The 457,331-nt window shown below is 44.5% G+C and overlaps 3 protein-coding genes across 18 annotated transcripts; 1 reads left to right on the top strand and 2 right to left on the bottom strand.

Annotated features, from left to right (window-relative positions):
* Positions 1 to 15,435: 15,435 nt before the first annotated feature.
* TRIP12 (thyroid hormone receptor interactor 12) lies at positions 15,436 to 208,870 on the bottom strand. 12 transcript variants are annotated; one of them, XM_040427796.1, is made up of 43 exons: positions 201,072 to 201,628; positions 139,629 to 139,775; positions 138,986 to 139,117; positions 135,066 to 135,862; positions 112,633 to 112,738; positions 107,224 to 107,357; positions 103,674 to 103,799; positions 101,918 to 102,013; positions 99,340 to 99,488; positions 98,714 to 98,749; positions 98,073 to 98,168; positions 97,888 to 97,980; positions 97,223 to 97,384; positions 93,566 to 93,634; positions 92,375 to 92,540; positions 92,146 to 92,263; positions 91,763 to 91,919; positions 88,680 to 88,691; positions 88,538 to 88,610; positions 87,907 to 88,135; positions 87,250 to 87,368; positions 86,859 to 87,063; positions 86,645 to 86,745; positions 86,357 to 86,531; positions 86,067 to 86,208; positions 80,723 to 80,914; positions 79,774 to 79,925; positions 78,948 to 79,105; positions 77,919 to 77,992; positions 77,476 to 77,675; positions 77,233 to 77,360; positions 71,125 to 71,276; positions 70,751 to 70,893; positions 70,127 to 70,283; positions 63,820 to 63,918; positions 62,704 to 62,818; positions 61,498 to 61,652; positions 37,690 to 37,854; positions 23,388 to 23,552; positions 20,892 to 21,005; positions 20,494 to 20,588; positions 20,293 to 20,396; positions 16,617 to 16,813 (listed from the first exon to the last, which is right to left on the bottom strand). In XM_040427796.1, exons 2-43 carry the CDS (start codon positions 139,724 to 139,726, stop codon positions 16,617 to 16,619), a joined length of 6,156 nt encoding a protein of 2,051 aa, XP_040283730.1. In that variant the 5' UTR covers positions 139,727 to 139,775; positions 201,072 to 201,628. The 12 variants fall into 12 exon arrangements, 11 of the variants coding, with proteins under 11 accessions (XP_040283725.1, XP_040283730.1, XP_040283727.1 ...); XM_040427791.1 differs by having other exon boundaries at positions 15,436 to 16,813; positions 88,538 to 88,691; XM_040427793.1 differs by lacking the exon at positions 201,072 to 201,628 and adding an exon at positions 208,728 to 208,870 and having other exon boundaries at positions 88,538 to 88,691.
* On the top strand, positions 201,679 to 247,779 carry FBXO36 (F-box protein 36). The gene is made up of 4 exons (XM_040427802.1): positions 201,679 to 201,866; positions 208,569 to 208,677; positions 220,034 to 220,206; positions 246,543 to 247,779. The coding sequence occupies exons 1-4, from the start codon at positions 201,771 to 201,773 to the stop codon at positions 246,729 to 246,731; spliced, it is 567 nt and encodes a 188-aa protein (XP_040283736.1). The 5' UTR covers positions 201,679 to 201,770; the 3' UTR covers positions 246,732 to 247,779.
* Positions 247,780 to 313,822: 66,043 nt separating this feature from the next.
* Positions 313,823 to 359,786, bottom strand: SLC16A14 (solute carrier family 16 member 14). Of its 5 annotated transcripts, none has more exons than XM_040431002.1 (6): positions 359,612 to 359,786; positions 338,534 to 338,631; positions 334,349 to 334,616; positions 328,424 to 328,567; positions 327,339 to 328,292; positions 313,824 to 314,879 (listed from the first exon to the last, which is right to left on the bottom strand). In XM_040431002.1, exons 3-6 carry the CDS (start codon positions 334,608 to 334,610, stop codon positions 314,728 to 314,730), a joined length of 1,512 nt encoding a protein of 503 aa, XP_040286936.1. In that variant the 5' UTR covers positions 334,611 to 334,616; positions 338,534 to 338,631; positions 359,612 to 359,786; the 3' UTR covers positions 313,824 to 314,727. The 5 variants fall into 5 exon arrangements, with proteins under 5 accessions (XP_040286939.1, XP_040286936.1, XP_040286938.1 ...); XM_040431004.1 differs by having other exon boundaries at positions 313,825 to 314,879; positions 338,544 to 338,631; positions 359,573 to 359,786; XM_040431001.1 differs by having other exon boundaries at positions 313,825 to 314,879; positions 338,544 to 338,631.
* Between the last annotated feature and the right edge of the window lie 97,545 nt (positions 359,787 to 457,331).

Genomic DNA, 457,331 nt, shown 5'->3' with positions numbered 1-457,331 from the left:
CTTTCCTCCAAGTTTTGAATAGAGGTTGAGAGGGGGAGCAGTAGCTGAGTCATATCAGTGTACAGAAAGCTCTGTAAGGCCACTAGCATCTGCTTAATGGTGGCTTCTGAGGCCATCTTATCTGAGGTAGGAAAGTTCATTATGGATTCTGATGACTGTGCTGCACCTAAGCAGCTATTGATATGTACACCCACCTGGGTCATGTATTGCGAGTCCAGCCGCCAATTTTGAGCCTGCAAGCCTTCCGGTGGTGTGGTGGCGCTTCTTCCGGCCTGTCCGCCATCTTGCTCTTTCCCTTGCAGCGCCTTAATGTCATCTGGTGTCGGAGGGAGAGAAGGCTCCGATACGCTCGGGGAGAGCTGTGCACTCCGATCTGCTGCTGGGGACCTGGAGCAGGGTGAGTGTGCTCCGGATAAACATTGCTGTTGGTCCAGGTCCTCCATGCAGTCGCGCACGTCGCACCTCAGCGCCATGTTTTCCCCGATCCTTGTCAAAGTACTGCTTCAGGTTGTTGGCGACTTTGGGGAGCAGCCTCCGTGATTTCCCCATCTTCTGCTGACTAAATCCCGCCTGGTTTCGGAGTGAGATGAGGCTGAGAATAGCTACTAACAATGGCTACTTGCCGGGAGCTCTCCTTCTACGCAGCCATTTCCCCCGGCAGCCTAGCCACGCCCCCCCCCCAATCCACTTTTTAAAGGACCAATTCAGTTATGAAGTCACTTTGAGGAGCTTTAGAAACTTTGTTGTTGTTCTACAAGAATTAAAGGAAAATGTAGGTGAAATTTCACTTATTTTTTTGCTGATTTTCCATTTTAATCCATTTTCCTGTAACACAGCAAGGATTAAGAAAAAAACAAACCTCAATGTTTATTACTGTGATTCTGCAGTTTACAGAAACACCCCATATGTGGTTGTAAACTTCTCTATGGGTACACAGCAGGGTTCAGAAAAGAAGGAGCGCCATATGGAGTTTGGAGGGCATATTTTGCTGGAATGGTCATAAGTGCCATGAAACATAGAAAGAGACCCTGAGGTACTCCTATAGGTAACCCCCCCAAAATAGCCCCCTTTTGGAAACTACACCTCACAAAGAATATTTCAAGGGGTGTAGTGAGCACATTGTTCCAACAGACATTTCATAGATTTAGAAACACTTGGCTGTGAAAAAGAAAAAATAGATATTTTACAAGAAAATGTCGCTTTAGGAATACATTTTTAATTTTCACAAGTGGTGACAGGAGAAAAGGGACTCCCACAATTTGTTACCAATTTTTTTCGGAATACAGCAACACCCCATATGTGATCGTGATCTGCTGTTTGGCTATGCTGCAGGGTTCAGTAAAGACAATTTTTTGGCTTTTGCAGCTCAGCTTTTGATGGATTAGTTTACGGGCACCACGTTATTTTCCTTTAGCCTCTATACGACCATACGATTTTTATTTTTCTCTTGATGGAGCTGTGTGAAGGCTTATTTTTTTGCAGGATGTGTTGCCGTTATCATTGGTTTTATTATGGAGTACCTATGACTTTTTGATCACTTTTTATTTTGCTTGTTGGGAAGTAGGATAAGAAAAGGCCGCAACTCTTCCATGTATACCATGTCAGAAAAAATGAAGTTAACTTTATTCTGCTGGTCAGTACAATTACAGATATACAAATTTTATATATTTTTTTGAACAATTTTACAAAAGCATTTTTAAAAAAAAACAACATTTTTGTGTCCCCCTTTTCTGAAAATCATTTTTTTTTCTTTTGTCTTGGGTGTGGGCTCATTTTTGCGGGACAAGTTGACATTTTCATTGGTACATGACGAGGTGACCAAAGAATGGCACCATTTTTATTTATTTATTTTGAAATTACCAGGGTAGATCATGTGATATTTTTATAGAGCCGGTCGTTATGGATGCAGAGATACCTAATATGCAATTTTTTTTTAAAGAGTCACATTATGTGCGGTTGGGTAGCCCAGTCCTAATATGGTGGTTTTTAAGCCGGCTGACAAGAGTGGGAATGTGGTTGTATGGCCAATTGATATGTATGAAGCCGAGGTCTCTTGTCAACTCCGTGATTAGAAATGTTATCAACGATTGCCCGATAATCACACTATCAACTTCAAAATCAAATTGGATCTTATCTTGAAGGAAGCAGTGACAACTGGCATTATCACCAAGAGTGTTTATGAGAGACTTTTAGTCAAGCATCAGGTAACCCACTTTATATATGTTGCCTAAAGTGCACAAATCCCTATCAGGACCACCGGGTAGACCTATTGTCTCAGGCTGTGGGGGGCTTTGTGAACCTGTGTGTCGCTTCTTGGATTACTACTTGAAACCTTGTGTTCAATGCTTACCTTCTTATGTACGGGACTCCACGGACGTACTTAAACAACTTGAGGGTATAAAGATGGAGAGTAATATGGTCCTGGTATCCTGTGATGTGGAATCCCTGTATTCGTTATGATTTGGGCTTGAGAGCATCCCGATTCTTTTTACACCTTCTGTTGGAAATGATGCATTTTGTCCTTACTCATAACTATTTCCTTTTTAAGGATTACAATTACTTACAGTTACGAGGAGTTGCAATGGGTGTGACATGCGCACCCTCATATGCAAATCTGTTTCTTGGGTATTGGGAACGTGAGCTTGTCCAGGTTACTATGGATGAGGCCCAGGGACAGGTGTTGTCATGGATGCGATTCATTGACAAAATTTTGTTTGTGTGGCAGGGCTCACAGAATGCTCTAGACCTGTTCTTTAGAGCTATAAATACTAATGAGTGGAACATAGTCCTGACTCAAACTGTGTCCTCGAAAAAAATGGATTTCCTGGATATCAGGATTAATGTGTCTGAAGATGGTCAGTTACAGACTTCTGTGCATCGTAAGGAAACTGCCGTTAATGCCCTACTTTATGCCTCTTCTCTTCACCCTAGGCATCAGAAGGCATTCATACCTACTGGACAGTTCTTGCAGGACAAACGGATTTGCACATCCAATGTTGATTTTGAGAAAGAATCTGATATTTTAAAACAACGCTTCCAACAGAGGGGATATTCAAATCAAGACATTCAGCAGGGATATCAACGTGTGAGGTACACAAAACGTGAAACATTACTTACTCCCAGACATACGGATGCCTCTTCATCCTCCCAAGTGGTCCGGATGATCACCAATTATAATACACAGTGGCACAATATAAGACAGATCTTTACTAAATTTTGGCCTATTCTGAGATCTGATTCGGAATGTGTGCTTCTACCGACTCCGGCCTTTGTGGCCAAACGCAGTAAAAACCTGAATGATTTATTAGTACAGAGTCATTATGTGCCACCCAGATCACGTTTTCTATTTGACTCTCGTGGCCCAAAATGGGTCTCGATTCAGTGCGGTCACTGCAGTACGTGCAAGGTTGTGGTGAAAATGGACAACTTCTGTGATTCAACGGGGAAACAAGTTTACAACATAGTACATTTCATCAACTGCAGTACATCTGGAGTCATTTATTATGCCACATGCCCTTGTGGGCTTATATATGTGGGAATGACCACACGTGAACTACGTATTCGCATTCAGGAACATCAGAAAGATATACGTGCAGCTTCAAAGATTGAGAACGATGAGAGGGATAAGATTGCTAAGCTCAAACCGATAGCAAGACACTTTCGACAAAGACATGATAATCGCTGGCAAGAGTTGAAGTTCCGAGGTATCGACAGGGTCTTGCTTGGATCCCGAGGAGGTGACCTGTTTAGACGCTTGGAACAAGTGGAAAGTAAGTGGATTGTCAAACTGAAAACGCAGACGCCACATGGTCTTAATGACAAGATTCCTTTTGCGTCCTTCTTGTAATTCTTGTTTTTATTATGTGTTAATGTTATTGTTTTATACTCTTTTGATGATGCTGGATGTGTGTGGGAGTGGTGATACTTGGTGACTAATATGTTTTTCTATTTGCAGGTCCTTGTGTTGTTGGTTTTAAGGAGGATTTGAGGCAGACCATTCATTTATTTGGATGTGGCAGTAGTCCGTTTCTCAACGAAGGAAGTGCAGACAATATTTCTGCATGGCATGGGCACGAGGAATATATATTAGTCTATATATGCCTTATGTTTATATAAACAATTTTTCTTTTTTCCTTTTCTTCCTTATTTATATATTTTTTATACACACTTTTTTATAGGGTAAAATTGTGATGCTTTGATTGTACTATTTGCATGGAGGGGGTGAATTTTTTCGCCTCCTCTGTGTCTCTTATAGTCTTAGGGTGGTGTGACACTTTTTGGAAACCAGGGTATATCAAGAACACATAGAATGTGTCAGCAGATAAGAACCATTTGGCCCATCTAGTCTGCCCAATATACTGAATACTATGAATAGTCCCTTGGCCCTATCTTATATGAAGGATAGCCTTATGCCTATCCCATGCATGCTTAAACTCCTTCACTGTATTTGCAGCTACCACTTCTGCAGGAAGGCTATTCCATGCATCCACTACTCTCTCAGTAAAGTAATACTTCCTGATATTACTTTTAAACCTTTGCCCCTCTAATTTAAAACTATAGAAACATAGAATGTGTCGGCAGATAAGAACCATTTGGCCCATCTTTCACATCTTCACAGCTATTTATATCTCATGTCATTTATACAAACATATATACACACACATTTTTTCTTCTCATGATTTGTTCATTCACAATTTATTTTTTATTCATTCGTTTTTTCACATATTTTTCTCCACCTTATTTGCCTATTTTTCATTTCACACATTTACTTTTTCTAATTTAATTTTACCTTTTTTATCTATTTCATGCTCACATGTAGTCACTTGGCTCTTTATTTATTTTTATCATTATAAATATATATACAGTATGTATATATATATATATACACATGGGTTTGAAAATATTTGGGTATAATATACTATTCCTGTTGTATGTGTCATATATGCTGATGTGGTGACAGCGTTACTAACCTCATTGTCCCCCTTTTTTTTGGCACTGCATATATTATCATACTGAGATGATTTCCAGCTTTGTTGCCCTCATCCAATATGGCGCTCGTGGTGCGCATGGATTCCCAGCGCATGTGTCATGGTTGCGGCGCCGCTCCGGGCTCCGTGAGAATGGGTATCACGCGAAATCTCGCGTGACTCCCCTCCTCTGGACTTCGGTGTTGGCGTGCGCTCCCGGATCGCGTGGCAGGAGGTCCATGTGCCATATAGTGAACGGCGCAAGCTGAGTTTTTTTACTTTCAGGTGAGGCCTGGTTTGTAAATTATCCTCCAACCTACCGGCGCTCTTTGGGCACAGGTGTCAGGTTTGTGATTGGCCAGATATGCTATTATGATGGCCTCCTCTGCCCTATTTATATCCAGCGTCACCATTAGCTCCATTACTCCTTGAGGAAGCAGTACACGAAACGCGCATCAGGGTGTGGCCTGGTGGTGCCTGTCTGTGGAGGAATACTCCCTCTTGGTCAGTATGATGCCTATGATTAGGACTTATTATATGTTGGTCAGTACTCTCATCTAGTGTTGTGATCCATCCATACATTATCTATGTACTCAGCCTGGTGAACCCTTGCTCATCACTTGATAGTCCTTTTGAGGTCTTACTATATGGCATTGATGCATTTAACTCTATTTTGTACAATGGTGTGACTCATAATCATCATTACATTCATTATTGTGTATTCAGCCAGGTCAAATCTTTGCTTATCACTTGATAGTCTTTGAGATTTTATTATACGGCATTGAGGCATTTACTCTTGCTATATATTAATTATATGATGGTATGATTCACATTGATTACTATATTTTTCTTATCATGGATGTATGTAGTGTGGGTATCTATTAAGCACCCTATCTAGCTGCAGTCATTATATCTTACAGAACTTTTTGAGTTAGATGTATATCTTGCACTGAGTAGTGTATTTACTATGATACATTTGCACTAGCACTTTATATATTTTTCTGCTTACAGTCATGGACCATCAGTCATTTGTGTTTTAATATTTTAATTGTTGTGAATTGTCAATCATGTGAAGTGATAATATAAAATTATGTACTAATAAATATATGTTTTGATATGAACATGCTGTTGATTTAGTTCTTTATATGGAGACTTATACACTGCTCAAAAAAATAAAGGGAACACTTAAACAACACAATGTAAAAGTCAATCACACTTCTGTGAAATCAAACTGTCCACTTAGGAATCAACACTGAGTGACAATCAATTTCACATGCTGTTGTGCAAATGGGATAGACAACAGGTGGAAATTATAGGCAATTAGCAAGACACCCCCAATAAAGAAGTGGTTCTGCAGGTGGTGACCACAGATCACTTCTCAGTTCCTATGCTTCCTGGCTGATGTCACTTTTGAATGCTGGCGGTGCTTTCACTCTAGTGGTAGCATGAGACGGAGTCTACAACCCACACAAGTGGCTCAGGTAGTGCAGCTTATCCAGGATGGCACATCAATGCGAGCTGTGGCAAGAAGGTTTGCTGTGTCTGTCAGCGTAGTGTCCAGAGCATGGAGGCGCTACCAGGAGACAGGCCAGTACATCAGGAGACGTGGAGGAGGCCGTAGGAGGGCAACAACCCAGCAGCAGGACCGCTACCTCCGCCTTTGTGCAAGGAGGAACAGGAGGAGCACTGCCAGAGCCCTGCAAAATGACCTCCAGCAGGCCACAAATGTGCATGTGTCTGCTCAAACGGTCAGAAACAGACTCCATGAGGGTGATATGAGGGCCCGACGTCCACAGGTGGGGGTTGTGCTTACAGCCCAACACCGTGCAGGACGTTTGGCATTTGTCAGAGAACACAAAGATTGGCAAATTCGCCACTGGCGCCCTTCACAGATGAAAGCAGGTTCACACTGAGCACATGTGACAGACGTGACAGAGTCTGGAGACGCCGTGGAGAATGTTCTGCTGCCTGCAACATCCTCCAGCATGACCGGTTTGGCATTGGGTCAGTAATGGTGTGGGGTGGCATTTCTTTGGAGGGCTGCACAACCCTCCATGTGCTCGCCAGAGGTAGCCTGACTGCCATTAGGTACCGAGATGAGATCCTCAGACCCCTTGTGAGACCATATGCTGGTGCGGTTGGCCCTGGGTTCCTCCTAATGCAAGACAATGCTAGACCTCATGTGGCTGGAGTGTGTCAGCAGTTCCTGCAAGACGAAGGCATTGATGCTATGGACTGGCCCGCCCGTTCCCCAGACCTGAATCCAATTGAGCACATCTGGGACATCATGTCTCGCTCTATCCACCAGCGTCACATTGCACCACAGACTGTCCAGGAGTTGGCAGATGCTTTAGTCCAGGTCTGGGAGGAGATCCCTCAGGAGACCGTCCGCCACCTCATCATGAGCATGCACAGGCGTTGTAGGGAGGTTATACAGGCACGTGGAGGCCACACACACTACTGAGCCTCATTTTGACTTGCTTTAAGGACATTACATCAAAGTTGGATCAGCCTGTAGTGTGTTTAACCACTTAAATTTTCAGTGTGACTCCAAATCCAGACCTCCATGGGTTGAAAAAATTTGATTTCCATTTTTTTATTTGCGTGATTTTGTTGTCAGCACATTCAACTATGTAAAGAACAAAGTATTTCAGAAGAATATTCTATAATTAACTCAGATCTAGGATGTGTTATTTTTGTGTTCCTTTTATTTTTTTGAGCAGTGTATTTTCTGTAGGTTTTGCAGTCCTAATATAAGTCAGCTTTTAAAAGGGTAACTCCCATCTCACAATGCAGGCCGACACCCGCACCGTTTAGCTGCTCCATTGAGCACTGCGGTCTCCTCACAGCTTAGGCTACATGCAAACAAACATCTGTTAAAAACTGAAATTTTTAATGGACGTTTATTTCGCTGATGCCTTTCTGAGAGACGGAGGTTAAAGGGGTATTCCCATCACATACAATGGGGGCATAGCGCTACAACGAGAAAGGAACTGAGAGAGCTGTGGCTGGAGGACCCCAGATTTCCCGAGGTCCATCCACCACCAAGCGCTGCTCCCATAGAAGTGAATGGGAGCCCACGCACAGCCCCTGCACCCATTCATTTCTATGGGGCAGGCAAAAATAGCCGAGTCAGTGCTCGGCTATTTTCGGCAGACTCAGACATGAATGGAGGGCGACTGCGCATGCGCAGTGCACCCTCCGTTCACTTCCCCGCTTCGTTCTCATTGTAGGTGCGGATCCCAGAGGTGGGAACTGCACCTATCAGACAATGCGGGCATATACTAGTGATATGACCCCATTGTCTGAGATAGCAAAACCCCTTTAAAAATGGACCCATTCAATTGGATGGGGGCAGTCTGTCAGCAAAAAACGGACAAGATAGAACATGTTCTATTTTTTAACATCCGTTTTTCACTGACAGTCTAAAAAAAACTGCTGTGTGAATAACCCCATAGACTACCATTGGTCTTAAAACAGAAGTGTGATGTCCGTTTATCACTGTCGTGTGCATGTAGCCTTACCAAGCTATACATTGGATAGTGGTTGTGCTTGGTACAGCGCTTGAATGGGACTGGACTACGCCCAGGCATGTGGTTAATGAAAGTGATGTAACCGTCCTAGGAAGAAGCAAAAACACTTAACGTAGCACCATCTGCAGGGGTGCCGGGAGTCCTTAGGATAGGCCATCAATGTTAACCTACTGGAAAAGGCCTTTAAACCTCTTGGAATCCTATCTTTCATTGTGGAGAATCGGGAAGTAGACTAAGAGACCTGAGGCAACGCTCCCTGATCAATATATGTAATTGTTACTTCTCCAAAACTTCATCTACATCATTTACTCGTACTTAGCAATGTTACAAGCCAAAGACCTGTTTCATTTGGGCATCATCGAAACAAAACAGGAATCTATGTTGTAGATCTCAGATTTTGAGTGATGCTCTCGAAAAAAAAAAAAAGTACAAATGGCTTTCCTACAAAGGAAATGCCGCCAATGAGGTGTCATTTATATAGCTACCATGATAGTTAATGTATGACTACTTAGTGTTATAGGGTTGAAAGGTAAGGTGTTTGTTCTTTCCTATCCTAGATCAATCCCCGATCCCTTACAGTGATTGTGTCTCCATTTCACCTCTGTCATGAATTAAGACATTTCTATAATTGGATTTATTGATTTTTAAGCAGACAGATCAGTTTGGCAGGCACTTGTGTTTTGGCACTGGATGCTGCTCAGAAAATCAAGGTATAAGCAGAAATAACCCGCTCTTCATTTCATGAAACTGGTCAGGTAGAAAGCTCTTCCTTCAGCTTATTGTGCATAGTCCAGTTTGGCAAAATGCAGAAGCCCGATTTTTCAGATCTGACGTTATCACTTCATCTGGTAATAACTTTGGAATGCTTTTACTTATCCGAACAATTCAAAAAGTTTGTGACACATTCACACGTCTGCAATTTCGTTACGCATTTTGCGGAACGGAATTGCAGACCCATTCATTTCTATGGGGCAGCAATTCCGTTCCCGAATTCCCGAAGCAATTGCGGACAAGAATAGGCATGTTCTATTAGTGCCAGAATATTGCGGAACGCACATTGCTGCTGTCCGTGTTGAATGGACCCTTAGTGGTGATTTTGAGTTGATTTGTTTTACCTTTATGTATAAAAACAAGTTTACAGAAAATTTGGAAAAATTTGCAATTTTCTAAATTTGAATTTCTCCTATTCACTTGAACTGACGGGAGCCGTCCTATAGAAGGGAATAGTTGTAATTACACTGCTTGCTGCTGCAAGCAGGTAAACAGAGAAGAGAAGGCAGTGCTAGTGCAAGCACCTCCTCTTTAAAAAGCTGATCAACATGGGTGTCGGACCCCCACCAATCTGATATTGATGACCTAGGCTGAGGATAGGTCATCAATAGTAAAAAGCAGACAACCCCTTTAACATTCACGATGTCTACCTTATGTTGGCATTATTTTTTTTAGGAATTGTTAAGAACATTTTCAAAACTGTTTTTTAAAAGGACCAATTCAGTTCTGAAGTGACTTTAATGGGCTTACATAAAAAAAACACACGCAAAAATGACCCCATTTTAGAAACTAAACCTCTCAAAATATTCAAAAATGGTTTTACAAACTTTGTTAACCGTTTAGGTGTTCCACATAAATTAAAGCAAAATGGCAGGGCTCAGAAAGAAAGGAGCACAATATTGTCTTTGGAGGGCAGATTTTGCTGGAATGGATTTTGGGTGCCATGTCACATTTGAAGAGACCTTGAGGTACCCCTAGAAAGGAAAACTCCAAAGTGACCCCATTTGAGAAACTACACCCCTCAAGGAATTGATTGAGGGGTACAGTGAGTGCTTTGACCCAACAAGTGTTTCATAGAATTTAGAAACATTTGGCTGTGAAAATAAAAAATTACATTTTATTTCCAAAAGAATGTCGCTTTAGCCCTAAAGTTTTCATTTTCACAAGGAGTAACAGGAGAAAAAGCACCCCACAATGTTATGCCTTTTTTTTTCCTTAATACGGCAACACCCCATATGTGGTCATAAACTGCTGTTTGGGGGGGCACATCAACATTCAGAAGAGAAGGAGCGACATCAGGATTTTCTAACATGGAAATTTCTTAAATTGTTTTTAGGGGCCATAACATTTTTATTTTTGTTGTTGACCGAGCTATGCTATGTGAGGAGGTTGTTGCAGGACAAGCTGTATATATATATATATATATATATTTTTTTTGTACCATTTTGTGGTACAAATGACTTTTTGATCACTTTTTATACCATTTTTAGGAGGTGAAGTGGCCAAAAATTTCAATTCTGTCAGTGTTTTTTTTTTTATGGCAGCAGCGGACTGGCCATAGACCCTACAGGGAAATTTAGATACACAGCTCAGCAGGCTGTATCATAGAAGATGGGATTAGATACACAGCTCAGCAGGCTGTATTGTACAAAATGGAATTAGATACACAGCTCAGCAGGCTGTATAATAGAAGATGGGATTAGATACACACTTCAGCAGGAAGTATCGCACACATCAGGGCTCGACAAATCCCAGGCGCCAGGTCGCCATGGCGATCAGGAATTTTGTCCTGGCGCCTGGGTATTTGCCCCTGCTTGAAAATAGGCCCAGCACACCAGCAGCCGGGCGCAGCCACTGGAGGGTTAAGACCGCGAGGCTAACAATGTGACAGGCGGTGCACATGACGGGTTAAGCCGAGTGACATCACTCCCTCTCCCCGCTGGCTGTCAGTGTCTGCTGGCCGCGGAGTGACACACGACATGTACGTGGCAGCGCTCACCTGCCCGCTAGGCGCTCTCCACCGCACGCCTCATGTCCCAGGAGCGGCGCAGGTGACTACGGCGGGGTTTCCATTTTCCTGTACTAAGACTCTTCCAGCGTTTCTCGGAGAGGAGCCCCTCCGGAGTGACATGTCTCTTTTTAGTGGGTGACTGCCGGCATATAAGAGTTAGCTGCACGCTGCCCGGGCTCAGAGTGTGAGAGAGCGGAGCTCCCAGCGGTGTCAGCAGCTCAGCCCGGGACCGGCCAGCGGCAGCCTGATTCAAAGTAAGAGCGGGGACTCGGCTGTGAACGGGGGGAGAACTTACACAACTTCCCGGGGAGGGGCAGAGCGAGAGCCTGGAGTTGTGAGAAGTTCTGACGGGAGTCACCGGGGAAGAAGCGGGGTGCGGGAGGGAGGTGAAGGGTGCACAACAACTCCCACGGTGTCATGAAGAAGTCTGAAAGTTTAGACTCATGGTGAGGGGGAGGTAAAAAGTGCAGTTGGAGAATATTATAGGGGTGCAGTAGAGAAGTCTAGTTATTGGGGTGCATTATTAGGGTCTAATAGAGAGGGAAAGTTATTGGGGTGCATTGAAGGGTTAAAGAAGTCCAGTTACTGGGGTGCACTATAGGGGTGTAATAGAGAGGGGAAGTTATTGGGGAGCATTATCAGGGTGTCAGAGAAGTCCGGTTATTGGGGTGTGCTCCGAGATCCCTCCGACAAACAGGACCGCAGTCCCACCCGTTCCCCATCACAGCACGGGATGTAGATTCGGCAAGAGCTGGAACCAAATCCCGGCCTGGACTCAGTGCGCGTCCACAGCGGAGGGAGCACAAGGACAGCCACGGAGACGCCGATAACATCGACTCCATTACCCCCCGGACAGGACAAATAATCTGGGACAGCAGAAGGGCAGTGATCCCGCAGTGATGGCGAATACAGGCGGCAACGAGGGACATTTCTCTTCAAACCCAGCGCTGCTTCAGTTTTATCTAGTCACAAAATAAGTTTACATGAGAAGAACTATGAGATGAACCTGGACCAAACATCCTGGGGAAGGATCTCAGTTCTGTCAGCTGCAGCACAGGGATTATACACAGTGACATCACAGTACACTGAAGAGATGCGGCACACAGTGATGTCACAGTACACTGATAAACAATGCCCATGTTGTTTGGTTCTAGACTTCTTTATATGTTAATTTAAGAGGTGTTATTTTTGTCGCTGAAAATAAGGCTTTATAAGGTAAAAAAAAAACGGCTCCTAACTTTTTTAGCTGGCTCCTAGATTCCAAGGAAATTTGTCAAGCCCTGGCACACATACATGTTAGGATTAGATACAGATGTGTTTGGATGTGCTTGCCGATTGCAGCTGTTTATTACACTCTGGAGATGGTGAGGGCAGAGCCTGGGGACGGTCAGTGATGAGATTTAGACACTGGGTGAGAAGTAGATTCATGTCTGGGTGTAGAAAGATAGACACAGGAGTTATAGATGGAGTAGCTGCTGCAGACAGAGCAGGGGGCGTGTCCAGCCTGTAACTCATCTCTGTGCAGTGCAGCCAGGTGTGTATTAATAAAGTTATGTATTCAACAAAACAAGGGGAGAAAGTAAACAGATCTGCCAGGATAATGTGATGTCTTCCAGGGGAGAAGGAAAGCTCGGACATGAAAAACAGGTATTGGGGGCATATGTATGCATGGTGATGGGTGTTAGGAGCACATATAAAGAATTTTGATTTTGGGACCGGGCAACCTCTAATGAAAGTCAATAGGAAACATGGTTTTTAAATAGCAGTAGAAAGAACCAAAGTCCCAAAAAACCTATTACAGAAAGGATGGATAAGACTAAAGCAGAGTAAATGAAGTGAAATGAAGCACAAACAAAAGATATGAATGAAGTACTTAACTATATGACTGGTGCAAAGACCAAATACATCAAACTCTTATGTAATCCAAAAATACCTGACCCACAAGGGTTTTCCGACAGATTCAAATGTATTGCTTTAAAGGCTATGTACACCTTCAGAAGCAAGTTTTTTTTACAATAGCATTTTAATCAATTTGGGCAAAAAATATTTTTTTCAATTGGTCTTTATTCAAAATAGCCGTTCTGTCACAAAGGGTTAACAGTTTCTCTGTGTGAATCGTACTTTTTACTTTCACTCTGTGCTCTAACCCTCATCTCCAATTTACTGAGGTGTCAAACACTTAAGCCACATTCTAATTAGTAAGATAAGAACTGAAAAGACAGAAAATTCAGATCCTTCTATTAGAGCATCTCAGCCCTGTACAGAAAAAAGTATTCCATATTTGTAATAAAGACCAATTAAAAAAAATGATTTTTTTTTAGCTCAAAATGAGTACAATGCACTAATAAAAAAAAAAATTGCCCCCAAAAGGTGTACATAGCCTTTAATGCATCTATGGCCAGGATCAGAGAGAATATTTAGCATCTGATTTGTGCAGTCTCATACATAAGGTCTACAACTCTACGTCACAAAGGAATGTTTGTGAGTGACGTAACACTGCACAATGTGAGGAGAACTACACCGCAGCCACCAAAAATATTAACCTGTTGGATTTGTAGTTGCAGATTGCAAGCAACTTTTACAGCATAGAGGTCAACGTAACTTGGATGCATCTGTGACTTATTTGTAACAAGTGGCAAATTTTTTTTAGTCTACTGGTTGTCGCAAATACGCACTTTTTGTGCAACTTTAACGCAACAGCAAGTCACTGCCAGATCACATGCATTTTTTGTTGCACAAAACCACAGTCAGTGTGATATTTTAATATGGTTTTCCCCAAAAGGTTTTTTTCTCCTCTTTAAAGGCCATCTGACAGCAGATTTGCACCTATGAAACTGGCTGACCGGTAACATGTGCACTTGGCAGCTGAAGGCATCTGTGTTGGTCCCATGTTCATATGTGCCCGCATTGCTGAGAAAAATTATGTTTCAATATATGCAAATGAGCCTCTAGAAGCAACGGGGCGTAGATTTTACATTTACAGGCTCTGCTTTTTCTGCAACTGCCGTGCCAGGCACGATGATATTTACAGTGCCTGGCCCTGTCAAAGTGCAGAGAGAGCTGAGCCTCCTGGTGTAATGACAACACCCCCATTGCTCCTAGAGGCTCATTTCCATATATTCAAAGTACATTTTTCTCAGCAATCCGGGCACATATTAACATGGGACCAACACAGATGCCTTCAGCTGCCAAGTGCACATGTAACAAGTCAGCTGGTGTCATAGGCACAAATCTGCTGACAGATGCCCTTTAAATACATGCAGTAATTCCAGTGTATTTCAATAGAACCACGAGGCTGGGAGTTGCATGATTGTTCGAATTTGAATGCACCTTCAATTGTAGTATAGTGCTAAATATACGGCAATGTAAGACTATTTTTTCCCATGAATTTAAAGGGAATGTGTCATCAGAAAATGACTGTTTAAATCACCTTTTTTATGTTAAACATGTTTTTTAAGAAATAAAATACTGCAGTTTTCACACTGGCCCTCTCGACACTGTTATGTGACAGTGCAGTCAACTACTGGCAGGAACAGTGACTGAATGCATGTCCGTAGCAAGAAGAAACAAAGTGGAGTCTGGTTGGGATAGATTCATTATCTATCTAATCTCTGAACACACATCATACCAGTGGAGAATTTTTGGCCAGTTTAAAGGGGTTACATAAAAACTCAGGCAACCCATGTAAATGCCTCAAACAAATGAATGGATACTCGCCCGTTTTCTACCCTGTATCTTCGAGTGCTGCACTCTGGTCCTGCAGCAGTGATGATCCATGCGTACATGTCACCTCTGCAGCCAGTCACTGATCTCAGTTGTACATGGGACATCTCAGCTGATGCCAGGATTTGGCTGCAGCAGTGACCCGTGTACACAGAACGTGACTGCTGCAACCAGGGAAACAAAGAGTAGTGGTGAGGACTAAAGCTCAGAGCAAGGAAAAAAAAAAAAAAAAGCAGAGAACATGGGCGAGTATCCATAAAGTTTTTTCATTTTAGGCTATTTACAAGGGGTTGCCTGAATTTTATATAACTTGTACAACCCCTTTAATAGCTGAACTGTCACCGGAAAAAGAATATACACACACACACACACACACAAGGAGGTGTTGCGAACTAATGAGAATGGAACAAAAGCAAATAAAACAAAAACGTGAAGCAAACTTTTTCTCAGTTTTATTTATATTCAGGTAAAAACATGAACCTGATGAAGTAGATTATTGCAGATCTGAGAAATCAGCACATAGAACAGGACATTGAGAACATTTGCTTTCATTGTCAAAACATTTCCAACCCTCCCTCCCAAACTAGACCCAGAAAAAAAAAACTTAAAAAAAATATAATAATAATAATAATCTGAAGAAAATTAAACAGGGCATTAAACTGTATTTTTTTTTATATTTTTTAAAATATACATTAAATTGAAATGCTATGGCTGTATTTGGATAAATACAAGCCAGCCAAGTTTTTTTTGTTTTATTTTTTATTTTTTTTTAATTTTACATTTTTAACAAATCAAAAAGAAACAAAAAAACACCACTCAGTTCTTTATATACTGTGTAAACAGTTTTAAAGTATCCTGGAAAAAAGGCCAGAACAAACCATCGGATCTCTGCTTCATCACCCCCACACGTTTCTGGGACTTGGAGGAATATCACTGACAGATGTTACCATGTTCAGAGGCAGGGCTGCTTCTTCCCAAAAAAACTAACAATGAGGCTGCCTGCCATCAAGTCTGCACTTGCAAGGAACTCAATTGCCCATAACAGGTAATTGGGGAGGCTGCGTCAAGTGAGAAAAATACACTCAACTACATAACTAGATTTGTCAAAGAAAGGGCTTTGCGATTCCATGTATCTGTATGCAGAATCTGCTTTCAGATGGGAACAAGCGGTGGAGGGAGCTGACTCATTAATAGCTTGATGGATACACACAGACTGGGATTTTTAAACTGCACAGCAATATTTATTTTTTTCCAGCTTCAAAAACATCCTTTTTCTTCCTTAAAGACGGCTTTTCTTTAATATCCCTCCTCTTTTGTAGTCACACGGCAAAGCAATTTAAAAACTTCACTCTTCAAAGGATAATTTAAGCAAAAGAAAAAATAACTTTCTAAACAAACTTGCGTATCTTTCAAGCCTGATCAGTTTGAGACGTCCAGGGGACTGTTTAATGGGACTAACAGGTTACTTTTTATTGTGTGTGTTTGTAGTAATCTGCATTGTTTTTTTTCCTCTACAATAAGGCGGAGATTGTCGCCTTGACTCTGGTGACACGTTTAGAAAATAATCATGATTTGTTATCTTAAGCAAGGTCCGTGGTAAGCCCCATCGGATCAGGAAAGGTGGAATGACTGTTGTCCTTCGCGTGCAGCAATTAACAGTTTCTCACGCATAATCTCAATGCTAGAATAGTCTGGCAGTTTAAGGTAGTTGACGCAGGTCATAACGGATGGCAAGAAATCATCTGGGTTTTCGGTGGATTCAAAAGTCTTGCGGACTATGGTGAGTGGAGGGTTCAAGCTCCGGAAGCCTATAGTAAAGAGACAAATACTGAAACAATACACACATACAAGTGTAATCTTTACTTCTGGAATAATGCACACTGGAGAATAAGGACCAGACCAGAAAGAAAGAAATGCAGCCACTTGTATGTGCAACCACTAGTGTCACTCTAGTGAAATAACACATGCATTAAGCTTAAGCCCTTAAAGAAAGCCAGTCACCAACTTTTCACTATTAAAACGACCAGCCATGGCTATCAGTAAATGGTATAAGCATTCTCAACATACTTGTATCTCATTATGGTGTTCAGTAAATTAACAGAAAAGAGAACTTTCATATGCAGATCAGCTGCCAAATGCTCAGCTGGACGGGCTTTGCATTCCAAAGTGCCCAAGCCTGTCTCTTTTCCCCAATGTCTGCTCCTCCCTAGACTTCCTCCCCTTGCCCCTGATGTCACAGTGATGCCTCTCCAAATCTCACGCAGGCGCCCTCTGCTGCACTTCTACTCACAGCCAAATTCTAGGAGTAAGCTCCTTTGCTTCTATCGATCTTCAAGAGCACAGGTCACAGCGCCCACACAGAACATATCCCTGGGGCAATAGCCCACAAACGGGAATGTAGTGCGTCAGAGGCATCAGATCTGGAGAGCTGTGATGTCAGGGGAGGAAGGCTTGGGAGGAGCAGACATATGGGAAGAGAGGCTGGCTTGGGCACTTTGAAATGCAAAAGCCTGCCGAGCTGGTCACTTACAGTCCAGTTCTTTTCCTGAGAATTCACTGAGCACCCAAATGACATTCCGGTATATTTAGAATGCGTATCTCATGTACTGAGGGCCATTACTGGTAATTTTATCATTGAAAAGTCGGTGACAGACTTCCTGTAATGAAAGCCATATAGTGTTCTGGTGAGCTGTCTTTTATAAGGCTTTAAGAAGAATGCACTATATATCATGGTGAATTCGGATACACAGTCTGCTGGGCTAGTTTCACACTAGCATTAAAACCATCCAGTAGGCTGTCGTATTCCAGGTATGATGAACAGGAAGGTTGTTTTTCTACCAGAAAGGCCTGCCGAATGGTTTTAAAGGGGTTATCTGGTAATTTATATTAACGACCTAACCTCTGGATAGGTCCTCAATATCAGATCGAAGGGGGTCCGACACCTGGGGCCACCACTGATCAGCTGTTAGAAGACACCAGAGTGCCGTAACCGTCGGGGCCTCTTTCTACACCATGTCACATCACCGTATATCGGTCACATGGCCTAGTTGCAGCTCAGCATCAATGAAGAGATTACCAAGCACAGCCGCTATACGATGTACGTGGAAAGCTGCCGGGAGCCGGCTGTCCTCACCAGTGCTCTGGTGAGCTCGGCAGCTCCCTCAACTGCTGATTCGGAGAGGTGCTGGGACTCTGAAACCCCCCCCCCCAGATGTGATAATGATGACCTATTCTGAGGACCAATTAAATTAGATTAAAGAGGACCTTTCACCTGGAAAAACATTGTGAACAAAGTATGCTGACATGGAGAGCGGCGCCCGGGGATCTCACTGCACTTACTATTATCCCCGGGCGCCGCTCCGTTCTCCCGTTATAGGCTCCGGTATCTTCGCTCAGTAAGTTATAGTAGGCGGAGACTGCCCTTGTCCTGTGGGCGTCTCCTTCTCCTAGGCTGCAGCGCTGGCCAATCGCAGCGCACAGCTCACAGCCTGGGAGAAAAAAAAACTCCCAGGCTGTGAGCTGTGCGCTGCGATTGGCCAGCGCTGCAGCCTAGGAGAAGGAGACGCCCACAGGACAAGGGCAGACACCGCCTACTATAACTTACTGAGCGAAGATACCGGAGGGCATAACGGGAGAACGGAGCGACGCCCAGGGATAATAGTAAGTGCAGTGAGATCCCCGGGCGCCGCTCTCCATGGCAGCATACTTTGTTCACAATGTTTTTCCAGGTGAAAGGTCCTCTTTAAGATGTTTTACAGAAGGATGTGGCTCCCTTTGTCAGATCCTCGGTCAACAGCAACCAGGGACCTAACAACTGTCAATGGTTTACTGTAAGCAACCAACTGTAATTGGCCTTAGGCTGTCTGACAGAAATTCTACAATATTATCCATGAATTTCCGTACACAAAAACTGCATGTGTTACTTGCGGGTTTTGGTGTGGATATGATGTGGTTTTGCCGCAGATCTCACTGAAAAGCGTGAAATCCACACAAAAGTACTTAAAGAACTGAGATGCTGCAGTTTTCAAAATCCACACAGAACGCAAAAGCAAAGGGTACACGAGATTTATCTAATCTTGTACACTTTGCTGCTACTGTGTTATGCTGCTGTTTTTCCGCAAGAGAAACAAAACAAACATAAATCAGCAACGTGTGCAGTTGGCCTAATAGTCTGCCTGTCATAGTTACACTGACATGCAAACTATGTCCTAGTAGCAAGCAGCGTTTTGGTGTGGGCCTCTAGAGCAAATTGGAGGCGGAACGGAGCCAAACTGATGCATTCTGAACGGATCCTTATCCATTCAGAATGCATTGGGGCTAAACTGATCCGTTTTGGGCCGCTTGTGAGAGCCTTGAAACGGATCTCACAAGCGGACCCAGAAACGACAGTGTGAAAGTAGCCTAACCCGGCAATAAGATGCCACTGATGGACATGTCACAGCTGAAGCCTGTTATTTGCTGCAGTGGCGCGCACGTGACCCCATATGTACGGAACTTTACAGGGCCAAAAGGAGCCACAGAGCAGGAGAGAATGAGTTTTTCAACAGATACAACATACAGCAGGCATCCCCACAGTTCGAGACCTCTTTAACACATGGAATATAGAAAATAAAAAGGCAAAATTCTGGGTCTTAAAATGAAAATTAAACTATATTTGGCCCAAAATAGTACCAATAAAAAAAAATTCAACAAAAATCTAATCATTATACAACTACCTTGATGAAATGGTAAAGAGGTTAAAGGGGCTGTACAGTCTAAAGAAACTGATGATCAGGCATTATAAAAGGTGGTGGTGCTTGTACAATCGCTGCTTCCACTTCAAAATTGGGTGTCATCTGGCCTGTAGAGGCGCAACAGTGTAATTACAACTGCTCGTCCTAGTCAAGTGAGCACAGGTCATTTTGAAGCGGAAGCAGCGCTTGTACAAGTTCCACTACCTCAGATCAGCAGGGATGCCGGGAGTCAGACACCCACCGATCTGATTTTGGTGACCTATCCTGAGGAAAGGTCATTAATATCTTTACAATGAACAACCCCTTTAAGCATTTTAAAATGTGGCTACACAAAAATTACTTTTTGCTCTACATAACACATGTTTTCTATTGTGCAAAAGTACTAAAACAAAAAGCATGTGCAATTTCAGGTCCTAAAGGGATTAATATTTAACATATGACCAACAAGCCATCAGCCATTACTTTCCTGCATGGACCGCTAAAACTACATTTTCCTTTATTATTATTTGTTAGTTTAATGGGTGTAATGTCTTGCATAGAGGTGTAGGTCTTACCTCCAACCGGCAGTCTTGGGCTCCCTGTGACAAACTGGAGGAAAAGTCTTTGCTGCTCATGGTCCAAACTACTGAGGATTTCAAAGAGAAATTTCACAGCGCGACTGCAAGAGAATAGGAGGACATATTACAGTACGCTTATGATGGTTAAGTACAACACACATGATCATAGACAGAGAAAAATACAAGTTTTCTACTGACCTATCATGTGTATATCCATGGTCAGGCCTACAGCACTCCATCAACGTCTTCACATCCCAAGGATCAGCCTTACTTCCACAAAGAAGTTGATCCAACTATTAAGAGACAGCAACAATCAATGATATTTGTTATGAAAAAAAAAAAGCAATGATCACTGAAAACGCCTAGAAGCAGATGAGACTACTCAACCAAGGTGTAATATAATGTGTTGCAATAAAATAAGAGCATGTGACATAGCAATCGTCATGGACTGCAGATTGAAAGCCAGAGATTTGAAATCAGTCATTGTAATATCTCTGGGAACTAACAAAATAAAACATCAAAATTACTGAAAAGGTCATCAAATGAACCTATTACCATATGCAGTAGTATATACAGAATAAAGCAAAATTACAAACCTCCTCTGGGTAAAAATACTGCAGGTGGTTAAGAGGGAAGACAGATTCAAAGCCATCTCTAAAAGAGTCAAACTGCCTGGAGACGCCTTCATTCAATGCCCAATAAATAACAAGCTGCAAAGAAACAGAAAGCTGCATGTAATCTTCAAGTTACCATATGCCTTGTATGTCAGCTCCGGCCGTAATTGCCTGCCAGTGTACTAGACAAAGCAGTGTCCCCCACTGCTAAATGAGACAAACCCGCTTCACACTGTGCTACGTTTCAATTACATCTAGCCCCAAAGCACTGCTACCTGGGAAGCATTCCACACAAAATAGTTTCACAGTTTTATTGCTCCCTTTAACTTTGCAAGGGTAAAAACTGGTAGATGTAGGGAGTTTGTCAGCCATCACTACAGCTCTGTCTAATTTACATGGAAGGAGGGAGTCCCTCTCTCGCCACTGTGACACAGCCGCCACTGCCACCAATTAAAACATTAAGGGGAGGGTGCTCTGAAGCTGCCACTGTACCACCAATGAAAATAACTAACCCCTAAATGCAAATGTATGGAGTGGGATGCTGTAGTGAGCCCGCTCCATACAGCCAGCACCTGCTATCCTACCAAACACCATAATTTAACCTCTCAGGTGCCGCGATCAACGTCAGCAGCCCACTCCATACATTTGCATTTAGGGGTTAACTATTTTCATTCGTGACAGTGGCAAGCGGCTAAAGGCCGCTTTCGATCAGAGCCCCAGCAGTCAAATTGCAGGGCTCCGGTCAGTTTCCATGGCAGCCAGGACACTACTGAAGCCCTGGCTGCCATGGTAAGCTCCCTGCTGCTGTGTGTACTATGCACAGGGCAGCAGGGACAGTGTAAGATCCTATTCACCCTAATAGATCTCTATCAGGGTGAATAGGACAAGGGATCAAAAGATCTCAGGGCTAATAGTTATATTAAATAAAAAGTAAAAAAAAAAAAAAAAAGTTTGAAAAAAAATAAAACCAAATTTACACACACACACACACACACACACACACACACACACACACACACACACACACACACACACACACACATACATACACACAGTACAGACCAAAAGTTTAGACACACCTTCTCATTCAAAGAGTTTTCTTTATTTTCATGACTATGAAGGCATCAAAACTATGAATTAACACATGTGGAATTATATACATAACAAACAAGTGTGAAACAACTGAAAATATGTCATATTCTAGGTTCTTCAAAGTAGCCACCTTTTGCTTTGATTACTGCTTTGCACACTCTTGGCATTCTCTTGATGAGCTTCAAGAGGTAGTCCCCTGAAATGGTCTTCCAACAGTCTTGGAGTTCCCAGAGATGCTTAGCACTTGTTGGCCCTTTTGCCTTCACTCTGCGGTCCAGCTCACCCCAAACCATCTCGATTGGGTTCAGGTCCGGTGACTGTGGAGGCCAGGTCATCTGGCGCAGCACCCCATCACTCTCCTTCATGGTCAAATAGCCCTTACTTTCAAAGTTTTACTGTCAAAGTTTTCCTGACCGACCTTCATTTCTTAAAGTAATGATGGCCACTCGTTTTTCTTTACTTAGAATTTGTATTATGGCAAGAAAAAAGCAGCTAACAGTCTATTCAGTAGGACTATCCGCTGTGTATCCACCTGACTTCTCCTCAACGCAACTGATGGTCCCAACCCCATTTATAAGGCAAGAAATCCCACTTATTAAACCTGACAGGGCACACCTGTGAAGTGAAAACCATTTCAGGGGACTACCTCTTGAAGCTCATCAAGAGAATGCCAAGAGTGTGCAAAGCAGTAATCAAAGCAAAAGGTGGCTACTTTGAAGAACCTAGAATATGACATATTTTCAGTTGTTTCACACTTGTTTGCTATGTATATAATTCCACATGTGTTAATTCATAGTTTTGATGCCTTCAGTGTGAATCTACAATTTTCATAGTCCTGAAAATAAAGAAAACTCTTTGAATGAGAAGGTGTGTCCAAACTTTTGGTCTGTACTGTATAATATATATATATAACATTAGGTATCACCGTGTCCAAAAAAGTTCTGACTATTAATATATTAAAAAATCTCTCTCTTATGCAGGGGGAAAAAAAATGAAAAGCACACGATTCATCATTTTTTAGTCACCTTGTCAACCCCCAAAAAATAGGCTAGGACTGTTCTATTATGTACCGGACGTTCCGATAAATGTGGATTGCACACAGCTTTTTTTTAAATTATTTTTCTTTCACATGGTATCGAGTATCGCAATCAAATAAAAATGTTGGTATAGTGTCAACTCTAACCACAAGACTGCCTGGCATCTCATGAAACTGACTCATGAGGGAGTGGAAAAGTGAGTGTCAAAGATAGCGAGGTTCACAGGGACTAATCAGAGTAAGTACAATATGCAGACGGCTCTGAAGAACACAATATAGGCCAATCATTCCCCATCTACATACTACACTTCAGCTTTGAAGGCCATATTTACCTCAGTCTGTTCACTTACCCGTACATATTCGTCCAGATTATGAATAGTGACAGGCACATCCTTCCCTCCCTTCTTCAACTCAATATTGGGAAATCCTGGTAATGTAAAGTCCAGTCCCAGATCTTCTATGGAGCAGCCATTCATATTCAAACTTTCAAGTGCAAATTGCAGACTCTCTTTGGTCTAGAAGGAAGATGACATGATCAAAACATGTACTGTAAACCACGGGGTTGTTCACTGTTAGAAAAACAAGTCTGCTTTTGTCTAAAAATCTGCTTTTGTTAGGTAGAATGTTATATGTTGCTAGAAAGTTAATCGCCCTACATTGGATACAGACAGCGCCGCCAACCCTAGGCGAATTCTTAAGTGCGGTTGACACGATGTTGAGTTATGAGCGAATGGTGAACCAGAAGCGTGGATGCCCAGCGAAATTTGAAAAATTGTGGGATCCATGGCTGTCGTTTCAACGTCTGAATAGAAATGTTTAACAATGTGCCTTTGTATTTTGCAGGTTAGGGTGGGGTGGGGGGGTTGGATTGAAACTTGATTACCGTATATGCCGGCGTATAAGACGACCCCCAACTTTTCCATTTAAAATATAGGGTTTGGGCTATACTCGCCGTATAAGACTAGCCCTGAATGCCCAGCCCTCCCTGTCTTCAAGACTATCTTCTCCAGTCCAGGGAACTGACTGGGATCTGTGGATGGCACTGCTATGGGGAGGGGGATCAGTGGATGACACTGCTATGGGGAGGGGGATCAGTGGATGACACTGCTATCGGGAGGGTGATCAGTGGATGACACTGCTATGGGGAGGGGGGATCAGTGGATGACACTGCTATGGGGAGGGGGATCAGTGAATGACACTATATAGCATCTTATGCTATGTGTGTCATCCACAGATCCACCCCGTGACAGTGTCATCCACAGATCCCTCTCCCCATAACAGTGCCATCCACAGATCCCCCTCCAAATAGTTCCATCCACAGATCCCCCCCTAAACAGTGCCATCCACAGATCCCCCTCCCCGACGCTCAGAGGAGTATACATTTATTAACTGTAATCTGTAACTTTAACTGAGCGCTCATGTCTTTACTAGGGTACCTTACTCTCAGCTCTGGTAATAGGAAGTGCGGGCGGCGCTCACTGACGTCACGCGCCTGCGCCACCTAGTGGGAGGAGCAGGCACGTGACGTCAGTGAGTGAGCGCCGCCCACACTGCCTGTTAGCGGAGCTGAGAGTAAGGTACCCTAGTAAAGACATGAGCGCTCATTTAAAGTTAAAGTTACAGATTACAGTTAATAAATGTATACTCCTGTGAGCGGCGGGGCCCTGTATATTCTAACCCCCAGGCAAGTGTCCCCGTCACCATGGGAACGCCTGGGGGTTAGAATATACCATCGGATCTGAGTATACCCGGCGTATAAGACGACCCCCGACTTTTGAAAATAATTTTTAGTGTTAGAAAGTAGTCTTATACGCCAGCATATACAGTATTACACATAGTTTGGTATTTTTTGTTATTAGCCTTATGGACAGTATGTCTCTGTCATCCGTGTACGTAATGTGTTAAAACGTGTATTTACACTGTAAAATGTTCAATAAAAATGATCTGATTTTAAAAAGAAAATCAGCTTTTGTGTGTAGCATTGCAGGAGTCCCAGTCACTCATTGAGCTGAGCTGCAGTATTAGACACCACCTATGGACAGGTGTGCTGTTTGGAAGAAAGAAATGGTTTTTCTAATTCTGCCTTACACCAAAACAACCAAGCCCCATACATGTATGGTGCTTGGGTTTATTCGATGGTGCAGGATTAAAGCTCCTGCAGTCTAGCAGGAGCAGGTTGGGTCCCCGAGGAGAAGACTGTTTATTATCGCTTCTGCCTTGCCCTTTCTTCTGTACATGTGCTCAATGAGTGCTAGCCTAAATTTTTATTTTAAGCCTCTAATGGGTGTCTCTGACACCGGAGGGCTGCAGGCTCAGAAGACCCGGCTCTAATGCTATATGCAGACTACATCCTTCTTAACCTTACCAAGCTTCATATTTCCCTACCAAACCTCTACTCCATCCTGCAGGAGTTTAGTCGACTCTCGGGGTATAAGGTCAACACCCATAAAACTGAGGCCCTCCCTCTTAATCTTTCTCAGATGGCCCTGGGCTCTCTTAGGGTTAACTTCCCTTTCCATTGGAAGACAGACTCCCTGCGATATTTGGGTGTTGACCTCACTCCCCGATATGGGGACCTTTATAAAGCTAACTTCCCACGCATATATGCGGAGATCAGGGGTCTCCTGGACAAGTGGCACGCTCTCCCATGGGACGTATTGCCGAGACAAAAATGACGATCTTGCCCAAGCTTCTGTATCTTTTTGAGACCTTACCGATTATAGTTCCCCTCAAAGATCTGAGATCCATTCAATCTCACCTCCTTAGATTCATATGGGCAGGAAGGCGTCATAGAATCCCACGGTCAGTCCGATCTAGTAGGCATCAAGGGGGACTAGGGGTACCGGATCTGTCCAAATATTACTGGGCGGCCCAGCTACGTTCTGTCACGGCCTGGGCTTCCTTGCACCCATACTCTGTCTGGATGCAAGTAGGATGTATTGGAGCTAGCCAGAGTCTTTCTAACTCCATGCTATGGTCCGGATCTCACAAGACTCTGCCAGCTAAGGATCTCTTGGGGCCCATGGCTTGTACTAGACTCATATGGCAGCAGTGCAGTGGTAAATTCCCTCTGGTTTCTAACCACTCCCCCATGACCTCCTTTTTGTATCACCCTATACTCCCTGCTAGTCTTACCACGTCCACAACGAGACCATAGTTTCAGCGGGGGGTGTTTCGGTTTGCTGATATTGTGGACCCCTTCACTAGGGACCTTTTGCCTTTTTCTACCCTCCAGACCAAATATGATCCCCCCCCCCTCCTCCAATTACTTTTATATCCAGATTAGTCTCTTTGCCCAGTCCATTTTTTCAGGGATCACAGTTTCCCTCCCTACTCCCTTTGAATGCCTTTGCAGGGAAGGGGTACATGCGAAAGGTCTAATTTCTGAGATTTACTCCATATTGCCGACTCCCTTCCCCGATCGGGTTAAAAGGCATTCCTACATAGTGCGGTGGGAGGAGTATCTGGGGAGGGCCTTACCGGACGCACTCTGGCACCTTATATGGAGGAGGACAGCAAAATCATCTATGTCGGTACCACACTCCTGACCTCCTCCATAGAATGAACCCAGTAGTCCCGGGAGACTGCTGGAGATGCGGCTTACATAGGGGTACATTGCCTCATATTTTCTGGGTCTGCCCTAAGATACGCCCCTATTGGACTGGAGTAGGCACCCTCCCGAGTGATATTTTTGCAGTAGAAATCTGACCTGATCCTATGTCCTTCCTGCTTAATGTGGTCCCCCATTCAAGTTAAAAAACAAACACACACTCAAGGTCATTACTATTGATACTAACAGCAGCTCGTTGCCTAATCTCTTGAGCTTGGAAAAGCCCTGAACCGCCACGGGTTTCTGATTTGTATGCTAGGGTGACTGAGGTCCGAACAATGGAATATTCCACGGCCATGTTTCAGGACAAAATAGTACTCTTCAACACCATATGGGACCTGTGTGATAATTACTGGGCCACAAAGCAACCTTAACGACCTCATGAGAAAAAGGTGTCTCCCCCCCCCCCTTGTGTCTTTGTCTATGTTATTTGTCTTGTCTTTTGGTTATTTGTTAGGTAAAGCATTACTAGCTGAGAGGCCCTGGGCTTTTGGGTCTTTAAGACTCTTCCACTACTACCTGATGTATTCTTATTCTAGGATATACCGCTAAGTAGTTCTACTTCGGACTGATTACAGATAGACACAGTCTCCATTTGTACACTTTATTGCTATCATTGATTATTATCGAGTGTTACAAGTGCTCAATCAATATGAATGTGATGTACTTCATGTTTCATCCTTTACCTTGTACTATTGTGCATTAATCTATTGTAAATGTGCATTTTCATTTCTATATTATTTGATAATTATAAATTTATAAAAAAAGAAGACCCGGATCAGCACTGTGTATAATGGCCCCCACAGAGGGCTATCCCCCCCCCCCGTTTCTGGGTATTCTTTGGATGCACCAGTTACAGTGAAGAAAGTGCAAATTACAAAAAAAAAAAAAAAAGTAGTGTCAGTGTCCCTCAGAGGTTTTTAATAACTACTAGGAGGATAAATGTGCCAGGAAAAAAAAAAAAAAAGGAAAAATAATAATAAAAATAAATAAATAAAACATGCCCATGCCAACTAAAACCATAGCCGCCATTCACATGAAACTACACATATATAGCAAAACTACCGACACAAAATTGGGAACTTATTTTAATAATTTTGAAAAACCCCTAGCTACACTCCATTTCATGTGCACATATGCCACCTGGTGGCTTTTCAGTATACAAGTTTTCCACAGTCCTTATCTTTCACACACAGAACAGTAAAATAAAACATTTAAATAATCAAAAAAGGAGATTTTGTACAAGCAGCAGGAGAGGCAAGTTAACCAACGAAAAAACGTGGAACACCAACAATGTCAAGGAACCCCAAGCGGGGTTCTAAGCCGCAACCGCCACAACTGTGGCCGAACAACAATACTGGGTGGGTGCTGTGTCCCCCAATGAAGAGCGAGAGAGATTTTACTGGCAAGTTTTACAAAAATCTCCTTTTCTTGCCCATATTCATTGGGGGAAACAGGAACCGTGGGACGTCCAAAAGCAGTCCATGGGGAGGGAAAAACCACAGACCCATGGAAACAAGCGTCCCGGCAGGCATCAAGAAACTGACGCCTGCAAGACCATGCGGCCCAAGGCAGCGTCCCCGATGCATAAGTATGCACCCGGCAGAACATGTGAATGTGCATAAGGAGGACCAAGCAGCTGCCGTAAACACTGTGCAGCCGAAGCACGATTCCTCCAAGCCCAAGATGTGCCCACCGCTCTGGTGGAGTGAGCCGTGACACCTAAGGGCAGGACCCTGCCCAGGGAGCGGTGTGCCTCCGCAAATGCAGCCCGAATCCAACGTGCGATTGCCACCTTGGAGGCTGCCAATCCCTTGCGAGCACCTTCCAGAATGACCAAAAAAGTCTGTACGGCAGAAAGGAGCGGAGGCTGCTAAATAAATCTATAGAGCCCTGACAACATCCCAATGGCGTAACTCCCTTACTTTAGGGTGTGAAGGCGAGGGACAGTGAGGGAAGGACAATATCTCGTTGATATGGAAGTCAGAGACCACCTACGGGAGAAGGAAGGAATGGGCCGGAGAATCGCATTATCCTTGTGAAGAACCAGGAAGGGTCCTCTGCCAGAGAGCACCTCCAACTGGGACAACCGTTAGATGGATGTGATAGCCAAGAAAAAACTAACTGCCAGGACAGGAGTTGGAGTGAGATCTCCTGCAAGGGAGAAGTCTGGAGTGCCGAGAAGACTATATTTAGATCCCAAGGCGGTAGAGAAGGACGGTACGGAAGAACCGTATGGGCTACAACCTGAAGGAAGGTTATACGGCCAGGGGAGGCAGGGGATGCTGGAAAAGCTGTGTCCCCCAGGACAGAAGCGCTGACACCTGTCCCTTCAAGGAACTAAGGGTAACCCAAGGTCCAACCCTGATTGTAGAAAGAACAGGACCGTGGGGAGAGAAAAACAGAATGGGTGAATGTCCCGGCTTCACAGAAGCCCAGGAAGGATCTCCTTGCCCTATAATGGCTTCCTGGCCTGAATCACAGTGCGGATGACGCCCGCCGAAAACACTTTGCGTCAGAATGGCGGTTTTAATAGCCACGCTGTCATCTAGATCTCCCGTAGGAGTGGTAAGAGGGGAACACATAAGTCGGGAGAAGTCCTGACAAGGGGATATCAGGGCGTCCATGCCGCATGCTTCCGGATCTCTTGCTCGGGAGAGAAGGAGGGAAGCTTTCGTGTAGACGGAAGGATCCCTGTAGAAAGAGGGATGTGGTGGGTGACAGAGTCCACCAGTCGGAGCCGGAGCATGTCTGGAATGGACGGCCATCGAACGAATGCAGATGAGTGAAGGTAGTAGCGCAGAAGCTACCCAGGCTTGCGGGGGTGGCTAGGAATCGTGAGCCAAAAGGAGGAAAAAGACAGAAGGAGAAGAATAGGCTAGGTCTAAGCCCATTCCCCATCTGAGACTAGCACTATACAGAAGTAGCCAAGGATACAGTGCAAAAAACTCAGCCTGAGGAGGAAGCCAGGCAAGGGGAGTCGCACTGTATTGCTAGCCCTATACTCCAGAAGAGGAGGGCCATCCGTAGAGGCCACCGAATGCAGTACTAGAAGAGTCCACCACCTGACGAAGGAGCTGTGCAGTAAGAACCCTAGTATGTAGTGGGAACGCAAAAAAAAACTCCCCCAGCAGCAGCCAGCGCTTGCCCGTCAGCGCAAAATTGATGGGGAGGCTGAGACTGTCCTGTAGAAGCCATGTATCATACTGCTCCAGTGAAGTAGAGCTACCGTAAAACTCTACCTGGAAGGGCTCTGAACAGGAGCAACTGCCAAGCTGGCGCCAGGGCAGGACCCCTACCAGAGGGGGGACGCCCACTGCAGCGACTACAAACTCGAGTATTAGCGTAAAGGCTGCACATGTGGAGGAGAACACGCTGTAGTAGCTAAACCAGAGTGCCAACATAACCACCTTCCCAGAGAAGGAGGAGTGGTGGATAGAAAATAGAGAGTCAGTGAAAACACTCGACTCGCTGGAACGTACTCAACATATATGTGTAATGGTGTATTCACTAAGTATTGATGCGGACAAGATCATGACTGACTGAAACAGAGGAAGCTTATGGAGATGGGCGGTCCCAAAGGACACATAAGTGATGTTAGGTAACCCCCTGAGAAGGCAGAGGATGATATAATCATGCCCAAAGCCAGCACCAAGTAAAGAAGGATTCAATGTGGAATAACCACCATATCCACTTGCAGCACCCATATACCACTAGATGAAGAGTACTGTTGCTACATCCCACTTGGAAGAAGCTAAGGCATCTTAAGATGTAATCATTCCCCCGCTAGTGAATCACTTGTGGAAGAGGGTAATGCAACAAGCAGCACAGTGATATGCAACACTCTGCCTATGTAAAAGGATAGCGCGACAGTCGGGACCGTATCCAATGGTAGTGCAATTACTCTACCCACAGAAGGCGGCATGCATACGGCAAGTACTTAAGCCAGTGGTAGGGAAAATACTCCACCTATAAAGGGGGATTAATGCCCACGGCGGTAACTAGTTCATATGGCGAGTCCTGTACCCCGTGGGAGTGCAATCATTGCACCTAAGGTAATGCATACGGCAGGTGCTAAACCCAGCGGAGATGCCATTTCGCCACCTATGGAAGGGGGAAATATACGTCCGGCACTGAAACCATTGTTATTGTACTTATTCCACAAATGGCAGGGGACAATGTATAAAGGCAAGTACTGTATCCAGTAGTAGTGCAATTACTCCGCCTTTGGAAGGGGGTAATGCATACGACAAGTACTGCTGGTTACCGTAGACGCAATCTTGGAGATTGCTTCGGATTCATGTCAGTGATTCCACCCCCCCCCCCCCCTCCGCCAACGGACCCTCTCCTGGGAGGGTGTGTCTGAGTGTGACCCAGGGAGGAAGGGTGGGGATGCAGAGATATTCCAGATGATGTCCTGCTGTGGCCCGCTTGCGCGTAGGTCTACCCCTCAGAATCTCGCCCCTGGCCGTTGTGGACTGTGCAGGCGGGGACTTATCAACCAAACTACCCGGAGGGTGGAATCGGAACTTCTAGAGGTCCATCCATCAGATTGCGCAGGCGGTGCATTATCAACCAAACGACCCCGGAAGGTGGATTGGGAGTTGCAGAGGTGCTCCATTAGTGTGTGCAGATGGAGAATTATCAATGAAGCGACCCCGAAGGGAGAGTGGTACATCCAGAGGTCATCCTTTGGAATGCTCAGATGGAGAATTATGAACCAAACGACCCAGGAGGGTGGATTGGGAACTGTCAGAGGTCCTCCACTGGATTGCGCAGGTGAAGGATTATCAACCCAACAGCTGCTCCTCCGGTGTCCGGAAGGAGCACGGACCCAGTCTGGTACCGCATGGTTAATGTTACATATTTTGAGGCTGAAAGGGGTTTTTGAACAGACACCCTGGACATGGTGTAAGGCATTACCAGAGCTACCAGCGTGATAAGGTTGGATAAGAAGGAAGGGGTTAATGCTGCATTTCTAAACCCCACAAAATCCTGTACTGGCCTATACAGAAGTGGCCGGTCAGGAAGGGGTAAAGAGACCAGGGCGGTGACTTAGAGTGCTTCTGAGGGCGGGGGACAGCTTAGGCGCGAAGCCGGGTCCAAGTAAATGTGCGGCTGACCGGGAAGCCCTGCCGGTCAGCCGGAGGACCGGCAGAGGTGCACAGATGTACACACCGGCCGGGGGAGCCCACCACCGTGGGCCGGGAGAAAAAACACATGTCTGGAGGTAACCATCCCCCCTTCGGGAACCTGGAGGTCCTCCTATGTGAGCCGAACGAATAAGGTGAAAAAACAAGGCCTAATGCGGCGCCTGGCTGAACTACACCCCACCGCCCAATGACAATAAGCTTTGCGGTGCCAGCCGCCGCAATAACGGCCGGTGCAGGCATTAACTCTTTTCGGAGCGGCGCATGGCGCCCGCTTCCGAAAAGGGTGAATCATGGCGTCTGATATCAAGGAGCGGGATATTTATCCACTCCCCTCCTTGCCTGTTCGGCCGCCTGTGAGGTGGGGGACATGGAAATTAACCCCTTATGTGCCTAAGCCATTGGCACCGAGGGGAATGAGGGAGCCAATTTGGGCCTATGCTGTCCTGAGGAGGTCCTCCTTTGGTAAACGCGATTCCTCCATGCCCCCTGGCTAGTAGCCCGGGGAGGATTAACTCTCTATGTGCCTAGACCCATGGGCACCGAGGGGGAGTGAAGGTACTTAGGGGTCCTGGGGTACTAAGTGGGGCCCAGTGCCTATTAACCCTACAGACCTGAAAAACAATGCCGCCAAGGGGGAGAGGGTTAACCATACTTAATATACTTAAAAATAAAAAAAAGAATCGGCTAAGTAAGCCGCCCTGCATAAGGCAGGGAGGTCTTGCCTCCTATGACACTAAACTAAAACTGAAGCTCTCTCTCCAGGCTGGAGGGGGCATAGCTGCCAGGGGAGGGGCTAACAGCTTCTGCCTAGTGTCAACGCCTCCTAGAGGACATAGCTATACCCACGGTTCCTGTGTCCCCCAATGAATATGGGCGAGAAAAGGTGTATTTTTCGCTAGCAGCAATAACAGGTCATTCTTGTCCCTCCTCCTCTAACTCACAGAGGTTTACAAAGTTTAAAGCAGGAGGCTGAAGCATATTATGTAAAGGAAGGATCTATTCAACAGACAGGAGAAGCCATGGGTATGTAGGGAGGGAGAAATAACCACTTGTTCGGCAAATACTTGGGTAATGGGTATGGCCGCTTGTAGCCAACTGTTAAGGGTTTCTCAAATCTTCACAAAAGAAAAGAAAAAAGTTCATTTTGACTTTTCTACCGTACCAACATCAACTTAAAAGCCATGTACACCTTTGGGGCAATTTTATTTTTATTATTGCTTTGTACTTATTTTGAGCTAAAATATTTTTTTTCAATTGCTCTTTATTAAAAAATATGGCCTCCTTTTATCTTTACAGAGCTGAGATGCTCTAGTAGCAGATTTTCTGTCAGACCAGGAGCAGATGGGCTCCTTATCTCCGCTCTCTGACATTATATACACTAATTATAGCTCCATTCTTATCTTACTGATAAGAATGGAGCTTAAAGGGAACCTGTCACCAGTTTTATGATGTCCTAACTAAGGGAAACAAAGTGACTGATTCTCTTAGCAAAATCTGTCAATCTGCCAACATCTTGTATTGAAAAGCTCCAGCTGATAAGGATGAGTCATGAATAGGGCTGCAACGATTAATCGACTTTAAATCGATAATATTCGATAACGGGATTAGTTGTCGACGAATCCAGTTATCGAATAATCGCCGATTTGTTGCTATGCGGGCGGTTTACTTTAAATCAGCGCATCTTTATTTTACCTTACAATGAAGCTCCAGTAACAGGCAGAGCAGACGGCGGCGTAACGTCACTTACTCACGTGACGCGCCTGCTTCATTCATAAAGTGGGCGGAGCAGGTGCGTCACGTGAGTGAGTGACGTTACGCCGCCGCCCGCTCTGCCTGTTACCTGAGCATTGTAAGGTAATAAAGATGCGCTGAGTAAAAGTTACTGCCAGAATAGTCTGCTATGGGGAGGGGGAACTGTGTATGGCACTGCTATGGGGAGGGGGAACTGTGTATGGCACTGCTATGGGGAGGGGGATCTGTGTATGGCACTGCTATGGGGAGGGGGAACTGTGTATGGCACTGCTATGGGGAGGGGGAACTGTGTATGGCACTGCTATGGGGAGGGGGATCTGTGTATGGCACTGCTATGGGGAGGGGGATCTGTGTATGGCACTGCTATGGGGAGGGGGATCTGTGTATGGCACTGCTATGGGGAGGGGGATCTGTGTATGGCACTGCTATGGGGAGGGGGATCTGTGTTTGGCACTGCTATGGGGAGGAGGATCTGTGTATGGCACTGTTATGGGGAGGGGGATCTGTGTATGGCACTGTTATGGGGAGGGGGATCTGTGCACTGTTATTGGGAAGGGGATCTGTGGATGACACATATAGCATAAGATGCTATATAGTGTCATCCACAGATCCCCCCTTCCCCATAACAGTGCACAGATCCCCCTCCCCATAACAGCGCCGTGCACAGATCCCCCTCCCCATAACAGCGCCATGCACAGATCCCCCTCCCCATAACAGAGACATCCACAGATCCCCTCCATAACAGCGCCATCCACAATATGTTTTAATATGGCCTCTGAACATAATTTTTCAAGTAAAATCATATAAACCTCTGTTTTGTAATTTTGGTGTTTTTTGCGATTAATCGATTAAATTATCGACAACTAATCAATTATTCAAATAATCGTTAGCTGCAGCCCTAGTCATGAATATTTATGAGCTCCTGACTCTCCCCGCCTACCTGCTGCTGATTGACAGGTTTTTTTCCATATGAATCAGCAGGTGGGCAGGGGAGTGGCTATAGCTCTGAATTAAAAAAACTCTGGACTCACTGACATCACGCTGGACTCAAATCAGCTCATTAGCATGCGGCATCTTTGTGTGTATATTATGAGGTAACCATCTGTCACACCAGTAAGTGAATACATCTAAGGCACTTTTTAGTAGTTAATGATTGTATATAATTAGTTAGATTATAATCAAATATCCACATGACCGGTTCCCTTTAAATAAGCGTTTATGATCTCTTAGTAACCCTTAGAGATAAGGGTTATTAGATGACCAGCAAAAAGTGAAAGTACCAGTCACACAGCTAGAAAAACAGTTAACCCTTTGTGAAAGAATGGCTCAATATTTTCAATAAAGGCAAATTGAAAAAATTGCCTCCGAAGGTGTACGTATCCTTTAAAGGAAGTCAATCTTAAAGGGGTTGGCCGCTATCCATTGTTGCACATAGTGCTGGAAACGGTGCATGCATGCAGCTAGTAAGAGGCATTAATAAACTATTGAAGTCTAATGATTTATTATAAATAATTCATACTTACATGCAGGTCTGATCACCTGTTTGCCGGCGCTGCGCACTGAAAATGTCTGCTGATTGAGGGTTCCAGCCATCAGCAGTTTTTATTCAGTTACTCTAGCGCATGCGCAGTTCGTCCACAGTATAAATCAATGGTAACTGCTTATGGACAGAACCCTCCACTAACAGTCATTTTCCAAGCATAGAGCTGGCAAGCAGGTGAGGGGACCTGCATGTACACAAGAATTATTTATATTACACTATCAGACATCAGCGCCAATCGTTTGATAATGCTTAAAGAGGTTGTCTCACTTCAGCAAATGGTATTTACAATGTAAAGAAAGTTAATACAAGGCACTTACTAATGTATTGTGATTGTCCATGTTGCTTCCTTTGCTGGATTGATTCATTTTTCCATCACATTATGCACTGCTCATTTCCAAGCTCATCACCCTGCAATCCAGCAGCTGCGGTCGTGCTTGCACACTACAGGAAAAAAGTGCTGAACTATGTGCACTCCCGCAGTCCCAGCCACCAGAAAGGCCGGTGCCTTTTCCTGTATTCTGCAAGCATGACCAGTATATAATTGTATAATGTGTATAATGTGATGGAAAAATGAATCAAGCCAGCAGAGGAGGCAAAATGGACAACAAGAATACATTAGTAAGTGCCTTGTATTAACTTCCTCTACATAAGAAATACCATTTGCTGAAGGGAGACAAGCTCTTTAACCCCTTAAGGACCTGGCTCATTTTCACCTTCAGCAGCAGGCCATTTTTTGCAAATCTGACCAGTGTCACTTTAAGTGGTGATAACTTTAAAACGCTTTGACTTATCCAGGCCATTCTGAGATAGTTTTTTCGTCACATATTGTACTTTAGGACACTGGTAAAATGGAGTCAAAAAATAATTTTTATTTTTTTTAAAAATACCAAAATTTGCCAAAAATGTGAAGAAATTTGCAAATTTCCAAGTTTCAATTTCTCTACTTCTATAATACATATTAATACCTCCAAAAATAGTTATTATTTTCCATATGTCTACTCATGTTAGGATCATTTTGGGAATGACATTTTATTTTTGGGGGACGTTACAAGGCTTAGAAGTAAATCTTGAAATTTCTCAGAAATTTTCAAAAGCCAACTTTTTAAAGGACCAGTTTAGGTCTGAAGTCACTTTGTGAAGCTTACATAATAGAAACCACCCAAAAATGACCCAATTCTAGAAACTACACCCCTCGAGGTATTCAAAACTGATTTTACAAACGTCGTTAACCCTTTAGGTGTTCCACAAGAATTAATGGAAAATAGAGATACAATTTCAAAATTTCACTTTAACAGATTTTCCATTTTAATACATTTTTTTTCCAGGGTTGCCTTTTGGAAGGCAGATTTTGCTGGACTGTTTTTTTTTACTGTATTCACCTGAGGGGTTAGATCATGTGATATTTTTATAGAGCCGGTCGATACGGACGCGGAGATACCTAATATGTATGCTTTTTTTTATAATTTTTTTTAAGTTTTACACAATAACAGCTTTTTTAAAACAAAAAAAATGATGTTTTAGTGTCTCCATATTCTGAGCCATATTTTTTTTTTTTTTTTGGGCGATTGTCTCAAGTAGGGGCTCATTTTTTGCGAGATGAGGTGACGGTTAGATTGGTACTATTTTGGTCGGCGTACGCCTTTTTGATCGCTTGCTGTTGTACTTTTTGTGATGTAAAGTGACAAAAAAATTGTTCATTTAGCAGTTTTTATTTTTTTACGGTGTTCATTTGAGGGGTTAGGTCATGTGATATGTTTATAGAGCTGGTTGATACGGACACGATGATACCTAATATGTCTATATGTCTTTCCCCTATTTTTTTTTTTACTTTCTTTTTGGAAAAGGACGCATTTTTTTATTTTTTTACTTGAAACGTAATTTTTTTTGTAAAACTTTAATTTTATGAACTTTTTTTTTTTCACTTTATTATTTGTGCCAATTTGGGACTTCACCATTACAGGGTATGATCCCTGTTTCAATGCAGCACGATACATCTGTATTGTGCTATATTGAACTGTTGGTGTTTTACACTGTAAGATGCTAATAGTTGCCTAGGAGACCCAGCCTGGGGGATGGGCCTCTTAAGCCTCCGTACATGCCAGGCCCCAAGCCTCAGAATGGCTTGGGGCTGCCATGGCAACCATCGAGTCCCTGCCACAGCAGCGCGGGGACCGATGGATGAGGTGAGGGAGTGCAAACCTCCCATATGCCGATCAGCACTGACCACGGCATATGAGGGGTTAATCCACCGACATCGGCATCATCACCGATGCTGGTGGATGCGGCAGGGATCCAACTATCAATAACAGCCGGATCTCTGCACCGCACGCAGGGGGGGAGAGGAAGGACCGCAGGACGAGAATGCTCGTCCTCTAGCGCCAAGTGCCGGTGATTTAGGACGAGCATTCTCGTCCTGGGTCGTTAAGCTGTTAATGCTAGCTGCATACCTGTTCTGTTACCAGCACTTGTGCAACCAGTAATAGATTGGGGTCAACCCCTTTAATCTTCAGTACCTCTTCTAATCCACACACATGTACTTGATGTGACTACACGTATATTACATCATAACTTAAATGGCTCTCATAAAAAGTTACCAGTGCCTTATCCTGTTCCAGTCTCCTTTTCTGCCTCACAATTTCTTCTAGATGATAAACAGATTTTGCCACCACAGGGTCAACATTGGACAAATCATGTGAGGCCAAGGAGAATTCCTGTCTTAACATCCACTTGTAGAATGGGAGTCCAAGAGGAATATCCACCTAAGGAAATAAAAAAAATCAGTTAGATATTTTGTCATACTATTCCAAGTCTTCTAGCTTAATTTTTTAACATAAGTGGACAGAAAAAAAACAAAACAGCTCAAAATAAAACCATTCTATGTAATACTGTACATTTATATTTAACTCATGACACTCGCTTGGCCAGCTCCATAACAGTCGGGTTTCTGCTGTTTTAAACAGCAGACACCCTGAGCTAATGTCTGATCTGCGATAACGCTGAGATTGGGTAAGCCGTTCATTTTCTGTAATAGCATGGGTCTGTCTGAAGGAACCCAGGCTGTTACAGCTCCTATATAGGCCTATTTATCCCGTATGGTGAATGCCATAAGGCTAGGTCTACATGACGACATTTTGTTGCACCAATGTCGCGCGACAATTTTTATAATGGCAATCTATGGTGTCGCACTGCAAAATGCTGCAACTGCGAAAGTCGCAGAAAATCCATTTGAGATGGATTTTTCTGCGACTGTCGTGTCGCAGTGCGACACCATAGATTGCCATTATAAAAATTGTCACGTGACATTGGTGCAACAAAATGTTGCGCGACAAATGTCGTCGTGTAGACCTAGCCTAAAGGTGGGGAGAGAATTTTTTTTTAAAAGGCTTCTTTCCCATTTTTTTTTTTTAAACTCGTTTTATTGAAAAAGAGTAACAAGGCACATTCATGGTACAGACAAATGTATACAAGATAATCTCATACAGCATACAATATCATGCATTTAGAAGCGTGTGAGGTTTGTTATTATATCACATTCAAGGGTTTATAGAAACCACAGAACCGGGCGAGATAGTCAAATTAGAATCACACCATAATCCCCATACTTTCTGAAATTTATCTGGACACTTTCTGTTCACATATAGTACATTTTCAAAAGGAATGATCTGGTTCACTAGTCTTTTCCAAATTCCTATTGTAGGAAGTTCCTCCGCCATCCATTTGAGAGCAATCACTTTGCGGGCTAGAAACAGGGATTCGCTAAGGAGTATTTTATTGTAGTGTGTCCACCCATCATTGTCTAAAATACCCAACAGACATATCTTGGGACATAGTGGTATTGGGCCCATACCCAATGATGATAGTACTCTAAGTATATCTCGCCAATATGATCTGATATGGTTACATTCCCACATCATGTGCCAGAAGTCAGCATTATTATGAGAGCATCTAAGACAATTAGGTTGGGACATTCTCCCCATCTTATGCAGTCTGGTAGGAGTTAAATAACTACAGTGCAACATAAACAATTGGATGAGTCTGTTATTGACAGAGGGGGACATGAGTGACTGCCTCCATCGCAATCGCCCAATCCTCTGCAGTAAGATGGGGAATGTTCCCTTTCCACTTGGCCTCGGCTAATATGGGCTGTGAGGACATCTGCAAGCCTAACAGGTAAGTGTAGAGAGCTGATATTATACCCCTAGGTCCTTGTGACTTTATAACCCCTATTAAGGGGTAGGAGGAGATGGCCTTATTCCGGTCCCTAAACTGTTCCTGTAAGGCGTGTCTGATCTGCAAATATTAAAAAAAATTGGGTACGCTCTAGACCAAATTTCTCTTGGATTTGGGAGAAGGACCATAAAATACCGTCTGATATAAGTCTCGAAGCAGTAATCCCTGAAGATAACCAGATGTGAGTCCCGTCTATGGCTTGTAAGTGGGGAAATAATGGATTATCCCACAAGGGTATATCATCTGCCCAGTCCTGGTATTGACGCAATTTGGCGTCTCTCCAAACCTGTTGTGCCAACCTGTGAATCTGTAGCAATTTCCCAGACAGAGACTCAGCCTTTTCCAACACTGGCCATAGATTGGATAACTCCAGATATTGCTGTAGATAATATTCCATGTTCATAAGGGATTCCCCATTTACCCAACTAGCTAGGAACCTTAACTGACCTGCAAGAAAGTACAAATGGAAGTCTGGTAATGCTGCGCCACCTTGTATCCTGGATCGCTGCAGAGTATTTAAGGCGAGTTTATGTCTGGCTTTACCCCAGATAAATTGGACCATCAGTGAGTGAAGGCAGTCAAAAAAACTCAGAGGTATTGGAGTGCAAGCATGTTCTAACAAATATAACCCTTTGGGTAAAAGGATCATGATCCTTCCCATAATGGATATAGGCAGGGTTTTCCAAACTTTGAATTTGCTAGAAAAAATAAATTCTAAAGAGGCAATATTATTGGTATAGGCCTCTCTTGGCTCTTTAGTAATAAAAATCCCCAGGTATTTAAAATGGTCTACTATCCTAAGATTATAATGAACATTGGGCCAGTCAGAGCTCCATAATGGCATTAGGGCGACTTGGTCCAGTTGATATGCAGCCCGGAGAATTTTCCAAATAATTCTATAATAGTGATCGCCCGCGGCAGAGAGACTGCTGATGAACAATATGAGGTCATCTGCATACAGGCCTACTCTGTCCTCTCTCCCCCCCAGCTTAACTCCTGTATATATTTGATCTTGGCGGATACGGAGGGCCAGATGCTCAATGTCAATTACAAACAAGAGAGGGGAGAAAGGACATCCTTGCCTCGTACCTCTCTGCAGATTAAAGTAAGCTGAGGTCGTACCGTTTACTAGGATATTGGCCCTGGGACTTTTATAAATTATCCGGATCCATTGCATGAATCTAGGTCCAAAGCCAAACTTTCCCATTGCTTTCATCAGATACGGCGGCCACTCCAGTGAGTCAAAGGCTTTGGCCGTGTCTAACGAGGCCAGAGCCCATTGCCTGTCATGTTGGGTTCCAATTTGTGCTATGACTTGTGTCCTGCGAATATTATTAGAGGTCGATCGTCCAGGTATAAACCCAGTTTGGTCACTATGTATAATGCTAGCAATTATCCTGTTCAACCTATTGGCGAAGATCTTTGTCAGAATCTTATAATCTAAGTCTAACAAAGATATCGGCCGATAGGAGGCACAGTCCAATGGATCCTTATCCGGTTTCAGGAGTACAACTATGATTGCTTCATAAAGGGAGTCTGGTAGTCTGCCTATCCGCCATGCCTCCTGGAACATCACTTTAAGTTGAGGTCCAAGGATGTCTACATACTTGGAATATATCTCCAAAGGTAGGCCATCAGGGCCAGGGGCCTTCCCATTTGCCAGGTCACCTATAGCCTCCTGTATCTCTTCTATGGTTATATTCTCCTCTAACATAGTGCTGTCCTCCATTGATAAAGTTGGATGCTCTATCTCATCTAGGTAGTGCTCCAGTTCTAATTCTGAGTATTCCACTCGTGATTGATATAAATCTCGATAAAAGTCGGCGAAGTTTGATAGAATATCTGCTACAGAATCACTAATCTCACCATTTTGGGCCTGTATTCGCAGAACCGGCGGAGCTGATGAGTTCTTATGTACAATATGAGCTAGTACTTGCCCTGCCTCATCTCCCACCTCAAAGGCCTGTTTGTAAAAGAATAGCTTACGATTACTTTTTTCATGTAGATGAACTAAATACATCCTGCCTTTCTGCATCCAATCTTGTCGGTTTGCCTCAGAGGGGTCTAATACAAATCTTGCCTCAGCCTCCTTAACACATGTATTTAGAGCAGTGTTTCCCAACCAGTGTGCCTCCAGCTGTTGCAAAACTATACCTCCCAGCATGCCCGCACAGCCAAATGCAGTCCGGGCCTGCTGGGAGTTCTAGTTTTGCAACAGCTGGAGGCACGCTGGTTGGGAAACACTGATTTAGAGAACCCTCTTTCTTCCTGGCATCCCTCTTAACAAAGGAGATAGATGACTTAAGGCATCCCCTAAGATAAGCCTTCAGCGTATCCCATAATAGCAGGGGATTCGTATCTATGTGCTGTACCTCCAAAAACATTCGCAACTGGTCAGGGATTCTATCTTGATCTTTCAGGAGGGTGAGCCAAAATGGGTGTATTCTAATCCTCACGTTAAACCTTCTCTCCTGCGAATCATTGAACCTTACTATTAATGGCGCATAATCGGAGACACTCTGGGGGCCATATGAGATATCTGACAGTTCCAGGTATACATCGGGGGAGCCAAATACATAGTCAATCCTAGACATTGCACCAGAAGAGGGAGTAAAGCAAGAATACTCTATAGATTCTGGATGTTTCTCCCTCCATAGGTCCAGCCATCCCATCTCCCCGAGCCAGGCCGCCATTAAACTAGGCGGGCCATGAGACGGGGATATCGGACTAGCATGGAAGCGGTCCATCCGCGGATTCATGACTATATTCAAATCTCCTACACATAACCTAGCATGCGGATATTGAGCTGCAAAAGTGGCTGCGGTCTGAAGAATTGACATATTGGCAGGAGGGGGACAGTAAATGTTTAAAATCACAAACTGGATATTATTCACATGTGCATGTACAAAAATATATCTGCCGTCCGTGTCAGTCTTAACTGTGTGTGGTTCCCATCTAATGGAGCGGTTAACTACCAGAGACACTCCTTTAGAATGAGAGGTGCCAAACGAATGACTGGACCATTGTACCCACGGCTTCTGTAATCTAGCTGCCGTTTCGGCTGTGAGATGGGTCTCGTGTAAGCTAAGTATGTGTGGGTTGTATCTACGAACATGTGCAAAAACAGATATTCTTACCCGGATCCCCCAAACCCCTCACATTCCATGACATTAACAATATGGCAGCCATTTTATCTGTATCAGAAAGCTATGAATGGGGCTGTCCTCTTTCTGGGTTCTCTGGCGTCTGTACCTCCACATCACTCCCAATACATATATACTGCTGCCTATAAACATTGTTATACCATATAGGAGCTTTTCTCGATCCTAGGGCACTAATAGGGTAATCCAGGAGGCGGGGCTCAAATCTAGGCGCCAAAACCAGGTATTTGAATCACCTATCCAGCAATACCTATGCACCTTACTATACCAGGAGGTCTGCTATGCAACTATCAGAGTTTTTGCCCACTACTATCAGTTGGGCATCTATCTATTGAAACCTGCAAGAACCTATCAACTATCCTGAGTCCCCTGATGAACCAGCCTTTATTACGTCTGGGGAAACGCGTTGGGACAATTTGCCAAGAAGGGACGAACATAATTGATCCTTATAGGCAGGGTATCAATAGGCGACAGTGAGGGTTTAGCCACAGAGAGGTGGGGTCGCCCTTTTCGGGGCGGGTGCTCCGCCTGTAGGCAGGGGTACATTGAGGGTTGTATTAGGGATATTGTTCCCTTCCCCTTATCCACCACCTCTCTATCTACCGTTTGGCCAGGTCCACAGTCATCTAACTGTAAGTTGCCGTAAATTTTTCTATACATCGGACTTCATTATCCTGATACGTCCAAGTAAGGCCTTGTCTATTCATTTGACGTAGCCCAACATATATAATAAGAAGGGGTATTATTTTAACCAACAGCAGTAAAAGTTATGTTTTATATGAAAAGTCATTTTTCTCTGTGATGTCTATACCATATAGTGCCCAAACATAATACAAAAACATAAATCTGAACCATCTATGCTGTAAATTAGCATTGAAATACAGAGTATGATGCCAGATATCAGGTAATAATTTCCCTGTGACTGAGAAATCAGGGACCAGCATATTACTAGATGTAAAAAGAATATGCCGGTATCCGACCAGCTTCCTCTGCAAGATATAAGTCGTGCCTGCAGCTAACTTTCTGTATGCATTGTAAGCAGCAAAACTCACGCTGGAAGCACAGTGTTATAACGGTGACCGGTGCGGATTATGGAGCAACACCGATGTGATCAACAATGCGTCCTGACCATTTAGGTCTCTTGGAAAAAAATGGACTGCTGACGCAATAATATACTTCAAGGAGGTGGCAATCTTCGCGACTTTCTTACAACCCATACATCCGCCTCTTTGGGATCCGTGAAAAAGTGTGATCTCTCTCCTTCCACCACTCGCAGCCTGGCGGGGTATGCCATGGAATATGGTAAGTTCATGTCCCGGAGTCTCTCTTTTACAGCAACAAAAGTCGCCCGCCTCTTCTGAAGCTCAGCGGAGAAATCGGGAAACAAAGATACCTTGGCATTTTCATGCATAATGGTTTGCAACTTCCTTGCTTGAGTGAGGATTAAGTCGCGGTCCTTCCAATTTAGCATGCAAGCTAGGAGCGGCCTAGGTGGGGCTCCCGGAGGCGATGGTCGAGCCGGGACCCTGTGGGCCCGCTCCACTGCATATGCCATAGAGAAAGACGCCTCTGGAAAAGTTGACTTAAACCAGGCCTGGAGAAATGCTGCAGGATCCTGTCCCTCTGTTCTCTCAGGTAGGCCCAGTATGCGCACGTTATTTCTTCTGGCCCTGTTCTCCAGGTCGTCGCATTTCTGCTGCCATAAGGAGACAGAACCTTCCAGGGCTTGTATCTTAGCAGGTATGGGGCGTCTGAGGTCTGAGCTCAGAGATCCTCTCCTCTGTTCCCCGCACTCTTTCTCCGAGTTGTTGCACATCATGCCTGAGGAGGCCCACATCCAAACATACCTCTTCAATCTTTGTGGTGAGGGAAGTTTTGAAAAAAACAATATCGCTGACATCAGCTGCTCGTGTGCCTCTTTCGGGGTAAGTTCAGCCGCCTCAGGTTCGTCTATAGCTGCTTGCTGTGCCGCTTGACCACGGGTATGCTGTGTACGAGGTGTGCCAGCTGCCGCAGCATCATGTTGGTTTTCTTAGCGCCCAAATTCCTTCAGCCGTTCTGCAGCAGCTTGCCCTTTGCTGGGTCCCATCTCTGGTTACCGTGAAGGTTCGAGCTGCTGTACACCTTGTGTTTGGTCCAATTAGCTGCAATAGCACTCAGGATTATAATCGGGAGCCGGAGCTCAGATCAGATGCGACCGTTCATGCTGGCCGCTAGCCATCTAGATCTAGGCTAGATCTCCTCTATAAAAGTGTCACATGACTTAACCCCTCAAGTGAACGCTGTAAAAATAAATACGGTGCTAAAACAACCAATTTTTTGGTCACCTTGCCGCATAAAGTGTAATAATGAATGATCAAAAAAAAATTTGATTTTTTGTACTCACTGTAAAATCCTTTTCTCGTAGTAGGCATTGGTGGACACAGCACCATGGGTATACGTCCAACTACCACTAGGAGGCACTAGACACAAAAAGTGTTGGCTCCTCCCAGGTGGGCTATACCCTCTCCACAGGCACGAGGCTATTCAGTTTGTACCAAAAGCAGTAGGAGAGAGAAGAAAAGCAAGGAACCAACAACTCCCGAACCGGGAAAGATCAAGAGACCAGCCCGGAGAAGCGGAAGTAAAAACATCTGTGTCCCCCAATGCCTACTATGAGAAAAGGATTTTACGGTGAGTACAAAAAATCCAATTTTCTCGTGCATGGCATTGGGGGACACAGCACCATGGGACGTCCCAAAGCAGTCCCCGAGGGTGGGAAAAGAACAGCCATGCCACCGGTTGGGCATACAGGTGCAGGAGAACCATGTGACCCAACAGGAAAAAACACGGAATGGGCAACAGGTTCCATAACAAGGAAGAAACCTCAAGGAAGAAGCAGTGAAGACGCACCCTAGAACAAATGCCTGGAAGAAAATCCCAAATGCAAGAAGGCGGCAAAGGAGAACACCGAGCTCAGCCAAGGGCTGGAGAAAAAAATTAGGACAGCACCGCGTGTTGGAACTACCTAACGCTCTAAATTGTCTCAGACCCAAAGAGCGAAAAAACAGGCCAGGGGAGCAAGGAAACAGGGAAGCACTGGAAGCCAAACGAGTGAGGGAAGCCATAGCAAGGCTCACATGTGAAGGGAGCAGGTCTCCCCTCACCGCAAGGCAGGTGATGAAGTTAAGCGCCCTATTTAAAGGTAAAAACCCAAGGCTGCTAGAGGAAACCGCCAACCCTTGGAGAAGGAGGGGGTTGTAGGCAAAGGCCAGGAAAAGAGAATGATAAGACCTGCGTCCCAAAAACAGGAGACGAGGCTCGAGCCTTTGAAAACAAGATATCACTGTGAAGCGTAAGACCAGAGGAAACACTGGGCATATGAAGTATCAGGGAAAAAAGGAACCAGATACAGGCCCAGGAAATCTCAGCAGGGACACACTGGACTGAGAGACATGGGAGTAGAAGGAGAGTACTCCAAACACCCGAAGGAGACCATACGGCGGAATTGCAAACCGTAGCACTAAACCACTCAATACCAGGTACTTGACGTGGGAGGATGGGAAAAGAGACACGAATCCCAAGAGGACCACAAGGCTATTGGAACCCATAAAGGGAACAATCAACCCAGCCCCCCCCCCCCCCCCCAACCAACAAAAAAACAAAAACGATTGTCATGCAGAACCTGAGTGGTCAAATGAACGGGGACAGGGACTCCAGAAAGGAGTACCCGGAATGGGCTCATAAGGAACCAGGAGCTGAACCACCAGAAGACAACACAAGCCAGAATATCCAGGAAAGGTGAAATGAAACTACCATAGGGGAAGGGACATTGGCCATGGACAACTAGCCATTCCAAGAATAGTGACTAGCAAACTGTGTACATTGTCCCAGAGAGGGCAAGTAAAGCAGCTCGAAATGTACCACTAAATTGACAGACATCTATATGCATAAGGAATGCAGAAGTCGCCAAGAAAAAGCCGGGTGAGACTACACACAAATGTAGAAACCAGCTGCGACCAGCATACTGAAAACTCCCAGGGGGGAGAAAGTACCTGACAGGTGCAGACGAAGGCAAGGTCCAAGGGGAATGCCCCTCTGTCATGTAGTACAACTAAGCAGAGCATATAAGGGAAATCCTGGACCCAGAAGGAACTATGGGACCCTGTCTGATGCCAGAGCAATCAGCTGAAAATTCACCTACCAGGCAGGTGTGTGGCGCCCAGTGGTCCTGTCCCTGACCCGTCAGGGAGGACGTCCAGCGAGGATAAATGCCGTTGACCCCAGAAGGGTTCCGTGTGGCGGAGGACATCCAGCGATGACCGAAAACTGCTGCAGCGGCCGGTGCTCACCAAGCTACGTGCCCCAACAAGGTAGAAGATCCTGTGGAGATCACTGTACTCCACCAGGAATGGGCTGCTCTGTAATAGGAAACAACGCGAGTACTGCTCTATAACATGGGGTAACACAGAGCGCAGCATACCGTAGTACCTTATAGAGATGGCAAGAGCAACCCTAGCACAAAGGCCAACAACCACCTGGCCATTGTGTAGGGAGCGTGGTTGTATGTGGACCACCCGCCGGATCAGAACAGATCAGCCATATACTGGAGCTACCGAAAGTAGAACTAGACCGACAAGGTGGGGGTTGGGCTGGCCCACCCCTGCCAGATATGGTAATTATGCACATGCTGAACCAGGATGGCCTGTTGTAGACAGTGCTTTGAGAAGTACAAGGAGACCATTGAGCACGACAGTAACGGAGTGGCAGATGTATGGAAGAACCAAAAGGATGGAACCAACATCCGCAGCACAGATTAGAACCCGGGGGCAGAAAGCACCCAGTAATACAGAAACTGTATGCGCCACAGATTTCACCATAGGGCCCAGCACTTGGGGTACTACAAACACACGCCTAAAATATAGGTAAAGTGGCTGCATGTTGCACTCTAAGGAGAGTGGAAACATAGCCACAGCATCGGGGAATGCGACAGCATTTGGAGGGTACAGGTACTCAACCTGTAAAATATAAATACGGCTGTGTAGTGCAGAGATACGACCAGACAGGTGTAATGGGTACAGCATCTGGAGATGGTAGAGGTACTACATTTAAGATCGGAGCAATGTGGCCGCATGGTGCACCCTAGAACCAGAGAGGTGCAACAGCTACCGAGTTAGCAATGGTACCTATAATCCGCCCGGGAAGGGGAAAATAGGGCCGCACGGAGCCACAAAGAACAAGACAGGTGCACACTACAATCAGGTAGGTGCAATGGCCTGAAGGAGGCCAACTATTTCGCCTGAAAAAAGAGAAACAGGGCCGCATACTACACCATAGAGCCAGACAGGTGTAACGGCTGCAGCATCAGAGACGGTGCAGGAACTCTACCTATGAAGGGAGTAAGATAGCTGTTTGGTGCACACTATGATGAGGTAGGTGCAATGGCCACGGCAATTGGAGGAGGCCTCAATATCTTGTCCGGTAAGGGAGAGAAAATGCAACATGGTACACCATAAACCCAGACAGGAGTAACGGCTACAGCATCCGGAGATGGTGCAGGTACTCTACCTATGAAGGGATCAAGATGGCAGCTTGGTGCCCACTAGAACCAGACAGGGGCAATTCTACGGCAATTGAAAGTGGCCTCTATATCTCGCCCGTAGGGAGAAATGTTGCCGCATGGAACACAATAGAGCCAGCCAGGGGTATTGGCTACAGCATCTGGAGATGGTGTAGGTACTCTACCTATGAAGGGAGCAAAGTGGCTGGGAACAGACAGGTGCAATTGCTACGGCAATTGAAGGCGGCCTGTATATCTCGCCCGGAAGGGAGAAATAGTGCCGCATGGAACACCATAGAGCCAGCCAGGAGTAATGGCTTCAGCATCTGGAGTAGGTGTAGGTATGAAAGAATGCTTGGGTGTATAGCAAGAGGAATTACTAGTAGAAAGAGGGAGGTGCTCATGCCGCTCTACAGAGCACTAGTGAGACCTCATTTGGAGTATTGTGCTCAGTACTGGAGACCATATCTCCAGAAGGATATTGATACTTTGGAGAGAGTTCAGAGAAGAGCTACTAAACTGGTACATGGATTGCAGGATAAAACTTACCAGGAAAGATTAAAGGACCTTAACATGTATAGCTTGGAAGAAAGACGAGACAGAGGGGATATGATAGAAACTTTTAAATACATAAAGGGAATCAACAAGGTAAAAGAGGAAAGAATATTTAAAAGAAGAAAAACTGCTACAAGAGGACATAGTTTTAAATTAGAGGGGCAAAGGTTTAAAAGTAATATCAGGAAGTATTACTTTACTGAGAGAGTAGTGGATGCATGGAATAGCCTTCCTGCAGAAGTGGCAGCTGCAAATACAGTGAAGGAGTTTAAGCATGCATGGGATAGGCATAAGGCCATCCTTCATATAAGATAAAGCCAGGGGCTATCCATAGTATTTAGTATATTGGGCAGACTAGATGGGCCAAATGGTTCTTATCTGCCGACACATTCTATGTTTCTATGAAAGGAGCAAGGCGGCTGGAAACAGACAGATATAATTGCTTTTTCTTACCAACCTACAGGAGGCATTTGCCTGAGCTATCAGCTTGCCTACAACAGGGACCCCCTGTAATGAGGTAGAGTGGCGAACACCAGCACCAGGATGGGGACCCGGTGGAAACACTCAAATGTGTAGAGCATAGCCCCTGGTATAGAAGAACCAGGAAGGTTTGTCAGGTACAGCCTATGGCAGTGGTGCAGGTACCCCCCTGTTAAGGAGAAGGCATACGTACCAGAGACACCACGTAGGTGACTCAGTATCCTAAACACGGGGACGGTTGCCTTACCTGTGCGGTTGAATACCTGTGCAGTCAGGGGAGTGCCATCCGAAAATCCACTAGAGGGGATACCAACCCTGGATAGGAGAGGTTCCTCGGTGCACTTTAGTCTTGACCTCCCAGAGGGGGCTTCTGTATGGAGGAAGACCGCCTGATGCTCTGTTCCGAGGGAATCGGTGAAGAGGTGTCCCCAGAGGCAACAGGAAAGGATTCGGCACCAGCCTCAGGCCTGTTCTGGGGAGGACCCGAGGAGGGGTGGGACCCTGTTGAGACCACCCGAGGTTGTACTGTGAGCTACCCCTTGCCGGACCCGGTATCTGAGTGTGCCTCATCTGCAGGGAGGACCCTGAGAGGGCAGAGGTGGCCGCAATTTGGGTAGGTAGCGGTCCAGTGACTCCGCCAGGGATTGGGAGAGTCGGACCAGGTTCCCATGGCTTTGACAGGGAGGGAGCCCATTCAACGGGGACCTACACAAAAGGATTGGTCAGGGGACACATGGGTGTCTGGCAAGAGGTACTGCACACAAGCAGGGACAGGCAGACCACATGACAGCCTTCGTAGACAGCGGACGCACGTGAAACACGTGGCGATCCGAGGAGAGGCTGGGAGAGGAGACCCTCAGAGCAGCCAGCAGAGGCCGTCTTATCTGGACCCGGATGCCATGTTCCCCTAAGAGGTGCTGCAGCACTATAGAGGTGGTCAGGAGGGCTGCAGGAGAAATGAAGCAATTGAGGAGGGGGTGGCCACCCCCTCAAACAGAAAACCCACGTTAGACCAGGAAAGGGGGGAGGAGATAGCCCCTCCCGAGGGCCAGGCGGGGTCAGAAAAGCCCGGGAAGCAAGGAGGAGGGGCCAGGAAGATTGCAGCCTAGCAGGCCCAAAAGCCGGGGCCTCGATTTATGAGGCGGCCGGGACCGGGAATGGAGCGAGGGGGGCAGGGCGAATCGCAGCCGACCAAGGGCCCTCCGGACCCACAAAACTAGGTGAGGAGGGTAGGGGGGAGAAGCAACGCCTGGGGATGGGCGGGTCAGGGCAAACGGAGCACCTGGGAGCCGGGAACGGGCCATGGAAGATGAGGCCTAGTCCCGGAAGAAGCCGGGGACTAAAGTAGCGGTAAAGGCCGGGGAGAAGACTGTGTGGCAAAGGGGGGGGGGGGGGATTGTCTTGGAGGAAGATGGAGGCTTCCCAGGACCCCCGGCTAAGGTGGATCCCTGGCCACAGGAGGGAACCTAACCTTGGGACACAGGGACAGGGGAATATACTCTGTCCGATGTCTACGAGGGACAGAGGAATATACTCATCATCCGATGTCTTCAGGCGCCGCAGGGTCACCCCTTCGGCAGACTCAACACGGGAACTGTGGGAATGCCAGCAAGCCACTGCGGATGCAGTTTGTGGGGACTGGGTGACTGGCGATGGTACCGAAGTACGCGCCCGCAGGGGGGGGGGGGGGGGGCAACTAAAGTGGAACACGATGGAGCCCCAGCCTGCAGCAGGTATAACGGTGGAGATCACCGAGACCTGCAGAAGAGAAAAAAAAAAGAATAAAAATAAAAAAAGCAGCAGGACCTGCAAAAAGAGCAGGACAGGTCTGCCTCCTTACGGACACTAGACTAAAACTGAATGGCCTCGTGCCTGTGGAGAGGGTATAGCCCACCTGGGAGGAGCCAACACTTTTTGTGTCTAGTGCCTCCTAGTGGTAGTTGGACGTATACTCATGGTGCTGTGTCCCCCAATGCCATGCACGAGAAAATCATATGTACCCCAAAATGGTACCAATAAAAACATCAACTCTTCCCGCAAAAAACGAGCGCCTGCATAAGACGATCGGCAGGAACAAAAAATAAAATAAAATGGCGTTCAGAAAATAGAGACACAAAAACATTTTTCTTTTCAAAAATGCTTTATGTAAAACTGCAACAAAGAAAGTAGACATATTTGATATCATTGTGTCCGTAATAACCTGCTCTATTAAAATACCACATGATCTACCCTGTGAGATGAAAAAATAAAAAACAGTGCCAAAACAGCCATTTTTTTGGTTACCTTGCCTCACAAAAAAACGTAATATTAATTAAAGATCATATGTACCTCAAAATAGTACTAATAAAACTGGCACCTTATCCCCTATTTTCCAAAATGGGTCACTTTTTGGGAGTTTCTATTGTAAGGGTGCATCAGGGGGGCTTCAAATGGGACATGGTGTCTAAAAACCAGTTCAGCTAAATCTGCCTTCCAAAAACCATATGGTGCTCCTTTTCTTCTGTGCCCTGCCGTGTGCCCTTACATCAGTTGACAACCACATGTGGGGTGTTTCTGTAAACCACAGAATCAGGGTAATACTGAGTTTTGTTTGGCTGTTAACCCTTGATGTGTTAAAGAAAAAAAATTGATCAAAATGGAAAATCTTGCAAAAAAGTGTTGAAGTTTGTAAAATCAGTTTTGAGTAACTTGAGGGGTGTAGTTTCTACAATGGGGTCATTTAGGGGGGGTTTACACTATGTAAGCCCCACAACATGACTTCAGACCTTAACTGGTCATTAAAAAGTGGGTTTTGGAAATTCTTAAATTTTAAGAATTGCTTCTAAAATTCTAAGCCTTCTAACGTCCTTAAAAAAATAAAATGACATTTACAAAATGATGCCAACATAAAGTAAAGTAGACATATGGGGAATATTGAGCAATAAATATTTTATGAGGTATCACTTTCTGTTTTAACCACTTTCCGTCCGCCCATAGGATATAAACGTCCTATGGGTGGATCTCTATTTCTGAATGGACGTTCCAGAACGTCCGTTCAGAAACTGCAGCTGCACGCTAATCGTGCAGCTGCTGATCGGGTTGCCCGCTGTCAGTGACAGCAGGGCAAACCAGAGAGAAGGCAGGGACAGTGCCCAGGTGTCCCTGCCTTCTGGATCGCTGCATACACAGCGCTCACCGAGCGCTGTGTATGCAGAGCAGGAAGCGCGGTCAGCCCTGCTCTGAGGCTGTACAGCGCAGAATTATGCTGTACAGCCTCTCTGGGGGGTGTATTTCTCCTGTAACTGGGGCTACTATGTCAGCCCCAGTTACAGGGAGATCAACAGTGAAAAAAAAAAAAGAAAAAGTGAAGTAAATGTCCCCCAGAGGTCTTGTATGACCTTATGGGGGACGAAAAGTGTAAAATAAAAAAATAAAAAATAAAGGGTTGAAAAAATAAAATAAAAATAAGTTTCACATGTAAAAAAAAAAAAAAAGTCCCCAAGTAAGGAATAAATATTTTTTTTTAAAAATAGAAAAAAAATAAAAGTAAAATAAGACATATTTGGTATTGCCGCGTCCGTAAAAGCCAGCTCTATAAAAATATCACATGACCTAACCCCTCGGGTGAACACCGTAAAAAAAAAAAAAAAAAAAAGTCAAAACAAGCAATTTGTCACCTTACATCACAAAAGGTGCAACACCAAGTGATCAAAAACGCGTATGTCCCACAAAATGGTACCAATAAAACCGAACCTCATGCCGCAAAAAAAGAGCCCCTACATAAGAAAATCTCTCAAAAAATAAAAAAAACTATAGCTCTCAGAACATGGACACATTAAAACATAATTTTTTTGTTTCAAAAATGCTATTATTGTGTAAAACTTTAATAAATGAGAAAAAGTATACATATTGGGTATCGCCACGTCCGTAACAATCTGCTCTATAAAAATGTCACTTGACTGAACCCCTCAGGTGAACGCTGTAAAAATAAATAAATAGAAACTGTGCTAAAACAACCAATTTTTTGGTCACCTTGCCCCATAAAGTGTTATAATGAATGACCTTAAAGGGGTGTAGTTTCTACAATGGGGTCACTTATGGGGGTATCCACTATGTAGGCCCCACAAGTGACTTCAGACCTGAACTGGTCCTTAAAAAGTGGGTTTTCGCAATTTTCTTAAAAATTTGAAGAATTGCTTCTAAACCTTCTAACGTCGTAAAAAAATAAAATGACATTTTCAAAATGATGCCAACATAAAGTAGACATATGGGGAATGTTAAGTTATAAATATTTTATGAGGTATCACTTTCTGTTTTAAAAGCAGAGAAATTAAAATTTAGAAAATTGCAAATTTTTCAATTTTTTGGGTAAATTTGGGATTTTTTCATAAATAAAGGTGAAATATTTTGACTCAAATTTATGACTATCATGAAGTACAATGTGTCACGAGAAAACGATCTCTGAATGACTTGGATAAATAAAGGCGTTCCAAAGTTATTACCACATAAAGTGAGATATGTCAGTTTTGCAAAATTAGGCCTGGTCAGGAAGGGGGCAAATGGCCCAGATGGCAAGTGGTTAAAAGCAGAGAAATTTAAATTTTGAAAATTGAGAATTTTTCAAAATTTGGGGTAAATTTTGGATTACTTTATAAATAAAGGCCAAATATATTGACTCAAATTCACCACTGTCATGAAGTACAATGTCATAATAAAACAATCTCAGGATGGCTTGGATAAGTAAAAGTGTTTCAAAGTTATTACCACATAAAACAAGATTTTTGTGAAACTCACCTGTAAAATCTCTTTCTCGCTAAGGCCTCTTTCACACTTGCGTTGTTGGGATCCGGCATGCACTTCCGTTGCCGGAGGTGCCTGCCGGATCCGGAAAAACGCAAGTGTACTGAAAGCATTTGAAGACGGAACCGTCTTCCAAATGCTTTCAGTGTTACTATGGCACCCAGGACGCTATTAAAGTCCTGGTTGCCATAGTAAGAGCGGGGAGCGGGGGAGCAGTATACTTACAGTCCGTGCGGCTCCCGGGGTGCTCCAGAATGACGTCAGAGCGCCCCATGCGCATGGATGACGTGATCCATGCGATCACGTGATCCATGCGCTTGGGGCGCCCTGACGTCACTCTGGAGCGCCCGGGGAGCCGCACGGACGGTAAGTATACTGCTCCCCCGCTCCCCTTACCATGGCTGTCAGGACTTTAGCGTCCCGGCAGCCATGGTAACCACTCTGAAAAAGCTAAATGTCGGCTCCGGCAATGCGCCGAAACGACGTTTAGCTTAAGGCCGGATCCGGATCAATGCCTTCCAATGGGCATTAATTCCGGATCCGGCCTTGCGGCAAGTGTTCCGGATTTTTGGCCGGAGCAAAAAGCGCAGCATGCTGCGGTATTTTCTCCGGCCAACAAACGTTCCGTACCGGAACTGAAGACATCCTGATGCATCCTGAACGGATTACTCTCCATTCAGAATGCATTAGGATAATCCTGATCAGGATTCTTCCGGCATAGAGCCCCGACGACGGAACTCTATGCCGGAAGACAATAACGCAGGTGTGAAAGAGCCCTTAGTTCATTGAGGGACACAGGACCGTGGGTATAGCTGCTTGCTGCCACTAGTAGGAGACACTAGGCTGAAAAGTGATAACTCCTCCCCTGCCGGCTATACCCACTCCAGCCTGGAGAGAGCATATCAGTTTGTGCCCAAGCAAAAGGAGTAGGAGAAAAAAAAAAAAAAAAACATACGGTAAACAACCAATAACTGACCAATGCCAGTCGGATTGCACCAGAACTGAGGGCCATACCGGCTCCTCAACCGCCAGCATTTACGGCAAACAGAAATTACTGGGTGGGAGCTGTGTCCCCCAATAAACTAAGCGAGAAAGAGATTTTACAGGTGAGTTTCACAAAAATCTCGTTTTTTCTTTTCGCTTGTATTATTGGGGGACACAGGACCGTGGGACGTCCTAAAGCAGTCCACTGAGATGGAAACAAACCACACGCCCATGGAGAAAAAAAAACGATCTCGAGGACGCGTAACCCACTGCCGCCTGCAAGACCTTGCTGCCTGGAGCAGCAGCCGCCCGTAGGAAGACACCTGGTAAGACTTGGTGAACGTGTGCCCGGAAGACCAAGACACTGCCTTCTACAACTGGAAAGCTACTGCATGACGGAGATGAACCCAAGAAGCGCAGGCCGCTGGTCGGGTGGCCAAGGCTTGGCGAGCGATGCCTTACCCCGGGAGCAGAATGCCCGAGCAACTGTTAAACAGATATACCTGGAAAACAGCCCTTGGAGGCCGTCAGCTTTGACAAGGACCTCCAGGAAAAATTTGGTAAAAGTCCGTACAGCGGTAAGCGCTAGTCATGGACAAGCAAACCTCGGAGGCCAAATCACATGGCTGATAGAGAGCTCAGTCTGTATAATGCGAGGGAGAAAGAAGAGAAATCCATGTCTGTGAGGACGTGGAAGGGCGACTACCTTCTGCAAAGAAAGAGGATACTGGGCGGAGCACTGCCTTATGTTCCTGATAAAAGAAAAAAAGTACAAACAAGAAGGCGTATTAACTCTGAAAAATGTCACCAAAACGCTGGCTCCTGGACTCAACTGTGGGAGTAGAACTAAACTCCAGGTCCGTAGGATCCTCCTCTGGCCAAGAGAACACTCCCTAGGAAGCGGAATATTGGGAGACCAATGCCCTTACAGCTGTAGTGGCTTGTGGTGAGATTTCTAGCGAGAGAAGCTGCTTGAGAAACCACCGAGAAAAAAACGCCTGAGCCAGGCATGACCCACTGCAGGCCAAAGAACCAATACCTCGGAGAAAGGTAAAGGCAAAGCCAATGAGAGCATCATCGGTGATGGGAAGCCCCGTCAGTGACCCTATATTCACAATGTGGCAACCCTGCCTGGAAGGGCGGATGAGTGGAACAAAGATGAGAGAAATACTCTTGACGGGTGGGTGCGAATACGACGTCCAACACCTCCACCGTACCAGAGGAACCCTGGTTGCGTGGAAAAAAGAGAGATGGGCTTCCAGAGTCGTACGACCCATGGCTACTGGTCAGCTAGACAGAACGAGAAGGCCAACAGTTATCCAGCTCGAGGAGGGACAGGGAAGGAAAAGTGTGTTCCGTCCCAGGGACGAAACCCTTACCAGCAGTGACAAGGCGTGACGGACACACGCTCTAGCCGTCGTGGGAGACTCAGTCCACCACTGGAATGAGCAGTGAAAGAAAGACCACCGTTGGCTTGAGGTGACGTAGACATTACTCATATCTGAAGAGAGGTAGCCCCAATGGTGTCACGGCATTAACCATTAAAAACCCAAGTCCCGCTTATAACGGCAACCTAGTGGTTGACAAGTGCCGCAGGGACTAAGCTACCCAGTAGAACGCACTCGAAGGTAAGTGCTGATTAGCAATGGCAATTACGCCATCGCCACGCCTGAGTTGACAACAGAAGGACAACAGTTGCCAGAGCAACAGGCACTCATAGGTAGTGTAAACCAGAAAGAGGCCAGAGCTAAGGTCCATTGCCTCTGAGACTGACGCTCTACAGAATCTATTGGTAATGTAAAACTCTGCCTGAAGATGAGGCCATAAAGAGGGAAGCCACAAGAGTAATGCTAACGCCATACTCCATCTGAGGAGGCCACACCGTAGAGGTCACCGATTCCAGTGTTAGAAGAATCCGTCACCTGACAAAAAAGATGTGCAGCAGGAACCCTAGCATGTAATGGTGACGCAAACACCCCTTGTGCAGTAGGAGCTACCGCATGCTCCGCCAGCATAAAATGAAAAGGGCGCTGAACAGGAGCAACCGCTGAAGCAGTGGTAGGGTAGAACCCCTACCTGAGGGGGGCTGCCCTACTACAGCGATTACGATCATCTAGCTCTAGCGTGAAGACTTTCCATGCAAAGGAAAAGCCCCCTGTAGTGGTCACTGCAGAGTGCCAGCATAACACCCTCACCTAGATAAGGAAGAGTGGTGGACAAGAATCCAGTCAGTGGAATACTCTGCTTGCTGGATCGTAATCACAGTATTCTGGGTAATGTGACTGACCTGAACGGTGGATGCCCATGGGGATGGGGGGTCTCTAGGACACATAAGTGTTGCTGGGAGACCCCCCTGAGAGCACAAAGGTCGACATTTTCAAGCCCCCAACCAGTGCCGGAAGAACAGAAGGATACAATCTGGAAGTAGCCATAGAATCCCGTGGCCGTATCCATATGCCACTAGATGGAGAGTAACAGGTACCAGCGGTACCGACTGTTGTCATGGACCACTTTGAACGAAGCCAGGCATCTAGTGTCGTGGCGTAGTTAAATTATAGCATGCAAAAAATGCTAGCGATTCCCCCGTAAAGGAACATTTTTGGAGGGTAATGCCACAGGAAGCATGTGATGGCAAATTACTGAAGGAATAGTATCCAGTGGTAGTGCGATCCTCTGGTTAAGGAAGGGGGTAGTGCGATAGTCAGAAACGCAAACCACAGAAGTGTAATTACCCCACCTATGGAGGGGGGGGAATGCCTACGGTAAGCACTGCACTCAGTGGCAGAGCAATCACTCCACCTATGACAGGGCGTAACATATTCAGCAAGTACTGTAACCCGAGGTAGTGCAAGTACCTCACCTACCGAAGGGGGTAACGCATACAGCAGGAACTTGCATGCGACGAGTTCAGTACCCGGCGGGAAGTGTCCATTACTTCACCCAAGTAAGGGGGCAATGTATACGTAAACACTGCAACGGCAGTGAGAATGCCATAATGCCACCTATACAAGAGACTAATACATACAGACAGTACTGTGCCCAGTGGAACTGCAATTCCGCCACCTACGGAGCTGGGGACGCCTATGGCTGGCATTGAGACCAGTGCTAGTGTGGTCAGTCCACCTAAGGAAGGAGGTAATACATAAAGGTAAGTACTGTAAGTAGTAGTGCAAATACCGCCTAGGGAAGGGGGTAATGCATACACCAGTACCGTAATCTTGGAAGATTGAACAGGATTCATGTCAGAGTCCGAATAACTGAACCCCCCGGAACTAAACCCTCCAGGGGAGGAAGGGTGGGAGTGCGAAGGTGAGCCAGGAGGAAATATGACCTGCTCTGGCCCGCTCGTGTGCAGTTCCACCTCTCAGCTTTTAGCCCATGGCTGTTGCAGGCCGCGCCGGTGTTGATATAACAACCAAACTACCCCGGGGGTGGAATGGAACTCCTAAAGGTCCACTTACTGGATTGCGCAGGTGGAGCACTATCAACCAAACGGCCCGGAGGGCGGATTGGGAAACCTTCCGATGTACTCCACTGGATTTGCGCAGTTGGAGCATTATCAACCAAACGGCCTCAGAGGGTCGATTGGGAAACCTTCAGATATACTCCACTGAATTTTTGCAGGTGGAGCATTATCAACCAAACGGCCCGGAGCGCGGATTGGGAATCCTTCAGATGTACTCCACTGGCTTTGCGCAGGTGGAGCACTATCAACCAAACTGCCTGTAGGGTGGATTGGAAATCCTTCAGATGTACTCCACTGGATTTTGCGCAGTTGGAGCATCATCAACCAAACGGCCCCGGAGGGCGGATTGGGAACTCTGAGAAATCCTCCACTGTCCTGGATCGGGCACAGGCCCTGGGCTGAGGAGGGCAGGACCTGTATGCGCGCACTTTTTTATTTATTTCTTAAATTTTTTTTGGGGGGGTGAGGACCTAACCTCAAATGGACAAGGGGCAGGAAAGGCTGCATACTGCAATATTAAGGCACATTGTGCCTGCAGATAGAAACCCAGGGTAAGGGTAATCTGGTCACCGGCCTCAAAGATGTGGCTGGGTAGGAAGGGTTAAACTGTCCAAGGACCGGGGTGGAGCCAGCTGGCTTCCGGGGAGAATTCGCGCCAGAAGATGGACCCGGCCCCCCATACCTGAGGGTGAAAGTTGCGGCCTAGAAGGCCGCAAAGCCCCGGGAACTAAAGTTTTTACGCAGGCCGACCGGGACTCACCGCCAGCCAAACACAGTGGTATCTGGATCGGTGCAATGATGAGGCCGCCTGTGCCACCTGGCCGCGGGAGCCCGCCCCATGGGCCGGGAGAAAAACAGCGCGGCCGGGAAGAAATCGGTGGGCCCGAATGAAGCCGGGGCCTAGATTTTGTGGCGCTCCGCCGGTGGGAAACGGAGGTACCCAGAACGGCACTAGCAGGCGCCCAAAATGTATACCTGCCTAAAAGGTGCGGTGCTTGGCCGACCCGGGAGCCCGCCCGGTCGGTCTAAGAAAAGGGGGGCACAGAATGGAGCGCAGCAGGCGCCAGTTTCTGAATGTCCCCTGCCCGATATGAGCCACGTATAGATCGGAGGGGGGGGTGGGGAGAAAGAATCTAAAATGCCGCCTCTTCATTGCCCGATTTGTGAGGTGAGATGTGGCGACAGGTGGAGGACTCGCAGCCTCCTTAAGAAGGGACCATGGTGTGAGGGGGACAGAGAGGTACAGTAATACCTGTCTTCATCTGTGGTCTTCACCCTTCGTCTTGTACCAGCAGGGCCACCCCACGATCGCTGGCACCAGGCGTCAGGGGTCCGGGCAGAGAAGGGCTGGAGAGGAGGTGGCCCTCTTGCTGGCGGGAAGCAGGGGAGCGAGGTTGCCCTGGTCCGCTTTGTCTTCTTGGGGAGGCAGGGCGGTGGAACACCGGCCAGCCTCCCAGGGAGACAGGGTTCCTGTGCCCCATCCATGAAATCTGTGAAAAATAACTAAATTAAGAAAATCAAAAAAAAGCCACCCTGCTAAGCAGGGAGGTCTGCCTCCTACGACACTGAGCTAAAAACTGATATGCTCTCTCCAGGCTAGAGGGGGTATAGCCGGCAGGGGAGGAGTTATCACTTTTCAGCCTAGTGTCGCCTCCTAGTGGCAGCAAGCAGCTATACAAACGGTCCTGTGTCCCCCAATGATACAAGCGAGAAAGTAACATGTCAGATTTGCAAAAATAGACTGTCAGGAATGGGGTAAATGGCCCGGATGTGAAGTGGTTAACTGATGACCTATCAGTATCGGATTGGCATGGGTCCAATACCTGATCAGCTGTTTGAGAAGGCACTGGCGCTCACAGTAGCACAGTGGCCCTCTTGCAGCTTTGCCTAGACCAGGCATGCCCAACTTGCGGCCCTCCAGCTGTTGAACTACAACTCCCATAATTCCCGGACAGCCTACAGAAGGGCATGGAGGGAGTTGTAGTTTTACAACAGATGGAGGGCCGCAGGTTGAGCATCCCTGGCCTAGACCATGTGACGTCACATTCATCAGTTGTATGGCCTAGGTGCAGCTCAGCCCCATTGAAATGAAAGAGGCTGAGCTGTGATACCAAGCACAACCGCTATACAATGTACAGTGCTGTGCTTGGTGAGCTGAGAGAAGGCTGTGGCACAACTGCAAACGCCAGTGCCTTCTCAAAAAGCTCATATCCAGACGTTAGGTCATTAATTATAAATTAATTAAATCTTTAAAAACAACAGATCAACCCTCAAAAAAATGAATCCTTACCTCAGCTCCATAGCTGTAAATGGGAGAATGAAGTGAGGGTACTTTCACACTAGCGTTTTTGTTTTCCGGTATTGAGTTCCGTCACAGGGGCTCAATACCGGAAAAAAACTGATCAGTTTTATCCTAATGCATTCTGAATGGAGAGCAATCCGTTCAGGATGCATCAGTTCAGTCCCTCTTACCTTTTTTGGCTGGAGAAAATACAGTAGCATGCTGCAGTTTTCTCTCCGGTTAAAAAATCCTGAATACTTGCCAAAATGCCGGATTTGGCAGTAATTTCCATTGAAATGCATTAATGCCGGATCCGGCCCCAAGTGTTCCGGCAAAACGGATCCAGTTTTGCGGTCTGCGCATGCACAGACCTTTAAAAATGAGAGAGAAAAAAAATACTGGATCCGTTTTTCCGGATGACAACCGGAAAGACGGATGCGGTATTGCAATGCATTTGTGAGACTGTTCTGCATCCGGATTAGTCTCACAAATGCATCCGTTTGTGTCCAGATTGCCGCAAGTGTGAAAGTACCCTTAACAGGGCAGATTTACCGCATTGTGAATTCTGTAAAAAATGACACCTATAAAACTATTGGAGAATTACATTTTTTCCCAATTCCACCCCATTTGGATTTTTTTTCCAGCTTCTTCTATTACATGGTGCCATTAGAAAGTTCAACTTGTCCTGCAAAATACAAGTCCTCATACGGCTATGTGAATGGAAAAATAAAAAAAAGTTATGGCTCCTGGAAGACCAGAAGTACAAAACAATCGAAAAAAATTGAAAATTGCCTGGTCCTGAAAGGGTTAATGATTAAACAGTGCAAAAGTTTCCTTCTGAAAAGCAGGAAAACAATTAAACTGCAGGAGACTGATTACATGAGGATGTTTCACTTGGTCGTAAGGCTAAGGACTACTAACACTCACCAGTCTGAAGTCCATGATGGCTTTTGCCATTAATTTCCCAAGAAAACGAAATTTCATTTTCACTTTAGCGATATGTGCTGGTTTAGCGGTCCGACCAAAAGGAAGAGCAAACAGGCCCTGCATGTTGTGAACGTACTTGGTCCCTTCTTGAGTTCCTAGAAAGTAAATGATTTTCAATGGCTTCATTCAGAAATTCTGCTACAGATAACGAACGATATGAACTATACTGATAAACAGATGGCAACACAAAGAATGAGTCGGACTATCAAGTTTTAACCCCTTTTTACAGTGGTCACTAAGTGGCCTTAGGCTGGGCTGTCGCCTTTTTTACGGAGTCAGGTTCTTACTGTGAATGACTGGAGTGGCAGAAGTGCTGACCTTGGTTGTTTAACCCCTTGAAAACGGTCCTGTGAGAGGACTGAAATGTTGCATCTGTTCACATGGGTGAATAAAGTGTTTATACAGTTACAGATACAGCAGACTGTCGCCCATCGGCAGCCCACGAATGAGATCATGGGGCGCCAATGCCTTAGTATTGCAGTCAAGGCCTAATGAAGGCCCAGGCCTGCTTTCAGAGTATTTGTAGCAGGCTGCGCCAATCTGGCAGTTAACAGCACAGCACTGACAAAAGTTATTGCATAAACCATTCCAATGTATTATATTATAGAAGGGATCAAAAGATCACCTATTAATGGGGTTGACCAGTTTACTTTATTGATTATGTATCCTCAGGATCAGATCAGCAGGGGTCCAACTCCTGGCATCCAGCTAATCAGCTCCTCGAAGAGAATGCAGCGCTCGTATTGGGGTTGTGTTCTACTCACTGTTTACCTGCCTGACATTGCAGTGGCAAGAAGGTGTAATTGCAGCTCCTCTGTCCCATTCACTTTAATGGGAAGGAGCAGACTGAGTAATATTATTTTTTTTTTTACACCCCCCACATCCAGAAAGAGTTAGGGTACTTTCACACTAGCGTTATTCTTTTCCGGCATTGAGTTCCGTCCTAGGGGCCATTAAAAATTACAACTTGCACCACAAAAAATAAGCCCACTTACCACCACATTGATGGAAAAAAAGTTACAGCTCTTGGAATTTGACCATAAAAATGAAAATCATGTTGCCACTGAGGCCCAAAACAGGCTGGTCACTAAGGGTTTCTGTTCTGAGTTGGAAAACAAAAAATCCTTTGACAAAAGTCATACTTACCTTTAGGGTTAGTGAGCGTGAATTCTTCACCTCTCCATAGGCCAAGGTCGGCTCTCTGTAATTCCTGAGATACAAGTGCATAAAACTCCAAAGTGGGTCCCAATCCAGTTCCAACCTAAAATGTACACACAATGAATATTAGAATTAAGGTTCAGGGCATATCCCTGTTTTCACCCAAGCAGCCCCCCCCCCGGATATAAGCATCAGAGCTTTTCGTGCTCTGATGCTCTCCCTTGCACTGTGCTGTATCGTGAAGGGCAAGGGATGTTTGTTTATATTTTTAACAATGATAGGCGGAAGCTTCCGCCTAGCAGTGTCCATGATGTCACCGGCACTGATGGGCAAACCTAGCTTTACCCATAGAGAGCCAGGTATGTCACCGGATCTCCAAAAAAAGCCTTTGCCCTGTTTTATTCAGCGCAGGGCAAAGGAGAGCATTGGGGCATGGAATGGACATAGGGACTGCCTAGGTGAAAACAGGGATATGTGTGGGTTCAGCTCTGAACTGTGACAACCCATTTAACAAGTCTGTACAATACATATGACATGATGTACAAATGAACTGCATGGAGTAGACCTGAAACCCAGTCCTTCCATTTCCTGGCACAAATGAAAATCATGCCTAATACACTGCCTGCCATCTACAGAAATTTTAAGTTTCAAAGCATTGCAGTATTCCTACTGTTAAATGAAAAGCACTGCATTACAGAACCAGAATCTCCAAGACCAATTAAAAAATATAAAAAATGTTACGGGGGTTAGAATACAGAGATTTTTATTTTCTACGTTTTTTTTTTCAGTGTTAAAACCCAAGAAAAACTATATAAATGTGGTATTGGGAATGCCAAAAAATAAAACCTGTAAAACTATGGCAGAATTGCATTTTTCCCCCCTTTGATTTAGAATTTTTTTCCAGCTTATGATAAAGAAAAATAAAAAAAAAAGGAAAAAAACCCTGGTTGGCGATGAAGGGCTTAAGGTATGAATGAAAGGATAAATATGTTTTTCAGGTGATTGTATAGAGCTACTTTTCATTTTGATCTGATACTTAGTGGTACCTTACTTCAACTGCACTATATGCAATGATACAGCATGAAATGCATGGCGGTAACTCACTTCATTCTCATACTGGATCTCCAGCATAGCTCGTGAGCTTCCCAGATCCTGCATCACAGATTCAGCTTGTTTCAGAAGCTCATCTCTATTCACAGTGCGCTGAAAGAGAAAGGACATATGAGTGCTGTGCTCAACCAGCAGGAATAACTAGATTTTTGTAAAACTTACCAGTAAAATCTCTTTCTCACTCTTCATTAGGGGACACAGAAACTGTGGGTATAGCTATGTCCTCTAGAAGGCGTTGACACTAGCAAAAGCTGTTAGCTCCTCCCCTGGCAGCTATACCCCCTCCAGCCTGGAGTGAGAGCTTCAGTTTGTGAGAAGCAGACGTGTAATTGCCACCCTGGATGCCGCCAATGCCTTGCGAGGACCCTCCGGGATGACAAAAAAGGAGGAGTCCATACGCCGGATGGAACTGGAGGCTGGCAAATAAATAGTCAGAGCCCTGACAACATCCAAATGGTGTAACTCCCTTACCCTAGGGTGTGAAGGGGAGGGACACAGTGATGGAAGGACAATTTCTTCATTGAAATGGAATCAGAGACCACCGTCGGGAGAAGAAATGAACGGGCCGTAGAACCGCTTTATCCCTGTGAAGAACCAGGAAGGGTCTCTGCAAGAGAGCGCCCCAACCCGGACACCCGTCTGATGGATGTGATAGCCACAAGAAAAAACTACATTCCAGGACCGGAGTCGGAGAGACATCTCCCGCAAGGAGACTAAGTTCAGATCCCAAGGCGGTAAAGGAGGACGGTACGGAGGAACCGTAGGCGCCATTCCCTGAAGGAAGGTTATTATGGGCTCCAGGTGGGTCAGAGGACGCTGGAAAAGGATAGAAGCGCGGAACCTGACCCATCAAGAAACCAAGGGCCACACCAAAAACCCAGGACCTCAGCATCCACCCCTGCTAAAAGGAAGCGCTCCACGGAAACGGTAATTGGTCCACCGAAGTCCCCTGAGCCGAAGAGGCTTGTGGGGAGACTGAGAAGCTGGCTGATAAACTACCAAGAAAAAAGCGCCTGAATGAGGCATGTCCAACCGCAAGCCAATCAATATATTGGTTAGGTAGAAGTAGAGGCGATATGAGAATCACCGGCGGTGAAGAGTTCTGTCAGGGACCGGGTATGGACGGTGTAGCAACGATGATCGACGAAAATTCCGACCAGACCAAGATGGGAGACGAACTCCTGCCTTGAGGAGGAAGAATAGAAGGGGTGTTCCGTTCCAGGAACGAAACTCCATCAACGGTGGTGAGTCGTGACAGCACCCACGCCCGGGCTGGCGTGGTGAGTCTCGTAGTCTAGCCACAGAATGTGCAGTGAAAAGGCATGACAACCATCGGACTGACGTGGCAGTCATTAGTCAAGTCTAGAGAGGTAGTTGTAGAAACGGGTAGTACACCCAGGACCAACGGGTAGGATTCACCTGTAGAAGGAGAATATGGAAAACATCACAGCCCAACAGTCGGTCCAGAACAAGACTGGAAGAAAAAAACACAAACAATACCCTGCATCAACGCAGATGAGGGGAAGTAGTAACGTAGGAGCTACCAAGGTTTGCGGAGTGACCGTGAACTCTGAGCCAGAGAAGAAAAAAACTGAAGGAAAAGGGGGCAGGGCAAACCCATTCCCCATCTGAGACTGGCACTAAACGAAGTAGAAGTAGCCACCGGATGATAGTGGCGGCGCCATACTCCGCCTAAGGAGGAGGCCATGCAGCGTACACCACCGAATTCGGCGTTCGAAGAATCCGTCACCTGACGAAGGAGCCTTGCAGGAGGAGCCAAAGTATGTAATGGCTACTCCAGGACCCCCGTACCGTAGGAGCCGCAGCGTGCCCCGCCAGCAGAAAACTGAGTGGCAGACTAGGGGAATCCGGTAGAAGCCATGGCATCATACTGCCTCAGGGAAGGAAAGCTAACCTTAAACACTCCACCTGGGAAGGGCGTCGAACAGGAACAACCGCCAAGCCAGCGTCAGGGTGGAACCCCTACCTGAGGGAATGCCCCACTGCAGCGACTGCGAACGCTAGTACCAGCGTAAAAACCGCACCAGCTGAGGGGAACACACTGCAAAGCTAAACCAGAGTGCCAGCACAACCACTTCCCACATCAGGAAAGGTGGATAGAAATATAGAGTCAGTGTAACACTCGACTTGCTGGAACGTAAACACAATATTACGTGCCATGGTGTACGCACTACATATTGTTGAAGACACATATTGATTCAATGGAGGACCATGGAGATAGGGAACGCTAGGACACATGAGTGGCGCTGGGCAACCCCCTGAGGAGAGAGGTTGTCATATTCATGCCCCAAACCGGCACTGAAGGAAAGGGACACAACGTGGAAACAGCCACAGTATCCACTAGTGGCACCGAAATACCATTAGAAGAAGAGTACAGGGCACCAGAGTATCGATACTCTCTACGATCCACTTGTATAAGAAGCTAAGGCATCTATAGCCGTGGCGCAGATGAAGTGCAACATCCAAGATGTGTACTCATTCCTCACGGTAGTGGATCACTTGTGGACGGGGCAATGTTGCAATTGTCCCTCCAATGAAATGGGGTAATGCTTGCGGCAAGCACTGCACTCAGCAAGTACTCCACCATGAAGGGTGGCAGTGCAGTAATGCATCTAGCAGGAACCGAATCCAAGTAGAGAGAGTACGCCTCTTACGGAAAGGGCAAGGCATATGGAGAGTCCCGTATCAATACCCCACCTACGTAAGGGGGTAAGACCTACAGTAAACACCGAACCAGGGATAATGCCATAGCGCCACCTATGGAAAAGGCTAATGCGTACAGTAATTACTGTCCCCAGTGGGAATGCAGTTCCGCCACCTACTAAGAAAGGGGGAACGCCTACTGCCGGCACTGAAAAGTTTTAGTGTGGTTAGACCCCAATGGAGGGAGGTAACATCCAAGGGAGTACTGCATCCAGTAGTAGTGCAAATACTCCGCCTAAGGAAGGGGGTAATGCTGTCTACCTCGGACGCCATCTTGGAAGATCGCACCGGAATCACAGCCGAGACCGAACCACTGATCTCCAGTGAGAGGAGGGTGCGACTGAGGGTGACTCTAGGGAGGAAGGGTGGGGGTGTGGAGGTGACCGAGGAGGAAATTATCGTGCTCTGGCCCGTTGTGTGCAATCTTAACTCTCAGAATCTTGTCCATGGCAGTCGCAGGCTCGCCGGTGGGAGTTATCAACTGTAACGGATCTCCTAGCACCCCGACCGGGTACCTCCGTCGATGGATGCTCCTACCGCTTCCCGAGGACTCCAAGCACTCCACTCTACACCATAACCGCCACAGACCCCACAAACCGCTGAAGCTTGGTTGAGGTCTCGCCGTCTCCTACCCACCCTGGACCTACGACAAGGCTCCAGTGGGTGAACAGCTCTTACAAGAGCTAGTAGTTATAGGCAGGGGAGTATAGCAAATCTTCAGCATATAGCAATCCCCCAGTGTTGATCAGTTACCCAAACACCAGCCTCAACATGATGAAGGGTAAAAACAGGAACTCTTTATTGAACACACAAGCATTGACATACACATTTTCCAACAAGGTTACCACCCACAGGGTTTTGTAAAGACAACCAATAAACACTTACAATACAGTAAAACACTCCCACACAAAAATCCTCCCCTCTGCCTGTGATACAATTACCTTACACGGGTTAATGTAATCATCACAGGCAGGAGAATACACAATGTCTTCTGTCCTGGAGACAACCGAGGAGTAATTCAATTATCTCTCAGGACAAAGGGAAATCGCCAATACACACGTGGAGACAATAGGACAGACATCACTACTCAAATATAAAATGTCCCACCCTTTACAGTACACATAGACATTTAACATATCCCAAAATGGCACGAATTAGACCAGAGGTTCAAAAGTTTAGCATGGGCTGATGAGAGGGCCCATAATCCTGGGGCAAGAGGCTGGCAAACAGGCCCCTCCAAAACCCATTGGCGAGGTTGGTTTCGCCACATCAACCAAACTACCCGGAAGTGGAATGGGAGCTTCTAGAGGTTCACTCACCGGATTGCGCAGGCAGTGCTTTATCAACCAAACGACCCCGGAGGGAGATTGGGAAGTCCGGAGATCCACCATTGGATCGCGCAGGTGGAGGATTATCAACCAGACGAAACCGGAGGATGGAATGGGAACTTCCAGAGGGTCTGCGCTGGATGGCGCAGGTGGATTTTATCAACCAGACGACCTCGGAGGGTGGAATGGGAATTTTAGAGGTTCTGCACCGGATCGCGCTGGTGGCGAATTATCAACCAAACTATCCCGGAGGACGGATTGGGAATCCAGAGGTCCTGTACTGGAGAGCGCTGAAGAATTATCAACCAAACGGCCCTGGAGGACGGATTGGGAATCCAGAGGTCCTGCACTGGAGAACTATCAACCACACGGCCCAGAGGGTGGATTGGGAATACTTCAGCTGTGCTCTCTGGATCTGCGCAGGTGAAGGAATATCAACCAATGACCCAGGAGGGGGATTGGGAACTATGAGGTGTCCTTTTTTGTCCGCTATAGGACAGGGGCCCAGCCTGGTACAACACAGACAGGGTGGTCTTGCGGTGATGAGGCTCAGGGGGGCCCGTATGAACGCGTATATTTTTATTTTATTTATTTTTTGTTTTATAAAACTTGGCTGACCAACATCAAGTGGGCAGAGAGGCAGGAAAGGGTTAACTGTTATAACTTGGAGGCACCTATACTGAGATAGAATCCTCAGGCTCTGGTGCTGGCCGTCAGTGGCTGGCCAGAGGGGTTAAGGTGTCCTGGAGAGGGCGGGGCCCAGCGGCTTCTGGGGGAGGGGGGTGGGAAGTATTCGCGTCAGAGCACACCCCCCACTCCTATCAGGGAAGTTATTAACCCCCTAAGAGCCCTAACACCAGCAGATCAGATAGGGGAGAGCCTCCTTCGCTCCCTTCCGTGTGTGTCCACCGATGCATGTTCCCGGACTGTAGCGGGGGCGGTCGGGTATATGCATGAGTGCACGCCGGACCGAAGCTGTCGGTCGGCCGGGCGCAGAGGAACCTGAATGAGAGCGCATGAGCTCTCCTGCCGCTGAAAATATAATCCCCGTCATCGATTCCCTCCCTCCCCGGAATGCTGCGGCGGCCGACATTGACCCTGGTGTTAACCCCCTTAGGAGCGGCGCTACAGGTGCCCGCTCCCGAAAGAGAGGAATCTGGTGGCTGCGAAGTTGGACCGGTCTGGGGCTGAGAGGACAGCACTCACACCTTAACCCAGGTCCCGGACCGCAAGGGAATCACTGGTTCCTGCGCATGGCCTCCCGCAGTGTAGCAGCGCCTGCCTGGACGTTATTAACACCCTAGTGCCCGCCATAGCCAGCACCTGCTCGGCCTAGGGAGTGCACAGGCGGGGAGTGAGAGGGAATCCTGGTTCCTGCGCAGGGCCTCGCGCAGTATAGCAGTGCCTGCCTGGACTTAACCCCTTAGTGCCCACAATAGCAGCGCCTGCTCGGCCTAGGGGGAAGTGAGAGGGAATCCTGGTGCATCATAATAAGGCTGGTGCCTGTTTCCTGGTGCTCAAATCCTAGGACAATTGTCACCAAGAGGGAGGGAGGGATACTTACCTAGTCCCGTGTACTCACCTCTCTCATCCTCTTCTCTTCACCCTCCCTAAGTGGAACCTCAAGGTCACCTTCTCCAGCAGGGTCACCTCCTCAGCAGCTGGCAGGAGTCTGGTATGGCGGGAGGATCTTCTCTTTGGCGGACCTAGGTGACCCCTTGGCTGGCGGGAGGCAGGGGAGCGAGGCTGCCCTGGTCCACCTGGTCTTCTGTGAGGGAGGCAGCCGTGCGGGTGACCGGCACTGGCGCAACTTGACCCCGGGAGAACAGGGAGGCGAGGCGTCCACTGTTGTCCCATCTGAAAAAGAAGGAAAAAATAAACTAAAAAAAAAAAATCTTCAGGAGGTCTTGCCTCCTATTGACACTAGAAAAAACTGAAGCGCTCTCTCTAGGGGAAGAGCTAACAGCTTTTGTTAGTGTCAACGCCTCCTAGAGGACATAGCTATACCCACGGTTTCTGTGTCCCCCAATGAATATGGGCGAGAAATAAAATTTACCTTGCTCCTGTTCTTACTAAAGTAATTGTTCTGGAACTTCAGTATGACAGTAACAGGAGAAGAACAGTAACAAGTGTAAGTACACGATTTCTTTCAGATTTATATTAATGACAATGGGACTGGTGTGATTTGTTTCTTTAACGGGACTAAATGCAGTAGCACCCCCACTTCCCCAAACTCACTCAAATCTTACCTTTTTTCTGTCTAGTCTAGGAGCCACTCTGCTGTCCTGAGAATCTGACTGGTTGATTTCGGGGTTAGTGTCAAGAAGCCTCTGCATTGCCCGATCTCTGTCAAATGCAGTCACGTAGAACAACATTTGTCGCGTGTCAAACGGAAAAAAGAATGGACTGAAATGAAAATAAACATTCAATATGAGTTTTTTTTTTTTTTTTTTACAGTTTAAAACAAATTTTTATTGTTTTCAGAAGAAAAAGAACAGGTAAGTGTTACATACAGAGTACAAAATGTATGTTTTGTCTGCATGGTGTCATCATTTTCAACATAGTAATTAACAGAGCAGGTTATATAATCATTACTACTTAGCAACCAAGTAGTCTAACACATTAAAAGGCATTTCCCATCACTAACACATATACTATCAATAGGATATGCCATAAATCACTGTTGGTCCAAAGGCTAGGACTTACATGGTGGACAAGTCAAAGGGCTTCTCCCTAAGAACCAATGAGTCATGGCACTACACTGACATTTTAGCAACTGGTAGGGTTCACAAGGTCAGATCCGCATCAATTCATGTATGGCATAACGCATAAAAATGCGAGCAACATTAGTGGTAGGAAAAATCACAACTTACCAGCTTTTCCCGAGCTCTGTTAACCAAGTGGGAATATTCCCTGTCATGATAACCAGAGGATCTTGCAGCTGCCTGTTTGCCTTTGCAGTCAGTTTGCTATTGATAAATTCCGATGTAGAAATAATTTCTTTGCAGACAGCATTCTAAGAGAAATCACATAAAAAAAGTATATTTCCAAGGGGGAATGTACATTTCGCAGGGTGAATACTTGGAATCATCTGTTAACTTGGCAGTGTTTAAATAATTTATAGACTGCAGAAAAAAACACCACTGCATACATTTCACCACTATTCACTATAGCCCCCCTAATTATCATAGTTTAACCCAAAACTGATTCTGATAAAGCATAGTACAAATATAATGGTGCAACTTACATCAAACAGGTAATACCAGTATCTACTGATAGCATGAAGAACCCTCAGAAGTATCACTACATCAAGGGATGGGTCATCAAAAGTGATATTTTCAGGTGGGGTGGAGATGAGGTAATTGTCTAAAGGATTAGCAGTTCTTGGGCACACTCCATCTGTGTACAGAAGAAAAATAAATGTTAAAACCGTCTTTGTTAAAATCAGTTTCAAATGACATAGGAGAACAAAAATCCCTCAGAATTGTGCATTGCTGTGGTTATGGAAGGTGCACTGTATGTATGAGCAGCCAAAACTGAAATCCATCTTCCCCCAAAGCCACCAGCTAGGAAATACATACATATTAGTAAATCAGAAGTTTAACAGTTTGTTTTCATTTGCAAAAGGGTCATGAAGAAGTATCACCTTTAATTTAGAGTCTAAGCAACTGCCGGTAAAAACAAGATTTTTGTGAAACTCACCTGTAAAATCTCTTCTCGCTTAGGTCATTGGGGGACACAGGACTGTGGGTAATGCTGCTTGCTGCCACTAGGCTGAAAAGTGATAACTCCTCCCCTGCCAGCTATACCCCCTCCAGCCTGGAGAGAGCATATCAGTTTGTGCCCAAGCAATAGGAGTAGGAGAGAAAAACCATACGGTAAATAACCAATAACTGACCAATGACAGTCTGATCGAACCAGAACTGAGGGCCATACTGGCTCCTCAACCGCTATCATTTACGGCAAACAGAAATCACTGGGTGGGAGCTGTGTTCCCCCAATGAACTAAGCGAGAAAGAGATTTTACAGGTTAGTTTCACAAAAATCTAGTTTTCTCGCTCGTATCATTGGGGGACACAGGACCGTGGGGCGTCCTAAAGCAATCCACGGGGAAGGAAACAAATCACACGCCCATGGAGAAAACGCCCTCGAGAATGTGTAACCCACTGTCGTGAGCAGCATCCGCCGATGCCTAGGAAGGCACCCGGTAAAACTTGGTGAACGTGTGCCCAGAAGACCAAGACACTGTCTTCTACAACTGGAAAGCTACTGCATGACGGAGATGAACCCGAGAAGCGCCGACCGCTGGTCGGGTGGGCCAAAACTCAGCTGGGCGGTGCCTTACCCCGGGAGCGGAATGCCTAAGCAACTGTTAAACAGATCTACCTGGAAAACATCCCTTGGAGGCCGCCAGCTTTGACAAGGACCTCCAGGAAAAAAACAGGTAAAGTCCGTACGGAGGTAAGCGCTAGTCATGGACAAGCAAACCTCAGAGGCCAAATCACATGGCTAATGGAAAGCTCGCTCTGTATAATGCGAGGGAGAAAGAAGAGAAATCTATGTCTGATGACGTGGAAGGGTGACCACCTTCTGCGAAGAAAGAGAATACTGGGCGGAGCACTGGCTTATGTTCATGATAAAAGATAAAAGTATGTACAAGAAGGCGTATCAACTCCGAAAAACGTCGGGTGGATGATCCCGCCAGCCGGAATGCCGCCTTCCCTGAAATAAAAAGGAGAAGACTACGTCCCAGAGGGAGGGCCTGTTCCTCACTGAAACGCCACCAAACAGCCGGCTCCTGGCCACAACTGTGAAAGTAGAACTAAAAATCCAGGTCCGCAGGATCCTCCTCTGGTCAAGAGAACGCCCCCTAGGAAGCGGTAAATTGGTAGACCAATGCCCTTATAGCCATAGAGGCTTGTGGTGAAACTTCTAGCGAGAGAAGCTGTTTGAGAAACCACCGAGAAAAAAAGCGAGCCAGGCATGCCCCACTGCAGGTCAAAGAACCAATACCTCGGAGAAAGGTAAAAGTAAAGCCGATGTGAGCATCACCGGTGATGGGAAGCCCCGTCAGTGACCATATATTGACAATGTGGCAACCCTGCCTGGAAGGGCAGATGAGTGGAACAAAGATGAGAGAAACACTCTTGCCAGGTGGAGTGCGATTAAGACGTCCAACGCCTCCACCATACCCGAGGAACACTGGTCACGTGGAAAAAATAGAGATGGGCTTCCAGAGTCGTACAACCCATGGCTACTGGTCAGCTAGACAGAAGGGGAAGGTGGTCAGTCATCCAGTTCGAGGAGGGACAGGAAAGGAAAAGAGTGTGCCGTTCCAGGGACGAAACCCCTACCAGCGGTGGCAAGGCGTGACAGACAACCGCTCTACCCGTCGTGGGGAGACTTAGTCCACACCCGGAATGAGCAGAGAAAAGAATGACCACCATTGGCTTGAGGTGACGTAGACATTACTCCTATCTGAAGAGAGGTAGCACCGATGGCGTCACAGCATCAACTATTAGCACCCAAATCCCGCTTATAATGGCAATCTAGTGGTTGACGAGTGCCGCAGGGACTAAGCTACCCAGTAGCTACCCGAAGGTAGGTGCGGAACAGCAATGGCAATTACGCCATCGCAACGCCCGAGTTGACGACAGAAGGACAACAGTTGTCAGAGCAACGGTCAATTATCGGTAGTGTAAACCAGTAAGAGGCCAGAGCTAGAGCCCATTCCCATCGGAGACCGGCGCTCTACAGAATCTACTCCAGCTGAGGAGGAGGCCACAACGTAGAGGCCACTGATTCCAATGTTAGAAGAATCCATCACCTGATGAAAGAGCTGTGCAGCAGGAACCCAAGCATGTAATGGTGACGCAAACACCCCTTGTGCAGTAGGAGCTACCACATGCTCCGCCAGCGTAAAACTGAGGGGGAGATCTGAGGACATCCAGTAGAAGTCATGGTACCATGCTGTCCAAGTTAAGTAGAGCTAACCTTAAACACTCCACCTGAAAAGGGCGCTGAACAGGAGCAACCGCCGAAGCAGTGCCAGGGGAGAACCCCTACCTGAGGGGGGCTGCCCCACTGCAGCGACTACGATCATCTAGCCCTAGCGTGAAGTCTTCCCCTGCGAAGGAGAACCCGTTGTAGTAGTCACTGCAGAGTGCCAGCATAACACCCTCACCTAGATAAGGAAGAGTGGTGGACAAAGAATCTAGAGTCAGTGGAATATTCTGCTTGCTGGGTGGTGATCATAGTATTCTGTGTAATGTGACTGACCTGAACAGTTGAGGCCCATGGGGATGGGGGGTCTCTAGGACACACAAGTGTTGCTTGGTGACCCCCCTGAGAGCACAAAGGTTGACATTTTTGTGCCCCAACCAGTGCCGGAAGAAGAGAAGGATACAATATGGAAGTAGCCATAGTATCCAGTGGCAGTATCCATATGCCACTAGATGGAGAGTACCAGGCACCAGCGGGTACCGACTTGCCACGGAGCACCTGTAAAGGAAGCCAAAGCATCTAGTGTCATGGTGTAGCTGAAATATAGCATGCAAAGATGCTTAGTGATTCCCCCGTTAGATCATTTGTAGAGGGTAATGCCACAGGAAGCATGTGATGGCAAATGACTGATGGAATAGCATCCAGTGGTAGGGCAATCCTCCGATTAAGGAAGGGGGTAGCGCGATAGTCAGAACCGCATCCAACAGAAGTGTAATTACCCCACCTATGGAGAGGGGGGGGGGGGGGAAGAGTCCTGTACCCAGTGGGAAGTGCAATTACTCCACCTAAGTAAGGGGGTAATGCATACGGTAAACACTGCAACGGTAGTGATAATGCCATGATGCCACCTATAAAGAGGCTAATGCATACTGACTGTACTGTGCCCAGTGGAACTGCAATTCCACCACCTACAGAACAAGAGATGCCTATGGCTGGCATTGAGACCAGTGCTAGTGCGGTTAGTCCACCTATGGAAGGAGGTAATAAATAAAAGGTAAGTACTGTACCCAGTAGTAGTGCAAATACCGCCTAAGGAAGGGGGTAATGCATACACCAGTACCGCCGGCTAGCATGGACGCAATCTTGGAAGATTGAACCGGATTCATGTCAAAGTCCGAATAACTGATCCCCCACAACTATCCCCTCCAGTGAGAGAGGGTTCTGAGCGTGATCCTAGGGAGGGAGGGTGGGGGGTGAGCAAGGAGGAATTATGTCCTGCTCTAGCCCGCTCGTGCGCAGTTCTACCTCTCAGCCTCTAGCCCATGGTAGTTGCATGCTGCGCCGGTGTTGATATAAAAACCAAACTACCCCGGGGCTTGAATGGAACTTCTAAAAGGTCCACTTACCGGTTTGCGCAGGCGGTGCTTTATCAACCAAACGACCCAGGAGGGTGGATTGGGAAGTTCCAGAGGTCCTCCATTGTATTGCGCAGGAGGAGAAATATCAATCAAACGACCCAGGAGGGTGGATTGGGAAGTTCCAGAGGTCCTCCATTGTATTGCGCAGGAGGAGAAATATCAAACGACCCAGGAGGGTGGATTGGGAACTTTCAGTTGTCGTCCACTAGCTTTGCGAAGATGGAGCATTACCAACCAAACAGCCCGGAGGGCGGATTGGGAATCCTTCAGATGTACTTCATTGGATTTGCGCAGGTGGAGCATTATCAACCAAATGGCCTCAGAGGGCGATTAAGAAACTGTGAAATCCTCCACTGTTCGGGATAGGGCACAGGCCCAGTTGGTACACACAGCCAGGGTGGTCCTGTGGTGATGTGGGCTGAGGAGGGCAGGACCTGTATGGGCGCACATTTTTTAAAAAAATTTTTGGTGAGGACCAAATGGACGAGAGGCAGGAAGGGCTGAATACTGCAATATTAAGGCACATTGTGCCTGCAGATAGAAACCCAGGGTAATCTGGCGCCGGCCTCAAAGAGGTGGCTGGGTAGGAAGGGTTAAACTGCCTTGAGGACCGGGGGCAGAGACAGCAGGCTCTCGGGGAGAAAGATGGACCACATAGCCAGTCTTATATTCCCCAATTTGTTTAAATAGGCCAATAAACAAGTAAATTTTAGTAATATGTTTACAAATCCTAACTGAGGGTACTACACATTTTCTTACCTTTGCACACTTACATTTGCAAAAATTTTAACCTGCTTTGTTCTTTCCTTTCTATTTAACCAGTATCAGGTGAAGAACCTAAACTAAAGGGGTTTTCCAGAAGAATATGGATGAATTATCCTCAGGATAGGTCAATATCTGATCACTGGGATTCCAACATCCAGCACAGATCAGCTGTTTCAAGAAGTGGCAGCGTTCCAGTCTCCTAAACACCAACAAAGCACAGCACCATTCATTGTATAGCTGCTGCGCTTAGTATTGCACCCAGGCCCATTCACTTGAACAGGATTGAGCTGTGCATAGGCTATGTGACTGATGACTGAGACTCAACTAGCCTAGAAAGAGTGCCGCGGCCTTTTCAAAGAGCTGTTCATAGGGGTGCTAGGATTCAACCTCCCACTAGGACTGAAATGATTACGATTGAATAGAGTAATTCTAGACAAAAAAAAATAATAATTCTGTCATGTGACCACAGAGCAGGAGTGAAGCGCTTGCTATTACTCACCGCTCCGTGGAAACCCGCTGGCCCGCACCGCACTGTATCCTGACATATCGTCAGGTCATAGTGAATGTAAGCGCTGATGAGTTTTTATAAAGAAAAACGTTATAAATTGGATAATTAAAAACTGGATAATTATTTTTTTGTTATTAGAGTACTCGATTAATCGTTTGATAGAATACTTGATTACAAAAATAGTCGATAGCTACAGCCCTACCTCCCACCGATAAGATTAATGATATATCCTGAGGATAGGTGCCTTTCATTTTGAGTAATCCATTGAGGTCTCTTACAGCATCAAGTCACTGGCACTCCGACTTGTTGAATGAATAGAGAAAGTGACTTCTGGCCACGCTAAATTGTTGTAAATTTCAGCGAGTCAGACTGCTGGTCATGTGGTGCAGCAAGAGACTGGAACGGAGCAGATAAATAAAGGCACGAGTAATACAAGTAACTTCACTTGTTTCAATCTCCTATATCGCTAACATTCCAGACAATAATACAGTCTATGGGAGGTTGTTCAAATCTGGCATTTCATTTTTCCCCCCATCTACTAGAAGCTTGTTTATCAACTCTTCTACAATCATTCAATAATACAGAAAATATTTTAAATCTGGCAACATTCAAGTACATGGTTGCCAGATTAAAGGAATTTTACTTTGTATTGTATATTTCCAGAGTTCAGAGCAAATACTGACACACGAAAATGTGATCATTGTGATACTGTCAGCCTTACCGTGCCACAGTTCATCGTGTTTCTTCGAATTCCTAGGAGATGTTTTGGTTGGTGCAGTCTGGGCACGACCTCGCTTACCACCTACTGTATCCTTTGTGCTCTCTTCCTCTTCTCTGACTGGCTTGTACCTGCAATCAATACAGGATGCTTGAATAGTTGGCAAACATGAAAGAAGCACAGGGGTTTGCAAAGATCCAGATTTGGGTATTTCAACAATGTTGCATACATAACAGAAGCACATACCAGATAGTGTGGGTCTTGGTCCAGATACCCGCTCTTCCTAAAGGATTACTTTCATCATCTGTAGACTCTCTTTCCTCCTCTGTCTGTATACTATACTGTCTCACTGCTTGATATACTGTCATATTGTATGGAAGCAAGTGATCACCTATGTAAAACTGTAGCCGATGTCGTACGTTTCCTGAATTCAAAAACTGAGCAGCCTAGAGATGACAAGATACCAACAAATGTCCATTAATTCTTTACAAACAGTCAGCTTGACACAAGACTGCTATATATGTAGTTGAGCCCATAAACTGCCATGTAATAAACACCACTTGTTCAAATTGAACTTGTTCACTATTGAATATGGTAACTACCAATGATGTAGCATGTGGTGGCCTGGAGAAAATACCGTACACCTCCTCATAGTCATGGGCAATGCCTAACCAATAGCCCTCGCTTACCAAAGATTCATCAATTTCTTCATCAGAACCATCATCATCACTGTCCTCATCATCTTCTCTCACTCTGCCATAACCTAAAATAAAAAATTATCCATGAAAAAAAAAAGTATAAAAAGGGGTAGACCAGAGATACATTTTATTTTAAGGCCAGGAATGGTTAACAAAACAAAAAAAAACAAAACATCATTTATCCTCACCAATGCCGTTCTGATGCTGCTCTGGTCCCAGGTGCTCTTCACATCCTGGGTTGGCACAACACACAGGAAACTGGAAATGCCCACCAGCCAAGACAGGTCACCACTGTGGCCATTGATTGGCTGTGTGGGCATTTCTAGCAGTTTCCTGTTTGCAGAATCGGGACCAGAGCAGTGTCAGAATGGCACCAGCAGGGATTGGTGAAGATGAGAAATAATTATGTTTTTTTTATTTTTATTATATATATATTTTTTTTAACCCATCCATTTAAGAAACAAATTCCCCTGGACAACCCCTTTAAGCCATAATGTATCACCAGACAATTTAAATTAGAGAAACAAAAACCTGTCGCCACAACATGCAATGTAAACTGCAGACAGCATGATATAGAACAGGGAAGCTGAGCAGATTGATATAGAGTTTTGAGGCAAAACATTCAGTAAAACTTGTAATTTATACATTTATATCTCTGCTGTTTCTAACTTAAGACCACCCCTGTGTACAGCTTTAAGTGCATGGGTGAGTTGCTATCAGTGATTGATAGAATTCTCTGTATAAGGGTGTATACATAGATAGCGGTCAGTCACTGGTAGCTGTTCCCGGGGGTGGTCTTCAATTGAGCAGTGATATAAATGTATAAAATTACAAGTTTTAATGAATCTTTTCACATAAAATTATATCATTCTGCACAAACTCTCCTGCTCTACAACATGCTGCCTGCAGACTGCACTGCATTTTGCGGTGACCGTTCACTTTAAAAGGCATCTGAAAATAGTACTACATTAGAGCTTACACTAAAATCATAGAAAAAAAAACCAAAAAAAAAAAACCTACCTCTAACCACAAGATATCTCTCAATTGCTTGAACCAGAGCCAGTGGATCAATTTTAACAGGTCCACCTTTCCACTGCTTTACGTTAGTGCATTCTGGATGTCTCTGTAGTTGACATTTCAGCTGATGAGTATTAAAAAACTTTAGAGCTTGAGACCCTCTGGTAATAAAAAAAACAAAAACAAAAAAAACATTCTGTCAGAAAAAAATGCTTAAAGAAAGCCTTAAGCTTCACATTGGCATCATGGGTTTATGTTTGTACAGGAGTCATTTCCATTACAACTGATCCCTTTGACATAACGAATCCATCAGGCTTTATGCATGTTTTTTTTTTTTATAACTGGATATAATAGTCATTCAGGATGTCAAATAGCAAATGTGAATTTATGACTAGCAAACTGCAGCTTATCAGCAGATCAATCAAAATAACTGAAGAAAAAACCCTCAAGTGACTTTTAGACCTGATTCATACGACTGCTTGATCCAGGAAACATGGCCGTGGGTTGACTGCGGCTCCCCTGACCCAAACTGCAACAGTGATCAGTTCCCATCTGATTTTGAGTCTGTTGTACTGTACTCACATGATGATACTGTACAATATCTGATCGTGGGTCTATTGTACTGTATACAAAGGAGGATACCAGTATAGTACAAAAGACTTGTGATCAAATAGGACCTGAATATCACTATGATGGAGTCAGTTTGGGTCAGGGAGGTGCGGTCAGTCCGGGAGATGCGGCCGACACACAAGCAATGACAGAGCACAGTCATGTGAATCAGACACAGATCAGTGGAAAACGTAATTTACAAATCTTTAAAATGACATACCTGCTCCCTGTACCATTACCGCTGGGAAAGTCATGCACTTTGACCGGAAATTGTTCCATCTGACTGAGGCAGTTATTCATTTTGTGCACCAGTGCAAGCAAATGTCTATTTTCTGTTAGCTCTATTCTCCCAAGTGGTTCCTCTCCTGGAAGCTAAAATGTATAATGAAACACATCAATTATCCCTGTGCAACACCAAGAGACATTTAGCTTCACTGTCGAGCAATAAAGACACAGGCAAACATTTAGCAGAACTGTAAGTAACTGTGCAAGAAAGTTTCTGTATGATCTTTCTGTTCATAGCTGCTAAATGATAGGGAATAAGTATTTGATTGCAGGGACCCCCAGCTATCATAAGAACGGGGGTCCCAGAGTGCCTCATGAGAATGGAGTGGTGGTGTGGGTGTGTGATCTGCATCATGTTTCTGAATTTTGTTTATGCTGGCAGATAATTGAGCAGGGTAGTAAGGCTAAAGAATTCTTTAAATTCTGCTCATCATGAAATGTGGAATGGCATGACTTGATTGTTCTCAGATTGCTTATACAGGTCAAAAGGGGTATAAAAGAAATAAAAGCATCTTTACTCACCTCCACCATTGCCATTCTGACACTACTTCAATTCCTGGTCGCGGCTCAATATGCTGGAAAATGTCAGGATAAACCTTGCTCCGCAAAGTACAGGCTGAGGCGGGTCACAGATATAACGAGTGAATTGGCTTTTCCTGGGACATCGAGCTAGGACCAGGAAGTGAAGGGCAGTGGGGACCATAGCACTGAGTGATCCATACTTAAGTAAAAACATTGGGAAAACAGTGAGGTTGCTAAGGTCTGCCAGCTACCACATTTTAAATGGTGTTGTCATAGTAAATCCACGGCAACTGGTCTCTCCATTCGCCTGCTGCCATAACAAAAAGGTGTGTAAAATTTGGGTACTTATTCTTGTTACTTACTGGGGACACAAAGAAGACATGCAGAAACCTTTTCAGTCGAATATCTCTACTAACAGCATCTTTTTCACTCTTCGAAGTCAAGTACAGAAGTAGCTGCTTCACAAACCCACTGTGCTGGATTTCAAAAGAAGAAACATCAGACTCAGAGACAATGCTGCGGATTTCAACAAGGCACTCAACGCCACCATCCACCTGGATAAAGGAGATATTTAAACCGTCAGAGAAAAGGATATATCCACAATAACAGAGTAAAAGATTATTATTTTCTTGCCATATGCATTTGCTTAGGAGAAATAACATACACTACTCCTACATGTTTCAAAAAGACGACAATAAAGGGAGTTATTCAGCAATGGAAGCAGTGCCGTAGTTACGGCCTGTACACAAGCTGCCAGAGCAACACCTGAACAGCTGATTGGCGGGGGTGCGGGCTGTCGGTCCCCAACAACCCCTTTAAAGATATCTACTGAAAGGGTGATCTGTCATTTAGAAGATCTTTTTACATACACCCTGTTGGGTTAACTCGTAGCTCCTCACACATGACTGATTAGCTGAGGATTTTCCGCAGCAAAAAAAACTGCAGCATTTCTGCTTCTAAGGGCTCATGCTCACGAACGTATTTTATTTTCGTGTCCATTGCTTTTTTTCTTTTTCTTCGCTGACTGTATGCAGAAACATTTATTTTAATGGGTCCACAAAGAAATGGAACATGTCCTATTATTGTCCTCATTACGGACAAGGATAGTCCTGTTCTATTAGGGGCCAGCTGTTCCATTCAGCAAAATACGGAATGAACGAGAATGTCATCCGTATTTTTTGCGGATCGCAAAAACACATGCAGTCGTGTACATGAGACCTAGTCTACAGCAGAAGCTGCAGATTATATGCAGTTTTATGTTTTGCATTGAAAAGGATAAAACCTGCAATGAAATCCGCAATACTGTAGCTTTTCTGCAGCTACTGTACAACACTGAGGATTTGCTGCACAAAAAAGGAGATTTTTGTATAACTTACCAGTAAAATCTCTTTCTCGCTCTTCATTGGGGGACACAGGAACTGTGGTATAGCTATGTCCTCTAGGAGGCGTTGACACTAGTAAAAAGCTGTTAGCTCCTCCCCTGGCAGCTATACCCCCTCCAGCCTGGAGAGAGAGCTTCAGTTTGTGAGAAGCAGTAGGAGAAGTAAACCAAAGAAACAATGTGGAACACCAACCATGCCGAAAAAACAAACTGGGTTCTAACCGGCAACAGCCACAGCTGTGGTTGAACAACAATACTGGGTGGGTGCTGTGTCCCCCAATGAAGAGCGAGAAAGAGATTTTACTTGTAAGTTACACAAAAATCTCCTTTTCTTGCCCATATTCATTGGGGGACACAGGAACCGTGGGACGTCCAAAAGCAGTCCACAGGGAGGGGAAAAACCACAGACCCTTGGAAGCAAACGTCCCTGCAGACATCTAAGAAACTGCCGCCTGCAAGACCATGCGGCCTAAGGCAGCGTCCGCCGATGCATAAGTATGCACCTGGTAAAATTTTGTGAATGTGTGTAAGGAGGACAAGTAGCCACCTTACACAACTGTGCAGCTGAAGCGCGATTCCTCCGAGCCCAAGATGCGCCCACCGCTCTGGTGGAGTGAGCCGTGACACCTAAGGGCGGAACCCTGTCCCTGGCGCGGTATGCCTCCACCATTGCAGCCCACCTTAGAGGCCGCTAATCCCTTGCGAGGACCCTCCGGAGTGACAAAAAGGGAGTCCGTACGGCGGAAGGGAGCGGAGGCTGCAAAATAGATCTTCAGAGCTCTGACAACATCCAAATGGTGCAACTCCTTTTCCTTAGGGTGTGAAAGGAGAGGAACACCGTGAGGGAAGGACAATTTCCTCGATGATATGGAAGTCGGTGACCACCTTCGGAAGAAAGGAAAGAAGGGGCTGGAGAACCGCTTTATCCTTATGAAGAACCAGGAAGGGTTCTCTACAAGAAAGCGTTGCCAACTCAGACACCCGTCTGATGGAAGTGATAGCTACAAGGAAAACCACCTTCCAGGACAGGAGTTGGAGAGAAATCTCCTGCAGGGACTCACAGGGGTAAGCCTGGACCGCTAAGACGACTAAATTCAGATCCCAAGGCGGTAAAGGAGGACGGTACGGAGGAACCGTATGTGCCACTCCCTGAAGAAAAGTCCTTACAGGCCCGAGGGGCTGGAAAAAAAATGGAAAGCACCGAGACCTGACCCTTCAAAGAGCTAAGGGCCAGACCAAGGTCCAACCCTGGGAGAAGGCGGCCGCCCGCCCGGGGTCCCGTGGAAGACGGGATTGAAAAAAACCTGTCTGGAGGAAGAGACCGAAACTCGATCATGTATCCCGAGGATACAATCTCGAGTGCCCAAGCCTCGGAGACATGGGCCCACGGGACGTCCTGAAGAGGAGGAGGCGGCCCCCCCCCACCCTGTTGGGTGGGGGCGCAACTTCAGGCTGAGGACTGCTTAGCCGCAGGACGTCGAGCGACGTGAGGTCTGGGACGCCAAGAGAGCCGTGCCCGAAAGGATGGTTTCTTACGTCGATCTAGCTAAGTAAACCCGCCTCCCCCAGCGGAAGAGCTTGTCGCGGGGCGGGAACCAGTGAATCGAAGAAAGGGCCTGCCACGTGAGGAACCCCTAACATGAGAGGCCCTCTTAACTCTAGACTGTGAAAGATGGATGCTCTTGCCACCAGTGGCTTAAGAAATAATTTCATCCAGCAGAGAACCAAAAAGACGGGCGCCGACAAAGGGAAGTCCGACTAAAAAACGCTTAGAAGTCGCGTCCGCTGACCTCACCTTCAGCCAAAGCTCGCGGCGTAAGGTGACTGCAAGCGCCGAGAAGCGCAATGAGGGCGCCAGCATCCAGTGACGCCTCGCAGATGAACTTCCTCGCCTGGATGATCAGCTGCGCCAAGGATCGGAGACCCTGAGTAGGGACCTCGGATACCAAGTCCTGGTCCAGCTGGTTACCCCACTCAGAGATCGCCTTCGCCACCCACGCGGAGGCGAACACGGGCCTAAGGGCTGACCCCGTAGCAGCAAAGTGGGACTTCGTCAAGGATTCTATCCGACGATCTTCAGCTGGCTAAAGGGAGGATCCATCGGCTATAGGAGTAGCCGTATTTTTGGTGAGCTGCGCCATTGGTGGGTCCACCTTAGGAGGGGATGCCCACGTGGAAACAGAATCCGCTAGAAAAGGATATAGGATGTCCAGCTTCTTGGGGGCGGAAAAACGCATGTCTGGGTGATCTCAAGCCTTGGAAACCACCGCCGAAAAATCCCTATGGCGCGGAAACACCTTTGAGGCCTGTCTTGGACGGAAGAAGGATACCTCCTGTTAGTCAGTGGGGGAATTGTCCTGCACCCGGAAAGTGCCGCGGATGGCAGCAATGAGGCTATCCACAGTAGAGGCCAACTTAGAAGGCTGCTCCGTACCCATATCCAAATCTGAATTCTCAACCTCACCTTCGGAAGGCACGTCCCCAGAAGAAAAACCTGAGCGAGACCGTACACTGGGTGGAGAGGGAGATGCGTCAGAGGAAGAAACATGGTCTACTCTGAGACGCTTTTGTGAATTCCGTGCGCTGACGAAATCACAGGAGGGAAGTGACCTAGGGGGGGTTGCTCGAGCAAGAAGCTCTGCATTTAAGGGAGGTGCACACTGCGCTGGTGGCGGATTCTCAACCAAGCAACCCACTATAGATGGGGGGTAATTGGGAGATTTGAGCAAGGTTTTCCACCGCCTCAGAGAGGGTTCTGGCCCAATCGGGTAACTCAGATGCAAGAGGGGGAGCAGCGGTATGGACAGAAGGGGGAGGGGCCCTGCCTGGGCATCTGACAAGCAGTGGAGACAGAATCCTGTTGCCCGCAAGGGAATTTTGCCTGACATATAGCGCAGGCATAATGGACAGCTATTGGCAGCGGAAGAACCCCAGAAGGATCAGACATTGTGTATCCAGGAGATACCTGAGGCTGGAGGGATACAGTGACCTGAGGAGAGGAGCAACAGCTCTTACCAGGACCAGGAGACGCCGTCTGAGAATGTCCGGAAAGAACTGGCTGACGGCTGAGGCGGGAAGAGAAGGCCCCGCCCCCTCAGGTCCTGCATCCCTCCTCTGAGCCGCTGCTATGCGCGCGTCCATTAACCCCCGCATTGCCGGAATAACACTTACTGTGTGCCCCTGTACAAGGGCAGCGCCAGAAAAAACAGGCTGCCGCCCGTTCGTTCATGGGAGTAGAATCGCCGCCAGCCTTTGTACTTGTAGTTGCGCTGTAAAGCGCTCGCCATCTGAGCCGATAAGCAAGCGTCCCCGCTGATAATAAAGACACCCAGTCAGTCATTCATGCAGAGCCCAGGGCATGAGACCGGAGATATGCCACGGTGTCCCTTCCAGGGAGGTAGAGAATAGTACAGCTAGCCGGTGGGTTGGCGGCCGTGGTGCGACGGAGCAGGCATCTACTTATCTGTCCAGCCATCATCTTCACCCTTCCTCTTCTCCAGCAGGGTCACCCCTTAAGCTACTGGCACCGTAGTGGCAGGAAGCTGGAAGAGAGACTTGGATGGGTGACCCTTCAGCTGGCGGGATGCAGGGGAGCGAGGCTGCCCTGGTCCCCTTGTCTTCTTGTGGGGGAGGACGCAGCGTGGCGGACCAACGCTGGCATGCTCCCCCGGGAGAACAGGGAGGCGAGGCGACCGCTGTTTCCAATCTGAAAAAGGAAAAAAAATAAACTAAAAAAAAAAAAAATCTTCAGGAGCTACCCTGCAAAGGTCTTGCCTCCTATTGAAACTAGAAAAAACTGAAGCTCTCTCCCCAGGCTGGAGGGGGTATAGCTGCCAGGGGAGGAGCTAACAGCTTTTACGAGTGTCAACGCCGCCTCCTAGAGGACATAGCTATACCCATGGTTCCTGTGTCCCCAATGAATATGGGCGAGAAATCAGCAACAGCAAATCCGCAGCTAAATCAGTCATGTGTGAACCCAGCCTAAAGCTTGATTAACATGTCCTTGTTCCGGCTATACTGTACACTTGTATTACTTAATATCAATCATGTTTTTACTGATCCCTATAATGCTGTGAGTACAGGTCATATAAAACAGTGGTCGGGCCATTATGCATCCAAGTAATATCAACATATAAAACATCTGGAACACAGACGCATAAATCCAACCCTAGCCAGAGTAAAAAGCAGGGAAATAATAGCAACTCTAGCTCCCTTTTGGACTTAGTCCTTCCGTGTATTGCAGATAATACATCTCTCTTGAAAAGTATGGCTGGCCAGAGCTTCCCACAGTTATAAGAACCAACTGAAAAGTTCAGTTTTAGTACCTGAAGGTTGAGCTGCTCTGTGGCATTGCAGAGTCTCTGAAGTACATTTAGTGCAGGATTGCTGCCATCCATATTCTCAGAGCTGAAATATCGTTCCACAAATTTATGTGCTTGCTCTTTGATCCATCCACGAATCCGCTCCCTATAAATATTGTGGTAGATGGAACCAGGAATTAGACACATTTATCAAATTAAATTCATGCAACCAAAAAGACATGGAGTATTAAACCAGCTCGCTTAAACAATGCACACAAATAAAAATATGACAATACAGTAATAAATTATTGTACCTGTTGTTTGAGATGGTATCTTTCGAAGCGGTTCTGGCCAATCCACTAACTCCCGCTGTCCGTGCTGGTTCTATGTTGTTGCTATTTGACTGTGTGCTCAACCTGCCCCAGGTTTTCGGGTTTAAACTAGCTAGAAATGAGGATTTTGGAGACTGAGTGGCTGTTGGGCTTTTTGCTAAAATAACCATGAGAAAGGGAATGTATCATGAATTTACCTTTAGTTTCACCAATTTAAGACAAGAAAAATAACGGTCCACATTCACCAAGACACAAAAATACTATCTTTACCTTGATTGTCTGCTTTGTCTTCATCTCTAGGCGGAGAGTATTTTGGCCTCCGTGGCCCACGTTTCGGGAGCCTTTTCCTTTTCAAAACATCACTGAGTCGACTACAGAATAGAAGAGAATTAAGGATTATACAAGGTACTGTATTTCCATGTTCCCTTTCCCATATACTATACTTATCTACATCGAACAAAATGAAGTAATAGCTTTTCCTCACCCTTGTGGGCTAAGATCTAAAGAGTCATCTCTGTGCTGCAGGCTTGGAGACCCAAGGTCAGCTGCTGCATTTCCAGCTGCAGTGCCAGTTCCAGTGTTTATGGTTGCTGCACTCGCTAGAGAACTAGACCCATTGGTGCAGACCTTTGGTGGACTTGTTAAAAGTGTTTCTGACTCAGCCAAGTTCTTCACTTGATGCATGACACCTTGGAGTAAACATAAAGAGAGGTTAATAAACCAGAAAAACATGGGTGCCGAATAATATATGCACAAAATGCTAACAAGCATGTTCGCATGGTTGTCAGATTTAGTCAACAACTGAAATCCATATACAAGCATAAGTATACACAATCAAACATACAAGCAGCAATGAAGCAAGTGTGTAAAATTACCTTCCCTCCTGAAGTACACGCTGAATATATCTGGCAATTTCTGCATCAATATCTCAGCCATCTGAAGAGCTCCAACCACTATTTTGAGGTCTTGACTTGACAACATGGAGGCAATGTGACTACACAGAATAGAGGAGAGATTACAAATAGTTCATTTAGTAATATGCAGATTTGTAAGTATGAAAACATGCATTCAAATAAACTAGACACACTGAACATTTAGCTTCTGAAAAACTATTAGTGTATTTCTCCCACAACAGTTACATGCGCTTCAGATTTTCCTTTGGGCTAGGGCTACACTGCAACTTTTTGTAGCGCGGCTAATTGATTTTAACTATTAAAACTACAATTGCATTCCAAATAAATGCAATCTTGTGGACTGCAGCTGTTATTCAATAGTTAAAGTCAGTCACACTACAAAAAGTCGCAGTGTAGCACAGGCCTCAACTCCCACAGCAATGAATGGGAGCTACGCAAAGAGCATATCAGTGACGGTTACAGGAAACCACGTAGCTTACTGTGCTACACTGTTATGGGTGTTACGGAAAAATTAAATGTTGTTGAATTAAATTCATTAATAAGACTAGTAATTCACATATAGAATTAGCAACAGAAATAACATTTTATAGAGGTTAAAAAGAATGATGCATGCCTTACCTGGACACAGCATGGTTTTTTAAAACATCTTTTAGAAGCTCAGCATCTGCAAAATAAATTATCCTAAGGATTGCTCTAAGGCACTTGTGTCTGACGGCGGGCCCCGCCGATGAGCTATACACTTCATAAAGCACTCCAAACAAGGTCTTAATAAAAGACTTCGCCAGCTCAGGGTCCTCTTTCATCAATTGCGCCCTAGCATCATCTCTTTTTAGCTCAGAATGACCGCCTATGAAGACAAAAGGTACAAAGTCAGAAACTGGCTGCAGAAAAAAGGTAAAGTGATCTTCAGAACACAGAATGCCTGAGTAACTGGAAACGAACGCACCATCAGACATAACTAATTTTGCATACATTTTATAAACAATTTTGGTATGCTGATAAAACAACTAGAAAAAAACAAGTACTGCTAGAAACCTCTCAAAAAGGCTAAACTAGACTGGGGATGAAAGGATCGCCATTATCTGAATACACAAATTAAGAAAATTACTATACTACTTACTGCTTCACCAACTGTTTGAAAGTACAACAAAACATGTAATAAAAATTGAAAAAGAGGAGGCACATGTGACTACACCATGGTAAGTAAGCAATAAATAATTCCAAATAAGCCAAAACCTAAACTACTTACTAGTGTTAGCATTGGCTAAAGGGTTAGGTTTTCTCTGAATGGCGCGTGCAGTTCCGGTATCCTCGTTGATTTGCTGCATAGAATTAAAATCAATAGTATAAACACGCCCCAGTGTAGACAAACTTATTTCATCCTCACCAACCTGATGGGCTGCCTGAGAACACAGATATAAAACAGAGAGATAATCCTTGAATAGAAAACACATAACTTCATCACGCACAACGTTAGACCGTGTTTTGTCTTCTCTGGGTGAGCAAGATGACTGAATATGCAAATAAGAGACCTATGCCATCATGACTCCTATATTAGAGGGATGATCCAGATTTTTTTTAAATGGACTGCCTTTTTGTTGCGGCTGGGTATTGCAGCTTTGTCCCATTCACTTAAATGAGGATGAACTACACAGAGCTGCAGTGCCAGGCTCAGCTGCTACAAAAAGTACAGTGTGTTCAGTACAAACCACTGTCTAAATTGACTAAAACAGGACATCACAGGTCCATTGGCGCACACTGGCTCAATTAGAGTTTCGTCTGTCGGCTTCTTGAAGGACATAAGCATCATTTTAGAGATGCAGAGTTCTGCAGTGCTTCCACCTTTTAAGTTTCAAGGTTTGCAAGTCCAGCAGATGCTCGCTTTCCATTGGTAACCTGCACTTGCTCTGCTGTATACAAAAGATCAATCTATGTCTCTTTATCCCATGCATTTTGATCAGCTAGTTTGACTTATTAATTTTGAAAACCTGGACTCGACCTGTGACTCCCACATGATGCATAAAATATACTGACATGGTGGCATCATACTCTTCAATTGTTTGAACAATACTGTGCCATTTTTTGAACACTTAAGGGGGAGAATTATCAAGACTGGCATGTAGTACGTCGGTCTTGATATCCCCTGCACTGTCGGAGGATGCACTTTGTTTAAAGGGGTAATCCTCTTTCAGACAATGGGGACATATTGCTGGGATATGCCCCCATTATCTGATAAGTGCGGGTCCTAGAGGTGGGACACGCACCTATCTTGTAAACTGGGCCTTCAAAGTCACAGAGGGCGCACCGTGCATGCGCGGCCTCCCTCCATGATTTGGAAGGCTTTGTTTATGAGATAGGTGTGGGTCCCACACCTACCAGACAATGGGGGCATATCCTAGCAATATGCCCCCATTGCCTGAGATGACAACCCCTTTAAGGTGTGGCTAAGGTCTACTCATAAATTAGACACATCGCCCCGGCAGTCTGTGCGCCTAAACTGAAATCTATGGCGGCTTGGAGAAGCTGTAGATTTCAGGACAACTGGATCTGTCCTCACAACACCCCCGTTTCAGAAAGTGGCGTACAACTGCACCTATATTTTCTCACAATAGTCTTTAAATAAAAAAAATTAAAAAAGAGCTTTGTGCTTTTTTTTTTTTGCCAGTATTATGCCATAGGCAGATGATTACTATCCACCATATTGTTTTAATGTCATAAATTCTGTTTTGCTTAAGACAAAAACGTTATAGTCTTAGATTAGCTCTGGGTACTATGAAATTAAATATTATGTACATATTTTATATTACTTTATGTAACAGCTTTTAACTAACTGCCGAATTAAAGAACAGTACCTCTGGATATCCACCTAGAGAGGACAAAACATGGCCTAATATTATTTCTGCTGCTGAACATATACAAACATGCAAAAACATGGCTGCAACACGGACAAACAGGCAACCACTGCACATTGCATTATGGAAGAGTATTAGCAGCAACTAGTGAATAAAGAAACCAATCCTAACCTCAGCAAGGAGTATGTGCAAACTGTTTGTTATTTAATGTCATGCTATGCCATGTATTGTAATGTTATGTTATATTGCAACCAGTATAGCCATGTATGGATGGCACAGTCAGGGTTAATATTCCTGGCTCAGCCCTTGTAGGAGGCTAGGTGGTGGCTGGCTCCACCCCTAGCTTGAGGTTGTTTGAGTGAGTTTGCAGAAGAAGTGACCTATGCTTCTCTTTAGGCCTCAAGTTCCAAAACTCTGCGTGAATTACTGCAAAAATTAAGAGAAAGATGAGATCTTGGAATCTATAGGGCACAGCATAGGAGTCAGCAAGGTAACCTACTACTGTAATTCAGATTTTGCTGAAATGAGAGACAGTTAAGACCTCCTTTATACATGACACGTTCTGGCCAGACGTGCCTTCAGAACCTGCAGTGGACACTACAGCCAAGTTACTATTTATTCTAATGAGAGAGACTTTTAGGCCATGTACAAAGAGGACCATAACTCCAATCTTTGGCTAAATCCATACATTGCTATCTAGGAGAGAATTGCACTGTGTACAGTTTGAACTGTGTCTGCTATAATTGGATATACTACAACTCTCATTTTGCACTTAAAGACACTCCTCTACCCCTGGCCCACTTTTTGGACACCTACACCATATGCAGGCCATTGCCCTCCATGTGCCCTGCCTTGCACCCATACATACAAGAGTCTAACAAAGGGCACCTCAACTACCATCAGGCAGGAGCCTCAATATCAGGGAGTGCCCTGAGGGAAGAAAGGGTGCACCCTCCTTTCACTGCACAGACCTAGGGAGCAAATGGTGTGAGCAAAGCCACTGTGCAAGACTTTCTGCAGCCAGAGCTACTCCCATCCTCTGCACATTTGCAAATAAGACACAGGTAGAGCGAGAATGGCAGAAAGACAAAGCGAGCTCTCTAAAGGCCAGCCAAAGCAGTTACTTGAAATGCAATTCCATAATACAATGTTAAACGTGGCTCCAAAATGTTCAGCCTCATGCTCTAATTTGTTACTATAGCTCATAACATTTGATTCTCATCTTTGCACATGGCAGCCAAGCGCACCACATTCCCTAAACAAAAATGATCATGCCACAGTCCATGGAGAGGAACAGACAACAATATAAAGACACAGAGCGAAGGAGGATGTTTAAAGCGACAATGAATCAGGCAAAACCCTGCTAGCCAAATGTCTTATTTTACTTAAACACAGTGTGTGTGTGTGTGTGTGATATATATATATATATATATATATATATATATATTTTACACACACACACACACACACACACACACGTATACATGATATAATATATATATATAAAAATATAAATAATCACATAAAAATGTATATTTAGGAAAGATGTTTGGGGAAGGAGGGGAGACAAAAGAACTAATGTACGACCAGAGCCATTACAGGCTCCATGACAAGACAGTTACCTCGATGATTCGACTATCAATGCGGCTGTATGGGTGCCAAAGCCCACGGTCATCCCGCCATTGCCAAATGGCCCCGTCAGTGTTTTGGGCATTTCCTTTCTTTAGCATTGTATCAACAGCAAATATTCCTTCTTTTGGTAAACATGGCATCAGCTCACTGCAAAAAATGCGTTATTTGTAAGTTAATTTTCGGTCCATAAAACTGAAGTGGTCACCAATAGAGAAGAAACCATAATAACAGATTAATCCAGCTTTGAACAGGAACATATTATATGCACTTACATAGCACTACTATATTCCGCAGCGCTTTACAGACATTAGCATCAAGCTGTCCCCAATGGGGCTCATATGGACACTAAACATCAGAATACACAAACACATACCATATAAGAGACGTCAATTCATACAACTCTTGAGGACTCCTAGGGACCAGGTCAATTTGCTCCAGGCAACTACCATTTGAGGCCCCACACAAAAGGAAGTGAAGAGTTTCTGCTATATCTAAAATAAACCAAATTTATAGCGCTGTAAAGATGAGTTCAAACAATACACTGCATACATGATTGTATGCTTTATAGAGCACATTCTAAAACAAGCAAACACAGAACATACTTTGTTTCATGAGCTGCACGGCCAGCGTGGGGCAATTAGAACACATCAAGGAGAACATCCTGACTACCATGATGAACATGCCCGAGCTCAAGATCGGTGGTGTCACTACCAAAAGTTGCTGGATGTTGGTGAGCAAGTCTTTGGAAGCCACTTGCTGGAGAAGATTCTGCATCAGACATAGAATATAAATGCTTAAGCCAAATTGTGAAAGGACAACACATCCATAACACTTGTTAAAGGGGTTTTCCAGTCTGTAGATACTAATCACTTAATTTCAAGATAGTTCAACAATGTCAGATCAGTGGGGGTTCAACATGTAGCAACCCCACCAATCAGCTGTTACATTAACACAGGAAATACAACATTTGACAGAGCCAGAAGCAGAAGGGTTCGTGAAGCGTGCAGTGGTCAAGCCGTAGTACTGCATCTCAGCATCCATTCAAGCGGATGTGAGCTGAGATGGAGTATGTCAGTACAGCCACTACATAGTGGACAGCGCCTTCTGCATTCGTCTCCGTCCAATGTCTTATTTCTGGCACCTGCTGAATACAGCTGTTCTGTGGGGGTGCGGGCCACCACTGATGTGATACTGATGAGTCAGTGATGACCAATCCTGAGGATAAGTGATCAATATGAGAAAATTAGACATCTTTTAGCACACTTTAAATAAACATAAAAATAGCTGATTACTATATATACACACATCAATTACTAAATCTAAATAGCCTTTGTTCACATCTCCAACAATCATTTCTGTTCTGCCTAGTCATAGGAGCAGAACAATTTTTTTTAAAAAAGGCAGTGTCGGACCAGTCTCATGACAAACAAATAATACCCAATGGACTGTGGACTATAAAGGGGTCCCATCAGGTTTCCATCATGGTACCCATCATTTTCCTTGGCAAAAGCACTGTGTGCAATCAGATTTTGTCCCGCTTTAACAGAGGCTCCTAAAAGATCCTTCAATGTAAATATGAACACAGCCTTACTGTAAAAATGCTGCATGCCGAGAAACAAATATGAAGAAATCAAAGAAAAGCTGCATCTTGCAACACTTGTAGACTTAAATGTACTAAAGCAAAAAAAGTAATTTTTACTGATACAGGAAACATGTAGGGCAATAAGCTAAACCAGATAGACCTGTTTTCCCCACAGTCTGCAACTACAGAACTAGTTCCAGTCAAACCTTACCTCTTCATGCTGGAAATTATCTACCAGACGTGCAAAACACAGGCAAGTGCTTTCAACGGATTTCTTATCCTATAGAAAAATGAACAAAAAAAATAAAAAATGTATTCATTGTTGTCTCATACATAACACAACCGGTATGTACCCAACAGATGTCCATGATAGCAGCAGTTTATAAAAAATGTATGAAAAGTCTGTTTCTAAAATGGCTTGTTGCTGCAGGGATCATATTAACATATGAGGGATTACCTTAGTAATAAGACGTGATTGGTGCATACGGCTTATATAGCCTACGACCACAAACTTACCAAAAGTGTTAAAGGGAATGTATCCTAAAATAACCTATTCTTAAAAAAAAAAAAAAATTTTTATGGTAAACATTTTTTTACAAATTTTTGATGTTTGTTTTAACATACATCTATCACCAGGTCCGTACCTATGACACCGGCTGACCTGTTACATGTGCGCTTGGCAGCTGAAGGCTTCTGTGTTGGTCTCATGTCCATATGTGCTCGCATTTCTGAAAAAGTGAAGTTTTAATATATGAAAATGAGCCTCTAGGAGCAACGGGGGAGTTGCCGTTACACCTAGAGGCTCTGCTCTCTATAACTGCTGCACCCTCTGTACTTTGGCAGGGCCAGGCAGTGCAAACGTGATCACGCCTGCCTGGCCTATGTCAAAGTGTAGAGGACACAGCAGTTGCAGAGAGAGCAGAGCCTCTAGGTGTAACGGCAACTCCCCCGTTGCTACTAGAGACTCATCTGCATATATTAAAACTTCATTTTCTCAGTAATGCGGGCACATATGAACATGGGACCAACACAGATGTCTTCAGCTGCCAAGTGCACATTTAACAGGTCATATATAAAGAACTGTGGAAAGATGCCCTTTAGGATTAGTGGCAAGTGCAAAAACTGGATGATTTTAGGTATTTTCTTAAAAACATTAAAGGGACTCGGTCACCACTTTCTAACCCCCCCTTTTAAAACTATTGTTCTCTCCATGGCGCCCTTGTGATTACAAAGGTGTTGTTATAACATAAATTCGCCGTATCGTTTTGATAAAAATACCTTTTATCTAACCTGTCAATCTTGTGGATAAGGTGCCCAGGGCGTTTCTGAAGGTCTGCAGCTGCCGCCCGCCGCCGTTGGTGCCCAGCTCCTCCCCTGATCCTTTCAGCGCCGCCTGAATGTAAAGAAATCCGCCTCCGGCTCTCGCTGTGCGCACGCGCGGGATCTTTGAAAAGGAGGAGGGGGCCCTGAGCGAGAGCTGGAGGCGGATTTCTTTACATTCAGGCGGCGCTGAAAGGGTCAGGGGAGGAGCTGGGCACCAACGGCGGCGGGCGGCAGCTTCAGACCTTCAGAAACGCCCTTGGCACCTTATCCACAAGATTGACAGGTTAGATAAAAGGTATTTTTATCAAAACGAGACGGCGAATTTATGTTATAACAACACCTTTGTAATCACAAGGGCGCCATGGAGAGAACAATAGTTTTAAAAGGGGGGGTTAGAAAGTGGTGACAGAGTCCCTTTAAATGCCATGGAAAATTAAAACAAAAAAATCGCCAAGAATTCAAAAAATTTGTCTACCATAAAAACAAACTAACTACTTTCACATCTGAGTTTTTGCTGGATCTGTCATGGATCAGCATAAAGCTTCTAATAGGATAATACAACTGTCTGCATCCGTTATGAACGAATCTGGTTGTATTATTTCAAAAGTAGCCATGACGGGTCGCAGGATCACTTTTCTTGTGTCCTACAAACGGATCCGCCACCATTGACTTACTTTGTGTTTTATGCCGGATCTGTCTTGCTCCGCATCCCATGACGTGCTCGAAAATGCTGTCCACCATGAGAATGCAACCAAAACGGAATGCATTTTGATGCACTTGTTCCGTTTAGTCCCCATTGACAATGAATGGGGACAAAACTGAAGCGTTTTCCTCCGGTATTGAAATTCTATGACTGATCTTAATACCGTTAAGGAAAAGCACAGATGTGAAAGTAGCCTTAAATAGGCCATATTCTGATGACACATTCCCTTCAAGATTATCTTTAATCTATTGAACATGCCTAAAAAAGGTGTTCCTCCAGATGATTGCTGTGTCTCTAACCCTAGCGCATCAGCGACGCCGCTCCTGACAGACCGGGGACCACAGGTATGAAAAATTCAGCATAACAGCACCACCATGGGGAAGATCACCATAGAACAGTTCAGGGTTCCCCAGAGACAGGAAACCACACTGAATTGGGAGGAGAGTGTCCGCCCTTTTATTCTGCAGGTTTCCTGTCTGTGGGGGGCGGATCCTCTCTCTCGTGGTGATGTCATGGGTGAAGGGAAGACTATTCTTCTGTATTGTCCCACGTTTATGTTTCTCAAATGACAAATTCTATGGCTGTAGCATTTACACCTTTTAAAACATGGACATTAAGAAGGAAATTTATCAAAAGTAAATGGTGGAATCTGATTGGTTGCTATTGGCAGCTAAACCAGCTTTCCTTTACACCACTTGTGATAAATCTCCCCCTAAGGCCTCTTTCACACGGGCGTTGCGGAAAAATATGCGGATGCGTTGCGGGAACACCCGCGATTTTTCCGCGCGAGTGCAAAACATTGTAATGCTTCTTCACAGAAGTTCGGGCTTGGGATCGGTGTTCTGTAAATAGTATTATTTTCCCTTATAACATCGTTATAAAAGAAAATAATAGCATTCTGAATACAGAATGCTAAGTAAAACAGGGCTGGAGGGGTTAAAAAAAATAAAAAATCATTTAACTCACCTTAATCCACTTGCTCGCGATGCCCGTCATCTCCGTCTGACTCTTTTACTGTAAAGGACCTGTGGAGAGCATTAACTATACTTTAAGGACCTGGGATGACGTCACTTTGGTCATCACATGGTACGTCACATGATCTTTTACCATGGTGAATCACCATGGTAAAAGATCATGTGACGTACCATGTGATGACCGGAGTGACGTCATCCCAGGTCCTTAATGCTCTCCACAGGTCCTATACAGTAAAAGAGTCAGACGGAGATGACGGGCATCGCGAGCAAGTGGATTAAGGTGAGTTAAATGATTTTTTATTTTTTTTAACCCCTCCAGCCCTGTTTTACTATGCATTCTGTATTCAGAATGCTATTATTTTCCCTTATAACCATGTTATAAGGGAAAATAATAACGTTCGGGTCTCCATCCCGATAATCTCCTAGCAACCGTGCGTGAAAATCGCACCGCATCCCCACTTGCTTGCGGATGCTTGCGATTTTCACGCAACCCCATTCATTTCTATGGGGCCTGCGTTACGTGAAAAACGCACAAAGAGGAGCATGCTGCGATTTTCACGCAACGCAAAAGTGATGCGTGAAAATCACCGCTCGTGTGCACAGCCCCATAGAAATTAATGGGTCAGTATTCAGTGCGGGTGCAATGCGTTCACCTCCCGCATCGCATCCGCGCGGAATACTCGCTCGTGTGAAAGGGGCCTTAGTGTTCCAGCCAATAGGCAGATCTCCACTGGTCAGAACTAAAACCCATACGGATTTTTAAAAAACATTTTAAAAAACAATTTACAAGCTGATGAAAAAAATAAAAAATAAACTATAAAAGGGTATTATATGATGCTATACGAACTGCAACCATAAGAAATCTCACCTGATGTGTTAATCTCTGTGTCAGCAGTGGCAGAGAATCAGCAACAAAGTGAAACTCATCTGGACTGATGCTCTGGCAGCAGTTGGCTGCTATGGCTAAAGCATTCCTCTGAGCATTGATGCTGAAGAACTCTAGATACAAGAGGCAGTCGGCAAGTCCTCCCTGTGAATTAAGGAGTTCATCAGTGGATTTGTCCCCATGCATAAACTTTAAAAGAAAACCTGTCACCACATAATGCACTGCTATACAGCAGGAGGAGCTGAGCAGATTGATATATAGTTTTGTGGGAAAATATTCAGTAAAACTTGGAATTTATACTTTTATATCTCTGGTGTTTGACGTTCATTGCACACAAGGGAGGTGTTATCAGTGATTGATCGTATTCTCTGCGTAAGTGTGTATACATAGATAGCTTTGGTCACTGATGTTTGTACATGGGGGAGGTGTTATCAGTGATTCAGATTTAGTGATACAGATTTATGAATAGAATTCTGTCAAAGATAGATTTGTCAAATCTATTTCCACAACACTATATATAGATCTGCTCAGCTCCTCCTGCTTTATAACATGATGCCTGCAGACTGCATTGCATTTTGTGGTAACAGGTCCTTTATAGAAAGAACTGTAGGTTAATCAGGGGAGGTAGCTTCTGTAGTTGTACTTACAGCCTGTAGAATGGCTTTACTGTGCCTGCGTGATAACATTTCAAGAGCAGTGAGAGCCTGTTCTGCTACATCAATGCATTGAATGACTTGTAGCTGAAAAAGAATTAGAGGTTATTCCATTACATTGTCCCCATTACTTAGTATGTTAAACATGTACCCCAACACAAGTGAAAGACAATTCTTACCTTTTCTAAAAACACAGGGATAGCATCGACAACCACAGCTGAGGAACGCGGGAGTGCTTCCATCATATAGGTTAAGGCTCGACAAGCATGATTCATCTACAAAAATACAGTGAAAACAATTTGTAGATTTAACATAGAATAAGCTGTACTTACCTGCTCCCTGCCACTCCGTTTAGGCTCCGTGGCTCATGGGCTGTCCTCCCAAGACTTCCAGTCTTCATGCCTAGATAGAGTCATGTGCACCACGGCAGCTAATGACTGGCCTCAATGTTACGAGGCAGCACGCCACTGCTGGGTCAAATTACCGCTAAACCAGTCATTGGCTGCACTGTCTGTGTAGGAAGTTTACATGTGCTGGCCAGAATCTGGTGAGGACAGCCAAGGAGCCCCTACATAGTGGTAGGGAGCAGGTAAGAAAACCTCTTCACAGGTCCCGGTGGAGAAAAAGGGTGGTGGTAGAGGAAGACAAACAAAAATCCTGGACAACCCCTTCAAGGGGTGAAACAGTGACTGCATTTTCATGAGGATTAAGCCATATCTGACTTTTACTAAATCAAAAAATTCACAGCACTCACGAGAAATTAACCTCTACAAGACACCTTCTAGCTGTATATTGTAAGTTTGAAAATCACAGCACTTACAATGTCAAAGTTGTGTTCCATCTGCAACAAAGTTATCTGAAAAGACAATAAAGAAAACAAAGTTAGGAGTAAACATGCAGTTCAATAGTGGAAATAAAAAAAGGTTTTAGAGTCTATTTGAAGGCATTTTTGAAAAAAAACTAAAAATATATATTTTTTTATTGTTCAACCATTTGCCTTCTGCATCGTGCATGTATTCCTATACATTGTAGGCTGTGCAGTCCCTACTCTGTGTGAAATCCATCAGATGAGTTATCCGATGGATCAGTTTGCAGTCCCTCTCTCTGCTGTGCTGAACACTCATACGGCTGTTTTGCTTTTTGATTTAAGATGTCAGATTAGACTTCAGTGTTCAGGAGAGCAGAGAGAGGGCCTTACTGACCAAGCCATCAAAGTTTGTCTGATGAATTTTTACACTGAATGGGATTAAGCAACCTGTAATGTTTGAGAACACAAAGGCTGCACAAGATAAGTATTTATCATTTTCAGTTGGTTAACAAAAAACAAAACAAAACAAAAAAAAAAATAATAACTTTGTAGTATAAAATGGCCCCAAAAGGTTTTCATGGTAAGTTTTGCAGTTATTCCAATCGCAAAACCCAACTGTATGATATGATCCATCCTACCAGTGCAGGCACTACATTCTTCACAGGAAATCCTCCAAGCGTTTCTTCATTTCCCATCACCAGCAGTTGGCACATCTCTATGACAGCTTGGAGTTGCTGACTTTCATCTGTTGCCTGAAGACCCTGTAGCAACTGCTGAGCCTTGGAGCCTGAAAAGAGTAAAATCTTAAAATCCCTTCCTGTGTAATGGGGCTTCTTTTCACATTAACTAAGTATAACATTTCTTGAAGTAAGAACTTGGATGTGCTAAAGGGAACCGGTCAGTTCTCTAAGGAAGGGCAGAATAGTGTAGTGTAGGGAAATGCACACTGATTTCAGTTAGTACTGTTCGAGCACTAACATATACATATATGGACCATGTGGCCAGCAGAGTCCAGTGATATATAGTTTGCCCTCACCCTCCAGATGCTGATTGACAGGTTTCTCCCTATTACTGTGCCAAGGGAGAAGCCTGTCAGTGTCGAGAAGGTGGGGGGGGTAGGCCCGCATCTCATTGAATGCCTTGCTGCAGCAGACTCCTTGCTGCCATGCACTGTACAATTTAACATGCAAGTACTTGTGAATTAACAGACATCACTTATGTATTAATGTGCATAATTTTTCAAGTGAAATTAGTGCCTGTCACTATACGATCCTGCCCCCACATACAGGTTTCCATTTAAACGGTTAACAAGCCCTGAAAATAAGTACACTTATGAAAGAATACTTAAATAAAATGAAGACATCTAAACACAACACACGGGCTGGGTGATTTATTGAATTCATTTGATTAATTTGCCCATTATGTTTCTGGTGATAGCAGTTTTTTGCTGAATCCCCATATCGATTTTTTCCAAAACTCTGCACTCTGCCTTTTGATCGGAGCCCACACAGCGATATCACAGGGCTCCACCTGGTTACCATGGCAACCTGGACGCTTTTGAAGCCATCACTTTAAGCTGCCTGCTAAGCTGTACAGGAAGCACAGCATAGCAGGGAGCATGTCAAAATCCCATACACTAATAGATCTCTATAAGGGTAAAAGGAACAAGGGATCAAAAGATTGCTGTGATGTAAAAACTCCAAAAATCTTGGTGCAATTGTTTTTTTCCCCCAATTTAAACCAAAGAATTTTTAATATATGTTGAAAAATGAAACAATTTATTGAAGAAAACCATTTATTGAACTGTGTCTGTATTTTCTTTTTTTCAGTTTAATTAATAAGAAAATTGAGATTTAAATCGAAATTCATCCACAGGGTTAAAAAAAAAAAAACACACACTCTTTACTGGCCTATGTCAGCATGGTGCCCAGTGTTAAACAGCTGAACGTGGGTGGGACTGCTGCAAGTGACAGATCAGCTGTAGAGACAACTGCACACAGCACTGGATGTCATTTTTCACAGTATACATAATATACTACCTGTTTCTTCAATATACACAAACACATTTAAGGGTGGGTTCACACTGCGTTTTAGAACCCTTATGCCTGTTGGATTTTACGTTGGGGGTATATATCTGTTTAAATACCTGAAAATGTATACTGTGACAGGTACACACACTTCAATGAGACAACAGAGTCCAAAGATGAATCCTTTGGACTTGGTCTGTCTGACTGAAGTGAATGTACCCATTGCGGTATTTGTACACCACTGATGGAAGGCCCAGCAGGGGGAACAGGGGCCAAACGTGAACCCAGTCTTAGGATGATCATGGATAAGTTCTCTTGCTTCTGCAGCAGTCTATCATGCTCTTGGGTAATGTCAAAATGATACAAACACAGATTATGATACTGTAGCAAGTGGACCTGCACTTTGCTACACAGTTGGACGGTGGACCAAAAAAATAAAATTCTTATGGTGGGCCCCACATTCACACAGTAACATTTGTCTGAATAAGATTATTTACACTGCTGTGTGCATTGCTCACAGTGATGGACGGCACAGTAACAGAAGAAACGCCTGTCTCCACTGCCCATGGACAAGTATGAACATTTCTCATCGATACAGAGAAACAACCATAGCCTGAAGCAACAAATCAAATAAGTCTTCTTTATTAGGTTCCTGAAATTAAACTTCAATACACTGGACTACAAACAGAGGTGCAGCAGTGTATGCCCACTACTACAATGAAGTTGGAAGTTGACGGGAAACATATGCCAATAGTAATTTTACTTTCAACCTCTTGATAGTATACACAACTACACAATAGGTTTCATGTAGAAACAAATTTGGTCTGGTTGAGAGTTTTTTTTCAGTGGCTTTTTTTTTTTTTTTTCAGAACACATGTGTGGATGGTGGATTTGGTAATAAAAAAAACAAAACAAAAAACACTGCTTGAATATACTTCCTTAAAAAAAAACAAGAGGTAAGAACAGCAACCAAACTGGGGGGGGGGGGGGAGCAATGAATGCCTGTGTGTCCTGCATTTCACATTTCCCAAAGACAGCTGACATCTGGAGAGGGTGTTTTTCCCAGCAAAAACTGTACCAAACACTGCATAGGCAAAGAAACTACACAAAACTACACAAAGTAGCTGAAAAAGCCACTAAAAACCTATGAGTGAATCCACCCCAAAGGTGTAATAATCGGTTTACTTACTTGCTCCACTTCCAATTGTCCGATGGAAGAGTTGGGACATACGAGGCCCAAGCGGTCCAAACAGATGAGGAGGAAGGCCTCGGGCCTCAAGAAGAGCTGTATATTTCACACAAGAGGCGGGTAAAAAAAAAAAAAAAAAAAAAAGAAAGAAAGAAAAAAAACAACAACTTAGACTGACATCCTTTGCGAACTTAAACACAGTTTTAAACACACTTATCTTTATGTTGCTTATTCTTCATTACCTGTGCATTTTAATAGATACTTTCTCTTTTTCATATTACATGTTGCGGGGTTCTGGTCCTTTTATATAATGAAAACCCATTCTCAGAAGAGGCCATCAATATCTCATTGGCAGGTACCCGATACCCCACCAATTAGCTGTTCTGCAGTAGCTTTGGCGCTGCACCTAAAGCTCTGTCCATTGTTCCAGCAGCATTGCTCCCATTGAAGTGAATACCTACTTCTATTTATCAGATATTGATGGCATATGTTGACAGTAGGCCATCAATATAAAAGGCCCCCCAAAAAACCTTTAATTGTACAATGTACAATAAATTGCAGGGGCCACAATATATGGCCAGATTTAAAGCAAGCAATAGATTTCAAAAAGGATTAAAAGGGTCACTAACTTTTCAAAATTCGTTTGATATGTCATAGAGAGTTTACATTAGTGGTCGGAGACCCTCACAGATCTCTAGAATGAAGGGAGAGGAACGTGAGCACAGGACAAGACTAGAATTAGACTAGACAGGGGTAGGTCCTTTTCTTCTTTAATATTTATTTTTGAACTAAGTTTTAATTTAAGTGTGAACAAACAGAATATATACTGTTGTATGAGCCTCTTTCCCCTCATTTTAGAGATCGGTGGGGTCTCAATGCTCAGACCTCCTGATCTAAACTTTTGGTATTTCTATAAAATATCAAAAGTTTTTTTTTGAAAAGTCAGTGACCATTTAAACACTAGTGCACTGCCTCCTTCCAATGCTGCTTTTATAATTGACATATTTCTGAAACTAAGGGCTCATGCACACGACCGTATGGTTTTTTCAGTGTTTTGTGGGCCGTTTTTAACGGATCAGTTTTTTGTTTCAGCAGTGTTTCTGGTTCCGTTCCATTTTTCCGTATGGCATATACAGTAGTTACATAGAAAAAATTGGGCTGGGCATAACATTTCCAATAGATCGTTTCGTTTTTGCGGAACAGATACGGAAGACATACGGAGTACATTCCGTATGTGTTCTTTTTTTTGCGGACCCATTGACTTGAATAGTGCCATGGAATGGGATTTGCAGGCAATAATAGGACATGTTCTATCTTTGAACGGAACGAAAAAACTGAAACAAAATGCACACGGAGACACATTTTTTTGGGCTGACCCATTGAAATGAATGGTTCAGTATAAGTAACGCATACTGAACTAAAAAAACAGCCAGTATACTGAACGCAAAAAAAAACCACGTTCGTGTGCATGAGCCCTAAGGCTCAGTTGAAATCACAAACCCTGTTGGGTCTTTGCCAGGTGGGTACACATTGGTGCTTTTTCTTTTAAAGAGAGCCCTACATCAGAGGTTTGCGTCAGTAAATTCTCCTGACGTATGCTCACAACATGTGGTGAACCCAACCTAAGCCTGGAGGACACACTAATGAATAATACAAAAAGCTGTCAGGCAAATCTCCTGGGGAAGTGCAATGAAATCAACAAACAACATAAAGCAGCACAAGTCATTTCACAAGTGTAGGGTATGTCTTTTGTTACCTTGTAGCCTCCCCATTTCAGAGTCATCACTCTCACTTTCTCCAGATGTCGTCATCCCCACAGCACCAGCTACAGAGCTAGAGGCTGGAGGGGAGAGAAGAGATGAAGATCTTTCGCCAGTTGTTCCTGTTAAAGTTGTAAGTCATGCTATTACAATATAATTAAAAGCTGATTTAGCACGTCCTTCATGAAAAAATGAATGGAAAAGAAGCAGGAAAGAATGAGCAAAATAAGAGACAGAATATCAGAATACTCATGTGTAATGTGTGCAAGCCTCACAGTAAGGATCCATTCACACGTCCGTAGAATGGGTCGGCATCCGTTCCGCAGACCCATTCATTCTCTATGGGGCAGGAATGTATGCGGACAGCACAGTGTGCTGTCCGCATCCGCATTTCCGGACCGCGCCCCCGATTTTCCAGTCCGCGGCTCCGGAAAAAAAAAAATAGAACATGTCCTATTCTTGTCCGGACAAGAATAGGCAGTTCTATGGGGGTGCCGGCCGGGTGTATTGCGGATCCGCAATACACTATGGACGTGTGAATGGACCCTAACACGAGTGCGCCTTTTGGGTAACATCACACCCGGCACTTGTAACACTGCTGTGTCAGGTACATTCAATACACTTCAGGTCAACACACAAAGTTCACGGGCTCATGTAGCTACTGTGCAGGCAATGACAAGGCCATGCATTTCCACCATGCCTGCATCTACAGAAACGACTAACCTCTATACACTGGGAAGGTGGAATGAATGGTCCATAAACAGGACAGGCCTTTATCACCAGGATTTGTATTCTAAGGCTACTTTCACACTTGCGGCATTGTGATCCGGCGGGCAGTTCAGTCGTCGGAACTGCCCACCGGATCCGCCGATCTGCCGCTGACTGAAAGCATTTGTGATGCGGATCCTGTCTCACAAATGGATTGCAAGGACGGATCAGTCTCTCCGCTTGTCATGCGGACAGACGGATCCGTCTTGCATCTTTTTTCACATTTTTACTGGTCTGTGCATGCGCAAACCGGAAGGACGGATCCGGCATTTTGAATGCCAGATCTGGCACTAATACATTCTTATGGGGAAAAATGCCGGAACCGGTATTCAGACATGTCTTCAGTTTTTTTCACCGGAGATAAAACCTTAAGGCACCTTTCACACTTGCGTTGTCCGGATCCGGCGTGTACTCCACTTGCCGGAATTACACTCCGGATCCAGAAAAACGCAAGTGTACTGAAAGCATTTGAAGACGGAACCGTCTTCCAAATGCTTTCAGTGTTACTATGGCACCCAGGACGCTATTAAAGTCCTGGTTGCCATAGTAGGAGCGGGGAGCGGGGGAGCAGTATACTTACAGTCCGTGCGGCTCCCCGGGCGCTCCAGAATGACGTCAGAGCGCCCCATGCGCATGGATGACGTGATCCATGTGATCACGTGATCCATGCGCTTGGGGCGCCCTGACGTCACTCTGGAGCGCCAGGGGAGCCGCACGGACGGTAAGTATACTGCTCCCCCGCTCCCCGCTACACTTACCATGGCTGTCAGGACTTTAGCGTCCCGGCAGCCATGGTAACCACTCTGAAAAAGCTAAATGTCGGCTCCGGCAATGCGCCGAAACGACGTTTAGCTTAAGGCCGGATCCGGATCAATGCCTTTCAATGGGCATTAATTCCGGATCCGGCCTTGCGGCAAGTGTTCCGGATTTTTGGCCGGCGCAAAAAGCGCAGCATGCTGCGGTATTTTCTCCGGCCAAAAAACGTTCTGTTCCGGAACTGAAGACATCCTGATGCATCCTGAACGGATTTCTCTCCATTCAGAATGCATTAGGATAAAACTGATCAGGATTCTTCCGGCATAGAGCCCCGACGACGGAACTCTATGCCGGAAGACAAGAACGCAGGTGTGAAAGAGCCCGCAGTTGGGTGTGAGAATGCCCACTGCAGTTTTCTTTTTTCTCCACACATTCCAAGTGCCATAACTTTAAAAATTTTCTGGGGCTTATTTTTTTGGCAGGATAAGCTGTATTTTTTAACAATACCATTTAATTTACCACAGTTTATATTGAAAAACAAGAACACTTTCCGTGTGGGTGAAGTTGAGGGAAAACCCGCAATTCCCCCATGTTTAGATTTTTTGTTTAGTGTTTACTGTGCACCAAGAATGACATGACACCCGTAAACATTATTCTGCAGGTCAGTACGATTACGGCGATACCAAATTTATATAGTTTGTTATGTTTTACTAAGTAAAAAAAAATTCTTTGCATCTCCATATTATGACAGACATAAGGTTTTTTTTGTCGACTAGAGTTTTTTTTTTTGCAGGGTGAGCTGTAGTTTTCTTGGTACAATATGACTTAGATCACTTTTAATTCCATTTTTTTTTTTTTTGGGTGGGGGTGGGCGTGACCAAAAAACAGCAAATTAGCAGCTAATTTTTTTTTTTTGTTTTTTTTGTTATGGTATTCACTTTGCACAATAAATATTTTTATATTTCAATAGTTTGGACATTTTCAGATGCGGCTTTACCCATTTATTTTTTTGTGTGTAAAATTGGGAAAGGGGTGATTTTGTAAAACTTTCATAATTTTTTAAAACTTCCCCCCCCCCCCCACTTATTTAATTTACTTTTTAGCATACTAATGCAGTCTAAGACATTTTGAGGCTGTGCCTCTGGCCAGGTTTTACAGGCAACTCAGTGTGACAGGTCTGGGAGCCTTCATAAGGCCCAAGGCAGTTGTAGCAACCAATCAGATCCCTGCAATTTTGCAGCAGGGCTCCAAATCGGAGGAAAGAGGGAGCCTCATCTGAGGGGTTAAATGACCCAGATCGGAGACATCTCCATTCTCGGTCTATGCCGGAAGGTGTCCGCTGTATTATACAGCAGGCACCCGTAACCTATAGAGCGAGCTCAGCTCATAAGTCTGCTCCATACAACCCCTCAACGGAAATTAAAGCAAAAACATAAATAAATAAAACATTCTAAACTGCATAGAGGATATTTGAAAACAGAAACAGATTCCAAATTAATTTGTTCTGACCGGACAACAATACCCCATACCTGTCTTCTGACACTGAACTTTAACCCATATGCTCCAAAGATGGTTATAAGACAGGTCATCCTTCGTCATCACATTCACTCGGGTGAGATACAGTGACCCCACTGACGAGGGTCTCATCAGTATCTCTAGTGAGTGGAGACGAGCAAGGACAACCTGAGCAAAGTGAGGCACAGCTCGAGTGATGATGGCAGGAGATCAGTGTCAGAAGATGGTCGGCCCAGCAAAAGTCGAGTCAAATACTACTGTCAATTGGACAGAGGAAACCAGAGCCTACTCTCGCTGTCTAACCTGTTGTATCTGAGGGATTAAATGACCAGGATGGGCGTCACCTCCGATGCTGGTCATTGTGGCCGGCTGTATCACACAGCTGGCACTTAACGCGTATGGAGCAAGCTCAGCTTGCGAGTCAGCTCCATACAGTTACATCATGGTGCGTGTAACAGTTAAAATTAGAGTATAAAAAATTCATGTAAACATAATATAAGATATTACCTGCTGCTCCCTGGGCAGTATCATCTGTGCGTGCAGCCGAAGAATTGGCCCCTTCCTGATTATCAGGATCTGCCATCTTCTCCTGTCGGCGAGCTTCAGCTGCTGCTCGCTTGCCCAGGCCAGAGCCTCGCCGACTGACAGAAAGAAAGGAAGTCTATATTAAAAGGGGCTGTGGCAAGTTTATACGTTATCCCCCCATCTACAGCAAAAGGGATAACTAGCTGATCTCTGGCGGTCCGACCACTGAAACCCCCACCCATTTTAATGTAATTGAAAAAAAAATTATTTTTATCGCGCCCACCGCACCATCGAAAAATAGCACCATTAACTACTGTAAAATACATTTATTCGTGCACACAAACATGCACATAAGGTATCCACTAGACCGCAATAACTATCAGATTATTTGGTGTGAACAGTAAAAAAAATAAACCGAAAATTACACCAAAAATAGCTTTCTTCTACATTTTTTCAATTATATAACACCATAACTATATCTTCGAACAATGCCTAAAAATAACAAATGTTTTTGGTCATTAAAAGCCATGTTAATCCTCATGTACACAAAATCGACAATTAATACAAATTTTGTTAAAAAGGTATGTTGTAAAGCTTATCTGCTCATTGTTTTTACAATGACCTTTACACAGGTCACAGAGCTGCCTAGAAAACGCTCTCATTGAGGTCAATGAGGTTTCCTCCTGACCATTGTGTCTATGGGCCATGGGGCTGCTGTAAAGCATCTCTCTAAATGCTGTTAACAGCTCAGGCTAGATGGCCGTCCCAATAATCATGTTCAAGAGACAGACAAAAAAATTTTTTTCATAATATATATATATATATATATATATATATATATATATATATATGCGACACATTCCCTTTAAGAAATAAATCAGATTTTTGTACTTACCGTAAAATCCCTTTCTCGTTCAAAGCATTGGGGGACACAGAACCATGGGTATATGCCCAGCTGACACTAGGGCTCCGCCCAGGTGGGTTATACCCTCTCCACAGCCACTAGGCTAATCAGTTTGTTCCAAAAGCAGTAGGGGGGGAGAAACAAAAGCAAAGAACCAACATGTCCTGGACCGGGAAAGGGTCGAGAACGGCAGCCCAATCACAAACAGGGTGGGATCTGTGTCCCCCAATGCATTGAACGAGAAAGGGATTTTACAGCAAGTACAAAAATCCGATTTTCTTGTTAATGGCATTGGGGGACACAGAACCATGGGACGTCCCAAAGCAGTCCCACAGGGTGGGAAGATAACAGTCATGCCAACAGTTGGGTGCCCAGGTGCAAGAGAACCAAGTGACCCAACAGAACCAGTAAAGGCTATAGCATGAAATGGTAGAAAGGAAAACCCAGGAAATGGGCAGAGAGGACCAGGAAAAGTCCCAAGAAATAAAAACGTGAGAGACCTCCAAGATCCAAAGGACAAGTACCTGGGAGAAAATGCTAGAAGCCAGCAAAGAGCAAGGGGGAATACCCAGCTCCACTCAAGGCTGGGAAAAAGGAAAAATCTAGAGGATAGGGAACAGGGCAAGATGTCTTGCGCAAGGACAGAGGGGTGCACACTGGAGAGCCAGAGGAAGGGACTGGAAGAACCCGGGCTCCCCATTAATGAAACAGGAGCGCAGCACCACCGGAAGGAGTCTCCTGGAAGGGACCTAGCCAAACTGCATAGAGAAGGATGCCCCAGGAGGAGGTTCTATAAGAGGACAAGCAAAATAAGATGGTTGCAGGTAGCTAGCGAGAGAACCTGGACAGGGGAAAAAATGCCTGGGAAAAGGACAGGAGTCCTGAGCCAAGGAAGGAGCCTCCTGGATAGAAGGCTAAAGGAAGACCCTGAGGAACGCCCAGTGGCAAAAGGAAGGCAACTCTGTAAAACCCAGAAGCAAGGTGACCCAACCAAGAAGAGGACCTGGAAAGGAAGACCACTCTGAATGGTCTCAGGGCAAAGACATGCCCAGCCATGGCTGTTTAAATACCATGTGAGGTCCCAGGAGCAGATGTCAGGGTTGAGAGGAAACAGGGAGGCACTGGAGGGAGAGGGAATAGCAACAGTCGCCATGGGAATAGAGAAGTCTTCTTCCACTACAAGACAGGTGCAAGAAGAGAAACTATGAAAAGGAGGAGGTGGGACCCCATCCCGCCCAGGAATGCATCCACCTCCTTGTGGAGAAGGGAGTACTTGTCAATGGCTAAGTACTGCAGTAGCAGCTTGTGCTCACACCGCGGCGTATCCCTGTTGTATAAAGCAGCCAGTGATGATCCACCAGAACCGGAGCCTGTAACTCTGTGAAAACAAAGCAGAAAGATAGCAACAACAGTGCGATTACCAAGTGTGGTTTGCCTGGTGCATATCAGGGTCCTAGGAACCTTGTTAGATGTTGCATTAAGTAAAAACCATGCCTACTATAGGCGAAATGGAAAGGCTTAGTGCACTCAAATAGTTGTGACAGTATACAGTACAGTATATACACCACTAAATGAGGGGGGGGGGGGGGGGGGGGGTCTAGCACATAACCGAATACACCACTAAAAGAAGGGACTAATGAGAGGGCCTGGGGCAGGAATACCGAACAGGCTGTCAAACATGGAATTCCCATAATGCGAAGAAACAAGGCAGAACAGATACATTACTCCACAATGGATTAATCACAATGCAGGATGCCTGTGGTCTAGTAGGGCTGAAATTGAATAGGCCTGCCATACCAGATCTAACAATGGCACAACTACTCCGCCCAAGAAAGTGGGGACTAATGCTTACCAGGTACACACCGCAACCGGAATGGTTTGTCAGATACAGCACCCGGAGATGTACGAGTACACTACTGGAGGGGGCGGCAATGGGTTTCCAGATGCATACTGGAACCAGGAATGAGTGATGAAAACCGCAACTAGTGATGGTACAATCACGCGCATGAAGAGGGGCAACCTGTTGCCCAGCACACAGTAAAACCAGGAAAAGCATTGCAAGAGCCGTATAGGCCACAGTTTGCACGAACAGGACACAGGATTTGGAGATGGTACGAAAACTCCACCTGATGAGGGAGAAATCCGGTTACGTATTGCACACTAGGACCAGGATGGTATCTTGGCTACAGCAACTGGAGATGGTAAAGGTACTCCACCTGATAAGGGAGTAATATGGATGCCTGAAACACTCTAGGACCAGGAATGTGCGTTGAATGTAGCCCCATGTGCGTTGAAGGTCTGCCGGATACATCATTTGGAAGTGGTATGAAAACCTCCCCATGAGAAGGAGAAGGCGTACGTACCTGGGGCACCACCTAGGTGTGCCGGCATGCTAATGGCCTGGCGAGGGCACCACCACACACTGGAGAGTCAGCAAACTGGCTTACCTTTGTGGATGGGAAGTACCTTTGCGACCAGAGGAGTCCCATCTGAGAATGCACTAAAGGGGGTTCCAACGAAGGACAGGAGAGGTCCATCAGTGGACATTTGTCTTTGATCACCCAGAGAGCTTCTGTATGGTGAAAGACAGCCTGGTGCTCTGCTTAGAGTCAGAAATCGGTGCAGAGGAGTCCCCCTGATGAGGCAAAAGTAACCGGAGGCGATTCCCTCAGTTCTAGTAACCGGAGGCGATTCCCTCAGTTCTAGTCCTGTCCTGTATAAACTGCCCTGGAAACCAGGATGTAGAGGATGAGCGGGACTTATGAGGGGGGACCCTAGGCCGTACCCTCAAAAGGTAGTGCATGGCCACAGACAGGACCGTGCTCTGCTCAGATCTGGAATCTGAGTCAGGGGTGTCCCTCGAGGTGGCAGAAGCGCAATAGGAGAGGAGTCATCGTCAGCCTCAGACTTGTCTTGGGGGCGACCCGAGGACAGAGGGGGAGAGGGACCTAGGTGAAACAACCTGAGGTCGCTTGCGGGACCTGTTGCTGAAACCCTCCCCGGAAGGTGAGCGTGCCCCTTCAGTGGAGGAGTCCCTGGGAGGGGCAGAGGCAGCTATAATTTGGGCAGGCAAATGGCACAAAAACTCCACCATGGAGTGGGCAGTCGAGCAAGGTTCCCTATGGCCTGGGTGAGGGAAGAGGTCCATTCAGGGTGGACCAACGCAGGAAGGGGCAGGACTACCTGAGAGGGTCTGGGTGCAAGGGACTGCACACAAATAGGCTCAGGATGACTGCATGGCTGTTAACGCAGAGGGAACACCTAAGTGCATGGCGACCCTTGGGGGGGGAAGGGCTGCAGCAACCACACAAGGAGCAAGAGACCTGTGGGAGAGATGCCCACGAATTTCAGAAGTGCAGGAAAGATGGAGGCCCCAGAAGCTGAGGAGAATCCAAACTCCGCCCATGGAGCAGAGTCTGCATTGAAGGAGATGGGAGGGCGGCAAGGAGACCCCTCCCAAGAGCCCTAGTAGTGGGGAGGAGCAGAGAAAAAAAAACACAAACAAAAAAAACAGCCGGAGAGAGCGGGAAAAAGATGCGGCCTAGTGGGGAGAAAAGGGGCCTCGAGTTTTGGGGTGGCCAGAAAAGAGGCTCTGCTGGCAGGTAATGGCCGTGGGAAAACCAGGGGGCCTCCGGAGGAAAGAAAACCAGATGGGTAGCCTCCTGGGGGGAAGTGACTTACGAGGAGGGGAGAAACGGGGCAAAAGGAGCACCAGGGGCCTGGGGACAGGCTAGGGAAAATTACGGCCTAGTCCCAGCAAAAGCTGGGGACTAAATTAGGTGGAGTGGCCAGAAAGGGGTGTCGGTGGCTAGGCAAGGGATAGGGAGCCCAGATGGGGAAAGAAACGACCCCCCACTGAGAATAAATGCAGACACCCGGATGGGGTGGGAGGAAGGTACAGAGGAACCTGGTTACAAGAACCCCCAGGATAGATAGGAAAGGAGGGGGAAAAAAAAAAGGTGCCTAACCTATTGGGAAGGGCAGGGACACCAGGGGGATAATACTCACCGTCCGGGGTCTTCGGGCGCCGCAGGGTTCCCCCCCCCCCCCTTCGGCAAACTCGCACTTACGTGGGATTGCTGGCATGCCACTGCAGTAATGGGTGACCGGTTAGGTACCGAAGTACGCGCCCGCAGGGGGTGCTATTAAAAGGTTAATACCCAAGATGAAGACCCTCCTGCAGCAGGAAGAGGCCCACAGAAGAAAATAAAAACGGAAACAAAATAAAAAGCAACAAGACCTGCAAAAGAAAGAGCAAGTCAGGCTTGCCTCAAACTAAACTTGATTAGCCTAGTGGCTGTGGAGAGGGTACAACCCACCTGGGCGGAGACAACACTTTTCTTTTTGTAGTGTCAGCCTCCTAGTGGCAGCTGGGCATATACCCATGGTGCTGCGTCCCCCAATGCCATCAAGAACAAGAAATTTGGGTTTTACAACTTTCCATTTTAAATCACTGACACCTATAGCCTCATCTCAGTCGTACATACCTGGTGCTAGCACAGGAGCCCGTGGTCTTTTGTCTTGTGCTCCGCCGCAGGCTGGGGAGCTCAGCAGGCGGCGACTCACTGCGCTTCTTAGTGGATTTTCTCAAGTCTGAAATGGGGAAAAAAATTATATATATTATTAGAGTACCAAAAACTGTTCCAGTCGTCACCTCGATAAACACATAACCAACAAAGAAAGAGAAAATAGTTGCCCACATTTATTAAAATTATATCCTAGAATGGGGCATACAGAACATACAGACCACTATAAAGCCGACCCTCACATTTACTTTATACCTTGTTATTGCAAAAAGTAAAAACTAAAGTTAGCCCCAAAAGATGAAAATTTTTATAGAAGGTTTTTAGGGTCATTTTGTGAGATAAAAAACAAAACAAAAAAAACGCAGCTCTGGATTTTAGCTGAAGGTCTGTGGGGCAATAGGGAAACACAAGCGTTTTGGTTAATTAGGTGGATTTTTTTTAAATGCGGCATGCTGTAGCTCTTGAAGTTTTTTCAGGCTTTGACATCCCCTTCTCTATAGGGGAAAACCGCCATGATGAAAACACTAGTGGTAAGACACACTGGGGCATTTACGAAGCTATGTACTCCACTACTTTGAAGTTAAAAAGTCTCAAATTATGGCACACTGCATATTTGCACCATAATTTTCAACTTTTTGCCAAATTCCTGAACTGCCAGAAAAGGGGCATGGCCTAGTGGGAGGGCAGGGCCTACTACAGTTCAACAATTTTATTGTAACTTGCGCCAGAAACTGGCATGAATTATTGCTCAAGTCTATGCCAGCCCCAGGCTGTTGTAGATTCAAGTTTCTGGTGCATGGAGTGCCAACTAATTTATTACACGGCATCTGCCTCCAGCGCACAGGCATCAAGAAGTCTAGACGTATGGGAACTCTAGTCTTTACAATTCTCCTCCAATGTGCAAAAGAAAAAAACACCTGAAAAGCTGCCACAGAAAGTGCAGCAAAGATGATATGGTCTTACCGTGGGGTTTTTACATCCTATAAAAAACACAAGTGCAAAGTCATTGTATTGCTTTTACTTAGAGAAAATGGACACATTTGTATTTAGCTGTTGCAACAAGTTATTCAAAAGCCATTTTTGCTATATTTACTGTTACTTTAAAATCAAAAAATGTTGGTAAAGCATGAATACTGCAGATGGTTAATTGGATCCAAAAAATTCTCTTATGACAACACTTCCTGCCTTTGCCCTAAAGTTTAGACATGACATGAGTGTACTGACGTAAGTGACTAAATACACTCACTTTAAAGGAATTCTGTCACCTTGTTTTCGGTTATAGAGATGCGAACATGCATGGCTAGATCGCCGCTAGCATGTCCGCAATATACCGGTCCTATAGGGCTGTGTGCTTTTATTTTGTTTACAAAATTATTTTTGATATGTAAATGACCCTGCTAAGGGGCTGTACTAACCTTCTTGGTGCCCAGCCACGCCCCCCTGTGAATGAGCCCAGCACCGCCTGTGTCTCTCGAATCTCCTCCTTTCGTCACAGTTAGATTGCCGAAATCTCGCGATGCGAGAGCTCCCGCATGCGCAGTTCCCTCCCTGAGGCTGATGCCAGCACAGGGAAGGAACACTATACCGGCACTGCGAATGCGCGAGCTCGCGCATGGCCAGGTTACGGCAATCTGTGACAAAAGGAGGAGATTCGGAGGACGCAGGCGGTGCTGGGCTCCTTCACAGGGGGGCGTGGCTGGGCACCAAGAAGGTTAGTACAGCCCCTTGGGCTCCTTACAAAGCACTTTTACATATCTTTAAAATCATTTTTTAAACAAAATAAAAGCACACAGCCCTATAGGACCGGTATATTGCGGACATGCTAGTGGCGATCTAGCCATGCATGTCCGCAGCTCTATAGAAACATAGAATGTGTCGGCAGATAAGAACCATTTGGCCCATCTAGTCTGCCCAATATACTAAATACGATGGATAGCCCCTGGCCCTATCTTATATGAAGGATGGCCTTATGCCTATCCCATGCATGCTTAAACTCCTTCACTGTATTTGCAGCTACCACTTCTGCAGGAAGGCTATTCCATGCATCCACTACTCTCTCAGTAAAGTAATACTTCCTGATATTACTTTTAAACCTTTGCCCCTCTAAATTTAAAACTATGTCCTCTTGTGGTAGTTTTTCTTCTTTTAAATATTCTTTCCTCTTTTACCTTGTTGATTCCCTTTATGTATTTAAAAGTTTCTATAACCGAAAACGAGGTGACAGAATCCCTTTAAAGTACCAGTCTACTTTCACATTGCGTTTTGGCTTTCAGTTTGTGAGATCCGTCATGGGCTCTAACAAGCGGTCCAAAATGGATCAGTTTGGCCCTAATACATTCTGAATGGAAAAGGATCCGCTCAGAATGCATCAGTTCAGTCTCCATTCCGCTTTGGAGACGGGCACCAAACGGATCCGTCCTGGCACACAATGTAAGGCCTCATGCACACGACCGTATTTTTTTGCGGTCCGCAAAACGGGGTTCCGTTTTTCCGTGATCCGTGACCGTTTTTTCGTCCGTGGGTCTTCCTTGATTTTTGGAGGATCCAGGGACATGAAAAAAAAAGTCGTTTGGTGTCCGCCTGGCCGTGCGGAGCCAAACTGATCCGTCCTGAATTACAATGCAAGTCAATGGGGACGGATCCGTTTGACGTTGACACAACATGGTGCAATTTCAAACGGATCCGTCCCCCATTGACTTTCAATGTAAAGTCAGGAGTTAATATACCATCGGATCGGAGTTTTCTCCAATCCGATGGTATATTTTAACTTGAAGCGTCCCCATCACCATGGGAACGCCTCTATATTAGAATATACCGTCGGATTTGAGTTACATCGTGAAACTCAAATCCGACAGTATATTCTAACACAGAGGCGTTCCCATGGTGATGGGGACGCTTCAGTTTAGAATATACTAAAAGAACTGTGTACATGACTGCCCCCTGCTGCCTGGCAGGTGCTGCCAGGCAGCAGGGGGCAGCCCCCCCCCCCCCCCTGTAGTTAACACATTGGTGGCCAGTGGGGCCCCCCCCCCCCCCCTGTAGTTAACACATTGGTGGCCAGTGCGGCCGGCCCCCCCCTCCCCTGTAGTTAACTCATTGGTGGCCAGTGGGCCCCCCCCTCCCCTGTAGTTAACACATTGGTGGCCAGTGCGGCCCCCCCCCCCCCCTCCCCTGTAGTTAACACATTGGTGGCCATTGCGGCCACCCCTCCCCTGTAGTTAACTCATTGGTGGCCAGTGGGCCCCCCCCTCCCCTGTAGTTAACACATTGGTGGCCAGTGCGGCCCCCCCCCCCCTCCCCTGTAGTTAACACATTGGTGGCCATTGCGGCCACCCCTCCCCTGTAGTTAACTCATTGGTGGCCAGTGGGCCCCCCCACCCCTGTAGTTAACACATTGGTGGCCAGTGGGCCCCCCCCCTCCCCTGTAGTTAACACATTGGTGGCCAGTGCGGCCGCCCCCCCCCCCCTCCCCTGTAGTTAACACATTGGTGGCCATTGCGGCCGCCCCTCCCCTGTAGTTAACTCATTGGTGGCCAGTGGGCCCCCCCACCCCCCCCCCCCACCCCTGTAGTTAACACATTGGTGGCCAGTGTGGCCGGCCCCTCCCCTCCCTCCCCTGTAGTTAACTCATTGGTGGCCAGTGGGCCCCCCCCTCCCCTGTAGTTAACTCATTGGTGGCCAGTGGGCCCCCCCCCCTGTAGTTAACACATTGGTGGCCAGTGGCCCCCCCCCTGTAGTTAACACATTGGTGGCCAGTGCGGCCGGCCCCCCCCTCCCCTGTAGTTAACTCATTGGTGGCCAGTGGGCCCCCCCCCCTCTCCTGTAGTTAACTCATTGGTGGACAGGTCATGTCACTTACCAGTAGGAGGAGCTCCCGGCCGGACCTGTCACTTACCAGTAGGAGGAGCTCCCGGCCGGACCTGTCACTTACCAGTAGGAGGAGCTCCCGACCGGACGCAGACCATCGCAGCTCGCAGGTAAGTATAATGGTTCTACAAATTGCTAAGTAACCATGGCAACCGGGACTGCAGTAGCGTCCTGGTTACCGATCGGAGCCCCAGCGATTAAACTGGGACTCCGATCGGTACACTCCGCTGCCACCAATGATAGGGGGGAGATTTTAATTAGTAGGGGGAGGGAGGGGAGAAGGCCCACTGGCCACCAATGAGTTAACTACAGGGGAGGGGGGGGAAGGGCCGCACTGGCCACCAATGAGTTAACTACAGGGGAGGGAGGGGGGGCCGGCCGCACTGGCCACCAATGTGTTAACTACAGGGGAGGGGGGGAAGGGCCGCACTGGCCACCAATGAGTTAACTACAGGGGAGGGAGGGGGGGCCGGCCGCACTGGCCACCAATGTGTTAACTACAGGGGGGGGGGGCTGCCCCCTGCTGCCTGGCAGCACCTTCCAGGCAGCAGGGGGTAGTCATGTACACAGTTCTGTTAGTATATTCTAACCTGAAGCGTCCCCATCACCATGGGAACGCCTCTGTGTTAGAATATACTGTCGGTTCTGAGTTTTCACGAAGTGAAAACTCAGCTTTGAAAAAGCTTTTCCAGACGGATCTTCGGATCCGTCTGTATAAAAACTAACCTACGGCCACGGATCACGGACACGGATGCCAATCTTGTGTGCATCCGTGTTCTTTCACGGACCCATTGACTTGAATGGGTCCGTGAACCGTTGGCCGTGAAAAAAATAGGACAGGTCATATTTTTTTCACGGCCAGGAAACACGGATGCAAAACGGTGCATTTACTGATTTTTCCACGGACCCATTGAAAGTCAATGGGTCCGCGAAAAAAAACGGAACACGGCACACCGGCCACGGGTGCACACAACGGTCGTGTGCATGTGGCCTAAGTCAATGGGAACGGATCAGTTTTCACTGACACAATAGAAAACGGATCCGTCTTGGCTATGTTACAGATAATACAAACGGCTCCACACAAAATGCAAGTGTGAAAGTAGCCTTATAAAAGAACATATTTTTCGTAAAAGAAAAGAAAAATTCTAGGTGTTGAATTACTGATGTAGCAGAGTAAGAGTACTTTCACACTTGCGTTTAAGTTTTCCGTTATTGAGTTCCATCCTAGGGGCTCAATACCGGAAAAATGTTTCATTTTTATCGTAATGCATTCTGAATGGAGAGCAATCCGTTCAGTATGCATCAGGATGTCTTCAGTCACTGTACGTTGCATGCTGCGGTATTTTCTCCAGCCAAAAATCAGGAACACTTGCCGGAATGCCGGATTCGGCATTAATTTCCATTGAAATATATTAATGCCAGATACGGTACCAAGTGTTCTGGAAAACTGATCCGTTTTTCCAGGTGACACCGAAGAGATGGATCCAGTATTTTAATGCATTTGTCAGACAGATCTGCGTACGGATCTGGAAACAAATGCTATCCGTTTGCATACGGATTTCCGGATCCAGCAGGCAGTGACTGCAACGGAACTGCCTGCCGGATCCTCTAACGCAAGTGTGAAAGTAGCCTTAACAGTCATACTTGAGTTGTCACATCTAGTTAACGCGTTAGGACTGTGACTTAACTCTGCTACATCCATATATGAATGTCATTTTGGATTCACAAGAAGTCTCCATGAAAACAATGAACCTGACAAGTCTCAGGAGGAGACACGGCATCAGAAATGTCTCAATAACATGAACCTGGATCTTCAAATCAAATTTCAGCACAGAACAACAATTCTAACAAACACCAAAGGACCTTTCATAGCTTTTGCTCAGCAGGTATCAAATATAGAGCCACAAATAAAAATCCTCCAAATCTCCTTGCTCAGTTATCTGGGTGTAACCAATGTGTAGTTCTCAACTTCTATATATGTTTCATTATATGTTCAGTGCCAGACTGGCCCACCAGAGGATCCTATCAGGTTCTGATACTATAGTAGAAACAAAAGGTCCAGGAGGAGAAAAAAAAACAAAAAAAAAAAACCATTTGCTTTCAGAGTCAATAACTTTCCACTAGGGTCCATTTTTAGAATCAAAATCGGTTTTTGATATGGGGTTTGGGCCCCGAGAACAACTTCTAGTGGGCCCAATGAACTCCAGTTAGACCCACTACATATTAGATTTGAACATGTAGTCATATTTTTAGAAACCAGGGGGAACAATTAGTGCACCCTATAATTCAGGAACCTGATGATGGGAACAATAACTTGAAGTCACGCTTTGTGTAGGAGTTTATCAGTCTCTCGCATAGTTGTATAGAAATCTTGGCCACCACTCCTTAAATGCCTCAGTTGACTGATGTTTGAGGGCACTGCTCTCTTCTGATTCCACCACAGTATCTCAATGAGGTTGAGATCTGGACTCTGACTTAGTTATTCCAAAAAATTCATTTTTTAAATTTAGCCATTTAGATCGATTGGCTGCTGTGCTCGAAACTATTGTCCTCTGTCATCAGTTTCTGCGTGTACATTTAGCATGCTTAAAATTAATAAAAGGGTTACTCCCATCTCTTAATGGGGTTTTACTAGGATCTGCCACCTCTTTCCATTCTGAGTTCATTCTCAGGATTTTTAAACCCTTTTCTTTGACTCCTGGACAAATAGCCCTATATGTGTGACTCAAGAATATTTAATCAATGAGTCTAAGGCCTCTTGCACAAAACCGTATGTATTTTGCGGTCCGCAAAAAAAAAAAAAAAAAAGGATGACATCAGTGTGCATTCCGTATTTTGCGGAACGGAACAGCTGGCCCCTAATAGAACAGTCCTATCCTTGTCCGCAATGCTATTTTTTTTGTGGAACAGAAATACGGACATACGGAAACGAAATGCACACGGAGTACCTTCCATTTTTTTTATGTTCTGCATATGGTCCGCAAAAAAACCGGAACGGACACGAAAAGTAAATACATTCGTGTGCATGAGGCCTTAGAACCAGCTGCCAAAAATGCATGTCTCATCGCAATTACCAGATTTTTATGATGAATTTTTAGGCAGCATGGTTCGGTTAGGTGAAGCAGCTAGTTTCAACAAGCTTCCTCTGCCCGAGCAGCGTGACAGAAACCGCATCGCAAATTCCTGAGAGTTTCCTGGTGCATCGTTCTCAGCCATGCAGCACAAACTGGTATGTCCACAGGCTTAAGGCTGATTCACATGGCCGCGTTTCCAACCTGCCAATATAAGATATGCTATGGAGCTATAAATCCCAACTTTAAAAAACATCCTACAAGCTGCAGACTATACAGGGGGGACGAGAATTCTCAAGATCATCGCCAACGCGTGTTCATAGGAACATTCGTTAGAGATTACCTGGCGGTGAAAAAGTGCCGCTGATTACCTGATAAATGAGCTAAAAGCTTGTTCATCGTAAATCGCATCATTCATGCGGACACAAAAATTGCTGTTTGCCAGCAGCAGATCATGTGGTGTAAATAGCATCTGCTGCTGGCAAACAAGTCAGTATGGGGACAAGCAATGGCATTACCGATCGCTCCTCCTCATACTGTGGAGGAGATCTCGGCTTCTTGACTGTATACACCTGCTGTATTGTCCCATGTAAAGGAAACTTGAGGCTTTATTCACACATCAGTGTTTGGTCAGTGATTTCCATCAGTGATTGGGAGCCAAAACCAGGTGCGGGTCAAAAACTCAGAACAGGAGCAGATCTTTCCATTAGCACTCCAGTTTTTGGCTCCCAATCACTGATGGAAATCAGTGACCAAACACCGACTGTGTGAATAAAGCCTAAAGGAGGGTTTAGATCAGGCATCCTCAAACTGCGGCCCTCCAGCTGTTGTAAAACTACAACTCCCACAATACCCTGCTGTAGGCTGTTCGAGCATGCTGGGAGTTGTAGTTTTGCAACAGCTGGAGGGCCGCAGTTTGAGGATGCCTGGTTTAGATGCTCGGATGTCACAGCTGATTGCTCGTTCAGTGAAGGAGGCCTCTGTATTTACATGCAGCGATCACCTCCACAGTATAGTGACGAGGGATCGCTATTGCTCGTCCTCATACAGCTGCATTGTTTCTGGGCTGCAGATTGATGTTTAGATGGCACAACCTGCTACCCAGAAACGAGAAATGATTTGCCTGCACGAACGACAGGATCACCTGATGAACGAGCATTTTGCTTGTTCGTCGGGTGATTAACGGCACATTTAGTTGGGCAGATTGTAGGGAACGAGTGTTCGCAGCAATGTTCGTTCCCGATAATCTACCCAACAATCGGGCCATGTAAATCCACCTCAAGTGCTGAACTAATGAGCTAATCATAAGCGCATAACATCATAACCCATGTGCACGTGGCATTAATCACCAAGGAATGTGTGGACCACTCCCCAGTCAAAATACTGGCTAGACTAGACTAACACCTATAAAAAGAATTTATTAGAAGTAAATATACCAATTATATTTCAAATGAAACCAACTCTTACTGAATATCAGCTAATCCACAAAGTGAAGTGACATTCAACCTAATGTATAAAAATAGGACCTTCTTACTCACAGCAACCAAACACTGAGCTTAAATGGGCATACCCATCCGGGACATTGATGGGATATTGCTTGTATATGCCAGAAGTGGATCCCAAAGGTGGGACCCGCACCTATCTTCAGAACGGAACCTCCAAAGTGAACAGAGAGAAGCTGCACATGCACGAACAACCTCCGTTCACTACTATGGGAGATACGAAAAAAACAGAGCTGGCTTAGCCATTTCCAGCTTTCCCATAGCAGTGAATAAAGAGGTGGCCGTGCGTACACAACACTCACACGCACTCTCCATTCACTGCTATGGGACTTCCAAAAAATAGCCGTGCATGCTCGCTCGGCCATTTTCGTAATGTCCATAGCAAAGAGTGGAGAGCACGCTGCGCATGTGCGATGTACTCTCCTTCACTTCAGCAGCTCTGTTCTTTAGATAGGAGCAGATCCCTGAGAGGAGACCTGCACCTATCGGACATGGATGGCATATCCTAGCAATATGCCATCAATGTCCTAATCCTTTTAAAAGTAAAAGGATAGTCCAGAAAAAGAAAGCGGAGTGGTTAGCCTGGTCTACAAGGAGACTTTCTGAGAGTCTGTATACATACAGTTTGCGGCCCCTGTGCAGAAACACAGCTAATCGCGTCCAGAACTGGATTGAAGGTCTTCCTCTAGCATGAGAAGGTTGGGTCACCGGCCGTCAGTGACGGTTGAGGAGCAGAAAAGACAGAAGCATTTATTACTGCTTTTGCCTTCTCCTCAAATAGGTGCATGGCGCTCACTGAGCAGCCATGCCGCTTCTTCTATTCAATCTGGCGATCACGTGAACACTGGGCGTCTTGGAGCAGATCAGAGGAGCAGGGTCTTAGTAGACCGCGATCAGCTCTGCCTTGTACAAAGTCCCCACAGCGGGTTGTTTATTCTGTAACTATGGCTCTTTTGGATGCCCCAGTTACAGTAGAAATAGTGCAAAATAAAAAAAAAAAATTAATATTTCACTTTCACATAAGGGTCCAAATATTTAACAAAAAGAATTAAAAATAAATAAAATACAAATGAAAAACAAAAAGTACAAAGAGTGTCAGTGTATAAATATAAAACATTAAAAAAAATACATTTTGATGTCAGTTTGCATATTTAAAGAATAAGGAGCTGTAATTTGAAAAAAAAAATATGAAAAAAATGACACTTTAAAAAAATGTTTTGCAGTTTTCCCCAATTAAAACTAAAAGTAAATAAAAAAATGTTACAAAATCTATCAACCCCTTCCCGCATATGCACATAACTGTACGTCCATATTGCATGTTAGTTACGGCAATCAGGTGCACAGTTATGTCTGAATTGTTACCAGGCATGGTCAGTGTCTAAGTGCCGGAGTCTCTGATGTCCCGGACAGAGGAGACTCAGGAGAAGCTGGAAGGTACCAATCAGTGGTCCCTTGTCAGCAATCTCTCCGATTGGTTAGTCAGTACACACTAACCAATCAAAACATACTTAGGCTGAAAAAGGTCATTTGCAAGCTCTGGTCTCCACAGTTCGGGACCATGGAGATCAGAAGGTTCAAGAAGGTACCCTCTAAGCCTCCATTGCGTCATCTGTGACCCTTGCAGTGCTACCTGTGCGCCATGCTTCCATTAGAGACTCTTGATGGCAGTGGCTCAAGAACTTTAAAAAGTAAAAAAAAAAAAAAAAAAAAAAAAAAAAAACATAGAATGTGTCGGCAGATAAGAACCATTTGGCCCATCTAGTCTTCCCAATATACTGAATACTATGGATAGCCCCTGGCCCTATCTTATATGAAGGATGGCCTTGTGCCTATCCCATGCATGCTTGAACTCCTCCACTGTATTTGCAGCTACCACTTCTGCAGGAAGGCTATTCCATGCATCCACTACTCTCTCAGTAAAGTAATACTTCCTGATATTACTTTTAAACCTTTGCCCCTCTAATTTAAAACTATGTCCTCTTGTAGTAGTTTTTCTTTTAAATATTCTCTCCTTTTACCTTGTTGATTCCCTTTATGTATTCAAAAGTTTCTATCATATCCCGTCTGTCTCGTCCTTCTTCCAAGCTATACATATTAAGGTCCTTTAATCTTTCCTTTAAATTGGTATCACCACATACATAACGATCGGATCTATAAAAGGATCATATTACTTATCCCACGTGGTAATTGCCATAAAAAAAATAAATACGTTTAACATTGGACACAATTGCTGTTTTTGTAGATGTTCCACAAGATTAACCCCTTCTAACCCAAGGCTGATTTCAGCCTTCCTGCCCAGTGTGTCACTTTATGTGGTAATAACTTTGGAAAAATTTTACTTATCCAAGCCTTTCCGAGATTGTTTTCTCATTACACATTGTACTTCATGACAGTGACAATTTGAGTTAATATATTTCACCTTTAATTATAAAAAAAATAAAAATTAAACATTTTTGAAAAATTAACATTTTTCGAAATTTGAATTTGTCAACTTTTAAGACAGATAGTAATACCTCATAAAATGGTTATCAACATTTTCCATGTTTGCTTTAGGTTGGCATTACTTTGTAAATGTCATTTATTTTTTTTAGGATGTTAGAAGACTTAGAATTTTAGAAGCATCAATTTTAAGCACGAATTCAATTATAAAGTAATTTTGAGGGGCTTATATAATAGAAACCATCTATAAAATGACCCCATTTTAGAAAAGAAACCCCCCAAATTATTGAAAAGTGATGTTGCAAACTTTGTTAACCCTTGAGGTATTCCAAAAGAATTAAAGTAAAATGGAGGTGAAATTTAAAAATTTTTTTTTTTTGCAGATTTTTTATGTTAATCAATTTAAACAGCAAGGGTTAACTGTAAAATAAACCTCAACATGCATTACTCAGATTCTGCCGTTTACAGAAATACCTCACATGTGGTGGTAAACTGCTGTAGGGGCACATGGCAGGAAGGAGCGCCATATGGCTTTTGCAGTGCAGATTTTGATAGATTGGTTTATGGATGCCATTGGTTTTTATTTTTTGGGTGATTGTCTTATGTGGGGGGGCTCATTATTTTGGGATGAAGTGATGTTTTCATTGGTACCATTTTGCGGTACATATGAGTTTTTGAAAACTCGATATTGATGCATTTTGTAAAGTGAGGTTCCAAAAAAAATGACTGCCTGAGGGTAGATCATGTAATATTTTTATAGAGCAAGTTGTTACGGACGCAGCAATACCGAATATGTCTATTTATTTATTTTTTTGGGGGGTAAGTTTTGCAGCAAAAGCATTTAAAAAAAAAAAAAAGTTTTTGGGTGAAAATCACCTGTAAAATCTTTTTCTCGTCTTTTCCATTGGGGGACACAGACCATGGGTATAGCTTAGGCCACTACTAGGAGGAGACACTGCAAATAAGAAAAAAAGAGCTCCTCCTCCGCAGGCTATACCCCCATGCTCCAACAGGAGGACCTCAGTGCGTGCAAAAGCAGTAGGAGGAGACCAAAAACAGAAGGACAGGATCGCCTGCTGCAGAGGCAGAGTGTGAAACTGGGCAAAGGGGACTGCCTCGAAGGAGGCCACCATAAGCCCCAGCACCTGCATGCACTCCCGGATGGAGAGACACGGGGAATGCAGAAGGCGAGACACAGACTCCCGAATCTCGAGAGAACTTGTAATCCGGAAGGAATACCCGGGCTGCAGTGGTGTTCAAAATCGTCCCCAGGAAGGTCACCCTCTGGGAAGGTTGGAGAGAGGACTTTGGGAAGTTGATCAGCCAGCCAAACTGTTGCAGAGTCTGAACAGTGATCCTGACGCTGTCTTCGGCCTGGGGACGAGAGGGAGCCTTTATCAGTATGTTGTCCAGGTAGGGCAACAGAGATATGCCCCTGCTACGGAGAATTGCCATGAGTGGCGCCAAGATCTTTGTGAATACCCGCGGGGCTGTCGCCAGCCCAAAGGTAAGGGCGACAAACTGATAATGACGGCCGTCAATGGCGAAGCGCAGAAATCTGTGGTGAGATTCTGCGAGAGACATGCAGATAGACGTCCCGGATGTCCACCGACGCTAGGAACTCCCCTGGAAGAAGAGAAGCAATAACGGAGCGGAGGGATTCCATCCAGAACCTCCGCACCCGCAGGGACTTGTTTAATAGCTTCAGGTCTAGGACCGGACGCACTGATCCCTCCTTCTTAGGTACTACAAAGAGATTTGAGTAGAACCCTGCGCCCTGTTCCTCCAGAGGAACTGGGGCAACTACTCCCCGGTCCAGAAGGGAAGAGACCGCTTGTAAAAGGGCCGAGGCTCAGGCCGGATCCCGAGAAGGAAAGAAGCGTTCCGGAGGCCTGGAAACGAATTCTATCTTGTAACCGGAAGTCACAATTTCCAGGGCCCGGACGTCTTGAACGTGAGCTCTCCAGACATGCTGAAAGGAGAGCAGGCGGGCCCCCCCACCGCAAGCGGGTGGGGCGCCCCTTCAGGCGGAGGACTGCTTGGGCACCGCGGGGCGGGCAGAACTCCCCTGGAATTGTGCCCGCAGGCGCCAGGAAGGTTGGGGCTTAAAGGAAGGCTTCTTGCGGGAGTCCTGGGAGCTGCCGGAAGAGGGGGCTGTCGCAGACCTGGAGGAGGAGGAGGAGGAGGAGGAGGAGGAGGAGGAGGAGGAGAAGCGCCGAAAGGACTGCTTTCTAGGGCCAGAGTGCCGAGCTCTGAAGGTGCGCTTGGATCTGGATTGGGGCAGGTGGGTGCTCTTGCCCCCCGTAGCGTCAGAGATAATCTCGTCCAGTTTAGCACCGAAGAGTCTGGAGCCCGCAAAGGGGAGGCTAGTGAGGGAACACTTGGAGGAAGCGTCGGCGTCCCAGACTTCCCAGCGCTGCGTGACCGAGAGGGCCGAAACACGCGCAAAAAGAGTGCTAACGTCCAATGAGACCTCACAGAGGAATGTTGTCGCCTGAGACATCTGGAGGACGAAGTTCAAGGTGTCCGCAGAGGCATCCTGCTCCGCGAGATCCTGATGGTGGCGCTGTAACCACACCGAAAGCGCCCTGGCTACCCAGGCCGAGGCGAACGCAGGCCGCAGGCCTGTGCCCGCCAGAGTGAATATGGCTTTGGAAAGAGTCCAAACGCCTGTCCACAGAGTCCTGTAGGGAGGACCTGTCCAGGACCGGTATTGCCGTGTTCTTAGCCAATCTGGCCACCGGGGGGTAGACTTTAGGAGGGGAAGACCACTGCTGCACGTTATCTGCCGGGAAAGGATAAAGAGTATCCATGCGCCTTGTGGCAGAAAAACGGTGATTAGGGCGCTCCCAGGCCTTAGAAAGGACCTTGGCGAACTCGCCATGAATGGGGAATGTCACTGCCTCTGGTTTCCTGGAATGGAAAAGGGGGAATTCCTGGCTACTAGTGGAAGGTGGTTCCCCCTGGATGTCAAAGATGTCACAGACCGCCGTGACCAAGTCTGCCACCATGGTGGAGAGCTTAGGCGAGGGTTCCAGCTCCGTGTCCTCGTCCGAGCCGGATCTTTCCCCTTCAGACCTGTAGTCCCTGCGAGGGGGAGAGACTGAACACGCCTCCAGGCGAGGGGGAGAAGCAGAGTCATCCGAGGAGGGATGCTGCTGCGTACGCTGCCTCTTAACAGTCGAGATTCCTCTGTGGGGGGCACCAGGAGGTGGAGCGGTGCTAACCACAGGATCCGTGGCCACCATGCGTTCCATAAAGGCCATGGCGGCGCGCGAGACTTGGGCCAAGTCCGCAGCCGCCCTAGATATGGCAGAGGCCCAGGAAGGCTCCGCAGGCTCCGAAGGGGCGGAAGAGGGACTGGGCTGGCTTGGGGGAGGAGGAGGAAGATCCAGTCCCGAGGCAAGGCAAGAGTCACAGGAGCCTGTGACTGATAGCGGCAAGCAGCAGACCTTACAGGATCCCAGTGGGGCCTGAGTTGCCGCCTTAGATTTTTGGGGGGCCCCAGGTCTTGGCATGATGGCGATAATCCCGGAGTCAGGGTCTCCTACCGTTTGCAGAACGCTAAACCTGTCCTACCGTGACCTGTGAGGAGCTGGAGGAGCAGCCAAGTGGAGAAGCGCTGAGGCAAAGCAGAAGCGCCGGAGCAGACGCGATAGGCTCCGCCCCAGTCGCGTCACAGATTGCGCGAAACCCGCGTGCGGGAAATATGAAAAAGGCAGACCCCAGCTCCGAAAATGGCGTCCGCCGCCAGAGATGCAGGGTTTAACAAGCCCTCCGAATAGAACGGGGGAAGTGAAACGGCGCCTACCATGGCACTGCGAACAGCTACTGCCCCAAGAAGGAATCCCTCCTCCCTCTCAACCCAGCAGGCCCTGGACTACAGGCGGGGGAAGGGGGGACGGGGGGGACGGGGGGGGTGTGCGGGTTGCAGGAGAGCCGTAAGTACTTATCTGCGTCCTGCAGTCTTCACCCTCTGTTCCGGACCAGCAGGGTACACCTCTTCAGTCATCTGGCACAAGGAGTGGCAGTGATCTGGATAGAGGGCGGGAGTAGGTGACCCTGGATCTGGTAGGCCACCGGAGCTGCAGGTCGAGCCCGATTCCACTTATCTTCTGGGGAAAAAAGTGAGGTAGCCGGGGACGTCCATTCGACCCCGGCGCTCGCTCCACTGAGAGACCAGGGACGCACCCATGCGACCCTGCGTCCTCTGGTGAGAAAAAACAAACGAACAGGAGAAGAACAAAACTACAGGGACAACCCTGCAAGAGCAGGAGTGTCACCTCCTTATCCGACACTAAGCTAAAACTGAGGTCCTCCTGTTGGAGCATGGGGGTATAGTCTGTGGAGGAGGAGCTGTTTTTTCTTATTTGCATAGTGTCTCCTCCTAGTAGTGGCCTAAGCTATACCCCCAATGGAATGGGTGAGAAATTATGTTTTTGTGTCTCCATTTTCTGAAAGCCATATTTTTTAAAAAATTTTCTGCCAATCGTCTTGTGTAGGGGCTCGTTTTTTGCGGGAAGAATTTACGTTTTTATTGGTACCATTTTTTGGGTACATAGGATTTTTTTGATCGTTCAATATTACACTTTTTTGGGGCAAGGTGAACAAAAAATTAATTTTTTTTTTTAAACAGCGTTCACCTGAGGGGTTCACAGGAAAGCTCATTTATGATAAATGGCCTGTGTAGTTGTGCATCTGATCAGTTGGAGAATGAGCGATCAATCGGATGACTTGCATATTTTATCAGAATTAAAGCTATACAATTATCGTCAGCACATCTCCCTGTGTAAGCAGTGATGTGCTGCTGATAATACATAGAACTGAATGAGCGAGGAACTACTGTGGTAGCGATCATTCCTCTCCATTCATTTTGCTCCTATATTATACATACAAACATATACATACATACACACACACACACACACACACACACACACACACACAACTAGGCAACTCCAATGACTATGTATGTACACATTTATGTCTCCATCTATATACACTAGCTAGGAGAAATTCCAGAAGTCAAATACAGTATATAAAGATAACTGGACAGGTGTAAAACATCTTTACAGATCAGTCTGCCCACCAATGAATACCAATGGCTGTCATCTACAGATTCACTTCCAGCCTGCAAGTCCTCCACTGCCTATAAGTAATTAAAAGGGTTGGTTATCTGGCCAGTAAAACACTGTTTCATCAGAATGGCATTAAAAAAGTGGTAAGTACCTCTCCATTTCCAGTGCTTCCCGGCTCCCAGTTGGTCTCCACTTTCTGGTCTCTCTTGACACACAGGAAATCACTGCTCGACCAATCACTGGCTGAAGTGGGTCACTGCTGAGCCAATCACTGGCTATGTATTCAGTGGGACCAGGAAGTAGACACAGAAGATCGGTGAGAAGCATCGCACTTTTGTTTCTTTTTTATGCCATTCTGAGGACTTTAAAAAAAAGTTGCCAGCTGGAAAGCAGATACCCAACGTCTTCATCCACCTTACTCACTGACAATGTAATACATATGGACTGTAAATGAGACAGAAGAAGCCACAAATACAGCAGAAGGAAGCAATTTACCATCTGATCCATGTTGAGCTTTGTTGCTGCAGTCTTTTCCCAGGAATAAGCAGGAGGGAGACGGAGAACATCTAATATCCAAAGTCTGGAGCCAGTGACAAGAACGGGTGATGATCCAGTTGTACAGGTTATAGTATATAATGTAAATCCCACACAAAGATGACAGAATGAGTCACAAACAGGTCAGATCCCCAACATAGTGTTTAGGCTGCACATAGTGCACACACTCATCCTGGGACTATTTAGATTTCACCCCATGGTGCACTATAACAAGCTCACATTCTTCCGCCCTCTGGTTTTACTGGCTCGGCACATGTTCATAACTATTTCATGCCCTTCAGCTGCTGTCATAGCTGTGGCTTCATGGCTCCACCATACACGCCAGCCTTTACAATAACAGAACTTTCTATGGTAAACATAGTTCTAAGTATGCTAATCTAGACCTTCTAAAATAAAAAAAATACTATAAAGAATACATATGGAGCACAAGAACGTTCTGACAAGAAAATTGGAGACCCTTGGATTAATGATTACTTCTAACATTATGTTAGTGTCCCGAACCCAATCCACTTCTCACCGCTGCAGCCATGAAATCCCATATACCACACTTGACCGATGCAGCCAATCACTGGTCTCAGATGTATACAGCACAGGACCTCCTGACAAAGCTGAGCGCGAAACGCGCGTCGAGGCGTTTATCTGGCCATTTTTAATCTGATCTCTTCTACAGGTGAGCCCAGTGGGTGAAAATATTGTAGAGGATTGATTACTTTATAGCCTGTATCCACTATGGGACGTCCCTTTTGTGAATGATTATGTAATGGGATATTGGCTTGGCCATATAGATTATGTGTGTTATCTGGCCTCACCGGTGATCCTTTTTCTGGGACATGATACATTCTCTTCAGGGGAAGTTAGACTAATGGCTAGTGATTCAATACAGCATTAGGCATCATGCACATGACCGTATGCATTTTGCGGTCCACAAAAAATACGGACGTCCGTGTGCATTCCGTATTTTGTGGAATGAAAGAGCTGGCCCCAAATAGAACAGTCCTACCCTTGTCCGTAATGCGGACAATAGGACATGTTCTATTTTTTTGCAGAACGGATATACGGAAACGGAATGCCCACGTAGTAACTTCCGTATTTTTTGTGGACCCATTGAAATGAATGGTTCCGCAAAAAAAAAAAGAAGAAAACATGCAACGGACATGGAAAGAAAATACGTTTGTGTGCATGAGCCCTTAAGGTCATTGTTACCCATTTCTGACGTCGATATCCCCCGATCTATCTTTTAGGCCTCATGCACACCGCCGTTGTTTTGGTCCGCATACGAGCCGCAGTTTTGGCAGCTTGGATGCGGACCCATTCACTTCAATGGAGCCGCAAAAGATGCGGACAGCACTCCGTGTGCTGTCCGCATCCGTTGCTCTGTTCTGTGGTCCGCAAAAAAAAAATATAATAATATGTCCTATTCTTTTCCGTGCTTTGCGGACAAGAATAGACAGTTATATTAAAGGCTGTCCGTGCCATAACTCAAATTGCGGAACGGACATGGACACCATCCGTGTTTTGCGGGTCCGCGATTTTCGGACCGCAAAACAAACCACGCTCGTGTGCACGTAGCCTTACTGTGTATTTTTTTTGATTTTGTGTAATAAATTAATAATTTTATGATATACTTTTGGGCATTTGTTTTTGTTCTTTTTGGGAACATTTGTGTAGGTTGTATAATGTGCATGCACATGCCCTGTACAATATTAGCTTGAGGATTGTTTTTGTTCTTTGTATACAGCATAAGACCTTTGGCTGCAGTGATCACATGCTGTATACGGGCACTTCACTGGTGCAGTCAAGTAAACAAAGCCTGGGACGGTTGGAACGGTGGTACTGGAGTTGAGAGGGTTCAGAGGGAGTACGATTATTTTAACACCTTTCCGTGGATTTTTTTATTTATTTTTTTATGTCCAATCTGTTTCTGATTGCAGAGTTTCTATTCTGTTTCCTAAACATGATTATGGGGGCAGCCATCTTGCCTGGGCTTTTGTTAACAGCATAAGCTTTACAGCAGCCCCCAAGGCCGTAGACACAATGTATTGGAGGGGACTGACTTCTATGGGGGAGTTTTCTAGGCATGCTCTGTGAGCTGTGCAGAGGTCAGGAGGGAGAAGATAAGCGGTGTAATCTTACTTGCCATATGGAGAGGACTGCTGAAAAGTGATCTGTACAGACCAAGTGGTGGCAGTTATTATTCTTAGTTGCCAGTAGGAAAACTGCAGGATTTTATTATTTTAAATAGATAATGATGTGAAAATTTAAATATAATATCATCAAAAATTCTTCAAAAATGTTTAACATAAAAACATAAGAGGTCATTTTCTGCTGACACATTCCCTTTAAAGTCTGACAACTCCTTTATTAAATCTTTCTGGTTAGGCTATTAATTCTCATATTGCAATCGAAAAAGAAAAATACATTATAAATAGCTGTATTTTCTACACACTCCCATCCTCCTCATTGCAATCCTGTGTCTGCCTCCCTCAACTGTTCTGCCTACAATACGAAACAATTTTAAGCCCCACCCCTTCTGACAAGCCCCACCCCCAGTCAGTGGAGAGCTGAAAATGCAGATCAGACGGAAATTATATCCTGCGTTCTCTGCAAAGTCTGTACAATTCTGTACAAGGCTGTTTCCCTGTGGGCAAAGTGTATTTCCAGATGTATTGGATTTTTTTTACAGTTTTGCAGCCAGAACCTTGATATAACAAGGCCAAGCCAGAAAGTGATCGATTGGGGGAACGTACCATTGCTGTACACCAGCTTTATAGCAAAATCTCAAATATTGGCAAAAGGCCTGTTTTTACTGTTCTACACCATTCTCAACAGCTCTGAAAAGTGGTTGGGAAAATGGGCGCTTTTTTAATTAGTTTGACTCTGTCATTTAAAAAATAAATAAATAAAAAAAAATCAGTTAGTCCAATGGGGGAGGAGCGTATAGAAACTGGAGTATCATTTCTAGAGCAAAGTGTTAGGTGTGAACACTTAGTTATTAATAAATGTAGCGCAAACATGCCAAAGCAGGCATAATAAATGACCATCCCTTATGGGAGAGTGTAGTGCGCCATGTACAGGAAATTAGAGGAAGTGCAATGTGTATGTTCTCCCAGGGTTTGCGTGGGTTTCCTTCCACAAGGTTTGTGCGTCTGTGATAGTGAAATTGGAGAATAGACCGGCGCTCGCTTTATTTGTAGTAATGCTCATAGGTTTATTGTCCCATTCTGTACATATAGGCGACGCGTACAAATACAGCAAGTGGCGGTCTATTCTCTTCAATACCACATAGGATGGCTTCCCTAGACACGAACACCGCACAGCAGACACGGAGCAGCGACTGAATATTACTCAGGGAAATGAGAATGGGACAATTTGAATTTGTTTGTGGTATATAGTCAAAATCCACTGAAAAAAATAAAATAAAAACACACTCCCAGTGTGGACTTTTCAGCAGCATCTGGATCGGATTTGGTATAATCTCATACACTTCACCTGTACTGTAATATACTGCAAACTTTCGGCCCACCATTCTGCAAAGGAAAATCCACAGCATATCTATCCCACAAAGATACCCTAAATGTAATCCAGCCTTCTGCTGATGAGATGACTGCTAATCGTACCCCTTTCTACACAGCACTGACAGGAGGATCAGCCAAGAGAGGCTTCAGTGGCCTGTGTGCAATATGGGCGTACTTTTTGTTTTGTTTTTGAGGATAATGATTAGCATAGTAGCCTTTATTACCTGGGAGGAAAAAACCCTTGAAGCGTGCCCCAACTGTTGGACTCACCTGGATATTTGGCCCTGGACACTATATCTAACTTTTTTGAGTTTTTATATTTGGAATGGACATTACACTCTTAATGCAAATTTACAATTCCTGGTTTCCATGCAGTGATGCTGCATAAGTTATTAGGACATGTCATTATTGGTGGAACGCATTGAAATGTATTTTTAATACACATGGCACTTTTCAATATTAGAAACTTCACAATGACTATTACAATACCTTGTATGAAGTCTGTGTCCCAAACATTCTCCAACAACGCAGATAGCCCCTTATAAGTTTTAATAGTGAAACCCAAGATTCCTGAATTTAAGGGGTCTTCTAGATAGGTTATCCGTATCTGATCAGTGGAGGCCCGACACCTAGGACCCCTGCCCATCACGCAGCTTACCAAGCACAGTGCCATACATTGTATAGTGGCTGTGCTTGGTGTCGCAGCTCATCCCCATTCTATTTAATGGGGCCGAGCAGCAGCTAGGACATGTGACCGATGAATGTGATATCACATAGCCTATGCAAAGGTGCCTTTTTAAACAGTTTATCGGTGGGGGTCCTGGCTCTCAGACCCCCACCAATCAAATACTGAGGACTTATCCAGAGGATAGGTCATCAGTACAAATGTTTTAGAAAACCCCTTTAAAGGGAACATGTCACCATGAAAAAGCAATGTAAGCTATAGGCAAGCAGGTTATATAGAAAAGATTCAGTAAAACTTGTCATTTATTCATTTAAATTCCTGCTCATTCTGGGCTTTGAAGTCCAGGAGGCGGTCCTATCAGTGATTGACAGCTGTATACACGGTCATAGTGAGAAGGCTGTGAATCACTGATGGGACACACTTTTTTTTTATTACAATGGGAGCCTAAGGCCTGTATTACACCTGCAGATCATTGCTAACAAGCGTTGGTAAAAACGTTCGTAAGCGATGATCTGCCTGTGTAAAAGTGCCGAGCAAATACTTGTTCATCGGGCAATCACATTTTTTATGCAGGCTAAAAAAAAACCACATTGTTTGCCAGCAAATAATGATTTTGTTTGAGGATGAGTAATGGCGTTAGCAATTGCTCCTCCAGATACTGTGGAGATAGCTGCATGTAATAGCAGTGGTCTCCACTCCTCCACTGATGATCATATGCCCTTCCAGACAATGGTAATGCTCATGAGGAGGTGTAATACAGTCCTAATGGTGATGTATCCCACTGGAAGCCTATATTGAGGGATATGTTGCAATATTCAATCAGAGGTGTACATAGAGATAACCTTCATACTAACAATGTAGGCTCTTCACATGATGTGAACAAAGCCTTACGTAGTTATAGAGCATTTGGTATGGAAACATGGTCATTAAGAGGTCCCATTCTGATTTCTGCCCCTCTGACAGGATTGCACAGCATTTTAATGTTTTATAAAGCTGTGTGACCCCGAGTCCTGGAATCTACTGAATTACACTGAAAACGTTGTGCAGTACTGTCAGAGGAGCAGAGGTCAGAACGATACCTCGCACTGACACGTTCTGCAAGTTGCTCGCACTGAACTCGATCACATGTGTATGTCCTAAAACTGCTGTGACATTCGTAGACACTACCAATACTGTTATATCTTGCTGCACATCATTAAAGAATATAAAGTCCCAACAAGAACCCTTCAGGCACAAAGATCAGAGCCAAGCAAACTCTGCCAGAAGTACTCCATCAATAAGATCTCTCTTAATACATTCATAAGTTACCTACCTAAACTGATATTTGGTTTATGCAGCAGAAAGTATGCCTGCAGAACAGCTCAGTGAAAATTCTGCCTGGACCTGAATAGATATGTATTTTGAGATGGACAGGGCAGTAGTGACGTGCTGCCGGACAACTCCATTGGAAAAACTTTGGCTGCTCGACAGTGTACCCTAACAACCAGACTGTCAGGCATGTCTAGGCTAATAAGATGAAAACTGTACTAGTATGATGAAGACAGCAGGGAAAAGGGACACTGCTCAGCATCATTGAAGCCATGTCACTCATCACCACTGGCCGTGGTGCTAATCAGATGGTGGAGAACCTCTTCAACCACTTGACAGTTTGACCTTGCAACAGAAAACAATGCACAACTTACTTGCTAGTTTTGCCTGTAATCCTGAGGGTCCAGGTTTTGATGTCTCAGCCTTAGAGGATCCCGGAAGGGAAAGTTTTGTTTTAGGAAGGCTGACTTTTGGGCTGAATCGAGCTGCCCAATCAAACTTTGAAGAGCTGCCGGCTTTGGCCTGTTCTTTTTCTCGGCTGCTCCTTCGAGGGCTTGGACTTGAGGCAGAACGTGATCGTCTAGCCTTGTTCTGATCTTTCCCTTGCTTCACTCGAGCTCCTGGGGGTGCAGCAGAAGAGACAGAGGCAACAGCAGACGAAGAAGAAGAGGAAGTAGAGGCAGAAGATGAGGAATCAGTAATGGTGCTACACCCAGCTTTGGCTGAGGTGGCCGATTTTGAAGCCAGCTTGGTGGGTTTTGGAGGTCTGTCTTCTGCACCAGTCGCTACTACGGCTGCACTGCTGCTCTTCACACAAGAGGAATTATCTGTCCTTTTTCTTTTGTGCAGCGGGGAGGTGCCGGGGGCTCCACCCTTCCTGCCGTATGCTTTGCTTGTTGACGGCAATGATGCAGGTGGAGCTGAATGCTCCTGGTCAATCTGTCTCTTCTTAGGTTTATTATTTGGTCGCCGCGTCCCAGCAGAGGGCTCGACGTGCTGAAGTGCTTTGGGTTTCTTAGCAGAGCTAGGGGAGTTGGTCCGGCTATAATCAGGGCTGGCACTGCGCTTTAACCCACGGGAGGTTTCTTTCTTAGGCCTTTGAATTTCTGAGGTGGTACTTCGCTCTGGATCTTCTGGTTGTGATATTAAAACAGCAGACGAGGTACAGCCCCTGAGGGGGAAGAGAGAACAATTTAACAAGTGCCAAGACAAATGTATTTGTATTTCTTAAGTTTGAAATGTCAGTGGATCAGAAAACATTTCCTGTAATTATGGTGGTGTCACTTTTTTTTTTTTGTGGGATTTCTCAACATTTCATTTGTGGAGATATAGATATATATATATATATATATATATATTTATATTTCTGTTTAATAAATTTACATCATGCTCTGGGTGTGCCATTTTCCCCTCTGTTCTCCGGTTATAGCCTCCAGTATCTTCATAGTTAGGCTCCACCCAGGGGAACCTGCTGCGGTCTCCTTCTCCTATGCTGTAGCGCTGGCCAATCGCAGCGCTCAGCTCATAGCCAGGCTATGAGCTGAGCGCTGCGATTGGCCAGCGCTACAGCATAGGAGAAAGACGCCGGCAGGTTCCCCTGGGTGGAGCCTAACTATGAACATACTGGAGGCTATAACCGGAGAACGGAGCGGCGCCCGGGGATAACAGTAAGTGCAGGGGGATCCCTGGGCGCCGCTCTACACGTCTGTATAGTCAGTTTAGATACTTTAGTCTGCTTAAAGAGAACCTTTCACCAATGCCTAAAAATGCTTAAAACACACCACCAGTAAAAAGAAATAAAAAATACCCCAAAACTGTGGGGGAGATTTATCAAAACTGTTGCAAAGGAAAAGTGACTTAGTTGGCCATGGCAACCAATCAGACTGATCCTTTCATTTTCCAAAACCGCTCTAAACTGTGAAAGGTCGAATGTGATTGGTTGCTCTTTCTTCTGCACCAGTTTTGATAAATCTCCCAATGTGTAAAAGCACCCTTAGGAAAAAAAATAAAAAATAAAAACACAAATGATTACTTATTTAAGAGTCCAAAAAAGTGTGTATATGGCCATAAAAAAACAACAACTGATATTCACTTTGCTTATTACCCCCGCCATTGCTATACCATAGATGCCTGTGCCCCTGCTGTGCTCCACCTCCTTCTCCCGTATCAACACAGCAGGAAATGACTGGGAATGCCACTCAGCCAATCACTGGTTGCAGCAATGACCCGCCTCAGCAAGTGATTGACTGAGTGGCATTCCCAGTCATTTCAGGACAGGAGATGGAAGTGGCTTGGAGAGGCAGAAGCTAGGGATTGTCGAGGAGAGTATAAGCTTGTGATTTTTAATTTTTTAACCATTTTATGGTCAGTGGAAATTTTTCAGTGCCAGAATAACCCTTTAAAGACAGAATTTTGTGGTTGGTTACTCACATCAATATGAAAACTAAAAAAATGAATGTCATTTAATTTGTGTGGCACCTAACAAGGGAGTATGCGCATGTGGTGTTTTGTCATTCAGCAAAAGCACACAATATTACCACAAGGTTTTACCCCAAAATTTTCAGGCATGTTATGGCATCAGTTTTACAAATGTTAACAAAAAATAAAAACGCTTCTGCTTCCGTCAGTTTCGGAAAGTAAACATGTGAAATCAGCCTGGCCCATGTATCCCAATGAATTTCTTAAACTATGACTTTGTAACCTTCACAACCATTGTTATAATCTGCTGTGAGTCACATCTCTTCCCTCTCCACCTGGTGTCCCATGCACGGCACATGCATTATACAGTTTGTGTACTCCGCACATTCATCATGTAGCGCTTAGATAAACCCTATGTTTAGACTGATCGCCTTAGGAAATGAGAAAAGGATAGCGCCTCGTGTAATACGTTAATAGGTGGCCCTGACCCACACGTGACTACAGCAGGGTTGCTCGCCTTTTGGAAAAAGAAAATGTGCGTGTAATTCCCTTTAGGTTAGGTCTGGACTGCGAGCTCGCTATCTAAGTTTCAGTTCCACAACCACTAGTGGAAGGTTCTGCTCCAGAAGTATGACGAAAGAGCACAAGATGACATCTCCATCAGTGCCATCACTTTCCATGATCCTGGAGAGGGACACCTCCAGTAGTGATGACATTTGCAGTCTTTCTCCATACCTTACTGTGGCATGCTAAAGGGGCTCTCCGGGTTTAAAAAAATAAAAAAAATACCCAGCTGCCTTCTGCCCTGTTGTGAGATATATACTGTATATGCAGCTGCACAGGAAGCCTCGGTTGGCACCTGAGCGAAAGAGCCCGCAAACAGTGCGAGTGCAGAAACGATAGTGACTCGTCAGAGGGCCAAGTACTGGGCAAACTCTTCTTACAACAACAAGGTAGAAGACTGACAGATTTTTTTTTTTTAAGCCTGGAGTTCTGGAGAACTCCTTTAATTTGATATTGGGGGGGGGGGGGGGGGGGGAGAGGGGGGGGATGGAGAGAAAGAAATAAAAAAAAAAAATAATAATAAGATTAAGAACCATGCTTCTGATTACTGATGAAGTCCAATATGGCACAATTATGCAGCTGGAGTGTTTCTGCTCTGTACATCTACGGATTGACATTGTCAAGTGCATCAAGGTTACTAGACATACAAAAGCCACCTCTCCAGTGAGAGTACAGCCTTAAAGGGGTTCTCCAGGCTTTTAATATTGATGACCTAGGTTATCAGCATTAAAAGCAACGTTTTATGTCAATTTTACACTACATTTAAGTGCTCCATACACAAGACAGCTGTGAGCAGTCAGGCAACAGCCATTACTCCCAACTCCACCATAAGTCACACTCAGCCAAGTGCGCACATTTATTTTTATGGCGAGAGGGGGCATGCCAGCTGGCGACTGCTTATCTTCCACTGGAGCAAAGGATGAGACATGCTGAAATCCAATATGCTCGATCCTCCTTTTTCCTGACATGTGCGGTCAGGGGAGAGTTAGGAGGTCCCATCCTGCTGAATATCAATGGGTTCAGCCAGCTGTAGTACAAACAGTTAAAGGTCTGTGACGTTGAAAACATGGATGGAGATGATCAGTGAAGCACACGACAGAAAATGCTTAGTGTATTATACAGCAAGAATGGAAAAGCAAGAAAGAGAAGCAAGAAACTGTCATTTCTAAAATTACCAGTAGTCACTCGAGTCCCAAAAAGAAAAGACCATTCTGAATCCTTTACTATCTGAGTGTATTCCTCTACCAGTATCATTAGCAAGACATTTGACTACAAATGCTAAACAAGTTCATAAAGTAGTTAGTAAAGTTACCTTTTAGAGCTGTATCCCCTGGAATGGCCAGTAGCTGTATTAGACTGCACTTTGGGGGTCTTAGAAAGTGACTTTCTGTTCTCAGGAAGGCTAAGGGTCTTATGTTCTGCCTGCTCTAACTGGGACCTGTTGCTGGAAAACCAAGAGAGAACTGCATCAGAGGATACAGGAAACACAGATCCCTCCTGTTAGGTTTAGTATACAAAATATAGGAACATGACTTGGAGGCAGTCATGGTACAAGAAACTAGGTAGCATCACTGTACTGTAAATATATATATAGGTGTTTTGTTTTTAATCAGAAACACGACCATTCCCCTTAACCAACTTGTCCATAATTGAGGTTTCTCCTTTTTCTAAAGGGTTAGAAGCTTTAGAATAATTAGAAAGATCAAGACAGATGTTAAAAGTGCCCGTAATTCATTGAAAGAAATCATGTAAACACGTGAGAAAAGAAAGCGTCAACAGACAAACTAGAGTTAATCTTTGCCAAAAATATATCTGCTTGTACTTTAGCAAGGCAAGCAAAAAACCTGAATGTGTCTAAAAAGGCTTCTTCTTGTTACATAGGCTTCAGGTACCACTTTAGAAGAGTCCTGTGGTGACCCTGATGCTACAGTTTCACAGCAGTGATGTTTCCTCACCTTCCTCCTGCAGCGTCCTCTTGCGGCTGGGCCCCGGCAGTGTTCCTCTGTGAACGTCGCAGTGACCCCCCTGGATTGTTATTAGGCCGGCTGGACATTGGCACCTCTCTCCTGAAGGGACATACCCTTTCTAGATACTACCATTCACTGCAAAAAAAAACAAAAAAAAAAAACACATGTTACAATACTGTCACTGGCAAAGTGTCCCTAGCATGCAATACAGTAAGCCAACTACAATGACACAGCAGCACTGTCCACGCTAACCTCGCTCTGTACTTAGCACCCGCAGATTTTGGGTCTTTTTTTTTTTTTTACATCATTGGAGATGCACTGTGCCTTTTACTCATTCAATATAAATCACAAGACTTTTTTGATAAATTAGTTTATGTTGGTCTCAAGTATTTTTTCAAGCATGTTTAAAAGGGATTCTCAGGGAATTAAGAAAATGAAAATACAAAAAAATATATTTTTTTTATAATAAAATATTTTCCCAAATGCCTTTCATTAGTTATAATGGCTCATTTTGTCTAGGGAACAATCATTAGGAAAAATAAAATGGCCGCCGTCCTATTAGTACACACAAAACCTGTCCTAATCACACAGCAGGACAAGTTAACTTTACAGCACTGAGCTAAAGAGATGCCTCGTCATCCCCTCAGGATTATGATCCCGAATACAGCTGATAAGATCTTCAGTTGAATTTCCGTAGGATTGGAATCCATGAGGAGATATGTAGTACAGAGAGGAGGTGGGGATGTGGGTATTGAGCAGCAGCACTTGTTTGCAGTCTCCATTCCTACAGAGATTCAGCTGAAGATCTTATCAGTTGTCAGGGATTATGATCCTGAATACAAGTAGAAGAGACTGAGGCAGCTATTTAGCTCAGTGTTCTGATGCAACTTGTCCTTCTGTGTGATCAGGATAGGTTTTGTGTGTACTAATAGGACAGTGGCCATTTTATTTCTCCTAATAATGGTTCCCCAGACAAAATGGGCCATTATAACTAGTGAAATGTATTTGGGAATATATTTATAATAAAGTAATATTTAAGTCGTTTCAGGAATTTTATTTTCTTAAGGCTACTTTCACGTGTTTTGGCTTTCCGTTTCTGAGATCCGTTCAGGGCTCTCACAAGTGGTCCAAAACGGATAAGTTTTGCCCTAATGCATTCTGAATGGAAAAGGATCCGCTCAGAATGGATCAGTTCAGTCTCCATTCCGCTTTGGAGACGGACACCAAAACGCTGCTTGCCAAACAGATCCGTCCTGGTGCACAATGTAAGTCAATGGGGACGGATCCGTTTTCACTGGCACAATAGAAAACGGATCCATCCTCCATTGACCTTCCATGGTGGTCAAGACGGATTCGTCTTGGCTATGTTAAAGATAATACAAACGGATCGTTCTGAACGGATGCAGACAGTTGTATTATCTAAACTGATCCATTATGGACACGCACAAAATACGAGTGTGAAAGTAGCCTTATTCCCAGAGAACCCCTTTTAAAGGAACATCTGCAGACAGACAGTGCTTAATCAACTGCCAAAAATACCGATAAACTATTACATGCAATAAATACATAAATTTTTAGGCTGTGATCAGCCTTTCCTCTGTCACCCCTCCCTCACAGAAATGCAGAGAAAAGATGTAAAGCTTTTCCTCTTTATCACCAAGTGTGGCTCCCCAAATATTGCACCTAGATTCTGGACTTTAATATGATCTCAAGTTCCAAGCTCTGTTACCAATAGCATCCATGTAAAGTCATGACGTATTACATATGTCCTTTACCGTGAAAAGGTTTTTTATATATATATATATATATATATATATATATATACACACATATACATATATACATACACACATACATACATATACACACACACACCTAAAGAATTATTAGGAACACCTGTTCTATTTCTCATTAATGCAATTATCTAGTCAACCAATCACATGGCAGTTGCTTCATTGCATTTAGGGGGGTGGTCCTGGTCAAGACAATCTCCTGAACTCCAAACTGAATGTCAGAATGGGAAAGAAAGGTGATTTAAGCAATTTTGAGCGTGGCATGGTTGTCGGTGCCGGGCGGGCCGGTATGAGTATTTCACAATCTGCTCAGTTACTGGGATTTTCACGCACAACCATTTCTAGGGTTTACAAAGAATGGTGTGAAAAGGGAAAAACATCCAGTATGCGGCAGTCCTGTGGGCGAAAATGCCTTGTGGATGCTCGAGGTCAGAGGAGAATGGGCCGACTGATTCAAGCTGATAGAAGAGCAACGTTGACTGAAATAACCACTCGTTACAACCGAGTTATGCAGCAAAGCATCTGTGAAGCCACAACACGCACAACCTTGAGGCGGATGGGCTACAACAGCAGAAGACCCCACCGGGTACCACTCATCTCCACTACAAATAGGAAAAAGAGGCTACAATTTGCACGAGCTCACCAAAATTGGACTGTTGAAGACTGGAAAAATGTTGCCTGGTCTGATGAGTCTCGATTTCTGTTGAGACATTCAAATGGTAGAGCCCAAATTTGGCGTAAACAGAATGAGAACATGTATTTTTGAGGGGGAAAAAATTTTCCTACACAAATCTGCTGAAAATTTATATGTTTATTGTTAACGTGTATTTTTTTTTTGTAAATCTTTTTCATTTATACTTAATGTTTTTTTTTTTTACTAACTTTTAGCCCCCTTAGGGACTAGAACCCTTGTCCTATTCACCCTGATAGATCTCTATCAGGATGAATAGGAGCTCACACTGTCCCTGCTGCTCTGTGCACACAGCAGCATGGAGCTTATCATGGCAGCCAGGGCTTCAATAGCGTCCTGGCTGCCATGGTAACCGATCGGAGCCCCAGGATTACACTGCAGGGGCTCTGATCGGAGGAGCAGGGGAGAGGGGATCCTGTGGCCACTGCCACCAATGATTAATACTGGGGGGGGGGGGGGCGCACTGCGCCACCAACGTTTTTAATACTGGGATGGGGGGCGCACTGCACCACCAATGATTAATACTGGGGGGCTTGGGGGGGTGCACTGCGCCACCAATGTTTTTACTATTGGGATGGGGGTGGGGGGCGCACTGCGCCACCAATGAAGATAAGTCTCTCAATCATTCATATACAGGAGGCGGGAGCTGGCTGCAGAATCACATAGCCGGCTCCCGACCTCTATGAGCGGTAGCTGCGATCCTCGGCACCTAAGGGGTTAACTACCGCAGATCACAGCTACCGCTCATAGAGGTCGGGAGCCGGCTATGTGATTCTGCAGCCAGCTCCCGCCTCCTGTATATGAATGATTGAGAGACTTATCTTCATTGGTGGAGCGGTGGCCACAGCCCCTCCCCTCCTCTTATCTTCTCTCCTCTCATTGGCGGCAGCAGCAGCACAGGGGGAGGGAGACACTGATTCCTTCTCCCCTGTGCTGCTGAGGGAACACGGAGAGCGCTGAGAGCAGTGCGGCCGGCCCCCCCTCCCTCCCCTGTATTTAACTCATTGGTGGCCAGTGCGGGGGGGAGGGGGGCCGGCCGCACTGGCCACCAATGAGTTAAATACAGGAAGGGGGGGGGTCTGTACATGTACACAGTATATTCTAACTTGGGAACGCCTCTGTGTTAGAATATACTGTCGGATCTGAGTTTCACGATCTAACTCAAATCCGATGGTATATTCTAACATAGAGGCGTTCCTATGGTGATGGGGACGCTTCAAGTTAAAATATACCATCGGATTGGAGAAAATCTGATGGTATATTAATAGGGACTCCTGACTTTACATAGAAAGTCAAGGGGGACGGATCCGTTTGCAATTGCACCATATTGTGTCAACGTCAAACGGATCCGTCCCCATTGACTTGCATTGTAAGTCTGGATGGATCCATTTGGCTCCGCACGGCCAGGGGGACACCAAAACGCTGCAAGCTGCGTTCGGGTGTCCGCCTGCTGAGCGGAGCGGAGGCCAAACGGTGCCAAACTGATGCATTCTGAGCGGATCTGCATCCACTCAGAATGCATTGGGGCCGTACGGATCCGTTCAGGGCCGCTTGTGAGAGCCTTCAAACGGAACCCCGAACGCAAGTGTGAAAGTAGCCTTAGTTGACCAATGCCTACACTTAGAAATATACTGGAAAAAGCATCTACACTTGTGTTACTACTCGAAGCAGTGGCACAAACATGAGATTGTCATGGTCGGGTGAGATATCAGTCTCTGTCAAATCAAGTTGTAGGGGGGAGCTTCATCAGCAGCGGGGTCAGCCCCTCACAGCTGAAGAACTCTATTTGACGAACGAATCAATACTTACAAATTGATTCGCTCGCCCTGCCATTAAAATAGCATTTAACCACTGCAGAAAAAGGATCATCTGCAGCTTCACCTGGTGATAATGGTTGCCAATGTATCCTCCTTCAGGACAGGGGATGTCCATATCAGAAACTGGTTATCCAGGATTTTACGTTTGATGGCCTCGGGTTAGGCCCTCACTATTAGGTTTGGTGGGGGATCTTTTTTTTTTGCAGCAGAGGAGTTCCGCTAAATTCAATGCGGAAAATCTGGAGGACTCTCTACATATGGCCACACTGTTAGGCTCCATTCAGACGTCTGTAGTGCATTGTGGCTGCGCAATACACCCAGCTGGCAGCTCCATAGAACTGCCTATTCTTATCCGCAATTGCGGACAAGAATAGGACATACTGTATTTTCTTGCGGAGCTGCGGACTGGAAGATCGGGGCCCGCGTTCCGGAAATGCTGATGCGGAGAGCACATAGTGTGCGCTCTCGGCATCTCTTCCGACCCCATAGTAATTGAATGGGTCTGCAACTGTTCCGGATAATTGCGGAACGAATACGGACGTCTGAATGGAGCCTTAGTAGTGGTGTGCAGTGTATTGCAGCTTTGCCCTATTTAAATGAATGAGACAAAGGTGCAATACCGTGAACCTCTGCTACCAACCAATGTAAACAACGAGGAGGCTATAGGAACCCTCCAAATGTGTCAGCCCCATCAAACAGAAGATCGATTGGCGTGCTGAGAGATGAATAGACACTGATGGAATATTTGATGGTCTATCCTAAGGATAGTTCATACAGCCCTGACAGTTGCGCTGTCTGACCTCCAACCCAAAGAGTCAAAGTATAGGCATATTTGAATTTTGGCAGAGGCATATGTTGTGAGGATTTCACGATGAATACTCCCAATCTATGCCGCTGTATGTTGCGCTATTAAATACAGACATAAAAAAAAGTTATACTGACAAATACCAGACCAAGTGCGGGGCTATGGATAAGTGTAATATATACATGACTGAAGCATTCACAATGCAGGCAGCAGACACTGCAAATGCAGGGCCTCATGTTCATATTTCAGTCAGCAAAAAACAGATCTGCAAAGTACGGACGGCTTCTGTAATTCCCTCACTCCCATCAATAGTAAGGGCTACTCTCATCTGCAAATACAGAAAAGAATAGGACCTGAGCTGAGATTCGCAGACTGGGAACATGGATCTGTAAAAATAACGGATGTGTCACCAGCCCCATAGAAATGAATGGCCAGTGCGCTCTCAGTGAAAAACTGAATAACAAAGAAAAATACAGTTTTGTGCACAAGTACCTAAAACTGAAATAAAAACAGGTAACAAAGGACACAAAAGTGAAGGCGAGCAATAAACACTGTGGCACAATAATTCTTTCAGGAATAAAGCTTCTGGTAGTAGAAATACTGGGGATTTTCCAACCAGACACTAGCAGCAGAGTGGAGGAGAATTTAATAAACCTTACCTACACACTTTAGGAAAATACCTGCACGTAGACTGACAGGCAGTGCAAATGGTTACACCCACAGCACGTCAGTGCTCTTTGTGGAAACTTGAATACATAAGCGTTTTTTTTAATCCCACGTGGACGTACCTTTACCGAGGAAAATCCTTTTAACCACCTAACTGCTTTCCCGGAGTCCAGCTGGGGCTGTGGGAAAAGTAGCAAACTGTGCTGCCAAAGCTGGGCTCAGGCAGTGGAGGGGGAGGGCTACTTTAGATGCGGTTATCTCCTAATTGGTAGCAGCTAGAAACATGCAACTGGTCTTGTTTAAGTCCAAGCAGCAGAGGAGAAATCACTGTTAGAAATCAAGTCTGGAATAATTGCGGATAAAACCTGCTTTTACTTTCACTTTCAGCTTCATTCACTGCATCCCAATTTCAGTGATCTCTTCCCAGGTACTGAACATATTGCTGTCCTTCTGGTATTGTCTAAAAGCCTGGAATTTCAGCTTTCAAACAAAACAAATCCCAAACCAAAGATATGAGCAGTTAAAGCAGCCCCCCCCCCCCCCCCCTTCCTTCAGTGTATAGGAGGAGAGAGAGAGCGCAGTTACAGAGCCGAAAAGCTGCAGAAGGAGAGAATTTTTTTAAAAAAAATATATAGAAATGTAGTATTGTCATCATTATGTTGACCAGGGTGGATTTGATTTAAATCACTAGTCAGTAAGGCTTGATTTAAATCATAGTTTTCTACATAAAGACCAATTCTTGCTGGTATAACTTATAATATGCAAGTAGATGAAGATTTAAACAACTTTTCATATTAGTTTGATGAGGTTGATTCTGCATTCATAGGTTTGTAGAAGTTAGGACTAAGGTCTTTTTCTCAACTCTGTTCATGTTATAACATTTTTGCTGTGAAGAAGAGGCATGTGATCTCTGCTGAGTCAAATTCAGTTTTGAGAACTGCAAAAGTAAACCAAGCATCTGTGATAATATCTTGTAGGCAGAGAAACTGCCCAATAATCTTACAAAAACCTCTGGAAGAGCATGACATTGTGAATGGATTAATGGAATTTATTTACCAAAAGAAAAATCGCACATACCAGTATAGAAAAGTAAAAAAAAAAAAAAAAACACATAGAAAGTGTCGGCAGATAAGAACCATTTGGCCCATCTAGTCTGCCCAATATACTGAATACTATGGATAGCCCCTGGCCCTATCTTATATGAAGGATGGCCTTATGCCTATCCCATGCATGCTTGAACTCCTCCACTGTATTTGCAGCTACCACTTCTGCAGGAAGGCTATTCCATGCATCCACTACTCTCTCAGTAAAGTAATACTTCCTGATATTACTTTTAAACCTTTGCCCCTCTAATTTAAAACTATGTCCTCGTGTAGCAGTTTTTCTTCTTTTAAATATTCTCTCCTCTTTTACCTTGTTGATTCCCTTTTATGTATTTAAAAGTTTCTATCATATCCCCTCTGTCTCGTCTTTCTTCCAAGCTATAGATGTTAAGGTCCTTTAATCTTTCCTGGTAAGTTTTATCCTGCAATCCATGTACTAGTTTAGTAGCTCTTCTCTGAACTCTCTCCAAAGTATCAATATCCTTCTGGAGATATGGTCTCCAGTACTGCGCACAATACTCCAAATGAGGTCTCACTAGTGCTCTGTAGAGCGGCATGAGCACCTCCCTCTTTCTACTAGTAATGCCTCTCCCTATACACCCAAGCATTCTGCTAGCATTTCCTGCTGCTCTATGACATTGTCTGCCTACCTTTAAGTCTTCTGAAATAATGATCCCTAAATCCCTTTCCTCAGATACTGAGGTTAGGACTGATCACTGATTTTATATTCTGCCCTTGGGTTTTTACGCCCCAGGTGCATTATCTTGCACTTATCAACATTACATTTTAGTTGCCAGATTTCTGACCATTCCTCTAGTTTTCCTAAATCCTTTTCCATTTGGTGTATCCCTCCAGGAACATCAACCCTGTTACAAATCTTTGTGTCATCAGCAAAAAGACACACCTTACCATCGAGGCCTTCTGCAATTTCGCTGATAAAGATTTTAAACAATATGGGTCCCAGAACAGATCCCTGAGGTACCCCACTGGTAACAAGACCATGGTCTGAATATACTCCATTGACTACAACCCTCTGTTGTCTGTCCCTCAGCCACGTACAGCCTTATTCTACATAATTAAAAAAACGAATCTTTATTTCATGATGGAATAACCTTTGGATGGTAATACGGTATATTTTCCTCAAAAAGCATTTAATATCCAAAAAAATCAGATTTTTTTTTTTTTAAATCATTGATTTTTATCCACCCTGACGTTTACCCAGATAATACAATTATCTTATTTTTACCACAAAGTGACTGCCATATAAAATTCCTCAAAATAATGTATATACTGCAGTTTTTTTAATCTCCCCCCTAAAAATAAAATAAGTTAATACACTATATACACACACACCCCAAAATGGTTCCTAAAAAAACCTATAACTAATCCCACAAAATAAAATATATAAATGTATAAGAAAAAATTAAAGTTATGACTGCTAAAACACAAAGGAGGAAAATATTATTGTTTCTTAACCACTTCCCGACCGGCCATAGGATATAAACGTCCTATGGGCGGTTGTTTATCTCTAAACGGATGTTCTAAAACGTCCATTCAGAGATGGCAGCTGCACGCTAATCGAGCAGCTGCTGAGCGGGGGGCCCACTGTCAGTGACAGCAGGGCAACCCAGAGGGAAGGCAGGGACAGTTCCCAGGTGTCCCTGCCTTCTAGATTGTTGTATACACAGCACTCAGCGCTTCCTGTCCTGGCCTGGTGGTCATGTGACCGCCAGGGTCGGGAGAGTGCAGGATCTGTCGGGTCTTCCATAGACCATGATCAGCCCTGCACTGAGGCTGTACAGCGTTGTATAGTGCTGTACAGCCTCACTGAAGGGTGTATTTCCACTGTAACTGGGGCTACTACTGTATGTCAGCCCCAGTTACAGGAGAAATCAATAGTAAAAAAAAATTAAAAATGTGAAGTTAAATGTCCCCCAGAAGTCTTGTATGACCTTTGGGGGACACAGTGTAAAATAAAAAATAGTGGGTTTTTTTATTATAAAAGTTTCACATGTAAAAAAATAAATAAAAAACAATTCCTCAATTAAGTAATAGAAAAAGTAAAAAAAAATAACAAAAAAAACAAACATTTGGTATTGCCGCATCCGTGACAGCTGGCTCTATAAATATATCACATGATCCACCCGGTCCAATAAACACTAGGGATCGACCGATTATCGGTTTGGCCGATATTATCGGCCGATATTGAGGATTTTGAACGTTATCGGTATCGGCATCTATTTTGCCGATATACCGATAACGTTTTGGGAACACAGAACGCGCTGCTCTCAGCGCTTTCCGTGTTCCCTCAGCAGCACAGGGGAGAAGGAAGCAGTGTCTCCTCCCCCTGTGCTGCTGCTGCCGCCAATGAGAGGAGGGAGGACAAGAGGAGGGGCGGGGCTGTGGCCACTGCGCCACCAATGAAGATAAGCCTTTCATTAATTCATATACAGGAGGCGGGAGCTGGCTGCATAATCCCATAGCCGGCCCCCGACCTCTATGAGCGATAGCTGCGGTCCGCGGTAGTTAACTCCTCAGGTGCCGCGGATCGCAGCTAACGCTCATAGAGGTCGGGAGCCGGCTATGGGATTCTGCAGCCAGCTCCCGCCTCCTGTATATGAATGAGAGACTTATCTTCATTGGTGGCGCAGTGCGCCCCCCACCCCCATCCCAACCCCGGCCAATAGTAAAAACATTGGTGGCGCAGTGCGCGCCCCCCCCCCCCCCCCCCCACCCAGTATTACTCATTGGTGGCAGTGGCCACAGGATCCCCTCTCCCCTCCTCCTCCGATCGGAGCCCCAGCTGTGTAAGCCTGGGGCTCCGATCGGTTACCATAGCAGCCAGGACGCTATTGAAGCCCTGGCTGCTATGGTAAGCTCCATGCTGCTGTGTGCACAAAGCACAGAGCAGCAGGGACAGTGTGAGATCAGGATGAATAGGACAAGGGTTCTAGTCCCTAAGGGGGCCAAAAGTTAGTGTAAAAAAAAAAAAAAAAAAAAATATTAAAAGTATAAATGAAAAAGATTTATAAAAAAAAATACACATTAACAATAAACAAAAAAAATACACATTAACAATAAACATATTAATTTTCAGCAGATGTGTAGAAATTTTTTTTTCTCAAAAATGAAAATTCCCAGAATATCGGTATAAATTATCGGCTATCGGCCTGAAAGTTCACAAATTATCGGTATCGGCCCTAAAAAAATCAATATCGGTCGATCCCTAATAAACACCATAATAAAATAAATGCAAACTGTAAAAAAAAAGCCATTTTTGTCACCTTACATCACAAAAAGTGCAACAGCAAGTGATCAAAAAGGCATATGTCCAACAAAATGGTACCAATAAAACAGTCACCTCATCCCGCAAAAAAAAAAAATAATAATATAGCTCTCAGAACATTGAGACCTTAAAACATTTTTTGTTTCAAAAATGCTATTATTGTGTTAAAGTGAAATAAATAAATAAAAGTATACATATTCGGTATTGCCACGTCCGTAACAAACAGCTCTATAAAAATATTACATAACCCAACCCCTCACGTGAACACCGTAATAAAAAAAAGGTGCCAAAAAAGCCATTTTTTGTCACCCAACATCACATAAAGTGCAACAGCAAGCGAGCAAAAAGGTGTATGCCCCCCAAAATAGTACCAGTCACCTCATCCCGCTAAAAATTAGATCCTACCTAAGACAATCGGTCAAAAAATAAAAATGCTATGGCTCTCAGACTATGGAGACAAACATTTTTTTGTTTTAAAAATGACATTATTGTGTGAAACTTAAATAAATAAAAAAAAGTATACATATTAGGAATTGCCACACTGGTAACGATCTGCTCTATAAAAATGTCACATGACCTAACCTCTCAGGTAAACGGTGTAAAAATAAATAAAAATAAATAAATAAAAATAAAAAAACTGTGCTAAAAACAATAAATTTTTTGGTCACCTTGTCCCATAAAGAATAATAATGATCAAAAAAATCATAAGTACCCAAAAATGGTACCAATAAAAACATCAACTCTTCCTGCAAAAAATGAGCCCCTGCACAAGACGATTGGCAGAAAAAAAATAAAAATAAGGCGTTCAGAAAATGGAGACAGAAATATTTGTTGTTTTTTCAAAAATGCTTTATTATGTAAAACTGAACTAAAGTAAACATATTTGATAGATGTCAGATGAATGTTGTAAAAAATAAAAACAGTGCCAAAACAGCCATTTTTTGGTTACCTTGCCTCACAAAAAAACATAATATAGAGCAATTAAAAATCATATGTACCCCAAACTAGTACCAATAAAACTGCCACCTTATCCTCTAGTTTCCAAATTGGGGTCAATTTTTGGGAGTTTCTACTGTAAGGGTGCATCAGGGGGGCTTTAAATGGGACATGGCATCTAAAACCAGTCCAGCAAATTCTGCCTTCCAAAAACCATACGGCATTCCTTTTCTTCTGCGCCCTGCCGTGTGCCCTTACATCAGTTTACGACCACATGAGGGGTGTTTCTGTAAGGCTACTTTCACACTTGCGTTGTTCTTTTCCGGCATAGAGTTCCGTCACAGGGGCTCTATACCGGAAAAGAACTGATCAGGTATGTCCCCATGCATTCTGAATGGAGAGTAATCCGTTCAGTTTGCATCAGGATGTCTTCAGTTCAGTCGTTTCGACTGATCAGGCAAAAGAGAAAACCGTAGCATGCTACGGTTTTATCTCCGGCTAAAAAAACTGAAGACTTGCCTGAATGCCGGATCAGGCATTTTTTCCCATAGGAATGTATTAGTGCCGGATCCGGTATTCAGAATACCGGAATGCCGGATCCATCCTTCCGGTATGCGCATGCGCAGACTGAAAAAAAGGTGAAAAAATAAATGCCGGATCCGTTTTTGCCAGATGACACCGGAAAGACGGATCCGGCATTTCAATGCATTTTTTTGACTGATCAGGCATTTTTAAGACTGATCAGGATCCTGATCAGTCTTACTAATGCCATCAGTTAGCATACATTTTGCCTGATCCGGCAGGCAGTTCCGGCGACGGAACTGCTTGCCGGATCTCTCTGCCGCAAGTGTGAAAGTAGCCTAAACCGCAGAATCAGGGTAATAAATAGAGTTTTGTTTGGCTGTTAACCCTCAAGGTGTTAAAGAAAAAAAATACTAAAATGGAAAATCTGCCAAAAAAGTGAAATTTTGAAATTGAATCTCCATTTTCCTTTAATTCTTGTGGAACACCTAAAGGGTGAACAAAGTTTGTAAAATCAGTTTTGAGTAACTTGAGGGGTGTAGTTTCTACAATGGGGTAATTTTTGGGTGGTTTCTATTATGTAAGCCCCGCAAAGTGACTTCATACCTGAACTGGTACTTAAAAAGTGGGTTTTGGAAATTCTTAAAAACTTTAAGGCCCCTTTCACACGGGCGAGTTTTCCACACGGGTGCAATGCGCGAGTTGAACGTACTGCACCCGCACTGAATCCGGACCCATTCATTTCTATAGGACTGTGCACATGAGCGGTGATTTTCACGCATCACTTGTGCGTTGCGTGAAAATCGCAGCAAGCTTTATTTTGTGCATTTTTCACGCAACGCAGGCCCCATAGAAGTGAATGGGGCTGCGTGAAAATCGCAAACATCCGCAAGCAAGTGCAGATGTGGTGCGATTTTCACACACGGTTGCTAGGAGACGATCGGGATGGGGACCAGATCTTTATTATTTCCCCTTATAACATGGTTATAAGGGAAAATAATAGCATTCTGAATACATCTCTTCTGTCTTCATCTGTGAGGAATAGGACCTTTGATGACATCACTGCGTTCATCACATGATCCATCACCATGGTGATGGATCATGTGATGAGCGCAGTGATGTCATCAAAGGTCCTATTCCTCACAGATGAAGACAGAAGAGATGCCGGCTGCGCAAACAAGTAGATTAAGGTGAGTTCAATTTTTTTTTTTTTTTTTTAACCCCTCCAGCCCTATTTTACTATGCATTCTGTATTCAGAATGCTATTATTTTCCCTTATAACCATGTTATAAGGGGAAATAATACAATCTACACAACCTTGAACCCAAACCTGAACTTCTGTGAAGAAGTTCGGGTCTGGATACCACATTCAGTTTTTTTATCACGCGTTGCACCCGCGCGATAAAAACTGAACAGAACTCAATCGCAGTCAAAACTGACTGCAATTGCATACCTACTCGCGTGGGTTTGCCGCAACGCATCCGGACCTTATCCGGACACGCTCGTGTGAAAGAGGCCTAAGAATTGCTTCTAAACTTATAAGCCTTCTAACGTCCAAAAAAATAAAATTACATTTACAAAATGATGCCAACATAAAGTAGACATATGGGGAATGTTAAGTAATAAATATTTTATGAGGTATCACTGTTTTAAAAGCAGAGAGATTGAAATTTTGAAAATTGCTAATTTTTCAACATTTTTGGTAAATTTGGGATTTTTTTCATAAATAAAGGTGAAATATATTGACTCAAATTTATGACTGTCATGAAGTACAATGTGTCACGAGAAAACAAACAATCTCAGAATGGCGTGAATAAGAAAAGTGTTAAAGTTATTAGCACATAAAGTGACGCATGTCAGATTTGTAAATTTTGACCTGGACACTGGGGCATTAATGACCCTTGGTCATGAAAGGGTTAAACTGGCATACTCAGACTTGGGCCCCATGCACACAACCATCATTTTCCCCCCACATTTTTTGCAGATTGGATTCGGACCCATTCATTTCAAAAGAAGCTGCAAAAAACGCACACATCCATCTTGCAAAAAAATAGAACATTTGTGTCCGTTTTGCAGACAATGATAAGCCTTTTGACAATGGGGTACACGGAAACTACAGGATGCACACAGCAAGTATCTGTATTATGCAGATCTGCAGACCGCAATATGCATACGGCTGCGTGCATGAGGCCCACATGTTCACAATGTGTTCTTATACGCGGATTTTGGCATGCTTCCCACACTCTTAGCAGTATCCAGAGGTGGATTAGCCTCAATCAATAAGGTAAATCCAAAAGGCGGATTCTGCAGCAGTGCAAACTGGAAATCAAGGCAGAGATCTGAAGGTCAGCCGCAGGTTTCTGACGTAGGTTATACAAAATGCACATCACATTTCACATGCCTGGCCTTGACTAAGCAGACAAAATATCCCCCACATGCTGCAAAGAAAATTAAAAAAATAAGAATCAACACCAGAAGTTGACCTGTGGTGAGGATCTGCATATCAATTTATGCTGTGGACTGCCACCAAAAAAATTTAACCCTTGCAATGCACTGGGTGCAATTTGTGACAAATCTGCTACAAAATCTGTGACAAATCTGCAGTAAGGCTACTTTCACACCAGTGTTGTTGCTGGATCCATTATGGATCAGCAAAAACGCTTCAGTTAGGCCTCTTTCACACTTGCGTTGTTAGGATCCGGCATGCACTTCCCTTGCCGGAGGTGCCCGCCGGATCCGGAAAAACGCAAGTGTACTGAAAGCATTTGAAGACGGAACCGTCTTCCAAATGCTTTCAGTGTTACTATGGCACCCAGGACGCTATTAAAGTCCTGGTTGCCATAGTATGAGCGGGGAGCGGGGGAGCAATATACTTACAGTCCATGCGGCTCTCGGGGCGCTCCAGAATGACGTCAGAGCGCCCCATGCGCATGGATGACGTGATCCATGCGCTTGGGGCGCCCTGACGTCACTCTGGAGCGCCCGGGGAGCCGCACGGACGGTAAGTATGCTGCTCCCTCGCTCCCCGCTACACTTTACCATGGCTGTCAGGACGTTTAGCTTAAGGCCGGATCCGGATCAATGCCTTCCAATGGGCATTAATTCCGGATCCGGCAAGTGTTCCGGATTTTTGGCCAGCGCAAAAAGCGCAGCATGCTGCGGTATTTTCTCCGGCCAACAAACGTTCCGTTCCGGAACTGAAGACATCCTGATGCATCCTGAACGGATTTCTCTCCATTCAGAATGCATTAGGATAAAACTGATCAGGATTCTTCCGGCATAGAGCCCCGACGACGGAACTCTATGCCGGAAGACAATAACGCAAGTGTGAAAGAGCCCTTAGGATAATACAACCGGCTGCATCCGTTATGAACGGATTCGGTTGTATTATCTCTAAAATAAAGTCAATGGGGGACAGATCCATTTTCTATTGTGTCTGAGAAAACGGATCTGTCCCCATTGACGTAGGCCTCATGCACACAGCCGTTGTGCGGCCGTTCCGTGCATTGGGGACCGCAATTTGCGGCGGCCGGGACGGATCCAGACCCGTTCAATATGTTCTATTTTTTCGCGGCGTGGAGTCACGGACAGAAACACCACGGAAGCACTCAGTAGTACTTCTGTACCTTCATTCCACACTACAGCTCCGGATTGCGGACCCATTCAAGTGAATACGGCCAGGCAACGGCCGTGTGCATGAGGCCTTACATTGTTTGTCAGGACAGATCTGTCCGTCTTGCTCCGCACCACATCGCAGACAGAAAAACGCTTTGCAGCGTTATTCTGTACGCAATGGGGACGCAACCAAACGAAACGGAATGCATTCTGTGCATTCCGTTTCATTCAATTCAGTTTTGTCCCCATTGACAATGAATAGGGACAAAACGGAAGCGTTTTCCTCCGCTATTGAGATCCTATGACTGATCTCAATAGCGGAAAGGGAAAGTGCAGATATTAAAAGAAGCCTAGGCCTCCTGCACATTAACATATTCGTTCCATAGCCGTATTGCGGGCCGCATACAGCGGTTCCGCAATAAACGGGTCACCAGCCGTGTGCATTCCGCATCACGGATGCAGACCCATTCACTTGAATGGGTCCACAAATCCGGAGATGCGGTGCCGAACTGAACCCCACGGTAGCCCTATGGAGTGCTTCCATAGTGTTCCGTTCCGAAAAAAAATAGAACTTGTTCTATCTTTTTACAGAAAGGACAGATCATGGACCCATTCAAGATGAATGGGTCTGGATCTGTCCCGGCCCCCGCACGGATGTTGCCTGTGCATTGGGGACCACAAATTGCGGTCCCCAATGCACGGAATGTAACGAATACATTTGTGTGCAAGAGGCCTTAGAAGAATGGAACTGTGATGTTAACTCGGCCTTATTTTTGACAGGAGCAAAAGTCCTGCATGCAGCACTCTTTCTCAGTTCAAAGATAACTGTTCTGACAGAAGGGCCACGCTGATCACAACCGATCCTCAAAATAAGGGTACTTTCACACTAGCATTTTTGTTTTCCGGTAGTGTGTTCTGTCACAGGAGCTTAATACTGAAAAAAAAATGATCAGTTTTATCCTAATGCATTCTGAATGGAGGGCATTCTGTTCAGGTCAGGATGTCATCAGTTCAGTCCCTCTTACGTTTTTTTTGGCCAGAGAAAATACCGCAGCATGCTGCAGTTGTCTCTCCGGCCCAAAAAACTGAACACTTGCCGGATCCGGCATTAATTTACATTGAAGTGTATTAGTGCCGGCATTACGTGTTCTGGCAAAACGGATCCGGCTTTTCAGCCTGCACATGCACAGACCTTTAAAAATGCAAAAAATAAAATAAAGTTTATACAGGATCCGTAATACCGGAGAGACAGATCCGGCATTGCAATGCATTTGTCAGAAGGATCCGGATCAGTCTGACAAATGCCATCAGTCTGCATACGGATTGCCGGATCCGGCAGGCAGTTCCGACAACAGAACTGCCGGCCGGAATCCTCTGCCGCAACTGTGAAAGTACACGAACATCCTTTTTTCTTCTTCTGATGGCTCAGAAGGGAAAGCTAAACGGTGATGGGAAAATGCATTTTTTATATATATATTTTTTTTTAATACAGGTGTTTTCAATTTGGTGGTTTTTTGAGTCTCTGGCTTTTTCTCCCTTTATTATTGACACCTGGCTTTGGCTACTAAAAGCGCATCAAAAAAGCGAGCAAATGAGGGCTAGAAATCGAGTATTCTATCGATTATTTTTTACGATTAATCGAGTATTCTAATAAGAAAAAAATGAAATTGACTATTTTCCTTTACTAAAAACTCATCAGACCCCCTGCCATCAGTCCCTAACACCCTTTGTTCCCCCCTGTGCGATCAGCCCAAGTGCATCAGTTCCCTCCGTGATCTCAGCTCTCCCCCACCCAAGTGCCAGCAGCTCTGAGAGTCATCTTCCGCACTGACAGGGTCACATGTGCTGTTGTAACCAATGACTGGCCTCGGCGATAACATTTCCCTAGCAGCATGTGACTCAGCAGTGATATGACACTTGGGGACATGTCATCACTGAGGCCCGTCATCGGTGCATGTGACCCCATCTCCACAGAAGTAGACAAGCAGGGACCAGAAGTTCAGTGATAACAGCCTGGGAGCCACTGAGATAGAATGAAAGGAGGAAGCAAGCATGTACTCTTCTCTTCACAGGTATCGCTGGGAAGGGGGCAGAGGGATATATAATATATATATATATATATATATATATATATATATATATATATATATATATATATATATTTCCCTGGACAACCCTTTTTAGGCCCCTTACACACAAGTAAGTATTCCGTGCGGGTGCAATGCATGATGCAAACGTATATGTGTACATGGGCGTTGTTTTTTTTACACATCACTTGTATGTTCTATATTCGGAGATTTTCACGCACCTCTGGCCCCATAGAAGTGAATGGAGCTGCGTGCAAATCGCATCATATCCACAAGCAGGTGCGGATGCGGTGCGATTTTCACTGATGGTTGAAGAGATGCTGTTTTTAAACCTTCAGTTTTTAATCACGCGTGTGAAAAACGCATTAAACCGCATTGCACCCGCACGATAAAAACTGAACGCGAAACAAAACTGAATGGACTTGCGAAGTTGGGCATTTTTTACTGAACGTATCTGCAAAGCATCCGCTCACGCTCGTCTGCAAGGGGCCTTAGGGCGAGGCCCCACTGCAGAATAAGGAAGGACAATAGAAACTTTCTAGATTGATGACAAATCTCCATTTGTTCCGGTCATAACATCAACACTGGTGAAAAGTGACATCACAACTAGCATGGAAAAGCCCTAAAGAGGCCGACTTTCAGCAGGTCTCACCATAGGAAATTATTAGGGTCCACTCACACATCCATAGTGCATTGCGGATCCACAATACACCCGGCCGGCACCCCCATAGAACTGCCTATTCTTGTCCGCAATTGCGGACCGGAAGTTCGAGGTCGTGCTCCGGAAATGCGGATGCAGACAGCGCTGTCCGCATCTCTTCCAGCCCCATAGAGAATGAATGGGTCCACACCTGTTCCGAATAATTGTGGAACGGGTGCGGACACATTCTACACACGTGTGAATGGACCCAAGAGTTACGAACTAAAGCTAGCAGCAGGAAATGTTACAAAAAAAACAAAAAACTAAAAAACATAAGGCTAGGCTCGCATATGCATTTTTCTGTTCCATATAGAACAAAAAATAATTAAATTAAAAATTAAAAAGGAAAGCAGAAGCGTCAGATCCGGCACCAACAGACCCTACTGACTATAATGGGATCTGTCAGATTAGGGGTTTATAACAGACAACCTGACCTCTGGTCATCAGTATCTGATCGGTGGTGGTCTGTCACTCGGGATCCCCACTGATCAGATGGATGTTTGAGAAGGCACTGGCTTTCCTCAGTCACGTGGCCTAGGAGCAGCTCTGTCCCATAGAAGTGAATGATGCTGAGCGCAATAGCAAGCACATCCGCTATACAATATTTGGCGCTGTGCTTGGAAAGCACGGAGAAGGCTGCGGCGCTCACAGGTGCCTTCTCAAACAGCAGATCGGTGGGGGTCCCTATACAGACAATAGGTCATCAGTTCTAAAATCCTAGAAAACCCTTTTAAGGCCCCATTTACACAACCGCATTTTTGCGGATTGGATGCGGACCCAATTCCCCCTTAATAAATTAGGCACATCTCAGACCAGCTCAGGGAGATCAAGACTGGCGTAGGCAAACAGTCTTAAGTCTTCGGCCTCTTGCCCACGAATGTAAGGGCTCCGTGCCAGTGCTGTGGACCGCAAATTGCGGTCCGCAATGCATGGGCACCGAAAGTGAGGCAGCCGCATGCGGATTGCAGACCCATTCACTTGAATGGGGTCCGTGATCCATCCTTTCCACAAGTTCTATCTTTTTGCGGAACGGAAGCAAGGTACGGAACACCACAGAAGCACTCCGTGGTGCCTCCGCAGGGTTCTGTTCCGTGCTGCACCTCCAGATTTTCGGACCCATTCCAGTGAATAGGTCCGCATCAGTGATGCGGAATGCACAAGGCTGGTGAACCGTGTATTGTGGAACTGCTATATGCGGCCCGGAGCCCTTACGTTCGCGTGAAAGAGGCCTTACCCATACATTTTTTTGTTTGTTTACAATGGAGCCCTATTAGCAACATCCAATGTACACACCATGGCGCATATATGTTAAACGGAGGCCTAATAGGCCAACAGAGGGAATGTTAAAACATCAAATGCCAACATCATGCAAGTGTTCTCAAACATGACTTGTGGGTCACATCTAAACAGAGTGCATGCTAGCTCGGACCAAACACAGCCATATGGAAGTATCCCACGCCCACAGATAAAACTATTTAAACAAGACTAATCTAGCACACAAAAGTTTAGGGTATGTTAACAGGGCTATCAAAGGGAACCTGTCACCGGGATTTTGTGTATAGAGCTGAGGACATGGGCTGCTAGATGGCCGCTAGCACATCCGCAATATCCATTCCCCATAGCTCTGTGTGCTTTTATTGTGTAAAAAACAGATTTGATACATATGCAAATTAACCTGAGATGAGTCCAGCATGAAGGAGCCCAGCACCGCCCCGCATCCTCAGAATCTCCTCCTTGCTCCTCGACGTCACAAAGCTAGAGCACCGTAATCTCGCGATGCGTGATCTAGCACATGCGCAGTTCATTCCCTGAGGCTGATGCCAGCACAGGGAACGAAAACTATGAGGACACATGCGCTAGCTCACGCATCACGAGATTACAGCGCTCTAGCTTTCTGACGTCGGGTAACAAGGAGGAGATTCTGAGGATGCGGGGCAGTGCTGGGCTCCTTCATGCTGGACTCATCTCAGGTTAATTTGCATATGTATCAAATCGTTTTTTTGTTTTTTTTTTACACAAAAGCACACAGAGCTATGGGGACTGGGTATTGTGCTACCGGCCATCTAGCAACCCATGTCCTCAGTTCTATGCACAAAATCCCGGTGACAGGTTCCCTTTAATGAGTTTTTCCATTATTTGGTATTGATGGCCATACCTCAGGGTAGGGCATCAATTCCAGATCAGCGGGTAACCGACAGCTGCATCCCCGCTGATCATCTGTTCAGAAGAATGAACCTGAATACACACTTCTGTCCATTGTGTAGTGAGTGAATCTGCTGCTTCCAGAAAAATCTGACATGTTTGCCGGTGGACCCCATGGCAGAAAGCAGAAGTTGAGCTTAAAGGTTCCTCTATGTGTGGCCAGCAGCTGGGGTCTATGCACTGGTTTCAGCATGGAAACTGCAGCAAGACAGGGCAGGAAGCTTCTTTTTCTGAGTGGGGAAAATAGATGCGCAGTCACTGCATTTAGAGGAGTTTTTCACACCGATCCTGATGTGGTTTCCACATAGTAATCAGCGTAAGTATAATGTACTTATCTTTTAGGACTCATGCACACAACCATGTGCCGGTCGTGGCTGTGCTGTGGACAGCAAGTTGTGTTCCACAATGCATAGGCACCCGTGTGCCCGCAGTCTGCGGACGCATTTACATGAATGCATTACTTTTTGCTGTGCGGAGGCACCGAGAGAAAACCCATGAAAGCACTACATAGTGCTTCCGATCCGCACTACACCCTATCTTCCAGATTGTGGACCCATTCAAGTGAATGCTGTTTGCGAGCTGTAATAAATGCATGAAATGCAACAGTTGTGTGCATGACGCCTTAAAGACCATGTACACCTTTGAAGGCTATGTTTTATGATTGCATTTTACTCATCTTTGAATAAAAATCATATTTTCAATTGGCCTTTATTAAAATTATAGAGCCGTTCTGTCACAAAGGGTTAACAGTTTTTTCTAACTGTGTGACTGGTACTTTCACTTTGTGCAGGTTATCTAATAAACCTCATCTCTAATGGTACTTTCACACTTGCGGCAGGACAGATCCGACATGCTGTTCACCATGTCGGACACGTCCTGCCGCCGCTCTGTCCCCATTGACTATAATGGGGACGGGAGCGGAGCTTCGGCGCAGCACGGTGGTGCACGGCGAAATCCGCCGGACTAAAAAGTCCTGCATGTCCGACTTTTTAGTCCGGCGGCTTTCCTGCCGCAAGTGTGAAAGTACCCTAAGCTACTAAGAGGCCATAAACACTTATTTAATCCACGTTATCAGTAAGATAAGAACTGAGCTATAATGAGTGTTTATAATGTCAGAGAGCAGAGATCAGGAGCCTGTCAGCTGCCCAACTGATGGAAAAGAGAAAATTCAGAGGCTGCTACTAGAGCATCTCAGCTCTGTACTGAAAAAGGGGCTCCATACTTTTAAGGCCTCATGCACACGAATGTATTTTCATTCCGCATCCGTTCTGGGTTTTTTTTTTGCTCGTATACGGACCATCAATTTCAATGGATCCGCAAAAAAAAACTGAAGTTACTCCGTGTGCATTCCATTTCCGTATGTCTGTTCCGCAAAAAAAATAGAAAATGTCCCATTATTGTCCGCATTACGGAAAAGGATAGTACTGTTCTTGTAGGGGCCAGCTGTTCCATTCCGCAAAATACGGAATGCACACGGATGTCATCCCTGTTTTTTGCAGACCGCAAAATACATACGGTCGTGTACATAAGGCCTAATAAAGACCAATTGAAAAAAAGATTTTTAGCTCAAAATTAACAAAATGCAATAATAAAAAATTGCCCCAAAAGGTGTACATGGCCTTTAAGTTGTGTGGCGAAATCCGTGGCAGAAATCACAGAGAGGCACGGAGCATTATAAATCATGTTAATGCTCCGTACTTCTGTCCGCAGCGGGTCTTGGCTGTCATTCACGCAGCGGATGTCATGCACGGCATCCGCTCGTGTGAAACAGCCCTTAGAAATCGAGTTGGGAATAATCACGGGTAAAACCTGTTTTAACTTTTACTGTCAGCTGCATTCACAGTATGCCGATTTCTATCTCTATCTGTGATATCTTCCACTGTACTGAACATAGTGCTGTCATTCTGGTATTGTCTGAAATCCTTGTTTGAAAGCTGACATTCCAGAACAGATGCATGTTTCTATCATTCAGGAGATATTGCCATCTAAAGCAAACCCAGCCCCCCCCCCCCCCCCCCTCGCCCCCTTTCCAGTTAGCTACTTTTCCCACTGCTAGAGCTGGAATAGGGGGTTAAGGGCCAGGTCACACAGAGTTTTTGGAGTGTTTCTGCCTCAAAATCAGCTCCAAATTAGACCTCAAAACCGCCTCCCATTCATTTCAAATGGGAAGCAGCACTTGCCTCAATTTAGCTTTGTATTGAAGTGAAGACCCATTGGTTAAAAAAAAAAAAAAAACACGGATTCCACACATTTTTTAAGTGCGTTTTTGAAAATCAGTCCACTTCTTTGCACAAAAGGATAACACCACATACACAAGGCAGTGTCAGTATTTCAGTCTACAAAATTCTGATGAATTCTGTGTGCGCTCATTTTATCAATAGAAAGGACTATCTTGTCCACAATATGAACCAGAATAGTTTACGGAACTGCCACACAGATCTCCAAAAAAATTAAAAAGGGGGACATTTTTTTATTACTGCATTTTTTTATTGGCCTTTATTAAAAACTTGGCGCCATAATCTCTGTACAGGGCCGAGATGCTCTAGTAGCACTAGCAGCCTTTGGATTTTTACTCCGTTTCATCAGATTGTGGCTTAAAATGAGCGTTTATGAACTCTTAAGCCTCATTCACACGTCAGTGATTTCCATCATCGATTTTGTGCCAAAACCAGGGGCAGCTCTAAACACAGAAGACCTTTTCCTTATACTTTATGTCTGTGGAGGCTCCAATCCTGGTTTTGGCTCACAATGGCCTCATACACACGGCCGTTGTTTGGGTCCACATACGAGCCGCTGTTTTGGCGGCTCGGATGCGGACGCATTCACTTCAATGGGGCTGCAAAAGATGCGGACAGCACTCCGTGTGCTGTCTGCATCTGTTGCTCTGTTCCGTAGCCCCGCAAAAAAAAAAAAAAATAGAACATGTCCTATTCTTGTCCGTTTTGCGGACAAGAATAGGCATTTCTACAATAAGCCGCCCGTTTCGTAAATTGCGGAAGGCACGCTGACGGTTTCCGTTTTTGCGGGTCCGCGGTTTACAGACCGCAAAAAACGGAACGGCCGTGTGAATGAGGCCAATCACTGACCAAAACACTGCCTGGGGAATGAGGCATTAGTATTTAAGAGATCAGGTTTATTAGATGACCAGCACAAAGTGAAAGTACCAGTCACACAGCTAGAAAAACAGTTAACTGTTTGTGACAGAACAGCTCAATATTTTTAATAATGGCTAATTGAAAATATGCTTTTTAGCCAAAGGGCTCTTTCACACCTGCGTTATTGTCTTCCGGCATAGAGTTCCGTCGTCGGGGCTCTATGCCGGAAGAATCCTGATCAGGATTATCCTAATGCATTCTGAATGGAGAGAAATCCGTTCAGGATGCATCAGGATGTCTTCAGTTCCGGAACGGAACGTTTGTTGGCCGGAGAAAATACCGCAGCATGCTGCGCTTTTTGCTCCGGCCAAAAATCCGGAACACTTGCCGCAAGGCCGGATCTGGAATTAATGCCCATTGAAAGGCATTGATCCGGATCCGGCCTTAAGCTAAACGTCGTTTCGGCGCATTGCCGGAGCCAACATTTAGCTTTTTCAGAGAGGTTACCATGGCTGCCGGGACGCTAAAGTCCTGACAGCCATGGTAAAGTGTAGCGGGGAGCGGGGGAGCAGCATACTTACCGTCCGTGCGGCTCCCCGGGCGCTCCAGAGTGACGTCAGGGCGCCCCAAGCGCATGGATCACGTGATCGCATGGATCACGTCATCCATGCGCATGGGGCGCTCTGACGTCATTCTGGAGCGCCCGGGGAGCCGCACGGACTGTAAGTATACCGCTCCCCTGCTCCCCGCTCCTACTATGGCAACCAGGACTTTAATAGCGTCCTGGGTGCCATAGTAACACTGAAAGCATTTGGAAGACGGTTCCGTCTTCAAATGCTTTCAGTACACTTGCGTTTTTCCGGATCCGGCGGGCACCTCCGGCAACGGAAGTGCATGCCGGATCCCAACAACGCAAGTGTGAAAGAGGCCTTAAATGAGTAAAATGCAATCTTAACAAAAATTGCCCGAAGATGTACATAGCCTCTAAAGAAGCGTGGAAATGAATTTGTTAGGCCTCATTCAGACCGCCGTAGTGTTTTGCGGACTGCACATGGCCACAACCATAATAGAAAATGCCTATTCTTGTCCACTTGAGGACAAAAATAGGACATGCTCTATGCTTTCCGCAGAGAATGCCAAGAGTGTGCAAAGCAGTAATCAAAGCAAAAGGTGGCTACTTTGAAGAACCGAATATGACATATTTTCAGTTGTTTCACACTTGTTTGTTATGTATATAATTCCACATGTGTTAATTCATAGTTTTGATGCCTTCAGTGTGAATCTACAATTTTCATAGTCATGAAAATAAATCAAACTCTTTGAATGAGAAGGTGTGTCCAAACTTTTGGTCTGTGATGTATGTGCCACAATAATTCACATATAGTTCTCAAAGACTTTCTGACTGCAACAAAGCATGGAAGCTGTTCATTTCATCATACTGCAAACAGCAAAAAAATAAAAAACCCACAACCTGGTAAGGCATTGGAAGTAAGGCTACTTTCACACTAGCGTTGTTCGAATCCGGCGTTCAATTCAGTCACCGGAACTGCCTGCCGGATGCGGAAAAACGTGTGAAAACTGATTACATTTGAATCCTGATCAGGATTTTGATACAATTAGGCTACTTTCACACCTGCGTTCGGGTGTCCGCTCGTGAGCTCCGTTTGAAGGGGCTCACAAGCGGCCCCAAACGCATCCGTCCAGCCCTAATGCATTCTGAGTGGACGCGGATCCGCTCAGAATGCATCAGTCTGCCAGCGTTCAGCCTCCCCTCCGCTGGCGGACACCTGAACGCTGCTTGCAGCGTTTGGGTGTCCGCCTGGCCGTGCGGAGGCAAGCGGATCCGTCCAGACTTACAATGTAAGTCAATGGGGACGGATCCGTTTGAAGATGACACCATATGGCTCAATCTTCAAACGGATCCGTCCCCCATTGACTTTCAATGTAAAGTCTGGACGGATCCGTTCAGGCTACTTTCACACTTAGAAATTTTTTCAAACTATAATGCAGACGGATCCGTTCTGAACGGATCCAAACGTCTGCATTATAGGAGCGGATCCGTCTGAGCAGACATCAGACGGACCCGCTCTGAACGCTAGTGTGAAAGTAGCCTTAAAAAAATGCATTGGAAAAAACGGATACGCCATTTATGGACTAACTTTTTTTTCACATTTTTCGGGTTTAACATGCAAAAGCCGGATCCGGTTTGACGGTACACACAGCGCCAGATCCGGCGTTAATGCAAGTCAATGGGAAAAAGGCCGTTCAGTCAAAATGTTCCGGATTTTTTGCCGGAGGTAAGGCCTCTTTCACACTTGCGTTGTTGGGATCCGGCGTGCACTTCCGTTGCCGGAGGTGCCCGCCGGATCCGGAAAAACGCAAGTGTACTGAAAGCATTTGAAGACGGAACCGTCTTCCAAATGCTTTCAGTGTTACTATGGCACCCAGGACCCTATTAAAGTCCTGGTTGCCATAGTAGGAGCGGGGAGCGGTATACTTACAGTCCGTGCAGCTCCCGGGGCGCTCCAGAATGACGTCAGAGCGCCCCATGCGCATGGATGACATGATCCATGCGATCACATGATCCATGCGCTTGGGGCGCCCTGACGTCACTCTGGAGAGCCCTGGGAGCCGCACGGACGGTAAGTATGCTGCTCCACACTACACTTTACCATGGCTGCCAGGACTTTAGCGTCCCGGCAGCCATGGTAACCATTCAGAAAAAGCTAAATGTCGGCTCCGGCAATGCGCTGAAACGACGTTTAGCTTAAGGCCGGATCCGGATCAATGCCTTCCAATGGGCATTAATTCCGGATCCGGCCTTGCGGCAAGTGTTCCGGATTTTTGGCCGGAGCAAAAAGCGCAGCATGCTGCGGTATTTTCTCCGGCCAAAAAACGTTCCGTTCCGGAACTGAAGACATCCTGATGCATCCTGAATGGATTGCTCTCCATTCAGAATGCATGGGGATAAAACTGATCAGTTCTTTTCCAGATTTGAGCCCCTGGGACGGAACTCGGCCCCGGAAAAGAAAAAAACGCTAGTGTGAAAGTACCCTTAGATATAATGGACAGCGAGCACTTGTTCTGCCAGAGAGCTGTACAAACATTCAGCAACGTTCATAACCAAGTGCAGTAGAACATAAGCTGGTCACACCCAAAATGCACATGCTTCAAAAATGGCACAGATTTCTTCCTATCCCGCAAAACTCCAGCACCACAACAATGTCTACCCCCGCCAAGCTGACTCATGGCAGTTTCCTTTGGCAATTACACAACACCCAACAAAAGCAGGGACTAGTTTATACAAGGTCAGTCATGCCATGTGCGTACCTGTAAATACATTTCATAACTCACTCCATGGGAAGCAGACTGAAAAACATCACCGGCCATTCCCTGCATTACAGCCTGAGCTCTACACAAGGGTGGCCATGTAACGCTGTCCAGCAGGGGTTGTCCAGTACAACTTCTTTTAGACACACTGGGAGCAAAAAAGAAATACCCAATCTATCCATTTAAAGGATAACCGTCACATTTAGACCCCAATTTTCATATATGTAGTTAGTAATAACATGATATTCCAGAATCAATTACTATTAGACTGACTTACTCCATATTTAATAAGATTCAGCCCTTAGCAACCAGTCTGCATAAAACTGCAATCTCACTATTCAGTTAAGATGGCCGCCACTGCCCTCACCCTGAGGCTAATCCCGCCTGCCCTCACTAGCCAGTAACAATAGCCCCCCAAAAGTGTCAGTAACCAGAGCCTTCCCCCCTAAAGGGTTAATCTCCTGCAGCACAAAGGGGTCCTCTTACCACATGTTGCTTTCATTTATACACTGAGCAGACGGCAGATCTCCCTTCCCTGGTCTGCGCTGCTTCGACTCTGCCTTCTCCAGCTCTGCTGAGTGAGGGAGCGTCTGCCAAGCGCAGGGACAGGGAGAAGTGCACACAGCCCAGGCACTGTTATCAGCTGCTGGGGAGGACCTGGCTTTAATCATTTACTTACAGTCCCTGGCTGTCAGTAATCTGACCTTGCACGCTGAGTGCTTCTGTGTCCTTCAACAGATAGACGGACCATGCCTAGCAACCCTATTTTAAGCACGGGTAAAAGTAGGCAGTATAGGAAACAAAAATGTGGAATTAAGGGGTAATTGAATACACAGTGAAAAGTTTAAATAGGGCCACCAAGGAGATATTAATCACCACAATCCAATACTCCAAAAAAATAAATAAATATATGACAGTTATACTTTAAGCTACTTTCAATTCAATGCTGTCGCTCCGATTTGAATTCATTAACCATCTAAGCATTTGGACTGCCGCAGCCAATCACTGGTCTCAACAGTATCACCCATGAGACCAGTGATTGGCTGCCACAGTCACATGACCGCTGTCTATAAATGAACTAGGGCTAGTGGTGAAAAGAGCAGTTGTGGCTTATAGGGATTCTCCGGGAATTCATAATATAAATTTACTGAAAATACTTAAAGGGAACCTGTGACCAGGATTTTGTGTATAGAGCTGAGGACATGGGTTGCTAAATGGTCGCTAGCACATCCACAATACCCAGTCCCCATAGCTCTGTGTGCTTTTATTGTGTAAAAAAAAATAACGATTTGATACATATGCAAATTAACCTGAGAGGAGTCCTGTCCCTGACTCATCTCACGTACAGAACTAATCTCAGGTTAATTTGCATATGTATCAAATAGTTATTTTTTACACAATAAAAGCACACAGAGCTATGGGGACTGGGTATTGCGGATGTGCTAGCGGCCATCTAGCAACCCATGTCCTCAGCTCTATACACAAAATCCCAGTGACAGGTTCCCTTTAAATATTACCTTATTTTCCCAAATACCTTTCATTAGTTATGATAGCTGGTTTTGTCTGGGGAGCAATCATTAGGAGAAATAAAATAGCCGCCGTCCTATTAGTGCACACAAAACCTGTCCTAATCACAGGAGGACAAGTTACTTCAGAGCCATGAGCTAAACAGTTGCCTCATCCTCCTGTCTGCTCGTCATGGGTTATGATGCTGAATACAGATAAGATCTTCAGCTGAATCTTTGTAGGAATGGAGTTCAGTGTTCTATAGTAACTTTTCCTGCTGTGTGATTAGAACAGATTTTTAATAGGATGGCGGCCATTTTATTTCTACTTATGATTGCTTCCCATACAATACAACCCATTATAACTAATAAAAGGTATTTGGGAATATAATTATAATACAGTAATATTTATGTATTTTCATTTTCTTAATTCCTTGAGAACCCCTTTAAGGTTACAGGCCCAAACCCTACAGCTACACTACTGAGATTTTGACAATTATATGTCCAGTTCTGATTGCTGTCAGGTTCAAAGTCATCTCGGAAAACGTGGCTGATTTCAAACTATCATCCATATTAATGGCTTGGCATATATGAAGCTGCCCGAGTCAAGATACGAACATTGGCGCAGACTGTACAGAAGGGGCTAATGAAACGGTCTACCCAACTGAAAAACTGCCCATAACAAGCTTTCATTTCTTACAGCGATCTTGAAAAATGCAGTGTGATTGGTTGCTATGGGCAAAAAAAAAAAAATAGATAGTTTTTCTGTTAAAACATTTTTATATCTACACCCCTCTGGGTCTTCATGATTATACAGCAAAACAGACAAACTGCAGCTCAAAATATGTCATGAGTAGTGCAGTCTCGCACTTGGGCTCTGCAAATTCAAGAAATCACATCCAAGTATAGAAAAGACATGAGGGCCTCATTTTAAGGCAGGGTGAAAAAAACAACAAAAAAAAAAACAAAACACCACAACTATTTTTAAATTTAACCCCTTCTACCCCGGGCCAGTTTCCGCCTCCTGCCCAGGACATTTTTTGCAAATATGACATGTGTCACTTTATGTGGTAATAACTTTGGAACACTTAGGGCTCTTTCACACTTGCGTTCAGAGCGGATCCGTCTGCTGTCTGCACAGACGGATCCGCTCCTATAATGCAGACGTTTGGATCCGTTCAGAACGGATCCGTCTGCATTATAGCTTAGAAAAAATTCTAAGTGTGAAAGTAGTTCAGACGGATCCGCCCAGACTTTACATTGAAAGTCAATGGGGGACGGATCCGTTTGAAAATTGAGCCATATTCTGTCAACTTCAAACGGATCCGTCCCCATTGACTTACATTGTAAGTCTGGACGGATCAGTTTGCCTCCACACGGCCAGGCGGACACCAGAACGCTGCAAGCTGCGTTCGGGTGTCCGCCTGCTGAGCAGAGCGGAGGCTGAACGCTGCCAGACTGATGCATTCTGAGCGGATCCGCGTCCACTGAGAATGCATTAGGGCAGTACGGATGCGTTCGGGGCCGCTTGTGAGAGCCTTCAAACGGAGCTCACAAGCGGAGCCCAGAACGCTAGTGTGAAAGTAGCCTTACTTATCCAAGCCATTTGGAGACTGTTTTCTCGTGACACGTCCCAAATTTAACACAAATTTAGAAAGATTGAAAATTGCCAATCTCTCTGCTTTTAAAACAAAGTGATACCTCAAAAAAATATTTATTACTTAATGTTGGCATCATTTTGTAAATGTCATTTATTTTTTTATTTTTTTTGGGGGGGGAAGACGTTAGAAGGCTTAGAATTTTAGAAGCAATTCTTAAAATTTGTAAGAACATTTCCAAAACCCACTTTTTAACCCCTTAAGGACCAGGCCATTTTTTGCAAATCTGACATGTGTCACTTATGTGGTGATAACTTTGAAATGCTTTCACTTACCCAGGCCATTCTGAGATTGTTTTCTCGTCACATATTGTACTTCATGACACTGGTAAAATGGAGTAAAAAAAAAAAAAATGCAAAATTTAACCGCCTCCGGACCGCCTAACGTAGGATCGCGTTCCAGAGGCGGCTCACTCAGGCAGAGTCACGCACCTACGCGTCATCTCGCGAGACGCGAGATTTCCTGTGAACAGGCGCGCGCGTTCACAGGAACTGCAGGTAAGCGAGCGGATCTACAGCCTGCCAGCGGCGATCGTTCGCTGGCAGGCTGTAGATGCAATTTTTTTAACCCCTAACAGGTATATTAGACGCTGTTTTGATAACAGCGTCTAATATACCTGCTACCTGGTCCTCTGGTGGTCCCCTTTGCTTGGATCCACCACCAGAGGACACAGGTAGCTCAGTAATATGTAGCACCAAGCACCACACTACACTACACCCCCCCCCCCCTGTCACATATTAACCCCTTATTAACCCCTGATCACCCCATATAGACTCCCTGATCACCCCCCTGTCATTGAACACCCCCATGTCATTGATCACCCCCCTGTAAGGCTCCATTCAGACGTCCGTATGTATTTTACGGATCCACGGATCGGATCCGTAAAACACATACGGACGTCTGAATGGAGCCTTACAGGGGGGGGTGATCACCCCATATAGACTCCCTGATCACCCCCCTGTCATTGATCACCCCCCTGTCATGCTCCATTCAGACGTCCATATGTATTTTACGGATCCACGGATCGTATCCGCAAAACACATACAGACGTCTGAATGGAGCCTTACAGGGGGGGTGATCACCCCATATAGACTCCCTAATCACCCCCCTGTGATTGAGCACCCCCCCTGTAAGACTCAATTCAGACGTCCGCATGTGTTTTGCGGACCCGATCCATGGATCCGCAAAACACATACAGACCTCTGAATGGAGCCTTACAGGGGGGTGATCAATGACAGGGTGGTGATCACTCCATATAGACTCCCTGATCACCCCCCTGTCATTGATCACCCCCCTGTAAGGCTCCATTCAGACATTTTTTTGGGCCCAAGTTAGCGGAAATAGATTTTTTTTGTTTTTTCTTACAAAGTCTCATATTCCACTAACTTGTGACAAAAAATAAAATCTCACATGAGCTCACCATACCCCTCACGGAATCCAAATTTTTTAGACATTTATATTCCAGACTTCTTCACGCTTTAGGGCCCCTAAAATGCCAGGGCAGTATAAATACCCCACATGTGACCCCATTTCGGAAAGAAGACACCCCAAGGTATTCGCTGAGGGGCATATTGAGTCCATGAAAGATTGAACTTTTTGTCCCAAGTTAGCGGAAAGGGAGACTTTGAGAAAAAAAATAATAATAATTTCCGCTAACTTGTGCCAAAAAAAATATAAAAAAATCTTCTATGAACTCTCCATGCCCCTCATTGAATACCTTGGGGTGTCTTTCCAAAATGGGGTCACATGTGGGGTATTTATACTGCCCTGGCATTTTAGAGGCCCTAAAGCGCGAGAAGAAGTCTGGGATCCAAATGTCTAAAAATGCCCTCCTAAAAGGAATTTGGGCCCCTTTGCGCATTTAGGCTGCAAAAAAGTGTCACACATATGGTATCTCCGTACTCAGGAGAAGTTGGGCAATGTGTTTTTGCAGCCTAGGTGGGCAAAGGGGCCCACATTCCAAAGAGCACCTTTAGGATTTCACAGGGCATTTTTTACACATTTTGATTTCAAACTACTTCTCACGCATTAGGTCCCCTAAAATGCCAGGGCAGTATAAATACCCCACAAGTGACCCCATTTTGGAAAGAAGACACCCCAAGGTATTCCGTGAGGGGCATGGAGAGTTCCTAGATTTTTTATTTTTTTGTCACAAGTTAGCGGAAAATTATGATTTTATATTTATTTTTTCTTACAAAGTCTCATATTCCACTAACTTGTGACAAAAAATAAAAAGTTCTATGAACTCACTATGCCCATCAGCGAATACCGAAATGGGGTCATTTGTGGGGTGTTTTTATTGTCTGGGCATTGTAGAGCCTCAGGAAAGTCAGAGCTGCTTCAAAAAGCGGAAATTCACATTTTTGTACTATAGTTTGTAAACGCTATAACTTTTACCCGAACCAATAAATATACACTTATTTATTTATTTTATCAAAGACATGTAGAACAATAAATTTAGAGAAAAATTTATATAGAAATGTAGTTTTATTTGAAAAATTTTACAACTGAAAGTGAAAAGTCATTTTTTTGCAACAATTTTGGTAAATTTCGATTAATAACAAAAAAAGTAAAAATGTCAGCAGCAATGAAATACCACCAAATGAAAGCTCGATTAGTGAGAAGAAAAGGAGGCAAAATTCATTTGGGTGGTAAGTTGCATGACCGAGCAATAAACGGTGAAAGTAGTGTAGGTCAGAAGTGTAAAAAGTGGTCTGGTGATTAAGGGTGTTTAAGCTAGGGGAGCTGAGGTGGTTAACAAAAATTTCGAAAAAATTAGCAAAATTTCCAAATTTCAATTTCTCTACTTTTATAATATATAGTAATACCTCCAAAAATTGTTATTACTTTACATTCCCCATATGTCTACTTCATGTTTGGATCATTTAGTGAATGCCATTTTATTTTTTGGGGACGTTATAAGGCTTAGGGTCCATTCACACGTTTGTTTTTTCTTTCCTGATCTGTTCCGTTTTTTCAGGAACAGATCTGGACCCATTCATTTTCATTGGGTCCTGGAAAAAAAAATAAAAAAATCGGACAGCAGTTTCCGTTGTTCTGTTCCGCATGTCCGAAAAAATATAAAACATGTCCTATTCTTTTCCGCAAAAATCGGATCCTGGACCAATACAAAGTCAATGGATCCGCAAAAAACGGAAGACATTCGTATGTCATCCGTTTTATGCGGATTCCGTTCCTGGAAATTAGGCTTCCTCCCCAGTATTAAATGTGACCAGTGCCGCCCCCCTCCCTCTATATTCATTGGTGGCCAGTGCAGCAGTGCGGATTCCCAGTAAGTTTTCTACAGATCAGATTTTTCACTTCGTGAAAAACTCAGATCCGACAGTATATTCTAACACAGAGGCGTTCCCATGGTGATGGGGACGCTTCTAGTTAGAATATACTGAGAACGGTGTACATGACTGCCCCCTGCTGCCTGGCAGCACCCGATCTCTTACAGGGGGCTGTGATCTGCACAATTAACCCTTTAGGTGCTGCGCCTGAGGGGTTAATTGTGCAGATCATAGCCCCCTATAAGAGATCAGGGGCTGCCAGGCAGCAGGGGGCACACCCCCCTCCCTCCCCAGTATTAAATGTGACCAGTGTGGCCTCACCTCTCCTCCCCCCCCCCCATCATTGGTGGCCAGTGCGGATTCCCAGTATTAATAAAAGTGCCCAGTGCGGCCTCACCTCTCCCCGTCCCCCCCCCCCCCCATCATTGGTGGCAGCGGAGAGTTCCGATCGAGTCCCAATTTAATCGCTGGGGCTCCGATCGGTTACCATGGCAGCCAAGACGCTATTGCAGTCTTGGCTGCCATGGTTACTTAGCAATAAATACAAGCATTATACTAAGGCTACTTTCACACTAGCGTTCGGGTGTTCGCTCGTGCGCTCCGTTTGAAGGGGCTCACGAGCGGCCCCGAACGCATCCGTCTGGCCCTAATGCATTCTCAGTGGAGGCGGATCCACTGAGAATGCATCTGTCTGCCAGCGCTCAGCCTCCGCTCCGCTCAGTGAGCGGACACCTGAACGCCGCTTGCAGCGTTCGGGTGTCCGCCTGGCCGTGCGGATCCGTCCACACTTACAATGTAAGTCAATGGGGACGGATCCGTTTGAAGATGACACTATATGGCTCAATCTTCAAGCGGATCCGTTCCCCATTGACTTTCAATGTAAAGTCTGAATGGATCCGCTCAGGCTACTTTCAGACTTAGAAAATTTTCTAAGTAATAATGCAGACTGATCCGTTCTGAACGGATGCAAACGTCTGCATTATCGGAGCGGATCCGTCTGATGAAACATTAGACCGATCCGCTCCGAACGCTAGTGTGAAAGTAGCCTTACCTGCGACTGCGAGCTGCAATGTGTGTCCGGCCGGGAGCTCCTCCTACTGGTAAGTGAAAGGTCTGTGCTAAAAGCAATGCGCCGCACAGACCTTTCACTTACCAGTAGGAGGAGCTCCCGGCCGGACACACATCGCAGCTCGCAGTCGCAGGTAAGTATAATGCTTGTATTTATTGCTAAGTAACCATGGCAGCCAAGACTGCAATAGCGTCTTGGCTGCCATGGTAACCGATCAAAGCCCCAGCGATTTAAACTGGGACTCCGATCGTAACTCTCCGCTGCCACCAATGATGGGGGGGGGGGAAGAGGTGAGGCCGCACTGGGCACATTTATTAATACTGGGAATCCGCACTGGCCACCAATGATGGGGGGAAGGGGGGGGGGGGTCGGGGGAAGAGGTGAGGCCGCACTGGGCACATTTATTAATACTGGGAATCCGCACTGGCCACCAATGAATATAGAGGGGGGGGGGGCCGCACTAGTCACATTTAATACAGGGGAGGGAGGGGGTCTGCCCCCTCCTGCCTGGCAGCACCTGATCTCTCACAGGGGGCTATGTGATTGTGATTCGCACAATAATTGTGCGGATCACAGCCCCCTGTAAGAGATCAGGTGCTGCCAGGCAGCAGGGGGCAGTCATGTACACAGTTCTCAGTATATTCTAACTAGAAGCGTCCCCATCACCATGGGAACGCCTCTGTGTTAGAATATACTGTCGGATTTGAGTTTTCACATGTTTCCGTTTTTTGCGGATCCGCAAAAAACGGATGACATACGGAAACATTTTCAGGAACAACGGATCCGCAAAAAATGGACCGAAAATCGGAATGTAGAAAAATACTGACGTGTGAATGTAGCCTTAGAAGAAGTTTAGAAGCAAATCTTAAAATTTTTCAGAAAATTTCTAGAACCCACTTTTTCAGGACCAGTTCAGGTCCGAAGTCACTTTGTGAGGCTTACATAATAGAAACCACCCAATTTTACAAACTACGCCCTCAAGTTATTCAAAACTGATTTTACAAACTTTGTTAACCCTTTAGGTGTTCCACAAGAATGGAAGAGATAAAATTTCAAAATTTCACTTTTTTGGTAGATTTTCCATTTGAATCCATTTATTCCAGTTACAAAGCAAGGGTTAACAGTCAAACAAAACGCAATATTTATGGCCCCAATTCTGTAGTTTACAGAAACACCCCATTTGTGGTTGTAAACCACTGTACAGGCACATGGCAGGGCGCGAAAGGAAAGGAACGCCATACGGTTTTAGGAAGGCAGATTTTGCTGGACTGGTTTTTTGACATGTCCCATTTAAAGCCCCCCTAGAGTAGAAAGTCCCAAAAAGTGACCCCATTTTGGAAACTACGGGATAAGGTGGCAGTTTTGTTGGTAACATTTTAGGGTACATATTATTTTTGGTTGCTCTATATTACACTTTATGAGGCAAGGTAACAAGAAATATCTGTTTTGGCACAGTTTTTATTTACAACATTCATTTGACAGGTTAGATTATGTGGTATTTTTTATAGAGCAGGTTGTCACGGACGCGACAATACCAAATATGACTACTTTTTTGGGTTGTTTGTTTCAGTATTACATAAAGCATTTAAAAAAAAAAAGATTTTTTAGTGTCTCCACATTCTGAAAGCCATAGTTTTATTTATTTTTTTGGCTACTGTTGTGTAGGGGCTCATTTTTTTCGGGATGAGATGACGGTGGCGATACCCAATATGTCTACTTTTTTTTTTTATTTATGCAAGTTTTACACAATTATTTCATTTTTGAAACAAAAAAATAATAATTATGTTTTAGTGTCTCCATATTCTGAGCCAGTTTTTTTTATTTTTTGGGCGATTGTCTTAGGTAGGGGTTCATTTTTTGAGGGATGAAGTGACGGTTAGATTGGTACTATTTTGGGGGGCATACACCTTTTTGATCACTTGATGTTGCACTTTATGTGATGTAAGGTGACAAAAATGGCTTTTTTTTTTAAATGCTATTTATCGGACAGGGTGGATTATGTGATATATTTATAGAGCCAGTCATTACGGACACTACGATACCTAATATGTGTGGTTTTTTTCCTGTTTTTTATTATAAAATAAGGGGAAAGCAGTGTTTTTATTCCTTTTATTAAAAACTGTTTATTTTTTCCTTTACTTTATTTCTGATGTTCACTTTTGGGGATCTATTCCCCTCTGCAATGCATTACAATACATCTGTATTGTAATGCATTGCCTGTAAGTGTATGACACTGAGTCATACACTAACAGGTTGCCTAGGACAGTGTTTCCCAACCAGTGTGCCTCCAGCTGTTGCAAAACTACAACTCCCAGAATGCCTGGACAGCCTTTGGCTGTGCGGGCATGCTGGGAGTTGTAGTTTTGCAACAGCTGGAGGCACACTGGTTGGGAAACACTGGCCTAGGAGACCCAGCCTGAGGCTGGATCTCCTCGGCTCCAGTAGAAGGCAGGTCCCGATGCCGTGCAAGGCATTGGGCAGCCTCTGCACGGCATCGAGCTGCCTTCTGAGACATCGAGTCCCTGCCACAGCAGTGCGGGGACTCGATGGGCTCACTCAAACACAAACCCCTTTTATGCCACGGTCAGCGGCATAGAAGGGGTTAATCTGCTGCTTTCGCCGATACGGGGGTCACAGGACCCCCCCTTGGCATTGTCCCAGAGTGCCTGATTGATTTCAGCAGGCACCCAGTTTCGATCACCGCCCACCGGTAATCGGAAATACACAGGGCGTACCTGTTCTTAAGTACCGGGACATCAGGGCGTACCTGTACGCCCTATGTCCCCAAGAGGTTAAGGACCAGCTGAGTTCTCAAGTCACTTTACATAGTGGAAATCCCCCATAAAAGGACCTTAATGTAGAAACTACACCCCTCAAGTTACTCAAAACTGATTGTACAAACAATTAAAGTAAAATTAAGATAAAAATTTCTAAATTACACTTTTTGGGCAGATTTTCCATTTTAATCCATTTTTTTCTTTAACACAGAGGGTTAACAGCCAAACAAAACTCATTATTTATTACCCCGATTCTGCAGTTTACAGAAACACCCCACTGATGTAAGGGCAGCGGCAGAGTGCAGAAGAAAAGGAACGCCATATGGTTTTTGGAAGGCAGATTTTGCTTGACTGGTTTTTAGACACCATGTCCCATTTGAAGTCCCCCTTACAGTAGAAACTCCCAAAAAGTGACCCCATTTTGGAAACTACAAACTACGGGATAAGGTGACAGTTTTATTTGTACTATTTTGGGGTACATATGATTTTTAGATTAGATTTTTAGGTTAGATCATGTACTATTTTTTATAGAGCAGGTTGTTACGGATGCGATGATATCAAATATGTCTACTTTCATTGTTTCAGTTTTACACAATAAAGCATTTTTGAACGCCTTTTTTTTTCTGCCGAACGTCCTGTGCAGGGGCTCGTTTTTTGCAGGAAGAGTTGTCGTTTTTATTGGTACCAATTTTGGGTACATACGATTTTTTAATCATTCATATTCATTATTACACTTTATGGGGCAAGGTGACCAAAATAATTGGTTGTTTTGGCACAGTTTTTATTTATTTATTTTTACAGCGTTTACCTGAGGGGTTAGGTCATATGATATTTTTATAGAGCAGGTAGTTACGGACATGGCAATACCTAATATGTATACTTTTTATTTTTTATTTAAAGCGAACCTGTCACCTGGATTTCACTTAATAAACTATTACCAGTACCTTATAGATTATCCTCATTCTGTTTCAAGGCATTCTTGTGCCGCTTTCCTGGGATGTATAGTCATGAAAAAAACGACTTCTAAAGTCCTCGTCTCCAGCTCCTGAAGTCACGGGGGTAGCCCTTCCCTCACTCCGGGCTGTAACTCCCCTGCCCTAACCCCTCCTCTAAGTAGTGTAACTGACACCCGACTCAGTCGCCAGGACCGCGCTTGTACAGTAGGCGCATGCGCCGTCGGCCTCAGTAGCAGTGCGATCCCGTAACTGAATCGCGCATGCGCCGTCCGTCCCCGATGCCTGCCTGTCTTCTGTTCCTCAGGCGCATGCGCGCCTAAGGAACAGAAGACAGGCAGGCATCGAGGACGGACGGCGCACGCGCGATTCAGTTCCAGGATCGCGCTTGAGTCGACGCGATAGACGGGATTGCGCTGCTACAGAGGCAGACGGCGCATGCGCCGCCTGTACAAGCGCGGTCCCGGCGACTGAGCCGGGTGTCAGTTACACTGCTTAGAGGAGGAGTTAGGGCAGGGGAGTTACAGCCCGGAGTGAGGGAAGGGCTACCCCCTTGACTTCTAGTGTGACTTCAGGAGCTGGAGACGAGGACTTTATAAGTCGTTTTTTTCATGAATATACATCCCAGGAAAGCGGCACAAGAATGCATTGAAACAGAATGAGGATAATCTATAAAGGTACTGGTAAATAGTTTATTAAGTGAAATCCTGGTGAAAGGTTCGCTTTAAGTTTTACACAATAATAGCATTTTTTAAATCAATAAAATTATGTTTTAGTGTCTCCGTATTCTGAAAGGTATAGTTTTTTAATTTTTTGGGCGATTGTCTTAGATAGGATCTCATTTTTTGGCGGGATGAGGTGACTTAATGGTACAGTTTGGGGGGGGGGGGGGCCATACGCCTTTTTGATCGCTTGGTGTTCCACTTTATGTGATTTTAAGTGACAAAGAATTGCTTTTTTTAACAGTTTTTATTTAAAAAAAAAATAATTTATGGTGTTATTCTGACTTAGTATATCATGCGATATATTTATGGAGCCGGTCATTACGGACGCGGTGATACCTAATATGTGCGTTTTTATTTTTTTATTATAAAATCAGGGGGAAAAAGGTGTTTTTTTTTTCTCTTTTTACTCCAAACTTTTTTTTTTTTTTTCTGTCCTACTCTGGGACTTCAACTTTTGGGGGGCTGATCCCTCTGCAATGCATTACAATACATCTGTATTGTAATGCATTGCCTGTTAGTGTATTACACAGAGTAATACACTAACAGGTTGCCTAGGAGACGGGCCTGGATCTCCTCGGCCGCAAATACTTTCTGTGCCGCGGTGAGCGTTGACCGCTACTTAGAAGGGGTTAATCTGCCAGCATTGGCTTTTACAGCAATGCCAGCGGATACAGCAGGGGCCCGGCTATCAGGGACTGCCGAGCCCCTGCAGTGATCGGGGGGGCATGGGAGCGGTGCACGCCCGATTACCATGACGTAATAGTACGTCAAAATGCAGCAAGTCATCTGCGGCCATGACGTACTATTACGTCATATGTCAGGAAGGGGTTAAGCACAATTCTCTTTTTTCCTCTAGCAATAACATTACTTCCCGGGAATATTTTCCAGCCCAGACAGAGAAGTTGCAGCGAGCAAAGAAACAGCAGCACGGTGGCTCAGTGGTCAGCACTGTTGCCTTTCAGTACGAGGGTCCTGGGCTCGAATCCAGCCAAGAACAACATCTGCATAGTTTTTGTATATTTTTCCCATGTTTGCGTGGGTTTCCTCTGGGTATTCCTGTTTCCTCCCACACTCCAAACACATACTGATAAGGACCCAAATGTTAATTTCCTGATTGTCAGCGGAGGTTAAGCTGCTTTTACCTGCAGCAATTATCTCCTGTATGGTGCAGAGCAAATCGCTGCTGCAATCATTTGATAATTGTACTGAAGATCATCCAGTGTAAGGCCTCATTCACATGTCCATGACGACAACCATAGCAAGATGGTCCGTGGTTCATCCGTGAAGATGTCCGAGAACAATCTGTGTTATCCATATTCCACCGACACTGCTAGGCTGAACATTTTCCAGACCATATTCTAGCAACAATCTGTGAAAACCACAGACCAAACTCGGATGAAATCTGTATTGTGTCCGTGGTTTTCACAGACCTATTGACTATAATGTGCATGGGGGATTCATAACCACTGACAAAAAAGGGCATGTTTCCGTGGTGTTACTATGGACAAATGATCTGTGGAAAACCACCATGTATTGTCAACACACTTTAAAGTCAATGGGTACGTGTGGTGCCCATGGTCACCTTGATTTAATGACGTGTGAAAGAGGCCTAAAGATACGGCCACACTTTTAAGGTTTTCAGATGCTGTTTTTGTAGCCAAAATCAGGAATGGATGATAAATGGAGGCAATATAAAGGATGGATACGTCTTTTTGAACCCATTCCTGGTTTTGGCTTCCAAAACCGCTCGATAAAACCAGATTCTGTGGCCGCACACTAAAAGGATCTAAGGTGTGGCCATGTTGTATAGTCCAGAGAGACTTAATACGGAGCCATTGTTAATCTATAGGACTATTCAGATGACCATATAAAATCCTCAATTAATTTTAACCTCTTAAAGGTGTTGCGCATGAATGGGGGGGGGGGGGGGGGGGGGGGGTTAGGGCTGGACCAAGCTTACTTAGCTTTTCAGCACAGGCTCCCCATTGCCTCTCTTCCTGTCCTGCGATGCTCTGCTCCCTCGCTGTAAACATCTGGTTTGACATTGCCTGCAGCTAATCATTGGCAGCGGTGGTGACCAGCACCTCTTAATGGTCCCATGACACAAAGGGATCCGGTCTCCAACGCGGCCAGTGATTGGTTGCAGCGATGTCAAACCAAATGTTTTCAGAAAGGGAGCCCAGAGGGCACTGCAGGCCAGGAGGAGAAGGAGCGAGGAGCCAGCGCCGGGAAGCGAGTAAGTAAGCTTCCCTTTACATGTCAAGCCTAGTGGGAAGGGGGTCCCAAACGCCCCCATTCTTGCACAACCCCTTTAAGGATCACCCACAGTCTTTTGTAGACACTATTTTGGAGGCAGCAGAGCTCTTCTGTGAGTACACCTGCTCTACGAATGAGCTGTAACATCCTCTACAGCCTGTGACCACAGCATGAATAAACGTTATTTCCCGCTCTGACTGGGTCCTAGTGATCTGATCAGAAACTGGGTAAGGCCAAGTTCACACTTCAGTGATTAGGTCAGTTATTTCCATCAGCAATTGTGAGCCAAAACCAGGTACGGGTCAAAAACACAGAACTGGTGCAGATCTTTCCCTTATACCTTATCTCTGAGTAGGCTTCACTGCTGTTTTGGCTCCCAATAACTGATGGAAATAACTGATGTGTGAACTTGGCCTAAGCCTTCTGCAGTCAGTCCAGTGGGCCTAAAAAGGACTGCAGGAGTGTACGTGCAGTAATTCTGCTGTTAGGACACAGTAGTGTTGTGCTAACCACAGCCTGGGATACAAGAGCATGCTAATGTACAGGTCAAATCATTTTGTAATACAGTAATTTCTCAACTGGATTTTTAAAAAATGTAATTAAAAAAAATTAATGCAAAAAAAAGCAAGCAAAAAAGAATAAGTGATTATTTTACATAAAATGCATTTTATCGCACATACATTACATAAAAGCAAAAAAAACTACACTTATTAGGCAACGACTGGGATTGCACTGGGTATCGAAATATCTTTATTTTTTGATACTTTGCTACCCATTTTGGTTTGATATCGGGATTCTCTGTTTTTTTATAGTAAGCTGCGCTATTGTATTTAGAGAACAAGGCAGGCGCACAACGCAGCACATGCCATGTTCTCATCAGTAAATACTTTCACTTGCAATAATGCCTCTGGTCCTTACTTTTGCTTGTTTTTAGACCCTGCTCCTCTCTAGGGGTTAAGGCCATGGCTGCAATGCAGCAGTACTGAAAGGAAGAATGTCAGCCTTTCTGGTGGCTGGGTTTGTGAGAGCACATAGGCTAACTCGCCTGCGCAGTAGCTCCCATCCCCTGCCACCTCGTATCTCCTCTGTCAGTAGCTCCCCTCCCCAACCACCTCCTATGTCCTCTGGTTGTTAGTATAGATCAGCTCCAGGACATGCACCTTGGAAATGTTCTATACAGCTATGAATATGGCCAGGGAGTGTGCACGCACAGGCAGGCGGTGGGCTTGAACAGAACTGGTTACCATCACTTGCAGAGATGCTAGGTGGGTGAGGGGCTAGGCTTCGCTACACTGATCTACAATAGATGGTAATGATGTGATCCTGCCTATGATATGTGATGATGGCTGAGCAGCCTGACAGGAACCCTCACTATTATGTAATATATACAAGTGCCAGAGCCTAGTGTGTAGTGAGGCCCCATCTCCTCACTCCCTAGGCAGCTCTGCAAGTGGAGGCAACCAGTCCTGCTCACATTCTAGGACTGATGGCTGGTGGCTATTTTAAATTATTAATGGAGAACCCCTTTAAACATTGAGAAGCAAAAACTAGCTGGTGATTAAGGGATTAAACCAGGGCTTGACAAATTTCCTTGGAATCTAGGAGCCAGCTAAAAAAGTTAGGAGCAGTTTTTTGTTATTTTTTTACCCTATAAAGCCATATTTTCTGCAACAAAAAGAACACCTCTTAAATTAACATATAAAGAAGTCTAGAACCAAACATGGGCATTACTAACATACACAGCGGCAGTGTACAGAACCGCACACACATATACATGCCGAATCGCGCAGTTTTTACCGCATAGATTTTTTTTATATTTTAATAGTTTGGTCTTTCCTGACGTGGTGATATGCGATATATTTATTGTATATATATATATATATATATATATATATATATATATATATATATATATATATATATATATTTTATATGTGAAATTGGGAAAGGGGGTGATTTATACTTCTATTGTGGTGGGGGTTTTTACACTTTTTATTTAATAACCATTTCCCCCCTTAGGGGCCAGAACCTGGGATATTTTCATCCCTTGTCCTATTCACCCTAATAGAGCTCTATGAGGGTGAATAGGACCTCACACTGTCCCTACTGCTCTGTGCACACAGCATCAGGGATGTTATCATGGCAGCCTGGATTACACAGCTGGGGCTCCGATCAGAAGCTGCCACTGCACCACCAATAGAGAGGAGCGGACCCTGTGGCCACTGCCACCAATGAGAAGGGGAGGGGACCCTGTGGCCACTGCCACCAATGATTTTAATACTGGGGGGGTTGAGAGGGGCGGGTGCACTGCGCCACCAATGATAATTAACCCTTAATACAGGAGGCGGGTACTGGCAGCAGATCAGCGGCAGTTAAACCCTCAGGTGCCGCACCTGAGGGGTTAACTGCCGCTGATCGCAGCTCCCTGTCAGAGGCAGGTTGCCAGCTATGCGATTCTGCTGCCGGCACTTGCCTCTTGTATTATGTGTTATATGGGTCCGGACTTCAAGTAGCAGGCTACACAGAGCGGTGACCTGAGATGTCCCAGCACTTACTATTATTCCTGGGCGCCGCTCCGTTCCCCATAACTGTCTCCTGCTCCATATGCTAATTACTATCGGAGCAATGGGGAGGAGACAGCAGCTTCTCTCCTGGGCATTCCTTCTCCCTGCGCTGCGCTTGGACAGCGCTACAGGCAGGGAGAAGGAACGCCCACATGATGCGGACCCACTGCGTCCTACCTACCTCCTCTGCTCCCCCGATGCCACCCTGTCCACCCCGCTCTCCGCCACCAGGTAACTCCTTCTGGGGGCAGCCATGTGAGGGCAAATACCCAGGCGCCAGGACAAAATTCCTGTTCGCCATGGCGACCTGGGATTTGTCGAGCCCTGAATTAAACAACTGCAAGGGATAACTTTTTGTAACTCTCCAAATGAAAAATGCTCACTGCCATCTATTATGAAGATTGTTACGGATGCATCTATATGCACCTGCTTTTCAAAGGGACAGGCTTATGTAATTGAGTTTTCTCCCCAGAAGGCCGTCAATTATTATAGGTTTACAAATATGCTTTACAACTGACCTGGCACCTATGGGTGCTGTCACATATAGCTGATTACTGATAACTGCTTGCAGTTTGTAGGCAGCTGGGCTTTTTTTTAGTAAATTGAGCGGCCAGTAACAAATTGCAAGGAGTTAGTGCAGCTACACGACAATCCTGGTTGCATGACATTGCACATTTTCTACAACTCGAGAATCACCAAATATCCAGCAAGGTTGGATTTTCTGCTATTCTGGGGGCACGGCACACATGCGAGACACGCTGCGACCCCATTCATTTCTATGCTAGCACCTGTCCATTGTGATCCTTGGGCGTGACAACAAACTGCAACACATTAAGGACTCTTTCACATACATTTTTTTACTGCTAAAAGCCATAAACAGCTTTTTTCCCCCTACCATATACGTTCACTGCCTTTTTTAGTGGCATTTTTGTATTAACACGTGCGAATGCCTTTTTTTTCTTTAATATTTTTCAAGATAAAGGAATAGAAAAATCCTGAAAAAAAAAAAAAATTTCAACAAATTGATTTTTTTTAAATAAAAAAAATTAAAATCGACCATCAGTACAGCCTTCTGTCTGCTCAGGCAGGGTACAGGTTAATTCCCAGTGACATGGCCAATTCTGTGCGATGCGGGTTCACACGTGGAGCATCAATATTAAATGCAAAAAGCAACAGTAAAAATAGAACGGCAAACCACCAGAACCAAGGGCTTCATAGGGATTAAAGGGACAGTGATCGCATGGAAACAGATCCACCTTTCCATACGTGCTGGATTACACCAAGTGCTAACATCCACCTCACTTTTAGCCCTCTGTCACACAAACATTTTATTCAACCCATTCACTTCAATGAGGCTGAGCGCGATACCAAGCACAACCGCTATACAATGTACAGCTCTGTGCTCGGTAAGCTACGAGAGGCCGCTGCCTTCTCAAACAGCTGATTGCCGGGGATCCCGGACGTCGGACCCCCACCGAGCAGATACCTATCCACGTTGGTCAGTGACAGCACAGTATATTCATTTACAGCAACTCTCATCCACATGCTGTGGAAAAAATCTGCAGTGTAAATTGACCTGTGATGCTCATTATACAACTGCAGCATGTCAATTTAGGCCTCACGCACACAACCCCATCCATTAGGTTATCCATGTGCTGTTCACTATTTGGTGCATTATTTTTCTAGCACAGACACTATTTTTTGCTGCAAAAAAATTCACTTTAATTACACTGCAGCTGCTCTACTAAGGAGATGAAGTGCAGGTCATTTTGAAGCAGAAGCAGCGCTCACACGAGCTCAAACAGCTGTTCAGCAGGGGTCCTGGTTTTGGACTCCCGCCGAATACTGATGACCTGTCCTGAGGATAGGTCATCTATATCGGTGCACTGCACAACCCCTTTAATGGGGTTATCGAGGAATTGATAAAGATGAGTTACTCTCAGGATAGGTCATTATCATATCGGGGGTCCGAGTCCCGGCAGCTTTCCAAGCACAGCGCTGCAAAATGTATAGTGGCAGTGCTTGGTATTGCAGCTCAGCCTCACTGACTTAAATGGGGCCGAGCTGCAACTAGGCCACGTGACCGATGTACGAAGACTTCACACGGCCTAGGGAGGGGCCATAGCACTCAGAGCGCCAGCCTCTAACAGCTGATCGGCGGGGGTCTGACACTGATGATCTATCCAGAGGACCGGTCATCAATATAAATTCACAGATAACCCCTTTAATCAGGCTTCATAAACACACTCGTGGCACACATGCCCTCATTTACCCGTGGTGCAGGAAAGCTTCCGTCTCTACCCCTCACAAGTGAGATAATGAAAACCCTGAAGGCATGCAGGGGAAGCTGCACTATAAAGCTTTGTTCACACCTGTATTATTAATAAATTACTGAAGCACCAGAATCATTGCATAATTGATACAAACAGTGCCCAATAGACCCCATTATACCATAATGGGGTCCGCCAGGATTCAGTCATGAAGCTCCTCATTTTTAACACAATCTGCGACAGAGGTTTCCAACAGCAACTAAGGCCTCTTGCACACGACAGTATGTATTTTGCGTTCCGCAAAAAATACGGATGACCGCCGTGTGTATTCCGTATTTTGCAGAACGGAACAGCTGGCACCTAATAGAACAGTTCTACCCTTAACTGTAATGTGGACAATAATAGGACAGGATCTATTTTTTTGCGGAATGGAAATACGGACACGGAGCACCTTCCGTTTTTTTTTTTGCAGACCCATTGAAATGAATGGTTCCACATATGGTCCAAAAAAATAAAAATAAAAACACATGGAACAGACACTCAAAGAAAATACGTTTGTGTGCATGAGGCCTAACACAAATGTGAATGAAGCCTAAGAAACATGTGTAGATCAATAACCTAAAAGGCCCCTTTCAGCCTGCACCCGCACCCGGGGAACAGCACATTATCAATAGAGAAAAACAGAACGGCTATTTGCAGAAATCCTTCTGTGCATCCCAGGCTTCGACATGGAACAACTCAGGTGACAGCAGCACAAGCCCTCGGGAAAACGTCTCCAAAGAATTCACATACAGGAATAGAAAGTCAAATACTGTGTTTTGGACTTCAAATTTCACTATGGGAATGAACACTGCTCCTAATGAGATGTGTGCTCTGCCGTGTACCATAAACCACAACAGTTCTCAGTGGCTAACCATTGTTTACGATTGGTGGTGGTCTGACTACTGGGACCCCCTCTGAATGAGAACAGTGCTCCAAAGTTCCCTGTTTGAATGCAGCAGTGGTCAAGCATGTGCACTACCGATCCATTCCCCGTCCAAGGGACTGCAGAGAGCAGGGTGGATAAAAATCAATGATTTAAAAAAAAAAAAAAAATCCGATTTTTTTAAATATTTAAAATCTGATTTTTATTTATTTTAAAATGCTTTTTGAGGAAAATATATTACCATCCAAAGGTTATTCCATCATGAAATAAAGATTAGTTTTTTAATCATGTAGAATAAGGCTGTATATGTTTAATTGTTTTGGTAAATAAATTCCATTAATCCATTCACAATCGGTGATGGCCAGTTCGCATTGTTCGCCCACGAACACATGCGGGCTGCCATCTTTTTTCACAAGTCCGGCGATGCACAGGTAAGCCCTTACCTGTGCCTGTGCGCGAGCCGGGGGCTTTCATTGGGCTGTTCTCGGAACTGCCTGCTCCCGGTGAGCGCACAGGCACAGGTAAGGGCTTATCTGTGCATCGCCGGACTTGTGAAAAAAGATGGCAGCCCGCATGTGTTCGTGGGCGAACAATGCGAACTGGCCATCACTGTTCACAATGTCATGCTCTTCCAGAGGTTTTTGTAAGATTATTGGGCAGTTTCTCTGCCTACAAGATATTATCACAGATGCTTGGTTTACTTTTGCAGTTCTCAAAACTGAATTTGACTCAGCAGAGATCACATGCCTCTTCTTCACAGCAAAAATGTTATAACATGAACAGAGTTGAGAAAAAGACCTTAATCCTAACTTCTACAAACCTATGAATGCAGAATCAACCTCATCAAACTAATATGAAAAGTTGCTATTCTAAAAATCATCTACTTGCATATTATAAGTTATACCAGCAAGAATTAGTCTTTATGTAGAAAAATATGATTTAAATCAAGCCTTACTGACTAGTGATTTAAATCAAATCAACCCTGGCAGAGAGCCAAGCGCTTTACTGTGAACTGAGGGGGGGTTTTTGGTTTAAAAGGGGTTGTCCCACAAAAATATTTTGCAGCTTTCAAACCAACACCAGGATCTGACTACTTGACTAACTGCATGTAATTAAAAAAAATGTTACCTACCCACTGAGTTATTGTATTGAATATGTATAGCACCACCTGCTGTTTGTTCTTTTATTTCTCTGTCCACCTCACTGAGGTGGTTGCACATGCTCAGTTCCATCCTTCATCTGCCTTCTGAGCTGTGATAGTGAGAGCTGCAGCAGAAAGGTCACGCCCCCTGAGCTGCCAGCTTGATTTCAATCTAGCAGAGACATTGGAGCAGTGAATGTGGAGATCTCTGGATCCATGTGAGGTACAGGGCTGGTTCTAGCTTTGTTAGACAGAGACTGGAATGGTTTTCAAGGGATAACCCCTTTAAGCATCTACTGCAGTGTGCAGAGAGGAGAGAATTTAATATTTTGAAATTCGTTCACACTTCGTTTGGTGGTAAAAGGTGAATTGCGTTATGGATTCCGTTACCATGGACCATAGCGCAATTCTCTGATTGAATGCCTTCATTCGGTCATCATAGAAGTCTATGGGCTGCAAAACGGATCCGTCCCGTTTCCAGCATAATGTAAAAGCCATGATAACGGAATCCATAATGCAATTCACCTTTTACCACCAATGAAGCGTGAACGAATTTCAAAATCTGAACTTCGCTCCTCTCTAGCACTGTGTAACGAGCAGTTATAACCATCCACATCACTTTCCAATCTGCCACTTTCACACGGTCAGTATTTGTAAGCCCAAACCAGAAGTGGATCCAAAACACAAGAGGCACAAACCCTCCATTATACTCACTGTAGGCATCACTCCTGGCCGATGTGAAAGTGGCCTCAGGCACAAGAATAGTCATTGTTTTAATTGGAGTGAGAAAAATGTGAATTCTACCTGGAAGGCATCGGTACACGGTCGTGTGCATGAGGCCTTACAGGGAATGTGTCACCAAAACAGTAACATCTCCTTTTTCTGATTGCAGATTTTTATTATTCTATTTCCTGAACATGATTATGGAGGCGGTCATCTTGCCCGAGCTGTTCTTATAATGAAATATGGAAGGTGGTCCCTCAGGGGAAAATGGTGCAGTGGCACCCAACCCCAATACCGCTCGGCAGTTAAGACTATGTGAAATCAAGGGGGCAGCAACGTGTTAAAACCTAACTTTTAATGTTATAGATTAAGATCCCTGTGATGGGAATAAGAACCCCTTACGGACATACAATACAGACAACAGCAAGGAACCTGGTGTGCCAGTACGCCTTTGGTCGAGTCCACAATGCCACCCCTGGGTAGGGTGGGAGTGGGACTGATAGACCAAAAATAAGTAAATAAAGTTAAGACCAAGGCGGTGTGCCTAAAGGTCTATAGACATGCCAATAGGCAAAGAAAAGGGTAGGTCTTACCGGTGGAGGACAGTCTGGACCCACACATGCGGTGCGCAAGCACAGGTAGTTCTTAAACTTGAAAGAATCCTCAGGTGGACGGTCACTCTGTGATGGAGGGCCACAGGGAGAATCTATCCCTGTTTATGCCCTACGTGGCCTGTTATGCCCTAAAGTAAGCCTAACACGGGGTCCTATACCCGCAAGGGATGGCCCCGTCCGGAACCGGACCTCGAAACGAATTACCCTAGGTGACCCTGTCAGGGACAGGGGAAATTGACCAGGGGTGTATCAAAAAGTGAAAGTGGTGAAAGCTTATATGGCAATATATTCGAGTCGATGTCCCTATGCGTTCTTAACAGCATTTAGAAAGCCTCAAGAAAATTGCTTTATGGCAGCCGCATGGGCCATGGACACAATGGAGGAGGAGACCTCATTGACTTCTATGGGAGAGTCTTCTAGGCATGTCCTGTGCAGAGGTCATTGTACAAGGAGAGAAGATGTGACATCACCTATTGTGAATGGTGGATCCTGTCTTATCTGTCATTCTAATCCTGCCTGTAATGATATCACCTCTCTATGTATAGATAAGCAGATAACTGCAGTAAAGTGATCTGAACAGACCAAGAAGTGGCGCCTATTAGTCTTAGGGCCAGTGTGAAAACTGCAGGATTTTATGGTTTTTGTTTATTTATAGTAACATAGAAAATAAAAAAAATATCACCAAAAATTCTTTAAAAATATGTTAGGCCTCTTTCACACAAACGATATGGATTGGCTCCGGATGCGTTCAGTGAAACTCTCACCATTTTGCAAGCAAGTTCAGTCAGTTTTGCCTGCAATTGCATTGAGTTCAGTTTTTCCCGCGAGAGTGCAATGCGTTTTTCCCGCGCGTGATAAAAAAAAACGGTTTACAAACAACATTTCTTAGCGACTATCAGTGAAAAACTCAAACTCGTTGCATTTGCACTTGCTTCCGGATGCAATGAGTTTTTCAATTCCCATTTACTTCTATGGGGCCAGGGCTGCGTGAAAAATGCAGAATATAGAACATGCTGCGTTTTTCACGCAACGCAGAACTGATGAGTGAAAAAAATAAAATTAAAAATGCTCATGTACACACACCCATTTAAGTGAATGGGTCAGGATTCAGTGCTGTGTGTTCATGTCATGCATTGTGCCAGCGCGGAAAACTCGCTCGTGTGAAAGGGGCTTTAAACATAAAAACGGGACTTAAAAAGATGTGTTATCACAAAATGACCTATTCCCTGTCACCGGGATTACAGACTATTATCTGCAGTACTACATGGTGTCCTCTCTGCAGAATAAATAACAGAATCATTTCATAGCTTTGGCCAATTCTGTATAGTTTTTCATTGTTTTCAATAAGAAACAACTTAAAGTGTAATGCTCATGGTTTCATCAAAAAGTCCATTTTAGCATATGTTACTACAGCAGCAGCATGTTTCTTCACATGTCAGTGTTTTCCTTAAGTTTTTCCCTTAGTTACGGCTGTTTAAACATTTACAATATGAGGACCTTCTCAAGATGGCTCCTCTGCCAGTTCTGAGGCCAAAACTGCTTTCCCTCACTTCCCATACACACTTGCTGTAGCTGCCAGCCAATCAGATTGTATTACTGAAAGACACGCCTCCTCACTCTGAAGCCTAATGCAGGCATGCAGCGTGAAGGACCGCCCTTCTGTCTTCTGGGAGACAGACAAGCCCTAGTAATGATCTTTTAAAGGGAACCTGTCACCGGGATTTTGTGTATAGAGCTGAGGACATGGGTTACTAGATGGCCACTAGCACATCCGCAATACCCGGTCCCCATAGCTCTCTGTGCTTTTATTGTGTCAAAGAAAACAACTATTTTTTATATATGTAAATGAGGCTACTAACTTTTCCAGAGCCCAGCCACGCCCACTGTGAATATCACAAAGCTAGAACACCGTAATCTCGCAATGTCCGAGCTAGCGCATGCGCAGTTCGTTCCCTGAGGCTGATGCCAGCACAGGGAAGGAACACTATGCCAACACTGAGCATGCGCTAGCTCGCGCATCGCGAGATTACGGCGCTCTAGCTTTGTGACGTCGGGGAGCACCTATTTGAAATAAAAATAGTTTTGTTCAAGACCAGAGTGCTGGACCCACTACTTTGCTTCTCCTGAGGACCAGTGCACAGAGGACTGGCAAAAGCAGTGACCTGATTGCATTTATATCTTCATGTATTAAAACATCTGTGAAAACTGGAAATGCGAACAAGGCCTAACGGCAGAGCCTAGTGGGCTGCTGTATATGGCAGACTCCTTGGGTAATTGTCAGGTCAAGCCATGGAGGGGCTTGGATGCGATTAGCTCAGGTCATTAGACCTAGGGTTGGGCCGGGACTTGCAACCAAAATATGGACGCAAAAAGGTGCCTGTATTATGCTTATGTGAAATTGTCCTAAAAGTATGTCAGGGCTCCAGATGGCGACCAAAACGGTCGCCAATGCGCCTTAAAATTTGCAGATGGCGACAAGACTTTTTAGTCTTGTCGCCATTTGCGACTGTACCGCTGCGATCCTGCGCAGCCCAAGTTCTCTTCAGTAGCACAGTGGAGAAGGAAGGAGTCCCTCCCTCTCCACTGTGACGCGGCCGCCACTACCACCAATGGGGATATAGCGGGGAGGAGCTGTCGCCACTGCGCCACCAATGAATGTAAAACATAAGTATAGGCAGCGGTATCACAGAGCCGGCACCCGGTCTCAATAACAGGGCATGCGATCCGCGGCCATTAACCCCTCAGGTGCCACAGATCGCATGCCCTGTTATTGAGGCCGGGTGCATGGTCTGCGATACCGCTGCAGACAATTGTATGAAGGAGTCAAAGAGGACCTTTCATGGGTCCAAAGAATATGAACTTATCAGCAGGCTGCATAGAGCGGCGCCCAGGGATCTAAGTGCACTTACTATTATTCCTGGGCGCCGCTCCGTTCGTCCGCTGTGGCCCCCGGTATTTTCAGCATTCAGAGCAAGGAGGAGGAGACGCCAGTGTCTGTCCTTCTCCCTGACAGCAGCGCTGTCCAATCACAGCGCAGAACTCAGAGCCAGGGAGGTTTTTTTTCTCCCTGGCTCTGAGTTCTGTGATTGGACAGCGCTGCTGTTATGGAGACGGAGAGACACTGGCGTCTCCTCCTCTTTCCTCTGAATGCTGAAAATACCGGGGGCCACAGTGGACGAACGGAGCGGCGCCCAGGAATAATAGTAAGTGCACTTAGATCCCTGGGCGCTGCTCTATGCAGCCTGCTGATAAGTTCATATTCTTTGGACCCATGAAAGGTCCTCTTTAAACATTCATTGGTGGTGCAGTGCGCCCCCCAAAGCCTCTCCCCCCCCCCTCCCCATTATCACTGGCCACAAGTCGTCCCTGTCTGCCCCCCATTGTTATATGGTGGCCACAGGGTCCCCATCCCCTTAATTGGTGGCAGATTACACTGCTGGGGCTCCGATCGGTTACCATGGCAGCCATAGTCAGCTCCCTGCTGCTGTGTGCACAGAGCCCAGGGCAGCAGGGAGAGTGTGAGCTCCTATTTACCCTGATAGAGCTCTATCAGGGTGAATAGCACAAGGGATGAAAAGATCCAGGTTCTAGTCCCTAAGGGAAGAAATGGTTATTAAATAAAAACTAAAAAAAAAAACTAAAAAAAAACACCAAAATACTAAAAGTTTAAATGGCCCCCTTCCCAGTTTTACATATAAAATTTACAAACAATAAATAAACATATTACATATCGCCACGTCCCAAAAAATGTGAGCCATTAAAAAATATTTCCGCTCGGTGAAGGCCGTAACAGAAAAAAAACCTCTAAACCACGCAATTCACCATTTTTAGTCACCTTGTTCCCCAGAAAATGTCCCTGGATGTGAGAGGCATGTGGTGCTGTTTTCTCCTATATGTAGTGCACCTGCGTCTCATCTTCTCAAAGTCCTTTTTTTAAAAATTATATGCATTTTAAATTTGGCGACTAAAAAATGTAATTTGGCTCCTAAATTTTTTAGTTTAGGAGCCAATGGCTCCTGGCACTGTATGTCCAAATGGGATTGTAGATCTTTGTGTTTTCTTTAACAAAAAATTTTTAATTCTGCAAAAAAAAAAAAAAAAAAAAAAAAAAACAACACAGCAAAAACTACACAAAACAGCATATGTAACACTGCAAATTAAGAAATGAATGTTCAGACTAGGATTACCTGAGGTAAAATAACCCCACTTAACACAGCTCACCTGACATAGACTGTCTTCTAATATATTTCGATCTCTAACCTGTATTTAGCAATGTCACAGAAATTCCTAATGTTGTGAAGAAACGGAAAGCATTTCTACTCCTGAAATTCAACCAAGAACTTTTACCTCAAACCAGAAGCTTCCCTGCACACAATGGCCTCCAGTATGGAGATGGGGGGGCCTGCTGTCCATAGCAACCAATCAGAGTGCAGCTTCTATTTTAAAAACTGCTGCGGAAGCATGAAACATGGACTCTGATTGGCTGCTTATAACGTGCTCCTCTTCTGAGGTAGATTTCCCATACACTCAAAGTGTAATGTGCGTGACTACTGTACCTCATGTCCAAAGCAAACAAAATGGTGGAACCAATAAACTGTGTTCTGTTTCTAGTTTTCAAATAAACCATGTACAATACCTAGTACTAACTAGTGCAGATGAACCCACCACACATTGTCCTTATTTTCCAATGTATGGAGTTTTTTAGGAGTATAACCTTCACAGTCTGCACCAGGTTTTACACACGAGGTCGAATGACAGATACTGCATTCACTAATAACATAATACACAGGACCTTACAGTGCCCATGTCTGACTCACACGAGCAAGTATTCCACGCGGGTGCAATGCGAACGCTGAATCTGGACCCGTTCATTTAAATGGGTCTGTGTACATAAGCCGTGGTTTTCAAGCATCACTTTTGCGTTGCATGAAAAATCACAGCATGTTCTATATTCTGCGTTTTTCACGCAACGCTGGCCCCACAGAAGTGAATGGGGCTGCGTGAAAAATCGCATCACATCCACAAGCAAGTGCGGATGCGATGTGATTTTCACGGATGGTTGCTAGGAGATGTTGTTGGTAAACATTCAGTTTTTTTTTTTTTTTTATCACGCGCGTGCCAAACGCAGTAAATCGCATTGCACCCTGAACGCGATCGCAAACAAAACTAAACGACTGTTCGATCGTTTTTACTGAACGCATCCGCAACACATACGGACACGCTCATCTGCAAGGGACCTTACTGGTCAGGGCAAGCATAAAAATTACCGTACATGAGAGGGTAAACCCTCAAAGACTGCCTAAAATATACCAATCTAGCACAATAGAAAACGGATCCGCCCTCAATTGACTTTCAATGGTGTCCAAGACGGATCCATCTTGGCTATGTTAACCTCTTGCCGCCACGCTAACGCCGAAAGGCGTCATTGCGGCGGCTCCCCCAGGCTACGCTAACGCCAATAGGCGTCATCTCGCGTGAGCCGAGATTTCCTGTGAACGCGCGCACACAGGCGCGCTCACAGGAACGGAAGGTAAGAGAGTGGATCTCCAGCCTGCCAGCGGCGATCGTTCGCTGGCAGGCTGGAGATGTGTTTTTTTTAACCCCTAACAGGTATATTAGACGCTGTTTTGATAACAGCGTCTAATATACCTGCTACCTGGTCCTCTGGTGGTCCCCTTTGTTTGGATCGACCACCAGAGGACACAGGTAGCTCAGTAAAGTAGCACCAAGCACCACTACACTACACTACACCCCCCCCCCCCCCCCCCCCCGGTCACTTATTAACCCCTCATCACCCCATATAGACTCCCTGATCACCCCCCTGTCATTGATTACCCCCCTGTCATTGATTACCCCCCTGTAAAGCTCCATTCAGACGTCCGCATGATTTTTACGGATCCACTGATAGATGGATCGGATCCGCAAAACGCATCCGGACGTCTGAATGAAGCCTTACAGGGGCGTGATCAATGACTGTGGTGATCACCCCATATAGACTCCAGCCTTGATCCTTAATGCTTTATTTCACCAACAAATGCGACGTTTCGATCAGTGTGATCTTTCTCAAGCAATTGATTGCTTGAGAAAGATCACACTGATCGAAACGTCGCATTTGTTGGTGAAATAAAGCATTAAGGATCAAGGCTGGAGAGTGCTGCAGTTTTTCTGTTACAATTGCATCTGGATTTGGGGAAGCTAAGGACTGGCTTCTGACACAGCGAGCACCACCACAGTAAGGAATATTCTATATTTTTCGTAGTGCTGCTGCACATTTTTTCTTTTTATTCCCATATAGACTCCCTGATCACCCCCCTGTCATTGATTACCCCCCTGTCATTGATTACCCCCCCTGTAAAGCTCCATTCAGACGTCCGCATGATTTTTACGGATCCACTGATAGATGGATCGGATCCGCAAAACGCATCCGGACGTCTGAATGAAGCCTTACAGGGGCATGATCAATGACTGTGGTGATCACCCCATATAGACTCCCTGATCACCCCCCTGTCATTGATTACCCCCCTGTAAAGCTCCATTCAGATGTCCGCATGATTTTTACGGATCCACTGATAGATGGATCGGATCCGCAAAACGCATCCGGACGTCTGAATGAAGCCTTACAGGGGCGTGATCAATGACTGTGGTGATCACCCCATATAGACTCCCTGATCACCCCCCTGTCATTGATTACCCCCCTGTCATTGATCACCCCCCTGTCATTGATTACCCCCCTGTAAAGCTCCATTCAGATGTCCGCATGATTTTTACGGATGCACTGATAGATGGATCGGATCCGCAAAACGCATCCGGACGTCTGAATGAAGCCTTACAGGGGCATGATCAATGACTGTGGTTATCACCCCATATAGACTCCCTGATCACCCCCCTGTCATTGATCAACCCCCCTGTCATTGATCAACCCCCCTGTCATTGATCACCCCTCTGTAAGGCTCCATTCAGACATTTTTTTGGCCCAAGTTAGCGGAATTATTATTATTTTTTTCTTACAAAGTCTCATATTCCACTAACTTGTGTCAAAAAATAAAATCTCACATGAACTCACCATACCCCTCACGGAAACCAAATGCGTAAAATTTTTTAGACATTTATATTCCAGACTTCTTCTCACGCTTTAGGGCCCCTAGAATGCCAGGGCAGTATAAATACCCCACATGTGACCCCATTTCGGAAAGAAGACACCCCCAGGTATTCCGTGAGGGGCATATTGAGTCCATGAAAGATTGAAATTTTTGTCCCAAGTTAGCGGAACGGGAGACTTTGTGAGAAAAAAATTAAAAATATCAATTTCCGCTAACTTGTGCCAAAAAAAAAAAAATTCTATGAACTCGCCATGCCCCTCATTGAATACCTTGGGGTGTCTTCTTTCCAAAATGGGGTCACATGTGGGGTATTTATACTGCCCTGGCATTCTAGGGGCCCCAAAGCGTGAGAAGAAGTCTGGTATCCAAATGTCTAAAAATGCCCTCCTAAAAGGAATTTGGGCACCTTTGCGCATCTAGGCTGCAAAAAAGTGTCACACATCTGGTATCGCCGTACTCAGGAGAAGTTGGGGAATGTGTTTTGGGGTGTCATTTTACATATACCCATGCTGGGTGAGAGAAATATCTTGGTCAAATGCCAACTTTGTATAAAAAAAATGGGAAAAGTTGTCTTTTGCCGAAATATTACTCTCACCCAGCATGGGTATATGTAAAATGACACCCCAAAACACATTCCCCAACTTCTCCTGAATACGGCGATACCACATGTGTGACACTTTTTTGCAGCCTAGGTGGGCAAAGGGGCCCATGTTCCAAAGAGCACCTTTAGGATTTCACAGGTCATTTACCTACTTACCACACATTAGGGCCCCTGGAAAATGCCAGGGCAGTATAACTACCCCACAAGTGACCCCATTTTGGAAAGAAGACACCCCAAGGTATTCCGTGAGGGGCATGGCAAGTTCCTAGAATTTTTTATTTTTTGTCACAAGTTAGTGGAAAATGCTTATTTTTTTTTTTTCCATACAAAGTCTTATATTCCACTAACTTGTGACAAAAAATAAAAACTTCCATGAACTCACTATGCCCATCAGCGAATACCTTGGGGTCTCCTCTTTCCAAAATGGGGTCACTTGTGGGGTAGTTATACTGCCCTGGCATTCTAGGGGCCCGAATGTGTGGTAAGGAGTTTGAAATCAAATTCTGTAAAAAATGACCTGTGAAATCCGAAAGGTGCTCTTTGGAATATGGGCCCCTTTGCCCACCTAGGCTGCAAAAAAGTGTCACACATCTGGTATTGCCGTACTCAGGAGAAGGTGGGGAATGTGTTTTGGGGTGTCATTTTACATATACCCATGCTGGGTGAGAGAAATATCTTGGCAAAAGACAACTTTTCCCATTTTTTTATACAAAGTTGGCATTTGACCAAGATATTTATCTCACCCAGCATGGGTATATGTAAAATGACACCCCAAAACACATTCCTCAACTTCTCCTGAGTACGGAGATACCAGATGTGTGACACTTTTTTGCAGCCTAGGTGGGCAAAGGGGCCCATATTCCAAAGAGCACCTTTCGGATTTCACTGGTCATTTTTTACAGAATTTGATTTCAAACTCCTTACCACACATTTGGGCCCCTAGAATGCCAGGGCAGTATAACTACCCCACAAGTGACCCCATTTTGGAAAGAAGAGACCCCAAGGTATTTCGTGATGGGCATAGTGAGTTCATAGAAGTTTTTATTTTTTGTCACAAGTTAGTGGAATATGAGACTTTGTAAGAAAAAAAAAAAAAAAAAATCATCATTTTCCGCTAACTTGTGACAAAAAATAAAAAGTTCTATGAACTCACTATGCCCATCAGCGAATACCTTAGGGTGTGTACTTTCCGAAATGGGGTCATTTGTGGGGTGTTTGTACTGTCTGGGCATTGTAGAACCTCAGGAAACATGACAGGTGCTCAGAAAGTCAGAGCTGCTTCAAAAAGCGGAAATTCACATTTTTGTACCATAGTTTGTAAACGCTATAACTTTTACCCAAACCATTTTTTTTTTACCCAGACATTTTTTTTTTTATCAAAGACATGTAGAACTATAAATTTAGAGCAAAATTTCTATATGGATCTCGTTTTTTTTTGCAAAATTTTACAACTGAAAGTGAAAAATGTCATTTTTTTTGCAAAAAAATCATTAAATTTCGATTAATAACAAAAAAAGTAAAAATGTCAGCAGCAATGAAATACCACCAAATGAAAGCTCTATTAGTGAGAAGAAAAGGAGGTAAAATTCATTTGGGTGGTAAGTTGCATGACCGAGCAATAAACGGTGAAAGTAGTGTAGTGCCGATTTGTAAAAAAGGGCCTGGTCTTTAGGGGGGTATAAACCTGTGGTCCATAAGTGGTTAAAGAGGACCTTTCACCGATCCTGACATTGTGAACTAAGCATCATGACATATACAGCAGCGCCCGGGGATCTCACTGCACTTACTATTATCCCTGGGCGCCGCTCCGTTCTCCCGCTATGTTCGGGGACTTGGTTATAGTAGGCGGAGTCTGCCCTTGTCCTGTGGGCGTCTCCTTCTCCTAGGCTGTAGCGCTGGCCAATCGCAGAGCTCACAGCCTGGGAGGGTTTTTTCTCCCAGACTGTGAGCTGTGCGCTGCGATTGGCCGGCGCTACAGCCTAGGAGAAGAAGGAGACGCCCACAGGACAAGGGCAGACTCCGCCTACTATAACTAAGTCCCCGAACATACCGGAGGACATAACGGGAGAACGGAGCGGCGCCCAGGGATAATAGTAAGTGCAGTGAGATCCCTGGGCGCCGCTGTATATGTCATGATACTGAGTTCACAATGTCAGGATCGGTGAAAGGTCCTCTTTAAAGATAATACAAACGGATGCATGCGGTTGTATTATCTGAACGGAAGAGTTTGTGCAGATCCATAACGGATCCGCACCAAAAGCGTGTGTGAAAGTAGCCTAAGTCTTACCTATTTACTCACATATAGGTAGATAGATGTGAAAGTAGATCATTACAGATTCCATCTATTTAGGTCTCTACCTAACTGCCCATATAATTTTTTTAGGCCTCGTGCACATGACCATAACTATTTTGAAGTCCGTAAAATACGGATACTGTCCGTGTGCCACCTGCAATTTTTGGAGCACCCGTCGACTTCAATGGGTCAGCGGACTGCATTTTGCAGACACGTTCTATAATTTGCATAAGGCCCCGTTTGCACGACTGTTTTTTTTCCTCTGCATCTGATACGCATTTCGGATGCGGACCCATTCACTTCAACGGGTCTGCAAAAGATGTGGACAGCCCTCCTTGTGTTGTCCGCATCCGTTGCTCCGTTCCTTCAGCCTGCAAAAATAAAAATAGAATATATGTCCTATTCTTGTCTGCTTTGCGGACAAGAATAGGCATTGTTGGTCTGCAAAACAAAATTAAAAATAATAACAGATGAGACACACGTCACCGGGCGTCGCAAAATACATACGGTCGTGCGAGTGTGCCATCTGGATCCATATGTCCGTTCCTAAAATGACGGAACATGAACTATTCTGGTCTGCAAAAAGCAGTCCTCGGACCCAGCAAATAAAAAAAAAAGCGAATGGCACTCTTATTTTGCCGATCCTCGGTTTACGGATGGCAAAATACATACGGTCGTGCGCACGAGGCCTTATGGTTCCGTACTAGAAATACATGGTGATATATCAGAAGCTGGATAGAGAGATAGAGAGATAGAAGCACTGGCTCCAAAGGGAAAGGCGGGTGCACGTCCCAAAGGGAATGGACTGGTTTCCCTGATGGATAAATTCAGAAAAATGAGCGGCACTCCAAAGGATAAAAGCAGTGAACCCTTTATTCACACCGGTGGTGCAACGTTTCGGCTCTAGTCACGAGCCTTCCTCAAGCTCGTGACTAGAGCCGAAACGTTGCACCACCGGTGTGAATAAAGGGTTCACTGCTTTTATCCTTTGGAGTGCCTCTCATTTTTCTGAATAATATATATATATATTACAGTTCTGGTATATGTGCCTTACTGTGAGAACAATGCAGTACTAGACTGAAAAGTCTATTATACGTTATAAAGGTCCACACGTGAATTCTCAGATATGCTAGCATTGGCCACAGCTATACTCCCACATGCGATACACGTGACCCTCCCCCCCAAATCCTTTCTGCATTGAGGGCCACGGATGCCTAGGCACTACTGCAGTCGTCCTTTAGGCTCCGCAGCACGATGACCCTGACCCCTGAGGCACTCCGCAGCCTGCCCCTTTCCTTACGGATGTCTGAGAATTCCTCCCAAAGCCCGGAAGATGCAGAGCTTTGTCCCCTCTCTACCCCCCAAGCTGTCACCGTATTATTGACTGCAGCCTCCTCCTCCGGGGCCTGAATCCTCGCAGCTTTAGCTGCTCTTCCACATCATCATCATCATCGTTTCCACTCTGATCAACCACCCCAAACCAGTCACACAGGATGATGTCACAGGCACGAAATCCACTGCACTGACCCGTGCGACATGCCAAGCACTGCCTCTTCCCTATGGCACAGGCCTGGCTCAGCAGTGCCGTGACCAGACTGAAAAGTGGGACCTGATCAGGTAGAGCACCTAGGCCAAAATCCTGGCAGAACAATAACAGGAAGCTGTATCTGACAAAGACAGGCGCCTATGGACGTACTGTATGGACTACACAGGGGGAAGAGGTCCAGGATATGGGGGGGGGGGGGGGGGGGTGTTATCACCAGGATTGCAGCAGTGCTACCTATACGTCGGTGCCATCATCTACAGATCTGACAAAAGACCCCCCAAGTCTTCTCCATAAGAAGGGGGAACAGATAGGGGACCCCGGTCATCGATGTCACATACATAATCAATAACACACAAAAGACTGCGTGATGTACATTAGCTGATAGACACACACAAAGCCATACAATGGTGAGCTGGCACCATCATGCACACAGTCATGTGTCCCCACAGGGGGAGCACACAGGAATATGCACAGACGATGCCAACTAATAGGATTGCCATATTAATCCCAGTGCTGGGTGCACCCTGGAGTGTCAGTACCTACCGCGCACACACACACTGGGCCCAGCAATGACCTCCTGTGAGGCAGCACACCACACAAGGCCTCGGGGCCGATTGTACAGCACTGGGTCCTCTGCCCCCATGTGTTATGGCTGAGCACACTGGCGTCCCTGACCCTATTACCTGAGTCTAGCTCACGGCTAATCCCAACAGAAAGGTGTCATTGCAGCCAGTGACTAAGGGTGGCCCACTAAGGCCCAGCTCGGGTACCTCTGTCGCCGCCGCACTCCCCCCTGATGTCTCCGCTGCTCTCCGGCTCCTTCTCACCGATCAGCTGAGGATTCGAGGCCCAGATCCCTCCGCGCACTACTTTACAGCTCTGGATCCTTCCGCAACAGCACAGCACTACTTCATAATACCCATAACACGGCCTAGCCGGGATCCCTCCGCGAACTACTTTACAAAAGAGTGGGGAGGAAAGAGGAGGAAAAAAAAAACCAAAAAAAAAAAAAAAAAACGCAGATCCCAAAGAGAACTACCGCGTCCCGGGAGCGGTGAAAGAGCGACAATGGCCGCCTCACTCTGTGGGTGTTGTGATAAATACCCTGCCGTCCGCTCGCTGAGGGGATTTTTTTGGATTTCTTTTATAAAGCGTCTTTATTTCCGTCGTTTCTCTGCTCAGAAAAGGATTTCAGGCAGAGTTGGTTGCCTCACTGAACCCCTTCCGCTGCGTGAAATCGGTTTATTTCCGCCAGGGTCACCCTGCCGAGCGGGCGGTTACTACACACGATGTGTCGCTCTGAGTTCCCAAGACGAAGTGTTATGTGCCTGTGCTTATTGTTCAGGGGGGAATGTATGCGAGGCGGAGGGATCTGTCGATACGTTCTCCGCCGCTCAGCGCAGGGATCCCTATTGATAGGCAAAAGTAATCCGCCACGGTTTCCCTGGCAACTGTTTGAGCGTCTCAAGATGGCGGCTCTGTTGCCGGAGATTCTGTTCGAGTGTAACGGGCAGGCGCCGGCCCCGAGCAAGGATTTCTACCAGCTGATTGTCGGGCGCAGCGAGGTCAGTGCGGGAGCGGTGCGTGTGAGGGAGGCAGGCGGGAATCGTGCGCGCGTGTATAGGGAAGCCAGTGTCAGCCATCCCGAGGGCGGGGAGAGAGGAGGGGACTGCGGGGGAGCCGAGAAGGATCGCAACTAAACCTAACGGATCCCTGTCCCGGAGGAGACCTGGGGACATCCCCCTTCTCCAGGGCAGACATCTTGGGTATTTTCTTCTCCTGTGCCCCATGCAGAGGGTCGGACATGAATATTGCTGAGCTAGCAATTGCATCCAGCAGCAGGCGTGGGGCCCTCGTCTCATCTAACCGCACAGCCCAGAAAATAATCCCTCCCGCTATAGAAATGAACTGGGCGAGGGCTCAGTATGCAGAGGGGCGAGTGCACACAACCTGCCTTATAACCCTCCTGATATTGATGACCTATCCTCAGGTCAAACACGGAGCACCCCCACTATCAGCTGTTCTCTCCCCCATGATGCTGAAACTGGCACTGTGAATGTAGCAGGAAGCACAGCGCCGTTCAAAGTGTAGTGGCCGTTCTGGGTACTGCAGTCACCACTGAAGTGAATGGTATATGAGCTACAGTACCCAGTGTGGCCATTATATTTTGAATGGCGCTGTGCTTCCTGTTCCAGGATCAGACGGAAGCTGATTGGGGATGCAGGAGTCCGACGCTCACCAATCTAATATTAATGACCTAGCCTTAGGAGCCTGGAAACCCCCTTTAACACAGTTTCCCACTTCCGGTTTTGGGGGGGGGGGGGGAATTGGAAATAATATAAGTAATATGTCAGCAGCTCAGAATACTATGTGGACATTGTGGTGTCTGATGGCTTTAATGATGTCCAGCCGTTAAAAGAGCCTGTCAGCAGTTTAGTCAGTGCAGAACTGCTGATAGACGTAGGTCAGGGCATGTATTACCTCCAGCCCCTTCCTATGTCTGTCAGCAGTTATGCATCAACACAACTGCTGGCAGCTCCTGACGCCACCTATACATGTGATGCAGCACTGGATGATGAAGTACAAGAAGCAGGGGGATCAGCCATGACGTGCCAATAGGACAGGCTCTCATCTAATGTCCTTACCCACAGTGCCCCGTAGCAGCCACATGTCCGTTTTCATACATAAAGTGGTGAAGACGCCATTAAAGGGGTTCTCTGGGATTTTGCTATTGATGGCCTATCCTCAGTATAGGTCATTAATATGAGATGGACAGAGGTCAGACTCCTGGCACCCCCGCCAATGCGCTGTTAGAAGAGGCTGCAGCACTGCGTGAGCCCCGTGGCCTCTTCTTGCGCTATAGGACATCACATTCCTCTGCCATATGGTCTAGATGAAGATCAGTTCCATTCAAGTGAATGGGAATGAGCTTCAATACCAAGCACAGCCGCTATCCAGTGTCCGGACCCGTGCTTGGTACCGCCAGGCTCACATCACCATTTTGTTTTCTGTTCTGATCCTGTATCCTACGCCAACGTTATGCACGTTTTGCATTCATTTTAGCCATTTCCATCTATCGGTTATTTTAGACGGAAAAAAATACTTTGTGTGGGACTTTTTTTTTTTCTGTCTAAGGCCCCTTTCACATGAGCGAGTTTTCCGCACGGGTGCAAGGCATGACGTGAACGCATAGCACCCGCACTGAATCCTGACCCATTCATTTCAATGGGGCTGTGTACATGAGCGTTTTTTTTTTCACACCGGTTCTGCGTTGCGTGAAAAACGCAGCCATTCTGCGTTTTTTTCACGCAGCCCTGGCCCCATGGAAGGGAATGGGGCTTCAGTGAAAAACGCATTGCATCCGGAAGCAAGTGCGGGTGCGATGCGTTTTTACTGATGGTTGCTAAGAGATGATGTTTGTAAACCCTCCGTTTTTTTATCATGCTCGTGAAAAACGCATCAAAACGCATTGCACCCGCGTGGAAAAAACTGAACGCAATCGCAGACAAAACTGACTGAACTTGCTTGCCAAATGGTGCGAGTTTCACTGAACGCATCCGGAGCCAATCCGCCACGCTCGTGTGAAAGAGGCCTAATGCTAGTTTCACACTAGCGTTGTGAGATTCGGCAAACGGGTGTCTCTGGATGCAGCATTGTCAGAAGCGGTTTCCTCCGGCCAATTCTCAACGCATTTGCCAGGTTGCGGCTGGATCTCTGCCGGTCTCTGTTATAGTTTAATGGGGCCGGATGGGAACATAGCGGCTTCCGGCAACACCGGATCAAGAGAGACCCAGCGGGCTTTTCCCTGCCGAATCTCCCAACGCTAGTATGAAACTAGCCTAAAATAATGGAGATGGCGGAGGTCCGCCAATCAGCTGTATGAAGAGATGGCGCGCGCAGTGTGCACATGCTGTCTCTCTTCCTGTTCCCCAATGCTATATTTATGGCAAGCAGGAAAAGAGACGGTAGACGGCACGTGCGCACTGCGCGCACCGTCTCTTCATACAGCTGATGGGCAGGTGTCAGCCCCCGCCAATCTGATGTTGATGACCTATCCTGAGGATAGGTCATTAATATTAAAAGCCCAGACAACCTCTTTGAAATACAGGATCCGTTTTTTTTGTTGGCGGATCAGAAGAACGGAAAACAAAATGTTGATGTGAACCCAGCCTAAGGCTACTTTCACACTCGCGTTTTGGGAGGATCCGTCATGGATCTGCAAAAACGGATCCGTTACAAAAATACAACCGCATGTATCCGTCATGAACGGATCCGTTTGTATTATCTGTAACATAGCCAAGACGGATCCATCATGAAATCCATTAAAAGTCAATGGAGGACGGATCCGTTTTCTATTGTGCCAGACTGTGTCAGAGGAAACGGATCCGTCCCCATTGACTTATATTGTGCGCCAGGACGGATCCGTTTGGCAAGCAGCTTTTTGGTGTCCGCCTCCAGAGCGTAATGGAGACTGATCGGAGGCAAACTGATGCATTCTGAGCGGATCCTTTTCCATTCAGAATGCATTAGGGCAAAACTGATCCCTTTTGGACCGCTTGTGAGAGCCCTGAACAGATCTCGCAAACGGAAAGCCAAAACGCCAGTGTGAACGTAGCCTACGCTGTGAGGAGGCCACGGAGCTCACCCACGATCATGTGATCACTCAAACAGCTGTTCAGCAGGGGTACCAGGAGTTGGACCCCTGCCCATCCTGAGTATAGGCCATCAATATAAAAAAAATCCAAAAGAACCTCTCTAATGGTCCAGGGACCGTGTTTTTGCGTCTGTCGCACGCACAGCAGCGGGGGTATACTTGCACATTCACACTCGGGCCTGAGTATACACATACTACTGTGCAGGTAGCATGGATGAACTGCGGTCTGTACCACCATCCCTCTGGTCGGGGAGCCAGGAGGGTCTCGCAGTTATTTCAGGATAGTATGCAGGTATAGACTAAGGGGCCATTCACGCAGATCGGATGCGGACAGAAACTACGACCGTAGGCATAAGCCCTTATGGGAATGTAAGCGCATAGAGCAGCGTCTGCAGATCTCTTATATCACACTCCTTCCTGTCGGTCACACATGCAGATAGAGGGCTCATCACCTCCACTTCATTCCAGTGCCCGATCTTTTCCACATGACACAGTATGGGTGGGTATGGCACCAGTATAATTCCGGTAACTTGTTTCATCCGTGGCAGTGGATGATGCGGATGTATGACACATCAGATGTAAATGGCTGTACCCACCAGTCTGCGAGGCTTTCATCTTATATTCGGAATTTGGCCGCCCGTCGCGAGTCTGCTGTGAATTTTTCTGCCGTGGAAAATCCACAACGGATCTGCCGATAATCTGAACCAAATCATGCTCATTTTGATGCGGAAACACAGCGGATTTGCCGCAGATTGTCCTTCCGCTTTGCATAGAGGTATCTCCCGAGAAGGTCTCTTTCCATATTCGTTTCCCATGGAGCATTGCCAATAAGTCTCCGTATAGGACCGGTCTCTTTAAGGAGATTCATCGCCCTGCCTAAGTGATTAAATCCACGGCAGATATCGGAAACGTGACATGTAGGATATATTCAGACGTAGCGGGTACACTGCGGGTTTTCGTGTGGCAAATCTGCACGGTACCAGCAAAGTGGCGGAGATTTTAAGAATGTCACCCGTGAAGAATATTTGCAGTGTAAATTTACCTGTGGTGCGAATTTAACCCCTTGACCATGGCATCTGAACAAGCAAAAACACGGAAGTAAGAAAAAATAACACGTGTTTTTTTTTTTTTTTGGTGCGGAAATTCACAGAAATCCACACGAAAAACCATGCAGATTTTCCGTTTTGAAACCCGTGTGCAGGTAGCCTTAGGGTGTATGCACACGATGCTTATTACAGCGGATTCTCGTGCAGAAAATCCGTAGTGAGACACAGTACCAGTTAAGTGGATGAGATTTTCAAAGTTGCGCCTACATGGTGTGGAAACTGGCCTGCGGTGTGGATTTTGAAATCCGCGACATTGTCAATTGTTTGCATTGCAAAGGGCGAGATCTGCACAAAGATTGAGATCTGGGGATGATTTGCGTTAAAATCTGCAAGTAAGGCCTCATGCACACGACCGTTGTTCTGGTCGGCACCCGAGCCGCAGTTTTTGCGGCTCGGATGCGGACCCATTCAGTTCAATAGGGCCGCAAAAGATGCGGACAGCACTCCGTGTGCTGTCCGCATCCGTTCCGTGGTCTGCAAAAAAAAATATAACCTGTCCTATTTTTGTCCGTTTTGCGGACAAGAATAGGCAGTTATATTAATGGCTGTCCGTGCTGTTCCGCAGATTGCGGAAGGCACACAGACGCCATCCGTGTTTTGCGGACCGGTCGTGTGCATGAGGCCTCAGGGAGAGTTCACATAATCAGATCCGTCAGAAGAACAGAAAAAAAAGGATCCTGTAAAAAAGAAAAAAACGGATCCTACGCACATTTGGCATCAGTTTGAGCCATCTCTGTCTGAGATCCGTTTTCTGCACCAAAGTCCGCAATTTCTAAGTGTTTTTGGTGCAGATTAGATGCACCAAAAAAGGGTGAAATCGGTAGCTAAAACCACAAATGTAAATGACGTGCTACCGATTTCTAAATCCACACGGCAGGTCAGTTTCCACGCAGAAGAAATCTGCCAAATCTACATGCGATTTGTGTAATCTCATTCGCTTTGCTGGTGCTGTACTACGCTGCGCGTATTCGTGTGCAGGTGGCCTTAGCAATTCCACTGCGCTGTGTGGCCGGACCCTCGGCACAGCAGGTCAACTTCTGTGCAGATTCCCTGGAGGAGACTATCCGCAGCGTGTGGATTTGTGGCAGTCTCATCCACTTTGCTGCTACTGTAAACGCTGCAGATTGTGCAGGGATCAGCAACCATCGGCACTCGAGCTTCTGTGAAACTACAACTCCCAGCATGGCCACTTATTTGGCTGTTCTTCTAAACTCCCATAGAAATGAAAGGTGGATTCTGGGAGTTGTAGCTTGAGAACAGCTGGAGCGCCGGAGGTTGCCGATCCCTGATACCGCAGGAAAATCAGCGAATCGCTCACTGATTGTGATGTCGATTTCACCCTATGCATGGCAAAGGGTGAAATCTGTGGTGGGAATCCTCAGCCTAAATTGACATGATGCAGTTGTACAATCCACATCACATGTCAATTTACACTGCAGATTTTTATTTCTTTTTTGAGATTTCTTAAAACTTTGCTGCCACTGTAAAATGGTGCATATTTGATGCACAAAAATCCATGGTGGCACATCTGTAGTGCATACATCCCATAGGGTATGACCACCAGTGATGGTCAGTTCGCCAACGAACATATGCGGGCTGCCATCTTGACTCACCCGTCCGGCGATGCACAGGTAAGCCCTTACCTGTGCCGGGAGCCGGTCTGAAATCAAATGCGGTCACCGGGAGCAGGCAGTTCCGAGAACAGCCCGATGAAGGCCCCCGGCGGCTGTTCTCTGAACTGCCTGCTCCCGGTGACCGCGTTTGATTTCAGACCAGCTCCCGGCACAGGCAAGGGCTTACCTGTGCATCGCCGGACTTGTGATTTAAGATGGCAGCCCGCATGTGTTCGTTGGCGAACACTGCGAACTGACCATCACTGGTGACCACACGGCGCGGGCGTGTCACGGTTGCAAAGCGGCCACGTACCCGCGCAGCTTTTATTAAGCTAATGAGACCGCCGATCTGCATGGTTTATGGCCACGCGGCACCTCGAATACCGAGCAGCCATTAACAATGCCGTGTTCCTTAGTTAACAAAAGCCAGCTGCGGCCCATACGGCCACGTCGCGACCCCGACACGACCACGCCATGCAGTTGTACCCTAAGAATAGCTCACACCTGCCGAATGAAATCCACAAGAAAGCCGCAGCGTGTGAACGTCACCTTAGATCTCTTGGGAATGTTGGAAGATGTGAGCACATGTAGTGTTGAGCGAACTTGTGTTTTAAGTTCGGGTTATCGAAGAATCCCGTTATGGATTCTAAATTCCGTTATGGTCCGTGGTAGCGGAATCCATAACGCGATTCTTCGATAACCCGAACTTTAGACGCCGAACTTAAAACACAAGTTCGCTCAACACTATACAAGAAGTGACTAGAAGGTTCATGAGGAGGCTGAGATAGTGACTAAGCCCCCCTCCTAGCCACAGAAGGATTTATTAGGCCGGGTGGTCTTTTATAAAGCTGACGTCACGTCTTATAGATGTCTCATTCTCGTTCTGGCTGCAAGGTGATTATGCGATGGTGGAAAATCTCCCTCAGAAGTGAATTTCGGGAAGCAAGACCGGGGGAACTCAGGGAATCTCATGAAGACTTTGTAGATGACTCAACGCTGCATGGTAAGTGGGCAAGCTTCACAAAGAGAATGAGGAACCACAGGCTGACATACCTTCTGCTGGAGAAAGCGCGGATCCTTCAGATTTCCTCTTTTAGACCCAGTGTACACGTTGTGAAGTGCTTTCTTCCCTTGCGATCTGTAGACTATGTTTTCTAAGATGGTGTATGTGCAGCTTTCTGCCTCTGATTCATATTCTGCTTGTATGGAAGTAGTAACACCAACTTCCTTGATTTTTGCAGACTACACTCCCCATCGTCCCTCCCACACTTGGCTCCACCCGGCTGATTTCACAGCAAACCCTAACAGTCAGAATGAAAAGCACTCTGTCTGCCTGCGCTCATATCGACAAAATCACAGAAAAAACTATTTTCATGGGAGCGTTGCCAAAAATACCTGCTCTCCTCTGCAGGACAAGTACACAGGAGCCCTGACTGCTGCCCTGTCCATGTGGCGTGTAAATTATGTGTGTGATTGTCTCAGGGACGTATTTCGAAGAAAAAAAAAAAAAATATATATATATATACTGTGTGTGTGTGTGTGTATATATATATATTCATTCCTCAAAAAAATAATGCACCTAGAAGGAGTTGTTAGAATCTAATGAAACTTTCTATGTCGGAATGTAAAGATGATGTATATTAGTTATTACATTATTAGAGCGAAAGGATATGTTTATTGGGGAACTGTACAATTGGAAGGGGCCTCTAGGACCCTGTTGGGCCACATCTAGCCTGGATACAAGATGAGATACGCTTGCACATGGAGACATACAGGTTCCGTATGGTTAGGGTGACCATACATTCTCTTTTACCCAGACATGTCCTCTTTTTGGGACCATTTTTTAAATGGCCAGGTATGTCCGGGATTCTCAAGGGGGGGGCGCACTCATTGATTTTGTACAGGGGGTGGTAAGTGCAGCACTGCCAGGGCTGTCATTACTCACTACTCCATGGTCTTCTGCTCCACTGTGCTGTGTCCTGACCGCCTTGAGGAGAACGTAGAGTGCACAAGCGAGCACTGTGGCTTCACACTGAGTTGTCAGGTCATTACAGAGGAGCACGCCGGATCTCCAGAGTGCAGACACCTTCCAGACCAGGAGAGGTAAGTTTTATTTATTAATTTTGTCTAATCTGGGGTCTGATTTTCGGGATGGACGGGGGGTGGGTGTTATAGGGGGTCATTACTTTGGTGCCTGATTAATGGAGGGGGGGTGTTATAAGGGGCCGTTACTTTAGGATCTAATCTGAGGTCTGATTGATGGAGTGGGGAAGTTTTATAGGGGTCTGATCCGAGGTCTGATTGAAGGAGGTGGGTAGTGTTATAGGGGCTTTGACTTTGGGGTCTGATCTGAGGTCTGCTTGATGGAGGACGAGGAGGAGTGTTATAGGGGCCATGACTTTGGGGATCTGATTTGAGGTCTGATTGAAGGAGGTGGGGTGTTATATGGGGGCCATGACTTTGGAGTCTGATTTAAGGGATGGAGGAGTGAGGGTTATAGGATCTATGAATTAGGTCTGATTTCAGGGATGGAAGAGTGGGGGTTATAGGGGCTCTGAATTTGGGGTCTGTTCTGAGGACTAATTTAAGGGATGGAGGGGTGGGGGTTAGAGGGAGCCACATGAATTTGGGACCTATGTGAGGATAATATGGGGTTTGTATTCATTTTCAGACCCCATCACTTCTAGTTCTTCAGTTGCACCCTTTGGCACTTTCATTTTGGCAATTCAGTATTTTCAGGGCAGCAGCAGGCACAGTATTGGTGGATGCTACAGGATGGCGGTGTTGAAGGGGCAGCTGTATAGGGGGTTCTTTGCTATAGAGGGGGGGGGGGGGGTGGACTGCAGAAACAAATGCGTCAAGTCTAAGGTGTAACCTAATCTCCTGGGCCCTAATGTAAAATCTGTAACAGGCCCCAGCAGTGTGCCATTTATTAATACTGGTGTCTTCTTATACAGCAGAGGGGGTAGTGTGCCCCTGACGAAAGACGTCTGTGCATGCATGGTCTGGACCAAATGGAGACGAAAAGGAAAGTGAAAAACCCAAATCCGTGGAGACATTATAGGACGGAGTGCTTCCGTGGGGTTTCGTCCCGTACTTCCGTTCCGCAAAAAGATAAAACATGTCCTTTCTTTTTGCGGAACGGGCGGATCGCGGACCCATTAAAGAGTATGGGTTCGCGATCCGCTGTGGCTGTCTCACGGTGGGTGTTCGTGCATTGCGGCCCGCAGCACGGCCACGGGGTGCACACCTTTGTGTGCAAGAGGCCTTTTCCTGCCATTCATCAGCACAGGGCACACTATGAACAGCACAGGCGGCGCACTGAATGTAAGCAGGCTATTATAGCTAAATGATAAAGTACATGGAAAATATACTATATTAGACTAGTATCCAGGTTAAATTGCTGTGTTGGCACTTTGCGATAAATGATTGTGATTGTCCATATTGCCTCCTTTGCTGGCTTGATTCATTTTTCCACAGCAATCCAGCAGTAGTGGCCGTGCTTGCACACAATAGGAAAAATCGCCTTTTCCTATAGTCTACAAGCACAGCGACCACTGCTGGATTCTGCCCCTGCTAGTCGTCATAAACACGTTTTGTCAGATGTAAGCGTGACATGTGGTACTTTCAGCGGTCGTAATGGCGTATGATTGATATGGTTGTCTTGATGACATGTGTAGGCTACCCATGTGGTGACATCATGACGGTTGTAGAAAAAGTATTGTTGTGTCGCCATGCTGCGATGAAGAGCTAGAAGTAAGTTTTTAGATTGTGTTCCGATAGAAGTTCCCATTCTTTTATCATTGGAATCCTGAAAACCTCAGGGAAGCCCTGTCCTGCGGATTCATTGTGGTTGAGTTTATTATTAAGCCCTATTGTGGCATTAAAAAGTCACACCAGCTGTTCGCCATAATTTGCAACTTTTTAGGCTTTTCGCCACTTTTCCGAAGTGGCTAGAAAAGATTTACTATAAATTACTATAACTTACGAGAAACTGGCGTAAGTTATAGCTGAAGTCTGCGCCAGCCCCTGGCTGCGGTAGACTTCAGCTCTGGCGCACAGCGGGACAGAGATGCGCCTAATTTATTAAGAGGCATCTTCAAGGAGATCAAAACTGGTTTATGGGAATGCCAGTCTTGTGAAAGTGCAAATAACAGGCAGACAACCACAATGGGTAAGGGCACACTGCTGTTTAATTAACTGAAAAATAAAAAATATAAATATTTTTTAAAGAAGCTCTATGGCCTCATGCACAAGACCGTGCTGTTTTTTGCGGACCGCAAACCGCGGATCCGCAAAAAATGGAAGCCGTCCGTGTGCCTTCCGCAACTTGCGAAACAGAACGGGGGGTGGCCCATTGTAGACATCCCTATTCTGGTCCGCAAAACGGACAAGAATAGGACATGCTGTATTTTTTTTTGCGGGGCCTCGGAACGGAGCAACGGATGCGGACAGCACACGGAGTTTTGCGCAAAAACGGAGGCTCGGATGCAGACCCGAAAAACGTGTGCATGAGGCCTAACTTTTAGAAAAAAAAAGCACAGAAATATCAACCAAATTTATCCTAGCTTGTCCCAGGAAATCAGCTGCTTCCGTCTTCCTTCTTGACACATAATGGGAGTCATTTACAAACATTTTTATGCCAGTTTTTGGTGTAAAAATTGTTGCAACAATTGTGCGACTTTTTAGACGCCCATGCAACAACATTTTTTGCATGGGCATTTATATGCTGTCCTGGCGGAGGCTTGGACTTTGGTCCTGGCATATTTACTAAGATTTACGCCTGAAAAAGTCATATAAGGCCTCATGCACACGACCGTTCAGTTTTTTGCAGTCCGCAAACAGTGGATCCGCAAAAAACGGAAGCCGCCCGTGTGCATTCCGCAATTTTCGGAGCGGAACGAGCGGCCCATTGTAGAAATGCCTATTCTTGTCCGCAAAACGGACAAGAATAGGACATGTTGTATTTTTTTTGCGCGGCCACGGAACGGAGCAACGGATGCGGACAGCACATGGAGTGCTGTCCGCATCTTTTGCGGCCCCATTGAAGTGAATGGGTCTGCATCCGAGCCGCAAAAACGGCGGCTCTGATGCGGACCAAAACAATGGTCGTGTGCATGACGCCTCCTCATAAATTAGGCAAATCCTCCAGCAGAGCATGGGGAAACAAAGACCGACAGAAAAACGCCGGCCTTTGTAAATGACCCCCAATATGTGTTTTAAATGTTGACAAGTGATATGCACAGAGAAAAGTAATGGCAGTGATTTTTATGCATGGAGTATAAATCATTTATCGGTGATAGTTTTTTTGCATTTGGACTTGATAGTAAGGGTGTCACGGACGTACCGAGACAGTGACTGGCAGGAGATCTTTGAGACTGGCAACACGTGGTTTGATTTGACATGTTTTCCTTGTGGATCAATAGGCGTTGTTTCTGGTACTCGCCACACCCTTAACTTCCAGGTGTTGCTTAGGCTACTTTCACACTTGCGTTCAGAGCGGGTCCGTCTGGTGTCTGCACAGACGGATCCGCACCTATAATGCAAACGCTTAGATCCGTTCAGAACGGATCCGTTTGCATTACCATGAACAAAAAAAAAATATATATATTTTTTTTTTTTTTTTTTTTGTTCATGATAATGCAAACGGATCCGTTTTGACTTTACATTGAAAGTCAATGGGGGACGGATCCGTTTGAAAATTGAGCCTTACTGTGTCAACTTCAAACGGATCCGTCCCTATTGACATTGACTTACATTGTAAGTCTGGACGGATCCGTTTGCCTCCGCACGGCCAGGCGGACACCCGAACGCTGAAAGCAGCGTTCAGGTGTCCGTCTGCTGAGCGGAGCGGAGGCTGAACGCTGCCAGACTGATGCATTCTGAGCGGATCCGCATCCACTCAGAATGCATTAGGACTGGACGGATCCGTTTTGGGCCGCTTGTGAGAGCCTTCAAACGGAGCTCACGAGCGGACACCCGAACGCTAGTGTGAAAGTAGCCTTATGTGGTCATTTAACTTTCCCTATATATAGTTGTTTCTCCTACAATGCTGTGCGGTTTATAGCTTCTGTTGGACCTGTGGATAGCTGGTGTTTGGATCTCGGCTGAGTTCCTGGTGCTGCCATAGCTTCGTGGAAGTTAAAGAGGACCTGTCACCGCTCCTGACATGTCTGTTTTAATAGCTACATACATTCTCCATGTAATAACAATTCTGGAGCCTCTATTCTTGTGGCTCTGTGTTGTGCCATTCCTTTATTATTCCTGCTAGAAGTTATAAATGAATTGCTAGCAGTCTGCAGTAAGGGTACAGAGCGGAGGTAACCAGTTAGGGTGGTGTCGCTGTACTGTCTCACTCTATCCAGTCATTACTGTCATTGTCAGATTGTGCAGGTACACACTCTTAACTGGTTAACACTCCTCTGTACCCTTACTGCAGACTGCTAGCAATTCATTCATAACTTCTAGTAGAAATAATAAAGGAATGGCACAACATAGAGCCATAAGAATAGATGTTCCAGAACTGTTATTACATGAGGAATGCATGAAGATATTATAATAGACATGTCCGGAGAGGTGACAGGTCCTCTTTAAGTGTTACCTTTCCCTTTTTGTATTTTACTTTGACTTGTGTGTTGCATTTCCTTGTTGTTTTGTATTAGGCCTGTAGAGACTCCTGTTCGTCCTTCCTTTTGGAGGAACAGGTAGTCTCGTCCCTGCCATTAGTACCAGGGTCCTTTAGGGTTAGGCCTCTTTTTTTCATTTCAATGGTTCCGCAAAAAAAATGTATGTACTCCGTATGCATTCCGTTTCCGTATTTCTGTTTTTCCGTTGAAAGATAGAACATGTCCTATTATTGCCCGCAAATCACGTTCCGTGGCTCCATTCAAGTCAATGGGTCCGCAAAAAAAACAGAACACATACGGAATGTACTCCGTATGTCTTCCTTATCCGTTCCGTTTTTGCGGAACCATCCATTGAAAATGTTATCAACAGCAAGAGAATCACAGGTGGCACTGCTGATGCGTGTTCACACTGGCGCGTGCCTGCACAAGCCTCTCGATACATCCAAACAAAACAAAAAACAGCGAGGTGGTGCGCAATCCAAAAGTTAAAGTCATTGGTATGTGAATTTGGCTAACTGCTACCTTGCCGCATGAAGCACTTGTCTGCTTGAAATAAAGAAGCAAATGAACCATTGGTGAGTGCTGCCTATTTTTTCTTCATCTCAGTTTGCAACATTGAAAATTTTATCCCCAGCCCAATTTTTTCGATGTAATGACTGTATACTCTAATGCCATATGAAAAAACCGAACGGAAACACAACGGAATGAAAAAAAAAAAACGGAACGACGGATCAGTGAAAAAGCCATACGGTTGTGTGAAAGAGGACTTAGGGCTCTTTCACACTTGCGTTCTTTTCTTCCGGCATAGAGTTCCGTCGTCGGGGCTCTATGCCGGAAGAATCCTGATCAGTTTTATCCTAATGCATTCTGAATGGAGAGAAATCCGTTCAGGATGCATCAGGATGTCTTCAGTTCCGGAACGGAACGTTTTTTGGCCGGAGAAAATACCGCAGCATGCTGCGCTTTTTGCTCCGGCCAAAAATCCTGAACACTTGCCGCAAGGCCGGATCGGAATTAATGCCCATTGAAAGGCATTAATCCGGATCCGGCCTTAAGCTAAACGTCGTTTCGGTGCATTACCGGATCCGACGTTTAGCTTTTTCTGAATGGTTACCATGGCTGCCAGGACTCTAAAGTCCTGGCAGCCATGGTAAAGTGTAGTGGGGAGCGGGGGAGCAGTGTACTTACCGTCCGTGCGGCTCCCGGGGCGCTTCAGATTGCCGTCAGGGCGCCCCACGCGCATGGATGACGTGTCGCATGGATCATTTGATCCATGCGCATGGGGCGCTCTGACGTCATTCTGGAGCGCCCCGGGAGCTGCACGGACGGTAAGTATACTGCTCCCCCGCTCCCCGCTCCTACTATGGCAGCCAAGACTTTAATAGCGTCCTGGCTGCCATAGTAACACTGAACGCATTTTGAAGACTGATCCGTCTTCAAATGCTTTCAGTTTACTTGCGGTGTTACGGATCCGGCGGGCAGCTCCGGCAAATGGAGTACACGCCGGATCCGGACAACGCAAGTGTGAAAGAAGCCTTAGATAGGACTCTAGGTATTCCTGTGTATGAATTCACCTACCTCTGGGGTCTGTTCATACTGGTAGTCAGTCAGGGCTTTGGTTAGAGTTTTCACTAGGAGGTGTCCATCTTTCCTCCCTAGTAGTGTTGAGCGAACTTCTGTTTTAAGTTCGGCGTCTAAAGTTCGGCTTCCGGTTAGCGAAAAATCCTGATATGGATTCCGAATTCCGTTGTGGTCTGTGGTAGCGGAATCAATAATCGGCCATTATTGATTCCGCTACCACGGACCCCAACGGAATTCGTAATCCAAAACAGAAGTTCGCTCAACACTACTCCCTAGTTTTCAGGCCTCATTTCCTTTCCCTCCTATGTTCGGTGTGGGGTTTCCCTCCCACATTAGAGCGTGACAGAGGGTATGGCAACATGTAGCACGCATGCTGCGGATTTTCTGCAGTGGAATTGCGTGCAGCAAACCTGCAGCATTAATAGTAACAAAAGTGGATCAGATTTTGAAAAATTTCATCCACATGTTGAGAAAATAAATCCACAGTGTAAATTGACCTGCAGTGCGCGTTTTATAGTTTTTGTTGCAGATTTCATCCTTTGCTGTCCATGGGGTGAAATCTGTGGTGCATGTAGAACATGCAGATATGGCCGCAGATTGGGTGGGCACATTGGTGTGGACACGCAGCAGATCAGCAGCAGAAATTCTTATCCACATGGCCGTACCCTTGGAGACAAACAAACCCTGACATTTATTGCTATCCGGAATCTTAAAGGGGTTGGCCACTGTCTATTAGTAGCTGCGCGTGTGCTAGTCACAGGATTAATAAGCTATGGGCACTGATGTCTGGTCTGATGGTTTAATAGGAATAATTCAGTTGTACATGTAGGTCCGCTGACCTGCGTGTCGGCACTGCGCTGGGAACATGGATGGGGTTCCGTCCATCAGCGGCCTCCATTCATTTACATAGGGAACTGACAGGGGAACTATCTGTCCCCATCGGCGGTCAGCGCAGCGCCTGCGTGTAAACTGTTCCCCATCAGTGCCAATAGTTTAATAATGCTTATTACTAGCTACATGCGCTGTCACCAGAACATGTGCAGCTATTAATATAGTTGTCCAGCAGGTAAACATGTTTTTCAAAAGGCTCAGATTTAGGGCTCATTCAGACGGCCGTATGAATAAGTCCGCATCCGTTCCGCAATTTTGGGGCCGCAAAAGATGCGGACAGCACACTGTATGCTGTCCACATCCATGGTTGCGTTCCACGGTCCTGTAAAAAAAGATAGAGCACATCCTATTCTTGTCCGCTAGGCATTTTCAATTATAGTTGCGGCCATGTGCGGTCCACAAATTGCGGAACGCACACGGCAGGTATCCGTGTTTTGTGGATCCGCAAAACACTACGGTTGTGTGAATGCGCCCTTAGTTAAAAAAAAAAAAGGCAATATTCACTGATCCCCCTGGTGCACCCCTTCCAGTGCTTCCCATCCCCCTATTGGTCTCTACTTACCGATCCCTGTTAACACACAGGAAATGGCCGCTCATTGATTGAAAAGGACCGATTTGCATGTCATTTCCTGACTGCCACAAAAGAATTAATAACGAGCCTGTTAATTTATATGGACTGACCTGTACGGCGAGGCCTCCATGTCAGGTTGGTACATGCTCACTTTGACTTCAGGGCTTCGCTATGGAAGAAAACCTTCTGACCACCAGGGGTGTTAAAGGGAATGTGTCACCTACAATTTTTTCTTCTGCCATTGAAAACCAGATCGCAACACACGTTCCTTTTTTTTTTTCCAATCTGTTTCTAATGATAGATTTTTTTTTTTAATTCTGTTTAAATTGGCTAAAAAATATGCTTAACATATGCCTAACGATGTCTGTTCACACATTGGGGGTCCTTTACAAACCGTTTTATGCCTCTTTTTGGTGTAAAATGGTTGCACAACCCTTTTTATGAGACTGCAACGTCAGTGCATCAATATTTGTCGCACGGGCGTTTTTATGCTGCATTCGAGAAAAAGGAGTAGCAGGGGCTGGGAATCTGGCCCTGGCAAATTTACTAATTTTACGCCAGGAAGAAGGCGTACAAGTTGCCGAAAACTACGCCAGTTTCCGGCAGACGCATGCCCCCTCATAAATTAGGCTCATCTTCCAGCAGCATAAAATGTACAAAAAAAAGACCAAAAAAATGATGGTCTTAATAAATGACCCCCAGTGTGGTGGATGTTTGCTGCTTCACATGTGAAAAGCCCCTTAACGGGCCCTCAGTTCTGTACATAGCCTCTTTTTATACACAGTATATACAGGACATTGCACCTGACAGTATATTACATGGCAGCAGGGATACCCTCAATATAAGGCCTCATGCACATGACTTTATCTGTATTTCGGTCCACAAACCACGCATGCGCAAAATACAATTACTTTCCATGGGCGTTCCACATTTTTCTCTCTCCCATCTGTAGAAATGGCTATTCTATTTCGCAATGCGGACCAAAATAGGACATGTTCTATAATTTGCGGAACTATATACGGATGCGGACAGCGGACAGATGAGATCCATGTGCTGTCCGTTTTTTTTCTAGACTAATAGAAATGAATGGGTCCGTGTGCAGTTTTCATAAAATACGGATCGGACAGGGATGGAAAATACGGTAGTTTGCATGAGGCCTTATGGTAAGTCCATGTGTGATGGAGAAATCTGTTGCACATCCTCCATTTGTGGAACCCGGACTTCTTCACTGAAGTTCGTGTTTGGGTTAGGTGTTCTGTTCATTTTATTATTTTCCCTTATAACATGGTTCTAAAGGAAAATAATAGCATTCTGAATACAGAATGCAAAGTGAAATGGGGCTTGAGGGGTTAAAAAAGAAAAAAAATTAACTCACCTCATCCACTTGTTTGCGCAGCAGGCATCGTCTTCTTTCTTCTTCTTTCAGGACCTGCAAAAGGACCTTTTGATGACGTAATCGCGCTCACCACGTGGTGACGTCAGCGCAGGTCCTGCTGAATGAAGATAGAAGATCCTTCTATCTTCATTCAGCAGGACCTGCGCTGACGTCACCACGTGGTGAGCGCGATTACGTCATCAAAGGTCCTTTTGCAGGTCCTGAAAGAAGAAGAAAGAAGACGATGCCTGCTGCGCAAACAAGTGGATGAGGTGAGTTAATTTTTATTTATTTTTTAACCCCTCAAGCCACATTTCACTTTGCATTCTGTATTAAGAATGCTATTATTTTCCCTTATAACCATGTTATAAGGGAAAATAATACAGTGATTAGACTTTAATGGGGTTGCTCATCCCTATCATCTCCTAGCAACCATGCGTGAAAATCGCACCGCATCCGCACTTGCCTGCGTTGCGTGAAAAACACAGAATATAGAACATGCTGCGATATTCACGCAACGTACAAGTGATGCGTGAAAATCGCTGCTCATCTGCACAGCCCCATTGAAGTGAATGGGTCTGGATTCAGTGCGGGTGCAATGCGTTCACCTCACGCATTGCACCCACGCAGAAAACTCACCCGTGTGAAAGGGGCCTTAAGGTATGTCCACGTGGGACTGAAACCCTGCCGATTTGTGCGCAGCAAGTCCACAGCATCTCGCAGCCAGGTGGACGAGATTTCAGATACTCTCATTCGGACGCCACAGATAAATCTGCAACTTAGGGTCCATTCACACGTCCGCAAAACATGGACACCTGCAATGTGCGATCCGCAATTTGCAGACCGCACATCACAGACACTATAATGGAAAATGCCTTTTCTGGTCCGCAATTGCGGACAAGAATAGGACATGTTCTATTTTTTTCTGGAACGGAATTGCGGATCCCAAAAAAACGGATGCGGATCCCGAAAATGCGGATTCGCATCCGTTCCAGCCCCATTGCAAGTGAATGGTTCCGCAAATTGCGGAACAAATGCGTTCCCAAATTACGGACGTGTGAATGGACCCTTAAATTGACCTGCAGTATGGATTTTAAATGCACAGGGTGAAATGTGTGGTGAAATCCACCAAAATGATGTGCATTTATCACAGATTGTTTCAACACAAATTGCAACCCTTATGGACATTCCCTTAAAATGGCTAAAATGAGTGTGACACGTTTGGACTTGTCCTGTGCTGTCCCTTTGTTGAGTTTCTTATTTTCTGAATCTGTGATCTTTCCATCATATAGACTTTTTTTTTTTTACCTTTTAGCCCAGATTGGCATAATCTTTGGACAGAAAACCCTCAGCTATGTGACTGGTCTTTGCCGCGGGCAGTACGATTTCCTGGAGCGTCTTCCTGAGCCGCTGATGTTGTATATCTTGACTTTCCTGGACTTGGAGGACATTGCGCAGCTCTCCCAAGTGTCTCATACGTTTCAAAAGGTAAATCTATAAGCAAACAGATAAATCATGCGCAGCTTTTATGGTGCTTTTCACTGGGTGTGTTCGGTAACCGACCCCGCTCACGTCGTGCCCCTGCCACTCACAAGTGGCGAGGACGGGTTAAAAACTTATAAAAAGTCACAAAAATGGGTCTTGCAACTTTTTTTTTACACCAAAAACTGGCACAAATATGTTAGTAAATGACCCCAGCTGTAGCAAAAACCGGACTGTGACAGCACCATGTATGATGTAACAGTAAGTTCAGACACCACAGATTCGTGGCAGAAAACCGTAACAACGTACAGTACAATACATGTGAATGGTGTTCTGAAAACCTCACTCACATATAGCCAATAGTGTTGAGCAAACCTGTGTTTTAAAGTTCGGAGTACAAGGTTTGGGTTATTTAAGAATTCCGTTATGGATTCCGCTACCACGGACCATAAGTTATAGCGGAATTCTTAGATAACCCGAACCCAAACCTTGTATGCTGAACTTGAAAACACAAGTTCGCTCATCCCTAATAGCGAATATTTCCTCTGCAATTTTTTAAAACCTACATGTCCATGACGTTGCAGATCTTTCACTGGCAGGTTGCACCGTGGATTTGCCAGGGTTCTTTCCACTGCATGTGAGCGCAGCACTCCAGTATAACACAGCCTAGACCCCTGTGAAAGCTCTCCTACCCTTCTGAATTCCATATTATGGCTCCGGGAGCTCCATTTTTTTGTAAGCTTACTTTAACCCAGGCATGCTCAACCTACAGCCCTCCAGCTGTTTCAAAACTACAACTCCCAGCATTCCCAGACAATCTACAGCTATCAGCCTGCAGCAGGGCATGGTGGGAGTTGTAGTTGGAGGGCCAAAGGATGCGCATCCCTGGTTTAGCCCATACACTTCATGCGTGGGATAGTGTTAAATACTCTAGTAATCTCTTTTCTCCTCACCTTTCTCTCCTCTCACAGCAAGAACCCCCATTGTTCTACTCTGGACGGCCTCACCTGTCATTCAGTAATGTTCTCCCATTTACTTCAGTGCAGACTAGCCACGGCCTTCTTAAAGATTAAAGGGAGTCTGTTAGCCGTTTTTTGAGGGGGTTTTTTTTCCGCTAAACTGCTGGCAACACTAAGTAGGGGCTGGGGAGAGCAGGACAAACATATCTTTTGTGAAGTTTTTTCTCATCATAAGTAATGAGACTATGAAGTTTATTCTCCCAGATTCTGTTCCTGCAAGTGCCCAGTTTGGGACTTTGCAGTGAGGTGCTCTCTGCATTGAGCTACTCCACAGCCTATCCTCTCTGCTCTGAGTGACAGCTGTAGCATCCAATAGGAGACCACTACAGCTGTCACTCAGAAGGGAGGGCTATGAAGCAGCTCCACCTCCATTGTACTGGCAGGAGCAGAATCTGGCAGAATAAAAGTTCATATTCACACTACTCCTGGTAACAAAAACGCCACAAGAGGTATTTGTTTTTGTCCTGCGCTCCCTGGCCCTTACCTAGTACTGTAGGACTCCCTTTAGGGATATATTCATCCATAGCAGCTTTTATTTGATTCTCAATGTCGTCATAAGGCAACCAATGTCCGTCATAACAGTGCCAGCCACATAGTGGTAACAATACAGTAATCTTAACCTGTCCCTACTTCATCATGGAATGCTCCACTCTTCTTCTGTGTGACCTGAGGTATACATAAGTGCCCCATAACAGTGCTAGTCACACAATGCCCTCATAGAGGTGGCAACCACACAATATCCCCCATAAGAGTGCCAGCTACACAGTGCTAACAACCTTTCCCTACTTCATCATGGAATGCTCCACTCTTTTTCTCTGTGACCTGAGGTATACATGAGTGCCCCCGTAGCAGTGCCAGTCACACAGTGCTAGCAGTACAGCAATATTTCAGCCCATGCTCCACTCTTCTTCTCTGTAACATCAAGCATACATGTAAGTAGCCACTGGAGGGAGCTCACGTGTATCTTCCTATTGCTGCACAGAAGAAATAATAAAACTGTCATCTAATAATGCCACACCGTTCTGTACTTATGGGCCGCATAGAATGGCATCTGTGGCCCCTGTGCTGCACAGAATGATATCTGTAGCCCCCGTGCACCTCTGGTTTAAGGCTTCTACTCTCACTTCCATGTTTATAGTTGACAATAGTCATTCATTTTCTTTTCCTGTGTACTAATCATTGACTCTTATTGGAAGAAAGCTCCAAGATATTCATCAGTTAAGAGTGCAAAAACAAATAAAAAAATCCAACATAGAATGAGATGCCGTTATGAGACTTCCATGTAGTTCCATGGCTTAACCAGTGGTGCTCAGTGAAGAAAGAGAGAGATATAGATAGTCCACGAATAAAGAAAATCACTGCACTTACCAGAATTGCAAGTTGTGGTCCTTTAGGGTACTTTCACACTTGCGGCATAGGATTCCGGCAGGCAGTTACGTTGCCGGAACTGCCTGCCGGATCCGGCAATCCGGACGCAAATGGATGGCATTTGTCAGACGGATCCGGATGCGGATACGTCTGACAAATGCATTGAAATACTAGATCTGTCTCTCCGGTGTCAAAAACGTATCCGGTAATTTTTTTCCCCACAGATTTAAAGGTCTGCGCATGCGCCGACCGGAAGAACGGATCTGTCAATGCGGCAATTTTAATGCCGGATTTGGCACTAATACATTTCAATGGAAATTAATGCAGGATCCGGCATTCCGGCAAGTGTTCAGGATTTTTGGCCGGAGAGAAAAATACAGCATGCTGCAGTATTTTCTCCGGCCAAAAAACGTAAGAGGGACTGAACTGATGCATCCTGAACGGATTGCTCTCCATTCAGAATGCATTAGGATAAAACTGATCATTTTTTTCGCTAGTGTAAAAGTACCCTTATTGACTTCACAGCAGGTTAAAACTCCGGGTAAGTGCAAACGCACATGAATAGGCTTAAAAAACTGATGCAAAGTGATCCAGGTCTAACACCGAGCTCCCGCCTCCACCGCTGGACCAGACGTGTGATGTCCTCTCACACACATCACTTCTGAGGGCCGCTAAGTGGTCACATTCTGTTCCTGATGCATCACCCAGGTTACTGATTGGCCCTCAGCGGTGACTTACGTATTACTGGAAAGTCACACTTTGGTCCAGCGGTGGACGGGAGGCAGCAGAGACCGTGCTGAACCTGGAGCACTTTGAACAGGTGAATGTGTGTCTTTTTCTCTCGGACAACCCCTTTAACTTTTGATCTGAATCGGCACCCGCATCATTAGGAACTGTAGAAATAATTTGTCAAAGCCCATGCACAAACGTCATATTGCTTCTGGAAAGAAAAGCCTTTTTTTTCTCTAATACAGGCAGGGGCGGACTGGGAACTTAAAGTGGGCTTGGAAAAAAAATCTAAAAGTCGCTCCATGTTGTATGTGGGTCCAAATTGACAGAAAGTCAAAACATGTAGGCAGGGACAACAATACTGTAGTAGAAGAACTAAATACCATAGTGCAGTACAAAATACTGGCGCCACAGTATTCACCTGTATCATTGCCCTGAGGATGGCAACACAGTTGAATTCAGGAGGGCACCTGAAGCCACTGGCCAAGCGCATAAGTGCCTAATTAATGCTGATAACATCAGATCTTTATGTGCCTGGCTTGTGGTCAAGAGGAGGGCTTGCGTGGCCCCCTGGGCATCGGCCCACCAGGAAATTTTCCTGTAGGGTCTATGGCCTGTCCACCCCTGAATACAGGACATCATATAACATATAAATCTTTTGTGAATATCTTCTGTACTATGGCGTCTGTCTACTTGACTTGCTGTCCAGCCATACACTATAATGGCCAGACCTAGTCTCTTCTAAGTGTGGCCAATGGAGGCTTATGTGACCCATAGGGGCACACTGCTCTTAAAGGTATTATCCAGCTTTTGGTACATTTTGAAATCTGAAGCCCTACCTGCTGTATCTACATACTTACCTGCTCCATTCCAGCTCCCTGGGTACCTGGCTCTTATCTGCAGTCTTCCAGTACCTGTCCTTTAGACTTGAGGATGGACAGGGTCACATGCATCACTGCAGCCAATGACTGGCGTCAGCGGTAATGTGTCCCCAAGCAGCATGTGGACCAGTAGTGACATGGTCACTTGGGGACACATCACCATTGAGGCCAGTCAGTGGCTGCACCGATGCCTGTGACCACGTCTGTCCAGAGGTTTACAAGAAGGGTACTGGAAGACTGCAGAAGAGAGCTAGGGAGCCAGAACTGAGCAGCAGGAAGTATGTTTTTTTCCCACAGGTACACCAGGCTGGAAGCACCCTTTAAGAGCCTTTTAGCGCCTTTGTTCTAGCAATTGATGAGGGCATCACCATTTGGAGCCATCAGATATAGTGATAACATTGGTGAATAAGGGCCTGGGCTTCTCTTGGCCAGCAGAGGGAGTAACATGCACTTTGTCACTAGTTTCTTGGCCTCTTCTACAGGTTGCTCAGGGTAATGTGAGAACAGGGTGCACCAGCCTAAACCTTTGTGTCTTCATCAATAGAGAACAATGTACATGCAAGAAAAACATACAGGTTGGCAGCAATATTTGGCTCAAAAGATGGCCAAAAGATTTACCAGTAATTCAAATCCAACTGGAGCTCAGAAATACGTGGAATCACATGGCTTAGCCCTGGTCAGACACTGAGGAGACTAAGCTTTCTTCTGACTCTTCACGTAGCTTTGAGTAATGAATTGTGAAGTCCTGAGATTCCAGACAATTGGGGAGTTTTTCTCTGGGAATCACCTACCATTCCCCTCTGTGAAAACTATCATGACTAAGAACAATATCGTTCGAAACGCGTAGATCGTGGGGATAAAGTGGGATACAGTGTCACTGTTTGCTGTATGCACCTGTATTTTGGTGAGAAAATAAAGACCGGGATTTTTTCACTACGTCCTTCTGGTGCTGGAGCCTTTTTCTATCTTGTGCATTTACCTTTGGACTGGCTTGAGTCCGCCCCGTGCACCGTTACACAGGATCAGAAGGTGAGCTGGCTGTAACTTCTTTACTCTGTGAAAACTAGTAGCACCCTGTGCAGGAAACACACTGGAGGGGATTTACTAATCATATAGCAGCAAAATTCTGGTGTAATGTGCGCCAAAAAACTGGTGTACATGCAACACAGTTATTGTTTTAGACATTTAATTTGACTTGCCTGATTTAGCGGGAAAGGGAGTGGCCTACTGAAAATGAGGTGTGGCTTAAGATGTGACGGTGTGCGCCAAAATTTTGCTGCACAATTTTGCATAAAGTAAGAGAACTACTAGGCAACGTAGACAATGGGGCAGAATTATCATAGACCGGCGGGACTTGCCTCGTCATAAATTAGGCATACCATCTGGTAGTCCGTGTGTCTATACTGATATCCATGCCAGATTTTGGTGTTCTTTTACCCTACAAAACTGGTGTAAAAGGTGATAAATGTTGGGCCTCCCTGTCCTCTGCACGCTCCCTTTTCAGGTAAGTGGCGAAGGGGACGGAGAAACACTATTTGCACAAACATTTTTGCACACTCAGAAGGGGTGCGGCAGATATATCATCCAGCATCGGCCACTGTGATAAATCTGAAGCAGTTTTAGACTAAGATAGAATTTTCTAAAAAGTAGACAGGATAAGTAAATCAGCCCCATTATATTCACACACACCCCCACCCAAAAAAAAAAAAAAGAAAAGAAAATTAAAGATGTGGAAAGAGTTTCCCATTTCCCGCATGTACAATCTGGTGGGGGTTAAAGGGGAGCAAGTGATGGATTTTAACTTTTTCCCAGGAGATGAGCGACACGAGAGGTGTCTGGCAGCCATTTAGTTTTAGCTACCCTCCCCTATTGAAGTAACTTTCAGTTACAGGAGTTGTCCCAAGATCAATACTTAGCACCTATCCACAGGATAGGTAACAAGTGCCCCCCATTTGAATGGAGCACAGGTCATGCATGCACGTCGCTGCTCCTAGCAAAGTCTAAGGCCCCTTTCACACGAGCGAGTTTTCCGCGCGGTAGCAAGGCGTGACGTGAACGCATAGCACCCGCACTGCATCCTGACCCATTCATTTTTTTTTCACGCATCAGTTCTGCGTTGCGTGAAAATCTGCGTTTTTTCATCCGGATGCAATGCATTTTTCACTGATGGTTGCTAGGAGATGTTTTTAAACCTTCAGTTTTTTTATCACGTGCATGAAACACGCATCAAAACGCATTGCACCCGCGCAGTAAAAACAGAATAACTGAACGCAATCGCAGACAAAACTGACTGAACTTGCTTGCAAAATGGTGTGAGTTTCACTGAACGCATCCGGAGCCAATCCGTCACGCTCGTGTGAAAGAGGCCTAAGGGACTGACAGAGGTAGCGGAGTGGAGCTCTCGACTTTCTTCGTCAGTCCCATAGATTTTGAATGGAGCGGTAGTGAACATGCCCAGCTCTTATTCCAGTCAAACAGGGTTCACAAGGCCTCCGTTTTCATGAATGATACATTGTACATTTTGGAGAGTGGCTTCCCCTATTTAGACCATGCACTGCCGCCCCTCTGCCTACTGCTTCTAAGCAGAGTATCATATAGCTGGATTCTACATTGCCCCGAATTTCATAGGCCAAAAGCCCAGGAGAGGCAAGTCTTTTAGTGTAGGTTCCTATCTGTTGTAATCCACCTTGTCTTTGGTAGATGGGTCCAACACAATTTTGATTGAAAATGTGCTCAAAGAGCTTCTAATTTTCAAATAGCAAGTGTAGCAGTAATGCATTCTACTTTTAGTCATCTTTTCAGTGTTTGCATGCAGGGGTGGACTGGGAACTTAAAGTAGCCTGAGAAAAAAAAACTAAAAGTGAACCCATATTGTAGGTGGGTCCAAATTAACAGAAAGCGGGGCAACACAAGTAGGCAGGACCAGCATATATAGGCAGGGAAAACAGAAGTAGGGAGTATCAGCTATACCATAGTGCAGAACCAAATCCCGCCCCAGCAGAACCAAATACCACAGTGCAGCACAAAATACTGCCGCCGGCACCACAGTATTCAACTGTATCGCCGACCTGAAGACAGCAATATGGTCGATTTCAGGAGAGCACCTGCGGCCACTGACCAGGTGCATAGGAGAAAATCGGATCATTATGTACCTGCCTTGATGAGGGCTTGGGTGGCCCCGCTAAGCATCAGCCCACCAGGAAATTTCCCTGTAGGGTCCATGGCCAATCAACCCCTTTTTGCATGGGCCTTTGTACATAAAGCAGTGTGCTGCTTCTTGTAGTCCTTGTTTGCATCTGTGAGGTTAGACAGAGGGAGGGGGCTCTGATTGGGGCTCTTCTAGCAAAATCGCAGGGCTCCAATTGGTTGCCTTAACAGCCTGGGTTCTTGTGAAGGCTCCCAAGCTTGTCATGGCTAGCTGCCTGTGAAGCTGTGTCTGAGGCACAGCCCAGCAAGCAGCCTGTCATTTTGGGGCCTCCTTCTAAATATGGGTCTTATAAAAAAAAAAACACTATAAGATCCTGGTCATCTGATGTGTTTTGAGACACATCTGACAGCGATTTGAGACAATCCTGCGCTTTCTTCATTTCGCTGACAACACACAGTCGTCGCCCCCCCCCCCCCTTCCCCCCCACGTGATGACCCCAGCCATCACAGGCTTTATAAAATTAGGCTCCTTTAAATTTTTCATTTAAATAATTTATAAGAGGTCTACACCCCAGAAAAAAATATTGCCGTGGATGAGTCACTTGTCCTTTTTAAAGGTAGGCTTCAGTTTCGCCAATATTTGCCAAGGAAGAGGGCACGATTTTGGCTAAAAATGTATAAGCTCTGTGAGAGTGGATCTGGCTACACCTATAAATTGTGTATGAAGTCAAAGATGCCCAGTTTTGCCCTCCTGAATGCCCCCTTCCCTCAATGTGGCAGGTAAAATAGTTTAGGATCTTTTGCACCCTCTTTTAGATAAGGGGTACCACTTGTACATCGACAATTATTACACCAGCGTACCCCTTTTCAGGTGCCTTTCAGTCAGAAAGACAGTGGCATGTGGCACCATGCGTCGCAATGAAAGAGGCCTGCCGAAGCCTTTAGTCAGCCAAAAATTGAAGTCTGGGGAAATATAGGGCTTTTGCAATTGGGGCATTTTACTTGTAAAATATCGAGACAAAATAGATGTCCTCTTAATGACATCTATACATCCAGACAGTAACAGCCTTGTTCCTGTGCGCGGCACAAATACCACAGTCTGTAAGCCCGTCTGCATACAGCATTACAATAAATATATGGGTGGGGTGGACCTTGCAGACCAAATGCTGCAGCCCCATAGAGCGGTCAGGAAATCCCGCATTTGATATAAGAAACTTGCAGCCCACCTTATGCAGTAGCCCTGTATAATTCTTTTGTCATGTTCCAAAAAGCAGGGAACAAAGGAACATATCTTGATTTTTCAAGAACAAATCCTTAAAATTGTAATATTTGGAGAGCAGCTCCAGGATAGCAGTGGTATAGCATCATCTAGTCATGTCAGCAGAATTATCCCAGGGCAACATTTCCCATCAAAGGTGCCCCTACTGCGAAAAAAGCAGAACCCAAAAGAGATGTAGGGTCTGTTACAAGAATGGGATACGGTGGGATACCATATATCAATGTGACACCTGTCCAGATAAGCCTGGACTTTGCATTAAGCAGCGTTTCCGCATTTACCATACTTCCATCGATTATTAATTTAATCAATTTACATATTTTTTACTTCTTTTATGCACTTTTGGCCATTTTTTATTTATTATGCAATCCACAGTTTTTTTAAACACTTTACATTTCATTATATTATTAGCCAATAATAATTTGGAAAATTAGACAAACTCCAAAATGTAAAAATAAATTCTCATTATACCCCCAGATGAATACTTAAATCACCTGCGGTCTTAACTATAAACGGTACACTCCCGCAATTACATAATACCACAATAAAGAAAAAGAGTGCATGACACACCGGTATGAGAAAATACAAATCAATTTTATTCAATATCCATAAAAGACATACATGATACATATTATAAGACAATAAATGAGCAGGGACAACCACAATCCTGCATCACACTGCTACCTGCCCCATCAAATGGATGGACGTGATAGAATCTCCATGTGTATAATATATGAATAGTCAATTATCCCCATGGATATAGTGCCGGATGAATGGAGAATCTACAGCAAGGGTGTGCTTGCCTCAATAAACCGGTGTGCATGAATACCAAAGTAGCAGACACAAGGTCCAAAAATACAAGGTAAAGCAAGTGTATAGGGCTACATACCAACAGAGCTGGGACAGGTACCAGGGCAATGGCGCTCCTCAACACGCGTTTCGCGTATAGTTTGCTTCCTCAGGAGGAGTTGATGAATACTGTAAAATAATAAAATTCTCACTACACCCCTAGATGAATACTTTAGGGGGTGTAGTTTCCAAAATGGGGTCACATTTTGCGGTACCTCAGGGTAACTTCAAATACACAGCGCCTGAAAATTATTCCAGTGAAATCTGCCCTCCAAAAGCCGTATTGTGCTCTGCCGTACGCCCTTACAGCAGTCGACAACCACATATGGGGTGTTGCCGTATTGAGGAGAAAATGGGTAACACATTTTGTGGTGACTTTCTCCTGTTACCCCTTGTGACAATGAAAAACTTTGGCTTAAAGTGACATTTTTCAGTAAAATAAGTAATTTTACTTTTTTACAGCCAAGGGTTTCTAAATTCTATGAAAAGCATATTGGATCAAAGTGCTCACTACACCCCTTGAAAAATTCCTTGGGGGTGTAATTTCCAAAATGGGGTCACTTTTTGGGGGTTTCCACTGTGGGGTACCTCAGGGTACCTTCAAATGCGACACAGGGCCTGAAAACTATTCCAGTAAAATCTGCCCTCCAAAAGCCATATTGTGCTCCATCTGTTCTAAGCTCTGCCGTGTGCCCATACAGCAGTCGACAGCCACATATGGGGTGTTACTGTAAACTGCAGAATCAGGGTAATAGATATTGAGTTTAGTTTGGCTGTTAACCCTTGCTGTGTTACAGGAAAAAATGTGTTAAAATGGAAAATCTGCGAAAAAAGTGACATTTTGAAATTTCATCTCCATTTTCTTGTGGAGCACTTAAAGGGTTAACAAAGTTTGTAACATCAGTTTTCAATAACTTGAGGGGTGTAGTTTCTAAAATGGGGCCATTTTTGGGTGGTTTCTACTATGTAAGGCCCACAAAGTGACTTCATAACTGAACTGGTCTTTAAAAAAGTGGGTTTTAGAAATTTTCTTAAAAAATGTAAGAATTGCTTCTAAACCTTCTAACGTCCTAAAAAAAATAAAATGACATTTACAAAATGATGCCAACATAAAGCAGACATATGGGTAATGTAAAGTGATAACTATTTTGTGAGGTATCACTATCTGCCTGAAAAGCAGAGAAATTCAAATTTTTTAAATTATAACACATGTCAGATTTGCAAAAATCAGTCTGGTCACAAAGTTGCAAAATGGCCTGGTCATTAAGGGGTTAAAGGAATATAATGACATCTGGAGCTGATGATGACGCCATTTTGGTTCTGTACAATCTTTAGTGTTTGACATTCCAATAGTCTGTTCTGGCAGAGACGCAGACTACCAGAATTACTGTATTATCTGGCATAGCCGGGCTCCACCAGGCACTGCCGGATCCCTATTCACTACAATGGGATCTCGCAGGTTTACGGCACCATGCATGCAGCGGTATTTTTCCGGCAGAAAGTTGGCATTTATGCCAAAAACCAGCTGTATCCTGTTATAGTTAGGCCTCATGCACACGACCGTTGTTTTATTCCGTGTCCGTTGTTCCGTTTTTCGTGATTTTCTGCGGACCCATTGACTTTTAATGGGTCAGTTGATAACTCGGCTAATGCACCGTTTGTCATCCGCGTCCGTGATCCGTGGTTCCAGTCCGTCAAAAAAATATAACCTGTCCTATTTTTTTCACGGAAAACGGTTTGCGGACCCATTCAAGTCAAAGGGACCGTGAAAAAACGCGGAGGCACACAAGATTGTCATGCGCGTCCGTTTTTTTCCTATCATTTGCATGGCAAACTTGACTTAGACTTTTTTTTACTTTCCTTCATGTCTGGTGATCCTCCAAAAATAAAGGAAGGCACACGGAAACGGATCACGGAACCCCATTTTGCGGAACGAAACACAACAACGGTCGTGTGCATGAGGCCTAAATGGGGATCTGGCTAGGTCAGATATGGTAATTCCGGTAGTCTGCTCCTCTTGGATGCTTAATACGTGAAGTTACAACTAGAGATGAGCGAATCGAAGCTGACTAAGTAGATTCGATCCGAATTTCAGGAAAAATTCTATTCGCACTGAAGTCAAATTTCCTCGCGCTTCATGGTTACGAATCGCATTTTTTCCAAAAATGTCTGCTGCACATGTGAGGACATGGAGAAAGGAACTCTGGGAAGGCGGGATCACCAATAATGCTATGCATGCAGCCAATCAGCAGCCAGCCAGCCCTGTGATGTCACAGCCCTATGAATAGTGGCAGCCATCTTAGATTCTGCCATTTACCAGTGTACTTAGTACAGGGAGAGATGTCAGCAGGCGCTAAGGACAGTGTTAGGAAAGACTTCATTGTGCTAAAAAAATTTATTTACAATTGCAGGGCAAGATTATTCAAGGTGTAGGGAAAGGATAGGGAGGAATCATTCCACAGCATTTATGTTGAACAGGGTTCAGTAGGGGAGGTTACAGCCTGGGGAATAGGAACAATCCTATTACACCTTGCTGCACTGCCTGGGGACCCAAATTGCCATTACACAGCTCTGTAATTCCAGCAAACCATTCTTGTAATTGGGGTGTTACAGCCATTAACAGAATTTATTACAAGGAAATATTTCTACGTCTTATTTGCCCTTGTGCGGTGCAGTTATATGTTCTAAAGCATTTTTGGCTTGTATTAGTGGGGAAAGAGGGGCTTATTAGCTGTTGTGTGGTGAAGTGCTAAAATTACAGTCCTTTTTGTCGTGTATTAGTGGCAAAAGTAAAATACATTTGCTGTTCAGCGGTGCAGTGATATGTTCTAAAGCCTTTTGTGGCATGTATTAGTGGATAAAGAAAAAATATATTTGCCGTTCAGCAGTGCAGTTATATGTTGTAAAGCCCTTTTTGTGGCGTGTATTAGTGGCAAAAGTAAAATATATTTGCCGTTCAGCGTTTTTTGGGGGTTATTGTTCTGACGGATCAGAGGAAGGGCAAAATAATCAGTGACGTCAACACAAACTTACTGCTGACACCCTCTCCACTCTGTCGGGGGGCTCAACTTGTACACTGCTCAAAAAAATAAAGGGAACACAAAAATAACACATCCTAGATCCGAATTAATTAAATATTCTTCTGAAATACTTTGTTCTTTACATAGTTGAATGTGCTGACAACAAAATCACACAAAAATAAAAAAATGGAAATCAAATTTTTCAACCCATGGAGGTCTGGATTTGGAGTCACACTCAAAATTAAAGTGGAAAAACACACTACAGGCTGATCCAACTTTGATGTAATGTTCTTAAAACAAGTCAAAATGAGGGTCAGTAGTGTGTGTGGCCTCCACGTGCCTGTATGACCTCCCTACAACACCTGTGCATGCTCCTGATGAGGTGGCGGACGGTCTCCTGAGGGATCTCCTCCCAGACCTGGACTAAAGCATCTGCCAACTCCTGGACAGTCTGTTGTGCAACGTGATGTTGGTGGATAGAGCGAGACATGATGTCCCAGATGTGCTCAATTGGATTCAGGTCTGGGGAACGGGCGGGCCAGTCCATAGCATCAATGCCTTCGTCTTGCAGGAACTGCTGACACACTCCAGCCACATGAGGTCTAGCATTGTCTTGCATTAGGAGGAACCCAGGGCCAACCGCACCAGCATATGGTCTCACAAGGGGTCTGAGGATCTCATCTCGGGACCTAATGGCAGTCAGGCTACCTCTGGTGAGCACATGGAGGGCTGTGCGGCCCTCCAAAGAAATGCCACCCCACACCATTACTGACCCAATGCCAAACCGTTCATGCTGGAGGATGTTGCAGGCAGCAGAACGTTCTCCACGGCGTCTCCAGACTCTGTCACGTCTGTCACATGTACTCAGTGTGAACCTGCTTTCATCTGTGAAGAGCACAGGGCGCCAGTGGCGAATTTGCCAATCTTGGTGTTCTCTGGCAAATGCCAAACGTCCTGCACGGTGTTGGGCTGTAAGCACAACCCCCACCTGTGGATGTCGGGCCCTCATATCACCCTCATGGAGTCTGTTTCTGACCGTTTGAGCAGACACATGCACATTTGTGGCCTGCTGGAGGTAATTTTGCAGGGCTCTGGCAGTGCTCCTCCTGTTCCTCCTTGCACAAAGGCGGAGGTAGCGGTCCTGCTGCTGGGTTGTTGCCCTCCTACGGCCCCCTCCACGTCTCCTGATGTACTGGCCTGTCTCCTGGTAGCGCCTCCATGCTCTGGACACTCCGCTGACAGACACAGCAAACCTTCTTGCCACAGCTCGCATTGATGTGCCATCCTGGATAAGCTGCACTACCTGAGCCACTTGTGTGGGTTGTAGACTCCGTCTCATGCTACCACTAGAGTGAAAGCACCGCCAGCATTCAAAAGTGACCAAAACATCAGCCAGGAAGCATAGGAACTGAGAAGTGGTCTGTGGTCACCACCTGCAGAACCACTCCTTTATTGGGGGTGTCTTGCTAATTGCCTATAATTTCCACCTGTTGTCTATCCCATTTGCACAACAGCATGTGAAATTGATTGTCACTCAGTGTTGCTTCCTAAGTGGACAGTTTGATTTCACAGAAGTGTGATTGACTTGGAGTTACATTGTGTTGTTTAAGTGTTCCCTTTATTTTTTTGAGCAGTGTATAAGCGTCTAATTCTAATAGAACAGGTTCTGTGGACATCTATGTGGAATCAGCTGACGACAGTGTAAAAGGAGTGCGCTTCTTCTTGGCGCTAACATCGACCTGTAAGGCAGAGTTCATACTTGAGATATTTGGTCAGTTTTGGCCCCATGACTGCCAGTGAAGTGTGCAGTGATTCTAAGAGGGACGCCTATCATCTGCATGTCAGACTGACTCACAATATTATTTCACTACCACAGCGGACTCCCTATGCTTGTTACTGCAAGGCACAGTGATCTACACCCCTATACAGGCTCTCTGCAGCCAGGAAATAGCAGTTTTTTTAACTAAATTCGCCGCAAATATATTCGTATCTAAACAAATTTTAGCAAAAAAAATTGGCGAACCGGCGAATCGAATCTCTAGTTACAACCAGTCACTGTCTGTTCTCTTTGGTTGGAAAGGATTTCCCGTGTATATTTATAGTAATAAGCACTTTAAAGGTCCCATGCTGGAATAAAACCGACTCACACTGAACTGTCTAATGGAGGAGGCAGAATGACACAGGTTTGTCGGACGCAGGCCAGGTGCCGGCCGCCCTCCTCCTCACATTATATCAGAGCTCTGACCTTGGCACCAGTGGACAGCTCTGATATGTGTGCAAGTTTTTTTGTGTCTTTTAAAATGTTGGATGCTCCGGGCGCTGGTAGGCCTCCTCCTCACATCATATCAGAGCTCTGACCTTTCTGTGTGAAATCTTGATGTTTTTCCCTCCATTGCTGCAGTAATTTTATAATTATCTGGAACAAGTACAAATGAAACCTCTAATAAAACCTTGCTATACCCCCCATCCCGCCCAGAATGATAACCTTGCTATACCCCCCACCCCGGCCAGAATGATAACCTTGCTATACCCCCCATCCCGCCCAGAATGATAACCTTGCTATACCCCCCATCCCACCCAGAATGATGCTGAAGTCTGGTAAGTCAGTAATCTGTACCTGCTTGATTGTCATTTCACTTTTTCACTGTTGGCTGCTCTGTTAGTACAAGGCAGTGATGGGTAACTGTACCTAAGGGAGCATTCACACGACCGTGTTTCGCTTCCGCGTCCGTCCTGCAATTTTTGCGGACAATGCATGGACCCATTAATTTCTATGGGTCCGCAAAAATTGCAGAATGCCTTTCATTGTCATCCGCGTGCTGTCCGTTCCGTGTGTCCGTTCCTTTTATTTTAGAACATGTCCTATACTTGGACGCAAATTGCGTTCCGTGGCCCCATAGAAAGTCAATGGGTCCGTAAAAAACGGATAGCACACGGAAATGCATCCGTATGTCATCCGTTTTTTGCGGACCCCTGGACTGAAAACATTCTAGGAAACCCCATTTCAGTCCCATTTCAGTTTTTTGCGGACCGTCAAAAACTGATGACACACGGAAGCACCACGTCCTTATTATACGGACTTACAGAACGGAAACAGAAAGATAACTGAAGACATACGGAACACACGGATCCGTGATGTGCGGACCACAAAACCAACACGGTTGTGTGAATGCTCCCTTACGCCGTGTTTAGTCTGAAGTTCACGTCTCGTGTCATCAGAAGATTAGTCTGCTGCTCTGTCCACCATGATTTACAGTGCAAATCTGCTTGTTCCCATTGACTGCTGAAGTCCATGCTTGGGTAACTAACAGAGGTGGATTTAGTGTTTCAGGAGTCACAAGCAAAGTTATGTCTGGGGGTCCCCATTGTACTGCTAAGCTGTGCCCCTGTCACTGCACTAAGCTCCACCCCATTGAACCACTAAGCTCCACCCTCTCAGCCTGCTAAGCTCCACCTTTGTTGGCCAACTAATCCCTACTCTTGGCTTAGCAGTAAAGCTAGGGCACTTCTGTTACTGATCTACAGATGGGAAGGGCCCCACTCGGCCACTGAATTGGTTGCACAGACGGTATGCCCGCCTCAAGTATTTGCTTGGTTTGGGCAGAGGTAAAGTCCACCACAGGTTACTAATTTACATTATGAGTCAAACTTAGCAGTGATCCATTAAAAAAAATTATATGTCTCCTCCTTTGTCTCCACTCCTGGTTCTTAAAAACTGCATGTGTGATTTCAGCCTGAGCGGTGATGCTGGGGATGTGCTGTAAAGCTCTGTTCACATTAGTATCATAGCTTCCATTACTGTATTGGTTCTTAATGGGGTCTGTTGAGGATTTTGTCATTTTGACAGCAAGAATACCACTGCTTACTGCGCTAATCATAATCAACAGTGATGGAAACCCTGAACTCCTCATGTTGGTTCTTAGCACATACAATGGCATGCAAAGGTTTGGGCACCCCTGGTCAAAATGACTTTTACTGCGAAAAGTTAATCAAGTTGAAGATGAAATGATCTCCAAAAGGTACAAAGTTAAAGATAAAATATGCTTTTCAACATTTTAAGCAATATCAGTGTATTAGTTTGGTTTAGTACAATTTTAGAGGGAAAAAAGGAAAGGAGTACCTTGCAAAAGTATAGGGACTCAAGAAGATTTGACTGCTCAGATAACTTTAGGGTTAAGGCTTGTTTACAATCATCGTTAGGAAAGTCAAGGTGATGCAAATTTCAAAGCTTTATAAATACCCAGGCTCCTTTAACCTTGTCCCAAAAAACAGCAGCGATAGGTTCTTCTAAGCAGCTGCCTAAATGAAAATGGCTGAGGCCCACAAAGCAGGAGAAGGCTATACGAAGATAATTTCCTCAATTCAAAATAAAATTAAGAAATGGCAGATAACAAGATCAGTGGAGGTCAAGAGAAGGTCTGGAAGACCAAGAAAATTTTCAGAGACAGCTGCTTGTAGGATTGCTAGAAAGGCGAATCAGAACCCCCACTGCAAAAGACCATCAGGAACATTTAGCAGACTCTGGAGTTGTGGTACATTGTTCTGCTGTTCAGCGACACCTGCACAAATATGGCCTTCATGAAGAGTCATAATTTGCAAACCTCTCCTGCATCCTCGCCACAAAATTCAGCATCAGAAATTTGCAAAGGAACATCTAAACAAGCCCGATGAAGCCTGTGGAACGATGAGGTAAAGATAGAACTCTTTGGCGACAATGAGCAAAGGTATGTTTGGAGAAAAAAGGACACAGAATTTCATGAAAAGAACACCTCTCCAACCATTAAGCATGGAGTGGATGTCTGGAAACTAACATAACACCAATTGTAAAAAAAAGCTGAAGTTGAAAAGGTGATTCTACAAATGGATAATGATCCATTTCATCTTCAACTTGCTTAACTGTTCACAGTAACGGTAATTTTGACCAGGGGTCCCCAAACTTTTGCATGCCACTGTATGTGTACAGAGCTGAACATGTTCTTCCATTACTCGGAGACACCAGGTCATGTATTGTGTCGCAGACTATTAAAAAGGGTGAAATTCTTCTATAAATGTGGGGCACGTTACTTGCACCAGTATTCTAGCGCATGATATCCCCCTTTTTGGCACATCTATTATTGTGCATGTACTAATTTATGTGGTTCCAGTTATCACAGATATACAGTGCACATCCACTCACATTGACCCTTGTTCCCAATAGAGCTCACAATCTAGTGGCACATTTTATTACATACAAGCATATACATATTTTATTTTATTTTATTGATATAGTGCCAACATATTCCACAGCGGTGTACACAGATTGTCATTAGTCGTATCTGTAGCTGTCCCTATTAAAGGGGTTTTTCCAGTAATAATTATATATTCTGTAATTCCCGCCGCCTGCCTTAAAAAATTATATATATACTTACTCCATGCTGCTCCAGTCCTCCACTATCTTCATCTTTTGGTTCCCGCACTGGCCATGGGCATGGTCACATGCACCACTCGAGCCAATGACTGGCTTCAGAGGTGACTTGCTGCTTGTGGCCATATCACCCCTGAAGCCGGTCATTGGCTAGAGTGGTGCATGCCATCTCCATAGCCAGCCGGATGTAAGCAATGCCTGGACCGGAAGATGGAGAGAGTGGAGGAGGCAACTCGGAGAACCGGAGCAGCGTGGAGAAGGTAAGTATAAATCTTCTTTTTTAGGAGGCAGACTGCAGGCATTACAAAAAATAGAATTATTACTGGAAAACCCCTCCAAGACTCACAATCTAAATTAACCTAACAATATATTTTTGGTATGTCCAGGAGAAATGGGACTACTTAAAAGTGTCACTATTGAAGGCAACAGAAAATTGCATTAGGCTTGTCAGTAAAAGCAAAAAAAGGAAGAGACCACTGTAGTACTCAGCAGAAGTGGCCAAAATCATTAAAAACAAAAAGATAGCATTTAGGAATTATTATTAAAAAAACGAGGATGACAGGCAAATTTATAAGATTAGGCAGAGAGGCCAAACAAGTTATAAGAGCTTCTAAAGCACAGGCAGAAGAGAAATTAGCTCAGTCAGGTGAAAAAAGGCGATAAGGTATTATTCAGATACATAAATAAAAAAAGGAAACTAAAACAAGGAATTACCAAATTAAAAACAAAAGAAGGAAGGTATATGGAAGAAGATAAAGAACTAGTTGACTGTCTCAATGAATACTTCTGTTCAGTTTTTACAAAGGAAAATGAAGGAAAAGGACCTCAGTTAGGAAAGAAGACTAATGAATCTTTTGATGCATGTGTCTTTACAGAGGAAGAGGTTCTAAGTCAGCTGTCTAAAATTAATACAAATAAGTCACAGGGGCCTGATGGGATACACCCAAAGCTATTAAAAGAGCTCAGCGGTGAACTAGCAAAACCATTAACAGATTTATTTAATCAATCACTGGCAACAGGAGTCGTCCCAGAAGATTGGAAATGAGCAAATGTGCCCATTCACAAGAAAGGTAGTAGGGAGGAATCGAGCAACTATAGGCCAGTAAGCCTGACATCAATAGTGGGGAAATTAATGGAAACCATACTTAAGGAGAGGATTGTGGAACATCTAAAATCCCATGGATTGAAAGATGAAAAACAGCATGGGTTTACTTCAGGGAGATCATGTCAAACTAATCTTATTGATTTTTTTGGATTGGGTGACTAAAATAATAGATGGCGGAGGTGCAGCAGACATTGCTTATCTGGACTTTAGTAAGGCTTTTGATACTGTCCCACATAGAAGGCTTATTAATAAATTGCAGTCTTTGGGCTTGGACTCCCATATTGTTGAATGGATTAGGCAATGGCTGAGGGACAGGCAACATGGTCTTGTTACCAGTGGGGTACCTCAGGGATCTGTTCTGGGACCCATATTGTTTAATATCTTTATCAGCGAAATTGCAGAAGGCCTCGATGGTAAGGTGTGTCTTTTTGCTGATGACACAAAGATTTGTAACAGGGTTGATGTTCCTGGAGGGATACACCAAATGGAAAAGGATTTAGGAAAACTAGAGGAATGGTTAAAAATCTGGCAACTAAAATTTAATGTTGATAAGTGCAAGATAATGCACCTGGGACGAAAAAACCCAAGAGCAGAATATACAATCAGTGATACAGTCCTAACCTCGGTATCTGAGGAAAGGGATTTAGGGGTCATTATTTCAGAAGACTTAAAGGTAGGCAGACAATATCATAGAGCAGCAGGAAATGCTAGCAGAATGCTTGGGTGTATAGGGAGAGGCATTACCAGTAGAAAGAGGGAGGTGCTCATGCCACTCTACAGAGCACTAGTGAGACCTCATTTGGAGTATTGTGCGCAGTACTGGAGACCATATCTCCAGAAGGATATTGATACTTTGGAGAGAGTTCAGAGAAGAGCTACTAAACTGGTACATGGATTGCAGGATAAAACTTACCAGGAAAGATTAAAGGACCTTAACATGTATAGTTGGAAGAAAGACGAGACAGAGGGGATATGATAGAAACTTTTATGTTCAAACAATTTTTATTGTACATATTTGTACTTTTACAGGCCAATAAGTGAATATCAGTGAAAGTGATAATGACATCTTATACAATACAAGACAGCTAATTACACTTATAATTCCAAGTGTAAAAATTGTAAAACAAAGCATAAAAATTTTGAAATAGAAAATAAATTATATATAACAGGAAATAGGGGGGAAGGGGGGGAAGGAAAGGCAGGGAATGGGGGCGGGGGATATTGCAGCGTACATTTCAGCACCATTCAGAGAGCAACTCTTCGGGCCACTCAAACCCTAGGATAAAAGATAAAGAAGTTGTTTCTTTAATTAAATTGGAAGCCTCTATGTATTATCCAAGGTTTCCATATTTTTTGGAATTTCTGAGTAGATCTGTTTTCCCATCCTGCTATTTGTTCCATCCTATAAATGTCATCACATCTAAGTTCCCAGGTAGCCAATGAGGGAGGGGATGTATCTCGCCATTTAGCCGCCACTAATACTCTCGCAGCTGCCAGCAAGTGTGAAATGAGACGTTTAATCAAATTTGAACTCTTTATTTTGTCCATTAAATTCAATAGACAAATCTGTGGAGATGGTTGTACATGAATCTTACATATCCTTGTGATAATTAAGCAGATCTGTTTCCAATATTCTCCAATTATCTCGCAATCCCACAATATATGAAAAAAGGTGCCTATTTCTCTCTTGCATCTCCAACATGTCTCACTAACTTCAGGGTACATTTTATGTAAAATATCTGGTGTATAGTACCATCTGGTAAGTATTTTAAAATAGTTTTCTTGCAGTCTCACGCAAGTTGAAATCTTTGGAGTCAACGAAAGACATCTAATTAGTGATTTATCATCACTATCCAAGCTCAAGTCCGATTTCCATTTCACTAGATATGGGTTAATCTTTGGGCTTGTAAAGGTAAGGAACATGGAGTATAAAATAGAGATTTTTTTAAGTGGTTCCTGTTTCTGGAGGGCTATTATCTCAAACTTAGTTGGGTCTGTCTTATGTAGTGGGGTCAATGGTTTTAAGTAATCTCTTATATATGATCTTTGCAAAAAAGATAATGAAGTAGTACTTTCCCCTCTGTCCCATTCCTCCTCTAGTGCCCCCCAGTTATCTAATAAGTCCACCACTGGTGTTGTAATAGCTTTGGCCTTTTCAGGCAAAGTTTGTATAAATTGTGGGGAAGCATCTAGCAGAATATCTCTTAGCTGTGTCAAAGGGGAAATAGTAGCAGTGAGGAAATGAATACTCAATTTTTGTCTCCATAGCCATATTGTATTCTTAGTAATAGGGTTACCAATACATGTCTCAGATGTATACTTTCCAAGTAGCAGTAAAGGCCGTAGTGCAGATTGGCTAATGGCAAACTCCGATTGAATATCCAGTCTGTCACCTTTGTAGCGTAGTCATTCCAGGCATCTCATACCGTGAACCGCCAAATAATAACCATAAAAGTCCGGAACCCCCATTCCTCCTTGTTTACTAGGTAAGGAAGTGTATTGTTTTACAAGTCTAGGTCTTTTTTTATTCCACAGGAACTTGGACAATGTTGATTCTAATTTGGTGAAAAAGGAGCGAGGGAGGGGAATAGGGAGGGTTTGGAGAAGATATAAAATCTTGGGTAGTATAATGGTCTTAATTAATGAGCGTCTGCCAAACCAGGATGTAAATGGTATTTCCCATGAGTCTAGCATATGTCTAATTACATCCGATAGACCTTTATAGTTCTCATCATACATCCGAGTAGTATCCGATGTAAGTTTAATGCCCAAAAACTTCATGCTAGTGGCCGACCATTGATACGGGGTATTGAGCTCCAATCCCATCTGGCTTCTGGTATCCAATGTCACATTTAAAACTTGAGACTTTGTGGGATTAATCAAAAAGTTAGATAGCTCCCCAAAAAGTTCAAATAATGACTGTATAGCCGTAAATGCTTCATTCGGATTTGTAATTAGTACCAAAAGGTCGTCAGCAAATGCTGCTAGTTGATGATGCACCCCTTGTAGCTCAATACCCCGTATTCTACCATCCTGCCTTATAGCCTGAAATAAGCACTCAACTGTCAGGACAAATAATAAGGGCGATAACGGACAACCTTGTCTTGTTCCATTGGAAATCTGCAGAGGGGGAGAGAGTGTATCATTAACCATCACCCTAGCAGATGGCTTGGAGTACATGGCCATGATAGCGTTGACAAAGTCTTCAGGTATTTTAAACTTCATCAAGGCCTTTTGCATAAACAACCAATCAATTCGGTCAAACGCTTTTTCGGCGTCTGTCCCCAACAATAATAAAGGTACAGATCGGCTACGTGCGTATTGAATAATGTTGATAAGGCGAGTAGTGTTCATTCTACCCTCTCTCCCCGCTACAAACCCCACTTGTTCATTATTCATAAGATTAGGTAATAATGGTTTTAACCTAAGTGCCAGAATTTTTGCGAACATTTTTAAATCATTATTTAGTAGGGATATGGGCCTATAACTCGCGCAATTCGTTTCATCCTTTCCCTCTTTAGGGATAATAGTGATGTGAGCTATCAGCATCTGTTCTGGCAATGGATTACCTCTGAATGTGTCATTGCATAATGTCAAAAATTGAGGCAACAAAACTTTTTGGAATTTGCGGTAATAGATCATTGGAAGGCCATCAGGGCCCGGACTCCTATGCATTGGAAATGACTTGACTACTTCTATTAACTCCTGTAATGTAACAGGTTTGAGTAAAGAGGTAATCTGTTGGTTCCCCAGTGTAGGAAGTTCCAGAGAAGCTAACCACTCATCAATCCTTTTAGATCTCTGATCTCTATCCTGTGGTGTATCCCTTAACCGGAGATTATAAAGTGCCTCATAAAACTCTTTGAACCGTATCGCTATCTCTTCTGTATTCCTAGCTAATGAGGATGTTGTTGTGCGAATCTTTTGTATGTATGATTTAGCTTTCCTCTTTTTAATTTGTGCGAGTAAAAATTTCGAAGCTTTGTCCCCATGCGCGTAATATATCAATCGCGCAGAGAGAAAAAGCTTTGCTGTCTTTTGGTTCAAAACATTTTTGAGGGATGAGCGTGCTAAATTCAACTGTGTAAGATCATCTTCAGATCGGGTTTTTTTATGAGAACATTCCAAAGACTGTATTCTCTGTGTTAGGGATAACACCTGTTCCTCTCTTTTTCTTTTTGAGGAATGAACCTAGACTTATAAAGTGACCTCTTATTACAGCCTTATGGGCCTCCCAAATCGTTCCTTGTGAAACCTCTGGAGTTGCATTGAGCTGGAAATATTCCTCTAATTTTTCTGTAGTCTTCTGAACATGCTCCAATGAATCCAGTAATGTCTTGTTTAGCCTCCAATTTGACATAGGTTTAGGTAATGACTCAAAACTCATCTCTAGAAACACCGGTGCATGATCTGACAACAACAAAGTACCAATTGAGGCGTCAACACAAGAGGTCAGTTTACAAGCAGGGACAAACAGATAATCAAGTCTTTGATATGATCTGTGGGCTACCGAATAATGAGAGTAATCCTTGACAGTTGGATTTAGTGTCCTCCACACATCTACCAGCCCCATAGAGCTTATATCAGAGTGTACTCTCTTCAAGGCTATATGTGAAGTAGACGAGATACCCGTAGATGAATCTATAAGCGGATGTAATGTGATATTTAGATCTCCACCTAAAACTAAAGTACCTTCTGTAAATTCTCTTAGGAGGTTTAGGGTAGTACATATCCACTTGGTTTGCAGAGTATTTGGTGCGTATAAGTTGCCAAGTGTATAGGTACTATTACCTATTGTTCCTTTAATAAAAAGGAATCTACCTTCTGGATCTACTAAGGTAGAGCTCACATTTAGAGGGAAATTTTTATGTAGGGCTATTGAAACTCCCTTTGAAGCTGAGGAGGGCCATGTACTGTGGTACCACCTATTATAAGTAAGATGGCTTAATCTCGGCACATGGTCCTTCTTAAAGTGTGTCTCTTGTAACATCAAGACGCTCACCTTCTGTTTGCGCATAAGCTGGATTATCTGACTTCTTTTGGCAGGTGAGTTTAACCCTCTGACATTAAAAGAGCAGATCTTTATGGTAGCCATTTCATGACTTCTTGTAGATATCTATTAAGGCCTATAAAAGTAGAATGTTGAAACGTCCGCTGCAGGGAAAAAGGAGGGATAGGGGGGGAGGGGAGGGAATAGAAAAACAAATTCCAAAAAGAATAAAGAAAGCATCATTAATACATGAAATCATAGATAACTCTATCCATGTGATGTATATGATATACAATATTAAGATAACCATCTTAATGTCAAAGTCTCCTCACCCAAGGAGGCAATCTAGGGGGGGAGAATTGGACCGAGAACACGGCTAATCCGTGCACACAAGCATATAGAATTTCCTTATTTCACAACCCTATATAACAAAATAAACACAGGCATACAGGTCTTCACATATTTGGCATATCTAGCAATATCGACCTATTTATGCAAGGAGAAAACCGCTCCTAACCATTCAACAAAGAGGAGCAATACCCTTTATCCTCAATCTACACCCCCCTTCCATCCCCTACCGCTCTATCAAATTGACTTCTGGTCTACCAAACCCTCTAAAAGTGGGGAAGGAGGGGGCAAAGGACAAGGAGAGGCGCAAGAGAGCCAAAGAAGGAGAGAGGAAGTGCCATACCTATGATCCCAATATAACCTTTTAACAACCACAGGATCATTTTTTAGTTTATTCTAGATAATAACATAATAGTGACATCAAGGAAAAAGATAAAAAAAAAAAAAAAAATTTCCTCCATATAAGCACAAGATCTATCTGAATCTCCTCTCTACACCTCAATATAACTATATAGCTCAGCAATACAAATAAGCAGAAGAACTCAATCTGGATGTTGTGTCAGCCGCTTAGGTGTCATCTTAGGTATATTCTTCTTTTGCCTTTGGGGCCTAGATGCTGAGGCCGGGGTCCAGGCAGTCAGCGTCGGAACAGCAGGAAGATCTGTAAGATTTCTCACAGTTGTCCAGTCCTGGATGTCTAATGGCTCTATCTCCAAGATATTGTAGATCTGAATCAGGTCTGCAGGTGATCTAATAGCTACTTTGCGTCCTGGTGTATTCACCAATAGACCAAACGGATGAAGCCATCTGTAAATAATTTTCCTATTTTGTAGGATTTCCAGGAGCGGCTTCAAAGCACGTCGTTTTTGCAGGGTCATAGGCGACAGATCCTGGAACAAAGCGATTGTGGAGCCAAAACAGGCTAATGGATGTTTATCCCTTGCCGCTTTAAGCAGCTTCTCCTTTGTGCTGAAGCTAACTAAACGACATATTATGTCCCTTGGTGCCTCTTGAGGTTTAGGGGGAGGACGAAGTGCTCTGTGGGCCCTGTCCATAGCGAAATCATCTGTGGCGTCCGGGCCTAGGATTTTGTGAAAAAGTTCCACCATTGAAGCCATGATGGCGTCTGAGGGCAGAGTCTCCGGCTTTCCTTTTATGCGCAGGTTGTTTCTGCGCCCGCGGTTATCCTGATCCTCTATCAGGTTGTATAATTGATTTATATGGGCTTGGGCATGATCGAAGCTGTTTGCTACCGCTGAGTTAAATGCAATCGCTCCTTCCCAGCCTGCTTCCAGGGATTCTACCCTGTCTCCAACCTGTTTCAGGTCTGATTTGATATCTTGCAGGTCCTGTCTCAGCGGAGCTAATGCAGCCCCTAATGCTTGGGTAATAAAGTCCCTGGATACTGGGAGGTTATCTCTGAGACGTCTGGTGCAAGTTTCACTGTCCCTACCTCCATCTGAGTCGATCGATGCATCCGTTTGGTCTCCCTGTTCAGAGGCTTCTCTATCCGGCGCCATCTTAGATTCGGCTCTTGTCGGCCCGATTCCTCTTCTGATGTATTTTTCCATCTCTCCGTGGGCAGACTGGTTCCCACGAGTGCCTGGGGTATCTTTAGTTTTCTCTCTACCAACTTTACCCATTTTTGAGCTCCGGTTGTAGCTTATTAAGCTTGTGTGAACTTAGCCAGAAGCGGAGCTCACACCGACATGTGCGTCTCGCTCTGCAGCCAAGCCTGCGACCATGATAGAAACTTTTAAATACATAAAGGGAATCGACAAGGTAAAAGAGGAGAGAATATTTAAAAGAAGAAAAACTGCTACAAGAGGACATAGTTTTAAATTAGCGGGGCAAAGGTTTAAAAGTAATATCATGAAGTATTTCTTTACTGAGAGAGTAGTGGATGCATGGAATAGCCTTCCTGCAGAAGTGGTAGCTGCAAGTACAGTGAAGGAGTTTGAGCATGCATGGGATAGGCATAAGGCCATCCTTCATATAAGATAGGGCCAGGGGCTATCCATCGTATTTAGTATATTGGGCAGACTAGATGGGCCAAATGGTTCTTATCTGCCGACACATTCTATGTTTCTATGTGGGAGGTAACATGAAGAACATACAAAAAGCCTTGCAGATGTTGGTCTGGTTGGAGTTGAAAATAAAACTAATTTGGACTAATTTTACCACTTTACCATTTTTCCTTTAACAGATGTGTAATTCGGACAAGCTGTGGGAGCACATTGTGGAGCGCTCTTGTGACCGGTTTACACCAGAGATGAGGTCTCTTGCACAGGACCTAGGCTGGAAGCAGTTCTTCTTCACCAACAAACTACAACTTCAGCTGCAGCTTCAAAGACGAAGGAAGAGACAGGAGAGTCAGAATGTGTTCTTGAACTAACTGGATGCACCTTTGGCCAAGCGCAGAATTATTACTGCAAAGCCAAGAAGTCAGATCTTCCATTCACTGGGATGGATTGTGTACCAGTAACCAGATGCAATGGTCTGTGCCGCTGAATAAACTCATTCTATAGCCTGTATCCCAAATGCAATTAATACTACTCTGATGCATACGCTTTACTGGTATGTTCACAAGCAGCAGATTTGTTGCAGAAATTTCTGCATCTGGAAATCCGTCCCATTTAGTTTCAGTCTTTTGCAGCATGTGCATGGTTTTCTGCAAGCCTCACTCAAATGAATGGGACAGTCTCAGAAACCTCTGCAGAACATGCCACATATCAATATACGAGTGATGAGCGAATCAATTCGTTCATCTGAACAACTTCTCCATCTGCGAGGGACTGTCCCTCTGCAGATGATTCCCCAGTGTGCCGGCAGATTAACATGCACATCTCCTGCAGCCATGATAATCTTGTGCGTGCGCCGTTACTGTGGGTATGGTCACATGGGCAAATAATATGCCTACGAAAATGAATCAGCGGTTGTGCACGCACTGCTAAAATTCATTTAGCAGCGCATGCAAATTAGTTTATGCAGATTCGTGGGCATATCTTTGGTGCATGTGCTAGTACTCATAATAACAGTGCATGATTGAGATTATGAAGGCCGCACAAGATGTGTGGCTATGTTAATCTACCGGGAGAAGGAGCGCCTGAAGATGTGGGGACGCTCCCTAACAAGTGCAGATTTGTTCAGATGAACTAATCCATTTGTATGGAATCAATTGGCTCAGCACCAGAATATTCCCAATGTCTGGAATCACCCATGCAATGTTTTTTTATTTCTTTTTTAACCAAAGCCAGAAATAGATCCAAAAAGAAAGAAAAGTATAAAGGAAAATTTAAAACATCTCTTCTCTCTTGGACCCACTTCTATTTTGGACCTAAAACCGCTATCAAAAACTTATTTGATTCCAGCCTAACAGGCTTTAGGCTCTCAGGTCCTAAAATTTGTTTCCTAAGAAACCAACAACCACACCGATATAAGTCTTTTTGTTATTTTTTTTTTAAAGGGAGTCTTTCATGCAGATTCACCCTATTAACCTAATAACAGGGTTATGTCCACGGCATCCCCCCTATTAAAACGGTGCTTACCGTTTGTTCCTTGCTAGCATCGTTGTGGAGAAAAACACTTAATTCCGCATGCAAATGAGTCTGTAAAGGTGCCCAGGGGCGGCGTTACAACGGCCGGTGCCCAGGCCCCTGGGTCATTTTCATACGAAGGCACTCCCCCTCCGCCGCGTCTGCCCGCTCTTAGTCTCTGTTCTAACCTCCCTCCTCCTGTCCATAATCCCGCGCATGCGCACGCTAAACTGCGATGCCCCGGCCCGACAGTGCTCATTCAATGCGCACGCGCCAATATCGCGTTCATCGGCGCATGCGCCTGATTACGGCCGTAACGCCGCCCCTGGGCACCTTCACAGACTCATTTGCATGCGGATTAAAAGTGTTTTTCTCCACAACGATGCTAGCAAGGAACTAATGGTAAGCACCGTTTTAATAGGGGGGATGCCGTGGACATAACCCTGTTATTAGGTTAATAGGGTGAATCTGCGTGAAAGACTACCTTTAAATGATAAGCTATAGGTTTTTTTGTTTAATGTGATGCATAATTTTCCTGCTTCCTTCTCTTTGCAGCCATTTGTAAAAATGCTAGCTACTTGCAACCACTACTAGAGGCCTAGTCTGTATCAGTAAGATGCATATACAGCAGCATACAGATTGCCCACCACCCCTGTTGTGGTGGTAAATGGCAGCCAAGATTTTAATGATTGTGTGTGAGGAGTACTTTTGGTACATGTCATTTTCTACCTTTTTTATTTTCCTTTTTATGTGACCACTAAGTCCCTTTTTTGATCTGTCATTGACTATGGCACAATATAACAGAAGTTTACAGTCTAGGTTAATATAAGGTGCCTTAAAGTTTAGTCATATTGTGCCAAAATTCACAAAATTATGAATTTTCATTTTCTATTATCGGTTAACTGTGTGAGTCTAAATGTATGCCAACATGATGAACGGCTAAATAAAATAAGCTTAATTAAAGGTTACCTGAGTTTTGGGAAAAATAAGTTTGCATAGTGCTTCTTTGTCCAATCATAACTGTGAAGGAGCAGGTCTTTTTGGGGCTTCCTTAATATTTTTTTAAGCCATGTTATTCCCTGTTTCAGCTGCAAAGCTAGATGTATTTCACTCAGAAGCAGGGGGTGTCTCCCTTCTATGAAATCTGCCAGCATTTTACTTCTGTGACTGTCTTTTTCTGCCACTATGTATCTCTTGCAGCAGTGTTGCTTGCTATATTGTTAATTATCTAGCTATCTGTCTCTCCCTGTGCTGCTAAGGAAGCTACAATCTTTCTCTCATTGTCTAAATATAAAGATCCTCCTGCCTGGATCAGTATTAGGGGGCGCCAGCAGCACGTCCCTCCTATCCTTCAGCGTACTGGGTCTATAGCTGTTTATTTAAAATTATAGTACACGCTTCCCCGACATGTTTTGCCAAATAACACGGCGTCTTCAGGGGTAAGGAGCAGCTCCATATGTGTTTTGTGGTCCACAAATTTTGGACAAGAATAGGTTATGCTCTATATTTTTGCGGGGCCGCGGAATGGAACAACAGATGCAGAAAGCACATGGTGTGCTGTTGTGGCCCCATTGAAATGAACGGGTCCACACCCGTTCCGCAAAAATGCGGAACAAAACACACGCCCGTCTGAATGAGGCCTAAGGGACATAGGATGCAGCAATAGTTGAATACAGTGGTGAAGCAGGGAGCCATCGGCCTCCAGTGATTCAGCGCTGGTAGGTCTGGTTCAATGATGTCATCACTGGTAGGCATTATGAAGTTTGGAGGGCGCCACTTAACCACTTTCCATCTGGGCCATTTGCCCCCTTCCTGACCAGGCCTAATTTTGAAATCTGACATATCTCACTTTATGTGGTAATAACTTTGGAACGCCTTTACTTATCCAAGTCATTCAGAGATTGTTTTCTCGTGACACATTGTACTTTATGTTTGGATCATTTTGGAAATGTAATTTTTTTTTTTAGGACGTTAGAAGGCTTAGAAGTTTAGAAGCAATTCTTCAAATTTTTAAGAAAAATGCCAAAACCCACTTTTTAAGGACCAGTTCAGGTCTAAAGTCACTTTGTGGGGCCTACATAGTGGATACCCCCATAAATGACCCCATTGTAGAAACTACACCCCTCAAGTTACTTAAAACCGATTTTACAAACTTTGTTAACCCTTTAGGCGTTCCACAAGAATTAAAGGAAAAAGGAGATCAAATTTTAAAATTTCACTTTTTTGGCAGATTTTCCATTTTAATCCAATTTTTTCTTTAACACATCAATGGTTAACAGCCAAACAAAACTTATTATTTATTACCCAGATTCTGCGGTTTACAGAAACACTCCACATGTGGTCATAAACTGCTGTATGGGCACACTGCAGGGCGCAGAAGAAAAGGAACTCCACATGGTTTTTAGATGCCATGTCCCATTTGAAGCCCCCCTGATGCACCCTTACAGTAGAAACTCCCAAGAAGTGACCCCATTTTGGAAACTAGGGGATAAGGTGCCAGTTTTATTTGTACTATTTTTGGGTACATATGATTTTTTGATCATTTATTATAACACTTTATGGGGCAAGGTGACCAAAAAATTGGTTGTTCTAGAACAGTTTTTATTTATTTATTTTTACAGCGTTCACCTGAGGGGTTCGGTCAAGTGACATTTTTATAGAGCGGATCGTTACGGATGTGGCGATACCTAATATGTATACTTTTTCTTATTTATTTAAGTTTTACACAATAATAGCATTTTTGAAACAAAAAAATTATGTTTTAATGTCCATTTTCTGAGAGCTATAGTTTTTTTGTTTTTTTTTAGAGATTTTCTTATGTAGGGGCTCATTTTTTGCGGGATGAGGTGACTGTTTTATTGGTACCATTTTGTGGGACATACGCCTTTTTGATCACTTGGTGTTGCACTTTTTGTGATGTATGGTGACAAAAATTGCTTGTTTTGACACAGTTTTATTTTTATTTTTTTTACGGTGTTCACCCAATGGGTTAGGTCATGTGATATTTTTATAGAGCTGGTTGTTACGGACGCCGCAATACCTAATATGTATACTTTTTTTTTTTTCACTTTAACACAATAGCATTTTTGAAACCAAATAAATTATGTTTTAGTGTGTCCATGTTCTGAGAGCTATAGTTTTTTAAATTTTTTGAGAGATTTTCTTATGTAGGGGCTCATTTTTTGCGGGATGAGGTGACGGTTTTATTGGTACCATTTTGTAGGACATACACCTTTTTGATCACTTGGTGTTGCACTTTTTGTGATGTAAGGTGACAAAAATGGCTTTTTTTTACAGTTATATATATATATATTTTTTTATGGTGTTTATCGGACTGGGTCGATCATGTGATACATTTATAAAGCCAACCGTCACGGACGCGGCAATACCAAATATGTCTAATTTATTAATTTTTTTTCTATTTTAAACATTTATTTTTCCCTTTCATCCTCCATGACGGCATACCATGAGAGATGACCCGCCTCCAACCAGGTAGGGACAGGAAGTATAAATTTGACTCTCCTCCGGCTCCTCCTTAGTGTCTTCCTGTCCCTCCAGGTAGGAGATAGGGCTTTCCCTTATGGTCGCGGACCATGAAGAATGAAGAGGATTACCATGTGAGAAGGCAGCAGAGTCGGAACCCTAGTTGGGTAAAACGGGCGCTGAAGACCTGTCTCTTACCTGCTCCTAGGTGCGGGCAGACAGGTCCACGTGGGGCCGGACACTCATGGAGTCCCTCCGGTCAGTCACTAGGAGCTTAGTGACTGACCGGAGGGACTCCATGAGTGTCCGGCCGCACGTGGACCTGTCTGCCCGCACCTAGGAGCAGGTAAGAGACAGGTCTTCAGCGCCCGTTTTACCCAACTAGGGTTCCGACTCTGCTGCCTTCTCACATGGTAATCCTCTTCATTCGGCATGGCCGGCGCTCACAGTGTCGTCACCGGAAGTGGACGCGCTCCATGCGTTCCACGGCTTACTTCCGGTATGGGGCCTGAGAGCACTTCCGGCGGTGGATCGCATGCCGGCGACGGCGGGAGATTCAAAATCGCGCAGGATTATGACGGAGGTCGTTCTCTGATCTGAGGTCTTAAGGTAAAGCTATTTAAGGGGGAAAAGTAAGCGTGGCTGTTACCCTAAACATGCTGGATCCAAGTGGAGTTATGGAGACCACTCAGGGATCTGTACCTGTGAGTAATGTTACCAGGACAAGGGTTAAACAGTATATTCTGTTATTAACCCTTATGTGTTTCCCTTTCTTTCTGTATGTGTGCAGAGTGAGAAAGAGGTTGCTCAGAAAGCTAAAACTAGTCAGAGGGCAAAAAAGTGCAGTATTTGTTCTGTAAAATTATCAGATTCCTCTACTAGGAAAGTTTGTAAAAAATGTACTGACAATATTTCTAAGGAATTAGTTCCGTCTTTAAAAGAAGAACTTAAAAATACAATTGGAGAAGAAATCAGGTCTGCTATGTCAGATCCCTCGATAATTCCTTCCTGCTCCAAACAGGCACAGGGACCAGCGACAAAAACGTCTGATTCAGAATTAGAGGAAGATTCAGAATCAGGAGAACTAGGGTCCGAAGGTTCTGAGTCAGAATTTAAAAATGATCTTTTTTTCATCAGAGGATACCAGAGAATTAATTAAAGCTGTTAGGGCCACTATGGATCTTTCTGAGGAAAAGGTCCGCAGATCAGTCCACGATGAAATGTTTAGTGGCTTTGAACAGAGGTCTAACCGAGGTTTTCCGGGACATAAAAATATGCACGATCTAGTTAAAAGGGAATGGAGGTCCCCGGATAGGAAATTATTCATTCCTAAGACAATAAGACGACGGCTCCCTTTTTCTAGAGAAGATGAGGCCCTTTTAACGACTTGTCCTAAGATAGACGTTTCCCTATCTAAATTAGTGAAAGGTCCAAATGCCTTAACGTTTGAGGATATGGGATCATTAAGGGATCCCATGGATAAAAAGACGGATCAAACTCTCAAAAAGACATGGGAAGCTTGTGCAGCCCTGTTTAAACCAAACCTAGCTGCAACATCAGTATCCAGGTCGCTAAAGAAATGGCTCACGCAATTAGAATCCTTACTGAAAAGCGGTAATACATATGATAGTCTAAAAGATTCCTTTCCGCTCTTAATTAAAGCTGTGGATTTTCTATCTGATTCCACTGCGGAATCAGTTAGGATAGCTGCAAAGGCAACTGGGTTAGCGGTCGTAGCAAGAAGGTCCCTCTGGTTAAAGTCCTGGTCGGGAGAGGTCAGTTCAAAACTGAAGTTATGTACCTTACCTTTTCATGATAATTTGTTATTTGGAGAGGATTTAGAATCCATCCTAGAAAAGGCTTCCGACTCAAAGAAAACCTTTCCCAGGGACTCCGGGAAAAGAAAATTTCCCTTTCGGAGAATTAAAAAAGGAAATCCCTTTCAAACAAAGAAAACGAATAGAGATTCGGGCTGGTCAAGGGGAAGAAACCAGAAGAGTAGAGGGTACTTGTTCTCTACAAAGAATACGGAACTGTCGAAGCAATGACGCCAGATCTCAGGTAGGAGGGAGATTCATTTTTTTTCTAGACTATTGGGAAATGATTACAACAAACCCTTGGGTCTTAAATATAATATCAGAAGGCTACAAAATTGTGTTCCGTCTTCCTCCTCCCTCAAATATTTTCAGGGTAACTCCAGTTCAAAAAACAACCGTTCTTCAAACAAATCTGGAAGAAGGGATTCGGAAGCTACTAGCTCAAAAAGCCATAATTCCGGTTCCCCATTCTCAAAAAGGTCAGGGATATTATTCAACCGTTTTTCTAGTAAAAAAACAGACGGGAAATTTCGGTTAATAATAAACCTAAAGAACTTGAACAAGTTCATAGAATACAACAAATTCAAAAGGGAACAATAAGATCAACTGTGAATCTGCTAAAAAAGGGAGACTTCTTGGCCTCCATAGACTTAAGAGACGCATACTACCATATTCCGGTATGCAAACAGTCTCAAAAATTCCTGCGGATAGCGGTCTATTTGGGGAAAGATCTTCTTCATTTTCAATTCCAGGTATTACCCTTTGGAATAACCTCAGCCCCCAGGGTCTTCACAAAGGTGATGCTGGAGCTGGTGGCACACTTGAGAAGGAGAAACATCCTGATTGTCCCTTATCTAGACGATCTACTGATAGTAGGCGAGACAAGACAGTCCCTAGAGAACAATCTCTTAGTGACCTGCCAGACGCTGTATCTAGCAGGATGGCTAATAAATTGGGAAAAATCAAAGCCAGTCCCGTCCCAGGAAATAATTTTCTTGGGCCTCTCCCTAGACACCACTCGTCAGAGGACGTCTCTTACAGAGCAAAAAGTGTCTGGAGTGGTAGAAAAAGTCTCAAGGTTTCAAAGTCATCCATCTTGTTCCATACGAGAAGCTATGAAACTACTAGGGACTTTAACCTCTTGCATCCCTGCAGTAAAGTGGGCTCAGTTCCACTCTCGAACTCTGCAACATTGGGTATTAACCTGCTGGGACAGAAACCAGAGTTCATTGAAACAAACAGTTCTGATTCCCTTAGCAGTAAACCAGTCTCTTCTGTGGTGGAAACAAGTAAATCACCTATGTCAGGGAATTCCATGGAATTCGGAAGAACAGGTGTTTGTCACAACAGACGCAAGTCCTTGGGGGTGGGGAGCGCATTGCTCTCATCACTATTTCCAAGGGGCCTGGGCAGACCACCAAAAAACTCTGTCCTCAAACCAAAAGGAATTGATGGCAGTTTGGGAGATAATAAAAGTTGCGAGTCAATACATAAGATCAGACAACACAACAGTGGTGGCATATTTAAATCATCAAGGTGGAACAAGGAGCAAATGTCTGAGCCAAATAACAGAAAATATTTTTTCCTGGGTAGAAGAAAATATAAGATCCCTTTCATCAGTCCATTTAAAAGGAAGCTTAAACGTAAAAGCAGACTTCCTAAGCAGGGTCAAGATAAATCAAACAGAATGGAGTTTGAAGAAACAAGTTTTTCACCAAATAACAAAAAAATGGGGGGTTCCCCAGATAGATCTCTTTGCGTCAGCCACAAACGCAAAAGTAGGTCGTTTCCTTTCCCTCAATCCAAAAGACGGAAACGAAGGGATAGATGCCTTATCAATAAAATGGAATTTCCATCTGGCTTACGCCTTCCCCCCCTCTGCAACTAATAGCTCGAGTGATAAAGAAGATAAGGCAAGACAGGGCTCACGTTATTCTGATAGCCCCCTTATGGCCCAAAAAATCATGGTTGCCACTATTAAAGATCATGTCCATCCAAAGTCCATGGATCCTTCCTTGGGATCAGGATTTGTTGTCGCAGGGACCAGTTCACCATCCCGAGGTGGAAAGGCTGCATTTGGCAGCCTGGAACCTGAAAGGTTGATTTTAAAAGCTAGAGGCCTGTCAGATCCCGTCATCAATACTATGTTGGCTAGTAGAAAGGAGATAACCTCAAAGATCAATGATAAAGTGTGGAGAGCTTTTAATACCTGGTGTATGAAAGAGAAAGTATCCCCTGAAAAATGTTCAGTTCTTTCAGTTCTAGGCTTTTTACAATCTGTGCTGGAGAAAGGTCTTCGTCCCAATACACTAAGGGTTCACGTGTCGGCTCTTAGTGCAGTTTTTGATGAGAAAATTGCCAATCATTCTTGGGTTATCAGATTCCTAAAAGGGGCAGACAGACTGAGACCATCGTTGAAAGCCACGACTCCCCCCTGGGATCTCAATGTAGTTTTATCAGGCTTAATAGAAAGTCCTTTTGAACCCTTATCAACTGTCTCTATAAAATATATAACACTAAAAACCCTGTTCTTAGTGGCAATTACGTCAGCCCGCAGGGTTAGTGAAATCCAGGCCCTAAAGATTAATGAGCCTTTCTGTGTCATTTCTTCGGATAGAATTACGTTTAAATTGGATAACTCCTTCCTTCCCAAAGTTGTGTCTAATTTCCACAGGCAAGAAGAAATATTGGTTCCCTCGTTTTGTGACGACCCGAAAACAGAAGGAGAGGAGAGATTTCATAAATTGGATGTACGCAGAGCAGTTCTAATATATTTAGAAGCCACGAAAGCCTTCAGAAAAACGGACTCTTTATTTGTTCAGTTTCTTGGTACAAATAAAGGGCAGAGAGCGACAAAAAATACTGTTTCCAGATGGATTAAAACGGCGATTTCAGAATCATATAAAGCGCTAGGGAAATCACCTCCTGAAGCCTTTACAGCGCATTCTACAAGATCAGTTTCTGCCTCCTGGGCAGAAAGGGCTAACGCTTCACTAGAGCAGATCTGTAGGGCGGCCACTTGGTCTAACCCTAATACGTTTAGAAAACATTACAGAGTCCATGTTAAGGCAGGTCAAGATCTAGCCTTTGGGAGGAAAGTTCTTCAAGCTATAATCCCCCCCTAGTTGTTTAATATGTTATATCTCATGGTATGCCGTCATGGAGGATGAAAGGGAAAAACCAAATTACGTACCGGTAACTCCCTTTTCATGAATCCTCCATGACTGCATAGGGGTTTCCCACCCCAAAAAAAATAATATATATATATATATATATACACAGGAAAAATGGCGGCACTGGAACACAATCAAAGAAAAAGAGGGTGCACGTATCCAGGGGATTAGGCTTCTTACCCCAATATGTAATCCAGAAAAGTAGGCGGCACTCCGAGAAAGATGACAAGTGAACTTTATTCACCCAGGTGGTGCCAGCACCACCTGGGTGAATAAAGTTCACTTGTCATCTTTCTCGGAGTGCCGCCTACTTTTCTGGATTATATATATATATATATATATATATATATATAGGTATATAAACTGCTCAAAAAAATAAAGGGAACACTTAAACAACACAATGTAACTCCAAGTCAATCACACTTCTGTGAAATCAAACTGTCCACTCAGGAAGCAACACTGAGTGACAATCAATTTCACATGCTGTTGTGCAAATGGGATAGACAACAGGTGGAAATTATAGGCAATTAGCAAGACACCCCCAATAAAGGAGTGGTTCTGCAGGTGGTGACCCCAGACCACTTCTCAGTTCCTATGCTTTCTGGCTGATGTTTTGGTCACTTTTGAATGCTGGCGGTGCTTTCACTCTAGTGGTAGCATGAGACTGAGTCTACAACCCACACAAGTGGCTCAGGTAGTGCAGCTTATCCAGGATGGCACATCAATGCGAGCTGTGGCAAGAAGGTTTGCTGTGTCTGTCAGCGTAGTGTCCAGAGCATGGAGGCGCTACCAGGAGACAGGCCAGTACATCAGGAGACATGGAGGAGGCCGTAGGAGGGCAACAACCCAGCAGCAGGACCGCTACCTCCGCCTTTGTGCAAGGAGGAACAGGAGGAGCACTGCCAGAGCCCTGCAAAATGACCTCCAGCAGGCCACAAATGTGCATGTGTCTGCTCCAACGGTCAGAAACAGACTCCATGAGGGTGATATGAGGGCCCGACGTCCACAGGTGGGGGTTTTGCTTACAGCCCAACACCGTGCAGGACGTTTGGCATTTGCCAGAGAACACCAAGATTGGCAAATTCGCCACTGGCGCCCTGTGCTCTTCACAGATGATAGCAGGTTCACACTGAGCACATGTGACAGACGTGACAGAGTCTGGAGACGCCGTGGAGAAAGTTCTGCTGCCTGCAACATCCTCCAGCATGACCGGTTTGGCATTGGGTCAGTAATGGTGTGGGGTGGCATTTCTTTGGAGGGCCGCACAGCACTCCATGTGCTCGCCAGAGGTAGCCTGACTGCCATTAGGTACCGAGATGAGATCCTCAGACCCCTTGTGAGACCATATGCTGGTGCGGTTGGCCCTGGGTTCCTCCTAATGCAAGTCAATGCTAGACCTCATGTGGCTGGAGTGTGTCAGCAGTTCCTGCAAGACGAAGGCATTGATGCTATGGACTGGCCTGCCCATTCCCCAGACCTGAATCCAATTGAGCACATCTGGGACATCATGTCTCGCTCTATCCACCAACGTCACGTTGCACCACAGACTGTCCAGGAGTTGGCAGATGCTTTTGTCCAGGTCTGGGAGGAGATCCCTCAGGAGACCGTCTGCCACCTCATCAGGAGCATGCACAGGCGTTGTAGGGAGGTCATACAGGCACGTGGAGGCCACACACACTACTGAACCTCATTTTGACTTGTTTTAAGGACATTACATCAAAGTTGGATCAGCCTGTAGTGTGTTTTTCCACTTTAATTTTGAGTGTGACTCCAAATCCAGACCTCCATGGGTTGAAAAATTTGATTTCCATTTTTTTATTTTTGTGTGATTTTGTTGTCAGCACATTTAACTATGTAAAGAACAAAGTATTTCAGAAGAATATTTAATTAACTCAGATCTAGGATGTGTTATTTTTGTGTTCCCTTTATTTTTTTGAGCAGTGTATATACGTTCATAAGAATATATAGGTATATATAATATAGAAGTAGCAATGATAGGACTACACATAGGTGATGGTGTGTGTGATGGTGTGCAAAAAAAAAAAAGGACTAAATGAAAAGATTCGAAAGAACACTCTCTAGGCTGTCGATCCAGAAAGACACTGAGGAGGAGCCGGAGGAGAGTCAAATTTATACTTCCTGTCCCTACCTGGTTGGAGGCGGGTCATCTCTTATGGTATGCAGTCATGGAGGATTCATAAAAAGGGAATTACCGGTACGTAATTTGGGTTTTTTATTCCTTACTTGGGGAATTTTTTTTTTTTACATGTGAAACCTTTTTTTTATTTTTATTTTTTAACACTTTATTTTTTAATTTTACACTTTTCGTCCCCCATAAGGTCATACAAGACCTCTGGGGGATATTTAACTTCACTTTTTTTTATTTTTTTCACTGTTGATTTCTCCTGTAACTGGGGCTGACATAGTAGCCCCAGTTACAGGAGAAATGCACCCCCCAGAGAGGCTGTACAGCGCAATACAGCGCTTTACAGCCTCAGAGCAGGGCTGATAGAGGTCTCTGAAAGACCTCACACAGCTCCTGCACTCTCCGGTGCATAGCGCTTCCTGCTCTGCATGCACAGCGCTCGGTGACCTGGGCACTGTCCCTGCCTTCTCTAAGGGTTGCCCTGCTGTCACTGACAGCGGGCAACCCGATCAGCAGCTGCACGATTAGCGTGCAGCTGCAGTTTCTGAATGGACGTTCAGGAACGTCCATTCAGAAATATAGAACCACCTCCTCCCAGACGTTTTTAGTCTATGGGCGGACAGGAGGTGGTTAAGGGGGCATCACTCTGTGAGGAAGGCACTTAAGGGGGCATCACCGTGCGGGGGGCCACTTAAGGAGGCATAATACTGTAGGGCGAGCACTTAGAGGACTACTTGCCACTGGTGTTGTCCCTTCTTACATTTTTCTAAGCAGACTTTTTTTCACACATCATTTCTGTGTTGAGTGAGAATCGCAGCATGTTCTATATTCAGCGTTTTTTTTCACGCAGCCCTGGCCCTATAGAAGTGAATGGGGCTTCAGTGGAAAACGCATTGCATTTGGATGTAATGCCTTTTTCACAGATGGTCGCTAGGAGATGTTGTTTGTAAGCCTACATGCACACGAACGTTTGTGTTTTGCGGTTCGCAAAAAAAAACGGATGACGTCCGTATGGCATCCTTTTTTTTGCGGATCCATTCTAACAATGCCTATCCTTGTCCGCAAAATATTTTTTTGCCAGACTACGGAACGGAGCAACGGATGCAGACAGCACACGGAGTGCTGTCCGCATCTTTTGCGGCCCCATTAAAGTGAATGGGTTCGCACCCGAGCTGCAAAAAATGTGGCTCGTATGCGGAACTAAACCACGTTCATGTGCATGTATGCTAAAACGCATCAAAACTGATGCTCCCGCGTGGAAAAAAAATGATACACTGAACGCAATTGCAGACAAAACTGACTAAACTTGCTTGCGAAATGGTGCGAGTTTCGCTGAACGCACCCTGACACAATCCATATCGTTCATGTAAAAAAGGCCTAACTGGTTAAAGTCTTGCAGCCACCAAGATCAATAATGAGTATAAAGTACTAGTGAGCGCCCAGAGTAATCAGGCAACCAAGGTAACAGGTTAGGGTTTTCCATGCTGGGACAGATGCCACGGGGGCACAGTCTCTGTAGACCAATTACAATGCAGCTTTCTATGTTTCTGCAAATAATGATTCATTTCTTTGTGCGCAATCCGATTTATAATGTGTCTGCTTCTGAAATTAAAGTTTGCAAAGCACATCAATAAATGCACTCAGTTAGGACTATATTAACATTGCCTCTGTACTACATTGCCTCCATGCAGCATCATTCTCGCAGTCAAAATGATAGAAAACCTTCACGGACCCCATTATAAGTCAATGCGGTCCATCAGGTGCTACAGGGATCCATCGTTCTACAGGTCCAGCACAGACTGTGGCTTCTGTCATGTGAACAGAAAATTGGATTTTGTATAATGCTATAACTTCACAGGACCCACTGCCTTGATTACGTCTCCCGCTACAATTAGGGTACTTTCACACTAGCGTTTTTCTTTTCCGGCACTGAGTTCCGTCAAAAGGGCTCAGTGCCGGAAAAGAACTGATCAGGCATATCCCCATGCATTCTGAATGGAGAGCAATCCGTTCAGGATTCATCAGGATGTCTTCAGTTCAGTCTTTTTGACTAATCAGGCAAAAGATAAAACCACAGCATGCTACGGTTTAATCTCCGGCCAAAAAAACGAAAGACTTGCCTGAATGCCGGATCCGTAATTTTTTTCTATAGGAATGTATTAGTGCCATTCAAAATGCGCAGACCGAAAAAAAGGCAGAAAAAAATAAATGCCGGATCCGTTTTGCCGGATGACACCGGAAAGACGGATCCGGCATTTCAATGCATTTTTCAGACTAATCAGGCATTTTTGATCCTGATCTGTCTGACAAATGCCATCAGTTTGCATACGTTTTGCCGGATCCGGCAGGCAGTTCCGGCGACGGAACTGCTTGCCAGATCACTCTGCCGCAAGTGTGAAAGTAGCCTTACTGCAGTTATCCAAATCAAGCAATGCGAGTATCAAAAAGTTCCAAAAATATCAATCAATGTTTATTAATATTTCATGATTAAAACATACAATATAGTGTTAACTAGTATTCCCTACTAGTTAACACAATATTGTATGTTTTAATCATGAAATATTAATAAACATTGATATTTTTGGAACGTTTTTAATACTCACATTGCTTGATTTGGATATCATATTTAGAGTGGTCCTGTTACGTTTATATTGGATTGCTCAGTTTTGGATCGAATTGGTGATAATTTACTGCAGTTATATAGGCTCTATGCACACAATACTATGTGATGGAAACCAGATGAGCAGGAAACCTGGTTGTGAGCCAGGTTTGGGGAGTTGGGTGTGTGCCCTTCTTCTATAACCACATCCTCTTTAGATCTGAAGTGCACTTTCATTAACAATTCTCTTATTGTACTTTCTGTTACCATCATAATATTGTGAATGGTGCATTTGTAATGGTCAGACCTTACAGAAGGGACCCTTTTGAGTGGTATGTGTGGCTCCCCGCTGAGGGAAGGAATCGGACTGACACTATAAACTTAAACAAGGCTCAGTGGTTGCAATCTCTCAATGAGGGCACAGACTTAGGCCTCATGCACACGTCCGCTGTGCGGTCATTCCGTGCATTGGGGACCGCAATTCAACTTGAATGGGTCCGTGATCCGTCCGCACTGCAAAAAAATGGAACATATTTTTTTGCCGTGCGGAGGCACGGACAGAAACACCACGGAAGCACTCAAGTGAATGTGTCCGCATCCATGATGAGTGGAGCATACGGGCGGTGCCCGCATACTGCGGACCCGCTGTTCGCGGGCCGCAATACGTGCCGTGGCGGCCAGGCAACGGCCTTGTGCATGAGGCCTTAGTCAGAGGCAACAGGTTAATTAGGTACACTGTCTCATTAAGTATCAACGGGTAAATATCACAGCATCCCTTTAAAGAGGACCTTTCACTAGTTTAAAAACTAACTACAGTTGCAAGAAAAAGTATGTGAACCCTTTGGAATGATATGGATTTCTGCACAAATTGGTCATAAAATGTGATCTGATCTTCATCTAAGTCACAACAATAGACAATCACAGTCTGCTTAAACTAATGACACACAAAGAATTAAATGTTACCATGTTTTTATTGAACACACCATGTAGACATTCACAGTGCAGGTGGAAAAAGTATGTGAACCCTTAGACTAATGACATCTCCAAGAGCTAATTGGAGTGAGGTGTCAGCGAACTAGAGTCCAATGAATGAGATGAGATTGAAGGTGTTGGTTACAGCTGCCCTGCCCTATAAAAAACACACACCAGTTCTGGGTTTTCTTTTCACAAGAAGCATTGCCTGATGTGAATGATGCCTCACACAAAAGAGCTCTCAGAAGACCTCCGATTAAGAATTGTTGACTTGCATAAAGCTGGAAAGGGTTGTAAAAGTATCTCCAAAAGCCTTGGTGTTCATCAGTCCACAGTAAGACAAATTGTCTATAAATGGAGAAAGTTCAGCACTGCTGCTACTCTAGGAGTGGCCGTCCTGTAAAGATGACTGGAAGAGCACAGCGCAGACTGCTCAATGAGGTGAAGAAGAATCCTAGAGTGTCAGCTAAAGACTTACAAAAGTCTCTGGCATATGCTAACATCCCTGTTAGCGAATCTACGATACGTAAAACACTAAACAAGAATGGATTTCATGGGAGGATACCACAGAGGAAGCCACTGCTGTCCAAATGAAACATTGCTGTACGTTTAGTTTACACAAGAGCACCTGGATGTTCCACAGCAGTACTGGCAAAATATTCTGTGGACAGATGAAACCAAAGTTGAGTTGTTTGGAAGAAACACACAACACCATGTGTGGAGAAAAAGAGGCACAGCACACCAACATCAAAACCTCATCCCAACTGGGAAGTATGGTGGTGGGGGCATCATGGTTTGGGGCTGCTTTGCTGCGTCAGGGCCTGGACGGATTGCTATCATCAAAGGAAAAATGAATTCCCAAGTTTATCAAGACATTTTGCAGCAGAACTTAAGGCCATCTGTCCACCAGCTGAAGCTCAACAGAAGATGGATGTTGCAACAGGACAACGACCCAAAGCATAGAAGTAAATCAACAACAGAATGGCTTAAACAGAAGAAAATACGCCTTCTGGAGTGGCCCAGTCAGAGTCCTGACCTCAACCCGATTGAGATGCTGTGGCATGACCTCAAGAAAGCGATTCACACCAGACATCCCAAGAATATTGCTGAACTGAAACAGTTCTGTAAAGAGGAATAGTCAAGAATTACTCCTGACCGTTGTGCACGTCTGATCTGCAACTACAGGAAACGTTTGGTTGAAGTTATTGCTGCCAAAGGAGGTTCAACCAGTTTTTAAATCCGACGGTTCACATACTTTTTCCACCTGCACTGTGAATGTTTACATGGTGTGTTCAATAAAAACATGGTAACATTTAATTCTTTGTGTGTTATTAGTTTAAGCAGACTGTGATTGTCTATTGTTGTGACTTAGATGAAGATCAGATCACATTTTATGACCAATTTGTGCAGAAATCCATATCATTCCAAAGGGTTCACATACTTTTTCTTGCAACTGTATATCAGTGGGCAGAGCGGCGCCCAGGCTATGAGCTGTGTGCTACGATTGGCCAGCGCTGCAGCAAGGGACAACCCTAATACAAAAACTCCGCCCAGTACAACAGAGGGAGCTGCAGATACCGGAGCCTATACCGGGCGAACGGAGCGGCGCCCAGACATACTAGTAAGTGCAGGGGGACATATATATAGTTAGTTTTTAGTTTTTAAACTAGTGAAAGGTCCTCTTTAGAAGGGAACAACTCACTCTCCTTTTAACTCCGTTGCCTTGACATCCAAACTCTGGCTTTATTTTCCCAGAGTGGCAGCCATGAGCGTGATTGTTTGTGCAGATATCACCATGGTTATCCCTCCACATGATGCAGTACTGCACAATCTGCACAGTGTCCAACAGGTACCATGAGGCCAGGGCCGGGCCGACACAGAGGCTGGGGAGGCTCCAGCCTCAGGGCGCAGCCTGGGGTGGGCGGAAAAACAAACCTCTTTTTTTTTTTTTTTAATCACTTACTTGCTGCTGGGCGCCCTCCCCTCCCCTCCCCAGCCAGTGTTCACTCTAAGCTGCGCTTGAAGATAGGAGCAGGAGGCTGCTGATTGGCCAGTATCAGCTAGCTGCCCTGCCATTGGTCCATCCTTTCACACCCCCTTCTCTCTGGAGCTGAACACAGCAGGAGGCAGGCGTTCTCACAGTGCATCATGTGACCATGAAGGAGCATGTGACCAGTGACGTCACAGACCTCCTTCTAACAAATCCATTCTAGCATCTACCCAGCATGTATGGCAGGACTCTGCTGAGCAAAGACCATGTGCCCAGGTGAGGTGACCACAGAAGTGCCCTGGCATCTGTCTGCTGCTGGAAGCTCAATGTGGAGCTTTATGAATGTAAAAACTAAGATACCCAAGAGGCTAAACAAAACCCTGCTTGTCTGCTTCTGACCCTAATCTTAACACATAACGTTCATTTGATTGCAATTTACTCTAACACCTAAAGGGATTTTTTTTTAAAGCCTGCTGTTTCTCTACAAGATGACCTTATGCTGATAGTAGTGTTAATAGAGTCTCAAAGGTCTGTAAAAATAGGGTAACTGCTTTTATAGACCCTTGAGACTCTATTAACACTACTATAAACATAAGGTCACCTAGAGAAAGAGCAAGTTTTTTAAATTATCTTTTTCCTTTAGGTGTTAAAACATAACTTATTTGATTGCTTGAACACCTAAAGGAAATCAAATTAAAAACCTGCTGTTTCTCAAGATGACCTTATGTTGATAGCAGTGGTAATCGAGTCTGAAAGGTCTATAGAAGCAGTTACCCTATTTTTACAGACCTTTGAGGCTCTATTAACACTACTATCAACATAAGGTCATCTAGAGACACAGCAGGTTTTTAAAAAGATTTTTCCTTTAGGTGTTACAGCAATCAAATGAAAGTTATGTTTTAACACCTAAAGGAAAAACATAATTAAAAAAACATGCTGTTTCTCTAAATGACCTGATGTTGATAGTGTTAATAGAGTCTCAAAGGTTTGTAAAAATAGTGTACCTGCTTCTATAGACCTTTGAGACTCTATTACCATGACTTTTAGCATAAGATCATCTGGAGAAACATCAGGTTTTAAAAAAAATAAATAATTTCTTTAGGTGTTAGAGCAATCAAATGGAGGGGGAGAAATGTGACATGGGTGAGGATGGGGGTTACATGATGGGCCGGAGACAATGTCTGTAGTCTGTCTGTGCCATGGACGGGGAGAAATATGACATGGAGGGCTGATGGCTGACATGGGGGTCTGATCTGAGGCATTGGGGCTGTGCTTGTGAGCTGGGGTCTGATGGCTGGTCTGACCTGAGGTGGAATGAAAAATATTGTTTCCTATTATCCTCCTTTAAAACCTAGGTGCGTCTTATGGGACGAACCTACATTTTGGCGCACCCCCCCTCCCTTCCCCCAGGTGAGCTGAAGGGGTCGGGGGTGTCGGGGGCGCCAAAATGTAGGTTCGCTTGTGTTGGTAAAAAACCTTGCACCGGCCCTGGGCGCAGGCAAGGGGGGGGGGGGGGCGCACTTGGGCAGCTCAGCCTCTGTTGGTGGTGGACCTTGTCCCAGCCCTGCATGAGGCACTTCCCTATACACTGTACTTACTCTGTCACACAGTGCTGCTTACAGGCTGAAGTCTGGCTGGTCTTGATTACAAGCCTGTCTCTAAGGCCTCTTTCACACGACCGTTTTTTTTTCCGTTTACGGGCCGCTTTTTTTGCGTTCTGTATACGGAACCATTCATTTCAATGGTTCAGCAAAAAAAACGGAATGTACTCCGTGTGCATTCTGTTTCCGTATTTCCATTCCGTTGAAAGATAGAACATGTCCTATTATTGCCCGCAAATCACGTTCCGTGGCTCCATTCAAGTCAATGGGTCCGCAAAAAAAAGGAACACATACGCAAATGCATCCGTATGTCTTCTGTATCCGTTCCGTTTTTGCGGAACCATCTATTGAAAATTTTACGCCCAGCCCAGATTTTTCTATGTAATTACTGTATACTGTATATGCCATACGGAAAAACGGAAACACAACGGAAACAAAAAACGGAACAACGGACCCGTGAAAAACGGACCGCAAAACACTGAAAAAGCCACATGGTCGTGTGAAAGAGGCCTTATACAGACCTTCCTGCTGTCAGTATGCAGTGTCGGACTGGGGTACTTAGGGCCCACCAGTGTAACTGATTCTGGGGGCCCACCTTAGGGCTCTTGCACACAAACATATTTTTTTTCCATGTCTGTACCGTTCCCTTCACTTCAATGGGGCCGCAAAAAAAAAAAAAGACTCTGTGTGCATTCTGTGTCTGTATGTCCGCATGGCAATTCTGCAAAATGATAGAACATGTCCTATTATTTTCGGAATTACAGACAAGGATGGGACTGTTCTATTAGAGGCCGGCTGTTCTGTTCCACATAATGTGGAATGCACACACCCGGTATCCATGATTTGCAGATCCACAACTTGCAGACTGCAAAACATCCAATGGTCGTGTTCATGAGCACTTACAGTGATAACAGAAATATTAAAGATGAAGCATGATGGAAGACACTCACTGCAAAATGCACAAACATACATGTGGCAGAATTTACACATATATGGATATCCTGCCCTTAAGTCAGTCAGAAACAAGACACATGCAGCGCACACCAATCACTCATTGGACAGATGTGGGACACAAGACATTTATACATGGGTCATATCCCACTGATGTATATGTCACAGGCACATATACCACAGATACATAGAACATATATAGCACACACCAATCACACATAGGAAACACGCAATGCACACACACACCAAGACATTTATGCCTAACCCTATTAAGTGTAGCACACTTAAAGAGGTTCTCTCACTTCACAATTGGCATTTATCATGTAGAGAAAGTTAATACAAGGCACTTACTACAATGTATTGTGATTGTCCATATTGGATCCTTTCCATCACCTTTTACACAGCACGTATCCGTGGTTATTACCACCCTGTAATCCAGCAGCGGTGGCCATGTTTACACACTATAGGTAAAGGTGTTGGCCTATGCGCACTTCCAGCCTTTCCCTATAGTGTGTAAGCACGGCCCACCACTGCTGGATTAGACGGTGGTAATATCCACGGATACGTGCTGTGTATAATGTGATGGAAAGGAGGCTATATGGATTATCACAATACATTAGTAAGTGCCTTGTATTTACTGCATGATGAATGCCATTTACTGAAGTGAGACAAACCCTTTAACCCCTTTAAGCATAAATGTCTGGCATGAAATTTACCAAATCGTAACCTCCTCAGATTGCACATAAACTACAGTATATTTAAAAGGGTTGTCCTACCATAATGACCTGCTGCCTATCTACAGGATAGCTGATAAATATCAGATTGCTGGGGTATGACTGCTGGAACACTGACTGATCATGAAAAAAGGGGTCCTGAGACATTCAATTACATTACCACTAATCTATGTACAGTCGTGGCCAAAAGTTTTGAGAATTACATAAATATTGGAAATTGGAAAAGTTGCTGCTTAAGTTTTTATAATAGCAATTTGCATATACTCCAGAATGTTATGAAGAGTGATCAGATGAATTGCATAGTCCTTCTTTGCCATGAAAATTAACTTAATCCCCAAAAAAACTTTCCACTGCATTTCATTGCTGTCATTAAAGGACCTGCTGAGATTATTTCAGTAATCGTCTTGTTAACTCAGGTGAGAATGTTGACGAGCACAAGGCTGGAGATCATTATGTCAGGCTGATTGGGTTAAAATGGCAGACTTGACATGTTAAAAGGAGGGTGATGCTTGAAATCATTGTTCTTCCATTGTTAACCATGGTGACCTGCAAAGAAACGCGTGCAGCCATCATTGCGTTGCATAAAAATGGCTTCACAGGCAAGGATATTGTGGCTACTAAGATTGCACCTCAATCAACAATTTATAGGATCATCAAGAACTTCAAGGAAAGAGGTTCAATTCTTGTTAAGAAGGCTTCAGGGCGTCCAAGAAAGTCCAGCAAGCCAGGATAGTCTCCTAAAGCGGATTCAGCTGCGGGATCTGAGTGCCACCAGAGCAGAGCTTGCTCAGGAATGGCAGCAGGCAGGTGTGAGCGCATCTGCACGCACAGTGAGGTGAAGACTTTTGGAAGATAGCCTGGTGTCAAGAAGGGCAGCAAAGAAGCCACTTCTCTCCAAAAAAAACATCAGGGACAGATTGATCTTCTGCAGAAAGTATGGTGAATGGACTTCTGAGGACTGGGGCAAAGTCATATTTTCCAATGAAGCCTCTTTCCGATTGTTTGGGGCATCTGGAAAAAGGCTTGTCCGGAGAAGAAAAGGTGAGCGCTACCATCAGTCCTGTGTCATGCCAACAGTAAAGCATCCTGAGACCATTCATGTGTGGGGTTGCTTCTCATCCAAGGGAGTGGGCTCACTCACAATTTTACCCCAAAACACAGCCATGAATAAAGAATGGTAACAAAACACCCTCCAACAGCAACTTCTTCCAACAATCCAACAACAGTTTGGTGAAGAACAATGCATTTTCCAGCACGATGGAGCACCGTGCCATAAGGCAAAAGTGATAACTAAGTGGCTCGGGGACCAAAACGTTGATATTTTGGGTCCATGGCCTGGAAACTCCCCAGATCTTAATCCCATTGAGAACTTGTGGTCAATCCTCAAGAGGCGGGTGGACAAACAAAAACCCACTAATTCTGACAAACTCCAAGAAGTGATTATGAAAGAATGGGTTGCTGTCAGTCAGGAATTGGCCCAGAAGTTGATTGAGAGCATGCCCAGTCGAATTGCAGAGGTCCTGAAAAAGAAGGGCCAACACTGCAAATACTGACTCTTTGCATAAATGTCATGTAATTGTCGATAAAAGCCTTTGAAACGTATGAAGTGCGTGTAATTATATTTCACTACATCACAGAAACAACTGAAACAAAGATCTAAAAGCAGTTTAGCAGCAAACTTTGTGAAAACTAATATTTGTGTCATTCTCAAAACTTTTGGCCACGACTGTACACAAGGGTCTTAAGACCACGTTCCCTTGATCATGGGGTTCCCAGCAGTCAGACCCCCACCAATCAGACACTTATCACCTGTCGTGTCATAGCTGTTGGACCTTTTCAAATTCCCTATCTTTAAAGGTTTTCTTTGGGTGTAAAAAAAATAAAAATAAAAAATCTGGGCCAAAATATGTGTCAAACTAAAATAGAAATGCTCGCCTGTTAAAGGGCCTGTGTCCACTTTTCTAGTTATCCTCTATCCACAGGATCGGGGATAACTAAGTGGTCCGTGGGGGTCTGAACGCTGGAGCCCCCACTGATCCCCCTTCTTGATTGAGTGACAGGTCGAGCATATGCCCTGCCTCTCCATCCATTCTCTATGGGGTCGCCAGAGATGGCAGAGTACAGCGCTGGCTAATTCCAGTGATCCCAAAGAGAATAAATGGAGCAGCAGGACATATGTGTGGCCTGCCACACCATCAAAAAGGGGGAATAGGACCCATTTCTGGGATCAGTTGGGGGGGTTGCAGAATCGGACACCACTAATCATATAGTTATGCCCTATGGTGTGGAGAGAATAACTTGAAGACCTGGACAACCCCTTTAAATCCTTTACCACTATCTCTTTACATGGCAGCAGTGATGCCTGTAAATACAGAATATCATCACTACCACCATGTAAACCATACGTGTCAATACTGGAGAATATGATGCACTGTGCAGAATTTTTCAGTCATAAGTCCAACCCCCTTTGCAGATCATAACCTTTAACAAAGTCCAAGCAAAGGTGCTAGAGGAGCAATGTGAGCAAAGGGCACAAACGAAGGGTCATTACTGTAACAGAGGCATTAGGGTCACCTGAGGCAGGGTAATAGTGTGGATCCTGGAGCAGGGGTAACTGGAGAAGAGGCAATATTAGTGGTGCATTTAGAGTGGGGGCATCTGAAGTTGGGGCACTAATGGGGGTGCACCTAAAGCAGAGGCATTAGGGTCGCCTGAGGCAGGGTAATAGTAGTGATCCTGGAGCAGAGGTATTAGGGGGCAACTGGAAAAGATGCAATATTAGGTGTGTATTTAGAGTGGGGACATTGGGAGGCATCTGGAGCTGGGGCACTTATGAGGGTGCACCTAAAGCAGAGGCATTGGGGGGACCTAGGGCAGAGTCTCCCCAATGCCACTCTGAACTCTGCAGAGAGCAGCACACATTCATAGATCTGTGTCTGCTATAAACAAATCCCCTATTTCCCCCTTACGGTCTCCTACAGCTCACTACTGTCACGCACCTGAGAAATCAGCCCAGCAGAGGAGTCCTTCTCTCCAGCAGCCAGTTTTCTGACAGCAGGGAAGGCAGGAGGATGGCCAGACATGTTCTCTCCTCCTTCACTGCCAGCAGCCAGGAAGTTTAGAAGATACTGCCGGGCCTCCTGTACAATTTACACCAGTAGGAGGCTGCATAATTAATATTACTCCTCTGTTATCCCTGGGCGCAGGAGACTGGGGGCCCACCAAGGAATCCCCCGCCTCCCCAGTGGGCCAGTCTGAGCCTGAGTATGCACATACTATGCGTCATATTTGTACCTCACAGCTCCAGCATCAGCTCTACTATTCTGTGACCCTATCTATGCCTTAGGTCAGGCATCCTCAAACTGCAGCCCTCCAGCTGTTTTAAAACTACAACTCCCACAATGCCCTGCTGTAGGCTGATACCTGTAGGCTGTTCTGGCATGCTGGGAGTTGTAGTTTTGCAACAGCTGGAGGGCCGCAGTTTGAGGATGCCTGCCTTAGGTGTTGTACCCTTATTACTAGTACCAATCACCTCCCCTATCTAACTAGCTCCATGCAGGAATAATGCCAGCAGCAGTTCACCAGATAAGCCTAGTTTCACACAGCAGGGAACAGCCTGTCAGATCTCTCTGCATTCCAACATTGCTGGAAGCTACAGCGTTGCCGCTTAGCAACCCAGGAAATATGCAGAGAATCTGTCAGGATAAGGTGACACCATCACACACAAACAGGGATAGTGCAGCCCTAAAACTTCCCAGACCCACTATCCCTACCTACTTGCATGGTCAACCTAGGCAGTGACCCCACAACTGGGCGGCAGTCCCTATATTGAAATACATGTGAGGGGCGACACATAAACACACAACAACAAGCAGAAAAAAACACAAGAGTAGTCGTACGAAAAAAGGGTCAAATACATGTCGGACAATGAAGTACAAAAACCGCCAGAGGCAAACCAGAAAACCAACACACCAGAAAGTCAAAACCAGGAGATCAATACAATACCAAATCGCCAGAAGTCATAAATGTAGTCACAACACAAACCCAAAAAGCAGAAGCCGAAGGAGACTTCAATACCACAAGGGGACAGCAGGGGGAGCCAAAGGACAAGAAATTCATTGGCACATTCAGGTGCCGGTGTTCTGCCACTTTTCTATACTCGGACAAAAGTCTATACCCGGAAGTGATGTAGCTGCACCGGAAGTCACGTGGACGCGTTGGAATCAGCTGGAGGAGGGGGTGTGCGCGCTGCGCAAGCGCATTCGGCTAAAGTATAGTAATCTGGCAGAACGCCTCGAGCCCGTAATCTACATTAATTTATACCCTCGCGGGCTCGCCACGCATCGGGCTCGGCCTTGCTGCGCTCGGCAGTTGCTAAAACTAACTCTTTGCCGCCATTGATAGTAAATAAAGAAATGGATGGTAAAGAAAGAGATGGATGGTAAAAAAAGAGATGGATAGTAAAGAAAGAGATGGATAGTAAAGAAATGGAGGGCTGGGAAAATGCAGGGGCGTTCTGCCAGATTAACATACTTTAGCTGAATGCGCTTGCGCAGCGCGCACACCCCCTCCTCCAGCTGATTCCAACGCGTCCACGTGACTTCCGGTGCAGCTACATCACTTCCGGGTATAGACTTTTGTCCGGGTATAGAAAAGTGGCAGAACACCGGCCTAATATACTGAGGAGGAAGTAGCTTACACCAGCATCCCAGCATGCCGACAACCACAGCTATTCTGTCTCCTGCCCGCTACTGACCAGGGCACTGCTATTTATGATTTCTGCTATGAACATTTACTACCTACTTTCACTACTTACTTAAGGACCTTAAATAATTAGATCAACTGACTAAAAGGTCTTGTACACACACATATTATCCAACAATAATACAGTTGGTCAGTAGATGACAGCATACCCTCAGTGCTGCATGCCATTGGTATATTACATATTTTTATATACAGTATGTATTATATCCGATATTGACACATGGCCATTACATGGATCTAACATCGGAACACATTTAATCAGGTGGTAATCAGAAGCTATTTACCACTAGGTGATGTCTAGAGGTGAGATTGGAAAGATAAAGATCCTTTTGTTTAAATTAAAGAGAACCCGTCATCAACTTTATGCTGACCTCACTGACGGCAACATAAATTAGTGACAGAAATGCTGATGTCAGCAGTGTGTCATTCATGAGCTAAAAGTAAGTGGTTGCCAAGAACCAGCATCATAATCATTGCAGCCCGGGCCTGGAAAAGAGTCAAATCTACATGAGAAGATGTAGACCTTAGGGTTTTCTAATATAGGGTTTGCTAGTTGTACTAGCTCGCCTTCACTTCTTCCATTTTAAAAACGAGCTTCTCAGGGAAGCAGGAAGAAAAAAAGGCATTCCTGAGCGTTAACAAGTTTCTTTCTATGCTGAGCTCTCTCTAGCAACAATAGCCAGGGGAGGGAGTTTGCTAAATATACCACAATCCTGAGAGACAATGGAATCCCATACGCTGGGGTTTCCCATTGAAACTTCTTGTCAGTAGAAAATGGCACTAACTTTATTTTACTTTCTCCATCTCAAGCTGCAAACCTTCTGGAGAGGTGGTCCTTACTCCAGCCACAAGAGGGAGCCAGATCTCCAGGGAAACAGAAGCCACCAGGTGACCCAAGAATGACTGTGGTGAAATCTACAAAGTGATAACCTCCATAGGTGGCAACCTGCCTATACCATTCTACACTGCTCAAAAAAATTAAGGGAACACTTAAACAACACAATGTAACTCCAAGTCAATCCCACTTCTGTGAAATCAAACTGTCCACTTAGGAAGCAACACTGAGTGATCTCAATTTCACATGCTGTTGTGCAAATGGGATAGACAACAGGTGTGAAATTATAGGCAATAGCAAGACACCCCCAATAAAGGAGTGGTTCTGCAGGTGGTGACCACAGACCACTTCTCAGTTCCTATGGTTTTGGTCACTTTTGAATGCTGGCGGTGCTTTCACTCTGTGGTAGCATGACGGAGTCTACAACCCACACAAGTGGCTCAGGTAGTGCAGCTTATCCAGGATGGCACATCCAATGCGAGCTGTGGCAAGAAGGTTTGCTGTGTCTATCAGCGTAGTGTCCAGAGCATGGAGGCGCTACCAGGAGACAGGCCAGTACATCAGGAGGCCGTAGGAGGGCAACAACCCAGCAGCAGCAGGACCGCTACCTCCGCCTTTGTGCAAGGAGGAACAGGAGGAGCACTGCCAGAGCCCTGCAAAATGACCTCCAGCAGGCCACAAATGTGCATGTGTCTGCTCAAACGGTCAAACAGACTCCATGAGGGTGATATGAGGGCCCGACGTCCACAGTTGGGGGTTGTGCTTACAGCCCAACACCGTGCAGGACGTTTGCATTTGCCAGAGAACACAAGATTGGCAAATTCGCCACTGGCGCCCTGTGCGTTCACACTGAGCACATGTGACAGACGTGACAGAGTCTTGAGACGCCATGGAGAACGTTCTGCTGCCTGCAACATCCTCCATCATGACCGGTTTGGCATTGGGTCAGTAAGGGTGTGGGGTGGCATTTCTTTGGAGGGTCGCACAGCCCTCCATGTGCTCGCCAGAGGTAGCCTGACTGCCATTAGGTACCGAGATCCTCAGACCCCTTGTGAGACCATATGCTGGTGCGGTTGGCCCTGGGTTCCTCCTAATGCAAGACAATGCTAGACCTCATGTGGCTGGAGTGTGTCAGCAGTTCCTGCAAGACGAAGGCATTGATGCTATGGACTGGCCCACCCGTTCCCCAGACCTGAATCCAATTGAGCACATCTGGGACATCATGTCTCGTTCTATCCACCAACAGACTGTCCAGGAGTTGGCAGATGCTTTAGTCCAGGTCTGGGAGGAGATCCCTCAGGAGACCGTCCGCCACCTCATCAGGAGCATGCACAGGCGTTGTAGAGAGGTCATACAGGCACGTGGAAGCCACACACACTACTGAGCCTCATTTTGACTTGTTTTAAGGACATTACATCAAAATTGGATCAGCCTGTAGTGTGTTTTTCCACTTTAATTTTGAGTGTGACTCCAAATCCAGACCTCCATGGGTTGAAAAATTTGATTTCCATTTTTTAATTTTTGTGTGATTTTGTTGTCAGCACATTCAAACTATGTAAAGAACAAAGTATTTCAAAAAATATTTAATTAATTCAGATCTAGGATGTGTTATTTTTGTGTTCCCTTTATTTTTTTGAGCAGTATACATTGGGTCTGCTTTCCTCCACTCTTGACCCATCTATATATCTCGAAACACACAAATGTTATAGTCCTTGACTTTCTCTTCTACTTCAGATACTCCCCCATATACGAGCTGTTGGTTGCCTGTTGGGACATCCAATAAGTCATGTCTTGGCAGTGGCTGTTGAACGTCCTCTGTTAGATAAAATTCTGATTTTTTTTTTTATAAATTCTTTATTTTCAATTTTTCAAAAGAATACAGTAACAAATATGCATTTCATGGTCATGAGTCACATAAGAAACCACATAATATCCATTTTAATGCCTTACTTATGAGCAGGTGGGTTCTCATTTTATCGAATACTTAGACTTTCCCATCTAGTAAGGGAATAGCGTATGTTTTTGATTTTGCGCTTGTCTGATTTCATTCCCTAGACTCTACATTAAAATCCTGCAAGGGAACATAAGTAGACGTCAAATAGAGACCATTTGAAATAGACGGAGAGAGGATCGAGGGATCCACAAAGAATTAAGATATAAACAGAAGGGAGGGAGGGGGGGGGGAAGGGGGGGGGGGAGAGGAGTATGGAGGGAGCCTTGACATACATTATTTCTTCAGCTATTAGCATTACTTCTACTAGTGCTGTTTCCGTCGGAGGCACCTCCGCCAGAGATCTCCAAGGGCTCCACACCTTCAGAAACCTATCATGAGTCCTATTTATCCACCCTGTCATCTCCTCAAATTTACAGATTTGGTTGACCTTCGCTTTCCATTCAAGTATGGAGGGAGGGTCTGTATCTAGCCAATGTAGAGGAATTACATCTTGGCTGCTGCTAGGAGATGCGAAACTAGGTTCTTTTTTGATGGCGCATAATCCGATGCGGGGAGAGATAAAACTACCATTTCTAACTTGAGTTTGAAACTTGGGGTTGTGAGTTTCTGTATTGTTGCTTCTACTTTTCCCCAATAATCTTTAATTCTGGGACATTCCCACCATATATGTGATAATGTGCCTACTCCCTCTCCACATCTCCAACACTCCCTTGTATCAGACAATCCTCTCTTGAAAAGGAAGTCAGGTGTTCTATACCATCTTGTTAGCAATTTGAAGTGGTTTTCTTTTAAGCGTGTACAGATTGAAAATCCATGTGAGTTTGCTAGTACTCTTTTGACCTCTGCATCACTTAGAGTTCTGTTCAATTCCTTTTCCCATTCCCTAAGATATAGGGGTTTCAGTGGTTCTCCCAGGCCTCCCACCAAAGGATAAAGCTTTGCAACCTTTCTTGTGACTGTGATTGGTGAGCACATCAATTTCTCAAAATCAGTCATGGACCTTTGCAGCGGGTACTGTTCTTTCAATTCCCCGCACACAGCTCTAATATGGGACTTCATGAGAAAAAATCCTGATGAGTCTACTATCTCGCTTGGAAGCAATTTGAGGATGGAAGATTCCAGCTCAGGCACGACCTCACTAAACTTAATAGATGTAAAATAAGACCATAACTGCGGTTTGTCTCTGCTGTTTTTATTAAGGAGTTCCGGAATGAGGCTTACCGGCATCAGTGGAGATGGATTAGGTGCTAGGATTTTGCTCATTTCTCTCCAGACCTCTCCTAATCCTATGAGCATGGGGTCTACATCTATATCTCTTTTTGTGTGTTTATCTGGTAGCCATAAATGTTTCTGGAAACTTTGGCCCGCACTCTGTCTGCATATAGCCTGAACATCTGGTTGTCTTTTAGGGTCTACCAGTTCCAGCCATCTATTGAGCTGTATTGCTTTATAATAGCTAGCAACATCTGGTAGTCCTAGACCCCTTGTTCCTTATTTCTAGTCAGGATTCTATGAGAGATCCGAGGTTTCCTACCATTCCATAGGAATTTAGAAAACATACTTCTTATGCTTGAGAGAAAGGATTTGGGAAGCCATATTGGAACTAACTGCATGACGTATAAAATTTTGGGCATTACATAGGCTTTTAAAATGTTTTTCCTACCCATCCAGGAGAGATAAGGTAGGTTGTAAGTTTGCAGCAGATCCCGTATTTCTTTTAAGAGGGGGGTAAAGTTATGTAAATATAAGTCTTTGGTGTCTTTGGGAATATGTATCCCTAAGTATTTAATCGGTCCCTTAGTCCACTGGAAAGGAGCTGATTCCTCAGGGCCATTTCTTTGGCTCTCGGGAGGGATATGTTTAGGAGCTCAGATTTGGAGTGGTTAACTTTAAAATCTGACAGTGAGCTATAAGTATCTATTTTCTCTATCAAGGGGCTTAGTCCTTTTTCAGGGTCTTTTACTAGGAACAATAGGTCATCCGCAAAGGCAGTGCATTTTAGCTCTCTCTGACCGTATTTGACTCCCGAGATATCTTTTGACTGTCTGACTAACTGCAAAAGTGTTTCCACTAATATGAACAATGAGGGAGACAGGGGAACCCTGCCTAGTTCCATTGGTGATATTGAAGGCCGGCGATAAAGTTCCATTTACTTTTAGTCTGGCATAGGGATTTCTGTAGAGAGTTAGAATCGCCTGTATAAATGCATCCGGAAAGGCGAACCTCTGCAGAGTCATTTTCATGAACATCCAGTTGACCCTGTCAAACGCCTTTTCGGCATCGATGCTTAGTAAGGCTAGGGGGAACCCTTTTTTATGTGCTATGTGTATGGCATGAAAGATTCTGTGAGTATTATCCTTCCCCTCCCGCCCCTGGACGAATCCTGACTGTTCTGATCCTATCAGATTTGGCAAAAGCTTACTCATTCTGCAAGCCAAGATTTTGGCCCATAGTTTCAAGTCCAGGTTCAGGAGGGAAATTGGACGATAACTGCCACAGTTCTGGGGGTCCTTCCCTTCTTTAGGGATCAAGGTGACATGGGATTCTAGCGTCTGTCTAGGCAAGGAGTCACCCTGTAGCAGAGCGTTACAGACTTCTGTAAATCTAGGGATCAAGATGTCTTGAAATTTTTTATAATATATCAAGGACAGACCATCTGGTCCTGGGCTCTTTCCTGGTGGGAAACTTTTAAGAGTGTTTGTCACTTCTTCTCCATTATTGGACTAGTAAGATATGTAGAGTCTTCCTTTGTTATGTTCGGTAGATGCAGGGAGCTCAGGAACTCCTTAATATTTTGTTCTCTATGTAATCTCCAGCAGGTGTGCCACCCGCGGAGATTATATAGGGCTGAATAGAATTCTCTGAAGGCCCTGGCTATCTCTGGTGTTTCCTGTGTCAAATTACCATTTAGTTTTTTTATAGCTGTAATATATGTTATATTTTTAGCTTTCTTTAGTAGTGAAGACATCAACTTCCCTCCTTTATCACCATGCGCGTATACTCTATGCTGAAAATTCAGCATCTGTCTCATAATCCTTTGATTGAGAAGGTCACGAAGTTGTAACCTAAGCTCTGTCAAAGCTTTTTGGTGTTCTGTTTTAGTGAACTTTGTGTATCTTCTCTACTTTTGCTATCTTCTCCAAAAGTGTGTCTACTTCTTTCTGTCTCTCCTTCTTAACTCTGGAACCCAGTGAAATAAAACACCCCCTAACAAATGCCTTATGGGCCTCCCATATCATGGGCTGTGAGCTGTGTGCGGGTGAATTGATCGCAAAATACTCCAACAATTGGGTCCTAACCTGATCCAAGTGAGATTGATTGAGTAGTAAAGATTCGTTCAGTTTCCAGCTCCATTCTCTGTTCGGTAGGGAGGCCAGGGAGAAGGTCACTGTGCATGGTGCATGATCCGACACCGTGATAGTCCAATTTCAGCTGACCTACAGTTGGAGAGAAAAGATGCAGAAGTCAAAATGTAATCTAACCTCTGGTATGTCCCATGTGGGCTAGAGTAGAAGGAAAAATCCTTGACTGAGGGTTTGAGGCTACGCCATACATCTATTAGCTGTAGTTCATGAAGCTTCTTGTGGAGCTTGCTAAGGAGTTTTTGTGATATATGGGACTTAGTTGAGGATGAGTCCACCAATGGATCTAGCACTAGATTTAAGTCTGCGCCTAGGATTATTTGACCTTCCGCGAACAGTTTGAGGGTGTCTAGGGCCTGTAGGAGCCAGCGAACTGGTGATTTGTTAGGGACGTAAAAATTTGCTAATGTAAATTTGCTGTTTGCTATTAAACCCTTGACTAGCAGGAGCCTTCCTTCCGCATCTGAATGTTGCTTTAGAAGGGTGAATGGCACTGATTGGTGTATTGCTATGGCAACACCTTTTGAAGCTGATATTGGTTGTGTACTATGAAACCAGTGTGTAAATGGACGTTTCGGTAGTCTTGGCATTTTCTTCTGACGGAGGTGCGTCTCCTGGAGGAACACAATCTGTGAGCCAAGTTTTTTGAGGGCAAGCAGAACCTGTCCCCTTTTCTGAGGCGTATTAAGGCCTTTTACGTTAAATGTGGAGACTACTATATCAGTCATTCTAAATAAGCTATAACCCTAGTCTCTTAGCTAAGAGTTTCTAGTAATATGCCCACCAGACAGTCGTCTACTGGACAAGTCAAGGTTGGCGAGATACAATAGGGGGAGGTTAGAGAAATAAAGGGTGGGGGGGGGGGGGGACAGAATAAGAGATCAAGAAAGATCAAGAAAGATATAGAAAATGAAAAAGTTGATCAATTACTAGGTTTGGAGCTAGTAACTATATGCTGTCACATAGGGAGAAATCCTCCATGTATGTGGACAGCAGGGGGGTAAACAAGAAAAACTTTAAGCCTGGTCGCATCGTCCAGACATCTTAGTAACCAGCTTCAGAACTTTCTTTCTAGTGACCAGTGTATATATATTTATACATAAGCCTTGATGGCACGTATGTCAAACATTTTACTATCTTCTGGGCCAGAAAGTGTTAATTAAGAACAACATGCCTTTAACATTAAATAAGACAAAAAGGTAATTGATTGTGTTATACTAGAATACGTCTGTACCCTGGAGTCTCAGATGCAAACCCATGGAAGGACAGGCTCCAGGTTTTAGATGAAGTATATTAAACCCATTAATGAAAACATTGTTAAACACTGTGTATGGTGGTATAAACTCGAACGTGTCCTCACATAGAAGAACTCTATTAGCAAAACGCTCAAGAATCTCCCATATGACTCCACATGTGTTAAGGCACTGGGTACCCCTTTAACATCAGCGTATTATCACACACCTAATCTCGTAGTGAGGTGATGGTAACCCATCTGCGACTGATGTCATCTAAAATATTACTTTAACTTACAGATGGGTGCCTTAGTGTTGAGAACATAAATAGAACAAATAATGCAGCTTAAAAGCATACAACTGAAAAAATATAAACCGCAAACATGGCATAGTGAACGCCGGAGGATTATCTAGAGGTGACACTGAGTCCTTAAGATATATGCCGACTCATCTTCTACCCAGAAATGTGAGGGAAGGATGACCAAAGCGTCCCAAAGTGTCGACTATGAATACTAGTAAGGACTGTTCTAGTGATAGCATTCCTAACATGTCCCTCTTAGTTCCTCAATAATACTGCACCGTATCGCAGCCTTAGACGTCTTCATGTCGGAGGGTCTGTAGTTTCTATCTGGAGTTTGGGTGCCTTGGGGGTCTTGTGCCTCTGGATTTTCTTCCAGGATTCCGTTTGTAGCAAGGTCGGGAGTGCTGCTGGACAGGACACAGGCAGCCATGAGGGGATATCCATGGGCTGAATACCGATACGTTCCCACGCACTTTCTAGATCCTCTGGTACATGTATAGCGATGCGTTTCCCGTTTTTGAGCACTGATAGTCCAAAGGGGTACATCCATGTATACGGTATCTTCTGCGCCCTCAACGCATCTAGTAGGGGCTTTAATATTCGCCTCTTCGCGAGCGTTGATGGAGCGATATCTTGATAGAGCGCAATATCTGCGCCATCATAAACAATACGGCTTCTCGTGCGCGCCGCCTCCATAACACGCGCTGTGTCTACAAACGACAATAGGCCGCAAACTACGTCTCTTGGCCTTTCGTTCGGCTTCGGTTGGGGTCTTAGAGCCCTGTGTATCCGCTCAATAATGATAGAGTCAGCAGAGTCCGGGCCTAATAAATCTTCAAAGATCTCCATTGCAACTTTGCGGAGTGATTCCGCAGCCCAGGATTCAGGTAGGCCTTTTATTCTAACATTGCGCCTTCTGCTGCGGTTCTCCTGATCCTCCAGTAATGAAAATGCTCTGTTGAGCTCAGCTGTGTGACCGTTCAAGCAGTCTGCCACTCCTGCGGCGTGCGATTTCAGGTCTTGGGCCGTGTGTTCTAGGGCCTCGACCCTATAACCAATCTGGGAGATCTCCGCTTTTATGTCTGCTAGCTCCGTGAGCACCGGTCTCAGCGCCTTGTCCAATGCTTGGCCGAGTACCTTGGTAAGGAATGATTTAGACACAGGCGCCGGATCCCGCTCAGCAGTCGCACCGCATCTGTCACTATCTGCCTCTGAGTCGTCGGCTTCTACTTCAGCTTCGCGCGCTTCGCGCGCCGCGGCCATCTTAGCATTTGCTCCCGGTGAGTGTGAGCTTCTCTTTTTGAGAAATTTCTGCATATCTTGCTGCCCTTTATGCGATTTTGGTGTGTCTGGGGGTTCTAGCCCTCTGTCTCGCCCGTATTTGACCATTATTTCACAGGTCACCGCTTTTTAAAAGGTTAAAGATGCTGGGACGTGGAGGAGCTGGTCTCTCACACAGCCATCCACACCAACGGCCAGGCTCCGCCCCCCCAAAATTCTGATTTTTTGCCACATTTATTTATATTTTTTTCGTTTTTGCTATTTTTGTTCTTCTTTTTCTCAGCTGATGTAATTGCTTTTACATCGCGAACTGGATCTCCCCCTCTCTCTCCAACCCTACACATGGCAATTGTGACTGGCTTTGGCGATCTACTAGAGACTGTATGGTTTCTTAAAAGTTTTACTTTCCTTGTTGCTTATTCTGTTTTTTTTTTAGGGTGACATGTCATTACCCGCTTCTGACTTACTGACGCATCTTTGCACTCTATTGTTCTATGTAGCATTGTACATTTTATATGGCATTACAGGGGTTTATGGGCGTGTTCTTAGGTACCTGATATGGCATTAAACATCTCATCCCTAAATGTCAAAGGGTTGAACAGCAGTGATGGCCAGTTTGCATTGTTCGCCCGCGAAAATATGCGGGCTGCCATCTTTTTTCCTCGCCGGACTTGTGAAAAAAGATGGCAGCCCGCATATGTTCGCGGGCGAACAAGGCGAACTGGCCATCACTGTTAAACAGCCCTTTCAAAAGAGCATGCTTCTGGAAAGAGGTATCTAACTTACATTGTGGCATTATAGGTGCCCAGGAAACTCATTTATTGCCTAAAGATAGTTTCAGGATTCAAATTAGTTGCTTTCCTCATATTTTTCACTCCCACCCTGAAAAGAAAAAAGCAGGGGTGATGCTAGCCATTAAAGATACGGTCTCTTTTAAACTTATATCTACTACTACAGACAGCCCCGGACGCTACATTATCATTGTCTGTCTAATCAATAATCAGCTTTACACTATAGCATCCATATATGCACCTAATAAATCACAGCTTCACTTCCTTCACCGCTTCTTCAACAAACTTACACTAATAAGACAGGGGTTTTTAATACTCTGGGGCGGTGCTGGGCTCAAGGAGAAGGGGTGCGGCTGGGCTCCAACGGACAGAGGGACAGCCCCTTGGGCTCCTTATTTAGGTAATTTGCATATTAATAAAAGCTATTTTATAGACAAATTACAAGACACAGGGCAGTAATACTAGTTAATTGTAATATAAATCGCGAAGACTGATGTGGTCATGTTAACAGCTCAGTAAGTGAAATCCTGGTGACAGAATCACTTTAAGGCTAAATCTGCCAAATCTAGGATCCCCTTTTTATTTGGCAGAGCAGGTAAGAAACTTATGAATCCACAAGAAATAGCTGATGAATTTGACTCCCTCATACTACTCTAAATTGTATAATCTCACCCTAGACTCTGATACTCCTCAACCTACTGAAGAGATAATTAGCACCTTCCTGAATAAAATCTCTCTTCCCAAATTATTGTCAGAACAATTAGATATATTAAATGCAGATATCCATATTGATGAAATCACTCAAGTAATTACCTCTCTCAAACTGAAGGGTTAACCAATGAGTACTACAATACATTTTCCCTGGTCCTCTCTCCATACCTGAAGGGATGTTTCCAGCAATTCTTTGGAGGCAACCCTATTCCCAAGGAAATGCTCTCAGTCCTAATAGTCACACTTCCCAAAGCAGGCAAACCTCACGACACTCCAGCAAATTTCCGCCCCATATTATTACTCAATTCCAATCTCAAGATCTTTTCTAAATGATTGTCCAATAGATTGGTAGATATTTTGCCTACGTTAATAAATAATGACCAGGTTGGATTTGTGAAAAATAGACAGACATCTGACGGTACCAGATTTATAGACCTCCTGGATATAATATGGAGACGTGGAACGCCTTCTCTGCTCCTATCTTTGGATGTGGAGAAGGCATTCAACAGGGTTCATTGGGGCTTTCTGAAAGCTACTTTATTAAAATTTGGATTTCCAGGATTTCTTTGTAGCCATCCTAGCTCTTTATTCTTTCCCCAATGCGATAATGTATACTTCAGGCTTTCTATCTTCTAGGTTTGACATTACTAATGGAACCCGACAAGGGTGCCCCATGTCCCCTCTCATTTTCGCTTTGATTATGGAACCCCTAGCGGAAAACATTAGAAGCTCACCCGAGATCACTGGGATTAAATCCCGAGACGTTACTAATTAAATTGGTCTATTTGCTGATGACACTATTTTGGTCTTATCCAATCCCTCCCAATCCTTGATTGCAGCCAGTTGTATTATTAATCACTTTAGCAAAGCCTTGTATTGCAAAATTAATGTGAACAAATCACAAATATTACCAATGAATATAGACAATAAAGTATTCCGAAATTTGAAAACACAATTTCAATTTCAATGGGTCAAAACCGACTTGCCATATTTAGGAATAGTGCTCTCTTATCCACCATCCACACTGTTCCAAACTAACTATCTTGCATTATTAGAGGAGGTTAAGAATAAAATATCCTCCTTGAGGTTGTTTGGCATCTCATGGTTGGGGAGGATTGCTATGGCCAAGATGGTGCTTCTACCAAAGATCCTATATATTTTTAGAAATGTACCAATATTTATCTCCATCTCCTATTTCCAAACCTTGCAAAACTTGCTTATGCGGTTTGTGTGGGGTGGGAAGAGAACGAGGGTCAAGGCGGACATCCTGTTTTTTCCATATGCCCATCTCTGTCTTTATACTATAAATCCGTGATACTGGCCCAACTGAAACAATTGTGGATTGGAGATGTCTCTCAAAATGGGTTCGTATTGAGCTTGGCTTATTAAGGGGACACAGTATTCATACTTTCTTATGTTCCCTTTTATATTTTAGGTTCCACAAAAATTTTCTATACTTAACATTCCCGATCTCAGCTGTGATACGGACGTGGACTAACCCATCCTTCCATAGATGTTTTGACACCATAGAATTAATGTATATCCCTATATCTATTGTTGAAGTTGTTTGTTCCTAACTTCTCAGCATCACCTTGGTCCGAGAAAGACCTCCACTGCTTGCAAGATCTGGGATTTCCTACTCTACATCAATTCTACATTTTAGCTGCCAAACATAACCTGCCATCCTCAGAGTACTTCCAGTACATGCAACTTAGACATATGCTTAGCTCTGAGTTGATTCCCATTGCTCAATCCTCTAATTTTCCTTTATTAAGGCTATGGATCTCCAATCCTAACTCCAATTCCCACAGCATATCCTTCTGCTACAGACATTTGCTAATGGAGGAAGAGGACAAACTGGGGAAATTAAAGACCACTGGCACCATGATTTAAATCAAAGCTTTACTGATGATCAATGGCAATCTGCTCTTACCTTTGTTTGCAAATTTTCTAAGTGTACAGGTATATCCCACTTGGAAACTCATCGAAAAATATTCTATAGATGGTACCTCACACCGTGCCGCCTGTCACGTATTTTCCCCAACACATCAGATGTGTGTTGGAGATGTGGAGTGGAATTGGTTCATATATGCATGTGTGGTGGGAATGTGGATTAGTAAATAAAGTTTGGCACCAGATTTTTTCTATATTATCCGATATATGCCCATTTTAAATTGTCCCAGACCCAGCTTTAGCTCTTCTATTCCTTGGTATAGAACAGTTCTCCTTTTAACATTCAACTATAGTTTCTCAGGCATGCATAGCTATGTGACCAAAAATTGCGGCCAATTGGAAAACAAAAACGCCCATACATGTCTCATACAGTCCATTAATGAACAATGCTGGTACGAAAGGATGTCCGCCTCGGCTTTCAACGCGTCAAGTCCAGGGGCGGACATAACGCCTGTGCAGCTGGTTCAGCTGCACAGGGGCCCGGCGTGGGAGGGGGCCCATTCATACTAGTGAGCGCTTCTGGAAGCGCTCACAAGTATCATACTAGTGAGTGCATCCAGAAGCGCTCACTAGTATGAATGGTCCCCCTCTAGTATGCAAGAGAGAGGCGGCTCCGCCTCCTCCCTGGTCTCCTCCAGCCTGACTGTGTACAGCGCGCAATATGATCTGATGCTGTAAGCAGTCAGGTCACGTGGCTGTTCAGCGTGGGCTGTTGGAGACACATCAGGACACCCCGGTGGACATGGAGAGCAGCGGAGCAGGAGAGGTAAGTTTTAATTATTTATTTTTAGTCTGATGGGGGGTCTGTCACATCGATATGGGGGCCTGAATAAATAATTAACAACTCTAGGGGTTCTGAACAAGTGAAATATGGGGGGGGGGGGGGGCTGGGCAATTGACATATGGGGGCCTGCCCATTTTTATATTGGCAGACATGGGGGTCACTATGGAGGGGGAAGAGCACTATGGGGGCCCTATCTTGTATACTGGCACACATGGGGGGCACTATGGAGGGGGAGGAGCAATATGGGGGCCCTATCTTATATACTGGCACACATGGGGGGCAGTATGGAGGGGGAGGAACAATATGGGGGCCCTATGTTATATACTGGCACACATGGGGGCACTATTGAGAGGGAGGATCACTATGGGGACCCTATCTTATATACTGGCACACATGGGGGGCACTATGGAGAAGGGGGAAAGGAGCACTATGGGGGCATCTTCTGGGGCCCTATCTTATATTATATGCTGGCAGACATGGGGGGCACTATGGAGGGGAGGAGCACTTTGGGGGCTCTATCTTATATACTAGCACACATGGGGGGCACTATGGAGAAGGGAGAGCATCTACTGGCACATTGTCAGGCACCATGGGGATAAGGGGAGGTGCACTATTGGGGCATGATATAAGGGTGCAATTCAGATACGGTCTATAGGACCAACAATCCCTTTAGGGGTCCCTAACTGATATTTTTAAAATCTTATCTTTATTTAATTCATTTAAAACGTACACACAACAAGAAAACCCATTATTAAAATTATCAGGGTCCAGTGAGGTGTGAAATAGGCAGTTTTTTTGTTGCTGATGGCAACCAGTGGCGTAACTACCGGGGAAGCAGGGGAAGCAGCTGCTTCAGGGCCCGGCGCCCCGGCAGCGTGTGTGACAGTTTATTTTCAAGTTAGTTAAATATCGATTCTTGTCTTAATGTTCAGGGCCCCTTCACAGCAGCAGCGGCTGACCAGGCCCCCTCGCTAATGTGATCTAATCTTACTGTCTCCTAAAGTGTCTGGGATTCGAACCCACAACCTCCAGTGTATCAGAGGCAAAGCATTTACCCTCACAGCCATAAAGGCTGCATTGCAACTGATTGTAGCAGCACCAGCCTCTCCCTGCTCTGCTATCCTTCTGTCCCTTCTCCAAATCCTTATTATGAAATCTTTTGCATTAGGATAAAGCACAACATCAGCTCCGCCGAGCCCCCGGCCAAAGTGTTGAAGTGGCATCCGAGATCCCCAAGGGCCAAGCCAAGTAACTGTAAGTTTTCATGTGAAATATGTTTATGTTATACACATATAGCATCCACAGTTCACACCACTTATTCTCTTCCCCCCCCCCCCCATCATTGGTGGCAGCAGAGTTCCGATCGGAGTCCCAGTTTAACCGCTGGGGCTCCGATCGGTAACCATGGCAACCCCAGGACGCTACTGCAGTCCTGGTTGCCATGGTTACTTAGCAATAGTAGAAGCATCATACTTACCTGCTGGCTGCTGCGATGTCTGTGTCCGGCCGGGAGCTCCTCCTACTGGTAAGTGACAGCAATGCGCCGCACAGACCTGTCACTTACCAGTAGGAGGAGCTCCCGGCCGGACACAGACATCGCAGCAGCCAGCAGGTAAGTATGATGCTTCTACTATTGCTAAGTAAACATGGCAACCAGGACTGCAGTAGCGTCCTGGGGTTGCCATGGTTACCGATCGGAGCCCCAGCGGTTAAACTGGGACTCCGATCGGAACTCCGCTGCCACAATGATGGGGGGGGAAGGAGAATAAGTGGTGTGAACTGGCCCTACTTATGATAGTGCTCTGTGGCTAGCGTAGTCAGCGGGCACTGTGATTAAACACTGTGGCTTGCAATGTGATGAGACACTGTGGTTGCCAGGTGGCATTGAGACTGGCATAGTGAGAGGGAATTATGGCTTCTAATGTGTTGAGGCAGTGTGGCTGGCAAATCACGGCGCGCTGTGGCAGGAGATGTGATGAGGCACTGAGGCTGGCATAGACTTCCGATCGGAGTCCCAGTTTAATCGCTGGGGCTCCGATCGGAACTCTGCTGCCACCAATGATGGGGGAAGGGGGGGGGAGAAGGGAGGCCGCACACTGCCACCAATGTTATTAATGCAATAGAGGGAGGGTGGGGGGTGCCGCACTGGCCACCAATGAAATTTAAACTGGGGAGGGAGGGGGGTCTTCCCCCTGCTGCCTGGCAGCCCCGGATCTCTTACTGGGGGCTATGATACGCACAATTAACCCATTCAGGTGTGGCACCTAAGGGGTTAATTGTGCTGATCACGGCCCCCTGTAAGAGATCTGGTGCTGCCAGGCAGCAGGGGGCAGTCATGTATACAGTTTGTAGTATATTCTAACTAGAAGCGTCCCCATCACCATGGGAACGCCTCTGTGTTAGAATATACTGTCGGATATGAGATTTTACTATGTAACTCATATCCGACAGTATATTCTAACATAGAGGCGTTCCCATGGTGATGGGGACGCTTCAAGTTAAAATATACCATCGGATTGGAGAAAACTCCGATCCGATGGTATAAAAGAGACTCCAAACTTTACATTGAAAGTCAAGGGGACAGATCCGTTTGCAATTGCACCAAATTGTGTCAACGTCAAACGGACGTCCATTGACTTGCATTGTAATTCAGGACGGATCCGTTTGGCTCCGCACGGCCAGGCGGACACCAAAACGACTTTTTTTTCATGTCGTGGATCCTCCAAAAATCAAGGAAGACCCACAGACGAAAAAACGGTCACGGATCACGGAAAAACGGAACCCCGTTTTGCGGACCGTGAAAAAATACGGTCGTGTGCATGAGGCCTTATACTGATTACTCTGCAGGCTGATACTTGACACAGGGACGTGCATCAGTCTCCTACTATTAACTGTGGTCGTTTCCCTCGGTAATGCTTGGTATATAATCAGTATAGCATATGCCGGTCACTTCGTCCCTCACTACGTATTCCCTGTAACTGCCTATGCCACTCGTAATGCTCCTTAAACTACTCGCTGACCCTGTCTAAAATTAGCGCTACACTAATACACCCCTCCCGACATGTTTAGCCACATGCGTGGCTTCGTCAGGGGAAGTGGGATATTGTCCTTTACCCGACTTCCCCTGACGAAGCCACGCATGTGGCGAAACATGTCGGGAAGGGTGTATTAGTGTAGAGCTAATTTTAGACAGGGTCAGCGAGTAGTTTAAGGAGCATTACGAGTGGCATAGGCAGTTACAGGGAATACGTAGTGAGGGACGAAGTGACCGGCATATGCTATACTGATTATATACCAAGCATTACCGAGGGAAACGACCACAGTTAATAGTAGGAGACTGATGCACACCCCTGTGTCAAGTATCAGCCTGCAGAGTAATCAGTATAAATCTGAGGAAATAGCGAGTTGTTGCCAAATTTGGAACCCTCTCCCAGGGATCAATACAAATAGATACAGCAATTGCTCTGACAAACTGATACATATGATACACATGGTGGACGTGCCTCAATGATAAGGGCTCCACGGTAGACAGATAGTAATAGAGCAAACAAAGTTGCAAATAACAACCTATGAATAAAGGTTGACCATATTAACCGGTCAAGGTTGCCCCTTAGAGTGATATAAACCATACACTCACGACAGTTCTGACTGGAGCATGCCCAAGTAATGCACCAGATAGGCATTAATGAATAAAATAGGGTTGCCATCAGCAACCAGTAACAAAAAACTGCCTATTTCACACCTCACTGGACCCTGATAATTTTAATAATGGGTTTTCTTGTTGTGTGTACGTTTTAAATGAATTAAATAAAGATATGATTTTACAAATATCAGTTAGGGACCCCTAAAGGGATTGTTGGTCCTATAGACCGTATCTGAATTGCTAATTATATCCCGAGGGTCTCTAAAAGACTTAGAATATATTTATGATATAAGGGTATTTTATACTGGCGCAAATTATAGGGCACTATTGGGACCTTGTCTCAACTGGGGACACTAAGAGGGTTTTTGGGCACACAGTAGGGGGCATTGGCACACATTATGAGGGCACTATGGGGACATTGGCTCTACAGGGGGCACTAAGAGAAGGTATTTTTTATACTGGCACACAGCAGGGCATTTTTATTTTTACTGTAACACATTATAAAGAGAATTATTACCACCGTGGGCATTATGGTGGGCTTTAATACAGTTGAGGGGGATCTATGAGGAACATGAATATTAGTATGAGCACTATGGGAGCAATATTACTTCTGGGACACAGTGGGAAATTATTACTGTAGGGGCACTATTACTACTACGTGTTGTCTGGTAGATAATTATTTCTATTGGTGAGATTTTGGGGAGCACTGTTACTTTTGGTGGGCACCCTGGCATGGTATCAGCTTAGCACAATTATTTTTGGGGAACATTATGTTTACACTATTATTGAAGGGGAACTATCTGTGTGTAACTTGTATAGGGAGCACAGCAGGCACAGTATTGGGGGTGGCAGGATGGGGTGTTCAGAAGGTGGGAGGATGATGGAAAAGTAGGAAACTAAGATGTCTGTCAAACTCTGCAGAGAGAAGAGATGGCTGAAAGAAATCATCATGGCGGTCTGGTCTGAAAGGAGAATATGAGGACAAAGAACATCTACTTTAAAGGAGACATCACTGGATGGAAGAGGTATGTGGACCTGTATTAGGCTACTTTCACATCATCGCATCCTGCTGAAGGTATATGGCTTCCCAAGAGTGGCGATATGTCATTAGAGCCTGCCTGGGACATTTCCCACCAATATACATCACATGAGAAAACATTACATTGCACATACAGGATGGTTTATCATACATTATTGCAAGTACGTAAATATAATGCAACACGTGAGTACTTCCATTGGCTCACGATCTGTGCCTCCGCTCTGTACCACGCCGTATATTGAGGATTGCGGACAGGATTTACCTGGTCGGTGCCCGTATATTGCAGAACCGCTGTTTGAAGTCCGTAATACGGGCACGGACGGCCTAAGGTTGTGTGAATGCACCCTTAATATGGTGTTTCAATAGTTGTGTATGGCCTGGAAGATCAGAAAATGTACCTGCTTTTCTGAAGGAACTCCTTTACCTCCTGCTGCTGGTGCACTGAAGGTGATTCACCTATTTTGAAGAAAATGGTTGCGACACACTACTAGCCACGGTATTTGTGGCCCCCTCCAGGATTTTATTAGGTTAAATCTGGATAAATCTGGAAAGACTTTCTCCTATCTGGTTGGTGCACTTTGTAGTTTACTTCACCCACCGAGTCTGCCTCCTATGACTCCCTGGCAATGTTTAGCCAGCCCCTTGGGTGACTACCATAAAATAATTCAAAGGCAGGAACTCTGTAGAAGATTGAGGCACCTCCATGATTGAAAACATTAGATATAGCAACAGGCAGTCCCAATCGTGGCCATCCTTCTCTACTACCTTTTTAACATATGCTTCAGTGTTTTGTTAAACTTCTCTACTAACCCATCTGTCTGTGGATGATACACAGAGGTTTGTAGGTGTGTGATTTTAAATAACTGGCACTCCTTCTTAACCTTTGACTTAAGGGACATACCCTGTTCAGTGAGGATTTCTTTAGGAATCCCTCTGCAGGAGAACATATAAAATAACTCACATGCAATAGTTTTAGAGGCCGTATTTCTTAAGGGCATAGCTTTAGGGTAACAGGTGGCATAATCCAGAACCAATAATATATAGTGGTGTCCCCTAGCTGATTGGAAGTGAAACCAAGGGGCTATGGAAATGTACCATTGGGGCACTTATCTGGCATGTAGGGTATGACTATCAATAGTTCTTCACTTCCTATTATACCTCACGCCAGTAATAACACTGGAGGACTCTTGTGTTTTACCAGTCCCCAAATGTCCCCCAAGTACATAATTGTGTACCATGTCAAGTACCATGCGTCAGTATGGGTTTGGTACCAGAAGCTGCTCCACAATTTCACTGGTAATTTTGGTAAATCTGTATAACAGATCACACTATTCATAGCAAAATATGGAAATTGCTGGTCAGTATCTGGTTCCTGTAGTACACCATGTATTACTGTACAACTTTTCCAGAGCATGTACTAGAGTGGGGCCTTTCAATTGTGCGGTACTAAAATTATCTCATGCACATTTTGACCAGCAGGAGGAGCTTCTTCTTCCCCAGCTAAGACCTGCAAAGGAAAAGTGTCATCGTCATTATGCACTTCATTTAATCAGATGTTTATCATTTTAAGGCCTCATGCACACGGCTGTTGTTTGGGTCCGCATCCGAGCCGCCAATCCATTCATTTCAATGGGGCTGCAAAAGATGCGGACAGCACTCCGTGTGCTGTCCGCATCCGTTGCTACGTTCCGTGGCCCCGCAAAAAAAATAGAACATGTCCTATTCTTGTCCGTTTTGCAGACAAGAATAGGCATTTCTACAATGGGCTGCCCGTTCCGTTCCGCAAATTGCGGAAGGCAGACGGACGGCTTACGTTTTTTTTGCGGATCCGCAGTTTGCGGACCACAAAAAACGGAACGCTCGTGTGCATGAGGCCTAAGAGGAGGGTACTTGTTCTGCAGGAGTTTCTTCCCTTTCCTTTTCCTCACAATTACCAGAACAAAGGGAAATCATGGCTCAATATGACATCGTGCATGAGCCTCTTTACCACTCCAACTTAATAGGTCACAGTTCCAGCCAGAGTCTCACATTTAGTGAGGGCCACAGGATAAACCTTGCTATCTCCATGGATACATCACACCCTCATATGTTTATCTGACACATAGTCCCCAGCTATAAAGTTGGCATGTACCAGGCCACCCAAGTTCAGCAAGGCCTTGACAGGAAAGTCATTTACCACAGTGTTGCATATTTGAGACTCAGTACCCAGTCTTGGTAACGCAGCAAAAACAGCCGCCGTCTGGGCTTATAACACCTCTTTATGTGCCTGTCTTTGCAGTTCCAAAGTTTGTTGATGTAATGCATGAGCGCTGGTCTGCTGCTGAGCAGTGGTCTGCTGCTGAGCAGTGGTCTGTTGCTGTGCATGTAAGGCCTCTGCATGATCCTGCTGCAGGCTGGCCTGCACCAGTTGCTTTATCAGCTCCTCCATGGCACTTAATGGACTTAGCCAGCCGCAGCCTTTACCCAGGACATAGCACCAATTTTTTTATGACGTTGCCCCTAGCAACTATGCCTGCATACCCTATCAATTTTTGCAGGTCAGTGTGTGGATGTGGGGGTCAGCGATGACAGATTTCACTGGATTCAGAACTTTTAAAGTAGATCCAAGTTAGGGCTCTTTCACACTTGCGTTCTTTTCCGGCATAGAGTTCCGTCGTCGGGGCTCTATGCCGGAGGAATCCTGATCAGTTTTATCCTAATGCATTCTGAATGGAGAGAAATCCATTCAGGATGCATCAGGATGTCTTCAGAACGGAACGTTTTTTGGCCGGAGAAAATACCGCAGCATGCTGCGCTTTTTGCTCCGGTCAAAAATCCTGAACACTTGCCGCAAGGCCGGATCCGGAATTAATGCCCATTGAAAGGCATTAATCCGGATCTGGCCTTAAGCTAAACGTTGTTTCGGCGCATTACCGGATCCGACGTTTAGCTTTTTCTGAATGGTTACCATGGCTGCCAGGACGCTAAAGTCCTGGTTGCCAAGGTAAAGTGTAGTGGGGAGCAGGGGAGCAGTATACTTACCGTCCGTGCGGCTCCCGGGGCTCTTCAGAGTGACGTCAGGGCGCCCCACGCGCATGGATGACGTGTCGCATGGATCACGTCATCCATGCGCATGGGGCGCTCTGACGTCATTCTGGAACGCCCCGGGAGCCGCACGGACTGTAAGTATACTGCTCCCCCGCTCCCCACTACTACTATGGCAGCCAGGACTTTAATAGCATCCTGGGTGCCATAGTAACACTGAACGCATTTTGAAGATGGATCCGTCTTCAAATGCTTTCAGTTCACTTGCGGTGTTATGGATCCGGCGGGCACTTCCGGCAAATGGAGTGCACGACGGATCCGGACAAAGCAAGTGTGAAAGAGGCCTTATACACTCACGAGTGAGACCAATACACATGAATAGAACTTAAACAACAAAACAAAAGTCCTTACCTATCTGGGCGCTAACTAAACAGTGGGTTTTTCTCCCCTATACTCTCAGCATAATACAGGAGATTAGGCTTTACACAGCCAACAGGTCATGCAGCTTCCAGGCATCTTACACTGAATGAGCATTTCAGCCCTGTATGTATCCCCACAGTAATGAGCTCAACATCTACACCTGGGGTTACTTCAGGCTAGAAGAACTGTTGTACTGGAAATGGGGGGGAATGGAAGGTCCCTTTACCAACTTACCCACCATTCCATAAAAATCCAGGCCTATAAAACACTTTATTTTACTTTTTTTTAATGGATGAATGGTTTTCTGGATATAATTTTTTAAGTCACTCAATGCATTCTACTTCCTGTCCCGAATCTATAACTTCCTCATTTGTTTAGACTTTTAGCACAGCAAACTGCTGCACTTGACTTTCTTAGTCAGATCATTTAGTCTGACCAGAGAGGATAGGGGATGAGTGACTTAATTAGAGCACCACGCATTACACTGATAAGTGGGCATCATTAGCTAGGCCTATCAAGGGAACAACAGAGCTGTCATACTGTCATCCCAGTTTTACACCTACTATTACAATTAGGATTATCCATCAGATAACAGGTAATTTGTGTTGGTTGCTACAGAAGGACAACATTTTGTACTTAATTTTCAATGGTATACTACTTCCAAAGTGAAAATGAAAAACAGCTAAAAACTCCAAATATGTTTTTAATTAGTTAAAAAAATATATACCCTTCTGATGGAAGTGCCCCTTTTAACAAAGTTCCTTCTGAAACTGCACGAGTCCAGAGAGGGAGGATGCTGGCTAGCCTGGGTACCCAAGTTATAATTTGGAGGCTGGCTAAGATGTTGCCTGTTTGTAAGCAGTATAGTAAAGTGTCCTGTGCCATGTACCACTTATGTGTGGGGATGGGGGTCCACTCCTGACTTAGGCATTGTTGTCGACCTGAGACACCTGACTGAAAAAATAAGCCAGTAGCAAAAAAATGCTTGTATACCCTGAATTTCATAGCTTTCTAAGAGATTGCTAAGAGCTCATTTGCATCCTTTCTTCCCAGAATTCCAGAGGAGCATTTATGGCCTATAAGCCTCCTCACGCCGATTAAGGCGCTCTCCGCAAGGAGAGATAGTACCCCCCAAAACATCTTCCAATGCAGAGAGTGAAATTTGTGTCAAATCAGAAGAATTTCTGAAATAATGCAGTGTTTTTTTCCCAACAGAAACGTTGCAGATTTTCTGCTGCAGTAAAACTGTTGCATTTCAGTCACAAGTGGGCATACCCTTAGGCCTCATGCACACAGTCGTTGCCCGCAAACAGCAGGTCCCCAATTTACGGGCCCGGTCATGTGCACTTACTCACTTGAATGGGTCTGCAATCCGGAAGGTGCGGAATGGAGGCACGGAACCCCATGGACGCACTCCGTACCTCCGCACCACAATAAAGTAGAACTTGTTCTATTTTTTTGCGGTGCGGACAGATGACCAACCCATTCAAGTTAAATGTGTCTGGATCCGTATGCGGCAGCTGTACCGATGTTGCCCATTCATTGCATGAGGCCTTAATATGTGGAGCATGTTAACTGAGATCAAGAATGAGGCTCAGCACCGAGGCTGACACGACACGCGCAGTTATGGACCGCATGTGCTATCCTCTGGTTTATTGTCTTTCATAAGCCGTTTAATAAATCTGTTTCTTTTTTATCAGCAAAGACAAGTACAGTCTAGAAGTTCATTTCAGAACTAATTGGGTTTGCACAATAGTCTTTTATTTTTATTTATTATTATTATTATTATTATTATTAATAAATAGAAAACACTTAAAAACAGAAGGTTTCATCCAATATCATTGTTTTCCAGGATTCAGTCACCTTTATTGAAAAAAGTCCGCCAGTACGTTGACGTCACATTGCTCCCATGCTTTGGGTACGTTCTGCTTGTACACACTGGCATTATTTGTGCTCACTAACAACCTATTGATCAGCTCCTTTCCTTGTGAATTTGAAGACATTGGGCCAGATTTATCATTAGCTCAAGTCAGAATAATGGAGTGAAAAAGTCGCAAAAAAATGCGCAAAAGCTAAAACTGCGCACAAATTTGCGACTTTTTTCTGCTCTGCACTATGCTCGCCAGTTTTCTGAAAGTGGGCGTATTTTCTTATGTAAATGAATCTCTAGACAGATTTACTATTAGGACAAAAAAATGCGCAATTTCACTCCAGTGAGGACCATGCTTATCTTATGAGACTTTTTAATAGAACATGCGACTTTTTCGTAAGGAAGTGCGACTTTTGTAAAGCTGCTACCGTCAAACCACATTTATTACAGTCTTAAAGGGCCGATCATAAATCTGACTTGGCTAAAACTGACTTTAGCCATATGTGAAAGTGGAGTGAGCTGTCAGAGTAATGATAAATCTGGCCCAATGACTGTCAATGGCCTTCCTGGATCCAAACCTAAATGGAACTACTGATTGTATGCACCCACGGAAGCCTATACATCCATACCCTACCTCTGTATGCCTCCAATTTTCTGTAAATTGTCCATCCTATGGAAATATCTTCTTTAAGAAATATTGCTTCTAGGAGGCACTCCACTGTAATATGATGCTGTACAGGGGCACCATACTGAGTCTGCCACAGGGATTATGTGCCCTGTACAGACTGTAATGAGCCCTGAAATCACATTTCTGTGATATTGACATCCTCGGTCACCTCCGTGCCCTGCAAATCCCGCGCCTACGCCGTCCATTTTAGTATTAGGCACAGGCGCAGTGAGTGAAGAACGCTCGCCTACTGCGGGATTTGCGGGGCACGGAGGAGACCGAGGATGTCCATCACCTTTACAAGGGCGTGCCAAACGGTGAGAGGATGGAGCCTCTAGGTGCTGCAGCAACGCCCCACTAGCACCTAGAGGCTTATTTGCATGTTATAAAAGTCATTATTAAGCGCGAACAGTGGCAGGCAGGGAGATATAAGTCATACAGTTATGTTCTGCTGACATTAGCAAATCGCTAATGTCAGCCAGCTGCATAACGATTTTTCTGATGACAGAAACCCTTTAAGGACTAAGCCATTTTTTGCAAATCTGACATGTCATTTTATGTGGTGATAACTTCAAAAAGCTTTTACTTATCCAGGCCATTTTGAGATTATTTTGTCGTCAAAAAATTTCATTTTTATTTATGAAAAATTACCAAAAATTTTGAGAAATTTGCAAATTTCCAAATATCAATTTCTCTACTTGTATAATAGATAGTAATAAGAGATATGAATATATATTGTATAAGCAAAGAAGGAGATAAAATGGTTTAGAATCTTGGGAGATTGGAATCCCTAGAGCAGGCATCCTCAAACTGCGGCCCTCCAGCTGTTGTAAAACTACAACTCCCACCATGCCCTGCTGTAGGCTGATACCTGTAGGCTGTCCGGGCATGCTGGGAGTTGTAGTTTTGCAACAGCTGGAGGGCTGCAGTTTGAGGATGCCTGCCCTAGAGCTTCCCCAGTTTTCTCCAGCCTTCCCCATCTCTCCTCTGTTTGGTTATGGAGGGGAGGTAGTTAAGAGAGGACGCATCATGGAAGGGGAGGGGGAGGGGGAGGGAGTGGGTGGGTATTCTGTTTGAAAAAATGTAAAGATTTATATGTTTTCTTTCTAAAACTGATTGTTAATATTGGATCTTTAACCGCTTGCCGCCACGCTAACGCCGAAAGGCGTCATTGCGGCGGCTCCCCCAGGCTACGCTAACGCCAATAGGCGTCATCTCGCGTGAGCCGAGATTTCCTGTGAACGCGCGCACACAGGCGCGCGCGCTCACAGGAACGGAAGGTAAGAGAGTTGATCTCCAGCCTGCCAGCGGCGATCGTTCGCTGGCAGGCTGGAGATGTGTTTTTTTTAACCCCTAACAGGTATATTAGACGCTGTTTTGATAACAGCATCTAATATACCTGCTACCTGGTCCTCTGGTGGTCCCCTTTGTTTGCATCGACCACCAGAGGACACAGGTAGCTCAGTAAAGTAGCACCAAGCACCACTACACTACACTACACCCCCCCCCCCCGTCACTTATTAACCCCTGATCACCCCTGATCACCCCATATAGACTCCCTGATCACCCCCCTGTCATTGATTACCCCCCTGTCATTGATCACACTGCTGTAAAGCTCCATTCAGACGTCCGCATGATTTTTACGGATCCACTGATAGATGGATCGGATCCGCAAAACGCACACGGACGTCTGAATGGAGCCTTACAGGGGCGTGATCAATGACTGTGGTGATCACCCCATATAGACTCCCTCATCACCCCCCTGTCATTGATCACACCCCTGTAAAGTTCCATTCAGACGTCCGTATGATTTTTACGGATCCACTGATAGATGGATCGGATCCGCAAAACGCACACGGACGTCTGAATGGAGCCTTACAGGGGCGTGATCAATGACTGTGGTGATCACCCCATATAGACTCCCTGATCACCCCCCTGTCATTGATTACCCCCCTGTCATTGATCACACCCCTGTAAAGCTCTATTCAGACGTCCGCATGATTTTTACGGATCCACTGATAGATGGATCGGATCCGCAAAACGCATACAGACGTCTGAATGGAGCCTTACAGGGGCGTGATCAATGACTGTGGTGATCACCCCATATAGACTCCCTCATCACCCCCCTGTCATTGATCACACCCCTGTAAAGCTCCATTCAGACGTCCGCATGATTTTTACGGATCCACTGATAGATGGATCGGATCCGCAAAACGCACACGGACGTCTGAATGGAGCCTTACAGGGGCGTGATCAATGACTGTGGTGATCACCCCATATAGACACACAGCATCTGGACGCCGCACGTGCCAGAAGCTGGGAGCAGTGCAATTTCCATCAGCAGCATTTTCATAGACTTGAAAAAGGGGTCCACAGTACCCCGAAACGCGTTGTCACGATAACAAAAACAATTAAAAAAACCTATTGGTTTGAAACAAACTCTGGTTGTGTTTTGCGCCTATGGTCCACCCTCCACTCGACCCCAGAGTCCAGTGGATATATACTTCATACACTGACCCGGACGGCGGCTTGGCCCCCGCCAAAGGTGAACACGGACGTAACCGGCAGCACCAACCAGCAACACCTAAACCACTCCTACTCGCCTCCAGTATAGTTGCACCAAACATTAGGTGCAACAATAACAGGTGAGCAGTACCACTCTTCCTGTATTTGGAAGCTTGTTCTGAACCTACTCACCCTATGAGCGCCTTTTTCCTCCTTTGGCCACTTCTTACTCATCACCCCCCTGTCATTGATCACACCCCTGTAAAGCTCCATTCAGACGTCCGCATGATTTTTACGGATCCACTGATAGATGGATCGGATCCGCAAAACACATACGGACATCTGAATGGAGCCTTATAGGGGGGTGATCAATGACAGGGGGGTGATCACCCCTTATAGACTCCCTGATCACCCCCCTGTCATTGATCACCCCCCCCTGTCATTGATTACACCCCTGTCATTGATCACACCCCTGTAAAGCTCCATTCAGACGTCCGCATGATTTTTAAGGATCCACTGATAGATGGATCGGATCCGCAAAACGCATACGGACGTCTGAATGGAGCCTTACAGGGGCATGATCAATGACTGTGGTGATCACCCCATATAGACTCCCTGATCACCCCCCTGTCATTGATTACCCCCCTGTCATTGATCACCCCCCCTGTCAGGCTGCATTCAGATGTCCGTATGATTTTTACGGATCCACGGATACATGGATCGGATCCGCAAAACACATACGGACATCTGAATGGAGCCTTATAGGGGGGTGATCAATGACAGGGGGGTGATCACCCCATATAGACTCCCTGATCACCCCCCCTGTCATTGATCACCCCCCTGTCATTGATCACCCCCCCTGTCATTGATCACCCCCCTGTCATTGATCACCCCCCTGTCATTGATCACCCCAAGTTGATTTGGCCCAAGTTAGCGGAAATTATTATTTTTTTCTTACAAAGTCTCATATTCCACTAACTTGTGTCAAAAAATTAAATCTCACATGAACTCACCATACCCCTCATGGAATCCAAATGCGTAAAATTTTTTAGACATTTATATTCCAGACTTCTTCTCACGCTTTAGGGCCCCTAGAATGCCAGGGCAGTATAAATACCCCACATGTGACCCCATTTCGGAAAGAAGACACCCCCAGGTATTCCGTGAGGGGCATATTGAGTCCATGAAAGATTGAAATTTTTGTCCCAAGTTAGCGGAAAGGGAGACTTTGTGAGAAAAAAATAAAAAATATCAATTTCCGCTAACTTGTGCCAAAAAAAAAAAAATTTCTATGAACTCGCCATGCCCCTCATTGAATACCTTGGGGTGTCTTCTTTCCAAAATGGGGTCACATGTGGGGTATTTATACTGCCCTGGCATTCTAGGGGCCCCAAAGCGTGAGAAGAAGTCTGGTATCCAAATGTCTAAAAATGCCCTCCTAAAAGGAATTTGGGCACCTTTGCGCATCTAGGCTGCAAAAAAAGTGTCACAAATCTGGTATCGCCGTACTCAGGAGAAGTTGGGGAATGTGTTTTGGGGTGTCATTTTACATATACCCATGCTGGGTGAGAGAAATATCTTGGTCAAATGCCAACTTTGTATAAAAAAATGGGAAAAGTTGTCTTTTGCCAAGATATTTCTCTCACCCAGCATGGGTATATGTAAAATGACCCCCCAAAACACATTCCCCAACTTCTCCTGAATACGGCGATACCACATGTGTGACACTTTTTTGCAGCCTAGGTGGGCAAAGGGGCCCATATTCCAAAGAGCACCTTTAGGATTTCACAGGTCATTTACCTACTTACCACACATTAGGGCCCCTGGAAAATGCCAGGGCAGTATAACTACCCCACAAGTGACCCCATTTTGGAAAGAAGACACCCCAAGGTATTCCGTGAGGGGCATAGTGAGTTCATGGAAGTTTTTATTTTTTGTCACAAGTTAGTGGAAAATGATGATTTTTTATTTTATTTTATTTTTCTTACAAAGTCTCATATTCCACTAACTTGTGACAAAAAATAAAAACTTCCATGAACTCACTGTGCCCATCAGCAAATACCTTGGGGTGTCTTCTTTCCAAAATGGGGTCACTTGTGGGGTAGTTATACTGCCCTGGCATTCTAGGGGCCCAAATGTGTGGTAAGGAGTTTGAAATCAAATTCTGTAAAAAATGACCAGTGAAATCCGAAAGGTGCTCTTTGGAATATGGGCCCCTTTGCCCACCTAGGCTGCAAAAAAGTGTCACACATGTGGTATCTCCGTATTCAGGAGAAGTTGGGGAATGTGTTTTGGGGTGTCATTTTACATATACCCATGCTGGGTGAGAGAAATATCTTGGCAAAAGACAACTTTTACCATTTTTTTTATACAAAGTTGTCTTTTGCCAAGATATTTCTCTCACCCAGCATGGGTATATGTAAAATGACACCCCAAAACACATTCCCCAACTTCTCCTGAATACGGAGATACCACATGTGTGACACTTTTTTGCAGCCTAGGTGGGCAAAGGGGCCCACATTCCAAAGAGCACCTTTTGGATTTCACCAGCCATTTTTTACAGAATTTGATTTCAAACTCCTTACCACACATTTGGGCCCCTAGAATGCCAGGGCAGTATAACTACCCCACAAGTGACCCCATTTTGGAAAGAAGACATCCCAAGGTATTCGCTGATGGGTATAGTGAGTTCATGGAAGCTTTTATTTTTTGTCAGAAGTTAGTGGAATATGAGACTTTGTAAGAAAAAAAAAAAATAAATCATCATTTTCCGCTAACTTGTGACAAAAAATAAAAAGTTCTATGAACTCACTATGCCCATCAGCGAATACCTTAGGGTGTCTACTTTCCGAAATGGGGTGATTTGTGGGGTGTTTGGGCATTGTAGAACCCCAGGAAACATGACAGGTGCTCAGAAAGTCAGAGCTGCTTCAAAAAGCGGAAATTCACATTTTTGTACCATAGTTTGTAAACGCTATAACTTTTACCCAAACCATTTTTTTTTTACCCAAACATTTTTTTTTTATCAAAGACATGTAGAAAAATAAATTTAGAGCAAAATTTATATATGGATCTCTTTTTTTTGCAAAATTTTACAACTGAAAGTGAAAAATGTCATTTTTTTGCAAAAAAATCGTTAAATTTCGATTAATAACAAAAAAAGTAAAAATGTCAGCAGCAATGAAATACCACCAAATGAAAGCTCTATTAGTGAGAAGAAAAGGAGGTAAAATTTATTTGGGTGGTAAGTTGCATGACCGAGCAATAAACGGTGAAAGTAGTGTAGTGCCGATTTGTAAAAAAGGGCCTGGTCTTTAGGGGGGTATAAACCTGTGGTCCTTAAGTGGTTAAATAAAGAAAGTCAATAAAAAAAAATAATAGATAGTAATACCTCCAAAAATAGTTATCACTTTACATTCCCCATATGTCTACTTCATGTTTGGATTATTTTGTGAATGCCATTTTATTTTTTGGGGATGTTAGAAGGCTTAGAAGTTAAGAAGCAAATCTTTAAATTTTTCAGAAAATTTCCAAAACCTACTTTTAAGGACCAGTTCAGGTCTGAAGTCACTTTGTGAGGCTTACATAATAGAAACCACCCAAAAATTATAAACTACACCCTCAAGGTATTCAAAACTGATTTTACAAACTTTGTTAACCCTTTAGGTGTTCCACAAGAATTAATGGAAAATGGAGATGAAATTTCAGAATTTCACTTTTTGGCAGATTTTCCATTTTAATACATTTTTTACAGTAACAAAGCAAGGGTTAACAGCCAAACAAAGCTCAATATTTATTGCCCTGATTCTGTATTTTACAGAAACACCCCATATGTGGTGGTAAACTGCTGTATGGGCACACGGCGGGGCGCAGAAGGAAATAAACGCCATATGGTTTTTGGAAGGCAGATTTCACTGGGATAATTTTAAACTGCCATATCACATTTGAAGACCCCCTGATGCACCCCTAGAGTAGAAACTCCAAAAAATTGACCTCATTTTAGAAACTACATCCCTCAATATATTAAAAACTGATTTTACAAACTCTGTTAACCCTTTAGAATTAATGTAAAATGGAGATGAAATTTCAGAATTAAAATTTTTTGGCAGAATTTCCATTTTTATTCATTTTTTTCCGCTAACAAAGCAAGGGTTAATAGCCAAACAAAACTCAATATTTATTGCCCTGAATCTGTAGTTAAAAGAAACACCCCATTTGTGATCGTAAAACTGCTGTACGGACACACGGCAGGGCGCAAAAGGAAAGGAAAGCCATACGGTTTTTGGAAGGCAGATTTTGCTGGACTGGTTTTTTGACGCCATGTCCCATTTGAAGCCCCCCTTATGCACCCCTAGAGTAGAAACTTCAAAAATGTGACCCCATTTTGGAAACTACGAGATAAGGTGGCAGTTTTGTTGGTACTATTTTAGGGTACATATGATTTTTGGTTGCTCTATATTACACTTTTTGTGAGGCAAGGTAGCAAAAAATAGCTGTTTTGGCACTGTTTTTATTTTTTTGTTATTTACAACGTTCACCTGACAGGTTAGATCATATGGTATCTTTATAGAGCAGGTTGTTACGGATGCGACAATACCAAATATGACTACCTTTTTTGGTTGTTTGTTTCAGTTTTACATAAAGCATTTTTGAAAAAAATTATTTTTTAGTGTCTCCACATTCTGAAAGCCGTAGTATGTCTTATGTAGGGGATAATTTTTTTCGGTATGAGATGACGGTTTGATTGGTACTATTGTACTATTGCGTATGACTTTTTGATCGCTTGGTATTACACTTTTTGTGATGTAAGATGACCAAAAAATTGCTTTTTTGACACAATTTTTATGAATATTTTTTTACGGTGTTCACCTGAGGGGTTAGGTCATGTAATATTTTTATACAGCAGGTTCTTACGGACGCGGCGATACCTAATATGACTACTTTTTTTATTTATTTAAGTTTTACACAATAATATAATTTTTTAAACCAAAAAAAAATCATTTCAGTGTCTCCATAGTCTGAGAGCCATAGTTTTTTATATTTTTTGGGCGATTGTCTTAGGTAGGGTATCATTTTTGCGGGATGAGATGATGGTTTGATTGGCACTATTTTGGGGTGCATATAACTTTTTGATCGCTTGCCATTATACTTTTTGTGATGTAAGGTGACAAAAAAATTGCTTTTTTAACACTGTTTTTATTTGTATTTTTTACGGTGTTCATCTGAGAGGTTAGGTCATGTGATAGTTTTATACAGCAGGCTCTTACGGACGCAGCAATACCTAATATGTCTACTTTTTTATTTATTTAAGTTTTACACAATAATATATTTTTTGAACAAAAAAATAATCTTTTTAGTGTCTCCATAGTCTGGAAGCCATATTTTTTTTATTTTTTGGGTGATTGTCTTAGGTAGGGTATCATTTTTGCGGGATGAGATGACGGTTTGATTGGCACTATTTTGGGGTGTATATGACTTTTTGATCGCTTGCTATTACACTATTTGTCATGCAAGTTGACCAAAAATAGCTTTTTTAACACCATTTGTATATTTTATTTTTTTACGGTGTTAACCTTTTATACAGCAGGTTCTTACAGATGAGGCAATACCTAATATGTATACTTTTTTTATTTACTTAAGTTTTACACAATAACAGCATTTTTGAAACAAAAAAAAAGATGTTTTAGTGTCTCCATATTCTGAGACCCATAGTTTTTTTTATTTTTTGGGCGATTGTCTTAGGTAGGGGCTTACTTTTTGCAGGATGAGGTAACAGTTAGATTGGTATTATTTTGGGGGACATATGCCTTTTTGATCACATGGCGTTGGACTTTTAGTGATGTAAAAAAAATGTTTTTTTTAGCATAGTTTTTATTTAAATTTTTTGACGGTGTTGAACCTGAGAGGTTAGTTCATGTGATATTTTAATAGAGCCCGTTATTATGGATGTGGCAATACCTAATATGTCTACTTTTTTTTAATTATGTAAGTTTTACACAATAATATCATTTTTGAAACTAAAAAAAAATATCATTTTAGTGTCTCCATAGTCTGAGAGCCATAGTTATTTTTACTTTTTTGGTTGATTGTCTTAGGTTGGGGCTCATTTTTGCGGGATGCGATGACGGTTTGATTGGCACTATTTTGGGACACATATGACTTTTTGATCGCTTGCTATTACACTTTTTGTGATGTAAGGTGACAAAAAATGGCTTTTGACACCGTTTTTATAAAAAAAAAATTACACAATAACAGCATTTTTGAAACCAAAAGAATTATGTTTTAGTGTCTCCATAGTCTGAGAGCCATAGTTTTTTGTTAGGTAGGGTATCATTTTTTGCGGGATGAGGTTATGGTTAGATTGGTACTATTTTGGGGGGGCATACACCTTTTTGATCGCTTGGTGTTGCACTTTTAGTGATGTAAGGTGACAAAAAAAATGTTTTTTTTTTAGCACTGTTTTTATTTTATTTTTTTGACGATGTTCATGTGAGGGGTTAGGTCATGTTATATTTTTATAGAGCCAGTCGATATGGACGCGGCAATACCTAATATATCACTATTTAAAAAAAAAAATATTACTTTATTTTCGGAAAAGGACACTTTTTTTTTACTTGAAGCTTTTAATTTTTTTGTAAAACTAAATTTTTTTAAACTTTTTTTACACTTTATTTGTTTTCCCACTCTGGGACTTCAACTTTTGGGGGTCTTATCCCCTTTACAATGCATCACAATACTTCTGTATTGTGATGCACTGGCTGTAAGTGTATTACCAGAGTAATACACTTACAGCCCCCTGGATCTCACAGGCTCTCCGGGAAGGCAGCCACGATGCTAAGGAAGGCATCAGGCTGCCGTCCCTGCCATCGGGTCCCCGTCACAGCAGTGCGGGGACCCGATGGCTACTCTCTCCCTCCCTCCACACATCGCACGTGCCGCGGTCAGCGCTGACCGCGGCACATCAAGGGTTAATGCACTGGCATCTGTGATTTAATTGATGCCGGTGCACGCAGCAGGGATTCGGCTATCAGTGACTGCTGGACCCCTGCCGCGGATGCGCCCGTCCGATCACAGCGCCATACATGTACGGCGCTTGTCCATAAGTCACGGACATCTGCGCTGTACACTTAAGGGGTTAAGCAACAGTTTGACATGACGTACATGTGCTGGGTCAGCACACAGGACACATTTATGTGATAAATAGGATGAATGTTTGAATAATGATTTTTATTGTGGTTAATACAGTAACTACATGACTGTGTGTACTTACATGGCGGCCTATCTCTAGGTGATTTGGTAAAATAGCTGCCTGTCTATAGGTGATGTTGTTAATAAAGTTAAGTGTAAAAAAAAAACACACACATATCTGCTTCTACATAGACACTGACAGACATGATGTTGAGGTGCTGCGGCAGGTAGTAATACTGTGTATGTTCTGCTCCCTAATATGCTAATATTCACCTGTTAAATATCGAGGCAGTTAACTAAAAGCCAGGTCACGTGATACTTGTGAGAGTCACATGATGGCTCACATGACTGACGCCATGTTTAGTCCTATTCAGCTCTTCTATGGATACATTTTACAGGACTAAAATGGGTTGTACCATTTTATTTTCTTTAGGGAGAGGCTTTAGGGAAAGACATTCTATTCTCTAAATAAATAAGTGTAATCATTAAAACTGAAATACCCCTTTAAAAACAGCACCATCAAATGTGCTCTACAGTGATTTTGCAATAAGTTTTTTTTACCAGTGGTTTTATAGCAAATAATAGACACTCATACAACAGATGCACCAGTGTTTAAAGAGGTTGCTTCGCTAAGATATGTCATCAATATCCCATCACAAGGGGTTTGACCACCACTGGGACATCATTAAAACGCCCTGTGCTACTCTGGCAAGAATTGGCATTTGCCCCTCATGGTGTCATTGAGACACGATATATTCTTCTTGATCCCACCCCCCCAACTTTTCTCTTTTTCTCCTCAGATGCTCAAGTTAGCCGGCGACAAGGACAGCGTTGGGATTGGCCGGAATGGTTGCTGACCAGTTTCTGGGCATTGTTCTATTTTTATCCCTCATCGGTTGCCATTACTGCTTCTGGTGGGGGTGGGCCAGTCTTGGCTAATGCGGATGGTGTGGCTGAGTCTTGTTTAAAAGAGGCAATATCCTGTGAGGATTCTCCTCTGGGATTTCGTTTGCCTAATTCCGTTAAAGAGAGGATTTGGTGGAGGGAGTACATTGACATTTTGTCATCACTCCCTTTGTCCAAAGAGGTGTTTAAGTCAGACGGGAGAGCGGATGAAAGGTTGGGGGAAGAAATAAAAAGGACAGTCCCCAAATCATTTAACAATTGGCTGCAAGCCTTTTGTATTTACGCATCTATTTTGGGGTCTACGTTATGTTCCGGTTTGTTTCAACATATTTACACCATTCTTGAGGCTTACCGTAGTTTCGGTGGTTTGTCTTGGTTTCAGTGTGATGAAACATTTCGGCAAAAATTAGCTGTTCATCATGGTTTAAAATGGGGTAGTAAAGAAGTTGGTTAGTGACTGAGTTTAATGCTTCCTCAGAGATCTGGCGGAGTATTAAAGCAGCAAGCTAATCCGTACCAGAATGTTTTAGGAAGGGACTGTCTTTTGCTTTTAACGAGTCAGTGTGCAACTGGTTAAATTTGTGTAAATATAAGCGAGTGTTCGGTTTGCTTGGGTCCGCACCCTATGTATCACTGTTTTAAAAGGGTTTCCGGACCCCAGTGGGCCGTTACCAGTCGTGATTTTCAAAAAAGCACTGACTTCGGTGAAGTTGGAAAACATGGTTCCATGGTTAGGCATTTACCCAAATCGGGAGAAAGCGGAACTAATTCTTAATGGTTTTAGTTATGGTTTTTTCGTCCCTAAATTTAAAGGTCCTGGGTGTGTTTGGATTGCGAATTTGAATTTAGTTAAATTAAATGTTGAAGTGGTTCGGGATAAGATTGAGAAAGAGGTGTTATCAGGTAGGGTGGCTGGCCCTTTTACTCATCCTCCATTCCAGGATTTTCGTTTATCCCCTTTGGGCCTAGTTCCCAAGAAAGCAACTAACGAATTTAGGTTAATTCATCATTTATCCTTTCCAGAGAAGCAATCGCTTAATGATGAATTAGACAGAGAGTTATCTTTGGTGTCATATAGTTCTTTTAATGAGGCTGTCAGCTTGCTAAGCGCCTTCGGTCAGGGTTGTTTATTGGCCAAGGCAGATATAAAGTCGACCTTTCGTTTATTGCCAGTCTGCTCGCAAGGTTTCAATTCATTAGGCTTTCAATTTGAAGGAAGGTATTACTTTGATAAATGTTTGCCAATGGGTTTTTCTTTATCTTGTTCTTATTGAGTCCGTTCGGCATTTGTTCATTGGGTTACTATGTATTCGGTCAACGTTGGTGGTTTGTTGCATTATTTAGATGATTTTTTGGTTTGTAGGTCTCCCTAGTTCTCATGTTTGTTTATTGTTGTTGAATCATTTTTCTGAAGTTGTAAGTTTTTTGGTATCTCTTTAGCAGAGGAAAAAACGGTTTTGCCTTGTTGTGAAATTGAATTTTTAGGTATAACAATTGATACTGTAGCAATGTAGTTTAGGCTTCCAATGGAAAAAGTTAATAAGTTGTTAAAGCTCATTAGAAAAATGTTGCCAGTTAAGAAAACTACATTGCGGGAATTGCAGAGCTTATTAGGCCTGTTTGTTTTTGCTTCCAAAGTAATTCCTATTGGGAGAGTATTTTCTAGAAGACTTTACATGGAAACTAAAGGTCTCAAGTCTTCATTTGCTCATATTTGATTATCCAAATCGTTGAAAGATGAGGTCGGTGGTCTGCTGAAACATGGCATGAGTCTTGGAAGGTAGCTAGTGTTACAAAGAATTTTGTTTTACTTGAGTTATTCCCATTAGTCGTGTCTTTAGTTATATGGGGAGCTTGCTGATAAGAGAGTTTTGGTTTATACGGACAACAAAGGTGTGTTATTTGCGGTGAACTGTTTGTCATCTAATAATGAGATAGTGGTAAAGTTACTACGCTTTTTGGTTCGTAGTCTGTTTAAGAACGGCTTAAAGCTACTTATATTACTAGTAGATCGAATTCAATAGCAGATGCTCTTTCTCGCTCACAGTGGGAGAAGTTCTACGCCTTGGTTCCAAATGCGGAGAAGGAAGGCATTCCGTGTCCACCTTTCCTGTGGAGGCTAATTGGCATTGATGTGTTAGCAGATCCGGAATTCTTTGGCGCCTAATACGTGGAATGGGTATGCGTTATCCTGGAATAAATGGTCCTTATTTTGTAAAGCTAATAGAGTTAATGTTTTTGAAGGTGATGTTGGATTGATTATGGAATTTATTTGTAGTTTAGTCAGGGCAGGTTTGGGGTGTTCAGCGGTTCAGAAAACATTGTCGGGGGTGTCTTTCTTTTTCAAGTTAGCTGGCCTTCCTCCTGTCAATAGCTCATTTGCAGTTAGATTACTATCTGCTTTGAATCATTGTTCAGCTTCGGTTTATGAGTTTAATTTGTTTAGGTCCGTATTTGTGTTAGTGTTCTTCAGCGCGCTGAGGGTTAGAGAGCTGGTTGCTCCTAATGTCTGTGCAGGTTCTTCTTTGTTGTTGTCTGATATTCAGTTATTGTCTTCCTTCGTTTTGATTTCGGTTATAAAGTCTAAGATGGATCAGTCAGGGAAGGGTTTGGTTATTACATTTTGTCAGCTTTGAGGTTCAGCGATCTGTGCAGTGTTAGCGGTACGGGAACTCTTAGATGTAAGGCCCCCTGGAGCTGGTTCTTTTTTAATGCATATTGGTGGCTCTTCACATTCTAAATTTCAGTTCAATGCGTTTTTCAAAAAATGTTTGTCTTTTTTGGGTTTAGAGTTTGAGCCTTATTCATCTCATTCTTTTCATATTGGTGCTGCCACGGAAGCGTCTAGAATGGGTTTGGATAATGCTTTGATTAAAAAAATTGGAAGGTGGGAATCTAATAGATACAAGCTGTACATCAGACCTAATTTGGTGTTACTATAATTTAATTCTTTTTCAGATTCTGAGCAGATCAATGTATGGATTTGCGGTCATTCCTTTGTTTTCTGGGCAAAGAAGAGGACTTCAGTCCGTAACTATGCTCAGCAATTTTTTTTTTATATTCCTTCTGTATCCATTTATTGGTTAGGGTTTAGGGGGTTTCATTGGAACCAAGTCGTGCCTATTATTAAAGGTGAATTGCAAGCTCGTCTTCCACCTCAGGTGATTATCTTTCATGTAGGGGGTAACGATTTGGGGAAAAAGAAAACTTTAGATTTATTGGCAGACATTAAAAAGGATCTGGCATACATTAGTCAGTTGTTGCCAGGAGTCATTTTGGTTTTCTCTGAAATTATTGCCCATTTTTTATGGAATAGTTCCCATCTCCGTTTTTTGGATAGGATCCGTAAAAGGATTAATAGGGGATTAGACAAGTTCCTGCCTTCTGTGAATGGGTGGTCGTTTTGACATTTTGAATTAGATGGTTTAGTTAAGGCGCTTTATCGGGAAGATTTGGTGCTTCTCTCTGACATTGGATTGGACATTTTTAATACTGGGTTACATTCAGTGTGGCTGATCTCGCACTTGGATGTTGGGGGGTTAGTCGCCCAGCCTTCTAGTTGGACCGAGGATCAGTTCAGTAATAGACTTTTATTAACATATGTGGTGATTTTAAGGGTTAATGATTTATGAATTTTTGGTCATATTTATGGTTACCCCCCAAATTTAATAAAGACGTTTTAATTCATATCGGTAGTATGTCTTTATTTATATTATTTATTAATGTTAACGTGTTGAATATGACACCATGACAGGGGCAAGGCAAGAATTGGCATTTGCCCCTCATGGTGTCATTGAGACACGATATGTTCTTCTTGGTTTTCTCTTCCCCCCCCCCCCCCCTTTTTTTCCTCAGATGCTCAAGTTAGCCGGCGACAAGGACAGCGTTAGGATTGGCCGGAATTGTTGCTGACCGGTTGCTGGGCAAGCAAGGACAGCGCTATAATTGGCCAAATTGGTTCTATTGTTCTATTTTTACCCTTTAATGTGGATTGGTCAATGGCCACCTGTGGCGGGAATTTGGGGTATTTATAGAGGTCACCATAAGGAGCCTGTCATCGTTTGAAGAGTCAAGCAGGAAGATCATCCCCCACCCGCCCTCCAGTTTTTTGGTCGCGGTCTTGTAATGGACTTTTATTAACATATGTGCTGATTTTAAGGGTTAATGATTTATGACTGTTTGGTTTATGGTTACCCCCCAAATTTAATAAAGACCGCGGCCATTTTAATCCATATCAGTAGTATGTCTTTATTTATATTATTTATTAATGTTAAAGAGGACCTTTCACTAGTTTAAAAACTAACTATATCAGTGGGCAGAGCGGCGCCCAGGGGTCCCCCTGCACTTACTAGTATGTCTGGGCGCCGCTCCGTTCGCCCGGTATAGGCTCCGGTGTGTGCAGCTCCCTCTTTTGTACGGGGCAGAGTTTTTGTCCCTTGCTGCAGCGCTGGCCAATCGTAGCGCACAGCTCATAGCCTGGGACTCCCAGGCTATGAGCTGTGCGCTACGATTGGCCAGCGCTGCAGCAAGGGACAACCCTAATACAAAAACTCTGCCCCGTACAAAAGAGGGAGCTGCACACACCGGAGCCTATACCGGGCGAACGGGGCGGCGCCCAGACATACTAGTAAGTGCAGGGGGACCCCTGGGCGCCGCTCTGCCCACTGATTTAGTTAGTTTTTAAACTAGTGAAAGGTCCTCTTTAGGTGTTAAATATGACACCATGTCAATTCTGCTCAGCTTTCCATGTATCTCAGGACTCCACAGCTGACCATACAGCTGCAAGCTAGGTGGACCAAACAGGAGAAACTGCCACAACTTCCCTAACACTGCTGTCAAAAATGTAGCAATCAGCACGAATCATAGCGATTAGACCCACACTACTGGACATTAAGGCCTCATGCACATGAAGGTTGTTTGGGTCCACATCCGAGCCACATTTTTTGCGGATCGGATGCGGACCCATTCACGTAAAAAATTATTGAACATGTCCTATTTTTGTCCATATCATAGACAAGGATAAGACTGGTCTATTGAGAGAAAGACCATCTGTTCAGGGTGTTTTTTGCCACTGACAGGCTCCCTTTAAGTTTCACCACAATGGGAGCCATTTTTGAAAAATTTTACACCACTTTTTGGCCCGTGTGACAAAATGTAGCATTTTAACTCCATCCTCACCACTTGGAGTAAAAAGCCATTGTTTGTAAATGAACCCCAGTGTGTGTTGTTTTGCCTGCAAAATAGCACCACATATTTACATCAAATGTGACAAAATCCACAGCAGAGGTTCCTAATAAAGCCTTCCACAAAGATGTGACCACAGTCTACGTGACAGGTTACATAAAAGTTTTCGGTGCTCACCACCTTAGCTTCACTGTTATAATAAATCTGCAGAAGACTGTCAACCCACGGTGGAAAGAATCTAGATAAAAGATTTCAGTGGTCCTTAAAATCCAAATCTTTATCGTAAATCCATAAAATAGGGAATGCAGTCAATAGGGGTCATTTATCATATGCGTCTGTTTTTTAGAGTGCAATTAGACCAGTTTAGTCAGTATTTTGCATAGTATTTATAGGGAGTCGCACCACAGGTGATGAATTAGGCGATGCATCTTTGTATTGATCAGGGCTCAGATGGATCGTGTACAATTAGACTTACTAATGAACTAGGCGCAAAAGTGTGGCAAAAAGTTACATATTAAATAATAAGTTGCAGCCATATACAAGTTTAAAAATTGTTGCATGTTCCAACACATCGCAAACAGAACTAGGCACCCCTGAAGTGAAGTGAAAATAAGATGTCATGGTGCGCCTTATGGAAGCAGTCAATAGTATGCGGGAGATGAGGGGAGTGTTGAGTGAAGCCCTGCACTGGCTGTACTCACTGTTCCCTGTTTTCTTCTGGGTGCCTCACTGCACGTGTCCTGACTGCGTACAGCACTAGGATGTAGTGCAAGTAGGCGCACACTATGATCTGACGCTTTGCAACATCAGGTCACAGTGTATCGTGGGCTGGCAGAAGACCAGGGGCGGTGACTGTTAGCACCGTCCGGAGCAGGAGAGCTAAGTTTTTAATTTTAATTGTCTGATGGAGCTTGGGGGTCTGATCTGAGGTGTGAGGTGGAATGGGGGTTGTTCGATACAGAGGTCTGATTTGAGGAATGATGGAGCTTGGGGTCTGATCTGAGGAGGATGCGGGTATGATTGTCACAGACATTCCTGCGACAGGTGGCAGGAGATCTGTGAGACAGGCAACACGTGGTTTGATCTGACATGTTTTCTGTTTGGATCGATGACGTCTTTGTTGTTTCTGGTGTTTGCCACACCTTCTTTCCCCAGGTGTGGCTATTATGGTCATTTAACCTCCTCTATTTATTGTTGTTTCTCCCACTATGCTATGCGGTTTATAGCTTCAATTTGAGTTGTGGATAGCTGGTGTGTGGATCTCGGCTGAGTCCCTGGTGCTGCCATAGCCACTTGAAGTTAAGTGTTTTCTTTCCCTTTTGTATTTTGTTTGGGTTATTTTGTGTGTTGCATTTGCCTGTCATTTGTATTAAGGCCTCCTTTTGGAGGAACAGATTGTCTTAGTCCTGACATTAGTACCAGGGTCCTATAGGGTGAGTTAGGACATTAGGTATTCCTGTGTATGAACTCACCTACCTCTGGGGTCTGTTCATACTGGTAGTTTGTCAGGACTTTGATTAGGGTTTTACTAGGAGGTGTCCATCTCCTTTCCCTAGTTTCCAGGCCTTATTCTCTCACCCCTTTCCATCCTATGTTCGGTGTGGTGTTTCCCTCCCACACCAGAATGTGACATTGATAGGGTTTAATATAGAGGTCTAATCAAGGTCTGATCTGAGGTCTGATGGAGCTTAGGGTTTGATCTGAGAGGAATGCGGTCTGATCTTAGGTCTAAGAAGGTATGGGGGTCTGATACAGAAGTCTGATGGATCTTGGGGAGTCTGATAAATTATATATTTTTCTTATTTTCCTCCTCTATATCCTAGATGAGTCTTATGGCCTGGTGAGTCTTATGGAGTAAAAAATACAGGATATATATATATATATATATATATATATATATATATATATAAAATGCTATGATTTATATGCATTTTTGTTATTGAACACTAAGTCATAGTAGTTATGTATAAAAATCCTTTCCAGACACAGGTGATGAGTCCATAATGCTTGTGGTATGTCATGAACAAGAGCCAGTGTAGGCTCGAAACGTAGACTGGGCTGCATTCCATTTTTTGGGATTTACAATAAAGATTTGGATTTTACAGAATTCTGAAATTTCTTTTATCCGGATACATGAGATGTTACTGACATGATGCTTTCTTCTCTGTTCAGATACAAAGATAATCACTGATGTTTCCAGGGTACATTAGGCACAGTCACACAGAGCTGTTAGGTTATATGCCTGACAACAATGTATAGATAAACTGCTGTCAGTTGCCAAGAGCAAGCAACATGATTTTGAAGGAAGCCACTATATATTATCGGAATAGGGAAAAAGACATGGTGTAACTCAAAATCAATAAAAAATAAATAAAGAAAAATGACTTACTTATCATTAGGTTTACAGTGTAAGAGCTGATTTATGCTTTGTGTTATTTTCCCACTGTGCATCTCTGTTCGATACATGCTCAGCAGAACTTGTAAGCTGTCTAATATAGTCAGCAGTGGCGTCCAGTTATATTGTGGAATGAGCTTCATAATAACCGCCAATAAATACAGTGAGGCAATATCTTATTAGTAAAAATGTGCCTATTATCTTAGAAAAATAAGTTTTGCAAACAGTAATTCTCTGTACCCCACATTGGATCACCCAAACTTATCCGAATCATAAATACCCACATTGGTCCTTCCACCCTGTGATCTGCTCCCTGTGGATTCAGGGAGGATCTTACAGTTCTCTGAGATTTGGCTAAGACTGCGAATATCTGCATATAGTAAGTGGTTTCTGAGTAGACAGAGTTTATAAGTGCACTGAACATTTCAATTACGTCATCATACCATCTAAAACCAAGAAGACATAATATGGCAACTCTTAGAACTATAGGTATCAGGGGCATTGGTCTCGTAGGTTTCCCGTTGTTTTCCCGTTTGACTTGCAGTAGCATCATCGACAATAGAAGTCGCTGACTTGACTTTCAGACTTCGCGGTTCTCAACTGGTTTTTCACGATTTTTCTCCTTTGGTTGTAGACAAGGCTCCAGCAGCAAACAGATAATTCCCAACATGTAAAGCAAGCCACACACATAGAAAGAGTAGTCGTATTTCTGTGTGATGTCAAAAATCCAGCCTACAGGAGACAAATGAAATTGAATGTACAATAAATGACCTGATTCATCCCTACTGGTTCCCAATAAAACATTTAAAAATTATCGGAATTAATACAAATCTGTGAAAAAGTATCTGACCCCCTTACAATAAATCTTAATCTACTAAAATAGAGTTGTGCAGTGGCATAATATTGAGGAAAAAGTCATCAATATCAGATCAGCAGGGCTTGCAGAAGTACACTCAGGCCTCAGGCTGGAAGAGACCTGCAGCCTGCATCATGGCGGGAGCCAGGTAAGTAATTCATTTTTTTTTTGTCACACCTATAGACCACCAGGTAACTATAGGGGACCATTATAACTACTGTGGGAACTATAGGCAACCATTATAGCAACTGTGGGCACTATAGTGAACCATTAAAACTCATGGGAGTACTATAGGGGACCATTATCACTGTTGGGGGCATAATAAGGGACCATTATAGCTTTTGGGGGCACTATAGGGGTCCATTAAAACTACTGGGGTCATTACAGGGGTCCATTATAACTACTGGACGCATTATAGGGGATCATTATAGCTAATGGGGGCATTACAGAGTACCATTATAACTACTGGGAGCAATTTAACTACTGGGGCACTATAGAGAGGCATTATAATAACAGGGGGCATTATAAGGCACCTTTATAACTACTGGGGGCATTACATCTAATGGGCACTATTGGGAGGCGTTATAACTAGTGGGCCACTATAGGAGAGCATTATAACTTCGAGGGGCAATATAGAGGACCTTTATAATTACTGGGGGGCACTGTAGGTGACCATTATAACAACTGGGGGCAATATAGGGGACCTTTATAACTATTGGGCGGCTATATGGGGCATTATAACTATTTGGTGCATTATAGGGGATGTTATGAAAACTGGTGGCCCTATATAGGACACTGTAACCACTGGGGCACTATAGGGGACAATTTAACTACCAGGGGAAATAAAGGGGGGCATTATAACTACTCGGTTCACTTTAGAATGGCCTCTTTTCTTCTGGGGACAATATGAGGATCTTTATCACTACTGGGGAATGTGTCGATATATGGCACATTACTGCTGCGGGCTATCACTGTCCTCAGTGGTCTCACGCTATTCATTGGCTGCAGTGGTCATATGCCATACACCATCATGTCACCGACTCTTTGTTTACATGGCTGCAGAAAAGATGCCAGAAAGTTCAGCATGTCACATACATCATAGCTGCAGCAATATAAACAAAGCATTCGTGCTCAAATGGTGAGCTTCCATATGATGCTGCCATATTTTAACCACTGGACAACCTCTTTAATTTTGTGACGTTTATAAATCAAGTGCATATGTTTGGACATAAGGACATTTTGAGGTTGTGGAATGAGGCCATGGTCTCAAAAAATGGGCGACGTGTATGTCTGTTCATGATGTCTGGTTCAGTTGTCCAGAAAAAAATTAAAGGGAAGGTTGGCAACCCTGGCTGCAGTACACAGGCATCGGAAATCAGACTGTGTACAGAGCCTTCTGCTTTTGCTCCATACACTGTAAAGTTTCCAGTGCCGCGGCTGCCCAAAACAGCTTATTGATGGGCGTGCAGGGTGTCGGACCCCCACCGATCTGATATTGATGACCTATCCTGAAGATAGGTTATCAATATCTGTAGCCTGAACATCCTCATTAATTGGTCAGTCTTTTTTCCCCCACAGGAAAGCATTGCACAATAGACTCTATTATATACTCTATTCTTCCCTTTAAAAGGCAACAAAATCCTGCTGGGACAATGACAAAGCCTAAGACAAACAGAAATTGGCTAAACCCAAGAAATAGGGTTCAGTTCTGGTCTCTCTTGGGTCACTTGATAAGCTGTAATTGTATTTCTTCTCATTCAGATGTAGGATTATTTATTTATTTAGAATAGGGTACTTGCAAATTGTTTCTTGTTGCATGATGTTCTGACTCTGCCTCTGTAGGAAGCTAGGTGATGTACTTAGGTCCGACCCTAGTTCAGTCAGTGTGACTCTTGTGCTAGCTGGGGAAGTTAGAAGAGCTTCATGTGCTCACTCCTTGGAGCTTTACATCAAGAAAGCCAACTCTACTTTGAAAATTGTTTTTTGTTGTATAATGTCCTGACTCAGCCCCTGCAGGGGCAATAACTGAATGTTGATGTGAACCAGTCCTAAATTGTAAATTTCATATTTTTTCAAAATGTTTTTTTCCTTATAGAGAAGGGGATGGAAAAAGCCTGAAAAAAAAGAAAACCACCATGGGCACAAAACACACACCCAAAGTGCTGAAAAACGCCGCACAAAAACTGTATGCAAATCCAACCTAAGGCTGATGTCACCCAGTAATTAATGTTTGGCATTTTTGCAGGGTTTTATGCTTCTTGGTGCATTATGGAAAATATGAAACACAGCTTGAGGTGTTTTTTTTTGTTTTGTTTTTTTGGTCAATGGCATTTTTCTGAAGTCGTAGCATGCTCTGGGTCTGGTGTTTTTTCCCCCTCATTATCTAGCATTACTGTCCCAAAGACATCTTTTTTTTTTTTGCTCTGCTTGAAAAAACATATGTGCCAGTTGTTTGTTTTTTGTATCAATGTATTTTCCCTGTATTGCTCTACAAAGAAAGTGATATTACAAGGGGTTACATGCTTTCCTATAAAAAAAAAAAGCAAAGCTTAATAAAAAAAAAAGAAAAATGCCAGGTGATAAAACACACTGTATGGATAAAAAAGGCTCAAAACCTAAAGAAAAGCAATACAAAAACACTGAGCTCAAGGCAAGTGTATTATGTGTGAATGGCAGCACCCTAAGACTAGGGCTACACGGTGACAGTAGTCACGCGACAATTTTTATAATGATAGCTTATGCTGTCGCACTGCGACATGCTGTGACTGCGACGCAACAGTCGCAAAAAATCCATGTCGCAGCGCGACACCATAGACTATCATTATAAAAATTGTTGCGCAACCTTTGTGCGAGATCAATGTCACGCAACACATGTTGCAGCGTAGTTGTCCCGTATGTGTCGCCATGTAGCCCTAGCCTTAAAGAACCATCTGGTTGAAGTTATTGCTGGTAAGGGTGGTGCTATCTATGTACAGAGTTTATGTCTGTGACTTATAAAGCACCGACATCCTACAGCGATGTACAGAGATTGCTGCCATTAACATCAGTTTCTTTCCCCAATGGGGCTCACAATCTCATTTCATTATCTCAGACACATGCAAAGGTCAATTTCATAGTAACCCATTTAAGGGTGTATTAGACGGGCAGATTTTCTGGACAATGCACGCCAATTGCACGATGAACGAATATAAATTGATTAGCAGGCACTCACCATCTGTACTTCATACACATAACATATTTATTGTGAGGTAATAATAAAAATAAAAATTGGCATATACTGATATAGGATAAATAGTTAGAACACGTAAAATCACACATCAATTAAGACCATGTGGTAAAATCGTATAACATCAGATAAGAAGTAACATCCAATAGAAATCTGGCAACATCTGATAAAAAATGCGATAATATGTCAAAGGATACCATTAAAGTCCATGCAGTAAGGTGATTGAGAGTCCAGTTTTGGTAGTATATTTATATAAAGCGCATTAGTAGTCGCACTTGAAGATATTCAACTCTTGTACCATGCAATAGTGTATATAGTCATCCAGGTATACTGGTTTGGCAATATCTTTTGACTCAGTCCACTATAGTGATTTATGGTTAATACACTGTGTTATCGGGTGGAAAACACTTGAGCAGAATGATATAACAATGCAGCTGACCATTTAAGGTCGATAGACGAACAGTGTAACTCTTATCGATATAACCTCCCTCGAGTAATTGATGCGATTTTTTCTTCCAAATTTTTCAGATGTTCGATTGTCTCTACTTACAAAAGACTTGGTTTCGCTTACTGCAGGGGCGTCCCTCCTGCAATACAGCTACTCACCCGGGCCGGGAGCTTTTTCCTTTCGTAATGCACTGTTATTGCACTCAAATGTCGGCATCCCACCTGGTAGTTTGTGGTCACGTGACTTAGCTGCGAATGTGTACTGGAGAAAAACGAAGATCTTCTATTCGTCTTCCTTTTATTTTTCCAATTTTTTCAAGTGCGCACTTTTAAGTCCTGCAGGTTATATATTCGGTAGTTTGGTTTCTTATCCACGCCAGACGTGTTTCAAGGTGACCTCGCCTCTTCATCAGTGGCTTAAATGAAAACCAAACTACTTTATTCTTATATATTGTCGATGGTTGCATCGAAAACCCGTTTTTTCAGAGGATTGGAAACTCTGGTAAGGATATTTGAATATCTTATTTTCGTGGTAACAGCAGTATGTTTCAGATTATAAAATATATGTTATTTCTTCCAAATATAGTTTAAAATGACATTACAAGGTATATATTCGATAAATAATTAGAAAAAAATGAAAAACGCATATGCGTCTTTGTTGCGTTTTTTTGTCGGGCTGCTGTTGCTCTATTGGGTTGAGATCTGGTGACTGTGGGGGCCATTTTAGTACAGTGAACTCATTGTCATGTTCAAGAAACCAATTTGAAATGATTCGAGCTTTGTGACATGGTGCATTATCCTGCTGGAAGTAGCCATCAGAGGATGGATACATGTTCTCATTCTGTTTACGCCAAATTCGGACTCTACCATTTGAATGTCTCAACAGAAATCGAGACTCATCAGACCAGGCAACATTTTTCCAGTCTTCAACAGTCCAATTTTGGTGAGCTCGTGCAACTTGTAGCCTCTTTTTCCTATTTGTAGTGGAGATGAGTGGTACCCGGTGGGGTCTTCTGCTGTTGTAGCCCATCCGCCTCAAGGTTGTGCGTGTTGTGGCTTCACAAATGCTTTGCTGAATACCTCGGTTGTAACGAGTGGTTATTTCAGTCAACATTGCTCTTCTATCAGCTTGAATCAGTCAGCCCATTCGCCTCTGACCTCTAGCATCCACAAGGCATTTTTGCCCACAGGACTGCTGCATACTGGATGTTTTTCCCTTTTCACACCATTCTTTGTAAACCCTAGAAATGGTTGTGCGTGAAAATCCCAGTAACTGAGCAGATTGTGAAATACTCAGACCGGCCCGTCTGGCACCAACAACCATGCCACGCTCAAAATTTCTTAAATCACCTTTCTTTCCCATTCTGACATTCAGTTTGGAGTTCAGGAGATTGTCTTGACCAGGACAACACCCCTAAATGCATTGAAGCAGCTGCCATGTGATTGGTTGACTAGATAATTGCATTAATGAGAAATAGAACAGGTGTTCCTAATAATTCTTTAGGTGAGTGTATATATATATATATATATATATTATTTTTCTTTAGAAATATGTTTTCCAAAATAATACATGTAATGAAGTAGATTCTATATATTACATATATGCATGCAACATAATATACATGTTTGTAAGTTATGTCAGAATTTTCTATTAATGTGGACTTATAAAATTGTTTTTTGGTTTTCCTTTAATGGTATTTTCTCTATATATATTCATAGAGTGATATCTCTATAGGATTTAATTAATAGGTCCTTTTGGTACATTAAATAAAAACTTTAATAGTATAAAAATAAAAATAAATAAAATACGATAATAAAATTGGTTAATATAAGAAAATAAGTAAAAATAAGTAAAAATTCAAAAAACGCATATATGTTTTTGTTGCGTTTTCATTGCGGTTTTTAAAATTCTGGGGACATGATATTTGTGTTTCTGTACCTTCTGTGTGTCTTCTTTATGTGCTGCCATAACATTTTTTGTTAATAAGGTTAATCTGTTAGGCTGAGCAGATGTTATCCATTTGATAGAAGTTTGGGGAGGGAGCCTCCCCCCGAGGGGGGGTCGTGGTGCTGGAAAACAGCCGGACACACGACCCCAAGTCAGGGAGAGGCGCACCCCCCTATATAAAACCCCATAATTCAAAAGCTGAATTTAAACCTCCTGGTTTTAGTGTGTTGAAATCGTAGATGTATCTTGATTCTAATCTTGACATCTTTAAAATATGGTCTCCCCCTGTTGTGGGACGCCGACATTTGAGCGCAATAACAATGCATTAGGAAAGGAAAAAGCTCCTGGCCCGGGTGAGTAGCTGTACTGCAGGAGGGACGCCCCTGCAGTAAGCGAAACCAAGTCTTTTGTAAGTAGAGACAATCGAACATCTGAAAAATTTGCAAGAAAAAAATCGCATCAATAATTCGAGGGAGGTTATATCGATAAGAGTTACACTGTTCGTCTATCGACCTTAAATGGTCAGCTGCATTGTTATATCATTCTGCTCAAGTGTTTTCCACCCGATAACACAGTGTATTAACCATAAATCACTATAGTGGACTGAGTCAAAAGATATTGCCAAACCATTACAGTATACCTGGATGACTATACACACTATTGCATGGCACAAGAGTTAAATATCTTCAAGTGCGACTACTAATGCTCTTTATATAAATATACTACCAAAACTGGACTCTCAGTCACCTTACTGCATGGACTTTAATGGTATCCTTTGACATATTATCGCATTTTTTATCAGATGTTGCAAGATTTTATTGGATGTTAGTTTTTACCTGATTATACCACATGTTGCCAGATGATGTTAGTTCTTATCTGATGTTATATGAGTTTACCACATGGTCTTAATTGATGTGTGATTTTACTTGTTCTAACTATTTATCCTATATCAGTATATGCCAAGTTTTATTTTTACCTCACAATAAATATGTTATGTGTATGAAGTACAGATGGTGAATGCCTGCTAATCAATTTATATTAGTACAATACAAAGGGATTAGGTGAATCACTTATAGCAGAGCACCATCACAACAGTGACAAGAAAGGTGAGCCACTATATACCAAAGTCCATTAGTCAACCCACATGCACAATGAACGAGTCAACAACTCGTTCATCGGGCAATCCAGATCTTTCAGCATGCAGATCATGCTGTCTAATTATGCCGCTAGCAACCCACAGTACAGCATGGGGACGAGCAATGGAATAGCGATAACTTCTCCCCATGTTGCTGAGGAGAACGCTTCTCCCCATGTTCCCTCCTGACAATCGTCTGCACGATCGGGGTGTCTAATACACCCTTAAGCCTCTCGTTATATGTTTGAAGTGTGGGAGGAAACTGTAGTACCTGTAGAACCCCCCCACACACACAGAACATCCAAACTCCATGCAGATGATTCCCTAAGTCAGATCAGAATCCAGGACCAGGGCAACAGTGCTAACCACTGAGCCACCATTCTGCCCCACATTATTTAAGACCTCAAACACACAATCATATTTTGCATCCGTATCCGATCTACATTATTTGCAGAATGCACACGGTCACAGACCTATTCTTTTCTATGTATCAAGAATTTCTAATGATGGGAGTGATTACATTACGGATTGCACATGGAAGGTATCCGTATTTTGTGGTTCGTGGTTTGAGGACCGCAATATGGATCTTGTCGTGTGCATGAGGCCATAATCTTATGGCAAATGAACCAGCAGTGGGGAAGATTTACTTACCCTGGTGTGCACTTGTAGGACTGACACTCCACTCGTGTGGTGTACAAATAAATCTCCCTGGAAGTGTTTATTGACTAGTTACCTATAAGACATCATTGGGGTCATTTATCAAACTGGAGTAAATCAGAAATGGCTTAGTTGCCCAGAGCAACCAGATTCCACCTTTCATTTTTGACAGCTCCTTTGGAAAATGAAAGATGGAATCTGATTGGTTGCTATGGGCAACTAAGCCATTGACCCCACATGTCTCTTCAGACTGTAGCTGACCTTGATTTAGTTTAGTACATTTCTGTTATTCTGATTTCTTTTTCTACAGTCAGGACTGGAAGCTCTACTGCTGACTGGTTTTACTAAGTAATATCTTAATAGGTTTAATGACTCAATCCCTTGCAAAATGTCTTTCATCATATAACACAAAGCAGCTGACCTCTCACATACACAGGGAGATTTCACAACTACATTCAAGTGGCTGCTAAAATCCTTGGATGATTTAAAAAACCCTACGGCTAATTTCAAACGAGCATGTTTGGTCCAGGAAACACGCTCCACAGGATAGCCACATTTCCCGGACCAAACACTGCTTCTCTGACCCGACTCACAGCATCGGTCTACTATTCTGCACTCACTTAATGCTGTCAGTACAGTACACTAGACCTGTGGTCAGGCATCTCAAGGAATGCGTTTTTTGGAGCCTTTGTTGAGATGTTTTTGCCCATATGGTGTGTTTTAGAACCTGGCATTTTTTATTGCGTTTTTCTGTATACCTGCCACTTTTTTTTTTAGATGTTCCCCCCTCAAGCCCCGTGATGTTACTTTCTCTGTAGAGCTGTATGGGAAAAAAAGCATTGTTAAAAAAGGCATGCAAAAACACCATTGCCCATGTGGTGTTTTGAAGCTGGAAAAAAAACAACAATGGAGGTCTATGGGAGGGATGAGGGAAAAATGCTAGACCCAGAGGTGCTGAAATTTGAAAAAAATGTCATTGACCCAAAAAATGCATCTCCAGGGGCAAAAACGCCAATACAAATACATGCAGTCCCTGGAGCAAGGGTACTTTGTAGTATGGACATTTGCTCATATTGCTACCTTGCAAAGCCATGAAACTCACTACTTTATTGCACTTTGAAGGGTTAACTTGCACTGTGATTTATGCCTTTGTTTACACATATAGGGGGATATTTACCAAGACTGGCGCTTTCTTCCCTGATCTTGATATCCCCTGCGCTGCTGGAGGTTTACGCCACATCATAAACTAGGAGAATCCCCCTGCAGTCCACACACCTAACCAGAAATCTACGACAGCTCAGAGCTTCCGCAGATCTCTGTCTTCACTTACACCAGAAAACTGGCGCAAATAAAGATAAATTTGTCGCTGCTGTCCATACCCCCTTCCCAGTCCTCGTCACACACCCCTTTTAGAAAAGTGCCGAAGACGGCGAAAAAGGGGAGACGATTTTTTAAAAAGTCGCACCTGTGATTTTTTAATGCCACTTTTCAGGCGTAAAGGTAATGATAATTCTCCCCCTTAGTATTTTCAAAATTTTTATTAAATGCGCCTTTTTAAATTGTCGCCTAATTATGTGCAAATCATTTCCAACCAGGACCTGACGTAAAAATTGTTGCATTACATACCTTGCTGCGACTTTTTAAAAAATTGTCGCTTGTCCTATGTGTTTTCATAGACCAACCTAATAAGAAAATTTCTATGACTGGAAAGTCACAAAACCAATCAGCCAATGAAAAAGAAGATGGCTTAGAGGCGACAATCACCACAGGCTTAGAAATAAAACCGCGAAACCTCACATTGCCATTGTTACTGAGGTAAATAGAAATCAGGGCTGATGTCAAAATGAAAAAAAAAAAAATAGCAAAAGATTAATTAAAACATGCGTGAAAAAAACTATGTATTTGTGGTAGGCTTCAGCGAATCGAGCTTTGGATCATAGATCTGAAGTTGATTCATTAAAAAACGTTGTTGTTAATGCTGTTTCCGTATAGTATTAAAATGTATTGGCTCTGTGTAGCCAAACTTCATCTCGGCCGAAGTTGCACGAGACTACAGTATTGCTATCTGCGTATTTAAAAACAATTTAAAATGGGCATTCGAAGTGGGCTTTGGTACCGTGGTACCAGCCAGTACCAAAGCCCACTTTGGATTGCTATTTTAAAATGTTTTTAAATATGCAATTTGGAATACTGTAGTAATTCACCGAAGTCTCGCGCAACTTCGGCCGAGACCGTTTGGCTACACGGAGCCAATACATTTGAATGCTGTGCGGAAACAGCAATAACATCAACGTTTTTGAACGAATCAACTTCAGATCTATGATCCGAAGCTCAATTTGCTCAATTATGCTTTTGAATGCTCCCTTCCCAAGCATTAGGGTACACGACATGGCGACGCTGGTCGTGTGACAGCTGTCGTGGCCAGGTTCTCAGACTAGCGGTGATCCCGTACAAATGAATGGGATTGCCGTACAAGTCGAAAGAAATCCAACACTGCTGGATTTCTTGTGACTTGGGTGGCAATCCCATTCATTTTTAAGGGATCACCGCTAGTCTGAGAACCTGTCCACGACAGCTGTCACACGACCAGTGTCACCGTGTATCCACACCCTTAAAGGGGTTACCCAGGAGTCCTTGCATCTTTCGAAGCATATTGAGGTACATTACATAATACCCGTGCTTAGGATGCTGGCACACGTCACAGATGTGCTGAGTTTTTAGTGCGGCAAAAAATGCATCAAAATACCACATGCTATTTTTGAACAACTATACCTGGGGATAGGTGAGTTTTATTTCAGCAATGGCAAAAACACAGCAGACTTAAATTACACTAATCTACTTATGAATTAATGTCATACAGTTTTACTATGTGTTTACCCTTTTGCGTATAGAAAACATACCATAAATGCAGATTTGTTGTTTCAAAAACGCATGCTATTTTTTATGCAGTTTTAGTAAAAAAAACAGTGCACCAACAGTGCAGCAGCTACATGTGCCACAGTATCACAGCACACACAGCCCCATGAACTAAACTGCAGAAATATTGGGAACAAGATGGTCTCGTCAAATCTGACCCAGACTATTATTCACTTGTCCCCTCGTCTAGTTCCGACAGTGGTGTAATTCAGAAACGGTGTAATTCATTTTTGACGTTGGCACCTTTTCCATAGATGCGCCTTATTTATCAAATAATATGCGACTTTTGATATATTTATCTCACTTTGCGCCATTTTTAGTGTCTACAAACATTGATGAAAAGAGGTGTAGAATAAGCACACATAATAAATCTCCCCCTAAATGTTCATTATAATCAGGCTTGAGTGAATAAACCTTCGGATCATATGATCCGAAGTCGATTTGTTCAAATACTTCCATTTTAATGCTGTTTCCATACGGCATTAAAATGTATTGGCTCGGTGGAGCCAAAGTTCGTCTCGCAAGACTTCGGTAAATTACTACTGTATTCATATCGGCGTATTGAAAAATAAAGCCCACTTCCGATTGCTATTTTTAATTGTTTTTCAATACGTAGAAAGGAATACCGCAGTAATTCACCGAAGTCTCGCCCGACTTTGGGCGAAAAGAACTTTGGCTCCACAGAGCCAGTACATTTTAATGCTGTACGGAAACAGCAATAAAATCAAGGTATCTGTATGAATCGACTTTGGATCTATGACCTGAAGGTCGATTCTCTCAAGCCTAATTATGATATATCCTGGTCATTTGCACTGTGCTGTGGATGATGCAGTGGCCCCTAGTCTTTGCTGCAGCAATCACGTTCTGTACACTCACATAACCACTGCATGCGGTCACTAACCTCAGCAGTGATGCCTATATGATGCCTATATGGTCGATACAAGACCACTGTGGCCTGGGATTGTGTGCGTATGGAATGTGATCGCTGAAGCAAGGTAGACAAAAATTGTGAGGGACTACCAGAGTGATTGGCGATAGGGATTTGACAGGCGAGTATTTTTTTATCACCTTCCCTCCTCTTTCACACATTTTTTTAAATCCTGGACAAGCCCTTTAACTGTTACCCAGAGAAAATAAAAGTTTTGCAGATTAGGAAGCTTCCCTCCTCAAAGCCTGGGTTAACTTTTGTGCCCTTTGGTTTGTGCCCTGCGCAGTTACAGACATAATATGGAATAACGGGACACTTCCATCACCTCTGTATAATTTACCAGTCTAGAACGTGTCAGAGATAAGGTGGTTTACCTCCGCCATGTGTGGAAGCAGTCATAGTGTAGAGCCCCTTTAAGGTTCAGCTACACTTGCCATGCACAGTGTAGCAGGGCACCCATAGACCCCAGAACTGCAAAGTATTCAGCAGTGTTAGATTTATTACGATTCTGGGTCTCAGTCATGGCAAACTTGCGAGTCGTGCCGTGACCCCATTCATTTACATGGCCGCCCTGCTACACTGCAATACATGTGCCGCAACTAAAAATTCGGTGTAGCCAAACCCTTAATATAATGTCACTTGTATACATTTGTTTCTACAAGGATGTGCTGCAGGGCTTATCATCACAGCCAAGAAAAGTGTTAAAGTACGTGGCACTTCCAATACAGGAGATGGAGAACACTTTGAGATTTTTCTCTTCTAAGTACAAAGGCTTCATATCGCACCCAATACATTACCACCGGGTCTGTTTGTATAGTCCTTTTATTTCTCTTTGACTATTGTACATGCCTCTTACCAAACTCCACCACAATATGTTCCTCACATGCCCTCACGAAGCACTCGGCTCAACAACATGGTTGTATTCCTTATCATTATCTAAGAATCATTGCTCAATCATGTCTTCAGGTGAAAGGAAGGTACAGTTCTTCCAGTGCAGGTGAAGAGTGCCTGGCAGTTGTAATGAATATGAAACATACACATCAACATGTTTGGCATGTGATAGAAATTGTGATATTACCTGCAAATGGAGGCCCCAAAAGGGCTGATATCCCATTGGCACAAATGATGATCCCATAGGCATTTGCCAGTTGCTTGATGCCCACCAAATCTTCAGTCACAACAGGCATGAGAGAGAAGTAGCCACTTGAGAACCCTATAAGTGCACAGACCACAGCCAGGGCGGCATATATTTGCATAAGAGGAAGAATTAGGATGCAGATACCGAAGGTAAAATTGGAAGCAATGAAGAGATTCCAGGCACTGACACAGGACAGGTCTCCGAGAAAACCTAAGATAATCTTTCCAAAAATATGCACAATAGCAATAACTGAGGTCAAAGGAAATATGTTGTTCTGTTCAGACATACCGTACAGCTCCACGATCTCTGGGAGGTGTATAAATGGAATGACGAAGCTGCAGTAGGCCAGCAGAGCCCATAAGACAAATGCTACAAACACCTTGTTAGTGAAAAGTGAGGCTGCCCCAAAGTAACTAGAATACCAGGTCCTAAAGCCGGACTTGATGGACACAGTTATTCGAGTCAAGGACTTCAGGATTCCAAGTCTGCTTGTCTTCTTTATGACCATCTCGTGATTTGTGTCCTCCTTGCCCCATGAAGCTGCAGTATCCGTTCTGCACTCTCCATCCTCGTCATTGGGTTTCACAGCATCTAGCAGTGAGGCTTCCTTCTTCTCTTGGTGATCACTTGTGGTCTCCACACTGCATTGCACTCTGGACTCTAGAGGCCTCATGAGCGCTCCACATACACACAGGTTGAGGGTGACTGCTCCCTGAATTATCATGGCATTTCTCCAGCCAAACTCTGCACACAAGTACTTCAAGAGCACGGTGATAAGGAATGTCCCAAACCCAGTACCTGTGGTACCAAGTCCTTGTGCTAGAGCACGGCGCTTTTGAAAATACTGACCCACCATCACCACCGCAGGTAGATATACCATTCCACTTCCAATACCTAAAAAAAAGGGCATAAGATATATGTCAGATGACATTTGGAACAAAAAGGAGCCTAGGAAGGTCATATATTGCAGTGGACAACAAATATAAATCCTTTCAATCACTATATAAAACCAATCCGTTACTTACCTGCTGTCACCCCAAATGTAAAGAATAGGAAGTGCACATTGGTGGCAAATGCGCTTAGTACCCAGCCGAGAGACGTGAGGAACCCCCCAATTATTGCAGTTTTCCGACATCCACATGTGTTAATGAACAAGCCAATAAATGGACCTGGAAAAAGAAATTATAGATAAAAAGAGTGTTATAACTGTAAAGATGGATACATTCAGTCAAACTCTCAGAAAACTATCTAAGGCTGAGTTCACATCACCGTTTAGCTTTCCGTTCTTCTGATCCGTCAAAAGAAGAGAGAGAGAGAAAAAAAATATGGATCCTGTAAAAAAAAAACTATCCCGTTGCATCAGTTGTCATCCGTTTGAGACATTTCCGTCTGAAATTCGTTTTTTTAGACGGGAAAAAAAGTCCTACATGCAGTACTTTTGTTAAGAAAACGGATCTTAGACGGAAATGGCTCAAACAGATGAAAACTGATGAAACAGGATCCTGTAAAAAAGTGGAACCGTTGCAATCCTATGCATAACTGATTGGATTTCAACATGGCATGGCAATTGTTTGTTTCCAAGGGATATAAGTTGCTGCCAGAGGAGTCTCATTCACTCCAACTGAAAAAAACATGTCCACTCAGCCGGTGGTGATGGAATGGAACAGATGTAGTTAACCCTTAGGATACCAGAGTTTTTTTTTCGTTTTTGCTTTTCATTTTTATTCTCTTTATTCCGTGAGCCATAACTTTTTTATATTTCCAGTCACATAGCTGAATGAGGGCTTATTTTTTGCAGGACAAGTTGTACTTTCTAATACCACCATTAATTATGGCATAAAATGTAGTCGTAAGCTGGAAAAAAATTCCAAATGGGTTGGAATTGGAAAAAAACGCAAACCCACCACTGTTTTACGGGTTTTGTTCCCACGGCGTTTTGTTTACGGCAAAACTGACCAATGCCCTTCATTCTCTGGGTCAGTACGATTACAACGATACCCCATATGCAGGGCCGGGCCGACACAGAGGCTGGGGAGGCTCCAGCCTCAGGGCGCAGGCCAGCTCCCCAGCCTCTGGGCGGCAGGCAGGCCACTGACCACGTCGCTGCTGCTGCCGCGCCTGCCGGCCGCGCTGGAGGATGGAGGGAGTAGTGAGCACTTGGCACTGACTTACGTGCTCCCTCCCCGCTCCGCCTCCTGGCTCGGCCGCTCCGCTGCTCTGGTCTCTGCTCAGTCGCTTGCCTGACTGGCTGCGTAGAGCGCGCACTTTGACCTGACGCGCTGTACGCAGTCAGGTCACATGTGCACCCTCTGGATACCAGGAGCAGCGCGGGCAGCAGCAGGCAGCAGCACAGCACTGTGTCACGACCCAGCCCAGGCCCCAGCAGGGATAGAGCGTGAGAGTCTGCCCTGAAGTGAAGTAAGATAGTTCTTAAATAAAGATAATATTCTTTTCCGTCTGATCTGAGGTCTGATGGGGTTATGGATGGGGTAAAATTACAAGGAAGGCCCCGGGGGGAGTTGGGTGGGTTGGGGTGGATGTCTGATTAATAACAAACATACATATCTAAATGGCGGGGGGGGGGGCCTTGACTTGAGTCATCTACTGATCAGTGATCATCAGAGCATTAGAGCTGCAGGAATAAATAACATCTAAGTGTCTGGTGGGGTAGATGGGGGGGGTGGTTGAGGGCTGGTGGGGGGAGGGGGGTTAGATGATCTAACCCAGCCCCCCTTCCCCCATCAGCCCTTGTCCTACCACCCCATCTACCCGTACCCCCCCCCTCCCAATCTACCCCACCAGGATGTTCTAAGGCCAATCCCAAGACCCTCCCTAAGATAGATCATATTGTGGCCCAGTGCCCCCTCAGCTAGGACCAAGTTGGGGTGGGGCCGCACTTGGGCAGCTCAGCCTCTGTTGGTGGTGGACCTTGTCCCAGCCCTGCCCATATGTATAGGTTTTTTATGTGTAAATAGTGTAAAAATGTAAACTTTGGAGTGTGCGTGACTTTTGGATCACATTCTATTTCATTGTTTTGGGTAAGAGAAGAAAAAAAAAAAAGGCAAATCGGCCATTTTGACCCTTTTTTCCGTCACGCCATTCGCCGTATTTGATTTTTATTTTTCTGATTTTAATATTATGGGCGTTTTCGGTCGCAGTGATACCCAGGATGTTTATATTTATTGTTATTTAGGTATTTTTATTTTAATTATACGGAAAGGGGGGTGATTTAAACTTTTATATTTTCTTAATTTTTTATATGTTTTTTAACTTTTTTGAAAAAAATGTTATCATCATTTTAAGGCTCATAAATTATCTTATAAATGATGTTTTTGAATTTTTCATTTAGACCTATAAATGATTTTAAAAATGACAATTTCTTAGCATTTTGCTAATTTCTTATGTTGGCCTGCCATCTGGTGGCCAAAATAAGAATTGCATCATTAATGCTCTGAATTTCTTCGTAGAGATTCAGAGCATTCAGCGCAAGTCCTAATTGGCCGCACGGGGCTTCCGAGTTTTTGCGCATTCAGGTGCTGTGATCTCACTTGATCACGGCATCTAAAGCATTTAATTACCGCGATCGGCATTATTGCCGGTAGCGGAAATTAGCTGCAGGTCTCTGCTGTTTGAAACAGCAGAGACTTGCTGGCCGTGACGCCTGCTGCACGCGCGAGCGGGCGTCATGCTTACACAGCGCTACCAGCGCCGTGCATGTATGGAGCTGGTAGCGAATGGGTTAAACAAGCATTCTCAAGTGTACAACCATCTTAAAATGAATGTGTCGTCAGAAAATTACCTATTGCTTAAATCAAGTTTTCATGTTTAATGAATGGTTCCTGTGTTTTGTATATATATATACATACAGTCACACACACAATGCATTCGGAAAATCTCAATTTCACTTTTTTAACATTTTGTTATGTTGCGGCCTTGTGCTAAAATAATAATATAAATTCAAGTTTTTCCTCATCATTCTGCACTCAATACCCCATAATAACAAAGTGAAAAGAGAAAGTTTGAAATCTTTGCTAAGTTATAGAAAAAGAAAAACTAAAATACTGCACTGACATAACTATTCAGGCCCTTTACTCAGGACTTAGTTGCAGCACCTTTGACAGTGATTACAACCTCCATTCTTCTTGCATATGATGCCACAAGATTATCTGCTATTCTTCTCTGCAGACCCTCTCAAATTCTGTCAGGTTGTATGGGTACCATCGGTGGACAGCCATTTTGGTTTGGGTTCAAGTCAGGGCTCTGGCTGGGCCATTCAAGGACCTTTACAGCTCAGCCAAGACCCTTCTCCCCCGATTACTTAGTTTGGTGGGATGGCCAGATCTTGAAAGAGTCCTGGTTGTTCGAAACCTCCTCTATTTAAGAATTATTGAGGCCACAGTGGTCTTGGGAACTTTCACTGCAGCAAACATTTTTTGTACCCTTCTCTAAATATGCGACTCTACTAGGGTTGTCATGATACCAAAATTTTGATTCGATTTCAATATCATAAAAAAGTATTGCGATGCTCGATACCACGTGAAAAAAATAAAACACCAAAAAAGCCACGTGCATTCCGCATTTTATGGAACGTCCTGCCCATGATAGAACAGTCCTATCCTATTTTCTAGGGGACAAGGTGACAAAAAATGGCGAATCGCACAGTTTTTATTTTTTTTCTGTTACAGCATTCACTGCATAGGAGATATTTTTTTTATATTTTAATAGTTTGTACTTTTTTGAACGTGGCGATATGTAATATGTTTATTATGTATATTATTTTTTATTTTATATGTAAAATTTGGAAAGGAGGTGATTTAAACTTTATATATATATATTTTTTTATTTATTTATTTTACTTTTTATTTAATAACTATTGTCCCCCTTAGAGGCAAGAACCCTTGTCCTATTCACCCTAATAGAGATCTATTAGGGTGAATAGGACTTTACACTGTCCCTGCTGCCCTGTGCTCTCTGCATGGCAGCCATGTAAATCTTCAGTAGCGTCCTGGCTGCCATGGTAACCGATCGGAGCCCCGCGATTTCACTGCTGGGGCTCTGATTGGAAGTTGCCACTGCCACCAATTAAGATACTGACAAGGAGGGGAGGAGACCCTTCGGCACCTGAGAGGTTAATTGACGGGGATCGCAGCGCCCTGTCATTGAGGCTTGGTGCCGGCCGTATCACATACCGTATCAGCCTACATTTGTATTAATGGTTTAATTATCTTCATTGGCGGTGCAGTGCCCCCCCCCCCCAACCTAGTATTGAATCGATCTGAAAGTATTGATTGGCTATCGATAGTTGGATACCCGATGCAACCCTAGCCCCCACACAATCCCATTTCTGAGCTCTATGGACAGTTCTTTCCTCCTCATGGCTTGGTTTTTGCTCTGATATCCATTGTCAGCTGTGAGACCTTATATAGAAAGGGTTGTGTCTTTCCAAATCATGTTCAATCAATTGAATTTACTACAGGTGGACCAAGGTGTAGAAACATCTCAAAGATGATCAAAAAAACATGGAAGGCCTAAATTTCAAGTGTCACAGCAAAGGATCTGAATACTTATGTCCATGTGAAATTGTAGTTTGTCTTTTTTAATAAATTTGCATGTATGTGTCCCCATGGTAAGAGACTGCAAACAACCCCTATGTGGTCTGATTCTACAATCATACTCCCATCAATGTGTCCTCTAATTCTTACCAACACATTTGGTAGGTTAAAAGTTATACATGACGAATAAATAGGACTAGGACATACTGTAGGTCTGCAAAGGAGCTGTAAACACAAAACGATTGATTGCTAATTAAAGGGGTTGTATCACTTCAGCAAATGGCATTTATCATGTAGGCAAAGCTAATACAAGGCACTTACTAATGCAGTGTGATTGTCCATATTGCCTCAATTGCTGGCTGGATTCATTTTTTCCATCATATTATACACTGCTCATATCCAGGGGTTACGACCACCCTGCAATCTAGCGGTGGTGGCTCTGCTTGCACACTATAAGAAAAAGCGCTGGCCTCTCCGGTGGCCAGGACCGTGGCAGCGCACATAGGCTGGTGCTTTTTCCTATAGTGTGCAAGCACGGCCACCACTGATGGATTATAGGGTGGTCGTGACCATGGAAACAAGCAGTGTATAATGTGATGGAAAAATGAATGAAGCCAGCAAATGAGGCAATATGGACAATCACAATACATTAGTAAGTGCCTTGTATTAAGTTTCTCTACATGATAAATGCCATTTGCCTAAGTGAGAGAACACCTTTAAGGATGTTTGAAAAGCTCCACCTTCTCTTCAAACCAGTTAAGTCATTGTAAGTTATAATCATATTAATTTTCCCATAAAAATTATGTTTCATCATCTAGGTTTAAAGGGAATCTGTCACCAGGAAATTCATTGTTACTCCAGGTACAATCCCTTGTAGGGCTAGCTGAGCTGAGCTGTATGTAATGACATATTTTACTAAGCAATCCAGTGCTTCATTCTGAAAAAAAAACAAAAAACTTTTAATTCACATGCACATAAGCAGTTAAGTGCACTGAGGGAGGGCTCAAGCCACTGAGTGCACTGCACCTCCTGCTTGCTCTGCCAGTTCCTCCCTCTCCTTCTTGATTGACATGGCCAGGAGAGATGACTATGCAGGAACCTGGCCTGTCAATCAAGAAGGAGTGTAAGAGGGTGCCAGAGGAAACAGGAGAAGCATGGGTGCACAGTGTGACTTGAGCCTGTCCTCAGTGCACTTAGCTGCTCATTTGAATATAGATTAAAAGTACTTTTCTCCAGAATGAAGCAACAGATTGCTAAGTGATAGGTAACATTACATTCTGCTGAGCTAGCCCTACAAGGATTGTATATGTTTTATCAGTGAATTTCCTGGTGACAGACTCTCTTCAGAATCATTTAGGTTTAGCATTTGCCTTCTCAGCCAATCGTGCTGTTTCATACCTACAATCAGAGTAATGCCCATTGTTAGGGAGCTGACCCATGCTGTCAGACCTCTGCTTTGATTGAACTCTTCAAGCCACTCCATGTTAAGTATTCCAAGTGCCATCTGGGATCCCATAACCAAAAGGTGGACAAGGAATGAGGACAGTACAACCATCCATGCCCATCCCCCATCAATGTTGGGGTCCACTTTTGGCTTGTCTGTTCTGCCTTTCATCTTCCTGTCAAGCTTTTTCTCTATTTCTGCTCCTTCACTGCACATCTTGGCCTGTGTCAGAGTACACAACATCAGCAGATGATCATATTACACATACCTGCTAGCAATGTAAATACATGTGTATGCATTGACAATTAAAGGAGTATTCCAGCTTTTATTTTTTTTTTATTTGTTTATATAATAGGAAATCATACAATTTTCTAAGACACGTAAATAAATAAAAATCTGACAAGTGTGGCATGCCATTTGTATTCAGCCCCCTGTGCTCTGATATCCCTAAACAAAATCCAGTGTGACCAATTGCCTTCACAAGTTACCTAAGTAGTAAACAGAGTCCACCTGTGTGTAATTTATTCTCAGTATAACTACAGATGTTCTGTGAAGGCCTCAGAGGTTTGTTAGAGAACATTAGCGATCAAACAGCATCATGAAAACCAAGGAACACACCAGACAGGTCAGGGATAAAGCTGTGAAGTCTAAAACAGTGTTGGGTTCTAAAAAAAAATATTCCAAGCGCTGAAAATCTCATGTAACACACCATCTGAAAACGGAAGGCGTATGCACCAACTGCAAACCTACCAAGACATGGCCTAAACTGACAGCCCAGGCAAGGAAAGAACTAAGAGAAGCAGCCAAGCGACCCATGGTCACTCTGGAACAGCGGCAGAGATCCACAACTCAGGTGGGAGAATCTGCCCACAGGACAACTATTAGTCATGTACTCCACATGTCTAGCCTTTATGGAAGAGTGGCAAGAAGAATTTTGAAAGCAAGCCATAATAAGTCCCATTTGCAGTTTGCCACAAGCCATGTAGGGGAAACAGCAAACATGTGGAAGAAGGTGCTCTGGTCAGATGAGAGCAAAGTTTTTGGGCCTAAATGTAAAATGCTACATGAAGCGGAAAACTAACACTGCTCAACACCCTTAAAAAGCCATCCCCACTGTGAAACATGGTGGTGGCAGCATTATGCGGTGGGGATGGTTTTCTTCAGGAGGCACAAGGATACTGGTCAGAGTTGATAGATAGAGCTAAATACTCTGCAATCCTGCAGGAAAACCTGACAGAGGCTGCAAAAGACTTGAGACTGGGGTTCTCCATTCAATCTTACTGAGCTTGAGCTATTTTGCAAAAAAAGAATGGGCAACAATTTCAGCCACCAGAGGTGCAAAGCTGGTAGAGACATACCCCCCAAAAACTTGCAGCTGTAATTGCAGGGAAAGATGGTCAACAAAGTATTGACACAGGTGGTTGAATACTTATGCACACCACACTTTACAGATTTTTATTTATCAAAAATGTTGAAAATCATGTATATCACTTTCTTTTCACTTCCAACATTTACGCTTGTGGGTGTAAAGTGAAAAAATGTGGGAAAAGTTTAAGGGGTATGAATACTTTTTCAAGGCACTCTACCTTTCTTATATAGGGCAGTTGACCCCATACAGTACTAGTACTAGTCCTGTGTGATGTATCCATGGCCTAACTTACACATGGCATCGGTCATGTGATACTCTTCACATCATATAATGTATGATGATATTCGGTAAGCAACAGTGTTACATGACATACATGCGCTGGGTCAGCACACAGGACACACCCATGTGTAATTAATAAGGAGTAGTTTTGGAATAATACTTTTATTGTGGTTATTACAGTACCTATATCACTGTGTGTATTTACATGACTGCTGGTCTGTAGGTGATGTTGTAAGATAGCTGTCTGTGTCCAGGTGATGTGGTAAAATGGCTGCCTGTCTCTAGGTGAAGCTGTCATGTTGTGAAAAAAGTTAAGTGTTAAATAACAAACACAATGCAGACACACAGGTCTGTTTCTACACAGACACAGACTGACATGATGAGATACTGCTACAGGTAGTAATACTGTATATATTGTGTACAGTATGCTCTGCTCCTCAGTACACTACTATGCACCTATTAGATAACTGGGTCTTCACATGATGCCATCATAGTCACATGACTGCCCATATAACTCAAGCCATGTTTAGTCCTATCCAGCTCTCTTACGAATGCCTTGTCAAAGAATTAAAATGGGCCATACCATTTTTTTTCTTTAGGGAGAGGCCACTGTGTAGATATAAAAAAGATCTGCAAGCACAACTTTACAGATGTATATTAGAAAATAGTTCAACATCCTATTCTCTAAATAAATAAATAAATAAATAAATATAATCATTAAAACCGGAATACCTTTTTAACAAAAAGAAGAAAATAAAATAACAATAGTGGAAATACATGATCATTAATGGTACAAGGCATGGAGACTCTAATAGACTATATACAGGTGAAACTCGAAAAATTAGAATATTGTGCAAAGTTCATTTATTTCAGTAATGCAACTTAAAAGGGGAAACTAACATATGAGATAGATCCATTACATGCAAAGCGAGATATTTCAAGCCTTTATTTGTTATAATTTGGATGATTATGGCTTACAGCTTATGAAATGCCAAAATCACAATTTTGAGGTACCCTTTTCTCAGGGGGTATGGATTAATTAGCTGACTAGAGTGTGACACTTTGAGCCTAGAATATTGAACCTTTTCATAAAATTGAGTTTCACCTGTATGTCACAGTAGGAGGGAGGGGATGTTTTCCTGCTTGGAACGCTCACACTCAGCAGTTTACACATGCAAAGCTTTCATTCATACAGTCCATGTTTGACCAATATTTGATTTGTGATTTCCATCAGTGATTGTGAGCCAAAACCAGGTGCGGATACAAAACACAACACAAGTTGAAATCGTTCCATTATACCTTGTCTCTGTGTAGCTCCACTACTGGTTTTGGCTCCACAAAATCCACAAAAAGGTTATATAAAATCCTATGCACTCTTCAATAAATTCCAATGCTTTATTTCATCTTCTCCTTAAAAACATGTGCAGACAGGTGGACATTAACCTACACATTTCACATGAAACATACTATCCTTAGTCATGGTATAAACAAAATTTCTCAATCCACATGCTGATACAACAGGTCAGTATCACATTTCCCTAAACATTAAAACCCATCCCCTATAGATACAAACTAACACTGTATAGTGAAGTTCTGACAAACCTACAACATTATTAAAGCCACAATATGGATATACCGATACCGCAATAAAATGGGGGGATTGTTTATAATGTGGACACTTCATCGAAGGGCCGTATCTGTCTACTATCAGGTGGGGACACCCATGAAGCACACTCATGGTCCACTATCACAAGTGACCTCGGCTGTTATCCATTAATATATGCTTTCTAATGATTTGTATGTGCCTCTCATGTAAACTGCATCTTCTGTTACCCAGTCTGTAAAACAACTATAATAGAACTGCATTTTATATGTGTGGATTCATAGCAACTGAACGGCTCCCTCAATCTCCTTGGGAAAGACCTCTCAAATGCCGTGGTTGCAATTGACCAAGGCATCTGACGGGTTAAATGTCTGTGATCGGTTTTATTGCTGATCACAGACATTGCCTCTGGGTGTCTTTGTAAAACGGCAATCACCTGGTGCCTATAGTGCCTGCTCCACTCTGGAGCAGCACCATCTTTAAAGTCATACCCCAATGACTAACATGGGTTCTGTTGAGTTTCTGTTAGGGAGTTTTGCATTTTACTGGACAAAATTGCACATCATGCTGTGATGTTTTGTATAGTGTTTTTGATGCAATTATTGATGGAGGCAAAATATATATGGGTCATTTATCAAACTGGTGTAAAGTAGAATTGGCTTAGTTGCCCATACCAACCAATCAGATTCCTCCTTTCATTTTCCAAAGGAGTTGTCCAAAATGAAAGGTGGAATCTGATTGGTTGCTATGGGCAACTAAGCCAGTTCTACTTTACACCAGTTTGATAAATGAGCCCCATAATTTGTATATATTTTCTAAATGACAGAGCAAAGCTGAAATCGTTTGCTTGTAATCATCCCTATGCCTGTGATCTGTAAAATGGCTAACATTGACTTACTATTTGCCTCTGTATCACCCATGTGACTGACACATTCACAGGTTAAAACACCCCAGTTGTTTTAGGGACCATTGTTCAAGCAGGGAATCTGAAAGAATGATAAAAGAAATGACAAGTTATAATAAACTCAGAGAGAGGGTAACAGACGTACAAATGAGAAATGCATGTTTATATTAAAAGCTTCTGTAATGTAGCATGTGGCTTCGTATAAACTTCTCCTCTAAGGTTAGCTTTAAGTGGTTGTCCCACGAAAAATATTCCAGTTTTCCAACCATCACCTGGATCTGAATTATTTTGTAATTGCATGTAATAAAAAAATTTAGCCTAGCCACTGAGTTATTCAATAAACTATATCTGTATAGGGCCACCTGCTGTTTATTTTTTCTTATTTCTTTGCCCGCTCACTGAGATGGCCGCACATGCTCAGTTTCGTCCTACAACTGCCTCCTGAGCTGTGATAGGGAGAGCTGAGACACGCCCCCTGAGCTGTGATAGGGAGAGCTGAGACACGCCCCCTGAGCTGTGATAGGGAGAGCTGAGACACGCCCCCTGAGCTGTGATAGGGAGAGCTGAGACACGCCCCCTGAGCTGCAGCAGAAAAGACACTCCCCTGAGCTGTCAGCTTTATATAAATCTAGCAGAGCAATGAATGGGGAGAACTCTGGATCCATGTGAGGTACAGGGCTGGTTCTAGCTTTCTTAGAAAGAGATTGTCATGTACTATATGATGTCTGATTTTATTTTTTTACATGGCTATGTCCTAGAGTCAGGGCCTTTTGGGCAGAAGTGTATCCATGATTGAATGTAAGGCTCAGTTCATAAACATTTATTTTCTGACTTTTCTATCTACATTTATACAAAAACAGTTTTCAGGAGACTAGTTTTTGGCAAGATTCCTAATTGCCTGCATTAGATATTTAACCCAACCTACATATAACATGTCCAGATTGGCTCTGCCTAAAAAAGCAAATGTGTTGCTTAAAACTTTACTCAGTTCATCTGTCTCATCAAACAAGTCACAATTGCAATTGCTAAACCTGTTATATAAAGTGGCGTTTTCTTTCTTCTTTTTCTCTCTCTTTCCTTCTCATACCTTTGCTTGGTAACAGGTTGCAGATTTTTACAGGACTAGTAATAAAGGGCTATGGACACCACTGGGACATTTATTTTATTGCAGTGTCTGTATTATGGAAAAGAAACATATTTGCAATTGTTTTGTATTGAAAATGTAGCTGCTTGTGTCTTCTGCAGCCTGCACACATTATCATATATTGCAGGCTGCTCAGTTCCATTCTGTACAGTAATCTATATATATATATATATATATATATATATATATAATATAAAAACGGGCAGCACTCCAGCGGATAAAAAATGAAAATAACTTTATTTACCCATAAGGCTGATGCAACGTTTCGGCTCTACATAGGAGCCTTCCTCAAGTAGCCTGCTTGAGGAAGGCTCCTATGTAGAGCCGAAACGTTGCATCAGCCTTATGGGTAAATAAAGTTATTTTCATTTTTTATCCGCTGGAGTGCTGGCCGTTTTTATATTTTGTATTCATCTGGATTGGCTTATATCCACATTGGGCCCGTGCACCCTTCATTAAATTTTTCTAATTGTGACGGTGCTGCCATCTTTTTCTTTTTATATATATATATATATATATATATATATATATATATACAGTACAGACCAAAAGTTTGGACACACCTTCTCATTCAAAGAGTTTATTTTCATGACTATGAAGGCATCAAAACTATGAATTAACACATGTGGAATTATATACATAACAAACAAGTGTGAAACAACTGAAAATATGTCATATTCTAGGTTCTTCAAAGTAGCCACCTTTTGCTTTCATTACTGCTTTGCACACTCTTGGCATTCTCTTGATGAGCTTCAAGAGGTAGTCACCTGAAATGGTCTTCCAACAGTCTTGAAGGAGTTCCCAGAGATGCTTAGCACTTGTTGGCCCTTTTGCCTTCACTCTGCGGTCCAGCTCACCCCAAACCATCTCGATTGGGTTCAGGTCCGGTGACTGTGGAGGCCAGGTCATCTGGCGCAGCACCCCATCACTCTCCTTCATGGTCAAATAGCCCTTACTTTCAAAGTTTTCCCAATTTTTCGGCTGACTGACTGACCTTCATTTCTTAAAGTAATGATGGCCACTCGTTTTTCTTTACATAGCTGCTTTTTTCTTGCCATAATACAAATTCTAACAGTCTATTCAGTAGGACTATCAGCTGTGTATCCACCTGACTTCTCCTCAACACAACTGATGGTCCCAACCCCATTTATAAGGCAAGAAATCCCACTTATTAAACCTGACAGGGCACACCTGTGAAGTGAAAACCATTTCAGGGGACTACCTCTTGAAGCTCATCAAGAGAATGCCAAGAGTGTGCAAAGCAGTAATCAAAGCAAAAGGTGGCTACTTTGAAGAACCTAGAATATGACATATTTTCAGTTGTTTCACACTTGTTTGTTATGTATATAATTCCACATGTGTTAATTCATAGTTTTGATGCCTTCAGTGTGAATCTACATTTTTCATAGTCATGAAAATAAAGAAAACTCTTTGAATGAGAAGGTGTGTCCAAACTTTTTGTCTGTACTGTACACACAGACACACACAGCACAGATGTGGAAAACTGCAGCAAAATAAGAAAGCTTTCAAAAAATAGAAGTGTTAATAGTTTATTTTTTCAGTTATTAAAATGCAAAGAGAAAGAACGAAAGAGAAATCTAAATCAAATCAATATTTGGTGTGACCACCCTCTGTCTACAAAACAGCATCACTTCTTTCAGGTTCACTTGTACACAGTATTTGAAGGAACTCCGCAGGGAAGTTGTTCCAAACATCTTGGAGACCTAACCACAGACCTTCTGAAATTCTTATGTCTCTCCATGTAATCCCAGACAGGCTTGGTGTTCTTGAGGTCTGGGCTCTGTGGAGGTCATATCATCACTTCCAAAACTCCTTGTTCTTCTTTACACTGAAGATTTGGAGCCAATCAGAAGCCTCCCTGATGGTATTGCATGATGTATAAATATCTCCAAATCTGCTGAAAAGTAGACCCAGACTTGCAAGGAACCTCCACCATGTTTCTCTATTGCCTGCAGACACTGATCCTTGTACTGCTCCCCAGCCCTTCCTTCTTTTACAGCCAAATATTTCAAATTTTGACTCATCAATCCAAAGAACCTGCTGCCATTTTTCTGCACTCTAGCTCCTATGTTTTCATACATTGCAGTCGAGTTGAACAGTAGATGGATGTACCTGGGTCCCACTAGTTTCTGCCACTTCTGAGCTGGTGATACCGCTGGATATCTTCCAATTTCAAAAGTTTCCTTGGTCTGTCACTGCCTATGCTCCTTAACATGGTAGGAGAAATGGTGTCCTGAGACACAGGCAGATACTTATCCATCATGTAATACCAACAGGGAGGCGTCTGATTGGCTCAAAATGTATTCTGCAGCAGGACAATGACTCCAGACATACAGCCAATGTATTTAAAACTATCTTCAGCATCAAGAAGAACAAGGAGTTCTGGAAGTAATGATATGGCCCCACAGACCCCTGATCTCAACATCACACAGGTTGTCTGGAATTACATGACATGACAGAAGGATCTGAGCATGGTTTTTATTAGATAGTACAACTTATCCCGCAAAAAAACAAGCCCTAAAATGGCTAAGTGAACAGAAAAATAAAAGAGTAATAACCTCGGAAAGGCAAAGAGTGAAAAGCAAAAATACAAAAATGAAAAACTCCCCGGGGGTGAAGGGGTAAAATAAATTACTCAATAGCTGGAGCAGAAATCTATCACCATAGAATATGTAATGTAGAAACCTATAAAAAAAAAAGCTTAGCTATACATCCATGTGTACGTGGGTGAAGATTATACTGAGACACAAAGGCAACAGATTAAAGTTCATGAGGGGTTGCAATAAGTGATATATTAGATACTTCTTTCTCAAGATACTTACATATCCCTCTAAGCACAGGCATTCAAGCAATTTATAGATGAGCATAGCCTAATGTACTAGTGCATCTCAATAAATTAAAATATCATCAAAAATGTTATTTATTTCAGTAATTCAATTCAGAAAGTGAAACTCTTATATTCTATAGATTCCTCACACACAGGGTGATCTATTTCAAGCGTTTATTTCTTTTAATGTTGATGATTATGGCTTACAGCTAATGAAAACCCAAAAGTCAGTATCTCAGAAAATTAGAATATTATATAAGACCAATTAAAAAATGATTTTTAATATAGAAATGTTGGCCTACTGAAAAGTAAGTACAGTATATACACTCAATACTTGGTCAGGGCTCCTTTTTCATGAATTATTGCATCAAAGCCGCGTGGCATGGAGGAGATCACTCTGTGGCATTGCTGGGGCGTTATGGAAGCCCCAGGTTGCTTTGATAGAGACCTTCAGCTTGAATGGTAAAAAGAGGGGCACTTGGGGGGGCGTGGCCAACTGCCGACATGAGCGCACGCACTTGAGCTCTGCTCCGTACCCCGATCTAAATCCTTCAGCATCCTGACACCCTGGCTACACAGAAAGACGAGTGGCAAGTGCAGAGGAGGAAGAGGAAACCTGGGAAGACAGACATGGGCCCCAGTAAGGCACAATCTGCGGCTGAAAAGCTTAAAGAGTATGTTCGGCAGGAGGCCCAAAATGGCGCCGGCGGCTCTGCTACGCCACGGGCGGCGGTGACAAGAGGCCAAGCAGCGCTGCAGACAGAGGCGGAGGGAGCGGAAGAACCGGAGGTAACGCTCAAAGATGTTTCTCATCAGCTCCTCGCTGCAATCTCCACCTGCCAGACGTCCCTTACCTGTAAAATCGAGGAGGTGAAGGTGGATTTGGGCCTACTCAGACAGGATGTGCAGCAGCTCAGAGAGCGTGTACGTCACACGGAGGACAGGGTCTCTGCCCTGGAGGACTTCACAAGGCCCCTGACAGGCAGAATACAGGCTGTGGAGAGGTCTGTGGGCCTATGGCAGCAAAAATGCGACGACCTTGAGAACAGGGCCAGGCGCAACAACGCCAGGATCCTGGGGTTACCTGAGAGAGCGGAGGGCTCGGACCCAGCTACTTTCCTGGAACTCTGGTTCAAGGCACAGTTCCCTGATGCGCCATTTTCTGGTGCCTATGCAGTTGAGCGGGCTCACCGGGTCCCCGCCAGACCTCCCCCTCCTGGAGCTCCCCCAAGGCCCTTGCTGGCGAGGCTGCTTAATTGGAAGGACAGAGATCTAATCCTGGGACAAGCGAGAAACAAGAGAGAAATCAAACATGATGGAGTGAATATATCACTGTTTCCTGACTTCTCAGCTGAGCTCCAAAAAAAGAGGGCCACTTTCATCTCTATTAAGCGGCGTCTTCGTGATATGAATCTGCAGTATTCCATGGCTTACCCAGCGCGCCTTAGAGTGGTAGATGGAGAGAAGCCGGTCTTCTTTGTGGATCCTAAGGAGGCGGAGGAATGGGTCTCCAAAAGGCCAAGTCGTCCTGAACCGCGCTGAGGATCATACATCTAGGACAGCTGCAGGCCCCCTGAGCGGTAATGTAGGGCTTCCACAGGCATCTAAGACTTTGACTCCCTAGCGTGGTTTATGGAGTGGCCCTGAGATGCTTATAATTGCGGAAATGTTATCTGAGATCCGCTCCTATACATATGTCGATATTACTGTGGTTGTCCCCTCCATTTTGTTTTTCTCCCTGTCCTTGATACCTGATCCCCCCCCTGCCCCTCCCCCTCCCCCCCTCTCCATGCTCCCCTTTTCCTCCTAGTCTTTTGACTTTGCAAATTGCTATGATCAGTGGTGTCTCATTGATATGGGGTTGGGCGGATACCTGCATAGGTTTGTCACCTTAATGTACTATGCAGGTCCCCGTGACAACAGCCACAATACGTGATGACAGAGATGTCGTCGACTATGGAGTTATCCACTCATTTGTTATCATGTTATTATGTTATAGAAGGTTCATACTGTTAAAGGCATGGTATGTAAAGCATGGTGGGATATCAAGGCGAATATGCATGAGAAGGTCCGATGTCTGCAGACAAGGTTTAAATGTTGGAGGATGGCTTAATTGCAAGGAGAGTGAATCATTAAGTCGAGATGGCTGATTTTAAGGTTATGTCATGGAATGTGAGGGGTCTGGGTAGTCCGAGAAAAAGGATCTCTGTATTCTCTCATATCAGACAGTATGGCCCTCACATTCTGGGCCTGCAAGAAACCCATTTGATTCCAGAGACAGGGAACAGGATTAAGAAACCCTGGGTTCAATGGTCAATAAATGCGTATGGGTCTACACACTCTAGAGGGGTTGCCCTGCTTGTTCACAGGAACATCAGGTGGGAGGTCCAACATTTGGTTGTGGATCCTGAAGGTCAATATATTTTGGTATATGCTTTTATCAACTGCGCTCCATATGTAGTAGTAAATATCTACAACCCCCCCCCAGCTACTATAACTATACCTTAGGTGGTGATGGGATTTATGGCACAATACCCCAATGCCAAATTTCTTTGCATGGGAGACTTCAACCTAGTGATGCATGAGGATTTGGACAGGTTTCGTCCAGAAGGGAGAGTGGGTAGTCACACTCAGAGTGACACTAATATAGCTAGAGTTGCGTCTGAACTTGGGTGGCTAGATATGTGGAGGCTACGTTACCCCCTTCGGAGGGAATATTCCTGCTTCACCCCGGCCAGGGGCGCCCTGTCCAGAATAGATTATATATTTGGAAATGCGGCTGTGTATACGGATCTTGGCAACATTGAATATGGATCACAGGGCCCCTCGGATCATGCTCCGGTTATGGCCCAGTTCACTCTGTATAATGGCGTCAAGCAGAGTGTCAAGATGCGCGTGCACCCTTTCTGGTTGTCTCTGATGTCCTCTCATGACAGAGTCCCTGATCAACTCCAGGTATTCCTTGCAATGCAGGACGAGATGACGGATGGACTGCTTCTCTGGGAGACGTTAAAGGCCTATCTGAGGGGGTGTCTTAAGTCATCCATATCATATATTAAAAGGGAATCTGCGCGCAAGGAATTAGAGCTGCACTCCAGCTGTAAGGTAGCTGAGAACTCCTTCAGGTTAGACCCCTCTGAAGTGAATAGGCAGGACTGGATGTTAAAAGGCAGGTTGTACATGACGCACCTCAGGGAAAAGAGTGAACGCAAACTGTTCTTTCTAAAGCAACAGAACTTTGAGCTGGGCAGCCAGGCAGGTAAACTATTGGCCCACGTTGTGCGCAACAATAATATGTCTCCCCCGGTCATTAGAATAAAGGACACAGCTGGGATGGTAGTCGAATCAGTGGGTGACATACTGAATAGATTCAAGGGTTTTTATCAGGATCTATACAGATCGGCGGCTCAATACTCTGATCAAGAATTGGAAGCTTATCTGGGGCAGGTCACACATCCGCAGCTTGGCGAGGAGGATAGAATTTTACTGGAGGCTGATATTACGCTAGAGGAAATTCAGATGGCAATGGCGGAGCTGCCTACTGGCAAAGCACCTGGCCCAGACGGGATCCCAGTAGAAGTTTACAAAAAATATGCAGAAGAGCTAGGACCCGAGCTTCTTAAAATTTATCAGGCGGCACAGCAGAGGGGTAGACTCCCGGATTCGATGTACGACGCCACCATAGTGGTTATTTTGAAGCCAGACAAGGATCCTTTGGAATGCGGATCATATAGGCCGATATCACTCCTAAACCTTGATTATAAAATACTCACGAGATTGCTTGCCTCCAGGCTAAATAAGGTAATTGCCACAGTCATACACAAAGACCAGTCTGGGTTCATACCAGGACGATCGACGTCTGACAACATCAGAAGGGCGCAGGTAATGGCACAGGTGGGAGTGGCAGGGGATAAGCATTGGGCCTTGGCATCTCTGGATACTGCCAAGGCCTTTGACTCTGTGGAATGGGTGTACCTACTGGAAGTACTACGCTGTTTTGGCTTTGGCCCTAAATTTATTGAGTGGGTGGAGATTTTGTATCGCCTCCCCAAGGCTAATGTACTTGTAAATGGATCAATATCTGACTCCTTTACTCTTCACAGAGGAACCAGGCAAGGCTGCCCTCTGTCACCACTCTTGTTTGCCATTGCCATAGAGCACCTTGCTTTAAGGATTCGACAAGATCAGATCTTCAAGGGAATATCCATGGGCGAGAGAATGGACAAAGTTGGATTATATGCGGATGATCTCCTTCTCTTTATGGACGAACCTGAGACAACACTCCCTAGAGCAATTGACATAATTAGCAAGTTCGGAGAGTTCTCGGGTTTACACATAAATTGGACGAAATCAGCACTTATGCCTCTGTGGATACACACGTGGCCACCTCAGTATTGCAATCTGCCAGTAGTAGATTTCTTCAAATATTTAGGGGTTGTTATCACTAGGGACCCCCAGTTAGCGTACTCCCTGAATATTGCACCCCTGGAGTCCATGTTCATGGATAAATTCAGGACATGGAGGACCTTGCCACTCTCTATTATGGGAAGATTAAATTTGGTCAAGATGACTCTCTTGCCCAAAGGGTTGTATCTGCTGGCGCATGCGTCTACCCCGATATCGCAGGGATTCTTTGCTCGCATTCATTCGTTAGTGACTAAATTTGTGTGGGGGGAATCCAGGCGAAAGCTGTCCCTTCAGGTCCTACAGAGGCCCAAGCTAGAAGGTGGCGCTTCTTTACCTGATTTTTTCCTTTATTATCTAGCTGGACAGCTGAAACTTCTGACCCCCTGGGTCCAGGCAACTGATCTACCTAATGCAGAATACTACCTTAGGGAGTATCTAGGATTATCCTCTCTATGGCCTGTGTTGGAGGGGCCGAGGTTTATTTCCATGCGCTTGCTCCCTATTCATAGAATGGCCCATCAGGTATGGAATGCTGCGAAAATGAGGTCGTTTAAAGACATCCCAGATGACATCCCGTTATGGGATAATCCCATGTTTACTCACTTAAAAGATTTAGAGGGTGCTAGATGGTGGCAGGCGCAGGGAATCCGTAAACTGAACGACTTATATGCTGAGAGTAATCTATGTTCCTCCTCTCAGCTGCAGGAGAGGTTTGAACTACCTCGCTCATTCTTCTTTAGATACCTGCAGCTGAGACATGCGCTAACGGCACAGTTCGCAGCAGGTGGCCGGAAAATTTCTAATTACCCTCTGATAGGAGTTCTCAGATCACAGGGCCCGAAAGGTATTATCTCTGCACTCTATACACATTTGCTTAATAACCGCACGCTGATGAATCCCCTTGCTGTTGAGGAGAAATGGAGAAATTCCATCCCTTCCCTATCAGCTGACGATTGGAATGAAGCGCTGCTGTCTCCAGTGAGGGTCTCTCCGTCAGTAACTAATAGGCTGATTCAGTTGTTTATCCTGCATAGGAGTTACCTTACACCTGTTCGCCTGCAGAAAATGGGGAGACTGACACACAGTAGGTGTCATAGGTGCCATCAGGAGGGAGCGGATTTCTGGCATCTCATGTGGGACTGCTCATATTTGAAGAGCTTTTGGGCAGCAGTGATAGGAGTGCTGTCTGCTATAGTTCCAAATGCGGTGCCGCTGTGCCCAAAGAGCTGTATACTTGGTATCCTGGATGAGGAGGATTGGGGCCATCATCACAGAATTTTCTTGAGCGAAACCTTATTCTTTGCCAGAAAAGCTGTTGCCCTGAGATGGATGGATGATAGAGTGCCTACGGTGGGTCAATGGAAGTTGCTGGTTAATCAGGCTGTTAGTATGGAAAAGGTTATCTTTATCCATAGGAAGTGCCCGCAAAAGTTTGATAAAGTGTGGGGCGAATGGTGTGCATCCACTCTGACTGTGCATAATGCTTGTATGTACTCTGTAACCGATGTATAATGCTATGCTAACATGCATATTGAGGCTAGATCTCCTCCATCGTTCTCCCTCCAGAAGTCATTTGATTATGTAAATTTTTATGCTGTATCGGATTTAAATGCAGAACTGTCAAGCACTGCAGTGCTTGCACTATATCTCCTGCGTGAGATATTCCCTAAATGTATTAATCCTTGTCTACTCTAAAAATGTAACATGCCTTTCTTGTTAAATTTCAATAAAACGAGTTAAAAAAAAAAAGAGGGGCACTTGATAACTGGTAATACACAGAACAGCACATTCGATAGCTAATATACCCTTTTATTTTTTATTTTTTTTAAACTAATAAAAATCAATAAAAACATGAAACAATAAAACCATCAAACCGTGTTTGATGGTTTTTATCGTTTCATGTTTTTATAGATTTTTTATTAGTTAAAAAAAGGGTATATTAGCTATCGAATCGTGCTGTTCCGTGTATCACCAGTTATCGAGTGCCCCTCTTTTTACTATTCAAACTATTTATTTTTCCTACGGTGTTGGTGGCACCGCGAGGTGTGCACCAGTTTGTCTATTTTCTGGTAGTTGGGTCGAGCCGCCACCTTTTCTACCTTTTTATAGAGACCTCAGCTTGTCTGCATTGTTGGGTCTGGTGTCTCTGAGCCTGCTCCTGACAAAACCCATAGATTCTCTATGGGATTTAGGTCAGGTGAGTTTGCTGGCCAATCAAGCACAGTGATACTGTGGTTATTAAACCAGGTATTGGTACTTTTGGCAGTGTGGACAGGTGCCAAGTCCTACTGGAAAATGAAATCAGCATCTCCATAAAGCTTGTCATCAGAGGAAAGCATGCAGTCCTCTAAAATTTCCTGGTAGACGGCTGCACTGACTTTGGACTTGATATAACACCAGCAGATGACATGGCTCCCCAAACCATCACTGACTGGAAACTTCACACCTAACTTCAAGCTACTTGAATTGTGTGCCTCTCCACTCTTCTCCAGTCTCTGAGACTTGTTTTCTCAATGAAATGCAAACTTTACTTTCATCTGAAAACAGGGCTTTAGAGCACTTTGCAACAGTCCAGTCCTTTGTCTCCTTAGCCCAGGTAAGATGCTTCTGATGCTGTCTCTGGGTCATGAGTGGCTTGACACAAGAAATGAGACAGTTGTAGCCCATGACATGGATACGTCTGTATGTGGTGGCTTTTAAAGCACTGACGCCACAAGCCGTCCACTCCTTGTGAATCTCCCCCCAAATTCTTGAATGGCCTTTTCTTGACAATCCTTTTACCTTTTTGTAACACACGTTTTCCTTCCACTCAGCTTTCCACTAATATGCTTGGATACAGCACTCTGTTACCAACCATTTTCTTTAGCAGTGTCCTTTTGTGGCTTACTCTCCTTGTAGAGGGTGCCAATGACTGTCTTCTGGACAACTGTCAAGTCAGCAGTCTTCCGCCGGATTGTGTAGCCTACTGAACCAGACTGAGAGACCATTTAAAGGCTTAGACAACCTTTACAGGTGTTTTGTGGTGATTAGCTAATTAGAGTATGACACCATCAGTCTACAATATTCAACTTTTTCTCACTATTCAAACCTTCCGATATACTGACTTTTGGGTTTTCATAAACTGTAAGCCATAATCATCAACAGTAAAAGAAATAAACACTTGAAATAGATCACTTTGGGCGTAATGAATCCATATAATATACAAGCTTATATTGTATATAAGTTTCACTTTCTGAATTGAATTACTGAAATAAATTAACCTTTCAATGATATTCTAATTTATTGAGATGCACTAGTATATTCACACATGGGTGCTCCTTATCATGCTCCTTCATATGTACGGTAACTGCAGAATGCAAGCATCAAAGACAAATACTAAAAGAAACCATGAGTTCCCGGATTTATTCATAGATGAAAGTAATGCATACTGATACAATGGCTCTAATAATTATAAATAATGGTGAGGCTAATATTAATAATCCCTAATACTATCACATTAAATGTATCACTCTGGATTAAGTATTAAAAAATAATCTCCTCCAAATTACACAGGTATACACTAATTTACTGATGAACATCACATCTAATTCCAACAAATTCAACTCATTCTTTGTTAGTGGACAGAATCAATTGCACAAGAATCACCTGATCTGTAAAGGTTTCTATAAGAATTGTACTCAGCACCTCTCATATAGATATATTATATATACCATATATATATATATATATATATATATATATTATATTTAGATATATAGAGAGATATATATATATATAGATATATAAATAAATATATATATTATAATAATGACTTCTTACCTGATTTTAGTATAGCAGCTGAGCCCGACTGGAGTGATCAACTTACACTTAATGGTTTTATAAGAGAACAGCAATGTAGGAGACTCGGTATCCTCCCAGAATTTGGGTGGACACACTGTGGATCACAGTGTGAAGGGAGCCATGCTGGGGTGTAGGGATCAGCACTGATAGCACAATGTCATCAGCAGGATGCAAAGTTCATTCTAGTCTATTTAATGGTGGTATTTTAATGGTTAATCCCGTTTGAAAGTGAAACGTTAAAATATGACCGACATTCATCGTGAGGATGACGCAAAGTGCATATAATGATTTTCTAAGCTTTAATAGTCTCTTCCATATACTGTATATTTAGTGACAAGGAACGCTCTGGACAAAAGGACACTGCATGCTGATTATTATACTAATAATCATTCAATTTCATGATAATCATAGACTCCACCTTACAACCATTACTGGAACAGACCTTCATCTGAAAGCTGCATTGGGGCTCATTTAGACTAGCATGGTTCACTTTTGGCTATTGTCCAAGTGTAGAATTGACAGCACCCGGACTGAACACTGACCCATTATAGTCATTGCGCCAAGTCATATGTGCTATTTCCTATGGTCTATGTAGATAAAATTGCAGCATACATCATTATCCCCAAAAGAATCACTCATTCAAGTGAATGGATGTTTGAGAATAACAGACGGCATATGGACGCCATCCATTTGTGTGCAGTTTAAACACATTTATCCTTTTGTTTTTTTGCGATGAGTTTAAGCTAGCTTGTTTTAAAGAGCCCTAAGATTGCAAAACTACTTTGTACAAAATACAGAAGCCATAGGTATAAAGCAAGGGGATGCATTCTTTACCCTGCTTCCTCACTGCAATAGGACTAAATTCCAAAGGGAATTTTGTGGCCATGCAGTTTGCCAAAATGCCTGAAGGAACCTAACACTGTTTTCGAGATCCAGTGTTGTTGCTTTCTTGCTCCCTGTTGCCACAAAGTAGAAATAATGTGGCTAAGAACCAGGAATAAAACATGTGTGCATATAGTTATTCCATAAACCACTTGGAACATAGAAAGAAGTGGCAGCCTAAACCACCCCCACAAACTCTTATGGCACCAGTATAATGGGCATCCCAGTAAATAGAGCAAACAGGCAGAGGAATGTGATATTAGGGGAGGTGGCACTACTGAAGGGGTGCCAAAACTACTGTGGGGGCACAATGTGGGCGTATGTACAGTGAGGGCACAATGTGATCATAACTATTGTGGGGGCACAATGTGGGCATCACTACTGTGGAGGCACAACGTGGGCATATCTACTCTGGGGGCACAATGTGGGCATATCTGCTGTAGGGGCACAATGTGGGCATATCTTCAGTGAAAGGGGCACAATGGGCATAACTACTGTGAGGGGGCACAGGGGCACAATGTGGGCATAACTACTGTGAAAAAAGCACAATGTAGATATAATTTCTGTGTGGGGGCAATAAGGGGACTGGGCGGGAATAGATATATGCATTGGGCAGAGTTAGAAGAGCGGCTTAGTATTTAAAAAAATGGCACAGAGCGTTATGCTGCTGCTATAGTCCCTTTTTGTGATTTTCAAAAGCTGGGAGGTATGGAGAGAGATATTGGGTCAGGGATGAGTCAGGGTAGAGAGAAGTACTGGATCAGGGATAAATCTGGGTAGAGAGAGGTACTGGGTCAGAGATCAGTCAGGGTAGAGGGAGGTACTGGGTCAGGGATCAGTCAGGGTAGAGAGACATACTGGGTCAGGGATCAGTCAGGGTAGAGAGAGGTACTAGGTCAGGGATCAGTCAGGGTAGAGAGAGGTACTGGGTCAGGGATGAGGGGGTAGAGAGAGGAACAAGGTCAGGGATCAGTCAGAGTAGAGAGAGGTACAAGGTCAGGGATCAGTCAGGGTAGAGAGAGGTACAAGGTCAGGGATCAGTCAGGGTAGAGAGACATACTGGGTCAGGGATCAGTCAGGGTAGAGAGAGGTACTGGGTCAGGGATCAGTCAGGGTAGAGAGAGGTACTAAGTCAGGGATCAGTCAGGGTAGAGAGACATACTGGGTCAGGGATCAGTCAGATAAGAGAGAGGTACTGGGTCAGGGATCAGTCAGGGTAGAGGGAGGTACTAGGTCAGGGATCAGTCAGGGTAGAGAGACATACTGGGTCAGGGATCAGTCAGGGTAGAGAGAGGTACTAAATCATGGATGACTCGGGGCAAAGAGAGGGACTGGATGAGGGATGAGTTGGGGTAGAGAGGGGGACTGGGTCAGACATGAGTCAGGGTAAAGAGCGGTACTAGGTCAGGGATCAGTCAGGGTACTGGGTGAGTGATGAGTCAGGGATGAATAAGGGTAACATGATTTTAAAAAAAGTAACAAAGTTTGCAAGGCTGAAAAAAGACATCTGTCCATCCAGTTCGGCCTGTTAGGGTACTTTTACACTAGCGTTTTTCTTTTCCGGCATAGAGTTCCGTCACAGGGGCTGAATACCGGAAAAGAACTGATCAGTTTTATCCCCATGCATTCTGAATGGAGAGCAATCCGTTCAGGATGCATCAGGATGTCTTCAGTTCAGTCTTTTTGACTGTTTAGGACGGAGATAATACTGCAGCATGCTACGGTTTCATCTCCAGCCAAAAAAGACTGAAGACTTGCCTGAATGCCAAATGTATTAGTGCCGGATCCGGCATTCAAAATACCGGAATGCCGAATCCGTCCTTCCGGTCTGCGCATGAGTATTGTGCTCAGTACTGGAGACCATATCTCCAGAAGGATATTGATACTTTGGAGAGAGTTCAGAGAAGAGCTACTAAACTAGTACATGGATTGCAGGATAAAACTTACCAGGAAAGATTAAAGGACCTTAACATGTATAGCTTGGAAGAAAGACGAGACAGAGGGGATATGATAAAAACTTTTAAATACATAAAGGGAATCAACAAGGTAAAAGAGGAGAGAATATGCAAAAGTAGAAAAACTGCTACAAGAGGACATAGTTTAAATTAGAGGAGCAAAGGTTTAAAAGTAATATCAGGAAGTATTACTTTACTGAGAGAGTAGTGGATGCATGGAATAGCCTTCCTGCAGAAGTGGCAGCTGCAAATACAGTGAAGGAGTTTAAGCATGCATGGGATAGGCATAAGGCCATCCTTCATATAAGATAGGACCAAGGGATATAGTATTCAGTATATTGGGCAGACTAGAGGGGCCAAATGGTTCTTATCTGCCGACACATTCTATGAAAGTAGCCTTATCTGGCAAGTTGATCCAGAGAAAGGGGAGAAAAAAACTGTGAGGGAGAAGCCAATTTTCCTCAATTTAGGGGAAAAAATTCCTTCCCGACTCCAATCAGGCAATCAGAATAACTCCCTGGATCAACGACCCCTCTCTAGTAGCTATAGCCTGTAATATTATTACGCTCCAGAAATACATCCAGACCCCTCTTGAATTCCTTTATTGTAATCACCATCACCACCTCCTCAGGCAGAGAGTTCCATAGTCTCACTGCTCTTACCGTAAAGAATCCTCTTCTAATTTTGCGTAGAAACCTTCTTTCCTCTAGATCTGTGATGGCTAACTTCTGGCACTCCAGCTGTGTTAAAACTACAACTCCCAAGATGTACACTTGCTTGGCTGTTCTCAGAACTCCATAGAAATGAATAGAGCATGCTGGGAGTCGTAGTTTCACCACAGCTGGAGTGCTGGAGGTTAGCCATCACTACTCTATATCATCACAGTCAAAGTCCTGGGGATAAATAGATGATGGGATAGATCTCTGTACTGACCGCTAATATATATATATGTAGGTATTTGATCTCCCCTTAGTCATCTTTTTTCTAAAGTGAATAACCCTAATGTTGATAATCTTTCAGGGTACTGTAGTTGCCCCATTCCAGTTATTACTTTAGTTGCCCTCCTCTGAACCCTCTCCAGCTCTGCTATGTCTGCCTTGTTCACAGGAGCCCAGAACTGTACACAGTACTCCATGTGTGGTCTGACTAGTGATGTGTAAAGTGGTAGGACTATGTTCTTATAACGGGCATCTAAGGTTACTTTCACATTAGCGTTTTTTGCGGATCTGTCATGGATCTGCAAAAACGCTTGTGTTACCATAATACAACCGCATGCATCCATCATGAACGGATCCGGTTGTATTATGTCTTCTATAGCCATGACGGATCCGTCATGAACACCACTCAAAGTCAATGGTGTCTGCCTCCAGAGTGGAATGGTGACTGATCGGAGGCAAACTGATGCATTCTGAGCAGATCCTTTTCCATTCAAACTGATCCGTTTTGGACCGCTTGTGAGAGCCCTGAATGGATCCCAGAGACGGAAAGCCAAAACGCGAGTGTGAAAGTAGCCTAAGTTCTCCCCTCCTGGGGCCCTGGAAATCTGTGAACTGAGTTCTGCCTCTGCACTGTGCAGCACCGCAGAGTGAGGAGCGGTATCTATCAGGAGCATGCACGCGCCCTGATGAATCACTAGGGCCGGGCGCGCACGGCAATATGAAGCTCTGCCCACCTTCCGGGCCGGAAAGACATTGCGGAGCCGGAGCAATAAGAAGAGCCGCCCGCAGTGCACCGGCCGCTTCAGGACTCCACAACCACAGGCAGCCTGAATGAATGAGCGAGAGCGACACTAACACAGTGAGTGACTGACAGTCAGTGTCACAGACCAGTCAGTGTGACAGTACTTGCTGAGTGTTAGGTGTGGGGTGACCAGGCGGTATATGAAGGGGCAATACTGCCTGGTATTATATGGACAGCAGATATGGCATCCTCTGGTCAATTCATCCTTCACAAGCACCCTGACTGCCACCTGCTTGGCTATCATGAGTGACAGTCAGTCAGTGTCACAGTGTGACTACGGAGTCACTCCCTGACCCTGAGTGTTAGGTGTGGGGTGAGTCACTGATAGCCAAGCAGCAGGCAGTGAAGTGCCATGAGAGCCAGGCCAAGCAGGTGGCAGTCAGGGTGCTGGAGAAGGATGACCAGTACTGCCCAGAGGATGCCATCTCTGCTGTCCATATACCAGGCAGTATTGCCCCTTCAATCATATACCGCCTGCCCGCCTCCCTGGAAAAATTTCTGCGGACGCCCATGCGTGGAGATCCGCTTTGTGAATATTAGGCCTCATGCACACGACATAAGGCCATCCTTCATATAAAACCGTTGTTTTATTCCGTGTCCGTTGTTCCGTTTTTTGTGATTTTCTGCGGACCCATTGACTTTCAATGGGTCCGTTGAAAACTCGGCTAATGCACCGTTTGTCATCCGCGTCCGTGATCCGTGGTTCCAGTCCATCAAAAAAAATAACCTGTCCTATTTTTTTCACGGAAAACGGTTCGCGGACCTATTCAAGTCAATGGGACCGTGAAAAAACGCGGAGGCACACAAGATTGTCATCCGCGTCCGCGCGTCCGTGTCCGTTTTTTTCCTATCATTTGCAGGGCAAGCTTGACTTAGACTTTTTTTTTACTTTCCTTCATGTCTGGTGGTCCTCCAAAAATAAAGGAAGACACACGGAAACAAAAACGGAAACGGATCACGGAACAACGGAACCCCATTTTGCGGAACGGAACACAACAACGGTCGTGTGCATGAGGTCTTAGAGAGATGAAAGTGATATTATGTAACCCTGTCAACTATGTAAATAGAGAATCATGAAATCAGTTACATTTACCTAGCTTGTTCTCACTCTTTCCTTTGTCTCCCATTTTTGGATCATGTACAATAATCCTTGTTATTATTACACATTTCTGTAAAACGTCTTACAAAATCCATCTGGCACACAAGTTACAAAGTCCAGCAGTTCACTCAGGCTCGCAAACATCTCCCTCAGAATCATTTATTAATTTTTATAGCACAATGTAAAGCAGAAAGAGAGGGCTGACCTTTCACCCACTTCCCGGGGACATGTCCTGTGCGGTGACCATGAAAGATGGGGCAACTGACACAGTCAACTAAAAGACATGAAAATGATACACACTGGGATATAATGGCCTTAGGTCTCCTACATCTGGAGCCTTTCCACTTCTCAGACCATTCCAAACCCTATTCTGAAAAAAAAAGCAAAATAAAAAGGCCAAATACTGATAATACATAGTCAAGGTCCATGTTAATAGGACCTTGCCAAGAATTTGTGATTGTGATTTCACAGCCAACGTAGGAATGTTACCAATAATGCCAAAATCAGATTAGGACAATCTACTTACAGAGGTCTGAGCTTTTTACTGCTTCTCTTTCTTCTACAATGCAGTACATTTGCACCTCTTAAAGTGGTTGCCTCATCTGAGACAATGGGGGCAAATCGCTAGGACCCACACCTACGGATGTAGCAGGGGTAAGACACACTCTTAACTCAAATCTCTTAACTCATCGCGTTATCTTGAAACAAAAGCCATTGAAAAGCCATTGCTTAACGCATTTAGTTTAGATAACATGTCTCATAAAGCATGTGCGTTAACCCCGCTACATCCGTATCTTCTAAATGGAGCCCTGCAAAGTGGTAGCTGGAGGACTCCGGTCCGGCCACCACCAAGCGCTCTCCCCATAGAAGTGAATGGGAGCGCACCGACTGCGCATGACCGGCCACAGCACCCATTCACTTCTATGGGCCCCATAGAAAATGAACGGAGAGTGGCTGCGCTTGCGCAGTGTGTCCTCCACCACTTTCAGGGCTCCGTTCTTGACATAGGTGGGGGTCCCACACCTATCAGACAATGGGGGCATATCCTAGCAATATGCCCCCATTGTCTGAGATGAGAATAACTCTTTAAGCCTCATTGACACTTCTGTGTCCCTGCTTAAATCCGTGAAAAGGTGGTCAGTGATGCCTCTGTGAAGCTGTCCATGTGTCATCCGTGTTTTACTGACACTGCACAGCTGAAAAAATAATTTTCAAAGCATCTCTTCCTAATGATCTGTGAAACACGGATGGCATCCATGTTGCATCTGTGGTTTTCACTAACTCATAGACTATAATGGGAGTTATGGATCCGTGAACACGGACAAAATAGAGCATGCATCCGTGCTAAAAACACGGACCGTGGTAAAAAACTGATGTGTGAATACACACGTTAAAATGAATGGGGACGTGTGCTGTCCGCGGAGAACACGTACAGCACATGTACGCGGAACACGGACGTGTGGATAAGGCACCAGATTATACTGTGTGTTGTCTCAGAAGTCTCGGTGGAGCAGTATACGTAGAAGTGCTTGCTCCATTCACTTGAGGGGGAAAGTCCATCATGGACATGCCAACGATCTGCAGAAAAATCCAAATTACAAGCGGATTGTCAGGGCTTTTGCTGTGGATCTGCAGCAGATTTCACTCTCTGCATTGCAAAGAGTAAAATCCACTGTGGAAATTGAAAATTCAAACTGCAGCTTAATTTCCGGATGACGGCTGTGCCGTGTGTTCGTACCCTAAGGGTACCTCACGCAATGTTTTTGTATGCAGTTTCTGATGCAGTTTTTTTTCTTGTGCCAAACCTAGAAATGGATTCATAATGAGTGGAGATATAAAAGGACGCATCAAAGTCAACGGGCCGATTCACATGCCGACCTTCTTCACAAATCATACGTCCATTCAGAGAAGATCACAGCACGTACCAGTAAAGTCCAATTTTAGCACAAGGGGGGTCATTTATTAAACAGAAATATGCCTATAGTAGTCTTATTTCTGGTGCAGATTGTGGCGCAGCGGTTAGTTGCGCCACAATCTGCGACTTTTCCCCGCTCACGCCAGGTTTAAAAAAGTGATCGTGGAGTGGGCGGGGAAGGGAATGCGGCGGCAGGCCCGTCTCATTCATCATTTTCTAGGCCCATTTTAGGCGTAGAAAATGGTCTAAATGTAAGACAGCAAGGGAGCTGGTGTTACATTTAGAAGTGGCGCTGGGTGCGCCAAAGTTATGGAGAGACCTGCGCCTCTTCATGACTTTGGCGGATCCACCGCCAAATATAGAGGTTAATCTGGCGGTGAAAATTAATCTTCAGCTCTGTCCACGGAACACGGACGACACACGGAGGGCAAAAAATGGAGACATGGACCAAACAGACTCATCATGGATGATGTCATCATGGACACAAAAAGATTCCACAACATCCATACAAGCTCCTTGGCTCACATATTTTTCAATTTTTTTTTCCAGGTGTTTTTCACTGCTATAGCCGGTCATTGCCTGTGACCATGCCTAAGGCCAAACAATGCCAGGACCGGACGATGGAGACAGCGGAGGAAGCGTGGACCACCGGAGCGGTGCATAGCAGGTAAGTATGGATCTTCTGTTTCAGGGGCCATGCTGCAGGAAATTGTTAAAAAAAATAATCTTTTTTTTTTTACCGGAAAACTCCTTTGAGTTGTAAAAGGATTATATAACTACAATCACAATGCTCTGCTCAAGTACCAGCAGCCTCCAGAAAATCAGATGCAGCTATTTGTTTTCCCAGACAGTAGATATAATTCTCCACGCGCGTGCTGCTCCTCTTACCCGATAGTAACCTCACTGTGCTGCCTGCAGGGAAGAGATGTGCCCGCTCTGCCATGGCACAGCTACAGTACAGGGCTCCTATAGATATAGATCTACACATATGTATAGTGTATGTTATGACAGAGATGATACACGTTACATATCTATACATCCTATCTCCATATTACTGTATCATGGATTATATATATATTTACATACTGGGTATTAAATCAAACAAACAAATAAATAAACACAATAAATAAATATACATTTTGTTCTATTTGTATATTGATGAATGACACAAGTGCTGATATCTGATGGAGGACCGTATACACAGTGCCATCACCACACTGCCCTCCATGTACCTGCTCCTGGCTGTACAGATGCCCATTCTGGACCCTCAGAACCTCCTTCTCCACGAACAAGTTGCTGACACCATGATCCCCGGTGCATCCCCGGCCGCCCAGCGGAGGCAGCGGCAGCCTCGGCTCACCCTCCAGGTCCGGCCTCATCCCCGGTTATTACCGCTCTGCTCCCGGGTCTCCGCTCTCCCATATACCGGCTAATTCTGGTTTACATGGGGAGAGAGAAAAATAGATGAAGCATCCTGCAAGCGACTCACTGGCGCACTCTGCTGGTCACTCCGCGCACTGCCAAGGGGAACGCATAGAAAGCAGAATAATCAGATGTCATTCACTGGGGAGTTTATGTTGGCTGTTTGGGCACTGTCTGGGGGCACTTTAAAGACTAGCATTATGTTGGTATTCTGGTTAGTGAGGGTATATAACTAGGTATACAGTGTGATTCTGGGCAGTGCAGTTTGTATTACACTATTAGATTTGAGTAAATTAACCGAATAAAAAAAAAAAAATCATCATGAAGCGCATTTCTTAGTAAGTAGGGGGTGCAATGACAGGGAGCTGTCATAGCGGCGCCCCCCATCGATGTACCCCTCAGATGCTGCGTTCATACATGATCGCGGCATCTGAAATAAATAAAAGAGTGTAAAATAAATTAAAAAATCATACTTACATGATCCATTGGCTCATGACAGGCCGGCCACCGCCATCTTGCTTGAAGATCTAGCGCAAACTCTCACCCAGCCCGTGTTGACGTCGTCACGCCGGACGGCGTGGTGATGTCGTCACCGCTCCCGGGATTTTGGCCGAGATCTTTAAGCAAGATGTCATGATTTTTATTTGATTTTTTACACTGTTTTAGGATAAATCAATTCACTGCCACAAAGCACGAGGAAATTAGGCTTTGCGGCGAATTGAATTTATCCTGAAATTCGTGGACTTCGATTCGCTCATAGTGATGTCCCGAACTATTCGTCGGCGAACAGTTCCCGGCGAACATCGCTTGTTCACGTTCGCCACGGCGGGCGAACATATGCGAGGTTCGGTCCGCCCCCTATACGTCATCATTGAGCAAACTTTGACCCTGTACCTCACAGTCAGCAGACACATTCCAGCCAATTAGCATACCCTCCCTCCCAGACCCTCCCACCTCCTATCAAAAAGCAAGGACAGCATCCATCTTAGATTCATTCTGAAGCTGCAGTGTTAGGCCCCTTTCACACGAGCGAGTTTTCCGCGCGGATGCGTTGCAGGAGGTGAACGCACAGCATCCGCACGGAATCCTGACCCATTCATTTCTATGGGGCTGTGCACATGAGCGGTGATTTTCACGCATCACTTGTGCGTTGCGTGAAAATCACAGCATGCTCCTCTTTGTGCGTTTTTCACGTAACGCAAGCCCCATAGAAATGAATGGGGTTGCGTGAAAATCGCAAGCATCCGCAAGCAAGTGCGGATGCGGTGCGATTTTCACGCACGGTTGCTAGGAGACGATCGGGATGGAGACCCGATCATTATTATTTTCCCTTATAACATGGTTATAAGGGAAAATAATAGCATTCTGAATACAGAATGCATAGTAAAACAGCGCTGGAGGGGTTAAAAAAAAATAAAAAAATCATTTAACTCACCTTAGTCCACTTGCTTGCGTAGCCCGGCATCTGCTTCTGTCCCCTTTACTGAATAGGACCTGTGGTGAGCCTTAATTATATGTCAAGGACCTGTGATGACGTCACTCCGGTCATCACATGGAATGTCACATGATCTTTTACCATGGTGAATCACTAAGGTGAGTTAAATGATTTTTTCCTTTTTTTTAACCCCTCCAGCGCTGTTTTACTATGCATTCTGTATTCAGAATGCTATTATTTTCCCTTATAACCATGTTATAAGGGAAAATAATACAATCTACAGAACACCGATCCCACACTGTGAAGAAGTTCGGGTTTGGGTACCAAACATGTGCGATTTTTCTCACGCGAGTGCAAAACGCATTACAATGTTTTGCACTCGCGCGGAAAAATCGCGGGTGTTTCCGCAACACACCCGCACATTTTCCAGCAACGCCCGTGTGAAAGAGGCCTTAGAGCAGGGAGAGTGCTGCTGCTGCTGAATTAATAGGGAAATCGTTAGCTAGGCCAGTGTTCTGTGTCCACTCCAGTCCTCAAAGACTCATCTGCTGTCAGGACAGCACCGCAAAAAGCCCTTTTTAGGGCTGGTACATCAGTCTGCTTTTATTTTTTATTTTTTATATATATATATATTGCAGTTGCCTGCCAGTGTGTGTCAGGCCACAGAGTGTACTGTGCCCACTGCCCACCACTCATATCGGGTGGCACAGTACCTTGCAGATAAAAAAGTCATTTATTTTTTTCTCTGTAATATAATTGCAGTTGCCTGCCAGTGTGTGTCAGGCCCACTGACTGTACTGTGCCCACAGCCAGTGCCCACCACTCATATCGGGTGGCACAGCACCTTGCAGATAAAAAAGTCATTACATTTTTTCTCTGTAATATAATTGCAGTTGCCTGCCAGTGAGTGTCAGGCCCACAGACTGTACTGTGCCCACTGCCCACCACTCATATAGGGTGGCACAGCACCTTGCAGATAAAAAATTTATTTAATTTTTCCTCTGTAATATAATTGCAGTTGCCTGCCAGTGAGTGTCAGGCCCACAGACTGTACTGTGCCCACTGCCCACCACTCATATAGGGTGACACAGTACATTGCACGGCGCACGCGCAGTGCCCCAAATTGGAAATAAGAGGACCGACCAACCATCTTTTTCCATCTCCCGGTTCCTAAAATCTATTCCATACACCGGCCCCTGATAGGGGACAAAACAGAGATTAAACTGGTAAGAACAGATTTTTTTAATTTAAAAAAAAAGAGGACAGCCTCTGCGGAGCTGGGTATTTTTTGGCTGCGTTACTGAACGCTCATGCACAATGGCTGTAGGCTCATGCGTCCTTTTGCGGAGGTGACAAACCTGGTCAGTCAAACCCAAGGCAACATCATCGACCTCATCCCATATGCGTTTTTTCTGGAGCGTGTCCTGCGAAGAGTGCTGGATCAGGCCGTAGATGAGCATGAAGAGGAAGAGTTGTGGTCACCATCACCACCAGAAGCAGCCTTGTCGTCGTCGATTGCTGGACCTGCGGCAACGCAGAGAGAGGAGTCTGAAGAAGAGGAGTCAGAGGAGGAAGGTGGATTTGAGGAGGTGGAAGACAAACCACAGCAGGCATCCCAGGGGGCTTGTTGTCACCTTTCGGGGACCCTTGGTGTTGTACGTGGCTGGGTGGAGAAAGAGACCTTCAATGACGTCAGTGAGGACAAGGAACGGGACATGGCTAGCTTGGTATCCAACCTTGTGCAAATGGGGAGTTTGCGGTTGTGCAAATGGACTGTTTGCGGTTGTTTGCGGTGCGTTAAACGGGGAGTTTGGTCTGTCCGAGTTTGGTCTGTCACTGTGAAGCGGGCGTAACCCTTACACTACCTGATCGATACAACATCATTCCTGATCGTATACACACACTGGATGTTTTAAAGCACGTTATTCCAAACAATTTAGGAATGTTAGGTGATTTATGCCCTTTATGGATAAAAACCCAACTCTGCGTCAACTACGTAATTTTTCATGGGAGTTTTGCCATGGATCCCCCTCTGGCATGCCACAGTCCAGGTGTTAGTCCCCTTGAAACAACTTTTCCATGCCTTGCCTGCCTATTGAAGTCTATGGCGGTTCGCCCAGTTCACTGGTTCGCGAACATTTGCGGAAATTCGCGTTCGCCGTCCGCGAACGGAAAATTTTATGTTCGCGACATCTCTATTCGCTCATAACTACACACTATATATGGCTGATGGATGGCACTAACACTTATCTGTGCATTGAATACACTAAATGTTTCTCTGTGAACTATGTGTGCACTATTTATCTAGGGACTGTATGGCAGGATATTTGTATACACATCCTATATATCTATAAATCCACTTTATTGTACAGATGTAAGAGAAGTTTAGATTTACTATATGATATTTTTCTACCTAGTTCTGTCAGCAGTATGTAAGAGGGTTATTTCTGTAGGTTGCCCTTGACCCAGTTACCTGACCCTACTCAAGGATGGTGCAGTAAAGAGGCAGAAACTTTACTTCAACATCAGGTACAGCGCTTGATGGTTACAGTCTCTAAAGGTATGTAAAGGTCTATAAGGCTTTAAAGGCTATGTACAGCATTTTTTCAATTGGTCATTATTAAAATTATGGAGTCCTTTTCTCTGTACAGAGCTGAGATACTTTACTAGCAGGATCTGAATTTTCTCTCTGGTCTCCGCTCCGTCAGGCAGGGAGCTGATGGGCTCCTTATCTCTGCTCTCTGACCTTATAAACGCTCATTGCAGTTCCATCCTCATCTTAATAATAAGAATGTGGCTTAAATGTTTATGACCTCTTAGTAATTTAGAGATAAGGGTTATTAGATGACAGCACAAAGTAAAAATAACAGCCACACAGCTAGAAAAACATTTAACCTGGCTCAATATATTTAAAAAAGACCAACTGCAATTTTTTTTTTTTAGCCTCAAATGAGCAAGGGTTTGGTGGTTACTAGTAGCAATAGAACAGTCTCTTCTAGAGCAGCTGATGATGACGACAAGGACACTATTGCTTGGGGATGTGGACTGGCTGTCATAAAGAAGACCAGAAGGAGGACAGACTTTTCCTATTGGGAATGGTGGCCAGCCTTATTGTCACGGCCTTTAGTTTGCGCTGTGACACTGTTGCCACTCTTGCGGTTGCCCGCGGCAACGTGTTGCTGTGAGAGCATGCGGTGGCAGTGTCTCGGCCTTTTGGGTGATTGCCGTGACATGGTTGCCACGCATACTGTTGCCGGTGGTAACGTGTGGCTGAGTTTGCTTGTGTGTGCACTTCCCCTTTAAGTGGCTTCCTTCCTCTGTCTGGTGTTGGAAGGGTTAACTCTCTTCCTAGTGTTTTGTGGGTGTGGCTTCTTGGGCTATTTAGTCTCTGCTGGAAGCCTGTAGCTCAGGGTTCCTCTAGGCTTGGTGTGTGCTGGTGGTTCACTGCTCCTGGCTTTACCATCTGTCCAGTGAGGGCCACCCTTGTGGTCATAGATGTTCTATGTCATCCCGGTGTCTCCTTCCCTTCCTGTCCCTATTTGTATGGAGTGGGTTATGTTCAGGGTGTTTGGATATCTAGCTTGGTGTTACATGTCTGGTGGTGTTTGGTGTCCAGCATGTTTACTAGACATTCCCCTGTCTCATGTTATTGCAGCTATGGTGTTCTGGGTTCCTGTGTGATTTGTTGTGTGTGCTGTGTCCTTTTAATGTTGGTGTGGACACCAGCACTTGTGCACGGGTTCCAGTCAGTGTGTCTGTGGCAGGTAAGTGTGTTATTGGTTTCGCTTACCTGCCATCTCCTTATGCTGTATGTGTTCCCCTCTCCTTGCAGCCTGGCCTCAGATGGAGACTCCCGTTCCTCCATTACTGGGATGAACAGGTCGTCTCTTCCCTGCTCCTTGGTGAGGGATTACCAGGGAGACTTAGGGTCTCTAGGTATCCTGAGTATGAGTCGTCCTACCATCGGGGTCTGCTCATACGGTGAGGAGTCAGGGAGTGGATTAGGGATGTTGTAGGAGGTGACCTGCTCCCTTATTACTCCTTTTGGCCAGGCTGATTTCCTTTTACCCGATGACACCGCACGCTGGGGGGTTTCCCCCACTCCCCGCCGTGACACTTATGTGGTACAGTAGAGACCTGTTATCTATGTTGGTGTCTGAACACCCACAGCTTATTTTAATCCTGGAGATCTCGCACATGGCTGTGGTTGTGTGTGCTGGCCTTATGAAGGAAAAATGCCATATGAGAGCTGCTTGCACAGAGCTAAAGGCAGCCAAGCTTGGTCTAAGTCTTGGATATTTTGAGCCTGCTCTCACAGTATCAGTGGCATCACCAGTTCCTGAGCTGACCACAATAGAAGCAGATCTGGACCTGCTAGTTCTTTTGGAGGTTTTGGCCATACATTGCCTCCACTCTAGATTGTCACTGTAAATCAAGAAAGTGGAAAACCGCGCTACTTGATACACCTCCTCCCTTTTTGGTACGGGTTACAAAAGGCACCGTGAAGGATCTACAAGGGGTATACCCAAGGATCCCTCCTCTCTCCAACACTCCTGTGGGTAATTAAAGGTTGCAACAATAGTGAAGCCCAGACTGCCACCGTCACGTGGTTCAAAGATTTATTGTAGATGGGTTTAGATCTATTAGGAGCGAGTACAAGAAAGATGGTTTTAGTTGTTTTATGTATTTTGATACTGTGAATCTGTTGACTTTTATTGAAATTATTTATACACTCTTTTTATGATAAATATTGATGTATTTTTGAATTGTATTTTTATATTGTAACAAAGGTGGTGTGACCCTGAGTGGTGACGCAGGGAAAGGGTGTGCCTTTTAATGGTATTTAAGATTGGTTTCTGATGCTAAGATGTTCGCTCCTGACGAAGCGTGACAGCGAAACCCAGTTCGGGCGACACCGAAGTGTGCATACCATTGTTTTATGCGTTTTATCAGAGATACTGTTGTAAGTACAATAAATCTTTGAACCACGTGACGGTGGCAGTCTGGGCTTCACTATTGTTGCGACCTTTAATTACCCACAGACAGGAGTGTTGGAGAGAGGAGGGATCCTCGGGTATACCCCTTGTAGATCCTTCCCCGTGCCTTTGCCTTTTGTAACCCGTACCAAGAAGGGAGGAGGTGTATCAAGCAGTGCGGTTTTCCACTTTATTGATTTACTTGCTTCTGTGATCTTCCCACATCGCATTGAAAACCTGTAGCGCAAGATTACAGATGCGTATACTAGTGACTTTTTTACTTTAGATTGTCACTGTGACCACCACTCTTCTCCTCTGATGTGTCCTCCTCAGAACCCTGATCCAACTCCCAGGTCCTGTCCAACACACAATCATCATCATAGTCCTCACCCTCCACCCCCCGCCACTTTTATCAGACTGTGTTATCTCATGGTGGATTCCTTGGCCCCGCTCCAGATTCCCTGCTCTGTATTTGCCCAGAGTGCCACTGTCGCTACCACTGCCCCTACTGCAACCACCATGGCTACAAGTGCCATCACCACTCCCACCAACAGGGAAACTGTCTTAACTATCTGCCATAGTACATAGTGGGGTTTTGTTACCTTTTCCTAGGAAAAAAGGCTTTCCACTAGGAGGGAGCAGTAAAGACTGACAGAATGCAATGGAAAGGCTTGTCTGGGGCTGGATTGTGGAGAAGCAGGAGGAATGCAGTGACCACTGGCTCCAAGGCACGGTGTCAGACTCAGAGGTGACCTTGACATCATCCTGCTGTGACTGAGAGGAGAAGTTAGCCATCAAATCCACAATTTCATTGTCTTTTCCCTCAATGATAATATTGCGCCTTTCGGAAGCGAGAGAGAACTATGTTCTAGCAGTGTCTTCTGGACAGATAGCTGGTGTTGCTACTACCAACATTCTGGTTCTGGGAGGATGAGGCCTGGGCCTTTCATTTTGAACTCTTCCATATTTCAGACATTTTAATATGAGACTGAATGAAAACTCACAATTTTCCTAAATGAAAGTCACAGGTTTGGTACAGTCACACAAATTATGGCATGGTTATAGCAAAATTGCAAGTATGTTTTTTGTAATTTAAAGACAGCGCCGCAATTAAATGTCCTTCCCCTTCTATAGAAGAGTTATACAAGTCTACTGTGTTATTTGCATTTAAAAACAGACCTTTCTTTACTGTTAAAACACACGTTGCAAACTTATAATGCGATTATTCTCCCCCTCCATACCAACAATATAATGATGCAGGAAAGGTGGTAATATTTCTGTCTATGGTCTAATTTGCAATTCATTTCACTGGTATAAAAATGGCATTATTGCCATAAAATGAGCAATGTGCAAATGCTCGCCAGCAGAATGCCTTTGGGGTGCTGTGCTGGCAATAAGCCTACATAGAAACGTAAGGTTTTGAAAAAAACAAAACAAAGCTGTCTATCTGTTTAAAATGAAAAAAAAAAGTGCAAGTGGTTGTTTTGTAATGCAGAACTGCTAGAATGAGGTACTGCAGCAGTTTTAAGCACTGTGCCCAGCCCCTTAGCCCCTCACTCCCTCTCACTACCTCAAAGCTTTTCCTGATCAAAGTCTGTCAATTATTCCTTTCTATTCTGTCTCCTGTAACACTAGAATAATTGCATGCTTGTGCCTCTGTATACTGTTTAAAGTCTTTTCTGTTAGACACTGCATAGACCGATCCACCCTCATTAACAGCTCAACACCAAATGACGTCTGCTCGCACTACACTGACTCTTCCTGCCTGGTACTACTCCTTATTGGCTGATGAGGTTGATTTTATTTCAAGACACGGAGTATCCTATTGCTTAACCCTTTCTTTACTGAACCACACAGCAGCAAAGAAAAAACAAGAATATAACCACCAATGGGCAGATAGCCCAGCCTCCTAAGTCCCATATAAAGGAAACTCCATCCCAGCATATCTTCCTCTTTCTTTGCTGCTGCCACCCAGCTAAGTATCCACACTAATCTGGTTCAGGTTTTTGTGTTTTTATGTCTGTATATTTTCAAATTTGATATTTTTTCATATAGTGAGGGCTCCACCTGACATTAGCTTGGGTTTTTTCCCGCTTTTATTTGTTTATATTTAGCTTTAGGGGGTTTTCAGGTTGTTCGCCTACTTTCTCTAGTTTTTCGTTTTTTTTTCCTATACCCTCCTGGTGCTCTGAGGGGGTTTGTTGTGCCTTCCCCTTCCGCGACCCCTAGCGTTCCCCGGTGGTCTTTTCCCTCACCTGGTTCATTTCTCCCCGCTCTTGTAGCGTTTTTTTTTTCTCCTCAGCGTCCATTCGGCGCGCCCGAGATCTCGCGAGGTCGCGCGGGATCTCGGGCGCCATCTTAGTTCTTCAGCCGCCATCTTCCTGGCCGTTGCGACGTCCGAAATCTCGCGAGATTTTGGACGCCATCTTCTCTAGTATCGCCGCTCCGCTCGGTGTATTCGGCGGGCGGCTTCCTACTACTGCAGGTCGGCGGCTGCGTCCTCTTTGGTGTGGGTGACTAACCCCATCTTCTCAGCCCATAGTTGGTTAGGTTAGTGTGAGGCAGCGTGTTTCTCTCCAGGACCGGAGATAGTGTTCACTGGTACCAATATTTTTATTATTGTTGCACCTCACCAGCTTTAATCATTTCAATAAGATGTCTTCTCATAGGGCCCCTACACCAGCCCGGGGTAGCTCTGGTCAGGAGGATAACCCTCCCCCTCCTGCCTTACAAGGATCCATGCCTGCATCAGGTGGATTGGTTCCTATTTCCTCTGAGGCGCAGGCTCTGGCCCTTCAACAGTCGATTTCCAATGCCATTATGACTGCTATGGGTGTCCATGTCATCAGTACTGACCCATTCCATTTCCCAGGTCCTTATTGCTAATCCGTCCACTAGTCTGGCCCCTAATCCTCCTCCCTTGACAACACCAAGTGCCTCCAGAATCGTTAGCAATGATGGCCCGGCACCATCCCATGACGGCGCGCCTAGGTCGCGCAAATGAGCCTGTCCACGCCAGGCAGAACGTGCACGGCAATGGAAATTAGCCCGGTCCCATCCTGAGTCTGATTCTGACTCCTGCAGAGAGTCTGAGGAGGAGGCTTTACTGGAATCTCCACACTATTCTGAGGAGGAGGGCATAGACATGGCAGATGACCAAGGGGCATCAGTGGCTTTCTCGCCCCGGCCACTTCGGCCTACCTTTAATAAGTCCACTACAGCCTCTAGTTCGCCCGTTCCCCTTACGGACCCTGCGGGCGATCCGTTATTTGATCCGGACTCCCTCCACCACCCTAGTTCCGCTAAGGGGCTTCCGGCCCCTCATGTAGCCAGTTACTTGGAGTCTATGGTCCGCAGACCTCTTAGTAAAGAGACGAGGAATAAGCTTCGGGCCGAGTGCCCGTGTCCGGTCATCCCTAATAAGGTTTCTGAGACACCAGTGGTGGACCCTAAGATGGTCCAATTTTTATCTAAAACGGGGTTTAGCCCCCGTAGAGGCTTGGATTCGGCTCTGCGAGCCTGCCAGGACAAATTGTTAGATATAATGGGGCCACTAGCGAAGATATTTGATCTGGCAGAAGCTGCCAAAGCTGAGGGACGACAAGTCGACCCGGAGGAACTCCGAGGTTGGGTCCAGAGAGCCATTTGCATGGCAGGAAATGCAAATATGTCCTTGGCGATCGAGTGACGCAAGGCCATTTTGATGATCATAATTGAGCCTAAACTCACCAATATGGCCCTAACAGAGTCAGGAAAGGAGGCCCAAGGGTTCCTCTTCAGAGACCCGTTTATAAAGGACCTAGGGAAGTTTGTAGGTACCTTCACCGCCCTGGATAAAGCGCAGTCTTCCATGCGCAGAGTCTTCAGTGGTGGGGTTTCCTCCAGGGCCGGCAGTACAAGGGGCCGTCTGTCCGGCCGTTCCTCCTTTCAGACCCGTGGCACGTGTCGAGGCTCCTTCCAATCCTACCGAACTCCAGGACAGGACCCGAGACACCAGCCCACCTTTTTACCGTCTCGCGGCGTGCCAGGAAGAGGGAGAGTGTATAGAGGAAACCCTAACCTCTGGCAACCCTTTGGTAAGTCTTCCACCTCATCTCCTTTTTTCGGACAGTTACGTAGGGGGCAGACTCCAACATTTTTCGCATGTATGGGCTTCCATTACCAGCAACCCTTGGGTGTTAACCATGATTCGGGGGTTTCACATAGACCTCGTGGGACCCCCCTCTAGTTCCCCCTCCCCCACGCTCCATGGCCCGATCTCTAGCGTTTCAGTCCCTCATATTGAATCAAATCACACGCCCTAATAGGGACCCTCGGGATATGGTAATCAATGTAACATGCGGTCAAAAGACCAAAAAAATCCCTTTAGGGGTCTCTAACTGATACTAAAATATATCTTTATTCATTCATTGTTAAAATCGTGATTCACTAATTCTATAAAGGAACACCTAATATTAAAACTTTCAGATTTCAGTGAGATGTAGAATGTATTAGCTTCTCATATATTTGACTATCCACTATTGATTGTTACTAACAACAACTCAGGGATATGGTTACAGTTAATGTTTGTTAATATGTATACCCATCATGGTAAATCACCCATGAAGGTACTTGGAGCAAGGGATCAGTTTTCTATGCTCATGTGTATCCAGTTTAAACCAGAGATGAAGGGCTTTCACTGTCTTGTCATAGCACTAGGATATTGGCCAGATGAGAGTTAATTATTTTTGTTTTATATGTGATTTTGCTGTACCACTCAGTACACCGTGTTCCTAATACGTGGCCACTTGTATGCAGTGTGCCAATAGTCTCAACTGTTCAAACACACTCTGTATGTATACCACTTAGTGATTTGGAGGAGATTATACCTTGTTGCAACAACTGGCAATATTTTTTTCACCAATTGGCAAAACTTGTATATTGTCCTTCTTATATTACTGGTTCTGTGTGTTGCCAGTTGATTGTGACACAGTAACTGAGTTTAGAGATCTCTCCTATATTCAGTTAACTCTTAACTATGCCTCATATTCCTAGTCAGCTAAGCCTAAGGTTATTTAATGTTGACAACCTGCCATTTGTCGGTTGCTATCTGGTCTAAAACTGGTCCTATAACTCCAACTAGTTCTCTCACTGTGTTCTGCCTAAAACTTAACACTGCACTAGGGCGCCCCTCCCGACATGTTTCGCCACTGGTGTGGCTTCATCAGGGGAAGTGGGGTCCTTAGTGTGCACGCGCTCGCATCGACCACTATTTATGCATTGCAAATCTCCGCCCAGCCGCTCACCACAGCCTGTCATAACACTATTCTCCACAGTGGGAGGTGCGCCTTTCTATCAGTTACCGGCGCGTCCCATTACTCACATGCTGTGCGCCCGCTTCTCTTGGATACGTCACAGATTCTGCGACGTTAGTATCTCCTCCCCTCTGATTTCGTCAGCCGTCCATCAACCTGGGCAGTCCTCAAACTCCTCCTCTTAGTGCGTTCCACTGTCACCCTAGGTAGGATTCTCAATCCCTAGTTCCAGATGATTTGTTGTCCTTCTCTATCTATAACACTAGACTAACAAGACATAACGGTCTCCTGTAAGCAAGCTAGCATGATCATTATATCCATGTCACTTCTTGCTAATCTCTCTATATTATATTCATGACATTCTACATACTAGTCTACCAATTTTTGTTTTTTACTGTCAATAGCCGACTGTTCCAATGATTTTGATCTACAGTTTTACTGGGTCACGTAACGCGGTTTAATCTTGGCGGGGGGGGGGGGGGGGGGGGTTGGGGTAGATAGGGAACTATAAGTGTATTGCTAGCAGTATCCCTACTGTTAAAGTCATTTTAGACGCACCACCTCTATTTTGGTTCTACTTATGCGGCCAAACCTATTTCTTACGGGGTAATTATTATATAAATTCCTCTTTCCATTATACAGTATGTGGCTGTTACCCTTAGGGAGTTTTAGATGATAACACTATAACAATGGAATCACTCAAAACTGTGGATTTACTGGGGGGGCATATATTTCTTTGCAAATATATAAGGGTCCAGATGATCCCCTATTATGAATATTCATGTATTTATAGTACTTTCTTAATAGTACAATGTTGGCATCTTAAATGAAGGCCGTGTACGAAAAGTCCTCATTCAGGCCTTTAGGGCTAAGGGTCTGTAATCTATGAATCCATTTAGCTTCTTCCTGGAGAAGCTTCTGGTCCAGATTGCCACTTCTTGGTCCCAATTTGATTTTAGCCAGTCCCCAAAATTTTAGGACTTCTAGATTTCCATTGTGAGTATACGTGATATGTCTAAAAAGTGAAGTGTCCTTTTCCATATTAATGGCACTGATATGCCCTGATATTCTCCGTCTGAGTTCCTGTGTTGTTTTGCCCACATATAATTTTGGACAGGTGCACGACGCCACATAAATAATGCCACTACTGCGGCAATTAAAGAAATCTCTAATTATATATTCGCGTCCATCAACTGGGTTCTTAAATTTCTTTATTCTCGGAATATATTTACAAAATGTGCAATTGCCACATGGGAAGGAACCCACATTACTAGCTTTTAACCAATTTTTACTTTTTGTCTCTCTTGTAGGTAGAAAACTATGGACAAGTTTGTCCCTGAGGTTCTGTCCCCTTCTATATGTGACGCTAGGGTATGGTGATAATACCGTCTTCAGTTCTCCATCACTGGTGAGTATTTTCCAATGTTTTCTCAAAATCGTCATTATTTGTTGATGGTTGCAATCATAGGTTCTGATGCATCTTATCTTTTTGGTGTCCTGCGTAGGGTCATTTTTGGGATGATAACGCCTCTCTTTTTTTAAAGTTTTTTGCTCGATTAAATGCCCTTTTAAGGCTTTTCCGCGGATACCCCCTCGCTCTAAATCGTTTAAAAAGCTCATCCGCTTCTTCTACCACGGTGTACTGAGTGGTACAGCAAAATCACATATAAGACAAAAATAATTAACTCTCATCTGGCCAATATCCTAGTGCTATGACAAGACAGTGAAAGCCCTTCATCTCTGTTTTAAACTGGATACACATGAGCATAGAAAACTGATCCCTTGCTCCAAGTACCTTCATGGGTGATTTACCATGATGGGTATACATATTAACAAACATTGACTGTAACCATATCCCTGAGTTGTTGTTAGTAACAATCAATAGTGGATAGTCAAATATATGAGAAGCTAATACATTCTACATCTCACTGAAATCTGAAAGTTTTAATATTAGGTGTTCCTTTATAGAATTAGTGAATCACGATTTTAACAATGAATGAATAAAGATATATTTTAGTATCAGTTAGAGACCCCTAAAGGGATTTTTTGGGTCTTTTGACCGCATGTTACATTCAGTCCCTCATAGACACAGAACTACAAGCCCTGTTCCTAAAGGCAGCCGTGGAGCTAGCTTCTCACACTCACGGTGGAGTAATAAGCAGTATTTTCGTAGTCGAAAAGAAAGGAGGCCAGCATCGCCCCGTCATCAACCTGAAGGCTCTGAATACCTTCGTCAGGTATCGACACTTCAAAATGGACACTTCCACCTTCTAAGGGACATGCTGTGGCCGGACGATTGGATGGCGAAGCTGGACCTCAAAGATGCGTATTTAACGGTCCTGGTTGCTCCCTCCTCCAGGGATCTTCTCCAGTTTCGCTGGCAAGAGAGCATTTGGCACTTCACGTGCCTCCCGTTTGGTCTGTATTCCGCCCCCTGGTGTTTCACCAAACTCATGCGGCCGGTGGTAGCTTACCTCCGCAGCCGGGGGGTGAGACTTATACACTGCGTGCAGAATTATTAGGCAAATGAGTATTTTGACCACATCATCCTCTTTATGCATGTTGTCTTACTCCAAGCTGTATAGGCTCGAAAGCCTACTACCAATTAAGCATATTAGGTGATGTGCATCTCTGTAATGAGAAGGGGTGTGGTCTAATGACATCAACACCCTATATTAGGTGTGCATAATTATTAGGCAACTTCCTTTCCTTTGGCAAAATGGGTCAAAAGAAGGACTTGACAGGCTCAGAAAAGTCAAAAATAGTGAGATATCTTGCAGAGGGATGCAGCACTCTTAAAATTGCAAAGCTTCTGAAGTGTGATCATCGAACAATCAAGCGTTTCATTCAAAATAGTCAACAGGGTCGCAAGAAGCGTGTGGAAAAACCAAGGCGCAAAATAACTGCCCATGAACTGAGAAAAGTCAAGCGTGCAGCCGCCAAGATGCCACTTGCCACCAGTTTGGCCATATTTCAGAGCTGCAACATCACTGGAGTGCCCAAAAGCACAAGGTGTGCAATACTCAGAGACATGGCCAAGGTAAGAAAGGCTGAAAGACGACCACCACTGAACAAGACACACAAGCTGAAACGTCAAGACTGGGCCAAGAAATATCTCAAGACTGATTTTTCTAAGGTTTTATGGACTGATGAAATGAGAGTGAGTCTTGATGGGCCAGATGGATGGGCCCGTGGCTGGATTGGTAAAGGGCAGAGAGCTCCAGTCCGACTCAGACGCCAGCAAGGTGGAGGTGGAGTACTGGTTTGGGCTGGTATCATCAAAGATGAGCTTGTGGGGCCTTTTCGGGTTGAGGATGGAGTCAAGCTCAACTCCCAGTCCTACTGCCAGTTTCTGGAAGACACCTTCTTCAAGCAGTGGTACAGGAAGAAGTCTGCATCCTTCAAGAAAAACATGATTTTCATGCAGGACAATACTCCATCACACGCGTCCAAGTACTCCACAGCGTGGCTGGCAAGAAAGGGTATAAAAGAAGAAAATCTAATGACATGGCCTCCTTGTTCACCTGATCTGAACCCCATTGAGAACCTGTGGTCCATCATCAAATGTGAGATTTACAAGGAGGGAAAACAGTACACCTCTCTGAACAGTGTCTGGGAGGCTGTGGTTGCTGCTGCACGCAATGTTGATGGTGAACAGATCAAAACACTGACAGAATCCATGGATGGCAGGCTTTTGAGTGTCCTTGCAAAGAAAGGTGGCTATATTAGTCACTGATTTGTTTTTGTTTTGTTTTTGAATGTCAGAAATGTATATTTGTGAATGTTGAGATGTTATATTGGTTGCACTGGTAAAAATAAATAATTGAAATGGGTATATATTTGTTTTTTGTTAAGTTGCCTAATAATTATGCACAGTAATAGTCACCTGCACACACAGATATCCCCCTAAAATAGCTAAAACTAAAAACAAACTAAAAACTACTTCCAAAAATATTCAGCTTTGATATTAATGAGTTTTTTGGGTTCATTGAGAACATGGTTGTTGTTCAATAATAAAATTAATCCTCAAAAATACAACTTGCCTAATAATTCTGCACTCCCTGTAATTTACCTGGACGACATCCTGATCATGGCCAGGGATTGTGTTACACTCCAGGTCCACCTTCACATGGCTATGAACCTCCTCTCCAGCTTGGGGTTCATAATCAACCACGAGAAGTCATGTCTTTCTCCTTCCCAGACCATGTAGTTTCTCGGTTTTCTGAGGAGTTCTACCTCATTGACACTCAGCCTCCCGTCGACAAAGGTTCGGACGATTCGCAAGGAGTTGCTCCGCACTCTGGCTTTGTCGCAGATTTCTCTCAGGCATCTGGCTCGAGTAATAGGTCTCCTGTCGTCCTCGATTCAAGCCATCTTCCCTGCACCACTGCATTATGGTGCCCTCCAACAGCTCAAGATCGCCAACCTACAGGCGGGTGTGGCGTATGCGGATCTGATTTCCTTGGATCAAGAGACGCGAGACGAACTGGAATGGTGGATCGGCAACCTTTCCGCATGGAACGGCAAAGCAATTTTCGGCCCTCAACCGGATATAGTGGTGGAGTCGGATGCCAGCCTCCACGGTTGGGGAGCCCACTGCGAGGGAATATCTACCGGAGGTCCGTGGTCAACTATCGAGTCTCATCTGCACATCAACGCGCTGGAACTTCTGGCGGGGTCCTTTGCGATCCGCAGCTATACCAGTGGGAGAGCCGAGGCTTGCATCCGTCTCCGTATGGACAATATTTCCGCGGTTCATTACATCAACTTGATGGGGGGGACCCGCTCCACCATGTTGACACACTTGGCGAAGGACTTTTGGGACTATTGCCTGACCAACAATGTGTCGGTAGTGGCGGAATATCTTCCTGGTCTCCGCAACACGTTGGCCGATTGGAACTCTCGCTACATTTCAGATGCCAGCGATTGGAGGTTAGATGTGGGGGTTTTCTCCGCCATCTCTTCACGTTGGGGTCTGTTTTTCAATCAACCTCTTTGCGTCTCGGTGGAACGCCCAACTGCCCAGATATTTTAGCTGGAGACCAGATCCTGCCGCGGAGGCGGTGAACGCTTTTCTTCAACCTTGGTCGGGCGTCTTTATGTACGCCTTCCCACCGTTTTCCCTGATTCCTCGGGTCTTGGCCACCGTGTGTCGCCAAGCATCAGAGCTTGTTCTAATACTTCCCCGTTGGGGGACCCAATCTTGGTACCCACAACTGCTGGAACTGCTGGTAGACAGACTCCTCTTGCTTCCCAGCCAGCCGTCTCTGCTGGTAGGTCCGATGAACCAGCCGCATCCTTTGCTTTTGGAGGGCTCCTTGCGTCTGCTGGCGTGCAGAGTATCAGCGAATCCTGGCAATCCCAAGAGGTTTTGGAGACAGCTAGATTCCTTTTGGAAAGCGCATGGGCCCCTGGAACCAGAAGGGCTTATCGGGCAGCCTGGCAGTCCTGGGCTAATTGGTCCTTCCTTCGGAACCTGGATCCCACTACTGCATCTGTGAGTGAGGTTATCCAGTTCCTCTCCTCCCTTCACGAGGAAGGCAAGGCTTACCGCACCATGAATGTATTCAGATCGGCTATTTCTTCCGGCCATAGGGGTTTTGAGGGTTGTCCTGCGGGTCGCCATCCTTTGATATGTCGGTTACTTAGGGGCTCCCGCCTCACTCGGCCCCCTCGCCCTCGATTTACTAGTTTCTGGGACGTGTCCACGATGTTGGCCTTCCTTTCGGGTTGGCCGGCTAATGAGGACTTATCACTTCGACAGTTATCTGCCAAGTTGGTCACCCTCTTTTGTCTTATTTCATGTAAGAGAGTTTCAGATGTACGGGCTTTGGATTATGACGCCCGTTCTTTCACTCCGGAGGGGGTGACCTTTAACATCTCTAGACGTACTAAGACTAATATCAGGTCAGTCTCCTATCCTAGTTTTCCTTCGTCTTTGGCACTTTGCCCTGTCACATGTTTGAAGGAATACGAATCCAAGACTCTGTCACTTTGGTCCTCGTCCTCTTCACAGTTATTCATTTCCTTCCGGAGACCTTTCGCCCCAGTTACCACGGTCACTCTGGCTCGGTGGGTGAAATGGATTCTATCCCTGTCTGATATAGACACTGCGATCTTTTCGGCTTTTCGGGTTCGGGGGGCTTCAGCCACGTCCTTGACTGTATCGGGAGCACGCCTGGAGGATGTCATGAGGCTGTCAGATTGGTCTCGAACATCCACATTTAGAGAATTTTATTTTAGGCCGGATCCGCACGTGTTCGCCTCTATTGTCAACCGGCTTTAAACTAGCAATAGGATCCTCCGTGTCTTGAAATAAAATTGCATGATTTTCCTATTTTATGACGTAAAGTCATGATTTTATGAAAGACACGGAGGCGAGTATTGACCAGCCCTTCATTCTCCCACCCTGCGTTTACGTTGGTTTTGTGAATATTATGATATGTGCATGTATTTATATTGCACTTGGTTATCTGTTCCAGTTTTGTTTGAAGACGCCTGGTTGCGTTTGATCTCCCTACTATTATCTATTTATTTTTCTCCTCATAGGATGAACCTGGAGAACGTCGGATGAGAGGTTGATCACCTTCGTTGGCTGACAGCTCTTCGCTGTCGTCTCAAGTTCGTTTTGATTCAAGTTGGATGACTGGTTCCAGTTCATTGGTTTTTCTTCGGATGGAGTTTCGTTGCGTTTCCTGGAGGGTGTCAAGTCGACAAAGAAAGAGGAAGATATGCTGGGATGGAGCTTCCTTTATATGGGACTTAGGAGGCGGGGCTATCTGCCCATTGGTGGTTATATTCTTGTTTTTTCTTTGCTGCTGTGTGGTTCAGTAAAGAAAGGGTTAAGCAATACTCGCCTCCGTGTCTTTCATAAAATCATGACTTTCGACTACTGGACCTGTCTGACCCTGAGCCTGTCTGATCCTCTGTATCACGCTACTATCTGATACCGGCTTCTGACCTCTGGCTCGTCTTTGATCAAGGCTCGGAATCCTAACAGAATCCTTCTTCTCCCTAGTGGTTTTGCCTGCCAACATTTGCAGTAAAATGGCGCTGCTCGCCGTTTTACTCAATTTGTCCAAAGTGAACCTGAAAAGCTGAAATTCGTAATGAACCCGGTTTGTTACGAATCGATTCATTCAAACTTACTCTGCCCCTTCTGCTAAGCCCCACCCCTTAAACAACTACTTTAGAAAAGTGGAGAAAATCTCACAAATTATGGCGCAAATATGGCTTGCACCATAATTAGCTAATTTTATACGCCATAATAGTGGAGTAATAGCCTTGCTAAATGCCCATCATAGCACCTTCAAAAGAGGGGCTGTTATCATACAAATCGGGACAGAAGGCAGAATGCAGCGAATATAACATGACCCAGTTAACCTCACTGAGTTATTAACAGTCCAATACATAGAAAATGAGTTCAGCAAGTTCGTACACGTTGGTAAGGGTGTAGTTCAGCTCAGCTGTACTATATTTTATATCCATTGTTAGGGTATGTTCACAACATTGTACTAGTAGGCTGAAAATTTAGACACATAATCCATATAAAAATTTCACACTTTTTCCACATAGTTTTTTTAAAATAAAGTTTTCCATGTTAAGTGGTGTTTGGTATAGATTTATACATACATATACCGGTACATATGTATGCTGGTGATACAAGTTCTCTGTAGCTCAGTCCCGATGCGTGGATTCTCTTGTACACAGCAGCGGAGTGATTGCTGCTTTTGTGCAGGCCAGCCAATAAGAATCAGTTCATTAGAAGGACCTTCTTCTGACCAGAACTGGACATACTAGGTGGGCATTATGAGAGGGAGTGGGGTGCGCCAGAGCTAGTAAATAATTGCAATATCTAGTCGATTTTTTTAAATTACTGGAATTGAAAAATTGAATGATCTAGTTGAGTACATTAAAGGGGTTCTGCAGTTTGTTTCACTTGTTCACTTGAATGGAGCTTAGCCGCCCCCAGGCCAGTTGATGCTGGTCGTGACGTTGACGTTGATGCTAGTCGTGGCCCTGCGGTAAACAGTGAGAAGGCAGCTGCGCTGCTGGAGCGCCGCTGCCTTCTCAAACAGCTGATCGGCGGGGGTCCCGGGTGTCGGACCACCGCCGATCAGATGCTGATGATTTATCCAGAGGATAGATCATCAGTTTAAACAAACTGCAGAACCCCTTTAACCTCTTCAGGACACAGGGCGTACAGGTACGCCCTTATGTCCTGGTACTTAAGGACACAGGGCATACCTGTATGCCCTGTGTATTTCTGATCACCGCCGCACAGCGGGCGGTGATCGGAAGCCGGTGCCTGCTCAAATCATTGAGCAGGCACCTCGGCTAAATGCCCGGGGGGGATCCGTCAATTCAGACCTGCGGTTTGCGGCTTTTACCTATTGCGGCGGCGGCAGTGGGCGGTGCCATCGGGTCCCCATGCGGCTGTAGGGGGGACCCGATGGCAAGGAAGGCATCGCGATGTCTAAGGAAGGCATTGCGCTGCCTTTCTGTGACGTGCCTGTGAGATCCAGCCCCCTGGATCTCACAGGCCGGAAGCTGTATGATTAATACACACAGTATTACTCATACAGCATATGCATTCCAATACAGAAGTATTGGAATGCATTGTAAAGGATTAGACCACCAAAAATTCAAGTCCCAAAGTGGGACAAAAAATTAAGTGAAAAAATAAAGTTTTCCCCCCAAAAAATTAAAAGTTTCAAGTGAAAATAAACAAAAACGTCATTTTCCCCAAATAAAGTAAAAAAAAATTGGTAAAAAATAGGGGAAAATAAAAAAGTATACATATTAGGTATCGCCGCATCCATATTGACCGGCTCTATAAACATATGACCTAACCCCTCAGATGAACACCATAAAAAATAAAAACTGTGCTAAATAAACCATTTTTTTTGTCACCTTACATCACAAAAACAACAACAGCAAGCGATCAAAAAGGCGTTTGCCCACCAAAATAGTACGAATCTAACCGTCACCTCATCCCTCAAAAAATGGGCTCCTACCAGAGACAATCGCCCAAAAACTGAAAAAACTATGGCTCTCAGACTATGGAGACACTAAAACATGATTTTTTTTTTTTCGTTTTAAAAAAGCTGTTATTGTGTAAAACATACATAAATAAAAAAAAGGATACATATTAGGTATACACTGCATGCAGAATTATTAGGCAAATGAGTATTTTGACCACATCATCCTCTTTATGCATGTTGTCTTACTCCAAGCTGTATAGGCTCGAAAGCCTACTACCAATTAAGCATATTAGGTGATGTGCATCTCTGTAATGAGAAGGGGTGTGGTCTAATGACATCAACACCCTATATTAGGTGTGCATAATTATTAGGCAACTTCCTTTCCTTTGGCAAAATGGGTCAAAAGAAGGACTTGACAGGCTCAGAAAAGTCAAAAATAGTGAGATATCTTGCAGAGGGATGCAGCACTCTTAAAATTGCAAAGCTTCTGAAGCGTGATCATCGAACAATCAAGCGTTTCATTCAAAATAGTCAACAGGGTCGCAAGAAGCGTGTGGAAAAACCAAGGCGCAAAATAACTGCCCATGAACTGAGAAAAGTCAAGCGTGCAGCTGCCAAGATGCCACTTGCCACCAGTTTGGCCATATTTCAGAGCTGCAACATCACTGGAGTGCCCAAAAGCACAAGGTGTGCAATACTCAGAGACATGGCCAAGGTAAGAAAGGCTGAAAGACGACCACCACTGAACAAGACACACAAGCTGAAACGTCAAGACTGGGCAAAGAAATATCTCAAGACTGATTTTTCTAAGGTTTTATGGACTGATGAAATGAGAGTGAGTCTTGATGGGCCAGATGGATGGGCCCGTGGCTGGATTGGTAAAGGGCAGAGAGCTCCAGTCCGACTCAGACGCCAGCAAGGTGGAGGTGGAGTACTGGTTTGGGCTGGTATCATCAAAGATGAGCTTGTGGGGCCTTTTCGGGTTGAGGATGGAGTCAAGCTCAACTCCCAGTCCTACTGCCAGTTTCTGGAAGACACCTTCTTCAAGCAGTGGTACAGGAAGAAGTCTGCATCCTTCAAGAAAAACATGATTTTCATGCAGGACAATGCTCCATCACACACGTCCAAGTACTCCACAGCGTGGCTGGCAAGAAAGGGTATAAAAGAAGAAAATCTAATGACATGGCCTCCTTGTTCACCTGATCTGAACCCCATTGAGAACCTGTGGTCCATCATCAAATGTGAGATTTACAAGGAGGGAAAACAGTACACCTCTCTGAACAGTGTCTGGGAGGCTGTGGTTGCTGCTGCACGCAATGTTGATGGTGAACAGATCAAAACACTGACAGAATCCATGGATGGCAGGCTTTTGAGTGTCCTTGCGAAGAAAGGTGGCTATATTGGTCACTGATTTGTTTTTGTTTTGTTTTTGAATGTCAGAAATGTATATTTGTGAATGTTGAGATGTTATATTGGTTTCACTGGTAAAAATAAATAATTGAAATGGGTATATATTTGTTTTTTGTTAAGTTGCCTAATAATTATGCACAGTAATAGTCACCTGCACACACAGATATCCCCCTAAAATAGCTAAAACTAAAAACAAACTAAAAACTACTTCCAAAAATATTCAGCTTTGATATTAATGAGTTTTTTGGGTTCATTGAGAACATAGTTGTTGTTCAATAATAAAATTAATCCTCAAAAATACAACTTGCCTAATAATTCTGCACTCCCTGTAGTCGCGTCCGTATCGACCGTCTCTAAAAATATCACATGACATAACCCCTCAGATGAACACCGTAACAAATTTTAAATAAAAACTGTGCTAAATAAACAATTTTTTGTCACCTTGCATCACAAAAAGTGTAATAGCAAGTGATCAAAAAGTCACACGCACCCCAAAATAGTGCCAATAAAACCGTCATCTCATCCTGTAAAAATCATACCCTACCCAAGGTAATCTCCCAAAAACTGAAAAAATTATGGCTCTCAGACTATGGAAACACTAAGGCCCCTTTCACACGGGCGAGTATTCCGCGCGGATGCGATGCGTGAGTTGAACGCATTGCACCTGCACTGAATACCGACCCATTCATTTCTATGGGGCTGTTCACATGAGCGGTGATTTTCACGCATCACTTGTGCGCTGCGTGAAAATCGCAGCATGCTCTATATTCTGCGTTTTTCACGCAACGCATGGCCCATAGAAGTGAATGGGGTTGCGTGAAAATCGCAAGCATCCGCAAGCAAGTGCGGATGCGGTGCGATTTTCACGCACGGTTGCTAGGAGACGATCGGGATGGAGACCCGATCATTATTATTTTCCCTTATAACATGGTTATAAGGTAAAATAATAGCATTCTGAATACAGAATGCATAGTACAATAGGGCTGGAGGGGTTAAAATAATAATAATAATTTAACTCACCTTAATCCACTTGCTGGCGCTGCCGGCATCTCGTCTGTCTCCTTTGCTGAACAGGACCTGTGGTGAGCATTCATTCCAGGACCTGTGGTGACGTCACTCCGGTCATCACACGATCCATCACATGATCTTTTACCATGGTGATGGATCATGTGATGGATCGTGTGATGACCGGAGTGACATCACCACAGGTCATTTTCCTGTAATGAATGCTCACCACAGGTCCTGTTCAGCAAAGGAGAGAGAAGGAGATGCCGGGCTTCGCGATCAAGTGGCTTAAGGTGAGTTAAATTATTATTATTATTTTTTTAACCCCTTTAGCGCTATTTTACTATGCATTCTGTATTCAGAATGCTATTATTTTCCCTTATAACCATGTTATAAGGGAAAATAACACAATCTGATTTTTCTCACGCGAGTGCAAAACGCATTACAATGTTTTGCACTTGCGCGGAAAAATCCCGGGTGTTCCCGTAACGCACCCGCACCTTTTCCCGCAACGCGGCCTAAAACATGATTTTTTTTGCTTCAAAAATGAAATCATTGTGTAAAACGTACATAAATAGTATACATATTAGGTATCGCCGCGTCCGTGACAACCTGGTCTATAAAAATAACACATGATCTAACCTGTCAGATGAATGTTGTAAATAACAAAAAATAAAAACGGTGCCAAAACAGCTATTTTTTTTGTTATCTTGCCTCACAAAAAGTGTAATATAGAGCAACCAAAAATCATATGTACCCTAAACTAGTACCAACAAAACTTCCACCCTATCCCGTAGTTTCTAAAATGGGGTCACTTTTTTGGAGTTTCCACTCTAGGGGTGCATCAGGGGGGCTTCAAATGGGACATGGTGTAAAAAATAAACAGTCCAGCAAAATCTGCCTTCCAAAAACCGTATGGCATTCCTTTCCTTCTGCGCCCTGCCGTGTGCCCGTACAGCAGTTTACGACCACATATGGGGTGTTTATGTAAACTACAGAATCAGGGCCATAAATATTGAGTTTTGTTTGGCTGTTAATCCTTGCTTTGTTACTGGAAAAAATTGATTAAAATGGAAAATTTGCCAAAAAATTGAAATTCTGAAATTTCATCTCCATTTGCTAATAACTCTTGTGGAACACCTAAAGGGTTAACGACATTTGTAAAATCAGTTTTGAATACCTTGAGGGGTGTAGTTTCTTAGATGGGGTCACTTTTATTGAGTTTCTACTCTAGGGTTGCATCAGGGGGGCTTAAAATGGGACATGGTGTAAAAAAAAAACAGTCTAGCAAAATCTGCCTTCCAAAAACCGTATGGCATTCCTTTCCTTCTGCGCCCTGCCGTGTGCCCGTACAGTAGTTTACGACCACATATGGGGTGTTTCTGTAAACTACAGAATCAGGGCCATAAATATTGAGTTTTGTTCGGCTGTTAACCATTGCTTTGTAAAAGTAAAAAAAATATTTAAATGGAAAATCTGCCAAAAAAGTGAAATTTTGAAATTGTATCTCTATTTTCCATTAATTCTTGTGGAACACCTAAAGGGTTGTAAAATCAGTTTTGAATACCTTGAGGGGTGTAGTTTCTAGAATGGGGTCATTTTTGGGTGGTTTCTATTATGTAAGCCTCGCAAAGTGACTTCAGACCTGAACTGGTCCCTAAAAATTGGGTTTTTGAAAATTTCTGAAAAATTTCAATATTTGCTTCTAAACTTCTAAGCCTTGTAACATCCCCAAAAAATAAAATACCATTCCCAAAATGATCCAAACATGAAGTAGACATATGAGGAATGTAAAGTAATAACTATTTTTGGAGGTATTACTATGTATTATAGAAGTAGAGAAATTGAAACTTGGAAATTTGCAATTTTTTACAAATTTTTGCTAAATTTTGTATTTTTTTATAAATAAAAATGAATGTTTTTGACTTCATTTTACCAGTGTCATGAAGTACAATATGTGATGAAAAAACAATCTCAGAATGGCCTGGATAAGTCAAAGCGTTTTAAAGTTATCACCACTTAAAGTGACACTGGTCAAATTTGCAAAAAATGGCCTGGTACAATCAACAAATGAAAGGGGAAGAACATAAAATTGCACTACAGTAAAAATCACTTTGAAGGTATAGTTGTGATGTTGCAGATAATGTCACATTCTGAGAGACGGCCAGCTGATCATAAAGCCAGCAGTTTCTGAAAGTGGTGTGGAAAGTGACATGCCCTGATGTCATCTATGAGTTTGTTATGTCACCTAGTGGTGTGGTCATGTTGCAGGGTATCACAATTATGATAGAGCCTGGTGATATTAGGTGGTGCAAGGCGTTGTGGAGAAACTAGAAAGTGCCAGAGGATATGATGAAAGAAGTCTCTCCTAACAATAGCTTCTCTTCTGCTACCCTGTGGCGGGCAAACAGGCCTTATTATCACCTCCCTTTGACTCCACCCAGTATAGTTGATGCGGCTCATGAACACTAATTCATTTCCACACTAGTCTGGGACAAACTAATGTATTTGTCCTCTCAACATTCTGTGGCCTCTAGAACCATTTCTCCCTACTACCATATTAGATGAGGAAGATGACTATGACTACTTGCACCAGCTATGACTAGTACACTGGTAGTTTCTCCAGCTGGGTACATTACTGAAAATAAGGAGAAATTATGGACAACATTGACATCATTACTTGCAATATTGTGTTTGCAGCTTTACCCATGTATAATGGGGTCATAAACACTGGTGAAGAATGGAATGTTCTACCACTCAATGAGTAAAATCCAGGAAGTATTGCTGCGTAAGGAATGAAACACAATACATCTGGAATAATAAACCGAATGGTTATTCAAATATTAGAATTGTTTGGAATAACTGCACTGGGCTGAATAATAAAATGACCTTATATTTGAGTGAAAATAGTCAGGAGGTCACCCCGATTACCTTGTAATTTTAACGTGCAAGAAGAATCAGGCCCCAAACTGCACAAAAAAAATAGGCTAACCGTACAAAACAACTGGGATTCTCTAGGTTAGCAGAAAAGACACAAGGTTTTCTAAGCACCGAATCAAAACAATGGTAGCTTAAAATGCAGTCACTGGTTTGGTTCCCACATCCGTTATACACAATGGATGTTACTAATTGCAATTAACTAATTCAATAATATTGCAGGAACAATTTCTGGCTCTATGTAAAGGTTAACTTTTTCACTCAGCAATGGATGATGCTATATCAACAATGTTGAGCCTCAACAGAACCGTACTTCACTCCATTTGTAATCCAAATGTCTGAAGAAGGTCCAGTATTTGGACCGAAACATCCCTTAAAGGAGCCTGTGGATTACATTCTAAGTCACATTTCATCATTTAGAGGGTTCTCTGGGCTACAGGTATTGATGACCTATCCTCCAGGTAGATTGGTGGGATCCAACACGTGGCAACCCAAAAATCAGCTGCTTCTGGCTGCCATGGCACTGTACAGGGTATGGACTTGGAGGCAGACAGCTCTATACACTGTGTAGTGGCTGTGCTAGGGTATTGCAGCTCAGCTCCAAGCAGGGGCGTAACTATAGGGGAAGCAGGGGAAGCGACTGCTTTGGGGCCCTGACCCAGAAGGGGCCCATCCAGGAGGAGGAGGACTAGAAGATTTTGTCAGGGCCCCCTCAACAGTATTACACAATGAAATTATATACAGTGACAGTATAGACAGTGTAGAAAACGGATGTAACAGCTGCCGAGCCTGGTCTGAGAGAGTGATCTTTACTAGCCACAGGAATGAGGGCAGCATGAAAGGAAGGGGTTGCGAAAAAATTACTGGGGGAGGAGGGCCCAGTCACTCCCAGTCAAGTGAAAGTGCTGGAATCCACAAAGCACTTTCCCCTTTTAGGATTCTATTGAAGGGAGGATACAACTTAGCATAATAAATTAAGGTCTACGCCACACAATTCCATTAAAATGGTCCTAGGAATATTTTCTAAAACTGATTCTTTAGCCACTTAATGCAAAATGACATTGGTCCCTAAAGCCAAATTGGCTTAAGGAGTTAAGCTGATTGTCTCAGTACAAAAAACCCTGAATCTCTGATGTTGATCACGCAAGTTGGGCTTCTGAAACCCCTGGTGATCAACCGCTATCACTGGGAGAGATTGCAGCTGGCCAAACATGTCCCTGCAGCAGCCACAGTGGAAATGTTTTATTACATATGTTGATAGAACACGTTTTGACTCACAGGTGCAGTCTTCTAAGACTGTAATAACTTTCCCCTTTGTTCTCTACATATCCCAGATCACCATTTCAGCTACAACTCATTTCTGCAGAGTTTGCTGCCCAGACATCTATGGCTCTTGCTTTTCCAGCACCCTACCCACCTATTTCCACTCTCTACACAAGCTCCCCATCCTGTTTCTGCCCCACTTGCCCCATTACTGTACCTGCCATATTGCACAGTGCCCTCAAATAGCACTATATTTTGGAAATAAATAATAGTGTCACAAGGATAGTGGCTCGAAAATAATAGTTTCAGTCAAATAGTGCACTGAAAACAATAGTTCTAGATAGATAGATAGATAGATAGATGCTAATAGTACCCCACATAGTAACAGAGCTCCTTTTTGTTCAAAAAGAGTAATAGTGCACCCTTTAGACTTCACACCGCCATAGTCTCTCTGTTAGGCTCTACACAATAATAGAGCCAAATTAGGCTCCATCTAGTGCCTTCTAAATTTCCTCTACACAGGAGTAATGCCTCCTTTGTGCACCCCATAGTTATTGGATCCCTTTGTACCCTCAAACAGTTATCCCCCAGTCATAGTAGCCCTGAAAATAATAATTAAAAAAAAATCCTGATACTCACTGAACACCATTCCCTAGAGTACAGGACTGGAGAGAGATTTGTGTTAAAGCAGTGTTGGTTGATTTATCATAAGAAATTGCTACTGTATGAAATATAGGACTAGTTTTCAGCCCCTGGAAGTAAAAAAGAATGCTCCTATTCACTGATACCAAGCAAAGATGTTGAAAATTGAGAAATTGAAATACTAAGTAATTATTAAGGTTGCATTTTACTCTTTAAATATTATTGTCATCTAGATTATAGAGCATAATAGGTTGGTTTTCATCTAATACACTTTTAAGAAGCTGACATTAACATTAACAAAAATGCCCAGATTTTCACCTATAAATGACTGCCATCAGTCACTTGCTCCCTATTGAAAACCTGCAAAACTAAGTTAATATTATTAACGAGTTACACAATTAAAATGGTTAACATATTTCTAAGATAAATTCCTTAAGAAGCAACTGATGTAAGACAAGACACGATGCTGTGAAAAGAGCACAGTTCACACAGAACGGCTACGAGAAAGTTCTCAATATTTTCATGAACAGAACAAGACCTTGTACTGATCCATAAAAAAACAAGTGCAAATATTTTCAAAAGAAACAGCGAGAGTTATTGGTCATTATATCTTTCCATGTTGATTATTTAAGTTTTCGAGTTCCTGACATAATTAGGTTAGGTTTAGATGACCTGCAAGAAAAATAGAAGGACGAGCTGTTAAATATTATATACATGGCCCAACATTCCAGCTTTCTTAATGTAAGGAAAAACCTTAGGAATCATGTAATAATGTAAATACAACCGTTGGGACCTTTACCTTTTTATGAGATGGGAGACAAAAATAAAGGAATAACCCCTTGTCTCTGCTTGGGTTTTCTCATTTACAAACAGAGCTCTTTTATTACATCCATATTTTTGAGAGATAAGTCCTTTCCAAGGGGATTGATCTTGGTATGATGTCCCATAAAATGTTTATACTGTATAGAGTTTTATACTTTAAAGGATAACTGTCATATTTTTTATTTTTTTTTGCTAATGTGTAGGGCAAGTGATAGGTAACAATTTTGCATCAGACTTTATTTAGCCAGAAAGTTTATTTTTGGTAGAAAACTGGGGCTAAAGTGGCCCTTAGCAGCACTCTTCAAAAGAGCGTTGCTAAGGGCCATCTGTCTCCTATTAGAAAAGGGGAGACGGGCTGTGCAGACGCTGTGCTTCTGCCTCCCGTGCTTCCCTGGGAGACAGAAGGCTGGGCACAGGAGTCTTAGGAGTTAAAATTATATTTATATTCCCCTTTCTATGCAATCTAATGCTCCGTTACATTCACTGACCTGCGATCCCTATGATAATAATTCATGAATCAGCCACCGACTCACTGCGCACAGTGCTTCTACTACCGGTCCTTCTTGATATAGACATGTGACCACGGCAGCCAATCACCAGCTGTCACATGTTTGTACAGATATGCGCCAAGAAGCAAAGACCGGCGGAAAATTCAGGAAGCATCAGAAATGAGATATTACTCACTCCTTATGTAATTATTACTTTGTGTATTTTTCAAGCATTCTAAGTGGTTTTTAAATAACTAAACATCAGGGACCCAATGTAACACGAATGTTCCAGAGTGGGCATTTCTGGGATGTATTGTGGAAGATGCTGAGGAGAATGGGACTTGACTTATTAATGGGGAGTGAAATATTTTGAGGTATGGTGACTCCGTGGCTGGTATGTGTGATTTACAGGATGTTTTTGCTCCTGTTGCAGGTTGTGAATATATTATATATCTGCAGGGTGTATAAGCCTATCACAGCTGATTCCGCCTCACAGTAGCATGTAGAGCAGTGGTCTCCAAACAGAGCCACGTGTGACTTGCAAATCATGGCAGAACTATTATGTGTAGAAGCCTTGAATTATGACCATAAGCAGCGGCTACAATATTTGCAGACATATCCTAACCCCCAATAACATATTCTGTCCTAGTTCCTTAAAGGGGCTGTTCACCTTTGGAGGCCTTTCTGTCAGACAACTCCTCTCCATCCCCACATAACCTGGACCTGCAGAGGGAAATGTACTTACCTGCTCCCCACTAGGTTTCAGCTCCTTTGGTCTGTCACGTGACATGGGGGTCACGGCACTGATGTTCAGTAATAGGAAGAATGTTTCAGATTTTTTATTTTTTTTATTATTATTATTAAAAAACCTGAGTTCTCGTCTTTTCACTAGAGGTGGGACGAATCAATTTTTTTTAGAATCTGAATACGAAAAGGTTCTCGAATATATTGAATCTTTCGAATCTCGAATCCTGTACATAAGAATCACGTGAACGGTGTAAGAAACAAAGTGATCTGTGGACACTGTTATTGGGGATCTGTGGATGGCGCTGTTATGGGAGGGATCTGTAGATGACACTGTTATGGGGGATCTGTGGATGGCGCTGTTATGGCGGGGATCTGTGGATGACACTGTTATGGGGGGGATCTGTGGATGCCACTGTTATGGGAGGGATCTGTGGATGGCACTGTTATGGGGGGATCTGTGGAGGACACTGTTATGGGGGATCTGTAGATGGCACTGATATGGGGGATCTGTGGATGACACTGATATGGGGGATCTGTGGACTAGCAGCATGACAGGACTTTGAGTGTAGAATGCCACATTATCTCTCTTTAGCCTTTCCACTGTAAACTGCTGATCCTGCAGCCTCTTTGGGTATGTTCACACAGAGTATTTTCTGTGCTTGTTTTTTCTGGACATGGACCCCGCATTATGAATGGCCAGGGCACTTCTGTTTTTCCATGGTGCAGTTTATAAAACCACAAGCTGAAAGAAAGGGTCTGTCCCATTCGGGCCCCTGAAGTGAAGGGAGAGCACAGTACACATGCACGGTCATCCTCCATTATACTATGAGTGTTCTGATAATAGCTCTGCTATTTTTCGAAATTCCATAGCAGTGAAAGGAGATAATGTTGTGCATGCACACTGTTATGGTGACCTGTGGATGACACACTGTTATGGGGGACCTGTGGATGACACACTGTTATGGGGGACCTGTGGATGACACACTATTATGGGGGACCTGTGGATGACACACTGTTATGAAGGACATATGGATGACACACTGTTATGAGGGACATGTAGATGACACACTGTTATGGGGGACATGTAGATGACACACTGTTATGGGGGACATGTAGATGACACACTGTTATGAGGGACATGTAGATGACACACTGTTATGGGGGACCTGTGGATGACACACTATTATTGGGATCTGTGGATGACACACTGTTATGGGGGACCTGTGGATGACACACTGTTATGGGGGACCTGTGGCTGACACACTGTTATGGGGAGACCTGTAAATGACACACTGTTATGGGGATCTGTGGATGACGCACTGTTATTGGGATCTGTGGATGACGCACTGTTATGGGAGATCTGTGAATGACACTGTTATGGGGGATCTGTGGATGACACTGTTATGGGGGATCTGTGGATGACACTGTTATGGGTGATCTGTGGATGACACACTTATGAGGGATCTGTGTATGACAAACTGTTATGGGGGATCTGTGGAGGACACACCGTTAATGGGGCTCTTACTGTGATACGGCCACAATGTGTGACATACCTTTACAGATTCCTATATTAGCAGCCCTGGTCTGCTCCCCCAAGTACTGGAAAAAAAAAAAAAAAACTCTTCAAATTTGGACTCCAATGCCCCCCCCCCCCCATTAACAATGCAGACCACCTAAACAATTCAGTCTTTATTAGTTTAACTAGAGCCCTCTATGGTCCAGATAGCCATGCGGTTATTGAACGCAGATTGGCCACGTCAAAAGCACCACACAAGTATGCCGATTGGTTGTGCCCTGGAGTCACATGGAGCCCACAGGACACAAGGAGCTCACACAGGAGCACAGGAAGCTTACATACGAATCACAGAGAGCTCTCACAGGGGCTCAGCGAACGCACACAGCGGGCACAGGGAGCGCACACAGCGGGCTCACACTGGAAGGGCACAGGAAGCACACACAGCGGGCACAGGAGAACGCACACAGATGGGGAACAGGGAGCACAGACAGCGGGCAGAGGAGAGCACACACGCAGCGGGCACAGAAAGTGCACACATCGGGCACAGGAAGCACACACAGCGGGCACAGGGAGTTCATACAGAGAGCACAGGGAGCGCACACAGCGGGCACAGGGAGCTCACACAGCGGGCTCACACACAGGGGCACAGGAAGCACACACAGGGGACATAGGGAGCTTACACAGCGGGCACAGGGAGCTCACACAGCGGGCACAGGGGAGCGCACACACAACAGCAGGCACAGGAAGTGCACACAGCAGGCATAGGAAGCTCACACAGTGGGCTCACACACTGAGGGGCATAGGAAGCACACAAAGCGGGCACAGGAAGCACACACAGGGAGCACACAAAGGGGACAAAGGGAGCGCACACACAGTGGGCACAGGGAGCTCACACAGCAGGCACAGGAGAGCACACACACAGTAGGCAAGGGGAACGCACACAGCGGGTACAGGGCTCTCACACAGCGGGCACAGGGGAGCGCCCACACAGCGGGAACTGGGAGCACACACATTAGGCACAGGGAAGCGCAAACACAGCGGGCACTTGGAGTGCACACAACAGGCACAGGAAACACACAGCAGGCACAGGAAGCACACATAGGGAGCACACAAACAGGACATATGGAGCTTACACAGCAGGCACTGGGAGCTAAACAGCAGGCACAGGGAGCACAGGCAGCGGGCACAGGGGAGCACACAGACAGCTGGCACAGGTAGTGCACACAGCGGGCACAAGAAGCTCATACAGAAGGCACAGAGAGCTCACACAGCGGGCACTGGGAGCACACACAGCAGGCACAGGGACACAGACAGTGGGCACAGGGAGCTCACACAGCGGGCACAGGTGAGCACGCTCACAGTAGGCACAGGGTGTGGCAGGCACAGCACTATAAAGTGCCTTTTGCGCTGTGGCATTAGAAGAATTTTGATATCTCTGACTTTTAATCTAACCAGACTGTCTGTTACTCTGTAATTCCTCTAGCGCCGTTCTATGGAAACAGTAGTTTTAAAGGGAACCTGTCAGTGGCAAAAACCACCCCAAACCGCCAGCAGTACTTTCAAGTAGCCGGCAGTGTGTTTCTAATGATGATTTTCTTCCTGCAGTCAGATCTTTTATCCCCTGAGCGCGCTATTTTTGAGTCACTCTTGAAGTCAAGCGAGCAGCGGCCTCCTTGCTTGAAGTCAAGATAACCGCGCCCCCTTCCCTGTCCCTTCGCTGTGACTGACAGCGCTTATGCCCGACAGCCGACTGGCTTTGCCGAACAGCCAGCTGTCAGTCAGAGGAGAAGGGGCAGGTAAGGGGGCACGGTCACCTTGATTTGAAGCAAGGAGGACGCTGCCCGCATAACTTCAAGAGTGACTCGAAAATAGCGCGCTCAGGGGATAAAAGATTGTTTTTTCCTGCTTTTACCACATCTGACTGCAGGAAGAAAATCATCATTAGAAACACACTGACGGCTACTTGAAAGAACTGCTGGCGGTTTGGGGTGGTTTTTGCCGCTGACAGGTTCCCTTTAAAGAGCACACCAAATGCTTGAAATAACTTCTTTATTAACTACAATACAATCGTGTTCAGCGGCTCACCTTGCCTCTTCACAAGGACCCGGTGCTCACTCCACGGATTCACCCAAATCCGGTAAAAAAAGTGAAAAGTAATATAATACAATATATAAAGACTCCTGTACTCCACTTGAGTTTCAATGCAAAGCTTTTATTTTAGTGCGGTTCCAGTCAGCAGATTCTGGAGACCTTAGCCTCCCGGACCGCATCCCTTTCTGGCATGCGGTCCGGGAGGCTAAGGCCTGTATTCCGGATTGCCAATACAGGCCTTAGCCTCCCGGACCGCATGCCAGAAAGGGACACAGAGCCCATACAAACAGCAGCATCCCTGCCGACCACAGAGGAAACTCTTCTTATTCAAGCTTTTTTTTCGGATTCGATGCGGCCATAAGGCCATAATCCGGTTACACTGAAGAAGGCTTCTCAGCCGAAAACGTTTTGACTGGAACCGCACTAAAATAAAAGCTTTGCATTGAAACTCAAGTGGAGTACAGGAGTCTTTATATATTGCATTTATCCGGTTTGGGAACCATCTCCTAACACCCACGCTATCCAATTGGAGAACCATCCAACCTTTTATCATCTGAAAAGTAATATAGTAACTGGAGGGCACTCAATTACCAGAGAACATCAAAGCAGGATGTCAGTAATCACTATTTATTACCTAAAATAGTGACAGAACTAAAACCTTACTCACATACTGTATATCTAAAAACATGCAACTAAAAACATGCAACTAAAATCATGCACATAAGCAAAATCGACCGCACAATGAAATGTCCACACAATCCGTGTAGGGCTGCAGTGTCCATATACAACTCAGGTCAGGTGTATGACTGCATGTATGCAGATTCAATTTGTGTGCAAACTCAGCAAGCAGTATAGGTCAAATGTTCAACCAATATAGTCTTGTCCAAAACTTCATACGAGCCCCATAGGGCAAAGTACATTACCCCTCCTGTGTCCCCTTGATCTTGCTCCAGCCACTTGGACTCAGGTCTATAACGCGGCATCCCACGTGACCTGGCTGCGTCCCACGTGATACACGTAGCTGTTGTAAGGCTGGTCAGTGCGCTGGGTCCTAAGGTCCGGCCCGTATGGTTGTATCCGCAGATCACTCCCTGAGGGTCCGAGGGGTATGGTGACTTATGGTAATGTCACCTCAGAGTTCCAATGAAAAGTCCTGTGCTGTCATGAACCAAACCGGACGCGTTTCGGGGATCAAGCCCCTTCCTCAGCGGTAATGACAGCTTCCATAGACATTTTCCCTTTTATACCCTCCTTTCTTAAGCAAAGCATTCTGGGACCTCGATCACATTGAGATCCCGGTATGGATCAGTTCATTTGAAGCCATGCTCATTTCATATACACTTGCACCTGCGATAATTAATAAATCCACCATGTACATTATTATCCTTCCCTGTATGGATTATACAGCCCTTCTCTTATATCACCACCTCTCTAGGGGTCAGTCTATATGTACACGGTTCATAAATGGAAAAAACGCATGCGGTTTTGGAAAAAACGCATATGCGTTTTTTATGCGTTTTTTACACCAAAAGCATCATTTTCAACAACATATTGTGTGTCAACAATATAAATCAATAAACATGACTAAAACCTCATATTAAGAATAAAATGTCACTAAAATGAATTAAAACAATCACTTGAATCGACCCATACTCTGTACTTCGCGAGTTGGGTTCTAGTAGTACCAGGGGAGTGGTCAGGGGGGGAGAGGGGATCCAAGTGCTGATAAACAGCCAAACTTGTATCCCATGTCCCCTCCGGACAACGCCCCATTCTCACACTTAATCACAGGAACCTGAATAGCTCCATTTCAACATTCAGACCTTTTGGGGCCAACGTGTCGAATTCAAAAATCCTCCGGGATTCTTGTCTAGACATACGGGTCACAGGGTTGCCACCTCTTTTCGAATAATATACCTTTTCCATCGCTGTAAAGTGCAAAGAGGTTGGGTCACAATTGTGGAAGACCTTAAAGTGTATGGAGAGTGAGTGCAACTCATCTCCCTTCAAGATCTTCAACACGTGCTCCCTCACTCTCTTTTTCAGGGGTCTTTTTGTTCTGCCTACATATTGTTTGCGGCATGAACATTCGAGGAGATATATGACATTCTGGGAGTCACAAGTTAGTGTTTCCCTAATCTCAATCTCGAAATCATTTTGGGAAGATTTGACCTTTGTAGTCTTTTAGGAAAAGAGGTGCCTTTACAATTCAAACACCTTCCACACCTAAAAAACCCTTTTGTTGTCATCCACATAGAACCCGTTGGGGTCTTCTGTTGTTTAATAGTGGGAGCTATTCTCGATGCTAAATTATTAGCTTTGGTGTATGTTATTTGTGGGGATTCTGTGAGGAAAGGGCCCAGGAGCTTGTCTTCTAATAGAAAATGCCAATATTTTCGGACTACTCTCTCCACCTGTTTATGTTGTGTGTGAAATGGTAAGATGAGTTTCAAAATTTCCTTTTGTGTAGTGGCCTCTTTTAATCTAAAGAAAGAATCCCTTTCCATACCCCTTACTTTATTAATAGCTTCCATAATAATCGTGGGTGGGTACTCCTTCTCCAAAAATTGGTCCCTTACTGTCGCGGCCTCCAATTCAAAACCTGATATAGCTATTCCTAGCGACCGTTTTAAAATGGGTACTACAAATAATTTGGGACCCCTCCACTTTTAAATTAATGTCCAGAAACGTAGCCTCTCTATTTCTTATATCTGGAGTAAACTTCAAGTTCCTGTCATTCTGATTAATATCAATTAAAAACATATTCAAACATTTGACTTATACTGCTTGCTGAGTTTGCACACAAATTGAATCTGCATACATGCGGTCATACACCTGACCTGAGTTGCATATGGACACTGCAGCCCTACACGGATTGTGTGGACATTTCATTGTGCGGTCAACTTCTTTATTAACTTTAACTTTTCTTCATATATAACACTGCCGCCTCCGCAGCAGATAGTCCATGTACATAACACGCGTTGAAAAGATATCACAAAATGGTGGTATGCATAAGATGGTGGTTCAACTGTTCAATCTTGTCATTCAACATAAAATGGTGGATATATTTCTCTCTTTAGTATCTGTACTCTCACTTTAAGTTATTTAAGCACTTTATGATCTCTCTGAGAGGTATATCTGAGGTCTAACTAATAGTTCACTTGCTGAATTTGGCCGCAATTTGCAATATGCAATTAGCAGTAACTATTTGCAGATTGGTTGAGTATGATCTAGCATGGTTATATGCAATTTGGATTGCAATACGGAATTTGAATGGTTGCAATTGTTTGTATGGTATTTGTAGTTTGCAATTGAACTTGTAGTTTGAATTGGTGGAACTGTAAGTAAACACATATATAACTAGTTCAGTATACAGTTCTAATCACTATATTAACAGTAGGAACATTATATAACTGTTTTAAATACCTATTTTGGCCTCTCTGCTTCCATAAAACACGGCTCTTAGTGGAGTGTGTGTCTGTTCAGCTCCTCTCTCTGGTGAATAATGATTCCAGCAGCTCCTGCTAGGGGAATTTCCAACACAAGCTGTGTGTGAGGCTGGCTGTAATTGGTCAAAACTCCTGGGCTGTGTGAGGCTAGCTAGGATTGGTCAAGACTCCTGCCCAGCAACAACAGTTTAACTCTATGCTTTCTGTTGTTTCTGCTGTGTCATTGAGCTTACATTACATTATATAATGAATCTTAAAGGCATATTATCTTTTCTGCTTCTAGGAACACAATATATAACAGTTATATGACATCCAAACATGAAGTCACTGTGAATAACTCTGCTTTTGTCTTTAACACAAAAACATAGGAACTGTATCAGGTTATTTGCAGGTCTAGCTGTATAAACATATAAGCTATATTAGCAACCTAGGACAGGTCTTAGCTGGCCAGCTACACAGGGAGGGCACATAGTGGGCATAGAAGGTTTACACAGTGGGCAGAAGAGAGCTCACACACAGCGGGCACAGGGAGCACACACAGCGGGCACAGGGAGCTCACACAGGAGGCACAAGGGAGCACATACACAGTAGGCACAGGGAGCGTACACAACGGGCACAGGGAGCTCACACAGCATGCAAAGGGGAGCACACACAGCGGGCATAGGGAGCACACACAGCAGGCACAGGGAGCTCACACAATGGGCACAGGGGAGCACACACACAGTAGGCACAGGGAACACACACAGCAGGTACAGGAGAGTGCACACAGAGGAGGCACAGGGAACTCACACAGCGTGCACAGGAAGCACACACTGCGGGCACAGGGAAGCGCAAACACAGCGGGCACATGGAATGCACACAACGGGTACAGGGAGCGCACACAGCGTGCACAGGGAACTCTCACAGCGGGCTCACCTGGAGGGGTACAGAAAACACACACAGTGGGCACAGGTAGCACACACAGGGAGCACACAGACAGGACATAGGGAGCTTACACAGTGGGCACAGGGAGCACAGACAGCAGGCCCAGGGGATCACAAAAACAGCGGGCACAGGTAGAGCTCACACAGTGGGCACAGGGAGCACACATAGCGGGCACTGGGAGCTCACACAGCAGGCACAGGTGAGCACACACACAGTAGGCACAATGTGTGGCAGGCGCAGTACTATAAAGTGCCTTTTGTACTGTGGCATTGGAAGAATTTTGGTATCTCTGACTTTTAGTTTAAGCAGACTGTCTGTTACTCTGTAATTCCTCTAGCGCCGTTCTATGGAAACAGTAGGTTTAAAGAGCACACCAAATGCTTGAAATAACTTCTTTATTAACTTACATTTTTCTTCATATATAACAGATAGTCCATGTACATAACACGCGTTGAAAAGATATCACAAAATAACGATATGCATAAGATGGTGGTTCAACTGTTCAATCTTGTCATTCAACATAAAATGGTGGATATATTTCTCTCTTGAGTATCTGTACTCTCACTTTAAGTTATTTAAGCACTTTATGATCTCTCTGAGAGGTATATCTGAGGTCTACCTAATAGTTCAATTGCTGAATTTGGCCGCAATTTGCTATATGCCGTTAGCAGTAACTATTTGGAGATTGGTTGAGTATGATCTGGTATGATTGTATGCAATTTGGATTGCAATATGGAATTTGAATGGTTGAAATTGTTTGTATGGTATTTGTAGTGTGCAATTGAACTTGTAGTTTGAATTGGTGGAACTGTAGGAACATTATATAACTGTTTTAAATACCTATTTTGGCCTCTCTGCTTCCATAAAACACAGCTCTTAGTGGAGTGTGTGTCTGTTCAGCTCCTCTCTCTGGTGAATAATGATTCCAGCAGCTCCTGCTAGGGGAATTTCCAACACAAGCTGTGTGTGAGGCTGCCTGTAATTGGTCAAAACTCCTGGGCTGTGTGAGGCTAGCTAGGATTGGTCAAGACTCCTGCCCAGCAACAACAGTTTAACTCTATGCTTTCTGTTGTTTCTGCTGTGTCATTGAGCTTACATTACATTATATAATGAATCTTAAAGGCATATTATCTTTTCTGCTTCTAGGAACACAATATATAACAGTTATATGACATCCAAACATGAAGTCACTGTGAATAACTCGCGAAATGACCCGCGAACATGGCTTCATTGCCACTGCTACACGCGGGACACCGAGGAGCACCCTCCACCTATTCCTATCTGGGAACAGTTACCATCGACAACTGGACAGATAAGCCGTTAATGCTTACATGCTTTCATATCATATTGTTACAGCATTTGATAAGCACAGAGCATTGAACTGGTCTCTAACGTCTGCTAGTGATATTACTAGTGAAAGGTCGGTTAAAATGTGTACTAAATAGATACTTTCAACTAATGTGATGCATTTATGATTGGTTAAGAGGTGTACCAAATAGATACTTTTAACTAATGTGGTGCATTTATGATCTGACCACTATTGGTTCACTATGTTTGGATTAGAGCCTCACTGACAAATATACCTCTTGTGCAGCTGAGACTGGTGACCTCCGGTTATTTCTGGTCTATTCCCCAGGTCTTGGCACCCATACCTGGATAATAGTGTATATCAAATACTGACTACACTATTTTGTTCTCTATATGATTAGAGACTAAATACCAGGAATTACCACAGGCCATGTGAATTAGAGGGTAATTCGGACATATACCTTTATTATTACAACGTTTGGTCGGCTGGAGCCCACATTAAAACCCACCTGTGCATTTTAACTGCTGCACAGCTGTCCATTACAAGATGGACTGTGTTAGCTTATCAGGCATGGCACATTAATGTGTTTTCTGTGATCCATCTTTTTGGCTGGAGAAGTGACCCCAGTTTAGGGGCTTTCTGGATATAACTTTGTCCCCTGACGAATCAGGTAATACTGAGGAAACGCGTCGGGACTTCATGATCATCTGATTATTTACATCCTTGGGACATCATGATCATCTGATAATATACATCCTTTTGTGTGTGTGAATTAGATCAGGCATTGCAGGTGATTTACAGCTATGCTGTGACTACACCTGACCTTGTCCACCACATCTTCATTGCCAGTTCTTATGCCCCCTTTGTTAGTGATATTATCTATAGGACCTATTTCTGTCTATCGGGCAAAGCTGGGCAGTCCACAATTAGGGAGGGTTATAATAGGGATATTGCATTAGATAGGAGGGAGGATAGATAGGGGCAGGGCTATTTAGGGTTTTGACCCAGCGCTGTGTCTTTCTGCCTTGGTACCTGGCTACCTTTCACCCTGTCTCTTAATAATAACAACAGCAGAAGACCCCACCGGGTACCACTCATCTCCACTACAAATAGGAAAAAGAGGCTACAATTTGCACGAGCTCACCAAAATTGGACTGTTGAAGACTGGAAAAATGTTGCCTGGTCTGATGAGTCTCGATTTCTGTTGAGACATTTAAATGGTAGAGTCCGAATTTGGCGTAAACAGAATGAGAACATGTATCCATCCTCTGATGGCTACTTCCAGCAGGATCATGCACCATGTCACAAAGCTCGAATCATTTCAAATTGGTTTCTTGAACATGACAATGAGTTCACTGTACTAAAATGGCCCCCACAGTCACCAGATCTCAACCCAATAGAGCATCTTTGGGATGTGGTGGAACGGGAGCTTTGTGCCCTGGATGTGCATCCCTCAAATCTCCATCAACTGCAAGATGCTATCCTATCAATATGGGCCAACATTTCTAAAGAATGCTATCAGCACCTTGTTGAATCAATGCCACGTAGAATTAAGGCAGTTCTGAAGGCAAAAGGGGGTCCAACACCGTATTAGTATGGTGTTCCTAATAATTCTTTAGGTGAGTGTATAACAGTTATATGACATCCAACCAACACACAAACATAGAAACTGTATTAGGTTTTTGGCAGGTCTAGCTGTATAAACATAAAATCTATATTAGCAACTTAGGACAGGTCTTAGCTGACCAGCTACAGTCCCTCCAAAATTAACTATAATTCTATGTTCTTAGTAGTAGGACTTGAATATGAATTTGAGGAATTTTCCATCAGGTTCTCATCTTCCAAGTGTATTTTATCACTTTCAAGCAGAACAACTAACTTCTGTATTGAACGTTCGAACTTAAGTGGAGTAGTGAGGCGTTTTCCTTTTTTGTCAAGTTTTGAGTCTCCTATTTGTAACAAAACTCTTCTTACTAGTTTGTCTTCATCCTTTTGAACTTCTAGAACTTTGGCCAATTTCAATTGACTTCTAGATAAATGTTCTTCTTTCATTAACACTATGTCACCAACTTGGACATTTCTTTTGGGTGTTTGCCATTTACTACTTAGCATAAGTTTGACTAAGTACTCTTTTCTCCATCTATTCCAAAACTGTTCGCCATCTCCTTTCAGCATAAAAATCCTCTTTGGTGAACTTACCACGTGGTGGCTGTATGTAATCAGACTTAAGGTGAAGTAGATGGTTGGGAGTTAAAGGGTCCAAACTTGTTGGATCATTGATATTATCAACTGTAAGTGGACGACTAATAACAATAGACATTACTTCATAGAATAGGATCCTAAGTGAAGCATCATCTATTCTTCCGGCATTCTTTTTTAACATTGTACTAAAAGGGAACCTGTCACCAGTTTTATGGTGTCCTAACTAAGGGCAACATAAATAAGTGACTGATTCTCTTAACAAAATGCTGGGTCACTTTCTTTAATTGACCCAGTCAATCTGCCAACATATTGTATTGAAAAGCCCCAGCTGATAATGATGAGTCATGAATATTCATGAGCTCCTGACTCTCCCCGCCCCACCTGCTGCTGAATGACAGTTATTTTCCATATGAATCAGCAGCAGTTGAGCAGGGGAGTGGCTATAGCTCTGAATTAAATATACGCTGGACTCAATGACATCACGCTGGACTCAAATCAGCTCATTAGCATGCGGCATCTTTGTGTGTATATTATGAGGTAACCATCTATCACACCAGTAAGTGAATACATCTAAGGCACTTTTTAGTAGTTAATGATTGTATATAATTAGTTAGATTATAATCAAATATCCACATGACAGGATCCCTTTAACACATTTCTTACAGTTCAGATTTGTCTTTCCCAAACTCCTCCTGTATGGGTTGCATGTGGAACATTCATATGAAAATCACACTGTTTCTCTAACAAATACTCAGTTACTTTTTCTTTATCGATCTCTTTTAGAGCTTTCTTCAATTCATTCTTTGCTCCGACAAAATTTGATCCTTGGTCAGATCTAAGCGCTCTGACAGTACCTCTAATGGCTATGAAACATCTCAAAGCGTTGATGAATGCGTCAGTTGACATATCCTCTAACATTTCCAGGTGAATTACTCTGGAGCTCAGACATGTAAATATTAGTCCAGTTCTGTTTGGTGATGAATGGACCACAACAATCCATTCTGCTATAAAGAAATGGTGGTGATGGGTTTACACGATCTGCCGGTAAATCTGCCATTCTTTGCTCTTCGGTTTACTTATATTATTTACATTTACTTATATACTTTGCTTCCTTTCACAATCCAGTAACCACCTTCTTTCAAACACTTTTGGGTAAAGCTTCTTCCTTAATGCAAGGATTTGTTGTGGTAGTGTTCATTCATCAATCAATCCTGTGAAGGTAGAGTTTTTGGGTAGAATTGCTGGATGCCTTACTCTGCTAGGTAACAATGCATTTTCCAGTTCCCCTCACACCTTCAGTATACCATCCTGCATAACAATATTAAGTTTGTACAATTGGTGGTTGTTTGGAAGCCTTTTGGGTTAAGTCTCTTCAACTCTTCACTGTAGAATCTCTGTTGAATGAGTGTTATGACTGTTTCTTCAGCTTTCATTCTTCCTTCTAAATTCAATGATTCCTTCTTTCTGATTCCTATTGCCAAACGTTGAATTTGAGCTACTACGTTTATAACCGTATTCCAATTTGAACATCCGGCTAGTCTTTCAAGTATGTCATCTTGACACTTGGCAGCAGTGCTCAATGTTTGTACAACTTTTACTTCTGGATCACCCATAGACAATTCTGTGTAACCTTTACTGGGCGTGATTTCCTTTTCCCGAAGGAACTCTGGGCTTGTGAACCAATTAGAATTTTTCAATTCTTTTACATTCAGTCTTCTTGAAGCATGATCTGCTGGGTTATGCTTTGTGTCAATGTGATGTCGATGTTCCGAATTTGTTATTTCCCGAATTTTCTCAACTCTGTTGGAGACAAAGATATAGAATCTTTGAGCTTCGTTGTTTATGTAACCTAGGACAACTTGTGAGTCTGTCCAAAAATATTCTTCATCTACTTTCAATTCCAATTCTTCTCTCAGAAACTTGCTTACTGATGCTGAAACTACGGCTGCTGTCAGTTCAAGACTTGGTATTGTCTGAATACTGGTAGGTGCAACTCTGGCCTTCCCCATAACCAGGGCACAGTGTATCTTTTCTTCTCCTATCACTCTGATGTAGGAGCACTGACCATAACCATAGCTACTGGCATCTGAAAATTGATTAAGTTCTATTTTCTTGTACTTTCCGAAATCATGAGCTACAAAACATCTGAGTATCCGAACTTCTCCCTAAGTTTTGCAAGTCTCTTATCCAACTCTCCCACCTTGCCCTCAAATTTTCAGGTATGGGCTCGTCCCATCCCAACTTATGTCTGCATAATTCTTGTAGTATTTTTTTTGCTCTGATGATTACTGGGGCCAAGAATCCCATTGGATCAAATATAGAAGCCACTGAGGAAAGAATGGTGTGTCTAATTGCAAATTTCTCTTCACTAGATACTTCAAAGAAGAACTTGTCATTCTCTACATTCCATCCCAATCCAAGTACGTTCTGAACTGGAAGATCATAATTGAGATCTACATTCTTCATTGTTGCTGCATGTTCAGAGTCACTGATGGATTCCAGTACCTCTCTGTTGCTTGAGATAAATTTGTGAAGGCACAGGTTTCCTCTTGCCCATAACTCTTGGCTTTCTTTCACTAGTTTGATTTCAGATTCTGTGGACTCTAGACTTATAAGACCATCATCTACATAAAAGTTTTTCTTCAGATGGGCAATCCTTTTCAATCTGATTGGCCAGGTACTTCATACCATAATTGGCGCAACCTGGAGACGATGCTGCTCCAAACAAGTGTACTTTCATTCTGTATTCTGCTGGCTCTGTTTCTGTATTTCCGTCCTCCCACCATAGGAACCTCAGGAAGTCTCTATCTTCATTCTTCACATGAAACTGGTGGAACATCTTTTCAACGACACACATGACTGCTATGGGATACTTTCTGAATCTACAGAGTACTCCAGGCAGAATGTTTGTAAGGTTTGGTCCTTTTAGTAGATGATCATTCAATGCAACACCATTGTACTTTGCTAAGCAATCAAATACTACTCTAATCTTATCTGGTTTCTTTGAGTGGTAGACACCTTGATGTGGGATGTACCACACTTCTCCTTCTTTAGGTTGATTATTAACTTTCTCTGCATGTCCTTCTTTGAGGATGCCTTCCATGAATTTCAAATAATCATTCTTGAGTTTGGGATCTCTTACCATCCTTTTCTTCAAACATTTCAATCTTGCTAGGGCAAGATTTCTGTTATTTGGCAGATGAGGCCGTTCTGTAAAAGGTAAGGGCATTTCAAGATGACCATGTTGATTCTGCGTGTGTACGAACTTTATGACTTCTTGGGATACACTCTTTTCTTTAGAACTTATGTCTGCAAAGTCAGATTCAAGGATCTTGATTACTTTTGCTGGACTTACAGTTGGTAACTCTTGGACAGATATTCGATGACACAATCCTGTCACCTGTCTTGAGTTTGTGATCTGCTGTTTTCCTCCAACAATACCCCATCCTAGATCAGTTTGAATAGCGTAATGTTCACCCTTTTCTCATGTGATTACCTTTCATGGTACAAGGCTTCGGGACAATCGTAGCCTATCAACAGTCCAACACCAAACTCCTTCAGTGGGGACATTTCATGAGATATGACAGATAGGTGCTCCCATTTATTGGCTGTTTCACAGGTAGGTATGCAATCTCGATCTAGAGGTATATTGGTTTTTTTTATAAGCTGGAGGTAGATCTAATGTGAAGTTTGAATTAAATCCTCTAACTCTCAGTCCTTTGACCCTTTGACTGTTCACTAATGTGTCTCTCCCCATCATTGCGACTTTGGACTTGTTCTCGTAGGTATCTGGACTTTTAGCTGTTGCATTGGTTGCAAAGCTAGTTGCTCTTGCGCGTGTTATATCTCTCACAGGCCTTTCTTCTAAGGATTTTAGGAGGTAAGATGCTATTACTAGATTACATGCTTTACGTGCTTCCTTATTGATGAATTTAGAGAACTCTTTAAAACTTGGGAAGTCCTTACTGTCATGGAAATTTGTATTAGCATAGGATGACTAGAGTTGACTATCTCTTTAGCTTAGGAATGTTATGTAGGTTTATTTTGTATACGCCTCCCTGTGTAAAGTGTGACCGGATTACGGTTATAAGAGAGTGTGATCGGGTCATGACGTTACAAGGGAAATTCTATAGATCAGCACTCGGGTTCCTACTCTCTATGTGAAAGCCGCCACCGTTGGAATGAGGGGGATCTAGTGACTGCTAGCTCTGAGAGCAATGTTCTTAGTGAAAGCTACCAGCGGGTCCTCATCAGCCTAGGTGGGGTATAGCATGCTGATGCCGGTCTCACTGAACCATGGGGGCCCCAACATTCTGCGAAACATTGGTTGGTGGGACTGGTGTCCATGTGAATGCTATATCACCTTTCTTGGTCGACCCTGTTTTAAAAGACCTTCCTCAGGGACTGATCCCCCCTTTCGGAACCATGTCTAACAGAGGTTCACTTTGGGTCAGTAGGAGATTTGTACTGGATTAAATGGATGTTGTCCGATTAAAGCTATATCTGTTTAAGTAAAGGCTGATTGATTTGGAAGCATTTGCACATGTTCTGGGTGTGGTAGTGGATTGTGAGCATGTTTGAGCTCCACCCACCGGCACTCTCAGGAAGTGTGCAAATGTGTACCTTCCAGTTCTGAAATGTATTCCTATTGGTCAAGGCTTGAGATGGATTGTACCTGCCTATCTGTAATATTATTGGGCGGCCATGTGCCATGGAGGGCGGGGTTAGCCCAGTAAAAGGTTTAACACATGATAACAGAGACACAGAATTTCTTGGAAACTAAGCAGACTGTATGCGAGTCTTCGTTCATCGGTGCTGGTTGCTTACACCTGCAAGTCTCCATATTTCTAAAAGAGCTAATAGTACTTCACAAGGATCAGGATTCGACGGTACCAGGGACCTGGCCCACTACTACAGATGGCAAGCTATAAGGACACTACATCGCAACAATAGCTGCTAAAAGGGGGGAGAAAACCAGCGAGATATTGGTTTCACAAACAAAGCTGGCATCAATATCTTTGTACCCCCAGCCAATCCAGCACCAGAGGGGTGTATGTTTAGAGCGTTAAAAAATTTGCTTCTGGGGTAAGTTTAAAGGGTCTTTGTGTTGTCCATCCATGTGCTTGTAAGGTCCTTCCCTTGTGCCTGGAAGCGTGGGGGAAGGTAGCCATTTCTGTTACACTGTATTGTCAATCCATTTGTTTGTAAGATCCTTCCCTTTGTTTGAGTGGCTGGAAGCGTGGGGGAAGGTAGCCATTTCTGTTACACTGTATTGTCCATGTGTTTGTAAGATCCATCCCTTTGTTTCAGTGGCTAGAAGCGTGGAGGAGGGGAGCCATTTTTGGTCACATTGTCATTAGGATCAATTCAGAGTTGGGAAAACCATCTCCTCGATCTGAATTGAAAAGCAGGATAAAAATCTATTTTAAATTGAATTTCAAAGTTTTTAATAGTTTATTTCCCCAATTTTTGTTTTTTTGTTAGTATCTGGTTAAGTGAGTAGCCACCATTTTAAGGCAGACCATGTTGGTTGGTTGTTGCTTTGTTCCTCATGTGGCCTGGTGGAACAAGCAAAGCTTTGTTTGAATCCAGGGGGCGGGAATAACTATGTGGGCTCACTTCCTACAACTTTTTTACTTTTTAGTCATTTTTATGCAGTGAATTCCTTTTAATTTAGATTTTTTTAATTTTTGGGATTTTCACTTTATCTGTTTTTCTTTATTTTTGTGTTTTTATCAAATTTTCAGACATCTTTAATGCAAAAATTTTAATTGAGAAGGCTACATTGTTTTTTTTCATCTCCTTTTTTTTACAGGTTTTCTGTTACTAACCCATTTTGATTTTTTAGGTTTTTATTGTTGTAACCAAGTTCTTTTTTTATTTTTATTTTTCATACTTTGGCATCTTTTTCGGTTTTATTTTCAGTCATTTTTTTTTTGGTCTATTTTTGTTTGGGTATTTCTTTGATTAATTACGGGATTTACCTTTGTATAGTGAGGCAAGTTTTATATTTACCTTTTTCTGCAGTTCTTTATTCAATTTTCATACTTTTTTCATTCTATTTCTCTCTTCCAAGTGACAATTCTCCACTCCAGCACTCTTCTCTCTTTAACAACCAGAGGTTAACCCTGTATTTCTTTTTACTTTATCAGCAGGAGATTAACTGGAGGAGCCAGATTGAGCTGGAGAAAAGCGGGTCTCATTTATTGGGTAGCCTTGGCTGGCCAAACATAGGTGTAGATCAGCTGTCTGTATAGCCCTTTAGGAGGCATACTGGGAATACTGTAAAAGGAGCTCTGGCCTAAAGGCCCTGTGGGAGTGGAAATAGCATTGAGAGTAGCAATATGCCGCTCTCAGTTTACAAGATTTCTAGCTGTCCGGCATAGGCTGTGTAAAAGTCGGGGGGAGAGACGTACCGTGAGAAGGAGCCAGGTGGTACCCTCCGTGTACGGTCAAAAGCGTGTCCCTGGATGCAGGCAACACTGGTAACGGTTTGATTATCTGAGGATGGGTTGTTGCAGATCCATGTTCGGGGGGGAAAAATAGTCCCCTCGAGGGGTCAGATGGCTTCTCAGTACATGAGATCTAGTTATGGGGTGAAGGCCACAAAGCCCCTTAAAGAATGGAGTAGGTGGTCCAAGGGAACTAATTGGAGTATCACTCTCGAAGGTATTTTTGACGTGTGGAGATGGGAAAAATTCATTACTGAGTTGAGGCCCAGGCTCCAGTCGACAAAAACGTTGGAGGTAGCACAATGATGGCTGCAAAATTCAATCATAGTAAGTAAGCAGATGGTACAGAAAACGGTTTTAATCCGGAAGAACCAAGTGAGGTACACCTGGCCTGAGGGGGTAACTAATGTTAGTGATCCGATGCAGGAAGCAGAGGAGGCTCTATCTGGGCTGACTTTGTTGAAACAGGCTGGGTCCACTAAACCCGGGCCTACTGAAACACAACCAGTACCCGAGGTAAGTAAGTCCCCAACTGTCACTTCCACCTCCACTGCTGACAGAGTCGCTTCTGACACTGCCAGCTCTTCCCAAACCGTTTCTCAACCCCCCTTTCCTGTCCCTCAATCTTCTCCGGAACCCATTCCTTCTACATCTCCTCCCTCTGTTTCTAACTATGAGGCTTTCTCCACCTGTGACCTACAAACAATCTGTGAGTCTAAAGGGATCGACACCAGATCCAAAAATCGGGTGGACTGCATCAATGAGCTCAAAACCTCCAAAACGACCAAAACTCCCAAGCTGTATCCCAACCTGGATGACCTCAGATTGGATAGGGCTGTGAGTGATGCGATACCTCTCAGTCCTCCCATGAAGCCTCAATTTCTCAGATGTGCGCCCGGCTTATTGCATGACCCCCGGTCTGAGGCCTATCCAGTACGGGTACAACAGTACGAAGGACTACTCAACACACAAGGTGAGCGTGTATTAATGGAGGGGGTAGTGTGGCATGTTTCTTTTACCCCTGCAAAAACCCGGACAATCCTGGCCAAGTTACCGGACTATAGGACCAACCGACGGGGTTTGCGAGGATGTTCAGCCAGAACCAGTTTAGTTATGGCATGAGTGGAACGGATTGTGCCCAGATTCTGTAGGCCAAAGTGGGCCGGAGGTAACCAGTGTCATTATAGCAAGCTGTAACATCACCACCCACGAGCAGGCCACCTTAGGAGGTAAGAAGTTTTGTATAGCTCTTAAATCCACACTTCCAGAACTATACGGTGCTAATTCCACCTTGGATATGATGACGTTAAATCAAAACCCAAGTGAAGAGTGTGCTTGTTTCTGGCAGCGCCTGAAATAGGCGGCATTGGACGCGGACCTCGAAGTTGGTCCTGATGTACCACCCGATGGCACAAAGGTCACTGCCACCCATCTCTTGCTCAGGGCCAAATTCTTGGAGGGCATCAACACCAAGATTCGGGACCGGCTACTACTAGCCAGACCCGAATGCAGTGATATGTCCATGTCTGCAATTTTGTCCACTCTCTACGCTATAGAAAGAGAGCTGGATAGAAGGAAGCAGGACAAGGCGGCTAAGGTCCTTGTATCACAGGACCCTGAGAGAGAATGGAAGAGAAGGGATGCTTAGAGGCAAAGGTTTAGTAACTACAAGTGCCATAACTGTGGTCGAGAGGGCCACATCCAAAAGCACTGCCCGAAGCTTGTCGATAAACCAGGAGGCAGATGGCAGTTCATCCCAGACAACCCTTCCACGCCTGTCATAGGAATGGTAAGTGATGCCTATGAGTCATCATAGGACATCGGCAAATCAGTGTCAGCACACATCAACCTTTTTCTTGAGGAACTAAAACACCCCCTCCCTTGCCTCATTGACATCGGTGCAGCCAGAACTGTTTTGAGATCTCAGGATCTTCGAGGCAAGGTTCACCTCTCTGGGGAGAGCATGCTAACAGTAGGTCTCACAGGTCAGACAGTGTCATTACAGACCACCAAACCACTCCATTGCAGATTGGGTCAGCACACAGAAGCTATCCAGTCAGTATTGGTCTCGGATGACGCTCCCATCAACTTGCTGGGGGAAGACATCCTATGGGAAATTCAGGTAATCATTGAGTATACTCCAATGGGCGTTGTGGTGAGTACACACCAGGCAAGATGCTGCAAATGTGGTGGCCACAGTGCAGAACCCAGGTGCAATCCAATGCTCTTCCACCTACGCACACATAACTGCTTTTTGTCGATGGTTCCAGGTATTACACCCCAGACGGTAAACCACACACCGGGTCTGCGGTGACAACAGTTAGTGAAGTGATGGTAAAACGCTCTTTGAGTTCACACATGTTGGCACAGGAAGCAGAGTTGTGGGCTTTGGCAAGGGCATGCGAGCTCCACCGAGGCCGGAGGATTAATGTCTATATGGATTCGAGATATGCTTACGGGATAGCTCATGACTTTCGGCCTATCTGGAGGGCAAGAGGGTTTCTGACCAGTTCAGGTAAGCCAGTAAAGCACGCAGAACTGATTGATAGGTTGTTTATTGCCTTCCGCACGAAATGGCCATTTTGAAGAATAAGGCCCATACTATGGAGACGACCATGGAGGCCACTGGGAACGCCTTGGCAGATCGGGCTGCTAAGGAGGGTGCTTTGGATCCAGGGGGTGGGACCCCAATGCATGCCATCCCTTCTGTTGTACCATTAGAGGAGTTAAAAAAACTGCAGTGTCAGGCAGAGATGCACGGCATTGGGGGCCATCCTGGGACACGATGATATTTGGGGCCTTGACGTCAAATGGTGCCTGCCAAAGTCACTTTTTCCTATGATGGCCCACTCATTCTATTACCCTGGGCACCTGTCAAAAGCGGCTATGTGTGAGCAGGTGGAAGAGCATTGGATTGCACCTGGGTTCTGCACTGTGGCCACCACGTTTGCAGCATCTTGCCTGGTGTGTGCTCTGCATCGAGTCGGATCGCGGCTCTCACTTCACCGGGCAGATCTTTGCAGAGGTGATTGGGTCGTCTACAAGAAACATCAGAGGACGGGACTAGAACCGAGATATTTTGGGCCGTTCCAGGTACAGCTGACGATGCTAACCGCACTGAAGCCAGACTACATTTGATAGAAGGAAGGCTGTGATGTCCAGACCAAGAGAGCAATTCCCCAATCCATCATGCTCCTACTCAGCGCCCGTGACCGTCAGAACAATTCATCATGTGCAGTGCTGACAGGTCCTTACTACTTTTTGTGTGGCTCTGCGCTTACAAGGTGATTCCCCGTAATTAGTGTTGAGCGAACTTCTGTTTTAAGTTCGGCGTCTAAAGTTCGGCTTCCGGTTAGCAGAGAATCCCGATATGGATTCCGAATTCCGTTGTGGTCCGTGGTAGCGGAATCAATAATCGGCCATTATTGATTCCGCTACCACGGACCACAACGGAATTCGGAATCCATATCGGGATTCTCCGCTAACCGGAAGCCGAACTTTAGACACCGAACTTAAAACAGAAGTTCGCTCAACACTACCCGTAATGCTAGAGGTTCAAGTGTGTTAGTGAAACTCGTACCTGCTTCATATATTGCCGCTGGTTGAGAGGATCTGCTATTGCGGAGGAGGGCAAGGATGCAGGCCAGGAATCGCAGAGAGCTGTTTTCCTCCATGATCAGGTGTGGGCATGGTTCCCAGCTTGGACTGGGTGGGGTATCGAGTTAATGATGCGACTGAACAACTTCTCGTCCATTGTGGATGAGACCGTTGCAGCAGTGCGGGAGATCACTGAAGAACAAAAGCAGATGAAAACCCACGTCTTACAGGAGAATATGGCGCTGGATTTTATAACAAGACACGGAGGCTCGTATTGCATCACTCCTTCTTTACTGAAATTCCACAGCAGCAAAGAATTAACATAAAAAATCAAGGGCAAACCCCCAAATAGCCCCTCCCATAAACCAGTCCATAAATAGGTCCTCTCTTGTCATCTCTTCCTCTTTCTTTGCTGCTGCCCACAGCAGATAAGTGTCTCTTAATTTTGACTAATGAAGTTATTTTCTTACTGTATTAATGTTGGAAGGTTTTATATCTTATAGCCTTTATATCTTATAGCCTTCTGATATTAATACCTTTGGTCTTAATAATCTAGTGATATAACACTGTGCCCTGATTCATTTTGCCCTATTTCTTATTGTCTAGGACAAATATTTGTCCTTCCTTCATGGTAGTTGGATCGATTTCGCTTGTTCCTATCCTCTATAATAGTACACTCTGTACCTTATCTTTTTCCTTTCTTGCGTTCCCGGCGCCATTGCTCCTCTATTCAGGTAAGCAGTTTGCGCTTCTTGCCGCCCGAAGTCTCGCAATTTGCGAGACTTCGGCGGCATTCGCATTCGGGGGGCGGGGCGCGCCGGGCCCGAGATTCTCGGGCGCCATCTTACTTACCTTCTTCTGGCATCTTATTGCAGCCGCCGGCACCTAGGATAGTATCGCGGCCGCCATCTTATTACTCCTTGGGTGTAGGGGGCGTTTCTTATCTCCTCCCCCTCCACCCTCTATTCCGTTTCCGGCGACGCCGTTCTCTGCACGTCTGGCATCGGTACCTGCTCCTGCCTGCTCTGTTAGCTTCTCTTACTGGTACTTTTTCTTTGTTCTTATCAGGAGTGACTAACTCCTTAACATGTCTCTACCCAGCGATATCCCTTCATCCCTAGTGAACCCTACCACCAGCTCCATTACACCCCCTGCTGGTTCTAGTCTCACTCATTCTGAGTCCCATGTGATGGATTTACAACAATCCATTTCTGCAGCTATTGCTAATGCCATGGGCAATGTGTCCTCTATGATTTCCCAATCTATTTCTCAAGCACTTAGAGCACAGAACCCGGTGGCCACCCTGACTGTTGCCCCTACTCCTGTTACCTCCAGAATTGATTGTGAAGATGGCTTAGTTCCATCAAAAGACAACGTGCCTAGGTCACGTAAGAGTGCCTGCCCGCGCCAGGCGGAAAAAGCGCGCCCCTGGAAGTCCGCTCGTCCCGAATCCAGTTCTGACTCGGATATTGAGTCTGATGAGGATGTTTTGAGTGAGGATCATTATTCCTCTGAGATAGACCTTGACGGGGTCCGGGTGGCTGACGAGTTTAAAGGGTTTTCTCCTCCACATCCCCCCCCCTTCTGGCGCAGGTCCAGAAACTAATACCCCGGGACCTGACTCCCTTATTGATCCGCAGGGCGAACCCCTGTTTGACCCTGACAGCCTTCACCATCCTAGGTCGGTATTTGGAGAATAGAGTGAGAAAGCCACTCTCCAAGGAGACCCATAATAAGTTAAAGGCTGAATGCCCCCAGCCCTTAATACCAAATAAAGTGTGTGAGACGCCTAACGTGGATCCAAAGATGATCCAATTCCTTTCCAAATCGGGATTTAATCCCCGCAAAGGCCTAGACTCCGCTCTTCGGGCTTGTCAGGACAAGCTCTTAGACAGTCTAGGGCCCCTGACTAAAATATTTGAAATGGCTAAAACTGCCAGATCTGAGGGTACGGCCATAGACCCAGAAGAACTAAGTGGCTGGGCGCAGCGCGCCATTTGTTTAATAGGGAATGTCAATTCCTCACTCTCCATTGAACGGAGGAAGGCTCTTCTTATGAAGATTGAACCCAAATTGTCTAATATGGCACTAACTGAGACGGGTAAGGAGGCTCAGGGGCTCCTCTTTGGTGATAGCTTTATCAAAGATTTAGGCAAATTTGTGGGAGCATTTACTGCACTTGATAAAGCACAGAGCTCCATGCGCAAGGTGTTCCATGGGCGTGTCTCTAATAGGGCCGGCAGCTTCAGGGGCCGACTGTCCGGCCGTGTCCAGTTCCAGACGCGTGGAAACGCTCCGGGTCCCTATAATCAACGTCCCTCGTTCCAGGACCAGAGGCAGCAGTCCTCCTTCTTCCCTTCCAGGGGTAAATCGTACCGTCCCAGAGGATTCAGAGGCACTTCTGGCTCAAGACGTCCACTCGGTAAGTCCTCAAAACCTATGGTTTTCTTCCAGCCATTGTATCAGGGGCAGACTCCGACATTTTTTACCCGCTTGGAGCCGTGTCACCTCCGATCCGTGGGTGCTGGCCACGGTCCAAGGGTTCCAGATAGATCTGGTAGTTTCTCAGTTGTCACTTCCGGAGTCTCATCCGCTAGTTTTGGCAGAACCGGCCCGGTCTCACATGGACCAACAGCTCCATTCCCTTCTGGACAAAGGAGCGATAGAGAGAGCTCCTCCCCATGCCGTCGGGATAATCAGCAATGTCTTTTTAGTAGAAAAGAAGGGAGGCCAATTCCGACCAGTAATAAATTTACGGAATCTGAACAGGTTTGTATGCTACCGCCATTTTTAAATGGAGGGAATTCATTTACTCAGGGACCTTCTACTTCCAGGGGACTGGATGGTGAAATTAGATCTGAAGGATGCCTACCTGACGGTTCCTGTCTCCCCCCAGTCCAGACTGCTCCTCCAATTTCGCTGGCACGACCTCCTCTGGCAGTTCACGTGCCTACCGTTTGGCCTCTCGTCAGCCCCTTGTTGTTTTACCAAATTAATGAGACCAGTGGTGGCTTGGCTTCGCAGTCAGGGTATTCGTCTTGTGATCTATCTGGACGATATCCTCTTCATGGCTCAATCCCCATCGGAGCTCCTTACTCACCTGCACTCTGCGATGTCTCTTATTACAGGTCTTGGGTTTGTCATCAACACCGAGAAATCCTGTCTACAGCCTTCCAGGTCGATGGAGTTTCTGGGTTTTGTGGTGAACTCCAGCGAACTATCCCTATACCTTCCAAGAACCAAGGTCAGGTCCATACGCAAGGAACTACGTCACGCTCTGAAACTCCCTCAGTTGTCGCTTCGTCACCTTGCACGCATTATCGGCCTTCTCTCCTCCTCTATCCAGGCGATTTTCCCGGCTCCTCTTCACTATCGAGCGTTGCAACGGCTCAAGATCGCCCACCTGCAAGCGGGAGCGTCCTATGCGGATCTGGTGACTCTGGATCGCGAGACGAGGGACGAACTTGCGTGGTGGATATCCAACCTCGACGCGTGGAATGGCAAGGCCATCGTGGGACCTCAACCCGATCTAATTGTAGAATCAGATGCCAGTCTCCTCGGCTGGGGTGCATACTGAAATGGGGTCTCCACCGGAGGTCCCTGGTCAGGCAACGAAACTCACCTTCATATAAACGCTCTGGAACTATTGGCAGGATCCTTTGCCATACGCAGCTTCACCAACGACAGGATATCGGCGTGCATCAGACTCAGGATGGACAATGTGTCAGCCGTACGTTATGTCAATGCCATGGGGGGCACCCATTCATCGATCCTGACCCACCTAGCGAAGGAGTTTTGGACCTTTTGCCTCGACAAAGGCTTCACGGTAATCGTAGAATATATCCCAGGACTTCGCAATACCTTCGCGGACTGGAGCTCTCGCCACTCATCGGACTTCAACGATTGGAGATTAGATTCAGCGGTGTTCTCCTCCATCATGTCGATTTGGGGACCTCTCTCTATGGACCTCTTTGCCTCACGGTGGAACGCCCAGCTGCCGCGCTTCTACAGTTGGAGACCAGACCCTCTGTCGGAAGCTGTGGACGCCCTACTATAGGATTGGTCGGGTCATCGGGCTTATGCCTTCCCTCCGTTTGCTCTCATCCCACGGGTGCTGTCGCAGGTTCGTCGACAACTAGCAGACTTGGTGCTGGTGGTTCCCTTTTGGCAAGCCCAATCGTGGTTTCCTCAACTCCTGGAACTTCTAGTGGAGGACCCCCTGCTTCTTCCATCGTTTCCGGATCTCCTTCGCGGACCCCTGGACCAACGTCATCCACTAGTGACAGATGGCTCTCTCCGTCTCCTCGCGTGCAGAGTTTCGGGGAACAGTGGAATGTCTCGAGCTTATCGAGAACAACTCGTATCCTTTTGGGCCCCGGGCACCCGACGCGCTTATCAGTCAGCCTGGAGACGCTGGTCTGATTGGTGCGTGGGGCGGAGTCTTTTCGGCACCTGTGACGGACATGCTCGAGTTTTTGTCGTCTCTTTTTGACGAAGGTAAAGCTTATAGGTCCATTAACCTCTTCCGTTTAGCCATTTCTTCTCGCCACCAAGGTTTTGCGGGTTGCCCGGCGGGTCAACACCCCTTGGTGTGCCGACTTCTTAAAGGATCTCGGTTATCTCGTCCACCCAGACCCCGTTTCACTAGTTCCTGGGATGTTATGCTGGTCCTTCGTTTTTCCTCTGCTTGGCCCCTCAATTCAGCTTTATCCCTCCGCCAAATTTCGGCGAAGCTGGTCACCCTGCTTTGCTTGATTTCCTGCAAAAGGGTTTCAGACGTGCGAGCCTTGGATTTTGATGCTCTATCTTTTACTCCTAGTGGGGTTTCCTTTAACATATCTCGCCGCACAAAAACTAATATTCGGTCGGTATCCTACCCGGCCTTTCCGGATAACGTTTCTCTTTGCCCGGTGCAATGTTTGAAGGAGTATTTAGACCGCACGTCTTCCTTGCGTGATCCTGCTTCTCCGCAACTATTTATTTCCTTCCGCAGACCTTTTCTTCCGGTCACTAGTATCACCCTATCCCGTTGGGTTAAGTGGATTTTATCTCAGGCCGGGGTTGATACGTCTATATTCTCGGCTCATTCGATTAGAGGAGCCTCTGCTACCTCCATGGCCGTTGCAGGAGCCCGTTTAGAGGATGTCCTACGATTAGCGGATTGGTCTAGAGCTTCGACGTTTAGGGAGTTTTACTTCAGGCCACCTCCTTATGCCTTTTCTACTATAATGTCGTCGCTTTAAACTTGCAATACGAGCCTCCGTGTCTTGTTATAAAATTGCATGATTTTCCTATTTTATGACGTAAAGTCATGATTTTATTAAAGACACGGAGGCGAGTATTGCCCACCCTGCTTCTTCCCTCCCTTTTTATGTTTCTGATGTTCAGATGACTGTATTATATTTATTATATTTTATATTTGACGTTTTATCTCCACATGATTGGATAGGATTTCAGATTCTATGTATTACCTCGTTCTATTCTGTTTGTCTCCGTAGGTTGATTTCTGATATTCACCCCGTGATGGTTCCAAGAAATTCTTAGTTCCTGTTGACCGCTGTTCCGGTTGAGTTCTGGTGTTCAGGTTCTAGTTCCATGGGTCCCGGTTGGAGTTCGGTTGGAAGAGTTTTCGGTTCAGTTTTCAAGTATGGATCGGCTAGTCACATCAAAGAAAGAGGAAGAGATGACAAGAGAGGACCTATTTATGGACTGGTTTATGGGAGGGGTTATTTGGGGGTTTGCCCTTGATTTTTTATGTTAATTCTTTGCTGCTGTGGAATTTCAGTAAAGAAGGAGTGATGCAATACTCGCCTTCGTGTCTTTAATAAAATCATGACTTTACGTCATAAAATAGGAAAATCATGCAATTATCTTTTAGCTTCTAAGGGGGGGTTTCTGTAAGTTTATAGGAGAGGACTGCTGTACTTGCATCACAGATACCAGTGATAAGGTCCAGGCCCACATGGATAAGGTCACTGTACTTCAGGGCAGAGCTAGGGCTATTGCTAATGAGGGATGGAATCCTTTCACGGCTTTGGGTGGTTTTGGGGATTTCCTGTTTTCCATAGGGAACTTGTTGAAGGAAGTAGGAGTATGTATCCTCATGTTGTTCCTCTTTCTCTTTATCCTATATATCCTGGTGAGATGTTCCTGCTGTTTGATCGATCGAATCGTCCAGGCACGTGCAGATGATCACATCCTTATCGCAGCTCCCGGATATATTTCGTATCAATCTATGTCTTTGTTGGAAAGGATGTCCAACTAAACATCCATTGCCACGCCACACCTCCCCACATCAGGACCTCCCTCAGAGTCAACTTCCCGAAGAATCGAGCCGTCGGATGGAGCATCATCATGGAGACAATGACGAGGGCAAGCTGAGGAAACCAAAGATTCAGCAAGAGATTTAAAGAACACAGGGGACATATTACAAAGAGGAGGGAACTGTCGTGGAAATTTTTATTAGCATAGGATGACTATAGTGGACTTTCTCTTTAGCTTAGGAATATTATGTAGGTTTATTTTTTATATGCCTCCCTGTGTAAAGTCTGACCTGATTACGGTTATAAGAGAGTGTGATCAGGTTAGGACGTTACAAGGGAAATTTTATAGATCAGCACTTGGGTTCCTACTCCTCCATGTGAAAGCCGCCACCATTGGTTTGAGGAGGATCTAATGGCTGCTCGCTCTGAGAGCAATGTTCTTAGTGAAAGCTACCAGCGGGTTCTCATCAGCAACGGTGGGGTATAGCACGCTGATGCCGGTCTCACTGAACCATGGGGGCCCCAACATGCTGCGAAACATTGGTTGGTGGGACTGGTGTCCATGTGAATGCTATATAACCTTTCTTTATTGACCCTGTTTTAAAAGACCTTCCTCAGAGACTGATCCCCCCTTTCTGAACCAAGTCTAACAGAGGTTCAATTTGCGTCAGTAGGAGATTTGTACTGGATTAAATGGATGTCGTCCGATTAGGGCCATATCTGTTTAAGTAAAGGCTGATTCATTTGGAAGCATTTGCACATGTTCTGGTGTGGTAGTGGATTGTGAGCATGTTTGAGCTCCACCCATTGACACACTCAGGAAGTGTGCAAATGTGTACCTTCCAGTTCTGAAATGTATTCCTATTTGTCAAGGCATGAGGTGGATTGTACCTGCCTATCTGTAATATTATTGGGCGGCCATGTGCCATGGAGGGCGGGATTAGCCCAGTAAAAGGTCTAACACATGTTAACAGAGACACAGAATTTCTTGGAAACTAAGCAGACTGTACGCGAGTCTTCGTTCATCGGTGCTGGTTGCTTACACTTGCAAGTCTCCATATATCTGCAATGAGCAGGACACTAGTACAATGCAGTGGGTCAGGATAGATATGTGTATAAGTTTATAGTTTGTTCGTGACGCCAATTGCAGCTTGCGTAGGTACTGTAGCAGGGCCCTTTAAGATGTTATAGTTCACGTACCAGGTGAGGAATGCCAGAGGGGGATAATATCTCTGTATAGCAAATATAGTAGTGTCAACGGTGTCTCCTACCTTGGTACGGCTGGACTCCTGGATCCTGGCTCACTTGCAATAAATTGAGTGCTGTTAATAGGAGTAATTGAGGAACTTTGATAGCAGTAAATGAGATCCAAACAGGTAATATGATCCAACTTGTCTTTACTGAATGGCAGCTTTAAATCCATACAAGTTACAGCAATAGTCTTGGGTCCCAGCAGGTATAGGCGATGTATGGCAGGGATAGTATCTCTTCTGCTTCTATACTATGTGCCTGGAGAATCTGGCAGGTGTTTATCTTCTGCACTGTCTGTCTTCTGCTTATAATGGGCCTGACTAGCTGAGGAGGTATTTGGCTTCTCCTGGTCTCTGGATATGTACTCACAGCTTAGCTCACAGGGGATGCTTCTTCCTGGAGGCTGGATATGGCTGCTTTCCTTGTCAACCAGCTGAGGCTGATGGCTCATGCTGGGAAGAGTGATCTTTGCCTCAGCCGAGGCTCGATCCTGTCTTGGGATCCCTGTTTCTGGGAGCTCCTACTAACACAGCCTTCCCCAAGGAGGGAGAGCTGGAAAAAACTGTCTCTAACTAGTTTTCCCCTCCCTTGCTGCAGGGCGTGGGAAACTCCACTTCCCTTAAGCAGGGGCGAACAGAACAAAACTGGAATGTTCCATTCTGAATTGCCATAACATAACTATGCCTACCAACGATGCCGCCACCTGCTGGTAGATCTGAAACATTACAAAGGAAAATATAACATTTAAAATGGTTTCAACTGCACCGTAGTGAATGCAGGGATCTCAAGTCTCCCGGAGGTTCAGGGAGTCTCCCGCTATTAGATAGCGGCTCCCTGACACCCGCATGTGAAACAATATATCCCGGAAAGGTTCACTGATAGCAGAGCAGAGAGATAAGAGAAGTGACAGGACACAGAGTTTAGATTACAGGTTGAATTAACCCTTTAGGGTCAAATTGGCTTCTCAAGGAGATATATATGTTAAAGGCATCCCTTCTTCTGTCTCATTCAGTAGCTATATAACTATTGAGAGAGATGTATTTTAAAAAAAATACATTTACACATTTAACCCTTCATTTTAATTATATTATTTACCCCAGTGTTAAATTGGATGCTTGTTTTTTCCCTACAGTGGGGTAGATAATTACACACAGGGTTTTAAAGAATAAACTTCCTGACTCAGACCAAGAGCCGACTCAGCAAGTGAATCGAAGCATCAGCACATGCGCATTGCGCAACCTAAGCTTCGGTTCACTTGTTTCTTGTCAGCTCAGCGAATGAACCGAAGATTCGATTCATGTGAAAGATCCGAACTTCCCATCTCTAGTTTACTCGCAGTAAACCTTTCCGGCAACCTGTAGCAGTGTCCCCTTCTCGGCGCGTGCGCACAGTGCAAGAAGAAGCCGATGCCAGCAGTCCGCAACGGCGCATCAGGCTGAGCCTGTGCGCACGCGCGGGATCTCAAAGCGGGAGGAGGGGGAGGGAGAGGCGGCACTAAGGAGTAGAAGGCGGCGCTGGACACGAACGGGCTTGGGCACCTTAATTCAATGATTGACAGGTTAGTAAAACCTGTTTTTCCGCAGAATAAAGCCACAAATAGCTTTTATAAGGCCACCTTAGAAATCAGAATGCTACCCTGGACATGAGCATATGTTTAGCTCACAGGGCTTATAGGTGGTGACAGAATCCCTTTAATCATATACATAAATATGATAATTTGGGGCAGGGTAATGAGCCCAGTCCTCCACACCATAGAGCAAAGTGTGCAGATACTGCATATATCTGGAAAATGTAATAAAAAGTTCGTGAAAAAAAAAAAAAGAAAACCTCCCTGAAATGAGAAGTGCACCTCCCTGAAATGAGTTTTTGCAGGTTGGGATGTCTGTGAATGACATGAGGAAATCACATCAGATGACAATATTACCGTAATGCTCTTAGCAGATTGTAGTGGGGTAAAAGAGTTTAGTAACCCCACTCTGGGACGTTACATTCCCCCTTACTTTGAATCAAGCAGTCCTCGGCTTGTGCTTGGGATAAGAGGAATGAGCTCTGGGGGTACCCAAATTAATACAAAGGGCTGCCTGAAATACATATAATGACATACAAAGACAAAACATGAAACGGCTTTCCCCAGGTTCCTGCCCGCTAGAGTAAGGTGTCCAACACACAGTTTCCTTCTCTTGGTATAACCAGTTAACCTGATACTGCACTAAGCAAATATTACTGACTGACTTTGAAGTGTTCTAAGCGCTATAAACACCAAAGAAAGCATGGGGGTGTCCTTACTCTGTACTCCCACCATGGTGTAATGAAATACTGGCAAATGGAAGGGTGGCTTTATCCTGTATTCCTTTTCCTGCACAAAAGTCTGAGAAATTTGGCTTAAAGCACGATCACTATGGTGGCTATGGGGTAGCTAAATTATGGCTCTAAGGTTTGAGGTCCCGTACCTTAGGCAAAGGTTCAGAAGGGGAGGTATTTATCGTCTCTGGATCTTCTGGCGAGTCACAGGAGGAGGGTAGTACGATCCCATGGATCTCCTGGAAATAAGACACCTTAGGATGGGAACAATCCTAAACATAAAACAAGCGGGAAGGAGCAGTCTAGGACTTCTAACGGCTCCAGAAGCAGCGGGGTTACCCTTGCTGGACCTGCCTGGGACTTACCACTTGGTCCTACCCTGGGTACCCGGGATATATGACCACAGGTGTAGGCCATTAGTATTAAGCTTCCAGATAGGCAGTCCGTGTAAAGAGAACAGAGCTGTAAGACAAGACACACAAAAGGAAGGTGCTACTGCTCTGGCTAAAGGCAAAGGTTAGTGCAGTTTCACAAACAGTGCATAAATTCACATTGCGGCATCTGTAAAAAGAGTCCATACAATGGGCACAAATACTTGAACGTTGCTCAACCTGTAAACATGTAAGCAAAATGAGTGCAATATTTAAACAGTATAAGTCACAAAGAGCTCAGGTTCACATTTGAGTCCTTTCTTTGGGTGCAAGCTTGTAACGTTGCATAACTAGTATCAAGTAGGAAAAACACAAAAATCTAAAATAATTTGTAATCCAATATGAGGTATGGTTGGCTGATAGATGGAGTCCATGAAGTCCAGGCACAAAAAGGTGAGATGAAAAAGGCCAAAAATGTCAACAATAAATAGTAGGCAACGTTTCTTACCAGTCAAAATGTGTCCATGGCTTGGCTCCTATAGTCTCTGTAGCTAAGTATTTACTTTGAGAATTCCCGATAACGGACAGGTGGCACAGCCTTGAGCATGTTGATCAGCGTCTGATTCATTTTTTCGCACAGTCCGTTTCCCTGAGGGTGGTATGCGGTAGTTCTCAGTTTTTTGCAGCTGTACAAGGCACAAAGTTCATAGAATAACTGAGACTCGAATGCAGATCCCTGATCAGTGAGTATTTTGTCAGGACACCCATATGGCAGAATGAAGCTCTTCCACATGGCAGCAGCTGTAGTTTTTGCAGTTAAGTCCTTTACAGGTACAGCCACAACGAACTTGGTATAGTGGTCTATGATTGTCATAGCATAGACATACCCGGATCTGCTGGGTTCCAGTTTCACATGGTCGATTGCCACAAATTCAAGAGGACCTTTACTCACTATTGGATGAAGGGGGGCTCGCTGATCATGTCTTTCTCCTTTCGCCACTGCACAGGTGGGACACTGTCGACACCAGGTTTCAATGTCACTTCTCATGCCAATCCAGTAGAAACGTCGTCTGATGGTGGCTTCCGTTTTTTGGATTCCAAAGTGACCAGAACGGTTATGGTACATGTCCATCACCATTTTGGCATCTCTTCGAGGCACCACTATCTGGTGGAGGCGCTCACAAGTGACTGGATCAAGCGTTCTCCTGAGGAGTAGGTCTCTTTGTAGGAAGAGTATACTGACCCACTGGAGCCGAGTAGCTGTGATTCCTGGTTGTTGTTCCAGAGCATTACCCTCCGGATCCCTGTTGGGCTTTTGTTGTCCGCTGTTGTCGCCCACCTGGGATTATATGTTTTGTCTGTATTGTCTGTCCTCTCCTTGGCGTTTTCCTTTAGTGTTAGTGGTGCGGACTAGTGTTCCCACCGCCCTATTCACTACGTAGGGCTCATCTCAGGGAAAGCCAGGGTTTAGGCACGTGATCGGCGTACGGGTGAGGAACCCGTCTAGGGATGTCAGGGCAGTCAGGTGCCAGCCTCAAGGTGAGTTAGGGGTCACCACCTTTCCCTCTCCCTTGGACAGGGCCTTCCCATTTCCCTCCCTTTGCGTCACGTATGTGATCGGCACGCCGGTCATGATATTATATCTGGCCCTTATTTTGTGTAGGTAGAAAGAAAAAAAAAAGAATTTTTTTTTTTTCTTTCTGCCTATTTAGAATCCAGAATGGATCCTATTGCTGCTTTGACAAAGCAACTTCAAGGCCTGTCTTTGGAGGTGGCAGGATTGAGGGCGTCGGTCCTCCAGCAACAGCAGCAATTGCAGCAGACCGCAAGCCCAGCGGTTGCTATGGGTAACCAGGTTGCTGCGGAACCCAAGGTTGTTCTTCCTGACAGATTTTCTGGGGGAAGGGACAAATTTGTGACGTTCCGTGAGGCCTGTAAGTTATATTTTAAGCTGCGCCCTTACTCCTCTGGTAATGAAGAACAGCGGGTGGGGATTGTTACTTCCCTGCTTCAGGGGGACCCGCAATCCTGGGCGTTCTCTTTACCCACTCATTCCCAGGCTCTCCGGTCAGTGGATGAATTTTTTGGGGCCTTGGGTCTCATATATGATGACTGTCACAGAAGCCAAATACCTAAAATATAACTTTTAATCAAAATCGGCTATGAACACATATGGTCCCTCACTTGGGGACTGATAGACAAACAGAAGACATACACAGAAAAATAGAGCCATAAAGAGGACCAGGTCAAGGTGGGCCAATATAGTGATATGGTGGGGCCAGACACAGATGGGTCACTAAATGTATCCCTGTGATGTCCCTGTGTTTTGCTCAGCCCGGAGATGAACCCTGATGGTGGGAACACTCCGTCCCCGTACCTAACCTAATTGTCCTTAAAAAAGCCCTAATCTCAGAGAAAAAGATGTGACTCCAAATTGTGAACATACAATGTGACTACTTATACCTAGGATAAGACCAGCCCCCTCCGAAATGCACCAATCATAAGGTGCCATTCCAATCATGTGACCCACCTTTGAATTTACCTGTGTGACGTCACAGGAATAAGGTGTATCCTCAACACGGTACCATAGGGTATAAACCCCTAGAGAACACCTATCCCTAAATCGCTGAGAACAAGGGGGGTGGAAATATCCGATAAGCCTGAGAATAAGTAATAATAGAAAGTATATACCTGTCCAGGCAGTCGCTAATGGAACGCACGCCAGGATACCAGATATGGTCGTGCGTTCCACACAGAACTTCCGGTCGCCGCCTGATGACAACAGCGCTCTATCAGAAGCGCTATTCCACAGAACTTCCGGTCGCCGCCTGATGACGATAGCGCTCTGTGAGAAGCGGCATTGGAAGAAGGGGCGTGACCTAACGCTGTCTCCACGCCTCATACTTCCTCCCAGCCTATGCCGCAGTGTTTGCGTTCCACTGCGGCCGGCCAGGGGGCGTGGAAATGCGTTCCACATGCCGCTCATGTAGTACTATAACTAGACAGCCTATTGATATATGTCGCTCATGTGAGGAGACCACATGAATAGATAAAAGGGGGTATAGATGATCAGACGACTATATGTGCATAACTAGAGCCCCATTAGGATCAATAATATATAGATAAAGAAATACTGAGGCAGGCAGATGTATCCTAATCTATATAGGCACATGCAGCATATAGAAGTATATGAAAAGACATGCACAATTGTAAGATATTCCATCTATAACCCCTTTGCAACAAAGGTTAGCTGTTTTATTCAGGGGGACCAGATCATAAGATGCTAAAAAATGAGAAAATGGTTAGCCCACCGTAGATAATTAGTACTAGATAATAATATAAACGCTCATGAGCGCGCCAGTTTCTCAGGGGTAAAGTTGGATTGTCACACTGTACGTTCACAGATTATCTGTACAAAGCTTCAGATGACAATAGCCGATGAAAAAAAATCGATAATCCTGACACGGATCCTCCAGTTGTGGAGTGATCCTTGATAATATAGAATGACACTTCGCGTGTCGATAGTCAGCTAAGCCAATGAGGAAGAAGTAATGAAATAGAATAAGGACTGTAGGTAATATGAACTATAAGAAACAGGAAAATGTTAGTCGTTCGTTAAGTCCCGTAGGAGATTGTGACCGGAACCGGAAGATCCAGGCCGCCTCTTTCTGTAGGATCCTGCGGTCCCAGTCACCCCTCCTCGGTGAGGGTCGAATCAACTCTAAGGCAGAGAACTTAAGGGATCTCGGGTCCCCGTCATGCATCTCCCATATATGATTGGCTATGGGTGTGTCCTTTTTATTCCTGATGTCACCAAGGTGCTCCAGAATGCGTTTCCGAAATTCCCTAAAGGTCTTTCCAATATAGTCTTTAGGGCAGGTGCATTGGGCTAGATATACTACCCCCTTGCTGCGACAGTTAATGAAGTCTCGGATATCAAAGACCCTACCCGTAACCGTACATCTATTGGACTTGGTGTTGTTTATGCTGTTACAGGCTAGGCAAGATCCGCAGCGAAAGGTGCCAAGCGGCTTCCGGTCCAGCCATGTTCCCTTGGGGATGGGTCCAGAATAGTGGCTATGCACTAGGCGGTCGCGGAGGCACCGACCCCTTCTGAATGAAATACTCGGGCGAGGGGAAAGTTTATCTGATAGATCAGGATCCATGAGGAGGATGGGCCAATATTTGTTAATGATGGTTCTCACATCCTGACTCATCGTATCAAATGTGGAGATGATCCTAATAATACCATCCCTCCCTTCGGGTTTCCGCGGTACCAAAAGGGTATCTCGTTCGCACAGAGATGCATGCTGAAACGCAGTCTTAAGAACACCTTGTGGGTAACCCCTACACGAAAACCTATGCTGTAGTTTTTTGGATTCATGATGAAAGCCTTCACGGTCAGAGCAGTTTCTTCGCATGCGAAGGTACTGGCCGCGTGGTATACCCTTCTTCAAGTTAACTGGGTGATGACTCTCCCAGTGCAACAAACTATTTGTGGCGGTGGCCTTCCTGAATGTTGAAGTGACAAGACCGCCCCCGGTTTTGGTAATCCTAACGTCAAGGAACGTGAGAGACTCGGGATGAAATTCAGAAGTAAACGAGAGTCCCAAATCGTTGACGTTCAGAGCCCTGATGAATAGATCGAATTCTTCTGAACTACCATTCCAGATGATGAAAACATCGTCGATGTACCTGGTCCAGAAGACGATCTTGTCACCCCACCATTCTGATAAATCAGGGAAGACCACCTTGTCCTCCCACCAGCCCAGGAGGAGATTAGCATAAGTAGGGGCGCAGGGGCTCCCCATAGCGGTCCCCCTGAGCTGGTAGAAGAATTGCCCATCAAACAGAAAAAAGTTGTGCGTTAGCACAAACTCTAAAAGGGTCACCACGAAGTCATTATGCAATTTATGACACACAGCCCTGGTTTGAAGAAATGCTCTGGTAGCCAATAAACCCTTGTCATGGGGAATTGAGCTATAGAGTGACTCTACATCGACACTACCAAGGGACCACGATGGTTCGATATTCAGGGCTTCAATCTTGCACAAAAAATACATTGTGTCCCTTGTATAGGAGGGGAGCGAGGACACAAAGCTCTTGAGGACATTATCGATGTAGATCCCACTATTCTGAATAATTGACCCCACCCCTGACACAATGGGTCGACCCTTGAGAGGGGACACCCCCTTATGGATTTTGGGTAACCCATAGAATGTCGCAATCTGGGGTTTAGTTGGCAACATAAAGCGGTACTCGGTGTCGCTGATTACCTTGCTCCGTAGTCCGTCCTGGAGAATGGATGTAAGTTCCCCAAGAAAAATTTCAGAAGGATCAGAGGGTAGTATACGATAGCAGCTTTTATCGTTAAGTAACTGTCTGCACATTTTTTTATATTGCACATGCCCCATAATTACAAGGTTTCCTCCCTTATCGGCTGATTTCACTACGATAGAGGAGTCCCTCTCAAGGTTACGGAGTGCTTCAGTTTCTTCTCCAGACAGATTATGGAAATAAGTTCTATTGAGAGGCAGTTTATCAATATCCTCAGTAACCATTTGTAAAAAAATCTCAATATGGTCATAATTCATCGGAGGGGGAGCCTTCTTACTCTTAGGACGAAGTTCCGTGAATGGGCCCTGGCCAGGTGTACGTGACCCCTCTTGATGAAGATCACATAACACCCTAAAATCTGCATACTCGCTCTCCTGCAAGCCCATCTGCTCACAGGTCCTACGGTCATTATTTTTCATAAATTTATGCCACTTGAGCTTTCTGGAGAACAAATGGAGATCCTTAATCCAGGTAAATGGATCAAATTTCGTAGTGGGGACGAATGAAAGGCCACGCCGAAGCAGGGACTCCTCTACCGTACTGAGAGCTCTAGAAGATAGATTAACTATCTGTAATTGGTCATCTAGAATTAACTATCTGTAATTGGTCATCATGAATCCAAAAAACTACAGCATAGGTTTTCGTGTAGGGGTTAACCACAAGGTGTTCTTAAGACTGCGTTTCAGCATGCATCTCTGTGCGAACGAGATACCCTTTTGGTACCGCGGAAACCCGAAGGGAGGGATGGTATTATTAGGATCATCTCCACATTTGATACGATGAGTCAGGATGTGAGAACCATCATTAACAAATATTGGTCCATCCTCCTCATGGATCCTGATCTATCAGATAAACTTTCCCCTCGCCCGAGTATTTCATTCAGAAGGGGTCGGTGCCTCCGCGACCGCCTAGTGCATAGCCACTATTCTGGACCCATCCCCAAGGGAACATGGCTGGACCGGAAGCCGCTTGGCACCTTTCGCTGCGGATCTTGCCTAGCCTGTAACAGCATAAACAACACCAAGTCCAATAGATGTACGGTTACGGGTAGGGTCTTTGATATCCGAGACTTCATTAACTGTCGCAGCAAGGGGGTAGTATATCTAGCCCAATGCACCTGCCCTAAAGACTATATTGGAAAGACCTTTAGGGAATTTCGGAAACGCATTCTGGAGCACCTTGGTGACATTAGGAATAAAAAGGACACACCCATAGCCAATCATATATGGGAGATGCATGACGGGGACCCGAGATCCCTTAAGTTCTCTGCCTTAGAGTTGATTCGACCCTCACCGAGGAGGGGTGACTGGGACCGCAGGATCCTACAGAAAGAGGCGGCCTGGATCTTCCGGTTCCGGTCACAATCTCCTACGGGACTTAACGAACGACTAACATTTTCCTGTTTCTTATAGTTCATATTACCTACAGTCCTTATTCTATTTCATTACTTCGTCCTCATTGGCTTAGCTGACTATCGACACGCGAAGTGTCATTCTATATTATCAAGGATCACTCCACAACTGGAGGATCCGTGTCAGGATTATCGATTTTTTTCATCAGATATTGTCATCTGAAGCTTTGTACAGATAATCTGTGAACGTACAGTGTGACAATCCAACTTTACCCCTGAGAAACTGGCGCGCTCATGAGCGTTTATATTATTATCTAGTACTAATTATCTACGGTGGGCTAACCATTTTCTCATTTTTTAGCATCTTATGATCTGGTCCCCCTGAATAAAACAGCTAACCTTTGTTGCAAAGGGGTTATAGATGGAATATATTACAATTGTGCATGTCTTTTCATATACTTCTATATGCTGCATGTGCCTATATAGATTAGGATACATCTGCCTGCCTCAGTATTTCTTTATCTATATATTATTGATCCTAATGGGGCTCTAGTTATGCACATATAGTCGTCTGATCATCTATACCCCCTTTTATCTATTCATGTGGTCTCCTCACATGAGCAACATATATCAATAGGCTGTCTAGTTATAGTACTACATGAGCGGCATGTGGAACGCATTTCCACGCCCCCCGGCCGGCCGCAGTGGAACGCAAACACTGCGGCATAGGCTGGGAGGAAGTATGAGGCGTGGAGACAGCGTTAGGTCACGCCCCTTCTTCCAATGCCGCTTCTGACAGAGCGCTATCATCATCAGGCGGCGACCGGAAGTTCTGTGGAATAGCGCTTCTGATAGAGCGCTGTTGTCATCAGGCGGCGACCGGAAGTTCTGTAAGGAACGCACGGCCATATCTGGTATCCTGGCGTGCGTTCCATTAGCGACTGCCTGGACAGGTATATACTTTCTATTATTACTTATTCTCAGGCTTATCGGATATTTCCACCCCCCTTGTTCTCAGCGATTTAGGGATAGGTGTTCTCTAGGGGTTTATACCCTATGGTACCGTGTTGAGGATACACCTTATTCCTGTGACGTCACACAGGTAAATTCAAAGGTGGGTCACATGATTGGAATGGCACCTTATGATTGGTGCATTTCGGAGGGGGCTGGTCTTATCCTAGGTATAAGTAGTCACATTGTATGTTCACAATTTGGAGCCACATCTTTTCCTCTGAGATTAGGGCTTTTTTAAGGACAATTAGGTTAGGTACGGGGACGGAGTGTTCCCACCATCAGGGTTCATCTCCGGGCTGAGCAAAACACAGGGACATCACAGGGATACATTTAGTGACCCATCTGTGTTTGGCCCCACCATATCACTATATTGGCCCACCTTGACCTGGTCCTCTTTATGGCTCTATTTTTCTGTGTATGTCTTCTGTTTGTCTATCAGTCCCCAAGTGAGGGACCATATGTGTTCATTTTTAGCCGACTTTGATTAAAAATTATATTTTAGGTAGTTGGCTTCTGTGACAGTTTTCGTATTTACAACTACCATTTCAGTATTTATATAGGTTTATACCTCTCATATATGATGACCCTGACCGAGTCGCCCTGGCTGAGTCGAAATTACGGAGACTCCTACAGGGAGAGCGGCTACGGATACCCAGTGGAACGACCCGGCTCTCAGGAGTCAGTTCTGCTCTGGGTTATCCGAAAGGGTTAAGGATGCGCTTGCGCTGTATGAGACCCCCTTTTCCCTTGATGCTGTTATGTCCCTTTCTATCAGAATAGATAGACGTCTTAGGAACAGATTGAAAAATCCTGAGCAATTGGTAACCCCTCCCAAGCAGCAGTTACTCTGTACGGACCTAGAAGAGCCTATGCAGCTAGGAGGAACTACTCGTCAGGTCCGTCCTCCTGAGGCTCGCCGTAGGGGTGGGGTTTGTTTTTTCTGTGGGGGGAAGGGTCATTTCATTAATGTCTGTCCTTCCTTTCTCAAAAACAAAAGAACGTCGGAACTACTAACCCCAGGCTGTGTGGAGGATGTCAGCCGGGGGGTATACGTTTCCTCCATACGAACATCTCAATTTGTGTTGCCAGCGGTTGTTGTTTTTGGTGTTAAGACGGAGACTATTTCTTTCTTTCTAAACAGTGGAGCAGGGGTAAATTTGATAGATGCCCATTTTGCCCGAACTATGGGTTTGTCTCTCTGTACGCTACAGAGACCTATTCCCATATTCACTATTGATTCTGCTCCTCTGTCTCAGAGAAACCTCACTCACATTGTCCATAACTTACACCTTCGGGTAGGGGACACCATAACGAGTGTCTATCATGTTATGTTCTGGAGGGTCTTCCCACTCCTGTGGTATTGGGTCTTCCCTGGTTGGTAGCGCACAATCCAGTGGTGGATTGGCAGGCCAGGGAGATATTGGAGTGGAGTGAGCATTGCAGAGAAAATTGCTTAAATAGCAATTGCTTAGTCGCCTCCATAGCTACTCTACCTACATTTGTTTCAGACTTTGAGGACGTTTTTTCTGAAAAGGGTTGTCAGAAGTTACCACCTCACCGTCCTTATGATTGCCCGGTTAACCTGATTCCCGGTGCAAAATTACCCAAGACCAGGTTATATAATCTTTCAGGTCCCGAGAGACAAGCCATGAAAGATTATATCTCCGAGAGTCTGGCTAAGGGACACATCAGACCCTCTTCATCACCCGTGGCTGCAGGGTTTTTCTTTGTTAAAAAGAAAGATGAGGGCCTGCGTCCTTGCCTAGATTTCCGCGAACTAAACCGGATAACCATCCGAGACCCATACCCTCTTCCTCTCATTCCTGACCGGTTTAATCAGATTGCGGGTGCTAGGTGGTTCTCCAAACTTGATCTTAGGGGGGCCTACAATCTGATTCGTATCAAGGAAGGGGATGAGTGGAAGACAGCTTTTAACACCCCTGAGGGGCATTATGAAAATCTAGTCATGCCTTTCGGTCTGACCAATGCTCCTGCTGTCTTCCAACATTTCGTTAATGACATTTTTAGTCATCTTATCGGCAGGTTTGTGGTAATATACCTAGATGATATTTTAATTTATTCGTCTGATCTGAAAACACATGAGGTACATGTCAGGCAGGTACTGCAGGTCCTACGGACGAATAAATTATATGCGAAAATTGAAAAGTGTGTCTTCGCCGTTCAGGAAATACAGTTCCTGGGATATCTATTATCCGCTTCAGGCTTCCGTATGGATCCTAGGAAGGTCCAGGCAATTTTAGATTGGGATCTTCCTGAGAACCTTAAAGCACTGCAACGGTTCTTGGGTTTCGCAAATTTCTATAGAAAGTTCATTAAAAATTATTCAGTGATTGTCAAACCCCTTACTGACATGACTAGGAAGGGGACTGATTTTTCTAAATGGTCTGACGCCGCTAAAACTGCATTTTCCTCTCTAAAAGAGAGATTTACCTCGGCACCTGTACTAATCCAACCTGATGTCTCCCAGCCTTTTATTGTTGAAGTAGATGCGTCAGAGGTGGGAGTGGGGGCTGTACTGTCTCAGGGTCCGTCTCCTGGCAAATGGCATCCTTGCGCTTTCTTTTCTAAAAAACTATCTGCAGCGGAGAAGAACTACAGTATGATATTGGCAATAGGGAACTGTTAGCTATTAAACTAGTGTTTGAAGAATGGCGTCACTTTTTAGAGGGGGCAATCCACCCCGTCACGGTGATTACGGATCACAAAAACCTTCTGTACCTCGAATCAGCTAAGCGTCTCACCCCTAGACAAGCTAGGTGGTCGCTATTTTTTACCAGGTTTAACTTTTTCATCACCTATCGTCCTGGGGCAAAAAATACCAAGGCAGATGCATTATCTCGTAGTTTCCCTGGAGGGGGTAATGTGGGTGATCCGGTACCCATTTTACAAAGAGGAGTGGTTGTCTCTGCTGTACACTCTGTTCTTGAGGGGAAGGGGTTAGAGGCCCAGGGGGACGCCCTGGTTTCCTGCCCCTCAGAGAAATTGTTTGTACCGTTAAACCTGCGTCTCAAATTATTAAAGGAACATCATAATTCGGCACTTGCTGGGCACCCGGGCAGTAAAGCAACCTTGGAGCTATTGTCTTGTCGTTTTTGGTGGCCAAGGTTGCGTCAGGATGTAATGGATTTTGTGTCTACTTGTTCTACTTGTGCACGCGCAAAAGTCTCTCATACACGTCCTGCAGGGTCTTTATTGCCACTTGTCATTCCCAATAGGCCATGGACACATCTGTCAATGGATTTTATCACTGACTTACTTTTGTCTGTGGGTAAAACAGTTATCTTGGTAGTAGTAGACAGGTTTAGCAAAATGGTACACTTCATTGCGTTACCCGCACTACCTAATGCTAAGACTCTTGCTCAGGTATTCATCAGTGAAATCGTGAAGCTTCACGGGGTCCCTTCCGATGTTGTTTCGGATCGGGGAACCCAGTTTATTTCTAAGTTTTGGAAAGCTTTTTGTTCCTGTTTGGGGGTACACTTGTCCTTTTCCTCAGCTTTCCATCCTCAGTCGAATGGACAGACTGAGCGTACCAACCAAAACCTTGAGACATATCTAAGGTGTTTTGTGTCTGAAAACCAAGAGGTGTGGTCATCATATTTACCGTTAGCCGAGTTTTCTATAAATAATCGCCGTCAGGAATCCACTGGCAAGTCACCATTTCTTGGTGCATATGGTTTTCATCCCCAATTCTGTACTTTCAAAGAGGGGGCGTCTTCTGGGGTTCCCGAAGAGGAACGGTTTTCGTCATCTCTTTCATCTGTATGGCAGAAGGTGCAAGCTAACTTGAAAAATATGGGAGGTAAATATAAATGCATGGCTGATAAGAAACGGTCGCCAGGTCCGGACCTAGGAGTGAATGACTATGTGTGGTTATCTACTAGGAATATTAAGTTAAAGGTTCCCTCTTGGAAACTGGGTCCTAGGTTCATTGGTCCTTACAAGATAGTAGCCATCATTAACCCTGTGGCTTTTCGCCTGGAGCTACCTCAAACTTTTAAAATCCATAACGTCTTCCATAAGTCGTTACTCAAAAAGTATGTTCCAGCTCTAGAACCGTCACCGCTGCCACCCCCTCCTGTTGTTGTGGATGGTAATCTACAGGGAGTGCAGAATTATTAGGCAAGTTGTATTTTTGAGGATTCATTTTATTATTGAACAACAACCATGTTCTCAATGAACCCAAAAAACTCATTAATATCAAAGCTGAATATTTTTGGAAGTAGTTTTTAGTTTGTTTTTAGTTTTAGCTATTTTAGGGGAATATCTGTGTGTGCAGGTGACTATTACTGTGCATAATTATTAGGCAACTTAACAAAAAACAAATATATACCCATTTCAATTATTTATTTTTACCAGTGAAACCAATATAACATCTCAACATTCACAAATATACATTTCTGACATTCAAAAACAAAACAAAAACAAATCAGTGACCAATATACCCACCTTTCTTTGCAAGAACACTCAAAAGCCTGCCATCCATGGATTCTGTCAGTGTTTTGATCTGTTCACCATCAACATTGCGTGCAGCAGCAACCACAGCCTCCCAGACACTGTTCAGAGAGGTGTACTGTTTTCCCTCCTTGTAAATCTCACATTTGATGATGGACCACAGGTTCTCAATGGGGTTCAGATCAGGTGAACAAGGAGGCCATGTCATTAGATTTTCTTATTTTATACCCTTTCTTGCCAGCCACGCTGTGGAGTACTTGGACGCGTGTGATGGAGCATTGTCCTGCATGAAAATCATGTTTTTCTTGAAGGATGCAGACTTCTTCCTGTACCACTGCTTGAAGAAGGTGTCTTCCAGAAACTGGCAGTAGGACTGGGAGTTGAGCTTGACTCCATCCTCAACCCGAAAAGGCCCCACAAGCTCATCTTTGATGATACCAGCCCAAACCAGTACTCCACCTCCACCTTGCTGGCGTCTGAGTCGGACTGGAGCTCTCTGCCCTTTACCAATCCAGCCACGGGCCCATCCATCTGGCCCATCAAGACTCACTCTCATTTCATCAGTCCATAAAACCTTAGAAAAATCAGTCTTGAGATATTTCTTGGCCCAGTCTTGACGTTTCAGCGTGTGTGTCTTGTTCAGTGGTGGTCGTCTTTCAGCCTTTCTTACCTTGGCCATGTCTCTGAGTATTGCACACCTTGTGCTTTTGGGCACTCCACTGATGTTGCAGCTCTGAAATATGGCCAAACTGGTGGCAAGTGGCATCTTGGCAGCTTCACGCTTGACTTTTCTCAGTTCATGGGCAGTTATTTTGCGCCTTGGTTTTTCCACACGCTTCTTGCGACCCTGTTGACTATTTTGAATGAAACACTTGATTGTTCGATGATCACACTTCAGAAGCTTTGCAATTTTAAGAGTGCTGCATCCCTCTGCAAGATATCTCACTATTTTTGACTTTTCTGAGCCTGTCAAGTCCTTCTTTTGACCCATTTTGCCAAAGGAAAGGAAGTTGCCTAATAATTATGCACACCTAATATAGGGTGTTGATGTCATTAGACCACACCCCTTCTCATTACAGAGATGCACATCACCTATTATGCTTAATTGGTAGTAGGCTTTCGAGCCTATACAGCTTGGAGTAAGACAACATGCATAAAGAGGATGATGTGGTAAAAATACTAATTTGCCTAATAATTCTGCACTCCCTGTAGAGTTTCAAATATCCAAAATTGTTGATTCTCGTCGGGTCCGCCGCTCTCTTCAATATCTGGTGCATTGGAGGGGTTACGGTCCCGAGGAAAGAATGTGGGTTCCAGCGTCTGAGGTAAACGCCGACAGGTTAGTTTGGGCTTTTCATGCCTCTCATCCTGAGAGACCTAGTCCTGAGGCCCCTCGTGGAAAGGGGGGTACTGTCACGAGGGTGTCAAGAGCCACATCTGACTCCGTTATACCCGGGGTCAGGAAGTCGCAGCGGGTGGCTGCGCGCTCTATGTCTAAAAGATAGTGCTGTTTCTTAATGGTAGCTTTCTGGGTTTGCCTTGCAATCCTTTTTGGCTCACTCAGGGATCCGTAGCTTCTTCTCCTCAGCTGTTTCTTGTCCAGCAATCCCAACCTCCTTATATTCCCCTCTCCCACTTCTCTGGTTGCCAGATATAGAGCTTCCTGCCTGGACTTCTATACTGACCCACTGGAGCTGAGTAGCTGTGATTCCTGGTTGTTGTTCCAGAGCATTACCCTCCGATCCCTGTTGGGCTTTTGTTGTCCGCTGTTGTCGCCCACCTGGGATTATATGTTTTGTCTGTATTGTCTGTCCTCTCCTTGGTGTTTTCCTTTAGTGTTAGTGGTGCGGACTAGTGTTCCCACCGCCCTATTCACTACGTAGGGCTCATCTCAGGGAAAGCCAGGGTTTAGACACGTGATCGGCGTACGGGTGAGGAACCCATCTAGGGACGTCAGGGCAGTCAGGTGCCAGCCTCAAGGTGAGTTAGGGGTCACCACCTTTCCCTCTCCCTTGGACAGGGCCTTCCCATTTCCCTCCCTTTGCGTCACGTATGTGATCGGCACGCCAGTCATGATATAAAGTTGAAGCTCCCAGTCTAGAGGCCCATCTTTGTTCTAGAGCTCCCAGACATGCAGTGTTCAAGTGAGCTAGCGGGTTATTGTCGGTGTAGACCGTGAAAGGTGTAGCAGCTAGGTAGTCCTTGAATTTCTCAGTGACAGCCCAGACCAAGGCTAGGAACTCCAGTTTGAACGAACTGTAGTTATGGTCATTCCGCTCTGGCTCTCGTAAAGATCTGCTTGCATAGGCGATGACTCTTTCAGTTCCAGCTTGTGTCTGAGATAGTACAGCTCCCAAACCTTTCTTACTTGCATCAGTATAGAGGCAAAATGGTAGGCTGTAGTCAGGATAACCCAGGACTGGAGGTTCTGTAAGTTTTTCTTTCAACAGTTGGAAAGCAGCTTCTCTCTCTTCATTCCACTCCACTGGTATCTTGGAATTCTGACATCCTTTGGGGTGACCTTTCACAAGCTCCTGGATAGGTTCCGCAATCTGAGCAAAGTGCGGGATAAATCTACGATAGTAACTTGCAAATCCGAGGAAGCTCTTGACCTCTTTGACTGTTTTGGGAGCCGGCCAGCTTTGTACTGCTGCTATTTTGTCAGGGTCTGGTCTCACGCCTTCTGCACTCACAACATGTCCCAGATATTTCACTTGGGGCTTCAGTAAGTGACACTTTGAAGGTTTCACTTTCAGTCCATGTTGAGTCAAAGTCTGGAACACTTCCGCCAGGTGCTGTAAATGTTCCTCGTAGGTCTTAGAGTAGATGATCACATCATCCAGGTACAACAACACAGTCTCAAAGTTTTTGTGTCCAAGACATCTTTCCATGAGTCTTTGAAATAGCCCAGGGGCGTTGCATAGCCCGAATGGCATGTTGTTGAACTCAAACAGACCCATTGGGTGGCAAAAGCTGTTTTTTCTTTATCTTCTGGTGCCATGGGAACTTGCCAATAGCCACTGGTTAGATCCAGAGTTGAAAAGTAGGCAGCGGATCCCAGAGCTGCCAGGGATTCTTCAATTCGTGGCAGGGGGTACGCATCCTTGTGCGTAATATTGTTGATCTTACGGTAGTCCACACAAAAACGGATGGTTCCATCCTTCTTCTTTACCAGGACTAAGGTGGCAGCCCAGGGGCTGTGACTATCCTGGATGACATTAGCTGTCTTCATATACTGAACCATCTTCTTCACTTGCTGGTACATGGCAGGAGGGATGGGTCGGTATCTCTCTTTGATTGGAGGATGATTGCCGGTTGGAATGGTGTGCTGTATTAAGCAAGTCTGTCCATAGTCCAGAGGATGTTTGCTGAAGACTTGATGGTGTTGTTTGACTAAGTCCAGCACACCATTGATCTGCTCAGCAGAGGTTGTGGTATCCCCGATGTGTAGTTCGGCCCACCAGGGCTGTTCTGGCGGGTCTTTGGCTTCCTCCACTGTTTGGAGTGATTGTTGAGCCGCAGCAGTGGGATAATCCAGGATATCCTGCGGGTGGATGTGGTATAGGCAGGCCACTGGATAGTGCTTTTTTAATTTCACAGCTCCATCACCCAGATTGACTAAGCGTATAGGTACCTTTCCTTGGGGCACGGTGACCACGCTCCTAGCGGCTAGGACGAGGGGGTGATCTTGAACATGGATTGGTTCCACAAGGGCCTGATAATCTTGACTTTGGATACTGATGCAAGCCTTGCACCATATCAGAGTCTCTGCTCCAGGCTGGAGTTTTATAGGGTAAGCATCCTTGATACGGACACGGCAGATTTCACCCCGTTGATTGCTGAACTTTTTTTGGGCGGATAGGACTCGAATGGTCTGGTGTATAACCCATTGAGTTTCATGGGGTGTAGCCAGCAGGGTTTTCTTCAAGGCTTTCAGCACTTCAGGATAGCAATTGCTGAGTACATTCATCCGCAGGACCACAGGGCAATTGTCATCATCTGGGACCTGAATCACAATTACTCCTTGACATAAGAGTTCAGTATCTTCAATCTGTAAGGTAGGTTCCCAATAACCTAGTATAGGCACTAGTTTGCCATTGGTAGCTATGATCTGGAGCCAAGATTCAGGAGGTTGAATCAGTTGGGCTCCGTTTTGGCAAGTGTCAAATGCTGCTTGGCGGATGGTAGTCACTTGAGATCCGGTATCAATTAAAGCAGAAAACTTCACTCCGTTGATGTCAATTTCCACCATGGGGCGGGCACCCACATACCTTGGCATAAAGGCTGGATCTTTGGGACCTAGTATTCTTCTTTCTCCCGAGGGGCGGTCCTCGACCTCAGGGGATACCCGTTTAACTGACGGCAGTCCTTTGCAATGTGTCCATACCTCTGACAATGCAGGCATCGCTGTTCCCTGATGTTTTGATAACCGCGGTCTGGCAATCTAGTGACTGGCTGACGTCGATATTCTCGCGGACCGGACTTAGGGCGGTCTCTGTTTGCAAAAGTTCCTTTCCCCACCTTGGGTTGCTGTTCTAGTCGTTCTAGCTGCTTCCTCATCCTCTCCATATTCCCAGCTAAGAGGGAGACTTAAGCGGTCAGAGCTGCTACAGTATCTGGAACGGGTGCCTGAGCTCCGTGCTCAGCTATTTGGCTGTGAGTAGCAGGCCGTAGTGCGGGCCCTGCCTTCTTGTTTTCAGGAGGTTTAGCTTGGTGACTTTCCCCTAGAATGCCAATAGCAAGTTCCTTAAAGTCCAAGAAAGGAGCCTCTGGGTGCTGAGCTGAAAGCAACTTCAGCTGACGTTTGAGGGGTTCATCAAGGACACCTTCAATAAACTGTTCCCTGAGGGTTTGATCTTGTCCCTCAGTTTCACGGGGATCAATCTGAATAACAGCTCGCAGTTCTTCCTGCAGGGACAGGGCAAAGTCTCTCAAGGTCTCCTTTGGCTGCTGCCGCTTTCCAAAGAAGCGCATTTTAAGTTCAGAGGCGGTCCTAGTCTCAAAGGTGGTACTGAGTCGGTCTAGGATCTGCTCAGCGGTTTTCCGCTCTGACTGGGGCCAGGATTTGACATCCCGGAGCGCAGCTCCCTGTAATTGGCCAATCAGGATTTCCACTTTCTGATCCTGTGATACAGGATATAGCTTAAACGTGGCTAGCATTTTATCACGGAATTCCCTGAGTGAATGGGGTTCTCCTGAGTAACTTGGGAGCCAGGGTGCCCCAAAATTGTATGGCATAGTGAGAGGCATAATGCAGGTGGCTGCCGCTGGCGGATCGCTGCGGTCAAAGTGGGTGCTATCTTCGTTGTCAGACATGTCCCTTGCTGCCCAGTACCAGATTATAGGGATTAGTACTGGCTACAATGCAATTTTAAATGCAGGTTGCTATGGGTGGCTGCAGCAGAATTGGTGCGTGGCTCTTTTAAGAGTTGCTGCAACTGCTCAATTTCGGGACATATGGTGCTCTGGAAGACAGATAACAACTATTAACAGTCTTTAGCAAGGTTATTTGCACAATTGTACTCACTCAGGCTCAATAGCAAACGATTCTCCCACATACAATGAAGACAATGCTGTTTTTCCCTTTCTTAAAATGGCCGCCGCTTTACTTCCTGCTTCCTGTATGGGAAGTGATCTCTTTGTCCTCCTAGGGACTTGTATTCAACATTTTTGTTCCTGCTGCTGTAGGAATGCTTTCTCTGTGGAGGCAGGCTGTTTGGTTCCCTCCCCTCTGCTGGGTGGAGATATCTGGGATAGCTGCTTAACCCCTGCGCTGCAACTGATGCAAGTCCACACTCCTCAGCAATAAGTACATGCAGTAAGGCACAAAGGTAAATCTTGGTGAAGCACACTATTGGATCCGGTTCTGTTGGACAGGGGTAGGCACACAATTCAATCCGATCCTGTTCGTGACGCCACTTTATGCAATGAGTAGGACACTAGTACAATGCAGTGGGTCAGGATATATATGTGTATAAGTTTATAGTTTGCTCATGACGCCAATTGCAGCTTGCGCAGGTACTGTAGCAGGGCCCTTTAAGATGTTATAGCTCACGTACCAGGTGAGGAATGCCAGAGGGGGATAATATCTCTGTATAGCAAATATGGTAGTGTCAACGGTGTCTCCTACCTTGGTACGGCTGGACTCCTGGATCCTGGCTCACTTGCAATAAATTGAGTGCTGTTAATAGGAGTAATTGAGGAACTTTGATAGCAGTAAATGAGATCCAAACAGGTAATATGATCCAACTTGTCTTTACTGAATGGCAGCTTTAAATCCATACAAGTTACAGCAATAGTCTTGGGTCCCAGCAGGTATAGGCGATGTATGGCAGGGATAGTATCTCTTCTGCTTCTATACTATGTGCCTGGAGAATCTGGCAGGTGTTTATCTTCTGCACTGTCTGTCTTCTGCTTATAATGGGCCTGACTAGCTGAGGAGGTATTTGGCTTCTCCTGGTCTCTGGATATGTACTCACAGCTTAGCTCACAGGGAATGCTTCTTCCTGGAGGCTGGAGATGGCTGCTTTCCTTGTCAACCAGCTGAGGCTGATGGTTCAGGCTGGGAAGAGTGATCTTTGCCTCAGCCGAGGCTCGATCCTGTCTTGGGATCCCTGTTTCTGGGAGCTCCTACTAACACAGCCTTCCCCAAGGAGGGAGAGCTGGAAAAAACTGTCTCTAACTGGTTTTTCCCTCCCTTGCCGAAGGGTGTGGGAAACTCCACTTCCCTTAAGCAGGGGGGAACAGAACAGAACTGGAATGTTCCATTCTGAATGGCCATAACATAACTATGCCTACCAACGATGCCGCCACCTGCTGGTAGACCTGAAACATTACAAAGGAAAATATAACATTTAAAATGGTTTCGACTGCACCGTAGTGAATGACATGAGGAAATCACATCAGATGACAATATTAATGCTCTTAGCAGATTGTAGTGGGGTAAAAGAGTTTAGTAACCCCACTCTGGGACGTTACATATCTAAAAGAGCTAATAGTACTTCACAAGGATCAGGATTTGACGGTACCAGGGACCTGGCCCACTACTACATTACCTAGATCTAACTGTTCAGTCACATAGCGATTCCATCTAGAAGCCACTTCTTCAGGTAGCTTAGTTAGCATCCTGTGATTTTCTAGATAATTGCTCAGTACTTCTAGTCCTCGTACATTTGGGATGGCATTGCTGCATGCTTGCAGGAAGTCACCATACTTTTGGAGTTTGAAGTGTTCTTTAGGACCTATTTAGGCCAGTTATTCAGTTTCTCTCTAAAGGCTCCTTGTACTAAGAAAGGACGACCATATCTTGCATTAAATTTTTCCCAAGCTTGCTTGTAGGCTTCTTTGTCTTTTCTATAAAAGTTACCTTCAAAACTTGCCTTCCACTCTATGAACTTCAGTACGTCTCCTGTAAATACAGTAGGTTCCGGAACGGCAAGTCTAGCTATGACTGTTCTCTGTGGTCTTGCTGGGACAGTCGTTGTAACATTCTTCTGAGCATTGCCGTGGCATCTAGGAATAGAATCATCCGGATCTACAGTATTTTCTCACTTGTTCTGAATTAAATGAGTCCCTTTCTTGTTCTTTTCCAGTAGAGATAGAGAGTAAATCCACACACTTTTTTCTTAACACTGGACTAGGCCTCTCTTTGTCTTTCTGAGCGGGGATGGAAGGATAATGACTTATTTCTTCACTACATGCTGTAGACTTCCTTTCAATCTCTTGAGCGGATGAAGGAAAATAGGAGTCTTGTACACCCATCCCCCCCAGAATCAATTCAATCAAATTAGACTGTATGACTCTACTTTCTAACAAAGTGACTTACAGGTGACATCTTCAAAGATTTCAGTTGTTGAGATTCTTGTCTTCTCCTTTTGGTCCAGACCATCATGTGCATATAATTGGTAGGAAAGTATGGAATGGGCACTCGTATATGGAAAATATAGGACACTAATTTATTCATAAAACATGCAATATAATAAAATTACAATATTAAAAGACAATGTATCCAAACACAGTATGCTTGTTCTCACTATTTGAGAAAGTATGGTTAATAACCGATTCGGGCAGGGGCTGATTGCTCCAAACTCTCTCTCTGATATTCCCCAACGTGGGCCTGATAGGTCCTGGATATTGGAAGCGTGCTGTTGAATTTGAAGAGAAATTGGCGCAGACAGCCTCCGCTCACTTAGGTAATATTTCTCCTACAAACTTCATAAAATAATCACGTACACCACACCAAATATAAAAATAATGACATAAGTCAGTCCTATATTTAATAAAAAAATCGCACCGTTATGCTATTAAATCACTAGACATTGATGGTGTCCTATGTCAGTGCAAAGTCTGTCCAGGGATGAGTATTCAAAGAGCGCGCCACGTATTTGTTACTTTTTACATGCTTGATACTTTTTATGAACTGTGTCTAATTCCTGTTGTGCCGGCTGTATGCTGTTACAATTTGTTAAGATTCAATTGCTGACAAAAAAAGGTCCTTAGTAAATGCCTAATACAGTTCGTTCACTTCGCCTTACCTTCGTGGGCTTACCTTCGCCTGTGCCGTTGGTCTAATGGGACTTGCTGATATGTCTTCGCTCCGTTCTATGAGCCGGCGTCCCGGCTGCGGAGTTGCTCGCGTCCCACGTGTCTCTCACAGCTGATCCTAAGATCTTAGTCCAATGTGAGGATCACGGACTTTTGCTCCCAGGCGCTGGTAGATGATGTATTGAGGTCTTTTGTTGCAGGATGAAGAGATTCATTTTTCTTTATAGTGCACTCAATTCCATAAAAAAGCGGGGTATTCATCCAAGATTTTACGCCAAACGCGTTTCGGGGAGACGCTTTCCCCTTCCTCAGTGGCATACCCCGATTCCATAAGTCAGTATGATTTATACTTAATGCTGGTCTTTCAAAAAATCCGGTCTGGATCTTAGTTGTATCCAAAAGCCGGTCTGGATCGAATTCCTGAATGTCATTTTGCATCCCTGCGGCTTGTTTGCGGTTTCAGTGCGATTTATTTCTGTAAAGGTGCGTTTTTTCTACTGTGTTTGCAGTTTTATATCTATAATTTAATCCATTCACAATTATTCATATTAGGCCTTCCATTCTTGTATTATATACTATTGTAATATATACTTGTAATATATACTATTACTACAATTTATTCCATAAAAACAGTAAATATCATTCAATGTCATATAGAAATAAAATTTTGAATATAAAATATATAAATCATTAAATATATATATGCGCTTAATGCAGATTTCCATAAGTTCTATATGGGAGGGGTGTCTTCCCTCCATTAACCAATCCCTTCAAAGCTTATTTTGACTAAAGACAAATCTGTGGTTTGGTTGCATTTTCTTTCAATTTAGATGCGTTTTGTCTCCCACCCACAATATTCTGTTTGTGAGATCCATCATAGGTATTTTGTATGTAGAATCCTTCTTTATACAAGATTTTCTGAGGGTAATATGCATATCTATAATTTTAATTCATCCTTCGTGCCTGGACGGTGTAGAAAGGAAGGGGGGCCATGTGGGGTAGAGGGAGAGTTGCAGTGCTGGAAAAAACAGCCTGACATGAAACTCTGCATCGACACCCACACGGACCACCCTGTTTTCATATAAAACCAAATAATTCCAGTTCCGCATTTAAACCCCTCGGCAATAGACTGCCGAATTCATATATTTTCCTAGATTCTGCCCTTGATAGTCTCTCAATCTGATTTCCTCCCCGCCAATGTCTCTCCACCTTCTCCAGTGCCATGAAAGAGAGGCCCCTAGGGTCTTGATTGTGTATATCCTTGAAATGCCTGGACAGCGAATGTTTTTCATAACCTTTAGTAATATTATTTAGGTGTTCCGCTATCCTGACTTTCAAGGTACGTTTAGTTCTACCTATGTATTGTCTCAGACATGGACACTGGATTAGGTAGATAACATTCACGGAGTTACAGGTAAGGAAATGTTTAATGGTTATGGAGTGGGAGTTTTGCGTGGAGGTGACTGTTGTTGTTTTTCTTGGGAATTTAGTTTTCCTACAACCTAAACATCTCCCGCATCTGAAAAAGCCTTTTGGTTGAAGCCAATTTGATGTTGGGCCTTTTTTACTTCTCTCTTTCACTGGGGGGGCTATTTGAATTCCCAGACTTGGAGCCCTTGAATACGTGATTTTAGGAGTTGGGGGCAGAAGCATCCCTATAGTTTTGTCATTATGTAAATGATGCCAATGTGATTTTATAATGAATTCTATTCACTTTGCCTGAGTGTTATATGGCAGGATAATTCTAAAATCCGAATTCTCTTCTTGTTTGGATATTTGTGTTGGCTCAAAAAAAGTCTTCCTCTCTAAATTTTTTACTTTCGCAAGAGCTTCATTGATAATTGATTCTGGGTAATCCTTTTCTTTGAATTGATTACTCATAGAGTTGGCCTCTTCCTCAAATTTACCATCATCCGTGCAGTTGCGCTTCAGTCGGCGAAACTGCCCGAAAGGGATGGTTGTTAGCCACCTTGGCAGGTGGCAGCCAGAGAAGAAAAAATAATTGTGATGTAAAATGTGGTTCACTCCTTCCAACACGTAATCAATTTGTTTTTTATTCCAAAGCTCATTCCCAGATAATTGTTCCCTCAGGGCTGCGATACCCTGATCGTGGTTGATGATGGTATAGAGGGACTGGACGTCCAGGGTACCCAGAATCCAATGGTCATGGACGTCCAGACCCTCCAAATTACCCACGATCTCAGTCGTGTCACATATATATGATTTTATTTTCTTCACTTCTGGTTGAAGTAGAGTGTCTATATACTGTGACAAGTTGACTGTTAGGGATACAATGCCCGAGATGATGCCCGGTGTATCCATAATGAAATTATACTCTTGTTGTAGCCCTTTTTCACAATAATGAGAGAGAGCCCGTTTATAATCCTCCATAGGAACTTTTTTCAGGGGGATATATGTGGCCTGATCTGCTAGCTGTCTGAGGCATTCAATATTATATTGATCCTCTCCCCAGATCACTATGGCCCCCCCTTTATCCGCAGGGCGGATAACTACTTTTTCATTTTTCTGTAACTCCTTTATAGCTTTAATTTCCCCATTTGTTAGATTGTTTCTATATCTATTTTTTATTTTCAATTTTTCCAAATCTGCTTCCACATTTTTTTGAAATTTCAGCTCTAGGAAATTTTTTTGATTTATTCTTTAGCTGTGTGTGGATATATGAATCTTTGGTTTGATGTTCCATAATCGGTGGATTTTTGATTAAATATTTTTTTAGGCAAATTTTTAGAATAAACTTCTGGATGCCTATAAAGGTGTCAAATTTGTTCAAAGAAGATGATGGTGCAAACTTTAATCCCTTGTTCAAAAGTGTGATCTGTGTAGTGGTGAGGTTTACTCTACTTAAATTGATGATGTTGTCATTTAAATTTAGTGATAATTTCTGTGTTCCCCTATTTCTCTGTAATCTTCGTGTCTTCCTCTTTTTTGATAATTTTCCCTGTAATGTGTCTCTCGTGTATTCCCTAGATTGTGATTGTTCTGAATGTCTGGTGTCCATATCTCGTGTCTCCCTAAATCCGTTTTCGGATGTGTTTGGTTCCTCTGTTCCAGTGGTGCTCTGTGTCTCAAATTGTATGGTGCCCTGTGAATGTGGGGTGTTGTCCTTCTGTGATCTGCTGATTGGGGTTGTCTCTGTTTTATTCGTGGAGAATGGTGGGGGGGGGGGGGGGGGGGGGAGTTTGATCTAAAAAAGAATTATCCGCCAGAGTCTCATATCTGTTTTGGGTCGGTATATTATACCTCCTTGGCTCTTTCTGCTCGTTATATTTAGGGTGGGAATTTTCTTTTGTATGTTCTTCCCTATTGTGTTTTTTCTCATCTTTTCTAGTTGTATTTTTATATTTCTTTGTTTTTTTTGCTATAATTTCCTGTTCAGTTTTGTCCAGGCTTTTGTGTTGTCTTTCCTGCCACATTTCATATATCTGGTCTTTTGGGAATTTATCTAGCTTTACTTTCAATTTCATTATTTTCTCGGATAGATTATCTAAAATTATGGTTCTCCTTTTAATAATGAGCTCCATCAGGGCTCGGGATTGTGTATGTAGTAGATCCTCCCATTCTTTTTCAAAAACCTCCCCTGCTAAATCCTGTGCTGGAGTTTTGATTAGTTGTAAGCCTTTGGGGACTTTGTTATGATTTAAATATAGCTGTATGGAACGTATTTCCCAGATCTGTCTTAATTTTTTATGTAGTAGGTCTTCCAGATCTCGAAATGACTCTACTACAGATCTTTCCTCTAAACTACTGGTGTTCCCTCCTTCTATATCTTTAAAATTATAGTTTTCTGCCTTAAGCTGTTTAGTCTCCATATAATTCCATATATCCTTGAAAAGCGCAGAGGGAGCTTGATCTCAGATGGGTGTTTCAAATTAACAAAAAATAGCAAAAAATGGATCCGCTCACCTCTGTTCTCTCAGGATAGGTGCTCCAAACCAAATATTGAGACACCCCTCAAAATTGGATATAATTGGTAGGAAAGTATGGAATGGGCACTCGTATATGGAGAATATAGGACACTAATTTATTCATAAAACATGTGTAAGGGATCGCCTCTTATTCGGGGGTCATTCTCACAATGATCTTCATAACCACTGGGTTTCAGGTCCAAACAGTGCAATTAATTTTACACTCTTCATACACAACATGGCATAAAACAAAAGCCTGCCCATCTGGGCTCTACCTAAACATAATAAACATCGTATCCCTAACTCGGCTATACGATAGCGTTCCCACATGGAACCAGGTGCGGCTTACCCCAGACATACAGTCCACCAGCCCTCAGGCTGTAACAAATGCAGTACCTTTGGCGGGGGTTGTGGTCTAGCAGTCCTCCTGAATCTGACCTTTCAATGTTTGTTCCCGGGTGTCGCTGAGTCCCCCAAAGTCCAGTCTATTGCATAGCCTCATGGCCCCTCAGCCTTGCCTAGCTGAGGCCACACTGACAGAGCCTTCCCAGGCCTCTGCTGCACACATACTCTCCAGAGTGAGCCACACCCAAGATCCAGTAGCAGGATTAAATAGGATCCCTGGACATGAGCATGCCTCAAGTCCTGGACTGGAACCTGGGGAAACAACACCTAAATGTTCACATTGCCACACATGCAATACAATAAAATTACAATATTAAAAGACAATGTATCCAAACACAGCATGCTTGTTCTCACTATTTGAGAAAGTATGGTTAATAACCGATTTGGGCAGGGGCTGATTGCTCCAAACTCTCTCTCTGATATTCCCCAACGTGGGCCTGATAGGTCCTGGATATTGGATCCGTGCTGTTGAATTTGGAGAGAAATTGGCACAGACAGCCTCCGCTCACTTAGGTAATATTTCTCCTACAAACTTCATAAAATAATCACGTACACCACACCAAATATAAAAATAATGACATAAGTCAGTCCTATATTTAATAAAAAATAGCACCGTTATGCTAATAAATCACTAGACATTGATGGTGTCCTATGTCAGTTTGATGAGTATTCAAAGAGCGCTCCACGTATTTGTTACTTTTTACGTGCTTGATACTTTTTATGAACTGTGTCTAATTCCTGTTGTGCCGGCTGTATGCTGTTACAATTTGTTAAGATTCAATTGCTGACAAAAAAAGGTCCTTAGTAAATGCCTAATACAGTTCGTTCACTTCGCCTTCTACAGTGAACGAACTGTATTAGGCATTTACTAAGGACCTTTTGAGCCGGCACAACAGGAATTAGACACAGTTCATAAAAAGTATCAAGCACGTAAAAAGTAACAAATACGTGGAGCGCTCTTTGAATACTCATCCCTGGACAGACTTTGCACTGACATAGGACACCATCAATGTCTAGTGATTTAATAGCATAACGGTGCTATTTATTATTAAATATAGGACTGACTTATGTCATTATTTTTATATTTGGTGTGGTGTACGTGATTATTTTATGAAGTTTGTAGGAGAAATATTACCTAAGTGAGCGGAGGCTGTCTGCGCCAATTTCTCTTCAAATTCAACAGCACGCATCCAATATCCAGGACCTATCAGGCCCACGTTGGGGAATATCAGAGAGAGAGTTTGGAGCAATCAGCCCCTGCCCGAATCGGTTATTAACCATACTTTCTCAAATAGTGAGAACAAGCATACTGTGTTTGGATACATTGTCTTTTAATATTGTAATTTTATTGTATTGCATGTTTTATGAATAAATTAGTGTCCTATATTTTCCATATATACGAGTGCCCATTCCATACTTTCCTACCAATTATATCCAATTTTGAGGGGTGTCTCAATATTTGGTTTGGAGCACCTATCCTGAGAGAACAGAGGTGAGCGGATCCCTTTTTTGCTACATCATGTGCATATGTCTTTGGTCAGGAGTGTGCCACCTCCCCTGCCATATAAGAAGACACCAGGATTAATAGATGGCACACTATAGATGGGACCAGGGGCGTAGCTAAAGGCTCACGGGCCCTGGTGCAAGAGTTCAGCTTGGGCCCCCATTCCTTTAGTGCTTGTTGGCAAGGGGCAGGTGAGCACATAGCCTTCCTGCTGCCAGAGGCAAACATTGAAAGGGCACCCCCTTATGCCAAATTCTTGACCTAACCCTTTCCCTCCAGCCAGAGGTGTAAATTGAAAAGCATGCACTTTCTATAATGTCAGTGTCTTATGTGGCACAAGGGTTTTTGGGCCCCCTCAGGCTCCTGGGCCCGGTAGCGACTGCTACCTCTGCACCCCCTATAGCTACGCCCCTGGATGGGACTATTACAGATTTTACATTAGGGACAAGGAGACCAGGTTAAATAACTGACTTCACTCATTGCTTCTGCAGTCAATCCCCACCCTCTATAACAAAGAACCCCCCATCCACCTGCCCCTTTCACACTGCCATCCTGCAGTGTTTTCTAATACTGTGTCCATTTTGGCGCCAAAAATACTGTACTGCCAAGATAAAAGTACAAAAAGACACAGCTACAGAACTAGAAAATGATGAGACCTAATGCAGACTTTAGGCATCAAACCTCAGAGCAGATCCCACCCCAGGTTAGCCTCGAATTAATGTGGCTATCTACAATCCCCACCCCTCCATCCTTTAAATTAGATCTCAGATCAGATCAGAAAATTCATAGCTCCTATAACCGCTACTCCTCAATCCCTTAAATCAGACCTCAAAGTCATGGCCCTATATTAGACCCCCCTTTATCAATCAGACCTCAGATCAGTCCTTAAATCATGACTTCTATATAACACCCCTTTCAATCACACCTCAGATCAGACCCCAAAGTAATAGTCACTATAACACTCCCCCCTGCATCAATCAGACCTCAGATTAGACCCCAATATCATGGCCCCTTTAACACTTCCCCTTATCAATCAAAACTCAGATTAAACCCCAAAGTAATGCCCCCTGTAACATCCACTTCATAAATCAGACTTTAGAGTAAACCCCAAAGTAATGGCCCCTATAACATCTGCACTCTATCAATCAGACCTCAGGTTAGACTCCAAAGTAATGGCCCACTAAAACAGATTTCTACCTCCATTGCATAAATCAGACCTGAGATCAGACAAAAAATAAATAAATAAAACCTACCTTTCCTGTTCCAGAAAGCACCAACACTCTGGAGATCCGGCACATTCCTCTTGTAGCTCTGTACTGACCAGGCGCCGTTCAGAGTGAGGTCACAGTGCATGACTGTGAGTACAACAACCTTACGCTGAATGCTGTCAGGACACAGAGGGCGCCCGGAGCATAAGACCAAGGAGCGGTAAGTAAGAACAGCCCTAGCAGAGTTACACTAACCTCTCCACGGCCTGTCCTGTTCATACTGGACCATAAAAAAACACACATATAAACACTGAAATAAAGTTTAAGTATGCCCCCTACTTTAAAAATGCCGGACATTCCTGGCCGTTTTAAATATCATTGCTGGACTTTTTTTTAACCCGAACAAGTTGACATGTGCAGGAAAAGAGTACGTCTCATCACCGTATTTTAATACAGGAGGACCCCTGAGAACCTATTATAGAGGATGGGAGTTGTAGTGGCCCTGACAAGATGCTGTTATGTTGTGTCACGGTGTACACCTTGAGTCAGGGGCGTAGATAAGGGGGCGGATAGGGGGGTTCAAACCCCCCCAGGTGTGCCGCTGACCCGAACGCCCACATACTGTATTACTGCGGCGGGGCACGGGAGCGCATAGCTCCCTCTCCCGTCGCCTATCACCGCCATAGGCTTCAGGCCTTGTAGGCCTGAGGCCTATGCGGTAGTGAAATCCTGGCGCAGGCGTGCGTGATGACGTCATCGTGCGCCTGTGCCGGGACGCAGCACTGTGATGCGCCTGACTCATCCCGCCTTCCTCTGTGAGCAAGCGCCTGGCCCTGGACATAGGTGAGTATTTAGCTTTTCATTTTTTGTTCATTTTTTATTTTTTTTATTTCATGTGCCTACTTTGGGGGACATGTGGGGGGGGGGACACACAGGAGGACATATTAGGGAAGATAAATCGAGTACATGATGGGGGGGAATGTGGGGGCTGTATGGGGCCAAATTATTATGGGAGGGAATACTATGTGGGGGCAAATTATTATGTGGGGGCAAATTATTATGAGAGGGACTACTATATGGTGGCAAATAACTAGATGGGGCAGTGTGGGGGCAAATTGCTATGTGGGGGCAGTGTGGGGGCAAATTATTATGGGAGGGACTACTATGTGGGGGCAAATTTCTATATGTTGGCAGTGTGGGGAAACTATTGTGTGGGGGCAGTGTGGGGGTAATTACTATGTGGGGACAGTGTGGGGTAATTACTATGTGGGGACAATGTGGGGTAATTTCTATGTGGGGACAGTGTTGGGAAATTGCTATGTGGGGGCAAATTACTATGTGGGGGCAGTGTGGGGAAATTGCTATGTGGGAACAGTGTGGGGAAATTGCTATGTGGGGGCAAATTGCTATGTCGGGGCAAATTACTATGTGGGGGCAAATTTCTATGTGGGAACAGTGTGGGGAAATTGCTATGTGGGAACAGTGTGGGGAAATTGCTATGTGAAGACAAATTACTATGTGGGGGCAAATTACTATGTGGGGGCAGTGTGGTGGAAATTACTATGTGGAGGCAGTGTGGGGAAAATTACTGTGTGGGGGCAAACTACTATATGGGGCAGTTTGGGGGAAATTACTGTGTGGGGCAAATTACTATGGGGGGATTACTATGTGGGGGCAGTGTGGTGGAAATTACTATATGGGGTGTTGCTATTGGGGAGGCTCTGTAGGGGCAATTCTATTATTTCTGGGGACACTATACAGGGATTATTGCCTGGAGCACAATAGAGGGTGTTATTATTACTGGGGGCACTCTAGGGGACATTATAGCTGCTGTGGACACTATAGGAACATTTGGGGTAATTTATCAAACTGGTGTAACGCAGAACTGGCTTAGTTGCCCATAGCAGCCAATCAGATTCCACCTTTCATATTTTGGAAATCCAGATCTACTTTACACCAGTTTGATAAATTACCCCAATTGTGTCTATTAGGGTCACTATTTTTTCAGCAGTATAGTACCTGGGGCATTGGGGGGCACAACGGGCACAGTATTGGGGGTGGCAGGATGACACTGTGGGGACACCAGGATGAGGAGGTTGATGGAAAAATTGAGAAATCTAACGTGTCTGTGTTACAAACTGTAGAGACGAGATGCGGCTGAAAGAATTTGCCATGGTGGTCTGGGTCAAATGGAGGAGAAGAGGAAAAAGAAGGTCTACATGACAGGAGATGTCACTGGATGTAAGAGGTATGTGGTGCTGTATTCTCCTCCATGTCTTTTTTATTACAATTATATGTATTTTAAGTTTGGCGACAAAATTTTTCAGTTTAGGACCCAATTTGGAGTATTTTTTTTTAGTCTGAAGATGTCATATGGCCTAAGAAGAGACTGTGGCGCTCATGAAGCACTAAAATGGAGGGGGGGGGGGGCCAAGTTGGGTAGACAGCCCCGGGCCCATCATGCACTTAATCCGCCCCTGGGCAGCATAGGCGTGCGCACGGGGTGTGTCGGGTGTGCCTGGGCACACCCTAATCACACCCCTGTGCTCCGCCTCCTGCACTGCCACCTGCCAGCCCCACACTAGTGTAATTTGAGAAAGCTGAACCCCCCCCCCCCAGGAAAAAAAATTATCTACGGCCCTACCCTGAGTCTATTGCTACCTGGGGTTCAGTGCAGTGAAAAAGTGATATGAAGGAACCATGCAGAGATCATAGAACAAAGAACATCTTTATTTACTAAGTGCAAAAAATAAATAGCAGCAGATGCAGCCGCAGTTCATAACAAAGTGCAATTTCTCCTCCCAGATCATAGTGGCAGAAGATGACAATCAGAAGGTAATTAGCTAACAATGTCTCTCTCTCCTGATTCCCTTCCCTACAGCTGTACTCTGGTACCTGTAGCTGTAGGTGTCCAGTGTATGATGCAGGCTTCTAGCTATGCCTGTCCTGCACTGTGGTGGTGCTGTCTTAACGTGTTTCCCCTCACCTTGCAGCAGAGTCTGTATAGTTTCTTTGCTTGGTCATTCTGTAGTCCTCATGGCCTAGAGGAGCAGGGTCATTGCTCACTCTCTTCTTTTTAAACTGCTCTAACTAACTCTGCTCCTCCATTGGCATAAATTTGGACCAGCCAAGTTCTACCAATAGGGGAGGAATGGGATGGTGAGCCACCGCATACGACAGTCACCCTTGCAGTGATACGAGGGACACTAATAGCAGAGCGATATGTGCAGGACATCCAGCGGACACATGTGTTCCTCTCTTGGCAAGGCTTCCAACTGCCATTTTTCAGCAGGATAATGCCAGCACACAGCAAGGGTTTCCCAGGAAAGTCTCCTCCAGATGACAACACTTACTTGTCCTGCCCTGTCACCAGATTTATCAAGAATTTATTGGACCTGCTGAGATGTCAGCTTCAGCAACCTACATATGTGCAGGATTTACTGGATTCACTTACATTTATCCAGTGGCGACTCTAGGAACAATATATAGGGGGGGGCACAAAGATACCACAGTCAAAAATGGGGGGGCAAAAACAAATTAAGTATATATAAATAAGATTACAAAATACCAGAGAATTGCGGTATGCAGGGATACATTTATACTAAAACTATTTACTTACAAAAGAAGCCATTCAGTCGTCTGCTGTGCCGTCCTCTGCTTGCTTCTGCGGATTCTTTCCCCTTCTTTCTGTCTCTCATCAGTGCGCAAGCGCACTGTTATGGTGGATCTGTGGAAGACACACTGTTATGGGGGCATCTGTGGATGACACTGTTATTATGCCTCTTATTAGCCCCGATTATGCCTCTCATCACTCCCATATCAGCCCCCATGCCTCTCATTAGCACCCATATCAGCCCTTATGCCTCATTAGCCCCATATGCTGCCTCTCATCATTAGCCCCCATATGCTGCCTCTCATCATTAGCCCCATATGCCTCTCATCATTAGCCCCCATATGCCTCTGATCATTAGCCCCATATGCCTCTCATCATTAGCCCCCATATGCCTCTCATCATTAGCCCCCATATGCCTCTCATCATTAGCCCCCATATGCCTCTCATTAGCCCCATATGCCTCTCATCATTAGCCCCCAAAATGCCTCTCATCATTAGCCCCATATGCCTCTCATCATTAGCCCCATATAACTCTCATCATTAGCCCCCCAAATGCCTCTCATCATTAGCCCCATATGCCTCTCATCATTAGCCCCCATATGCCTCTCATCATTAACCCCATATGCCTCTCATCATTAGCCCCCCAAATGCCTCTCATCATTAGCCCCCCAAATGCCTCTCATCATTAGCCCCCATATGCCTCTCATCATTAGCCCCCATATGCCTCTCATCATTAGCCCCCCAAATGCCTCTCATCATTAGCCCCCATATGCCTCTCATCATTAGCCCCCCAAATGCCTCTCATCATTAGCCCCCTTATGCCTCTCATCATTAGCCCCCTTATGCCTCTCATCATTAGCCGCCATATGCCTCTCATCATTAGCCCCCATATGCCTCTCATCATTAGCCCCCATATGCCTCTCATCATTAGCCCCCATATGCCTCTCATCATTAGCCCCCTTATGCCTCTCATCATTAGCCCCCATATGCCTCTCATCATTAGCCCCCATATGCCTCTCATCATTAGCCCCCATATGCCTCTCATCATTAGCCCCGCAAATGCCTCTCATCATTAGCCCCGCAAATGCCTCTCATCATTAGCCCCGCAAATGCCTCTCATCATTAGCCCCCCAAATGCCTCTCATCATTAGCCCCCCAAATGCCTCTCATCATTAGCCCACCAAATGCCTCTCATCATTAGCCCCCCAAATGCCTCTCATCATTAGCCCCATATGCCTCTCATCATTAGCCCCCCAAATGCCTCTCATCATTAGCCCCCTTATGCCTCTCATCATTAGCCCCCCATATGCCTCTCATCATTAGCCCCCATATGCCTCTCATCATTAGCCCCATATGCCTCTCATCATTAGCCCCCCAAATGCCTCTCATCAATAGCCCCCTTATGCCTCTCATCATTAGCCCCCATTTGCCTCTCATCATTAGCCCCCATATGCCTCTCATCATTAGCCCCCCATATGCCTCTCATCATTAGCCCCCCATATACCTCTCAACATTAGCCCCCATATGCCTCTCATCATTAGCCCCCATTATGCCTCTCATGATTAGCCCCCCAAATGTCTCTCATCATTAGCCCCCAAAATGCCTCTCATCATTAGCCCCCCAAATGCCTCTCATCATTAGCCCCCATAATGCCTCTCAACATTAGCCCACCAAATGCCTCTCATCATTAGCCCCCCAAATGCCTCTCATCATTAGCCCCATATGCCTCTCATCATTAGCCCCATATAACTCTCATCATTAGCCCCCCAAATGCCTCTCATCATTAGCCCCATATGCCTCTCATCATTAGCCCCCATATGCCTCTCATCATTAGCCCCCCAAATGCCTCTCATCATTAGCCCCCATATGCCTCTCATCATTAGCCCCCATATGCCTCTCATCATTAGCCCCCATATGCCTCTCATCATTAGCCCCCCAAATGCCTCTCATCATTAGCCCCCATATGCCTCTCATCATTAGTCCCCCAAATGCCACTCATCATTAGCCCCCTAATGCCTCTCATCATTAGCCCCCTTATGCCTCTCATCATTAGCCCCCATATGCCTCTCATCATTAGCCCCCATATGCCTCTCATCATTAGCCCCCATATGCCTCTCATCATTAGCCCCCTTATGCCTCTCATCATTAGCCCCCTTATGCCTCTCATCATTAGCCCCCATATGCCTCTCATCATTAGCCCCGCAAATGCCTCTCATCATTAGCCCCGCAAATGCCTCTCATCATTAGCCCCGCAAATGCCTCTCATCATTAGCCCCCCAAATGCCTCTCATCATTAGCCCCCCAAATGCCTCTCATCATTAGCCCCCCAAATGCCTCTCATCATTAGCCCCATATGCCTCTCATCATTAGCCCCATATGCCTCTCATCATTAGCCCCCATATGCCTCTCATCATTAGTCCCCCAAATGCCACTCATCATTAGCCCCCTTATGCCTCTCATCATTAGCCCCCTTATGCCTCTCATCATTAGCCCCCATATGCCTCTCATCATTAGCCCCCATATGCCTCTCATCATTAGCCCCCATATGCCTCTCATCATTAGCCCCCTTATGCCTCTCATCATTAGCCCCCATATGCCTCTCATCATTAGCCCCCATATGCCTCTCATCATTAGCCCCCATATGCCTCTCATCATTAGCCCCCATATGCCTCTCATCATTAGCCCCGCAAATGCCTCTCATCATTAGCCCCGCAAATGCCTCTCATCATTAGCCCCGCAAATGCCTCTCATCATTAGCCCCCCAAATGCCTCTCATCATTAGCCCCCCAAATGCCTCTCATCATTAGCCCCCCAAATGCCTCTCATCATTAGCCCCATATGCCTCTCATCATTAGCCCCCCAAATGCCTCTCATCATTAGCCCCCCATATGCCTCTCATCATTAGCCCCCCATATGCCTCTCATCATTAGCCCCCCTTATGCCTCTCATCATTAGCCCCATATGCCTCTCATCATTAGCCCCCTTATGCCTCTCATCATTAGCCCCCTTATGAGTCTCATCATTAGCCCCATATGCCTCTCATCTTTAGCCCCCATATGCCTCTCATCATTAGCCCCCATATGCCTCTCATCATTAGCCCCCCATATGCCTCTCATCATTAGCCCCCCATATGCCTCTCATCATTAGCCCCCCATATACCTCTCATCATTAGCCTCCATATGCCTCTCATCATTAGCCCCCTTATGCCTCTCATCATTAGCCCCCATTATGCCTCTCATGATTAGCCCCCCAAATGCCTCTCATCATTAGCCCCCCAAATGCCTCTCATCATTAGCCCCCCAAATGCCTCTCATCATTAGCCCCCCAAATGCCTCTCATCATTAGCCCCCCAAATGCCTCTCATCATTAGCCCCCCAAATGCCTCTCATCATTAGCCCCCCAAATGCCTCTCATAATTAGCCCTCCAAATGCCTCTCATCATTAGCCCCCTTATGCCTCTCATCATTAGCCCCCCAAATGCCTCTCATCATTAGCCCCCCTTATGCCTCTCATCATTAGCCCCCCAAATGCCTCTCATCATTAGCCCCCCAAATGCCTCTCATCATTAGCCCCGGCCCCCCATATACCTCTCATCATTAGCTCCCCTTATACCCCCAGCAGCCACATATTTTATAAAATAAAAAAACACTTACCTCTCCTGCTCCTGGACGCCGCCTGCCTCTCCTCAGTCGACTGTGCTCTGAACTGGCGCGCACAGCGTGAGGTCACAGAGCGCCCTCACGCTGTGCGCAGCCCTGCACAGCCGACAGCCGAGGACCAGGAAGTGGTAAGTACTGAGCGTTCACCACTTCCTGGTCTCTCGGTTCTAATGAGCGCTTCCATAATGGAAGCGCTCATTAGTATTCACCTGGGGGAATCAGCGGGGGGGCAACCGGGGGGGCAAAGGACAACATAGGGGGGCGATTGCCCCCCCTCGCCCCCCCCCTAGCGACGCCACTACATTTATCATCATTCCATTCCAACAACTCCTTTTTGGTGCACTATGTTTTTTTTTAGCAATGAGTATATTTTTATTTCATGTATATTGAGGTACTATTTGAAATGTCCTATATATTGCATAGTAATATTTTGGCACGACAACATATGCTTATTCCATCTTAGGCCCCATGTACACGGCCGTTCCGTGCAAGTAGTGCTTCAATTTTTAGTCCCCAATGCATGGGCAACATCCGTGGGGATTCCGCAGACCGATCCAGACGGCCGCAATATGGGCACGGCCGGACAACGGCCGTGTTCATTAGGCGTTAGGCTACTTTCACACTCGTGTTTTGGGGGCGGATACCTCATAGATCTGCAAAAACGGATCCGTTACAATAATACAACCGCATGCATCCGTCTTGAACTGATCCGTTTGTATTATCTGTAACATAGCCAAAACAGATCCGTCATGAACGCCATTGAA

The sequence above is a fragment of the Bufo bufo genome, chromosome 4 (assembly GCF_905171765.1).
Source record: "Bufo bufo chromosome 4, aBufBuf1.1, whole genome shotgun sequence".
Taxonomy (NCBI): Eukaryota; Metazoa; Chordata; class Amphibia; order Anura; family Bufonidae; genus Bufo; species Bufo bufo.
Note: the sequence above shows the minus strand (reverse complement) of the source record. Positions and strands in the feature narration are given on the sequence as shown.

Excerpts from the sequence above, each read along its gene's own strand:
- FBXO36 (XM_040427802.1), top strand. The coding sequence starts at position 201,771 with ATGGCGGCTCTGTTGCCGGAGATTCTGTTCGAGTGTAACGGGCAGGCG. Across the intron at positions 201,867-208,568 it reads TGATTGTCGGGCGCAGCGAG|GTGATTATGCGATGGTGGAA; the intron begins GTCAGTGCGGGA and ends TCTGGCTGCAAG. Across the intron at positions 220,207-246,542 it reads TGTCTCATACGTTTCAAAAG|ATGTGTAATTCGGACAAGCT; the intron begins GTAAATCTATAA and ends TTCCTTTAACAG.
- TRIP12 (XM_040427793.1), bottom strand. The coding sequence starts at position 139,726 with ATGTCCAGCCGGCCTAATAACAATCCAGGGGGGTCACTGCGACGTTCA. Across the intron at positions 86,209-86,356 it reads GATACCATCTCAAACAACAG|GGAGCGGATTCGTGGATGGA; the intron begins GTACAATAATTT and ends CAATATTTATAG. Across the intron at positions 79,926-80,722 it reads ATGTCTTCTTTGTGTCCCCA|CTTCCAGGAGAGGAACCACT; the intron begins GTAAGTAACAAG and ends TATACATTTTAG.
- SLC16A14 (XM_040431002.1), bottom strand. The coding sequence starts at position 334,610 with ATGTGCAGTGAAGGAGCAGAAATAGAGAAAAAGCTTGACAGGAAGATG. Across the intron at positions 328,568-334,348 it reads GGGCATTACTCTGATTGTAG|GTCCATTTATTGGCTTGTTC; the intron begins GTATGAAACAGC and ends TTCTTTTTCCAG. Across the intron at positions 314,880-327,338 it reads TTTGGGGCCTCCATTTGCAG|GCTGGATTTTTGACATCACA; the intron begins GTAATATCACAA and ends TGTCTCCTGTAG.